Source organism: Macaca nemestrina, chromosome 9 (genome assembly GCF_043159975.1).
Source record: "Macaca nemestrina isolate mMacNem1 chromosome 9, mMacNem.hap1, whole genome shotgun sequence".
NCBI lineage: Eukaryota > Metazoa > Chordata > Mammalia > Primates > Cercopithecidae > Macaca > Macaca nemestrina.
In genome coordinates, this window is record NC_092133.1 from 18,819,845 (window position 1) to 19,276,376 (window position 456,532).

General features: G+C 41.7%; 2 protein-coding genes, 1 long non-coding RNA gene and 1 pseudogene across 24 annotated transcripts; 1 reads left to right on the forward strand and 3 right to left on the reverse strand.

Moving 5' to 3' along the window:
* Positions 1 to 403: 403 nt before the first annotated feature.
* Positions 404 to 47,658, reverse strand: FHIP2A (FHF complex subunit HOOK interacting protein 2A). Of its 2 annotated transcripts, XM_011716667.2 has the most exons (17): positions 47,306 to 47,658; positions 38,512 to 38,590; positions 32,515 to 32,684; positions 30,296 to 30,400; positions 29,706 to 29,828; positions 22,400 to 22,693; positions 21,677 to 21,873; positions 20,143 to 20,257; positions 19,562 to 19,638; positions 19,281 to 19,473; positions 18,919 to 19,088; positions 18,414 to 18,557; positions 16,804 to 16,894; positions 9,742 to 9,885; positions 4,252 to 4,392; positions 3,789 to 3,892; positions 404 to 3,688 (listed from the first exon to the last, which is right to left on the reverse strand). In XM_011716667.2, the coding sequence occupies exons 1-17, from the start codon at positions 47,348 to 47,350 to the stop codon at positions 3,583 to 3,585; spliced, it is 2,298 nt and encodes a 765-aa protein (XP_011714969.2). In that variant the 5' UTR covers positions 47,351 to 47,658; the 3' UTR covers positions 404 to 3,582. The 2 variants fall into 2 exon arrangements, with proteins under 2 accessions (XP_011714969.2, XP_011714980.2); XM_011716678.3 differs by lacking the exons at positions 38,512 to 38,590; positions 47,306 to 47,658 and adding an exon at positions 34,305 to 38,430.
* Positions 47,659 to 47,850: 192 nt separating this feature from the next.
* LOC105467111 (actin binding LIM protein 1) lies at positions 47,851 to 437,719 on the forward strand. 21 transcript variants are annotated; one of them, XM_011716586.3, is made up of 24 exons: positions 184,973 to 185,647; positions 269,615 to 269,749; positions 291,164 to 291,347; positions 296,038 to 296,147; positions 319,910 to 320,036; positions 322,595 to 322,688; positions 376,099 to 376,186; positions 379,809 to 379,867; positions 382,449 to 382,532; positions 394,204 to 394,281; positions 395,054 to 395,209; positions 399,896 to 399,931; positions 402,326 to 402,455; positions 414,979 to 415,083; positions 416,806 to 416,853; positions 420,474 to 420,620; positions 423,079 to 423,170; positions 424,337 to 424,442; positions 427,006 to 427,070; positions 427,705 to 427,765; positions 428,715 to 428,722; positions 429,589 to 429,663; positions 430,941 to 431,021; positions 432,486 to 437,719. In XM_011716586.3, the coding sequence occupies exons 1-24, from the start codon at positions 185,584 to 185,586 to the stop codon at positions 432,597 to 432,599; spliced, it is 2,247 nt and encodes a 748-aa protein (XP_011714888.1). In that variant the 5' UTR covers positions 184,973 to 185,583; the 3' UTR covers positions 432,600 to 437,719. The 21 variants fall into 21 exon arrangements, with proteins under 21 accessions (XP_024644111.2, XP_070925176.1, XP_024644106.2 ...); XM_011716634.3 differs by lacking the exon at positions 382,449 to 382,532 and having other exon boundaries at positions 185,090 to 185,647; positions 420,480 to 420,620; XM_011716544.3 differs by lacking the exons at positions 184,973 to 185,647; positions 382,449 to 382,532 and adding an exon at positions 213,889 to 214,413 and having other exon boundaries at positions 420,480 to 420,620.
* Positions 188,139 to 212,272, reverse strand: LOC139356182 (uncharacterized). The gene is made up of 4 exons (XR_011607624.1): positions 212,136 to 212,272; positions 211,445 to 211,582; positions 205,830 to 205,912; positions 188,139 to 188,225 (listed from the first exon to the last, which is right to left on the reverse strand). It is a non-coding gene; the product is annotated as an uncharacterized lncRNA (long non-coding RNA).
* Positions 215,787 to 215,884, reverse strand: LOC112424336 (small nucleolar RNA U13; annotated as a pseudogene).
* Positions 437,720 to 456,532: the final 18,813 nt, after the last annotated feature.

Here is a 456,532-nt window from a genome sequence, read left to right on the forward strand (position 1 = left end):
ATCACTTGAACCCAGGGGGCGGAGGTTGCAGTGGGCTGAGATCGTGCCATTGCATTCCAGCCTGGGGAACAGAGCGAGGCTCTCAAAAAAAAAAAAAAAAAAATTGTTTTTCTCAGACGTGCATAACATTCCTTCCTTTTGTGCAGTGATTATTAAGAAGGGAGGTGGAGGAAATATATGAGGTTTACTATGAGGTTTACCTGGGGGAATTTTTCAAGCTACACATCTCTCCTCCACAAATAGATATATTGCTTTTTGTTCTCTCCCTAGAATACTATAGAGACCCACTGATTGTGGTGTGCCATATCCCTTTGTGTGTTGGGGGTGCAAAAAGTTAAGACTTGCTTGAGATTTATCATTGGATAAAACGTTCCCAAGTAGAATTTTACAAAAACATAAGACATTTTGTTTAAATTACATTATTTATTTTTTAGATCATCCCTCTTAGTCCTGCATGCATTGTTAGCACAAAAAGTTGAACTTGATCACAACTTCCTTTGAAGAGAGAGTAGGTACACAATGACCATCTGAAGAGTTTCTCCACGGATGGACCAAGAATTCCAGACGTTGGTAACACTGTCAGTAACCTACACAACATTCGATACAAAAAATTTACCAAATATCCTGTTTAATGTAAACAAGGCAGGAGGCAAAACAGAGTATTACAGTAACACTATTTTACAGGGCCCAGAAATGTGATTATCTACCATGTTTTAACACACAAAGTGTCACAATGACATGCACATTTGATTTACTATGCAACCCAAAATATAATTACCATATAATGTGGTTTTAGCACTTCACTGTAACTTTTTCTGTCAATACTGATGGACTTCATAATTAAATGGTAATTGTATATTAATGCAATAATTTATGGAAACATTACCATGAATTTATGAAGTAATTCCATAATTTGTGCCCTGTAAAATTAAGTGTAACAATGTTTACACTAGCAACAGTGTAAGCGAGCTAAGAATTTTGGTCCTTATATATACACATATATACATATGTACACACACAATAATGTACAACTAAACCAAAAAGCTATGAATCCACTCACAGCTTCCATATTGCACAAACAGATACATTATGAGAAAGTTACATAGTTATAAGGTGAGTACTATATGGCAATAGGTTAAGACAAATCTGAGTTAAATCAAGTAAAGAATGTGGCTCATAACTAAAAACAAACCCAAAGACTATGCTGTTAGAAAGTTTTAAAAAATGTGCGTACTTATTGATAGAAATGTGAAGCAAGGCTGAAATTCACTTTGGAACTTGCTATGGCAATCAATTGTTATGACTGTGCTTTCCACTCAACATAGTGCATTTTAGTCACTGTTTTTGCGAGTACTGAGTAACAAATATTCAGCTGTCAACAGACAGTTTAAGAAAGACTAGTGATGCAGTACAACGTTTCAACTAACAAATTGAATTCACTGTGAGAGCTTGTACTGGCTCTAGCTCTGAACTAAATGTAAAAGAAAAAAAGAAGGGAAGAAAAACAGAAACTTAGATGAGAAACAAATGAAATCTTAAGCCTTAGCTGATTACAAATTAAAGTCATTACAATAACTTAGGAAAATTATATTTTCAGAAGCAGCATACACATACACACATACAAGAGTTAAAGCTTTTCTGAGCTTGGTTTCATGGAGTAATTATAAGGTCCCATAGTGAAATCAAGGATAAAACAGTATTTGGTTTCAGAGGTAATATCATTGCTACTACACCTATTGAGCACTATGAAAACATTAAGAAATATCTAATATCTCTTAATGCCTTAGTTTAAATACTTGTACGTCGAAGTAGACTGTTACTACATCTAGAAATGTAAATGTCGAAGTGTTCCCTTTATGAAGTGATTTAAAAAATACAGCAAACTGAATAATGCCTTCACATCATTCAAAATGATTTAAAGACAATCATGCACAAAATAACTATCTCCCACTTTTGTTTTTTCTTTGTTTAATAAATTTCTTAGAATAAGCTAATAAAGATTTGCATGAAATTGGAGGTTTAGCCTTTTTGTTGTTTTAACAGTGGTAAGCATTCTAGAGCTGATGCTATTCATAATCTTTTGATATTGTTCTTAATAAATAGCAAAAACAAACTATGAAATAAACCAGAAAAGCTAATACAACAAAATGAGCAGACAGGTGTAAAACAAGCCTCTACGCACACGCCACACAATGCATATATACAAACATGCTACATAAAATAACTTCCTAGGGGGGTAGTGAGAGTTCCCTTCAAGCTGGAGCCTTTGATAGCCTGTTCCCCCAAATATCAGTAAATGAAAAGATAAAGAGGAAAGTGCTGCTGCTTAACATGTCAGATAAAAACAAACAATAGATTAAAAACAGTATTTGAGTGATCAGTGTCACTTAAAGGAAAAATAGAAAGCGGACTAGCAAACACGATTTTGTCCATCGAGTACAAGCATGCTGTGCCCAGCGCAGCTTTGCTGAACTACAGGTTCCTACATGTATACCCATTCACATACATACCCAATTTCCCCAAATCCTTTAACATGTAAACAGGACGTTTAAAAGTCTGTTTTCTTTAATCTCTTTAGAATCATTTAAAACAAAAGACCAAACAAACTAGAAAAAAATGTAAACATCGAGGAGCCACTGGCATTTTGATTGCTGCCAAGGGTTATCAGTCAGTTCCTCACCTAGACACCACCATGCGTTTCAGTAAGAAAATCAAATTATAAAGCAATTTTATAAAGCAATTTTCTGAGAGGGAGAGAGGGGGGAAAAAGGTTCTCGACCCAGTACATCTTACTTAGTTTAAAAAAAAATACAGTTTTAGCAAACACTACCAATGGTGAGCATAAATTCAACATTGTTGTGAAAATGACACAGTTTAAATCAACTGGGACCCATACATGAAGAAAATCACTAACATGGCTATGTGCACAAGAGTAAAAGAACATTTCTTTAAAAATAGAGATATATTGATCAAGAATTTATCATATTAAATTGTTATTCTTAAAAAAGCTGAAGAAAGTTAATGGTGCTCTACACATTTTTATCTCCTATAATTAATTCATTCAATGGTTTCTGAATTGTATTTTTTCTCATTTACAGTTTTTTTCATATTTTGTTTGATAAGAATTCTGACCTTAAAAAGTTATAAAATTAGTGATTTTTTTGCTACTTATTAATCCAAAATAATATAAGCATTTGAGTCCCAGAGAATGTCAAAATGCCTTGCTACCTAAAAGGATATTAATATAACAGAAATATCATCAAAGTCATGACATCGGAAATATTGCAGCTTTTCAAACACAGTCATTAGAAATGCTTATTTCCTGAAGTTCCTTTGATTGTATCCTGGATTCGACAATGTGCAATTTTATAACAGAACCATTATGATAAAGCCAATGAAAACAACATTATACAACATTTTACCAAGAATGTCCACTCAATAGGTTCTTAATGGTTCTGTCCAGTTTACAGCAATACTTCGTTTAAAAAGGCTTTTTATCCTCTTGTGGCTGGGTGGAGCTGAGTCTTTTTTGATGAAATGTACACAGTAGTTCTGTTCCCCTAGTTACTTGAAAGATGTTATTTATGGTGTGGAGGAAGCGTGATATTTCACAAATGCAATTGCCGCCAGCTCCTTACAGAACTCTTCTAACACAATCACACCCTCTAGCAGTGTGATGTGGTCAATACTGGTAAGGGAAAAACAGACAATAAATCAATTCAATGTATCAGCAGATCATTAAGTTCACTGAACTTTTTGGATTAAAAAAACGTAAAACATGAACTTACAGAGGGCCTTCAGGTTCCAAACCAAGTAATCGCTTTCTGACTAACAGAAGCTTGGGAGTAAAGTCTTGAATACGCTGGATTCGAAGCATAAGGTCTCCAACAACCTGCATCACAGAGGCAAGGCACTTCAGTTCCCGAAATCAGCTACATAGACAACCTCAGGATTTTAGAAAAAATCTTCATTCCCATCATTTAATAAATAATGTAAATTTTCACTACTCATATAATCATCTTTAACCAAGGACTCATACCTAATTCTTTAAAATAAAAGTTACATATTAAAAATAATTTTATAATTATATATAATTATAATTATATATAATGTGTATATATATGTATAACAATTACTTTGAAGCAGTAGATACATTTTTCATTATGTGACACTAACTGCATACAATGATGTTAACATATTAATTGCACAGACTTATCAATCCTAGGGAATATAACAGAACTAGTAACTCACCCTGACAATTACAGAGAAGAGAGATCTACAGCCAGGAGCGAGGTTCACATAAGGATCCAAAAGGTACTCGTGGATGTGTGGATGAGGGAAGAGAGAAAGTCTAGATAACACTGAGGTTACTTGTAAGTTTACATCATATGGCTATGGAGAGGTAAAAAACAGAAAGACATTTAATAATAATGTATACCTATGCACTTAATTTACTATTTCAATTTGTCCTTTTAAGAAAGGAGAATCTGGTCAGGTGCAGTGGCTCACACCTGTAATTCCAGTATTTTGGGAAGCTGAGGTGGGTGGATCACCTGAGGTTGGGAGTTCGATACCAGCCTGACCAACGTGGAGAAACCCCGTCTCCATTAAAAATACAAAAGTAGCTGGGCGTGGTGGCACATGCCTGTAATCCCAGCTACTTGGGATGCTGAGGCAGAAGAATTGCTTGAACCCGGGAGGTGGAGGTTGCGGTGAGCCGAGATCACGCCATTGTACTCCAGCCTGGGCAACAAGAGCGAAATTCTGTCTCAAAAAAAAAAAAAAAAAAAAAAAGGGAGAATCCACCATCTTCCTTCTTGCTCTGCATGCTTTTCTGCAATGAAAATATCTACAACTAAACTAGCTCTCACATCTCAAATTACATACATCACAGTCCTAAAACTTCTTAAAAAAGATTTAAAAAGCATATAAACATATAAAGGCAAATAAGTGACATAGTCAGAATGTTTATTATATGCAGGTTGATTCAATTAATGAAATTGCTCAAGGGGTCATGAAAAAGCACCAGTGTATCATATATAATATTAATTACAGATGACCCATTGAGCCTAAGACCAAAAACCAAGAAGGGAAAATATTATACATTTTTAAATACAGTAATTTCAGAAGTGATATTCCTCACCTCAGATTATTCAACTACAGGCAATTTCCAAAAACACATAGACAGTAAAATAAAGTCAAATCACAGAACCTTGTCACCAGAATGAAAGTACTTGGGGATAGAACTGATGACGACCCTATGCCTCAAAGCGAATGAGAAGGTTCAAAACGGTGATTACAGAGAGGGATCATCTCATTTCTTGCATGAGTATTAACTTTCCCCAAACAACTGTGTATCTGTGTACATTCCTCACACTTGTTTTGTACGAAATATTGTGATTTGACTTGAATTCTAATTGTCTGTTTATTCTTCACGGAAAGGGGCTTTGCAGAGTTATGTCAACATCAAAGCAAAAGGCACACAAGACAAAGAGTTGCTACTACTTGCTCAGAACTTTCAACAGAAACTTCTCACCCCTTCCAGTTTGCTTCTTCTAAGCAGCCAAAGGAAACAAATTGGTTGCAACAAAACTAACCACAGTGAGGAGGCTGCAGAGAACCCAGGTGGCAAGAGTGAGACAGATGCTGCAGCACAGTGGAGGGAACAGGGAGTCAGGACCAAGTGCAGCATCAGCCAGCACAGCGGAATGTTTTACTCTCAGCCACTGAACAACCTGCAAAGCCTTGATCACAGTGAATAGCAATAAGGAAGTCAATCTCTGGCATTCAGTGGAGAATGCTCGCGCACGTGCCTGTTCTACTAGACTTCAGCATTTTACTATCTTTTGAAAATCACCACAGCTACAGACGCTACGATGTACGTGTTTTGTCACATAAACAAACACGCTCAAGTCCTATGCTGTAAGGCCCATTTTAGTCTTTCTAACTTACTACTAGATTCATGAACGTGGATTTTTTTAAAGAACAAAAACTGCTCCAAGTAATTTTTTTTTTTTTTCAAAACCTAGTGATAAGCAAGGTAATTGAAAGGAAATATGTATTCCCAGTACAGGATAGTTTAAGAGCAAATTCTCCTACTTGGTAATACTTGGGGGCTTTTGGGTATTTTTTATTAATGTACCATAATTGTACCTATTTTGGGGGTCCATGTGATATTTTGATATATTTCACAATGTGTAACATGTAATGACCAAATTAGGGTAACGGGGACATCCATCACCTCCAGCATTTATCTTTTCTTTGTGTTGGGAACACCATAGTTCTCTTCTAGCTCCTTTGAAATATACAATAAGTTTTTGTTAACTAATTTCCTAGAACTTATTCTTTCTAACTCATTAACCAACTTCTCTCCATTCCTCCTCCCTTGATAATATTTGCAACAGAATAGCCTTCTCTGAGACTCAACTCATAATAAACAATGAATTCACATTAAATTGTATTTTAGGTATGAAGGAATCATTTACAAAAAATAATTTAAAAGAATGCATTTAGTAGAAAAAATTTAAAATATGACTTAAGTCCAGAATTGTACATGACTCTTCACTGCAGGTAGCTAAGATTTTTAGGTCACTAAATTTTGCCATCTGCAGATGCTTAAATCAATCAATCAATACAATTTGGCTTTAAACAAATATATTACTATTTAGACTTTGTATTTTTTCTGTGTGGCATTACTTTGATTTGTAGTTTATTTTAACATAAATCTAGGTCATAAGTTGCTTAAGAAATGTAAGGCTGACACAGATTTCTTAATGTAGTAAAAATGAAAATAAATTTCAACAAGATAAATTTGTTTCACTGTACTCTGAAATGGTCTCTACTTCCTATTCGTAATAACTTTAAAACAAGCTGGCCTTTTTGGAGGTTGTTGGTAGTTAAGTGTTTATATCTATTATTTGAGGTCCCTTTATTTTATACTTTATACAGCATTTACCTGAAAGGAAAGCAAGCCAGATTTCTATGACATGCCAAATAGACTTGGCCCATGTTTTTGGACTGAACTCAAATTCTGAGATAATAAACTTTGAGTTAAAGTAATATCAACTTCACTTTAACAATCAGAAAATGTGACAAGTAGCTAAGTTACTTGATCAAATTCAAACTCATCACGCTCAGGGCAGGGACAAGATCTGGCCTCCTTACAATGTTCCCAGTGTTCTTTACATTCTGCTATGGACTTTAGTATTTTAATATATTTTTAAAATCACGACCATTACAAACAATAGTAAATGTTTGTAGTATGATTTTTTTTAAAATTAGCATTGTGATAACACAATAGTGTTATGAATACTGGATACCGTAACTTCTCAATTATGCATGAAGACTTTAGCCACTTTCCAAATTATTCATTAAATTTTTAATCTCAGTCAGGTTACTTAGACCCTATTAGGAATATATACTAAGAAAATGCCCTGCGAAGAGGAAAACAAAAGAAAAAGAAAAAAGAAGAAAGAAGGCGGCCAGGCGTGGTGGTTCATACCTGTAATCCCAGGACTTTGGGAGGCTGAGGAGGGTGGATCACCTGAGCTCAGGAGTTTGAGACCAGCCTGACCAATATGGTGAAACCACGTCTCTATTAAAAATACAAAAATTAGCCAGGCATGGTGGCGTGCGCCTGTGATCCCAGCTACTTGGGAGCTGAGACAGAAGAATCGCTTGAGCCCGGGAGGAAGAGGTGGCAATGAGCCAAGATCACACCACTGCGCTCCAGCCTGGGTGACAGAGCGAGACTCGGTCACAAAAAAAAAAAAAAAAAAAGGAAGAAGAAATAGAGAAAGAAAAAAAAGAAACTACAAGCAAGCATCACTCTCAGCAAAAATGTTTAGGAAAGAAAGAAAATGAAACTAGGCCAAAAATGCTTAACTTCCTCTTCCTAGGACTCGTGTTTTGTCTCTGAGATCAGACTATACCATGTTCTTACCAAAAAGGCTTTGAAAAATCAAGGGTTTTTCTGTTTTTTATTTCGTTTTAGAGACTGGGTCTCACTATGTTGCCTAGCCTAGTGTGCAGTGGCTATCCTTAGGCACAATCATAGCGCCCTACAGCCTTGAACTCCTGGGGTCAAGCAATCCTCCTGCCTCAGGCTCCTGAGCAGCTGGGACTAAGGTGCACCGGCCTCAAGAGTTTTAAAGATAAAAGGTTTCAGGCAGGGCTCCATAGCTTACTAGCTGTAAGTCACATAGCTGAAACCACGGATTCCTCATCTATAAAATAATACTAGAAATCTGTCTGGCCTATATGATACAGGGTTACAGGAAGAATGATTGAAACAGTCTATGAATCAGCTCTGTGCTATGAAGTGCTATCTGGTGAAATTGAAAAGTATTTTAAGCATTTCAGATATTCTGCTTTCAATGTATCCTTTTGTGTCAGCACTCTACAAACTAGAGAAAAAGTGCTCAAGTTTGAAGATTCAGGGTGGATCTTCCAATTCAGAAACTACTTTTTAAAATTTAGATTCTTTTTTAATATTTTCGATCAAAATTTCTAAACATTACTGTCTTGACACTCATTGTTATTAACTCTTGCTTGTTAGCTTAATCAAATTTAAACTACACCTAGCAAACTGGCTCAAAAACAAAAACAAAAAACAAAAAAAGAAAACAATAAACTGATGAATCCTGGCTACCCAGGAGGTTTACCCAGCCATGATGTGAGGCCATAATACCTATTAATAGCCAGATTTGTATACCTTGGTTGTCAGGTTTAAAACAACCAACCGAAGCAACACTAGAAATACAGCACATGCTATTGAGAGGTTAAAAAAAAAAAGGACCTGGTCTCTTATAGAGATTACTGTCAGAAACAATGCTGACTAAACTCTAACATAGTGAAATATTTCTTAGATTACAATTTCTTTATTTGACTTTCTGGTTGTTGAAGACAGCCTACTTAGTAAATTTCTTTTATAACTCCCTATGCTCACATAAACATTTAACTAAAATGCTAAAAAAGAACAAGTACTTTAATATACAATTGAAAATTAATTCCAAATTGGTCCACTCAGTTTCTACATTGAGGAAAGTACTATGCTAGTTGTGTTCTTTCAGGTTTATATTCTAATGGGTCAAGTATTTCAAAGCTCTCTCATCACTATGCTTATGAGCCAATGAGAGATGGAAGGAGGGATTCCATAATCCCAAATTTATTTCTCTTAACAGATGAGATGTACATAGCAACCTATCAGCTGATGGTGATTTTTATCCACCTTTAAAGGAGTACATTAACCTTTTTTATTTCACCTCTCTGTTATGAAAATGAGTATCGTTTATAAGCTTTGTCTAAAGAGTCAGGTTCATCTAACACTATTCTGTAATTTTATTGAGACCAGAGTGTTCAAGATTCAATCTGAACTGACATTTAGGGTCTTCTAAATTGAGAATCTGTATTTGTGCTAAATGTACTAACTAAAAGGCTAAGCAAGTCATAAAAGGAAAGCACTTCTAATCATCTCCAAAATGTGTTAAGGATATTAAGACAATGGCCTATCATGAGATAGATAATGCTGTAGCAGCTGTCAGGCCAAATAAATGTTTTTAACATACAGAATGCATCAGAAATCTGCCAGTTGTTGGCAATCAATCTTCATGAAAAAGTCACCCAGTGGAAAAAGTAAGAAAACAATAAAAGCACTTTACTGAAGATCTACCAAGACTTGAGATGATTTTGTGGTGAATGGCAACAAAATAACATGAAAATTAGTAATTTAAAATGTATTACCTGATCAAGAATTCTTCCCATTCTGTCAAACAGCACTTTCAAAAAATGACCTTCAAAGAAAGCTGCTTCTAAATTGCACTTTTCCAATGCTTTTGGAGACCCAGGCCACTCCCATCTTAAGCAGATAGCACAGTAGTCCCGGAACTACGGGGAAAAAAGCATGTGAATCATTAAAGAACAAAAACAAATTAAGATGAAATAGAAATGATTTCCTCAAATAGGCATATAAAAAAAACCATTTGAATGCAGAATGTCTGCTATGCTTGAGGTACCAAGGGAGAGGGGGAAGAGATGACACAGATCTTTCTGTGACTAGGGGCACAGGTAAGATTATATTAACTGCTGGTACCAATATAAGTTGATGAAAAAGAGACACATTTTAACGTTACTAAAATACCCAACAGCTCTTTCCTTTAAAGGAAGTTAACGCTTTAGTTACTTTCATCACCGATTTAGAGGACATTTAGAAAGAAAAGTCAGACCTAGCCAAGGTTTCAAATGTATTCTAAAATGGTATATACCACAGATGAACTGATGCACATTATCTGAGAAGACAAGCCTGCCATTCCTAGAATGGACGCACACTAGGCATGATGTTATGATAGGATCAAACAGTGCTACTCAGAAATGGTCCATGGACCAGTGCTGGTCCTCAAAGTGTTCATTACCGTCCACCATGAGATGAGGACAAAAAGCAAGAGCAAGCACTTAAAAGCATTCCTAACAATTTGACTATGAAGAGTTTTATGTCTGTTGAATCTAAGTATGAAATAATCAGGGTTTGTATTTTGGGTCTTTTTTTTCTTTTCATTTTCTATAATAGGAATTAATTTTTTTTTTTTTTTGATACAGAGTTTCGCTCTTGTTGCCCAGGCTGGAGTGCAATGGCACTATCTTGGCTCGCCGCAACCTCCGCCTCCCAGATTCAAGAGATTCTCCTACCTCGGCCTCCCAAGTAGTTGGGATTATAGGCAAAGTGCTGGGATTATAGGCATGAGCCACTGTGCCTGGCCAGGAATTCATTTTTATTGTATTTTACAAAAGTGTTGGTCTGTGACAGATTAGAAATTAAAAAAAAAAACCACAAAAACAAAAACCCAGTCTTTCACTACAGATAGTTATCAGTGAAGCAGTGTGAATATTTACAAACACAAGAATATTTCATATAATAAAAATGAATTTTAAAAGTCTCCCCAATATGTAATTTACTTGAATTGAAACAAAAGAAATTTAAAGCATTGTTTTCTTCCATATGCCTTCCCTCTTCAGATTCTCCTTATTTAATAAAGCAAAATTACTTTGACCTCTCTAGTTTAGAAATTACCTGAAATTAAAACAGAACATGGCAGCCGGGCGCGGTGGCTCACGCCTATAATCCCAGCACTTTGGGAGGCCGAGGCGGGTGAATCACGAGGTCAGGAGATCGAGACCATCCTGGCTAACACGGTGAAACCCCCTCTCTACTACAAAATACAAAATTAACCAGGTGTAGTGGCAAGTGCCTGTAGTCCCAGCTACTCGGGAGGCTGAGGCAGCAGAATGGCGTGAACCTGGGAGGTGGAGCTTGTAGTGAACCGAGATCGCGCCACTGCACTCCAGACTGGGAGACAGAGCGAAACTACGTCTCAAAACAACAACAACAACAACAACAACAACAACAACAACGACGACGACGGAACATGGCCAGGCGCGGTGGCATGCGCCACCACATCCAGCTATTTTTTATATTTTTAGTAGAGACGGGGTTTCACCATGTTGGCCAGGCTGGTCTCGAACTCCTGACCTCAAGTGATCTGCCCACCTCAGTTTCCCAAAGTGCTGGAATTACAGGCGTTAGCCACTGCGCCCGACCCAAATCTCAATTTTTAAGAAATAATTTTTACATTAATACTTCTTATATTCTGACTTGGAAAGTAATATTTTAATTTCTTCTATCCTTTTTGTTTTTCTAATATTTCTGAAACAATCATAACTGCATTTTAATCACAAAATGGAAAATGAGAGAAACTTTACAGAAAGAATAAAAGCAGTTTAAAAATCTAATCGGTAGTGCCGAAAAGATATGTTTTTATTGTCTTTGATTGTTATTTGAATGTTACTTGCTACTCCATTAATTTATTCATCATGCAGACAAATTCATGTATTTATGTGGACTTTAAAGTATTATGAATTAACTATGTGCATATGCAGATTAGTTATACATAATAGCATACTTCAATCCAAATAATTTAAATGAAAATTAAATGTATATTTTTCAGATTTGAGAAATTTCAAATTTTAGACTGTAAATTTTAAAATTCTTTTTCAAATTTTGAAATATTTTATTCTGGTTATTTATTCAACAAATACTAAATAGTTACTGATATTGTAAAATGTATAAAGTTCTAAGGTACATATTTTGTGGGATTTAATGGTAAATCAGGCATGAATCCTACCCTCAAGGGACTGATTATTACAACCCCAAGACAAGAAAGAAAACACAAAGGACCACACAAGATGAGAGATAATGCCATGAACATGAAGACGAGTAGTTACCTTTACTGTTGGGAAGGGAGAGGAGAAAGAGGGTAAAAAGAATAAATCACGAGCTGGCATTTAATCTGGATGTTGAAGACAGTGGAGAAATATAGATATCAGATGGTGGGTGAGAAATAAGAGGAGAACCTTGCAGACAAACAGAATAGCATCAATTAATGCACGTAAATGTTATATTTGGATAGCGAGTGAAAGTCATAGTAAGAAATATAGAAAAGCAGGCTGGAAAATGATCCAAAAGGATCCTGAATTGTAAGATTTGATGTCTAAGTATTTATACTTTATGAGTTAATAAAGAAGAAGGGGTTCTCAGATGCACACTTGAATGAGATTAATCTGTTAATGGTTTCTAAGCAGAAGGAACAAGCTGGGGAAACAAGTGATGAGGCTACTGTAATCCTGGCAGAGGTAATAAAGATGTAAACTAGGATTCTGAAAGCAAAAAGCAAAAATGGAGAAGGGGGCAGACAGGAGAGATATAGTAGGGGCAAAACTGATATAACTTGGCAATAGACTAGAGGCTAAAGAGAATAGAAGACCAATGAATCCCACCCAGGCAACTCTGAAATAAAACCTTGGATGACCAGGAGGATGGATGTGCCACTGACCAGAGCAGGAAACAAAGGAGCAGATGCAGTTTTAGAGGAATCAAGTTTAAGTTCTACTTTGGAAAGATAAAGTCTGAGGTCTTAGAAGAACATCTGAGTGGCTGAGGCTAGAGCTTTGGGGACACCTCAGATAGAGAATTCACGACAGGATGAATGCTAAACCAAAAGAATATCAAAGGAATGAAGATAGAAAACAGGGCCACTGATAGATAGTTTTGTTTTTTTGGCCATATCATAATATGGGGACAGAGTAAAAATGACACCTGAGACCTAAAAGCAGCAGCAGCAAAGAATGATGCTGCGGAAGCCTTAAAAAAGGAGAAAGTTTGAAATGGTGGGGGCTGGGATGGGGGGGTGGGAGGTGGTTTAAACAACTTCAGCAAAGTTATAGGATAGACGCTCAATACACGAAAACCAGCAGTATTTCTACATTAGGAAAGATCAGAAAATGAAGTTCACAGAATAATTTCACTTACAATAAAGAAATACTTAGGAATAGATTTAATGAAGGAAGTGTAAGACTGTACACTGAAAACTGTTTTTTTTTTTTTTTTTTTTTTTGCAGAAATGGACAAAGTAATCCTAAAATTAATATGGAATTACAAGGGACTCCAAATAGCCAAAATAATTTTGAGAAAGAAGTAAGTTAAAGGATTCATACTTCTCAATTTCAAAACTTACTACAAAGCTGCAGTAATCAAGACAGGGTGGTGCTGGGATAAGGACAGGTACATAGGTCAGTGGAATAGAATTGAGTCTTCAAATAAACTTTACACTTAGAGTCAATAAATGGAAAATAGCCTTTCACCTAGTGCTGCAGAGACAACTGGATGTCTACATGCAAAAAAAATGAATCTGAATCCCACTTCACACTATATACAATAATTAACTCAAAATAGATTAAAGACTTAAATGGATAAACTAAAACCATGAAACTCTTAGAAAGAGATTTACTGTAATCCCAGCACTTTGGGAGGCCGAGGCGGGTGGATCACGAGGTCAGGAGATCGAGACTATCCTGGCTAACATGGTGAAACCCCGTCTCTACTAAAAATACAAAAAACTAGCCGGGCGTGGTGGCGGGCGCCTGTAGTCTCAGCTACTTGGGAGGCTGAGGCGGGAGAATGGCATGAACTCGGGAGGCGAAGCTTGCAGTGAGCCGAGATCACGCCACTGCACTCCAGCCTGGGAGACACAGCGAGATTCCGTCTCAAAAAAAAAAAAAAAAAAAGAAAGAGATTTAGGTGAAAATCTATGTAATCTTGGTTAGGCAATGATTTCTTAGGTATGGCACAAAAAGCACAAAGAAAAAATAGTTAAGTTGCACTTCATCAAAATTAAAAACTTTTGGCCAGGTGCAGTGGCTCACACCTGTAATCCCATCACTTTGAGAGGCCAAGGTGGGCAGATCACTTGAGGCCAGGAGTTCGAGACCAGCCTAGACAACAGGGTGAAACTCCATCTCTACTAAAAATACAAAAATTAGTTTGGTGTGGTGGTGCAAGCCTGTAATCCCAGCTACTCAGGAGGCTGGGGCAGGAGGATCGCTTGAACCCAGGAGGTGGAGGTTGCAGTGAGCCGAGATCGTGCCACTGCATTCCCGCCTGGATGACAGAGTGAGACTCTGTCTCAAAACAACAACAACAAAAAACAAAAAAACAAAATTACATGTCGAACGACAGGACACTATCAAAAAAGTGAAAAGGCAACTGCCAAATGGGAGAAAATATCTGTAAATAATATATCTGATAAGGATCTACTATGCAGAATATGTAAGGGACTCTTACAACTCAACAATAAAAAGACAAATAGCCCAATTAAAATACAGGCAAAGGATTTTTTTACTTTTTATTTTTTGGGGACAGGGTCTTGCTCTGTTGCCCAGGCTGGAGTGCAGTGGCACCATCATAGCTCACTGTAGCCTTAAATTCCTGAGCTCAAGCTGTCCTCCTGCCTCCGCTTCCCAAGTAGCTGGGACTACAGGTGCATGCCACCACACATGGATAATTTTTTTAAAAAATTTTTGTAAAAATGGGATTGTCCAGGCTGGTCTCAAATTTCTGGCTTCACGTGATCCTTCCACCTTGGCCTCTCAAAGTGCTGGGATTACAGGTGTGAGTCACTACACTTGGCCAGGATTTAAATATTCTTCAAAGAAGAGTACAAGTGTCTGCTAAGCACATGAAAAGTTACTCAACTTCATTAGTCATAAGGCAATGTAAATCAAAACCACAAGGACACACCACTTCACACCTCCTAGGGTAGCTATAATTTAAAAAGAAAAAGTATTGGCAAGGAAATGGTGAAATTGGAACCCTCATGCACTGCTGGCGTGATGTAAAATGGTGCCACCACTGTGGAAAACATTTGGGCAGTTCTTCAAAAAAGTTAAATGTAGAATTACCATGTGACCTATCAATTTTACTACTAAGTATATACCCAAGAAAGTGGAAAACCTGTATTCAACAAAAAAGGAATAGTCACAGCATTAGTATTCATAATAATCAACAATTAGAAACAACCCAAATGTCCATTAACTGACAGATAAACAAAATATCCATACAATAAAATATTATTCAGCCATAAAAAGAAAGGAAGTACTGCTGCATGCTTCAATTTGAATGAAACTTGAAAACATTACATTATGCTGAGTAAAAAATGCCAGATGCAAAAGGCCACATATAGTATGATTCCATTTTTGTGAAATGTCCAGAATAGGCAAAGCCATAGAAACAGAAAGCAGATGAGTGGTTGCCAGGGCTGGGGGTTGGCGGGGAGGAGGGGTCAGTAAGAAGTGACTGCTTTATTTGTACAGGGTTTCTTTTTGGGGTGATAGAAATCTTCTGGCATTAGTGATGATGGTTGCATAACATTGTGAATATACTAAAAAACATTAAATTGTACACTTTAAAATAGTTAAAATGTTGAATTTTATCTCAATACAAGTTTTCTTTCCAGGAGGAATTTTTTAATACAATTTTTAAAATCTTACAATGTAAAATGCTATAAAGAGGAAAGAAGAATGAGAAAAGGCTCCTTAATTTAGCACCTAAGCGCAAACCTTCAAGCAAGTCGTTTCAGTGAGGTAGAAAGGTGAAACGCAAGGGCTGAAGGAGTCAGAGCTGGGCAGCAGAGGGACTATACTTGTGAATCACTGTCTGTATCAGAATGAAGGAGAAAAGGATCATGTCTTGTGGATGAGGATCAAGGGTGCGTGGTGGGTAGAATTACTAAGATATCATGTTTTGGATCAGCAGGAGAAATGGATCCAAGTGAGATATAATTTAAAGTGGGAAAAAATTAAAGAGCATAAAGAAATCTTGAGATGGAGACATACAATCGGTGAAGTGCAAACTAAGGTCACCTGCACAAAGCAAAAGTAGCGACAGCAGAGACCAGGTCTCATTTTTTTTTTTTTTTTTTTTTTTGAGATGGAGTCTTGCTCTGTTGCCCAGGCATGATCTCGGCTCATTGCAACCTCCACCTGCAGGGTTCAGGTGATTCTCCTGCCTTAGCCTCCTGAGTAGCTGGGAGTACAGGCACGTGCCACCATGCCTGGCTAATTTTTGTATTTTAGTAGAGATGGGGTTTCACTATGCTGGCCAGTCTGGTCTTGAACTCCTGATCTCAGGTGATCCACCCACCTCGACCTCCCAAAGTGCTGGGATCACAGGTGTAAGCCACCGTGCCTGGCCCAGAGACATTTTCGAGAGTGAAGAGGAAGCATGGAAATAATTCATTGATCTACAACTGGGACCATCTAGGACAAGCCAGATGCCAGGTCTCATTTTGAATAATAATGAAGTCATTTCCTTGGAGCAGTGGTGGTGGGCAGTGTGACAAGTGGTGTGTGTGTGTGTGTGTGTGTGTGTGTGTCTATTCTTAGATTTCATTTCCAACATTTAGTGACTTCACCTACCTGCCTATGAGCGTCTCGGAGGTAGGTGTCATATCCTGTGCCCTCGACATGGTAGGAGGATTTTGCGTCATCCGGTACCAGACAGAGAAAACTTAAATGAAAAAGGCCACAATTATGCAAAATGCCCAATTGCATGAAAAAAAAAGGGAAAAAAAGTAAAAGTGAGAAAGGCCATAATCAATAACAAATACTCTCACAATTCAATAATAACTATAAGTACTAAAGTATCTAGTGATATTGTAAGTTCAGTTAAGTATTAATACAAATAGAAACCTGAAAAATGAAATTATATGTTGTTAATTCCTTGTGTTGAATGACTTTTACAATTCATTGATTTTTCTCATTATTTTAAAGGTTTTAAAAATTATGAATTCCACTTAAAATAGAAGCCTAAGAAAGACATTTTTTTTTCCTCTTCAGATTGCTGTATGACGACAGATTGCCATAATATTTGTTAATCTCAGGGAACTGGTTTAAACTAACTGAACCTGAGATTTTTATGTACGCTAATTTTGCAACTTGAGTCACATGCAGTTTTTCTCTAAAATCACCTGCCAGAACTAGGTATATCAGTGACAACATTGCAAGGGAAGCAAAAAAGAGGAAAAAAACTGCCACAGAAAAGGGCACTCTAAAAAAAACACAAAACCACAAACTAACAAAAAGGAATAGCCCAACACTTAGCACACATGGTTAATAAGTACATCTTATCAAACCAGCAGTTCTCAATGTTGTTAACAATTGGGAATTACTTAAAATTAAACCGTTTATATTTTTAAAAAATGGGATGGCCCAGCATGGTGGTTCACACCTGTAATCCCAGCGCTTTGGGAGGTCAAGGCGGGTGGATCACTTGAGGTCAGGAGTTCGAGACCAGCCTGGCCAACATGGTGAAACCCCGTCTCTATAAAAAATAGAAAAATTAGCCAGGTGTGGTGGCATGCGACTGTAATCCCAGCTACTCAGGAGCCTGAGGCAGGAGAATCACTTGAACCCGGGAGGCAGAGGTTGCAGTGAGCAGGGATCATGCCACTGCACTCCAGCCTGGGCAACATAGTGAGACTCTGTCTCAAAAAAAAAAAAAAAAAAGGGTACTTTGAGGGTTCATTTAACCATGGTTAATATTAAGTAGAGCTCTTCGCTTAGTATCAAGCATTGCCCACAGGCTGGCACATAAGCAAGACCAAAAAAACTGACATAATCTTTATTTATTTATTTATTATGTTTTTCCTTTTTTTTTTCCATAAGAGATTTCTGTAACCATCTAAGAACAGAGTTCTTACATGTTATACAGTTTGGGAGGCCGAGGTGGGCAGATCACTTGAGGTCAGGGGTTTGAGACCAGCCCGACCAACATGGTGAGACCCTGTCTCTACTAAAAATACAAAAATTAGCTGGATGACGTGGTGGGAGCCTGTAATCCCAGCTAGTTGGGAAGCTGAGGCAGGAGAATCACTTAAACCCAGGAGGCGGAGGTTGCAGTGAACAGAGATCACACCACTGCACTCCAGCGTGGACAATAGAACAAGACTCCATCTCAAAAAATAGTAACAATAAAAAACAAAAAACAAGTAAGAGAGATGGAAGTCAAATTTTATATAGCAACTCACCTATTTACAATTTTATGAACTTCAGTTTTTCCATCATTTTTGGGGTGGTCTGGAGTAGCAGGAGGCGAAGAACTAAGCCACTCTTGGTTTGGCAAAGTGTTTTCTGGTGAAATGTCCGTAAATAATGGATCTTCTTCCAGATCTCTAAGTTAAATTTAATGACATATGAAAAACACTATTTTATTATGACATTTTCTAAACCAAAAGATTCTCTGCTATGTTCTAAGAAAATGTTACATAATTTTGCTAATATAAAGGATTAAGGAATAATGTATATTTTCTAGGCAAATTAACATTCTATACTATTTTGTTATTAGATCTAACGAATACGCGATATTATTTATAATGTAAAAGGATGGTAGTATCAGTGCATCTAATTTTACTTTTAAGAACTTTAAAACTGTAAGAGGTATTTCTTTTGAGGACAGGGGAGATAGATAAGAGGAGAGAGAAAGTTCTATCTCTACATGAAATGCTGAACTCACAGAGTTGGATGGAAACTTACACTGCTCCTGCTATCAGTCCATTTTCTACCACATCTTTATCTTCTGGGCACAAAGGTTTACATTCTGTATAATTTCTTTCTTCAAGATTTCTCAAGACCAAGTTGTAAAGAATGTGCTCATTGGGTTTTTGTAAGAGATGCTCAAACATTCGCAATGTCATTATGCTTATCTGAAACCAAAATTGATAAAAGCTAACTGAAAAATATCTTTAAATAAGTTATTCTTCTTGCCATCTTGTGAGTCACGCTTTCAATTTCTAAAGCCAATAAAAGAGGCTGTATTGAAAATATCTCAAGTATAATACATTAAAACCAGTATTCCAAAGAATCTAAGTCCAATTCTAAATCATTACATAGCTTACCTCATCAGATATGTGATCACAATGTTCAATTAACCTATGCCTTAATGGATGCCTGCTGATTTCTGCCACAGTTTCTGGTTCCCTCTGTTCTCCAAGGATAAAAAACACCATTTCTTGAAGTAAAACATCAGAGGTCACTTGCCGAACGATGCGATGAAGCAGAGCAGTGGATGTCAGAATACCCATCTCAGAACTGAGTACAACGAACAGGGAATTAATAACATGACACAGGGATGCTGGTTTTTGTTTTTTATTTTTCCAAAAGAAAACAGGCTACTCACGTTTGCATTAATTGAGGTTCCATAACACCAATGAAAAATCTTTCATGAACAGCTTTGGCAAGAGCAACAGCAGCAGTCTAGAATATAGTAGGAACATCATTTTTTTAATATAAAAGAAAGAATAATTTGTAACATCAATAAATCAGTTTGCTCTCCCCAACTGAATTAATGTGGAAAGACAAAACTTGCCTAATGACTCTCTTGTTGGTGGTATATAAATCTAGATTAGATGTTGGCTACTGGGTCATTTACACTTTTTTCTAAATTTCCAATAATAAGAGGAATAGGACAAAAAATTATTCCAATGTCCATATAGTATTAACATCTCACCAAAGAGCAGGACTGAAGGGAAGTCAGTGTTACTTTATAAAGCACTGTACCGTAGTATTTGAGAAAATATAAAAGGGCAGAACTGTAATACACACATACAAACACATACACACCTTTTTGTTTACTTATTTTACTAACCATGGTATTCTAAGACATTAAAATGTATTGGGGATATAAATTAGGGATTCCAATTTCACTTAGTAGATATTTATATTTTAAAACCATCAAAAAAACAACACAAAATTTCAAACCTTTTGGGCTTCTTTAATGAGCTGATCACAATAATCAAACCAGGAAAGAAATGAAATTAAGGCTCGTTTTCCTGGAAATGCTGAAGCATCTTCTTTATGACTATATGAGTCCAAGCTGTAAGACAAGGAAGAATTGCTAAGTCCAAAGTTATCCAAAAGCATGGACCCTATTCAGAATGTACGGAAAAATGAAAGCACATGAACACACTCAGATAGTATGGTACATTCACACAGGCAATGCTGGAGGACTGTCAGAGGAAGGTTCCATAAAAGAAACCAAAGAGAAAACCTTTTAAATAAGAGCTGTAAATAATTTTCACATATTAAGCAGGAGAAGAGAGATTAAAGCAGAATGGGGCTGCAGGGGGCTAGGTGTGGTGGCTCAAGCCTGTAATCCCAGCACTTTAGGAGGCTGACGTGGGTGGCTCACTTGAGGTCAGGAGCTCGAGACCAGCCTGGCCAATATGATGAAACTCTCTCTCTCTACTAAAAAAAAAGAAAAAAAGAAAAACAAACAAAAAAAAATTAGCCAGGCACGGTGGCTAATGCCTGTAATCCCAGCTACTTGGGAGGCTGAGGCACAAGAATTGCTTGAACCTGAGAGGTGGAGGTTGCAGTAAGCCGAGATCGCTTCACTGCACTCCAGCCTGGGTGATGTAGCAAGACTCTGTCTCAAAAAAAAGAGAAAAGAATGGAGCTGCAGGAGAAAAAATACTGGGATAGCTCCTCACACTCTTGCCCTAAATGTTACCAAGTAACATCAATGAAAAGATGGAGGTTCCCAGCTGCTGGGATGGAAGAAAAGCATGGTAAAGGGGGATCTACAAACAAAAATAGCGAGTGGACTACTTCTCTTCCTGCCCTAAAATGCTATACAGTCGTAATGTTAACAAGTGGGTCTGCCCTATAGATGTTGACAGAAAATAGAGTGGAAAAAACAAAGACAGGTTAAAAATACAGAGAAATACAATAAAAGGTGATTATGTCAAAATATTAGGCTGCTTATAGGTGGTGGGATTATGGGCAACTTGTTTATGCTGCTTTATACTTTTTAATAACTTACAAACATTCTGCAATAATCATATTTCCCTATGAGAATCAAGTTGGGGAGTCTAAAAGGTAGGAAGAAGAGGTGAAACAATGAGGTAGAAGAGATTCTGTACAAACAGGCCAGGAGACAGATTAGACTGCTTTAGAGGCTGTGGAAATTATTTTAAAAGGAGATTCTTTCTTTTAGGGCTTTTTTTGACAAAAATAATCAGTTAAAATTATTGTTTTTAATATAAGCCCTTAAAAATTGACCAGTATAATGGACAAAATAAAAATATCTTAACTATATAACAGCTGGATTGTTCCCACACTCATTACCACTGACTGATACATTTAATACAAGCTTTGAGAAAATATTCCCATTTAATGATCACTAGTAGTGTTCAATTTTTCAAAGATTTCTATCATTGCAAAATAGAAATGGATTTTAAAGTGTAGGTGTAAGAAGTCACCTTTATGGGAAAATACAAGTAACGGTGCTTACCCCCAGTTAATTGCTTCCACGGTTTCAATATCTAATGGATCCACTGACTGAGGTAGGGCCTTGTACAGGGAGGCAAGTCTGTCTGTCAGTAGTTCACACATGCAAGTGCTCTGTGTAAGGCACTTTGCAGCCGCAGGCTCTGGCAAACTTACTAACAGCATCAAGCCTTCGCATGCCTTCACAGCTATTCGGCCATCCTAAAGGAAAAAAAAAAAACCAAACCCCTTCAATTCTTGAATTGTATATACATCAGGTTGTTTGAAAAAATTCAACATAAAAGGATTTAATGTTTTACAGTAAAAGAAAAAAAATAGGCTTTTTTGTGTATTTTAAATGCACATTATTGGCCAAGGGGCACCTCACGCCTGTCATCCCAGCACTTTGGGAGGCTGAGGCGGGTGGATCAGCTGAGGTCAGGAGTTTGAGACCAGCCTGGCCAACATGGTGAAACCCCATCTCTACTAAAACTACAAAAATTAGCCGGCATGGTGGTGCGTACCTGTAATCCCAGATACTGGGGAGGCTGAGGCAGGAGAATCGCTTGAACCCAGAGGCAGAGGTTGCAGTGAGCGAAGATCGCACCACTGTACTCCAGCCTGGACAACAGAGCAAGACTCCGTCTCAAAAATAAAATAAAATAAAATAAAAATAAAAATAAATAAATAAATAAATGCACATTATTGAAATAATATTAGGAGGAAAAAAGTAAGGACCATAACTCACAGGACTTCTAGTAAGATTTAACAAAGAATTCACTAAATTGTAATCCTGGTTTGGACGAACAACTGAGGCCTCTGGCAGTGAGGTGACACTGAGGTTGTCCAAGCTTGTGGACAGGTGATCCATCTGATGAGGAGGCTCATCTTCCAATTCTGTTTGCTCCATTCCAGTAGCACCAGATAATTCCTCTGGATGCTGGGACTGTCCTGTATCTGTTGACAAGGAATCCTGACCTTTTAATGTATCTTCCGAAATTACACTTGGTACTCCTTTGGAAGCCAATGATTTCATCTTATTCTGAAAAGGAATATATGTTTTATAAAAGTCAATCAAGAACTTTTAAAGCCAAAAATAATATTTTAATGGATTTTTCTGTAACATTCCACATGCCTAACCAGAGTAGTAATAAATGTTATGTATGTCACTGAAAATATTCTGACTTTTAACAAACTGTGTTTTAGAATGATTTTACCATTGCACAGGAGTTTATCACACTCCTCATACTAACTACAAAATGTTTTACACCGACCATAAGCAACGAACAGTATTAGTGATAATTTGACTACTGCTTAGAACAACTAATATTAGTGAGGAAACATTTTCAGGAGGTTAATTGCAGTTAACTTTTTTCTCATCACTGGACTACTGTAACTACATAGCCTCCATGTTAATTCTTTTTTTTTTTTTTTTTTTTTTTTTGAGACGGAGTCTCGCTGTGTCTCCCAGGCTGGAGTGCAGTGGCGCGATCTCGGCTCACTGCAAGCTCCGCCCCCTGGGTTCACGCCATTCTCCCGACTCAGCCTCCCAAGTAGCTGGGACTACAGGCGCCCGCTACCACGCCCGGCTAATTTTTTTGTATTTTTAGTAGAGACGGGGTTTCACCGTGTTAGCCAGGATAGTCTCGATCTCCTGACCTCGTGATCCACCCGCCTCGGCCTCCCAAAGTGCTGGGATTACAGGCTTGAGCCACCGGCCTCCATGTTAATTCTTATAAGATCACGGGGTGGGGTGGGGGGGTTTGCAGGGAGGGAAGTACAAACTAACAAATAAAAATATTTTAAAGTTCAAAAGTTACCAGCATTAGACTGAAGGTTTCCGTAAAAGCCCCCAAATTCTCTCAAATATGTAAGAATCTTTTCTAAGTTTTTCCTTAAACCTCTACTCTACAAGAACACAAGAAGCTGGGCACAGTGACCCATGCCTGTAATACCGGCACTTTGGGAGGCTGAGGCAGGAGGATCACTTGAGCCCAGGAATTCGAGACTAGATGGGGCAACATAGTGAGACCGTGTCTCTACTAAAAAAAATACAATAAAATAAGCTGGGTGTGGTGGCTTGCGCCTATGGTCCCAGACCTTGGGAGGCTGAGTGAGGCAGGAAGATTGCTTGAGCCTGGGAGGTTGAAGCTGTGGTGAGCTGTGATCATGCCACTGCACTCCAGCCTGGGCACAGAGCAAGACCCTGTCTCAAAAAATTTTAAAAAAAGAGAAACCAAAAAACTACTCAGGGGACATTTTTACCAGTGTCTTTAAGATAGAAATAAGATTTGCTTGAAATGCTGGTGCTCCCTTCCCCAATCCACACACCCAAACACAAAGAGAATCTTAACTGAAGCAAATTAGCAAATGATTAGCTTCAAGGCAAAAGTATCTTGCTTTCCATTTGAAAAGAAGAGCAGAAATCAAATTACACACATAGGTTAAAATTCACCATAAACTAACTTCTTCACAGGGCCTATCATCATAGAAACATATTAAAGGCTGAATGAATTCAGGGTTCTACTTCCAAAGTTATATTATACTAATTATAAATCACTTTTATTGCATTACCAGTATAGTTTAGACCAATCTTCTTGAGAAATTGAGTTCACAGAACATATATTAAAAGAAAACAACTCTATGGGACTCAATGAATACTCTAAACAATTTGCCAATTTCCAACAAAATCAATGGCATATTGGCTGGGTGCGGTAGCTCACATCCCAGCATTTTGGGAGGCTAAGGCAGGTGGATCACTTGAGGTCAGGAATTCGAGACCAGCCTGGCCAACACGGTAAACCCTGTCTCTACTAAAAATACAAAAATTAGCTGGGCATGGTGGCGTGTGCCTGCAATCCCAGCTACCAGGGAGGCTGAGGCAGGAGAATCGCTTGAATCTGGGAGGCGGAGGTTGCAGTGAGCCGAGATCATGCCACTGCACTCCAGCCTGGGTGACAGAGCAAGACTCCACCTCAAAACAAAACAAAACAAAACAAAACAAAACAAAACAAAAAAAACCAATGGCATATCATACTTTTTAAGAAAGTAAAACATTTCATTCCATTTAAAATACTAGTAATATTGCTGGGAGAGGTGTCTCAAATAAGAACAGCAAGAGGACGGATGTTAGTTTAGCACTCCGTCCTTCAATCAATGTTTCTCAAAGTGAGACTCAAGACTGTTGGTATCCTGATCTTCTGTGGGGCTTGATAAAAATGCAGATTCCTGGGTCCCATCCAGACCTGATGAATGAGAATATCTGGAGGTAGAGCCAAGGAATGTGCATTTTAGAAAAATTCCCTAGGTGATGAGGAACTGTGGATTTAACACTTTGGTTCCTACTAAAACTGTTCCCCTTCTGTTTTAGGGATGTCATCAGTACCCACAACATAGCCACACACACGGCTTCTAAATCTCTTAAACTTCCCTCCCAAATCAAAGATGTTCAATACCTGCTAATTATCTCCATTAGGAAATCACGATGACTCAAAGCATCTGGAACCAAAATTATCATCTTCCCCTCAAAATCAGCTCCCTGGGGGCCCCTGTTTTTCCACTAGCAGCAGACTTATTGGTTCAGGAATTCCAGCATTCAAATCATCCTTTCCCAGCTTCTGCATCTGAGCAGTTACAAGGCCATATAGAGCCTACCTCTATTTTGAACACACCCATTTCATTCCAACCTATTGTTTCCAACTTGGTTATAGTCCTTGTTACTTCTTGCCTGGGTAACTCCATAAGGTTCCAAATTAGTTTCCCTGCTTTTATCTCTCCTTCCAAAGAATCTGCCGTATAAAAGGCTGCTGCCAATTTAACTTAAGGCACAGATACCAATCACATAATAACATCCCTGCTCAAAAATAGTTAATGGCTCCCCAGTATCTACAAGTAAGAATAAACTCTTCATCCTGTCACTCAAAGCCTTTGACAATACTTAGTCTATCTGTTCAGGTGCTTCTTGCCACACATCCTAATTATACTGTTTCCTGAACACACCACAAACTTTTATATCTTCATTCCTTATGTTCACCCACTCTAAACACCTGCCAAGGCTCATTTCTTTTCATTTATTTATTTTTTAATAGAGATGAGGTCTTGCTATGTTGCTCAGGCTGATCTGGAACTCCTGGGCTCAAGCCATCTGCTTGCCTCAGCCTCCCAAAGTGCTGGGATTACCGGTGTGAGACACCGCACCCAGCCTCATTTCAAAGATGGCCTCTTCCAGGAAGACTTTCCTGATGACCTAGAGCTGATGAATCTCTCCATTCTATAAGCACTTAGGGAATTTACTTTGTATCTTTCCTTTGATTCTCCCTTACTCTACTTTAGATTACAGTATCTGAACATTCACATCTACCGTCTTCAGCAGACTGTAAACCCCTTTAGGACAAAGACTGTTTCTTTTCTTTTTTTGAGACAGAGTCTCGCTCTGTCGCCCAGGCTGGAGTGCAGTGGCGTGATCTTGGCTTACTGCTACCTCTGCCTCCCGGGTTCAAGCAATTCTCCTGTCTCAGCCTCCCAACTAGCTGGGACTACAGGCACGTGCCACCAAGCCTGACTAATTTTTTGTATTTTAGTAGAGAAGGGGTTTCACCATATTAGCCAGGATGGTCTTGATTGATATCCTGACCTTGTGATCTGCCTGCCTCAGCCTACCAAAGTGCTGGGATTACAGGCATGAGCCACCGCGCCCGGCTGGCAAGGACTGCTTCTAACTCACATACCATATATATTTAACCCACAGTAGATGCAAATATTGGCTGATATTAATGAACAGAGAGAGATGACATTTCAGGGAATACATGCTTGAGAACTGCAAAACACTTCTGCTCTTATCTATACTTATAACTAATAAAACTGCATTTCTGGCTGGCCACGGTGGCTAATACCTATAATCCCAGCACTTTGGGAGGCTGAGGTGGGTGGATCACCTGAGGTCGGGAGTTTGAGACTAGCCTGGCCAAGAAGGTGAAACCCTATCTTTACTAAAAATACAAAAATTAGCCGGGTGTGGTGGCACGCACCTGTAAACCCAGCTACTTGGGAGGCTGAAGCATGAGAATCACTTGAACTGGGAGGCAGAGGCTGCAGTGAGCTGAGATTGCACCACTGCACTACGGCCTAGGTGACACAGACCGTCTTAAAAACAAAGCAAAAACAAAATCAAAACCCTGCATCTCCCTAAAGATTCATTCATTTAGTGTTAACTGAGCAGTTCCTATGCATTGTGCTAGATTCTAGAGAAGCTGTGGGGACCCAAGATTAATGAGACAGAATCCTTGTCCTCAAGGAGCATACTGACTAGCAGGAGAAAATAAAATGCACTTAAATAACCAGTGCTAGGGGACTGTGGTAACTGACATTAAACACATACGAATAGTCCTATTCGTTAAAAAAAATGCAGATACCTACCACCTCTGGCTTTGGAGAAATACGTTATAAAAACACTAAACAAAGCAGACGTGTCACTAAATCTGAGAGGTGTTCTCTGTAGTGAGGTTTAGAAATGTGAATGTTTTTCTGAAGACGGGTACATACAGTGTACCTCACCATAAACATACATAAGCCTACGTATTTCATCTGCTTCTGGTCTATGCTATGCACTTAGAAAACAAGTTTCAGAAATTTTTGAGAAAGAAATTCTCCAGGCTTGTTTGGGGAAAAAAACACTTGCATTCCAAGTACACTAAGGTTACCTAAGAAAACGTTAGCAAAAATGAACTTTGAGAAGAAAAATCTCAGTTAGCAAAACTGAGATATTCCTCATAGTATACAAAAAACTAAAAAAAACTCTAATACCATTATAAATCTTTAGAAATCCAAAATCATTACACTGTTCTAGCCATTTCGAAGCAAATTTGCAAAAGATGACACAAAATATAACGCATATGATGAAAAACACACGACGCGCGAGATTAGTGTTAAGGGCATGCATAGTCCTTAACACTACCTAGAAATTTAAATTCATGAAATTTTACAGCTTAGCTGCTTACCTAACTCCAGTTAAGAGTCCAGAATAGAATCCTAAATTACTTAGTAACGTAAAATAGAAAACAAACCCATATATTGGAGTGGCTAACATTTAAAAATAACAAAACAAGAAAGACCTGACAACATCCAGAGCTGATGACAACATGGAACAACAGAAGCTCACATACGCTGCTGATGGGATGCAAAATGACAAAGCCACTTGCAAAACAGTTTGGCAGTTTCGCATGAAAATAAATATACACTTACCATATGATCCAGTGATCCTACCCTAGGTATTTATCCAAGTGACATGAAAACCTAAATCCACGCAAAAATCTGCGTGTGATGTTCTTAGTGGTTTTATTCACAACTGTAAAAAACTAGAAACAACCCAAAAGTCCCTTACTGGTGTATGTGTAAACAACTGTGGTACATCCATACAATGGTATACTACTCAACAACATAAAGGAACAAAATCATGGATGAATCTCAAATGCAATAAGCTAACTTTAAAAAGCCAGAATCAAAAGGCTAATTACATGGCTATGACTTTTTGGGAAAGAGAAAACTACTGGGATGGAAAATAGACCAGTGACTGCTCGGGCGTAGGGGTGGAAGAGGGATGACTACAAAGGATCATGGGGTAGTGTGACAGAACTGCTGCACATCTTGATTGTGGTAGTGGTCACACAACCGTGTTCATCAAGTTCACAGAAAGTAGACCGAAAAAAAGTGAATTCTATTATATGTAACATATCTTAATCCAAAAAAAGGAAAAGAAAGAAAAATTTATTTACATATTTTTTATTTATTTGAGACAGAGTCTCACACTGTTGCCCAGGCTGGAGTGCAGTGTTGCAATCTGGGCTTATTGCAACCTCCACCTCCCAGGTTCAACCGATTTTCCTGCCTCAGCCTCTCAAATAACTGAGATTCCAGGCGTGCACTACCACGCCCGGCTAAGGTTTGTATTTTTAGTAGAGATGGTATTTCACCATGTTGGTCAGGCTGATCTCAAACTCCTGACCTCAACTGATCCACGTGCCCCAGCCTCCCAAAATGCTGGGATTACAGGTGTGAGCCGCCACACCTGGCCAGAAAAATATTTTTTAAAAAACTGAAAAGAAGGCCAGGTGTGGTGGCTCATGCCTATAATACGAGTACTTTGGGGGGCCGAGGAAGGAGGATCGCTTGAGCTCGGGAGTTCTGGACCAGCCTGGACAACACTGGGAGACCCTGTCTCTACAAAAAAATTTTTAAAAATTAGCCAGGTGTGGTAGTGCGCACCCGTAGTCCCAGCTACTTGGCAGGCTGAGGTGGGAGGATCACTTGAACCAGTGAGGTTAAGGCTGCAATGAGCCATGGTCACACCCCCACATCCAGCCTGGGTTACAAAACAAGACTCTGCCTCAAAAAAAAAAAAAAATTACAAACAAAAAGGTAAAAAGACAAAAACAACATAATCATTTTTTCTAAAATATTCCAAAATGACTTCACTGCTGAAAAAAAAAAGTGAATGAAAGCAAAAAGTACAAAAATATATTTTTTACTTTAAATCTAGAAGTGAAATCCAAAATATCACTTGATTTAAATAAACTATGATTTGGTGATTATGGCTATCAAAACAGTACGAAATACTACAGCAATCCCAACTGCTATGAGGTTGGAGAGAGAACTCGTGCTTTTTTCCATCTTGTCCAAATCTGCACATGCCATCCTTATCCCAGGACAGATTTCCCATGCTACATACTAGGGCAAGCTTGGCTGAAAATATGATAGCATATCAACTTCTGCGACTTGTCTATCTCTGATTCAACCTTCAAGCTGACCTCTCTTAAGCCATGACTTTGTATCTGTCCAGTCCCTGCACCACCTCGTATCTCTGGCTCAACTGCATTCTTTGAAATTCTTTTTTTCCCAGGAGAATAAAATAGTGATCTTAAAGGAAAAATAATTCTGGGAAGTAAAACAAGCTAATAATCTGCAAAATAGAGCTCCTTCTAATATTATTCACAGAATTCAATTTTCATAATGATCTTAATGTAACTATAGTTTGAAGGTTGATAAGAAGTGTATCATACCTCTAGGAAAAAGTTAACCAGGTAGGGGTCCTGTTTCAGCTTCGCACACACAATGCAAAGAAACTGAATCTCTTCATTTTCTGTTGGTGTTGCTAGGACTTCACCACAGAGTCTAATTAATTTCTGTGAAAACAATTGTTTTTAACTTTTTAAACTTAGGTTACTTTTTACAAATTTGTAAAATAATCATTCATTTACCTTAAGGATATTTAAAATTTTCGTATGATGCAAATACCCTGCATTAATCAGAACACTAATGATATTTATAATTATCTATATAAAAATAAACTTATTAGTGGTAAATTTCTCAAGTTCATTACTGTAAATAATTAACGAGTTATATAATAAATTCTCCTTTAGATGTCATGGAAGTAAAATCCAAGGGAAATTCATGTATAAAATTTTAAAAGAGAATTAGAAAGACTGTAAGTACACTTGATGTGATGCATAAAGAAAGCTCAAGTATTTGCTAATTTGCATGTTAATTTTGGAATAATTTCATTATTTTTACTCTCAGAAAAATAATATAAAATTATTTCAACATTAAAAGAAATCAAACCAAATAATTTTATGTAAGGGGAACAACATACCTGCACCGGCCTGTGCACATTAATGTGTGGAAGTAGTGGCTGCCGGATTCTTCCCAGAAGTTTCGTATAGAAAATCAAAACCTGCTGTTTCATTCCCGGAGGACACTGGGTAGAGGAAAAAAGGAAAGCCAACAGGAAAAGATCAGACAATGCAAACTGAAAAGCTGCAAAAATCAGAGAGGCAGTGTATATGAATGTATTCCACCTTGAAAAGATAATGCAACTGGCCAGTTAATAACTGTCAGAATAAAATTTTCAATCAAATATTAATGATGGGTATTCCAGAAATAATATTATATATCTGAGACCATAATATAGCATGTGAGACCATAGGCTCATGTAGTTACAAACAGCATGGTGATAATCTGTTGTTGAGATTAGAGTTTGGTGCAGTCAATGTCAACATGTTTATATTCTAACACGAAACTGTAATAGTTAACTCCCTGCCGGAACAAAGGCAAAATCTTGTTACTTAGACTGATGACAGACAGGTCATCAACAACTTTCCATCATATATATGTAGGAGTAAATAAAGCCTCCTAACACACATGTAAATAAAAGGAAACCTGTGGTGTAAACGGTTGTGATTTTATCCTAACATCATTTTAAATTAGAGCCGTTCCTCAGTATACACGGTTATATCCAAATCTGCACTTACTCAGTTCCGGTAGTCAGCCCCGTGGAACTCACATATGTGAAAATTCAGCCCTCTGCATAGGCAGGTTTTGCATCCTGGAAATACTGTATTTTCCATCCATGTTTGGTTGAAAAAAAATCTGCCTATATGTGGACCTACAAGTTCAAACCCATGTTGTTCAAGGGTCAATTGTAAGTATTCTTTGCCTATTATAATCATAATATAAATCAACCAAATTATCTACATTATAATAGGCAAAGAATGTTTAATAAATTAGTTTTTATAACATGCCAGTTGTTTTAAGTATTTGCTGAAAAATAGGTAAACCCAATGATCACTCACACTGCAGATTAAGAGAGTATGAATTAACAAGCTTATGTTCCTTAATTAAGCTGCTTATACTGCTTCACATTTCAAATACAGTTACAAAATGAGTATTTCCAAAGCATCATCATAGACATGCTATCTGGAAATAGTATAAACTATAATCTCATGCACAATATTTTTAAGCAAGCAAATACTTTACATTATTTAGATAAACCACTAAATTATATTTACAACCACCTGTATTAAAATAAATTTACTAAAGTACAATTACTAACTTTTGCTCAAAAATCAGTTAATCAATTTATTATTAACAATCCTTCTCTCCAAAGGACAGGAAAAAGGAGGAGAAGGAGAATGAGTTCCACAATATTAGGCAGCAGGTGTGTTGCCTAGAAAACATAAATTGAGTGAATTTAACTTAAAAGTAAATTAGAGTATTACAGACAAAAGGAAATTGTCTTGTATGCTACTATTCATAACTCTCTTTGTCATGAAAGTGTGTCTGTAGGTTTCTTTTGTTTTAACCTAATTTTTTTTCACATATATCATAGAAATTCACAGAACGATAGACTTTTAGGGCTGGGGAGGCCCCTCAACAATCACTTTTTGGATTTTAAAGAGGAGGAAGATTAACCAAAGAGACTTATGATGGTCACAGTGTGTGAATAATGAAGTCAGGACTGGAAGCCTGGCCTCCTAATCTGAACTCAAGGCTCTTCCATTCCCTCACTCGGCCACACGGCTGGAAAACTTGTCTCTATAACTAATTTGAAGGCTTTGCGATATAAAATATTATTGATATCATAATTTCAGCTTTGTAAAGATTTTTCAATATTCATCAGACCTAAAAAATATAAATTGGCTCCACTCAACAGTTTAGTTAGTGTCAAAATAATCAGTGACATTCTCTTCCAGGACTATGACAAATAATTCCTATTTTTTCAATCCTATTTTAACTGACTTCCTTCTCTCTTTTTTTATTCTGAGCTCATGTACTTGAGTTTATTTTCATAAATGTTTATATTGGAATTCTAAGCAGCCAAGTACTAGTTGTTGTCTAGAGTGTTTGGAATCTTTCTATCTCTATGGACATAAGTGTATAGGCTACATAATTTTCTTTTTTCCACAATCTTAACTTGAATCCTGCCATGTTCAATACGCACCTTTTAAATCAAGTATTTGGCAGTTTCTTTATTCATAAGACATTAAGGCATGTACTACACGCCCAAAAACATGGTGTGGATTAGGAACTTACATCAGCTTTCCCCAAGGTGTATAATGTTTCCAAGATTTTGTGATGGAGCAAATATTCCATACATGGCCCCGTCTCTCCAGATTCCCGTTCATTTTCTTCTTGAACCAGTATATCTAACATCTGTTCCAGATGCGATGGAATATTTGTATCGGTCACTGGGGCTTTATCATCTAAACAACAAAAAACACTCATCAAATATTTAAACATTTTTAAACTGCATATTTGCACCTAAAATACTCTCTGTCTTTCCCTTTTCCTATTCAAACTGAGAAAAATCTGAACTACACACTTAAGTGAGGTTTATAAACATAGTATGATTATCTCTGCTAGAATTAAGATGATGCATTTTGTCATATTCTTACCCCAAAACTGAATCAATATTCTGAAATATGGCCAGGCACGGTGGTTCACGCCTGTAATTCTAGCACTTTGGGAGGCCGAGGCAGGTGGATCACCTGAGGTCAGGAATCCAAGACCAGCCTGGCCAACACAGTGAAACCTTGTCTCTACTAAAAACACAAAAAATTTAGCCAGGCGTGGTGGCGGGCACCTGTGATTCCGGCTACTCAGGAGGCTGAGGCAGGAGAATCGCTTGAACCAGGGAGGCGGAGGTTGCAGTGAGCAGAGATCGTACCATTGCACTCCAGCCTGGGTGATAGAGTGAGACTCCATCTCAAAAAAAAAAAAAAAAAAATCTGAAATATATTCCGTAAGCTAACATTCATCTATCCATAGTAATTCAGAAATAAGAGTTATTTATGTGGGAAAATGGGAACATGACCAGGAAAAATACACGTCATATCAAAATGTTCTATGTGTACTTGTAATTAAAATATTTTTTTCACTTAGCCAGTTCAGAAGATCTGAACTTTAAGTTTCTTTAAATAGAAATAGGTTGGCCTTGAACATTAAGGCAAATAACCTGGGATATATGAAGAAGACGGATTCTGTTTTGTATTGCTACTACATTATTTTGTAGGATTGGGAAGTCTGTCAATGCCCCTAATTCATTTTCTTCTGTTAAAATGAGAAGGCAAAAGGAAAACCCACTATTAAAATTATTGACATCTCTCATTAACAGATGACTGTTTTCCAAAATCTGTTTTTCTTTTTTTTTTTTGAGACGGAGTCTCGCTCTGTCACCCAGGCTGGAGTGCAGTGGCCGGATCTCAGCTCACTGCAAGCTCCGCCTCCCGGGTTCACGCCATTCTCCTGCCTCAGCCTCCCGATTAGCTGGGACTACAGGCGCCCGCCACCTCGCCCGGCTAGTTTTTTGTATTTTTTAGTAGAGACGGGGTTTCACCGTGTTAACCAGGATGGTCTCGATCTCCTGACCTCGTGATCCGCCCGTCTCGGCCTCCCAAAGTGCTGGGATTACAGGCTTGAGCCACCGCGCCCGGCCCCAAAATCTGTTTTTCAAAGTTGCTTCTCTGGAGAATTTTTATTAAATATTACTGATTTCTTATAAAAAAATAAAAATTTAGTGCTATTTTTTAACATATCACAGTTAGACTCAAACATCACATGGTTTTATCAACCTATCCTTATTATACTAAGGTTAAACTACTCTTAAAAATGTGAAGTTTTATAGAACATTTAAATACAAAATACATTAGGAAATGCCAAATTCTTTACTTATGTCTCTATTTTCATTTACGTTGTACTTCTATAGTTTGAACACCACAATTCTGGTATGCTATGTACTGATATGTTGCTTTGTCTGTATACTAGCACAGAGAGAAAACCATAACTAAGCCTTATGGAGAAAACAATGGATAGAGAAGGGTCACCTTTGTTTTCAGGAGGACACATGTATCAAGTTTGATATGGTATGGGACAGTTGTTAGAAGAATGGGTCCTGGAGTTAGACAACTTGGATTCAAATCTTGGCTCTGTCACTTTCAGGTGGATGAACTGGTGCAACTTATGTAAGCATCAGTCACCAACACCTATAAAATGGAACTAATAAACACTAGTGAGTACTATTATATGATTTCAATGAAATAATAAAGCCCAGTCCTTAGCACAGAGTAAGAATTCAAGAAATGTTACGTCTCATTTCATATTCTAAAATGAGTAGCCTAGCGCTAGTAAAGGATGATTTATAAGTTTACTTATAATTTATTTTTCAAAAATGTGTTTTCCCCATAATTGTAGCCTTTATATACACAAACACTCCAGGAAAGAATGAATGTTCAAGCACAGTTTAATTACAATTACTTATGGCAAAAAAATGACCAAAAATACTTTTTAAATTGAGAACTAAATTAATTGTAAATTGAACTTGACAGGATTAAAATCTTAGCTCCCTATAAGACAAGATCTAGTTTCAGCCACCGATTCTCATCATTCCTGAACTATAAATGGCATTGTGCCTTTGCATATGCTTTTTTCCACCTGAAATGTTATTTGTTCCATATTTTATTGCAATGTACATACTTATTTCTGCTACTAGATTGCAAAAAATCTTTTAAAGCAAGAACTTATGCATTTTCTCAAAGCCATGGAAGCAGGAAAAAAATTATAAGGGCTAAGAGCAGTCCTTTGAAAAGGCAGCTCCTCTCAAGAAACATTTCTGTAGATCTGCTGGCTAAACATCTAAATGAAGTTAGAAATTACATATGTATATTTTTTTGTCTGATTTTTACTTACTGCACAAATATAAAGGATTTTTTTTCTTTCAACAAATCACGTATAATCCTGTCAGCTTGCCAAATGAACTATTCTCATATTCTCATGTTTCCTTTTAGTTAAATGACATGCATCCAATCTGCATATCCACCAGTGTTTACCTGTATACTCCTCAGGGGATCCTGTAGTGCTAGGTAGCAATGTCCCTATTTCGTTCTGTCACCAAATTTTGGTCCATGGGCCAAATCCAGCCCTGCCATCAGTTTTTGTACATAAAGGTGCATTGGAACAAAGGAAAGCTCCTTTTTTTTTTCTTTTGAGACAGTCTCACTCTGTCATCAAGCTGGAGTGCAGTGACGTGATCTCGGCTCACTGAAGCCTCCACCTCCTGGGTTCAAGCGATTCTCCTGCCTCAGCCTCCCGAGTAGCTGGGACTACAGGTGCATGCCACCACGCCTAGCTAATTTTTTTATTTTTAGTAGATATGGGGTTTCACCATGTTGGCCAGGATGGTCTCGATCTCCTGACCTCATGATCCACTTGCCTCGGCCTCCCAAAGTGCTGGGATTACAGGCGTGAGCCACCGTCCCTGGCCTGAAGGCTCATTCTTTAACAGCAGAGCTTAAGAACTGCAACAGAGACTGTATGGCCCACAAAGCCTATCTGGCCTTTTATGGAATAGTTTGGCAACCCTTGACCTAATCTATTCTCATTCCCCATATTCACTTTCCATCCTTCCTATTTACTGAGAACATCCTTCCTATTTTCATCCTTCCTAATTACTTCCTATTACTTGCATCTAAAACAGATGCAACCAGAAGATAACTTCCAAAGACTCTGTACACCATATCTACCTGTTTCCTGCATTTATACCCTTGTTCTGCTTTCTACCTTATTTTGATGGATGAACTGTACTCACGCCTATTTAAGGCCAAGCGTCTACTTTTACACAAGATCCCTTCCTCCCTTGCCTACTTAAGGATATTGCACAGAAATGATCTCATTTGGCTGGATGTGGTGGCTCATGCCTGTAATCCCAGTACTCTGGGAGGCCAAGGCAGGTGTATCACCTGAGGTCAGGAGTTTGAGACCAGTCTGGCCAACATGGCGAAACCCTGTCTCTATATAAAAATACAAAAATTAGCCAGGTGTGGTGGTGGGCACCTGTAATCCCAGCTCTTGGGAGGCTGAGTCACAAGAATCTCTTGAACCTGGGAAGTGGAGGTTGTTGTGAGGCAAGATGGAGCCAGAGTAAGTCTGTCTCAAAAAACAAAACAAAACAAAAAAACAAAAACAAACAAACAAAAAAACAAAAAAAAAAAGAAAAGAAAAAGAAATGCTCTCATCTTACTCTTGTATCTACCCTTTTCTCTACTAGATTGCTCCCATCAAATAAAACTGCAATATCTTATGTCTTTTTAAAGAATTTAAAACCCTTTCCTGCTGCCGTATCTCCTTCTCAGCCCCGTTTACACTAATATGCCCCATGAGAGCGGTCTACACACATTGTCTATACATCTTTTCCACCCATTTTCTCTTTTTTTTGAGCCAGTCTTCCTCTGTCACCCAGGCTAAAGTGCAGTGGTGCCATCTCCACTCACTGCAACCTCCACCTCCTGGGTTCAAGCAATTCTCCTGCCTCAGCCTCCCGAGTAGCTGGGATTACAGGTGTGCACCACCATGCCTGGCTAATTTTTGTATTTTTTTGTAGAGTCGGGGTTTTACCATCTTGGCCAGGCTGGTCTTGAACTCTTGGCCTCAAGCAATCCGCCCATCTCGGCCTCCCAAAGTGTTGTGATTACAGGCGTGAGCCATCACGCCCAGCCAGTTCCACCCATTTTCTCTTAAACCTACTCCAATCAGGCCTTCTCTCTCCTCCCTGCCATTAAAGTGGCTCTTATCAAGAAAACTAATGTGCTTCTTGTAGCTAAATCCAATGATCCATTCTTAGTCTTCATTAACCTGACATCAGCATCATTTGACACAATTAATCCTTCCTTCCTCTTCTAGGCTGCTGAGGACACCATTTGCTATTGGCTGTCTTCTTCCTTACCGGCAAAAGCAGCTTCCTTCACTACTGTCCTCATCTTCCCAACCTCTAAACACTGGGTCCAAGAGTTCAGTTTTGGACGCCTTCTCTCCTCCATCTATCTTTCCTCCCTAGATAATCTCATCCAGTCACAGGGCTTGAAGTCCTACTTACATGTTAATAACTCTCAATTTCATGTCTTAAGTCCAGATTCCTGTTGCCAGTTGTCTACCTGATGTATCCAAGCAGACGTATGATGGGTATCACACTCAACACGTACAAAATGTGCTCACAAACCTGCTCCTCCTGCAGTCTCCCTGTTCTCAGTAAGTGGCACTCTACTTTTCTAGCTTCTTAAGCCCAAAACTTTGGAGTTATCTTTGACTCTTATTCCCTTATCCCCAATATCCAATCCATCAACAAATCTTCCTTTAAAATGTATCCAGAATGCAATCTCCTTAGCACCTCCACCCTGGGCTAAGCCATTATTGTCTCTCGCTGAGACTGCTGTGACAGTACCCTGTTTTACCAGCTTCATCCCTGAATCCTGTCAATCTAAGTTTTTTCACAGAAGTCAAGGTAATCAAACAGATTACATTTCAGCTCTACTCAAAACCCTCCAAGAGTTCTCACAGTAAAAGTCAAACCCTTACAGTGGCTCACAAGGCCCTGGGGGAATATGCGACAAGCCTCCAAACCCCCACCTCTGTCTTCTTTCATCTCCTGCCACTTTCCTCCTTCAGTTTGCTCTATCCACACCGGCTTCCTTAAAGTTCCTGGGATATGCCAAGTATGCCATATGCTCTGGCCTGAGGGTTTGTGAATTAGGTGTCATTCCCGAGACACCCTTCCCCCAGATATCTAGCAGGCTCAGTTCCTTTCTCCTTTAGATTTCAGCTCACAAGTCATATTGGGCAATGAGGCTTTCTCTAACCTAAAATAGCCAACTGTCCACTCCCACCACCCAAACGTACCCCTATAACCCTTTAGCCTGCTTCATTTGCCCTTGACGCTTATCATCTGACACACTATATGTATTTGTCTATATACTGTCTGCCTCCTCCCAATCAATACACAAGCTCTGTGAGGACGGCAGTGTGGCCTGTTTGACTGTTCTATCCCTCAGTGCCTCAACGATACCTGACACATAGTAGTAGGTGCTCAACAGATACATTTTTAAATGAGTGACTGAATCTTAAAGACAAATTAAAGATAAGATTGTCTATAAACTTAGATATAAAATAAATTTGAAGACTTATTTAAAAATATTTTAATATTTTACAAATTTTCTGTTTAACTTTCACAAATTTTCAGTTAATATCAGCATTGTTCCTTACCTGAAGTCTCTATGTAGTAATGGGTAATTGCCTTCCAGTGATAAACAAAATCTTCTTGTAAAGGAAGAGAAGGTGCAAGCTACGCAAACAAAAGACCACAACAATTAAGAAAACGGCATTGAAACTTTCCCATAACTTACGACTCTATATTTATGTATTATGATGCAATGGTAGCATAAAAATAAGGGGTGAACTTTGTTTTTATATGTCAGATATCAAACAGAAACAAAATAAGTCGAATCCAAGAAAGTAAAAATGAGTTATCAAGAAAGAGGAAAAACATAATTACCAACATTATTATTAAACTACAGTATTGGGCTTTTTTTTTACCCTCCCCTGACACTTGTTTAAAAGTAGGTTTCAGGCTGGGGGCAGTGGCTCACACCTGTAATCCCAAAACTCTGGGAGGCCGAGGTAGGTGAATCACTTGAGGTCAGGAGTTCAAGACCAGCCTGGCAACATGGTGAAACCCTGTCTCTACTAAAAATACAACAATTAGCCAGGCGTGGTGCCATGCATCTGTAGTCCCAGCTACTGGGAAGGCTGAGACAGGAGAATCCCCTGAACCTGAGAGGTGGAGTGGAGGTTGCAATGAGCCAAGATTGCGCCACTGCATTCCAGCCTGGGTGACAGAACAAGACTCCACCTCAAAAAAAAAAGGAGGTTTCAAAGGTATGTTAAATGAAAAATTAAATGAAAATGCCCAATATTCTAATACTGACATATCAGTAAAACGAAATTACTAATAGCCAGGAATCTTTGTACCTAGGACTTTGAAATGCACAACAGTAAAAAGCTGCTACGTAATTAGTTACACGTCATCACTACTAAAACATGTACCAAAGTCAACTTCATAATCAGATTAAAACTGTACCCTACATTCAGTGACATACAGATGTAAATCTTTTCTTTTTTAAGCTTGGAATAGGCAGTGCATATTTTTAGCAAAATAACTACATGAACAAGATACTAACAATTTAAATTCCACAAAGTCAAAAATGCTCAACATTTTAGCTCTAAAACTTACTTCAGAAGTTTTATGACCAAAATTATACCCCCTCAGTCATCTTATAGCAAACCTACAAGTATTTCAAATGTGCGTTAAATGGATAGAAAAAGATTTGCACACACTTTCTACATTTCTTTTCCTTAAAGAGTGAAAGAGAGTGAAAGCTCCCCTAGTCCTAATGTTGTCAGAGGCCTTTGAACCAGAGCGACTCCATCTTGAACAGGAGCTGGGTAAAATGAGGCTAAAACCTGCTGGGCTGCATTCCCAGGAGGTCAGGCATTCTTAGTCACAGGATGAGATTGGAGGTCACAGGTCCAATATCACAAGATACAGGTCATAAAGACCCTGCTGATAAACAGCATTCGGTAAAGAAGCCGGCCAAAACTCACCAAAACCAAGATGGTCACAAAAGTGACCTCCAGTTATCCTTACTGCTCATTATACACTAATTGTAATGCATTAGCATGCTAAGAGCCACTCCCAATAGTGCCATGACAGCCTTCAAATGCCATGGCAATGTCTGAAAGATACCCTATATAGTCTAAAAAGGGCAGGAAGGCTCAAGGCTGAGAATGGCCCACCCTTTTCCCCAGAAAATTCATGAATCATCCATCCCTTGTTTAGCATAGGATCAATAAATAACTAGAAAAATAGCCAACTAGTAGCTCTTGGGGCTGCTCTGCCTACGGAGTTTTGTTTCTTTTGCTTCTTTACTTCTCCAGAGTCCATTTTCATAGCCTTCATCTAAACAGATGACCTAAAAGAGGTCATGTTATTCTTGCACTTCTACTGGTACTATTTGATTTCTTGGTGTCCTCAGCATCCACCTCAGAGCTGGCAACCTTGTCGAAACAATTTCCGAACTATTGTCCAAATTATAAATATTGGTCATAAACATCTTAAGTGTTTCCAATCAAGAAGATGAAATGTATTTATGGAATAAAATAGACCTGAAAATATTTCAACAATCATCAATATCTTCCACTGTAAATAGTACTGTGTTAACAGAATAAAATATTCACCTTATTTTCAAAAAATAAAAAATAAAAAAGACTGCAAGAATAGAGTTAAAATCTTTGGGAGTACTTTAACTTCAAGGAGAACATGGGGAGAAAAAAAACTTATGGGAGATGGAGGGAAAAAATGAGGAAGAAAATTAAGAATCAAAGTATCAACTTGGGAAAACAGTATCATCTTCCTGAAATTTTTAGATAAAAAAAAGTTTTAATCAGCCACTTTAGAATGTTCTCAAAATACATAAAACCTCTTCCTAATTTGTTTTGGACCTGACTTCTATAGACTACCTTTATATAGTTAAGTGCATTCACAAGTGGGACAAACCCAAACGAAATTTGTTGTTTCGGGAACTGTACCTAGTTTCTTAAGTGTCAATGTTACGATTTGTTAAATTTTTCCAAGGCAACCTCCTGGCTATATGAGGAGTTACAATATCCTTTTTCCAGATTATTTCAGGAGTGGGAATTAACTGTATTTCAAGAGAATTGAAACTGTATTCTCTGGTCACTAGGCAGAGATGTCTTACTGTGTTTGTGTCAGGACCTTTGTTGTAGGTTACAGTCAAATTCAAAGCAGGATGGCGTTACTTTGTGAATACCTCCCTCCAGGAGTTAGATTTAAATAAGAAACCTATTTAACTAGAGAGCTAAACAGTTCTAAATTGCTAATAACTTAGATTAGTAACAATCTTGTTCAAACATGAATAAATTTCCTTATTTATGTAAAACTTTCTAGTAAACTTGCCACTTTCATTACTAATTCTAACGTGCAAATCACCTGTTTTATTATTGCATAAAAACATTGATGCTGTGAGTTAAAAAAAAAATGTGTGAATCAGTACCAAGAGATTCCAATTTTTTTACAATACAGAAAATTAAATTTTTAAAAATTCATGCATTGACCATCGCAACCCCAAATTGACATGAAACCCTTAACCAGACTTTGCTTTCTCTGCAAAGCCCGGCCAGGCTCTTCCTGCTTAGGATGGAATCCCTATATATGCCTTGATACTCTTTACCAGATGGCTTGCTCTCTTTCATCCCGTATCCCACTTTTGTCATTGTTTAATTATCCATCTCTTCCACTAGATTGTCAGCTCTATGAGAGCTGGGACTGTATTATCTTTTTCATCACTCAATCTCTGGTTTCCAACTCAGGCATGACACAGAGTAAAGAATTTGATAATATATATTAAGTGAATACATAAATAACACAGAAGTCACTGCCTTTTAATGAGTAGTTATGTGCCAGGTGTAATACTGCAAATTTTGCACATACCGTATGGTCTTAAACTCTCACGATAAACCTATTTTGCTCAAACTCTGAAGACTCAAAATCAGTTAACTGACCAGTTAACCAAGGAAATACTGCCTTTAACTGGGAGCCTGGACTGTGTCCAAATACACCCATCACACAAAACTATCTAGATGGATAATTCAAATGAAAACTAGTGTTCTAATAGTCACCTCTGCTTTTACTGTGTCTCATGTATCATCAACATTCCACTCCCAGATTTTATTTTATTTTTGAGACGGAGTTTCGCTCTTATTGCCCTGGCTGGAGTGCAATGGCATGATCTCGGCTCACTGCAACCTCTGCCTCCTGGATTCAAGCGATTCTCCTGTCTCTGCCTCCTGAGTAGCTGGGATTACAGGTGCATGCTACCACGTCTGGCTAATTTTTGTATTTTTAGTAAAGTTGGGGTTTCATCATATTGGTCAGGCTGGTCTCGAACTCCTGACCTCAGGTGATCTGCCTCCCAAAGTGCTGGCATTACAGGCATGAGCCACCATGCCTGACCCCTCTCCCAGATTTTTTAAATGCTTCTTTCTGCCCCCAACTTTCCTAATGACCTTCCCCATCTTCTCTCCCACTCCAAAGTCTTGCTCACTTCCTCCCAGAGAGTCTTTTATAACAACTCCGATCCTAAATGCTTGCTCCCTTCTCCTACAGAGTTCACTGGCTAAACCAATCATCCAAATGACAATAATGGTTTGACTTTTACTGAGCACTTCCTATGTGTCAGGCACTGCACTAAGCACTTCATGAACATTATCTCATTTTAATCTTCACAACAATTCTATGATAGGTTTAATTATTTCCCTTTATAATGAAGCAATGGAAATGTATACATATCAACTAACTTGTCCAAGTACAGAAGGAAGGGATAGAGGCAGGAATGGAACCTGATTCTTTCTGGCTCTATGAGTTAGAACATATTCTTAGGGCATTCCTTATTCTATAATCTAACTTGTATATTTGTTTTGTTTTCCAAATGAGACTGTAAGCATTGTGACCAAGGACACAAGTACACCAAGTACACCTTGTTTCCCTCACTTTGAGCCATGCTTTCCTGGTGACTCAGAAGACATGTGCTGAATGAGTGAAGGACTGAAGCTAGAGATCACTTGTTGGAAAAGAATATGCCAAGAAAACATGAGATATATTTGATTTGTGGTTTGAATTTCCAGGGCACAGGAGATTTTTAAGGAATTGCTAGTCTCAACAATCATCATGAACTCTTAACTATAATTTGGAAAGAAAACATTGCACTTACATTCTGAAAGACGACTTCCATTAAAGGAATTAGCTAAAATGATAAAACTCTTCCCTGACACTGTCCTTTATCCTCTCTGGAATAAATCTGCCCACAAGGGTGGAACTGGTTGGAATTTAAGAGGAACATGCCCTTGGCACATTCCCTAGTGAGGACTAGGCTCTCAACAAATGCCAAATTGTATTAAATGGAAAGTGTTTTATCTATCTTTTGAAGAAGCTGTGTTAAAACAATCCAATCTAACCCTGGAACTAACTACAAGAAAGGCCTGAATTCAGACTTGTGACATGTGGCAACTGGCTAACAGGACAGATTAATTTCATAAGACTCTTACTGGCCAATCATTTCTATACTGAGAGAAGACTGTCACTTCTAAAAAGGGAGGCAGGAGTTACATTACAGTTCTTGTTTTTGATCAAGAAGGTGTGAACTTCTCTTCCATACTCAAAATGCAGTCTATCAGCTTAATAATACATTTTCAAATATTAATTTTGGAAAATATCTTGGTCATAGTTTTCACCTTGTAAGTAGTTACCAGGGAGTGAGGAGAAACCATTAATTAAACAATAAGAAAAACACTATGTTTAAGCCTCACTTAAATGAATATGATAAATGATAATGATAAATGAATATGAAAATGATAAATGAATCCAGTCAATGCTAAAAAAAAACTATTTGGGCCAGGTATGATAGCTCCATCCTTATAATCCTGGCACTTTAGGAGATGGAGGTGGGAGGCTCACTCAAGCCCAAAAATGTGAGACCAACCTGGGCACAGTGTCTACATTGTGAGACCCAGTGTCTACAAAAAATTTTTTTAAACATTGAGTGTGGTCGTGCTGGCCTGTAGTCCCAGCTACTCAGGAGACTGAGACAGGAGAATTGTGAGAGCCCTGGAGGTCGAGGCTGCAGTGAGCCATGATCATGCCACTGCACTCTAGCCTGGGTGACAGAGACCCTGTCTTGAAAAATAAGTAAATAGTTAATTAAAAATTAAAAACCCATTTGAAGGCTCACCAATTGAATAAGGAAACCTGGAAAGTAATCACACCAAAATGGTTGGAAAAGCGTTACTCCACAGACTGATCCAAAAAAATAATGAAAAAAGGTCACGTCAGCATCCAGGTATTTTCTGTTTCTGTATAATCCTGATAATTATGCTAATTGGAATAATGCATCAGGAAATGCTAATTGGTCATACAAATGAACAGGAACACACAGAAGAGCTAATGAAATGAACTGAGGAATGGTAAGATTGCTTCATAGAGGAAAATATCAAGCAAATTAATAAACAGAACTGAATAACTAGAAACTAATCTTGGGCTACAAAAAAAAATTATCCAAATACCACAAGGATGGCTTTTTCATCATTGCATATGAGTTCATTCCCAAGAGAGAATGTTAAAAGGGGGGAAAAAAAGGTTAGTATAGGACACCAAACATTTTCCATGAGATTTAACCTCCTATCAAGATAAGATGGGTGGTGCCACAAATGAAAACATTAGGTCTAAGGAAATGAAAACATTACATTTCTAAATGTAATGCATTAATTTCAAGACTAGGTGAATACAAGCCACTCTAACTTTTTCTCACTAACCTCAGCAAAGTAGGCTAAGGATATTACAGAGCAGGAGCCAGATAATTTGGCAGATGCTAATATATACAATTATAAAAAGATAATGAGGACAAGAAAACACAGGCCTTTGGATAAAAATGAGCCTTTACTAGGAGAGCAAGAAAGCCGTCTTTCTTTTTCTAAGTACTTATTTCTGTAAACACTAGCTTGATGGGTAAAGGATATAAATACAGTCGGTATCTGTGGGGGACTAGTTCCAGGACCTCTCTTCCCACCCCTAAAATCTGAGGATGCTCAAGTCCCTGTTTTAAAATGGCATAATATTTTCATATAACCTATGCATACCTGTATACTTTAAATCATCTCTAGATTGCTTCTAATACCTAATACAATGCCTACACATCACTTCATTCACATGGATTCAAGGCAGTACTTGAATGTGGCAAATTCAAGTTTTGCTTTTTGGAACTCTGCAGAATTTTTTTCCCCCTCGAATATTTTTTTACCTGAGTTTGGTTGAATCACATGTGCAGAGTCTACGGATAAGACAGCTGATTGTAATGTAGTACATTTTGATTCCCAAGTATCTCATTAAGTATTCCCAAGTATTTCATATATTCAGTGTTAAAATAAAATGATTTGGGCTGGGCGCGGTGGCACACGCCTGTAATCCCAGCACTTTGGGAGGCCAAGGCAGGCGATCACTTGAGGTCAGGAGTTCGACAGCAGCCTGGCTAACATGGTGAAACCCCATCTCTACTGAAAAAAAAAAAAAAAAAAAATTCCTCGGGTGTGGTGTGTGCCTGTAATCCCAGCTACTAGGAGAAATGCTTGAATCCGGGAGGTGGAGGTTGCAGTCACCTGAGATCACACCACTGCACTCCAACCTGGGTGACAGAATGAGATTCGGTCTCAAAAAAATTAATAAATAAAAAATAAATAAATAAAATAAATGATTATTGGTATTTTTAAAGAAAACAAAATATAAATGTTTTAATAAATTGCAGTTACATTCTTTTAACAAAAGTGCTTTAGAGTGTGCATAAGCAAGAAAAAACTAAAAGTTGTCTTGAAGTCTACAACTGTCATTTCCCTCCGTGTAATACTGCTCTACATTCATGAAACCCTGTTTTTCTTGTTTGATACATTTGCCCAAGAGCTTGTCCTAGAGCTAAATTTTTCTTTTCTTTTTTTTTTTTTTTTGAGATGGAGTCTCGCTGTGTCTCCCAGGCTGGAGTGCAGTGGCGCGATCTCAGCTCACTGCAAGCTCCGCCTCCCGGGTTCACGCCATTCTCCCGCCTCAGCCTCCCAAGTAGCTGAGACTACAGGCGCCCGCCACCACGCCCGGCTGGTTTTTTTTTTTTGTATTTTTAGTAGAGACGGGGTTTCACCATGTTAGCCAGGATAGTCTCGATCTCCTGACCTCGTGATCCACCCGCCTCGGCCTCCCAAAGTGCTGGGATTACAGGCTTGAGCCACCGCGCCCGGCCAAGCTAAATTTTTCAACACTTCCCATGTATCACTTAAATAACAATTGTACTAGAGTTTGTTTTTATTACTGAAGGCAAAAACTCCATTTTATTTTTGCCTGCCCATAAAAAATTGTTGTATCTGATATTTTTAAAAATGTACATTTTAAAGTGCCCTATCGCATAATATGATCACAGGAAGAGAAAGTCATGTTAAAAATTAGCAAAGTAATTGTTTCTGCACAGAATGCATTTCTCAATTTGGGCAGTTCTCCCAGAATAAAGTAAACAAGTAAAGCAACTAGCACTCTCACTAGAACAGTGACAAGACATTTTCTTTTTAGTTTCTTTTCACGTATTAGTCTATTAGGATACTTGAATACTGTCTCTCTATGCTGGTGTCTAAAACCCTCAAAGGAGAGTACAATTGCAGGATAAACGAAGAGTGTCCAGGAAGAGAACTAGAGAAGAAAGGAAACAGATGGTCTCTGTGCTCGGTGAGCTTGGAAGCTGTCTAAAGCAAACTCGATTGGACCCTCCAAACCCCTATTTCAGATCAATCCATAAGACTCAGCTGAGTTCGGCCTCCTGGCCCAAGAAAGCAAAAGTCAGCAACCTGGCTGGTCGGCGGCTCCCTCGCCAGGGTCGCCCCACAGCGAGACCATGCCTTTCTCACCCCTACCCCCCAAAACCAAAACAAAACAGAACCCAAGCCCAAGCGGTGCTTGCTCGTTTCTTTTGTCTTGCTCAACGCTGACCACTTTTTTCCGGAGAAGGTTAACGTTAAGGGAGCCCGGGGGAGCTCCCTGCGACCCCGCCAGGTGCTCCCCGAACCCCCGTCCCCATCAGAGGAATGAGGCGACCACCGAGCGGGGTCGGGCGGCCAGGTCCTCCCCGGCACCCCCGCCCCGGCTCCTGGAGGAGAGCAGGGACCGCCGACCTGGGGCAGCCAGGGACGGAGGGGACCCGCGCAGAGCCAGGCCCGAGGCCCCGGGCGCCCCCACGACCCGGCGGCCACCCAGGGCGCCTGCCTGGGGCCTCACCCCACCCGGGGCCAGGGCCGCCAAGGGCCGGACCGAGGCCGCCCAGCTTGTCCCCGAGGCCGCCGGGAAGCGTAGGCCGCCGCCATCCCCGGCCTGCCGTGCGCCCGCAGCCCGCGGCCTTACCGCCTCCACGGCGTGCTGCAGGATGGAGGTAAACTTGGAGAACATCCTGTCCCGGGACTGCAGCAGCCTCTCCCGGGACGACCTGGAGAGCTCCTCAATCCGCCGCCGCCGCCCCTGCTGCGGCTGCCGGGGCCGCTCCAGAGTGAAGGCCGGTGCGGGGCGGGGAGGACCAGCTGAGGACCGAGGCAGGGCCTGGCCCGGCCGCTTCAGGTGTGCGCTGGCGGCGCGGCGGCTCTGGAGGGCGCCGGGACGCGGAGGCGGCGAGGAGGGCGTACGGCTCGGACTCGGGGCCCCGGGAAGCTCCGGCGGTGGCTCCGGTTGGGACACGGTGGCAGCTCGGCTCAGGTTCCTTCCGCCCGCTCTGCCCGCCGCGGCCTGCAGGGGGCGCCGCCGCGGCCCGGGGAGACCCGGCCAGGCCTGCCCTGCGGCGGGGCCGCTAGACGCCGCGGGGGCGGGGCGCGGGGGGCGCGGTGAGGCCTCGGCCTCCCCCGGGGCAGGAGGCGGCCTGGGGGCAGCCACCGCCCTCTCCCGGCTTTCTCAGCGCGCATGGGACACCGGCTTTCTGACATTTTTACAGCTCAGCGGTTCTCAAGAGTTTTGTTTCTCCAGTGGAAGTAACAGGCTGACTTTGTAGGGACGCGCAGCCGTCCGTATATGCGTATAGTATTCAGAGGTTCTTTCTGTAAGGACCGATTTGGAAGACTCGTAAGGAAACAGTGTTCTTTAAGCAAACATTGGCAATGGATTTAAATGCTCAGAATTTGAACAAATCAACGACTGCAGGTGAAATTAACTTGCTAACTGTAAAATATATTATTCGACATGGAAACAGGAAATCCCACATGAGCACATGGTAAGACGGCTGGCTCTAAATAGCCCATTAAAATATTTATATATAATATATAGTAGAATTTATCTGTGACATGGTTGATAGGTGTAGTGATTCAGAACAGCATTTTCTATTCAGTTATCATATGATACCGGAAAACAGTAGCGAGGGAAAGAATCTGAAAGGAGTCTAATAAATGTCTAAGGTGGATAAATAGAACTACAAGGTAAGCACTTGGGTGGAGGTTGCTTAAAATTCTCCCCAACAGTGTATTAGTGAAGACTTGAAGAAGCAATTCAGGCTAGTAAAGTTTAGGTTGAGTTAATACAAACTATGAAAATATTTGTATCCTGAAGAAATTTGTTTTATGCTGGTATTGGCATTTTACCAAAAGGATCATTAAGTTGTTAAGATGAGGTGGGGAGTGAGTTTTGCATGACCAGTGATGAAAATATGTATCTGGCCCAGGCGCGGTGGCTCACGCCTGTAATCCCAGCAATTTGGGAGGCACAGGTGGGAGGATCACTTGAGCCCAGGAGTTCAAGACCAGCCTGGCTAACAACATGGTGAAACTCTGTCTCTATTAAAAATACAAAAAAAAAAAAAAAAAAAAAAAGCCGGGTGTGGTGGTGTAATGGGATTACATGCTTGTAATCCCAGCTACTTGGGAGTCTGAGGCAGGAGAATCTTTGAACCCTGGGGGCAGAAGTTGCAGTGATCTGAGATTGCGCCATTGCACTCCAGCCTGGACGAGAGTGAAACTCCGTCTCAAAACACACACACACACACACACACACATATATGTATACATGCATACACACATACGTTTATACACACACAAATATATGCACACATATATATGTGTGTATATATACACATATACACACATAGGTGTATATACATATATACACATACACACATATATATATCTGTAATTGATTCATGGAACAGAGAAAAGGTAGAAAAGGTGGCTGCCATATAGAGTGGTGGTAACTGGCCAGGCTCTGGGGCTGGGTAGCCTAAGTCCCAGCACTGCCACCCACGGTGGAAAGTTATTTAACTTCTTTGTGTTTTTATTTGCTTATATGTCAAAAAGGGAGAACAGTACCTACCTCCTGAGGTTGTTGTGTGAATTAATTAATATATGTAAAACACTTTAACAGTGCCCAGCCCTAGTAGGAGATGCACAGGCACTTATAATTGTTCTGAGTTGTAGTAGTGGTATTTAGCAAAATAATAGAGCCAGAAATCAAGAATTAAGGAGGAGATCTTAACTGGGCTTCTTTTCTCCCCTGTTTTTGTGGTTTATATCCCTGCGGTGCTCCACGGCAGATAAATACAACCTTAATTTTCTGTGCACTACCCCCAGAATGCTGGAGGCATCCTCTGCTGTTTTGTGCCCCTTACCAAATTCTGGCTAATTGTGTCTGCTTCAACTGAGAGCACGTAATGTTGCTTATTATTATTATATTCATACACAGTTTAAGATGGTTAGTCATATTATTAACCATAATTAGTTTCATGATCTAATTATCATGCATTTATATGGCATTTTGTAGTTCCAAAATGCCTTACAACCACTAATTGTATGAGGAGGTCTTACTTAGAGTTGTGTGTATTCAATGATGTCTATCTTTGTATACTTATAAACACAATAAAATATATGTTTTGCTCTAGATTAATATCAATATTTAGGATGCTGATTCATCTACCTGCTATCTAGGTTTCAAGACATACAAGTTGGACTAGAATTATAACTGAGCAGATATTCCTATTTCTGATTGTCATCCTAGAATGCCTGCTGTGACACTGACGTCAATTAGCCTAAAACATGGGCACAGTTAGACATGCCCCCAAAACCTGTGATTTGAGAAAACACAAGAAAACGTTCCCCTAGCCTCCCAAACACTTAGGTATGGGTACCTGAAATTTCTCGGAACTTAATGCCTTTATCCCTTTGGCTTAAGCCAAATAAGAAACTCAGTCCTTGTTAAAATGAAAATACTCTTGGGAGATATAACACATTAAACTCTGTCATTCATTAGACCTCAAAGGGAATGAATTGGTTAAATCCTTTTCTAAAATGAAGTTTAATTAGTGAAGACACAGAAAAATCTAGAAAATTGGAACCCAGTTGGGATGGAGTTGAGAAAAGAGATAAAAATAAATCTATCTTTTTAAAAAAACTTTTTAATAATAGTCATTCTGACTGGTATGAGATGGTATTTCATTGTGGTTTTTATTTGCATTTCTCTAATCAGTGATATTGAGCTTTTTTTCATATGCTTGTTGGCCACATATATGTTTTCTTCTAAAAAATGTCTGTTCATGTCCTTTGTGCACTTTTTAATGGGGTTGTTTGTGTTTTTTTTCTTATAAATTTGTTTAAATTCCTTATGGATACTGGGATATTAGGCCTTTGTTAAATGCATAGTTTGCAAATATTTTCTCTTATTCTGTAGGTTGTCTGTACACTGTACAACAAACCCCCATGACATGAGTTTCACCTATATAGCAAACCTGCACATGTATCCCTGAACCTAAAATAAAAGTTTTAAAAAGGAAGAGAAATAGACTTAGATGATACCTGCTTCCAAAGTTTGGCAGAGTTCTGGAATTTGTGAGTTGAACACATGAATTGTTAGCAACATTCCCTCCTCAAATCACACTAAAATGACAGTAAAGGGATTTTCCAAAGCATATGCCCAAAAGGATAAATTAGGAGAGGAGAGAACAGCAACAGCGTTTTCAGAATTAGAAAGTAGCCATAAAATGGGTTAACTCTGACGTGGCTGACCTAAGAAAGCTGAATCCTAAGCCAACAATGAAGAAAGCCAGGAATCAAAAGTCATCCCTTGTTATCCTCCACGGAGGCTTTGTTCCAGGACCTCCGAAGGGCACCAAAGCTTGAGGATGCTCAAGTCCCTATTGTAAAATGGTGTGGTATTTGCATGTAACCTAGGCATCAATCTCCAATATACTTTAAATCATCTTTAGGTTTCTATAATACCTAATACAACATAAATGCTATGTAAATAATTGTTATACTTTATTGTTTAGGGAATAATGACAAGAAAAACCTGTACATGTTCAGTACAGATACAATTTTTTCCCCAAATATTTTCAAAAGTGTTGAAAGAGGTTGCCTCTGTGGAACAGGAAATTGGGAGTTTGGGAGGAAGGACAGAAGCTTTCATAACACACCTTGTAATACCTCTTAACTAAACCCTGTGCTGGGGTAACACAAAGTTTGTTTGTCAAGGGGAGAAACTAGGAGCAGGAAACCATTTCTGATGCTTTTGTCTAAGTTTAGACGAGGTATTATAAGGGTTCATCCATGTAGGAATAGGAAGGAGATGGTAGACTTGATAGATGAGATGTGATCAACCAAATTTTCCAAGTGATAAAAGGAGTGATTTGGTAAAGTGAAAGATGTTGCTGGAGTTTCTAGCTTGGAAAGAGTTAGTTGAAGAAGCCATTAATTGAAATAGGGACCATGGAGATGTAGAAAGGTGATGAGATGGATTTTTTTTTAATATGTTAGAATTTGATTATCTATACAATTACATCTGTGTGAAGACAGAGTATGGGGTGATGAGTTTGAGTTAGGAAGTAAAGAGAGAGATCTGGGCTGATAATAAAGACTGGAGGATCATTTCTTTCTTTATTTATTTCTTTTTTTCTTTTTCTTTTTTTTTTTGAGATGGAGCCTCGCTCTGTTACCCAGGCTGGAGTGCAGTGGCGCGATCTCGGCTCACCGCAAGCTCCACCTCCCAGGTTCACTCCATTCTCCTGCCTTAACTGCCTCCCCCCCACTCCCCCACGAGTAGCTGGGACTACAGGCGCCCGCCACCACGCCTGGCTAATTATTTTGTATTTTTAGTAGAGGCAGGGTTTCACTGTATTAGCCTGGATAGTCTTGATCTGCTGACCTCGTGATCCACCCGCCTCTCTCGGCCCCCCAAAGTGCTGGGATTACAGGCGTGAGCCACCGCGCCCGGCTGGAGGATCATTTCTTAAACATGGTGATGGAGATATGAGAAAAAAATGAGGTAGTTTAGTGAGATGGTATAAAGGAAAAAGAATGGATGCAAACTTGAGGACTTCCTGCATTTAAAGAGTAGGAAATGGAAGAAGAGCTCATTTAGAAACAGCAGTCAGCGATAAGAAAACATACAGTAAAGAAGTTCAGGGAGAAGCGAGTTTCAAAAATTGAGAGGCTGGTTCAAGGTATGAAGATAAATTAGCTCAGTTCTGCGGTTGCCACAGAAATAAAAGGGAAGCTGATGGATCTCAGAACCTTTCATAAAAACCGTGAAGACCCTGGTGTTCAGTGTCGTATTTTCTTGGTGCATTCTAATTGCAGCTGCAGTGGGCAGTTCTGTGCATGTTCAGACCCACCTCATGGTGACAGTGTCTCACTTTAATCCCATGCGCCCTTTGTAGAATTTTTGTCACTGGAAATTCTCTGTGTAGACAAGCCTGCTCTTTCCAAAAGCACAATGGAGTTAGCACTGTAGGGGCAATACTTTTTTTTTTTTTTTTTGAGATAGAGTCTCACTGTCACCCAGGCTGGAGTGCAGTGGTATAATCTTGGCTCACTGCAACCTCTGCCTCCCGGGTTCAAGTGATTCTCCTGCCTCAGCCTCCTGAGTAGATGGGATTATAGGCGTGCACCACCACGCCTGACTAATTTTTGTATTTTTAGTAGAGACAGGGTTTCACCATATTGGCCAGATTGGTCTCGAACTCCTGACCTTGTGATCCACCCAACTCGTCCTCCCAAAGTGCTGGGATTACAGGCGTGAGCCACCGCGCCCAGCCTGTAGGGGCAATTCTTAGCCAATAGGGGATGGAATCTGATGGATAAACACTGCGGTGCCCTGTCTTCCTGGTAGACAATTGTGGGAATCAAATCTAGGAAGTGTTCTGAACACTCTTCAGGAAGTCCTGTGGGATCAAGTACACACTGACCACAGTGGTGACCACAGTGGTGACGCTTTTCCTCCTTTCCTCTCATTCTCCTTACTTCCTCACTCTGTGATCTGCAGTGAACTTCCTACGGTTAAGTCTTTGTCTTAGGCTCCACTTTTGAGAAAACCCACTATGTTTGGGAGTTGGAGTGGGAGAAACTTAGAGGGAAAGTCTAAGTGCCACAAATTGGATATAGGCTAAGGAAGATACACTTGCACTGCCCCCTGCCCCCACCACAGGCTAGGAAATTACAATAAAGGAAGTATCTCCTGGAAATGAGCAGTGCTGCATATCAGAAAAATCTCAAATAACAGTGGCTTAAGGAAGTTTCTTCTTCAAGTAAAAGAAGTTTGCCTTGTAAGTAGTCATGACTATAGCATGACGAATCCATGAGGTCATCACGGAGCCACAGTCTTAGCTTTCTGCACCACCATCCAGTACTGTCACACTCAGGATCCCTTCGTGGTCCCATATAGGTGCTGGAGCTGTAGTTACCAATTTTAGGGCAGTAGCAGGAGGAAGGAGAGAAAAGAGGAATTACCTTCTTCCTTTGAACAAATCCATTCTGAAAGTTCTACACTTCTGCTTACATTTCATTGGTCAGAACTTATGTAACCATACATCATGGTTAAAAAAGAAATCTGGGAAATGAAATGTTTAATTCTATGTAACCAGCAGAAAAATTAAAAATACATAGTATAACTTTCAAATTTAGTACAAAAATTTTTGCTCCATCCAATGCACTATAATAAAGAAGATAAAAGATACTGAAAAAAGAAGCCTGATGCTAGGCATGGTGGCTCACACCTGTAATCCCAGCACTTTGGGAGGATGAGGTGGGCGGACTACTTGAGGCCAGGAGTTCAAGACCAGCCTGAGCAACGTAGTGAGACCCCACTCTATTTTTAAAAAAAGAAGCCTGAAAAATAAAAAACACAAAATAGGTCTTTCTATTATAATAAATGTAAATGAGTTTAGCTCATCAATTAAAAGGCAGAGATACATACACTGGATTTTTAAAATGACACTGTATTTTCCAGAAGAGACACATTTAAAAGGGAAGAGAAAGATTGAAATCAATAAATCAAAAAAGATATACCAGAGAAATATAATCAAAGAAAAACTAGAATAACAATTACATCAGACAAAATAGAGTCGAAGTTGCAAAACATCACAAGGGATAAAGACAGATAAAGCATACTAGTAACATAATAATAGATCAAGAAGACATATGTTTATGGTCATAAACGTGTTTATTAATATAAATGCAAAATTTATAAAGCAATAACTGACAGAATTACAGAGAGAAATAGATGAATAAACTATTATATTTGGAGATTTTAATTCACCCCTCATATAATCAGACAGATCAAACTCAGAAAATAAGCAAAAATGTAGGCTATTTGAATAACATGAGTAATAAACTCAAAGTAGATGTTATGGAGAAATGTATACACATCAAAGAAATCACATTTTCAAGCATACATGGAATATTTACAAAGTTTGATTATGTATCAAGCCACAAAGGAAACCCAAGGAAATTCTAAAAACACATTCATTTTTTTAATGAAACTAATTGAGCGAAACATACACCCACACACAAAAATGGAGGTTATATCCTAGTGAGAAAAATCAATAACAAAACACAAAATTGCATGTAGTGATAAATGCTGTGAAGAGAATAGAATACGGGGATAGAAGATGATTTGGGGAAGTGTTATTTTAAATTAGGTGGCCAGGTAAGTCTTCTCTGAAGAGGTGCTGTCTGAATGAAGCTAGGACATTAGCTGTGTGAATAGGAAAGAGATGAGCGTTTCTGGCAGAGAGAAGAGTGAGTGCAAATGTCTTACGATGGGAAAGAGTTTGATACGTCTCAGGAAGGCCAGTGTGGCTGGAGTAGATAAGTGACAGGAGAAAAATGTAGTTGAATATACAGGTAGAGAGAAAACCATGTCAGATCATGTAGAGCAGTTTATTCTCAATGCTATCCAAAAGTCACCTTTTCTTAATGTAAAAATATTAATGGAAGTATAACAAAATATACAGATTCATATATGTACAGCTGAATGAATTTTCACAAAGTGAACCACCTGGGCACTCAGCACCTAGATTAAGAAAGGGAGGATAGGCCGGGCGCGGTGGCTCAAGCCTGTAATCCCAGCACTTTGGGAGGCCGAGACGGGCGGATCACGAGGTCAGGAGATCGAGACCATCCTGGCTAACACAGTGAAACCCCGTCTCTACTAAAAATACAAAAACTTAGCCGGGCGAGGTGGCGGGCGCCTATAGTCCCAGCTACTCGGGAGGCTGAGGCAGGAGAATGGCGTAAACCCGGGAGGCGGAGCTTGCAGTGAGCTGAGATCCGGCCACCGCATTCCAGCCTGGGCGGCAGAGCAAGACTCCGTCTCAAAAAAAAAAAAAAAAAAAAAAAAAAAAAAAAAAAAAAAAGAAAGGGAGGATACCACAACCTTAGAAGCCTCTTTGTGCCCTTTCCTGGTCAATTACCCTTGCCATGGGTTACCACTCTTCTGACTTCTTTATTTTTTATTTTTATTGTTGTATTTTTAGTAGATATGGGGTTTCACCATGTTGGCCAGCCTGATTTTGAACATCTGACCTCAAGTGATCTGCCCACCTCGGCCTCCCAAAGTGTTGGGATTATAGATGTGAGCCATCGTGCCCAGCCCTATTTTTTATTTTTAAATTTTATTATTTTTTCTCTTTTTGTGCCACATCTCACCTGGATATTCCGACTTCTAACACCATAGATTAATTTGCCTCATCTGTTTTATCTCATTATTATTATTATTATTAGAGACAGAGTCTCATTCTATGCCCAGGCTGAAGTGCAGTGGCACGATCTCGGCTCACTACAACCTCTGCCTCCCAGGTTCAAGCAATTCTCATGCCTCGGCCTCCCTAGTAGCTGGGTTTAAAGGCATGCACCACCACGCCCAGCTAATTTTCATATTTTTAGTAGAGACGGGGTTTTGCCATGTTGGCCAGGCTGGTCTCGAACTCCTGGCCTCAAGTAGTCCGCCTCGGCCTCCCAAAGTGCAGGGATTATAGGTGTGAGCCACCATGCCCAGCCTTGTTTTGAACTTTATGTAAATGGGATCATATAGTATGTATTTTGTCATTGTTGGAGGCAATGTTCTCAGTCAAGTTTGTTAACATTGTGGTTCTGATCTTCTGTATCCTTAATGATTATTTGTCTGCATGTTCTGTCAGCTTTCGAGATGTGTGATTGGCTCCCACTCTGGTGGAGCCACTATTGTGACTTTTTCTACTTTTAGTTATGCCAAGTTTTGCTTTATATGTTAATATTTTGAAGCTATGTTATGTGTATGTTCAGATTTTGACTTTTGGTCCCTTCTGGTGGATTGACCTCTTTATGCTTATGTATGTCCCTTTTATGACAATGCAATTCAGGCTTTTCTCCTAATGGTTTGGGTCCAAGGAACCACAACCTGCTGAGGTGCTTCCTGAGGGCAAAGGGATGTGGAATAAGTGGTAGAAGGTGGTATATATGGGCCGGGTGCAGTGGCTCATGCCTGTAATCCCAGCACTTTGGGAGGCTGAGGTAGGCAGGTCACCTGAGATCGGGAGTTCAAGACCAGCCTGACCAACATGGAGAAACCCTGTCTCTACTAAAAATACAAAATTAGCCAGGCATGGTGGTGCATGCCTGTAATCCTAGCTACTCGGGAGGCTGAGGCAGGAGAATCACTTGAACCTGGAAGACAGAGGTTGTGGTGAGCCGAGATTGTGCCATTGCACTCCAATCTGGGCGACAAGAGCGAAACTCCATCTCAAAAAAAAAAAAAAAAGAATAATAAAAAAAAAAAGAAGGTAGTATATACTAGCTCTGACCATATGACCGCATGACCAGTTGTAGAAATGAGCTAGTGCAGTTGTATTTCTTCCTTATTTTGATATGGATATATTTGTATGTATACTTTATAAAATTTTTTATTTTTTGTCGAGATGGTATCTCACTATGCTGCCCTGGCTGGTTTTGAACTCTTGGGCTCAAGTGATCCTCACACCTCCGCCTCCTAAAGTGCTGATATTACAGACACGAGCCACCATGCTTGGCCTGTTGGTATGTAGAAACTTGAGACAATCTAGAATGCCCCATTTCATTACCCTGAAATGCATCAAAGCTACACCATAGTTTTTACATGTGGTAGAGTAGTTGTCATTGTATTTTTTTTCAAAAAACTTGTTTTCTTCCCACTCTTATTTTCCATCTTCTCAGTATTTAAACTACAATATATCAAAGGGAGAGTATGAATTAGCTCAAAGAATGCCCAAAGAGCAAGAGACAGATTTTATAGCCTCTTTTGGAAAAGTAGTTGGTGTGTTGTTAATTGTGCACAAGATAGTTGTACTCCGTTAAGTAGAAGCCTAAATTTTGAATTGTCTTCATATGGAAATTGTGATTTAAAGTGATACATGCCAAGATGACAAAAGATGGACTGTAGAGGTTTTGTAGTGTGTTGATCTGGTTAGGCTGAACTGTGTTTCCCATAATTTCCTTTCCTATGTTTCCAGGTAAGGGTGTGCCACAAGCGACATACTTGTGTGAGATTTGGAGGACAGAGTGGAGGAGCAACTATATCAAGAGTATTGTTTTTTGTGCTTAGAGGCTGGGGAAGGGTCTCCAGGTGCTTTTGTGGCCCATGCATATTGTTATTTTATCTGCTGGCTTATCTCCTTGCTGTGGGGCAGGAACCAAGCTGCAGCTGTTCCATCTTTCCCTGGATCTTCCTTCAGCTTCACTGACTCCTCATCTGACTGTGTATCCTCAACCAGATGTGTGTTTATCTCTATGACAAAGAGCACTGGGTTCTTCTGCAGGATACCCACATCATGAAGGTTGGAGACAGAGAGAGCCTGACATGGGTACCAGTCAATGCTCCTGGGTTCCATCTTGTCCTTGCTGCTTTGCATCCCCTGACAGCCTTCTTCCCAACTGCCTGCCCTGCAGACTTCAAGCTGCAGTATTAGATATGAAGGCAACAGCCTTCTAGACTTTATCAGCTACCATTACTGCATACGGTCAAATCCCAGTAATACATCCACATGTGTGGTCCTAATGGTTCTGAATCTCTAACTGAATATTAGTCCTATCTAATATAGACCTATATAAAATGGTAAAATTGTATTTAGGGAAGTGTGATTTTTCCTTCCATTATTCCTTCCGTTTTTTCCACTCATACCCTGTAAAACCAGTGTCATAGGTTTTAGCAGTTACCTTTAAGTTTTCTAAGATATAACTTGAGAAGACCTAGAATGCTTCATTTTATTACCCTGAAATGCATCAAGGCACGACCATAGTTTTTACCTGTGGTAGAGTAGTTATCATTGTATTTTATTGTATTTTCTTTTCAAATGGATTTGAGTCATTCATTGCATTTTATCCTGAAACTATGTTGATGGTGATAAGAATTTTGGGTTCCAATTTTTGGTGGCTTAATGAGAACAGTTTTGAACTGCCGTTGGCTTAATGAGAACTCTTTTGAACTGACATTGTTTCAGGAAGTGACTTGACAGGCATGGACTGTGAAAGTGAAATCTATACTGTGAACTTTTGAATTGATGCTGTCACTGTTTAAGGAGCCATGGTACAGACAACAGAGGTAGTAGGTCTGCTAGCAGCACTGACTCTTAGCTGTGAAACTGATCTTCTTCAGAAAGATCCCTTTTGAAGTGAGGACTTCAATCTGTAGTTTGGAGCTATTAAGCAGTATGTGTCAGGTAACAATCTAGGTTCTGCATATGGCTTAATCAATAAATAAAGGGGTTTGATTTTTCCATCTTGTAATGGTCAAGAAGTCAAGCAGTTCCCAAGCAGCAGGGTGTTGGGAGGCTGGTAGGGTTGCTTGTCATACTTCCACAGATTTGACTGGGAAGGAAACAAGTCCAAGGGGGAATTAGAAACTTTATTACTTGGGTCACAGCAGGAAGTATGAGCTTTCCTCTGGTTCGCATGTGTCCGCCGAGGTTTGCATGTGTCCCCCCAGAATTCATGTGTTGAAAACTTAATCCCCAATGCAACAGTGTTGGGAGGTGGGGCCTAATAAGAGATGATTAGATCGTGAGGGCTCTGTCCTCATGAATGGATTACTGTCATTATTACAGAAGTGGGTTATTGTCAAAGTGGGATTATTATAAAAGGGAGTTCAGGCCAGGTGTGGTGGCTCATGCCTGTAATTCCAGCACTTTGGGAGGCTGAGGCGGGTGGATCACTGAGGCCAGTAGTTCGAGACCAGCCTGGCCAACATGGTGAAACCCCGTCTCTACTAAAAATGCAAAAATTAGCTTGGCATGGTGGCACGCACCTGTGGTTTCTCAGCTACTCATGAGGCTGAGACAGGAGAATTGGTTGAGCTCAGGAGGCAGAGGTTGCAGTGAGCCGAGATCGTGCTACTGCACTCCAGCCTGGGTGACAGAGCTAGACTCTGTCTCAAAAAAAAAAAAAAAAAAAAAAAAAAAAAAAAAAAAAAACGAGTTGGAATTCAGCCCTTTCTCTCCCACTGTCATGTTCTCTTGCCCTCCCACCTTCTGACGTGGGACGATGCAGCAAGGAGGCCCTCGCCAAATGCTATTATCTTGATACTGAACTTCCCAGCCTCCAGAACTATGAGAAATAAATTTCTTTTTAATAAATTACCCAGTCTGTGGTATTCTGTTGTAACAACACAAAACAGACTTAAACAGGCTTCATGCTTCCATCAGTTCCCTGTGCACTGAAGTCCCATAGGAGTCAGTGTGGATCAACCTCAGGTAGATGCTACATACACAAGTTTGTGTCACAACTGAGAAACGCTAAGCATAGGAATCCTCCAATCTTATAAGGGGGCAGCTAGCAAACCTGCCCATCCTCCTCTCTGGAGAGAGACATTATCTTTAAGTATTCTGGAATGTAAGCAAATCTTTCCTGAGGAGAGGGAAACTTTTCTATCCTGGAATGTCTCTGGGTGTCTCTATCTCTACGATCCTGGTCAGGAAACACATCGGCCCTCTGACCTGGAAGGAGACACTATGCTAGACACACATCCTTGTAAAGCTAGTCCAGGGTAAGTTGAAATGCCATGGAGAATTGCCTGCCAAAAGTAATAACTGGTAAAGAATGACTTGAGGGGAGAACTAGGTCTTCGCAACACTGGGTCACTAGCCTCACATTGTATCCCTCAAGAGGAGGTTTCTTAGGGTGGCTTGAATAAATTTTTGCGTAGTCTATAATTGCAGACACATATTGGAAGGCAAACTCCAACACCTGATTTATTACTCTTTATTTGTACTCTGTGATTCCCATATCCTTTGGAGTCTGGGCCATCACTAAGGCGTGGCTTGGAGTGGTCTTGGGAAGTTGCAATCTTGCTAACCTCCATGATCTGGCAACTGCTCTAGTGATGTTTTAAAATAGTTTTAAAATTTCAAAACAATTTAAAAATTATAATAGAGGTGCAAATACAGTTCAAAACACCTGCACCATTTGAGGGTAAGCTGCTGACATTATGTCTATCACTCCTATGTACTTTAGTGTGTATTTCCTGCAAACAAGAACATTCTTTGATGTAACCGCAATCCAACTATATTAGTTTCCTGGGGCTGTCATAACGAATTACCACAAACCTGATGGCTTAAAATAACAGAAATTTATTTTCTCATAGTCTGGAGGCCAGAAATCTGAAATGAAGGTGTCAGCAGGGCTGTGCCTCCCCTAAACCCCAAGGCTCCAGGGGAGGATCCTTCCTTGCTCCTTCCAGCTTTTGGTAGCTCCAGGCGCTCCTTGGCTTGTGGCCGCATCGCTCTAATTTCTGCCCCCCTCTTCACACGGCATTCTCATCTTGCGTCTTCTCTTCTCTGTGTGTCTCTTCTGAGGACACTTGTCATTGGATTTACAGCTCACCTAGATAATCCAGAATGATCTCATTTCAAGATTCTTAAGTTAACTACATCTGCAAAGATGCTTTTTTCAAATGAGGTCACAGGTTTCAGAGATTAAGATGAAGACATATCTTTTCGGGGGACACCATTCAACCCACTACAATAACCAGCATCTGTGTATTGAAATCAGTATCAGTGTTGAAATTGCTGTTACCTCATCTGCCGACCCCACTTCAGATTTCAGCAGTTGTTTCAATATCCTTTATAGTAAAAGGATCCAGTTCAGAATCCCATGGTGTATTTAGTTGTCATGCCTCTTTAGCGTCCTTCAGTCTGGAACAGTTTCTTGGTCTTTCCTTGCCTTTCATGACTTGACATTTTTGAAGATTATAGGCTGGTTATTTTGTCAAATGGCCTTTAATTTAGGTTCCCAGCGTTCTCTCATAATTAGATTCAGATGTGCATTCCTGGAAGGCCTGCCAGAGAGAGACATTTTCTTCCTGTGCATCCTATCAGGTGGCACCTATTTTCTTCCTTCCTTCCTTCCTTCCTTCCTGCTTTCCTTCCTTCCTTCCTTCCTTCCTTCCTTCCTTCCTTCCTTCCTTCCTTCCTTCCTTCCTATCTTTTTTTTTTTTTTTTTGAGATGGAATTTTGCTCTTGTCACACAGGCTGAAGTGCAATCGCACGATCTCATTTCACTGCAACCTCCGCCTCCCGCATTTGAGCGATTCTTCTGAATCAGCCTCCCGAATAACTGGGATTACAGGTATGTGTGACCACGCCTGGCTAATTTTCTTTTTTTTTTTGTATTTTTAGTAGAGATGAGGTTTCACCATGTTGGTCAGGCTGGTCTCGAACTCTTGACCTCAAGTGAACCACCTGCCTTGGCCTCCCAAAGTGCTGGGATTACAGTCGTGAGCCACCACGCCTGGCCACCTATTTTCAGTTTGATCTATTGGTTAAAGTGGAGACCACCAGACTTCTCCACTGATAAGTTACTCTTTTCCTATGTATGTAAGTATCCTGTTCTTTGTCACACTTTCAATTTAATTCTATCACTGTGGACTTACAGTTTCTTATTTTAATCAAAGAGTTATAAACCATTACTATTATTTTTTCTTCTTTGTCTTTTGTTTTGTTTTGTTTTTTTTAGGTGGAGTCTCTCTATGTCACCCAGGCTAGAGGGCAATGGCTCAATCTCAGCTCACTACAAACTCTGCCTCCTAGGTTCAAGCAATTCTCCTGCCTCAGTCTCCCGAGTAGCTGGAATTACAGGTGCGTGTCACCTCACCTGGCTAATTTTTTTGTATTTTTAGTAGAGATGGGGTTTCACCATATTGTCCAGGCTAGTCTCAAACTCCTGAACTCAAGTGATCTGCCTGCCTCAGCCTGTCAAGGTGCTGGGATTCCAGGCGTGAGCCACTGCACCCTTCCTCTTCTTTGTCTTCATGTTATTATTTGATTCTCAAATTTTAGACAGTGGGAGTCCCTGCAGGCTGGCTGGCTTTTTCTTTTTTTTCTTTTTTCTTTTTTACAGGTCACCATCCTTCTTTGAGCATTTTCTTGCTTTCTGGCAGAAGACATTCCAGTCTTATTTCGTACTCTTCATGAATCAGTATAGATCCATATTTGTGACCATCTCTTGGCCCAGAAAAAGCAAAACAACCAAATGTACTGTTTGATGTTTTGCCCACTGGGAGGATTTTATTTCTCACCTCTTTTTTAAGGACAGTCCTTGGAGTTGAAACATTGTAGGTTGGTGCCATTCTGGTTGGTGCCAGCATGTCATGAAGCAGTATCTGTAAATCAGGCCTTCATTTTTTTCCCCTTAGCTGATGAAGAAGAATCCTCTCATGAGACCATAGGCATGGACTGAAGGAGAGGCAGCAAGACCTCAGGAGTAAGTGTTGTAAGATATTGAGTCACTTGCTCATGCAACTTGTACATTGAACCTACTTGAGCCTAATTTCTTATATGCTGTTTCCACTGAATGAAGGATTGCTGTTATCCATACTCAACATTATGCTTTGGTGGGTTAGATACCAGTGTTCGTGATGGCAGCTCGGATTGCACAATTACTTAATGTCCCATGTTTAGGCCTAGTAGTAATACAGGAGCTTTTTCTCAAAATAGGAATCATGATAGTAGAAGAGGGCGTGACTTTGCTCCAGAGACCTGTGGACCCTCCTACTGGGGTTTACCAGAGACTCCACATAACATCCCTATATGCCACAGACACTGAGCATCACTGGATCTGTTGAGTCATCAAGCCCAATGGGCAAGACAGCCTGCATTACATCCTGGATCTACTTCATAACCTTCTTTTGCTCTACTCTCTACTCAGAACCAACAGCCTTACAGGCAACTGGGAAAATGGGTTGGAGTAGTGTACAATAATAGCACGTAATATCTCCAAAAATTCAAGAAGGCCCCCAAATCATCATGTCTTCTTTTTAGTAATACACAATACAAAGTATAGTAACTTATATTTCATTTTGGAGGAGGTATCCTGACGTGTTCCAAACCACTGAATCCCTAGAAATTCAGCGTAGGCCTTGGAGGCCTACTTATGGAGGTTTTCTTCAACCCTCTGCCTCTAACGTGCCTTAATAAGACATCTAAGGGGCTTGCTACTTTCTGCTTATTAAGTCAAATCAGAATAATGCCATCACTTTGCTTATTAGGTAAAATAAGCATAATGCAGCAGATCATTGTGACATTCTATAGAGTGTCAAGATGATTGAAATTTCTGCAGATGAGATTAAAGCTGACAGCAGGAGGCTGGGTGAGGTGGCTCACACCTGTAAATCCCAGTACTTTGGGAGGCCGAGGTGGGTGGATCACTTGAGCTCAGGAGTTCAAGACCAGCCTGGTCAACATAGTGAAACCCTGTCTCTACTAAAAATACAAAAATTAGCCAGCCATGGTGGCTCACACCTGTAGACCCAGCTACCTGGGAGGCTGAGGCAGGAGAATCGTTTGAACCTGGGAGGCAGAGGTTGTAGTGAGTTGAGATCGTGCAACTGTACTCTAGCCTGTCTCAAAAAAAAAAAAAAAAAAAAAAAAAAAGGGCCGACAGCAGGAAAGTTGGCATCGCCCTAAGATACAATCATAAGATGTCCCTAGAAACCAAATTTCTTCTAGTGGTCCTTGCAAATTGGTAATAGAGAATAAAAAGCACTTGCCAGAGCAATAGCTATATGCCAGGTGCTGCGACTGTGTTGATTTGCTTCAATAAAGAAAACATAGTAGAACAGCATCTGAGGTTGGAGTTACCACTTAAGAGTATGATTATTCACAGTCATTTTCTAAGACCTATTTACCTGCTGTACAGGCCGGACAGGTGAAATAAATGGGAATATAATAGTAATCACCAGATCTGTATTTTTCACATCTTTGATTTTTGCATGAATCTCTGCAGTTACCTCCAGGGATGCGGTTTTGCTTTTGGTTTATGATTTTGATAGGAAGAAAAAGTTTCAAGGGCTTCCACATCAGCCTTCCTACCATAACAGTCTTTACTTCACCAGTCAAAGAACCATTGCAGGGATTCTGCCTGTTGCCAAGCATGTCTATTCTAATTATACAGTCAGAGACGGGGGAAATCACCATAGGATGGGTATGTAGATGAACTTAGGCCAAAATACTATTTATTACATGAACATTATAAGCTACCACTTTGACTGGTGGAACACAGTATTATTATGGATCTTCAAGAAATTGTATCAGTTTAGGGCTAGTGTATAGAAGTTCTCAAAAAACTTGGGTATTCTTTCTCTAGTGTACGGTAACCTTAGAAAAATGTCCACAGGCCCCTTTGGGAATGACTTGGAGGAAGATGTATATTATATTCCTTTTACATTTTTGTACAGTCTTTCCTCAAGAGGACTAAACCTCCCCATCACTCAAGAGACCCTGGATTCAAGAGCTGCCTAACATCTAGAAACTTGGTAAGAGGTCAAGACTTTAATGTAATTTGATTCAGATTTCTAGCCACCAGACATAGAGTTCTTACTGTTGTATTGATCAAGTGATACTTCAGTAGGCTGACCATTTATTCCAAGATGTATCATGATCCATAGTCTGCTAGGTTAAGACATTTTGATTATATTCCAGTACTTTCTGCTGTCATTACAGTAATTTCCTCTACCATGTTTCTGTTAGTTAAGTGCTTCCACGTGGCCTGTATCTCTTCTGAATCCCATCATTTCCACTGTCTCATTGGCAGCCTCTCTTACTGTCATCTCACCATCACGGAGCTTCTCAAGGATGCTTGCTCTCACTTCATTAATGCATTTCTCATGGAATAATGAACAGAGTGCTTTCTTAGCCTTCCGGAAGGATATAATGGGGGATGGATGTGCATATTGCAAATGATAAATGAGCTTCACATTCTGTTCCTCTGATCTATGAGTACACTCCTCCGTGTCTATGCCAAGGACATTCTAACAGGTCAACTTTGTAGAACATTGAGCCCAAAGTTCAATCAGTCAGCCAAGCAAACTGTTAGAGCTGCTTCCAGCGGTGCTAGTTCACACACCTTAAACCCAGAATCTCTTGTAAATGCATTCATATGAGTACATTTGATATGATCTAATTTTATGTCTTTCCTTTTCAAGTACCACTTGTCAAATTCATTTCTAACATATTTCCTAGGTTTTTTCTACATACTTCCCAATCTCTCTACATATTAGAAAAGTCTGGAAATTCTTTCAGCATATGAGCTATGTCTTCCTGGGTTAAACTTAACACTCATCACCTTAGAGGATCCTGATATTTGACTCCAGTTATGAGTCTAGAGTCATTCAGGAGTGGTCAGGGAGGGTCTTGAGGATAGGAATCTCTTTGCAAGGCAACTTCCCTGAGCTGTACAGGATCTTTAAGCAAACCTTGTCTCCTCAGACACACAGGAGGGTAGACTATTCTATTTCTTCTTGCAAGAGAGGCTTGGAGAGACTTGGGAGTTACAACATTTCAACTTTGTTCAGTTACACTTAGAGGACCCCATTACAAGTCTCTGGTCTACTCCCTCTGAGTGTCATAAATATAAGATAGTATGTCTTATGACAAGTCTGTGAATTCAACTGAAGTTATCATTTTGCAACCCAGACAACCAAATTTTGGGCCTGATTTTCAGTAAGTTTGACTCTATAGCTATATAAAAAAAATAGTAGATTATCTTAGGGCCATCATGGATTCTCTGTAGTTCTTTGTGATTTGAGATGATTTTTTTTTTTTTTTTTTTTTGAGACAGAGTCTAATTCTGTTGCCCAGGCTGGAGTGCAGTGGCCTGATCTTGGTTCACTGCAGCCTCCACCTCCTGGTTCAAGCGATTCTCTTGCCTCAGCCTCTCAAATAGCTGGGATTACAGGCACCTGCCACCAGGCCTGGCTAATTTTTGTATTTTTAGTAGAGATAGGGTTTTGCCATGTTGTCCAGGCTGCTCTCAAACTCCTGACCTCAAGTGATCCACCTTCCTTGGCCTCCCAAAGTGCTGGGATTACAGGTGTGAGCCATCATGCCCATGTGGGATGAATCTTTAAAACCCTGGTTTTAAGCTGGGCGCAGTGATGTACACCTGTAATCCCAGCTACTCAGGAGGCTGAGGTTGAAGGATTGCCTGAGCCCAGGAGTTTGAAGCCAGCCTGGACAACGTTGCAAGACTCCATTAAAAAAGAAAACAAAAAATCAAACCAAAACAAAAAAAACACTAACTCTGATTTTTTTTTCTGTATTCTCTTTAGTGTAGTCAGAAGCAGCTAATCCACCCCACAGTTCTTACAGTCTTTATTACTACCATAGCCACTTGGTCTTTCAAGCCACTTGTTTCAGTAAAACGTAGACACTTCACACAAACAACTACAGGTGATAATTTTGTTCCTCATATGCCCTGCATATCCGCAAACCACTAGGTTCCAATTTCCAATTAACAAAGAGTTCAGTACTGCTTTCAAAGTTGAAGACATAACCAAACAATCCTAAATCCCATTTTTTGAGAGTTTATTTCCTGGGAGTACTCTGTCACCAGGTACCACATTGGTTAGGGTGTACTCAGGAAACAGAAACCACACTAGTCATTTCAGCAGAGAGAATGTAATATAAGAAATGTGTTATGGGCTAAGCGCGGTGGCTCATGCCTGTAATTCCAGCACTTTGGGAGGCCGAGGCAGGTGAATCACTTGAGGTCAGGAGTTCGAGACCAGCCTGGCCAACATGGCAAAATGTATTTTTATTTTACACACACACACACACACAAAGAAATTAGCTGGGTATGGTGGCTTGCACCTGTGGTCCCAGCAACTTAGGAGATTGAGGCAGAGGATCACCTGAGCCCAGGAGGCAGAGGTTGCAGTGCCACTGCACTCCAGCCTGGGTGACAGAGCGAGACTCCATCTCAAAAAAATTTTTAAAAAATAAAAAAAAAAAAGAGTTCCATGGGACTTTTGCTTAAAAAAAGTGACAGGTAGACATCAAGGTCCAGAGGTCATAAACTTCCAGGGGAACAAAGGGAAGAAGAGAAGTTTGTGTTTTTTAGAAACTGGAGGCTCGGAGGAGGGCCCCATAGAGCCGGGGCTTAGATCCCTGAGGAAGAGATCCTGCCCTGCTGGTACTGGGGCCTCAGAGGGGGCACCTTAAAGCTAATTTTGGAAGTGCCCAAAAAAGTGAGAGACTAAAGCCACCAATGCACAGAGGAAAGTGCTGTTGCTGAGGTAACACTGATAGGAACAGCACAGAGCAGAAGAGGCAGTCCCGGCTTCTGCCTCCTACTCTCCCTCTAGCACCCACTACAGGCAGAACCGAACAGAGAACTACCTGGCAAAAAAAGGAAGCGTTTGCAGGCTCCCAGACCCAGACCACAAAGCCGAATTTACAAGGGTGGGTTTAGAACTGATGGAATACAATTATGAATGTTTTAACACATAACTACAGAGACTCAATTACAATAAAGGATGTGGTGAAACAGATGTTTATATATGGAGTCAGCATGTCTGTAGGTGGGGCAGCTGTAAATACAGTCGGCCGTTAAACGACATGGGTTTGAGCTGTGTGGGCCCACTTCTATGTGGACTTTTTCTGCCTCTGCCACCCCTGAGAGAGCAAGACCAACCCCTTCTCTTCCTCAGCCTACTCAGTGTAAAGATGACAAAGACCTTTATGATGATCTACTTCTACTTAATACATAGTAAATACATTTTCTTTTTTTTTTATGATGATCTTGGTTTAAAAAGTTTTTTTAAAAATGGAGACAGGGTTTTGCTATGTTGTCCAGGCTGGTCTCAAACTCCTGTTATCAAGTGATCCTCCTGCCTCAGTTTCCCAAAGTGCTGGGATCACAAACATGAACCACTGAGCCTGGCATCATTTTCTGAATAGTATTTTCTTTTCTCTGGCTTACTTTATTATAAGAATGCAGTATGTAATGTATAAGTACCATATAAAATGTGTGTTAATCGACTGTTTGTATTATTGGTAAGGCTTCCAGTCAACAGTAGGCTATTAGTAGTTAAGTTTCAGGGGAGTCAAACGTTTTATGTGGATTTTCTTTTTCTTTTCTTTTTCGAGTCGGAGTCTCGCTCTTGTCACCCAGGCTGGAGTGCAGTGGCACAATCTCGGCTCACTGCAACCTCCACTTTCGGGGTTCAAGCAATTCTCCTGTCTCAGGCTTCCAAGTAGCTGGGATTACAGGCATGCACCATGCCTGGCTAATTTTTGTATTTTTAGTAGAGATGGGGCTTCACTCTGTTGGCCAGGCTAGTCTTGAACTACTAATCTCAAATGATCAGCCCACCTCGGCCTCCCAGAGTGCTGGGATTACAGGCATGAGCCACCATGCCCACCCTTATATGTGGATTTTCAACTGTCCCCAACCCCCATGTTATTCAGGTATGTTATACTGGTGATGCAAATAATAAGAGTGGTGTTGCCAAAAATAATGTTATTTTCCAAAGTAGTGAGCAACTTTTGGTAATATTCCAAAAAATAATGTACCATTTCCCATTAATTTACAGAGTGGTTCATTCCTGGAAATTATATTGCATAATAAATACTCACCTAATAGTAAATGGTTTCTTCACCTATATGGATATCCTGCCAGAGATGTAAAAGTTACATAGGACAAGAGGGAATTCTTACTTTTATAGGACTTTCCTGTATATTACAGGATGTCTAGTACTGTCTCCTGGGTCCTATAGTCCTCCACAAATTTCCAAAACACCTCCTAGAATATGGCAGTATCCTTTCCATTACGACTGACTGCCATAGGATCTTACCATCAGGTAAGGGCATAAGGATTTTGGATATTATTTTCAGTGAAACTAGAAGCCATTTGAGGGTTTCAAACAAACACACTCAATCTTTTTTTACATTAAAAATGTTATTCTGGGCTGGGCGCCGTGGCTCACACCTGTAATCTCAGCACTTTGGGAGGCCGAGATGGGTGGATTGCTTTGAGCTCAGGAGTTTGAGACTAGCCTGGGCAAAATGGCAAAACCCCATCTCTACAGAAATATAAAGATTAGCCTGGTATGGTGGCTGATGCCTGGATTCCCAGATACTCAGGAGGCTGAGCCTGGATAATCACTTGAGCCTGGGAAGCAGAGGTTGCAGTGAGCCAAGATCATGCAATTACACTTCAGCCTGGGCAACAGAGTGAGACCCTGTCTCAAAAAAAAAAAAAATTATTCCAGCTGATGCTATGTGGCAAATAGACTGTGGGAAAGGCAAGAATGAAAGCAGGGAGTCCAGACAGGGGGCTCCTATGATTTCAGTAAGAAGTGATGGTGGCTTGAGTAGTGGAGGAAGTGGTGATAAGCAGTTGGACTCTGGATATATTTCAAAGGTAGAGCAGGTGGGAGTTGCTGAGAAATTGGATATGAATGAGAAAAGAGCAAGGTAAAGGATGATGCCAGGTTTTTGGCCTGAACAACTGTGAATGGTGGTGCCATTTGTAAATATGGAAAATACTGGTAAGGAGTGGGTTTTTGGAGTGGGGGAGATCAGTAGTTCTGTTTTCAGTCTGTCAAATGCCTATTAGATATTCAGATGGAGATGCTGAAGAGGCAGTTGGATGTACCAGTGTAGGGCTCACAGGAGAGGTCAGTGTGGAAATGTAAATGAGAGAGTAGCCAGGACCTAAATGGAATTTTAACTACATGAACCTGGATTCAATCACCAAGGGAGTGAAAATGTGATCACCTTCCTTCATAGGAAGAGAAGAGGTTCAAGGAATGACCCAGTGGTACTCCAAGATTTGGAGGCTGGGAAGAGGCAGAGGTGCCAGCATAGGAGAGTAACATCGTCCTGCACTATATTTCTGACTGTAACACAATAATAATAGCTAGTGCCGAGCCTGTTTTAAGCACTTAATATATACCGTACTGGCTGAGCACAGTGGCTCATGCCTGTAATCCCAACACTTTGGGAGGCTGAGGTGGGCAGATCATGAGGTCAAAAGATTGAGACCATCCTTGCCAATATGGTGAAACCCACCCCGTCTCTACTAAAAATACAAAAATTAGCTGGGCATGGTGGCGCACACATATAGTCCCAGCTACTTGGGAGGCTGAAGCAACAGAATGGCGTTAACCTGGGAGGCGGAGGTTGCAGTGAGCCGAGATTGCGCCACTGCACTCCAGCCTGGGAGACACAGTGAGACTCTGTCTCAAAAAAAAAAAAAAAAAAATTAATTAAAAAAATATATACATATATACTGTACTACTATGTTTTGGTTTGTTTGTTTTTTATAGAGACAGGGTCTTACTTTGTCACCCAGGCTGGAGTGTAGTGGCATGAGCATAGCTCACAGCATCCTCGAACTCCAGGCTCAAATGATCCTCCCACCTCGGCCTCCCAAGTAGCTGGGACTACAGATACACACCACCATGCCCAGCTAATTTTTTTTTTTTTTAATTTTTGTAGACATGAGGGTCTCATCGTCTTGCTCAGGCTGGTCTTGAAGTCCTGGGCTCAAGCAATCCTCCTGCCTCAGCTTCCCAAAGTGCTGGGATTACAGGTGTGAGCCAGTGTGCCCTGCCTGTACCACCATCTTTTTTTTTTTTTTTTTTTTTTGGAGACAGAATCTTGCTTTGTCGCCCAGTCTGGAGTGAAGTGGTACAATCTTGGCTCACTGCAACCTCTGCCTCCTGGGTTCAAATGATTCTTCTTCCTCAGGCTCTTAGTAAGTAGCTGGGACTACAGGCGCGCTCCACCACACTCAGCTAAAATTTTTTTTTTTTTTTTGAGACGGAGTCTCGCTCTGTCGCCCAGGCTGGAGTGCAGTGGCCGGATCTCAGCTCACTGCAAGCTCCGTCTCCTGGGTTCACGCCATTCTCCTGCCTCAGCCTCCTGAGTAGCTGGGACTACAGGCGCCTGCCACCACGCCCGGCTAGTTTTTTGTATTTTTTAGTAGAGACAGGGTTTCACCATGTTAGCCAGGATGGTCTCGATCTCCTGACCTCGTGATCCGCCTGTCTTGGCCTCCCAAAGTGCTGGGATTACAGGCTTGAGCCACCGCGCCTGGCCACTCGGCTAATTTTTATATTTTTGTTAGAGATGGGGTTTTGCCATGTTGGCCAGGCTGGTCTTGAACTCCTGACCTCAGGTGATCCGCCTTCCTGAGCCTCCCAAAGTGCTGGGATTACAGGTGTGAGCCACCGCACCCAGCCAATAGCACATTATTATATTAAAAAAATGTGGGGGGGAAAAAAAAAACATGTGAGACAAATTAGTTGCACTTAACTTCATTGGATAAAAACATAGTAACATAGTCATTACACAGTTACCTGCTTTGTGGACATAGTTAATAGTAAAATAGCAAATAAGTAATTTCTTTTACTTCACAAATAATGACAGTATTTTTTATAGTGAGTTCAACTTTGTGAGAAATTTAACCTTGTGTATATAAGGAAAAAATGTGTTATGTTACTTAGATGAAGTAGACAAGAAAACTTCATAATACTAGGCCACAGAGCGGAATATTTAGGAATTGTAGGCCAGTCTAACTGTCCTGTCCCACTTTAGCCCCAGGAGGCCATAAATCAACATGTAATGAGATAATTTACATTTTTATATTAAGTCTTTGAAACTTGCTGAGTATTTATCAGTTGGGACTTGCTGTATTTCAAGTGCTCAATAGTCACATGCAGCTAGTGGCTACCACATTGAATAGCATAGTTTTTTTCAAAGGAGGATATCAATAGAGGAGTAAAATAAGGAAGGGATACTGCAGGAAAGACAGAAAGGTGGAGGTGAGATTGCACTGGGTTAAAAAATCAGAGTTTCTGAGAAGATACAAGGGAATGGAATTTCGAGCCCCATTGAATGAAAGAGAGACAGAGACACTAAGTGTGTGCAAGAGTGCTACCTAGGGAAACATTGACTGTGGAACTAGTGGGCAGCTTTGGAATTTGATGACTGTGTATCCAATCTATACTGTTATGTGATTTTTCTCCAGCAACCTTCGGTAATCTGTTTGTAGGTAATAGAAAGATAGTCATGTGACATCAATCAGAACTAAAGTTTTTTTCATTCAGGTGTGAGGAGGGGACTATGAGTTAAAGGAGTTGAAGAATCTGTTCAGAAAGTGGCTCAAGTGATGGACCTTAAAATCTAATATGAAGTGGAAATGAAGACAGGAGGGAGCTGATATGGAGAAAGTAGATATGACAATTTCTTGGAGGTTCCGACAAGGTCTGGCGACCCATCTGTTGGGAATAGTTGATGAGAGAATTGGAAGAATAGGAAGTTACAGTGAGAGAGTGAGATGATTGGATTTGTTATTTTAGAAGTTGGACAGTTTTGTTGATGACAGATTTAGGGTGTTGATGTGGGGGATGGGCATTGAAATGGAGTGGATGGGAAAGGCATTAGAGATGATGAGGTCAAGAAGCTGAAAGTTCATGGTTTGGGATGGGTCACCCACGAGGACATGGAAGTCCGAGGATGATGGCAGGACTTGGAGTGAGGAGGACGACTGTCCCATGGCCCAGAAGTCTACAAATAACAGCAACAAGGTGGGGTGGAGGTTGGTATAGCCAAATGGCTTAAAGCTAAAAGGAGTAGGAATTTTGACATGAGAGTGGAAAAGCAAGGTCTGGGAGTAGCACTGGGGAGAGAGGAGGTTATCAACCTTAAAGATCTTGTAGTTCAAAGACCTCTATGGATAAGGAAACTGGGGTCAGAGAGTGGTAGCCAGCCTCCAAGATATCCCCCAATGAGCCCCACTTTATGGTATTCACATCCTCGTGTAGTACCCTCCTGCAGTGTACCAGGGTCAGTTTATGTGAAGAGTAGAATACAGCAGAAGTATGTTATGTCTGTGATGAGGTTTAAAGGCTAGTGTTCACTCTTGTCTAGTTGCCCTCTTGCTCGAGTCATCACTCTGGGGGAAGCCAACTGACATCACAAACAACCCTGGAGAGACCCACGTGGCAAGGAACTGAAGCCTGTTGCCAGCAACCATATGAGTGAGCTTAGAAGCAGATCCCCCGGCCCCAGTCAAGCTTTCAGATGACAGCAGTTCCAGCTGACATCTTTATCATAACCTCTTGAGAATTCCTGAGCCCTCTGGAACCTGTTAGGCCACTCCTGAATTCCCAACCTACAGAAACTGTGTGATAATATGTTTGTTATTTTAAGCCTCTATGCTTGGGGTAATTTGTTAAGCAGCAATAGATAAATAATACTGAAAAATTTTGAAGCTTACCCAAAGTCACAAAACTAGTTAGTGGCCAACGTGAAGTGAGAACACAGGGCTCCTGCCTCTCAGGTCAAGGTTCTGTAAGATCACACGTATCTGAGGATATCTTGGCCTCCTTTTGTAGTGGATGCCCATAAACTCAGGAGGTGGTAATAACTACCTGAAAATATTGAATACATCATAGTTTTGCTTTTTTATAGGCAAAATAAAATGAAAACAAGGACATGCTTTCTCATGGAATATGGAATCATATTTAGTAAGATAAGTAATTTCGCATCCCTACCATATAGTAATATGTAAGTATTTCTAAAGGAGGCTTATATCTTTTTGCCACAACTTCTGGAAGAATTGAGAGAATTAATTCAGTTTGTGCGACAACTGGGTGGTAAAACCAGAAATGTAATTTCTTTTTTTTTTTTTTTGAGATAGAGTCTCGTTCTTGTCACCCAGGCTGGAGTGCAATGGCATGATCTCAGCTCACTGCAACATTTGCCTCCTGTGTTCAAGCGATTCTCCTGCCTCATCCTCCCAAGTACCTGATACTACAGGCTTGTGCCACCACGCCTGGCTAGTTTTTTTATATTTTTAGTAGAGACGGGGTTTTGCCATTTTGGCCAGGCTGGTCTCAAAACTCCTGGCCTCGGGTGATCCGCCCACTTCGGCCTCCCAAAGTGCTGGGATTACAGGTGTGGGCTACTGTGCCCAGCCCAGAAATGTAACTTCTACTTGGCTTCTTTTGACCACTTGACAAGAATGGCATCGTGGACCTGGTATTGGTTATCCCATTGAAGAACTTCAATATAAGTCTGACCTTCCTGTGCAGTGAATGTGTGACAGGGTCTAGTGTCTACATTCTGCCTGTTCCCTCTAAATGTAATATTCAGAGAAGGGCAGACTGCCAGAAAGGCACTTTGTGTCTTCTATTTGTGTGCCGTAGACTCTACCATTTGTATCCACATGACTATTAGGCCAGGGAATATTTGACCCTTTGATTGATAAGCTGATTCTCAGTTTTTTAAAAATGTGATTATATGATATTTTATTTTTTTTTCTTCCTTAAAAATATAACTAGAAAACTGAGAGGGTCGGTTTAAGTTTCACTAGAACATGAAGTTTTTAAGAAGTTAATCTCAAGTGTGTTCAAGGTTCTAATTTCATTAAATCTCATAAAAATTCAGATGTATGTCCAATTATTCCTCATTACAGTCAGGAAGTTAATTTGCTGTCATATATTCTCAGCATTAGGGAGATTCTTGAATGTTTTCCTGTATTTTTTTTTCTGACTATACTTGAAAAAAATAGATTTGCCAGCTATTCACCGGTTTTACTTATACTCCTGAGAGTCATAGAAAGACAATTTTCATTTCCTTGACATTTTAGCGCTTTCCTGGCTATGATCCAGCTAATTAACTGTGGGTCAAGATTGCTATAGATAAAGTACTATTTTATATTAAAAAGGTTAGTGATTAGTATGTAGTTTGAATTTTATTTACAAAATTTCAGCATTAAAAAGCATCAGCATCAAGAAACCCCACAAAACACAAAGATGTATCCTCAATTACTGATGGTACTCATTTTTCTAGTTGTGTCTCATTTTTAAGAAACCTCAGATGTTCATAATGAAACTTACATTTGTAAATTCCTGTGATTTTTCAAAGGAACCTATATATGGTTTTTAGTAAACATTCTTTCATTCATTTAGCACAACTTATTGAGTACTTATCATGTGCCAGGTACATTTTTTGTTTGTTGGGCATATGGGAATAAATAAGACATACGACGTCTATGTTTTCATGGCACCCGTGTTGTAATTGGGGATGAGAATCAATAAACAAACAAAAGAGATATATCAAATGATGATTAAATGTAGTGAAGAGAAAATAAAGCAGGATAAGAGGATTTCGAACACGAATAAGGAGAGGGATCAAGCTATGTATGTATCTGGGACAAAAACATTCCGGAGAGAAAGACAAGTGCAAAGGCAAGTTAACCATACCTAGTAGGTCCAGACACATCCAGAAGACTTGTGCAGCCACAGCAGAGCCTGCCAAGAGGAGATGGGATCCATGGAGAAGCAGCGGCCAGACCGCATGCTGCCTACAGGAGGTGGAAAGGAATTTGGTTTTAGCTCGATCACTTCTGGTAAAGGGACTACAGGACTGTAGTTGCAGAAGCAGGTCAACCAACTAGAAGATGTGCAAGAGATTTATTAAAAGGAACACCTGTGAGGGGAGATGGAGAGGGTGCCAGAATAGGGTTTGAGAGCTTTCAGACTGCAATGCAGGTCTGACCCTGGTACTAGACAGAGGGAAGGCAGAAGGATGGATGGGAGACTTGGAGACTGCGGTGCAGCTCTGTGAAAGTTTGGCAAGGCCAATGGGGAGTCCTTGAGCACAAACCACCCATCAGAGGAGTCTCCCATCTCCCGGTAATGGGCCTGCTCCTGTGTTCCTGCCACACTCGGTCATTAGCTGGGAGTAGCCCTTGGGACGCTCAGCCTCAGCAAGAACACAGTGATCAAGATTTCAGGTACAGGGGCTGGGGCCACTGTCAATTATGCTGTATTATCAGGAGTTCTGAGAGGCACATTCTCGTGGCTGTCACAGAGACTCTTGCCATAACCTAGGTTAAGAGCAAGCATACTGACTTGGATTAAGAATGTAGATGGATTTTGGATATATTAATATATTGACCCAGACATATTTTGAAGGCTCAAGCTGACCCCATTTTCTAATATATTTGATATGGGATGTGAAGGAAGGAAAAGAGACAATGATGCTCCCAAGGCTTTTTTGTTCTGAATATCAGGAGAATGGGGATTGCATTTATTGAGATGGGGGAGACCGTGGGAGTCTTGGAGGAGGGAAATCCAGAGTTCATTTGGCTGTGTTTAGTTTGAGATATTGGTTAGACCTTGTGTTAGGCCACTCTCGCACTGCTTTTATAAATACCTGAGGCTGGGTAATTAGTATAAACAAAAGAGGTTTAATTGGCTGATGGTTCTGCAGGCTGCACAGGAAGCATGATGCTGGCATCTGCTTGGTCATGGTGGAAGGCAAAGGGGGAGCAGGCACGTCACATGGCCAAGACAAGAGAGGGAGGGAGGCTGCCACACACTTTCAGATAACCAGATCTCATGAGAATTCACTCACTATCACAAGGACGGCACCAAGAGGATGGTGCTAAACCATTCATGAGAAATCTGCCCTCCTGATCCAATTACTTCCCACCAGGCCCCACCTCCAACACTGGGGATTACATTTCTTTTTTTCTTTTTATTTTTTTGGAGATGGAGTCTCACTCTGTCGCCCAGGCTGGAGTGCAGAGGCTTGATCTTGGTTTACCGCAACCTCCGCCTCCTGGGTTCAAGCGATTCTCATACCTCAGCCTCCTGAATAGCTGGGATTACAGGCATGTGCCACCACTCCTGGCTAATTTTTGTATTTTTAGTAGAGATGGGATTTCACCATGTTGGCTAGACTGGTCTCGAACTCCAGACCTCAGGTAATCTTCCCACCTCTGCCTCCCAAAGTGCTGGGATTACAGGCATGAGCCACAACACCCAGCTGGGGATTACATTTCAACATGAGATTTGGATGGGGACACAGATCCGAATTATATCAGATCGCTACATGGAGACATTGATAAAGCAGCTGAATATGAATCTGGGTTCAAGGGAAAGATCCAAGCTGGAAATATAAATTTGAAAATCATCAACATATGAACAGTACTAAAAGTCATGGGATTGGATTGGTTCACCCAAGGAGTGTCATGGATGGAGGGAAGAAGAGGATCAAAGCCTGAGAGGGAGAAGAGGAGAATCCCACAGAAAGAAGAAGGAGCAGCCAGCAGGAGGTAGGGGAACCACAAAGCAGTGGTGTCCAGGAAGCCAAGGGAAAAAGTTGTCTGGAAGGATATATTCTCTGTTCTTTATTCTACTTCTTTATTCTTGATATCTACTAAATGAAAGTTATCTGATGTATCAGTATCTTGTTAAGTGGGCCTACTAAATAATCAAGAAGGAAATAAAGCTTATACGAATATTGACTTTGTGACCAATTCAAAACCTGCCTCCACCATTCACTCTGTGTCCTTGGGCAAGATTCTTTTTTGTGTGTGACAGGGTCTGGCTCTCTCACCCAGGCTAGAATGCAGCGGTGTGATCTTGGCTCACTTCAACCTCTCCCTCCCATACTCAAGCCATCCTCTCACCTCAGCCTCCCAAATAGTTGGGACTACAGGCACATGCCACCACACCCAGCTAATTTTTGTCTTTTTTGTAGAGATGCGGTCCCACTTTGTTGTCCAGGTTGGTCTTTAACTCCTGAACTTAAGCAATCCATCTGCCTTGGCCTCCCAAAATGTTGGGATTACAGGTGTGAGCCACTGCACCCAGCCAAGATTCTTAACCTCTATTTGCTTCTGTTTCCTCATTTCTACATTGGGGATTATAGAATTGTTAAGAGGATTAAGTAAGTTAAGAGTTGTAAATGATTATTGAGACAGTCTCAGGCACATGGTAAGTGCTTAATACATGTTATATATTATTACATAAGGCATACTGCAATGAAAGGTCAATTTTACTATCTCTCAAGTTTTCTGATGGTAGCAGCTAGAGTGTAAGGGTTCCTTTTAGATTTCATTTCTCTGATTGGGGTCTTGATGTATTTATTCCTGTATTTCTCTTTTCATTGTTTTTCCTTTTTATATATTGAAATAAGAGTAATTTTAAAAATCTGCACAACTCCTTGTATTTAAAGTTTTAAACCAGCCATCAACAGAGGCCTTTAAAAGCAGACCATGAGCCTGGGCAACAAAGCAAGACCCTGTCTCTACAAACACATTTTTTTTTTTTTTAGGTAGCCCTGTGTAGTGGCACAGGCTGTAGTCTTAGCTACTCAGGAGGCTTAGGTGGCAGCATCGGTTTAGCTCAGGAGTTCGAGGCTGCAGTGAGCTATGAGTGTACCTCTACGCTCCAGCCTGGGCGACAAAGTGAGACCCCGTCTGTAGAATAAATAAATGAATAAATAAAATTAAAGCAGATCATGATTTGGCAGATATTTATTTTTTAAAAAAGGATAAATAATTTCATAGAACAGTGGTTTTTAAGCTTTCTGGAATTACTGATCCCTTTGAGAATCAGATAAAAATTCTTCCCAGGAAAATGCATTTACAAATACATAAACACAATGTTAATTACAATTTGAGGGTGTTTGTGTATCCCTGAAGCCAACCCTTGAGTCCTCCAAGGCAATCATGAAGTCAGATTTTGAATTGACTGCAAAGTCCACATTCTCATAAGCTTCATTTTCTTCTTATTTAGTAGGTCCATTTAGCAAGATTTCAACACATCATGAATTTTAAGTCATTCACATGCTTCTAGTGTAAACAAAAAGGAATTTCCCTTAGAGAAACCTCAATTCTGAACCAATTAAGTTGGGGAGAAAAATAAAATGATTCATGGGAAATGTGACCTGTGCATTCAGGGCCCTGCACTCAGAAGGGTCCACACCTAGGTTAATGCTGTTCTGTTACCATGTTGAAATTTTTAGTAATTTTTGAACAGGAGGCTTCATACTTTTGTGTCCCATAGGGCCTTGAAAATTATATAGCCAGATAAACACATAGACACACAATTTAAGTTCACTAGGGTTTTTCTTTCTTTGACATTGAAACAAGAACCCAAAGTAAACAGGAAATACAAGTTCCAATGTCTTCTGAAGATAATGCTTTTATATAAGTTGTGTGTTCTCGCTAGTTTTTTCTTCTTGAGGTAATGTATTAATTAATCACAATCTGCTCTTATAATTTTGACATTCGCTTTAAAAGTCCAAAGGGAAGATGTGATTAGGTACTAAAATTATCATAAACAATATTAAAAGATAACATATAGGAACCTCTATATTCCAGGTTAAATAAACTACCTAAGCAAAAGAAAGATTTTGATGTTAGTAGAAAATATTTGCAAACTATTCATCTAACAAAGGTCTAATATCCAGAATATACAAGAAACTTGAGGCTGGGCCCGGTGGCTCATGCCTGTAATCCCCACACTTTGGGAGACCAAGGCAGGTGGATCACCTGAGGTCAGGAGTTCTAGACCAGCCTGGCCAACCTGGTGAAACCCCATCTCTACTAAAAATACAAAAATTAGCTGGGCGTGGTGACATGCGCCTATAAACCCAGCTACTTGGGAGGCTGAGGCAGGAGAATTGCTTGAACCCAGGATGTGGAGGTTGCAATGAGCTGAGATTGTGCCACTGCACTCTAGCCTAGGGGATAGAGTGAGACTCTGTATCCAGAAAAAGAAACTTAAACAAATGTACAAGCAAAAAACAACCCTATTAAAAAGTGGGCATAGGACATGAACAGACATTTTTCAAAGGAAGATATACATGCAGCCAACGAGCATATGAAAAAAATGCTCAATATCACTAATCACTGGAGAAATGTAAATCAAAACTACAATGAGATACCATCTCACACCAGTCAGAATGGCTGTTGAAAAGTCAAAAAATAACATGAGGTTGTGGAGAAAAGGGAACATATACACATTTCTGGTGGGAATTAAATTAGTTCACAAGTTTACCTATAGGACAATCCTGTACATGTACCCCAAGTCTAAAGTAAAAATTATAAAATATTTTTTAAAAAAGATTTTGATGTCAATAGGAAGCTCACACTAAGGCAGTAAGAAGCAAGATGGGAGCAGAGACATAAATGGTCGTACATGCCTATTAAGATGCTTGGACCCTCTCCTGAGACCATAGAGACCATCAAAAGGTTTTAAGTAGCAGAGTATAATCAACATCATTATCTGCATTTTTTCTTTTTTTTTTTTTGAGGCAGAGTCTTGCTCCATCACCCAGGCTGGAGTGCAGTGGTATGATCTCGGCTCACTGCAACCTCCGCCTCCCAGGTTCAAACGATGCTTCTGCCTCAGCCTCCTGAGTAGCTGGGACTACAGGCACGTGCCACCAGTCCCGGCTAATTTTTGTATTTTTAGTAGAGACGGGGTTTCACCATATTGGCCAGGATGGTCTTGAACTCCTGACCTTGTGATCCACCCACCTCGGCCTCCCAAAGTGCTGGGATTACAGGCGTGAGCCACCGTGCCTGGCCATTATCTGCATTTTTAAGGGTTGCCAGATTTAGCAAATAAAACTACAGAATGCCCAGTTAAATTTGAATTTCAGGTAAACAATGAATAATTTTTTAGTACTGGCATATTCTATGCAATATTTGGTACATACTTACCTAAAAAGTATTGGTTGTTAACTGAAATTCAACTTTATGTGAGCCTCCTGTATTTTATCTGGTAACCCTACTAGGTTTTGTTTTGTTTTGTTTTGTTTTTGTTTGTTTGTTTTTTGAGACAGAGTCCCACTGTCGCCCAGGCTGGAGTACAGTGGGGCAGTCTCGGCTCACTGCAACCTCCACCTCCCAGGTTCCAACGATTCTCCTGTCTCAGCCTCTGTAGTAGCTGGGATAACAGGCACATACCACCACGCCCGGCTAATTTTTGTATTTTTAGTAGAGACAGTGTTTCACTATGTTGGTCAGGCTGGTCTCAAACTCCTGACCTCAGGTGATCCGCCCCCCTCAGCTTCCCAAAGTGCTGGGATTACAGGCGTGAGCCTCCTTGCCTAGTCACTACTAGGTTTCTTAATGTAATGCCTGATACATGGTCGGTGGTAAATACATTTCAGTGCCACTCTACTTTTCTTGCCACCTGTAGGTGGCAGTCTTATCAAATAATTTCAAGGGACCTACGACAAATGTGTTTAATATTGTGCTGCACAAGTTTAATACTGTTTAATCCATCTATTAATAAGGCTCTTAAAATTATATAAATGAAGTTTACACAAAATAAAAATAAATTTGAAGGTGCACAAAACTAAATATAATTCAGTCCTCATCTTTTATACAACTTACCATTGAATATTCAAATTTAGATGGCTAATTCTAGTGAAGTACGGTGCTTTTATACTTCTATGGATATTTTGAGATATTTTATAGCTTCTCATGGTATTGTAAATGGGGTCTTTCCCCCTCATATTTTCTAATAGACTACTTCTGCTGTGTAAATAGCTATTGATTTTTGTATGTTTATTTTTGTTTCAGACCATACTCTGTTAGTTCAAGTAGTATTACCAAAAATACTCTTGGATTTTCCAGTAGACTATTAAATGATCTGCAAATAATGTACTTTTCTCTCTTTTTCAAATAGCAGTAAATCTCTTTTAAAAAACTAAATGTAATTCTCCTAGATGCAGGTATTAACAATAAAAAGAAATAACTATATTGATACTCTTATAAAACTATTTCCGGCCAGGCGCGGTGGCTCATGCCTGTAATCCGAGCACTTTGGGAGGAGGCTAAGGAGGGTGGATGGCCTGAGATTAGGAGTTCAAGATCAGCCTGGCCAATATGGTGAAACCTCATCTCTACTAAAAATACAAAAATCAGCTGGGTGTGGTGGCATGCACCTGTAATCCAAGCTAATCGCAAAGCTGGGGCAGGAGAATGGCTTGAACCTGGGAGGTGGAGGTTGCAGTGAGCTGAGATCGTGCCACTGCACTCTAGCCTGGGCAACAGCACGAGACTCTGTCTCAAAACAAACACAAACAAAAAAATTATTTCCATTAATATGAGATTTTATATTCACTCAAAACTGTTATTATAATAATATAAAATTATAATCCAAAAATATAATTGTAACCTTATAGTTGTATTTATACATGAATAATATAGAATTATGTAAAAATAGGACCTCAATTATCTATTACATCTACACCCATGCCCCCCTACCCATTATACTAAGAATGCTGTTCTTATCACAGAGATTTGTTTTCTTACAAAGCCAAAGGAAAAAATATGCCCATGAGATCCAATAAAGTCTTTAAGTAACTTATTCCATTATTACACACTGCATTCTAGAGAAGAATAATTATAATTCCTTTTGAATTTCAATACAAGAGGCTTCAATCTTTTAAAAGAAAGTTACATCATTTTGTACCATTATTCATTATCTTTCGAGCTGTGACAGTGTACTCAGCACTACACAAAACATAGGACCCAGTGCCTTCCCTTATCTGATGTTGAGAAGCCACCTAGGAATTAGAATCTATGAACATGAGTTTTGAAGGTAGCACCTTTAGGTGTTTTAGTTCACAGATATTTTAATGTGTGTTGATTTACAAACTGTAAAATAGAATGGAAGTTTAAATATTAATCTGAAAAATAAATTTTGTATGAGGTGGCACTGTTTGGCAATATGCTATTTCCCTTGAAGTTGACTAAGTAATAGTTTCCTTATACTTTGCTGTATTCCAGTAGTTACTCTTCAAGTATAAGATCTATTAATCATTTTTATGACTATGAAAGTAAGTTAGTCTCAATGAAAAAATTAGAAAACACAGAAAAGTGTAAATAGAAAAATCATGTGCAATTCAATGTTTAGGTAGCTTATGAAAATTTTTTTCCTCTATTGTCCAGGAAAGTCATAATAAGGCATAAACTTTGGAATCAAACAAATCTGGGTTCAGATTCTTCCCTCTCCACTTATTCAGTGCACCTTGCAGTAAACCTCTTAATCTCACTGAGTTTATTTTCAATTTTGACTTATCTTCCCCATCCAGTTACCATCCGTTTCTTTTCTTTCTTTTTTCTTTTTTGAGGTGAGTCTCCCTCTGTTGCCCAGGCTGGAGTGCAGTGACCCGATCTCAGCTCACTGCAACCTCTGCCTCCCGAGTTCAAGCAATTCTCCTGCCTGAGCCTCCCGAATAACTGGGATTATAGGTGCCCGCCACCACACCCAGCTCATTTTTTTGTATTTTTAGTAGAGATGGGATTTCACCATGTTGGCCAGCCTGATTTTGAACTCCTGAACTCAAGTAATCCACCCACCTCGGCCTCCCAAAGTGCTAGGATTGCAGGTGTGAGCCACAGCACCTGGCCCATTTCTTTCTTTCTTTTTTTCTTTTTTGAGACAGAGTCTTGCTCTGTCGCCCAGGCTGGAGTGCAATGGCACGATCTCGGCTCACTGCAACCTGCGCCTCCTGGGTTCAAGCAATTCTTCTGCCTCAGCCTCTGGAGTAGCTGGGACTACAGGTGCACGCCACCATGCCCAGCTAATTTTTGTATAGAGATGGGGTTTCGCCATGTTGGCCCGGCTTGTCTCGAACTCCTGACCTTGTGATCCACCCACCTTGGCCTCCCAAAGTGCTGGGTTTACAGATGTGAGCCACTGAGTCTGGCCCATCCATTCCTTTAGAAAAGTGTGCATTGTCCTTTCTTACCCTCATTGCATTCCTCTACCTACTACAATCTGGCTTCCGTCCCCATTATCCAGAAACGACTCTCACGAAGGTCACTAACAGTCTCTGCATTGCCAAGTTCAGTGCACATTTTCCTTCTTTATCTTATGCTCCCTCTCAGCAGCTGTGTTGCCCTGGCACGCTGCAGGAGTGATACTGGACAGCTAATTGCAAACATTTCTTTCCAAGTTCAGTGAAGGAGTGTTGGTAGCTTGAAATTATTAGCCACAGTGACAGTATTTACACCACAAAAATCAGCAAATGCTACAAATCAGGGCCTTTTTTCCTGATAGCCACATACTAAACATTTACCTGCACACCAAGGGAGATAGGTGACTAGTTTTCCCTTCATAGGATGCTATTTTTGTTGTTGTTGTTTATTCAATACCACCCCCTCCTGGTTTTCTTTCTATCTTAGCTCCCCTATCCCACTGTTACATGTTAGCATTCTTCTTTTTCTTCTTCCTTTCGTGCACTAGCTCCATAAATGATCTCACTAATTTCCATGGATTTAAATACTACCACTATGTGGATCAATTTTGGATTTTTATCTGCAGCCCAGACCTCTCCTCTAAGATTCAAACTCAAACATGGAACCACTCATTTAGTTTGTGCTGGGTGTCTTACAGCAGACATCTCAAACTCACTGACAAAACTTAGTTCCATAAAACCTTTCCCTTTCTTTTTGTCTCTTCTTCTTCTTCTTCTTTTTTTTTTTTTTTTTTTTTTTTTTTTTGAGACGGAGTCTCGCTCTGTTGCCGAGGCTGGAGTGCAATCTTGGCTCACTGCAACCTCTGTCTCTCAGATTCAACGATTCTCCTGCCTCAGTCTTCCAAGTAGCTGGGATTACAGGCACCCACCACCACGCCCAGTAATTTTTGTGTTTTTAGTAGAGACGGGGTTTCACCATGTTGGCCAGGCTGGTCTCAAACATCTGACATCAAGTGATCCACCTGCATTGGCCTCCCAAAGTGCTGGGATTACAGGCGTGATCCACCGTGCCGGGCCAAACCTTTCCCTTTCTTATCTTCCTCATCCCAACATTCTCCATTTCAGCAAACGGAACCACAATATACTTGATCACTGAAGCCAGAAACCTAAGCATCATCCGTGGTTCTTCCCTGTTCCTCAGCCTCATGTCTAATCCATTGGCAAATCCTGCCAATTCTACCTCTAAAGTATCTTGTTCTTCTTATTTTTTTTTCTTCAGCTTTATTCCGATCACATTTTGGGCTACCATCATCTTTCAGCCCAAATACTGTAATAGCTCCAAACTGATCTCTGAACTTCAATTTTTCTTCCCCTTGAATCCGCTCTCCATGTAGCAGTAAAAAGTGATCATAAAATGTGGAGATCACACCATCTGTCTGCTTAAAGTCTTTAAATGATCTTTCATTACATTTACTTTAAAAAACAAATGTCAGGTTTTTGTACTGGTCTCTGCTTATCTCTCCAACTTTTGAAATGTGATTATTTAAGCTCACGTATGTTCTGTTCAAACCTTTGGCTTTCTTGTCTCTGAACGTGTCAGGCTTCCCCTCCACCTCACGTATAGCTTTTATATGTACACCCCCAGTCTTAAATGATCTTTTCCTTGCTCATTCTGTGGGTAGTTCCTTGTGTTCCTTTAATTATCCAATCAATTTAAATCTACCCTTTCTGTTGTTCTTTATTCCAGCCCCTTGTTTATTTCCTGATTGAATGAATAAATGAATCTGTAAGATTCTTAAGGATTTATCTAATAGGACTAAATAATGAAAAAACATTAAAAAGTCCTTAGCATGAGGCTTGGTACAGGGTATATGTTAAATCAGAATTTTGTTTTGTTACTATTTTTCAATTTAATTTAATTTATGGCATTCTGTAGTTCCTAAATGAAGACTTGGGTCTGGAAGGTGGCTGTGTTAAAGCTCAGGGTATTCTCACTTCCTAGTTTCACAGATGGGTAACCTGATTTAAGCAGAACATCCCTAATTTTTATGCTTTGGTTTATTAAGAATGTACTAGTAAAGGAAGGAGTGAATCTTGCTGGTAGGAATTGAAACATTTATGGTGAGCCAAATAGGATAAAAGACAAAAGCATTAATAAAACGACTAGACCACAGGTGCCTTTTGTTTTTTCTGATCAAACAGATCTAGAAAGATTATGTTTAGATTTTGGCAATTTAATTGGTCAGACTATGATGCTGATAAGGCTCTGGTTATATGCTTCTAAATTTAGTCACTTAATTTGATATTAGAGAGTTTGGCAACTTTAATCTTACATTAAAAATAAAGCTTTTCAATCATTAGAGCACCTAGGGCAAGTAGAAGGATGGTGCATTAATTTTATATATATACACACACGCATATATATGTATATACAAACATATATACACATACACATATACGCATATACTTTCATACACACACACACACACACACACATATATCCTTTTTCTTCTTTTTTTTTTTTGAGACAGGGTCTCACTCTGTCACCCAGGCTGGAGTGCAGTGGCATGATCTCATCTCACTACAACCTCCACCTCCTGTGCTCAAGCAATCCTCCTGCCTTGGCCTCTCAAGTAGCTGGGATCACAGACATGCACCACCACGCCCAGCTAATTTTTGTATTTTTGGTAGAGATGGGGTTTCACCATGTTGCCCAGGCTGGTCTTGAAGTCCTAAGCTTAAGCGACCTGCCCGTCTAGGCCTCCCAAAATGCTGGGATTACAGACATGAGCCACTGCACCCATCCCATTATATTTTTTTTAAGTGGGGGTGATTTAGGCAGTAGCATCGCTTTATAATACTAAGAAGAGTACACACAAACAATACACAACTTAAATAACATTAGTACTGGCATCCAATTTTAAAACCATTAAAGGCAAGAAATTTATTCGAATACTTGTTGGTTGTTTCTCAGGAGAAGTGGCTCTGTTGCCCCTAACAACCACCGGGCCACCAGAGTGACCTTTTTGTACATTTGAGGACGTCTGCACAAGGGGCCCTCCAGGCAATTGCTTTCTGCTTCCTCCCAAACCTGTAGTCCCACCCTCTCTAGTCTCTTGGTCTCCCTTAAGGACTTAGAACAAAATTTTCCTGAATTCCAAGATCTTTTACCTTTGAACCTGCCCTGTCCGCTGTGGTCTTTCAGGGGTAAGGGCTCAAACTCCTAGACCTTGTTTTACCATGTAGTCAAAAAACACAGAAAAGAACAACTTAAGAGAAGTAAGAAAGCTTTGACCTGTGAAAGAAAATTTATAGGAGGCTGTTGGTTTGTACCGAGCTCCTGCACTGGGCCCAACAGACCAAAGCAAAATGGAATCATTCCTGCTGAAGTTTCACACCACCAAACCAAAACTAAGTTGTTTCTCTGACCTTCCAAGGAATTTGGGAGTTGAGGGGAGAGAGAGAGAGAGCCAAATCCCCAAACAGGCTAGTTTTACCCGGCATGATAAGGAAGTCCCCTCTGCTTTAACCTTTAGGAAGAAAGAAACTTCAAAATGACCAATCCACTTTTGTTCTCTATGTCTGCTTCCCCAGCCCTTTCTGTTGATAAAGCCAGCCTTCTCTGTTCGGCTCGTTTACAGATTGAGTTGTTGCCTGATTCTAGAATCACTGATAAAAGCCTATTAAGATCTTTAACTAAATGGGTTGTAATTTTGTCTTTTGACAGGGCCACTCGGTTTTTTCCCACAGAAAGTTTCACTTTCCTCTTGCCTGCCACCACCTTTTTCAGGAATCCCACTGTATGCTCTCAAGGACCCTGTTTATTCTGCAGCTCAGATCAAAATGCCTTTTTCCTAAAGATGAGGTGGAGAAGAGAGAAGGCCTTTGCTTTCCTTGGCATGTTAGAGTGTGAGCAGTGCTTACAGAGAAAGTTGATTTCCTGGAAAACCTCCAGCCACAGCCCTTTTTATTATTTTATTATTATTTTGTTTACTCTGCCGTAAATTCAACCAAGTGTACACAACTCTTTTAATATGTGAATGATGAAACAGTAAAAGCCACAGCCTCACTGGAAGGCAGGATGTGAGTCACCATTCAAAAAAAAAAAATCAACACAGACTTCATCCCAACAACTTTATTTCTAAGGATCTTTCCTAGATATATATTTGCACGAATGTGAAGAGACATGTTCAAGGATATTCAGTGCAGCCTGGTTTGTAACAGTGAAATCAGAAACAACATAAATGACTCACAAAAGAAAAATGGTTACCTAAACTATATTACACCCATACTATGGAATATATCCATGCTCTGCAACATTCAAAGAATAAAATAGATCTATATTCATCGATACGAAAAGACCTTTAAGACAAATTGTTAAATGAAAGCAAATCTATAGAAAAATAAAGCATAATCCAGTTACATAAAAATACCTCAAGCCTGTAATCCCAGCACTTTGGGAGGCCGAGGCGGGTGGATCACGAGGTCAGGAGATCGAGACTATCCTGGCTAACATGGTGAAACCCCGTCTCTACTAAAAATACAAAAAACTAGCCGGGCGTGGTGGCGGGCGCCTGTAGTCTCAGCTACGTGGGAGGCTGAGGCGGGAGAATGGCGTGAACCCGGGAGGCGGAGCTTGCAGTGAGCCGAGATCACGCCACTGCACTCCAGCCTGGGAGACACAGCGAGACTCCGTCTCAAAAAAAAAACAAAAAACAAAAAACAAAAAACATATTTCTTTGTGTATATGTACACACACATAATGTATATATGTACATAAAGAAAAAGATCTTGAATGATACCCATCAAATAGTGAGCTTTTGCTTTGTTTCTGAATTTTTGACAATTTAAGTGTATTGATAATGCTACTTATGTAATTCAACATTTAAGAAAAAAAGGCAAGGAAAGCAAGAAGTCATGCTGCATAGCATAGTATCTAACTGCCTGGTCCCTGGAACCAGACAACCTGTATCCAGATTCTAGCTTGCCACTTACTTAACCTCTCTGTGCTTCAGTTTCCTCCTCTGTAAACTGGAGGGTAACAACAGTGCCTACTGCTGAAGGTGGTTATAGACATGAAATAAGAGGATATGTTCAAAGTGCTTGGGACCTAGTGAGGTCTATGTAAATGTTAGCTAGTATTACTGATTAAGGAGAGAATATATCACTGGTGATTCCACTTTAGTCAGAGAAGAATGATGATTTTTTTCATATTCTGGCACTAGTGAGACCTCAGGAAATGTGTTTTAAAAAAATCAATGTCAAACAGCCCCGAAGATGAGGCTTCTAATGGTCCTGCTATTACCTAGTCTTCCTGGAACAAAATGCACATTGGAGAGAGTACAGTTCGACCGACATTCATACCAAACACTCCACTCAGTGCTAGAGACCAGTGAGGCAACATTTCTGCTTTTAAGGGGCCCATTTTGTGTTATGGGGGGGTGTAGTGGAGGGAAGAGTCAAATCAGTAAACAAATCTTTTTAACACAGGGTAGTACACAAGATGGGATGACACAGAACTGTGAGTAAGCTAGAGTAGAAAAGAATGGGAGGGACAAGAACGCTCCTGGTAGATGTGAACACTCTGGAAAGATGAGAGGAATTAGCAATGAAAGTAAAAAAGGGACTGGGCATTTCAGGTAAGGGAAACAACATGATTTATTTAGGGGAACTACAAGGAGTTTGGTATTGTTAAAATGTATGTTTGTGTATATGTGTGTGTGTGTGTCTGGATGATGAATGGGAAGGGGACAAGGAAGAATGGTCAGAGGAAGTAAGGAACAACAAGTTTGGAAAGACAGTGACAATGATTGGTGACCTTAATTATGTAGCATCAGAGTAGTAGTAGAAACAAAGCAAGATGGTGGTAGAAAAATTACTAAAGACAATCTGCCTCTTTGGGCAGATTGAGAGATTTTTTGTTGTTGTTTTTTGAGACAGCGTTTCACTCTGTCACCCATGCTGGAGTGCAGTGGCCCAGTCCTGGCTCACTGGAGCCTTAATCTCCCGGGCTCAGGTGATTCTCCCATCTCAGTCTCTTGAGTAGCTGGGACCACAGGTGTGTGACACTATGCCCAGCTAATTTTGTATTTTTTGTAGAGATGGGGTTTTGCCATGTTGCCCAGGCTGGTCTCAAACTCCTGGGCTCAAGCCATCTGCCTACTTCAGCCTCCCAAAGTGCTAGGATTACAGGTGTGAGCCACCATGCCCAACCAGACTGCTTTTATGAAAGGAGTCTCATTTTGACAAGTCACCTTTTGAAGAAATATGACAGGCCGACTTCTGACTGGTACTTCCAGGTAGAATGTAGCAGGTCATGGCAGGCCAGTGCTCTTGCTGCACACCTAAGAAAAAGTAGGATAAGTTACCAAAATCATAGTACAAAAGATTTAGTGAGAGACCTTAGTGAGAGAGCTGTGGAAACAATGAACACTGTATGAACTAACATTGCAGAGAGAGGGGAGCACTTTCTAAGGGAGCTGACAGTCTCTGGCCATTTTCGTCCCTGGGGATATTTGTCAGTTCTGAGTGAAGACTAAGAATCAATCGTTGGCTAGGAGGAGGGACTTTGGTGCTTGTGTGGGGCTGGTTTGACAGATTATAAACTAGTATAGAACTGAACACACAGGAGCATATGCTGATGCAGGAGGCTGGGAGACTTGGCTAGAGAGGCAGAGTGAAATATCCCAATTTCATGGTACTTAAGAGACAAAGTCCCACTAGGAGGAGGCATCCTGCCATAAATACACGGCCAGTTACCCTCAAGGCATTTCTTAAATATTGAAGCTGACTGGGATCAGAGGGCAAAAGGCCCAACTTAAAACCTCTGAAGAGCCGAACTGACTCTAAAGAACCGGAGAGCCCGAGATCCAGCAGGCTCTTAACCAAAAGCCAGGAGGGCCACGCTTGAGGAACAGGGACAGAAAGAGATCCCTATTTGGGTTGAAGTGATCTGCCTATTTCATAGAGGATGACATTACCTGAAACCTCTGAATCCTTTTGTATACAATGTTTGGCATGCAATCAAAATAACAAAGCTTGTGAAGGGGCAGGAAAATATGGCCAATAACCAAGAGAAAAAGCAGACAATACGAGCAAAGCCACAGACGCTTGATATACTTGAGTTAACTGACAAGGACTCTAAGAATAACTATGATTAATAAGTTAAACAAAATGGAAAAAATATGGAAAAACATGAAAAGGTAGGGAAATTCAACAGAGGTAGAATCTACTAGAAAGAATAAAAAGCACATTCTAGAAATGAAAAGGACACTATCTGAAATTAAGAACACTTTGGGTGAGTTTTACAGGCAGAACACAGCAAGGAAAGAGTTAATCTATTTGAGGACAAGTCAGTAAAAATGATCCAAATTGAAATAGAAAAAATCATGGAAGAAAAAAACGGAGCAAAAGAGACATGTGGGGCATAGACAAGCAGTTTAACATATTTATTATTGAAGAGGTTGGGGATAGAGAATGGGCCAGAAGAAATATCTAAAAGATTTAAAAGACAAGTGAAACCTAAGTAGAATGAAAGAAAATTATACATAGGTATATCATAGTCAAACTGGGGAAAACCAAAAATTAAAAAACATTTTAGGCATGGTGTGGTGGCTCACACCTGTAATCCCAGCACTTTGGGAGGCCAAGGTGGCAGGATCATTTGAGGTCAGAAGTTCAAAATCAGTCTGGGTAACATAGTTGGACCCCGCCTCTACAGGAAAAAAAAAATTAGTTGGGCATCCAATAGCTGGCCTTCTTGTAGTTCAAGCTACTTGGGAGGCGGAGGCGGGAGCTCAGGAGAGTGAAGTTGCAGTGAGCTGTGATCACCCTACTGTATTCCAGGCTGGATGACAGAGGGAGAACCTGACTGTATTACAAAAATACATTCTATTTTTTTTTCTTTTTTGAGACTAAGTCTTGCTCTGTTGCCCAGGCTGGAGTGCAGTGGCATAGTCTAGGTTCACTGCAACCTCTGCCTTGCCAGTTCAAGCGATTCTCCTGCCTCAGCCTCCCAAGTAGCTGAGGCTACAGGTGCGTGCCACCACACCTGGCTAATTTTTGTATTTTTAGTAGAGATGAGGTTTCACCAAGTTGGGCAGGCTGGTCTCAAACCCCTGACCTTGTCATCTGCCCGCCTCAACCTCCCAAAGTGCTGGGATTACAGGCATGAGCCACCACGCCCGGCCCGAAAATACGTTTTTTAACAAAGGAAAAAATATACTTTACCTTCAAAGGTACAACAGTAAGACCAACTGCAGTCTTTTTAACAGAAATTATAAAAAAAAAAAAAAATGGAATGACACATCTTCAAACTGTTGGAAAAAAGAAAGAAAAAGGTGTCGCTAATGATTTTACCCACACCAAAAATGGATTTGTTGTCCACCATCTCATGCTCATGACTATTTGTGGGTCTTCTGCAACACTCTTCAGTATCCTGAGATATCTTCCTCATACCCTTCTATATTGTAGGATTTCAGGCTTCACAGTTCTGTAGAGTCGAGATCACCTATGCCATGTTATGTACACTGTAGCTTTATACTCCTTTAAAGTGACCTTTACTTTTATTCACTGGCTTTAGTCTGCAAGCAAATCAAAATGTTAATGTCATCCCATCAGAAGTTTGGCATTCCATTGACTATTAGCAACAGCTCTCTGCCTATATATTAGGAACATAATTTGTGTTAGATGCTTCTTTTCTGATTATTTTTGTAAAATAGTGTTGATGTCCTAGTGGTTAGAGAAATGTTTCATGCCTTACAAATGTTAGATTTGGAGTTCAGTCATAAATGATATATCCTATATGTCACTTAAGAATTTAAATGAAGCAGTTCAATAATATAAGTATCAGTGCCATCACAAGCTTGTAGGTTCCTTTCACTATGATTTAACATATCTAAGCAGCAGTGACTGAGAAGGTTTGTAAAACGTGTCTTCAATAATCCCATAGATTCATCTGCAGAACAGTGAGAACTTACTGTGGCTAATGTGCTCTTCCTGGTCTATTTATGGTATTCAGAATGATCATCTAGTCATTTTTTTAAAACATGCCTCACCTCTCTCTTGGAACTAAAGAGACACCATCCAGCAACCAATGAACAACCTTGATGATTAGGATAAACCAGTTGCCTCTCCCAATCCCTTAGATATTCCTTTGAACTTCCACATATCGAATTCTCAAATACCCTATGGATATGGTTTAGCTCTGGGTCCCCACCCAAATCTCATTGCAAATTGTAATCGCCACGTGTAGAGGGAGGGACCTGTAATCCCCACATTTTGAAGGAAAGAGGTGATTGGATCATGGGGGCAGTTTCCCTCATGCTGCTCTTGTGATAGTGAGTGAGTTCTCGTGAGATCTGATGGGTTTGTAAGCATCTGGCATTTCCCCTGCTTGCACTTTTCCCTCTCCTGCCACCATGTGAAGAGGGTCCTTGCTTCCTCTTTGCTTTCCTCCATGATTGTAAGTTTACTGAGGCCTCCCCAGCCATTTGAACTGTGAGTCAATTAAACCTCTTTCCTTTATAAATTACCCAGCCTCAGGTAGTATCTGTATATTAGTGTGAGAATGGACAGTACACCTGTGTTTCCTGGTTTGTTTCAGGACATTAGTTCCTGGCGTGGGCACCTTTGGACAGCTAGTACATTATTTTCCCCCTGGCTCCTGCTAGGGACTAGAATCCATTCTTATCTCTGCCTTGGTTCCCTTGTACTGATTTCCTTTATGGCAGAGCCTACATCTAAAATATTTAACATCTCTGCTCTGCTCTACCAAATGCTGCCACTAGTCCTCATGTCTAGGTTAGAGGCCCTTCCACGTTTCACATTCTGCCCTGGCTTTGGACTAGATTACTTATTACTCTGTTTAACTCTGTCTCTCATTGTTCAGCCCAACTTTTTTTCTCAGTTGCAGGAGCCCTACAAATGGGCAGCTTTTTCACCCTGTATATGTGCAACTTAGTGATGACTAAGGTCTCTAGAGCACTCTTCTGTAGATTCCTGTAGCTCTTTCTCCAGATAGTTTCCTCTAGGCACTTATCCCACAACTTCCATCCACCACAGCCTCTTGGGACCGTGATTGCTGTCTCCTAAACTCAGTGAGGCCACTGAGCTCTGTTTGGGTTTCTCCTCCCTCCACCTGTAGCCTGGGAGTTTCCTGTAGTCAGAAGCCAGGGCATTCACAGGACTCACTTTATTTGCTTCCCTTTTCTCAAGAAGCACTGTCCTGGGCTGCCTGCTGTCCAATACCTAAAAATAGTTGTTTCATGTATTTTTTTTTCAGTTTTGTTGTTTGATTTGGGAAGACAAGTCTAATTTTTACTTCATCATAGCCAAAAGCAGAATTCCAGTTTATAATCTCATTTAAATCTCTGTTCTAACTGTAGTTAAGTGTGTCTTTCTAATACTCTTTATTTATTCTTTCTTTTTCTTCTTAGTTTCACTAAAGATCATTCATTTTGTTAATTCTTTTCAAAGAACCACATTTTATCCTAGTTCTTCATTTCAAATGTATTGATATTTAGTTGGAATTATTTCTATGTAAACAAATTTTTTTTTCCTCATTCTTGCTTCTATCTCATACCTTTTAATGGTGGTCATTTTACTCTATATAAATATATTTATATATAAACGATACAGAAATTTTATTAGTGGTACTCTCAATATCTGTTTGTCTTAAAGTATCTATCTTGCCCTCATTTTTGAAAGATGTTTTTGCTGTTCATGCAATTTTTGTTTGTTTTGTTTGTTTGTTTTTGAGATGGAGTCTCTCTCTGTAGCCCAGGCTGGAGTGCAGTGGCGCAATCTCGGCTCACTGCATACTCCACCTTCTGAGTTCAAGCTATTCTCATGCCTCAGCCTCCCAAGTAGTGGGATTACAGGCATGCTCCACCACATCCAGCTAATTTTTAAATTTTTAGTAGAGACAGGGTTTCACCGTGTTGGCTGGGCTGGTTTTGAACTCCTGACCTCAAGTGATCCACCCACCTTGGCCTCCCAAAGTGCTGAGATTACAGACATAAGCCATCATGCCTGGCCTATTCATGAAATTTTAAATGAACAATTATAGGCTAATCAGAATAATATTGTCTCATAGCTTTTATCATTTCCCTTGAGTCTGTTGTCAATCTAGTTTGTTTCTAGGCTATGTCCTTTCGCTGTGACTGCTTTTTAGATCTTATCTTTGTTTTTAGTGTTGTTCAGTTTCAATACAGTGTGTCTAGGTCTAGATTTCTTTTTATTCATCCTACTTGGTATATATTGTATTTCCCTTATTGATACATATATTTTATAATATTCTTAGTTGTTTTTTCTTCAAATGTACTATTTTCTCCATTTTAAAATTCTTTCTTAGGACTCCTATTATTTACAAATTAGATCTTCTTATCCTATTGTCAATATATCTTAACCTCTATTTTGCATTATTCATCTCCCAATATTTTGTAGCTGTATTTCTAGTGGCTTTTTAATATCTACTTTCCAATTCACTAATTCTTTCTTTGGTTCTGTTTGTCTGTTTTATCCATTCATTGAGTTTTAAATGTCTATAGTTGATAGTTGTTATTTCTATTTGGTTCTTTTTGAAATTTACTTTGTCATTTTTGATAGTCTAGTGTTGGCTCAGTTTTGTGATGTGTATCTTTTGTTTTTTTTTTGTTACTTTATATATATTTTATCTCTTGTTTTATATGTATTATCTGGGAATTATAATACCCAAACTACTTAGTATCTATTTGTTGTTTCTGCATCTATTTGTTGTTTCTGCTGACTCTCACTCAGCATGGCTTATTTTACTGTGTATTTGGGCATCTTTTATTATGACCCCATTTTTGCTTGATCTTTATTTGTGGAATCCTTGGGGTCTACATTGACAAAGGTTTTTGTGTTTTTTTGAGACAGGGTCTCACTCTGTCACCCAGGCTGGAGTGCAGTGATGCAATCATAGCTCACTGCAGCCTCAATCTCCTGGGCTCAAGCGATCCTCCCACCTCAGACTCCCAAATAGCTGGGACTACAGGCACAAGCCACCACACCTGGCTAATTAAAAAAAAAATTTTTTTTTTTTTTCGGTAGAGTTAGGGTCTTGCCACGTTGTCCAGGCTGGTCTCAAACTCCTGGGCTCAAATGATTCTCCCACCTTGGCCTCCCGTGCTGGGATTACAGGCATGAGCCACTGTTGGATACTTTTACTAAAAAAGAATTCTTAAAAAAGAATTTTAGTTTGCTTCTCTCAGGAGCCAGGGATACGACTAATCTGGGGTCATTTTATCCCCCTTTAGTGGGCTGGCTTAATGAAGAGTCTCAGGCTTAGCTTCTCCACCTTGTATATGGCTTATCTAACTTGTTTGCCAGGACTTCCTCATTGCCTATTACGTTGTATGTATTATAAAGGCATTTGATTAAGAACCATTGAGTAGTTCAGTGTGCCTTTAAGCTTGAAGTTATGCAGAAAGCAGAATTATTCTCATGCTACTCATGAGAATAACTTAGGTTCAGAATGAGAAGTGATGATGAGTTGGCAGCTGAAAAGCTGTGGGAGTAAGACTCAATATTCAATTATTTAAAAAATCAATAAAGAAAAAATGTTAATAATGTACATTACCTTTCCTTCCATTAGAAATTCAAAGAGTATTTTTGATAAGAGTCAAATAGTAACCTCTTTTTTTCAAACACAGACTGGAATGTGTTTCATCCCTTTGGTCTATATACATTTTTCTTTCTGGTTTCAACCAATAGACTGTACTTTATTTCCTGACTTTAAAAAGTGGCATTTACTATATCTCCTAAAATTTCTTGCACTTTACAATTTGCTTTTACAATGATTTCTAGAGTATTCTCAGTTATTTCAGGTGAGACATTTGTTAGATTCAAGCCATGAACAAACTTGGTTGCTGTATGATTGGAAGAATTGGTTTCAGATTTCTGAGATTATAGAGATTCTGAGATGATGTGAGTGACCCCAAAAAGTCATTTCAGTGTATCACAACTCCAAAATGTAAGAAAATCACATATATTTTAAAATATATACTTAACCTGAAGAAGACTAAAGCGAAATACATAGGGAAACCTCTTTTTAGCTAAAGATGACCTTTGATAACAAAGTTACTGTTTTGCAACCTGCCAGTCAGGCATGCACTGAGTACTTGCTGTGTGCCCAAGAGTATTGTGAAAGGCGCCTTATGTGAGACTTAAAACTAGGAGTGAATTTTATAATCATCTGTGTAGTCTATTACAAGCATCTTAAGGACAAGAGTAAGATCTGTTCATTATTGGGCTTTTGCCACTGTATCTGTAATTCTGCTGTGAGTTTATAAGAACCAGAACTATTGTGGCAGTTAGAGAAAAAGACTAGATATTACTTAAAAGAATAAAAATAAGCTGGGCGCGGTGGCTCATGCCTATAACCCCAGCACTGTGGGAAGCCGAGGCGGGCAGTTTGCCTGAGGCCAGGGGTTTGAGACCAGCCTGGCCAACATGGTGAAACCCCGTCTCTACTAAAAATACAAAAATTAGCCAGGTGGGTGGCACGTGCCTGTGATCCCAGCTACTCGGGAGGCTGAGACATAAGAGTTGCTTGAGCACAGGAGGTGAAGGTTGCAGTGAGTCGAGATGGCGTCACTGCACTCCAACCTGGGTGATAGAGCAAGACTCTGTCTCAAGCTAACAAATAAATAAATATTAAAAAGAAGGCACACAATTCTGGGACCTCTCTATCTTACTAGTATGACATCTGATACAACATATGCTCTGTATACTTCCAGAACAAATTCAACAAGACTGCCCAAGTCCCTGATTTCAAGGAGATTTGGGGAGATAGAAAAGACTTAAAACGAAACCATTAAAGAGCAACACAAAGCAGTGTATTAAGTAAAAATAGGTGATTCTGAAAGTACATGCCACAGAAGTTGATTGAATGAGATCAATGTGGGTCAAGGTAGAAGGAGAACCTTTCATAAGATGTTATATGAGTTAATTTGGGTGGGGAGGAGGCCATTGGGGAAGAAAAATGAGAATGAGTAAAGGCAGAGAGGCAGGAAACATATTATCTTGTTGAGAAACAGAGGGAAAAGTAGTATGTCTACAGTAAAATGTTTGAGTAGGGAGTAGCTAGAGATGGCACTGGCGAGGTAGGAGAGCATAGATTATGAAATACCTTAAAATTTCAGTGAACTTCAAGCTTTATGCGGGCATAGATCATGTCTTGTTCACCATTGTAACCCTAGTATCTACCCCAGAGACTGGTGCATAGTATGTGTTCAATAAAATTTTGCTGGATGAATTAATTGCTTGGATGAAGACACTTTGAAATGTTGAGTCTGTATCTGGAGATCAGTGAGGACCCACTAGAGGTTTTGGAGTATAACCTCATAGTAGAACATGAACTATGTCATGTTATAAATAGAAAAATTATTCTCAAGGTAATAGGTAAAATAAACCTGGGGGGTGGGTGGTAGGGAGGCGGTGGAGGCTGGAGGTTGGAGGCTGGATGTAGGCAGGGCAACCAGGCTTTCCTGTGATCATGCTTTACCTAAGAAAGGTTAAGCATGGAATGAGGATAGTGGGAGGGGAGAGTTGTTTTGAGACTAAAGCAACTGAATTGTGATTCACTGGCAAGTTTTCTGCCTAAAAGACAGTGAAAGGGATGTTGTCAAGATGGATAAATAATGAGTTGATTTTTGTAGTTGGCATTTGAATCTGAGAATTTCTATTCCCATTACAAATCTTTTTTCTAGTATTTCCTTTCCCACATAATCATTTGGTTGGGTTTTTTTCAACAATGCTCAGTTATCCATCAATTATTTTTTCTGAAAGAATTACGGTCACCTATTTTTTAATATTTCTGAATTGTCAGAACTATTATACAATTCTCACCACATCAGGATGGATTTAGGCAGTGCCAACATAGAAAATAACTAGAACATCTTTCTTTTCCTTCCTTCCTTCCTTCCTTGAGATGGAGTCTTACTCTGTCACCTCAAGCGATTCTCGTACCTCAACCTCCCGAGTAGCTGGGATTACAAGCGCTGGTCACCAAGCTCTGCTAATTTGCTTCTTTTTTTTGAATAGAGACAGTGTTTCACCATGTTGGCCAGGCTGGTTTCGAACTCCTGACCTCAAGTGATCCGTCCGCCTCAGCCTCCCAAAGTGCTGGGATTACATGAGTGAGCCACCACGCCCGGCCACCGTACATTTGTTTTGAGAGTGCACAGAGGAAGAGAGGACAGGGCGTGAGAGTGGAATCCCACCTTTTTAGTTAGAATTTCTGGATCTGGTGGCTTTTTGTTATGTTGCTTATTAGCATGAAGCCCTAGTTGATAAACCTCCAGGGCACTAAGAGGTTTTTCTTGTATTTTCTCCTTTTTATCCTGACACACAGAAAAAGTGGATTTGTTCAGAGTGGTCACCAGCCCGGCCCAGCCCCGACTCTTACAGAGTTGATGCAGTAAATCAAGTGTATGCACAGACCTCCCTTGAGTGTCTGTTGGCTTAAGACCCGGTGCTGGGTGGGGGGACCCTGACGCCCGGCGCTGACTCGAGGGTCGCTGGAGGAAACGTCCCGCCCCATCCCACCCCGCCCACAGGCTTTCCGAGAGCCCGGCCGACTCGGAGGGGCTGGTGGGTCGGTCCCCGAGTGTGGACTGCGGGCTAAGCCCCCTTAGGCGACCGTGGTCTTCGCTGTCCTGTCAAGGGCATCACTTAGGGGAAGGAACGAACGGCCCTTTCTTGCTTTCTCTCTCTCTCTGGGACCAAAGCAGAGAGCTGGAGAGCCATTCGGAGCACCCACGTTATTTTTCCTCTTATTAAGAAGCCGGGCGGGGAGCCGGGAGGACGCAGACCCTCGTTCCTCGGGGACAGAGCCCCGCCCGGCGCCGCGGCAGGGCGGCTGCTGGACCCGGGTGGGCCCCGGCGGCTCGGGGCGGGGGAGGCGCGCCCCGCCCAGCGCGGCCGCGGGTGTCAGCGTTGCCGCGCCCGGCGGGTCTCCGCGGCCGCTGCGTCCCCGCCCGTCGGCCTTGCTGCGCGGAGCGGGCGGCCAGGTGTCCTGCGGGCGGCGTCCCCGCACCGCGAGCCGGAGGGCGCCGGGGCCGGGCGGGCGCTCCGGGGCTGCCTTCCTCCCCGCGTCCTGCGGGGCTGTCCAACGCCTTCCAGCTCCGGCTCCCGCTGCCTGCACCATGTCAGCCAGAGGTGAGTGGGGACCAGGTGGGCACCGTCCACGGACCCCGGCGGGCCGAACAGGTGCGGGAGGGCGGAGGGGGCTGCGACAGCCGCGCCGGCCCCAGCCCGGCCTGAAACTTTGGCAGCGGATCCCCGGGCTCGGGGCTGCCGGGGGCCGGGGGCAGGGGAAGGAAGCCCTCGCCCTTGACCTTGATCCCCGGATGTGAGCGAGCCCAAGGGCCAAGGTCGGCGCCCGGCTCACCTGTGCCCGCCGCGCGTCTGGGCTGGGAGGCGTGGGGGATGGGCTCGCGCTGGCTGCCCTGCTGGGATCTGTGGAAGGGCTGGCCAGGAGGGAGGAAGAGGTATTTTTTCCTCCTTTCTAGTTACCATTTTGCAGCTCGGCTATGGAAGAAATCCAGGGCTTGATGCAGCACGATTTAAAGCTGCAGTGCTTACACCTCATTAAAAAAAAAAAAAAGTAAATTCCCCACCTGTGCTCCCCTCTGCATGAATCTCCCCTTCCACTCCTCACCCATTTTCTTTCTGGAGTAAAACAATTACTGCAGGTGAAATGGGTGGAAGAAAAAAAAAATCAGAATTGCTTTTCAGGCAAGAATAAAGGGAATGTATTTCTTGCCATCTGGAGCCAGCGACGATGCTGGGGAGAGCGGGTTAGTCATAGCTCAGTGACTGCTAGTATGAGTGAAATATTAAAGAGATCAAGTCATTGTGCAGCTTGCGAGCAATTAAAATGAAGTGAATTGGTTGCTTTGCCATAAGCGTTTAAGGAAAATATTGATTATTTTTAGAAAGTGTATTTGCAAAGCAGTAAGTGCCACCCCTTTTGATACCCTGAAGACAACCTGTAAGAGGAGTTGCAGAGTTTTTGTTGTTGTTGTTGTTGTTTTAACTCCGAAGCGCTAACCCTGCTTTTTGGAAGGAGTTTAGGAATTTGATAACATGTGTTGGATAATTAAGCGCTGCTTTTCAGAGTTCATCCTGGAGCATATAATATAGACTAAAGTAATCTCTATCCAGAATGTTTTAATTCCTTTTCAAGCAATCTGATCTTTGTTGATGATTGCTCTGGCAATATGGTTGGTTGGATCTGTACCTAGAAATGGGGTGGAAAGGGCTTGGTGGAATGACAGAATTTATATTGTAGATACCAGGATACAGAGGTGACATAGGGCTCTGAGATACTACCTGCCTATTCATGCCTATATTCAGGTATATTAGAGAAAGAAAAAAGAGCATGGAACAGCTAACACCATAAGGGACTTGGTGTGTATATGGATGGAATCAGAACAATCTCTGAAGTATGCTCTAAGACTGAGGCTTTGGGTGCTGACCGCTGTCCAAAGTACCACAAGGAACATATGGAGAATATCTCTTACAAGTTGTAAATCTCTCTGAGGTCAGAGTCCATTTCTGATTCAGCTTTAAAGCACCCAAAACTCTTAGTGCAGAACCTTGCACACTGTAGGGACCAAGTAACTATGGGGAATCTTGGTATGCCCTAGGAAGCATCAAATTCGTTAGGCCGTCACACCAATTTCATTTAGTCTCTGGCCTCTCCTATTCCAGGGTCTCTGGGGTTTATTTGAGAATGCAAAATAAGATGACCCCAGAGATTCCAAGGGGCCCTAAGTCCTGGAATGGGGCTGAGTTCTCAAACATTTCTTCTTCAACCCAGTTTCAAGCAGGATGTTTTGGAGTCAGCTATAGACATTTCACTCAGTTGTCTTATTGTTGGTAATCTTGCATTTAACAGTTTAAAGTCTGACTAACCTAGTAGAGAGAAAAATACCTATAATAATAAATATCAGTTATTGTATATTTATTATGTGTCAGGTACTTTACATGTATTACATCATTTAATCCTCACAATGACTCAATCAAGTAGATATTGTTATTACCTCGCCATTTTACAGATGAAGGAATTGAGGTTTTGAGAGATTATAAAGTTTGCCTGAGCTAAACTTGGTAAATGGCAGATCCTGATTTCTACCCAAGTCTGTCGGATTCTGATCACATCCACTTTGTTTTACTACTTCTGTTATTAGTCCTTCAAATATTGTAATAGACATCGCAATCATTGATTTGCTAAGAAGAGAGAGAGAATGGCCTAGACATGACATTTAAAGGAAATAGCCTTGGTAAGTAACTTGGAATTTCCAATACATTTAGAAACATCTTGGTGGGCATTTGGTACTGACAAAGTGTGGAAAACAAGGCCACTGATACTAGATGTTGTTAATTTGATATTCCTAGTTTTTTTCTTCCTTTTTCAGTGTTGAGAACCAGAACTTCCTAGATATTACCAAAGACTGAGGATTTTAAGTATCTTTTTATGCAGCACTTTTATTTATGTGAATTTGAAAAAAATTCTAAAAGGTTAGTAGAGTGCTTAGTAGTTACCGAGTTGAGTTTGTCTAGAAAAGTGTGTATTTTTGTCATTAATTTTTATAAAAGATTTCAAAACTGTAGGCCTCACTATGGTGTTCCAATTCAGTAATCTGCTCTTGTCTGTACTCCTGGAGATAAGCTTATAGGACCAGAAACTTAATGTGTCTACTTAAGTACCTAATTTATCAATAGGAAGTTCTTTAGACCCTTGGAAAGATACATGCTCTTGATTTTTAAAATGATCTCTGCTTATTTCTAATATCTAGGCTTGTAGCTTGTGGTAGGATTAGAATTTTCTTTTTTTTTTTTTTAGTTGTAAACACTGGGCGCAGTGTCACACCTGTAATCCTATCACTTTGGGAGGCCGAGGTGGGTGGATCACGAGGTTAGGAGTTTGAGACCAGCCTGGCCAATATGGTGAAACCCCGTCTCTACTAAAAATACAAAAATTACCTGAGCACAGTGGCGCATGCCTATAGTCCCAGTTACTCAAGAGACTGAGGCAGGAGAATAGCTTGAACCCAGGTGGCAGAGGTGGTAGTGAGCTGAGATTGTGCCAGAGCAAGACTCCATCTCAAAAAAAAAAAAAAAAAAAAAAAAGAAAAGAAAAAAGTTGAAAACAGCCCCCCTTAAGGGGGTACAGAAGTCAGTCCCATTTGCTTGACTTACTTGTCCTTGTGTCTCAGGTGTGCTGTCTGCCTGCTTGTGAGTTTCCCCTGTTTAAGCCTTTGGTGGGATCATGTGTTTGGGGGCCTTGAGGGAGGTCAGCTACACTAGACTGCTGCCCATGGCCTGGGCAGGACATTTCCCAGCAAGGGCCAGAGGAGTTACTGTGTTTTCAGTCTGAATCGAATGTCAGAGCCAGCCAGCAGAGCTTCATCCTCTTGGGGACAACTCTGCTTAGCAGATTAGTTCCTGGATAACTTGCTTATATTTTTTTAATTAAATGTCCCTGGTTGGTTTTAAAAAAAGAAAATAAAACAATGAAATCAGTTGGCCGGGTGTGGTGGCTCACACCTGTAATCCCAGCACTTTGGGAGGCTGAGGCAGATGGACCACTTGAGGCCAGGAGTTCAACACCAGCCTAGCCAACGTGGTGAAACCTCATCACTCTTAAAAATACAAAAATTAGCTGGGCATGGTGGTGCACGCCTGTAATCCCAGCTGCTCGGGAGGCTGAGGCATGAGAATCGCTGAGATTGCGCCTTTGCACTCAGCGATTCTCAGCTTGGGTGACAGACTGAGACTCTATCACAAACAAACAAACAAACAAATCAATTGAATCTCATAAGAAAAGCAACTTTATTTTTAAAAATTTTAAGAGAAAAGTATTAAAATTCAGTTCACTATTCAAACTAACAATTAAAAGCATTCTTTAATTTTATGATAGAGCAAGCTAAGACATTCCCAACTTGCGGTATTTTAGGATACTCTAATCAAAGACTTGTAACTTGGTGTTGTATTTTTCCACTGGAGACCAAAATGGATCCATTATATTTCGATTTTTGAATTACCAGCTAGAGGACATTATAACACATAGAATAGAGTTTCCACACCTGGGGAGAATTGTCTAGGCAGCCTTTTAAAAATAAAGATTCCCAGGCCTCATTCCAGATCTAATGGTTCTTAAACACTAAAGGTAGAGTCCCAAAATATGTGAAAAGTGATTCTAAGGACCATTAGATTACAGTGGAGTCCCATTATGGCAGGATCACAAGATTCATCTGGAGTATTTATCAAAGGTACTGATACCAAGCCTCTGCTTCAGATCTACTAAATCAGAATATTCAGGTTAGGCCTGGTCATCTGCATTTTTAATAAGCCCCAGTTAATTCTTATGTACAGGCAGACTTGGGAGCCATTGAATTAGAGCTTATTTTCTCTAATGCAGGGTCTGGATCATCCTGCAAGCTTTCAAAAAAACTATTTTTAAGTTATAAAAGTAATATATTAAAATCCATTCTCAGGTTGGGCGCAGTGGCTCATGCCTCTAATCCCAGCACTTTGGGATACCAAGGCAGCTTGAAGTCAGGAGTTCAAGACCCCCCTGGCCAACATGGTGAAACCCCATCTGTACTAAAAAAAAAAAAAAAAAAAGTACAAACTTTAGGCAGGCATGGCTTCGCACACCTGTAGTCCCAGCTACTTGGAGGCTGAGGTAGGAGAATTTCTTGAACCTGGGATGCGGATGTTGCAGTGAGCCAAGAACATGCCACTGCACTCCAGCCTGGGCAACTGTCTCAAAAAAAAAAAATTCACTATCAATATATTAATACAACAAAACGATGTTAACTTACCTATCTATTAAAATATTAAATTATAAATTAATACAGTATATTTAAATTCAAACAGGCTGGAATTATATAAAGTTAAAAATGAAAATCTCCTATTTTCTTCCTTCCTATCAAATCCTTAGAATTAATGGCAAACAGTGCATCCCGTAAACCCTTCCAGACAGTTTCTCTCTGGTTAGCTTTTGGTCCGGTTCAATAAATAGTAAATACATATACCATGCAAGACACATGCAGAAAACAAGCACTTTACAAAGAAGCAATCACTCGATGAAACTGCTGGCTTTTCAGAAGCTTGAGTCATGAGGAAAAAGGCCCAGGTGTGTGTGGATAGATTCCATTGCCCTGGCAGGGAAAGAACTCATATATGCTGTCAAAATCTTAGACCAGTTTTGCTAACTTTGTTTTCAAAACTTCCACAAAACTGGAAGCAACCTGACTGTTCATCCACTGGGGGAATGAGTGACCAGATTGTGGTGCATACATGTGGACTATTACACAGTTATTAGAAAGAGTGAGTGAGGCCCATATGCATTGGTCTGGAGGGATGGCCATGATACATTGTTAAGTGAAAAGAGTGTGTTTTAGAATAAAATCTATGTCATATATGATCCCAGTTCTGTAAATTGAGAAAAACCCCTCTGTGTGCATGTGTGTGTGTTCCATGAGCAGAGAAAAAATCATAGAACAGTACACAACAAGCGCTTAACAGTGGCTACCTCAAAGGTAAGGACGAGGAGGGAAGGTGGTTGGCTTTTCTTTGGCTATATCTTTATGTTGTTTGGTACTAAGTAAGAACAGCTTTAATAGATTAAATAGTGATCTGGGGGCCATTTTTCTGGCCTGTATCAACTACAATTTCTCCTGTCTTTGAGTTACAGGACTCCCAAGAAGTTTATTAAATCGAGGAAAGGAGAAACTATCTTTGAAAGCCAAGTTTAGCCATTATTAGTTTTAGAGAAAAATCCAATAAAGGGAAAAATGTCCACTTAATCCCTACTCATTCATTTCACTTATTGGAGTCAGGGACGTAGATTTTTATTCATTTATCTGATGAACATTTATTGAATACTTGTTACATGCCAGCAATTAGTTAATAGGGCCTGGTATATACCTTAAGGAGCTCACAGTTTTATGGCGAAGACAACTACACACATATTTATAAAAGGATATCCTGAGTTCAGAGAGAGAGAGAGAGAGAGAGAGAGAGAGAGAGAGAGAGAGCGCATATGGGATAGAGAGAGAATTATGGTAATACCAAAGAGTGGCATCGAGTTAGCTGTGGGCGTGGCAACCATATCAGGTGAGGCTTCTTAAAGAAAGTAGAGTTGTTTTCTTGGAGAATGAGTTGGACTTAGCCAGGTGAAAAAGAATAGGATGGAGGGAAGGCCTTTCCAAGGAAAAGGGCATGAAAAGAAGTAGCATGGTGAGCACTGAACTTAGGAAGCCTGTTGCTGCCAGATGACATGTTTTTCAGGGAGAGGAGAACCAGCTCTCAGTGGAGTTGGGAGGTGGAGAGGGCACTTGGGGGAAAGGCTGAGGATGTAGGGATTTTCACTGACAAGGGCTTGCAGTTCCAGAGCACAGTGGAAGGTTGTCCGTGGTGAGAGATGGGCAGCAGGAGGGAAGAAACAGGGCAGAAAGGGATGAGAAGGGAGAGGAGGCTGTCCTTCCCGTGGCTGAGATTGCAGGAATGAGAGAGGTGGTTGCGCATGACAAGTTTGAAATGTCCTAACTTTGGCATGAGGAATTTTGGTTGCAGACTGAGCCGAGAGCCTGGGCAGTATCAAGCTGGGGCAGAGAGGCGATAGGGGCTGCCATCTGCTTCCTCGAGTAGCAGCAAAGCCCTCTGCTAAACATGGCTTATTCATGGGGTTAGGGCCAAGGTTAGAATGTAGGCAGAGGGACAATAGGAATCAACCACACTTATTATTATTATTTTTTTTGGGCCGATTTCTTGAGCTTTGACGCCTATAGCAGGGCTTAAAATGTATTTGCTAGTTGATAAATGGGAGACTTCTCCTTCATTTCATCTTTCTTCTCTCTTACTTCTGCCCACCACTCTGGACCTCTTGTCCCAAGCATCACTCTAGCTTTATCAGTTTCTTTCATGGTGATGTTGTAAAGATTAGTGCACTAAGAGTTCTTATTTGGTGTGATCTGGGGGCCATTTTTCTGGCCTGTATCAACTACAGTTTCTCCTGTCTTTGAGTTACAGGACTCCCAAGAAGTTTATTAAATCGAGGAAAGGAGAAACTATCTTTGAAAGCCAAGTTTAGCCATTATTAGTGTTAGTATTTAATATCAAAACAGCAAAACACTACATTTCCTGGAAGTTCTTTTTTGCATTTAAAATAAATGGTTCTGATTCAATAAACAGATTTTTTTTTTTTACATGAGAGAGATCATTTTGGACATCAATATCTCACATGTGGGAGTGTCATATGTTTCAGCAAAGATTTTCAGAAGGTTGAATTGTTCCCACATTGTATCTGTGAACTGCAATATGTTTTGGTTTTTTTTCTTCATTTTTGGGAACTTATGTAGACAAGCTTGAGTTAATCACACTTCTCAGGTAATGGTTTACTATAATTGTCAGTCCAGTCCATCAGGCCCTACTGTGGTCTAATATATTGATTATTTTATCTCCATTATTTCATTTCATTACCTATTCACCACAGGCAACTATTCTTATACATTTGATGTACGTATCCTTGAATTTGTAGTAAAACCAATTCTTAGACCAGTTCTTGAGCTATAAGCACTAAGTCAGTGTGTGTGTGTGTGTGTGTGTGTGTGTGTGTGTATGTGTGTGTGTGTCAAGGAGAAATTTTCTTCTTATTGAGAATGGAATAGAAGGCAGTGGGGCCGTAGTTTATGTCAGATATAAAAGAGATCCGACAATTAAGAAAAGATACGCTTTCTTGCTTCCCTTCTCCCCAAAAGAGAACTGGCAACCATATATCTGAAAATATCTTAACAGCAAGCAAGACAACAATATAATAGACAGTGCTGAACTCTTAATCTGTCACCCTTTCTCACCGAGATTCAATCAGCTAGTATTTATTGAACCTCTCTCTTGCAGCATCCAGATTAATTTAAAATCCTGTCTATTCCTGGGCTGAGGATGCTAATATACTAGTTAATGAAGTCGTTTAACAAATAGTTATTGAGCCCTCTGCAGTAAGGATTGTCATGGTTTTTGGGTGGAAAAATATTAAAGGACATTAGAATTTGTGGTTAATTGAGGTTGGGACAGACGGGCTGATAGACATTTATGGCTCACATATAAGTATATATTTACATAACTATATAAGTTGTAATTCCACATGGGATACTTCTATCTAGGACAAATGTTAAATCTGCTGGGATGTTGGGACAATCGGTGTATACTGGGGCTATCCTAGGCAAATTGAGACTGTGGACTTTCTAACTGGTAGTGTTTCTAGCCAGCATGCCTTATGGTGTCACTGTATTCCTTGGCCTTAAAAGATCGACTTTTGATCGATAGCTGAGTATCTGCCTGTAGTATTAGCTACTTTGTAGATTATCTACCTCAAAATGTAAACTTAAATCTTGGGCTGCCTATTTCCTCCTCTTCAATCCAGCACATTTTGAGGCTATTTTCCCAAATGGCAGGTTGGTATGCTGAGGTATCATTGCTATCAGAGACTAACAACATTTAGCATAAAGTCAAATCAAAATAAAATTTTAGAATATTTGCTTTTTATTTTTGAGGTAATTCACATGATGATTTTATTCTGTTGGGTTAAATTATCCAGAGACAACTATCATGGGAAGGAAATGCTTAGTGCCTTTGGGACCTTCATCGTCATGGGAATGGCTCCAGTTTTTCTGGTTAATATAGTTTCATATTAGCTTTAAGATGTTCAGTTCGGTTTACCTGTGGTTATCTTTGGACTCACAACCTACTTGATTTTATGCCACTGTGCTAGAGATTTATCTTTTCTAGCATATTGTATGATTTTAATGGGAAAATTATCTAATTTGCATTTACCACTATAAGGAAATTGCCCGTTAAAAAATCAGTTTTGGATGGTAAATCCTTATTTAGTAGATGAACCTATAAAAGCCTTTGTATGATTGAACCCTGCATTAAAATAAAAATGAAAGCAGGAGTTGTGGGTCAAGCATGCAAAAATGATTTGCTGAATGATTGGAGATCATGTTGTTTGAGTCCTTTGTTAGATAATTTTTATAGGCTTGCTTGTAGGAGGAAGAGCTGAACATGCATAATTATTATTATTCGTGTTTTAAATAAACACAATTAGTCCTTTCTTCCGTATGGTGTGTTCTTTCTCCAGCTCTTTAACATTATTACTTTTGAGAATAATATTACATGATATATGTATAAATGGAGAAACTGTGTTAGGGTCAATTTTTAAATAGTTTTTCCTGAAGAAAATATCACATAATATATTTTTACTTTAGACTGTGTCCAGGGTCTTTACTGATACTTTTCTTTCTCAACTTATTGGGAATTCATTTAAAAAACATCCACAACAGGGAAGCCACCAGAGAACTGAATGGTAACAATGAAGGGAAATGAGGACAATGAGGTAAACAGCTATTTCTGGCTTTCAGCTCCAAATAGGAATGAACAGAAGGAGAGGAGTCCCAGAGTCTGGGGGGAGGAGGGAGGGGACAGAGGCATAATTTTTAAAAGTCAAAAAAATGTAGAAAAGAGGTTTGGGGTTGGCAATCTCTAATGGATTCCAGGAAGAATTTTTTGTTCGTGTTGTTCTGTGTAAAACAAAGGAATCTTTATTTTGAATCACTTAAGCATTGGGTGAGTAAAGCATGGGCATCAGGGATGGGTGAGTTTTTTTCACCAGTTCCTTGTGACTACTTATTTTAGGAGAATCTATTCTGTGGCTAGATGCTTTATATAAACTGTAGAATTGTAGTTGGCAAGAATGTATTCATTTCTTCAGTTATTCCAAAAGTATGAGTTGAACACCTACTAAGTGGTCTAGGTGTTGGAGTGTGACGACCACTTACCATATAAACATATTATAGGTGGTGTAAAGTACTGTGAAAAAATAAAAAAAAGTAGAATGGAGACTATTAGAGAGGTGAGAGGGTGGGGAAGGTGCTATTGCTTATGGGGCGATAATGGAAGGCCTCTTTGATAAAGCAACATTTCAGCAGAGACCTGAAGGAAGTGAGGGGTCACGAAGATATCTGGTAAAGAGTTTTTTAGGCAGTGAGATGAGCAATTCCAAGGCCCTGAGAGCTGTCAGGTCCAGCAGGCAGGCTTGTGTGGCTGGATCAGAGAGGACGGGAGAGGAATGGAGATGAAGTCAGAGAGGTAGTTGTGAGAAGGAGGGTGTCCAGTTGGTCCTTGAGACTGCTGTGATGATTTGAGTTCTTCCCTGAGTTAGATTGAGTGAGTTAGGTGAAAGTTCTGAGCAGAGTTGTGACATGATTTGATGTAGTTTAAAAGGATCATTCAGTCAACATGTAGATGGTAAGGCAAGGGTGGAAGCAAGAAGACCAGTTAGGAGGCTCCTGTAATGGTCAAGATAAGAGAAGATGGTGGCTTGGACCAAATGTGAGGAGAGCAGGTGTTGAGAAGTTATTGGATTCTGGAAATGTTTCTAAAGAATTGCTTAGAAAACTTGCTGATGAGTTGGCAACATGAAGTAGAAGAAAGAGGGGAATCTTAGATCTCTCCAATTCTTTCAGCAACTGGGAGGATAGTATATCATTTCTTGCAATAAGGAAGAGTATAGAAGGGGCAGGTTTGGGGAGGAAATCCAGTATTTTGGACATTTGAAATGTCTCTTAGCCTTCTATAAAAATATTTATTATGCCTATTTTACAGATAGAGAAAATGAGACATAGAGAAATGAAGAAACTTTCCTGAGATCATCATCTAGCTAATAAGTGGTTGACCCAGGATTTAAATTCAGGTCTTGTTCATGCCAAAGGATGCTCTATTTACTGTTACAATGCTGCCTCTTTACATTCAGCTGAAATACATACCAGGAAAAGAATCTATCTATTTTTCATTTTTTATTTATTTATGGTTCCTCATTATGGGATAATTTTCTGCATTTTTAAACATGGCTTATGTTTAAGGAAGAAAAAATAAACCATAATCACATTGTTCCAAATTGTACCATTTATCAACATTATCATTGTTAGCACTGCAAAAACACTACTGAAATATGAAGAAGCATGCTCTATGATTATGGCACTGAGTGCTTGGGCCAAACAGAGAAGTGGTTGAAAAGTATTCTAAGCACAGGAAATGGTGCTTGGAATTTTTAGAATTTATAAAATGGCAATTAAACATATTAAACATTAAGAGTAAAACATCTGAAGCTAAATGTAACATGTAGACACAATATGAGGAAAAATTTTTAAACTCTACTGAGAAACATAAAAGATTTAAGTCATTGGAGAGACATACTAGGCTCTTGGATAATAAGGCACAATATTGTAAAAATGTTCATCTCCCCTAAATCTTGGCATAAAAGAAATAAAATTGCAGTTAAAATGGCAACAAGGTCTGTTTTAGGGACATGGCAAATTTAGACTATTACTCATTTTGCAAAATGAAATATATGAAATTCAAAAACAAAGGAAGTGTAATTAAGGGAGATCAGACCTACCAGATCTTAAAACACAATATGAAACTGTATTAATTAAAATAGTTTAGTGTTGGAAAAAATTAGACAGAGTGATGTCTAGTTATAGTATAGTGAACAAATGTGTATAGGATTTATTTATAGTAAAGGTAGCATTTAAAAATCGGTGTGAGAAGAAAGATCCCCAGTAATTGATGTTGGAGCAACTAGCTAACTATTTAGAAAAGATAAATCTAGATCCTTTTCTTATTTCTTTTAGAACACACACACACATACACACACACACACACACAATTCCTATGGATTAAGTAATTACGTATAAAATAAATGAAATAGAAATCCTAGAAAAAAATTGGTGAATTTATAACTGAGAGTGTCCCAACCCTCTAAACAGGATACAAAGCCTGAAAGTCATGAAATAAAAAGTAGATACATTTAACTACGCAAAAATAAGACTTCTATGTGGTTAAAAAAATACCATTTTCAGCATTCTGGCTTGTGATTCTCACAAGGCCCCAGCAGAGCTGGCTTGAACCTGGCCACCTGCCCCAGGACAGTTAAGTCAGCAAATAACAGGGCGGAGCCAGAGACAGGTGTGGGATACAACTAAGGTGCCTTTGGAAAGCTTGGCAGATAATTGGACTGATAGTGTCATGGCTTACCTGAGGACCTCACTGAAGTTTTACTCTCTGCACAAAACAGGCTAGACAAGTACGGAGGATGGTGTTCATTCATTCATTCCACAAATGCATAGAGCTTTTATTATTATTAGTTTTCATTCCACAAATGGGAGAGCTTTTAGCACCATATGCAAGGGGCACAGGAATGAGTAAGGTATAGTCCCTGCCTCAGAGAGGCCATATTGGACCTCCGCTTGGTATCTGGAATATTCAGAATTGGAAGGCCATAGTCGCTCCTGTTTTTTTCCAGCCTTCTAGAACATCAGTCCCCAACCTTTCCACACCAGGGACTGGTTTCATGGAAGACAGTTTTTCCATGCACTGGGGTTGGGGAGGAATGGTTTCAGGACGAAACTGTCCCACCTCAGAAGATCATCAGGCATTAGATATTCATAAGGAACCCAAGGTAGACCCCTCACACGCACAGTTCACGGTAGGCTTCGCGTTCCCATGAGAATCTGTTGCCGCTGATCTGACAGGACGTGGCGCTCAGGCGGTAATGCTCGCCTGCTGCTCACCTGCTGGTGTGCGGCCCAGTTCCTAACGGGCCATGGACTGGCACCAGTCCGTGGCCCGGGGGCTGGGGACCCCGTTCTAGAACATTCACACTCCTTAGGGTAGTCTGGCCTGAGGTTTTTGGACAGTTATAGGCTTAACACGTAGTTCTTAGTCATTTGCTGTCACCACTCAGGAATGACACTGTCCCTTAACCATAGGGAAAAAAGGGGATGCAGTGAGTGTGCTCTGCTCCTGGAAACTTGAGATGGACTGCCTGCTGGAAAGGAGGATAAAGAATCACTCCCACTGGTCTAGACCTGGCAGCTTAATTAACTCGTTTATCTCAACCTTTTCTCTTTTCATAGCGAAGCTGCCTACAGTGATAAACACTAAAAGAAGGGTATTTATGTGCTGGTGTTCAGAACATTTGATTTAAGTGAGCATTTTTATTAGTGTTTCTTGGAGATTAGCCTGCCCTGGTTCTCTGAATTCCTTTCATTACATCAGAGCCTTGCTTTGGAGGCAACCTTTCCCCCGATTCACTGCTGATAAACACACTTAGTACTTGGTCACTGGACTCTGTTCTTCCTCTGATAACTACTTTTCTTCCCACCCAAACTTTTTCACATTAGCATCCAACACACTGAACTGTAAGGAGACATCTGTTTAGGTGGCCCCAGCCACGTCTAGACTGCATTCTGTGAAGCCAGGGATCAAATATTACATGTGTATTTCCAGATCCTTGTCCTGAAGTGGAGTAGATATTTCATAAGCAATTGTTGAAAGAATTGGGAGGAGAAAGGTTGCCACCTAAGAAATTCACGGTTTGCTGGAGTAGACAGATTTATGCAAAGGGTGAAGGGGGTAGAATGGAAGGTGCAGTCTACAAATGTCTCAGTCCTTTCAGTTGAATTCTACTTAGACATGACCTAGAACTTCATTTCCTTGTAGGTTTGTGCTCTTAAAACTGACCAGAGGGCTGGGCGCAGTGGCTCAGCACTTTGGAAGGCCAAGGCAGGCAGATCACTTGAGGTCAGGAGTTTGAGACCAGCCTGGCCAACATGGTGAAACCCTGTCTCTACTAAAAGTACAAAAAAATTAGCCAGGCCTAGTGGCACATGCCTGTAGTTCCAGCTACTTGGGAGGCCGAGGCAGCAGAATCACTTGAACCTGGGAGGTTGAGGTTGCAGTGAGCCGAGATTGTGCCATTGCAATCCAGCCTTGCTGACAGAGCATGACTCCATCTCATCTCAAAAAAAACAAAAAACAAAAAAGCAGAAAAAAAAAACCCCAAAACAAACTGACCAGAGAAACAGTTGTGTTTTTTTCATCTTGGACAATGCAGGTTCTAACCTTGTTCATTGTGTTCGTTGGTGGGCTGGGTTCTTTATCCAAGTAGAAATTTATAATAAGCACAGTTAAAAAGTTTCTGGAGATTCCATGTACAGAAAAGTTATGTATATACAATGTAAGTAGAAAATGAATCCATTTATCTACCTATAAAACTACTATCTCCTAACCCACCTACTGAAAAGAAAAAAAAAACTGCTTTGCCTTTTCACATATATGTTGAGATCTTTCTATATTAGTATGTACAGACATCACTCATGTTTTATGACTGCATAACGTTCATTCACATGGCTGTAGCATGCCTGATTTAATAGTCCCTTATTGATAGATACTTTGCTCATTTGTTTTTATAGACAATGCTGCACTGAATGTCTTTGTGCATGTATCTTGAGGTTTTTAGAGCATAGCCATAAGTATTAGTCTATAATTTTTAATGAGCTTTACTGGTGGTTCAGAAATAATGGAAAGAGAGCACGGTGCACAGAATTCCTCAAACGCCCCTCTGTGGCTGTCTTGCCCTACGCTCTCTTCCTGTGTCGTCTCCTGTTTTGCTCCCAAGTAGTCTCTGCCTTGCTAGGAGCAGCTTATTTCTCCAGCACTATAAAATGTTATAGATGATTCCTTTATTTCTACCAAGGGAGAAACCACTTCTATACCAGAGAAAAAAGAATACTGACTCCCCCTTACTTCATTTAAAGCCAACCTCATTGCCTGTTACAGGATTTTTTCCAGAATGATGGACAGCAAGAGATCTATGGCTTTTAGGTCAAAACAATCACAAACTAGACTGATGCTGATATATTTCCCAAAGGCTGGATTATTATTCACAGCCACCTGTTATCCTCAGTTAAAAAATGCAACCTGTTGCACACATATGTTCATTGTAGCACTATTCACACTAGCAAAGACATGGAATCAACCCAAATGCCCATCAATGATAGACTAGATAAAGCAAATGTGGTAGACATACACTGTGGAATACTATGCAGCCATAAAAAGGAATGAGATCATGTCCTTTTCAGGGACATGGATGGAGCTGGAAGCCATTATCCTCAGCAAACTAACTCAGGGACAGAAAACCAAACACTGCATGTTCTCACTTATAAGTGGGAGCTGAACAATGAGAACACATGGACACAGAGAGGGGAACAACATACACTGGGGCCTTTTGGCAAGTTGGGTTGGGGGAGGAAGAGCTTTAGGAAAAATAGCTAATGCATGCTGGGCTTAACACCTAGGTGATGGGTTGATAGGTGCAGCAAACCACTGTGGAGCACGTTTACCTATGTAACAAACCTGCACATTCTGCATGTTTACCCTGGAACTTAAAATAAAAATAAAAATAAATGAAACCTGAGAATTCATTCTTTTTAAGATTGCATCCAAAGGTACCTACTTAAAAATAATCAAAATAGCACATACTCAACAGGGGCCAGTACATTCCAGTGGAAAGAGTTGGACAAGGAGTTAGGAGACTTGAGTTCTAGCTTGAGCTTTTCTCCCCAAGCTGTGTGGTCATGAACACACCATACAACAGAGTGCCCTCCGGGACCTCCTTTCCCCATCCCTAGTCCCCTCTATTCCTTAGGTGACCTCAGAAGACTCTTCCACTTACAAGACCTGAAACTAAAAATGAATTTCCAGATCAGATGACTCAATTTTACTTTGACTCAATTCCTGTAATGCTTCATCTTGGCTGGAATTCCAGTAGACAGGAGAGAGACTGGCAGCCTCTTATGTAATGTTACTTGAACAAAGGGGTTGGGGAAGATGCTGGCTCCATCCTAATTCACGGCTCGAAGGTTTTGGGCTAAATTTCTGTTGTGTGATTAAATGCACTCCTGATTTATTAGAAGAGTTGATGCAGTTTTCAAGTAGCTTGCGATGGATTTGATATTCTCAAGCCAACGAAATGTGCATGAGTTTGTTTGTTGTTTGCCTTTTTTTTTTTTAGACGGAGTCTCACTCTGTCGCCAGGCTGGTTTGCAGTGGTGTAATCTTGGCTCACTGCAACCTCCACCTCCCGGGTTCAAGTGACTCTCCTGTCTCAGCCTCGCGAGTAGCTGGGACTACAGGCGTGCACCACCACACCCAGCTAATTTTTGTATTTTTAGTAGAGACGGGGTTTCACTATGTTGGCCAGGATGGTCTCAATCTCTTGACCTCATGATCTGCCACCTCAGTCTCCCAAAGTGTTGTATGTCATTTTTAATTATGCTTGTGACATATTCTAGTTAAGACTAACAGAGGGCCAATTTTCTCTTGGAGAGTGTTGTCTGATGTTCATTAAGTCTGTTGAATGAATTTATTTAGAAGCACTGGCTGATGAGACTTAATATAAGACTATCGTGTGTAATTTATAAAATAATTTAAATTATATCTTTTATTTTTATTTATTTATTTATTTATTTATTTATTTTTCTTTCTTTTTGTCAGACTCCTAGCTTCCTGAAAAATTACATCTTTTGTATGGAGTAGAAAGGACTAGGGAAATGTCAGTATCTTCTTTTTTTCTTCCCATGCCTCCTAATGTTTCTGGTGCAAAGAACTCCCAAACGTTTTTTTGGCAAAGAGCAATGAGAAAATGGCAAAAATGAGAATTTTGGAAGTGAGGATTACCTTTTTGGGTATTCATTCCCATTCAAGCAGCACTTGTTTATAGTTTTTTGACTTTGCAGTAAAGCATCAGTGACTGAGTGTTTTTTCTTTCTTTTCCTTTTGATAAATTTGTTAGTTAAGGCAGATTCTTCATTAAGCACTTCAGTCTTCAGAATCCTGATAGGCAAATTATACAACATCCTACTCAATTAAGAAAAGGAATTATTAATAGAGAACTCAGGGGAAAATGCTCTTACACACTTATTGGCTGTTTTATAATAAACACAGTGATTTCTACTTTTGTATTATTCATTGCAGGAGAAATGTTCTTTATGAATATTTTGATGTGAGATGTTAAATGAAATCTATAAAAGAAGACTTTAATGCCTGTTAGGACAATTTCTTTTGAAAACATATTTTTACTGTCTTACTGTTTGACTAGGTTATAAAAAAGGGATGACATTGAGTGGACACATATTTCATTTGTAAATGCTGGGAGAAAGATTTTTTATAGGAAATCGTTGTCATATGTAATATACTTTTAAAATTCAGTAGATTGCTTTTGGAGGTTATGAACATTGACAAATAGAGCTATGGCAGAAAGGATATATTCTATCCACCTTCACCCCAGTTGAGAATATTATCAACAACTTTTTACTTTCCTAAGCTGTCCTTTTCAAATCTATTTCCTACTGTTTCTTTGGGTTTTGTGTTCTGCTTAAACTAGATTATTCTTATATGAATACTTATTATGGAGATTATGGAGAGTGTTTACATTTACTTCTCTAAAGAAGTGTTGGTAATGATTCAATCAAGTTAACTGTATCACCAGACTGTCAAAGACCATAGTGGAGATAATTTGATAGGCTTGATTTTATTTTGGGAGCAGTATTTGTGGATACTGTTACCACCTGGATAGTAGGAACAGTATTATTTTAGTCATCTTTGTAGGCCTACCACCTACTATATTCATTCCACAAATATTTATTAGCACCTGCTGTTTTAGGAGCAGTAGCTGTAGCAGTGCACAAAACAGATTTAAAAAAAAAATCCTTGCCAGAGGAAGTTTCTAGGCAGCTTGTATTTGGAGTTACTTTATTTTATTTATGTAACAATTATATTTATGAAATATAAGTAGGTAAAATACATAGCATATCAGATAGCGATGGGTGCTATGGAGAAAACAAAGCGGGGATCGGTGATGGAGGGTCTGGGATGGGCGTGATCAGGGAAGGCTTCATGGAGAAGGTGACATTTAAACAAAGAGAAGGAGCAGAGAAGGTGAGCTATGGGAGTATCTGGGGTGAGAGCGTTCTAGGCAGAGGGAAGAGCAATTGCAAAGGCCCTGAGTTGGGAATGTGCTTGGAGTGTTTAGGGCACAGCGAGGCCAGTAGAAGAGGAGGGCAGAGAGATGAGGGCATGGGGAAGCAGTCATGTGCTATCTTGAGGACTTTGGCTTTTGCTGGGTGACACGACAACCACTCAAGGGTGTTGAGCAGAGGAATCCACTTGGTTAAATGTTGACCTGAAGAGAGTATCTTCTTAAAGAAATCATAGGTACCCCGATCTGTGGCTTTGGGCTTGTTTATTTATATAGTATTTGGTGATCTCTTGAGTTTTGTGGGGTGTGTGTGTGTGTGTGTGTGTGTGTGTGTGTGTGTGTTTAGTTTGTGAATAACTACATGAATAAAACTTAGCTTTGTTAGAATTTGTAGCTAGTACACAAAGAGTATATCCTGTACCACAGATCACTAATATTGTTGGAACAAGAAAGAGGCAAATGTAGCCAGTGGCTAATGGGCAGTTATTGCCTAACATCAGGCTTACAGCACTCAATGTAGTCCAGAAGAATAAATACTAGAGGAAGGCAAACCCCTTCCTTTTCTGGCCTCAGAAAGGAAAAGCTGTGAAGTGAGATAACCACCCTGTGAAGTGTGTGACTAAGTTTAGAAAGCAAGGTGTCTGACGATAAATCATTATGTTTTCAGTATACTCATGAATTTTGGAATGGTATATCGATTAAATTATTAGGCAGTCTTAATTCTAGCACGTTATTTGAGCTAGAGAAAAATTCCCTGGGATAGAGATTACGTGCGGGTATGTCTGCTGTCAAAAATCTCAGCCGCTGGCTGGGCGAGATGGCTCACGGCTATAATCCCAGTACTTTGGGAGGCCAAGGCAGAAGGATCACTTGAAGCCAGGAGTTCAAGGCCAGCCTGGGCAACATAGCAACATAGTGAGACCCCCGTCTCTACAAATAATAATAATAAAAAATAAAATTAGCTGGATGTGGTGGTGAATGTCTGTAGTCCCAGCTACTAAGGAGGCTGAAGCAGGAGGGTTGCCAGAGCCCAGGAGTTTGAGGCCGCACTGAGCTAAGATCATGTCACTGTACTCCAGTCTGGGTGATAAAGAAAGACCTCATCACTAAAAAAGCAAAAAAATTCTCTTGCTGTCCTTGCATGGTATTTTGTGATGTGCTCTGGGATGTTTTAATTTTTTAAGCAGGCAAAATGGAGGGAAGAAATGAACTTATTGGACACGCACACACATCAAACAGAGCAGACAGGCACACACGACAGATACGCCTTCTGAAGACTCGGGGCTATATTAAAACAGGCACAGATAACATTTTCATTGTTGTCTTTGTGTCAGGCTCTGTGTATCTGACAGTAGAAGCATACTTGCAGAATTGAACTGCTCTCTTCCTTCTGGGTCACTTTTGTATAGACTGCATTTTATAAGCTGGCCAAACCAACCACAGATGGTATCTAATTTCATGTGTTTACCATTATGTATGCTTTTTAAGAACTGAAAAATATTAGAGATAAATCTAGTCAGCCTACTTCTCCAAACTTAGTTCATGAGTCCTATTAAAATGAGAATTATTCTTTTTCCTGAAGACGGCAGGGGAAAAAAAAAAAAAAGAGAATTGTTCAAACACAGGGGTTCTTATGGTGTGTGATTTTTTTCCCATCCATTTGGTGGTTCAGTGATTCAGATGTTATCATGCTATTGTTTTCAATGACTTTATTTTATTTTATTTTATTTTGAGATGGAGTCTCGCTCTGTCACCCAGGTTGGAGTGCAATGGCCCCATCGTGGCCCACTGCAGCCTCCGCCTCCCGAATTCAAGCAGTTCTCCTGCCTCAGCCTCTTGAGTAGCTGGGATTACAGGCACGTGTCACCAAGCCCAGATAATTCTTGTATTTTTAATAGAGACAGGGTTTCACCATATTGGCTAGGCTGGTCTGGAACTCCTGACCTCAAGTGATCCACCTGCCTGGGCCTCCCAAAGTGCTGGGATTACAGGTGTGAGCCATCATGCCTAGCCTTCAATGGCTTTTAAATAATTAATTTCATGTAATGCTCTTTGTAGATTTTGAGGACATATAAAGAAAGCAATTAGAATTGTAAACTGGATCATTTGTATACATCACAACTGTTACCAATATCACCTGTCCCTCCCCTTTCTAGTCCATTCTGTGTATAACTATCAAATCCATTTTCGACAGCTTGGCCTTGACCGTGTGACTCCCCTATATAGAAAAGCTCCTACAGCTCCCTATTGCCTCTGGAATTAGCTGCAGATTCTTCTACCCTGGCATTCAGGGCTTTTTTTTGTGATGTGTACAAGGAGGGAAGAGATGAACGCTTTGGGCACACATACACGTATAGCAGAGCGGAGGAACAGGCACACACCGCAGATATGACTTCTCTACAGCTTGGCCGTGACTGCCTGGCTCCCCCATGCAGAAAGCTTCCATGACCCCGTGGTCTGTGGAGCTGCCTCCAGATTCCTCAACCTCAGCATTTGGGGATCTTCATGGCCTGGATGGCCCACTTCACTTTTCTGTCTTTGGAACCTTTGCTTAAGTCAAGCTAGACTATTCATCTTTCCCAAACTGAGCTTTTGATTCTGTTTCCGCCTGGAATGCCCTTTTCTTACCAATTTGTGGAAAAAGTGGTGTCTGTTTTTTAAGGATCATTTTATATGCTATGAAGACTTTTTCTTCTGCACATCAAAGAAAACAATTAGCAGAGTGAAGAAACAATCTATGGTTTGGGAGAAAATATTTGCAAGTTATACAAAGGGCTTAATGTCCAAAATAAGGGTTTATTAATACCCTGAATAACAGTTTAATATCCATAATATATAAGGACCTCAAATAACTCTGTAAACAGAAAATAAATAATCCAATTAAGAAAAGGGTAAAGGATATGGATAGACATTGCTCAAAAGAAGACATACAAATGACTAACAGATGCAAAATGCCCAACATCACTACTTATTAGGGAGATGCAGATTAAAATCACAATGAAATATCACCTCACACCTGTTAGAATAGCTGTTATCAACAAGACAAAAGATGAGCATTGGTGAGGATGTGGAGAAAACCCTTTCTTGTATGCTGTTGCTGGGAATGTAAATTAGTACAACCATTATAGACACAGTATGGAGGTTCCTCAAGAAACTAAAAATAAAATTACCATATGAACCAAAAAGATTTAAAATCCCTATGTCAGAGAAATAGTTGCACCCCCATGATCATTGCTGCACTATTCACAAGAGCCAAGTTATATAATCAACCTAAGTGTTCATCAAGGGATGGATGAATAAAGACATGTGGTACAGCTACGCAATAGAATACTATTCACCCTTAAAAAAGGAAGAAATTCTGTCATATGCAACAGTATGGATGGAATTGGAGAACACGATGCTAAGTGAAATAAGGCAAACACTGAAAGGCAAATACCACACATTCCTACTTATATGTGGTATCTGAAATAATTGGACTCATAGAAGCAGAGAGTAGAATGGTGGTTACTAAGGCTGGGGTGGGGTAAGAGGAATGGGGAGATGATAGTCATCAAAGGGTACAAAGCCTCAGTTGGATTTTTTTTTAGATCAGTGGCAGAGCATGTGAATATAGCTAATAATTGAGTTCTATACATTTCAATATTGCCAAAACAGTAAATTTCTAATGTTCTTATCAAGATAAATATTGAGGTGATAGATATGTTAATAGCTTAATTTAATCTTTCCACACTGTATTCAAATTTGTAACACCACATGGTACCCAATAAACATATACAAATATGATTTGCCTACATCTAGAAGAACTTTCTTTTATTTTGAGAGACCTCCTCTGCTGTTTTGGAGTCTCTCATCTTCAGTAATAATCTTCCTTGCATTATAGAGATTGACGTCCTGTTTTCATTGTATTTCTGGTACTTAGGAATTTTTTTTTTTTTTTTTTTTTTTAGACGCAGTCTTGCTCTTGTCGCCCAGGATGGAGTGCAGTGGCACAATCTCAGCTCACTGCAACCTCCACCTCCTAGGTTCAAGTGGTTCTCCTGCCTCAGCCTCCCAAGTAGCTGGGATTACAGGCATAAGCCACTACCACAGGGTTTCACCATGTTGGCCAGGCTGGCCTTGAACTCCTGACCTCACGTGATCTGCCTGCCTTGGCCTCTCAAAGTCCTGGGATTAATGGCGTGAGCCACTGTGCCCGGCCAATTAGGAAATACTATATATATATGTGTGTATGTGTATATATATAGTATATGTGTGTATATATATATACACACACATATGTGTATATATATGTATATGTATATATGTGTGTGTGTATATATACGTATGTATATGTGTGTGTGTGTGTGTATATAAGAGACAGAGTCTTGCTCTGTCACCCAGGCTGGAGTGCCAGTGGCATGATCTTGGCTCACTGGAGCCTCCGCCTCCCAGGTTCCAGTGATTCTCCTGCCTCAGCCTCCTGGATAGCTGGGATTACAGGCACATGCCACCACGCCTGGCTAATTTTTGTATTTTTAGTAGAGACAGGGTTTCACCATGTTGGCCAGGCTGGTCTTGAACTCCTGACCTCAGGTGATCTGCCCACCTTGGCCTCCCAAAGTGCTGGGATTACAGGCATGAGCCACCACACCTGGCCAGGAAATATTTTTAAGTTAACCATTTGTGGAGTCCTCACTACATGTCAGGCAGGATAGCATTGTGGTTTAGAGAATAGACTCTTTTTCAGTGATGTAGAGGAAGGAAGTTTGTGACTTCGAGGAGGGTGGGGCAGTGAAGGAGGACAAGCAGACCAATTCATGGCACATTTTGGAGGGGGAATTGACAAGAATTGCTAGTGGAGTGGGTAGAAACTGAAGGAGAGAGAGAGCACGTGGGAGAGGGAAGGGGAGGTTGTGGTGCTGTTTCTCCCTATCTGGGGAGAAGGGGCAATAGAGAGAACAGATTTTGGAGTGGGAATAACATCAAGAGTTCTGTTTGCACATGCCAGTTTGAGTTGCCTCTGAGACATTCAAGCGGGTAGTCAGGCCAGCAACTGGACACCCGAGTCTTTATGTCAGGGCAGGGTCAAGTTAGGAGCTTTCAATTCGGAATTTGTCAGCTAGGAAGAGCATGTAGATGGGACACATTCTCTAAAAAATGATGCTACCCCAAAATGGCCCACAGCCTGGTGTTGCTTCTTGCCCTGCCTGCTCCCACCCAGTATGATAAAAACAGAAATTGAGAATAATATTAGAAACTTCATTATTTTTATTTATATATTTTCTTTGAGACAGGATCTTACTCTCTCATCCAGGCTGGAGTGCAGTGGCGTGAATATGACTCACTGCAACCTCAACCTTTTGGACTCAAGCAATCCTCCTGCCTCAGCCTCCTGTGTCGCTGGGACCCCAGGCGCATGCCACCATGCCCAGCTAACATTTAGACACTTTTATGGCAATTATAGCAAATGATCACTATAATTTTGTATGCCTTCATTGTCGATAACTTGTCTCTTTGTTGCATTTTTCCAGTGGTATCAGTCTGCGGTGGATTGGAAATGAAAGCAGTGCCTGGGTTCTTCTCCCCAGATGGTTGAGAAACACTGCTGTAAAGTTTAGAGGTTGATCAGGGGAGGAAGAGATAGAATAGAGCCTGAGAATAAATGGCCAGTGAGATAGCAGGAAAACCTTGATTTTCCTTGTACTTGAATCCAATCTAACTAAGTTTGAGGCTACCTCCAAAGCACAGGTGCTTCACTGCAATTTTATATTGCTTTCTTCCCTAGAGAGTGTTCCCAGAATGAGGCCTGCGATATAACACCAACAGAATTGTGTTCCCATCATGAAACTTCTGCTTCTACGCCCAGGCCACATCTCATGGTCTCCCAAGAGGCCAACTTAGGCCGCCATTACAGGCTGCATTCCTGGTGGTTCGTACAAAAACGAGACTCTTCTCCCCAACTTCTTGTCTCACTTTGTCTTGGGTTCCCAGGGAAGCCCTATGTTTGCTCTATGTTTTGTATGTTTTGGAAAGTCCCTCCAGAAGGCAACTTTTTTTTTTCTTTTATATCAGCCCATTCTTTTGTGAAGGTTAGACCTTGTTCATGTGGCAAGGCTGAGAACCAGAGCCATCCTCTTCCCTGCAAATCAACCCTTACAACAGAAGAGCTGTGATGGAGAACAGGAGGCAGCCACAGCTGACAGCCTCGCTCGGCCAGGCCGGATCTTTAACACAACTTTAAGGTTTTGTTTCTGAGATATACTATTGACTAACACAGTAACTTCCCCAGAAAAGTTTGGAAAGAGAAATTATTTGATTTTTAGAGGTTCAAGAACTCCTCAGAGAAGGAAAAAAAGAGAGAACACAAATAACTAAAATATTTATTATCTATCACTTGGACTGATTTAAAATTGAGTTTAGAAAACAAATTACTCCACAGAAAGATCCAAGATGGTTATATCTAATTTATGCAAGAAATCTGGCAGTGTGTCTGAATCTGGCAGTTTGAACTTCAAAAAGCACAAGTGGTTCTACTAGTGACCTTTAATGGTTCTGAGTTCCAAAATATATGACACCTTTAATAGCTAATTGAGTTACTTACTCTGAGAGCTCTTCTATTTACTGAGGGCACACTGTCCAGAACCGTAATAATATCTAACCTCATTGCCCCAGAATCAACACCAATAGAACATAAACCATTAATTCTAGAAGCTATTCTAAATCTTCACTTTTAGGCAAATTACCTTGAAGTTGTTTTTTCTAGTTGCAGTTCTGCTTTAACCATATTAGTGCTACTACTTGTACCCTCAAATATAACTATATTAATTTTAAAAGTATACTACTTAGTAGTAGTAATGGTAATAGTTACAAAAACAAACTAACATGTTTTGAGATACAATGTGCCAGGCAATGTTCTAAGACTTTTACACAGCTTAACTAATTTAATCCTCACATCAGTCCCTGAGGTAGATTTATTTTTACTTTTATTTTTTTGAGACAGAGTGTTGCTCTGTCACCCAGGCTGGAATGTGGTGCCACGATCTTGGCTCACTACAACCCCCCAGGTTCAATTGATTCTCGTGCCTCAGCCTCCTGAGTAGCTGGTACTATAGGCGTGTGCCACCACGGCCAACAATTTTTGTATTTTTAGTAAAGACAGGGTTTCTCCAGGTTTGCCAGGCTGGTCTCGAACTTCTGGATTCAAGTGATCTGCCTGCCTCAGCCTCCCAAAGTGCTGGGATTACAGGCATGAGCCACCATGCCCGGCTGAGGTAGATAATGTTATTACTCCATTCGACCGATGAGGAAACTGCGGCACACTAAAGTTAAGTCGAGTCACTGAATCAGGAAATTTGTTTTCTTATTCAACTTGCTGGTCTGGATATTCTGCCTGTGAAAGTAGGTGATATGAAGAGTGCAGATGAAAATGTTTTCATCTTTGTTTTGCTTATAAATGGTTGAAAGTGAACTCAAATAATGCAGTGATGGGGCACAAAGATTAATTGCATCTTCCCTCTTCTTTTGTAGATGGAATATCCAAAGTGTACTTTTGGCCATTTTTAGTCATTAGAGAGACTTTGGCATTTTGCAGTTAACTAACTGCTTTTATAATGTTTAAAGTGAAATTAACAAGTGGCAATTAAAAATATCCAGGGTCTTTCAAGGGATACTTAATGGAGCCTTTATTTTATAATGCAAAATCTCAAAATTGAGTACTTTTTTATTTATCGTAGAGCATTCATATTTCATTAAAAGGAAGTCAGCTTTGAGAGTCAAAGCTAGCTTTCTGGCAAGGTTAGCAAAATCTATGAGAATTAAGGTCTGCTTTACCCAAAAAATTCTTAAGTATCTAAGTCCATAAGTTATAGATTGTGTTTCATGTAATTGACAAAAAGGTAATTATTCTGTACTTATGTTTTGTTATGGCTTTCCATAAACAACTCTCCACATCTCTAGAAACTTCTACAGGATTCTTTTTATAACTGCATAACATTCCAATGAGTGAATATATCATAATTTAAAGGCATTGCCAACTTGTTTTCCACTAGCAATGTGTAATGGTGCCTTCACCACTTCTGGATTTTAACTTACAACAAACAATCTCTGTCAGTTATTTGTGGCGAACAAAAAGAATGTTATTATTTGAACTAGCAGGATTTTGATTAGTCATAAATCTGACCTTTATCCATATACTTATTTTATGAACTCCTTGATTATTTTGAGGAGGGGTAGAGGGATAGGGGAAGAATGTTCCTCCCTTTCTCTTCCTAAAGATATTAACCATTTTTTCTAACATATAGTGTACATATTTCTTCTCAGTTATTGGAAGGTCTTTTGATTTTAGATCTAGTGCTCTTTCATTACCTTCAAGGATTCATATTAAGAATAGGCTGGCCGGGCCCAGTGTCTCATGCCTGTAATCCCAGCACTTTGGGAGGCCGAGGTGGGCGGATCACGAGGTCAGGAGATTGAGACCATCCTGGCTAACACGGTGAAACCGGTCTCTACTAAAAATACGAAAAAATTAACCGGGCATGGTGGCGGGTGCCTGTAGTCCCAGCTACTGGGGAGGCTAAGGCAGGAGAATGGCGTGAACCCGGGAGGTGGAGCTTGCAGTGAGCCAGGATCAAGCCACTGCGCTCCAGCCTGGGCGACAGAGCGAAAGTCCATCTCAAAAAATAAAATAAAATAAAATAAAATAAATAAAATAAAATAGTCCTGTGAGGGTGTTATCAAGCAGAATCTTTAGGGTGACTTGTAAATACTATATATACCACTATGGTTAATGGTTTCCAAAGTACTTAAGACAGTATCTTCCCTGATTTTCAGTCTATGTATCACCCCAGAGAAGCAGAAACACAACTTTTTATTCTTTCTTTATTCTTTTTTTTTGAGACAGGGTCTCGCTGTGTCACCCAGGTTGGAGTGCAGTGGTGTGATCTCAGCTCACTGCAACCTCCACCTCTTAGGTTCAAGCGATTCTCGTGCCTCATCCTCCCGAGAGTGGTGCGCACCACTATACCCAGTTAATTCTGGTATTTTTAGTAGATATGGGGTTTCACCATGTTGGCCAGGCTAGTCTTGAACTCCCGACCTCAAGTGATCCTCCTGCCTCAGCCTCCCAGAGTTCTGGAATTACAGGCATGAGCTGCCATGCCCAGCCAACTTTTTATTATTTCTGAGGACTGCTTTCATATAGGCTCTGTCCAAGTTGCTATCCCAAGTTACTATGTCTAATATAGTATATATATGCTATTGAAGTTACTGTATCTAACAGTGTCCAAGTTACTATGTCAAGTTACTGTATCTAATCGGTATAGTACTAATTTTCCAGTAAATTTAAATTTTAGGCTGCAGCCACTTCCTTCCATACCCACAGTTTTCCATTTTGAGTCCCCTAGGAGGATGTTGAAGGAGTTACGATTTAATAATGCCCAGATTTCCTCCTGGGTACAGTAAGAAAGATTTCCGAGGGAAGTGGTGGAAGTCCCCTACACAGTCCCAAGCAAAATTAAAAAAAAAAAAAAATTCCCTAAAAGAATGTAGAGAAGGAGGAAACAAGTTCAGCTTCAAATCTCTTAACTGTCTATTTGTGTTAGTGTGCCTGCTTTGCTTGTATGTAGCATATGCTACAAGTAGGAAAAGCTTAAAATGTCTGTTCTTTAAAGTCATTCTTACAACTAACAAATATGGGTCTTCTTAAAATCTTGAGGCACATACTAGCATTTCCTAGTCTTAGTTAAGAATCAGGTCAATGCATATTAAACTATCATCTGCTATATTGTAAGAGACTCTCCATGTATAGCCTAGACACACTCTTAGATGCTTCTGGTGAACATTCTTTCTCTCTGTCTTATAATTGCATGCTCTGAGTTCAAATTAAGATTTAAAAATTGATGCCAGCAGGTTTGCTGTTATTGAAGAAATGGCTATCTTTATGCTTGCTGAAAATAGGGAATCCATCTAGTATACTCAAGGCCAGGACATTTATTGCTTCTTTTTACTTTATTTTTATTAATAGAAATATGTACTGGCAAGAAAAGAGCTTGGTTGAGCTTCCTTTAATCCTTTTGGGCTGTTTTCAGTTTATTTTCTGGCGTTGAAGCAAAGATGTGACATTGCCTGAATGCCAGTCAAGTTGGCATTTACCATCTGGATTGAAGTGGGAAATTGCTATATCCAATGGATTCATGTTTTTGATGGCAAAAAATGTGTTTAATGTGTTCATTTGTTATGCAATTATTTTGTTTTCCACATTCTGTGATTTAAAAAAAATCAAGAAATCATGATAAAACCAATGCATATATAATGGGAAAAATTTTTAAACAATTACTGAATGGTATTAAGTTAAAAAAAAAATCCAGCCCCAATGGCTCTACATAGCAGAATTAATACTTTCAAACAATGCTTTTGTTCTAGATGGTAACACCTAAAAATCTACATTGTTCTTTTTTCATTGATTAACTTCAGACTCCTCACCGTGAAAGATAAAGATCAACATACTTCCTCTGCTTCTACCTCTCCCAACCCTCTCCCGCCTTCTTGTTCTATCAACTCTGGACTCTATGGACTCGCGAGGATGTAAGATGAAGAATGTCCCTAATTATTCCCAGCTTCTTTCTCACTCCACCTCTGGAGGCCCATCAGTTCTGTCACTGCTTTTACATGTTGAAAATTTGACATTTACATTTTCATGTTATAATTAAGCCTGCCTTGCTTTGTCTATAAGCTAATTTGTAAACATTGGAAACTAGAGAAAGAAATGCAATTCTGTGTATTGAAACCTGCAGTTTTTAAAAGAGAATGTTCAAAGCATTAATATCCAATGGATTCTCTTTTCTTACGTTCCAGTTACTTAAATCACCACCTTTTCATTTGTTTCTATTCAGTTAATGACTTTCTTCTACTTCTCTGCCTATTTTAGAGATTTTAAGTGCCTTTCTTTTTGCGTGTGTGAGAAGAAACAATACTGTCTCCCCATATTACTAAGATATTTTAGCTTCTTAATTGTGCTATCATTTGAAGGGAATCATTTTCCTTATTTGTCTTAAATAGAGGATGTCCTTGTGCATCCTGACCACTCTAGAAAAACAAGAAGTCTATCTTTCCTTCCTCTAACCATCTAGCACTCCCTACTTTTTTTTTTATTGTGCCTCAGTTTCCATCTCTTATAGATGCAACAAGGAGTTTATGAATGAAGCTGCCATTTTTTTTTTGTTTTGCTTAGGTTTTGAGGCGCAGTAAAAGCTATCTATTAAAGCATAAGTGAGCTAGCAAAGACCCATTTCTACCCAAACTAAATCACCAAAAGCTGTAGCCTATCTCTTGAGCTCTGTTTTGGTAGTCTCTGCAGTTTTTCTTTTTAAAGCATAAGAGTAAATGGATTTTGTCATTATTTTCTCTCTTTTTTGAATGACTAGAGAATATAAAGTGTGTCTTGGATCTTGTGCACATTTGTACATTTTCCCATGGAGTCCTACTTGGCTTTGGACAAGTTACTTTGTTTCTTTAGATACCTGAGTTTCTCCCATATCTTCTCTGGAAAGCATCATTTTTTGATTATTGAGATATAATTCAAATATCCGCTGGGCACAGTGGCTCACGCCTGTAATTCCAGCACTTTGGGAGGCTGAGGTGGGTGGATCACTTGAAGCCAGGAGTTCGAGACCAGCCTGGCCAACACGGCAAAACCCCATCTCTACTAAAAATACAAAAAAATTAGCCAGGCACGGTGGCACGTGCCTGTAGTCCCCGCTACTTGGGAGGCTGAGGCATGAGAATCACTTGAACCTGGGAGGCGGACATTGCTGTGAGCCAAGATCACACCACTGCACTCTGGCCTGGGCGACAGAGTGAGACCCTGTCAAAATAAATAATAATAATAATAATTTATATATCATAAATTTCACCCTTTAAAGCATACAATTTAGTAAATTTTTTACTAAATTGTTAATAAACAGTTTACTAAATTGTTAGCAAATTTTTTAGTAAAAATTTTTAGTAAAAAATTTTTAATATTCACAAAGTAGTAGTAGAGCAAACATCCATATGTCCATCGTCCAGAATGAATAGCTATAGTATTGCCTTTTTTACTAGAGCAGTTCTGAGGCTGAAATGATGCTGGTGAAACATTAATTTACTGTGTGAAACTGCGAGAGAGAAATCATTCCTTTTTTGGCCACTATCTCCTAGGACCATAATCATTTAGATCTCTTTGAATGTTTTCGGTGTTAGGTAGCAACAGATTGAGAGATTTCTTTACTGGGTAGCTTCGAACATGCTCTGTTCTTAGTTCCTTTAGTACATCATCTTGAGTTGTGAGATAAAAATTCTTGAAAAAAAAATTGGTGATATTTGTACCTGTTGATCACACAACATTAGAATCTTGTTTCAGTTGGGGTAAGAATTTGGCAGGACATGAACAGGCCCATTTACAGGATCAGGATTTGGGGTCTGGAGGAGAGCAAGGTGCAGGTTGGGAGGGATTTGGAATTAGAGCTGCCATTGTGTTGAAACCAAGGAGTCAGGAAGCACTAAGGGTGATGTTGTCTCAAAGGTCAAGGTCGGAAAAGGCCTTGAGTTCAACAGGCTGGATGATTTGAAAAAGTGGTTCTCTAAAATTCTTTGTTTGCTTGTTCTTCCTTTTGTTTTGTTTTGCTTTTGAGACAGGGCCTTGCTGTCTTGCCCAGGCTGGAGTGCAGTGGTACCATCTTGGCTCGCTGCAATCTCTGCCTCGCGGTTTCAAGTGATTCTCGTGCCTCAGCCTCTGGAGTAGCTGGGGTTACAGGCGCGTGCTATTATATCCAGCTAATTTTTGTATTTTTAGTAGAGATGGGGTTTTCCCATGTTGGCTAGGCTGGTCTTGAACTCCTGGCCTCAAGTGATCCACCTGCCTCAGCCTTCCAAAGAGCTGAGATTATAGGCTTGAGCCGCCATGCTGGGCCAATTCTCCCAAATTCTGATCATAGCCTGTCTGTTTTCTGGCCCTCTTTTTTATTTCTTGTTGATGTTAACTGCCACAGCCCCACAGATGAATCTAGGGTGTGCAGGTGTGCCCTCTTCTTCCAGAGTTAGTAGGATGTTCAGCAACATATACTTGCAAACTATTTCAAATAGATGTAATTTAAAGCATTGCATTACATTGGATTTTAAAAAGCAGAAATATATGAAGTAATATTTCTATCTATATGTTGTTGGTCGCTAGATTTCAAGGCATTTTATATTTTCAGACTACCCTGTCATGTGTACTGCTAATCTCAATGTTGTCCCTGGATTCATGTTTAGATAGCTGTCACTGGACGTACCATTTATATTTTTCCCAGTATAAATATCTCCTTTATTATTTTTAAACAATGGTAAATGAATATGTATAATCATTGCTTTTATTGCTTTTTAAGTAGGGACTGAAATGGTAGCTTAGCATTGTTGTTTTTTAATATCCAACCTAGTCAGCCAATATTCTCATCTAATTCTTTGTCCCTGTTTGGATTGGCTTGATAATCAAACCCAGAATGGCAGTGAAAATTAAGTCACTATGGCCCATTTTATTACGTTCTTATTTATGAGGTCTTTGCTTAACACAAGCAATATCTGTGTTAAATTTCATATCCTAGGGCCAGGCTATTCTTTACAGGTGACAGATGGTATAATAGTGGACTTCAAAACCAATGCCTTCTGGTTCCTGGGGGGCACTTTAAGGTTATGGAAATGATTCTAGAAAAACATCACCACCTGTCTAAATCTCTTTTGCAGAAAGTTTAGCTGTCTTTTGGGGATACATTACCTAAAATTATTGCCTTACCAGCATATTTAGATGTCATATTGCTCCACAAATGGTGATGTGAGGAGATCTACTGGCCCTTCAAAGGATATTTGGTCAGATATTTTGAGAGTAATAGAGAAATTTGCAATCACATGTTCATATTCTTTCACCTAGTGTCTTTAATGACAGAGACACACATGCTATGTTAGAATATTTCTTTGACTATTGTATTCCTGTTCCAGCATAATAAATATAACTTTGACTTGACCACAACAACAGTTTGGCTGAAACATTTTTCATGATAAGACCAACACATTGGCTGGGTGTGGTGGTTCATGCCAAATCCCAGAACTTTGAGAGGCCGAGGGGGGCGGATCACGAGGTCAAAAGATCAAGACCATCCTGGCCAACACGGTGAAACCCCGTCTCTATTAACAATACAAAAATTAGCTGGGCGTGGTAGCATGTGCCTGTAGTCCCAGCTACTCGGGAGGCTAAGGCAGGAGAATCGCTTGAACCCAGGAGGTGGAGGTTGCAGTGAGCCGAGATTGCGCCACTGCATTCCAGCCTGGTGACAGAGACTCCATCTCAAAACAACAACATCAAAACCCGACACATTTATTAACCTAAACCAAAAAGCCATGGGATTGCCAGTTGGTTCCCAAGTCCCTGGAACATACAGTAATTAGAATTTTTTTTTATTGTTGTTTATCTGTGTTTAAAGAAATAAAGGACATTTCACTAGAGGCCTATCTGTACTCAATTGTGCTACAAAATGATAATCTTAGATACCTGAGGAAACCACTGCTGTTTAGACTGAGACTCTTTGTCATTAGTCCAGGCATCTGCCTGCCTTTCTGTCTTCATGTTATTCTGCTGCCTGAAACATATTACACTAAGTAATCAGGGGCTTGTGCTAGCCTCTTTGACTGGGGACTTCTTGAGGTCAGGGACTCAAGAATCTATCTTGTCTTTGTAAACCTTTGAGGTACCTAGAATTGCATTTTGTACACGGTAAAGGGAGAGAGAGAGAAAAAAAAAAAGAATTCCAAGGCTGTACTTGCTAACTTGCTGCATTTTATGTAGTCACATGAGCCCCTTTAAGTCCGGTCTGGAACCAGTGTAGATAGCATGTTCTCACTTAAAAGCTCTTCCAGCCAAGAGCTTTCCTACATTTACTTAATTATTAGCTGTTTAGTAAGCCTATTTTGAGTATATTTACTTATTATTTATTTACTAAGTTTTCACTAGATGAAGGGCATTCTGTTGGGCAGTATGAGATACATACCAAAGAAACCCGACCCTCAGGAAACTTACCGTTGGTTGTGAAGAAGATTTATCCCTTTTGAAAATGCAGTGATCCATGCAAAGTCATCGGATGAGGATTTGGTGCCAAGAGAAGTCATGTCACAGGCAGGAAAGCACACAACCTTATTATGTGCCCAGTGGTCTGGGAAGTCTTCCTCCCCCAAGGAGTTGAGCTGAGTCTCAATGGATTGAAAAGATTTGGAAAACAGAGGGTGAGGAGGGCCTTCCAGAGAAGGAGGATTGGGGGAACAATGTGTGAGAGTTAAGGGGGTGTTGTGTTGAAGAAGTGTTTGGGAGAAGCTGAAGGAAACCAATTGGGCTAGAATGGAGACTTTGGGAGAGTGTCATTGGAGTAAGATTGGAAACTTGGGTTAGGGCCACATTATGGAGGGCGTGAATGTGAGGTTATGGATTTAGCTGTGTAAACAGAAAACCAGATTTTGAGCAAGGGAGTGCCATCATCTAAGTGGTATTTTAGGGAGATTTGGTGGAGAACCACTTACAGGATGAATTAGATTAGGTGACAGGGAGCTGGGGCAGGGAACAAAGGCAGGAAGACCAGTAGAATTACTGAATCCAGCTATTAAAGTTGCGAGGTCCTGGCCAAGTGTGGTGGCTCATGCCTATAATCCCAGCACTTCAGGAGGCTGAGGTGGGCAGATCACCTGAGGTCAGGAGTTTGAGACCAGCCTGGCCAACATGGCGAAACCCCATCTCTACTAAAAAAACAAAAATCAGCTGGGGATGGTGGCACACACCTGTAATCCCAGCTATTTGGGAGACTGAGGCTGGAGAATTGCTTGAATCTGGGAGGCGGAGGTTGCAGTGAGCCAAGACTGTGCCACTGTACTCTATCCAGCCTGTGCGACAGAGTGAGACTTAATCTCAAAGAATAATAACAATAAAAAAATAAAGTTGCAAGGTTCTGAAATCTGGAGTTGTTGGTTAAAATATAAAATAAGAATGAAATACCAGAAACATTTTTATAGAACAAATCAGCAGTGGAGGTGTATGTTTCTGATACAGGTGGTATTTGCCAGACGTACCTGGTCTGCGACTTACTGGGAGCAAACACGTCCTTTATCTAATTATAAGAAGACTGAATTTGGATGTTGTTAATCGATTTCCCCAGGCACTACCTGTGTTCCTGGGTACTGAAGAAAATGGGGTGTGACATCTTGAAGGGTTTATCTCAGCAGGGTCCAGTTCAGAACATAAATAAATAACTTTAGCTCAGCATGCTAGAAGAAGGCTGACTTTTACATTGTTTAGCATGCCTGATTAAATTAATTTCAGAGACTTAACTTTAAATATTCAAAGGACATGTTTTTGCTCGGGGTACAGCATTACAGTAGCTGAATTACATATGCTCAAGCCACGTGAGCATTAGGTTATTTGGTTCTAAAGGGCAATTTTTTTGGTCCTACTTTGTATTGCTAGAAAATTCAAAGGATTCAGAATAGTTACTGTTTTCCCTGTGGTCTTTAATTAGGACTCTGTTCCCTCTGTTCTTCCACCCTAGACCTATCAATCACCTGTCACCTACTAGTACCTGATTCACACTGTACCTGGCATTCCACCCAATCTTTGTAACTTACCAATGGGATTGTGTCATTTCCTTGCTGAAAACCCTCTAAACAGTCTTGCTTACATAACAAAGGCCAAATTCTGTAACTTTACACTCATGGACCTCCACAATATAATCAAGCCACTTTTAGGATTCATAATATGGAATCAGTGATTCCAGCACATTCTTAATTATTATGTTTATACTAGATGGACATAAGAATGTAGATGAGAGAATCTGAACATTAAATGAGATTTATATCACCTGAAGCTCACCTGGAGCATGAGTCAATGCAAAAAGTTCACTTCTACATTTTGAGTTTTACCGTCTTTAGTTTTGTGTTTAAGGATTATTTGTCATAGATATTTCCATGTATTAAAGTAATTTATATAGTTGGCCTTTTCAGTGACTATGACTTCAAAATTAATTTATTAATCTTTTCCTTTTTTTCTAGAAATAATTTAAGGCAGTTTATAAAGATGTATAAAAGATACCATGGTAGCATAACTAAAAGTAAGTGAGATAGAAAAAAACATAGGTATAAATCTTTATGACCTTGGATTAGGCAGTAATTTCTTAGCACAAGCAACCAAGGAAAAAATACATGGAATAGACTTAATCAAAATCATAATCTTTTGTGCTTTAAGTGGCATTATCGAGAAAGCGAAATTGCAACCTACGGAAGGGGAGAAAATATTTGCAAATCATATATCTGATAAGGGTCTGTTTTTCAGAATATATAAAGAACTGTTATAACCCAACCAAAAAACCCACAGATAACCTAATTTTAAAATTTGCAAAGGACTTGAATAGACCTTACTACGAAGAGATATATAAATGACCAGCAAGCACATGAAAAGATGTTCAACATCATTAGCCATTAGAAAAATACAAATCAAACCCAAAAGATACCACTTCCCACTCAATAGGATGGTTGTAATAAAAAAAAGACAGAGAATACAAGTGTTGATGAGAATATAGAGAAATTGGAACACTAATACATTGCTGGTGAGAATGTAAAATAGTATGCCACTTTAGAGAACAATTTGGCAGTTCCTCAAAAAGTTAAATATAGAGTTACTATGTGACCTAGCAATTCCACTCCAAGCTATATAACCAAGAGGATTGAAAACACTATGCACCAGGCGTGGTAGCTCACGCCTGTAATCCCAGCACTTTGGGAGGCCGAGGCAGGTGGATCATTTGAGGTCAGAGGTTCGAGAACAGCCTGGCTAACACGGTGAAACACTGTTTCTACTAAAAATACAAAAATTAGCTGGGTGTGGTGGCGAGCACCTGTAATCTCAGCTACTTGGGAGGCTGAGCCAGGAGAATTGCCTGAACCCAGTAGGCGGAGGTTGCAGTGAGCCAAGATTGTGCCACTGCACTCCAGCCTGGGTGACCGAGCCTGACTCCAGCTCAAACACACACATCTGTCCTAAAACTCGTACACAAATGTGTACGGCCACGTTATTCATAATAGCCAAAATTGCAAACAACTCAAATATACATCAACTGGTGAATGGATGAACAAAATGTGGTATATCTGTATGATGGTATATTATTCAACAGTAAAAAGGAATTAAGTAGTGCTTATGCTTGCTATAATATGGATGGACCTTGAAAACACACTAAGTGAAAGAGACCAGCACTAAAGATCAGATATTGTGTGATTCTATTTATATGAAATATCCAGAATAGGTAAATGCCTAGGGACAGAAAGTAGACTAGTGGTTGCCATGGCCTGGAGGAGGGGGAATGAGGAGTGACTGCAAATGGACACATGGTTTCATTTTGGTGTGATGAAATATACAGAATTAGGTAGTAGTGATGGTTGCACAACTGTATGTATATACTAAAAACCACTGAATTGTACACTTTAAAAGGGTGAGTTGATATGTACGTTGTGTCTCAAACACAAAGTAGATGAGAAAGTTGAAACAATCATATAGACATAGAATTAATTTAGATATAAAACCAGTATTATTCTTTAAAGATCCATATGCTTGCTATTGGCTGGCTATGAACTTAGCTCTAATTTGTGTAATTTAGGGATCATTTACATAATCCATCAATAGTTTCATTAAGTTCAGTGGCTCCAGATTTCTCCTGGTGACTGATCATAGCTTACTCAGCCATTCTTCTCTACGTGGAATCAATCTCTCTCTTTCTTTCTTTCTTTCTTTCTTTCTTTCTTTCTTTCTTTCTTTCTTTCTTTCTTTCTTTCTTTCTTTCTTTCTTTCTTTCTTTCTTTCTTTCTTTCTCTTTCTTTCTTTCTTTCTCTCTCTCTCTCTCTCTTTCTTTCTCTCTCTCTCTCTCTCTTTCTCTCTTTCTTTCTTTCATTTTTTTGAGATGGAGTTTCACTCTGACACCTTGGCTGGAGTGCAGTGGCACAATCCTGGCTCACTGCAACCTCCACTTCCCTAGGTTCAAGCGATTCTCCTGCCTCAGCCTCCTGAGTAACTGGGATTACAGGTGTGTGTCACCACACCTGGTTAATTTTTGTATTTTCAGTAGAGATGGGGTTTCACCATGTTTCCCAGGCTGATCTGGAACTCCTGACCTCAAGGGATCCACCCGCCTTTGGCCTCTCAAAGTGCTGGGATCACAGGCGTGAACCACCACGCCCGGCTCCTAAGTGGAATTCTGTACTTCATTATAGGAAACAGCACTCCAGCTAATTATATTCCACATTTTCTTTTTATGGAATAAATTCTTTGTGTTCACATTATTTCAGAAAAGAAATATATCCGTTTGTATGAAAAGTAAAGCAGTTTTTGGATGAAGAATAGAAAGCCACTGAATTAGGTTGATTTATTTGAATGAAATGAAAGTCAACTGACATAATAATGCCCCTGTTCTCCAAACGTTTGTATTCTAGTGAAGTGGCTTAAAGAGTGAGAAAACTGGCCGGGCGCAGTGGCTCACGTCTGTAATCCCAGCACTTTGGGAGGCTGAGGCGGGTGGATCACAAGGTCAGGAGATCGAGACCATCCTGGCTAAAACGGTGAAACCCTGTCTCTACTAAAAATACAAAAAATTAGCCGGGCGTGGAGGCGGGCGCCTGTGGTCCCAGCTACTCGGGAGGCTGAGGCAGGAGAATGGCGTCGGCCCGGGAGGCGGAGCTTGCAGTGAGCCGAGATCGCGCCACTGCACTCCAGCCTGGGCGACAGATCGAGACTCCATCTCAAAAAAAAAAAGTTTTTTAATTGGCTTATTTTTTACCCAGTAATTGTACTGGCCAAGCTGAATAACGTGGCTTTTTATTAGCAGAACAGTAGACCACAGGCAAAACCATTAGAAGGGAGTTTTCCCTAGCAAACTTCAGTACCATCAGAATATTACCTTTTCCCTGTGTCTCAAAATATGGTTGTATGGTCTGATTTTCTCAGTCATGGGTTTCAGAAACACCCTGGATTTGTGTCCAGATTCCATTCTTTACCCACCCCACACAGTTTCCTATGTCCCGTGTCCTTAGGGCAGTCATGGTCATTCACAGTCAAATAACTTAAACACTCATTCAGTTGCTTCTGTTTCAATTTGGGAATTGGACTGTGCAGATTCCTTCCAGATTTGGCCCTTGGCGTATTTTTATGCTAGAGATAATTAGCTCTGGTCATGAGAGACCAGAAGCCCTTAATCTTTTTAAAATAGAGTCCTCATTTCCCTGGAGCCTCAGAGTTGGATGGTGTGGTCAGCGTGAGAACAGAGTGGTGCTGCCAGGCAGAGTGGAAGGCCAGCATGGTTTGGAGCTTGGAGTGTATCCATGCATGTAAGCCTCTGGATGTGGAGTGTCATGGGGGAGAGCATTGGCTCTGGAGTCATTCTGGGTCATATCTTAGCTCTGCTACTTGCTCACTGTGAGACCTTAGTCAAGTACTTTCCCTAGGCCTCACTTTCCTCATGAAAGCATGAGGGTGAAATGAGGTTTAAAGGAACTAAAGCATATAAGATGCTTACCACAGGCCTGTAACTTGGCTACTCAGAGTAAATGTTACTGTTGCAATACCTAGAAAGGTGCCTGCATATGCTCAGTATATTTGAATGAATGAATGAATGAATGCATGGACGGACTCCTTAACTGCATATTGGAAAACATTACTTCATAAGCACTTTAAAATAAGAAGTGTTTGGAACACACAGAAAAGAACAGAAAAAGCATGATATGCACCCTGCTATATAGAATGTTACAGTTTTGCCATACTTCAGATTGTTTTAAGAAATAAAATGTTACAAATACAGCTGAATTCTCCTACACACCCCTCCCAAATCCCTTTAATCTCCTCTTCCCAGAGATAATTGAATTTGGTGTTCTCATTATGCTTTTAGAGTTTTCTCACATATATATGTAGATGAACAATATACATCACAGTTTTGCACATTTTTATCCTTAATATAAAAGCATCCACAGCTTGCTTTTTTTTTTTGTTGTTGTTGTTGTTTTTGTTTTTTGTTTTTTTGGCTCTCCATTATGTCTTTCAGATTAATTCGTGTTGGTACATGTTGCTATAGCTCACTCTTTTTATTTTTTACTGCCTTATCGTATTTTATGACTATGTCATTATTTATCCATTCTTGGTGTTGATGGATATTTAGATACTGCCTCCCTTCAATGTCTTGCTATTACAATAATGATGCAATGAACATGCTTACATGTGTCTTCCTGATGCAGCGTGCGTAAACACAGAGGAACTATTGGGGTTTGGGATTTGTGCATCTTTGCTTTTACTAGATATTAAAATTTTCCTCTTCAGAGTGCCTGTGTGGGTTTATATTACCAGCAGTGTAAAAGCATTCCCGTTTCTCCACACATTTGCCAATGCTTGCAATTGTCAAGTTTGAGCAAGCAAAATCTTACTTTAGTTTTAATTTTCCTTTTCCTGATTACTAATGAGTCTGAATAACACATTTTCATATGTTTACAGTCGTTTGTTTTTCCTCAGTTGTGAACTATTAATATCTTTATCCATTTTCCAACAGATTACTCTGTCTTTTTAAAATTGACTTGTAGGTGTTTGTAAATTCTGGATATTCATTCTTTGTTGTATATTTTACACATCTCCCAGTTTGATTTTATGGTGGCTGTTTTTGAACAGAAATTGTGTTTATTTATTTTTGAGAAAGGGTCTTGTTATGTTGCCCAGGCTGGAGTGCAGTGTGGCATGATCTTGGCTCACTGTAGCCTTGACTTCCCGGGTAGCTAGGACTACAGACATGAGCCACCATGCCTGGCTAACTTTTGTATTTTTTGTAGAGATGGGATTTCTCCATGTTGCCCAGGCTGGTTTCAAACCCCTGGGTTCAAGTGATCTGCCACCTTGGCCTCCCAAAGTGCTGAATTACAGGCATGGGCCATCACATCCAGCCAGAAATTTTAAATTTTAATATAGCCAATTTTATTAAATATTTTCTTTATGATTTGAGTTTTGTGACCCCTGTTTAAGAAATTCTTTCTTGCTGTGAAGTCATTAAAGCTATTCTGTGTTCTTTTCTAGAGGTTTCAGTTTGACTTTTCTTATCATGATTTTTAATGCATTTGGAATTTATTTGTTTGTATGTTGTAAAGTGGTTCTCCAGCCTTTTTTCTATGACATGGGCAATCCATTGATAAGAGATCACTTTAACATTGGGAAAATTCTTAGTTCTTGGATGACTGAAAAATACTTTTTTGCATTTGTTTCACGTCTTTCTAAATATTATATTATACTCTTTTGATATTGTATCAAGACACAAACAGAAGGTTTTGAATTGTCACTTGAAATTTGATCTTGTTCCTAAGGTGAAACTATTCTTTCTTGGTGAAGGCTTTTTAAGCATGTGTTTGTTTTGGCAGGTGACACCATACATTTATCTTGGTATGCCAGCAGACTCACTTCAGAAAAGGTGGCAGGGAGATTAAATGAGCCTGTTGATTTGTTTATACTTTGGTGCATGTCAGTTTCCAAAGGAAGGTAAAGGTTTTGATGATGACATTTTGAGATTCTGTAGAATTCTTTGGCTTGCTTTATTGCTATTCTTTGTATGGGTTCACACTGAACATTGTTTCTGCAAGGTAGACCAACTTGAATTACTCTAACTCACTGATATAGTTTAAATGTATGTCCCTACCCAAATGTCATGTTGAAATGTAACCCCCAACGTTGGAGGTAGGGCCTGGTGGGAGGTGATTGGATCATGGGAGCAGATTTCTCATGAATGGTTTAGCACCATCCCCTGGATGCTGTTCTTTTTTCCTTTGTTTTTTTTTGAGACGGAGTCTCACTCTGTTGTCCAGGCTGGAGTGCAGTGGTGCTATCTCCACTCCCCACAACTTCTGTCTCCCAGTTCAAGGGATTCTCCTGCCTCAGACTCCTGAGTAGCTGGCATTACAGGCACCCACCACCACGCTCAGCTAATTTTTTTGTATTTTTAGTGGATACAGGGTTTCACTATGTTGGTCAGGCTGGTCTAGGACTCCTGACTTCAGGTAATCCACTGCGTGCTGTTCTTGTGATAGTGGTGAGTGAACTATTGTGATCTCTGGTTGTTTAAAATCTCCCCCCAGCCTCCCTTTCTCCTGCTTTCGCCATGTGATGTGCTTGCTCCTTCCCCATTTGCCTTATACCATGATTGGAAGCTTCCTGAAGTGTCCCCAGAAGCAGATGCCACTATGCTTCCTGTATAGCCTGTAGAACCGTGAGCCAATTAAATGTTTTTTCTTTATAAATTACCCAGTCTCAAATGTTTCTTTGTAGCAACGCAAGAATAGCCTAACACATTCACAAAACTTTTTGCTCTCTGGCAAAATTGAACATTTTGGTGAAAATTACTTTCTACTTACTCAGGTTCGTTTTGTAACAACAACAACACATTTCTAAACCTATTCCCTAAAACTTTTTACAAATCACACACTCATATTTTTTGAGGTATAAAAAGTAATTATTATTAGTTTCTTAAAAATATAGAAATGCTTTTAAAAATGAATTTGAACTCAAGTCACACAAGGCCAGGCATGGTGTCTCATGCCTGTAATCCCAGCACTTTGGAAGGCCAAAGTGGGAGGATCACTTGAGCCAGAGGTTCAAGACCAGCCCAGGCCAGATAGCGAGACTCCATCTCTACAAAAAAACAGAAAAAAGTTAGGTGTGCGTGGTGGTGCGCACCTGTAGTTGCAACTGCTCTGAGAAGCTGAGGTAGGAGAATCGCTTGAGTCTGCAAGGTTGAGGCTGCAGTGAGCTATGATTGCACCACTGAGCCCCAGCCTGGATGACAGAGCAAGTACACACACACACACACACACACTTTTTAAAATATATATTATATATAATATATAATTATATACTATATATTATTATAATATATAGTATATTATGTATTATTATAATATATATTATATATTATTTTATTGTTTTTATATTATTATATTTGTATTATATATTATATTATGTATTTATATATTTATATTATATAATAATATAGTATGTATATTATTAATTATATATAATTATAAATGGGATTTTGCCAGAAAAGAGGGGAAAAAGGGAAAGGACCTATCCAGGTACTGAGTCCTCCTGCCTCTCCAGCTAGCAGCACTCATGGCTCTGCATCTGCCCAGGCAAGGACAAAGCATTACCTGCTTAGAGTGACTATTTTGGGCACCAGTGGGATTCCTATAAGCAAATGCTTGGGGAAAAAGAAATGCCAGGAAAACAAATTTTCTTCCTCACCTTGTCCCTTAAAATGTGTGCATGTATGTGTGTTTATTATATGTGTGCATGTATGTGTATTTATATTATAATAATATTAAATGTGTGCATGTATGTGTATTTATATTATAATAATAATATAATAATTATATATTATATATTATAAATTATTATATATATTATATAATATATATTATAAATTATTATATATAACATAATATATATTATATACATGTTATGTTTATTCAATGGCAGAAGCTGCAATTACTTTTGCACTAACCTGATACCTACATAGCTCCCATCTGAATGGTTCTTGCAGAGACTTCCTCCTTTCCTAACTCCCAGTGCATCTCCTCAAAAATAGTTTCTTCGTACTCTAGTATTCTTTCAGAAGAAATACACTTCATTTCCCAAAAGTGATCGTACTCTACACACCATTTTGTGCTTTGTTTTTTAAATTCTATAATCTCCCTCAGGGTTTTCTCACATTGGCACCTACAGGTATGCTGGGTCCTTGTTAATAAATATGAATTTATTGTATAGATGGTCTACATTTTATAAAAACCAGCTCCACACTTCCTGCTAATGGATATTTCAATATTTCTAGGATTATGTCTTTGTCTCTGTTTCTTGTTTGGTTTTGGTGTTTACAAACTGTGCTGTAGGAAACATCCTTGTACATACATCTTTGTCGTGTTTTTGCTGGTATATCCACCAGGTAAGTTGCTAGTTGTGGAATTTGTTAGTTCACAAATTATGTGCTCTTTAAATTTGGAGGGATATTGATCAATTTTAAAATTGGAAGTTTTAAAAATACATTCTTAAATGCTAGTTTTGGAGTGAGGGCCTGATGCTTGTTGAGGAAGCTTTTTTTTCCCTTTTTAAAAATGGTATTAAATTATTTTGTGTGGCTGGGGATGGAGGGAGAAAAGAGAAAAGAGAAACATCATTTTACTTGTTTCTATTAATTCTTTTAATGTACTGCACGTGGCTCTGAGAGAATAAGCAGGCCTATTTACTGCCTGAAGCAAGGCAGACATTGGGCATCTGGTGGCTCTGCCTGGTGTGGTCAAGGAGCACCCTGCAACCAACTCACCTATTTCCCCTGAGTGGAGAAACTGCACAAGCTGTCCCCTGGCCTCATAGCCGCCTTTGAGTCTCTCGTTAGGGCTGGACAGTCCGGTGAGGGCCTGGCCCTTGAGAAATCTTTGTGAAAGGTACCTGCTGTCCTCTGAGAGGAAGGCAGGACTTCTCAGAGCTCTCCTAGCCTGCTCCTTTATTAGGGTGGGACCATCTTCACTTTGGAAAGCCTTGAAAGAATTAATTACAAAATAAATACCTTTCCGTGGAGCCTCTAGGGAATGAGGGGAAGGAGATGGGATAAGGGAGAAAGCAGTTTGGGCAAGACAGGGTGACTCCCAGGGCAGGCCTTGTGCAAGGGAATGTCCATTGCCAAAGACAACTTTGCCTGTTTCATGGCCTGAGGCAGAAACAGGAGAGACTGAGTTTACCTAATTTCAGGAATTCCTTATTTCCATAAAGGTGGTAATGACAGTGAGGATAGCTCTCATTTGAGAGCCTTCGTAGTCTTGCTTGTACTTTCATCTACATTATCTCTTGATCCTCGCAGTGGCCACATTTCACAGATGGAGAAACTGAGGCCCAAATAAATTAAGCAACTTACTCAAGGACCAACACCTAGTAAGTGGCAGAACTGAGGACCTCTGTGATTCTCTTGTTACAGGCTCTTTCTGTTGCACAATCATAATGAATGTGCAATGTAAATATCATCAGTCACTTTCCAGATATAAAGTGAGGAAGACTCTTTTTAATAAAGCAACCGAAATTTTGGAGTAGAGGCAATGACAATTGTTAAAAGAGTTTTCATAAATAGGTAAAATCGTGACTGTCCTGCAGATATCAAAATGAACACACGTCAAAGATTTTATTTTACTCCACCAATGAAGGAGCCATGCAGGTGTTATAACCAGTTCAGAAGAGAATTGAAAAACATACATTTCTAGATCACAATATTGAAATGAATATGTAAATGGAGGCAAACTGATTTTTCCACGGGGTAGGAGGGAAGATAATTGAGTCTCTACCAGGCAAGACAAAGATTGCATATTTATCAGTTCGTTACCTACAATATAAAGAGGTACAAAAGAGCTCACAGACAGTGAACAGGGCTAGAATCAGATAACCCTCAAGTGTGTGCTGTTTGCAGACAAGGGATACTTTTCCACTGAACCACAAATTATTTCCACTCAGTTAATGTAGGCATGTCAGGCAAGCTGCAAAAGCAGTGAAAGCTGCCTGCGTATTAGGTGGTGGAGAGGAGGAGGATGGGCAAGAGTCAGCCAATAATAGGTTGGTGACGTTTTGCAAGGTTTTGTCAAGTTCAAGGTACATTCTGCCCTTTCCCCTCAGCCGTTTGATGCTGGCCTGGCTCAGCGCCCCCAGTATAATCCCACCTAAGGTTGTCCTCCATGGCGGTACCCCATGCTTTTATTTATTCCCTTTTCAGCCATTAACATTTCCCTGCCCCTTTATAACATTTCCCTGCCCCTTTATAACATTTCCAAAGAGCCCAGACTTTGGCCAGGTTACAGATTCCTCTCTCAGATAACCTGAGGATATTTACAGGGGCATGTCCCTCTAACATGGTATGTCCCTCCTGGTACCCGTAGCTGTCCTCTGACCACTGCACATTGAGATTCTGGTCCTCTCCTAAGCTGGCTTCCCCTGGGTATTCCTGTGCTTTGGTTCTGTCAGTTTCTCTCCCTTACCAAAATCTAGTCATGCACTTAGAAAGGATTGAATAAGCAAATCCACACTCTGGTATGTATTCATTTATTCAACAGATATGTGTTGTGCTGCTCTGTGGCTGTGCACTGAGCTAGATGCTGGAGGTACAATAGCTCGGGAAGGAATTCCTGGTTTGCTGGTGAAACAGACTTGTAAATAATCATTACGGTACAATGTGCTCAGTCTGCAATCGAGCTATATACACATCTAGCCATGATTACAGAAGGAAAGCGTAGCTCAGCTTGAGCTGAGTTTTTTAAAAAAATTATCTAGCCTAACATGTCATTGAGCTGGTCTGGAAGCATAAATGGGATTTTGCCAGAAAAGAGGGGGAAAAGGGAAAAGAACTATCCAGGTACTGAGTCCTCCTGCCTCTCCAGCTAGCAGCACTCATGACTCTGCATCTGCCCAGGCAAGGACAAAGCATTACCTGCTTAGAGTGACTATTTTGGGCACCAGTGGGATTCCTATAAGCAAATGCTTAGGGAAAAAGAAACACCAGGAAAACAAATTTTCTTCCTCACCTTATCCCTTAAAATGTGTGCATGTATGTGTGTTTGTGTGTGTATATGTAAATATGAAATGGAAACTGGGTAAATGAAGACAATGGCTTGATGTAGAAGTTCGCATCTCTAGCATTTTATTTTAAAATATGACTAGACATGTGATATGGTTTGGATTTGTGTTCCCACCCAAATCTCATTTCGACTGGATCATGGGGGCAGATTTCTTCCTGGCTGTTCTCAAGATAGGGAGTGAGTTCTCAGGAGATCTGGTTGTTTAAAAGTGTGTAGCACCTCCCCCTTCTCTTCCTCCTGCTCTGACTATGTGAAAATGTGCCTGCTTCCCCTTTGCCTTCCACCATAATTGTAAGTTTCCTGAGGCCTCCCAGCCATGCTTCCTGTACAACCTATGGAAACCTATGGAACCATGAGCCAATTAAACCTATTTTCATTATAAATTATCATTATAAACTTTCCTTATAAACTATATCACATGTCTAGTCACATTTTAAAATAATATTCCAGAGATCTGAACTTCTAAATCAAGCCATTAACCTTAATTAGGAAGTAAAATTGTCTTCATTTACCCAGTTTCCATGTCATATTTACACATACACATGCAAACGCACATACATGCACACATTTTAAGGGACAAGGTGAGGAAGAAAGTTTGTTTTCCTGGTGTTTCTTTTTCCCCAAGCCTTTGCTTATAGAAATCCCACTGGTGCCCCAAAAAAGCCTCTCAGGTATTTCTTTACAGCAGTGCAAGAACAGACTAATCCAACACGGAACTTTGATTATAAGGCTTAAAAATTATCTGCTTGGCCGGGCGTGGTAGCTCATTCCTGTAATCTCAGCACTTTGGGAGGCCAAGGCATGTGGATTACCTGAGGTCAGGAGTTCAAGACCAGGAGTTCAAGGGCCAACATGGTGAAACCCCATCTCTACTAAAAATACGAAAGTTAGCCAGATGTGGTGGTGCATGCCTGTAATCCCAGCTACTCAGGAGACTGAGGCAGGAGAATCATTTGAACCTAGGAGGCAGAGGTTGCAGTGAGCTGAGATTGTGCCACTACACTCTAGCCTAGGCGACAGAGGGAGACTCTGTCTCAAAAAAACAAACAAACATTATCTGCTCAGGGCATTTAGCTATTCTCAGGACTGCTTGGCCATTCACCAAGGATGCCCTTCCAGACTGATATGTCTGGGAACAGCGGGGGGCAATCACCTGGGTACCTCCTTAGACATACATGCTCAGTGGGGCCCTGTGGCCAGGCTGAGTCCATAAGCCGTCACCCAGGAGCTGTGAAAGGACTTATTCCTGAGGCCAAGATTTCCTTGTGCTGCCTCCACTCCCAGAGGTGAAGCTCACCTGTCAGGGAGTTACTGCTAACTAAAGAAGCTGCCCCCAAAGGGATCACGCCAGTAACGTGCTTAGAAAAAAACACAGTTAATCCTTCAGTGCCACCAAACCAGATTCTGAAAAGCTGCTCTATCTATTAATAAACAGTGTGGCAGCCCTCCTTATCTCAACTGAGCACAAGTGCCAACTAGTTTCCAGGTCAGGCGTTTGTGTAGGAATCAGTGACATTGGATATTAGCCAAATTTACCAGGTGTGCTGACCCTGGCCCACGATCTTTGAGAGCAAAGTAGGGACTGGGGTCTCAGACCTTCTGGGTTTGGTTCTGAGCCACTGCTGGGAATAACTTCTTTATTGAGACACCATTAGTTATTCTTGCTTGTTTATTTGCACAGCTGGAGTGGTGAAGATTGAAAGTAAGTGGCAGGCAAATGTCTGACATTGAACATAAGGACCGTGTTTGGTGGTTCATGTTGTGCAGAAACCAGGTTTGGTTGTCTTCTGTTGTTTAAGATTGTTTTTATGCTTGCTGTTTTTTTATTTCAATGCATTTCCCCCTGTCTTGTTACTCCTATAGTTGATCCTGGCTAAAAAACGCCAACAAGGAGGTTTCAGGATTATGATTCAAAGGACACTAGAAGTCATTCCTTCCCAAAGATCTCTCTCTGCATTTTCTCATTGGCCAAAGTAGCCTGTGGATCTCCTAGGAGTCCTGTGAAAATATGTTTCTTCAACAGATGCTGGTGAGGCTGCCAAGAAATAGGAACACTTTTACACTGCTGGTGGGAATGTAAATTAGTTCAACCATTGTGGAAAACAGTGTGGTGATTCCTCAAAGACCTAGAACCAGAAATACCATTTGACCCAACAATGCCATTACCGGATACATACCCAAAGGAATATAAATCATTCTGTTATAAAGATACATGTACATGTATGTTCATAGCAACACTCCGCAATAGCAAAGACATGGAATCAATGCCCATCAATGATAGACTGGATAAAGAAAATGTGGTCCGTATATACCATGGACTCCTATGCAGCCATAAAAAGAAACCAGATCATGTCATTTGCAGGGACATGGATAGAGCTAGAAGCCATTATCCTCAGCAAACTGACTCAGGAACAGAAAACCAAATACCGCATGTTCTCACTTATAAGTGGGAGCTGAACAATGAGAGCACAGGGACACAGAGAGGGAAACAATACACACTGAGGCCTGTCATGGAAACAACACACACTGGGGCCTGTCATGGGGTGAGGGAAGGGAAAGCATGAGGAAAAATAGCTAATACATGCTGGGTTTAATGCCTAGGTGATGGCTTGATAAGTGCAGTAAACCACCGTGGCACACATTTACCTATGTAACAAACCTGCACATCCTGCACATGTACCCTGGAACTTAAAAAAAAAAAAATCTTTCTTAAGAAAGGTTAATTGGATTGTTTGTGCTCATAGATACTTCTTCATGGCTTAGTTTTATAAGATAAATTGTTGAGAATTATTCTGAAGGAATGGAGGAAAAGGCAGGCATATTTGATTAAAGAGAGGAGAGTCTGAAAATGTTTAATTAGCCCTGGGAAGACGGGATTGTTCGCAGAAGCCACCAGAATGCTAAAGCAGGGAGCCTGACTTCAGCCAGAACACCCAGCACAAAGCTGCTGGGATCATCCAGCAAAGCACAGACATCAGCCTTTCTGTTTCCTAAAGTCAGCCGCGTGACATCTAAACCCGGGCGCGGGGAGAGATGCCCTTATAACTGCAATATCTAGAACTGTATAGCGTATGCCTGACACCAGCCATCCAAAGGTCACTAATCTTTCCCAAATGTTCTGAAGAGGGTGAGGTCAGTGACCTTGATAGCATACTTTCACCTAGCACTCTGGAAATGTGGTGAAGTGTAAGGATAGGATTTGGCATCCAGCCCAAGCCTTTGTGTGGCTGTTTAAACAACTAAGTAACCCTGGACAAGGTCCTTCAGTTTGTAGGTGAATAGAGATCCTCCTTCTCAGGGCTGTTCAAGATTCAGCTGAGATCATCTGTGTAAACTGCCCAGGACAGGATCTTGGCCATAGCAGGCAGTCAAAAAATGCTTATTTCACATTTTACGGAGAAATCCTAGATATTTAATTTTCAGACTCTTATGAAACTATAGCCAATATAAATTTTGTCATTTAATACAGAGAAATCAATGGTGTTTTCTTTGTTTCGTTTCATTTTCAACCCATTGGCTTCACATTATCCTCCCTACTTTTCACTGTAACCCAGGCCATTCTTGCCAGGTTTACCCCATGATTGGTCATTATATAATAACATACATAGATGAACAAAAATCAAACTGCATAAAAGACCCTTCAATGAGGGCATCCTCTGACTATAGCCCCCACTTATACTCCTGGAGGTAGCCACTGTTAATAGTTTCTTTGGTTTCCTTCTAGTAACTTTTCTCACATGTATACACATATTTATCTTGTTCATTTCCTACATGATAGCAACCATACATACTCTTCTGCACCTTGCTTTTTGTTGTTGTTGTGGAATTTATATTAAATTAATATTGAGTGATACAAAGCCAGATTATTTGGAAGGTCTTGGGCAAAAATGAGAGCATTGTTAGTTCAATGCAAAAAATGAATTTGTTTAAGAATCTAGGACTTGAGCACCTTTAAAACTGCAAGGGATTTAATTATATTCCTTTGGCTTCTAGTCTGAGTCCCCCCGGAAGACCTTCTGGGTTAATTATGGATCCCAGGGACACTTGGCAGACACAGCTGCTGCAGTGCTGTTCTACAGAGGTAATTAATCACCCTGCCTGAATCAGGAGCGAGTGCTCTATTCTTTGTCCTCATTACCAATACTTTTTGAAGAAGGAAAATTTTTGAGCAAAATGGAATCACATATGATTCTTTTTAGAATATACAGCCGGTGATTAGGAAGGTGTTTATGTATTGGGCTTACTACTATACAGTAGAGAAAACGTGCGTGTGTGTTAGGGGGTGCTATGGAGAGAGCAGTAAATCACTTAACTCTTTGAGCCTGGCTGCTGATAATTTGGAAGTTTTATTTGAAGGGACACTACATACTTATTTCTCCACAGTCTAGTTGGTTACCTGCCATTTTTAATATTACAAAATCCTAGTTTAAAGAGACAGTGGCATTTCTTTCTTTCTTTCTTTTTTCTTTTCCTTTCTTTGCTTTTCTTTTCCTTTCTTTCTTTTCTTTCTTTCTCTTTCTTTCTCCTTCCTTCCTTCCTTCTTTCTTTCTTTTTTTCTTTCCTTTCTTTCTCTCTTTCTCTCTTTCCCCCTCCCCTCCCCTGCTATCCTCTCCTTTCCTTTGACAGGGTCTTGCTCTGTCACCCAGGCTGGAGTGCCATGATGCAACATGGCTAACAGCAGCGTCAACCTCCTAAGCTTAAGCGATCCTCCCACCTCAGACTCTTGAGTAGCTGGGACTATAGGTGTGCACCACCACGCCTGGCTATTTTTATTTTTTGTAGAGACAGGGTTTTGCCATGTTACTGAGGCTGATCTTGAACTCCTGGGCTCAACTGATCCACCCACTTCAGCCTCCCAAAGTGCTGGGATTACAGGCATGAGCCACCGTGCCCCGCCGATGATCTATTTCAATGAGTAATTTCACCTATTTACTTATTTGGAGGCAGTTTTGATCCCTCAGGGGACATTTGACAATGTCTGAAGATGCTTTTATCACAACTGGGAGAGGGGTACTACTGGCGTCTACTAGGTAGAGGCCAGGGATGTTGCTGAACACCCTACAATGCGCATGATAGCCCCCCAAAACAAGACATTATCTGGCCCCAAATGTCAAAAGTGCTGCTATTGAAGTATCCTAGCTGACAGATTCCAGTCTTATTGTTTTTGTATTTGGGTGCTAGACAGGAATGACCACCAAGTAATTTATTATAATGCTGAAATATTTCCTAAGTCCACAGACTTTCCTTCCAGCTGAGAGGCTCAGAATTTCTTCCTATGAGTAGAAGAAAAGACATCAGCACAGAGCAGTTCACTTGCTCCTAACAAATGATTTTGGCAAAATTACTTCACTGGTGAATCATTCACAGAGGGGGCCTGTCTTATTTGCTGTATATTCCCCAGCGCCAGGCAGTACAAGGGGCTCAGTAGACATTGGTTGAAAGAATGAATGAATGGGAGACCGTGATGCTTTGGCATCCGTGGGATGGACTTAGAGCAATGAGCTGAGCAGAAATTTGGCACACATGTACACTTGGCTTTATGGTAAATATACCTTCCATGTCAGCTCTGTGTTCATGTGGCAGCTCTCATTAATGGAGCTCACTGTTTCACCTGTATTTTCCTGCTCTTGTGCTTTTTTTTTTTTTTAACAGTTCCAGGCAGTGCAAGCAATTATAGTAAAATGTATACATAATTGGCATCTGCAGAAGCAGCTAGCATGAACTCAATGTTGAAGACCTGCATGAAACCTCTCAGGTAGCGTGTTGTTTGTTCTTGGAGTTTTAAAGGACTCACTTTTGCCTCGGATTCCCAGATCTTTAGTGGTATCATTTAGACCAGATGATTCTAACTTGAAAAGTGTACTGATCTTAACGGTTAGCATGTGTTAGTTAGCATGTGTGTTCAGATGAGGTACATCAAGTGGAAGAAAACTTACTACCCTTAAGAAAACATCCCTTGTAAGTTCAGGAGATAGTAGTCCCCACATAAGACAAATCAGAGGAAAAGTTTTACCTTGATACTCGTTTTCTTTTTTTCTCTTTGAGGCTGTGGGGAGGTGTGTGTGTGTGTGTGTGTGTGTGTGTGTGTATGTTTCTCTCTACCAATTTGAGAACACTAACTGTGAAAAACCCTTATACCTTGCATGCATCTACCTACCTTACTTAGCTAACGTAGCAGAAGAGTGGCAACCAGAGTCGCAGAAACACTGGCCACAAAAGATAGAATTTTCCTTACATGGAGGAACATGCCAGCTGATGACAAAAGCTTCTGTATTTTCTCCACTTCTTATTGGATAGTCCTCCCTGGCCTGGAGGACTCCAGATCATTGTCTGAGACATATAATGTCAACTCTTGGGATGGGTGGAAAGTGTGTTTCTCAGAGTGCCAGAGAGATTTCCGTCCCTATTCTCACAATATCATTTTGTGGAAACCCTTGATTGTTTGGGTTGGCAAATAGCAGGAGAAGGTAGGGACAGACAGAATTTCTGCAACCTGGATCCCTGCGATGGCCTAGTGGAATCTGATTGCACTGACCTGTGTCCCTAACTCTTAGGATGAATGTCAGGGGCAGTGTATAACATTGAGTTTTTTAGGTTTATTTCCATGTATACTTCTAGTAACATTTTACTTATGCAAAAGAAATAATTCTTGCAAATGGAAGTATAATCTTTGATTGAAAATGAAAAATTGGGTGTTCAGAAGAAACTTGTTTTAGATATATGTACTTCAATTTTTAACTTTCAATAGCCAAGTGCTCTGTGTATTAAATATATTACTGTATGTTTCTTATGGACAGGAAAATTCACGATGAGGGCTGAGGTCAGGAAGAGCGTGGTTGACCTCCTTGAACTGCCTGCTGGTTCCCTCTGCACCTTCTTTTCCTTGGCGACTTCACTTTGTGTGTGAGCAGTCAGGCAGTTTTACCCACTGTGCCAAGGGAGGGTAATCTGAGCAGCAACATTAGCCTGGATCGCTTATCAGGGAGGAGGCATTGTTAGGAAATACGTGTCTTTTAAGAAGTGTAATTTGTTTTTGTTTGGTTTTACTAAATGGGTTCTTACTAGGGAAAGAGCAGAAGATTCCCAAACTTCCAGGCTTGTTCTTTTCTAGCAACTGATTTTACTTGCAAAGAATTGAAGGAAGGGGCTCGGATACTGATCTTTAGTGTGTTTGTAAAAATTAATGGTGTTTGGCTAGCTAATTAGGAGGAAAGGGTAACATTCCCTAAGCAGAGCAACTAAGATGACTGGAATTTTCATTCTTGGCTCGTTCTTCTAATTCCCTTGGCCCTTTGCCTGTCTGGGAAATCTTTTTGCCTTTTTCCCCTGCATCAAAGAAGAAACTCTGTACTTACATGAAAGTTAGTGAGTTTATTAAGGATAATATTATATTAAATATGAGTAACTTTTCAACATATTGGAATTTTAGATGTACTTTCTGCTTTAATTTGGGGGTTTTTCTTTTCTTCCTTTTATTTTTCTTTCCTTCTCTCTTTCTTTGAGAGTGCTTAGAAGTTGACATTGGAATCACTCTTGCCTTCATGATTAGAGTCACTCTTGCCTTCATGGCATAATAGGGAGATGGAATGGGCAAGGGAGAGAAGAAGGGAGACAGAGAGGGATAATCAGAAATTGATTTTTTAAAAAAATAATCCCTCATCTAGATATAAGAATATATGTAGGGTCAATTTATGTACTTCTTATTGCAGTAACTGCATAATTGTCTTCTGAAGGCTTTCTCTTAGTTTTCTGAATCTGTAGATTGTATACCATAATCTGCTACTGACTTATGTGCAGCCTGCTTGAAACCAAACCGAGTCAACTCCTCTGAGCGTATGTATCATCCCAAGGTAAACAGATGGGCGTTTGCATTCCTCTGTGGAGTTTGCCTGCTCGGGTTACAGGCTGAAGAACAACACAGCATTGCTAGCCCATGGATATTGGACACATCCAGCTGTGATGTGGGAATCTGTTGGTAACCTCAGTCACAATGACATCACATGTCCAGAGTTCCCAAATCTTTCTCAAGTGCGGCTTTCAACTTAAGATGTCAGGATCACTGGCTTCTTTCAGTGCTGCTTGTTGACAGCCTCTTTTTAAACGGCTGTGTTTGGCTGGCGACCCAGAAGTGCCATGGTTGAAAAAGCTCTACACTCCCTGTCCATAGACCTGCGCTCTGCTCTCAATTTGATTAGCTGCCTGATCTGCAGCAAGTCACTTAACCTCCGTGAACTTTAGTTTTCTCATCTGTAAAATGAGATGTTCAGCCTGAGGTCCCCAATGGATGATTTCATGATCTAAATGAAGTTAATTAAAAAACCAGTTCCAGCTTTGCGATTAATAAACAGGAAGAGAAGGCATTCAATTCCAGGCTAAACAACCTAGAAGGCCCACTTCAGACAGTGTGCTTTTGGGAAGGATGTTTTACAAAGTAAAATATTTGTGAGAACTGATTATTTTCATGGCTGTTTCTCTCTAGGTATTTCTGGGAGATGATTTTCAAGTCCAAGTTGGTGTGTAGACCCTGTGAATTCAACACCTTCCCAGTACAGAATGCAGTTCACACAGACAGGGCTGGAGTCAGCTTCCCGTTTTTGTCTCACTTCGTTTCCCCTTCGTTGCCATTCAATCTGTTGTGTAAAGTTTTTGAGTAAGGAAGCACGATGTTCTCTGCAACTGTGATATTTAGCTCTTACTATTGTTTGCATTGCTATTGCAAGCACGCCTGGTGTTAGAGTGGTGTCTGTGACTCTATGTGAATTCCTCACTGTTTTTATTATTCTGTAACTGAAAGGCGTGAAGTGTTCTTTAAGGCTGCCTTCTGATGGGAACCAATCCTACTGAATGAAATTGGCTGATTCAAATGGGGAGCAGCCCATAACTCCCTGAAAGTTCTTTAGTGTTACTAAAAAAAGACCAACACAAATGAAAATGTTATGTTTTCTCTAAGTAAATACCAGTGGTAGGAAATGGGAGGTTAGATGCCTTTTTATTCCCCTCACTGGGTAAGAAAAACACTGAGGGATAGCTTCTGGACTATCCCTGTTTTTGATTTTCCCTTTCTCTTCATCTTGCACTTGGTTTTGATTTCTCTGGGTTGTTTAGTTTATTGTTGAATCTTACTATTGTGAACTTAAAAACTATGCTGTTTGCTGCCCCAGCTCCACTGTCTCTTAGGGACATAACTCCCCTTGAATGCCAGGATTTTATCAATAGCGGGATCTTGGCCATTCCATTTATCCTGGTTCCAGAGCAAAGTCCTCACTCCTGCTCCTGCTCTTCTGCTGTCCTTGGTAAGTAACCCACGTGCCCTAGGAAGAGGACAATACTGTAGCAATTGACTTCCTTCTTCCCAGGCATTTTCTCATACCAGGATAATGTCTCTTTAGCTGCTCCTCTCTTCCTTATTAAATCATGAACCACATATCAAGATATTCTGCCCAGCTATGGTATAGAAATAACTGGGCAAGAATATGTATATTCTTTCTTTAAGAGACAGGGCCTTGCTCTGTCTGTCAGGCTGGAGTGCAGTAGTGTGATCACAGCTACTGCAGCTTTGAACTCCTGGGCTCAAGGGATCCTCCCATCTTGGGACTACATGTGTGAGCCACTGTACCTGGCCATGAAGATGTGTGTTTCATTAATGGATGGAGCTAAAAGTGGGGGCAATCCATTGCCCTACGGTTTTATTTGTAATCAATAAGAAGTAATTATAGAAAATCATTGACGGTTTTGCTGAGCAGGTTCAACATTACTCGAAAAAACCCCAAATATTCCCATGTCATAGATCATTTTGTACCAGGGTTGTTCTACATACCACTGAAAGTTTTCACTAGTAGCCTCAGAGTGTCATCTAATTCTTCCATCCACTTAACAGGCATATCTCACAATATGGTGACAATGAAGTGGCAAGCCAAACCAAGAAAGCCAGCATGGCTTCAGGGAGCTGGGTAAATAGCAGGTGACCTTGGATAAATACAGCTAATCTAACTGAGGGTAGCCCATAATAGGCTGTTGTCTTTTTTGTTCCTAAATTTCTTCTTATGCATTTATTATGTTGACTTGAAAACCATCTTTTATCTCTATATTGTAATTTTTAGGTCTTATGAAGGAACTACTATGGCTTTTAATTATATCATTCATGTACTTTTGTTTTTGTTTTTTTTTTGAGACATAGTCTCACTCTGTCACCCAGGCTGGAATGCAGTGGCGCGATCTCAGCTCATTGCAGCCTCTGCCTCCCTGGTTCAAGTGATTCTCCTGCCTCAGCCTCACGAGTAGCTGGGATTACAGGCGCCCACCACCACGTCTGGCTAATTTTTGTACTTTCAGTAGCGATGAGGTTTCACCATGTTGGCCAGACTGGTCTTGAACTCCAGACCTCAAATGATCCAACCACCTCGGCCTCCCAAAGTGCTGGGATTACAGGCGTGAGCCATCGAGCCCAGCCATTAATGTACTTTATAATGAAAATGTTTTCCCTGTCACCCTGGAGAACGACAGGCAGGATATGCTGAATATTTCCCACATGCTCCTCCGTTTCCTCTCTCTACCCTTTGCCCTGCTGTGCTCTCAGAGACTAACCCCGATGGCTACAGCAATGGCTCCCTTGACTTCTGCTTCAAGTTGGGTCCAGTTTATGCGGGGGGCACTTAGCAGGATATCTGAGGGTGGGAGGAGAATGTGGTTGGGATGTTTATTCCCTGGACTCCTTCTCTACCAGGTCACCATTGGTTGTCTGTCTATGAAAGGCCACAGGTCCTGACAAGCCCCCCTCCCTCTCCACTCAACTACTCACTTCAGGTTCTAGCATCGACTCCACCCCTTGCCTCTTTAGGCCCAGGGGTAAGCAACAGCTCCCCACTGTTGCTGGCTTAGGGTAGTGCATGCCCCTTGTGGGTTTACCTGAACCCTGACCACACTTTTGTAAATATCCCCTTTGTTAAACCTTTTTCAAATTCTCCAGTTTGATTGTAACATCTGTCACCTGCCAAGACCTTGGCTGATATGCAGGTCTAGCGTGGGGGTTGGCATGCCTGGTGTTAGAGTGGTGTCTGTGACTGTGTGATTTGGGTCTATCATAAGCTTTATACTTGGCTTCTCAATGGTCTTAACACTGTCACCATGGAAACTGAACATCAAAAGACAAGGGAAGGTTGTGGAGGAAGAAGCTCTGAGACATACCTAATACCCTATAAAAGTCATTGTATAGCAACAGGAGGTCTCATGGTAAGTTGAAGTGGGATGACTGCAGACAAACAGCGAAAGAAATTGATGCAACCCCCCAGTGAAATTGAATTTCTAATGGGAGCCTGGAAAGCAGAAGCCATTCCTTTCCTTGCATGTAACAAGCAGAAACAAGATGACTTTTGCTGCTTTTGTTCTTGTGATTGATGCGGGAAAACATAGATCCTCAGACAGAAACAGAAGACATATAGGGACAACACAGTCTTCAAAAGAGTAAGAATATCCTGAACATTGTCTCAGTCATGGAGTGGCCTTCTTAGGCCCACACATAAACCGGCATGAGCTTATAGGTCATCTTCGAGTGGGACCCATTAGATGTCTTTAGAATTTTGGAATATGTGAGGGATAAGCAAATGCTCCAAAGCCTTGCCTTTTCTACGGATATAATGGGACACAAATACTTAGTGTGCAAATATGGTCCCTTGTGTTTCTTTCTGGAAAGCCAAAGTATGTGTTCTGTGAAGATTGCGTTATTTTGTTTTTATTTATTTTTTGAGAGACAGTGGGCTCTGTCGCCCAGGCTGGAGTGCAGTGGCATGATCATGGCTCACTGCAGCCTTGACTTCCTGGGCTCAAGCGATCCTCCCACCTCAGCTCCCAAGTAGCTGGGACTACAAGTGCAAGCCACCAAGCCCGTTTAATTTTTGTGTTTTTAGTAGAGATGGGTGATATGGTTTGGCTGCGTCCCCACCCAAATCTCATCTTAAATTGTAGCTCCCATAATTTGCACATATTGTGTGAGGGACCTGGTGGGAGATAATTTAATCATGGGGGCAGCTTTCCCCATACTGTTCTTGTGGTAGTGAATAAGTCTCATGAGGTCTGATGGTTTTATAAGGGGTTTCCCCTTTCGCTTGTCTCTCATTCTATCTTGCCTGCCACCATGTAAGACATCCCTTGCTCTTCTGCCATGATTGTGAGGCTTCCCCAGCCACGTGGAACTGTGAGTCAATTAAACCTCTTTCCTTTATAAATTACCCAGTCTTGGGTATGTCTTTATGAGCAGTGTGAGAACAGACTAATACAATGGGATTTCACCATTTTGCCGAGGTTGGTGAAGATTGCATTGTAATACAATTCTGATAGTTGCCAAAGCCCTACTGAGTCACTCTAACTCTGGATCTGTTGGGCAGTTGAGCTGTAAAAGAAGTGGATAGCAAGTCCAGTGGAAATCTTTGACCTGAGTAACCATTTACTTCAGAGAACAGGAGATTTTAGTTGCATGACAACTCTTGGCCAAGTAAACATGCGTGTGTACACGTGTGCACATGGTGGGGGTGGTGGTATATGTAGTTATTATCACAGATTAGGGGGAAGTCAAGGTTTTATGGACCCTGTGGCTTATGTAAGTTTGAGAACCCTGTTTAGAAAAAACATAAAAAATTATGAACACAAAGTTAGATATCAAAGTGAATATTTAGAAGGGGAAAAAACTCACAACAAATGACAAGATTTCAAAAGTGATAATTCCTAAATATCATAAAATACAGAAAAATAACAAGCAGCTGATTAATGAACATGTTCTGACATACCTGTATAATATTTTCGCTGCTACCTTTTTGACAGCATATTATTTGATTGCCTCTTCATATGACAGTAACTTTGTAGTATTTTCTATGTAGAGAAAAGAGCCTTTCGTCTTTCCTCTGGCATAGTTTATTGAAATTTATCTTTTATTTTTGGTAACTGGTTTACATAAAACAATCTCGTACACAAATGTACTCACTGCTACAGTTTTAGGTCAATAAATATAGGAATTTTGATCATCTCCATTTCACATAGTGGCCATTAAAAATGTATATGGTACATTTATAATTATAACTGTTTTAAGCATATTTATGACAGGAGAGAACTTCCGTTTTGACTCTATGTTGATGAAAACAGGATCCTCTGCTCCTAATATTACAGATCTGATGGCTAGAAGATTTTTCTATAAACCAGCTTTCTGCTTTATACAATTCAGACTTTGTTTGTCTTCCATTACGTAACAAACTCCAGTGCTGGGTGCTAAGGAACACATTCCTATCTAACTCCAGTGTTGGGTTCTAAGGAACACATTCCTATCATGGCATTGCTTCTGGTCTTACATTTCCATATCATGACTCTAGATGAGTCACATAGTAAATAGTAAAAGTTTCTGGAAATCATTTCCACAATTTGCAGTAATAGCTAGCGGTAACTTAACTACGCAGGGAAGTGACCATACACCCATACATATGGTCCATGAAACCTAAAACTAAATATAGCCCTAATCAACTTCCCCTTAGCCAAATTCTTAAAAAAGATATTTCTTGAAAAGTACCAATACCAGTGCCATTCCAATGCTGACCTGCAAGAGGGGAGGTCAAAATGGAAAGGCATGGTAGTCTTAAAAGATTGTGATTAACACAAGCATTCTTATACACCAGTAACAGACAGAGAGCCAAATCATGAATGAACTCCCATTCACAATTGCTTCAAAGAGAATAAAATACCTAGGGATCCAACTTACAAGGGATGTAATCGGCTCAGCGAAATAAAAGAGGACACAAACAAATGGAAGAACATACCATGCTCATGGATAGGAAGAATCAATATCGTGAAAATGGCCATACTGCCCAAGGTAATTTATAGATTCAATGCCATTCCCATCAAGCTACCAATGACTTTCTTCACAGAATTGGAAAAAACTGTTTTAAAGTTCATATGGAAACACAAAAGAGCCCGCATTGCCAAGACAATCCTAAGTCAAAAGAACAAAGCTGGAGGCATCACGCTACCTGACTTCAAACTATACTACAAGGCTACAGTAACCAAAACAGCATGGTACTGGTACCAAAACAGAGATATAGACCAATGGAACAGAACAGAGCACTCAGAAATAATACCACACATCTACAGCCGTCTGATCTTTGACAAACCTGAGAAAAACAAGAAATGAGGAAAGGATTCCCTATTTAATAAATGGTGCAGGGAAAATTGGCTAGCCATAAGTAGAAAGCTGAAACTGGATCCCTTCCTTAGTCCTTATTTGAAAATTAATTCAAGATGGATTCGAGACTTAAATGTTAGACCTAATACCATAAAAATCCTAGAAGAAAACCTAGGTAATATCATTCAGAACATAGGCATGGGCAAGGACTTCATGTCTAAAACACCAAAAGCAACGGCAACAAAAGCCAAAATTGACAAATGGGATCTAATTAAACTAAAGAGCTTCTGCACAGCAAAATAAACTACCATCAGAGTGAACAGGCAACCTACAGAATGGGAGAAAATTTTTGCAATCTACTCATCTGACAAAGGGCTAATATCCAGAACCTACAAAGAACTCAAACAAATTTATAAGAAAAAAACAAACAACCCCATCAAAAAGTGGGCAAAGGGTATGAATAGACATTTCTCTTTTTTTTTTTTTTTTTTTTTTTTGAGATGGAGTCTTGCTCTGTGCCCCAGGCTAGAGTGCAGTGGCGCAATCTCGGCTCACTGCAAACTCCACCTCCCCGGGTTCACGCAATTCTCCTGCTTCAGCCTCCCGAGTAGCTGGGACTACAGGCGCCCGCCACCTCGCCCAGCTAATTTTCTTGTATTTTTAGTAGAGACGGGGTTTCACCGTGTTAGCCAGGATGGTCTCGATCTCCTGACCTCGTGATCCGCCCATCTCGGCCTCCCAAAGTGCTGGGATTACAGGCTTGAGCCACCGCGCCCAGCCTGAATAGACATTTCTCTAAAGAAGACATGCATACAGCCAACAGACACATGAAAAAATGCTCGTCATCACTGGCCATCAAAGAAATGCAAATCAAAACCACAATGAGATACCATCTCACACCAGTTAGAATGGCAATCATTAAAAAGTCAGGAAACAACAGGTGCTGGAGAGGATGTGGAGAAACAGGAACACTTTTACACTGTTGGTGGGATTGTAAACTGGTTCAACCATTGTGGAAGACAGTATGGCGATTCCTCAAGGATCTAGAACTAGAAGTACCATATGACCCAGTCATCCCATTACTGGGTATATACCCAAAGGATTATAAATCCTGCTGCTATAAAGACACATGCACATGTATGTTTATTGCGGCACTATTCACAATAGCAAATACTTGGAATCAACCCAAATGTCCATCAGTGACAGACTGGATTAAGAAAATGTGGCACGTATACACCATGGAATACTATGCAGCCATAAAAAGGATGAGTTTGTGTCCTTTGTAGGGACATGGATGCAGCTGGAAACCATCATTCTCAGCAAACTATCACAAGAACAGAAAACCAAACACCGCATGTTCTCACTCATAGGTGGGAATTGAACAATGAGATCACTTGGACTCTGGAAGGGGAACATCACACACCAGGGCCTATTATGGGGAGGGGGGAGGGGGGAAGGATGGCATTGGGAGTTATACCTGATGTAAATGATGAGTTGATGGGTGCTGATGAGTTGATAGGTGCAGCACACCAACATGGCACAAGTATACATATGTAACAAACCTGCACATTGTGCACATGTACCCTAGAACTTAAAGTATAATAAAAAATAAAATAAAATAAAGAAAAAAAAAAGAGAAAAGATTGTGATTAAAATAGCACTTTTTGGTACAGATTTGACAAACCTATGGCCATGTGAATAAAGATGAGTACTTTGAAGGGGGTCCCTGAACCTTAAGCATGAGCAGTTTTGTGCAAAGTTTAGCAAGCATTAAAAAACTGACCCCAGATTTTATCACCTAGAATTGACTTTTAGGATACGTAGGTTTCATTGTTTCAGTTGGTTATTTTCTCTGCTCTTCTTTCCTCTTTCTTAACTTTGCTTTTATCCCCCAAATATAGAAGGAGAACAGCAGCTCCTTTTACAATTACTCAGTTCATTTGCTTTCCTTTTGTTGTCTTCTTTTTCTCCCCATTTTTTCCCTCTACCCCCCTTGCTCGTTTCTTTTGCCAGAAATACACAACTTACTTTCATGGGTGTCATGTCTACCTCCAGTTACCATTCCCATGTAGTTTTGGGGTCCCATGGAAGGAGGGTCCCTGTCCCTTCCTCCATGCTTCTTGCCAAGCAGGGAGGAGGGAACCGGGACTCTCCTTTTTCTGTGGCAGAAGGAGCCTGGAGAGGACTGGAGGAAGCTCTTTCAGGGAAACAGCAGCTGTTTTTTCTTGGGCCAAGAGATTCGTGACGGCCTTCAGAGGGTAGAGCTGCATTGCCATCATAATTACAGCCTGGGAATGGTGCCTGTTGAGGTTGTTTTGTTTCGGAATGTGCCAGAAGCTGGATCACTTTGTCTAAAGGTAGCTCAACATGCATTTCACGCTTGCCATCGTTCTCATGGTGGCTCCTTTTTTAAACACTCTTTTCCTTAGTGACTAATGTTGATTTTAACAAGGTTTTCCATCATCAAGACTGTTGAGTTGCATCTGTTTTGCCTGCAGCACCACATGTAAACAAATAAAAGACCTGCCACCAGGACAGACTTTGAAAAACAGCGGTTAGCATAAAGGTGTAGTACAAAATTGAAAACTGTTGGTAATTAGTTTTGTTGTTGTTGTTTGTTTGTTTGTTTTTGAGATGGAGTTTCGCTCTTGTCACCCAGGCTAGAGTGCAATGGTGCAATCCCTCCACTCACTGCAACCTCTGCCTCCCATGTTCAAATGATTCTCCTGCCTCAGCCTGCTGAGTAGCTGGGATGACAGGCACCCTCCACCATGCCCAGTTAATTTTTGTATTTTTAGTAGAGACAATGTTTCACCATGTTGGCCAGGCTGGTCTCGAACTCTTGGCCTCAAGTGATCCGCCCACCTCGGCCTCTCAAAGTGCTGGGATTATAAATGTGAGCCACTGCCCCGGCCGGTAATTAGTTTTTTATGACTAGTACTCAGGAAGCCAGGGACAGCAGGATTGATGGTTTAGCAAATTTGTCATTAAAACAAAACTGGGCCAGGTGTGGTGACTCTCACCTGTAATCCCAGCACTTTGGGAGTCAGATCACTTGAGGTCAGAAATTTGAGACCAGCCTGGCCAACATGGTGAAATCTTGTCTCTACTAAAAATTTAAAAATTAGCTGGATGCGGTGGCGTGTGCCTGTAGTCCCAGCTACTTGGGAGACTGAGGCTGGAGAATCACTTGAACCTGGGAGGCGGAGATTGCAGTGAGCCGGGATCACGCCACTGCACTCCATCTTGGGTGACAGTGCAAGACTCCATCAACAGCAACAACAACAAAAAACTGAATCCTTACTGGAGAACTTTGGGATATGACGCTCTAATTGCATTGTACATGTGGTAGTCATTCACCACATGTGGTCATTCAGCACATTTGAAATGATAGTATTTTTGATATATTAGGTTAAATAATAATCTTAAAATTAATTTTACCTATTTCCTTTTACCTTTTTAATGTGGTTACTAGAAAAATTTAAATTACATTTGTGTGTCACATTCTATTTCCATTCACGGTGCTGGTCTATAATACACCATTCTGTATGCCTGAAAGTATATTAATGATGCCCTCAAGGCTCCCTGGAAGTTTCAGGAGAGGTTGTTTTGGTTTTCTGTAAGACTGGGTGGGGCTTAATTTTTTTTTTTAAGTAGAAGAAAACTGAAACATAATGAATCACAGTAGCAGGCCGTTCTCATTATAAGAAATGAGAATTCGGATTATGAAACCCCTTGGGGGACGTAACAAAAATAACAAAACAAGTTCTCAGTTTTTAGGAAAATATTGCCCTGAAAGGTTATCTCTTGTAACCCTGCTTCCGCAGATTATAATTCAGCAGTTGCTGTGGACATCTTTAGCCTCAGGCTTCGTTACATTGGTGTGGAGAGAGAGAAATGTGTAGTTCTCTCTCCTCCTTCAGACACTTAAATCATACCTGGCATCTCCCTCTAGGGAAAAACTTTGGTGCTGGGATTTATACTTATTTATCATTTGTGCTTCCAACATGTGCACTGTGCATTAATTTGTTTCTCAGGGTCAATTTTGGTATCATCATTGCCAGCAGACAATTGTAAGAATAACTCATAGTTTAGGATTTCTTTACTGATAAGAGTATTCCACAAAACTTTGACAATCAGCTGATGACTGAGCTGGTACTACTGCTAATTCAATGTTGTTGATGTAAGTTGGATGATAAAATGAACCTCGTAAAGGAATGCTACAAAGTCTGTCCTAGAAAGAGGACTTGTGCCTAAATCAGTTGAACTCCCAAAGTCTTCCCAACTCCTGGCCTTTGCTGTACTGATTTGTATGTAGGTTTCCCTTCTCCCTCTCTACTTATATCTTACGGTTTTCTACACAGCAGATACTCAACAGATTCTTCTTGCATGGTTGTCAGATTCTGAGATTGTCATCAAGAAGGGTTGTAGTCTTTCTTGCACTTGAGATTGAGGTTTAAAGATCTGAGTTTGACTTGGTGATTTTTCAAAGGATCCAGTTCTTTAGGGTAAAAATGATGACTGTCTTGTATTAGAGGTTTCAGGATAAACCCGACCTGTTGTCTATTTGTCTTGGGAATTAACCTGGTGAAATGTATTCACAAGTAATTTGATCCATACTCCCACTTCACTACTCTGTCCTGGCACTGTAGTCTTCTGCACATAAAACAAGATACATCATCAAATTTCAAATTTTTTTTTGTTATGATTTTCTCTATTGAAGTTGTCTATGTGATGAAAATATCTTACATAACTTCCTTTGGAAGATATGGATACATTTTCTTAACCTTTTCTGCTTTGGCATTGCACTGAATTTTAGAGAGATTGCTTTAGTTTTTGTGCCTATCGTGGTGACCAACCAAGGGCTGAGTGATTTTTGTTGAATGAATGACTTCTTGTATTTTCTATCAGTCTCCTGTGTTTGCCCATCCCCAAACCATTTCCACTTCCCATTTCCGTCATCCTTACTCATTATGTCCAGCCTCTGCAAACAGTGGCTTTCAGAACATCCCCTCCAGATCCCACTGTTTGAGGTCTTCGCCTTGCCCTCCTCATTTGCATCCTGCCCACTGGTGACCTATCCCCTCATGAGCCATGGCAAGATCCCCGTGGGGGCCCATGTTTCACTTTAGGATATGGGATGATGCCCAGCAACTGTTGTTGGTTTTGTATCCTAACCTCAAGTCTTTATCAATAAACTGCCTTTTAGTAACTGCTTTAAAACATGGCTCACACTGGTTGGTTCTAGTCAAGCCAGAATTCTTCCTACTTGTTGTGTTTTAGCATTTAAAAATGTCCTGTGCTCTTCCCTAGAAGTCTTAAATATCCTAATATCTTAGATAGTTTAAGTACACTTTTACCTGGGGTTGGGGCATGAACAGATACTTCTCAGGCTGCTCTTGGAGCTGACTCCATCTGTGCCTAATCTAAGAACTAGACTTGAGGCTAATGAAAAAAAAAAAGAACTTGCACTTCCCTTTCTTAAACCTCACCGTGTCAAGGCACAGCCATGGGTTTGGAAATTTGGGGCATGACTACCCAATCCTTTGACAACATCTTAGGACTGGTATACATGAAGGGAATTCTAAAGTAGTGTTTTTCCTTAAGCTGATGAACTATTCATGAGTTTGTCTTTGAGAATCAGAATGCACTGAAGTTGGGCTTGATGCCTTATTAGAGTCAATGATCCACTAAATCTTTATCCTTGGAAACAATCTGTGAATTCTCTTTGTAGCAATACCCTACAACAGAGAGGACTTTCACACTCCCATGCATGCCAGAGAAAAGACCCTGGACCCCACAGCCTCCCAGGAAGGGAGAGACATTTGCTCTGCCCGTTTTCTCTTTCTCCCCGCCCCCACCCCCCTTAGAATGACCAAAGGCAGGCTTTGGCTGGGAATCACTTTATAGAAAGTGATATGAACCATAAATGAGCTATAACCAATTTAAGGAAAGCTTGAAACCGGGCATTGGGAAATCTCTGCCAATATGTAATGCTTGTACTAAATTCTGGCTTAGTAGCCGGCCAAAGCAGATTTATAGATAATCCCCACTTATGAAAATGTTCTACTGAGAAGCACTGTCAGTTACTTTTTAATAGTTTATGTGGTAACAATTTAGGCTCTTGTTATTCCAAGATACCTTACAGATGTAATGCGGGCGCAAGAGAGAGAAAAAGAGAGAGAGACAAAGTGTGTGTGTGTGTGTGTGTGTGTGTGTATCAGAGACAGAGATTGTTCGAGTCACTAACTAGAAAAACCTAACCACACAAATGCCAAATAAATTATGCTAGCGAGTGGCCGGCTGAATTTAGACATGGGTTCTCCATATTATTCAAAAGTCAGTCCATGTTGATCTAACCACACCAATGAAAAGAAAATAAAGAAAATAAAAAATGACTCCTGTTTCATGAGAGCATAAGTCCAGTATCTTTATTTCTGGCACTCCTGGGCATGTCAGTTTACACTTTGCATATTATTTCCACAAAGAGAATCCGCACATTTTTCCAGGGATAAAGATTTAGTGAGTACATTGACTCCTTTACATTGACTCCGAAAAGGAGTCAAGCTCATGTGTAGTGAGAAACATGAATGTTTCCTGTAAGAAACTGGTTCTCCAGTAGAGGGGGGTAGTGTTCTGTGCCCCCAGCCTGTATCTGTGACCCTTCTGGGCTCTGTTCAGATGAATGAACTGATAAACGACTTTAATTGAGTATCTTATTCTCACAGTACATAACGTAAACAAAGGCCAAATTCAGTGAGCATTTATAGAGCGTGTAACGTGTGGAGCACAGACCAGGTGCATTGGAGACATTGAAGATGATTGAACGTTGACCTCCGTAGGTGTTCTTGAAGGCAGTGCCCCTTGTAGTCTTTAAGAGAATGGGCTGGAGAGGTGGGCACCTTGTACTGGGATCCTGGTGCTGCCACTGTAGGTGAAGTGATCTGAGGGGAAGTTATTTCACCTTTTTCAGTCTCTGGTTTCTCATCCGTAAAATGGGTACAATTGTACCTACCACTTACTTCACCTCTACTAAACTAAAAACAGGGACCTGTTGGAAGGCACACACGCAGACAAATACTCCTGTAAGACGAACATGCCATAGTCAAGGTTAGATAAGCTGCTGTGGCAGCAGAGAGTAGAGTGATGCATTCGGACTAGTAATTAGAAGGGATTCAAGGAAAAAGTAACCTTTGAGCTGAGTGTTGAAGGTAATTAAAGTTCTTTTGATCAATGGATGGAGAGGATGTCTGTAAGTGTATGAAGGGCATTCCAAACTGAAGGAACATAGACAATTTCATTTTGTTTATTTATGTCTAAGGCTATAAAACTCATAGTATTTTACAAAGGCAATTCCATGTATCAAAACTATTAAGTTTCATTCAGCAAAAATTATATGTAGTGTAGAATTTCCTATTAAGAGGTTTCCAAATGTCTGAGTTAATTCATCTAGGTACTCCCAAAATTTATGTATTTAAAAGCAACAATGGTTTCTAATATACTTTCTATTTGAAAACATCAACAAATAAAATAATTATTTAAATATTTTTCTTTTTAAGAACAAATGACTTGAGAGCTTCTAAATGTCTAGCGAGGGAAAGTACATTATGATTGGTGGAGTTGATTTATTATTTATATGAATAATGCTAGCTATGATGTGTGGTATCATTAAAAATATTTTCGTTCTTACTTATATATTGTTCAGTGTATAGTCATGATAGACCAGTGATTAATGACAAGAAACAAAAAAACACTGATGTTAAAATAAGAGTGAATCATTTATCGTTGAAATTATTTTAATTCTGTAAATTCTTATTCTCAAGTTGATCTTCTCCAGATTTGTAAGTTTCACTCATTAAGATTCTGTAACTCATTAGAATGTCTGTTGTATTTCAAAAACCAAAGTTTTTTAAAGATCATGTATTAATGATTGTCTTTTTGATTATTAGCAATATAGGCATTCACTTACAATGTGGTATTTAGAGAGAAAATATTTGCAAATAGATAACTGAAATCTTATTTTTTAGCTTATTATTCATAAAGAATTAAAGTAATAAAAATCAGCCAGCTGAATTTTTTAAGCCCAAAGTATTAGAGTTCTAAACATCTGGTCATGTCGCTGTAATGCATAGTTAAAATTCAGTGTACATTTTTAACTTTACATATGTTTGAATATTTCCATAATAAAAAATAAAAAATAGTATATGTTTGAATATTTCCATAATAAAAAATAAAAAATAGTATAATGAACCTCACATACCCATCGCCCAGTCTCTGCCTGTCTGCCATTGTTGAGACTGCCTCAGTCTCAACACTCTACCATTCTTATTTTATCTAAATTTCTACACCCTTTCTTATTTTTAACAGTTGTTTTTAAGGTATAATTGACGTACATTGAAATATACAAATCTTGGCTCTAGAAGTTTTACAGATAGATACACCTATGTCACCCATAGACATCTATCACAAAATTTAACATTTTCATATCTCCAGAAATTCTCTTGTGTTTTTTGTCAGTGAATCCTCTCACTCCCAGACAACCACCATCCTAATTAGATTAGCCTGTTCTAGAACTTCACATAGATGGACTCATATACTATGCACTGTTTTGTGTAAGGCTTTTTTCGCTCAGCATAAGGTCTGTGTGATGCCTCCATTTTGTTCTGTATGGGAGTAGTTCATTCCTTTTTATTGCTTAGTAATATTCCATTATATAGGTATATCACAATTTGATTATCCATTCTATTGATGGACATTCATGTTGCTTATAGCTTTTTACTAATATGGATAAAGCTGCTGTGAACATTCTTGGAAAAGTCTTTTTTGAGGATTTATGTTTCCATTTCTCTTGGTAAAAGATCTAGATGTGGAATTGCTAGGTCGGAGGGTAGATGTATATTTATAATAAGAAAAATTGTCAAACCTTTTTCAAAAACTGTTGTAACCATTTTATATTATCACTAGAAATGTATTGGAATTCCAGTTGTTTCACATCCTCACCAATATTTGGTATTTTAATTTGCCATAGTGATTGATATCTTGTTGTGATTTTAGTTTGCATTTACCTCATGACTAATTATTTGAGAACTTTTTAATGTGGACAATGGTCTTTTGCATATCTAACCTTGTGAAGTATCTATTCAAGTCTCCCTACCCCTCCATTTTTAACCTGTATTATTTTTCTTGTTGAGTTGTAGTTTTCTTAAAAATGTATTCTAAATACAAGATCTATGTCTGCTTTACGTTTTACACATACTTTTCTGCCAGCCTGAGGTTTGCCTGTTTATTTTCTTAATAGTGTCTTTTGATGAATGGAGTGTTTAATTTTGGTGAAGCTTAATATATCAATTTTTATAGATTTTTGTGATTTTATTATCCTATCTAAGGAGTTTTAGCCTACTCCCAGGATATCAAAGGTATTCTATATTTTTATGACAATATTATAGATTTAGATGTTAAGTTTACATCTATGATTCATCTTAAAGTAATTTTTGTGTATGGTGTGAGGTAGGGGTTGAGGTTAATTTTTTTTCCACAGGGATATATAATTGTTACAGCCTTCCAATGAGGAATATTCCCTTCCTCATTGAATTGCATTGGGGCCTTTGCAAAAAACAATCAGTCATTTATAAGTGTAGATCTGTTTCTGGAATTCCTATTCTGTTTCATTGATTAATTCGTCTTTCCTTATGGCAGTACTATACCATCTTAATTATGCCATGTAGAGTAAGTTCTCCATCTTTGAGTGTGTGTGTGTGTGTGTGTGTGTGTGTTTTAATTGCTTTTGGCAATCATAGGCCCTTTACATTTTCATGTCTATTTTAAAACCAGTTTGTCAACTTTTATCTAAAACACCTGCTGAGAATATTATTAGGGTTACATTGAATTCATGAATTAATTTCAGAGAAATGAGGATCTTATATTTTGAACATTATAATCCATAGACATGATATATATCTTCACTAGGTTTTCTTTAATTTACCTCAGTGATTATTTGTAGTGTTCTATGTAGATCATTCTCTCTCAGGGAGGTTTTACAAAAGAAGTAATCTACAATGCTCGAATGCATCCTTCATATGTAGTGAATTAACTTATTGCTTATGCATCTGGAAATGTATTAGCTTGGTAGAATTCTTTGGTGGAATCAAGAGTAGAGTCACAGGTTGGATGTGGTGGCTTGTGCCTATAATCCCAGCAACTTGGGAGGCTGAGGTGGGAGGATCGCTTGAGCCCAGGAGTTCAAATACCAGCCTAGACAACATAGTGAGACCCCATCTGAAAAAAAAAAAAGGATAGAATCATTAAAATAACTTTTTTGCTTAATTCTCTCATGGATTGGGGCAACATCTTGCAATACTGTGGTATAATATCACAACCAGTATATTGACACAAATTCAGTCAAGATACATGACAGTTTCATCAACACAAGGATCCCTTGGACTGCCCTTTTATAGCAGACATAACTGTTTATAAAAGTTTACTTTTTACTTCTGGATGGTAATACTATAATTCTAAAGAATATGTTTGGATTTATATTTATTTCAACAATGTCTCTCAATTGGTTTTAATGTTTACTTCTAGAGTTTTATTAGTTTTAAATCTACCATTGATATAGAGCTATTTTATAACTCTAAATAATATACTGCAATTTTTTTATTTGACTCTAGATAATACCTTCTTACCCCCATTATGTAGAATGAGGACATTTTCACCCTTCCACCTCACTTCTCTTCTCCTACCCACACTTTCTGTCTTCTGACTGCTGTCAGCTCTATCTTACTTTTACATTGTCTAGGTTTATATATTTTAAATCTAACTTTTATGCTTTCTTGTTTATTATAAGTTGATTTTTAGAGCTGAAAACCAATATAAATTATCTGTAACATTAAAATTATGCAAATATTCTTCACTGCCAAAGCAGGTCTTGTGACTGGACCCATAGAGAAGGAATTATTCTGAGCACTAAATCTGTCTTGCCTGAAGTACATATTCAAGCATTATTAAAGCATCATCCAATGGCCCTTTTACAACAACCTCCTTTTATTTCCTCAAAATTTTATGACTCTTTAGTTTGCTTCATATTTAGATTATGGTTTTTCATACAGATTTTTAATTTACATAAAGCTTTTAATTCCAGTTCTTTTTTTTTTTTTTTTTGCTAAGCAAAATGAATTTATTAACAGCATTACTAAGATTGTCCAACCTCTGAATCATAACTTGTTGAATGAAACCTACTTTCTTGAAGATGTTTTCTTGGAGACTATATCTTCTAATTTGGTCTCACTGGCTTCTAGATCTGTTATATAGCTGTCACTGTGGGATTCCCCCTAATCCCATTTTATTACTAAATGAATTCCACATTTTCTTGGAATCTATAGTTTTCTGTTTGGGAATTAGTTTTTTCTCCTGTGTGAGTCAGTCTTCAAGTAATTTTTTTCAATAAGGGTGCATAAGAGGTAAGTGGAATCCTTCCCTGTCTGAAAAGTTCTTATTTTCTCCACATGCTGAATTGTTTTCTTCGGACATCACAGTGGCTGCCGAGCCTCATGGTAGCCTGAGTCCTTTTCCCTTTTTGGTAACCTGAACTGGTCTCTGATAGCTTGTAGGGTTTTCTCTGTATGTTCAGAGTTCTGAAAGTCCACCAGGATATGTCTAGCTATTTTGTCATTTTTCTTCATCCTGTCCAGCAGTTGGTTTGCTCCTTCATTTTGAAACTTGTGTCTTCCTTCAGGACTGGAGAATTTAGGTCTTTTTTTTAGTTTCTCTCCTTTGCTTTCTTTGTTCTGTCTTTTTGGAACTCCTAGTCAATAGATATTGGACCTCTTCTATATCTCTAATTCTTTTTATACATTTTCAATCTCCTTTATTTTGCTCTACTTTATGAGAGAGTTTCTTCACATTTTGTTTTCTGGCCTGTCTGTTGCATTTCTTTTTATTTTCATAATTATAATTTTTTTATTTCTGTAAGCTCTCTTTTCCTCTGATTGCTCTTTTAATTTTTTCCCAGTTTAACTTCATGGATACAGTTTGTTCTCAAATGCCTTAGAGGATATCAATTTGAATTTTTATTTAGATCTTTTCTTCTGTTGCTTAAATTATCTATTTTCTCTAGAATCATGTGCTTATGTATTTATCTTGGTCCAATTTTGTGCTTTTGTTTTCCTTAAATGTCTTAGTGATTCTTGTTTTTTCATATATGTTAATTAATAAATAGGGAGATTAATACAGATATTTCTATGTGGGGGATTAATGTTTCCTTCTGTCTTTTTGCTGGTGTAATTTTCCTCTATAGTTGTATTAGTTTGCAACCACAAGAGATCTCTAAAATGTAATCTTCAGTATATTCAATAATATATTTACTTAAAATCATTACTTTAAAGCACTTATTTATCATATACCAAATGAAATGGAAAAATGATCTTTTAAACCCTAAGGAAGGTGATATAATTTTATATTAATATGAGAAGGTTTTGAGAACCAAGTTTAAAACTTGATGATATGAGGAATAGCTGGATTACTAAAATTGAAAATTAGGGCTATCTAAGTTAATGGATTTATTGATGGGCATAGGTTTTCTTTTTCATAGCAAATATCACTCTTGCTTTGTTTCTATTGTGTCATGGTTTGGATACCTATAAACCCCAAATACCTAATTTGTTTTTAGAAGTCATTGGCACACACCCTGTGTGAAGTGAGCACCTCCTGACAGGTTCGTGCTGTGCCAGTTTTCCTCCCTCCTACTCGTTGGCATTTACGGTGCCACTGCCCCAGGCTGAGTGGGCTGGCCCGGAGGCTGGCTCTGGTCCCCGGCCCCTACTGCTGGGCAGATCAGCTGCTCGGGAAGCCGCATGCCAGCTCCTGAGGGCTGATCACCACTTGCCCCAGGGCAGGAGAAGCCTTGCAGGCTGCCAGATGGGAGTTCTTTAGTTTGTACTTTTTAGTAACTGGTTGTGTCTCTGACTCAGGCTGTTTTATAAGTACACTTAAATTCTCAGAAAACCAGAGTGGCCTTACTTAAGCTGTGATGAATAGGGTGTGGGGAGGAAGGTGGGACAGTGAGACTGAGAATTGTTTTTCTCTGATTCCATGGAGCAGAAATGAGAAGGGAAGGGGCGTGTTTTGTGTCTGACCTGGAATTTTGTTCTCTTCCTTCCTCCCCCAGAGTGACCTGAGTCATGAGGCTGAGAGATTCAGATTACTGTGAATTCTAGTTCTTACTGAACCCAGACTGGACCAGAAGGCCTCAGCATAGCCCTAGGACTTAGTGATCCATTCAGCATCTGTTATGAGTAGAATTATGTCTCCCCCAAATTCCTATGTTGCAGCCCTAACTCCCAGTATCTCAGGATGTGACTGTATTTGGAGACAGGATCTATAAAGAGGTAATGCAGTTAAAATAGCTTAATCCAGTATGAATGGTATATTAGTTCATTTTCACACTGCTGATAAAGACATACCTGAGACTGGGTAATTTATAAAGGAAAAGAGGTTTACTGGACTCACAGTTCCACGTGACTGGGGAGGCCTCACAATCATGGCAGAAGGGGAAAGGCACATCTTACATGGTGGCAGGCAAGAGAGAATGAGAGCCAAGCAGAAGGAGAAACCCCTTATAAAACCATCAGATCCCATGAGACTTATTCGCTACCATGAGAACAGTATGGGGGAAATTGCCCCCATGATTTGATTATTTCCCACTCTGTCCCTCCCACAACACTTGGGAATTATGGGAGCTACAATTCAAGATGAGATTTGGGTGGGGACACAGCCAAACCATATCAAATGTTGTCCTTATAAGAAGAGGAAATCTGGACACAGAGACAGAGAGACCAGACACATCTGTGCAATGAAGCTCATCCATGTGAGGACACAGCAAAAGAGCTATCATCTGCAAGCAAGAAGAGGGGGCTTAGAAGAACAAAACCGGCCAGCATTTTGGTCTTGGACTTCTAGAGCCTGTGGTATTTTGTTGTTGTCATCTTAGCAACTAGTATAGCGTTTTTAGCCAACAAATCCTGCTTTGTTCCCCGCTGCCCTCTCCAGGGATGGGGGAGGGAGACATTCCCTGGGCGGAGCCTGGGCAAGGAGCTCTCATCACTGAATCCTAAAACCTGTGTCTCTGATTTTCCATAGATACTGGGGCTATCAAGGAAAGATTTTTGACTCATCTTGCCAAGTTCCAAACTATTTCGATATCAAAGTTAGGTGAAGACCTAGTATAAGAAATCAGGGAGGCTGTAGTTAGGAGAATTTCACAGGCATGCAGGAGTAAGGTCATGTAGGATGCTAGCTGAGATGTGTTGATAAGCATCAGTTGCCACAGTGATGGTGTGATGGCAATAGAATCTGGAAACTTTGGTTTCCCAAAGAAACTGACATCCTAATAATCTCTTATGATCAGAGATCAAAATCTGAGGTGCCTTGGTTTGGTTGTACAAAACTTCATAAATGGAAATCCTTCTTTCTGTTGGATGTGTCTTATTTCCAACAGAAATAAAATGCCATTGCATTTATCTCCAATGCCATTGCATTATCATTGCCATTTCTAGCAGCAGGATTCTTTAATTTGAGAAAGTTTTGAATTGTAATGGACCCAGTTCTAACCTAAGTGACTTTGTATAATTCATTGACTCTCTGTGTCTCAGTTTTCCTTTCTAAAAAGGGGGATAATTATTGCATCTCCTCAGTACACAGATCATTATTTTGATGTTGTGGGAATGGGGTTTGAATTTGTAGAGAGAGAATGGATTTCAAAAAGGCCTTTCTTCGCCCATTTAATTTGGTCTTGAGAAAATGATGTAGCCTTTCTGAACCTCAGTTCTCTCCTCTATAAAATGGTGATAGTAATGATTATTCCAATGGGGGGTGTGAGTATTAAATGAGAACGTATGGAGAGCACCTTACATTGCTTCCTGCATGTTTTAAGGGCTCTATAAATGTTAGCGCTTGATGATGATGATATTTTAAAATCATTGAAATTACTAACAAGAGGTGAGTTAGTTGCTTTAGGTACTTAAGTATTATGCTGTCCCTTAAAGGGGCATCTGCTTAACAGATAGGTTAGTTGACCATTTAGCATAAGGCTAATGGAAAGGAGTGTAAGATTTAAGATAATGTACAGAGATGTAACTAGAGAATGAGGTCTTGTTCCTTTGACCTACAAATGCTAAACTCTCAGTACATACCATCAAACAGGCTTCCTTTAACTGTAACATGCACATAAATTCCCCGGAAATCTTGTTGAAATGCGGACTCTGATTCAGTATGTGGGGGTCTGGGTTGCGTGCTGACATTCTGCATTTCTAAGAAGTTCCCAGGTGAGGGCGCTACTGCAGCTCAAGTTCCGGATTTTGAGCAGTGAGGTGGCAGAGTGGATGGTAGAGCTAGCTGTGACCCCTATCTGTAACTTTCACTTTTTGTCAACCAGTTATTATTGTCTATCAATTTACATTAAGCTTCAGAAACATTTCATTTTGACTTTTCATGTCAAATTCCCCACTTCTTGCTACTTTCCTGCCCCTGGCCGCTCTATTTAGTACTTGTCCTTTTTTTTTTTTTTTTTTTTTCTTATTTAAAGAATAATAACAACAATGACTAATATTTGTCAGGAATCAGGAACTGTTTCCTTAAATTTTCACATCATCCCATGAGGTAGGTATCATAATTATCCCCATCTTATAGGTGAGAATACGGAGGCACATATAGATAAAATAACTTGCCCAATCACCCAACTAGTGAGTGGTAAACCAGAAATATTTTAAGAGTTTATTTAAAGGAGCCCTTTTGTAAATGAGAATCCCCAGGGATAGCTGGCATAGTGTACCCCCTTTATCCGTTTTTGTTACACCCCTTTAGGTTTTTGTCACATTTTAGAAAACGTAGAGCCCCCCTTCCAGGAGCCGGCAAATGTGGCATTCATCCGGAATGCAACTGCAGGCAACTGCAGAGTCTAGGAAGTCCGGGATGTTTTCTCAGAGTGGCACCAGGGCCAGAACCCACACAGCTCAGCTGTAGTTTGCTACCTTATGAGTGAAGGCTGTAAGAGTGAAGGTCACAGCCAGCAGACAGATCCTGTAGGATGTGTTCACATCCTTTTCACCTGCTTCTTTCATAATTTGAGTATAAATTCAATTTTTATCAACCAAATATTATTTTCTATTGATTTACTTCTGAAGTACTGACTTCTGAAAACTAGAGAATATTTTTGTCATCTTACATAGGCAGGGCTTTTGCTGCTATTCTGCCCATTGCCTCTGTGTCTAGTACTTTAAAAATGATTAAAATAGACTGGGCATGGTGGCTCATGCCTGTAATCCCAGCACTTTGGGAGGGTGAGGCGGGAGGATGGCTTGAGGCCAGGAGTTCGAGACCAGCCTGAGCAACAGCAAGAACCCCATCTCTACAAAATAAAAATAAAAAAAAAAAATCAGCCAGGCATGGTGGCATGTGCCTGTGTCCTAGCTGTTTGGGAGGCTGAGGTGGGAGGATCACTTGAGCCTGGGAGTTCCAGGTTACAGTGAGCTAGGATCATGCCACTGTACTCCAGCCCAAGTGACAGATCTAGACCCTGTCTCTGAAAAAAAAAAGAAAGAAAGAAAAGAAAAGAAATAAAAAGAAAGAAAGAAAAAATGCTTAAAATTATATCAGCAACAGCAACACCCCACCTGCAATCCTGAGCTTATATAGCTGTGGGCTGTGCGAGGAAGAGCTGCAGAGGATAGACCTGAACCCTGTGATGGATGACAGGGACGCGTCCTGTAGGGACTGTGTACTTAGCGATCTGGGGAGAGTGCATGCATGGGTACACGTTGCACAGAGCCTGTGGCTGGTCCACCCCGCCTTGGCTACTCATTCTCTCACTTGCTCTAGTCACTTACACTCACAGGCCTTCATTTTCTTCCTTTCTAAAATGAAAGGATTGGGTAGGATGGGGATTTTTCAACGTGTGTGTTTATTTTTAGCTATGGTATCCTTTATTTAGATGAGGGCTCACCTGGAATCCCAGAAAATAGAACGTAAGAGCTGAATTTTCTTTGGTGGAAGTTGGACCCAGAACCAACTCTCCGCCTTCCCCCCGCTGCATCCCTCACCAATCCCAATACAGCCTCCTCCTTCTGTCAACTAGAGAACAGCTGGCTCAGATGATGGGAAGCCTCCCTTTAGCTTCCACACTGTGCCTGTGCGCTCAAAGGAATAAAACATGGGGTTTCAGAAGGCCACTGTTTGGGAGGAGTATTTGCTAAAGGCAGTTTTGTTTTTAACTCCAGTGGCTGGTTATTATAAACCCTGAAATGATTCAGCAAGGTGTCCTTGGTGTTAACTTATTTATTTTGAAAGGGAAGCTGAGGCAGGAGAATTGCTTGAACCCGGCAGGCAGAGATTGCAGTGAGCCGAGATGGTGCCACTGCACTCCAGCCTGAGCAACAGAGCGAGACTCCACCTCAAAAAAAAAAAGATGCATTTAAACCTTTCAAAATAAATAAGTAGCTGGGACTACAGGCACCCGTCACCATGCCCGGCTAATTTTTGTATTTTTAGTAGAGACAAGATTTCACCATATTGGCCAGGCTGGTCTCAAACTCCTGACCTTGTGATCTGCCCGCCTTGGCCTTCCAAAGTGCTGGGATTACAGGTGTGAGCCACTGCACCCAACCCGTTTTTTTACTCTATTATTAAAAATATTTTATCCTTTTGAATTTAGACTTTTGTGACTGGAAGTTTCTTGTTTTGGGGAAATATGGAAGATCATTGCAAGGAACAGAGTAGAAAGGTTTTGTTCGTTTTTGACAAGCTCTATAACATAGTGATGAGTATTGAGCAGACTAGCCCATCTTCCTTTCCTGAAGCAATAATCTTCTTGGAAGAGACAAAAGTTGAAAGAGACAAAAGAAGAGACAAGATATGAAAAGTTTCAGAAATCTTTGGAATCTTTGAAGGTCTTTTTGAAAGTCTTCAAAAATCTTTGAAAGTCTTTGGAATAATTAGTTCACTTGAGACCATCAATAAAATGCTTACTTTCATTGGAGACTAGGTATGAATGTTTTACTGTCAGCAGAATTGTTAACTAGAGGGAGTAATACAGAATGTTAAATAAATTTGAAGTCTCCCAAATTAAACCGGAGAGCTGAATTGAAGTCAGTGATCTGGAGTAGCATTCTTATTCTCAGTAGAATATGGCATATTTTCTCTTCCCACTGACTTTGAATGAAGCTTCCACGGAGAAGGTGGTGGAACAGCTTAGTAGTAACACACACTGAATGAACAGTGCAGGAGAGAGAGAATGATGTAGTAATGTATCTTGGGCAGGTATGTGTCTTCTAGATGTTTGTTTTCTTACCCTCTAACAACAAAAATCTGTATTAAATGTAGCCTTCTGTATATAGCACAGTCAATAAATATCCTCTTTCATTCTCTGGGGGTGAAGCTATGTGTGGAGTGTTTTGCAATTGCTGTGGTCATATATCACTCATGTGCCAAATGAAAGTGGTAATGAATATGGAAGTTATAAAAAATCCACACTATAGTAAGTCATTATGATTTAACCTAATACTTCATCTGTTTACAATGAAAGAACGGTAGAATCTCTTCATTTTTATTTGTTTCCTTTTAGACCTTATCATTACAACTTTTTCAAAGACACCAAGAGTGGAATCCCCTGATTCCTACAACTTATTTGCATCAAATGAGTCACCAAAGAGAAATGTCTGTTGTTTTTGCAGCGAATACAGCATGCATTTTAATCCCCTGTAACGTAGCAGACTGGGAGGGAGTGAGAGGCAGAATGAAATGGGTAAAAAGGAGAAGAGAGAGACATAGAAAATCCATCACTGTAAACTTCTTAGCTGTGTGTGCAAATGTAGAAACTGTTTTATGGATACCACTGAGTGCATTCCGCTTCTAATTATTCGTTTATATGAAAAAAATCATGCAAATAACAGCATTGATATTAATTAATTGGCATCCACGTGCATTCTTTCAGTAGAGCTACAAGAAAAAGCTGTGAGAATGTTGAGGTGGAGCCATTGATCACGTCTTGTAATAGCACAGAGATCAAGACATACAGACCTGAGTTCAAATCTCTGCTCTTCTGCATACAAGATGTGACTCTGAAAAAATTACTCTCTTTAGGCTTAGTTTTCTCACCTTTTAAAGAGGGATTCGTAATTATCCTTATCTCCTAAGGTTGTTAGAAGGAACAATTGAAAGATGCATGTCAGAAATGTTTACTATAGTCAGAAAAACTATTTGAAAAATATTAGCCAGGGCCAGGCGAGGTGGCTCGCACCTGTAATGGCAGCACTTTGGGAGGCCAAGGCAGGAGGATCACTTGAGGTCAGGAGTTCGAGACCAGCCTGGCCAACATGGTGAAACCCTGTCTCTATTAAAAATACAAAAATTGGCTGAGTGTGGTGGTGCATGCCTGTAGTCTCAGCTCCTTGGGAGGCCGAGGTGGGAGAATCGCATGAACCTGGGAGGCGGAGGTTGCAGGGAGCTGAGACTGCACCACTGCACTCCAGCTTGGGCGACAGAGCAAGACTCCATCTAAAAAAAAAAAAAAAAGGCTTTTGCAGATGCTGCCGCCACCAGGGGCCCTGTACTATCAGCATGGTCAATCCCATGGTGTTCTTCGACATGGCCCTTGATGATGAGCCCTTGGGCTGCATCTCCTTTGAGCTATTTGCAGACAAGTTTCCAAAGACAGCAGAAAACTTTCATGCTCTGGGCACTGGAGAGAAAGGATTTGGTTGTAAGGGTTCCTGCTTTCACAGAATTATTCCAGGGTTTATGTGTCAGGGTGGTGACTTCATATGCCATAAAGGCACTGGTGGCAAGTCCATCTATGGGGAGAAATTTGATGATAAGAACTTTATCCTAAAGCATACGGGTCCTGGCATCTTGTCTATGGCAAATGCTGGACCTAACACAAACGGTTCCCAGTTTTTCATCTGCACTGCCAAGAGTGAGTGGTTGGATGGCAAGCATGTGGTCTTTGGCAAGATGAAAGAAGGCATGAATATTGTGGAGGCCACGGGGCGCTTTGGGTCCAGAAATGGCAAGACCAGCAAGAACATCACCATTGCTGACTGTGGATAACTTGAATAGTTTGACTTGTGTTTTATCGTAACCACCAGACCATTCATTTTGTAGCTCAGGAGAGCACCCTCCACCCCATTTGCTCGCAGTGTCCTAGAATCTGCTCTTGCTGCAGTTCCCTTTGGGTTCCATGTTTTCCTTGTTCCCTATGCCTAGCTGGATTGAATAGTTGAGTTAAGTTTATGATTATGAAATTAAAACTACATAACAACTATAAAAAATTAGCCCCATTTTGGGGTTCTGGTGGCAGATGCTAAGGGGCAGCATCAAGCAGTGACTGGGATAAGCATCAAGTCAGGAAGTGGATTCCCATGTACTCACTACTCTTCCCTGTCCAGCTGATCATTGAATGTAGAGAGTTCAGTTTTCTGTGTGCTAGAGATTTCATCTCAAATCTTTTTTGAAAGATGCTGATCATAAAGAGAAAAAAAAATCAAAAAGAAAAAGAATTTGGAAGGAAGGAGGCAAGGAAAGGAAAAGAAAAAGAGGTAACAGAAAAGGTACGGCCAGGCACAGTGGCTCACACTTATAATCCCAGCACTTTGGGAGGCCAAGATGGGTGGATCACTTGAGACCAGGAGTTCAATGCCAGCCTGGCCAACATGGTGAAACCCCGTCTGTACTGAAAATACAAAAATTAGCTGGGAGTGGTGGTGCACTCCTGTAATCCCAGCTACTCGGGAAGCTGAGGCATGAGAATTGCTTGAACCCTCAAGGCAGAGGTTGCAGTGAGCCAAGATCGAGCCACTGCACTCCAGCCTGGGCAACAGAGTGAGATTCTGTCAAAAACAAAAACAAAAACTGTGGGTGGACTCTGTCAAACTCATTTATTCTAAGGTAGATAGGATGGCTATTATTGGCCCATTTTACAGATTTGGAAGACAGGTGAGTTGCCTAGGGTCATTGGTGAGCTGATGATAGGACCAGGACAAGAAGCTGGGTCTTCTGCCTCTTCCTGGTCTGGTACATGCTGGATGGCAGCTCCTGCCTGAACTTGGTGAACTGCCCTGTACAGTAGCCATGAGGTAAGAGAAGCAGCCGGCTACGATGGCCTCCCTCCCTGCAGCCTCTGTAGAGACAGGGACTACCCATCGGCCATCTTTGTGAAAGAGATTAATTCAGGAAAATCTCTTGAAAGTAGAATGTGACTCAGAAAAATGATTCGTCTAACGTCAGTAACAAGAACCCCTCCCTACACACATACAGTCTTTGAGTATTCAGACGTTTTGCAAAAGGCATAAACAGCCTTTGAGTATACGCTAAATGTTTGGATCGCTGAACTTGTCTTTTGTATCACCCTACCATTACTTCAGGCATGAAAATGGCTTTGGCATCTTCTCTGATTACTGCTTCATCCTGAGCTGTTTTAGTATTCTTGAAAATAGTTTTAACATCCTGGGCACGGTCTCTGATTCTAGCTGCTTATGTCCAAACCCCAACTATACTCCTTGTTAGCGGAGTGACTTAGGGCAATTTCTTTAACTTCTCACCTTTTCTTTAACTGCTTCATCTTTAAAATGGAGGTGATGATGGTCCCTGCCCTAGAGGGTTATAAGAAATCGATGAGGGGAATCTTTGTTCAGTGCCTGCGGAGAGTGAGCCCTCAGTCAATGTGAGCTATGAACAATAATGAGGCCGTTTCTTTGCAGTTTATGAAGCATTGCAGTTTCTGAAGTTTATAGGACCAATGATTTGGGCTTATAGTTGAATATCATTGGAGTACAAGTTCAGGGAAAATGACAAATCATTACTTTTTTCCTGTGCCTTTCTAGATAAAGTCTAGAAGTTTCTTGATTACATGAGTTTTTTCATATAAAAAGAATAATGAGAAGTGGAATGCACTTAGTGACTATATGTAATAGGGGTTGATAACAGAAAAGCTCAGGAATTTTCATTTCCAGTCACAAAAATAATTTCACGGGATCCACCAATTTCCAGCAGAAATTGGAATAGTAGCACGGAGGACGTAGTTGTGTGCTATAAAGACCATTTCTAGGTTAAGCTTTCTGTTTAAATGTGTGGTGAACTGCACACTCCTTTTAGTAGGTGTGCAGAACCTAATAGTTCTGGAAACTGATCTCCAACAAAGTCGTATAGCTGAGCTGGGGTTGGGACCAATGATTGGGGCTTATAATTGAATGTAATTGGAGGACAAGCTCAGGGAAAATGCCAAATCATTACTTTTTTCCTGTGCCTTTCTAGATAAAGTCTAGAAGTTTCTTCTTCCTTATTGAATCTGACCTTTTAAGAAATTTAGTTTTTATCTTTCCCAGTGGAATCATTTTTCATGTGGAATTCAATTTGCTTCAAGTTTCTGTCTCTTCTGCTTAGTTTAAAAGATGAGGTCAAGGCCCTGTGAATGTTTTGTTACTGATACCTGCTATTTTTCACTCTCAGCCCTGTCATAAATTACACTGTGGTAAGGTTTGTCTCCTATTCTGTAATTGCAAAGCAGGCCTAGGCCAGGTCTTTTAACATAATCTGTTGTAAGGTATGCTGTTTGCCTAAGAACACAGCAGCATCTGTGTTACCAGGGTATGATAGCATCACTATCAGTCATACCTTAATTGCAAACAGAGCCAAGCATGCTGGCCTATTGTAGCCATTCAAAATGTCGCAAGACAGAAGAGAATTGTCCTCCTTATACATCCTATGCTGGGCCTTGGGCTAGTCCCTAAATTATTCTGGCTTTAAGACTTCTTATCTTTGAAACTGTGGTGGAAATTATCTCTAAAACCCTTTCTAGCCCTCTCCTTCCTCAGAGAAATGTTTTCCAAGCTCTGTTTCATGGGAAGTTCAGAGTTGTACTGGGTTGAGGGTTCTCTGGTTGAATAAATTCAGGAAATGCTTCTTATCTTATTTATCTCTTAGTTACAGGCACACCTGCATATTAATACCTAGTAAGTCCATGGTTAAGAAAACTGTTTAACAATATTTAATTAAGCATTTCTCAAATACAGGTGAAGATACAATTTTAAGCGTTTGTATTTGTTTTGCTAAGTGACAGTCACTTTCCTGTGAAGGCTTCTAGAAGTGTGGTTGGGAAAGATTTCTGCTCTGTGTTTCTAAGATGACTGAATCAGATAAGGTAAGGAATACACAACCATGTCTCTGATTTCAAAATGACATGGTAGAAGCTCCATTGCTATTTAATTAGAAAATGGTTGTGTGAGGCCGGGCACTGTGGCTCATGCCTGTAAATCGCAGCACTTTGGGAGGCAGAGGTGAGAGGATTATATGAGTCCAGGAGTTTGAAACCAGCCTGGGCAATATAGGGAGACCCTGTCTCTATTAAAAAAAAAAAAAATTAGCCGGGCGTGGTGGCACGTGCCTGTAGTCCCAGCTACTCGGGAGGCTGAAGCAGGAGAATCAGTTGAACCCAGGAGGTCAAAGCTGCAGTGAGCTGTGATTGTGCCAATGCAATCCAACCTAGGTGACAGAGTGAGAACCTATGAAAGCAAGCAAGCAAGCAAGCAAGAAAGAGAGAAGAAGGAAGGAAGAAAGGAAAAGAGGAAGGAATAGATAAAGAAAATTGTGCATTTTAAACAAGTTTCTAAGCAGTTGGCTTTACCTCTTTTGTTTTTGGTTTTTTTTTTTTGAGACAGGGTCTCACTCCATCATCCAGGATCAAGTGCAGTGGCGTGGTCACGGCTCACTGCAGCTCCAATCTTCTGGGCTCAAGCAATCCTCCTGCCTCAGCCTCCTGAGTATATAGGAGTCTATAGGACTATAGGTGTAGGCCACCATGCTTGCCTAATTTTTAAAAAATTTTTAGTAAAGACAAGGTCCTGCAATACTTCCCAGGCTGGTCTGAAATTCCAGAGCTCAAGCTATCCTCCCATCTCGGCCTCCCAAAGTGCTGGGATTACAGGCATGAGTCACCACACCTGGCCAGTTTCTTGACTATAATAAATCATCAACCAAATTATCTGTGGTTCAACTAACACAAGTCAAATTTGGAGGACTATGATTAGGAAAGAATCACTTTATTGCTTAACGTTCAAAAAAATCAAAGTTTCAATATTGGATTGCCTACTCCTCCACTTTGCCCCTGTCCTGCCTTGTAAAAGGCAAGGAACCAATGCAATGCAGGTTATTTTTAAACTAGAACCCTATTTCAGCCCCTGAAAATAGCTGTTGCTCTGCCCTTGGTTTCTTCTCTCATTTAATATCAAGTAGGAATAATACTTCGAGATTTAAAGGAGTAGGAAAAACTAGCCTCCATTACATTTTAAATGAAGGCTAACAAGAATAAAAAAAAATGCAAGGATAAAAGACTTCCATCCTTATGGTAAAAATCCCAAGACACTAACAAAAAACATGTTAGGCTAAAATATGGAATCACTATCATGAGAATGCAAGGCATTAGGCACAATCAGAAGATTTCAGTTGATACGACTGGCCTTTGGCAGCAGCTGACACATGACAGTTCTGCAAATGGCAAGCATTTTATCAACGAGCAATCCAGTCTTGATTCGTTGTCTGGCGCCTGGTGCTACAGCCAAGTCAGGAGGACGTTATCAGAGGCACCAAGTTCCAGGCAGTAGCCTGGACCAGGGAAAGGGCACATAGGGTGACACATGAGGATGGCTGTCTACTCCAGTCATTTCAAAACAAAACAAAAAAGCCACTTAGCTGGGGAAGACAGTAAGCCGGGACTCTTCAATTAATCAAACTTTGTATTTGGCCAGTGTGTTTCAAATAGTCTTCTTTTTCAGTGGATTGATTATAGGCCTTACATTAAATTAATATCTCACAATGGGTGCTCTTGGTTATATCTTTATTGGAGGAATTAAATGTTTTACCCTCACACTGGAAGCAATTATGCCAGTTTCCTCCTATTTCTTAGCCAATATGTGTATCTGATGCCAAGGATATTTGTCCTAAGGGTCTTTTTCCATTTAAACTGTCTTTGTGACTTTTCCGATATGCAAAATTCCTGGTGTTCCACAAATAACTGGGAGAAAAGTTGGATTGTGGGTGGTGGATAATCCAGCCCAACATCAGGGCATTACTGATGAAAGGAAAAATATGCCTCTTTCCTGAGTCTTTCCGGATGAGGTCATTGTTTTCAGACAGTGTGTATACCTAATAGAAAAAGGCTCAAAGTCCACAGCTTGTCTCATACCAGGAGTTTGTCAGGGAACTGTTTCCAAAACCATAATGAATAATCAGGCTGTTCGTAAAAGAAGCCTCTCCAAGTAATAGTATTTTTTAAAAATTCTAGTATTGAAGAAACTAATTAAAAGCCCATCTGGTTGAGATAGTAATTCATTAAGGAAAAAGAGGAGGCAGAAGGCTTGGGAAAAATCGATCCTTTTCTTTCTTTGTTTCATGCATTTCAATGATTGTGAAATAATAGCGACCAAAGTCTGGATTCTGGATTGTGCAGAGTTCAGGAAAATCCTAGGAACATTCTTGGCATGTTCTAATAGTGGCTTCCCAGAAACGAGTGTTTTCAGCGGGTGTGGCGTCAGTGAGCTGATGTGCTTTTGCAAGGGGTCTCTTTAGAAGTGGTAGGGGCAGGGTCGAGAGAAGAAGGGGATGTAGACTCTGTACACGAGGAAGGAGCTAGACTCACTCAGGAAACTCCCCATTCTTCCTGCGCTGGCTGTGGCACACCCACCGGTGGCACACCCCTCCCTCGGGTCCGGTTCAGCCTACAGACTCCTGGGAGGAGAGCCAGGGCCCCAGCCTCTCCTTTGAGGAGTGTTGCAGCCTTTCTGTGTGCCAGATGCCTAGTGAAGAAAAGCTGAAACCTTGGAGCTTTGTGCATGTTAATGACCTTGGAAATGACTGAGCTCATGGACCCTCATCACACCATCGGAGACTACAAAGGTTAGACCGTCCGTTTCGTAAACTCAGCATATATTCCGTCTGGGGTCAACCGTGTCTTTAAAGATGAGAAAAGATGCAGGGCTTTTCCATTTGATAAAATTGTTTTACACTTATTATCATAAATGTCAATCTATTTCTGTGATAGTGTATATCTGTATAAAATGCACATCTTATTTGTCAATGTATTTACAGATATTCTTAATGGAATAGGATGTTAAAATCGACTTGTCTGTTTTGTAGCAGGAGCCCAGCTCAACTCAACCAACAGTAGGTTGGTCCTTTGAGCACATAAAAAGGCATCTTCAGTGACTGTGAGCAAACACCTGTGATCCTATTTCTGGGCATTTTGTTTGAGTTTGGATGCCATCTCTAGGATGCTTTCCCTACAGTTGTGTTTGATGGGAGAGTTTGTTCCTTGGTAAGGCTGGCTTCAGGAGTTCCCTGGCTGGTCCTGCTCAGCATCCCCAGGGACTGACAGCCAACACGTCCAACAGAGCTGCAGAGGGTGGCCCCACACAGTCTCGCAGGCTGCTCCATTGAAACCTAGGGACTGTGGCGATCGGTTGCTGATTCCTTTGATACTGGACCCCTTAAGATAAGAGAGTGTAACTTATTTTGGTTCCTGGAGAGTAGACTCGTGGGTAACTCCAGATAAGGCAGATCAGCTGGGCCGCCTCCCTCCTTCACTTCCGATCTCGCCACTCTTCTCTGTTTCGCAGGACCTCCGGTGAGCTTAGGTTTGCCTTTGTACCCAGGACTGGTAGGACTGGGGAGCCGGGTCTGCTACACTTCACATGTACACACTTGTTAAGAGGTACAAAGGAATCCGAGGTTGGCACATGCTGTAACTGATGAATAATTCATGGTGGCTTTTTATGCCACACAGTTTTCTCCTGTAAATGAGCATGATTTTGAAAGACCATGCTGATTTAAAAGCCCAGTAATGTGGTTTCCTATTCCTCACTGACCTGCCTTAGATGTTTACTGGAAAGACGAAAGTTGACAAACATTAGAATAGTAAAATTTGAAGTTGACAATGGCCCCACGTGGGTGGTCAGCCAAGAACTCTGCTCCAACGCTTCCCTCCCCTGTTCTTTCTAAAGGATAACGTCACCTCAGGTTTACACAAGATTCTTTGACACTCTGGACTTTCCTCAAATATAGCATCTGAATTTTAATAAGGATACTATGCATATTAATTAAAATGCATTCATGTATTCCTGATATATTTAGAGAGGAAAACTATGATGCTATGTCTTTTCCAACTGAATGGGGTCCTAGTGATAAAATTAGAATATCTCAAGATGTCTAGATGTCTTTTATTTAAATGAATTTAAAGTCCTCTGTTTTTCTTGTACTGTACAAAGAGTGGATTTTAGTTTGGATTTCCAGAAAGATAGGGCAGGTTTTGGAAGAAATCTTACATGCAGAGAGACTGTAAGTAAACAGAGTAAGTGATACATCTAATTATATTTTTAGTGGTCAAACCAGAAAGAACAACTTTCTTTCTCTTCCTTGTTTTTTAACTACTCTCCTCCCTTCTACTCCGTGGCATATTTTTAAGGTATTTGGAGTCTTTCCACTTGCTACCAGCTGGAATCTACAGAAACCGTATCTCTAGAACACTCAACAGTTGACTTGAAGTTCAGTCATAATTAAATTGGAAGTTCGCAAATTATTCTGAGACTTAAAAACAGGCACACCTTATGTTTGGAACATAAGGGGTTTTGCTACTCTGCATTGTTTTAAATGTACTCTCTGTAGGGAACACGGGCAATACTTTTAATTAACTTTTTTTTTTTTTAAACAAAAGGATATTTTGAAAGGATATGTAATAAACAAGTCTGACCCTGCTTACATTTTATTTCTTATTCTCGGTAGTTGGTTCCCTGATGCTTTAAAACAACAGCAAAGCTTGCAGCTGTTCATCCATCTCTCTTTAGTAAGAGAAGATCATCCTGTCCTTTCTCTCCTGGCACACCTTGAAAGCATTAGCTAGCTAGATGGCTGTTGATTTAAGACTTTGATACAGTGACTTACAACCTCCTGCTGTAAAGGATATCCTTAGAGCTAGTGTTTGCATACGATTAATAGTAATTTAGGCCTTTGAGATATCCAGCTGTTAATTTTATGTTAAAATCTGACTGCTGACATGTATGTCTCCATCGTTAACATACTTTAAATGTTGGGGTGGTAGCCAGGATAGCAATTCAGAGTATTGGGATTTTACAAGACTTACCACTATTCATTTCCAAAAAGAGGGAAAATGCATCGTGCTGATTAGCATTGCTTTGAGGTTTCATATGAGAGAATGGAAATGCCAGACAGGTTTTCCTGCTTCCAAAGGCAGTCACAGCTGCCACTGCAAATGAGCCCTGCCACAGTTGCTGACCAGTGGGTCAGTCAGAGCATGACATGGCCAGGAACGTGCCCAAGGAGTGGGAACAGGCAGCATGCTGGGAGAATTGGGCCCTGGATTTCCATGAAACTGTCAGCAATAGAATGAGTCTTGAGAACTTCTGTCTGCGTCATAGGCTCCCTAGGCTTGTGACCACACCAGGGTACCTTGAAGATCTTCCTGAAACAGAAATTCCCCAAGTCTAGTATTACTTTTCTTTATAATATTTCACCTGGGAAACATATGTCCTGCTGACATGTGAATTGAAGTGGTGTAGAGAGTTAGAAGGGGATGTAGTATATTTACACAGTGCTCTTGGGAAAATGCCAGCATGTTAATGGGGTGGTATTATTTTGTGGGAAGCATATCCCTGGTGACTATTTTTAAATGATTTAGGCCAGGCACGATGGCTCACACCTATAATCCCAGAATTTCAGGAGCCTGAGGCAGGCACATCGGTTGAGGTCAGGAGTTCGAGACCAGCCTCGCCAACATGGTGAAACCTCATTTCTACTAAAAATACAAAATTAGCCAGGCATGGTGGCACACGCCTGTAATCCCAGCTACTCGGGAGACCGAGGCAGGAAAATCACTTGAACTCTGGAGGTGGAGGTTGCAGTGAGCCAAGATTGTGCCACTGTACTCCAGCCTGCGGGCAACAAGAGCAAAACTCTCTCTGTCAAGATAAAAATTAAAATTAAAAAATATATTAAATGGTTTAAATGGTTCGATAGCCCCATTTTCCATATATAAGGTAATGCTGGTTGTATGAATAGCTAAATATACCTGCAGATTCATGGATTAATCAGCTGCTTCACTGATTATGGCTCTTGGCCCCACCCACATCTTTATTTTTTTACATTTAGAGTGACTCTCACTGTAATAGTCTGTCTCTAATTGGTAGCTTCGTCAGGGAGGGTCTGCTGATGAGTCATGGAGCCACCCCTGTACTTGGCATTAGAGCTGTTAATTAACATTCTGCTGTAATTAATTTACAAGCACTTTTCTTTTTAAATTTTTTTAAAAATTTTTATTATTATACTTTAAGTTCTAGGGTACATGTGCACAACGTGCAGGTTTGTTACATATGTATGCAGGTGCCATGATGGTGTGCTGCACCCATTAACTCGTTATTTACATCTGGTATGTCTCCTAATGCTATCCCTCCCCACTCCCCCCACCCCACAACAGGCGCCGGTGTGTGATGTTCCCCTTCCTGTGTCCAAGTGTTCTCGTTGTTCAATTCTCATCTATGAGTGAGAACATGCAGTGCTTGGTTTTCTGTCCTTAAGATAATTTGCTGAGAATGATGGTTTCCAGCTTCATCCATGTCCCTACAGAGGACATGAACGCATCCTTTTTTATGGCTGCATAGCATTCCATGGTGTATATGTGCCAATTTTCTTAATCCAGTCTATCATTGATAGGCATTTGGGTTGGTTCCAAGTCTTTGCTATTGTGAATAGCCACAATAAACATACGTGTGCATATGTCTTTATAGCAGCATGATTTATAATCCTTTGGGTATATACCCAGTAATGGGATGGCTGGGTCAAATGGTATTTCTAGTTCTAGATCCTTGAGGAATCGCCACACTGTCTTCCACAATGGTTGAGCTAGTTTACAGTCCCACCAACAATGTAAAAGTGTTCCTATTTCTCCACATCCTCTCCAGCACTCCAGTCACTTCCTGACTTTTTAATGATCGCCATTCTAACTGGTGTGAGATGGTATCTCATTGTGGTTTTGATTTGCATTTCTCTGATGGCCAGTGATGATGAGCATTTTTTCATGTGTCTGTTGGCTGCATAAATGTCTTCTTTTGAGAAGTGTCTGTTCATATCCTTTGCCCACTTTTTGATGGGATTGTTTGATTTTTTCTTGTAAATTTGTTTAAGTTCTTTGTAGATTCTGGATATTAGCCCTTTGTCAGATGAGTAGATTGCAAAAATTTTCTCCCATTCTGTAGGTTGCCTGTTCACTCTGATAGTAGTTTCTTTTGCTGTACAGAAACTTTTTAGTTTAATTAGATCCCATTTGTCAATTTTGGCTTTTGTTGCCATTGCTTTGGTGTTTTAGACGTGAAGTCCTTGCCCATGCCTATATCCTGAATGATATTGCCTAGGTTTTCTTTTAGGATTTTTCTGGTTTTAGGTCTAACATTTAAATCTTTAATCCATCTTGAATTAATTTTTGTATAAGCTGTAAGGAAGGGATCCAGTTTCAGCTTTCTACGTATGGTTAGCCAGTTTTCCCAGCACCATTTATTAAATAGGGAATCCTTTCCCCATTTCTTGTTTTTGTCAGGTTTGTCAAAGATCAGATGGTTGGAGATGTGTGGTATTATTTCTGAGGGCTGTGTTCTGTTCCATTGGTCTACATCTCTGTTTTGGTACCAGTACTATGGTGTTTTGGTTACTGTAGCCTTGTAGTATAGTTTGAAGTCAGGTAGCGTGATGCCTCCAGCATTGTTCTTTTGGCTTAGGATTGTCTTGGCAATGCGGGCTCTTTTTTGGTTCCATATGAACTTTAAAGTAGTTTTTTCCAATTCTGTGAAGAAAGTCATTGGTAGCTTAATGGGGATGGCATTGAATCTATAAATTACCTTGGGCAGTATGGCCATTTTCACGATATTGATTCTTCCTATCCATGAGCATGGAATGTTCTTCCATTTATGTCCTCTTTTATTTCGCTGAGCAGTGGTTTGCAGTTCCCCTTGAAGAGGTCCTTCACATCCCTTGTAAGTTGGATTCCAAGGTATTTTATTCTCTTTGAAGCAATTGTGAATGGGAGTTCACTCATGATTTGGCCCTCTGTCTATTATTGGTGTATAGGAATGTACAATCACTTTTCAACAGGTGGCAGGCACCATGTTAGGTACCATTCAGAATAAATCTCTGTCATTTAGAATGATAATCCTGGAAGGTCTGCTGGCATATATGGGCAACTAACCAACATGAGACATTATGTAATGACCTGAGTAGAATGGAGAATGCAAGTGTTAGGATAAATGATGTGAGAGGATGTCATCATCTAAAGATGTTAGAACGCTGGCTAGGGAAGGCCCGGGGGATCCTTCGGGATATAGGTGACCTTGCTGGCTACAAGGGGCAGATCTGAGCATGGGTCACTTCTCACCGTGGCTGCAGTATGAAGGAAGGGTGCCTCTTGTCCTCAGAAACCATTTCTGCCACTTCCTCACTGCCAGAGCCACAGAGGATTTGGGATTTATTTTCCCCTTGTTAACATGATTGTTCTTTGGTAAATTTTGAAGTGATTTTAACAAATATAAATGCATAATTATGGACTTGTAGAAGGAAAGCATGCTCCTTTTGAGAATGATACACTGGTGAAGTGCTTGAGCTCTAGAAGCACAGAGATTTGGTCAGATGGCAGCTTGGATACCTACTAGCTTGGATAACCTTGGCCAAATTTCTCAACTTCTCTAAGCCTCAGTTTCCACATCTGTAAAATAGAGATAACAATACTGTCTGCTTTATACGACTGTGAGGATGAAGTGAGAATATCTATAAGACTCATGGCACAGTGCCTCCCACGTAATAATGAATGGGTTATATAATTGGCAATTAGAGTTCCATCTGGGAGATTCAGATTCTTGCAAATTATTTATATCGTTGAATAGTGCTATGAATCCGAGGCCTTGATTCCAGTTTGGTAATTTTATTTTAGTTTTATGTCTGAGTGTTTTGCTTATTTTTAATTATACAAATCATACAAGAATAGGCTTTCATTGTAAAAATTTCAAACACTACATGAGAGGCAAAAGCTCCCTTTGACCGCTGCCCAAACTTAGGGGATCACAACTATTCACTGTTTTATTTATCTATTTTCTTTTCATCAAAGTAATGCATATTCCTAGTTTTAAAAGGCAGATAGCGGCTTCTTGCATGAATGGGAGACAAAGAAATGAGAGAGCCAAGTAGTATAGAGTTTTTCAGGCCTGACTTCTTAGGATGACCAAAACTGGGACATTTCTGTTCCAGAATGTGGCTTTTCCCAATGAGACATTTTGCGTTTTTATATTTCACGGTTGAATCAACACGCAATTTATTAAAAGGTTTAAGTTTTTTTTTGTTTTTTTTTTTTTTGAGATGGAGTTTTGTTCTTGTTGCCCAGGCTGGAGTGCAACGGCACGATCTCGGCTCACTGCAACCTCCACCTCCAGGGTTCAAGCAATTCTCCTGCCTCAGCCTCCTGAGTAGCTGGGACCACAGTCACGTGCCACCACGCCTGGCTAACTTTGTATTTTTAGTAGAGGCAAGGTTTCTCCATGTTGGTCAGGCTGGTCTCGAACTCCTGACCTCAGGTGATCCACTCACCTAGGCTTCCCAAAGTGCTGGCATTACAGATGTGAGCCACCACTCCCGGCAAGGTTTAAGATATTTCTAATTTGGCCTGTTTGGTGGGCAGAAAATTAACAGTAAACAACAGGAGTCTGCCAAGCCCTCAGAAGAGCGGGCGGCACACTTTTTCTGTAAAGAGCCAGATAGTAAGATTTTAGGTTTCATGAGCCATGTGGTTAGTGTTATGCTGCTGCTTTCTTTCTCTCTTTCTCTGTCTCTCTGTCTCTTTTCTTTCTTTCTTTCTTTCTTTCTTTCTTTCTTTCTTTCTTTCTTTCTTTCTTTCTTTCTTTCTTTCTTTCTTTCTTTCTCTCTCTCTCTCTCTTTCTTTTTTTCTTTCCTTCTTTCTTCTTCATCATGCTGACACAAGAGAGAATGTAGAAATATGCGTGACCTCTTGATGGCTAAGTTCATAACTGGCACACTGTCACTTCTTTATTCTGTAAACCAGATGAGTCACATCAGCAATTCCAGTCTCAAAGTGAGAGGGCATTCAAAGTTACATGGCAAAGGGCAGGGATATAAGGAGGGGTGATAAATTCAGCCAATGATGTAATCCACCATAGCTTCTACGCAGTAGCAGTGGTATTGGCATGAATGGACATTTACTGAGACTCAGTGAATTGAAATTATTATGCTCAGTTAACCTGAAATACTTTATTCTTGGTTTAAAAAAGAAAATAAAAAGACAGTCTAACCCTTAGGGAACTTTCTAATAAACTGAAGGAAATGGTATACAGATGAAACCAATGAATAAAATGTTTATAGAGCAAAAAGCTAAGAAATACAAGATTTGAATGCTTTGCGTGATTAGCCTAAAGCATACTTTTTCTGTAAAGGGCACAATAGTAAATATTTGAGTCTTTGTGAGCCCAGTGGTCTCTGCCGCAACTACCCAAGTCTGAGATGGTAGCACAAAAGCAGCCATAGACAATACATAAATAAATGGACACAGCTGCTTTCAACAGAACTTTATTTACAAACACAGGCAGCAGGCATTAGTTTACAGACCACTGCCCTAGACTACTGAAAGAAATAAGAAAGAGTCAGCTATAGAAGACTTCTTGAAAAAGAATCCATGGTTTCAAAGGCGATAAAGATTAGTTTAGCTTAACAAGACATGCTTTAGAAATGAAGTCAGAAAACAATTATGTGGTTGTTCAATAAATTTGCCAACAGGTTAATGTAGTTAGTTCAGTCGGAATGAAAACAATAATGAAAACTCATCATTCTTTCAAAATATTACTTGGTACAAATTATTTCTGCTCTGAAAGCCTGTTTGAAAACCAGTTTGCTAAGAAGGTTCATGTTTTTGCTTAGCTGGAGAATGAGGAAAAAAAAGGATTAGAAATAAAATGAAAGAAATACCTAATTAAAATGATTTGATTTTATGCCACTTTAAAACATTTATTTGATTGATGTGACCTAAATGTGTGTAAAGGAACTAAAGGAATTAAAAAAGAATGGTTGGTTTTTAACCATCAGGAAACCATACGAATTCAAATGAGTATTTTTCTATTGTCAGTTGTATTCACCCAGATTTTACTCACCAATTTTCATGTGTTTCCTCTCCATATTTGGAGAGAGAATAAAACCTGGAATGCTGTTACAAAATGAACAGTTTTTCGCTAGAAATCTTTAATACCAGTTTACTCAGTTACAGTCAACTTGTAGTTGGGAACCTGAGGTTAGATGATTTCTTTTTTATTTTTATTTTTTTGAGACAGAGTCTGACTGTTGCCCAGGCTGGAGTGCAGTGGCGCAGTCTCAGCTCACTGCAACCTCCACCTCCCAAGTTCAAGTGCTTCTCCTGCTTCAGCCTCCCAAGTAGGTGGAATTAAAGGCGTGTGCCACACACCTGGCTCATTTTTTGTATCTTTTGGTAGAGACAGGGTTTTGCCATGTTGGCCAGGATGGTCTTAAATGCCTGGCCTCAAGTGATCCTCCCGCCTCGGCCTCCCAAAGGGCTGGGATTACAGGCGTGAGCCACTATACCCAGCCAGTTAGGCAGATTTCTGCTGATTAACCAGATACAGAAGAGTTTGGAGTGTAGCTTTAGGAAAGGTGGGAAGGCAGAATGCTCCTTGGATAAGAGGCTTAATTCTATTAAGATTTTTCTCAGGCTTTAATACTTTTCTCAGATGTTTCTGGGTTTTTTTGTCCTGATGGCAATGTCATAATACACACAGAAGAAGGAGCGTGAGGGGGATTGTTTTATTTTATTTCATTTCATTTCACTATTATTTACTGAGCTCCTACTATGTGCCAATCACCATGCTTGGACCTGGGGATACAGTCATGAGAAAGGTGGCAATGAGTCTTCCCTTTGTGGAGCTCATGGGCCAGCAGCAGTGTCAGACAAGTGGACCATAGCATGCCAAGGGTTCCAGGAGAGTCCCCCAGAGGGAGGGAACCAGGCTTTTCAGAAGTAAGAGGGATTTTTCTTGAGATTAATAAACTTGACCAGGCGCGGTGGCTCATGCCTGTAATCCCAGCACTTTGGGAGGCTAAGCGGGGGCGGATCACCTGAGGTCAGGGGTTCGGGACCAGCCTGGCCAACGTGGTGAAACCCCATCTGTACTAAAAATACAAAAATTAGCCAGGCATGCTGGTGCACGCCTGTACTCCCAGCTACTCAGGAGGCTGAGGCAGGAGAATCGCTTGAACCCAGGAGGTAGACATCGCAGTGAGTTGAGATCATGCCACTGCACTCCAGCCTGTGTGATACAGACTCCATCTCAGAGAAAAAAAACTTCATACTGATTTTACATACATATGATTAAAATAAAATTGCACATTGAAAGGACTTAGGAGTCTCCATTCCTAGTCATTAAGCCTGAGATTGGCAATAAAATTGAAAGGAATTCTTGAGAGGTTTTGAGGACACAGTGTTCTGAAATCCCCCGAGTTTCTTGGGAATACCATTTTCCCAGGAAACATAATCATATAAATCCACTCTCACGGTTACTGATTGTTCTCTTACATTTTCTTTCTTTCTTTTTTTTTTCCTTTGAGACAGAGTCTTTTTTGAGATGGAGTCTAGGTCTGTTGCCAGGCTGGAGTGCAGTGTCGCGATCTCGGTTCACTGCAATCTCCGCCTCCTGGGTTCAAGCCATTCTTCTGCCTCAGCCTCCCGAGTAGCTGGGATTATAGGCATGTGCCACCACACCCAGCTAATTTTTGTATTTTTAGTAGAGACGGTGTTTCGCCATGTTGGCCAGACTGGTCTCGTTCTATTGGCCTCATGATTCACCTGCCTCAGCCTCCCAAAGTGCTGTGATTACAGGTGTGAGCCATCACGCCCGGCCACATTTTCTTTTCATTTGTTGTTATACCAATTGTGTTTCCTTCTTTTCTTGAGAAGTCGTCTTGCCCTGCTGTCAGGTAATTTCCTTTCTTCTGGTTATGCATTGAATTGTGTCCTCACAAAAGATGCTGAAGTCCTAATCGCCAGTACCCGTGACTGTGACCTTACTTGGATCGCCTTAACAGACCATCAAGTTACGATGAGGTCATGAGGGTAGGCTCTAACCTAACATGAGGTGTCCTTAAAAAAAGGGAAATTTGGATGCAGAGATGGACACACATAGGTAGAAAATGGCATGAAGACACAAGGAGAACCATCTCCAAACCAAGAAAGGCCCGAGCCTACCAGAGAGTAACAGAGAGGAATGAAACAGATTCTCCCTCACAGCCCTCAGAAGGAACCGACTCTGCAGACTCTTTGACTTTGAATTTCTAGTCTCCAGAACTGTGAGACAGTTTCTATTGTTTAAGCCACCCAGTCTACGGTACTTTGTAATAGCAGCCCCAGAAAACTAGTACATCTTAGCTAATGTGTAAGGTCCTGGTAAGCATGACAGAAGTTGTATCTGTAAGTACACGCAAAGGCTAGTGGCTGGTGTATTAGTCTGTTCTCACACTGCTATAAGGACATATCTGAAACTGGGTAATTTATAAAGGAAAGAGGTTTAATGGACTAACATTTCCACATGGCTGGGGAGGCCTCACAATCATGGCAGAAGGCGAAGGAGGAGCAAAGTCACCTCTTACATGGCGGCAGGCAAGAGACCACGCTCAGAAGACCTGCCCTTTATAAACCATCAGATCTTTTGAGACTTATTCACTATCACGAGAATAGCATGGAAAAGACCCACCCTCATGATTCAGTTACCTCCCACCGGGTCCCTCCAGTGACATGTGGGGATTTGTGGGAGCTGCAATTCAAGATGAGATTTGGGTGGGGACAGAGCCAGACCACATCAGCTGGTAGATACTTGTCATCTTACTGCAATGTAGGCTTCAGCTTGGTAGTCATCAACATGGGGCACTCTACCCAATGATGACAGCTCTTCAATGATTGTGGATACTTGGCTACATAGGGTGAATGGGACATAGGGAACATAGGGAACATCTGGGACATAGGAATGGGCAAGATGTTCCATCTCGGGACATAGGGAGCATCTGGTTATAACCACGCAGATACAGAGGACTTTCTACCATTATATGAGGGCCATGGAAAAAGCCATGTGTTCAGATAGCAAGAGAGCCAAGAGAGGTTCTAAGAAGAAGGATTAGGTCAGGGAATTCTGGGCAGAAACCACCTGAGATCCAACCTCCCACAAACTTCCATCTTTAAAGATTTTCCATCTTTATGAAGAAGAATTTTTTTTCTAGTCTCTTCATGACTCTCAGAGCATTCTTATAAATTTCTGATTTTGAAGGTTTAACAGTGTCCCTTCTTCACTTCCACAGTAATGTTAAGAATATTTATTGACCAGGTGCGGTGGCTCATGCCTGTAATCCCAGCACTTTGGGAGGCTGAGGGGGGCAGATCACCTGAGGTCAGGAGTTTGAGACCAGCCTGGCCAAAACAGCGAAACCCCATCTCTACTAAAAATACCAAAATTAGCCAGTCGTGTTGGCGGGTGCCTGTAATCCCAGCTACTCAGGAGGCTGAGACAGGAGAATCGCTTGAACCCGGGAGGCAGAGGTTGCAGGTGAGCTGAGATTGTGCCACTGCACTCCAGCCTGGGTGACAAGAGGAAGACTCCATCTCAAAAAAAAAAAAAAAAAAAAAAAAGAATAGCAATTATTAAGATAGCTCAGATCTTTTGAGTCCTGACTCTGTGACAGGCACTGTGCTATGTCTTTACATATCGTATTATCTCACTTAAATCTCATTTAATTGCCTCAACAGTTCTAGGAAGGAGGTGAGGAAACTGTCACTTATAAAAGTATCTTGCCCAACTTCATGATAAATAGTGGAGCCAGAGCTTGAACCCAACTTGACTGCAGAACTTATGTTCTCACTACCTCCTGACTCCCTGAACACCAAGTGACCGAGAATATGAAACATTTTTACAGTTACGATGTGCATTTAAAATAGTAACTACTAAACTGATTCTTAGGAAATGAGACCAAAGGTGTGTACAAAAGATCTCTCTTCTTTTTAATTAATTAATTTTTTTTTTATGACAGAGTCTCGCTCTGTGGCACAGGCTGGAATGTAGTGGCATGATCTTGGCTCACTGCAACCTCCACCTCCCAGGTTCAAGCAATACTGGTGCCTCAGCCTCCTGAGTAGCTGGGACTACAGGCACGGGCCACCACGCCTGGCTGATTTTTGTGTTTTAGTATGGATGGGGTTTTGCCATGTTGGCCAGGCTGGTCTCGAACTTTTGACCTCAAGTGATCTGCCTGCCTCGGCCTCCCAAAGTTCTGGGATTACAGGCATGAGCCACCACACTGGGCCGAGATGGTCCCTCTTAAACTCTGTTTTGCTAACTAGATAATCTGGTTCCCCCCACTTTTTTTTCCTCTGATTACATTTACCTGAATTTTGCCCTTAATGTCTCTCTTCTCAATAGTGTTTTATTTTTTTAAGTCACTCTAGGGATTTCATCTTTAATGAAAACAGAAACGATTCAGATCAGACACCTATTGAAGCCCGTCATTGTGTCCAAATAATTGGTCATATAATTGATACGGTTCCTCCTCATGTGATGCTCCTTACAGACTTTTGAGAAGTCAGACAATTGCATAATTATAAATTGAGAAAATATAGAGGATAATAAGAGAATCTAATTTAGTTGGGGCATCCGGGAAGACCTCTCCAAGGAGGTGACACTGAAGCGGAGGCCTGGCTGATAAATAAGAGTGTGTGTGGTGGGGTTGGGAGCCACAGAGACTGTCTACAGAGAGAAGAGTGTGTCTGAGGTCTGTGCCATGTAGGATGAATGATGGCAGCTGTGACTGCATAGCGAATGAGGAAGAAGGCTTCAGAGATGAGAATGAAGACATGAACAACGGCCTGCCTGTGATTGCATACCATAGTAAGGGTTTTGGATTAGCATTGCTCATTGCTATATAAATTAATGTGGTAAAGATATTTGAACTATTATAAAAAAATGATTACAAGTAAACTTGAATGGCAGTGTGGTGTTGGGTGTTGGTGGAAAGAGTTTTTTTTTTTTTGATATGTAGTCTTGCTCTGTCACCCAGGCTGGAGTATAGTGGCACGATCTCGGCTTACTGCAGCCTCCACTTCCCGGGTTCAAGTGATCCTCCTGCCTCAGCCTCCCAAGTAGCTGGGATTACAGGCACGCACCACCACGACTGGCTAATTTTTGTATTTTTAGTAGAGATGGGGCATCTCCATGTTGATCAGTCAGGTCTTGAACTCCTGACTGCAGGTGATCCGCCCACCTCAGCCTCCCAAAGTGCTGGGATTGCAGACATGAGCCATCACGCCCAGCCGATTTTTTAAAATGTTAAAATGGAAGAGAGTAGAATCCATAAATAATCCCACTCATATATGGTCATCTTATTTACAACACAGATGCCACTACAATTCTGTGCAGAAAGAATGGATTTTTCAGTAAGTGGTGCTGGAGCATGAGCTATCTATGTGGGGGGAGAAAATGAACTTTGATCACTATCTTATACTATTTATTAAATTTAATTTCAGATGGAGCATAAAAGCTAAAACAAGCTTCTGGAATAAAGCATAGAATACCTTCAAAACCATGGCTTAAACAAAGATGTTTTAAACAGGACCAAAACCAAACACTAGCCATAAAAGAAAAAAAAATACTAATTGAATTACATTAACATTAGGAGCTGTTCATCAAAGGACATCATTAAGAACATGACTAGGCCAGCCATCATCTAGAAGATAGTTTACATTATGTTTTTCTGAAAACATACTCATATCCAATATATAAAAAGAACTGGCCAGGCTTGGGTGGCTCATGCCTGTAGTCCCAGCACTTTGGGAGGCTGAGGCAGGTGAATCACCTGAGGTCAGGAGTTCGAGACCACCATGGCCAACATGGTAAAACCCCATCTCTACTAAAAATACAAAAATTAGCTGGGCATGGTGGAACATGCCTGTAATCTCATCTACTTGGCAGGCTGAAGTGGGAGGATTGCTTGAACGTGGGCAGTGGAGGTTGCAGTGAGCAGAAATTGTACCACTGCACTCTAGCCTGGGCAACAGAGTGAGACTCCATCTCAAAAAAAAATAAAAAATATAAATAAATAAATAAATAACTCCTGGCTGGGTGTTGTGGCTCATACTTGTAATCCCAGATCCTTGGGAAGCCAAGATGGGAGGATTACTTGAGGCCAGGAGTTCAAGACCGGCCTGGGCAACATAGCCAGATCCTATCCTAAAAAATTAAAAATAAATAAATAAAACAAACTTAGCTGGGTGTGGTGGCACACACCTGTAGTCTCAGCTACTCAGAAGGCTGAGGTGGGAGGATTGTTTGAGCCCAGGAGGCAGAGGCTGGATTGAGATATGATCATGCCACTGCACTCCAGCCTGAGTGACAGAGAGAGAACCTGTCTCTAAAAAAAAAATCTAAAACAGGAACTCCTACAAATCAATAAGAACAAGGCAGATAAGCCATACTTCACAAAGGTGTATACTTCACAAAGCAGCATATCCAGAATGGTCAATAAGCATATGAAAAAAGTCTCACTTTCATTAGTCATCAGTGAAATGCAAATTAAAACCTCAATGAGACACCATTTCAATAAAACTTTATTTACAAAGTTGTATATATCTATCAGCATGGGTAAAATAAAAGATTTTCTAAGTATTGTCAAGGATATGGAACAACTGGAATTCTCCTACATTGCTGGTGGGAGTATAAATTGAACAACTCACTTTGGAAAAGTGTTTGGCAGCACCTTCAGAAGTGAAACATGCATCTTCTATACATCTATATACACCTGTATGATACATCCGTGTGTGTGCATAAACATAAACATATACACGCTACATCTATAGCATGAATGTCCACCAATGGACATGTACAGTGATATTCACAGCAGCTTTATCCAGAATAACCCCAAACTGGAAAAACCCACATGTCCCCAAACAGGAGAATGGACAAATGAATTGTGGTATATTCTTTCAACGGAATATTACCCAGAAATAAAAAAGAATAAACTGCAGATACACACAACTGCATGGATGAATCACATAGGCATTATGTTGAGCCAAAGGAGCTAAACATGGAAGAGAACATACTGTCACATGAATCATGCATGAAGTTCAAAACTAGCAAAACTAATCTTTCATGAGATTAAGTCAGAATAGTAGCTATCTGGAGGGATGGGGATGTAGTATTGACTGGAAAAGGGTGTAAGGAAACTTTCTGGGGTGTTAGGGATGTTCTAGATCTTGATCTGACCTGGGAAGTGGTTACATGGTTGTACACACATGTAAAAATTCACTGAGTCATATACTGGAGATTTTTGAACTTTGTAGGTAAGACGTATATTTCAATAAAAAATTTAACATTAAAATATTACAATAGGTTTGAATAAATGGGGGAAAGTTTCAGAAAAGCAAAGTTACAAATTGCATATGTAATGTGATCTGAACTCCATTAAAAATTCATGGAAGAAAAATGGAAAGAAAATCTGTGGAAAGGCTGGGCACATAGGTTTACGCCTATAATCCCAACACTTCGAGATTGACTTGAACTTCTGATTGCTTTGGCCCGGGAGTTCAAGACCAGCCTGGGTTATATGGTGAAACAACATCTCTACAAAAAGATACAAAAATTAGCTGGGCATGGTGGCACATGCCTGTAGTCTCAGCTGCTCAGGAGGCTGAGGTGGGAGGACTGCTTGAGCCAGGAGGCGGAGGTTGCAGTGTGCCAAGATTGTGTTGGTGCACTCCTGGGTGTGGGAGCAAGACCCTGTCTGACACAGACAAAAAACAAAAAAAGAAAATTGGCTGAATAATTAATAGTGGTTTCTGGATGGAGGGATTGTATTTCCATTTCTCAATAGATTTCAGTGTTTTCTGTTTTCTCTGATGTATCTTATTTCCATATCAGAAAAATTGAAATGGGAGAAACAATCACTGAGTGGATTTTGGCATAATTTCAGGGAATTGTAAATCAAGTTTGACATTTTAGGGGTGAAATAGCAATGCAGAGATGGGCAAATTTAGAAGGCATCACAGAGGGGTAAACCTGAAGGGGAACTGGAACAGCATTTTGGGAAGGATATGAATGAAAGCAGGAATGGGGGATGGTCAAGGAACCTTGTGTGATGTTTCCGTTGGCCCGCATTCTTCAGCCTATGCTGGTCTGACTTTGTTTCCATCTAGTTCATGAGTTCTGCAGTCCCTTCTGTGGGCCTTCAAGGATGTACTAGCTTTTTCTTACACTCTGTCGTGGTGATTTAAAACCATTTATGATTTTTATCCTTAACAAGCTCTTCTCCTAGCCTTCTACATTTTTAGGCATTACCATTTGCTCTATTCTCTATTTTGAGGCTGCCTTTTCTTCCCTGCTGCACCATATGCCAATGTGAGTTTAAAAATTAATTGTGCCAAGCCATTCTCTCCTCCCCAAAAATAAATAAATAACCCCAGATCCCCCTTCCCTTCCGCCACAACACACACACGGAGCTCCAAATGATCCATCTGTCCTATTGAAGATAACCCACTTCATCCCGAGGCAGGCTATTTTTGTTTGCTTTGTCTTGAAAATTCCTACATTGTAAGCGTTAAAGAGTACATTGGTTTCCATCAGAAAATGAAAAGGAAAGCACTTTGTTCTCCTGTTTCATACCTATTGCAGGGCTGTGCACAAAGAAATGCTCAATAAATGCTGATTGAATTGCCTTGATGCAGATCATAGTCTGTGCCACATTTCAGATTTTTCTGTGCACATTTTTACTGATGATTGCACATTTATAATCATAAAATGGATTATGAAAGGGGTAATATTCCCTGGAATCCAATATTTTCTTGATCTTTTTTTTTGCAAATCTATATCCTTTTAGGTGAGTTTAATTACCGAATTTTCAAATTCTCTGTGGTATCCAAGGATGGCTGGAAGCCTTCTGTGAGTACTGTTTGTTTTGTTTTCAAACTGCTTCTGTCCCTTTCCTTGATAGGGTAAGTAATAGCATTATGCTGTGTTACTGGAAATTTTAATCAATAAAATGTACATGCCTTTAATTAGGATGCTAGGAAGTACTGCTGAGTTTGATCATTTAGTTAATGCAATGAGCTAAGAGGCTCAAGCATTTATGTGCACAGGGTCAATTTGAGTAAATCCGAGCCTAGATGGGCAATTTTCATATTTTTTCCAAGATAACCTAAATGAAAGATTCATTTTAAGGTCCAAAGTTAATACATGTTTGAGAGAGCAGTTCTCCTGAAACACATAGAAATGAGGGAGACTAGCTTTGCTTTTGAGAAGTTCACAGTTCAGTGATTCCTTCTCTCTTTCATGTACGCCTGTGGCTCAGCTCTCACCTCTGGGTGGATGGGTACTACGAAAGCTATCCCTCCTGCTCTGACTTTCCGTGAGACCTAGAGCAGCATTCTCAGCTGCCTGCTGGACACCACTTCATGGATGTTCTGATGACCTCTTAAGCTTCTTATTAGATCTGAAATTAGCTCATTTTTACCTCTTTCCACCAAAACACATTATCTTTCCTGTGTTTCTTATCTAAATGGCTCTACTTTTTTGCAGTCAGTCTCTAACCTTTGGGATTCTTTTTGATGCCTCCCCTTTCATTGAAGGTTGATTTCAAGCTGGCCATGGCAGTCTGTACCTGTAGTCCTAGTTACCTAGGAGGCTTAGGTGGGAGGATTCTATGAGCTCTAGAGTTTGAGTCCAGCCTGGGCAACATAGCAAGACCCCATCTCTTAAAAACTATATAAATAAATGAAAGAAAGAAAGGTTGATTTTCCCCTTCTCAAGTATCCATGTCCTTTTTCTTCTGGCCATTTGTCTATTAGGGCTGTCTCCTATAAACAGTGCCCATCCTCAGTTTGGCTGGGAATATGTGAACCCATGTAAGAAGGGAATGGCCCGGTGGGGTACTATCTATTCGTGAGATGATCTTAGATCTTGTTTTCCTTATCTACTAATATCCCTGTCTCACTCCACTTGTCCCTTGGTCATCAAACTTATCCATCTCTCTTCCCACCTCCACCTAGGCTGGGTGTTCTTTCCTTTCTTCCTCTTCCCAAATGCTGATGCATAATTGACTACTTCCTCATTTACAATTTTTTATTAAGTATTTGTAGAAACAGCTCTTCCAATGGATTCCCTCTCCCAAGCACTGCCCCCTTTCAATTTGGTGCAACCTGAAGTCTGCCCATCCGCTAGTACTGCCCACCTCGAAGGAACCCCAACCATACCCCCTCCCAGTCAATGACATGGTGTCAACGTTGGCATGCTTTGGGACTCCAAAGGTAGACATTGCATTTGTTCTCATTTCCAAAAGCTCATAGAATGGATGTTTACTGCAAGGTAATAGCACCCAGATGATGATTTCTAACACACTGGAGAGAAGTGATTATTTGCATTGGGATACATGCTAGAGGTAAACTCAATGGGGAAATATGGATGAATCTCAAAAACATGCTGAGTGAAAGAAGCTGGGGTGAAAGGGTATATATTGGATGGTTCTATTTGTGTGAAGTTCTGGAATGTGCACAAAGTGATAGAAATGGGAACAGTGGCTGTGGTGTGAGGGCAGGGATTGACTGGGAAGGAGCACAGAGGAACTTTCTGCAGTGCTGGAAGTGTTCTGTATCTTGACAGATGTGTGGTTTACATAGGTGAATGCATTTGTTAAAACTCATCAAATTGTATACTTAAGATCTATGCTTTTTGCTGTATGTAAATTATACCTTAATTTAATAATAGAAACACAAAAAATTAATTTAAAGGGAAAAATTGCAGAGTAAAATGTGTAATAGTATCCTACTAGTGGTTAAAGAGAAAAGACTGTATGTGTAGGAATAAACAAAATAATATGATAGGGAGAGGAGCAGACACGCTTTGTATTGGTTATCAGGAAGCATTTGCTTTGGAAGTGCTACTATTTAATATCAGACACTATTTTTGGGAATACATGGTCACTTTTACAGTGGTTCACAGCAGATTAAAATCTGATTTTAGAAATAGGAAGGTATAGATTTTCTCTGTGGAAACTTCCAATGCTTCTAAAAACCTTGCACCCTGCTGCCTTCCCTCAGTACCCGAAATAAATCACAACTGTTTGGTTTAAGTTTGGTAAGTAGGAGGGTTTAAATCACAGCTTTTATAATAACTAATATGTGGATCCCAGACTGATAGCCTACAGGCCATGGTAGGCCTGTGAACATGTTTTGTTCTGTTTTGTTGGAGAGTGGAAACATGGACAGTGGTGCTTTTTTCTTTTTATGAGTTGCAAATCTTTGAAACTTGGGAAATTTCCTGTAAAAATGTGAACGTCTGGCAATACCTGGCTGGCTTGCATTCTTTTTTTTTTTTTTTTTTGAGACGGAGTCTCGCTCTGTCGCCCAGGCTGGAGTGCAGTGGCGCGATCTCGGCTCACTGCAAGCTCCGCCTCCCGGGTTCACGCCATTCTCCTGCCTCAGCCTCCCGAGTAGCTGGGACTACAGGCGCCCACAACCGCGCCCGGCTACTGGCTTGCATTCTAAAACAACAATAATTGCTTGGATCTGAGTACTGGCTCCTCCATTTATAAAATTAAGATATAATTTATTTTTTATATATCCCACCATTCACAGTTATCTCAGGACCAATCTACTGCCTCCATTAAAAAAAAATTCTACTCTCAGTCCTATTTTGATTTGCAACCTCTGGATCAACATTTATGGAGCCCTTTCTGTGTACCAGGAACTATCAAGGATATCAGGAACTATTTCGTATATACATGAGGGAGATATTCTTATATCTGTTTTACAGATGAAGTAACCAAGCTTCAATTAGAACCCACCTGAGGTTGCTCAGTAGCAAGTAGCCAAACCAAGATTTGAACTAGGTATTCTTACTCCCAGAGCCTACAAATTACTGACCATGTTGTTGTTTGTTTTTTACTTTTAACTTTAGTTTCATCTATTGTTGAGCAAAAATTTAGTACTTACCTCTGGTTGAGTTCTGATTAGTTTCTTTGTGATTTATTTGGTAGAATAATCCCTGGTCTCCAAACACTATTGATTTTGCATTACTAGCAGTAAAAAAGAAAAAAAAATGTGTAATATGTATGTATATTATTTATTGGTAAATAATAAACTTGGGCTGTATTACCATTATGTACACTTTTAAACATATAGGTATTTAAAAGTCTTAAAGAATAAGAATATATATATATATTCCAGAATTTTCTCTCCACACTGCAGAAAATTATGTTGTAGGTATTGCACACCCTATCTTGGCAGCCAATAGATGAAGTGATGCCTGGACAATGATTCTGCCCGAAAGCATTTTCATATCAGAGACTGCCAATTTTGTACCCAATAAATTGTGCCTTCTAGATAAAGGATTCAGGAGAAAGGTCACCTGATTTGCCCACACCATGGGAAGACAGCAGAAAGTTCTCCATTGTTAGAAAGGTATTGTCCCTCTGTAGCCACATTTAAACAACTGTATTCTAAAACCTTCTATAACTGTGAACTCCAAAATAGCCAAAGGCATCTTTTATTCCTATTACGGCCTGGGATTCCCTTTGGGGAGCTTAGGTTCTTTTCAAACATCTAATTTTGACTGTGGATTTAATGCAGAGAAAAGCAGTACCCTCCCAGGTCTCAGTTTCTCAGTCTGAGATGTGGGGCCTCCATCTCACAGGACTTCTGCTATGATTAACAAATTTGTGGTTTTAAATACTTGGACAAAGCAAGCGCTGAGAGAGGCTGTTAATACTGAATCAGTGTGAAATGTATTTGTGGATCCGTGCCAACGGTTTTCCCAGAATTCTGGTGCTCTAAAGAAAGAATGACAATTGAGTATGCTTTTAGAGGCTTGCTTTGCGCCTGCTCAAAGGTCACGCCGTGTTCTCTCTCTAAATAGAGTTGTTTATATGTGGAAGGATAGGTTTTTCTTTCTAAGAGCTTCTCCATGTCCTTTGACCTCCTTCCCATCAACTTGTATGATCTGAGTGAAGCTTTATTCTGGAGCATCCTCTGTTTGGAATGTTCTTTTCTGCCCTCCGCTAACCTCCTTAATTCCCTTGGTCAGTCTGTCTTCAAGGCCCAGATGGAACACCAGATTCTTCACAATCCTACCAGCACCAGGGTGACTTAATCTTTCCCTCTCATGCTCTTTCAAAAAAATCAGAGCGCAGCATCTAGCGAATGCGAGGGAGCACATTTGACATACCCCTTGTGGACTGAAAGCCTTGTGTGTGTGCGTATCATAATTGGGAATGCAACAGAAATACATAAAGTTGTTCATGTAAAATGTGAAACATATGCCACATCTCTGTTCTGGAACATTTTATTAAGAAAGAAACATTAGGCCATGGCTCATGCCTGTAATCCCAACATTTTGGGAGGCTGAGGTGGGCGGATCACCTGAGGCCAGGAGTTCAAGACCAGCCTGGCCAACATGGCTAAACCCCATCTCTACTAAAAATACAAAAATTAGCCAGGCACGGTGGCACACACCTGTAATCCCAGCCACTTGGGAGGCTGAGGCAGAAGAATTGCTTAAACCCAGGAGGCAGAGGTTGCAGTGAGCCAAGATCACACCACTGCACTCCAGACTGGGTGACGGAGCGAGACTCCATCTCAAAAATAAAGTAAAATAAAAATTTTTTAAAAAGAGAGAAACATTAAAAAATTTAGGCCGGGCGCGGTGGCTCAAGCCCGTAATCCCAGCACTTTGGGAGGCTGAGACGGGCGGATCACGAGGTCAGGAGATCGAGACCATCCTGGCTAACACAGTGAAACCCTGTCTCTACTAAAAAAAAAAAATACAAAAAAACTAGCCGGGCAAGGTGGCAGGCGCCTGTAGTCCCAGCTACTCGGGAGGCTGAGGCAGGAGAATGGCGTAAACCCGGGAGGCAGAGCTTGCAGTGAGCCAAGATCCAGCCACTGCACTCCAGCATGGGCGACAGAGCGAGACTCCGTCTCACAAAAAAAAAAAAAAAAAAAAAAAAATTTTAAAAAGAAAATGAAGAGATCATTAACCATATCCCCAAACTCTAAGTCAAACCCCCAGACTTTTACTGCTATAACGATACACTGGCATGGTATTTACCATGTTGCACTGTAGTTAGGCACACCCATGCCTGGTTTCCTGCTAATGTGTGTGCTCTTTGTGGGCTGCTACATTATTCATCATTAAGGCTGCTGTCACCTGGCCCTATTGTAGGCACTTAATGAATGTTTTAGTTAGCTCACAGTCTCAAAGGATAGAGAAGAGCCTGACACTGATTTTAACCCAGTCTCCTGTTCTATTCCTTATCTAGCTTACATATTTCTTGTGACCATAAACTATAGGAGGTTCTGTGAAGCTAAAGCTGAAGTCCACAGGTGAAAGATCTCAAAAAAGGAAGCCAGTGAGCGAGAAGCCCTGATAATAGCATAGTCAGAAAATAGATTATCTGGGGTACTGGAGATTTCCTAGTAAATTGACAGTGAACATGAGGTTTGCCAGAGTGAGTCAGAGCTTTTCAGTGTTGAGAGAGACGAATTATAAATACTTCAAACGGTGCCATTAGAAACGCTTCCCTCTGCATTTTTCCTCCTGGGAGAGCCACGGTGGGGAAGCTGGAGCAGGCAGGCACCGTGCACCTGCTCCAGGGTCAGCACCTCTGTCAGGGGAGGTGCAGAGAAATGCTGACGCTGGGGTTTCTGGTTCTACACTCAGCTATTTATCCCACCAGCAAGGACAGCCTGTCTCCTAATTACCAACTACTGGGACAGCTTCCTATGTCCACGGCTGGCCAGGGTCTCTCGGGCATGTGCCTGCCACTTAGTGCCTTCCAGTTCAGTGGCACTTAGATATGCTCTAACCAGGAGGATGATAATTGTATCTTGCAGCTGTATATGTAGTATAGCAGTTCTTAGACACTATAGTATAGAATGTGTACATTTTCCTCTTCTAGCAGAGCATTAATAATGGCCAGAGTGTGTTTTGTCTTTCATATCTGCCTTTTCAAGTATTGGCTACTCACATTTCACAGTGACTTATAGAGAATTACCAAAGGTTATTTATAAGGCATTGGGTACCAAGTATATACAGAGCCTCATGTAAAGGAAACAGGGTGACAAAGGCAAGACTCGTGCACTCCAGCAGCTTAGCAGCTGGCAGGGGAAATAAGACAGTCTATAGGTAACCTTATTGCAAGGCAGGATTATAAATACCATGGGAGAGCTGCTGTCTGGGGACAAGATAGGAAGAAATTGATTCTAATCAGAGTGATTCTGGAAGCCTGTATGGAGGAGGTAATGTTTGAGCTGCATTTTTAAGCACAGGTAGATTTTCAGAAAGTTCCAATGAGAAGGAGGTTGAGGAATTTCAGGAAAAGCAAAAGAAGCATGGGCAGGATGAAGAGATGGGTTGAGGGCATAGAGAAGGTTTGGCCGCTGACAAAGACTGCGGCCTGGTGGATTGTGATGTGTGGGCAGCACCTTAGTGCTCTGATTCTGTGGAGGAGATTCATGGGAGTGTCTTGTCTAACATATGGAGTTGGAGTTCAGGGGGTACCTGTGACCCCACTCTGAGTTGACCTTCATCTGTGGCTGCTTTCTTGAAGGCATTCCAAGCCTGCCTCTCATTGCACTTTGGGAACGTTGCCTATGCAGAGTATTGTCAGAGAGTAATTTGAGACACTTGATGCCTGTTAAACTAATTATGCTTCAGTCCTCAGAGTGCCGTGGTGCTCTCAATCCTGAATGCTCAGCAGATTTTATGTAGTATCTGAATTATTAATAGAGAAGATATGGAAGAGGGTGTTTGGCTGCTTGTTCCATTTTGAGCAAGTCTTGGGCAAGTGGCATTACGGGAAGAGAAGCAGCTGCATGCAGAGGGATGGAGGAAGCAGGCCTTCCAGAGGAGACCTGCCCAGACCGGAGCCTGTGCCAGTATGCTCAGAAAATCACAGCCTGCTTTGGAGGGATGGGTAAGACCCCTTAAACATTGGGCTTTGCAGAGAAGATGCCCAGGGCTGACCATGCAGAAGGACTGAACTTTAGGACTTGCAGGGAGCAGGGAGCAGGGATAGCCGCTGCTGAGCAGGAGAACCTCAAATGGGCCAAGTCGTCGCTACCTGGAAGTCCAATTGCACCCCTTTTTCACAGCCTTCCCACTTAATCTGTTCTGTTTAGCAGCAAAGATCATCCTGACTTGTGAGCAACTGCAGGTGTTTTTAGAAGGCATGCCAAAGTCTTTTTGTTTGTTCATTTTGATTAAAAAGCAACAACAAAAATGAAAAGTAACCCCGTTGGCACTGATGAGGCCACAGGCTAACTGCAGACCATTTCCTTAGCAAACTAAATTCCGTAAATATTCGCATTGTAAGGTGGCAAAATTTGCTGACAAAATTTTATTCTTTAGTGAGAAGCAAGTAGATCCTAGCAGATGATTTAAGCAGGGAGGGGACACTTGTCTGCGAAAAAGACTTAAATCACTATATAGAATAAAGTCCATGTTCGTTTGTGGAGAACCACTGTGACCGATGAAGAAAGACCAGTAATTGAGGCATCTGTTCCCCGAGCACTGTGTAGCCCCAAAACGCCTGGCTTTGGGCTGGGGCTCATCACATCGGGTGTTTATTGAGCTCCTACAGCATGCAAAGGTTGGGTGTCCTCAGTGCCCCTTGGTGAATTTTCCCATTGATGGTTCATTTTCATATTTTATCATAGAAGAGCTTGCTGCTTCTAGAAAGATTAGGAATTTCCTATCTGATAAGATACACAGGCCAGCAAAATCTTGGGCAGAAGTTCAACATTTGTAATTATCATTAGCTTTGTAATGTGGTGCATTGTGATATCATATCATAGAACCATAGAAACGGTCACAGAACCCACTGCACTCCTTTGTGATTGCTGTGACTGTAGTTTCATGTGGGCTGTGGCAGAAGGAAGCGATGAAAGACCTGAATCCACTGGTGCTTCTTTAGAGTCTTCCCCAACTGTACTTTCCTGGGTGAAAAGGTTGCTGTCAGGCAGATACCACTGCAAGTCTATTTTTAAGGCTGGAGGCTTGGCCTCTGCTAGGTATTTAACTGGAGCCATGTGGAGGAGGGTAAGTGAAAAGCTCTGAGCACTTGGGGAGTGGAACTTAGTTCACAGGTGTCTGCAGTCACTGCTGCCAGCATCTGAACTCTCATCCCTCTCCACTGCCTGAGAATGGAATCAGCCCCCTCACATTTATATGTAGTTCGATTGTCTTTAAAAGCAAGCAGCCATTTGTTATTCTCTTTAGCCATCTTTATGATCCATATGTAGTTTACTTTGCATCCTGACCTAAAATTAACAAAATGTATCAAAATTTTTACGTATAATTCCGTTACTGAATAAGAATTTATTTTCTTTTCCCTTTTGCAGTCTCTTAGAAGACAGTTACATCTTGAACTAAATATATGGATCTGTAAACTTGTAAAAAAAAAAAAATTTAGGAGTGTCCTGTGTATGCTCTGCAGATACGATGGCTAAGCATTGAGGTAGAGTTAATGCAGTGGAAATAGTTTTTATGGGCAATGCTTGACGAGTTTAGGGACCAAGAAAGCAGAACAGCTTTGTTATGGAATAGTTACCTTTTTTCCAGGTCAGGAAGATGCTGGGTTTGAAGGATATAATCTCCTTTCTGTCCAAAGTCTATGTTCGTGCGTTGTTACTGTGTTCCAGAGCCTGCCTTCAAAGTGGCTGCATCACGTGTCTCTGTATAAACGCATCTGTATTTCACAAAAAGACCATGTAAATACATATAAGCAAGTAGCTGCTCAGGTTCTCGGTTTCAAAGAGCAGAGCTCTAGGAAACCCAGCAAGAAAGAATTAACAGTGAAAGGCAGGGGTTTCCACACTACAATGTTTATTAGAAAACACTCTAGAAGAACCTGGTAGGGCTGAGGTGGCCCTCAGGGATCTCCATCTTAAACAAATTGGCCCAGAAATCACATTTTGGGAAATATGTTTTTTTGTTTTTTTGTTTTTTTGACGGATGAATGCCACTCTTTTTTCCAGTTGTGTATCTTTTCTTTCTTTCTTTTTTAATTTCAATAGTTTTGGAGGGAACAGGTGATGTTTGGTTACATGGGTAAGTTCTTTAGTGGTGATTTCTGAGATTTTGGTGCACCCATCACCCGAGCAGTGTATACTGCACCTAATGTGTGGTCTTTTATCCCTTACCCTCATTTTGAGAAACATTGATAGAACATCTTACATTGTATATCCGAAGGTTCTTCAAAATAGGCAAGCAGGGAAAAGAACACGTACAGATTGTTTTACCTGCTTTGTAAACTGTTTTTAGAGGAAGACTTTGGAGGTTGGTGTCAGGCTTAATTCCCAGAATTTTGGAGCAGAAATTTTGAGGTGTAACTTCGGTAGTGGTAGAAGTCCCATGTTCCCACTTTCCCCAAGTCCACGCAGTCTGAGTGCCCCTAGACAGTGTCTGTTTCTTCCATTCCCACCGTGCTTCCCATTGGCATAGAATAATTCCAGCCAATTGGAATTCTCAGGTTTTTGAATTGTGTTGCCAATAGATGAGGAACTAGTAACAAAAGAAGCAAGAATTTCCTTTCTCTGCATCATCTGCCTGGGGCCTTTGTGGAAGGACCTATTGGATAGGAAGAGTCATAGCGTGGAATTCAGAAGACCTGGCTCCACCCTAGGCTTTCTGCATTGTCCTGAGAAAGTCTCATCTTCTCTGAGACTTACCTTCCTCATCTTAAAGGCTGGTGTAGATCAGTGCTTCCTGAGTGCTGGCACTAGTCTGGGAGAACGTTTAGAAATGTAAATGACGAGTTAATGGGTGCAGCACACCAACATGGCACATGTATACCTATGTAACAAACCTGCACATTGTGCAATGTACCCTAGAACTTAAAGTATTAAAAAAATATAAGTTCTTGACCCCTACATGCAAGAATCCCATATATTATTTTGTATTTTTTCAAAAGTTCTACAAATTTTTTTTTCTTTTTTTTTTTTTTTTTTGAGACAGAGTCTTACCCAGTCACCTACGAGTACAGTGGCATAATCGTAGCTCACTGTAACCTCAAACTCCTGGGCTCAACCAATCATGCTGCCTCAGCCTCCCGAGTAGCTGGGACTATAGATGCATGACACCACACTTGGTTAATCTTTTAATTTTTTTTTTTTTCTTCTGTAGAGACAGAGTCTTGCTATGTTGCCAGGGCTGGTCTCGAAGTGGCCTCACGCCTCACGCAATCCTCCCACTTCAGCCTCCCAAAGTGCTAGGTTTACAGGCGTGAGCAACCATACCGGCAGATGGTTCTTATGCGCAGCAGTATTTGGGAACTACTGGACTAGATTACCTTTGATGGCCTTGTCAGCTCTATAGTTCTATTCTAGGGTTTTAATAAAAAGAAATTTATATTAGAACATAATAGCCCAATGACAGGAGAAGGAGTGTGAGTTTATTCATTTTGGCTTGTGACTTTTGTATGGTTGTAGACGGTCACATATGGTCACATATTGTACTGCATCTTACTGTGTGGATGTTAAAGAGTAAATGATAATTACTGGGGGTTGTCCTTTTTATAGCAATACATTAATTCCGTGAAGATCCTTCTAGCTTGTAATTTTGTGAAAAGCTGAAGCTACCTACATGTTAATTCTGTCTCCATCATATGATTCTGCCATCAAAGAAAACCCATGAAACAACTTTAAGACAGTAAACACTGGCTTAATGGAATGAGGCAGAAGGATTTTCCTGGTACTGAGGGGAGGGGTTCCCTTCTAGAAAATGGAAAGGAAATGATTGTTTGCTACGGCTGAGAGCTGGATTTGTCACAAGTTAAAGCTGAGGATCTTTAATCGAGCCTCCCCCACCTCCACCTGTGAGATCTGAAATACTGGAGAACTTGGAATTATTACCCTGGGATTTTTCTGATAGTCATTTTTAGATTATACAAAATATGTGTATATATCCCTAGCCCTATTCTCAGTACTCTTACCAGATGATACTGAATATTCTAGGAGTATTTGCAGGAGAATTCTTGTAGATATTACAGCTATATTCTTTCTCTTGTTCTGGATATTAGTCTGATGTTCAAATACGCATTCATGTCTGAGACTGAGTTCCTTTTAGTGGCTGTTTTTATACCTAATCATCTGACTGAGAATATGGCACCCTAAGCTCTTAAGGGTAATCACTTAAATACATCTGCCTTAATCTTCTTTGCTGGGCAGTGAGAAAAGGAGACAGTAAGGAGCCAGGGGAACAGAGAGAGTTGTGGGCCAGCACCGCTCCTTGGGCCCCCGCTGCCCATTTCTCATTTCTTGGAAATCCATGCCAAGATGCCTGCCTTCCTTGGTCTAAAGTGTCTGGGGAAATTGTGCAGCTCTGAGAAAAGCAAAGTCACCTCATCTGAGAGAACCAGTGCCAGGGGCTCGAACAGAAAGAGACTGATTGTTGAGGACCTGAGGGTCTCTGGGACCTCCTTCCCCGCTCACAGGCGTGCCACTGTCACCCATTTGCTGTATCTCTGTCCCGAGGACTACTGCCCACATGGGCGTGTATGTAACAGCGTTGATCCTTTTGGTAAGTAAAATAACCCTCTCTGGACGTGGTTTTGTGTTTTGTGATTGGCGTAATTAAGAGAGTGCTATCCAGATCATTCTTCCGTAATGTGTTCTTCAAAGGAAACACTATCCTTAATATATAATTAATGGGGGTGAGGGTGGGAGAAATGGAGAATGTAACATAAGTACAGCTATGGAGCTAAATTCCGAGGATATTTTTGTTCAGGATTTTATGATCTTCAGTAACAAATGTATCTCTTTCCAAACTTGGTAGGAATAACTGTCAGTAATAGGAAGTATGATGGAAAAGAAAGATCTCTATCTGTAGATGCTGTTATTTCATATGACAAAGGATGAACGGAAAGAAAATATTCAAGGCGGGAGATGGAGGCTAGCACAAGATGACCTAAGTAAAATTGAGGTCCAAATTGTGTCACTGTGTAGGGAGGGCTCGTCTTGTGAAATGTTCTAAAAAATATAAAATAAAATAAAAAGAAAGCATTGTAATATTGAGAGAACTTGTTGAGGCTTCTTTTCAGTGAAGCTCATTAAAACGTGTCACTCATCCCTCTGCCTGGGAAAGAGGTGGAGAAGACCCACTCTCAGGATAGAATTATTGCACTTGGGAGTTTTCAGACTTTGAAGTTATCATGGTGCCTTTATTAATGAAGATGATACCTACCCAACTGCTCACGCCTTGTCAAAGTCAGCACTAGAAGTAGTACAGGAAGCAGAAGGTGATTAACCATGGTCCCTATGAATGTATGAAGTTAAGTCAAATGAGCCAGGAAGCATAACATCTTCCTCATCATTCTTGGACAGCCAGAGTTGAACTGGATTCAGTTTAGCCAAAGTAAGGGAGTTAAGATGTTCTGTTTTGTTGCAATCAGCTTTCAATAGCTTTATTGAGCTATAATTCATAGGCTGTAAAATTCATCCATTTAAAGTATACAGTTCAGTGGGTTTTAGTATGTTACTGATGTGTTACATACATATTATCACTGCCTCAAAAAGAAACCCCGTACCCTTTAGCTATTGCCTCCCCACCCCAACCTCTTCACCCCCATCTCTCAGCCTTAAGAAATCAAAATCTACTTCTGCCTCTTAGATTTCCCTATTCTGGATATTTCATGTGAATGGAATTTATAACACGTGGTCTTTCGTTTATGGCTGCTTTCACTTAGCATGTTTTCAGGGTTCACCCATGTTGTAGCACATGTCAGTACTTTATTCCTTGTTATGGCCAAATACTATTTCACTGTATGGATATTCCACAATTTGTTTCTCCTTACACTAGCTGATGGACATTTGGGATGTTTCCAACTTTTGACTCTTATGAATCATGCCCCTATGCATATTCATATACGAGGTTTTTTTTTTTCTCTTTTTTCATGTCAGATGGGTAATGTGCCAATGTCATAACAAGGTTCAAGGGTGGCACACCCCACACACATGCATGAACACATCAAAAGAATCATTATATACAGGTTTTTATGTGGACATATGATATGTTCAGGGCTCTTGGGTATACACCTAGGAGTGGAATTTCTGGGTCATGTAGTAAGTCTATGTCTAACCTTCTGCAGGACTTCTAGATTATTTTACAAAGCGGTTACTCCATTTTACATCCCCACCAGCAGCATATGAAGGTCCCAGTTTCTCCACATCCTTGCTAATACTTGCTATTATCTGCCTTTTTTTTTTGAGACGGAGTTTTGCTTTGTTGCCCAGGCTGGAGTGCAATGGCCCGATCTCGGCTCACTGCCACCTCTGCCTCCCCACTTCAAATGATTCTCCTGCCTCAGCCTCCCAGGTAGTTTGGATTACAGGCACATGCCACCACACCTGGCTAATTTTGTAATTTTAGCAGAGGTGGGGTTTCACCATGTTGGCCAGGCTGGTCTGGAACTCCTGACCTCAGGTGACCTGCCTACCTCCACCTCCCAAAGTGCTGGGATTATAGGCGTGAGCCACCACGCCTGGCCTTATCTGACTTTTTTGTTCTAGCCATCCTAGTGGGTGTGAAGCGGTGTCTCACTGGGACTCTACAGAGCTTCGGCTGGGACAGAGAAGGCTGACAAGCAGGTCAGTGCTCAGGCAGGACAGGATACTGACAGCTGCTGATGGTGACAGCTCCTTGTCTCTTACTCTTAACAAGCTTCTCGTCATGATTCCAGGCACATCCCTTTTTAGGGTAGCAGGGAGTGGGGATGGAGAAGCCACGTCTTCTTCCCAGTCCCCTTACAAGCTCTGCTCAGACTTTGTTCAGAACCAACTGACTATGCCTATTGCAGCAAAGGACACCTCCCTCAAAAATCAGATCCACATACTAGTGGATACCTAGAATCCCTTTATTGAGGAAAAAACGTTTTATTCCACAAATAGGAATAAAAATGAAACATATAGATTTCTGCCAGAGCTAACACTTTATTCTGAATGACTTCGGTGCTTCTGTGGAATGTTTCTACTCAAAGAGACTCAGATCAGATATTTTTGGAGTGAGCCGCTGTTGCTCTTGAAAGAGAGATAAGATCTGTTGGGAGGAGAAGGCAGGAAGGCAAGGGGAAGCCAGGTAAGCTGTAGTTTAATGAAAGCGTGCTGGATAATGACTTATCAGCAAATTCCCTCACGAGGGAACAAGAGAATTAACAATATCAGAGAGTTCTGGATACAGGAAAGGTAATCATCATTGGGATATCCATATCTTAGTGGAGGCAGATAAGGAAATCTGGGAGATTAGTTAAGTCTTGTGACTTGGAGGTTGGACATTCCAGAATTTGACTCCCAGCTCTTCTACTCACTAAATGTGTTACTTTGGGAAGTTAGGAATTCCAAGTGCGTTTCTCTGTCCCTAAGGTAGGCAGGGAATGCATACCTTATATGATCACTTTGAGCAGGCCTATCCCTAGAGTAGATGGGGCCCTGGGCAAATATTTTTTGTAGGGCTCCTGTCTATATAAACAACTTGAGTCACCCAAAGGCAGTGTGTCAACAGCTCAGTCTGTTTCAATCATGGGAAAGAAATGCCACACCAGCCTGAGGAAGTGATTGCTTGCTCGGCTTGTCTCCTAGAATAGAGCCAGCTCCAGGGCCCCAAGAAACCCCATTGGCATGACTCCTGGGGTTCCTTGGGGCATCTGGCCAACCCTTTGCCCAGTATGGGAGAGATGCAGAGGATCACTAGAGAGATCTGTGAAGAGAAGGCTCAGATTCCCCATCCGGACAGCACTGCTGGCCCCAGCGATCCCAGGTACCAGAGCACACTTAGACATTTTTGAGGAAGGAATGGAGTTAGGGCAGGGGCCCTATTTGCCTGTGTCTGAGGGCAGTATTGATTATGAGGACTCAATGAGAACCTGGCTGGTCATGGTGGTGTGGGCCTATAGTACCAGCTACTTGAGAGGCTGAGGCAGGAGGATCACTTGGGCCTAGGAGTTCAAGACCAGCCTGGGCAACATTGCAAGACCCTATCTCAATTTTAAAAATCGTAAATACAGATAAAAATAAATTTAAAGAATGAGAACGTGCATATCAAAGTGTTTGGTGTAGTGGTGCACAGAAGCATACGGTAAATGCTAATTTCAGTAATAATAATAGAGTTGCAATATAGTCAGCATTAGTCATTTTTGACAATCTCTATGGAGGTTGAATTAAAAAAATAAAATAAGAAAAATTGTTTATTATTGATAAAAATAATTTCTATTGTTTGCCTTCCATGCTGTGAAACAATAGAGGCCCACAACTATAGATGCTGCACAGGACGTGGGGTTCCCAGGAAGCCACTGTGTGCTCAGAGCATCCTGTTTAGGACAGGTGCTTGGAGGAAGTGCGCCCTCCTGCAGCCATGCGTGTTCCTGTGCTACGAAGCCCCAGAGTGTTCAGGAGCAGCTCCTGGCAGGGTGCTCAGGAATATTTGGCAAAGGCCCCCTGCAGCTGTCAGAAAGATCTCAAGATGCTGCAGCTTCCTGTTGTTGTCTGGTGCTCAATCCCTGCTTTGAGTTGTGCTGGACTCCATGATTTTCCAAGTGTCCCCATGCGTATCTGTCCTTTGTTATGCTCAAAACAACCCTTGGATGTTGCAAGGGAAGAAATTGTTTTCCCCACTTAACAACAGCAATGAATTAGCAAGAAGATGGGAAAAGTGGGCAAAACAAATATATCAGTGAACATACACAATAGCTTCCGCAAAAATATATCAGTGAACATATATCAGGGAAATAGATCAGTAAACATACAAAACAGCCTCTGCAGCTTCTGACTGTAGATGTAGTACTATTCTAGAAGAACAGCTGTCATTCACTGGGGGCCTACTATATCTCAAACATTGTAATAAGTGTCTTTTTTTGTTTGGTTTTGTTTTTGAGACAGGGTCTGCCTCTGTCTCTCAGGCTGGAGTGCAGTGGTGCGAACAGGGCTCACTGCAGCCTTCACCTCTTGAGCTCAAGTGATCCTCTTGCCTCAGCCTCCCATGTAGCTGGAACTACAGGCACGTGCTACCATGCCTAGCTAATTCTTTGATTTTTTTGTAGAGACAGGGTCTCACTTTGTTGCCCAGGCTGGTTTCAAACTCCTGACCTCCAACAGTCCTCCTGCTTTGGCTTCCCAAAGTGTTGAGATTACAGGCGCAAGCCACCACACCTCGCGTGGGCCATGTGTTTTATGATTTTTCCATGTTTGATATTCTCAATAACTCAACAAAGCAGGAATTACTTTTATTTCATTTTACAGAGAAGGAAACTGGGGTGCATGCAGTTAAGAGACCTGCCAAAGGTCACATAAGTACTAGATTTGGGTCTGCCTGACACCCAGGTTCATGGTCTCCACCACGATGTCACTCTGCCTCAGCCTGAGGAGCATAAGAGTGGTCATTCATGAGGTGTGCTGAACACTGGCACACCTAAAGTTTGTAAATAATATTGTTCATTAAGTACTTCAGCAGCTCAAATTTGAAGACTCCCATAAAGTAAATTGCTGTTGCCAGGAAAATTAGCAAAGGTTTCCTTCCTCTAGCTCATAAATACAAGCTGTCTGCATGGAATGTTCCCTTACTCTACTGTAGGAAATTAGAGTGAAGTTTTTGAACCTGTGTTTCTTTCTGTCCCTTGGAGCTTTTGAGTCTCGTACAAATGAAATAACATATTTAGGGCAATTACCTTCTTGACAAACAAACAAGAGACTGGCACTATTATCAAAAGCCCCAAGGATATCTGGAGAGGATTCAGTGATTATATTGTCAGCTGAGTCCAAATTCCAAAGCAGAATGTTCTGGACTGGAGAGCTGGGACCAAAGTAGACTTGGCAGTCCCCTCCCTGAAAAAGCAGTTCATATCCCAGAAGAGAGAAAGGTGGTTCACGTCGGATTCAGGCACCTGCTGGGACCTTTCTGTTAGGTGCAGCATACGAGGGGTTGTCTTCACTCGAAGTGGTCTTCCAAGACCCAGATACTCAGATTATCAGGTAAGTGAGAGAACCTCTTGGGTACATTATTGTTTCTTAAAGCAATACCAACCTGTTTTCAAACTAAGCAGAACATGTAACACTACAATATTTTTCTTTTAGTGTGCCCTTCTTACCCCATTCAGTAATCCACAACCCCAGACCTGTATGTCAGAGGGCTAGGGGAAGCGTCTTGGATATAGCAGGCCAAAGGCCGCAAATGGCTTTGTTTTCAAAAAGACAGCATATTCTTCAAGATGCTGTGGAACTTTTCTATAGCATCTTCCCGGTGACATTGAGAGGCTGTGTTGGGGAAAAGGTGTTAATTCCCTGCAAACCCTGGAACTCAGATGTGAAGGCCCTGTCTTAAATTTGAGAGAAGTGTTTGAGCTAGCCATGGAAAATATATCCTGGGAAAGTTGGTAAGAACCAGCATGTGGTTCCTGCCCTCAGACCCGCTCTCCCGACTGATGGCTTTGACTAGGCTGCTTTGAGAGGCAAAGTAGTAACAGGCGTCTGCTGCTGGCAAGGAGATATACTGCGTTGTGGCCTCCTGTTCCTCCAGGATGCTGGATCCCCACGGCCACATCCAGTTTGTTAATGGAATATGGTTCCCCGCAAACAGCAGTCTTACTTTAACTTTTATTCTCCTGAGGATGGAGATGATAGGTGGTGGCCAGTTCCTTCTACATCTTGCAAGGGCATGAATGGAGAGGGATTTGAGGTTTCAGCTATTTGGGAAAGCATTAAATAGTTTGCATTTTTAAAAATTTATTTATAGTTACAAATAACCCCTGTTCACTTCCCTAGGCTTCTCATCCCATTAGTTTAATCGTATTTCCCAGAATCATATGTTTCAAGCTCTTGACGGTTAAACCTTTCTATCACGTCCCACTCTTAACCCCCAAACACCCGCATCAGTCTTCTTTGTTACAGATATTTGAAGGACCCTTTCACGTTGGGCCTCTCTTTGTATGTGCAATTCTGCTGCCTGGCACGGCCTCCCCGGTTCCTCTGAGGCCCAGCAGGATGAAGGTGAAGCTCTTCCTCCTCTGGGGAGGCCTGATCTTACCTTTTGCCTCGTCCTCCTCTGTGTTTTCATAGCATCCTCTGCATATCTTTGTTCAAGTTGCCTGTTTATAAGCTTCTCCCTTTTCATACACTGAGGTCCTCTCTGAGGGCAAAGGGAGAGCTGTGCTCTTATTTTTATTCCATTATAGTACCTGGCGTGTAAAAAAAAACAGCTGCGAGTGATGAGTAAATGAATGAGTGAATGTTCGCCGAAATCAAATCACTATGTTGGAAGAATACAGTTCAGCATTAAATTGTCCCCCTGCCTTCAAGTAGCTGAGGCCAGGAGAAGCTGCAAAGCAAAGTGGCTGCAAATTCAGGGCTGTGGGGTCAGACCTTGCTGCCAAGTTTAAAGTCCAGCTCTGCTCTTTGCAGTTCTGTGACCCAGGTAAGTTACTTAATATATCCAAGCCTTAGTTTTCTTGTATATAAAATGTGGATAATGCTACCGCCATTGCAGCAGTATTATGAGCCCTAAGAGAAACTACATATTTAAACAATTCTGGCATTTAGTTGGAGCTCAATAAATTCTTCCCCCTCTTCTCACCCAAATGTGTGAGAAGTTGAATAATTGTCTAGATAATGAATACAATTAGTTTTCAAAGGAAAGAAATATCACTAAAGGGAAAGAGAAAGTAGGATTTTGCAATTTGAGCTGGAAAATAGATATGATTTACCCAAAATACGAGTAAAAGGAAAATAGCCCAATGACCTGAGAGTGGAAAGAAAAAGGTAGAAGTAAGACATTTTTCACTTAGTTCCACTCGCTGAATCTACTTAGTCCAGCTTTTTTTGTTTTTTGTTTTTGATGGTTGCTTTTTGTTTTGTTTCTTTTATTTTTAGTCCTAGGAATATGGGCAAGTAACTATTTTCACATGAAATGTTCCCATATAAATTACTTCCTTGAGTAACTAAATATGCTGCAATGCCCCATTCGTTTTAATTAAATGTACTTAAAAACTAATCTTATTTAAAGTCAGAGGGTAAAGCAGTCTATTTAAGTTTATTGTTTGGCATTGTTTTAATCCAGGCTTTAAACAAATTTGAATCTTACTAAGAGTGGCTTACTTTCAAAGAAATCCCTGATTTCCCATCCTTTGATCCTAATGATTCTGGGGCATGACCCAGTGCTAATGATTATGGATGGACTCCTGTTAACTTGGCAAATTAGTCATGGACCCGTGACGGCCACAGGTACAAGACAATGCTGCTAACAGAAAGGGAATATGGATCGTGTGGCGGCTGGGCACAGCGGCTCATGCCTGTAATCCCAGCACTTTGGGAGGCCAAGATGGGTGAATCATGAGGTCAGGAGTTCGAGACCAGCCTGGCCAGCATAGTGAAACTCCATCTCTACTAAAAATGCAAAAATTAGCCGGGCATGGTGGTGGGCGCCTGTAGTCCCAGCTACTCAGGAGGCTGAGGCTGGAGAATTGCTTGAACCTGGGAGGCAGAGGTTGCAGTGAGCCGAGATAGCACTACTGCACTCCAGTCTGGATAACAGAGTGAGACTGTGAAAGGGATATGGATTATGTGTTACTCACTGGGGTGGACAGGTGGCCAGCACAGGCTTGATTTGTCTCTGGGCTACCAGACGAAGGCTGCTAGTAGGAAGGTAATATAAGGTGAATAGGTAGTCAGCAGATGGGTGATTCTGTCCCTGAGATGGAAGATGAAGGCTGCCAACAGGAAGGCAGCATAGTCTGTGTGCTGTTTGTTAGGGTGTGTAGAGATAGTCATCAGGAAGATTCCTTTCTCAACCTCAGAAAGCAGCACACCCAGAATGCACTAGAGGAACCCTTTGCAGAATCAGCACTTAAGTATGTCAGGATTTTAGATAGACTATGATATGATATGCACGAGGATTCTAGATACTTCTCAAAGGTAGAAATCTTTGATATCAACACCTTATTTATTTAATATTTATTTGACAGAGTCTTGCTCTCTCACCCAGGCTGGAGCACACTGGCGTGATCTTGGCTCACTGCAGCCTCTGCCCCCCGGGTTCCAGCGACTCTCTGTGCCTCAGCCTCCTAGGTAGCTAAGATTACAGGCGCACACCACCACGCCTGGCTAATATTTTTGTATTTCTAGTAGAGATGGGGTTTCACCATGTTGGCCAAAGCTGGTCTTGAACTCCTGACCTCAAATGACCTGCCCGCCTCAGCCTCCCAAAGCACTGGGATTATAGGCGTGAGCCAATGCGCCCGGCCAACACCTTATTTTTATAGGAAGTAAGAGACTGAGGTCCAGAGAAGTAAATGATTTTCCTAAGGTCTATGGTATAATGAGAGGGTAGTGTTAGATTAAGACCCTAGCCCTCTTCTCTCCCTGTTTAATATTACATGAGAAGACCAAAGGATGATGATGATGATTATTATTATTATTATTTTTAGTTTAGTTGGAGACTCAGCTCAGGTGGGACTGTCCTGTGGAGTCTCTCCAGACGTGTCCTTTTTAGGGCTCTGCTGTGTCCCACACAAAAGCCCATCCAAGCACCTCTATGCTTGGCTATTTATAAATCTGTTTGTTTGCATGTCTCTCTCTACCGGGTAGTAAGTGCCTTGGTGGCAGGACGGTGGTTTTCATGGTTTCTTCAGACTATAACACAGTGCTTGGTAAATAAAGGTACTTCATACATTTTAAAATTGAGATGTAATATAGTACGCCATAAAATTCCTCACTGTAACATGTACAGTCCTGTGGATTTTAGTAGAACCACAACGTTGTGCAACCATCCCACTCTCTAATTCCAGAGCATTTTTATCAGCCCAGAAAGAAACCCTATGCCCATTAGAAAACATCCCTGATTACTCACATTCCTCAGCTGCTGGCAGCTACTTAGCTCCTTTAGGTGTTTGTGGATTTGCCTATTCCAGACATTTCTTCTGATTTGAATCATGTAACCTGTGGTTTTTGTGTCTGGCTTCATTTACTTAGTATAATGTTTTCAAGGCTCATCAAGGAGGTGGCATTGATAAATGCCGTATTCCTTCTTATGGCGGAATAGTATCCCATTGTAGGGATATATCACATTTTCTTTATCTTTTCATCAACTGATGGTCATTTGTGTTTTTCCTGCTTTCTGGCTATTATGAATAATGCTGCTATGAACACTTGTGTATGAGTTTTTGTGTGAACATGTTTTCAGTCCCCTTGGTTGTATACCTAGGAGTGGAAATCCTGGATCATATGGTGATTCTCTGTTTAACTTTTTGAGAAACTGTCAAACTGTTTTCTCAGTGGCTGTACTATTTTGCGTTCCCACCACTTAATACAATTTCAAATTAAATTAAAGCTATTCCCTCAAAGTGAAATCACCAGTTTTCCTGTATGTACAAAAATCCTATATGTACATTCATGTCTATTTACATCCTATATCTTAATCTTCAAAACTGCTTATATCTTTACAATTTAAAGGTCTGCAAATATTACATAAAGAAAGGTAGGGCCTTTACTTTGAGAAATCATTTAGCTGGCTTTTAAATTCACTTCCTGTAAGTGCCTTACTGTGGTCCCCCAAGTTTTGTTTGTTTACTGTTTAGAAGTCTTTCCTCATCCAAGTTCTGTGGCCATAGATAGCAACCAAAATTAATCAGAGGACATCGGACACATTGTGACTCACAGTGCCCAGAAAAATCTAGCTCACAAAAGTTTGCCTGCAGCCCAAGTGGAGAGGGAGAATTCTCATGACATAGAGTAGGATCTCCTGGGATAAAGATGAGCTGGGGAAGAAAAGTCAAATAACTAGGGCCACGGCCAGCACTCAGCCAGCTCCCTTTCTGTCCATCGCGACCCGGATCATTTTGTAAGGTCATTTTTGACATCACTAGAATATTCTGGGGTGTTTAATATTTGCTGTCTTTGTGGGACAATTCCCAGTTCTGTTTCACATCAGTCTTTTCCCAGAAGTGCTCTCATGTGATTCTAGTGTGTGGCTGGATATGTTCTGTTATCCTTTCCTTGGGCACTTGTCCCTAAAGGGCACAGACTCTATCTTCGCTTGGTAGCCAGTGGCACTATAGGGGTAGTGGCTACTTAATAACAGCGTAGGCCGGGCGTGGTGGCTCACGCCTGTAATGTCAGCACTTTGGGAGGCCAAGGTGGGCAGATCACCTGAGGTCGGGAGTTTGAGACCAGTCTGGCCAACATGGTGAAACACTGTCTCCGCTAAAAATACAAAAATGAGCTGGGCATGGTGGTACACACCTCTAATCCCAACTACTTGGGAGGCTGAGGCATGAGAATTGCTTGAACCCAAGAGGCAGAGGTTGCAGTGAGCCAAGATCGTGCCACTGCACTCCAACCTGGGTGAGAGAGTGAGACCCTGTCTCAAAAATAAATAAATATAAATTAATTAATTAATTTAAAAAACTGTCTAATCATTGAGGTCACTAATTGGTCCAGTATTATCCATGATGGGAATACTAAGTGAAGTTAATGGTTTAGTAATACTTCAGCTGAACTTGATTTAACATAGATCGTGGTTCACTTGGTGTATTTTAAGAGTTTAAAGAAGATGCGAACAAGATCCAACACATTTCTTGGTTAACTTCTGTATCTACATACGAAGAGTGATCCAGTTCATTTTCTATATGTGGCAGCAGCTGGTAGAAAGCTGTTGAGCCCAGCCAACCATCTGTAACTCTTCCTGTAGTTGCGAAGACAGCATTAGACTTGAAGCTTTCCTTATCTCTCTTGCTGAGCAGCAAGCATTCCTTCCTTTGAACCTTCATACTTTTTGGTCAGTATCTCTGATTCCAATCCTTCTGCCTTGTTTTAGAGTTATTTAGGTCCTTGTGCTATTTGCTCTACTTAGATGTAAGGTTGCTGAGGGCTTAGTTTAGGTATCTTTGATCTCTATACCACTTTTGGCCCCTTGAAGGTGATGCCTTTGCACATTGCAGATGCTCAGTAAATATTGTTAGCCTCATTAATGGGTCAGCATTCATTTGTTTCTCTTCATTTCTTCCTTTGATTTTTGCCCACCTAGTTCTCAATGGTGGATGCTATGGCTGAATGCTCATCTTGTGGCTTAGTTGCTTTTTTTTCTGCGTGCAAATTTAATAACCAGTGAAGCGTACTGGGAAATGCTCAGGGCTCTTAGTATATGTTGTTCAGGAAGGGGAAATATTGTGTAATCCATATCCAAAACCAAGAAGAATTTAAGTTCTAAATATTTTCCTTCCCGTCCACCCTCTAATCTCCTCCAAATCCCAACAAATTCAATACATATGCAGAGTGTTTTCCATCTTGCTAGGGATAGTGAGAGAAAGGAAGGGAAGAGACCTACCTTCTGCATCTCTTTTGAACACACAGCCAACTTGGCATATGGCATATGGTACTAGCACAATCTTTGGTTGAATTGTAGCAATATACAGCTGTTTAAAATTGTAAAGAGAGCCCATGTAATATATGTGTAAATATTGTAAAATGACTCATTTTTATAGAGCTTGGTAAATGTCATAGGTCACATCCTTCTGCCTAAAACATAAACACAGGCCTAAAAGACATTTTGGGGGCATATTTATTTATGAGGCAGTTGGTAGTTCTGACCTCTGCTACCAGAGTTAATCTAAGTTGTCTTCTTTACATATTTTAAAGGAAGAAGTGCTTTGGCATAGTATGTGTGCATACAAGTTCCGTTGTGTTTGTATGATAAGATGATCCAGTTAATAATTGATTTTCTTGAGAAAAAAATATATTCTGTCTGATGAACATGCTTGGTCTTTTCAGAATATTGTTCTATTTAGAATCTGTCTCTGGTTGTCTTTAGATCAAAGTGATCAGTGACTTAAGACAACATTTTTTTTAGCATAAAAATATGGATCTTAGATTCTCTTTTGTTTACAACTCCCCGCCCAAAAAGAGACTCTGTGAGGAAAATTTAAAGGTAAGTAATTTATTTGGCAGGTGATTCTAGGAATCACTGTTAGAGGAGTGAGGCTAATAAAAGGTGCAATATCAAGCCAGTTACCAGTATGGGCAGCAATTCCCAATCCATCGGGACCTCTAAGAGGTAGTGTGGGATATGCTGCAGAGATATCCCAGCCAAGGGATGAGGAAGCTGGGGTGTTTACCACCTCCCCATCACCATTGTTTGACAGCTGCTTTCAGGTACATTAACTCACGCATTTTGATGCTTCTAGTAATCACATCTGACTTGCAGAGGCGAGTGCCAAGGAGGGATGTGTAGGGCACTGACAGATTCCATTGCAAATGGTCCAACTGAGGTATTATTTTGGTAAAAATTCCCTCTCCATTCTAATGAAGGATCTTTTGTTTCTGAAGAACAGCAATCCACTTATACTTTTCAATAACCCAATCAAAATATGTAGAGAGAGTGGGGATAGGAACCCAGGAAATGCTGGACAGCCAGGCCTCAGGAAGTACAGAATTCCAGGCTGCTCCAGGACCAGCAGTTTAGTTTGGGGGAATGTCCTATTCCTTTCCTGCCCATCTGGCTTCCTCTGACACTCTGTCCCTTGAGACTTTGGTCTATACATGGTTCTGTGATGCCTGCACCTGGCCTGGCCTAACTTTATCTTTTAATGTGGATATCCACCACTGACTGGGACTTTTATATGTATCTCTAACTTCAGATTTTTAGGAGTGAAAACCTAATTGGCCCAGTCATCTTTTTCAAAGCCAGATAAAAAGCTGTTGGCCAGCTGATGTATGGGCCTCTCTCTGATCCAGTGTCCACTAACAATCTAGTCATCCACAGGCAAGGGGAGGAGTCATATGGCTCAGTGCCCACTCACAAGATGGGTAGAGCAGGGACAGATGAGCAACGAATGCAACAAAGTCCCCCAAGAAAGATCATTACACCTAGGCAGTGATTCCATATGGAATGGAAATCTTGTTCTGAGAATTCCATGGCATTTTCATGAATACACAGCTTAAATAACTGGAAATATGAAATAAAACCCCATTTGGTTATCCTTAGAACCAATTTTTTTTTTTTTTTTTTTTTTTTTTTTGAGACAGAGTCTTGCTCTGTCACTCAGGCTGTAGTGCAGTGGCACGATCTCGGCTTACAGCAAGCTCCGCCTCCCGGGTTCACCACATTCTTCTGCCTCAGCCTCCCAAGTAGCTGGGAATACAGGTGCCCGCCACCATGCCCAGCTAATTTTTTTGTATTTTTGGTAGAGACGGGGTTTCACTGTGTTAGTTAGGATGGTCTTGATCTCCTGACCTCATGATCTGCCCGCCTCGGCCTCCTAAAGTGCTGGGATTACAGGCGTGAGCCACTGTGCCTGGCCAGAACCAAGGTATTTAAAAAAAATTATTTGTTCATCAGTCTGTCTGAAAGAAACGTGCTGTAGAAATCTTAAATGTTAATGAATTAGAAACAATTTTGGTTCTTGCACTAAGAATCTGGATATAGGCTAGAGTCAGTGGCTCATGCCTGTAATCCCAGCACTTTGGGAGGCTGAGGCAAGAGGATTGCTTGAGCCCAGAAGTTTAAACCTAGCCTGGGCAATGTAGTGAGACCCCATCTCTACAAAAAAAATTAAAAATTAGCTGGATGTAATGATGCATGTCTGTGGTCCCAGCTACTCAGGAGGCTGGAGTGTGAGGATCACTTGAGCCCAGGAGTTTCAGGTTGCAATGAGCCATGATCTTGCCATTGGACTCCAGCCTGTGTGACAGAGTGAGACACTGTCTCAGAAAAAAAAAGAATCTGGATATAATCAGTAAAAAGTTAAAGATACGTCATCTCCCTTTTCTTAAAAGATCCTGAAGATAAGTTTGCCTCATGATATGCTTTGCCTTACCAAGTCCAAGAAACAGGAACTGGGATATAAGCACAGTGATGAGATTTTACATAGTCTCTGAGCAAAGATGAAGTGATTGGGTGATGTGATCTGAGGTTGCTTCTGTGAGATGCTTAGATGAAGAATCTTGTACAGTCTGGCACCAGTCATTACCTCCCTAGTGTGTACACGAGGACAGTAGCACTGTCATAGTTGTCTCCTACTCACCTCCAATTTTTGTTAGTTGTAATGTTGTTTTCACATTTTCCTTTCCTCAAAACATTTCCATATTCCTTTCTAACCATAATCAGGTAATTGTGGTGTCAGTTTCCTAATTGAATTCACTGCTCACTGCTAGCACTTTTACTAGCGCTTGCATTGCTGAGCTTATTTTAACTCATCTCTTAATTGGCTGGATGTTGTTTTCCATCAGTTTTCCCAAGAAGGGTTCACGGTGTCGTGCTTCCCAGACACCTTTCTGTTTGTGGTGGTTTGCCCATTGCCCTTATCTCTGAATGACGTTTTGGCAGGTGTAAGTTTCTTGGTTCTTTTGTCAGGTTCTTGGATATTTTGGCAGGTGTAAGGTTCTTTCTTTCCCTCAAGACATCCAGGTATTGCTTCATCATCTTCTAAGTATCAGTGTTGCTGTTGAGAAGTCTGAGGCTAGCCTGAGTTCTTCTCTTTTTGTGAGCAATAGGGTTTTTCTGCCTGGACATATGGAGAATGATATCTTGGAGTCCTAAGGCTTAGCCTAGGACTTGGAGTCAGCATTCTGTATCAAATTTTCTCAAAATATGTTATATCTATACTCTTTAAATCTGTGAATTCAGCTGTCTCTTCATTTCAGGGGTATTCTTGTGTATTTAATCTTTGAATACATCTGCTTCTTAGGTTCTCTACTTCTAAGACATACATTTAAAAAAATCTTTCTTCATCTTGCACTTCTATTGTTTTCTCTCATTGTTTGAGGCTCTTTTTTCTGCATTCATTGAAATCATTTCAAAATTTTCTCTGTACTAGGAATTAGATATTTTATCAGCATTTTTTTGTTCTTTGATATTTCCATTCTTACTATTGATATTCTTTGTCCTTGGTTTTTATGTCTTAATTTCTCTAACCTTTTTCATCTAATCTTGTTGTGTCATCATCTCATCCTTGAGCTCTTTTTTATTTCATGCACTAATTCAGCATTCTGCATCTGTGCTCACTCTCCTTAACTCTAGTTTCCACAGAGCAGCCGAGGATCCCGTGGAGTTGACGATCAGATCATGCTGCTTTCTCTGTTCAAATCCCACAGTGGCACTGGGTGTAGTGGGCTCGTATCTGTAATCCCACCACTTTTGGAAGCCAAGACTGGAGGATCACTTGAGGCCAGGAGTTCGAGACCAGCCTGTGCAATAGCAAGACCCTGTCACTACAAAAAAAAAAAAATTAAAAATCAGCCGGGTATGGTGATGCACACCTGTAGTCCCAGCTACTTGGGAGGCTGAGGTGGGAAGGCCACTTGAGCCTTGGAGGTTGAGGCTGCAGTGAACTATGATCATACCACCGCACTCTGGCCTGGGTGACCGAGTGAGACCATGTCTCAAAACAAAACAAAACAGAACAGCTTAGGGGAAAAGCCAAGGCCCTTTACAATGACCTGCAGGCCCTAACTCCTCCACATCACTAACTTCATGCCTCTTGCTGTCTGCCTCCTGATCTCACCAGCCTCCCCACTGCCTTGAACATACCAGGTGGGCTCCCGTCTCAGGACGTTTGCACTTATTGCTCACTCTGTGCGGAGTGGTTTTTCCTCAGAATCTACATGGCTTATTCTCTTCCCTTCTTCAGGTACTTACTCACATAGCACTTCCTCAACGAGACCTTCCTCTACTACTCTACTTAAAACCACAGCTTCTCCCCGCAACATTCTCTGTCCCTGGCCTTGCCTTTTCTCCATAGTACTTATCGCTTTCTAATATATAATCATACATATTTATATGTATGTACATATTACTCATGTATTTTATTATGTCAACTTCAACCTTCCCAACTAGGATATAGCTCCTTCATGGCAAGGATTTTTGTCTGGTTTCTTCACTGTGATATCCCAACACCTAGAACAGTTCCTGACACTTAGTAAACACTTGATAAATATGTGTTGCATGAATGAATAGGCTGAAGGTAACAATCGTGTCTTCCTGGGAAGAGTTCCTAACATCAAAGTCCACCCTTTTTTTTTTTTTTTTAATGTTTGCCTTCACAGTGACTTTCTCATTTGGCAGCAGAGGTCATATAACAAAATATCGGGGGAGGGAGAGGATCTAAATTCTTTAAGGTGTTACAGGTTAAATCCCCCAGCTTCGATATTATTAGAAGGCTCCTTATACCTTCAAATGGTTTTGAAAACTTGAATTTTACAGTTTTCAAGCTTATCTTATTTTATTGTGAATTGATGAGGCAGTGAGAAATGAAATAACAATAGTTGTTACCCTTAACTGCATTCCTTCTTAGTACTAGGTACTTTCTTTTGGGATAGAACACCTGTTATTCTCACCCAGCACAGGACACATAATTTTCAGGGCCCAGTGTGAAAGAAAAACGTGGGACCCCTTGTTTAAAGTGCAGGAGAAAGTGCCATTAGTGGTACTAAAATATAGCTTTTTTGTTTATTCCCCAGATTCTCTCAACTCCGTAGTTTTTATTTTCTATTTAATGTTGTCCTAAATAAAGTAAAATTAAAATTTTAAATTGTTATTGTGAATTTTACCTTTTATTGTGCAATGCCAATTTTAAGTGCAAATATAACAACATTTAACTCAACGGAATCACTGAAATTACACAATTTGTATTGCACAGGTCATAGATGCTATGTACTTTATTCTTTTTAGAACAGTAGAAATGCACAATGCACAAATCTGACTCAACTTGTTTGTTTGTTGTTTGCTTTGAGATGGTTTCTTGCTCTGTCTTTCAGGCTGGAGTGCAGTGGCGTGATCTTGGCTCACTGCAACCTCCGCCTCCTGGGTTCAAGCGATTCTCCTGCCCCAGCTTTCCAAGTAGCTGGGACTACAGATGCCCGCCAGCATGCCTGGCTAATTTTTGTATTATTGGTAGAGACGAGGTTTCACCATGTTGGCCAGTCTGGTCTCGAACTCCTGGCCTCAGATGATCCTCCCACCTCAGCCTCCCAAAGTGCTGGGATTATAGGTGTGAGCCACCATGCCCGGCCCTCAACTGTTTTTATTTCGCTTCTTGATACGTGCACATTTTACCAATGTTCTCTACCTTTGACTTATTGATGAATAAGGAAAGGCTAAAAGGAAGACAGCACTGGTTGCCCTGTCTTTCCCTTTCCTTCTGTGTCATGATTTTTGGTGTGAGTGGTTGGCTAATACAGGGAACTAATGTGGATAGGAAGGAATATATTAAGGTTCCTTGGTTGTTTGTGTTTCCTAGAACATCATTGCCTTCTCTGTGCATTCAAAGCAGGCATCCTGGTTTGAATGGAATGTGACTCAGTTGTGGATATAACACACCTTGTCCTCACTTTGAGTCTCCCTGAATTCCTACACATTGTGACTACACTGGAATCCTGTGCTCAGGGGGCGTTGCAAACACTGTGTGCATGGGCAGCAGGAACAGCAAACACACAAACTGCACGCATCTCATCTGTTCACATGTGTGCTCCGCTGTCCCATCAGACTTCACTTACACAAGTTCAAAGACTAAATTATTACAAATGTCAGTATAGCAGCAGCAAAGCATTAAACCAAATAGAGACACCTTCTGAGCACAGGACCCTATGCAATGCTGCAGGTCACATGCCGTGAAGCTGCCCCTGTCCTCACCACAGCCTCACAAGTGGAACGTCTCATACCATTCACAGCGGAGACTGCTGATACCCAGAGAGAGAAAACAATGTGCCCAGGGTCACTCAGCGTGTGGTGGAGCTAGAATTGAAACCCAGCCTGTGTTTAATCAGGCTGCCTGTGTGGCCAGTGTGGCATGATAGAATAACCACGGGGTAGGCGGCAGGATCTGAGGGGTTTTGACCCATTTCTAAGTAATTGTGTAACCATGGACGAGTCTGCTTTAGGACTTCTACTTTTATCTTAATTAATGCCTGTTTATGAATACAAGTTACAGATTGCCACAAACCACGGTATGGGCTGCATGGTCTCTTCTCCGTACTAAGAACTAGAGAAACTTGCTGAGACGTGTTAGATGACGAAGCTGCCATTCCTGTGGTAGCAAATGCAGTAATGGTTGTGTGTGCTGCAGGTTTTACTTGGCTAGTTCCTCCGATGATGACTGACAAATCCAGGAGTATGAGAGACAGGTTATTTTCTGGGACTGTTCCAGGGCATAGTTAGGAGAATTTATTATAAGGCCAGATGAGGTAGGGGAACAAATGTAGGCTTTGTAAACCTTGCAAAAAGATTTTTAATTTTAACTTGCTGTCTACATAAACCACAGAAATGTCATTCCTTGAGAATGATTAGACAGGGTGGATGATTACACTGCACTTTTGAAGTCTTGCTGTGTGGGTCTGGGTACATCATCTTCCCCTGTGCAGCCAACAGTGGGTGCCACAGGCCACGGTTATGGTGCTATTCACCTGACAGGTCCTTCCATATGAAGTCCAAGAACCGATAAAGCATAAGGTATCTGGAAAAAGGATTGCTTTACACAGGCAAGGCAAAAGGCAGCATCACTTCTATCATGCCAGGCCTTTTAGAAATGCCTGTTGATGTACATTGAGTGCACCTGGCCTTCAGAAATGCGTGTGAGTGTGTGTGTGTGTGTGTGTGTGTGTATAGGCAGAGCATGGGATGAGAGGCTCTTTAACAACCTCTGCAGAAGGGAAGGCCCAGTAACACAGAGAGGACCCATGGCTTCAGCCTCTTACCAAACTCTTTTCTCACATATAAAGTATAATAATATGTACTTCATCCCGTTGTTATGAGGACAAGATGAGGTGATCATGTAGCGATTAGAATGGTGGCTGACACATACTGGGCTCTAATGGTGACCAAAGTAGCTGTGAGGGTAGGTTATAAAGGGGACTTTGTAAAATGACTGCCTGAGGAACTTCCTCTTTGGCCTACTTTCTCTCCAAAGTAATTATTGGCTTGCATCTTGGCAAATACTTTGAAGCAATCACTAAATTGATTTTTATCTAAGAGACTGAATGTACTCTTATATTTGAGTTAGATTTTAAAGTCAGTCTATTTGATTACGAAAAGGAATATTTATTTATTCATCAAATATTGCATTCCTACTTTGTGCCTTTGTGTATTACTATGTGAATACAGTACAGATACAATAACATGTGACCCCTTCCCTCAGGGAGCCCACAATCTTTTGCAAAAATAGATATGTCCATCCTTCATTACAACATAGTCAACTTCAAAGCACTTGGTGGTGGTAAGTACCAGAAAGAGGGGACTGTTGTCAGGGAAGGCATTGCAATTCTACCTGATGGAAAGCAACCATTTTTATATCCTAATAACTGGATTTCTATCTAGAAAATATTACAGTAAAAGAGAAAGCTAGATGGTAGTAAACTGTTTTTAAAAAAGGCCTTTTCCCAAATAATTCAGAGAACTATTTTTGTAGTTGTGTACTCATGAGTCTGAAGTTAGGGTAGAATCTCTGAAACTCTTTACTATCCCAAGATCCTTAGAATTCTAGTAATAGCTTTTGCTGCTCTTGTAGGAAAATGATTTATTTTTTGTTCACTCTGTCATTTATAGCCTTACTGATTTGTTTATAGGGAGCTTTAAATATACTATAGTATTTTTTGCGATTTTTCTTGAAGTGCAACCTATTGCTTGGGTCCAAACTCAGAAATGGCTTTTGAAAAAGACCGTGGGGAAGTTTGGATACAACCATAAAATAATTCTACTTTAAGAACTCAAGGAAAAGAACTTTGCTGGGCATTGATTCTATGAGATTCATATGGAAAAAAATCCTAAGAATTGTCCGTTGAGGACATGAGAGTGAGTAGGATCAAGAGGGATCAGACATTTAGGAATTTGTCCTAGACTGTAGGAAACTTTGGAATCACCACTTCTAATAAATTGTCATTAAGATTGCAGTTAATGTCCAGCTGATTGTTATTTTGGCTAACAGAGAGTATAAGGATTGTTTATCAGATGCGACGGCATGGTATATAGCTGTTTGTAAATCTCAGTCTATCCTAGTGCTTTGCAAGCCAACTTGTTAGCAAGGGGTCCTTAGTCACTGGGGAAGCTGGCTGCTGCTCAGACCTCCTTCCCAGAGAATCTGAGTTATCAGTCAGACCTGTGGTGGGGGCCAGGTGTCTGCATTTGAAGCACCCCTTGCATTTCTATCCCTGGTGATCTGCAAAGCACCACACTCTTTTTTTTTTTTTTTTAAAGAGACAAAGTCTTACTCTGTCACCCCGGCTGGAGTGCAGTGGTGCGATCTCAGCTCACTGCAACCTCTGCCTCCTGGGTTCAAGCGATTCTCCTGCCTCAGCCTCCCAAGCATTTGAGATTACAGGTGCACGCCACCACATCTGGCTAGTTTTTGTATTTTTAGAAGAGATGGGGTTTCACTGTGTTGGCCAGGCTGGTCTCAAACTCCCGACCTCAAGTGACCCACCCGCCTCGACCTCCCAAAGTGCTGGGGTTACAGGTATGCACCACCATGCTGAGCCGTGCAAACCATACTCTTATCAGCCTAGTGTGGATGAAACCCTCCTTGCCTTTAGAGAGCTTACAACCTAGTTGTGGACTTGAAGCCATTACAATAGAAGGGATAAGCCAATCCCGAACGGCTTGTATTTCTTAAAATACTGTGTGTGAGACATGTATGGCTATCTTTTTATTCTGTTGACCTGGGAAATGTTTAAATAAATGAATAGACCCTTCCTATGCATCTATTCCATGTCAAGTTGTGTACTAAACACCAGAAATGCACACACCAACACAATCCAAATCGAGGGAGGAGGCAGTATGGTTGGAAACAGATCATGCTGTACCTTGAAATGCAGCCAGAGCCTTTGCACTCCATTTAGAAAGAAATAGGTAGCTTAGGTTTGAGACTTTAATCACAACATTTCTAAGGTCCATTCTTTAGAGTGGCATGGGGGGCCCTCTGTCACCTGTCACCCAGCCTCATCTTGATCCTCTCCCTTCTCCCCACCAATAGTGAACTACTGGATGCCTTCTTGCCCTATTACCTCCACTTGGAATGACTTTCCCTCTTTCTGCACTTGACCAGTCATTACCGACCTTCTTACTCTTCCTGGAAGCCCCTCCTGACTCTAGGTTGGACTCAGCACTGCCCTGCACCCCGTCCCTACTCCCGTCTTAATACCTTCTTCATTTCATTGAGAATATTTGTGTGCATGCATCTCCTCCGCTAGATGGTGAGCACCTCCAGGGCAGTGGTTTCTCTCTTCTTGCTTTTGTAGTCTCAGTCTACTAGCTAGCACACAGCAGGTGTCCCATAAATCTCTGAAATGAGATTGATTGATGCCAACACTAAGTAGAAAGCAAATAGAAACTCATTCTCCAGGTTTCTTTCAGTTGAATTCTGCTAGAAAGGATTTTGAGCATGCTTTTTGCTAAAGAGTCCAGCGGGGGCCAGGCGCAGTGGCTCACGCCTGTAATCCCAGCACTTTGAGAGGCCAAGGCAGGCGGATCACCTGAGGTCAGGAGTTCGAAATCAGCCTGGCCAACATGGTGAAACGCTGTCTCTACTAAAAATACAAAAATTAGTCAGGTGTGGTGGTGCACCTGTAATCCCAGCTACTTGGGAGGCTGAGGCAGGAGAATCGCTTGAAACTCGGGAGGTGGAGGTTGCAGTGAGCTGAGATTGTGCCACTGCACTCCAGCCTGGGTGACGGAGTGAGACTCCGTCTCAAAACAACAACAAAAAAAATGAGTCCAGTGGTGTTGGGGGGTAACACCTGGATACCTGGTGTTCCAGCCCCACGGAGGGATCCTGAAATTCCTGCACTACAGGTGCACATACAGTAGGTGACCCGTGGCTCTGCAGAGGAGAATAAGCAATGAGGAAATGGACTCTGCCAGGTTGCTGGTTTCTAGTTGTAACATTTCCCTCCTAACTGGCATCGCTATTGAAACGATGTGTGCTGGAATTTTTGCCAAGAGGGGCTGTATGCTAACAAGCTTTTCTCTCCAACAAAATGGTTTCTGTCCTTTGGTCCCTTGTGGACAACCCTTGCTTTATGTTGTGGGTGAATGAGAAGGAGGCAATGGGTCAGTTTGATGGGGAAAAAAACAATAAAACTGTGGGTTGGTGTCCGTATTATGAAGACTTATCTGAGTGGAATGAGATCGAGATAAGTTCTTTGGAAATCATCTCAAGATATAAGAATAAAAAGTTCTTTCTTTTGAACTCTATATTTCATTTTTATTCTTGATTTACTTTGCTGCACTTCTTGCAGCTTTAGCTGTAAAGCAGAAAATGTCTATGCTTCTGTTCTTAAAGCTCTTTAGCAATTCTGCCCTGAGGCAAGGAGGCAAAACAATTTGGTTTTACTCTCCCACATTCCAAAAATAACTTTAGTAATACACTCTTTGGTTATCTTAAAAGTGCAGAGTGGATACTTTTATCCCAAAGTAGCAGTGTCTGATTGGCGGGGGGACTTTTGCCATATGACTATTACTTAGCAACTAAATGCTGGTGACTCATTTCACTTTGACTGTGGTACAGGAAAATTCTTTCCATGGAAAACACAGGCGGGGGGAAAATCTCTCTGAACCACTATGTAGTATTTTCCTTTAGAAAAGGCTTCTCTGAAAATGAATAGGCACCAGCTGTTACTCTGCCAGCTTAGTCTCCAAAGCTGCCAGAGAGCCTTTCCAAACTCTTGTTTCTGTGCGATTTATCCACCAACGTATACAGGTAGGTTAAGAACTGTAATAAGAGACCAATTTGGTTAGTAAACTTAAATCTCAGAGTTTTAAACTGACATCCCAAATAAAAGAAAAATTGAGCTAATGGCATTTACAATATCTGGAACACTTACATATGATTGGGTTTGCTCTAGAAACCAATGGTGTTTTACTGTCACATTATAGTAGCGAGGAAGGGGTGAGGAAGAGTAGGGGCTGGTGGAAGGAAAGAGAAAGAAAGCTGCTTCTTTGCTTTGGGCTGAATAACATGAGCGCTTTGGAGAGAAGTGCTTAAGTGAGATGCCGATGTAGTTAAACAGCAAAAATATGATAAAATAGATTCACCTGCTAGGCTCACAAAACAGCCTAATTCCAGCTCTCTGCAGTTAATTTTGCTTGTCAGCATCTCCTTAAAGGCTCTGAGGGTGATTAGGAGTGGGAAAGTAGACTAGTGCAGTTTCAGCCTTGAAAACTGGGGAACGTGAAGGGCTTGTTTCCTGGATGCTCTTGAACTCTGCCATCTCTCTGGACTGGAGGTCTAGTCGCTCTCATGCTTGGCTCATATTTATGAATGGAGGTTAGAGAAGCCGCTTAAACGCTCTTCAGTGCTTACACTCCAGCTGGCTGCTGACTTAGGGAAAACATGACCTTATGGGGCTGCCATGGGTGCGGGGAGTGGTGTGGGCGAAGTATGTCGTCATAGAAAAGACAACCCAGGGGCTGGAGGGGACTTAGCTCTTCCTTACAGCCTGAGACACCTAAGCTATTAATAGTAAAGCCCTGAGTCACAGATGTAGGAATGTCACAGCTGCCTGAGATGTGCTACCATTACACATCAGAAAACCAGCAGTGAAGACCTACCCGAGATGAATGTGAAGAAATGGGCATTTTTCCCCCTTCTCCCCAGACCCACCAAATGTACTTCATTTCAGCCATACACACCCTCTGAGTCAAAGAGGAGGCAGGTTGACTGACTTCATTCCTTTCGGTTCCCCTGGCTCTCTTAGACTCAACATGTTACAATATTTGCAGTAAATACCATCTAATACTGGCTGTGCATTCTGGTTCTGAAAGATGTGTTGGCCATCTGCTGCTCTCCCTGCCGTGTGATGTCTGGCTTTTTGTCTCTTGCTCATCCCATTTCTCCCACATGGTAGATGTACATGGCATGCGGTCGGGACCCCATGAGCTGGATTTGGGAGACAGGGGCTGGAGTCGCGTGGGCATTGGCTTTGTGAGCCAGAAGTCCCCAGCTGACAGGACAGCAGGACAGGTCACAGGACAGCCCGTGACCCTGTGGGTCAGAAATCAAAAGCCTCCTCCGAGCTGCTGCTGGGGGGTCAGCTTTAGGCTGATCCGGGTGGTGGACCGTACTAGATGAGGCTATTTGTCCCTTAATCGTGACTAGTTCCTCCCTGGCATATGCACATCCAAGGGGCTTGTCTAAAAACTCCGAGGAAACAGAGGGAGAAGGGGAAGTCAAAATCCCCCCTCAATGGATAGATCAGACTTTAACTTTGATCCTGAATTGGATCCTGGATAAGGAATAGAATCCTGAAAGATCCTCTTCCCGGGCTGTCTCTCACTGTCTCTACCTTCCCCCAACCCCATTCAGGTAGATTCTAGCGGGGAGCAGCCGTGCAAACCAAATGTCATTATTCATTTTTCGTAAGAAAGTGAACTTGAAATTGCCATTAGCATCATTATTCTGTTTTTGTTTTACATTAAGGCCAATTTTATTTATCCAGTTTGCCTGAAAGAAGCCGTAGTAAACATTGAAAGCGACTGTAACAGGGAGCCCATAAGCTAACCATTGACTAGTCGTACTAATTGGAATCGTCTCTAGCTGGTGCTCGGTCCTCCTCCTCCTGGCAATCATTTATCAGACTGTGGGAGGGGGCCAGCGTTCGGGAGCCTTTCATAGCCCGTCCTCGGCGCGAGGAATACAAGGTGGTGTCAGTGACCAGAGATTAGGACAGTGGAATTTTGCATTTGTTACAGCAGCAGCTGTAGCGAGTGGTTTCAGCCGCAGGGCAGAGTCCCCGAGCAGGGCGCGGCTGCAGCTCGGCGGGCGGGCGGCGGAGAGCGCGGGGGCGATCGCGGGGCGGGCGTGGGAGCGGGGCCCGCCGAGGCGGGGCGGGACTCGAGACCGCAGCCCCGGACCTCACAAGCTGATGCCGGGGCTTCTCCTGGCCGCCCCAGCGCCCGCGAATCTGTCTGCCGAGGCGCGCTTCCACTCCCAGAGTTTATTCCTCGTTCCTTCTTCGGTCCCGCTCGTCGGAGGACCCGGTTGCCATGGTGAAGGAAAAAGGTAATTTTAAATATCGATCACTGTGCATGGTTGCAGAAGTTGGAATGGCACCGCAGGGCTCGGCCACCTAACGGGGAATGATCAATCGAAAGCCGGCCGGGCGGACATGTTCTCGGTGTGAGCAGCTCTGTATTGTGAAGTCTGGGTTTCCATCGAACCGAGACTTCGTTCAGAATCTTGAATTTCGCCACCGCAAAGGAAGCACATCCTATTTCTGGAGCACAGCTGAGCTCTGGGATGTGTGTCTCTTTTGATTGCTATTGCATTTTGAATTTTTTGTTGTGTTTGAGACTTGCCGTCTTGCCCCCCATCCCAACCATCATTCCCTTCCTCTCTTACCACCGCGCTCCACCAATCAATAAGTTAATTAACATATGTCATGAAAGGGCTCTTCCTGCCTGGGCTAGGCTGTGTGGTGCTGGGACATGCCCAGGCCTCGCTAGATCCGGCTGAAAGGAGAAGCTGGTCTGTTTTAAAGCCTTCAGGTGCTCTGCGTGTATAACCTGTCATTTCAGTATTATTCCTAATCACTCCTCCAAACACCTTCTTAAAGGATGCTGCACATGGCAAAGGAAACTACATCACATCACAAGGAGAGTATTAAAAGGGAGAGGACAGGTGTGGCCTGAACAGGTGTACGTTATTTATGCACTAGGCGTGGTCCTGAAATGGAAGGTACATCTTTCAGAATTGAATGATAGTTGAAATGATTTGTTTCTCCGGGAAATGTGAAAGAACACCGCAATGCTTGTTTTGAGTGATTCAAGTAATATATAAATACACCTTGTCTTAAGAAAGTAAAATGTTGCAGGAGAATAGGGAGGGGAAGTGAAAGCCCCTCACTTCTGCCTTGTCAGCTTCAATTCCCCTCTCCTCTCTAGAGATAAAATTGTTAACGGTTACTGTGTATCTTGCTAGACCTTTCTAGACCGGAATTGGAGAGACACAGACACATTTGAATATAAAAATTGAATCTTTCTATGATCGTTTTTCTGTAACTTATTTTTTTCTCTTTCATTATGTCTTAGGGACCTTCACCAAATGATTTTATAATGTAAATAACCACTCTTTAATTTTGCTGTCTAATACTCTTAGATTTATTGTCACATTTTCTTACCGTGGGGACGTTCTTTCCTCCCTAAACACAGACAGCTACTCTTTCAGGGCGGTCTTGAACCATTTCAATGACTTATCTGTGTTTCCTTTATCTTAAAGCTACTACAGGGAATTGACTTAAGATGAAAATGCTGAACTCAAGTTGATCCTTGTTGCTTGAAACTCCGTTTGCTTCTATTATACTAATGGATGGATTGACATACAGGATCCTCAGAGCTTAACAGTGTAAAGGCTGCACCACAGGACAAAAGAGAAATGTGATTGTGCTCTATTCACTCTGCTCCTGTAGATTTTTAGTAATCACATGCTGTAGCTGGTCTTTCAGTGGGTATATGGTAATTGAGTGAAATGATTCGGTGTGAATAAAGGTGCTTCTAATACTATTTCCACTCTTTTGGGAGTGCTTCCAGGAACCCTCAGTACCAAACACAGATGTTGACATTTACTGCAGGTCAGATCTCTTCATTTGTAGCTCCCACCCAACTATGACATGGCCCTCATCTCTGTTGCTAATGGATTTAAGTTTGTTTCCCTGATATGAGTAATTTATGAGTGATGGGAAAGGGAATTACAAAGCCATTTCTTCATTCCATTCCTGTGGGACTCTTGGAAGACCTAGGCTTGCTATATATGGCATATATTATAAATCAGTAGTCCTCAAATAGCAGCTCTTTTTCTAAGTCATTGTAGACTTTCCAAAGCTTAGATTGCCTGGGTTCACATTGCTCTACAAGTCAGTGGCCACCTTGTAACTGGAACACTTTGGACAGGCCACCGAGAGGTCACATACTAATATTATCTTAACCCTTAGCCACTGATTAAAGGCTGTTCTGTTTTTATTTTGAGGTCTGTGTCAGTCCACACCACTACTTTCTGATTGCACTGACCTCAGCCCTCAACAGAGAAAGGCAGGTTTGTTTCGTTTTGTTTCATTTTTTGTTTGTTTGTTTGCTTTTGGTAGTTACACAAGGGCTTCCATAGAAAAAAGGGAACTTGATCATAGCCCTTAAAGTGAGAAAGGCACTGGGGATTGTTTAGTCCATGCATTCATCCTAGAGATGAGAAAACTGGGGACCAGAAAGGGTAAGTAAGTTGCTCAAGGTCACACAGCAGATCGTAGACAAAGTGCTCATTCTCTGTGTCTTATCACCCAGTGGAGGAGAGACCATAGTTGCCAGTGTGTTGACAGCTGCTGTCTCTGTCACAAGATGGTGAGCCTTTCAGGAGTGGCACTGTGTCTCCATCTTTAACTTTCCAGTGCGTAGCTTAGTGTCTACCGCACTGTAGATCAGCAAACAACTAAAACAGGTTGGCCCGTTGTCAGAGCTGGAACAGGAAACTATGTCTTCTTGATTCGGAAACTTTTCCAATCCTCTCCATTTCTTCTTGTTCACAGAAAAGCCTAGCTCCTTCCTTCCTTGTGGAGCTGTCAGGAATCAACTTGAGGAGACTCAGGTCCTGGCAGTGTCCATCCCGAGGAACATGGCTGGCCCAAGGGGGAGTGGCATAGACTCTGTTGTGCTTGCCACTTAGAGCTCACACTGGCTTGCCTCATAGTTTTCTCTCTAGGATAAGATACCTGGTTTGGGGCTGACATGGGCTGGAGAGAAAGCACACTGGCTGATTGCCTCCACTAGTGTGGAGTGGCATTTGCTGACATCCTTTGACCTCATTATCTTTTGTTCTCCTGACCAGGTACCCATTCACTTCCAGCTGCAGACACTTACTGATTCCAGAATCTTGATGAAATGGTTATTTCTCTTATGTCTTCAAGGGTACCTTACCCTTGCTGTATCCTGTAACAGAGAAGCACAGGAGATTTCTGCGGGTTTATCTGTCAATAACTGCCTTCCTAAATAGATGCTCGTCCATCTGTACTCCAGAGGCTCACTATACTCATTTTAAAAGCTGTAATTGTCTAGCTAATGTGTGTTCCAGTGCAAGTTTTAAGAATACAAAAGGGATTTATTATTTATCTTTGTTACAGAAAATAAAAATAAGCAACTGTTAGCGATTAAGCTCTATAAACACTTAGTTTAAATAATAAAGAATGCTTATGGTTTGGAAACCATGTGAAAAGTCTAAGAATTTAGCCACAAGACAAACTTCAAGGTAAATAGAATTTTACATTTAGGCACATCATTTTTTGTTTGTTTTGTTTTGTTTCCTGGAAGTTTTCTGACATTGTTGGATGGCCCAACTCACTTTTGGGATAGAGCAGGACCCAGTGAAACTCATTCCAGCGTCTAAGTGGAAGGATGTTCACCTTCCACCCGACATTCATGTGTGTAGGGACACACACATACACATACCCACAAGGCAAGTACTTTCTCTAGAGCAAGATTTTTCAACCTCAGCATCACTGATATTTTGAGAGATAATTCTTTGTGATTCTGTCTTGTGCATTGTATGATGTTTAGCAGCAATCCTGACCTCTACATACCAGCAGCACTGACTTCCTACTCATGACAATCAAATATGTCTCCAGACATTAGCAAATGCCCTTTGGGCAACAGAATTGCTCCAGTTTAGAACTACAGCTGTAGAGAGCAGTGGGGTGCTAAGACACCTTGGTCACAGTTCTCTTTAAGGTTTAGTTTAATGGATTCCCTTGAGCACAGAGGGTGACAGATGTGAACAATTTGTCCTTTTTTTTTTGAAACAGAGTTTCACTCTTGTTGCCCAGGCTGGAGTGCAATGGCCCTGTCTCAGCTTACTGCAACCTCTGCCTCCCAGGTTCAAGTGATTCTCCTGCTTCAGCCTCCTGAGTAGCTGGGATTACAGGTGTGCACCACCATGCCTGGCTGATTTTGTACTTTTAGTAGAGATGGGGTTTCACCATGTTGGCCAGGCTGGTCTCGAACTGCTGACCTCAGGTGATCTGCCCGTCTCGGCCTCACCAAAGTGCTGGGATTACAGGCATGAGCCACCGTGCCCGGACTAAGATGTGAACAATTTGTATGGGAAGTCAATCAGACCACCACAACTCCTCCTTGATACCATTTAGCTTTTGGCAGAAACAGATGCTTCAAATACTAAAGCTGCAGAAGGACTAATAAAGGCCTTCCTCCTTATTTATGGGCCTATTTTCCAGCTCATTTCAGTTGCTGAAAATGGAATAATCCTCTTCATTAAAGTAGATATGTCTACAGAGATGTTCTAGCTTAGTTCTTTCTTTTCCTTTAGGATTCTGTAAGCCCCATTCTGGTCAGGAAACTTCCCTATTCTGTTATCATCTCCTGCTTGCCTTTTCTGTGTTAGGCAAAGTGCTGGGTACTCAGGAAGCTCTCAAGGGTTCCGAAGATACAACAGCTGCCCTCTGCTTCTTTACCACCTATCGAGGAAGTAAATAAGCTCACGAATAACTCCTATTACATAGATATTTAAAGAGGCATTGGTCCAGTGCTCTGGCAGGTCAAAGGTGGGAGATTTAGCTTCCAAGTATGCTGATCAGGAGAGCTCCCTGAAGCAGGCAGCTCTTAAACTGAGGATTTAAAGGTTGGGGATATGTGGACATATAATACATTGAAATGAAAAGAGAATGGTAGATTCGAGAGAAGCTACCACATTAGAACTGATGGGGCCTGACAGCAGGTTGGGTGGTTGTAATGAGAAGAATTCAGAACAAATGATCTTAAAGTTTTGAGCCCAAGTAGCTCAGGTATCAGTTTGCTAGTGGCACTGTAACAAAGTACCACAGACTGAGCGGCTTAAACCACAGAAATGTATTGTCTCATAGTTCTGGAAGCTACAAGCCTGAGGTCAAGGTGTTGGCTGAGTTGATTCCTTCTGAGGACTGTCAGGAGAATCTGTCCTATGCTTCTCCCCTGGCTTCTGGACATTTGCTGGTAATCTTTGGTGTTCCTTGGCTTGTAAAAGCAACTGCCTTCCTGTTCACAGGGCATTCTCCCTACGTGCCTATCTGACTCCATGTTTCCCCTTTATAAAAGGACACCAGTCCCGATGGATTAAGGCCCACCCTAATGATCTCATTTTGACTTGATCACCACTGTAAAGACCCTATCTCCAAATAGGACCACATTCTGATATACTGGGGGTTTGGACTTCAGTAGATGAGTTTGCAGGGTGATACAATCTAACCCATTACACGCAGGCATCAGTGTGAGATGTGGCTAGGCTTGGGAAGGAGGACTGAAGAGGAGCAGAGTGGAATCAGATGTGGGGTGGGAGAGCGTTGTTAGTGGTGAAGAGGAAGGGAGGAGGTCGGTGGGAGGAAGGAGATGAGCTCAGTTTTATAGACCTTAAGCCAGTGATGGGGATAAAGGACTGAGGGGTGATTAGAAGTGAGTAGTCCAGTTCGTACCTCTTGGGCAGACTCTGAGATTTCTTGGCCGATTTGTACAAGCTTGTTACAATCTACCTTAAGGAAGATGACATTAGAAACAGGCCTTGCTTTCCCTTTGGAATAACAGGAGGCATTCAGATGTTAGGCATCAACAGGGAAGTCAACACCACACCTTTCTGCCTCAAGCTGCTGGGTCCAGCACCCTTTATGGTTTGGAAGTAGCCCCTTCCTGCCACATCTAAAAGCCACTGCAGCCTTGTTCTTGGCAGCTCCTCAGAACAGTGGTATACTGTGTCTCAGATGTGACCTACACCCTGGCACCAAAGTAATCCTTTTAGGACACTGAATCATCATATTTCCCAGCTCAAAAACCCAAACAAATGACAAGGTAAGGTTCCAAGCTTCCTGCTTGTCATGCAGGGTTCTCTTCAAGTCCTTAAAATACCTCCTCCCTGCTTCCATCTAAAAAAATGTTCTTCTAAACCAGTCTTATTTTATTTTCATTTTAATGTTATTATTAAATCTGTCAGTGATTGAACACATATTAAATGGTGGAGCTTCGTATATACTGTCTTGAATCTTCGAACCCATGAAGGTAAGTAGTATCTTCCCCCTAATAGGTGAGGGAAAGGAGACTCACAGGAGGTCAGAGATCACTTAGTTATCATGTAGAAAAGCTAAGCTTTCTATCCATTTTTCTGCCTACAGTGCTAATGTCCACCCTGAGCCCTTTTACCTTTTGAATGACCACAGGGGTGGTATTTTTCCACTCTAACCTCAGTCATACTGTCTACCCACCTTGTGAGACATACTGTACCCCCGTTTTATGTATTTATCGAAGATCTAACTCAAGTTTGGCTTCCTTATAGAACTCCTCGAAGGCCCATCCCTTCTGTGAATTCTTCTAGAATTACTTTGTGCACCTAAGTAAACACCAGATAAACAACAGTCATCACCTATGCAACTTAGGACAGTGCTCTTTCTCTTAAGTATTTGACTTCATATACAGTCTTGTAAAACAGCCTTAGGAGCTGTGAAGTGTTGCTGCCTCTAATGCTATCTGCCCTCCCAAAACACACAGTCACACAGACACTCAGATGCATGCACGCTGCCTGGTGTAATCAACACCCACTTCTGTTCCATCCTCAGAAAGGCTAAGAAAGGTAGGTCTTTCGTGGTGGTATACTCCTGTAATCCCAGCTACTTGGGAGGCTGAGGCAGAAGAATCGCTTGAACCCAAGAGGTGGAGGTTGGAGTAAGCCGAGATCATGCCATTGCACTCCAGCCTGGGAGACAGAGTAAGACTTTGTCTCAAAAAAAAGAAAAAAAAATAGTGAAGGAGTGGGGCAGTGGCTCACACCTGTAATCCCAGCTACTCAGGAGGCCAAGGCATGAGAACTGCTTGAACCTGGGAGGTGGAGATGGGAAGTAGAGTTTGCAGTGAACCGAGATCACGCCGCTGCACTCCAGTCAGAATACATTGGATGGTTGAGTTTCTTGTGAGTTTATTAAATATACTGTTAATAATTTAAAAAAAAAAAAAAAAAGAAAGGTAGGTCTTTCACTGTGGGTAATAATTCCTCATGTGTGCAATGACTATTGAGTCACTATCCAGACATCCTCTTTCACATATGCTGGCCACTCGTAGCCTCAGCTTGAATTTTAATGCCTCACCCCTACCTGCCCTTGGATTGTCTTAACTTCAAAAGCTCTAGTCTTTTAAAGGAGATACCACCAACAAGGACATTTCCTAAGTAGGGTCTAAAGGGAAGTGATAGATTAAAGGAGACCTACAAGGCTACAAATTTCAGAATAAATTGTTCTTGATCAGTGACTTATTCACACTACTCAACTGTGAATTTCCCGTCTTTGTGGGGAGGGGTGCTTCAGTTTTTGTCATCATATTCTGCTTCAGAGAAAGCAATCCAAGTGTGAATTGCTCGTACTATTTTATAAATGAAAGTGCTACTCTTACCAAGAAGTGTGGTTCTGCTTAGTTTATCTTCATTCCAGAGGTACTGTCTGAATAATGGGATTTCCAAAGCTAAGGGAAAGGATTTCACATGTTTAAAAAAAAAAAAAAAGCGTAGCAAATCCCCTGCCCTCTGACACCTACTTATTGATGTCTAAAAAATGTTTATCCAGAGAGAAAAAGATGTCACTTCTACAATATAAATAAATATGAGAGAAGGAACACATTGACTTGAATGCATTCAAAGCTCTTTAGGGCAATTTTTGATGACAGGAATGGAGTCAAGAATATGTAGACAGTGGGCATCTGAAATGGAAGTTGGGCCTCATCTATTGTTAGCTACTCCCAGACTTTGGAGATGGTGTTGCTTCTTACCTTTCCCATGCCAGGCCAAATGACCAGGAAGGATGAACAACTTGTATTGCATCAGAGAGAGTTCCTTTTAAAGAACAACACATTGACTTTTCCAAATTCCTGCAGAAGATGTGCTGCAGGAGACTCACCCCACCAAGAAGCGTATCTTGGCATTTGATTCATTTTGAGGAGGTGGCCCTCTTTGCCATCGTATTCACAGCCCTGGGGGTCAAGAAAGAGGATCCTGGTATTGTTGGCTTCTCCTATGCCAAAGTCAAAGTGCTGAGTGTTTTCCTGAGCCAGCATTAAAGAGCCAGAGAACTTTTCAGAAGGTTCAGTGATCAGTGAGTGGTGCAGGATTTCTTCCCATTGTGGTTGAGTTTGATCCAGGCACACCACAGTAAAAACTAACCCAGCTTCCTATTTCATTGTGTGTTTGTCTGATGGTGACTCATACTGAGAGGTATGTTTATCCCAAACTGGCAGGAGCTGTGTATTCAAGGGCAAATTTTGTTAACAGTGGGAAGAGTGAATATTTGTTATGCATGACCTCTTTTCTCTGAAACATTGTATTTGTGCTCAGACTGACATGATTAATGCTATTATGGTCCAGTGTCCCCTGGGGGTGGACCAGGGGTGAGTTTGTGTGTCCCTGTTGCAATCAAACAGGCTGGCTTGTTTGAATACTTGCATTTAACTATGAAGATCCTGGCTTTTTTAATACTTCTAAGGAAATTACTGTCTAGGACAGGGCTTCTCAAATTTCAGCTGGGATCAGAATCATGTGGAAGGCTTGTGAAAACACAGATTTCTGGGCCCTGCCATCAGAGTTTCTGATTCAGTGGGTCTAGGAGAAGGCCTGAGATTTGGCATTTCTAACACTTCCCAGATAATGTTGATGTTCTTGATTCAGGGACCACACTTTGACACTGTGCAGGTAATCTGTGGTTTCTGTGGGTAAAATGACCAGCCCTACCAGTGGGTAACTCAAAATTTTTATATGAATTTTTATGAAGAAGCTACTTCGCTTCTTCATTCCCTTTTGCAAATTTCATCTTGCTCACCGTGCACAGATGGCAAAAAGAAGGTAAAGAACCTCACTGTCACTCTGGCGCTCCTGCAGGATGAAACAAAGCCATGTTTCATAATGAAGCAGACCTATGAGATCCCAGTGGCCAAGAAACTGCTGTCAGTGTATGATACTGGGAGCAAAGGTTGTCAGGAAGTTTAAGGTATTTTTTCATGGGGGTGAGTTGGGGCTCAGCATGACTTGGAGAAGGCAACATTAATTCAGAATGAAGGCACAGGTGTGCATATTCTGCAGGTGTCGTTCCTGTCTCCAAGACTTAGGTGAGCATGTTTACCTGGAATCATAGAGCTGTTTGGAATTTTTGGGTAAAAGTTCATTAGCAACACAAAAATTAGCCAGGCATGGTGATGCATGCCTGTAGTCTCAGCTACTCAGGAAGCTGAGGTGGGCGGATGGCTTGAGCCCAGGAGGCAGAGGTTGCAGTGAGCTGAAATCACCATGCACTCCAGCCTGAGCAGTAGAGCCAGACCTTGTCTCAGAAAACAAACAAAAAAAAAAGTAAAAGAGTTCATCAGCTATCTTGGCTCACAAAGGCTACCACTCCCTCTTTAATCTTTGAGGAATTAAAATATGTTATTTAGGCTCAGAGTGTTTCATTTACTACCACTGTACAGTATTTACTGTTCATTTGGTGGAAGTAGATCATCATAAAGTCCTTTATCCTCCTTGTCTTTATGCTGAGCAGGTGAGGAGAAGGAAGAAGAGGAGGGTTTGGTCCTGCTGTCTCAGGGGTGGCAGAGGTAGAAGAAAATCTGTGTGCAAGGGGATCTGTGCAGTTCAAACCCTTGTTGTTCAAGAGTCAACTGCATTCTATGTTCTAGTAGTCTTTATTTTTTCTTCTGTTTATTTCTGTTGTTCTCTATTTAAGAAAAGTGGATCAGATACAGTGGCTTATACCTATAATCCCAGCACTTTGGAAGGCTGAAGCAGGCAGATCGCTTGAGCCTGGGAGTGTGAGACTCTGTCTCTACCAAAAAAAAAAAAAAAAAAAAAATCCCCCCCCCCCCCCGCCAAAAAATTAGCCAGGCATGGTGGTGTGTGCCTGTATTCCCAGCTACTTAAGAGGCTGCAGTGGTGGGAGGATCATCTGAGCCTGAAAGTCGAGGCTGCGATGAGCAAAGAGCATACCATTGCACTCCAGCCCGGGCAATAGAGTGAGACCCTGTCTCAAAAAAAAAAAAAAAAAAAAAAAAAAAAAAAAGAAAAGTGGATCGTAGGAAAAGATGTCAAGGTTATTCCTCACTGGAGTGTCTGATGGGGAATGGGAGAGAAGGCTGAGTACTCCCTTCCTGGAAAAATGATAGGGGCTCTGGGTGCCCGGGTCCATGGAGGCTCTCGTAGTGACACATGAGCTAGGTGGGTATCCACCGGACCGCTGCCATGTGCCACTTGAGGGACCCCTTCTGAATGGCCATCAAGGAGCAGTTTTAGGAGTGATGGTGATTGGAGTCTGCAGGACGAGAGCCCAGTTGTGCTGAGCACTAAAGAAGGAGTGGATGCCCCTCTGTCCCTGCTTACCTGGAAAATGCTACCACTTCTGACATGTATAGAAGTCCTAGCCTAAAACTCAGAAATAGCAATGAGCTGTGGCAAAGGGCTTCTAGTAGTGGCCTGATCACATTACAATTTTCTTGAGGTCTCTTATCTGTGAGGCACTTCGAGAATAACCCGACACACTGAAAAGATCCTACCGTTAGTGGATGAATGGGTTAGCAGGTGTAGAGAGGGATGCCGATGGAGAATGCAAAATGGAGGGGACACCAGGTGATAGAAGGGGGATGAACAATCTTCTGTGGAGGTTCTAAGGAAGGAAGGGCTGCAGTTCCAAGGGAATCAGAAAAGGCTTTATGGAAAGGGGGCATTTAAGATTGGTATTTGAGGAGTTCTGTAGGTTTCTTAATGTTGGGGATGGTGTTTGATTCAACTTGTATTCATTACACAGCATCTGCTCCATAGTAAGCACTCACTGAATGTGGAATAAACTAATAAGTGAATGAATGAGGTGTATGGGTTAGGGAGATGGTTATTCTTATTTGGGAAATGTTTTTTTAGAATCTAATATGAGATAAGCCGTCTAGATATAGCAACAAATAAAATGCAGTTCTTGACCAGAAAGCACTCACTTTCTAGCAAGAAATGGACACACATAGATAAGTCATTATGATACAATGTGAAATGTACCCAAAGGGGAACTATGAAAGTCATATGGGACTGCAGGACAGAAAGTGATTAATGCTGTTGGGTGGTCACGGAAGACTGGGCTTTGAAGGATGAACAGGAATAGTGGATAAAAAGAGGATGGAGAGAAAGGGACTCACATGGGTAAAACAGAAGGAATAAAGTATGGCTCCTGTCTGAGGAGATGCAAGCAGCTCAGTTTAGCCTTTTGGCCACGTGATACAGCAGTGGACATAAGGAGAGGTAAGTGGGGAGCTTCGTGGGTCACATGGAACTAAGGATGATTAGAACTGGGGTGAGACATATGGATGCCCCGAAAATCAGGCAGGTGACCTGAGTGGAGCCTGGGGCCAACTAGAGAGCATGGACCTCCGTAAAGGGAAGAGTTACTTTGTCCTTCATCCTAGGTCCCACAGAGGGATGCAGGTCAAGTTGCCAGGCCTTCCAGTTTTCAAGAGCAGCTGGAAATAGGGATTTTAATGTAAAATCTCCAGATGTTTAAATGTTGACAAACGATTTCACTTTATCTTTTAAAAATATTGTGTGTGGCCAGGAGCAGTGGGTCATGCCTGTAATTCCAACACTTTGGGAGGCTGAGGTGGGCGGATCACTTGAGGTCAGGAGTTCAAGACTAACCTGGGCAACATGGTGAAACCCCGTCTCTACTAAAACTACCAAAAAATTAGCCGGGCCTGGTGGTGCGTAACTGTAATTCCAGCTACTCGGGAGGCTGAGGCAGAAGAATCGCTTGAACCCAGGAGGTGGAGGTTGCAGTGAGCCGAGATCATGTCACTGCACTCCAGCCTGGGCGATAGAGTGAGACTCCTTCTGAAGAAAAAAGTATTTGTGCGGGCCAAACAAAACATGTCTGTGGGTAGGACTCAGTCAAAGGGCCTCTCAGTGATGGTTTGGAGTTTAATGACATGTCCACCATGCCTACCCCAGGAAGAAACACACTTTTACACAGCAAGACCCAGGATTCATACACACATGCATATAAATGGCTGAAATAAAACTCACATGAAGCAATACTTACCTTTACTCTCTGCTATTTTCTTTTCTTCTTTTTAAGTATGCTGGTGATGATCCATTAAACTTATTTTATGTTCCAGTGGTTCAAGACCCAAAGTCTGAAAAGCACTGGCTTAGACCCTCTATACTAACTACTTAAACTTTTATTGATGAAATAGAATAAGGTACTTCTGTGGGCAACCATGTTTCCATTCTGAGTACTCCTGTTACTGTGCTACTAGGTATGTTTGGGTTATGTTGAGTTTCTTCACTTGCAACCGGACAGGTTTTGACAAAAGAATGTCTGAATCTTTCATTTGCCACTTTATCCTTAACAGAAGTTGGCAGGAATTTGGTGTCATCTGTCTTGGGTGCTTGATACAATTAAGAACTAACCCAACTGCTAAATTCAGAGTAAAATACTGTTTGAATTCCAGCTGGAAGTCCAAAGAAAACCCTCGCAGAGCCCATGTCAGCTTTCAAGCCTGGTATTTCTGGAGTTGCTTTTTCAGTTGGGATTACTTTTCCCTACAAGTCTGCCTCTCCTCTTTGTGTTCACCATGCTCGCCTTGTGTCCTTGCTTTTGCCTCGCAGCCAGGGAGGGAGGAGCGAGATCAGGGCTGGGACCGTCTGTCACGTGTCATACCATCCCTCAGTGACCAGCTCTTCATCTACATTGTTGAGCATTACTTGCTGGATGGCATTCATTTTTGAAGTATAAGAGCTTTTCCAGAAAAAATATCATCTCAGCCAGGCACAGTGGCTCATACCTGTAATCCTAGCACTTTGGGAGGCCAAGGCAGGTGGATTGCTTGAGGTCAGGAGTTTGAGACCAGTCTGGGCAACATGGTGAAACCCCATCTCTACTAAAAATTAAAAAATTAGCCAGGCATGGTGATGCATGCCTGTAATCCCAGCTAGTTGGAAGGCTGAGGCAGGAGAATTGCTTGAACCCAGGAGGTGGAGGTTGCAGTGAGCTGAGATCGTGCTAGGCTGGACTCCAGCCTAGACGACAGAGCAAAACACTGTCTCAAAAAAAAAAAAAAAAAAAAAAGTGTGTGTGTGTATATATATATATATATATGATTTAAGGGCTTAGGAGAGAGTTCACCCCTCCCTCAGGAATGTCCAAAAGGTGAGTTGTCAGCAGGCCTTCCATGCAGCAGGAAAGGTTTAACCATTGCTTGGGTGCAGGGCATGTCTGTCATCACCCCTATCTTGATTTGGAAGCACCCTTGCAATATACAACAGGATTTAAAAAGCACTTGGACTTTTGCAACAAGAGCCCAGGAGTGGCTTCTTGCCATTGGAGAGAGTTGATATGATGGAGACACCCCCAGGGAAAGGCCATGCCTGCCATGAAAACCACACGACCACAGTGAGACAACACTAATACGGTAGTTTTGCATAATAAGTAGACAAAGAAGCCAACTACTAAACATGAATCAGGCAAGCAAGGCCAGCCAGAGAGTCGGCAGTCAGCATAGTACTTCCAGGTTGGGGGCCAGTGTGGTGCAAGATGACCAGGAGCAGCATTGGAGACGAGATTGGAAGGCACCTGTTAACAGGGCCTCTGCCTTGCCTCTCCAGGGCACTGTTCTCATCTGAGTCGGGGGCAGCACCCTCTGAAGTTGTGCAGCCGCAGCCTGCACCGCTTTACCCAGGGGTAGTGTGCTTCCAGGGAGCTGGTGCTGCAGTTGGTAGCAGGCAAATCCCGTCTCTACCACTTCCTGGAGGACATAGAGCCAAGCTCCTAACCTGTCTGAGAGTCAGGGTTCTTTTCAGTTAAAACAATACTGAGAACCTCCAATTTTGTCTTCACTTCGGGAGGTTTGATGAGTTATCTGGTGAGTTTGAGCATTGGAAAGAATTATTAGTAGATCACAACAAAAATAGGTAGTAAACATGATGGATTATTCATCAGGAGCTAGGCAAGTGGGAGAAAGGGAAATGATTAAATCTAAGAGAACAAAAACCATTGTGCAAGAAAGGGAATCTATTCATAGAAAGCACTACAGAATCTAGTAGAACAATAATTACATTCTCAAAGTGTAAACACTGACCATGGGTTTAACCAAAATTTGTCATATGGGCATATTGGTAAGAGCCGAATCCTCATCTGCAGAAACAGGATGTAAGTAGCTAATGGCTGAGTTGATATAAGCATAGTGTTAAGAAAAAACACTGAAAGTTGAGCACATTTGCCTAGAGGGTTTGGGAGGAGTGGGGCAGGCAATTACCATCATGCATTATAAGCATGTTTGTTTTTTTGGGTTTTTTAAACTTTTTTTTTTTTCTTATATAGACAGGGTCTTGCTACGTCACCCAACCTGGTCTCAAACTCTTGAGCTCAAGCGATCCTACTGCCTTGTACTCCCAAAATGCTGGGATTACACGTGTGAGCCACTGCCCACACTTAACCTAAAGTTTGATAAAAAATAAATAAATATGGGGTAAAAAACCCATACTTCCCACTCCGTATCTTTATTGTTAGGGTTAATTTAAATGAAGTAGTGTGCAAAAACTTCAAATATGGCCTGTGCCATGTGCTCAATAAATGTTAATGAAGGTCAGTTGGTCTGTGGAGTTTATTTAAGCATCAGGGTAGGAGCACAACCCAGATCCGAAGGAATGGCCCGAGATGCCTTGCAGATAACGCAGGACTAAGAAGTAGGTGGTGAGAGGCTGGGCACAGTGACTCACGCCTGTAATCCCGGCACTTTGGGAGGTTGAGGCAGGTGGATCACCTGAGGTCAAGAGTTCGAGACCAGTCTGGCCAATGTGGCGAAGCCCTGTCTCTACTAAAAATACAAAATAAATAAATAAATAAATAAATTAGCGAGACGTGTTGGCATGCACCTGTAATCCCAGCTACTCGGGAGCCTGAGGCAGGAGAATGGCTTGAACACGGGAGGTAGAGGTTACAGTGAGCCAAGATCGCGCCATTGCACTCCAGCCTGGGCAACAAGAGTGAAACTCCATCTCAAAGAAAAAAAAAAAAAAGAAAAGGAGGTAGTGAGAATTAAATTTGTAACCAGAAGGAGAGACAGTGTTCAACTGCCTTCGGCTAGGATTTTCAGAGGCTGAACACCCTTTCCTATAGTATATATCCTTCTTTTTCTCACTTGCCCCTTGTGGTACAGTTGTCCTTCAGTTGCCTTGGTGGCTTTGTAAAATTATTCCTTAAAGCTTCAGGATTTTATAGGTTTGCCTAAAAAGTAAGTCGTGTTTATAAATGGGAGCTTTGCAACCAGTCTTCATGGGTTCGAATCCAGATCGCCTGTTTACTAATTGTGAATGGGAGCTTGGCAATCAGTCTTCATGGGTTTGAATCCAGCTCGCCTGTTTACTAATTATGCCACCTTGGGCAAGTCACTTAACCTCCTGTTGCCTGAGTTTCCTCATCAGAAAATAAGGACAATGATAGTACCAATTAATAGGGCTATCTTGAAAATTGAATCAATTAATCCACATAGAGCATTTAAAACAATACCTGGTCACCTATCACCTCCCGGCACATAGCTCAGTAATTGCTATTCCTTCTGTTACTACTGTCATTCCTTTTGACTAAGTAAAATCAGGGCAATGTGTCCAATGAGCTGAAGTTTAGTAACAGATTAGTTTGGGGACCCCGGAAAGTAAGTAGAGCTGAGATAGGTGAGTCGAGGAACCCAGGAGGGTCCACCCCTTTCCACTCACTGGACAATGTCTTCCAGCTTGCCTCAAGTAGAGCAATGCTTTGTCACCTTTGTCATGCCACAGTACTCCAGGACCACATCAGTGGCTTCCCGTGACCAGTAAGCTCTACTGTGCAGTGATAGAAATTCACCAAGGAACTTGACCTGTTGGGTTTTCGGTGCCAAGATCCCTTGGGCAAGTAAGCTAATGACACCGGTCTTTTTGTTGTGGAATGAAATGAGGTGGCTAATGATGCTTCGATGCAGGAATATGTTGGCATCATAGGAACAGTTGCAAAGTGTTTGAGGCTGGAAGCCATGTGTGCTCAGGAAGCCCACTGGAGGAAGCTGCCCACCTGCTCTGCAGCAGTCCCTGCTGGCTGTTCTACTCATCATGTCCTGTTCTGGGGACATGCCACTTAGCTTTTCCAAGGCTCTGGGGCCACCCAAACTCCTCCCCGCAGGTCAGGTCAGCTGGAAATTGTGCTTTGTTGTGTGGCTCTCATTCAGAGAACTTAGCCAGGGTTGGTTTGAGACTGGTCCATCAACTCCTTCCTTCAGGTGTTTTTTTTTTTTCTTCCTGAGTCAGAGACTTAAATGAGTCTTTTATCTTTTGTCATCGGTTGAGTGGTATTGACATCATTCAAATTACCTAACTGATAGTAGATACTGTTGGTGAACCCAAGGTATTTTTCCGACTTTCAGTTTCACACAAAGACTGTTGCTCTGGAAAAGAGACAGAAAGCCAGGCTGATATTCAAAACATGAACATATTGAACATGCATTTATAGAGTGCTGACTTTGTGCCCACAACTGTGCCAGACCCTGGGAATACAATGGCAGTTACCTTGTAATGGAGAAGACGGAAAAGAAAAAAGAAATAGAATGCTTAGACTATGGTAAATATAAAGAGAGGACACCGAGGTGGGGGTCGCAGGGAGACTGGCTTTAATGAGATAGTTCAGGGAGGAGTCTCAGAAGAGGTGACGTAGAAGCTTGAGGGTGCGACCAGGAGGAGGAGAGGGAGCTGGGCTTGCAAACAGCTGGGGAAGAGACTTCTGGGCAGGGAAAAGTATGCCTGGAGATCTTGAAGCAGCAAGAGCCAGAACTTGGGAGGATGTGGAGAGAGGATGTGAGAAGAGGCTGGAAGAGGTGGTGGGGCCAGAGGGCATCTTCCACAGGGGAGTGAGAGAAGGATTAGTGGAGTGATCTGTTTATATTATGCACTTAAAAGATCATTCTGGTTGTTGCACGGCAAAGGGATTGAACAAATGAGTTGACAGTCCACACTATTTCGTGTTTTTCTTTCTTCTTTCTTTTTTTGAGATGGAGTTTCACTCTTGTTGCCCAGACTGGAGTGCAATGGCACGATCTCAGCTCACTGCAGTCTGTGCCTTCTAGGTTCAAGCGTTTCTCCTGCCTCAGCTCCCAAGTAGCTGGGATTACAGGCGAACGCCACCATGCCCGGCTAATTTTGTATTTTTAGTAGAGACGGAGTTTGTCCATGTTGGTCAGGCTGGTCTCGAACTCCTGACCTCAGGTGATCCACCCACCTCGGCCTCCCAAAGTGCTGGGATTACAGACGTGAGCCACCATGCTTGGCCCACACTTGTGTTTTTCATAGCTGTGCCCTGAACCCCTCCTAGTGCCTTATTTTAGTAAGGGATCAATTACTTATAGGCATATCCTAATGTTTCTAATTTTCCGGCACATCTCTGGTGCTGACACTGGTGTTGACATTCCTCCAGGCAAGTTGTGTTTGTGAAAACTCCCATGGGAGTGGGGCACTGGTCTGATGGCATCTCATTCAGATTTTTTATATGTCTTGTTATAGGCTCTTTCCTAAAAAGGTAGCAGAGATGAAATGATATTGAGGACATTTGTTGGAGTGGGGACGTGTTGGTGAAAAACATGTCTAATACTTTAGTGGGGAGAATTGCATTCATTAATAAGGTGTGAGTGGTGCAATCTTGGCTCACTGCAACCTCCGCCTCCCGGGTTCAAGTGATTCTCCTGTCTTATCCTCCCCAGTAGCTGGGATTACTGGTGTGTGCCACCACACCCGGCTAATTTTTGTATTTTTAGTAGAGACTGGGTTTCGCCATGTTGGCCAGACTGGCCTGGAACTCCTGACCTCAGGTGATCCACCTGCTTTGGCCTCCCAAAGTGCTGGGAGTACAGGCATGAGCCACCACATCTGGCCTATTTTCCAAGGGTTGGAAGGTTACATTTAGGAGTTTCATGGAGGGATTTAAAAATTTTTTCTTCCTCTCCCTTCTCCTCCCAGTCCCATGTTGGACTTTAACATATTTTTTCTTTGCAAGTAATAGTCTTCGCGAAGTGCTTTGTTAAACTTTGGTAGATGATCTTTTATTCTCTACTCAAGGGAATACCTAGCAAGGTGACAGGTGTAGATTATATGTGTTTGCATTTTCTTGCAGAGGTTACACCCAGCAAAAGTAGGTCATACAGAGAGCTTGAATGAGCCTGAAGTTCAGGTCTGGGAGGAGTCAGGAACCTAGGTGTCTAGAGAGTAGTTCTAGAATGTGTAGTATCATGTCTGACATTGCACGTTGGATGCTGTGAACACAAGTCTCATGCTTTCATCTCCCAGTGGGTGTGCAGACACTGGAGAGACCCAGGTGAGGGCGGGTTTGTATCTTTATTCACAATGCAAGAACAAGAGTGCCTTTCCAGAAAGGGTTCACTTTCTTGTTTCTGAAATTTATAAGCACTTGAATGAAAAGCTTCACTCTGCAATTTGGAAGCAGTATAACCTTGGGCACAATGATGTGCAGGTAAATGTTTAACAACCAGCTCTCCAGAGGGCAGGAAGAGGAAAGCCCTGATTTATAAAGTTTGCCAATTTCCATGGTGTAAATGCTTCCACTGCAGCCAATTTCAAGCTGCCAAGGTGAAGTCAACCATACAGTTGGGAAGGGCTGGGCATAGTCTCTACTGCAAGGGTGAATGCCTTAAAATTTTATTTTCTTCTCCCCAGAAACCCCCTTAAGATTTTCGAAGTCCAATTTCTATATCTGTAGAATCAGTGTAATTGGGGTTGATGGGATCACAGGAGTTATTATCTTTGAATACCTTTTATAAATTGTAAAGTGCCACACATATATTAGCTTTTTTCATTAGTCTGTTTGAAATGCTGTTTTTAACTACTTAATGATTCTGAGTATGTCCTGGAGTAGAAGCAGCCAGAAAGAAAAGGCAAGGACAGCTGGGAGACTTCCTGTGCTGGAGACAAATGGATTTGTGCCACAGAGACACCTCAATCAATATCTTAGTTCTTTGGTTTTTGCTTTTCAAATTCCTTGGAGGTGTCTGGATTTGGAATTAGAGGGTAGAAGGTAATGGTGGTACCATGCTTAAACTAAACCCTGTCTTAAGACCCTAGGGTAATAGACTCTGACCCTCTCTCTTGTATTTCTGTAAATGGCTCAGATGGGACCACAATCCCTCCCACTCTCAGAATCAGGATGGATGTGGCTCTCTCGTGGTCCATAAAGATGTGATGTTCTGCTGGCGGAGTTCAGACTGAAGCCAATGCCCGTTTGTTAGGCTGGATTCATTTCTAAGTAGAATTGCTGGTGCAGGGATATTTGAGATCCCTGGATGACCCTAAAAGGTTCAATCAAATTTCCGAAGGGATTTTTGTAATGCTTCAGAAATTCTTGCTCATACAGGTCAGTGACAGTCTTTCCTGACATTCAGCTGACATGGGCATCTGTGTGCCAGGCTGAGGCTGTGGGGCTCTGCCTTAGTCCATTTTGTGTTGCTGGAACAGAATATCACAGATTGGGTAATTTATAAAGAAACAGAATTTATTTCTTATGGTTCCTCAGGCTGGGAAGTCCAAGGTCAAGACATTTGTATCTGGCAAGGGCTTTCTTGTTGGCGTTATCCCATGATGGAGGCAGAAGGGCAAACTAGAGTGTGAGAGCCAGGATAGGGACTGAACTTTATCCTTTTATCAGCAACCTGCTCCTGTGATAACTCCCTCACTCCTGCTGTGACGGCACTAATCCATTCATGAGGGCAGAGCCTTTGTGACTGAAGCACCTCTTGAAGGTTCTCCTCTTAATGTTTACAATGGCAAGGAAATTTCAACATGATTTTGGAGGGGTCATTGAAACCATAGCAGGATCCTAGGAGGATATGGCCTCACACTGTCTCTGCTACCACACTGGAAGGTTGGGCATGTATTCTTGGCCCCTTTTACAGTCTCAGGGAAGTTGAGGCATGTGTCAGGAAAGGCAGGACTGGGAATCCAGTCCCCTACTCCGAGGTCCCTTCTAATTGCAATTAGAGAGAAGAGGTGGGGGTTGTAGACAAATGGTTGAACATGGTCAGAGAAAGGCTAGGAGAGGTCAGAGAAGGGTGTAATTTCAGTGAGTCATCTCAATCAAAAGGTGTGTCAAAGGAGTCATGCTTTTAGGAGGAGGAGGAAAAGGCACCAAGCCAATTTTAAAATCCCTTTCTGAAATTAATCGTCACATGGAGAAGGCAGGTGTAGCACATCAGGGCAAGTGTGCCAAGTGATTTATAAGGAGGAAATTTCCTGGCTGAATTATGATAATCCTAGTACCTCCTTGCCTTGGGGGAATCAGATTAACTGGATTTGAGCAGAGGCTGTTTCTATAATCAGGAGTCCAGCTGACGGTTGCTGACAGCATCTTTTATGTTTGAAGGAATAGCAAGGACCTATCACGTAGCCACAGAAAAGGCAAATGAAGTATCAGAATTATCAGATTTTTTTTTTTTTCTAGGCAGAGTATCGCTCTGTTGTCCAGGCTGGTGTGCAGTGGTATGATCTCAGCTCACTGCAACCTCTGCCTCCTGGGTTCAAGCAATTCTGCTGCCTCAGCCTCTCTAGTAGCTGGGACTACAGGTGCCCGCCATCATGCCTGGCTAATTATTGTGTTTTTAGTAGAGATGGGGTTTCACCTTGTTGGCCAGGCTCTTCTCGAGCTCCCAACCTCAGGTGATCCGTCTGCTTTGGCCTCCCAAAGTGTTGGCATGAGCCACCACGCCTGGCCAAGTATCAGGGTATCTTTTCTTTCTTTCTTTCTTTTTTTTTTTTTTTTTGAGATGGAGTCTTGCTCTGTCCCCAGGCTGGAGTGCGGTGGCACGATCTCAGCTTACTGCAGCCTCTGCCTCCCAGGTTCAAGTGGTTCTCCTGCCCCAGCCTCCTGAGTAGCTGGGATTACAGGTGCATGCCACCACATCCAGCTAATTTTTTGTAGTTTTAGTAGAAACAGGGTTTCACCACGTTGGCCAGGCTGGTTTCTAACTCCTGACCTCGTGATCTGCCTACCTGGGCCTCCCAAAGTGCTGAGATTACAGACTTGAGCCACACGCCCAGCCAGTATCAGGGTATCAACTGGTGAAAGCCACAAGTGGCAGGGAAGCCCACCACCATACTGCCCATCCCCGGGACTGTTTGTGCCAACTAATAATTCTGTTTACCGAACTCACATGGTATAAGAAAATGAGGTCGTGGAAGCCAATTTAAGAGAAGGATCATTTTGGACAACTAATGACAGGGTAACTGTGTGTGTAGCTTCAAGTAACTACCACTTGCCACAGCAGGAAATGGGCCTTTAGGTAAACTGCAAATTAAGCACTCTGTGCACTTATTTAAACTGTTGAGTTTCTTGTTTTCTGGGCTCAATACTAGTGCTGGTCTAGCACAAAGAAAGGGAGTAGGAGGTGGGAGAGGGCACATCTCTGTGATATGTGTTTACAGTTTAGTGGGAACCAATGGGGTAGAAGCAGAGAAAATATTCTAGGTAATGAAGCAGTCTCTCTCAAATGTAGACTGCCATGAGAATAGGACTCCTGTCTTTAAGCAGAAATCAACCTTACCACACAGAGGAGCATTTTAGGATTGCAAATCCAGACCAGTCTCAACCAGAGAGAGATTTCCAATCCAGGCCTCAGCTCAGGCTGGAGGTGGCCGAGAGGGTCCTCCCAACGTCAGGTCGTGTTTCCTTGCTATCTCACCCTGACTCTGTACATGTTCTTCTGCCATAAATGGCTGCAGCCTGGAAGAATTTCTGTTTGTACTTCAAGCCTTGTTTCTCATCTGCGTATTGACTAGCAGGTGTTGCTTTTGGAATGATGACGCAGCTGGGCATTCACCAATTCTGAGCCATGTACCCAGGGCCTAGTGAGGACATTAGACCAGCTTGATTTCCTTCTATGCTAGATAATTTTTTCCTGTGGAAATCCCCTATACAGTGCTTCCAAATGTGGCCAGAGTAAAACTGTTCCTTCTTAGCTACATTTTCTTGGACAAAGTTTTTAACTCTTCTTAGCCTTGGTTTCCTCCTCTGCAAAACAGGAATTGTGCAACAGTCTCCCATACGGCAATCGTGACGCAGTTATTTTGATTGTGAGTAGCAATTAATTGTTACAGTGCCTGGAACATCGTTAAATATTCAGTACATTTTACTTGTTATAATAATGTAATAGTGTTCTGGAATGATTTATTGCAAACGTCAGAAGTTCAGGACCCTGGACCTTCACATAGGAGACACCCCTATAGTGTTGTTAGGCGGTAACCCTATTTTCCCTAATCCAAACATTGAACTGAGAAGTACAGAGATGACAACTCAGGCTATTTGATATTTGAAATCAGAACTATTTCAGACATTTGGAGGAACTGACCATTGAGCTTGCAGTTTTGTAGGGCCAGGATTGTGAAGTAAAAGCAAAAGAAACACAAACCAAGAGAAGCATTGGTGATGGTACAGATATTCAGTGCTGGAGGACATGGAGGAGAAGGAAATATTTTATCAATCTAAGCCAGCATGAAAGCTTCAGAGAAGCACCAGGGTTGCTGGGTGCACCATATGGGTCATTGACCCACTGGGCTACACCATATGGGTCAAGTTTGATTTGAACACATGAGAAGAGAAACCACAGGAAGGGAGGTTATAATGGGAGTGAAGATGCTAGACCAAGAAGTGGTCAGAAGGCCTCGCTCAAGGGAGATTTATAAATTAATACAAATAAATAGTAGAGTATTTTAGTGCTTGGTCTCCAGAGTCGGACTGTCTGTGATCAAATCACTTAGCACAGGGATAAGTACTCAATAGAGGTGGTTCCTTCTTACACACCTAAAAAGCGGACATGAGCCATGTTATTGAAGATCTCTGAAGTTAGGTGGAGAACTTTAAGCTTGAGGAGTTGGGACTGAGAGAGCTATTTGGAACTTCTGTTGTTGTTCTTTTTCTTTTTTTAAAATTATTATTTTAATTTTTTCTGAGGCTGAGTCTCACCCAGGCTGGAGTGCAGTGGCGTGATCTTGGTTCACTGCAACCTCCGCCTCCTGGGTTCAAGCGAATCTCCTGTCTCAGCCTCCCAAGTCCTGGGATTACAGGCACCTGCCACCACACCCAGCTAATTTTTGTATTTTTAGTAGAGACAGAGTTTTGCCATGTTGGCCACGCTGGTTTGGAACTCCTGACCTCAGTTGATCTGCCCACCCCAGCCTCCCAAAGTGCTGAGATTACAGGTGTGAGCCACCGTGCCCTGCCTTTGTTTTTCTTTTTAAAATAAGCTTTATTTTATTTAATTTATTTATTTTTTTGGAGACAGACTTTTGCTCTTGTGTCCCAGGGTGGAGTGCAATGGCACAATCTCGGCTCACTGCAACCTCTGCCTCCTGGGTTCAAACAATTCTCCTGCTTCAGCCTCCCGAGTAGCTGGGACTACAGGTGCACGCCACCATACCCAGCTAATTTTTGTATTTTTAGTAGAGATGGGGTTTTACCATGTTGGCCAGGCTGGTCTTGAACTCCTGACCTTAAATGATCCGCCCACCTTGGCCTCCCAAAGTGCTGGGATTACAGGCGTGAGCCACTGTGCCCAGCTTATAAGCTTTATTTTCTTAAAACCATTTTAGATGAATAAAAAAAAATTGAGAAGATAATACAGGTATTTCCTATATACTCAACACTTGGTTTCCCCTGTTAGTAACATTTTGTGTTGGTATAATACATTTGTTATAGTTACTGGACCATATTGGCACACTGTTGTAAACTAAAGTCCACACTATTCAGATTTCCGTAGTTTTTACCTAATGTTCTTTCTCTGTTCTGGGATCCCATCCAGGATCCCACATTACGTTTAGTCATCACATCTCCGTAGGCTCCTCTTGGCTGTGATCATTTCTCAGACATTCTTTGTTTTTTATGATCTTTACAATTTTGAAGAGTAGTTGTCAGGTGTTTTTGTTTTGTAGAATGTCCCTCCATTTGGGATTTTTCTCATGATTTCATAAGGATTATGGATTTTGTTTTGTTTTGTTTTGTTTTGTTTCATCACATCATATCAAAGGTACATTCTGTCAACGTGACTTATCACTGTTGATGTTTACCTTGCTCACGTGGCTGGGATATTGTCTGTCAGATTTCTCTGTTGTAAAGTTAGTCGTTTTTTTCTTCCTATCCACACTGTACTCTATAGGAGGAGATCACTATGTACAGCCCACACTTAAGGAGTGGGGAGTTAGGCTGCACCTCCCTGGGTAGAATACGCTTTGCTGGTTGCATTTGGAGAAAAAAGCCAGGGGCCAGGTGCGGTGGCTCACACCTGTAATCCCAACACTTTGGGAGGCAGAGCCTGGTAGATCCCGAGGTCAAGAGGTCGAGACCATCCTGGCCAACATGGTGAAACCCTGTCTCTACTAAAATACAAAAATTAGCTGAGCGTGGTGGTGCGTGCCTGTAGTCCCAGCTACTTGGGAGGCTGAGGCAGGGGAATCGCTTAAACCTGGGAGGTAGAGATTGCAGGGAGCCGAGATCGTGCCACTGCACTCCAGCCTGGTGACAGAGCAAAACTCAGTCTCAGAAAAAACAAACAAACAAAAAAACCAGGGCGTGGGAAATTTTCAGCAATCCAAGAAAAAGGAGTTGAGGGCCTGGGTTCATGGGACAGGAAAAGGGATGAGGCAAAGGGGATGTGAGGGTGGACAAAATTTGGTGGGAAATGAAAGAGAGGGTAGACTCAGGTTGAAGCACTGGTGATTAGGGGATTATTCTGGTATAAAGAGGTCTGGGTTAGAAGTCACTGCACTAGGTTGCCACCAACTCTTTATTTCTTGGCTGCGCCACCTTGGGTGAGTCACTTCGTTCCTCTGAGCCTCAGTTTGTCTGTTTCTAAGAAGGGGTTGATGGTACCTGTTCTTCCTACCTGAGAACTCCTGTGAGAGTGAAATGAGATAGAGCAGAGGAAAGGGTTTTGGAAGCCATCAAGCACCGTGTTGTTCCAAAGGCTTAGGGGTTAGGGAGTGATGGTGCAATGAGGAAGGAAGGGGGCTTGAGAGGGAGAATATGTATGTTACCTGCGATATACTGAGTATTTCAGATGACCCAGAGCAAGCTGTAACTAAGAGTACTCTGGGCCGGGCACGATGGCTTATGCCTGTAATCCCAGCACTTTGGGAGGCCGAGGCGGGCGGATCACAAGGTCAAGAGATCGAGACTATCCTGGCCAACATGGGGAAACTCCGTCTCTACTAAAAATACAAAAATTAGCTGGGCGTGGTGGTATGCGCCTATAGTCCCAGCTACTAGGGAGACTGAGGCAGAAGAACTGCTTGAATCCAGGAGGCAGAGGTTGCAGTGAGCTGACATCACACCACTGCACTCCAGCCTGGCGACAGAGCAAGACTCTGTCACAAAAAAAAAAAAAAAAAAAAAAAAAAAAAAAAAAAAGTACTCTGTCACAGGTTTGTGATATTTACCTGTTAGGAGATTTTTATTTCAAATGTGCTTTCCCAGATGTTCTGTTTCTGGCAGTCTAGTTCCACAGCCTGTTCCCCAGAGAGAGGTAGCTTGGGCAAGATGAGGCTAGTTCTGGATTTGAAAGAGGGACTCTGCTTAGCTTTGTGGACTTCCTCTTATGATCTGTCATGGCCTCTGCTTGACTGCACTGAAGGTTACTGGAATTTCTGCAATGGTCTCATTCTCCCAGTCTCATTGCCTGAGATCGTTAATAGACATTCCAAAAGTAACACATCGAAAATGGCATTTTTGCTTTCTGTCCTGCACTGGAGTTCAGAGACGTGGCTGATCTGCTTTGCTTGACTCTGAAAGACAGTGTGAAACTCCCCAGTAAGCGGTGCAATCGGCTGCTTTAGCTGAGTAGTGAGAATTCCTCCAAACTGGGTATTCTGCAGTGGAGGAATCCCATTACTTTTTCAGGCAAGTGGACTCTTGGCTCTTTGTAGGTATTTCCTCATTGTTCAGAGAGTATGCAGCCATGCTTTCGGTTTTTCGTTGTACAATCCTTATTTAGGCAACAAAAATGATGAGCCATGGAAGGTTTGAACTGTGTCTGCTCAAGTTCCAGGGTAAATCATTGACTACTTGGTAGAGTGGAAAGGGCTGGGAGCCTGAGTGCCAAGTGTGCCTCTGCCAGTAACTCCTGATGACTTTGGGCAAGGAATGTAAACTCTTTGCTCCTGAGTTTCCCTATCAATAAAATAAGTAGGGACCACTTGAGCCTTGAAAGATGGAACAGTCAAGTAAAAATTTGCAGCAGAGCCAGTTGGCAGATAAGGGGAAGTGCAGAACCAATGTCATGTCTGTATTGGAAATGACGCAGCATATTTCAAAATTGTAACATTAGGTCAACAAACATACATTTGGTAATAACCAGACTGTCAAAGACAGTTATATAAAGTTAACCTCTTTATTCATTTTTGAAAAGGAGAGAGATTCCTTTCTTGACACTGACTTGAGTTGGGATGAAATAAGAACCGAATCTCTCTTGGTCTTTGGATTCTGTCCTTCTCTAGTAAGAAAAGCCGAATTCTTTACAAATGGGTTGTTCTGATGTGTCTGCCTAGGCTGTTGTATGAAGGAAAGGCAACTAAACACAGTCTAGTCTCTGGGTGAAAGCAAAGCAAGTCATCTCTGGGCATGGAGGACTTTGTGGTGTAATGTATATTTCCAAAGGGAAACTCTTGCAAAATGCAGATGCTGATCCCAGTTCTGACCTTGGTAGCTGGTGCCAGCATTGGCAGTGGCTCCTTTATTTGGACATAGAGAAAAGCCAAGAAATGAAATGATATTTTCCTTCCCTCATCATTACTCAGCATGACTTCCTTGCTTAGCAATAAGAAATTCAAGTGTTAAGAAAAACTACAGTGCATTTTCTTATCCAAAAATGCATTCTCCTGTATAGTCAAGAGATTCACTATGTTCTCATATTGTTGCTGAAGAGGATGGTCTTTTGAATTACTTTTGAAATTCTAGCTCTTCTCTGCAGCTGGCATATTCATATTGTCTGAATTCTAAAGGGAAATATAGCTCTTAAATTGGAGTATGCGTAAGAATCACCTGAGTAGTTTACTAAAAAGGTAGATGCCTGACTCCCACTCCTAGTCACTGGGGCTGAAGAACCTGCCTTTTTAATACATGGTACAGAAGGTTCTGATCAGGGGGATCCATACAGTTGCCTTGTGTGTTACCACCTGGGTGCCATGCTCAGTTATCAAAAACCTTATTACTACGTGTGTGCCCTTTACACGCCAAGCCCTAGCTGCTGCTTTTAGAACGGCACTTGAACTTGCCATATAAATTAAAGGTATAATAATAATACTTATAAATAATAATTATTTTTGACTTACAACAATTTTCTGATTTTTACAAACTTCATGGAAGGAGCATGAACTTGGCAGTCAGAAAGGTCTGGGTGTGGATCTTTCAGCTTCCTCTGCTTCTTGGGCAGGTTGTTCAACTTCTCTGCGGCTCTGTTTCCTTATCTGTCAACTGTCAAATGGGAACAGTATTACTCACTTCACTGAGAGAGAGAGGTGGTGAGGATGAAATAAAGTGGCTTATGTAAACACCCTGCACTATGTGTGGCATTTAGTAGATGCCAATAAATACCACTTGTCTTCTTTCTTATAGGAAGCAGGAATTAACTTAAAAAACACAAGGACTTAAAGCAGATATTTTTAGGAAAACTTTTTTTTTTTTTTTTTTTTTTTTTTTTTTTTTTTTTGAGACAAAGACTCGCTCTTGTCCTCCAGGCTGGAGTGCAATGGTGTGATCTCGGCTCACTGCAACCTCCGCCTCCCGTGTTCAAGCGATTCTCCTGCCTCAGCTTCCTGAGTAGCTGGGATTACAGGCACCTGCCACCACGCCCGACTAATTTTTGTATTTTTAGTAGAGACCGGGTTTCACCATGTTAGCCAGGCTGGTCTTGAACTCCTGACCTCAGGTGATCCACCCACCTGGGCCTCCCAAAGCGCTGGGATTACAGGCATGAGCCACTGTGCCCAGCCAAGAAAACTTTTTTTTTTTTTTTTTTAATGTGCAAGGGATAGGTTTTTTGGCCTTGATATGCATCACTTTAAAAGTCAGTCATTGTTTAGAGATCTTGAGAGCATGTCCCTCCTTAATTCCTTTAGATAATAACTGAGTTATGTTGTAAATACAGGTTTTCAAGAGAGATCCCAGGGGGTAGATATGGAATTGCAGGTGAATTGCAACCGTGGTATCTTTGTGGCCATTCCCAGGGTCCATTGCAGAGAGCACAGATCAGGTGTTCCACCTGAAACTACACCTGCTCCTAGTCAGAATCTCACAAGAAGAACCTTGTTTCTCAGAAGTTAGCCAATAATGGATTATTTGGACTATCTTGTTCAAACTCTTGCCAGGCGAAATGAGAACACTGCTGAGGTCTGAGAGAAACAGTGAACTGTTATATTGTGGTATACAGCGAGCTCCTTGTTGTAAGGTGTTTCCTAAACTGAGTTTCAGCAGTATCTGCCCACATCTGCCCCCTGCTCAACCTGGTTTTACCTTTGGAGAGAAAAATCATCTTTGTGTTGGTTGATTAATTTTAGGTTCAATGTTCTTGTCCCATGTCATTCCTTGCTCATGTCATTCCTTGCTCATGTCATTCTTGCTCATGTCATTCCCTAAGGAGTATGTTTTTATATATCACCGTGATATTCCTGCTTCTGAGGCTCCACATCAAAAAGGGAATTTGGTAGCAAACACTGCCTATCTGCATTCTCTAGCTGGAGAAACTGCAAGTTAAATGAAAACTCTTGGTGAGCTCAAAGCCACAAGTGTCCCCTCACTGCCTTATCTCCAGGCCTTTGTAAAGGGGAGGCTGTACATCCCAGTCCTAGCGCTGGGCAGTCACAGTAACTTCTAGTCTCTGAAGGCCACACTCTGGAAACTATGAGTATTCTTTTAGTATTCTCTTAGTATCCTTGTAAGCCCCATCATGTGATGTTAGGGTCTGAAAAGACCCTATAAATCCCCTGGGCCAATCCTCTTTGTTTTATGGGAAAGGAAACTGAGGTTCAGAGAGATCCATGTTGTTCCTAGTTTATTTTTTTAAAATTTACCGCCTGCAGTGTGTGTATCAGACACTATGCACATAATGGGAGGCTTATCATAGGCCCACAACAGATTGGATGAGTTGCCATTTATGATCAGGAATGACCCTCTGGTAAAGCAGGCTAGAAACTGTCCAGCACACACTAATTAATGAGTAAAGAAACATTTACTGAGCACCTTTGGTGCCTGAACATTCTGCTATGTCCCAAGAAGCTGGGAGAAGGAGGGAGAAATACAACTGGTGAGACAAAAAGGATAAACTTTAAGAAATGGTCCCCATCTTCGAGGACTTACAGTCCACGGTGAACTCCTGCTGAAGATGCCTTCTAAATCAATATAAAGACATATTACAAATCCACATTACAAAATATTGAACTAAGCAAGATTGTGTATTCAATAGTTCAATGGTGTCATCCCAGAGAAGTTTGGGAGGAAGGGAGAAGACAGCAGGCTCCACTGAGGAACATGCCTGGTGTTTTCTCCCCTGGACTGTTAAAGCCACGACTGTCTTATGGGTCTTTGTGTCTCCAGGATTGTGGCTTGGAGGGGCTGCTCCGTTCACCCTGTCGAATCAATCTCTGTGACTCATTTGACACCAAAATTACAGAGATACCATGATGACCCCTTTTGCAGGAATGGTCTCTACTCACCTGGATCTTTTGTTGATTTTCTTTCAGTGGCGCACCCTCAGGACCCTCACCACCCATCAGAGAAGCCTGTCATTCACTGCCATAAATGTGGGGAGCCTTGCAAGGGTGAAGTGCTTCGGGTCCAGACCAAACATTTCCACATCAAGTGTTTCACCTGCAAAGGTATGGTGCCTGCAGCTTCGTGGCTCAGTGGCATGCCATGGTCAGGGCTCACCTTGGGTCCAGCCCATCCCCTTAACTCCACATCGGGTCACTGGATGATAAGTGAATGCCCTGAGAAGCCCTGACATCATTTACTGCCAGTTTGGGATTCAGTTAGACTCTAGGGCGAGAACGAGTCCTGCTAAAACCAGTGGTTCATGGGCCTTTGGGTGCTCACTGAGGTCCCTTCTCCTGGAAGAAGGGACTAACACTGAGAAAGAGCAATAAAAATACACTTCTGTGGTTTTTGCCTTCTTTTTCTTTTTCTCTGAAATGAGGAACTCCTACTACAAAGTAGCTTGTCCCAATATCCATTAGTTATAGGAGGCCTGGAAAACTTGCAAGATTGGGTGCCAAGTCACTGGCTCCTCTGTGTGTGTGTGTGTGTGTGTGTGTGTGTGTGTGTGTGTGTGTGTATTGAGAATTGAGAATTAAGCAAGAACACTCAGGAGACCTCCAAGCAGAAAAAGACCTCCCATCCAAGAAGCTACCAGTTTGGTGTTGATTTCCATTAACAAGCCTACCTTTTGGGGTTTACAAAGATTGGCATCTTTGTATGAAATACACCAACCTGTTATTTCAGAACCAGGGCGTGGCCAACTGGGGAAGAAAAGGAAGAAGAATGGTTTTGTGTGTTTGTTTGATAAATAGGTTACTTGGGCTGAGGGCATGTCCGGGTAGCTCAAGATGTGGTTCAAGGATGTCAGAGAAGGAAGGCAGACGAGACTCGGAGAGCACTCTGTAAATTTACTCTGTGCCCTGCCTGGGGTAAGCACCCTCATTCCTATGCCCTGCCTGTGGTAAGCACCTTCATTTCTGGAAACTGTGTTTTGTTTTGAGTGTCTTACGTCACAAAGACTCAGCATTGTCATCCTAAGCCATCCATCCACGGCCAGGGGGGCTCTGAGGTAGATTCTAGTCTTCCTAGTGACCACAAAATACATGAATAAAGGAGGAGCGAGCGCTTTCCTGGAGTCCACAGCCGTTCCTTACACTGAAGGTAAAGTTTTCAGAAGAAAGAATGCTAGCATGTGTAGCTAGGGCAAGAAGGTGGAAAGAGGGGAGGGTATGAGCTTAACTGCCTCAAATGAGCTCAGTGCTCAATGCATGACATGCGTTACAAATACTGTGTCCACATCTCAGAGAGGGATTATTTAATCCTCCTGAAAACCCCTGTGAGTAAGTATGATAAACCCCAGTTTTCACCCAACCCAAGTTGGCCATGAGGAAATATCAAGGTCACACCCAGGGTGCTGTGCTGTCACGTTGTGTGGCTTGAGTCCTGCCTTGCCATTAAGCAGCTGATTGTGGACAAGTTACTTGTCTCTCTGTGGCTCAGTGTCCTTATCTGTAAAATAAAGAGACTAGACCATGTGAAACTTACATCATCCCAGGTCTGAAGTTTGCAGATTCCATATACCAGATAAGTGTATATTAATATAGACCCCCAATTAGAGCTTCTTAGGGGGTATGTCAGAGAAAAAATGTTTTCTGGTTATATCCAGTTTAGCTAACTTGGAGTCAGCATTGTATTTTTATTTTTTCTCATAAATTTATTGAGACATGGCTCAAAGGATAGATTTGGTATGAAATAAATACAATCCATAAATGACGGCAGCCACATATATATTTTATTTTATTTATTCTATTTTATTATTTATCTATTTATTTGAGATGGAGTCTTGCTCTGTTGCCAGGCTAGAGTGCAGTGGTGCGATCTCAGCTCACTGCAACCTCTGCCTCCTGGGTTCAAGCAATTCTCCTGGCTTAGCCTCCCAAGTAGCTGGGATTACAGGCACCCGCCACTATGCCCAGCTAATTGTTGTGTTTTTGTTTTGTTTTGTTTTGTTTTTTAGTAGAGACGGGGTTTCATCATGTTGGCCAGGCTGGTCTTGGACTCCTAATCTCAAGGGATTCTCCTGCCTCAGCATCCCAAAGTGCTGGGATTACAGGTGTGAGCCACCACGCCCAGCTCTCTCTATATTTTATATTTCTACTTGAAAGTATGGAGTAGTAGACTCAGATCTTGGCACTCACTGTTCAACACATCGAGGTGTTAGAATAGACATTCATTTATCCCCTGTGGGGTGAAAGCTCCCTTGCTTTTTTCCTCCTTTAGTTTAATTCTAAGGACCAAATGTAAATTCCTCATCTTGGAAAGTTGTATCTTGTTTCATGCTATAAATGTGTTCTTGAAAAGTCGAGTTTTTGTTTAAATTAAATTCCATTTTAAGAATACTTGCTATTTGTAGGAATTATTTTTCAATTTAACAAAATGTTACTAAAATAAATGAGTCAGTCATCTATCCTTATACATTTATATTTTCTCACACTTAATCTGGCAATGGCTACTATCTTGTGTCCCAACGTTCTGGAATCATCCTTTTCTTTAATATCTGGAGAAAGTGGTTTAGGTTCCCCGTGCCTTATACTGTAGGGAGTCCGTGACTTTTCCCAAGATTCTAGAGCAGCACTGTCATCACTGTTGTAAATGTGAGGAGTCTTGAAAGGGTGAAGTGCTTCAGGCAGAAATATCATGTAAGCTGGCACACGTTTCCCTGTGTGACAAACCTGCACTTCCTGCACATGCACCCCAAAACTTAAAAAATAAATAAATTTTTAAAAATGCAAGCCACTTGTATAATTCTAAATATTCTAATAGCCATATTGAAAATGTTGAAAGGGAAAGGTGTAGTTAATTTTCATTAATATGTTTTATTTAACCCTATCTAAAATATTATCATTTCAATAAGTAATATAAAAAGTATTGAGATACTTGACATTCTTTTTTTTTAATACTACCTTAACACGTCTCAATTTAGACTAGACACATTTCTTTTTGTTTTTGTTTTTTTGCTTTGCTTTGTTTTATTTGTTTGGTACAGAGTCATACTCTGTTGGCAGGCTGGAGTGCAATGGCATGATCTCGGCTCACTGCAGCCTCCGCCTCCCGTGTTCAAGGGATTCTTCTGCCTCAGCCTCCTGAGTAGCTGGGACTACAGGTGTGCGCCTCCACACCCAGCTAATTTTTGTATTTTTTTTTTTTTTTAGTAGAGACAAGTTTTCACTATGTTGGCCAGGATGGTCTCTATCTCTTGACCTTGTGATCTGCCTGCCTCAGCCTCCCAAAGCCCTGGGATTACAGGCGTCAGCCACTGCACCTGGCTGCACATTCTTTTTTTTTTTGAGATGGAGTTTCACTCTTGTCACCCGGGCTGGAGTGCAATGGAGTGATCTTGGCTCACTGCAACCTACACCTTCTGGGTTCAAGTGATTCTCCTACCTCAGCGTCCCGAGTAGCTGGGGTTACAGGGTTGTGACACCACACCCAGCTAATTTTTTTCTGTATTATTTGTAGACACAGGGTTGTACCATGTTGACCAGGCTGGTCTTGAACTCCTGACCTCAGGTGATCCGCCCACCTTGGCCTCCCAAAGTGCTGGGATTACAGGCATGAGCCACCGTGCCTGGCCTGGACTAGACACATTTCAAACGGTCAGTAGCCACATGCGGTTAGTGGCTACTGTACTGGACAGCACAGTTCTAAAGATTCCTCGAGGTATGCATTCCTGTGGTTCCCTCACTCCAAATTCTTGCCAGTTTCAAAGTCTTGGTCTCCTCCTGTGAGTGCTGTGCCTTTTTTATTGCTTTATCCCACACATTTTTCCTCTCTGTCCTCTTCCATAGTACCACTACCCCAAGGCAGCTCTTTTCAGCAGCAGACTTAATTAAGGTCTGGGCTAATGGTGGGAGGTCACAGCACAGAATAGGCACCAACTGCCCTCGTATTCTCAGGCCATCTCTGACATGAGACATTTCTCATTAGCAAGAGCCTTTTCTTTTCTTTTCTTTTTGTTTTTCTTTTCTTTCTTCCTTTCCTTTTCTTCCTTTCTCATTCCATTCTATTCCTTTCCTTTTCCTTCCTTCCCTTCCCTTCCATTCCTTTCCTTCTTTTCTTTCATTCTTTCATTTCCTTCTTTCATTTCTTTCCTTCATTCTAGAGCAGTTTTAGGTTTATGGGAAAATTGATCAGAAAGTACAAGCCAGGGTCATTTTTCAGACTTATTCCAAACCTTGTCTGCACCATCTCGACAGGGCTTGCTCTCTCTCCAAAGACCCTTCTCTCTCCAAAGACCCTTCTGTCTCCATCCTAATCGGATCAGGACACTGAATTTCCTTGGCGTCTTTACTTCTTATAAATCCCAGCAGAAATAGCCGTCTTTTCCCTGAGGAATGCTGTCTTCCTCCTAGCCCCAGTGACCCAATTGCAGCCAAGTCCTAAAACAACAGTTTCGTTTTCTTCTGTTTCACCTGGAGTTGCGATGTTCAGGTACTGAGCTGATGTCCCAGGACAGAGGATTTTGGGTGGGGAGCATGTGCCAAAACAAGCCCGAGCTTTTGGTCAAGACCTGGCGGAATGCACAGGAGGCACATTCCAGTTCTGACTGTGACCTTGAGTCCAGCCAAGCTTTCTCCCTGGAATTCCCTTCCCTCCCTCCCACCTGCCTCGCCTTCACACATCTACCTTGCAGACAAAGCCTTCTATTTCTTGAGCCTTCTATTTCTTGATTTCAGAGGCTGATTTCCCCTAGAAAGAAAGGCCAACGATGTAAAATGCCTTTGGGAATGAAAAGCAAGGATGAACTGTTTTTGCTAAAAATAGTTTTGAAAAAAGGGCGAAAGGGGACACTGAACATTTTACACAAGAGCTAAACAAATTTGAGGGTGGGAAAGGGTTGCGATGGAGGAGTTAGAGTTGATAGCACAAACTTAGGTCAGTTTCAGACCCAGTGACTTCACAGGTTTAGCTGTGACAAGGTAGGGATTGGTGAGCAGAAATTGTGTTGGTGAACTCATCTCACTTTCTAAAATGCCTGACATTGTGGGATCTGATGGTTCATGAGTTACTCATCCATTTACTACATGTTTTATTTTGTGGTTGTTTTGAGATGGGGGGGGTCTCACTGTGTTGCCCAGGCTGGTCTCAAACTCCTGAGCTCAAGTGATCCTGAGTAGCTGGGATTACAGGCACGTGCCACCACACCAAGCCCATTTACTAAATGTTAATTGAACACATACTCCATGCAGGACATTGTGCTAAGTGCTAATAATAGAGACAACGTACCAGGTTGTCAAAGAACTCCTGGGGTATTAAAAGAGACATATAAGTAAGCAACATTTATGAGACCAAGCAAGAAGTCCTGTGATGGGAGATGCACAGCACGCAGGCCGTGAGGGCCACAGGGGAGATAGAAAGGAGCTGGGGAGAGCCACAGGTGGAAATAGTGTAAGGTAGTAGCAGGTGTGATAGAAAATAGAGGATTTAAGAGACAAAGTTAGGGTCAACAGAATTTGATGACTGACTGAATGGGAGGAGTGAAGAGGGATCCATGTATCCAGCTGAGCTGCCTGGGTAGATAGATGGAGTTGCCACCAACTAATGAAATATAGAAGCACCTTGCAGGGCAGTGCTGGAGAAAGATGAGTTCAGTTTGGGGTATATTGAGGTTGAGTAACATGGTACCTCCAGAGTCCAGTAGGGCTCTGAGATAGTGGTCTATGTTGGGAAGAAGAATTTGGAAGCCTTTGGCATATGGATAATGACTGAAGCTGTATAATTGTGTGTGAAATTTCCCTGGGAAAGAGCAAAAGGCAGGAACTGAATACTAAATGCCAGCATCTGAAGGAAGGAGAACCTAATTACCATTTGTCACCTCAGAAAATGTACTGGGCTGGTAATGAGATGAAGAAAGTGGTTTAATTGATGGATGGATTCTGTAATTAAATGAAAAGGAGATCCCAAAAGCTTACGGTATTTCTTGTAATAACCCAGTGGGAGTAGAACGTGGCTGCAGGGTTCTGAGTGGAGCTATTCTATCTTCAGTGTTCAATCGCTTTGTTTTGCATCCTTGTGCATTACAGCCTTCATCCCACTAACTTAAAGGAGTTGTTTTAATGTGATCTGTTCATTCCGTCATGTCGTTCCAGTGATAGGTTTTTAATGTTTTACTTTGTCTGTATCATGGTTGTATTTTACACTGTATTAGAGAATAAGAAACCTGAAAACAAAAGAGAAGCATTCATCTCTATTTGGATTTGAATGTGTTGGTATTTGTGCAGATTCTTCTCTGGGGGAATTGCTTCTAACAAAGGACAAATTAGCACTGTCTGGCATTTCTAAGTGTCCCTTTAAATATGAATTATAGTTCGTTTTAAGTATACGTATATATTTTGTTCATTATTTTGATCTATAATTAATTATAATTATTGTTGTTTATCATGAGCATTTTTCAGGGTAAGGACCAAGATCTATTTTTTTTTTTTTTGCCAGAAAATTCTAGACCATTTAGAAAAGACCAAGGACCAAGGAGACTGCCCAGATAATCAAGAAGATTGTTCAGCCAAATTGTCTGTTTTCAGTGATCCTTTCCTGGGCTGTCCCATATATAAAATTTCAACAACTCATGTGATACATGTATTCACATGTGATACATGTCTCACATGTATCACATGTCCCTGCCTTATCTTTTTTATTTTACATCATTTAATACATTGTATTAATTTATCTTCACCCCCTACTAGAGAGTAAGCTCTTTGAGGGCAAAGATTTTTGTCTGTTTTGTTCACTGTAAACCCAGTGCCTACAACAATGCCTGACATGGCAGGTACTCATAAGGTGAATGAATGAATGAATGAACAATAGCCATATGTTTATTTGGAACTTGGTTATTCATAAATTTTTGTTTTGTTTTGTTTTGTTTTGAGACAGAGTCTCACTCAGAAGTTCAGGGCTATAATGGACTATGATCGCACCTGTGGTTAACCACTGCACCCCAGCCTGGGCAACATACCAAGCCCCCCTCTCTCTCTCTTTTTTTTTTTTGAGACAGAGTCTAAAAAAATTGCCCAGGCTGGAGTGCAGTGGTGCAATCTTGGCTCACTGCAATCCATTGCCCAGGCTGGAGTGCAGTGGTGCAATCTTGGCTCACTGCAATCTCTGCCTCCCAGGTTCAAGTAATTCTCACGCCTCAGCCTCCGAAAGTAGCTGGGATTACAGGTGCGCACGGCCATGCCTAGCTAATTTTTGTATTTTTAATAGAGATGGGGTTTCACCCGGTCTCAAACTCCTGACCTCAGGTAATCTACCTGCCTCAGTCTCCCAAAGTGCTGGGATTACAGGCACGAGCCACTGTGCCCAGCAAAGACCCTGTCTCTTAAACACACACACACAGACACACACACACACACACACACAGACACACACACACACACACACACACACATTGTACAGCTATATAAAAATTTTTCTTTTTTAGTATCTTTGTTCTATAAGCTTTTCTCTATCTTTAAAATTTGTGTTTTTAAAACTTTTAAAACTTTTTTTGTTAAACTAAGACATAAATGTACACATTATCCTAGGCCAAGACGTCACTAGGTAATAGGAATTTTTCAGCTCCGTTACCATCTTATTAGACCACCATTGTATATGTAATCTGTTGTTGAGTGAAATATCATCATGCAGTGCATAAGTTAAATATACCGAGTTTGAGAACCACTGCTTTGTTGGACATAGGGCAGGAAGTTTCTAGCTTGAATTGGTTGTGGGGTGATGGAGGGGCAAAAAAATATAGGTCCACGAAAAGGACAAAAGAAAGAGTATTTCAGGCCAGACGCGGTGACCCATGCCTGTAATCCCGATACTTTGGAAGGCCGAGGCGGGCGGATCACTTGAGGTCCAGAGTTCAAGACCAGCCTGGCCAACATGATGAAATCCCATCTCTACTAAAAATACAAAGAAATCAGCCAGGTATGGTGGTGCATGCCTGTAGGCCCAGCTACTCGGGAGGTTGAGGCACGAGAATTGCTTGAACTCTGGAGGTGGAGGTTGCAGTGAGCTGAGATCATACCATTGCACTTCAGCCTGGGAGACAGAGCAAGACTCTGTCTCAAAAAAAAAAAAAAAAAAAAAAAAAAAGAGTATTTCAGCTACCTGTTCAGTACCATCTAGATAAAGGTTCTCTGATCATGGCCTTTGTGGCCTAGGAAATACCCTGGAATTGGGCTTTTTTTCAAAACAGTCTCATTAAATGTAGAATGTAGGTAGGAGACGCTCAACTAAAGAATAGACAGAAGAACTCGTGCTCTACCCTTACCTGACTGGCAATGGGGATATGGGAAATGTCCTGGTATCCAGGTGTGCCCTGTGATTCTGAGGAGCAAAGGAGCAAGTGTGAGAAACTCCCTATCATACAATTTTTCTGCACCCAGAAGTTCAAAGCTGAAAATTGAAATCAAATTATCATCAACGATGAAAACCCTGCTTAAGCTAGGGGCATAGCATAAATTCTGAGTGCTCAGGCACTCACAAATAAGTTATACATAATCAAGTTATATACAGATCTCTGCCTTCATAGGGATATTAATCAGACATTCAAATGGTCATATAAATATAATGGGTTGAAAGGTATGTATGACACGGTACGTACACCTGAAGAACCTGTGAGCTGGAGAGCAAGGTGCTTACTAGTGGAAGCATAGTTGGTAGCAGGAAAGGTGCAGGTGAGCGGTTCAGACATCAGGTGCCAGTGAATCAGAGACCACTTAGAGCTCAGTCTCACTGGTCTGGGGATGTTGCCAAGGAGGAAACAAGATTTGAACATAAACCTCCAGAAAACTGAAAAACCTTCCCGGGACTAAAGAGGGGAGCATGGTAGGCTAGTCAGGTGTGGGGGCTACCTTGTTCAGGGCAGTGGGTGGTGAAGACACAGGTGTGGCTAGAGTTGACAGTTACCTTAATTTCAGCAAGCAGAATTTCTACTGGAAATAAATGGAACCGCGATTCTCCTATTGTCATTGAAAAGATGGCGCTTTAAACATTAATTAGAATAACTTTATTCCCTTTCAAAAATGGAAGTAGTTTTATGTGTTATTTATAGCCATATTCTTTTAAAGAGAATTCTGAACACTGGGCATCTGAGGAAAATTTAAAAAAAAAATTCAGATCACCTAAGCTCTTCTTTCAGGGTAGCATTGGCAGAAATCTTTATATAGAATAGAATAGAATGATGTTTTCATAGAGGCTGTTACCACTTAGCAGTGTGCGTCTTAACTATGTGTTAGAGGGTATGGCAAATGATACCTTTTGATAGGTTCTTTAATCCCTTGCTCCTCTATCTGTAATTTTCAATTCATCAAGACAGCCCGTGAACATCAGAAGTATTTTTAAAATGCTAATCTAAAGTTATTAGAAAATTCAGATTACAACAAGTTGAAATACATTTTTCAAGAATTAGCCTTTTTAAAGATTGTGTTCTATGAAAGGCTTGGGAAAAACATCCCATCTCCAATAGTACTTTCCATTTTTGCCATTTTAGGCTAAGATGTTTACCAGGTCAGGATCATTCCATGTAGGACATGTGAACTTATGAAATGCATGGATATTTGTGGAGTGAAATGGATGAAGATTGAGGGTAGGCAGTTGAAGTTACAGATTAAGGGTTTTCTGTGTTTCATTTTTTTTTTCAGGTAAAATTGTATTATCTAATTCCTAAGTTACAAGAACTAACTATATATCATTTCTGAAATAGAGTTTTGGAAAGTAGTTAAAATGATGAGTTTGGTCTTCCTTTCATTGCAGTGTAATCCCTGGGATTTCACCTAGATATTTAGGTCAGGAAAATAGCATGATCACATTGTCCATACCCGCAAGGATGAGTGGCAAAAATGGAAAGTACTGTTGGAGATGGGCTGTCCTGGATAGGTGTGCCATTTATTCTATCATAAATATTTCCAAACCAAAGAGATAGAATAGCTCTCTTCAGGAGCGTACTCTCATTTGCAATTGCCTTCAAGGTTAGAGTTTATGTAACCTACATCTCTTAGTACATGTAAAACAAATGCTTTCCCATTTTATCCTCAGAGGGAAAAGAGTTGATCACTGATTTCCTTAAAAGAACCCACAATACACTTAAAGTCCATCATTACCCTGACTTTTTCTTTGGTCTAATCCTATCTACTTTTTTTGAGTGCTCCTTCCGAGCCCTTTTATTATTCCTGTTGCTACCCTGTGATCCCATTCTAGTTTCTTCTCATTCCCCTTAAACCGTGGTGCACTTAACTAGTCACAGTCTTGTTCTCTGTAATCAGGGCCTTCTTAGTATAGCTAAACACAAAGTAGTGCGTAACCCAACCCTATACACAGTACATGTGAATGGAAATTGTTTCTTATGTTGTTGAATTGTGGTCAATTTCAGTTGCTGAAAGAGTTAAGAAGAGCCTTAAGAGACTAGAGCAGTTGGAAGATGAGTGAAGTTTCTACCTTGGCACCACTATTTTGATGTCAATTAAGTAGTTTCAGGGGCAAAGATGGAATTACTGTCTCAAAGTCATGCAGAAACGCCCTTTACCTGATGCTATGCCAGAGGAACTTGGCTCTGGACATAGGGTCCAGACACCAGCCTGATTTAAAGTAGTATGAAATAGAGGGGAAAGAAAAATAATTGTCCATCTCTGTAAGTATTGTGGAAGACATAAAATAAGCATAAGAAGTGGTCTTTGCCTTCAGTAAGCTTGCAGATGAGATGAGGAGACAATCATAGTGACAGTGGATGGAGTATCACAAGAGAACATATTAAAAGCCAGATGTCAATCATTGTTCTGTGTCTCAAGGATGCAGAGCCCTGGGGGACTGGAGGAGGCTGTCAGCTTTGCCATGAGGGTGAATCTGAGAGGGACTGGGAGCCTGGGTGAAGTTGGCATCACCGTGGTGGTGAAAAGAATGTTAGTGGGGTGCTGAGGAGATGGACTGGAGTAAAGTGCTGGTGTTGGGGAAGAGTCAGGTGAATGTTTGGAAGATGTCGGGGGCTTCTATGAAAGATCAAAGCATTTGGCAGAGTGGAGCAGGAAAACCTGTTAATGGAAGCATCATCTTTATCATATTAATTTGGAAGAGGTAAGCAGGGGAGATTGGGCAGTGGAGAAACTAGAGGAAAAGAGCCTATTAGGAGGGATAACAGACCCCATGCTAATGGCTTCCTGTGGTTGCTGGTAAAAAATGGCAATGTATTTGTGCCTTTGTTTTTTATAAGGTCAGTTTATAGACACACATATAGCTATGGCTGGGGATGTCTCTTGTGCCTGGAATTTATAAAAGGCAAAGATACATGACCTTGTATGTATCTGGTCATCTATGTATGTATGATCATGTGTCTGGAGGCTAAAAAAGGGAAAGGAATAATAGAGAATGTAGACTTTAATAAAACTTACATTTGAGTCCAAAATTCAAATGTGTGGCCTAGTTTGAGATGTAATTCCCTGGGGTTGGCAAGGTCGTTTCTATTAAGCATAGCCAGCCATTCATTTCTTCTTGTGCCTATTTTCAGCCCTAATGCCGGATATTAAAGTAATCTGTGCTATGGTAGAAGACTTTAATACTTATTTTTCTGTTATGGGCCAAATCTTAGAAAGCAAAAAGCAAAGTGAGTGAGAATATTTATTTCTGAATGATATCATTGTTTCTTGAGCTGTTTATAATTAATATTGTTTGCACACGATGTTCTACAAGTTAAACAACAAGCTTACTGTGTAGTCAAAGATTTTATTAATAAATAGAGGTTTCAGATGATTTATTTCCAATCAAGGCTCTTTACTTAGTATTGTAAATTCAAACTCTGCATTAAATACAAACTCTCAAATGCCTTGCTGTGGGGCCCGTTTTATCATCTGGTTGAGCTTGTAACTATCATCTTTCCCAGAAATGGTAACTGATTTTGATGTGCATTTAGAAGTTAATGTGAAAAACTCCTAAAATATGTTTTTTGAGGCTTAGTATTTGCTTTCAGAACAATGCATTAGCAAAAGATATTTCTGGTGGGAAGCTGCCCCCTCACATTATTGTTGATGAGTCTCTGCTCGCTATTTTGAGCTCTGGGCTACAGTGGATGGTACTTTTGAGCTGCCGTGTGTGGTACTTTCAGCTACACAGTTCTGGGTTTCAGAGCAAAAATGGATTAACTCAGATCCCACACTGTAATGGAATTTTTGGGTGGTTTGAGAAGACATTGTGTCATAGTCTACTTTTGTATTCTCTAGGAAGATAGGGTTTGATGAATAGACTAACACCTTGGATGAAACAAAACTTTCAAAAAATTTAGTTGGAGGACAGAGGCAGAGGATGGGAAGCATTTGGTATTCGCAGTGTTAATTGAGGTGAAGTGCTTCAGAGTTCTGTACCCTGCGTCTGCTCCAGCCCAGCTCTAGCACTTGACAGCCTAGGAAGGTGCAGGAATGGTATAGTCCCAGGCAGAGTGGAACAGGACTTTCTTTTCTTTTCTTTTTCTTAATTTTGACACATATTTTAGATTCAGTGGGTACATGTGCAGGTTTGCTACATGGGTGTATTGTGTGATGCTGAGGGTTAGGTTCCTATTGAAACCATCACCCAGGTAATGAGCATAGTACCCAATAGGTAGTTTTTCTACCTTTCCCTGCCTGCTCCCCTACCCTTGTATTCCCCAGTGTCCATTGTTCCCATCTTTATGTCCATAGGTACCCACAGTTTAGCTCCCAATTATAAGTGAGAACATGCAGTATTTGGTTTTCTGTTTCTGCATTAGTTCAGTTAGGATAGTGGACTCCAGGTAAATCCATGTTGCTACAGAGGACATGATTTCATTCTCTTATAGCTGCACAGTATTCATGGTGTATATGTACCACATTTTCCTTATTCAGTCTGCCATCGACACGCACTTAGATAGATTCCATGTCTTTGCTATTGTAAATAGGGCTGTAATGAACAGATGAGTACATGTGTCTTTTGGTGGAACAATTTATTTTTCTTAGGCTATATCCCCAGTGATGGTATTGCTGGGTTGAATGGCAGTTCCATTTTTAGTTCTTTGAAAAATCTCCAAACTGCTTTCCACAATGACTTAACAAATTTACATTCCCACCACTATGTGTGTGTGTGTGTGTGTGTGTGTGTGTGTGTGTGTGTGTGTTCCCTTTTCTCCACAACCTTGGAGCATCTGTTTTTTTGTTTGTTTGTTGTTGTTTCTTTTTGACTTTTTAGTAATAGCTGTTTGGACTGATGTGATATGGCATCTTCTTGTGGTTTTGATTTGCATTTCTCTGATGATTAGTGACAGTGAGCATTTTTTTCATATGGCTGTTGGCCTCTTGCATATCTTCTTTTAAGAAGACATGTTTTTTGGCCACTTTTTAATGGAGTTATTTGGTTTTTTTGCTGGTAGAATTAAGTTCCTTATAGATTCTGTATAATAGACTTTTGTTGGATGCACCGTTTGCAAATATTTTCTCCCATTCTGTAGGTTGTCTGTTTACTCTGTTGATAGTTTCTTTTGCTGTGCAGAAGCTCTTTAGTTTAATTAGATCCCACTTGTCAATTTTTGTTTTTGTTGTAATTGCTTTTAAGGAGTTAGTCATAAATTCTTTGCCAAGACCGATGTCCAGAAGGGTATTTCTTAGGTTTTCTTCTAGAATTTTTGTAGTTTTAGGTCTTACCCTTAAGCCTTTAATCTATCTTGAGTTAATTTTTGTATCTGGTGATAGGTAGGGGCCTAGTTTCATTATTCTGCATATGGATAGCCAGTTGTCCCAGCACCATTGATTGAATAGAGAGTCCTTTCCTCCATTGCTTGTTTTTGTCTACTTTGTTGACGATTAGCTGGTAGTAGGTATGTAACTTTATTTCTGGGTTCTCTATTCTGTTCCAGTGGTCTATGTTCTGTTTTTGTACCAGTGCCGTCCTCTTTTGGTTACTGTAGGCTTGTAGTATAGTTTGAAGTCAGATAATGTGATGCCTCTAGCTTTGTTCCTTCTGCTTAGGATTGCTTTGGTTATTCAGGCTCTTTTTTGGTTCCATACGAATTTTAGAATAGATTTTTGTAATTCTATAAAAAATGATGTTGGTAGTTTCATAAGAAGAGCATTGAATCTGTAGATTGCTTTGGGCAGTATGGCCATTTTAACAAGTTTGATTCTTCCAATCCATGAGCATGGAATGTATATTTTGTTTGTTGTGTTATCTGTGATATTTTTCAGCAGTGTTTTGTTCTCCTTGTATACATCTTGAACCTGTTTGGTTAGATGGATTCCTAGGTGTTTTTGTGTGTGTGGTTATTGTAAATGGGATTGCATTCTTGACTTGGTTCTCAGCTTGAACTTTCTTGGTGTGTAGAAATCTATTGATTTTTGTATATTTATTTTGTATCCTGAAACTTTATTGAAATCATTTATCAGTTCTAGGAGTCTTTTGGTGGAGTCTTTAGGGTTTTCCAGGTATAGAATCATATCATCAGCAAAGAGAGACCGTTTGATGACTTTTTTTCCTATTTGGATGCCTTTTATTTCTTTCTCTTGCCTAATTGTTCTGGCTAGGACTTCCAGCTCTATGGAGTGGTGAGAGTTGACATCCTTGTCTTGTTCCAGTTCTTAATGGAAATGCTTCCAGCTTTTGCCTGTTCAGTATGATATTGGCTGTGAGTTTGTCTTAGACAACTCTTATTATTTTGAAGTATGTGGAACAGGATATTGGCCTAAGGGTAAAGTAATACATCTAGAGCACATGGCCCTCATCACTGGAAATGAGGGGGGTGTAAGACAGGTCCCAGAACTTTCATGGGGCAAATTCAGAAGGGCTCCTTGCTGGACGAGTTTTCCTAGGAAAGAGAAGAAAGGACCCACCCAAGGCTACTGGCACCCCAATTAAAATGCTCATGTTGCTCAAAACTGAATTGAAAACATTGATCATGTTTGCTTAGCATCCCTCTGTCTCTTACTGGTGCAAATTGATTAAAACCTGTATGAGAGCAGTAGCACAAGAAAGAGATACTCAGTCTACTGATATGGATGAAGAAAATGTCTTTCACATTTTGCCTCCAAACCTACCACTGGGTAGAGTTTTAGGTATGACCCATTCTCTTAAATGTTTGGCAATATGAACTAGTGGACAGGCAGATGGAGTGTTGCTGCAATGAATTTGTTGAAGCATAAAATGTTACTACTGTTTTTAGAAGGTTGAAGAAATAGTTGCTACTGCAGCCCTGTTCATGCCATTAAAATACTGTTCTGTTTTCACCCTTATTGGACACCCCCATACTTTGTTCCCCTGCTGTTCCATGGTATTTTTACCACATGGGCAGCTCTCGTTACTTTTTAAAAACGATTTCAGCTTTTAAAATATGCCTGTTACTAATTTTGCAACTTTTATATAAAATTTCTTGGATGTACATGTTCTTCTTCAGTAGTTGATTGTATTCAGTGGTTTCTAGAGAATGAATTCCGGAGCATAGCATCCACAAGGCACAGGACTTTTTGTAGCCAGGCTTTGGTGTTGGCAAAACAGGGCAGGATTCAGTTGGGACCTTGAGTGGGGAATGTTTTTTTTTTTTTTTTTTTTTTTTTTTTGAGACGGAGTCTCGCTCTGTCACCCAGGCTGGAGTGCAGTGGCCAGATCTCAGCTCACTGCAAGCTCCGCCTCCCGGGTTCCCGCCATTCTCCTGCCTCAGCCTCCCGAGTAGCTGGGACCACAGGCGCCGCCACCTCGCCCGGCTAATTTTTTGTGTTTTTAGTAGAGACGGGGTTTCGCCGTGTTAGCCAGGATGGTCTCGATCTCCTGACCTAGTGATCTGCCCGTCTCGGCCTCCCAAAGTGCTGGGATTACAGGCTTGAGCCACCGCGCCCGGCCGGGGAATGTTTTAAATAATTGATCAGAAGAAAGCAATTAATCTCTTTCACTAGAAGCCCTATTTTTTAATAAAAGGAATCTATGCTTTTCCCTGGGTGTATGTTAACTGTCAGCTAAAGACTAATGGAGCACCCAAAGTAAAAATCTAAATATACCCTACTGAAGTTTGACCTTACTAATTGAGTTGTTTATGATCATTTAGATGTGAACGTTTTGCTTTGTACCATCAGTGAAGAGTATTTGCTAAGTTGTTAATACCAAACAAACCAAAGCTTTTGTAAAAAAAAAAAAAAAAAAAAAAAAAAAAAAAAAAAAAAAAAATTAATGTTCACCTTTAGATATTTTTGGTTAAAAAGAGTAATGCCTTTGTCAAAGTATAATTTTCAAATAGTATAGGACTCATACAAATCTGGGATGAGCATGTATCAAAGATTCATTCAACTTATTAATGACAGAACCAGCAGGATGTTAAAGTTGGTTCCAAGGAGAAATAAAGTTGGGTTGGCTGGGTGCAGTGATTCATGCCTATCATCCCAGCACTTTGCGAGGCCAAGGCAGGAAGATCACTTGAGGCTGAGAGTTCAAGACCAGCCTGTGTAACATAGCAAGCAACCAGCCTGCCTATACAAAAAATTAAAAATTAGCTAGGCATGGTGGCACACGCCTGTAGTCCTAGGCTACTTGGGAGGCTGAGGCAGGAGGTTTTCTTGCACCCAGGAGTTGAAGGCTGCAGTGAGCTATGATCATGCCACTATACTCCGGGCTGGACAACAGAGTAAGACCTTGTCATGTATATATATATAAAATTGAAGGAGTGGGTTATAAAGACATTCAGAAAGGAATGTCAGAATAAGATGGCTGCGCTAGAGGTAAAACTGATTCATGGTTCAACATGATGATAAAACCAGACAGAAGTCATCTGGATCTCTACAGGACAAGAATAAAAAGTTAACATTAACTTCTAAAGTCTGGGCCTTTCAACAATAGGAAAGGGCTTGTCCAACACAGATCTAGTCCCCCCCCGGATAATGAAATAATCCTTGCATGAGCTGTTAAATAATGCCCCAGTACGACATTTAAAGAACATGCCTTCTTCCCTTTACCTTGTTTACAAGTTTTGGATAATTTTTCTTAACATTACTGTTACTAAAGATGAACTTCTATTTATATGAGGAACCTAGAGGAGTTAAATTCATAGAGATAGAACGTAGAATGGGGTTGCCCAGGGCTGGAGGAAGAGGGAACAGGGATTTTAATGGGTACAGAGTTTCAGTTTTGCAAGATGAAAAGAGTTCTGTGGATGGATAGCAGTGATGTTTGCACAACAATGTGAATTTACCTAATGCCACTGACCTATACATTTAAAAATGAGTAAGATGGTAATTTTTTTGCTATATGCATTTCGTCACAATTAAAAATAAAATTACAAAATGGACTGACACATGGGTATATGAAGAAAAAATTAATAATTCTTTACCCTCCTGAGAGAACCAATTTAATGGTTCTGTTTATGTTAACTCACTTTTCCTAGTTCATAAAAACATAACTAGACTTATCTAAAAATGGGATTTCTAAAATTGTTTACTCTGTGACATTTGTTCTTTTCTCTTAACAATATATCACAGACAGATCAATGACTGCAACCTAGAGGGCTGTCAATATCCACAATCCAGAGGGCTAAACTCATTCTTTTTAATAGCAGCTCCATAGACTGGACATAGCATAATTTATTCAACTGTTTTTCTACTAATGAAAGTTTAGATTGTTTCCTGTTGTTTTTCTTTTCCTGCCAATACAAATGTTGTTAAAAAAAATTGTTTTACTACAGCAGAGCCGTAGGCCAGGTTTTGAGTAGTGACAGCAAGAAGGCAGAGGAGGGAATGGATCAAAGAAACACCTCATTGGGTCAAGAGCAGTGTCTCACACCTGTAATAACGGCACTTTGGGAGGCCAAGGTGGGCGAATCACCTGTGATCAGAAATTCGAGACCAGCCTGGCCAACATGATGAAACCCCGTCTCTACTAAAAGTACAAAAATTAGCCAGGCATGGTGGCAGGGACCTGTAATCCCAGCTACTCGGGAGGCTGGGACAGGAGAATCGCTTGAACCCAGGAGGCAGAGGTTGCAGTTAGCCAAGATTGTGCCACTGCACTCCAGCCTGGGCAATAAAGAGTGAAACTCCATCTCAAAAAAACAAAAAACAAACAAACAAAAGGCCAGGCGCAGTGGCTCACGCCTGTAATCCCAGCACTTTGGGAGGCTGAGGCGGGCGGATCACAAGGTCAGGAGATCGAGACCATCCTGGCTAAACATGGTGAAACCCTGTCTCTACTAAAAATACAAAAAATTAGCCGGGTGAGAATGGCGTGAACCCGGGAGGTGGACCTTGCAGTAAGCCGAGATAGTGCCACTGCGCTCCAGCCTGAGTGACATAGTTAAAAAAAAAAAAACAAGAAAGAAAAGAAAAGAAAGAAAGAAAAACACCTCCTTGGGGGAAATGGGGAAATGGGTTGGATTTGGATTTGGGTCCAGTTGAAGATGTTGGTGTTGGCTGGGCATGGTGGCTCATGCCTGTAATCCCAGCACTTTGGGAGGCCAAGGTGGGCAGATTGCCTGAGGTTAGGAATTCGACACCAGTCTGACCAACATGGTGAAACCCCATCTCTATTAAAAATACAAAATTAGCCAGGCATGGTGGTACATGCCTGTAATCCCAGCTACTCGGGAGACTGAGGCAGGAGAATCTTGCTTAAACCGGGGAGGTAGAGGTTGTAGTGAGTCGAGTTTCTGCCATTGCACTCCAGCCTGGGCAAGAAGAGCGAAACTCCATCTCAAAACAAACAAACAAAAACAGAGAATGTTGATGTTGGAGGTTGGATGCAGCTACCATTTTGATGAGAAAGGGAATAGAGAAAGAATAGCAGAAGGTTTTATGGGAGATGGCAGAGAAACTGTGAGGAAAGGGTGTGTTTGGAAAATGCCAGGTTTAAGATAGGCATGGGTTCTGCCTGTGCCCAGCACACAGGCAGATTTAGTAGATTGAAACAAATCAGGCTCTAAAACTTGGGGAAGACATCACCAAGAGAGATCATTGATTTGAGCATCCCTCGCATAAAGTCATAGTTGAGGCTGTGAGAGTGGATGAGATCTGTTCCCAGGGAGGCCTTACATCTTAGTGGGAGGAGATGGCACCCATGGGAGTGACCTGCATTTAGGGGCCTGGCTGCTGAGCCTGAGAAGGAGTAGACAGAGGAGAAACAGGAAAGTAAAGCCTGGGGCGGCAAGAGAGGGAAGAGTCTGAAATGATATGACAGCTGGTCCATTCTCAGGAAATGTAATAATGTTAAGTATCTTTTAGGTACTGGCATCATAGGCTCCCCTTCTCACTGCTTGTTGTATATGCCTTTAAGAACACCTGCCTCTGGGAGTCGCATCAAACACTGGTTTCCTTGTATAAACCACCAGAAATAATGGTATGGTTTGGTAAGCCACCTTGAGCACTACTTTGAATTCAAGGAAAAAGGCAAATCAAATCATAATAGGCACAGTTTGAATGTAGCTTGGCATCTCTCAATAGTTGTAAGAATTCATTTTTTAAGGCTATGTTATGTTCACAGAAACTAGGACTTTATTAATAAAGGATACTATATGTCAATTTCACAAAACCATGTAATCTGGAAAAGGTTACAGAGAGGTGCCCTAAGAAAGCAATAAATACAAAGAATTTCTAAAACGTTTAGAATTAGCTTTGAAACGATCTCAATCTATTTTTGTGTATTGCCACCAGATTACCCTATTGACACTAGATCTTTGTATAAAGACTCTGCATTTTTAAGCCGTAATTGACTGGAGGAGAGAATTTAGGGAATTACCAGTAGTCCGAATACATTGTTTTGTTGCTTCTCAGGGCTTTGAGAAATCCAAAGTTTGGAAAAATAACTGAGTCGTTAGAACTTGATGTCACTGAGGAGTGAAATCCGTGGGAACCTGCCAAATTTCAGGGAGGATTCAATTTATTTCAAACGTTGTGTTTCCTGTTTTATATTAGATACAATTAGTTTCCTGAAGAATCAAAAGAAGACTCTCACCCCTCAAATACCTTGCCATCTTGTAGAAAAATCAGATCTGCACATAGACAGATATTGAAGAAAACACTCTAAGGTTCTGTGACCCTCTACCCCTAGACTCCCTATTGTTGCTGAAGGAATTTGCAATCTGCAATGAGGCCAGTCCACACATGGGTTCCCCTGACCCACAGGACTCATCTGGGGAGGAAGAAGCAGGTGGGAGAATAGTGGAGGCAGAGGAGAGGTTGGCAGGTGAGAGGAGGCAGGTGGTGAATGAGCTGTTTTCCAGATACTATGATCACAGGAGTATTTATAGGGTGGTCAGTTTCAGGCGTGATGGACTTAGGCCATAATCTTGGGTTACTTAATTGTAAATTGCAGAGAAGAAGGTCATAGCTGTGGAGTGTTGATCTAAACAAAGACCAATGAATCCACAATGGAAAACTTGTTTGTGGGTTCCATGTCACCTTGAATGTCTTCCGTGGCTTATAGTCAGTGAAGAGTCCTGACTGAAGGTGGGGGGGGTGTCGTGACTTTCATCAGAACCTTACTGTTGCTCAGCCCTAGTTCATCTAGATGCATTAAGGAGTCATGGGAACTAAGCAGATGAACCCTGGGAGCATTCGAGCAGGTCCTTAGGAAAGCAATTTACTGATTTAACTCACCTTGTCCCCAACCCAACTGAATACCAAATAATCAAGAGGAATCCTGGATTCTTTGCCTAAGGAATTATAAATTGGAATCAGCTGACCTTGGGGAAAGCGAGGTTAAGGTCAGAGATTTCCAGCTTGGGCTGTTGCTTCTCAGCCATTTGTCAGAGAGAGAGATTTATTGTCAGGGACTGCTTTAGGCTTTATTTGCAGACAAGTTGTTGTGACCTGCTCTGGTCTTGTCTGAACACGTAGACCAGGCCCAAGCTCCCACTGCCTGTTTGCACCATCTCCCTAATCCACAGCTGCACAGTCGGAAAGAGATGCCAAAATCCAGACACAATAAAGCATCCAAATGACAGGTCTTTCCTCTTTTGCCTGTTCATTTTTTACCTCCCTATAATATATGAATAATTGGCTTATTCTGTTTACTGCACAAAGAGAAAATGAAAGGTCTGAATTTTTCATAGCAGTGGGAAAGTAGTTCCAGAGTGTGAAAAAATATAGCTACTGGAAATTTCAGCTACTGCCTTTGGTATAATGGAAATTTATTACTCAACTCCGTAACAATCTTGGCCCAAACCATGCAGTTGTGTGGGCAGGCAGTGGGCACCCTTCCTAAATAGCACACTGCCAGGGACACCTTTGCTCATATTTGAGACAGCCCGAACCAAGGGTATCTTTCTATCAAAGACTGTTTGATTATCTCAGAATTTTAGACATGTCACAAAAGCCATTGAGACCTAGCCAGTGGATTTTACTTGTATGAGATATTGCATAGCTCCCAAGGGGAGGGTCAAAGCCCAATAATAAATAGCTCTTTGTACCAGTCCCCTCCCTAGCCCCAAACCATTGAGATCATAGGGTAAGCAACCAGTTAGTACTCAGGCGAAGGCAGTGCTGCCCGGCAGTGTGGCAGATGATGACCAGATGTGAACTTGTCATCTACAGTGTGTGGCTGTGACCTGGCACAAGGAGGCTTCTTCATAAAGAACGGAGAGTATCTCTGCACCCTGGACTACCAGCGGATGTACGGGACACGCTGCCATGGCTGTGGGGAGTTCGTGGAGGGCGAAGTGGTGACCGCTCTGGGCAAGACCTACCATCCCAATTGCTTTGCTTGTACCATCTGCAAGTAAGTGAGCCTATCTTTCCAAAGCCTCCAGCTTCCTTCAGCAGAGAATGCTGGTTTGGGCTGTTAAAGCTTGGATTATATACCTTTTGTCTTCAGTAGCACATAGTCTTGTCCTTAGATTTCTTTCTTACTGTACTATCAGTCCTAGTAAAAAAGTAGATTAGTTGGAAACCATATGTGTGATGTCCTCTACAAAGTAATATGACTGATTTTTAGTAGATTGAAACTAATTCTGAAAGCAGCTCCGGGTCTCAAAACATTTTGGAGCAATAAAAACATCAAGGGGAAATGGCATAACTGCTTAGAAGGATAAAGCTTATTTGGAAGTATAAATTCCTAGGCATGTGTGTATGTTTAAAATGGTCTCTTTCATTATAATAGGGGGTGGCAAACTGTGTCCCATGGGCTGAATTAGGCCCGATACCTGTTTTTGTGGATAAAGTTCTACTGGAATGCAGCCACTCCCACTTGTTGTGTGTGGCCTATAGCTGCTTCCGCACTGCAACAGCAGAGTTGAGTTGTTGCGACAGAGACCATATGGTCCACAAAGTCTTAAAAAATGTACGATCTCATCTTTGGTGAAAATATTTGCCAACCCCTGCTCTCTACATGTGTGTCATCTACCAAGGTTGTATCTTAACTGTGCAAACCAGCTTGATTTAAAATGATCAGTCAGGCTGGGCGTGGTGGCTCACCCTAATAATCCCAGCACTTTGGGAGGCCGAGGCAGGTGGATCACCTGAGGTCAGGAGTTTGAGACCAGCCTGGTCAACATGGTGAAACCCTGTCTCTACTAAAACTACAAACAAAATTAGCCAGGCGAGGTGGCTGGTGCCTGTAATCTCAGCTGCTTGTGAGGCTGAGGCAGGAGAATTGCTTGAACCCAGGAGGCGGAGGTTGCAGTGAGCCGAGATGGTGCCACTGCACTTCAGTTTGGGTGACAGAGCAAGACTCCATCTCAAAAAAATAGAAATGTAATAATAAAATGATCAGATATAACAGAAGAAAACTATGTGAAGTGTGAATAGGAAAACGTGGGGCTTTTTGTGGTTTTTGTGTTTTGAGGTCTGCATGTTATAAAACTTAAGATAGGTTTGATTCCTATAACTAGGAGACTCACCACCAAGGGTCAGCTGCTTTATTGATCAATTCTAATTTGGCAGTTTTGCAATCCAGTGCCTTTTCAAGTGGTGATCTATTTGCTATGCCTTCTAAAAACCCCAGTTCAGAGGAGACATGTTGCCGGTTTTTCAGCATTTTATGTTTCTAAGCCAGAGAAATGTAAGCTCTAGAATGGAAGATTCAATATTGTATAATTAATTAACAAGATAATACTGATAAATAAATCATAATAAGACACAAACATTCATAATAAAATTATTTAAATAACTATAGCTATGTGTTAGCTCATTTCTCCGTTTCATTTTTAAAAAATCATAATTTAAAAATTCTGGATGAATGAACTGAATATTTTTCTGTATTTAATCAAAAGCAAAGTTCTGCCCTGATTTTTACCTTTTCAGGCTGTGGCGCACAGCCTGGTTAAGAGTCCCAGGCTGGCATGGAGCTCCAAGTCCTAGTCTTACTTCCCAGGGTGAATTGAGACCTGTGTGATTTAGCTTTTTCAAGACAGTTGCCTCCGCCTTAGAATGAGAAGCTGTGAACTAGATGCGAGCGATTTTTCAAGCCTCGCTCATCACTGGAATCTCCTGGATGGGTGGGAGTGGACTAGAGGTGGGAGTCTCTCTAAAAAGATCAATGTTTAGCTTATTTTTCCACCAAAACCTGCATGCTAATTTAGTAGTTTCTGGAGGGTTCTCATGTATGATGTCACTCAGCCAGGTTGGAAGTCCCTGTTTCCAGTAAACTCTAAGAGCCCTTCTGATGCTGACCCTGAGAGGTCGTTGCTTTGAAGTTGATATAATGATAGACAAAGATTTATTGACTATCTTCCTGTCCCTGGACATTTGAGCCAGCAAAGGAGCACTTACTACTACTGCCTCTACTGCTGCTGAATGACAATGATTCTGCCTGAATTGGGGGCCTCCTTTTTAGCTGAGAAGTTATATTCATACAGAAGTTAATTTCACCCTCTTAGCAATTCTTTGAAGGGAATCAGGAGTTAATATTTCTATTTATGAGTCACTTTGAGGCTCACCGTTTAAGGGACATTCCCAAGTTAATGTTAGAACTCAGGTTTTCTAACTCTAAATCCAAGTCTCTTTCTATTATAAACATTCATGCAAATAAAAGAAGGAAGTTGTCCAGTATGGGTACAGGATATAGGGAGGGAGGAAATTCCTGAAAAGGGCCATTACAAAGCAACAAAACCCACACTTCAGAAGGCCCAGCCCAAGTTGAGAATCGAACTCTGGCTTGTCCCTTAGAGGATCCACGTGGAACTCGGGTCTAAAAAAATAAGCTTGGATGGGAAGGAAGGCTTGGGCTTGGGTGGGGTAAGCGAGGTGCCTCTGGGTATGCAACAGGTAAAGGGCACTTATTCTCAGGGTCAGTCACGGAGCACGAGGGCCTATTTAAACATTGTGTCCAGGTCCACTCCTGGCCTGGTTGGAGGCCACAGAACCTGTGCGTGTTGTGTTGAGTGGATCCTTAACTTCCTGACTCCCTCCTTACAGAACAGATTTAAGACTTGTTCAGGTTTAGCTAATGAGTGTGAAGCAGTAGGGCTACTGGCATCCAGCAGACAGTGATTTTTGATTCTTAAAAATAAAGCAAGTTCTAAGTTGGTGGATGCCATCTGCACCTGCCTATGGCTTGATCCCCCTAGTTGGTCAATCCAGGCACGTCACTTCACCTCTCCAAGCCTACACTGTACTGCAGAAAGTGACACAGCACCACAAGTGGAGAGGACACCACCTCTCCTCGGGACTTCTAAAATGTAAGAGTGTAAGAATCTAAAACTCTCCATGATGACTGGAGCCAGTCACATTTGTGGGGTTAAGTCCAAATTTACCTATATGTTGTTTATTACAGTTAATTGCCAATTGTTAGGCTACTGAGGGGCAACTTAAAGGGAATGTAACAGCCGTGGAAATAAAAACGAATGTCAAAAAGCTGGTACTTGCTCTTAAGTATTTGCTTCTGACTCAGATTTGCGGTGATGTTCAGCTTGTGAGTTTCACATTTCCTAATTGACAGCATCACACATTTGAAAAATCACGTTGATGAAGATTATTGCCACATGGGCCAAGGGCAAGTGCGTGGGCATGGAAACTGTCGTTGATGTCTTCATGTCATTGATGTCTTTAAAACTGATGTCATTGATGTCTTTAAAAAAGTCATTGATGACTTTTTTAAAAGGCTGGTGACCTGGGAGAAGAAACTGATCATCTACATGCAGAAGGCAATATTTTTGCAAAATATGCTGCTATTGATGAATACCTACTATGAAGAGAAATTGTCTTTCTGAAAAGAAGCTAATATGAATTCTTAAACAGATATTTACAGCCTGGGCCGGGTGCAGTGGCTCAAGCCTGTAATCCCAGCACTTTGGGAGGCCGAGACGGGTGGATCACGGGGTCAGGAGATCGAGACCATCCTGGCTAACACAGTGAAACCCCGTCTCTACTAAAAAATACAAAAAAAAAAAAACAAACTAGCTGGGTGAGGTGGCGGGCGCCTGTAGTCCCAGCTACTCGGGAGGCTGAGGCAGGAGAATGGCGTGAATCCGGGAGGCAGAGCTTGCAGTGAGCTGAGATCCGGCCACTGCACTCCAGCCTGGGCGACAGAGGGAGACTCCGTCTCAAAAAAAAAAAAAAAAAAAAAAAAAATTTACAGCCTGTCCCGTTTCTCCCAGTTTATTTATTATTTTTATTTTATTTTTTTTTTTTTTTGAGGCGGAGTCTCGCTCTGTCGCCCAGGCTGGAGTGCAGTGGCGCGATCTCGGCTCACTGCAAGCTCCGCCTCCCGGGTTCCCGCCATTCTCCTGCCTCAGCCTCCCGAGTAGCTGGGACTACAGGCGCCGCCACCACGCCCGGCTAATTTTTTTGTATTTTTAGTGGAGACGGGGTTTCATTGTGTTAGCCAGGATGGTCTCGATCTCCTGACCTCGTGATCCGCCCGTCTCGGCCTCCCAAAGTGCTGGGATTACAGGCTTGAGCCACCGCGCCCGGCCTTTTCTCCCAGTTTAAAAGGGACTGGGTCTCCAGCACCCTGAAACATTCAGTTCACCCATGTAGATGTCCAGCACAAAGTCTAATTCTGCATAATCATCACAGAGGTCTAGGCACGGTCCCAGGGAACTGAAAGACCTACTGCTTACTGCTTGACCGGTAGCCAGGTCTTCTGGGGTGGGGCCTTAAGCTTCACTGGGAATTCATGGTATTTAAAGTATTTTTTCATGAAGGACTTTCCATTTGGAAACTTACTGTTCTGTGTGCCCTGCTAGATGACTTGCTGGAACATCCCTTCACTAATGGAGGTAAATCATTCCATTTTACTACCTGGTTGCCCTTAGAACTAGTACATTCCCCTTTCTTCTCAAAATGAGGCACATTTATTTGTTTGGACTATCTCCAGCTGGCTGGGTTGGTTATGACTGCATTTCAGACATGTTGGCTGCTGCTTCTCCAAGAAATAAATGGGCACGGGAGGGCAACAAGCAGAAGGAGTAAGGAAAAGGAATGAAATTGCTGCAATAACCTTGAGGGCGATGTCTTTCTGCCTCCAGACGCCCGTTTCCACCCGGAGACCGAGTCACATTCAATGGGAGAGACTGCCTTTGTCAACTCTGTGCACAGCCGATGTCATCCAGTCCGAAAGAAACCACCTTCTCCAGCAGTAAGTGCCCCGGTGACCCACTGACATGAATACCTGTGCAGTCCAGAGGTAGCTCAGGCAGGTGCCTTCCTTTTTGAGAAACCTGTTAGCTGGAAATGAGAATCATCTATCTACTTGAATAGATATTTCTCCAAAGATGAGATTAAAATGACCAACAAGTACATGAAAAGGTACTCAATATTATCAGTCATCAGAGAAATGCAAATCAAAACAATCAGAAGATACCAACTATACCTGTTAAGATAACTATTATAAAAAAGACAGGATATGACGAGCGTCAGCCAAGGTGTGGAGAAAAGGGAGCCCTTGAACACTGTTGGTAGGAAGGTAGATTATTAATGTAGACATTATGGAAAGCAGCATGGAGGTTTCTAAAGAAATTAAGAATAGGCCAGGTGTGGTGGCTCATGCCTGTAATCCCAGCACTTTGGGAGGCTGAGGTGGGAGGATTGCTTGAGCTTCATTTAAAAACAGCCTGGGCAACATGATGAAATCCCGTCTCTACAACAAATGCAAAAAGTAGCTGGGTATGATAGTACATGTCTGTAGTCTCAGCTACTTGGGAGCTTGGGAGGCTGAGATGGGAGGATGGCTTGAGCCTGGGAGGTGAAGGTTGAGATTTCAGTGAGCTGAGATTGCACCACTGCACTCCAGCCTGTGTGACAAAGCTAGACCATCTCCAAAAAAAAAAAAAAAAAAAACCCGAAAAATAGACTGCCATGTGACCCAGAAATTCCTTTGCATACACAAAAATATTTAATATGTGAAAAAGATTAAAGTAGGAATAAAATTAAAGCAGAATAAAAGAGCTACATTTATATTGGGCAGAGAAGGCATCTCTCAAATATGACACCTAAGGAGAGATTTGAAGAAAGTGTGGGAACAAGCTGCACATATATCCGCGGACTTGTCATTATTTACAAGGTCTTGTCTGACCTGTCAGAATCCATAGAGAACCTACTTACCCCAAAATAAAAATGTGGCCAATTGCACCATTTCTTCTGGAAAATAACATCGAGTAGGTCAGTTAATACACATTTTAAGTTGATGCATTATGAACTGTGGGCACCAAGCAAGGAAACTCTACTCCCATCTCTTTCCTGGGACATTAGGAAGTGAACTAGAAGTTTGCCGTGGTTTCTGTGGCTTTTGCCAATCCTTGGAAGATTTGGAATAAACCTCTTTAAGCTCTTAAGTGAGTCTGAATACGTAAGAATGATATAAACCACTTCTGCACCAGAGAAATTCAGTGCAATTTATAATAGTGATTCCAACTCTTCCTATTAAAGTAGAAATCTTATACTTATTAAAAATAAGAATGTTCCGACTAAAGCATTTGCATAAAAATTGGATTTTGACCATTGGGAGGAAAGAAGAAAATACACATATTAGCGCATGTTATTCAGCACACATGACCGGATCCTTGGCATGTGAATTTATGTGACCTGCCAACAAATAACAGCAGCTTGAATAGGATGACAGCTACAAAGCAAGGCACCATCCTAGACCCCTTGTAGGGTTTCAAGTCCTTCACCATTCTTGCTACCCTGCCCCAAATGCAAGAGATACAGTTAGCCTCAGGTCACTGGGACGGTAACCTCGAGTGGGAATCATCACCCCATTATTTGGGAGGGCTTGCTTTGAAAGTACATTACCAAAAACTTTGAAGGAATCTTGTCTAGTTAATGAAAAGAGCCCCTGTAATCCCAGCACTTTGAGAAGCTGAGACGGACAGATCACGAGGTCAGGAGTTCGAGACTAGCCTGTCCAACATGGTGAAACCCTATCTCTGCTAAAAATACAAAAATTAGCTGAGTGTGGTGGTGGGCACCTGTAATCCCAGCTACTTGGGAGGCTGAGGCAGGAGAATCCCTTGAAACTGGAAGGCGGAGGTTGCAGTGAGCTGAGATCACGCCACTACACTCCAGCCTGGGCAACAAGAGCAAAACTCAATCTCAAAAAAGAAAAAGAAAAAGAGGCTTTTATAATTTTTATGAGTTCCAGAATACGGTGATAGCTGGAACAGAGAATCATGTCCTCAAGGCCTATCATGGGATTGACTGTGTCCTCATTGTGAAGTCCTTTAGTCCAACTATGTTTTTTGATAGGTGGGGAAATTGAGGCCCATGGGTGTATTTAAGATCACATAAGCTATCTAGTAAGATAGGGTCAGATGCACATCTTTTGGCTCCTGGTTTTTTGCTTGCTCTCTCTTTCTGTTTTAAATCTAATGCTCTTCATTTTTTGGTTTAAGAAATAGAAGCATGATATCTTTTAAGGCTTCCAACCCTCTCTGGCTGTGTAATTTGGGAACATGTTTCCTAGTCACTGTTCTACCAAAATGTTAATTCTAATTTTTATTAAATTACTTTATATTTTCTGTTTTTAGATGACATACATGTTATATACACGTAAATGAAAATTATAAACATAAAAATATAATCTAACTCAAAGCCATTGCATGTTTAATATTAGATTTAACCATCATTGCTTATGTGCAAATTGTTGGGCCAAGTCGTATTTTCTCCTTTGCTTCCAATGGATGAAATCCCATTTCTATGCAACTGCTTTGGTCAGGACATCTTTATTTTTAACAAGTATTTGTCTATTTAAATAAATACTCTAAAGGCATTTATGGGGTATGTGGGTGTCTATAAAAAAGAAAGCTCTTTTACATGGATACACACTTGCAAATTACCCAGACTAGACAGGTACACAAATATTAGAGCAATGGGAATTTCTGGCAAGTTTCAGAAATTCATGGGAGCATAATTAGAAAATACTTGTTTGCTATTTGTGACTCTTCAATAATTGCCCTATACTTTAAAACTAGCCTGTGTGGCTTTAGTTCCTTTTTTATGACTTTTTAAATTTTTGTAATGTTTTTAAAAAATTCCAGGGTACATGTGCGGGCTGTGCAGGTTTGTTACATGGGTAAGCGTGTGCTGTGGTGGTTTGCTGCACCTATCAACCCATCACCTAGGTATGAAGCCCAGCATGCCGTGGCTCTTCTCCCTTTTTAAACTTAGTAAAGCTTCCTAAGTGGAAGTAGAAAGTAGCCTTTTTAAAGTGTGAATCTCCCTTGCTAATGTTCACAGAGTCGGCGAAATCTACCAGACAGCCAAGGCCGAGGTCCTCTTTTTCCTTTGAAATATTCTGTTCAGAAATGAGCGTGCTCTTCTGAACCACAGTTTTATTTCACATTCTGTGACTGGTTTCCCATAATCTCTAAATAGGAGAGGAAGACAGCAGATAGGTAGAGAAATACAAGCAAAGTGGATGGAGTGGATGTTTATATGAAAGAGTCTCTGACCTTATTGAGGAAAGATGCAGCCTTTTTCTTCCAGCTGCTCAGCAGCTGCCACATCTGTATTGTTCTGCTTTAGGAAGAGCTCCCACTGGAGTGCTCTGTTCAGTGCTTCCTCCACCTTGCAGTAACTCTTCTAATCTTGATATCTATTTTATTTTCCTCATCAAGCACTCACATAGTCCTTATGATACATCAGGTACTGTGTAACTGGTTTACATTATTAACTCATTTAATCCACATAACAATCCTATAGCTTGGCACTAATACTATCCCCTTTTCAGACAAGAAGAAACAAAGGGCCATAGAGGTTAAATAATTTGCCCAAGGTCCCACAGACAGTATCAGAGCTGGGATCTAAACCCAGGCGATCTGGCTCCTGATGCCGTGTTCCTGTCCCTGATATTTCTTTGATGGTGTAAGTATCACTCTCTGATTTTCAAAGATGTGACTGCTGAGCCTTGGAGCAGTGGCGTATTCATCTGCAGATTATCCAGGTGCCCTGACTCCAAGAGCTGTGCACTTTCTACATGTCACAGCAGCTTCCCTTCAATCTTATATGAAGTTTTGGTGAATGGAAACCACCAGAAAGTTTTTGTTTTTGTTTTTGAGACAGGGTCTCACTTCGTCGCCCAGGCTGGAGTGCAGTGGTATGATCCTGGCTCATTGCAACCTCTGCCTCCCAGGTTCAAGCGATTCTCCTGCCTCAGCCTGCTGAGTAGCTGGGATTATAGACATGTACTGCCACACCTGGCTAAGTTTTGTATTTTTAGTAGAGATGGGGTTTCACCATGTTGGCCAGGCTGGTCTCTAACTCCTGACCTCAAGTGATTTGCCCACCTCAGCCTCCCAAAGTGCTGAGATTACAGGTGTGAGCCACCATGCCCGGCCAGAACCGTTAGGAAGTTATTCATAGAAGCAAACAACTTCAATGAAAGATTATTGCCTTGAATTATTTAAAACTGTTGCTGCATCCAGACTACTGCAATTTCAATCCAACAAGCAATAAACATTACATGAAAGCAAGATAGTAGTGAAAGTTAGCACACAGGGTTTTGATGAACATTAACTAGATTATTTTATTAGCTGATTCATACTTTTTAAAAAATATATTATGTCCAGAAGACATGCTTTACCAGAAGGTTAAGTATAATCTTCGACAGCTTCATTCCACTCCCTTCTTTATGTATTTACCAATAATGGAAAGAGGGGCTGGATTCCCATGGGTTAAGGAGTGATGTCAGAGAAAGTCTGTGTGTGGCAACTGAGAGTGTAGGGAATCGGGTTTGGGTTGTCATTTCCTGCAGAGCTCTTATGTATTTCAGACATCTGAGCAGGAGTGGGCTGCTGTCTACAGTCACACTTTCCATGTCAAAGGGTGTCTGACTAGTGTCTGATAGCATGTGGGTTTGCGGGGATTGACAAGATGAACACCCACACAAACACATGCAAACTCATCTTTCTCTTTTCCCTCCTCTGTGTGCAGCATCATTATTCCAACTGCAATTGGAACTCCTACAGGTATCAGGACAAATGCTCTAGTTGGACTGAATTGAAATCATTTCAGCAGGGTGCAGTGGCTCACGCCTATAATCCCAGCACTTTGGGAGACCGAGGCGCGCAGTTCACAAGGTCAGGAGATCGAGACCATCCTGGCTAACATAGAGAAACCCCATCTCTACTAAAAATACAAAAATTAGCCGGGCGTGGTGTCGGGCGTCTGTAGTCCCAGCTACTCGGGAGGCTGAGGTAGGAGGATGGCGTGAACCCGGGAGGCGGAGCTTGCAGTGAGCCAAGATAGCGCCGCTGCACTCCAGCTTGGGTGACAGATCGAGACTGTCTCAAAAAAAAAAAAGAAAAAGAAATTTCAGATAAAGCATCACGTGCATGATGTTTCCAAAGGGGAAGCAGACATTTCCAATTATTTTACTTTTCTATTTAGTCCAGTAGCCTTTAATATATGCGAGATAACTTTCTTTTATCTTTATGTTCTCTCTAAAAAAATATCATTGTCAGGTTGAGTGATAACTGTCCGCCAAGGGAGCATAGGGAAGATCTGCCCTGGTTTCTGAGTGCCTAGGGTCAGGTCCTGGCTCTTCCACTTACCAGCAACCTCTTTACTTCCCCATCCTCCACTTCCTCATCTGTGAAATGGGATGGTCATAGATCCCTACATTGTAGGATTACATGAGTAAATGCAGTGCTGTGTACTTATGAAACAGCAATTTACTGTTCAGGCATTGATTTCTGAATTTTCTTGGAGAGCAGTTCCCACATTTTGTGACTCTGCCTTTGTCACTCTGCTGGTCATGACAGCTGCCTTTCTCTGCTCATTTGATATTTTCTACCAGTATAAAAACTGACAGGCAGGAATGCATCCACACATGTAGCACATGGATTGTTGGAGTTTGACTCATAATGATGAGTTTTTATGACAGCATCTCCAAAAACAGATCTGCCTCCCCTTCTTTAGACACATTCTCCTTGTAGGATACAATGGCAGAGGAGGCCTGGCAGGGAACTGCTGAAGAGTAGGGGTTCTGGACAAGTTCTTGGCTGGTTCTAATTCCAGCTTTAGCACTTAAAGGATATGTGGCCTTGAGAAATCAATCTTTCTATGTCTCTGTTTCTTTGCCTATACAATGGGAAACAATAGTAGTTCCTTTCTCATAGTGTTGTTGTGACGATTAATAAAAATGGAGTGCTTAGAAGATTGATGACACTTAGGAAGTACATACGTGTTGGCCATTATTCTTTAAGGAAGTTGTGAGCCTAGAACTTGAGGCTAGAGATACTCAGGACCAGAAAAGAAAGAAAGAAAGAAGGGAAGGGGAGGGGAGGGGAGGGCAGGGGAGAGGAGGGGCACAGCATAATGGTTGACAATTGGGCTCTGCATTTCAGAGTGCCTGGGTCTGAACCCTGATCCTACCTCTTCCTAGTTGTGTAGGGTTGGGCAAGTCATTTGATATCTTAGAAACTCTGTGCCCTCGTCTATAAATGGAAAATCTCTGCTTCAAAGAGTTGTTATGATGGCCACATGAGATACTTCATGGAAGGGCAGTCTAAATGGGGAGAGGGGACCTGTAAAACCCATGTAGGAGGCTGGGTGCGGTGGCTCACGCCTATAATCCCAGCACTTTGGGAGGCTGAGGTGGGTGGATCATGAGGTCAGGTGTTAGAAAGACTAAAGCCTGGCCATTATGGTGAAACCTCATCTCTACTAAAAAAAAAAAAAAAAAAAAAATAGAAACATTAATCGGGCGTGCTTGTGCACGCCGGTAGTCCCAGCTACTCAGGAAGCTAAGGGAAGAGAACCACCTGAACCCGGGAGGCGGAGGTTGCAGTGAGCCGAGACCATGCCACTACACTCCAGCCTGGGTGACAGAGCAAGACTCAGTCTCAAAAAACAAACAAACAAACAAACAAAAAACTCATGCATGAGGAAACCCACCCAGAACAAAGACTGTTACTGTGTGTCTTGAGAAGTGAAATTGGAAGATAGAGCAATGAGGCCAGGTCCAGGGAGGCCTGGAGGAGTTTGGCCACATGGAGTTCCTGAGGATCATTTTAACCTAGAGGATGACCAGATGAAAACAATGTTCTAGAAAGACTAAGGTGGTGATGGAGAGAGTGATATGTAAAATCACTGATTTTGGATCAGGGATCAAGGTTGGGGGGACCATTGATTGTAGTTACTGGTAATGGCTGTGGGAAAAGATGAGGAAGGTAAATGAAAGTCTCATGTTTGTAAAGATCTAGGATGCTATTCCTCATTCAACAAACATCTCATTGAGCATCTGCTATGTTCCAGGCATTGTTCTAGGCACCAGCTAAATTTTTTTTTTTTTTTTTTTTTTTTTTTTGAGACGGAGCCTCTCTCTGTTGCCCAGGCTGGAGTGCAGTGGTGCAATCTTGGCTCACTGCAACTTCCGCCTGCCAGGTTCAGGTGATTCTCCCACATCAGCCTCCCAAGTAGCCAGGACTGCAGGCATGTGTCACCACGACTGGCTAATTTTTCTTTTTCTTTTTTTTTTTTTGTATTTTTTGTAGAGACAGTGTTTCACTATGTTGGCCAGGCTAGTCTCAAACTCCTGACCTCAAATGATGGACCCACCTCAGCCTCCCAAAGTGCTGGGATTACAGGCATTAGCCAAATTCTCTATTACATACTTAACATATTATATTACTGTTATACATTTGTCACAACTAAGAAAACTGCCATTGGCACATCACGAATTGCATTTTAATTGTTTACATGCGTGCCCACCTCCACTACCAAGAAAATGAAAACTGTCTGTCTTTCTTATACAAGGCCTAGCACTTACAGTCCTAGATAAAAGTTCCGGAAATTGAATCAAAGCTTTCTCTCTCTCTAGACAAGGCTAATTACAGTCTTCTCGTTTTAAGTATTCATTGAAAAACAGCACACATATTACAGAAACATACAAAAGAGATAAAGATCACCTGAAATCCCATCACCAAGAGGTGACCTCTGTTAACATTTTGGTGAACATTCTTCTGAATGTCGCTCTAAGTGCTACAGACATGTATACAGTTTTACATAACTTCTTTCCATAGTATTTTGTTTGCATGTCTTCTTTTCCAAAATCATGTATTCTTCTGAGTGTCACAAAAAAGGCTGAAACCCTTAAATTTACTTGGGTCGCTTGGCAATGGGGTGAGCTCAGGTGTGTCCTGGCAAAGCTGTACTTTGATTTCCATTATAGCAATATTAGCATATAGCCCTGTTACCTCCTGGTATATTTCTCTCTCTGAACAGACCATCAGCTACTGAATGGTAAGGACTGGTTTTTTTGTGTGTTTGGGGTTTTTTTTTTTTTTTTTGGCTTTTATGAATAGCACTGTGCACCTAGCAAGCATATACATGTTCATTTAGTGAGTGAATTGATACCATCCCAGGAGAGCCTTTGAGGGAGTAAATCTCAGCTCCCAGGTCTGAATGGTGAGGTCCGATTGCTGTTTGAATGAAGATGCAGTTTGCGTGCATGAGAAGTAAGGTATACTGGCATGTTTAAACTCTCTGTCATTTTCTCTTCTCACTCACGAGTGTTTTCCCTTACTTAACAGCAGGGGAAGCAGTTATTGCTTCCGATAAATTTGTTGATAACAGAATCAAAACATGTTTTTAAGAAAAGGTAGAGGTGTCAGGGAATGAATCTCCTCAGCTTTGAGTATAACACTGGAGAGCAGCTATACTTCTCTGAACATAGAGGGAGCCAGCCCCTGACCTGGAAGAGGGGTGACCTGTGTGATAGTTTCAATGTTGTTCTACTGGATATTGAGAGAGGTGTTGAGAGGCTTTGGAATCTTACATAGTAGCCAAAGGTTCATTGCAGAGACAAGGTATAGTGCAAAGAGGAACAATAATATTCAGATTTTTCCTACTAAAATCTGTAGCAATTATGACCCAGACATCAAGATCCCAGAGTGATCCATCTTTTCCCTCATCCTGAGCCTGGATTATCTAAGTTTCAAGAAAGGAAGAAAAGTTCCTGCTTTATAGGGAATGAGTACAACTCAGGGATTAATTTAAAAGTGCTTTCAGTGGGTGGAAAGTTAGCGGCATTTTGTTATTTGCTGTTTTTGTTTCAGCAGTTATGGGTCCTACATGATAAAGCCCACATCTAAAAACTTATCAAAAGAACCGGAATTTCAGTAGTTGGAACAGCAGTCATTTCCCAATTTAATTTTCATTTTTAAGTAGCAGTAAAAATCTAGCTGTTTAAAAGCACTGCTTTGCATATCTATAACTGTATATTTACACAGATTGTTTCTGGAAGGATATTTGAGCAATTGCTATTAGTAGTTGCCTCTAGGAAGGGAAAGAAAGGACTGGGTGGAAAGAGACAGGGAGAGAAGGAAAATGATTTTTGGTGTATTTTTCACCCTATGATTTTACCTATTTAAAAGCAAAGTCTATTAAAAATAAAACAATGTTCATTTTTCAGAATAAAATAAAAGACTCGTTCCAAAGTCTTGCTAGCGCCTGCCCTTGCCGTGACCTTCAGCTGTGTGTGTATTAAGTGACAGCTCACGTGATGAAAGTACTGAAAGTGACATTCTGCCCCTTCTTTTCTTCTCCCTATCTTTGGAATAGAGTAAATGAGCTGAGGTTTGCTAATGAGTACGGATCTGAGAAGCTGACGTAGAACTCAAGTACGATTTCCTCTTTGGCCAGAGCCCAGGTATGCTAGGTGAACACAGCCAGTTAAAGATTTATCATAAACCTCTTCACCAGGTTCAAGTTTACACCTGTATTAGGGAAATCAGCTCAAGAGCAAATTTTCTGGAAACAATTTTATTTTTATTGAGGGGAAATTCACATGGCATAAAACTGACCATTTTAAAGTGAACGTTTCAGTGGTCTTTAGTGCATTCACTACAAATGTGCTTTTGTACAACCATCCCCTCTATCTAGTTCCAAAACATTTTCATCACCCCAAAAGAAAACTCCTGTACCCATTAGGCAGTTACTCCCCTCCCCGCCACTTTTTCCCAGTCCCTAGAAACTACCAATCTGCTTTCTGTCTCTATGGATTTGCCTATTCTGGATATTTTATATGAATGGAGTTATATACTATTAGCATTTTGTGTCTGGCTTCTTTATTTAGTATCATGATTTTTAAGGTTGATCCAGTTTGTACCATTTGTCAGTGCAGTTGTGTTGCTCAACAACAGGGATTCGTGCTGACAAATGCATCATTAGGTGATGTTGTCGTTGTGTGAACCTCATAGGGGGTACTACACAAACCTAGATGGTATAGCTTACTACTAACACCGAGGCTATATGGCATAGCCTGTTGCTCCTAGGCTACAAACCTGTATAGCATGTGACTATACTGAATTCTGTAGGCAGTTGTAACACGGTAAGTGTTTGAGTGTCTAAACATATCTAAACGTAGAAAAGGTCATGTATTGTGCTTCATGTTATGGAGGCTACAGTGTCACTAGGCAACAGAAATTTTTCAGCTCTGTTGCAATCTTATGGGACCACCGTCATGTATGCAGTCTGTCATTGACCCAAACATCATTCTGTGGCGCATGACTGTACTTCATTTCTTTTGTGGCTGAATAATGTTACATTGTATGGCTATATCACATTCTGTTTAGCCATTCATCTGTTAATGGGCATTTAGGTCATTCCCATCTTGGGCTATTATGAATAGTTCTGCAAAGAACATTCATGTATGAATATTTGAGTACTTGTTTTTAATCCTTTTGCATCTTGGTACATTTTAAGGGGTGTTTGATAAGAATGATCCCAAATCTTGGAAGCAGTGGTGGCCAGTTTTCTTAACCCCTCCCAGAAATTACTGGGCCGGTACCCAGTAGTATTTATGTCATGGCAGGCTATGGCATGGGCACCATTGAATGGCCTTAGGTGACAGCTGGTAGCAGAGTTCATCTGGTGCCTTTCCTCCTCTCTTGTTTGCTTTCTCTCCCACTCTTAGATTCTTCCCTTTTTCTACTGCTTTTCTTCTGCTATTGCTGGCCGTAATTTGAACAGAGGACCATATGGCCGTTGCTTAGCCTGCTGGTAGAAATTTACCTCAGATTTGCCAAACTCTCCAGAAAAAAGAGTATGAACAGTGCTGAGAACACAGGCTTCAAGCTTCAGCCATGTTAGTTCTGTCTTCCTGCAAAAAGATACAAAGTCCTTTGTGGCTCAGGGATCACATAATGTTTGCAAGGCATGTCTGGATTATATTTTGTAAGCAGAAGGGAGAACTGCTCCAAGCTCACAGAGAAGGACTGGTAGAGCCATGTGCTAGGTGCGTGGTCACTTGCCCTGCCCTGAGGGAGACCCCAAGGTGAGCACACCCTGTCCACTACAGCCATGGCTAGAACTTTTCCCCCATGAAAGTTGGAGGTCAGTATATTTTTCTTTTTTCTTTCTTCTTCTTCTTCTTCTTTTTTTTTTTTTTTTTTTTTGAGATGAGTTTTTGCTACGTTGTCCAAGCTGGTCTCAAACTCCTGGGCTCAAGCAATCTGCCACCTCAGCCTCCTGAGTAGCTGGGATTATAGGCATGTGCCACCATGGCCGACTGGAAATCAGAATCTTCAAGGTTGCCATGTGACCATCGCCTTTTCTGAGAGCATCCCATGATTGGGTGATGCTTGGCTTTGTTTTGATAGCTTCCCATTTTCCTCTTGCTATGCAAATGGCATTTTCAGGTGAAAGAGAACTCTACTTTTGATTTCAAGTCAGTCCCTATGATGTTTACATCATCAGAAATGATGTGAGCAACCACATGGGACCAATGGAGGAGGGATTGGAAAGCAATGATGCTCTGGGCCTGTCCTCCATCAGCTAGACTTTTGAAATTGTTACCTGGTCATTTTGAAGTTAAGAATATACTTATTAGGGTGATGGTTTATTCTATACATGTAGCACCTCCTTTTAGTTATAGTTGTGAAAACATACATATATACAGACACACACACACACACACACACACACACACACACACGAGTTCTCCCTGACAGGACCTGAAACCTTAAAAATTGGAGCAGGTGACAAAACAGTCTTAATGTTTTATGCTAGTATTTTTATTTCCCATAAAAGAATCTCTGTTACATTCCCAGGAAATACAGGTTTATTGCTATTTCTATTTATTGTTCAGAGAAATGGAAGAGAGGCAGTTTAAGAGATTATTACCCAAGGCAGTAGACCCTGTCTTTAAGCAGATATTAAATTTCTCAGCTCCTAGCTAGTTTTCAACAGCCTTTCAAAATACACGTTCTGCTTGACAAATGTATACTCTCAAGTAGCTGGAGTACTTGCTGTCTAGAAGGCACCCGCATCCTTCACCCTGTTCCAAGCAGGCCTTGAGAAATTCAGCCCTCATGGGCTCATCAGATCAGCCATTGAGTCCAGCCCTGATTGCAGTGGCAGGTGTGGGGGCCATTCAGAGCCATCCTCCAAACATCATTAGTGGAAGTTCTTGGACTCTCAATTCTAATACTTCTGGGAATGGGGTCTGAGTTGGTATTAAGTCTACAACAGACCATCTTCTATTTCTTTTGTGCTCACCATCATATGTAGCAGCATTTGCCATGGGATTCCTGCATAATAAATTGTTAATCAGTTAATCCAGAGGAAAGGAAAACAACCTGACTCCTTTTAGTTTCCTGTTTACATCCTGGTCATGGATATGGGGGGTGGGGGAACACTCCAGTACTAGCTAAAGGAGAAGGGTTCTTGACCTTGATAATTGGTTACCAAAACACCAGGAGTTTGGTCTAGGTCCTGCTGCTCACTGCACAGAAAGTCAGTGACTGAGACAATTATTGCCAAGGAAGAAGGCTTTAATCGGGTGCTTCAGCCAAGGAGATGGGAGATCAATCTCAAATGTATCTCCCTGACTTTCCAATATTAGAGATTTATATAGTACAGAAGAAATGTAACAATGTGTAATGAAACAGGAACTAAGGAGGGGGTAAGGAAGCAATCACGATGAATGAGGGGTCTGGCATCTCATTGTCTGGATAGGTGATTTAGTGAGTTTCAGTTGTTTGATTTTCTTTTTTGAGAGTGATAAGGGTCCTTTTCTGAGAAAGGAACTCAGATAAAACAATTATTTTTGGGCCTTGTTACATTTTAAGGGGTTTGCTAAGAACTATCCTATCAAGCTTTAAGACCAGAAGGGCCAATGTCCATGTTTATCCAAAAAAAAAAAATCCTCTCTATGGAGCTATTGGGTCAGTTTCAAGTCCCTAACATTCCTAACAGAACTCCGTGGGACTGGTTTAGAAATAAGGATTAGAAATTCAAAATGTGCAATGGCCTCTATTTATGAAAACTATGACCAAAGTAACTAAAACTCTAAGTGTATATGATATATACTTAAAACAGAGGAAAGATAGGATTTATTGCCAAATACCAGGTTGTAGAGGACTTGAAAATGGCTGCTGCCCTGCCCGCCTTCTGCTTTCCTGATGAAGGCTGACCCTCTGTTGCTGTTATGGGCCACTCTGTTGCTAAAACTTGTTTGTTGTGCAGTAATTGTTTTCCAAAGACAACAAGAACCTTCACTTAAAATAGCAGTTCAGAGGCTTGCTCTGGCTTTCAGTGTGTCCAGCATGGCCATTAAGACAGCAAAGTCAGCAACTGACCTACAGGGACATGGGTGAGTATGCAAGGTCTAGTTCAAGGTTACATACTCAGGCTCCACATAAGCCTTTCAAAATCATCGAGGCATTTTTCATAAATCCGAGATGTAAAATATGTATAGCATCGAGACCCTCTTTTCCCCAGAGTGGGAAGACATTGCACCCACATGAATGTTTTGATTTCCCCACCCAGTATGTGTCTTCTGACCTTGTATTGCTTTTCTGGCTAATGGCAGCATAGAATTTCAGAAGCTGAAAAGTAGTTTTTAAAAATAATCCTTGAAAAGTGCTTAGCCTAACAAATTGCGGTTTCACATTCTGTTTTGTACTCTATTCTTTCTTATGTTGACCTCATACCCATGGTGTTTGCCATGACATGCTAAAAAAGAAAATTGTGGACTCATTTGAGTGACTTGCTTTAAATAAAAAGCATGGACTGTGGCCAGTCAATATTTGTCAACTCCTAGGTGTCTGATTTGGGACCTGGCAACACTGAACAGCCTGGATGAAGATGAAGGTCAACATTCAACAATATCCACTTGCTAGACCAACATTCTTATCACTACTAATGATGGGGCCTTTTTGGTCAAGGAGAGGTTTTCAAGTGCCTAAATCATTTCTGCCTTAAAGATGTTGAAACTGTTGACCAAGTCTTATAAAAAAAATAATAACATAAGGAAAGTCTGGGTTTTTTAATCCATGTGTTGCAAACTCATGGTCCTAGGAAGGCCAGGCTAGTAGCACAGTTGCATGTGGTCAGTTCAAGCATGAGAACAGGTGGCAACTGACACACTTATGGAGGGATGGAAACCCCTGTGGACTGGAACTATCTGTGCTGCATAAAGTGAGCAGTCACCTCGTGTCTCTATAAACAGTGATTCCTGTGGTGGAATCCACATGTCAGGGGCTGAGCTAATATGTTGAAGGCTTGTGTTGAAGGTAGCTTGTTAGCAGAATCTGATCCACATTCAGGTCACCCTTCTCTTGTGCCCCTTCTTTCTCTTTTGGACAGAATGAGTATTCTCCCACATTCTACCTCCACCATTTTATTACACAAGATTGGGAAATCCATGTTCTCTAGGAACAATTGAATGACAAGATAAGATGACATAAATTCAGGACCTCAACTTACCCAAGCCCTGGCACTTAAATTTGTTATTTTTTTTCTTGGAGCTCCTTAGCTTGAGTCCTGGCCAGGGATAAAGTACTCTAGTTAACAGTCTATTAAAAGGATATTTTATAAAGTCTCCAAAGTCTTATTCCATTTTCTATTAATAACAACCTAAATCTGAAATGATTTTGTTTCTATTTATTTTTCATCCACGTGTATAGCCATGAACTTATTTTGTACTTTAGTTTATGACAAATACAGTTTCTCTTTTTTTCTTTTTTCTTTTCTTTTTTTTAATGAATCTATTGAAAAAAAAAAGGATTCAAAGGAAAGCTTGAATTTTCTTGAACATATCTGAGCAACAGTTTCAATACTGAAGATCGATTTTTTAAATGTTTTATTTAAAAAATGTTATAGTAAAGAAAGAACATGCTCTGAACTATCTTAAAATCCCTCTGGATATTTTATAAGTCTCAGTTATCTCAGTGTCTCAGCAAGCATTGATTAGATGCATAAAATTTCTCCCTGGTTTTTTAATGTAATGATTTACATTCAGTTCACAATAGTTCTCTATATAGTCTTTACCTTTGAAGGAACGCCTCATGCTCTTGTTCTGTAGTGTCTGTTTTTGCCTCTTTACAATGAAGGAGGCAGGAACCAGAGAAACAAACCCATGATTGGAGGTTTAAAGTCAGAGCAGTCCTGTAAGCATCAAAGCTTGGGTTCAAGTGCATTTGAGAAAAGAAGATTTGTCCTCTGTGGTTAATTGGGCAGGCAAAGCCTGGGCCCACTCCAGGCCTTAGTTTCCTGTGTGTAAAATGAAGCATTTGCATCAGATGGTCTATAAAGTCCCTCTGGCTCTCAGATATTCTGTGGTCTGTAAAATGCAGATAATCTCTATTCTCCCAGGTTAGTGGGAGACCTAGGGCAAACTGAGATAACACACATGCAAACTTCAGAACACAAGATGTTAATTTTCTTATGATGATTATGAAACTAAGAGAATCTAAAACGCCTTCCCCAGAAGCTGACAGTGGACCATTTAAAATGTTTTAAAGGGAAGAGAAAATGTAAGTTATGTTAGATTATTGCAGGTATCAGGACAGTAGAGACACCGAGTGTTTACATGTATGTGCCTGAAATTCAGCTCAGTAATTACACATATTAGGCAGCCTGGAAAAGCAGGTATTGCTCACCTACTCATCTTACAGATGAAAAAAATGAAGCCCAGTAGTTGCCTAGTTTGCCCAGCGTCCCTCTGTTCAGTGTCAGAGCTGGAATTTGACTCCAGTGCTCTTCGGCTCCAAAATCCTTAACTGCTGTGAGTTGCCCAATAGGTGTGTAGAATACGCCAAGACACATGGGGGACAAAACAGTGAAGACTCTTATTTTTCCCTATTGCTACTTTTATTATCCTCCATCAGAGCTCCCTTTTCCACCTGAATGCTATCTTTTAGAGACAGGGTCTCACTCTTGTCAGTCACCTGGCTGGAGTACAATGGTGTGATTATAGCTTACTGCAGCCTTGAGCTCCTGGGCTCAAGTAATCCTCCCACCTCAGCCTCCAAAGTAGCTAGGACTTGCAGTCCTAGCACTGCCACGCCTGGCTATTTTATTTTCTGTAGAGACGGGATCTCACTATGTTGCCTAGGCTGGTCTTGAACTCCTGGCCTCAAGCGATGATCCTCCTGTCTTGGCTTCTCAAAGTGTTAAGATTTAAGGTGTGAGCCACTGTGCCCAGTCTGATGATATCTTAGATTACATAGCTTTCTTGTCACTTTCAGCTCTTCAAAGTCCAGTCCTATTAAAAATTCTATTCCCACATCCATTTCAGAGCTTCACCCTTTCCTACGTCAGGCCCAACCCAAATTGGAGACCTGCAATGAGGCTGGTCTTTCTTATCTCCTTTCTGTCCTTTGGGGTTCCTTTGGGGTCTCGGACAGGGGGTGGGGGATTAGAAGTCAACGGGACAAGGTGTTATATAACTGGCGTTATCATGCTTCTTGCTGCTAACACTGGCTGGAGATTTTTAGTGGGGATGGGGGCTACATTTGGAGTTCTTTGACCAAAGTGCAGTTTCTGGTTAACCTCTTGCAACCCACCCTTCTCCATTTTCCAGAATCAGGCCCTGCTTCCTCATGGTCTCCGCATAGCTTGTTACTAATGAAGTCCCTCCTACTCAGCAGGCACCTTTCTCAGGTGGGCTCATCAAGATGCTTGGGTGTGGGTACCATCCATGGACATTCATGCACCTCCAGTGAGCTGAACAGTGGAAGTTCACACCACATCACTTCTGTCTTCTCCTTCACCTGCCATCAAGGGTGGCTCCAGCCAGCTTCCTGCCTTCCTGATTCAGTAGGCTCCAGACTTTTGTCCATGAATGCTTCCAAGCTCCAGGATACATCAAAAGCTCCTCTTGGCTGGCACAGCAGCGGTAGGGCCTGAGTTTACCCACTCAGTAAGTATCTAGGCAGAAAGTGGGGAGGCTGTTGCTCCTTCTAGCAGGATCCTCTAATCCTTGCAGCAGAGCAGAGGGGAACACCACTCTCCTGCTGTGTGAAGAGCTCCCTGCTGACCCTCAGCTCTCCATTTTCCAATGTCTGATTTTAGAGTTGGGTAGGCCATAGGGTTGATAGTCATCAGGTAGAGTCTACCATCTTTTGATAAGTCCTGCAAGGATATTCCTAGCACCCTTCTTTGGAAGATGGGGACACTTCTCCCCCAATGTTCTCAGCTTGGAGGTTGTAGCCAAACATTCCAAGACACTTGGAAAAGTCCCATTCTGTATTCTGGAAACTTTGATCCTGGCTAGGTAGTTGTTCTGAATGGCAATTACTACATTTATAAATGACTGCACTTTCAAAGCACGCAGGCCTGGGAAGGTAGCGGTGGCTGGGAATTTAGCTAGCCCATGGTTCTCTTTTTTTTTTTTTTTTTGAGACGGAGTCTCGCTCTGTCGCCCAGGCTGGAGTGCAGTGGCGCGATCTCGGCTCACTGCAAGCTCCGCCTCCCGGGTTCACGCCATTCTCCTGCCTCAGCCTCCCGAGTAGCTGGGACTACAGGCGCCCACAACCGCGCCCGGCTAATTTTTTGTATTTTTAGTAGAGACGGGGTTTCACCGTGGTCTCGATCTCCTGACCTTGTGATCCGCCCGCCTCGGCCTCCCAAAGTGCTGGGATTACAGGCGTGAGCCACCGCGCCCGGCTTTTTTTTTTTTTTTTTTTTTTTTGAGATGGAGTCTCGCTCTGTCGCCCAGGCTGGAGTACAGTGGCCGGATCTCAGCTCACTGCAAGCTCCGCCTCCCAGGTTTACGCCATTCTCCTGCCTCAGCCTCCCGAGTAGCTGGGACTACAGGCGCCCGCCACCTCGCCCGGCTAGTTTTTTTTTTTTTTTTTTTTTTTTGTATTTTTTTAGTAGAGACGGGGTTTCACCGTGTTAGCCAGGATGGTCTCGATTTCCTGACCTCGTGATCTGCCCGTCTCGGCCTCCCAAAGTGCTGGGATTACAGGCTTGAGCCACCGCGCCCGGCCGGTTCTCTTTTTTTATAGCTAGCCCCATGCCCTCAGCCTTCTTTTCCAGAGAGGCATCTTCACAGAGTAAGACATCTTTGGGGCCCTTATTCATCTCAAATGGGAAATTCCAGGAAGGCAGAAATAGTTCTCAAGGAGAACATAGGTGCCCAGGCTGAGAGAAGCTTAAGTGCTGCCCAGGAGATGACTTCTCTCTTAACTTTCTATCCCCTAACAATGGTCTTTATTTTCAAGTTGTGTGTTTGCTTCTTTCACAGCTCTGGGATGTCTGGGCACTGAGGTGCTTGTAAAGAGCCCAAGACCTAACTCTGCTCCCAACCAAGGAAAAAGGGAGTCTATTGAGTGGCTCCCATGTACCAAGCATTGTATTATGCAAAACACTTTACAGTGCATGATCTCTTTTCTTTTTTCCTGAAAGCAACATGTCCCCTTCTTCCACTTAACTTTTGCAGCCCAGGTGTCCATAGCCCTATGCTAAAATACATAAATAAACAAACAAATAAATATATTAAGAGTGACAGGCAAGATCCCTATTGTCAAGGATATTAATTGCCTTTGAACAAAATGATACCAATTTGGAAGCGGCTATGTAGATGGATGTTAATTTAACCTGGATGTGAGTAGCCAAATACCTGCTTTTTTCTGGCTTTTGGTGCCAAGGGTGAAGGGCTCAGGGTCAAATCTTTAAGGTCAGGCTTTCTCTCTCTCTCTCTCTCTCTCTCTTTTTTTTTTTTTTTTCCCACATTAGGTCATTATTTTTCCTGAGTAGGACACTGGAGAGTTGCTCATGGGTTTTATTTCCTCGATGCCACTGCATATTCACCTATTTCTGACGTTGGCAATAATTCCAGTGCCAATCACCAGCTTTCTATATTTATCGGCAGCTGCTTCAGTGATGTGGAAACAATTTTCTCAACAGCTGAAAAACATGAAGATAGAGAGTAGGACATTTTGTTCTTTATGAAAGAGCTTAGTTGGAGTGAGCGTGGAAGGAGTGAGCAATCTAGCACGAACCTTTTGTCTCTGCATCTTTTCCACTCTCTCCAGCACAATGTCAGGCTGGAGTGAAGACCATGGCTTTGTCCAGACAGGAGTGGGTAGGCTCTATGAAATACACCAGAATACTTCGGGTCAGGATTCTGACGTGGGCTGGTATTCTCTTATCTAGGTGATGCTCTTTGTTGATTTGCTTCATTTGTATCTTAAGGTTTGGCAGGAAGGAGGCTTAACCCTAGCCTTTACTTCCAGCCCAACCTTACCAGCTGGCTGGCTTTAAGCATTCAGTGAATATTTTTCTATGAAACATGTAGTGTGGCTGTCCCCCATGAGGCACCATGCAGGGCACAGAAGATCTGAGTGGCATAGACGCCACCTGTGAAGTCAGAGGGCTTCCGGTCTGTAAGGCACTTTAACTAGAATTATTATGAAGACTAAATGGTACCATGTTTACAAAGCCCTCACATGGTACCTGATTCTAGAAAGCCCTCAGTGCAGAATGATCATAGTGGCGAGGCAGGAAAACTGAGTCTAGAGACTGGGAGCCTAAGGTGAACCCGCGGCTGACTTCTTAGAATTAAACCAAAAGGAAAACTTCAGTCTCTGATTGGTCATGGGCCAGTCCTTCACTTCAGCCTCTGATTAGTTGCAGGTCAAGCTTCCACTTCAGCCTCTGATTGGCTGTGGGCCAATCCTTCATTTGTATAGGGTGTAACTCTTCTTCAGCCTCTGATTGGCTGCAGGCCAAGCCCTCAAGACTTTCTATCCCCTAACAATGGTTTTTTTTTTTTTTTTTTTTTTTTTTTGAGACGGAGTCTCGCTCTGTCGCCCAGGCTGGAGTGCAGTGGCCGGATCTCAGCTCACTGCAAGCTCCGCCTCCCGGGTTCGGGCCATTCTCCTGTCTCAGCCTCCTGAGTAGCTGGGACTACAGGCGCCCGCCACCTCGCCCGGCTAGTTTTTTGTATTTTTTAGTAGAGACGGGGTTTCACCGTGTTAGCCAGGATGGTCTCGATCTCCTGACCTAGTGATCCGCCCGTCTCGGCCTCCCAAAGTGCTGGGATTACAGGCTTGAGCCACCGCGCCCGGCCAACAATGGTTTTTATTTTCAAGTTGTGTGTTTGCTTCTTTCACAGCTCTGGGATATCTGGTCACTGAGGTGCTTGTAAAGAGCCCAAGACCTAACTCTGCCCCCAACCAAGGAAAATGGGAGTCTATTGAGAGGCTCATATGTACCAAGCATTGTATCATGCAAAACACTTTACAGTGCATGATCTCTTTTCTTCCTTATAGCAGCCTAGGCAATGGCTGTTGTCAGCATTTTACAGATGAAGAAATGAGGGTTTGGAGAGAGTAACTTGCTCAAGTCTTCCTGACACCAAAGCCCATGCCGCCCTACCTTCCCCACACCATCCACCTCCCTGGACCTCACTGGTGGTGCAGCAGGGAGACTGCAAACAATTCTGTCAACCTCCTTGTGCCCGTCCAATGTCATTTGTAAAAATGAAAAGCCATCTCTGAAAGTTGATTTTCGCCTTCAAAAATTCTATTGAACAGCAGCTTCCTTATTATTTAAATCTTTGCTGCCACCTAGTGGGAATTGTGTAATTAGAAGAATAAAGAAAAATTTCAGTTAGACTTGAATTAAAAAACTGTCCATTTCATCCTGTAAAAGGCAAAACTATGTAGACGGTGAAATGATCAGTGGTTTTCAGGAGTTAGGAGGAGGGAGGGATGAAAAGGCGGGGTACAGAGAGTTTTTAGGGTAGTGACACTACTGTGTATGATACTGTAATAGCGGGTACATGTCATTATATCTTTGTCCAAACTCAGAATGTCCAACATCAAGACTGAACCCTAATGTAAACTGTGGACTCTGGGCTATCATGATGTGTCAATGTCGGTTCATTAATTGTAACAACGGTTCCACTCTGGTGGGGGATGTTGCTAACTGGGGAGGCTGTCGCGGGTAGGGACTGGGGTTGTATCGGAAATCTCTGTACCTTCTGCTCAATTTTGCTGTGAACCTACACCTGCTCTAAAAATAGTCTTTTTTAAAAAAACTATCAATTTTCTTATATCCATACTGTGCTCCTAAACTTTAAAAATTATATTTTTAAACAACTATCATGGCCTTCCATTTTTATCTTTATAGTAAACTACCAGATGTGAAATTCCTTTTATAAAAATTTTGGTCAGGTGTTGGAATTATTATAAACCCCAGCTTTTAAAAAATGCTTAATCTTTTGTGACCATCTAACATACACTCATTTGTGCATGACCTTCTAATATGTACTCATATGTGTATTAGATAATGAGCTATACATTAAGAAATTCTAATTTGCAGTATTCAGAACTTATATTTTTAAATGTTATAAATAGTCAAATTTTTTACATTATCATGGTTTAAAAATTCAAACAACACAGAGGATGTGAAGTTAAACAGTAAAGTCCTCCTCCAGAGAGGGAAGTTTCTTCAGAATTTTTAATGTTTTCCCCCAGAAATGTTCTATTCTGGGACTAGGACACACACACCATTTTCTTTACTACTTTTTTATGAATGGGCTTATGCTATGCTTACTGTTCTATGGCCTGCTTTTTTTACTTGATCTATTTTGAACATCTTTCCATGCCAGAGCACAAATCTGCCTCGTTCTTTTGAGCAGCATATAGTATTCCATTATCGACTATACTATAATTTATTTAACTGGCCCTTCGCTGATGTCCATATCACCTATTCCCAGTTTTTGTCGTTAGGGAAATGCTGTAGGGAATATATGCATGCACATACATGCTTTTGCAAATATATTTGTAGAATAAAATCTTAGACCTAAAATAATTACTGGATCTCACGGTTACGTGAACACCCACTGATCAAGATCACCAAAAATACATGTCATCAAAAAAAAAAAAAAAAAAAAAAAGAGCGGGTCAGGTTTATTTAACTAGCTGCAGCAATAGGGAAGCCAGAGGAATCGTGAGCCCACTCTGGGTGCAGTTTGGAGGAGTTTTCACAGCATTTGGGCTTGTGCTGGGTTATTTTATTTTATTTTATTTTATTTCTTTATTTATTGAAATGGAGCTTCTTTCTTGTTGCCCAGCCTGGAGTGCAATGGCATGATCTCAGCTCACTGCAACCTCTGCCTCCCAGGTTCAAGCAATTCTGCCTCAGCCTCCTGAGTAGCTGGGATTACAGGCGTCCGCCACCACGCCCGGCTAATTTTTTGTATTTAGTAGAGACGAGGTTTCACCATGTTACATCAGGCTGATCTTGAACTCCTGACCTCAGGTGATCCATCCACCTCGGCCTCCCAAAGCTCTGGGACTGTAGGCTTGTGACACCGCACCCAGCCCATGTGCTAGGTAATTTTAAAGAAGATTCAAAGGAGCAGAAGCAGTTCTAGGTTAAGCGTTGTCAAGAAGCAGGGCCAGGTCAGTGATTGGGTCTCTTAGGTTTTTCTGGATGGTCAAATAATTAAAGTTGGGCTAGAAGCATCATTAGGAAAGCAGTGGCAGTCATGGATGTGGTCAGAAGAGGGGGCTGTTTCATCACTTTGGGTTACCAAGTGGCCTCGTCTCTGTCTTGGTCCAAACCCGGCCACTAAGTGGCCTTGCCAGGACATGGCTTTATTCTGTGTGTGTTCCGTATGATCAGTTGGGAGCACCGTGGCCAACCTGACACGTGCTTGCTTTCATTCTCTCAGGTACATTGATTTGGAAAATGTCTGTAGATGTTGAAGTTGCTTTCCAGAAAGGTTGCACCACTTTATAGTCTTCTGGGTTCTTTTAAATACCCAACTTCCCTAACAGAATGAAGCAGTCAATAATCAGATTAATTATGGCAATTTTAATAATAGCAAATGTTTCTGGTCACTTCCAATGTGCCATCTACTGCTAAATCTATTAAATGCCCTGAATCCTCATCAGAGGCCTGAGACCAGGTGCTGACAACATTCCCACTTCCCTAAGAACAAACCCAGGCTTCAAAAGGATATAACTTGCCTTGATCACAGAGCTAGCCAACAAGGAGTTAGCTGGGGTTCAGGACTTGGATGTCTTATTCCAGGCCCACACTCTTTACTATGAAGAAATAATTTCTCTTTTATTATCCTTCCAGGAGCCTGCCAAGGAGAATTGAAAGCTAAGGAATTAAGAGCCATTTAACTGATGATCACAAATCTTTGAAAGGCTAGTTTGGGTTGATAAGGAAGTAGGGTCCCATTTACAAAAATGAGATTTACAGGCAGCCTTCCAGGAGTAATCACGTATATAGTGTTAGGCGAGGCATCAGCATAAAGTGCTGAGTTGTTCACAGTGCCTCAATTAATAAATGCCTATGAGTACTTTCTTAAAATCACAGCCAAGACACTATAATTAAATATTCTCTGTGTGATCTGTAGCTCAGACGGTGCATAAAAAAACCCCAAGTAAGCAGATGGGTGAAGGACACCCATCCTCTTAGATCCACGGACGTTCGTGAAGCTTCCATGCTGTGTCCTTCCGAGGACACAGCCTGCGAGACTTCACCGAGAAAGATTTTGTGCAGGGAAAGAAACTGACCTGAGATGGTGCTTGAGTAAATATTGATTGAGTGCATGATGGGCACACAGTGGGGTTGAAATTGGGCTGCCTGCTTGGATTTAGCAAAGGAAATGTGTAGTAACCACTGGCGGCTGCTCTTTTTCAGATTGTGCCGGCTGTGGAAGAGATATCAAGAATGGGCAGGCACTGCTGGCGCTGGATAAGCAGTGGCACTTGGGGTGCTTTAAATGCAAGTCCTGCGGGAAGGTCCTCACCGGGGAGTACATCAGCAAGTAAGGCTGGGTGCGGGCACGCGTTCCTTTCAGTGGGCACCAGGCGTTGTGGTTCTTCTGCAGGTCCTGGTCTCAGGGGCCCCATGCTGTCAAAGGTGCTGAAATTGTTCACATCCTGCCGTCAGAATGAACTTGTTGCTATAAAACTTTTGAAAAGAATTGTATTCTTCTGCTTTGGCTACTATAAACCTAATGAAATGTTAATCATTGCCGGATTTAACAATGACAGTGTTATACTGTATGTCATCACCAATTAAGCATTTAATAATTTCCCTGTTGCTATTCATTCTCCTATGAGGAACTAGTAAGCCTTTGTCCTCCTTCCAGGGCTGGAGTACATTTATAGACGCCCCCCAAAAACACGCAAAGCCTAAGTTGTCAGCCCTTTAGGACTGTGCACAAAACAGCCTGCCAGGAAATGGGCTCATGTTCAATAACAGTGGATAATAGCTACAGTTAAGGAGGTGAGGGTTTTTTAAAAAAGCAAATGTAGCCTGGCAATGAGGGGAAATTTTCCACTGTATACCTTTTTATGCCTCAAAAAAAACTTTTCTGCTGGGCGCAGTGGCTCACACTTGTAATCTCAATACTTGAGAGGCCAAGGTGGGAGGATCACTTGAGCTCAGGAGTTCGAGACCAGGCTGAGCAACATAGCGCGACCTCATCTTTACTAGTATAAATAAATAAATAAATAAATAAATAAATAAATAAATAAGCAAGCCAGGCATGGTGGCACATGCCTGTAGTCCCAGCTACTTGGGAGTCTGAGGTGGGAAGATCGCTTGAGCCCAGGAGATCAAGGCTACAGTGAACTATTATCGCACCACTGCACCCCAGCCAGGGCAGCTGAGTAAGACCCTGTCTCAAAAAATAAACAAATACATTCCTTCATTCATTCATTCATTTCCCCAACCACATGAAATCACCTATTCAAAAATATTAATGAATGTAGTTTAAAAATATAATGAAACAAACAAAAGGTTGCTTTGGCCCCACCCACTAGAAATCTGATTCTACAGACCCAGGGTAAAGCTGAAACACCTGCATTGAAAGGGCAAGAAGGCCAGGTGCGGTGGCTCATGCCTGTAATCCCAGCCCTTTGGGAGTCCGAGGTGGGTGGATCACCTGAGGTTGAGAGTTCAAGACCAGCCTGGCCAATATGGTGAAACCCGTCTCTACTAAAAATACAAAAAAGGAGCCAGGTGTGGTATTGGGCACCTACAACCCCAGCTACTTGGGAGGCTGAGACAGGAGAATTGCTTGAACCCGGGAAGCAGAGGTTACAGTGAGCTGAGATCACGCCACTGCACTCCAGCCTGGCGACAGAGCCAGACTCTGTCTAAAAAAAAAAAAAGAAAAAAGAAATGGCAAGAAGCTCTTCAGGTGACCATGATGGACAAAGTAAGAAGACAGGTGCCTGGCTTCTAATGGAACATTGCAAACTGCGCAGTGGTGGGTAACTTGACAGTCTAGAGTGGCACTCTATAGCTTTACCATGCAATCACACACAGGATATAATACTTTTCCTGTGCTCCAAGGTAAATGGAGGAGGTTGCCTGAGCTGGAGGAGGCAGCCATGGGCCCCGGAGGCCTCCTGAGAGCTGAGAAGGTGGTGTCTGGAGGCTGTTCAGAGGCTGTAGTCTGGCATGTGGGCCCCTTGTGGTGGGGGCATGAACGCTGAACCCACATCTGATGGGCTCAGTGTTCTTTTTCTCTTTTTCTTTTTCTTTTTGTTTTGGAGATTGGGTCTCATGCTGTCACCCAGGCTGGATTGCAATGGCGCGATCTTGGCTCACTGCAACCTCCGCCTCCTGGGTTCAAGTAATTCTCCTGCCTCAGTCTCCTGAGTAGCTGGGACTTACAGCTGTACGCCACCACACCTGGCTAATTTTTGTATTTTCTTTAGTAGAAACAGGGCTTCCCGTGTTGGCCAGACTGGTCTCAAACTCCTGACCTCAGCTGATCCACCCACCTTGGCCTCCCAAAGTGCTGGGACTACAGGTGTAAGCCACTGTGCCTGACCTCAGTGTCATATTATTAAATATACGTATTATATACATTATTTTTTAGCTTTGCCTTTATTGTGGTTTTAATGAAATTGTCTCTAGTGTTTTGCCTTCAGGTGTGATATTGCCTATTGATTTGCCAGTATCTTCTTCAGGTTCATTAATACCATTCGTTCTCTGGTTTATTAATTATTGTTATGTGGGCTCAATGGGCTCAGTGCTCCTCCACGCCCAGGGGGCCTGTGGAGAGAGAATGCTGCCAGGCTTTCTGCTCGTTAGCTCTGAGATAGTACAAAATCAGCAAGGGTGATCATATGACAACATGGCCGTTTCGCCTGTGTGGCACCGAGAGCCAGAGCACTCTCTGGATCATTTCGCTTGTGGTTTTGATCATGTCTGGCCAGGTCTGACTGGATTACCAGGCATGTGAACGCTGGGTGGGAGAAAATACGTCCTGCCCTTCTGTGGAAAGACCTTGGAGAAATGTGGTTTTGGTGTCTTCTCCGGCCCCTGGCCACCTCCTCAGGAGCTGAACACGCTTTTGTCTTGCAGGGATGGTGCCCCGTACTGTGAAAAGGACTACCAGGGACTCTTTGGGGTGAAATGTGAGGCATGTCACCAGTTTATCACAGGGAAAGTCCTGGAGGTAAGTGGCAGACCGGCTCCCTCACAGCGACCGCCATCTTCCTCAGCGGCCCTCAGAAACACACAAGACGGGGACCCTTTCCCGCCTCCTCCATTTTTTTTTTACCTGTGGAGAAAGAAAATAGTCGCAGGTGACTGTCTTTGGGAATTACGGTGCTGCACTCTCCTCAAAGGCTCACGTGGAAATTAGAATGATGGAGAATTTGCAAAGGAAAAAAAAAAAGGAATGATAAAGGTTCTGGTGGGAGTTATGTAGGAGAGGCTATATTAGACCATTTTCATTTTTAGAAGTTAGACAAGAGTAAATGAAGAGGATGCGAAATCGTGTGTATACATCCGTGTGTGCGTGTGTGCATCTGTGTATGCGTGCATTTCTGGGCGTGTGCAGATTCAGGGAGCAGAGGCTCAGAATGGAAGCTAAGAAAGGAAGGGTGGGGGAAAGGTAGAGGCATTGGCTTCCCCAGCCTTCAAAAACCACATCCTGTGTGACCCAGAGCACCCTGTAGCCAGGGCTGAGCTGAAGCCTGTCAAGTTCAGGTGCCACCGCCTCCAGCTGGGGAGCTTTCTTCCTGCTTTCTCAGCAGCTGCCACACAGGCTTCTGCCTCTGGGCTGAGCCAGTTCCTCTGGGGTGAGACACAGAATTCTGGGGCCAGAGTTCAGAAGGAGTCGCTACCCTACTTCTCCCAGGCCTGTGGGGTGTCAGCCAGGTCCAAGGAGAAAGTAAGACTGCCTCACCCGTGGCCCACCTGCCAGGGTGGAGAGTATGACCCAAGCAGAGGTGGATCAGGAAGCCTCACAACTAGGGGGATGACTACAGGTCCTGCCGCTTGTCACCGTGCTTAGTCAGGCACCAGGCTGCTGAATCCGCAGAGCCATGTTCCACCTTCCCAGCAGGGCACGTTTCAGAGACACAGACACAGATCCAAGGCACCCCCACCAGGGTGTTTCTGGGCTGCACTGTCTCTTCTGTGGGTTTCACAGCAAAGGTTCAGCGTGGCCCCCTAAATCCCACTGTAAGCCCTTTCCACAAAGCACAGAGGGGCCAGCATTGGCTGTGTGCTGGGACCTGGGCAGCTGATTGCACTTGGGAGAGAAAGGTGTGATTGTGGTCAAATGCAGTTGCCTCTTAGCTCAAGGAAGAGGGTTCTGGGAAGAGGGAGCAGCACTTGCAGGGGCGCAGAGGTGAGGAAAAGCACAGCATACATAAGAAACGTCAGCTGGGCAGGAGCACGGATGTGACAGATGATGCTGGAGAAGTGGGCAGGGTCCCAAGAGTCACATTCTGGAGTTTGGGTGTTACCCTAAAAGCAGTGGGAAGCCATTGAACTGCTTGTAGCTGGAGTGTCATGTGATTAGACCAGGTTGTTGTGTAAAGAACATATGAGAGTTCTCAAATCTATGTACACACATGTTCACAGCAGCACTATTCACATCAGCCGAAAGGTAGAAACAACCCAAAGTCCATCAGCAGGTGAATGGATAACAACACGTGGTGTATCCGTCTAGTGGAATATCATCCAGCCTTGCAGCAGTGCTGCCTACCACAGGATGAGCCTTTAGAACACACTAAGTCAAAGAAACCAGCCACAAAAGGCCACATATTATATGATGTGGTTTACATAAAATATCTAGAATAGGTAAATCCATACAGATAGAAAGCAGATTGGTAGTTGCCAAGGGCTGGGGGAAGGGGAAATAGGAAATTACTGCTTTACGGATACAGGATTTCCTTTTGGGGTGATAAAAATATTTTGGAATTAGATAGAGGAGGTGGTTGCATAGCATTGTGAATGAATGTACTAAGTGCCACTGAATTGTTCACTTTAAAATGGTTAATTTTATGGTACGTGCATTTCAGCTCAGATGTTTTTTTTAAATGACTGGGAAGGGAGTTGAGGTGGAGACAGAACAGCTAGGAGGCTACTACAGAACTCTGGGCACAAAACGATGGTGGCGCTGGCTGGAGTGGAGCCTGAGAAATGGGCCCCCACCCTCTGCACACACAGGAAGGGTGGAAAGAGTTCTTTCATAGCCTTTCCAATGAAGCTTTAATTATTGACCCAAGGACACTTCAAAACTAGTGTCTTGACCAGGGAGAAAGAAGCATATTCCCAGGAAGGCTGTTGGAGAAGATGGATGGGACCCACCTGAACGGGAGCTTGGAGTCCGAGCAGTCCCATCACAGTGCTCAGAGCACGATGCAGTGGTTGGTGCCTCCCCTCCTGGCCCTGAGTCCATCCCTCATCCCTCCCCAGAGAGCTCTTCTCAGAAGTGCCCTGACTGGGGCCTGACACCATTTCCCATGGGGTTCCTGAGTTTGATCTCTTGTGGAGGACTGAAATAAACCTGTTGAGTTGGGAGCAACTTGGAAATTTCCTTCTCCTCCTCTTCCTTCTTTCTTCTTCTTCTTTCTTCTTTTTCTTCTTTCTTCTTCTTCCTCCTCTTTCCTCCTTCCTCCTCCTCCTTCTTCTTCTCCTCCTCCTCTCTCCTCTTCCCTCCTCCTGCCTTCTCACTTCTCCCTCCTCCTTCCTCCTTTCTTCCTTCTAACTTCTTTCTTCTTTCTTCCTTCTTCCTTCTTTGTTGTCGTCATCTTCTTTTCTTTTTTTATTTTTTTAAGAGACAGGGTTTTGCTCTGTTGCCCAGGCTGGAGTGCAGTGGTACAATCATACCTCACTGCAACTTTGAACTTCTAGGCTCAAGCTATCCTCCTGCCACAGCTCCCTGAGTAGCTGGGACTACAGGTGCACGCCATCACACCCACCTAATTTTGTTATTTTTTGTAAAGAATGGGAGTCTCATTCTATTGTCCAGGGTGCTCTCTAACTCCTGGTCTCAGGCAGTCCTCTCGCCTCAGCCTCCCAAAGTGCTGAGATTACAGGCATGAGCATCCAAGCCTGGCCCTCATAAAAAAATAATAATAAAATAAATAGAACATCAGAATGATTTCCTAGATGTCCAGCTGTGCAAAGAGAGGCGAGAAAACACTGAACGCGGTCCCCACATTTGTGACAGCCATGTTTGCAGTCTTCTTAGTCCACATGTGGAGCTGTGTTCCCCCAAAACATGTTGGGGAGGGAAAAGGGCTCTGTGTGTGTGTGTCTGAGTGTGTGTGTGTGTGTGTCTGAGTGTGTGTGTGTGTGTGTGTGTGTGTTGATACCCTTCAGATTTAGCTCAACAGCTGTGGGGAAGAATTTCTAAAATAAAGCTAGATCCAAGAACATGCTGTCTGGAAGAAACATCTGCTTACTCTGTTTTCTCCTTCAACACCCGAGTCATCTGGCTTTCACTGTGGCTGCAGAGGCCTCTTCTCAAATTGGCTTCAGGTTTCTGTGAAGGCCGTTTTGTGAGGCTTAAGACTTGGAGACTTTCCATTTGGGGCTTTCAGAGTTGAGACGTCTGGGAGTAGTTTGCACCATGTTCAGCCTCAGATTCAGAATCCATCCAGCAGATGTAGTCCTCAGATGGGCGTGTGAGCTAGAAAAATGTCCTGCAGGGTTATCACGCTGACGTATGACAGCTTGTGAGTCAGTTTGGCTTGGTTACCAACACAAAGCAGGGCGGTCTCCACACACTCCTCCCTCGGCCTCTCACGCTTGGGTCTTGGTGGTGGTGAAATTTTATGATGGTGGATTTTTGTAAATACTGTGAACCTTGGGTTTTTGTGGTTTTTTATATTTATTTTATCCACAGATAAATTTATTTTATCCCTTTACAAATGTATTAGTTTTCTGTGTCAGCTGCAGCAGCGGTGGCTTAAAACAACAAGCTTACACAGCTCTTGAGGTTCTTGAGGTTAGTTCTTAAGCTGAGTTCTCTTGGTTCTTGAGGTTAGACGTCTGAAAGCAAGGTGCGGCAGGGCCATGCTGTCTCTGAAGGCTCCGGGGAAGGGCCTTTCCTCGCCTCTCCCAGTTTCTGATGGCTCTGCATGTTCCTTAGCTTGTGGCAGCCTCCCAGTCTCTGGCTTTGTCTTCACACGGCCGCCTATTCTGTGTTGTCTCCTTTTCTCTGTTACAGTTCCCTCTGCCTCTTTCCTGTAAAGGCACTTGTCATTGGATTCAGGGCCCACCCAGATAATCCAAGATGACCTCCCCATCTCAAGATCCTTCACTTAGTTACATCTACAAAGACCCTTCTCCCAAATATGCATTCACAGGTTCCATGGATTTGATAGGGAGTCTCTTTTGGTGACGATCAGGTCACCATTCAACCCGCTCGAGTAAGCCTGGGAAATCACACAAATATCATCCCAGCGAGGCCTGCAGACCCTGTGTGGTTTTAATTTAACACTCACTGAGTTCTAAGAGGACGCAAAGGCCTCTCTAGTGTGGTGTCACCAGAGATGCCATCAGACACCTGAGGGACCTTTGAGAAAGAGAAAGGTCACTGGACAATGAGAGAGAAGAGATGCTCCAGGTCTGGCTGTGTCACTCATTCCTGAGTGACTTGGGGCAGGTTGTTCAGCCTCTTGGGGCTGTCTTCATTTCCCAGGTAAAGGGACTGGCATGTAACCTCCAGCAGCCCTCGAGTTCTCTCTGTCTCTGTCATTCCTTAATTCTTGTAAGCCCGGAAAATCACATCAGCTTGAAGGGGTGGGGAGGTGAGCCTGAGCACCAGCGGGTCAGTGAAAAGGCTCTGGGTGGCAGCCAATCTGAATCTGTACTCACCAGCTGGGGGTCCTTGGGCAAGAATTGCCACTTCTTTGAGCCTCAGTTTTCTTTTCTTTAAGTGCAAGAATTGAAAATGTGCATGTAATTCCAAGACTTGGGCTGCTAGACCTCCTGGAGTCACTTCAGCTCTAAAGATCTGAGTTCTAGAATTCTCATGTCTTGGCTGTAAGGGATCAGACAGAGCCAATGGTTATTTTTTTCTGGAAACCAGCACGTAGCACTCAGCATAGAGCCTACACTCAAATTGTAGCTTGATTTCTCATCACTTGCTTTCAGTTTTGTTTTTGACAGCAAGATTCTCTTTTTAGGGAGATCTTGCTATAAATGGTACATCTTCAAATGCTTCTGCTGATTAACTTATAAATTTAGGAGAGGACTGAAGATATTTACAACCTGCCTCCTAATTAAGAAGTATAGGGGCAAATTAGCGTGAGATACTTGAGTTTGCTCTCGCCATCTTTTCTCTGAACTTCTCTGAAGCAGCCTTCCTCCCCTTCCTTCTCCCCTCCTCCTCCCCCTTCCCCTGCCCGCACCTCCTTTCTGCCTAACAGCCTAATGGTAACAGGAAGCTGCAAGAGACTTCAGACTTAGGTCACTAATGTCATGGGGGAGTGGGGCATCTCTTTGGAATGCATTTCTTCCCATCTTTGGTAGATAGCCCTAGGAGAGCTCTCACTCCAGCAGACATCCTTTCCAGGGTACAGGTGGTTACCTGCTAACCTCATAAAGACAAGAAACAGCAACAAAATGTTGTTATTATCAACAGCAACAGCTAGTTTCAAAATGAAGGCAGCTCATGGTGGGTGCAATCAAGTAAGGACTCCAAAATTCATAAGGGGGTTAGTCTCATATCTCCAACCCTAAATTTAAGTAAGACAGCAACTGAGTTTCTTGATCTCTCTTTACAAAGGTATAACCATCTCTAGGCACATAGCTAAAAGTAGATTGTTTTTGATGGTGCTTTCTTAAGATACGGAATCTTCTCTGGAACACCACACTCTTACGTAATACTTCCCATACCTCGTTGTTGTTGTTGTGGTGGTGGTGGTTTGAGACAGAGTCTTGCTCTGTTGCCCAGGCTGGAGTGCAGTGGTGTAATCTCAGCTCACTGCAACCCCCACCTCCTGGGTTCGAGCGATTCTCCTGTCTCAGCCTCCTAAATAGCTGGTATTACAGGCACACGCCACCATGCCCAGTTAATTTTTGTGTCTTTAGTAGAGATGGGGTTTTGCCACGTTGGCCAGGCTGCTCTTGAACTCCTGACCTCAGGTGATCTGCCTGCCTTGGCCTCCCAAAGTGCTGGAATTACAGGCGTGAGCCACCGTGCCCCGCCCCATACCTCTTTGGATTAGATAGAGGTTGTATTTATTCTTGACAAGTGTTTGGAAAAAAAAGCAAATGTCAAACTGAAAACAGAAGTCTGGAAGGTAAAGGAAAAGGGTGTATCCCACATATTCTTCCCCTAGTCTTGGGCTGTTTTACCAACAGACTAACAAAGGGTGGGCTTGACTTTCTCTTGGCCTCTCAATCTGTCTTGTGCAATTCCTATGCCCCCAGGGGCTGCCTGTGTGCACGGAGCACTGCACTGGTTCACTCAGGACAAAGGCGCTCAGCCCTTGTCCCACACTGCAGAGTGGTACTTCCCTGAGCAGGCACCTGCCAGGCTGCACGGGAGTATTCTTTTGTTCTCTTCCCTGAAAGGCAAGTTGTCTTACTTGCATTCTGACCACAGAGGGAGAGGGCGGGGCTCTGAGGCCCACAATTTCCCTTTCCTCACATCACTGCACCCAGAAATCAATGAGCCTGGGCTCATCTGGTCTTTCCGGGCGGGCTGGTGGCACCTGTCCTTGTGTCGCATGGTATTTACTGTGTCGCCTGTGCTCTCTGGGAAAGTGCAGTGGTGTCTGTGACAGCCTGTACACCCACCATATAAGAAAGAGAGCCTCAGATGGAGCGGAGGGAAGTCCTCTAGGTCCTGGAATGCCTGTCGAGTCAGCCCAATGAGGCAGCCCTGCCCTGTCCTTATCTGTTAACTTGGAACTGGTGGACGGCAGGACAGGATTTAGACTCGCTTTTAGACCCCTCCTGCTGAACTCCTGGAGTGAAGGAAATGGAATCACAGTGGGCTTCGGCCAAATCCTTTTCCTTGACTCTCAGCGGAATTAAAAACTGGTGGCTCTGTTTTGTTTTGCTCTTGGACTGATTTAAAAAACTGCTTTTTCACAAAGCTGAGGGACAAATGTTTATGATGTTTCTGAGGTGAATTCACATTATAAATTGGAGGCCCTTGTCCCCTTCCTTCTTTTTGGCATAGGTATTTTAAGTATGTTATGTCACAGTAATCATAAGCAGTGAGTAGGTCTTGTTCTGGGCTAAGCTGTTCTCTAGTGAGCAAAACATAGGTTATCCTAGGATGCTTGCATGACATCTAATCTTTCTGTCACCATCAGAGATGTAATTTGCAAAAGAGAGGTTGAAATGCCGATTCCCCTTTTCTTGTTCTGTGTCTATCATACACATGCAAGGAACAAATAATAACCTGTGTCCATGCTGAAGGCTAATTGCATTCTTCTCATTCTCACTGTGCTCAGAGGAATTTCTGCTTTCATCCAGTTAATTAATTGTAGACCCGAATATTTTTGAGGATCATGGAAGGGGAAAAAAAAAATCAAGTTATCTGAGTACATTGGTTGAGATGGTCTACGTCCCAGTGGACAGTGAGCCACCACTGTATCCTGACTTTGTATAATATTTTTAACATCTGCAAGTGATCTCATAAACAGTTAATTCTCATGACAGGCCTGCAAGCTGGTCAGGGCAGTTAGTTACCAGTCACCTTCATTTATAGATGAGGCTACTGAGTGCCCGAGACTCTGGAGCTAATTGGTGTGACAGAACCATGATTAGAAAATAGATCTCTTAGGTTGGTGAATGGATACAAACATGCAGTTAGAAGAAAGAAGTTCAATGTTCAGTAGCAGACTAGGGTGACTGCAGTTAACCAGCAATATACTGTATATTTCAAAGTAGCTGGGAGACATAGAGATGATAAATACTGAGGGTGATAATACTCCAGATACCCTGACTTGAGCATTATATATTATACACATGTAAAAAAAGTACTCATATGAACCCCATAAATATGTAAGATATTATGTATCAATAAAATAAAAAAATAAGGAAAATAGGTCTCTTTCAATTTAGAATATAGGGACGTACACATATACAAAGAGACAGAGAGAGAGGGGGAGAGCAAGAGAGAGCATGAACTTTATTATCTACCTGAAAATAATCATTACAGAAAACAGTTTGCCTCCTGACATAACTTGCTGAAGGACCAAAACTTACCATTCCTGGTGGATGGCAAAGGCCTGCCTCAGGTGGCCCTTTTATGCCTGTTCTCAGGACAGTAAACATGTACTGCTTGGTTGGTTTACTTTTTACCAGTGTGAAATGTCACTGAAAATCAGTGACTTTGCTCATAGAGTCTGCTGTGTTTCTGTGCCTCATAGTCTGACCCCCTTGAATCATCGGTAGCCTCTACCAGGCCATCTGGCTCTGCCCTTGGAGAATGTTGTGGATGGACGATGCTGTCTCGAGTTCGAGAGCATATTTTCTTCATGGAGCTCTGGTCTCGGACTCTGTAGATCAATGGACAGTCAGGAAGGCCCTGTGAAACAGGGTCAATATTGAGACACTGGTCACCTTCTCTATTGTCAGACCATCACTTGACAATAAACTGGAGAAATGACTTCATTTTAAATATGAATTAAGCAAAAGGTGGTATATCCAGAAAACGGAATATTATTCAGCCATAGAAAGGAATGAAGTTCTGATACATACTACAACATGGAGGAACCTTGAAAACATTATGCTAAGTGAAAGAAGACAGTCAGGGTCAGGCATGGTGGCTCACGCCTGTAATCCCAGCACTTTGGGAGGCCAAGGTGGGCAGATCACCTGAGGTTGGAAGTTTGAGACCAGTCTGGCCAGCTTGGTGAAACCCCATCTCTACTAAAAATACAAAAATTAGCTGGATGTGGTGGCAGGTCCCTGTAATCACAGCTACTTGGGAAACTGAGGCAGGAGAATCACTTGACCCCGGGAGGCGGAGGTTGCAGTGAGCCGAGATCATGCCATTGCACTCTAGCCTGGGTGACAGAGTGAGACCCTGTCTCAAAAAAAAAAAAAAAAAAAAAAAAAAAAAAAAGAAAAAAGAAAAGAAAAGAAAAGACAGTCACAAAAGACCATATATTGTCCAATTCCATTTGTATGAAATGTGTGGAACAGGCAAATCCACAGAGACAGGCAGTAAGTTAGAGAATGCCAGGGGCTGGGGGAAGGGGGAAATAAAGAGTGACTGCTAATGGATATGGGGTTTCTTTTTGGAGTAATGAAATATTCTAGTGGTGACGGCTACACAACTCAGCGAGTATAGTCATCCCTCAGTATATGCAGGGGATTGGTTCCAGGACCACCATCCCCCTGGTAAATCTGCACATACTTACGTCCCAAAGTCAGTCCTGAGGAACTCACTTGTACAAAAAGTCAACCCTCAGTGTAAAGAGGTTTTGCATCCCTTGAATGCTGTATTTTCAATCCACGTGTTGTTAAAAGAAAGGGAACCATGTGGTTCAAACCCATGCTGTTCAAGGATCAACTGCATACTAAAAATTACTGAACTATATACTTTAAAGGGGTGAATTGTATGGTATGTGATTTATATCTCAATTTCACATACACACATCTACCTGTCTAGCTATCTATGCAAGAATGGGCATTCAAGTCAATAAATGTCTTAATGCAAGATTCTATGCTAGGCTTGGCCAGGTACGGTGGCTCATGCCTGTAATCTCAGCACTTTGGGAGGCTGAGATGGGAGATCACCTGAGGTCAGGAGTTCGAGACAAGCCTGGCCAACATGGCGAAACCCCATCTCTACTAAAAATACAAAAATTAACTGGGCGTGGTGGCGCAAGCCTGTAATCCCAGCTACTTAGGAGCCTGAGGCAGGAGGATCGCTTGAACCCAGGAGGCAGAGGCTGCGGTGAGCCGAGATCATGCCACTGCACTCCAGCCTGGGCAACAGAGCAAGACAACACCTCAGGAAAAAAAAAAAAAATTCTATGCTGGGCTCTTTCCCTCTGTGGGAGACTAAATTTTTGTTCTCTTGTGTGGCAAGAGGTTGCCACTGCACAGAACGTGGCCTTGATTGTAGAGTGTAGCTTAGTGAATGTAAAATCTCTCCAGTGCTGGAAAAGTAGACTCCAATTGAAATCCAATGTATGGTTTGTGGTGAGTTCGTTTTGCAACATTTTATTGGAGAAGAAAAACCTGGTGCTAGTATTTTGTCCCCTTCATGGCTAACAGGTTGGGAATTGACCCAGTAGGGCAGAGCACATTGAATGAATGAATGACTTGAGGAAAATCTATCTGATTCACCCGAAGCTGGCCACTTTCTCTTACTTTCACAACAGGAGGAAATGTGTTGCGACAGGGCACCAGCAGACTGCATTCCCATGCAGTAAAGATTTAATATTTATAGAAAAATCACCCCATTTCCTGTCAGCACAAATGGAAGGGCTTTCTTATTTGGAAATAACAGTTTGAAAAGAATTTCTATTTATCTTGAGTTAAAAGGATGTTTTGGGGTTTTTTTTTCAGCGTTACTTAACTTCAGAGAGTTTAGCTTATGGCTGAAATGTGTGAGCAGGGGAATAACTGCCCCGGCAGGTCAAGTGAGACTCTTCCAGGAAGTCAACCAGGATTACTGAGCATGTGCTAGGAGCCCTACATGCGGCAGGGCGGTGGCAGTGGCAGGGGTGGGTCACAAAAGAAAACATAAGATTTAGGGCTTGTTCTCAGAGTGATAAGGCATGCATCTTTATTTTTATTTTATTTATTTATTTTTTTTTATTTTTTGAGACGGAATCTCGCTCTGCCACCCAGGCTGGAGTACAGTGGCCAGATCTCGGCTCACTGCAAGCTCCGCCTCCCGGGTTCACGCCATTCTCCTGCCTCAGCCTCCTGAGTAGCTGGGACTACAGGCGCCCGCCACCTTGCCCGGCTAGTTTTTTGTATTTTTTAGTAGAGACGGGGTTTCACTGTGTCAGCCAGGATGGTCTCGATCTCCTGACCTCGTGATCCACCCGTCTCGGCCTCCCAAAGTGCTGGGATTACAGGCTTGAGCCACTGCGCCCGGCAGGCATGCATCTTTGAAAGGCATGCAGTATCCACGCTGAAAACCTCCTGGAGTGTCCCAGGAACCCCCTCCCCCACCCGTCCTCAGGGATCAGAAGTGCCCAGGGCCGCTGCAGCCTTTTCAGAGACCGAGGGCGAATTGCAGTTTAGAAATGGCTGGGATTCAACAGCAGAGAGACACAGCCGGCCTGGACAAGTTACCACCAAGTGCAGTAAGGGATGGAGTTCCCGGACTGGCCACTATTCTGGGCACCAAAATGATGTCCCCAGAGTAGTCCTTTCTCCTCTCCAGAACCCAGCACATCAGGGCATCAGAAGGACTCCTGTGTCTGCTTTCTCAGGGACTCAGAGCAGCACCCTTCCCCTTCCTGCTCTTCCCTCCCAGCTCCCATCCCGGGCTCTGCTTACCTCTTCTTTTACCACTATAGACATAAAAGGGGTGATCGTACCCCTTCTTCTAAATGATTGATTCCAGGGTGCCCCACCTACCCTACAGAGGTGATCTTCAATAATTCCAAGCTAATTTTCATGACCTTCTCTTGGGGGAGCAGAAAAAGAGTTTAATCTTTGGCGGTGTCTCTCAGTGCACAAAGGTAATCCAGGGCCAGATGTGGTAGCTCACACTTGTAATCCCAGCACTTTGGGAGGCCAAGGCAGGAGGATCACTTGAGACCAACAGTTCAGGACTAGCCTAGGCAACACAGTAAGACCTCACTTCTACTAAAAATTTAAAAAATTAGCTGGATATGGTGGTGCGGGTCTATAGTCCCAGCTATTCAGGGGGCTGCAGCAGGGGGACTGCTAGAGCCCAGGTGTTGGAAGCTGCAGTGCTGCAGTGAGCTATGATCACATTCCACGGCACTCCAGCCTGGGCGACAGAGCAAGACTCTATCTCAAAACAACAACAAAAACACAATAATTTTGGACCCACAGTATTAAACAGCCAAGTAATGGGCACACACAGTAAATGTCCCAAGTTCAAGAGAGATTTTTGGTGATTACTAGAAAGAAGTCGACTTTGGTTCTTAAGGAATGGGTAGTCAAGGTGAGAAATTTATCTTTGTTTGCTATTGTTACTGAAGGCTTTGTTCACTTTTTTCCAGCCTTGTTTGTTTCTTTGACTTTAAGCATGTGATTTGATTGTACCGTCTGATTTAATTGCAAGATTATAATAATATGTCCTTTTCTATTTCAAACCAGTAGTCAGCTTATAAGTTTTATTTTATTTTTTTGAGACAGAGTCTCACTCCATCGCCCAGGCTAGAGTGCAGTGGCACTATCTTGGCTCACTGCAACTTCCGCCTCCCAGGTTCAAGCAATTCTCCTGCTTCAGCCTCCCAAGTAGCTGGGATTACAGGCACGTACTACCATGCCTGGCTAATTTTTGTATTTTTTACCAGAGATGGGGTTTCACCATGTTGGTCAGGCTGGTCTTGAACTCCTGAGCTCAAATGATCCACCCACCTCAGCCTCCCAAAGTGCTGGGATAACAGGCATGAGCCACCACACCGGCCAGTTTAAACATTTCTAAATAATATTTTCTACTATAGACTAATTTTAGCTTAATCATGAGGGAAACAGAATTTTTTGGGCTCACTCAGACCCATTCTCCATTTGAAAGACTGATCCTGCTAATCCACTTGTATCTGCCGACCTAGCTGATGGTGGTAGACAGACAGACAAGTGGGTCTCTACACCCTAGCCAGCCTGACTCCTGGAATCTGGGTTGTGCCGCTGCTGGACATTGCAACTACCTCCAGCAATCTTCTCTAGCTTTTGGGTTCTTAATAAGTCACACCGAAGATGGCATCTCAAGCTACCTTGGCTCTATTTTGTCCTTGTGATTCCACCTGGTTGGCCTCTCCATGAGTGTTTAACTTGGAGGGGTCTATGTTGAAAAATGGCACCATCCAAAGGTCAGCAGGATCATTTCTGTTCTGGGCACAGTATTACCAGGCTAAGGAGATGAAACTTTCCGCAGGGCCTAGGCCACGGCACGTGCTCCAGGGAAAATGGGAGCATTTTGTTCCTTTGGATGCAGTGATGCTGCGCTGAGGAGTCTGCCACCATGGACAGGCTGCCGCCTCGTCTGTTTCACACCTGAATGTGATTGCTTCCTGGACCTCGTGGCTTCCCGCCTTGGGGAGGATATGGTGCCAGCTCCAGCAGATGGACTTGCTTGTAGTTTGCCAACTAGTCAGGTGGAGGGAGTTAGGGCTGGTGCCCATCCAGCCCAGCGGAAATGAACTGGTACAGAAATTCCTCCCGAAAAGGGAAACTTCAGAGTGGCCTTGCAAATGCAAACTTCATAAACTATTTTAATGGGTCCATAGCAAAACACAAAGTTGCAGGCATCTTGGAAACAGGGATAGGATTTGGAATTTTGGAGCCTGATGTGGCCTGGATAGGTAAGGTGGAAGGGAGAGAAGAGTTGTTAGCAGAAAGAATTGATACAGTAAATCTGAAGATGACCCATACTCTTTGACCCCATCCCAGAAGATATAGAGATGCTTAAATAAATAAAATCCAGAAAGAGAAACCGATCATCCAAATACAGGAGAGTAGAAAGAGGATGAAGAGGCCGGGCATGGTAGCTCACGCCTGTAATCCTGGCACTTTGGGAGGCTGAGGCGGGCAATCGTGAGGTCAAGAGATCAAGACCATCCTGGCCACCACGGTGAAACCCATCTCTACTAAAAACACAAAAATTAGCTGGGCATGGTGGCGTGTGCCTGTAGTCCCAGCTACTTGGGAGGCTGAGGCAGGAGAATCCTATGAACCTGGGAGGCAGAGGTTGCAGTGAGCCAGTATTGCACCACTGCACTCCAGCCTTGCAACAGAACGAGACTCTGTCTCAAAAAAAAAAAAAAAAAAGGATGAAGACTCGTGGGTAGTGAGCCTAATTCTAATGCTCAAATTACTTCTGGCCACGTGACTAGAAGCCTGGGTAAGTGTCCCTTTTTACCTTTGTAAAGGGGGACACCTTCACTCCTCTGACAGACATTGCATGCTAATGTCTCAAACATGAGGTGAGGTGCAGGAGTTACAGAGGTAAAAGGTGCCATCCTTAACCCCGAATGGTCTTACCATCTAAGGCTGAGGTTCTAAAACCAGTATGCCTAAGAATCACCTGTATATCTTGTTTAACGTATGGATTCCCAGCACAACACGGTGCCTATCATTAATAATACTGTATTGTGCACTTAAAAATTTAAGACAGCACATCTCATGTTGTGTTCTTACCACAATAAAAATGAAGTTATTTATGCTTTTAAAAAATAATGAAGTATGGATTCTCAGGCCTCACCCCAGACATTCTGATTCAGGAGGCCTGGGAATCTGCATGTGAACATGCACCCCTGCCCTGGGTGATTCTGGCACAAGGAAGACCACAGATGCCACTTTGAGGATCTGGCCCTATAAGGGTGTGGTGAGGACACATTGATGGAAGTTTCTGACTCCTCAGAAGAAAAATGCACTAGAAATTTAATAAGACCCCTGTAATTATTATAATGTATAAGCCAATATTTTCCTCTTCATTTTAGAAGCACAACTTTGTTGCTAAAACCTTACATTTTCTCAGCAATGTTTGGGACTTCTTCCAAACCAGCTTAGAGAGATTCCACATGTCTATATAAAAGGGTGTTTTTATTTCCTGATCTTTGTGGGCAAATAATCTCCATGAAAATTTTCCTAAATCATCCTAGTCTTGTTAAAAATGACAAGTGTGGCAGGGCAGGGTGGCTCACACCTATAATTGCAGCACTTTGGGAGGCTCAGGAGGGAGGATCACTTGAGGTGAGGAATTCGAGACCAGCCTGGGCAATGTGGTGAAACCCCGTCTCTACTAAAAATACAAAAATTAGACGGCTGTGGTGGTGCGTGCCTGTAGTCCCAGCTACTCAGGAAGCTGAGGCAGGAGAATTGCTTCACACTGGGAGGCGGAGGTTGCAGTGAGCTGAGATCGTGCCACTGCACTCCAGCCTGGCAACAGAGCCAGACTGTCTCAAAAAATAAAAATAAAAAAATAAAAGAAAAATAGCCAGGCATGGTGGCTCACACCTGTAATCCTAGCTACTCAGGAGGCTGAGGTGGGACAATCACTTGAACACAGGACTTGGAGGTTGCAGTGAGCCCTGATTGCACAATGATCTTGCCACTGCACTCTAGCATGGGTGACAGAGTTCCTGTCTCAAAAAAAAAAAAAAAAAAAAAAAAGACAAGAGTTGTTACAGAAACCTTTCCAACATCCTAAGAAAGAGTACATTAAAAGGGCTGTGCCATCACTGGAGAAACTTCCAGTTCCTCCTTTCTGTTCACATACATAGAGAGCCTGCAGCTTCCCCTCAGTCACTGGCTCACCTGAGATTTCTGCAGGGATGGTTTCATTGAAAACGAGACAGTGTGTGTAAAATGCCTGCAACACAGTAGGTAGCCAGTAATTTTCTGCTGCAATTAAAAACACACAATACAAAATGTACCAAAAATATGAATCAAGAAGGCTTGATAACAGAGGCTTTTTTCAACCATATTTGTCTCAAACAGTACTGCAGAGTAATATGGAAATTCTGAAGTAACAAAGGGGAATAAAAAGTTGAACTCAGTTTTGTTATACTTTTGCATAAGGGTTCCTTACATGTACCTCAAAAGCAGTGACTTGCGAGAGGAGGCTGCAGGCTGTGTGATGGCTGTGCTCAGCTAGGCACCTTTCCATCACCTCAAATCCAAGAAAGAAACTCTAAAAGCCTAGGAATCTGGTTTCAGTACAAGCTTCTGCCTCAGGGACAATCACTGTCGGTTTCACATGCAGACAATAGCGAGTGAATGCAAAGAAGTGGTACTTTCCCACCTGCATTTAAAAAAAGAAAGAAAGTAAATCTACTCCCCTCCTTTTTTGGGAACATGGACTGGCCCGTTGTGGTTGCTGGTGTGCTGAACTAGTAAGTAAAGCGAGGAGAGGAGGCGTGAGAGAGTGTGCCTGCCCTCCGCACACGGCGCTGGTTTCCGGAGTGCGTCTCTAGAGGGATGCACGTTGCGGTAGCGGAGCTTCAGAGAGAAGCCTGGTATGTAACCCAGGCGGGCGGGAGCCTCAGTCTGTCCGGCTGAGGTCTGGCATCTACAAAGCCTCTTGGCGGTGTTGTGAACTTGAAGCCTGGAGGAGTTCTCTGCTCAGCACAGCCAAGGAACAGAATTAGAAGAAAAGGAACCCTGGCCTAAGGTAAAGCGGGAATTGCACAAGGTGACCTATGTCCTTCGCTTTGCGAGGCAGATGTGAGATTTCTGGCTTCCTTCGTGAGGTCGGAGGCCGCTCGGATCCTCCAAATGTGGTGGTTGGATGCTGGCGACAGAAGTCACTTTCATTGCCCTGAAATACATTTATGTAAACTTTTTGTTTTCCTGATGATACAAAAGAAACGACAGGAGCTTTTGTTCATCGATACAGAACTAGACTGAAGAGCAGGAAAGGCTGGATATTTATTTCACTGAGAAGTGTAGTGCGTTGACCTTTTAAACAAGGCTTATGTTTTTTTAGGCTGCTACCCGCAAGATTGAAAGGAGACTGTGGTTTTCAGACTTTGGGGTTGTTTTGTTTTGTCTGTGGTTTGTAGAGGTCTGTGAAATTTACATTTGAGTCCTGTTTGGGGGATTTGGTGGTGGAAGTGGCACGTGGGAATAAGTAGATTTAGCTGTTACTGTACATTTATGAGATTTTTTTTTTCTTTAAGAAATTCCCAATGAATGAAAATAAGGAAGCAAAACGTTTGGGTGTTTTATTAAAGCTCTAGGTTGAAAGAGCTTGATAATTGCCTCTCTTTCCATTTTTGATATTCAGTAAAAGAAATCTAGAGATTCTGGCCTTTATAGTGAAAATAGTTTTCCTAAAAAACCTAATTATTAATCAAATCATGCTGTAAAGAGTTCTTTGGGAAAAGTGTTTTAAAATGTGCTATACTAGCATGAAAGAAGAAATGGGACAAGAAAGTTATCTCAGCTGTGAAAGAAATAGATTTATGATGTTGGAAAAGAAAAAAAAAAAACAAAAAACGTGAGTTTGGCCGTAACCCAGCAGGAGTGTGGTGGCTGTAGCAGCTTCATTTGTCACGTAACTGAGATTGGTGACTTAAAAGAATATTGAGCCTGTTTTTTCCCTGAGACAGCCTCATGAGGAATGTTGAGAGGATGTGAAGTTATTTAGATTACCAAAACAGGTTCTGACAAGTAAGTGAAAATAACTCATTAAAATATAATTGTCGCCATTCTATAAATGGATCAAAAGGCTTGTTGAGTCACTGTGTGCTTATAGAATAGGTGAATTTGCCACGGCTCATTGGTATAAATTACTTTTGAGAAGGCTTTTTAAGACTAAGCGTGAGGCCTTGCCAAGCATCCCTTATAACACTTAGAATGAATGTTTTGACCAGTGTTTTCAAGGGGGTTGTCTAAGCATTTTCATGTGTCAGTGAGTCTAATACTCGCATCAGTGGCTTATCCTGTAGGCCTAGGGAATATTATATCATGACAACAGAAGTCTGCAGGTTTTTCTCTTTAACTAAACAGTAGCTCATCTAAAAGGACAGAAAGTGAACCACTCAGTTCTTGCAACCTGACTTTCTGGAGGGGTGGTCATGATTTTGGCTCCCGTACACCAGGGTTCTCAACCTCAGCATTATTGACGTTTTGGGTGGGATTATAGTTTGTTGCAGGGGGCTGTCTATGGGATGTCTAGTAGCATCCTTGATCTCTACACACCAGGTGACTCACTGCCCAGCTGTGAGAACCAGAAATGTCTTCAGATACTGTTAAATGTTCCCTGTGGGCAAAACTGCCCCTGGTTGGGAACCAGTGCTCGAGGGAAACCACCTTGGGGCCTACTGCTGCCAATGACAGGGAAGGGGCTCTGAGAGGAGGCTGGAGTCCTAGGGAGGTCTGGCGGGGTCCAAGGAACAGTGACAGGACAAGTGTTTTTGCCTGACCATTTGGTTTTTATTTTGTTTGGGTTTTGTTTGAAATCACATCTTGGGAATGGGGGATCAGATTCAAGGACTGCTGTGGATATACATTCTTCTGCCCCCTTTTCCTTCTGTGCCCTTGTGGGGCTTATTTTATACAGTGCTACGATTGGTATAGAAGTCAAACTTCTCTCAGTTGAATTCTAAAGTGCATTCTGGGGATAGCCTATTTTTTTCTTTTTTTAAAAAGAAGCTAAGTGATCCATTTTATAAAGCAAATAGTTACCCATACTTTTCCCTTCTGTAAATATAGGTTTTTTTGTTGTTGCTGTTGTTGTTTGTTTGTAATGTGGGCTTTTAGTAAATCTGGCCACGCCTGTTTGTTTTTTTTTCTTCTGGAATCTGCAACTGAATGCTTTCATTTCTTTTTTCTTTTCCCCCTCTGTACCGGTGGGTCTCAAACTGTTTTGATTTTTTTAGGAATTGGGCCTTGTCTTGTGAGTGCAATTGAAGAATCACAGCTTTTTTTCCAATTTACAGATAACGATGAAGTCAATGGCTGGGATTTTTTTCTGTTTAAAATTTTTCTTACACCTTTAGCATTAATGCTACTGCTTGTTTGCTCTCAAAGGTTTACAGATTACAAAATGCATGAAGCTGTGTATGCCACTTTTTCTTGGTGTTTCTCCAAGAATATAGTACATTGCACTGAGCACCATGACTTCCAGGAGCTACCACCACCACCCAAACCAGATGAGATGTACCACTCCATAGAAGAGACTCTCAAGCCCAGCTGGGGTAGAGGCAGCGCTTAGCATTGGCTGAACAGATAGGGAAACACCTTGACTTATTGGAGTCTATTCTTGGTGACAGATCTGGACTGGCCCATAATATTATCAGAGAGCTGTGGTTTCTGGTTTTGATTGCAAAGCAAATCGTGCATTTATCTCCACCTGGAGGTACCAATGTGACACATACCATGTGCTCTCTAATTAACATTCCTTCGTTATTAAAATTCCCCCTCTCCCCCCATTCAGTAGACCAAAGATCCATGAGTACAGCAAATGTGAGCATTTTAGGTCTGTTTGCCCCCAGGAGGTAGCACAGTGCCTGCTCATACTGTTTGCTCAGTTGTTGATGAACAGGCAAATGAATGTCAATGATTTCTATGGAAAGACCACCCAGGAGCTTGGGCAGCAAGCTCACATGTCTGCAACCTGTATCCATATAGCCCATTCTCTGTATTTTTTTTTTTTAAGAGGACAAATCCGGTCCCCATCCAAGCAGGTTTTAATGTCTAAGGGGCTACCAGAAAACTCTTTGAAGGATGTAGGAAAAGTGGGTCTGTGGGTTGTAGAATTTGGGCCTTCATAAGGCCCAGAAATTAAATTTCTACTCTTATTGTAAACCCCATGGGTTAATGCCACTTCATGGTTTCGATAAGATAAAAAGCACAGTAACTGTAGGGTCTGACCCAAAGGCAATGTATTTACCACCTCTTTAAGAAAATTCTCCAGTTGAAAGAAAGAGCTTATGATCAGAAGTGATCTATGTGTCCTGTGGTGAATCAGGTGGTGCTGCCCAGAGAACCTACCTGGTTCTCTGAACCAGGTTATCAGGGCAAGGGGGGTGCAGGTGGGGCAGATGTCTTGAAATTGGACGTTTCCGGACTGTGCAGAATGTAAAGATGCTGTCGTGAGAGACATATAAGCCGAAGATCCTCTCAATCTCTTGCTTTGGTTCACACACCAACCCCAGCTCCATGGTTTTTTTTGTTTTGTTTTGTTTTGTTTTGTTTTCTAAGACGGAGTCTTGCTCTGTCACCCAGGCTGGAGTGCAGTGGTACAATCTTGGCTCACTGCAACCTCCACTTCCCGGGTTCAAGCAAATCTCCTGCCTCACCCGAGTAGCTGGGATTACAGGTGTGTGCCACCATGCCCAGCTAATTTTTTTTTTTATTTTAGTAGAGATGGGGTTTCACCATGTTGGCCAGGCTGATCTCAAACTCCTGACCTCAAGTGATCCACCTGCCTCGGCCTCCCAAAGTGCTGGGATTACAGGCGTGAGCCACCGCACCTGGCCTAGCTCCATGTTACTAAGCAGAACCCTGGGAATGAGCAAGTGTGAGCCTTTCTTTTGCCTTCAGCTGCAGAGGCTTAAGGTGCGGCCTTTGTGGGGAGGGAACCTTCATCAAAGAGGAAACAAACCCTGCTGCTTTATTATTCGCCAAGCCTGCAGTGTTTTTAGCAAATACGTGTTTGTTCCCTCCTCAGCATTGCTGGTTCACACTGAGGCCATTTGTTGCTCATAAACATTAGATGAAGCAAAAATACTTGTTTACACTTAAGACTGCTTTTATCTTCCCTTACTGCTGAATAGTAATTTTTACTAGATTGTCTTAGTTCTGTGCAGCTGGTTCCTTGCATCTGTGCTCATATCCGTATACCTTGTCCAAATAAACATACTTGAAAAGATAGAGAATTGTGTTTTGTGAAGTTTAGAACATCCTCTAACAGAGTTTAAGCTGAGCTTTCTGCTTTGTTTTGGCAACTTGTTTAGGATGCCAAACGTATCTGGTCTGGCGACAGATGAAAGAAGATGTTGGCCCTTATATAACCAAGTTTAGGGAATAAGTTGGGGGTGGGGTGGATTCCCAGGTTTCCTTTGTGTTTTGTAAAGAGTTTTAAAGCATAAGGAAAAAATGTGTTTGGGTTTTTGTTTGGCCTTTAAACCTTGGAATTTTGGAAAAGCTATTGAAATACCTTCTCCTGGCTTATGCAGCCCTCTGAGATTAAGTTCCTGATTACCTACATCTTCCCTCCTCTTTCATTCCAGCCCGCTAACCTTCTTTATGCCCCTCAAGCACAGACGCTGTCCATCTCTGGGCTTTCATTGCTCCCTGAGCCTGGAACGTTCTTCCTCCAGATCTTGGCTTCCTTCTCATTATTCAACCTGCCTGTTTTGCCTTGGAGAGGTATCCTCTGATCACCTAGCTTAAATTGCTTTCACCTGCCCAACCCCTAGGCCATCTTCTCTCCCCTGGTTCTGTTTTAGGTTCTTCATGGCACTGTCCCCCCACTATCTGGAATTCTTATATGCTTGTATCCATATCTATTATCTGTCACTCATTGCAAGAATGTATGCTTATGACAGGGACTATTATATCCCGGAAACTAAAACATCATCTGATAGAAGCTTGGTGCCCAATAAGAGAATGAGTGGATGGATAGAAGGATGGATGAATGGGAGGGAAAAGGAGAGGGAGAGAAGAAGAGAAGGAGAGGGGAAGGGAGTGGGGTTGACTACCAAGTAAATTTCTACTCTCTTTTAAGTCTAAGAACTTCTCCCCTGTGATTCCTCTTTGACTCACCAAGACAGTAGCCTTGGAGAATTTTCTCCCCACACCCACCTCACTTTGTACATTACACTAACCGTCTTATCCAGTTACAGTCCCCTGTTTGCTAAGCTCTGCATACTAAGCTCTTTAGGACGGGAATGTGTAATAAAGGTGGTTATGGTTGTAATTATTGTTTGTTCTTACCGCCTTAGCACTTTATAAGCATACTTCATCGAAGTCCTTTCATCAACTCTGTGACTTGAGTATCACTCTCATCTTTGTTTTGCGAGTAAGTAAACTGAGGCCCAGAGCAGTTGCTGAAAGGCATACAGATGATTACTGCAGGGCCATGAATTGAATACAGATTTCTTCTTGGTAGCACAGATTATACAGCCTTTCTTTCCTCCTCATCAGGTGCCCAGTGCCTGACTCACAGGTTCATCTCAGGCTTTTGCCAAATGAATGAAACCTAAGACCTCACCTCCTCCCTTCTCATCCCTATTGTTTGAGCTTCTACATATTATTTATACTATTTGTAATATTAAAATATAAACATAAACATGAGCCTATTGGTTCATAATCCAGTGACATCTCTGAGAATAACTAGCTGCTGTATCTTAAGTCACTTATTTTTATTTTTTTAGAAACAGGGTCTCGCTCTGTTGTCCAGGCTGCAGCACAGTGGCACAGTCATAACTTACTGCAGCCTCAAACTCCTTGGCTGCAGAGATTCCCTGCCTCAGTCTCCTGAGTTTCTGGGACTACAGGTGCATGCCATCATGCCCAGCTAATTTTTTTTATTATTATTTTTTAGAGACAGGGCCTCACTGTGTTCCCCAGGCTGGTCTCTAACTCCTGGCCTCAAGTGGTCCTCCTGCCTTGGCCTCCTGAAGTGCTGGGATTACAGGCATGAGGCACCACACCCAGCCTATGTCATTTTTCTTTCTTTCTTTCTTTCTTTTTTTTTTTTTTTTTTTTTAACTGTTAGGACTTCATTGATTGCTTAAACTCTCTCATTCTTCTTATGCAAACAAATCTATTAGTCAAAAGTTAAACAGCTGCTGAGTCACATGGGTATATTTTAACCCAGGGTTACAATTGGCAGCCCTAGGAATGAGTTCTCCTTTCTTTAGCGCCCACGATGGCACTGATTTCCCCTAGAACATGAAACTTACACTGCAGAAACCACCGTGACAACTATAGGTAGAAATTTCAAGCAGAAAAGACTAGGAAAATGCCTAAAAATTTAAACCTGACAGTGTTGTTCTACATTTTTTATATAACTCAGTGCTGCTCATCACCTGCCTTGACACCAGTGTTTGTGAGTTTGATTGGCCCCAGGATGTTCCATTGCAGAGCAGAAAGCCAAGATCAGAAGCCCTCGTTGACATATAAATGTAATGCCCTAAACTGGCTTGGAGCTCTGACTCCGTGGAACCAATTCTAAAATGATTAAGACTTCTGTCTATAGACAGTTGAGGTGGAGATTGTTTACTATGGCCCTGCCCAGAAGCTTCAGCAGCTGAGGGTGTACCCTCTGCAGTGGGACTCTTCAGGCATGAGCCTGAGGCCTGTGGTGGCCTCTTGGGATGGAGTCCCTCGTTGTCTTACAGCTTGAGCTTTCCAGCACAGGACAACTCCTGATGACAGCTCCAACAGGGCAGAGGCTGCAGCCTTGCCGGACTGGTCTGTCAAAGCTTTCCTTGGCACATAATCCAGTTTCACCCAGGTTTGGGGGTAACCCAGATGGTTCCTTTTTTCCTGGGTTGGAGGTGAGCTAAGCAGGGAGGTAGTACCCACAGGTTATTTGTGGATGTCAAAAACTCAAAAGGCCCTCAGCATTGAGGGTAGGACCAGTGAGAAGTGCTCAGCCATGGCATGTATGAGGGATCTGTGGGCGAACCCCGATGTGTCATTTGGCTCCTCTATCCATCACAAAGAGCGTGGACCCCTGAACCCTTTAACCATCCCTGAGCAAGGTCGGAGGGATTTTTGCCCTTTTAATACAACTTCTTAAATGACCGGATGGCCTTGGATGTACTCACTAATAAACATGTCTTGTGGTTTGCAATTTAACTGTCTGTATGATGAGAATATTGGAAAGGAGTTTCTGACTGATTCATTGTTCGCACTTGCCACTCCCAGCTGAGGGATAATTGGGGCCTTGCCTAATCTGCACTCGCTCACACCCAACATGTGCTGGGCGGGGGAAAAAAGGCTGCAACCTGGCCAGCTGGTTCCCGGACCTGGCCTTGTACCAACCAGGAAGATTTCTTCTCTACCTCCTTTTCTGTGTTCAAGGTGATACCTGCTTAGGACTCCCAGAAATATCATTAGCAGGAAAGTTCCACAGATTTAATCTAGTCTAACCCTCTGAGAGTTGAGGACACTGAGACCCAGAAAACCTGAGTGATTTTCCTAGGAACACACAGCCCATTGGTTAGCAAGGCAAAAGTAGACCTCAGAGCGGCTCAGTGCTTCCCTATCCCCTGTGCACCTCCCCCAGGCTGCCCCTTGAACTACTTCTCTGCTTGTTGTACAAATCAAAGCTATCTTTCAAAGTCTTTTGGAACATTAAAGCCATTACAGGGAGGCCAGGTGTGTGGGGATTGAGTAGATATTCAAAAGATTTTTGCTCAAACCTTTATTTCACTTTGTTTTTAAACAACTTAACCTTTCCCATGCCTATGGAGCTTTTCTTCTGTCATCCTAAAAACTGCCAAGTTCCCACCTCCTTCTAGGAAGATTGTTGATGATAATCCAGGCATCCCCTGCCACTGTCTGAGCAGACAACTTCTGAACGTTTTCTTTTTTAAAGTAATGTGAGCTCATTGTAAACGAGTAAATGAATAACTGAATAAGTACACTTTTTTGTACTTCTCTGAACCACATGTAATGGGCCAGGTAGTACATATTTTCAGCCTTGTGGACTGTGCTTTCTCTGTCTCAGCTATGTATGGGCTAAAGCAGACCTGGAGACTATGTAAATGAACAGACATTGTTCTGTTCCAAAAAAGCTTTATTTACAAAAAACAGGTAGTGGGGTCAGGTTTCGCCTATGGGCTGCCAATCTTGGTGTCAGGTAAAAAGTAAACATTCTCCATTTAACTCCTTAAGCTTTATTAGCACAGGAGCCTGTCTGTTCATTTACATGGTCTCTAGGTCTGCTTTAGCCCACACCAGCCTTGAGTAGCTGAGACAGAGACAGCATAGTCCACAAAGCTGAAACTATGTACTCTCTGGCCCATTGCATGTGGTTCAGAGAAGTACAAATAAGTGTATGTATTCAGTTATTTATTTACAATAAGGTCACATTACTTTATAAAAACCCATTCCCAGAAGTAGCTATTGTTGAGAGTTGGGTCTATAGTGTCACTGGCATGCAGATATTTGCAAATATGCGGTTGGATCGTGTAAATGTTTTCATACAGGATGTAGAGTTCTGTATCTTGCTTTGCTGCTGTTTCTTGCGCATAGATATCTGTGGGAGGGCATGTATTCTTTTATACAAAGAGGACCATTTTATGCATGTTGTTCTACAGTTTCCTTCACTTGGACTCAGGGTTGATGCTTATAGGATGATGACATTCTTTTTAATGGCCATATAGTGGTAAAATCCTTTACCATACTCTATGAAAACATACCAGATACCAAAAAAAAAAAAAAAAAAAAAAGTATATGTGTAAATAACTTCCAGCAGACACAGATGATGTCTTGTTAGCCTCACATGGTCCCGTGTATCTGGTGGGCACATCCAGGGGAATCCGTGTCAGCCCGTCCAGTGTTACCGTGTTTCTAAAGGGGGTTTTGTTTCAGCCTAACTTGCTGCCAGCGCAGCACCACAAACAGGCGATGAGTTGATAAAAGATTTGCATGACCATGAAGGTTTCAGACAAACTTTAAGTTCAACATCGCAGTTGATTATGAGGCAATTTCTGTGAAATCCTAAAAATTCCAAGTGTTTTGTCATGCTGTGAAGACAGTTTACAGCAAAAAAGTACAGACTCACATTGTACTGTGGCCCCCCGCCCTTTAAAGTATGTGCTGTCACTGATGCTTTGAATTCGTTCCTAAGGATATCATAAATTGCCACAAACTTGGTGGCTTAACCATGACAGAAATGTATTCTGTCACATTTCTGGAGACCTGAAGTTTGAAATCAAGGTGTCGTCGTCGGTGAATGGGGTGGGGGGGTTCTTCTGGGGGCTCTGCTGGAGGGTCCGCTTCATCCGGTCCCCCAGCTTCCAGTGCTGCAGCATCCTTGGTACTCCGTGGCTTGGAGCTGCATCACTCCAGTCTCTGCCTTCATCTTCATGTAGGTCCAGCTTGCCCTCTGGGTCAGTTTCCTTGTCATGTCTGGTCTCATCCTGTCCTGTAGTTTGTAAGGACTTGTCATTGGATTCAGGGCCCACCTGAATCCAGGATGGCCTTCTCTCAAGACCCTTACCTTAATTACATCTGCAAAGCTGGTTGGACATATCTTTGGGGGACCACAGTTCAACTCAGCACATGCCCTCCCATCTAAAAATCAGAGTGCTTGTTCTTCCCTCTCAGGTTTTTCCTCCTGGAGGTGAAAGGGGCCAAAGCCTTGTTCTTGTCATAATAAACAGCCCTGCTCTTTGAGGATAAAAAGCAACAACAAAGAACGGAGTCCCAGGGAATGGCATCTACTGTTAGTTAATTGCAGGTCCCGGAAAAGCACCGGCCAGAACTGCAAGGCTTCTAGGAAATTTCCTACTGAATTCAGCAAAATAAGAGGTTAATGAGAAGAGTGCTTGCATATCTGATAGTTTAACTGAAAGGAAACAGAGGAAGAAAAATGTGCTTTTGTAAAATCCTGGGAGTTTTCACTGAATGGCAGCCTTTCCCTGGGATTAACCAGCGTGAACTGTTGTTTCAAAGAATTTCCAAGTTTGACTGAATCCTGTGTGAAGCTTGCAAAACCAACACCATCTATTTGTTTCATTTCTCAGGAGAAAGTTATATTAATGCAAAAATAAAGAATTGTGGCTGGGTTTGTGATCTGTTTTCAATCGTTTCTTTAAGGAAGCAGCTGTTTTTTATGTTGCACAGAGTACTTGGATGCAAAACATTTTTTGTTGTTTTGGCTTTTTTTGGAGACAGAGAGCCTTGCCCTGTTGCCCAGGCTGGAGTGCAGTGATGCGATCTCGGGTCACTGCAACCTCTGCTCCCCCAGTTCAAGCTATTCTCCTGCCTCAGCCTCCCTAGTAGCTGTGATTAAGCCACACACCAGCATGCTTGGCTAATTTTTGTATTTTTAGTAGAGACAGGGTTTCGCCATGTTGGCCAGGCTTGTCTTAAACTCCTGGCCTCAAGTGATCCGCCTGCCTTGACCTCCCAAAGTGCTGGGATTACAGGTGTGAGCCACTGCACCTGGCCACAAAATGTTTTTTATGTTTAAAATTGAAGAATGATACCTACTCCCTTAGACAATGGCTTTGGTCACAAGGGACAGAAACTCACCTCAAACCAGCTGTATTTTGGAGCCAGCATAACAAAGCACCACTACTTGGATGTTTTAAAAAAGACAACTTTTATTTCCAATAGCTCTGGAGGCTGGTGAAATCGAGGTGTGGGCAGAGCCACGTCCTCTCTGAGCCTGTAGAGGAAGATTTTCCCTGGCCTCTTCCAGCTTCTGGTAGCCCCAGGTGTTCCCGTGCTTATGGCACCATAACACCAACCTCTGCCTCTGTTTTTGCTTAGAGTTCTCCTGGTCTGTCTCCCTCCCTCTTCTGTTCTTATAAGGACATCAGTCATAGTGGATTAATAGCCCAACCTGTTCCAGTATGAGCTCATCCCAACTAATTAACAACTGCAATAACCCTTTTTCCAAATAAAGTCACACGCTGAGGTATTGGGGGTTAGGGCTTGAACATATATTTTTGGGGGATACAAGTCAACCAATAACATCAGTTGAAGCAGAAAAGAGGCTCACATAGCCACGCTGCTGGAGGGGACAGGGCCTTAGATGTCATTAGCATCCTGTCAGCTCTGTCTGCTTATCTGTGTGTGTCATTCATACTCACGAACTCACTCTGCATGAAAAGCATAGATCTGCAGCTCAGGGATTCTCAACCATGGTAGAAAGGGCTCTTGTACCCCCAGCTCACATCCCAAAGTTCCAGGAAAAGATTCCATCGAAACATCACCTGCTCAGCTCTGGACCATTCACCGTGGCCAGGGACAGGGTCACCGGAGGGAATGGCAGCTTCCACATCTGGATTTGGGGAAAGATTCCACCCCCGCACACCAAAAGCAGGGTAGCCTTGACGTGGCCGCTGCGGGAATTGTGAGCTCAGAGTAGCTGGTACAGTTTATGTGAATCTCAGAACTAACCTAATTCGAATGCAGCATTGCAGTCACGTGTCACTTAAATGACCCTTGTCTTGACTCACCTTTAATGCGATTTTATGCACGCGCTCCTTCTCACCCATCCCCTGCTGCACTGACCGGGACTAAACCGCTTTCAGGTTCTGGGAAATCTCCTTAGAAGTTGTGTTAGATTTTTCATTTCTCTGAAAGGTCAGTGCATTTGCATTCGGGCGGAAGCTCATGGTGACTATACTAGTAATTGAATCTTTAGTTTCCAAGGACACCATGGTGGGTAGGTCTCAGTGACAGGCGTTTTTCCTCTCTTTTTTAGCTTTCAATTTGAAGCTTTTAAACTTCCAAAAAGAATCACAGTCATGTAGAAATAGTCTTAACTTCTGGTAAATGGCCTGTGGGAAGCCTGCTTCCTGTACTTTGAGTACCTTTTCATAGGTTTTCATGCAGTCTGCAAGAAAAGATAGTTTTATTTCAACTATAAAAATTAATTCAGGTTGGGAGTGGTGGCCACGCCTGTAATCCCAACACTTTGGGAGATCAAAGCAAGAGGATCACTTGAGCCCAGGAACTTGAGAGCAGCCTGGGCAACATAGGGAGAGACCCCGTCTCTACAACAATTTTTTAAAAAAATTAGTTGGGTGTGGTGGCACATGCATCTGTAGACCCAACTACTTGGGAGGCTGAGGTTGGAGGATCACTTGAGCCCAGGTGGTCAAGGCTGCAGTGAGCTGTGATCGCGCCACTGCATTCCAGCCTGGGCGTCAGAGTGAGACCCTGTTTCACAAAAACAATTAATTCAAAGGAATGACTGCAGAAATTACAAAAACAGCTGATAATTCAGAATGCTTATTTCACTTTATTTTTATTTTTTTTGAGACGGAGTCTTGCTCTGTCACCCAGCTGGAGTGCAGTGGTGCGATCTTGGCTCACTGCAATCTCTCGTTCCCCTTTCCCCCTCCCATTCAAGTGATCCGCCCACCTCGGCCTTCCAAAGTGCTAGGATTACAGACGTGAGCCACTGCACCCGGGCTCATTTCACTTAATTATGTTTGCTTCTAGCTAGTATTGGAAAGCAGCTTTTTTATTCTGTGAGTCTTAGGTGAGCAGCAGTAGAGAAACTTACCTGGGATAACTAATCTGTAGATCCCAAAAATGATGCTTGTGGAGCCTTTAGGACAGACGCAGTTATTCCTTGAGTATAGTCATTGAGTGATGGTGTCATGTGAAAACTTTGCAGGCTTGGATGATATTTTTAGGAGTATCTGTGTCTTGGAAATTTGCAGTATGACCCAAACTTGGCACATCTTAATAGCCAATAAGAATTTGCTGGGGCACTAAGTCCTTGCTATCTCTCTGGCAAAAAATATTATTTCTTGGTAGTGTTGGCATCAACACCTTTCATGGAAAAATCGATTGCTTGTATCTACTAGATATGGGTTAGACAGGAAACACTAAGAATTCATTTGGTGGTTCTTTCATTCCTGGCTAATGAGGGATGCCCTTTACTCCTGCCAGTTGCCAAGGTGAATTCACCTTGACTCTGAGCATACCAGCATGCAGACCAAGTTGGGCTTTGATTGCTGGTCATTTACAATAGCTTAGAAAGGGGTGAGCTGAAGCATATCGACTACATGAAATTGCCACTGTGTGGTATTAACCTGCTCAGGATAAATTGAGTGTGAAATTGTTACTGCCGGATGTTGCTTGCCAGTGGGGTTTCTTTTTTTATTTTCTTTTATGTGATAAATGTTTTTGCTTGATTTAAGAGGTGGTAGAATACTGGCTGTTACTGAAATGAAGCTAATTTCTTCCTGTTCTGAGCCATTACAGCGTATCTTGCGGACATTTGAAACACATTTTTCTCCTAAGATAGCTGCATTTCTGAATGAAGAACTGATATGCTTCTCCCTGTATTACTGTAATTTTTTTCTCTCTAAACTCATCACATTTATCAGTTATATGTACAAGGAGTAAGAAATGAATTTTCAGCAGATTGTCGTACCTGGAAAATTACACAGAAAAGTAACTTTAGGTGAGAAAGTATCTGGTAAGTTTCTCAAAGGTTTAGGTTTTCTGGGTCTGGTTTGGTTTGGTTTGCTGGGGAAAGGGAGGATGGATGGAGGAGGATGGATGGAGGAGAGTACAGGTGGCTGTCTTCTTGACTGTAGTATGAGTGATAGGAAAAAACTCTCAAGTTTTGGTATATAAGTAATAAAAGCAAAAATCTGCTTTTTTTTTTTTTTTTTTTTTTTTTTGAGATGGAGTCTTGCTCTGTCACCCAGGCTGGAATGCAATGGTGTGATCTCGGCTCACTGCAACCTCCACCTCCCGGGTTCAAGCGATTCTCCTGCCTCAGCCTCCTGAGTAGTTGGAATTATGGGCACACGCCACCATGCCCAGCTAATTTTTGTATTTGTAGTAGAGACAGGGTTTCATCATGTTGCCCAGGCTGCTCTCTAACTCCAGACCTCAAGTGATCTGCCCTTGTTGGCTTCCTAAAGTGCTGGGATTGCAGGCATGAGCCACTGCACCTGGCCTGGATTCTGCTATCCTTCTAATCTAGTTTACAGGTTCCATCTTCCATGAAGTCCTGCCTGACCCCTCAGATTATAGTTATTTGTTGTCCCTTCCTCTGGATCCAGAAGCAGGGTCTTTCGCTCAAGGAATGTTTATTGTCCACTTACTATTTGCACACTTCGAGAATGCAAAGATGAATAAGGTTCCTACATAAAGGCTTTTGGCTTCTCTGCATACTGGTTCTCAGAGGACTTAGCATGTCACTAGTGAATAAGAGGTATTCAGCGCATGCACATTGCATTGGATTGTAACACATTTTCTTTCCCCAGTTCGCTAATTTCAGCCCTTTTTATGCACAGGAAAAAACATCGTTTTGTTCGGGTTCCTGCCTTTAATAGACTCATTACTTTTGGAATAAGTAGCTTCCCCCCAGGAAAGTTCACCTGAGTCATCTTGTGCTCAGCACGACTGGCCTGCAGCAAGGAAGTGGTACCAAGCAGCTTTACTGTCCTAATTGGACAGAAGGAAATTGACTTGTCTTGGATGGGGATTATCCAGGTCTTTCTGCTCCAGGAAGACACTGAGAGAGCATCTGTCCACCTGAGATTGTTTGTTGATGAGAAAGTGACACCACTGTGTTCAAGTCTGAGGGAACCACAGAGTGAGACCTTCTGGGTCCACAGGAAAGGGAGGTCTTTAAACTTAATGATGCTCCGAACAGCTGGAAGGGGAAACTGGAGAATAGAGACAGTTGGCTTTTCTGCTGAGAGTTGAGAGTAGTCTCTACAGATGACCCATTTTATGCAAACTGAAAGAATTAGAACGAGTCTTTGCCAAAATATACACTGGGAACAAAATGATAGGAAATGGGACTCTTCTAGAAAGACACGAGAAGGGGCCGGGTGCGATGGCTCACGCCTGTAATCCCAGCACTTTGGGAGGCCGAGGCGGGCGGATCACTTGAGGTCAGGAGTTTGAGACCAGCCTGGCCAACATAGTGAAACTCTGTCTCTACTAAAAATACAAAAATTAGCCGGGCATGGTGGTGCACGCCCTGTAGTCCTAGCTACTCAGGAGGCTGAGGCATGAGAATCACTCGAACCCAGGAGGTGGAGGTTGCAGTGAGCCGACATTGGACCACTGCACCCTAGCCTGGGTGACAGAGCAAGACTCCGTCTCAAAAAAATTTTTTTATAAAAGAGGTGAGAAGGGTATAAAAAAAATTAAAATGAAAAACATTGCTTAGAATAGAATAAAGTCACATTGTGGATTCAGCAATATATCTTGCTCTTAAAAATTTGTTCTGCCATTGTTCTGTGACATTAGAATTTTCCTCAGCAATAACCTTACATTTTTTTGTATGTTAGCTTGATATATAATTTATTCTATAAACAAGAATTTAACATTTCATTTTTGTACTATGTTAACTGATTATATAATTATACTTATAATATACGATTATAAAAAGACAACCCCTATCATAATGGAACTTAAACTTTAGTGGGAGACTTCAGAGATATTGATAAGTTCAAGGCACTACCTGAGCAGAAGAAATAAATGCTGTAGGAACACAGAGGATGGAGGGAGCACACTCAACTAAGACTGAAAAGACCCTGTGGCAGGGCACAGTGGCTCAGGCCTGTAATCCCAGCACTTTGGGAGACTGAGGCAGGTGATCTCTTGAGCCCAGGAATTTGAGACCAGCCTGGGCAACATGGCAAAACCCCATCTCTAATAAAAATACAAAAAGTTGACTGGGCATGGTGGTGCATGCCTATAGTCCCAGCTACTCAAGAGACTAAGATGGAAGGATCACCTGAGCCCAGGAAGTCTAGGCTACAGTGAACTGAGATTGCATCACTGCACTCCACCCTGGGTGATGGGAGTGAGACTTTGTCTCAAAAAAAAAAAAAAATCCCCAGAGAAGGTAGCAGTTGAAGCTTGGAGCATTGGTATTTTATTATATGAAATAGACTATTTATACAAAAAAAAAAATACCTAATATGTAATATGTGTTCAACACCCATTAGACTCTGGAAATACAAAAAATGAATGAGACAATGTCCTTGTTCCCAAGAAATTAAAGTCTAGTGGGAAAAATCTGTTAAGTAGCCAGCAGTTATAATTCATTGCATTATATAAATGGCATGTGCTTTATGTGAATATATGAAAATGTATATTCAAGTCAAGAAATACATGCAAATCAAAGAAAACACCTAAGTCCAGGGAAGCTGGAGAAGGCTCATTTCAGTCTAAAAGTTTTAACCTGGGCTACACCTTGCAATCAGTTTCTCTAGAGGGGCCCCAGGCAACTATAATTTTTTAAAACTTTCTGTTGATTCTAATGCACAGAGAGGTTTGAGCGTAGCTTCTGTCAGGAAATTTAAGATGTGGGAAGGCACAGGGAGTGATATGGTTTGACTGTGTCCCCACCCAAATCTCATCTTGAATTTTAGCTCGCATAATTCCCACATGTCATGGGAGGGACCTGGTGGGAGGTAATTGAATCATGGGGGCGGGTCTTTCCCATGCTGTTCTTGTGAGTAAGTCTCACAAGATCTGATGGTTTTATAAATGGGAGTTACCCTGCACAAATTCTCTTGGTGGCTGCCATGTAAGACATCCCTTTGCTCTTCCTTCATCTTCTGCCATGATTGTGAGGCCTCCCCATGTCAGCCATGTGGGACTGTGAGTCCATTAAACCTCTTTCGTCTATAAATTACCTAGTCTCGGGTAGGTCTTTATTAGCAGTGTGAGAACGGACTAATACAGGCAGGTTAACATATCTGAGGCTGAGGCAGAGCCCACATGGCCAAGGCATGGATGAGGGTATGGATACCAGGTAGGCAATTAAACTGGACAGGTAGATTGAGACCAGACTGCAGAGGGTATTGAATGCCAGGGTTAGGAAGCTTAACTTTTTTCGGTAGGCAGTGGGAAGACATTCATGTCTTTTTATCCAGAGTATTGTGATCTACATTGTATTTAATAAAAATTAGCCTGGTGTTCAGAATGCACATCTTTGAGAGGGAGGGAGGAGGAAGAGGGTTGTGGCTTGTGGTCCAAGTGAGGCCCCAAAGCAGAGGAACCTCAAAGGATTGGGAAGAACAGCACGGGAGGAAGGATAATAAGAGCCTGGAGACCGACCGGTGGGACAAGGGGAACAAAGAGCTCCTCGGTTGCCTCAACAAATAGCGCCTGAGCCCTGACTGCTTGAAGACACAAATGGACGCAAAGACCAGGGTCCAGCACCTTGGAGGCTGCTGGCGCCTCACCCTGGCTCATCCTGGGACTCGTTTCTCACGTCGCGTTCTCCATGCTGCTTCCTCGCCAGCACTTGACTGTATCAAGCAGTTTGCCCTCCTTATGCGACCCTGGTTGTCGTAGCCTAGGTGGCTCTAGGGTGTGAGGTTTACAGTTGTCTTTTCCTCCTGCTCTCCTGAGCTGCTCTCCGCATTCTCCATACGAATTTATTCTCATTCTAAATTTCCCGATCATTAAAGACAACTGTGTGCCTCTCTCTGGTCGGCTGTAACATGGGGATAGTAATGGTACTCGGTGTTCCTATCTCATGATCTGCTGTGAGTATCCAGAGAGGAGAGATGCCTGAGAGTACTTTATAAACTGAAAAGCGTAGCACAGATACCGACTGTTGCTATCTTCATCTGTTTGTAGATCTTTCAATTAAATAAAACAGTTTAGGGCTCAGGGACAGAGTGTAATCTGTAATCACTGTGTGGTGACCATCCTGTCAATGCAGCGTTTTCCTACATAAGGCTTATTTAATTCACAGTAACTGCCAATGAAGATGTCCTAAACCATTCCCCTTTTACTCTTTCTTATTTTTAAAAAATTTGCTGTGGGAACATAAAGTCAAGGTCGCACTTTGTTGCCCAGGCTGGAATGCGGTGGCGAGACCATGGCGCATTGCAGCCTTGAACTCCGGGCTCAAGCCATCCTCCTGAGTAGCCGGGACTGCAAGTGCGCCACCACACATGGCTAATTTTTTGAAATATTTTTTTGGTAGAGACAGGACTTTGCAGTGTTGCCCAGGCTGGTGTCCACCTCCTGGCCTCATGCAGTCATCCTGCCTTGACCTCCCAAGTTGTTGGGATTACAGGCATGAGCCATTGCATCTGGCCAATATTTTTTATCTTTTTTCAGGAATATAGAATTTTGGAGCTAGAATGTATCTTAAAGGTCCTTTAGTGTAACCATCTCCTCCTGCAAAGAAGGTGCCTGAGAAATGGAGACACTAACCCAGCCCAAGGTTTCACAAGTTAGGACCCAGGTTTCCTGACTTCAGCCTAGGGCTCTTTGACCTGGAAAGTTCTTCCTTTATCCCTGGGGCCATCTCCTAAACAGGGTGAATTTGTGATACGTTTGTCCCACTCAGGTAGAAAAAAATTTTGTAATGTCATGAAACGCAACAAAGCCTGGTGTTTCAATTAAATGTCCTTAAGGCTTAGTAAAGGGTCTCTGAGTCCAGACTGCTGAGCAGCGGGGACGGAAGCCTGGCCCAAGAACTACCCCAGCATTTCTTTGCAGAGCAGCTACTTTGGCTGGGAAGCTGGGCTTTTCTTTCTTTCTGTTGTCAGAGGAACCAGCTAACTTAGACTGAGGTCAGCAGGCTTTGCCTTGGAGTACCTGGATGCCTTTACTCCAGAACTCACGGGGGTCTGCTGCCTTGAGGTACAACACAGACTTTTCATCAGCCCAGGTTGCATAGCCTAACACTTTGAGGGTCACTCCAAGAGCCATGTGACTGCACACAATGGAACCCAGCGTTCACAAATCACCTGTCGATGTAAGTGGGTTGGGCTGTCTCCCTTGGGTCTCAGTGTCCAGCCATGGCAGGGTCCCTAGATCTCCTCTAACAGGCCCACCTGTCACCTGACTGTGACTAGCACCTGGGACAGCAGGTGTGGCTGGCAGGGCGCTCCATTTGCACAGCACTCCCTGCTTATCCTGGCTCAGGTCTCTGAGGCCTGCCCTTCCAGAAGAATCCAGATGACTTGGGGCAGGGCAGACACCCACCCAGCATGTAGAGGTCTGGAATGCGAATTGTGTGTCTCTTTCTTTGTGGGATACAGAAATTCTTTGGTTGTCATCCAAAGGTGTGAGCCTTGCCTTAAAAGTACTCTCATTTAGGGCATTGCCAAGCCTGGGGGTCCTGAATTCTTTCATACATCTTCCCTCCTTCAGATTTATTTTTCACTCGGTTTTTTGCTTCCTTCTCATGATTGGAACTGCTACTCAATGATTGTTAGATATACCACTCCCCGTGAAATCACAGAATTTGTGCTAGGTAAATTCCAGGCTGGAAGGCATAGTTGTTTATTAAAGGGGATGAAGTCCAGCCACAACAGGAGAGGAAATCAGACAAGGATGTTTTTAAGAGCAAGCTGTGTTTTTCTGACTGCTTCAATATTCATTCCCACCCTGAAGGCTCCTCTAACCCTGGGGAAGAAAAAATATTTTTAGTCTGATAGTGTACTATAGAGCTGAACCATCTGTAAAACAGTCTTGCTAACTGAGAGGAATGGTTTTTTGGAAATAACTTGTAAAGGATCACCCAAGACTCCAAAGCTAAGGCATCAACTATCCACAGAGCACCATGTCCCACCCAGCTCCCATGAAGTCCTTTAAGATTTATTTTAGAACCATTGCAGCCAAACCAGAAATTGACAAGTGGGACTTAATTAAATTAAGAGCTTCTGCATAGCAAAAGAAACTATTGACAGAGTAAACAGACAGGCTACACAATGGGAGAAAATATTCAGAAACTGTATATCTAGCAAAGGTCTAATATCCAGAATCTATAAGAAACTTAAACAATTAAAAAATAAGTAACCCTACTTAAAAAATGGGCAGATACTTCTCGAAAGAAGCCAATTTGCAAGCAACAAATATATGAAAAAATGCTCATCATCACTAATCATTGGAGAAAGGCAAATGAAAACCACGATGAGGTACCATCTCACACTAGTCAGAATGGCTATTTTTAAAAAGCCAGAAAACAGATGTTGGTGAATCTGGGAAGAAAAGGGAATGCTTATATACTGCTGGTGGGAGTATAAATTAGCTCAGCCGCTATAGAAAACAGTGTGTAAATTCCTTAAAGAACTTAAAACAGAACTACCATTTGACCCAGCAATCCCACTACTGGGTATATACCCAAAGAAAAAGAAATCATTCTGTCAAAAAGAGACATGCACTTATGTTCATTGCAGCACTATTCACAATAGCAAAGACATGCAGTCAACCTAGGTGCCCATTCACGGTAGACTGGATAAAGAAAATGTGGTATCTATACACCATAGAATACTACGCAGCCAAAAAAGGAACAAAATCATGTCCTTTGCAACAACATGGATGTAGCTGGAGGCTGTTATCCTAAGTGAACTAATACAGGAACAGAAAAATACCTCATGTTCTCACTTATCAGCAGGAGCTAAACATTGAATACACATGGACACAAAGGTGAGAACAGTAGACATTAGGGACTACTGGACGGGGGATGGTGAGGGGGGAAGTGGGTTGAAAAACTACCCATCAGTTACTATGCTCACTGCCTGGGCAATGGGATTATTCATACACCAGACCTCAGCAACATGCAATGTACCCATGTAACAAACCTGCACATGTACCCCTTGGACCTAAAAGAAAAGTCAAGAGAAAACAAGACCCTTTTAAGAATAGATATATTAAGGAAGGAAATAAGAGCAGAGTGGGATGGGAAAATATTTATAATCCATGGGGGAAGGAGAGCTATCACAGAGCTGGAATGTACTTTAGAGATAGCAATGTGGTGACGAAAAGCAGTTGACAAACTAGAATCCCACTGAACTGGGATCAGCCATTTGCTGCATACTATAAAACAAGTTTAAACATTTTTAACTTAAAAAGCCTGGCTTCTGAATGTTTATTGCAACTTACAAAGTCATGACTGATATTAAATAAAGGGGACTTGTTATGTTATCTGATACTGCCCTATTCCTTCCCACCAAATGCACTTAATTATACTATTTGGCCACTGGGAGATGTGTATTGAGAACTGATTCCCTTGGAGCAGCTGGCATGGGAGCAATTCTTTGGATTGCTGTTATTGTGCATTCCTGACTCCAACATGCTATTGTGTTGGAAAGGAGGCCAGGAATGAGGTCATGAGTAAGAAGAAACCTTAAGTTTTTGCCCTTTCTCAAGAGACAAAAATTATCCAATTGGAGTTAGATTTCAAGAGTGTTGAACTTGAAGGCAAATATTTATCTTCTGGTGTCAAGAAAGGAAAGGATGTGAAACCTTTGACCTTGAGTGTTAGGGCAGTGTCTGAGTTTGGAAAGCAGTTGTCTGAAGCCAGAAGCATGATGAAGTTCTCATTGTTCCTTCTCTGGAACTATGCTAATATTTTTTTACCACATGCTGAGCAACACCAGCCGACTTAATAGCCTGCTCAATGTCACAGTAACATTCCATTGGATTTGGGTGTCTCCCTCTGGGGTCCAACTTCCTGAAGAGACCCCTTTAGAATACTAGGTAGGTATTTGGAAAGAAAATGGCTTAGAGTCATCTAGTGTTTTGCAACCTACTTCATCCTCTCTCCGTGTCATATAACTCAAAGTGAATTTATAAAGAATTAACATTTCTCTTATCTACATAGCAACCTTGCAAGCTAGGCAGAACCACTACTTTTATACCCTTTTAACACTATGGAATATGTAGCTTTTCATGGACTGAGGATTTTTCAGAAAGTTCATAGCACTGGGTGATATAAACAGCTGAGTCCAGGTATATCCAGTCATCCTGAAAGTTCAGTACACAGTCCAGCCTAACAGACTGATCAGACCTCCCCCTTTTTATCATTCTTGACGCTGTACATGCAGAAACTGGGGTAGCCTTATAACGTATCAAAAATCAAACAAACCATTGTTTCTGGTCCCAGGGACCAGAATCCTTCTCCTGGCCACATTTTCAAATTATCATCACTTTAAGTGGCTTGCTATTTTTCAAGGGATGGCCTTAGGAAGATCCATTGGATCTTACTAGGTGGTTAGCTTCTGTATTCCCTCATGATAATTTATGGAAAAAAAAAAAGGATACTTACTTTAAACTGTCCAAATGACCAAAGTAGTTTCTAGTCCTTCTGAGCCTTAATATGTAGCAGGATGTTGGGGGAGTGGGGAATGGACTTAGGAGAAAACCTTAGATTTGAACTCTAGCTCTGTAACTTTGGAGACTTCTTAGCCCACAGACAGGCAATAAGAGTAACAGGGGCCCACCAAATGTTGGATGGATTAAATGTGAACATACTTTCTAAACATTCAACTACAGAACAAGTACAAAGGGTATTATTAACAAAAGTAATTGATAAGAGAAGAAATATTTAAGCTCAATCAGGAGAGGAAAAAGTTGATTGTTTAGTAACCACCGCCAAAGTCCTCAAACTTCCCAACCCAATTTTTATGTGTTTTCGGTGAGCCTTGGTCCTGACTAGAAGAAGCCAATTTTGAGGCTTCATGGCAGACAGACACAAAGTTATCCAACTATTGCAATGTCAACTCTTGCTTGCTGATTTCAGGTCAATTTAGAAATTAAATATGAAGGTTATTTGCATGCCATCCACGTCTCTTCATCAGTTCAAAGGATACCAGCAACAGAAGGGCGAAGATGAAAGGAGGATTGGAAATTGCTCAGTGGCTCTCTGGAGGTCCTAGAATAATGGATACCTGATGAGATTAAACTGCACAGCTTTTGCTTAGAGACCATTTTATAAAGATCATTCACTTCACAGAGGTTAGAAAAACACTTTGAGAATCCATTTGGCAAAGCACTGTTAATATGATTCTTCTTACTTAATTCCTTTAAATTCCTCTTGGATTAAAATTGTAATACAAGGCAAAAACCACTTTGGACAATGGTTTGGCAGTAGCTACTGAAGCTAAACATAAACATATCCTATGACCTTGCCATATACTTTATATTCCTATGCATATATATATATACAACTGAAATATGTATATAATTTGCCAAAAGACGTGGGCAGGAATTTTCACAGCAACACTATTCAATACAGCCAAAACCAATTTTTTTTTGGTTTTGAGACAACATCTCTTTCTGTTCCAGTCTGGAGTGCAGTGACATGATTATGGCTCACTGCAGCCCTGACCTCCCAGGCTCAAGCAATCCTGTCACCTCAGCCTACCAAGTAACTGAGACTATAGGCATGTACCACTATGCCTGGCTAATTTTAGTATTTTTTGTAGAGATGGGGTTTTGCCATGTTGCCCAGGCTAGTCTTGAACTTCTGGGCTCAAGCGATCCACCTGCCTCGGCCTCCCAAACTGTTGCCAAGACATGAGGCACTGTGCCCAGAAAAGCAGCCAACATTTTTAAACTACCCAAATGTCCATCAAGAGTAGAATGGATAAATAAAATCTAGTATATTTCCACAAAGGAATTGAGATTTAGTGAAATATGACTACACATACTAATATGGATAATTCTCACAAAGTGTCAAATGAAAGAAGTCAGACATATTTGCTTCTATTGATGGAAGCTGAAAACAGGCAAAGCTAGCATGTGGGTTTAGAAGTCAACATAGCGATTGGACGACGTAGTCATCATTGGAAGAGGACACAAGGGGGTTTCTTAGTGCGGATAATGTTCTGTTCTTTTCTAATTTGGGTACTAGTTACAGAGTATGTTGCATTTATGGAAACTTATGAAGCTGTGCACTTAGAATTTATGCATTTTTCTCAATGCTATACTCCAATAAATAATTTTATTAAAAATATGGCCAGGTGGGTGGATCACTTGAGGCCAGGAGCTCGAGACCAGCCTGGCCTACATGGCGAAACCCCGTCTCTACTAAAATTATAAAAATTAGGCGTGGTGGCACATGCCTGTAATCCCAGCGGCTCAGGTGGCTGAGGCACTAGAATCACTGGAACCTGGGAGGAGGAGGGTGCAGTGAGCCAAGATCGCACCACTGTCCTCCAACCTGGGCAACAGAGTGAATCTCTGTCTCAAAAAATAAATAAAATAAAATAAAATAATTAAAAAGGCGTATCTCTTTCCCCCTGCAAATAAGGCAGGGAGGTGTATTGAAGACTTTCTACCTACCTTGTAAGAGAGAGTTGATATAATATGTAAAATTTATGGCTTTTTTTTTTTTTTTTTTTTTTTTTTTGCTGGTGAAGAAAAGAAAAAAAAAAAACCAAAAACCTCTATAGAACAGGATGTAGCAAGTGCAAAGGAAATGCCTGGTCAGGGAACATCAGATTCAGCTAACTCCCAAGGAAATTCAACACCACATCCTCAGGTCCCTGGTTACCTTCCAGACTGTTGCATTCCTTAATAACTTACCAGAAGAGACTAATGAGAGGATGATGTTTTATGCTATCATATCAGTTCCTGCTTTCAACAAAGTATGTATGGTACCTGGGATACATGACATTGCTGTTGTTGAATTTGAAAATGATGGACAGGCCAAAACTGTCAGGGATGCTTTGCAAGAATTCAGGATCACAGCATCCCATACCATGGGGGTCACCTATGTCAATAAATAATACTGAGGGATGAATAGGTGGAGCACAGAGGATTTTTATGGCAGTGAAACTATTCTATAGGAAACTATAATGATGGATACATGTCACTATAAATTTGTCCAAACCCATAGAATGTGCAATACCAAGAGTGAATGCCAGTATAAACTATAGACTTGGGTGCTAATGATATGTCAATGTAGCATTTGTAGCAAGTGTACCACTCTGTTGGGGAACGTTCTTAGTCGGGGAGACTGCATGTATGGGAGAAAGGATATATGAGAACTCTTTGCAGGTTCCACTCAATTTTTCAGTGAACCTAAAACTGCTTTAATAAAGCCTGCTAAATTTTAAAAAATACATTTGGAATAGTTGTCTTTAAAGGACTTGGTGTTATTTATAGTGGTACTTTGTTTCGTTTTTTGTAACAATGATTAGGCCATTTTAATAGTTGGGAATGGGAAGGGCAAAATTTTTGTTAAGGGCTTAAAACATGATCTAGTCTTTCTTTAACCTTGCCGAACTGTGAAATATGAAGGCTCGATTTTATATAATAAACTTTTATTTGTAACCTTTAAAAAAGTTGAAAGAGGGTATATAAAGTCATGGGAGATCTGCTTTGCCAGTGCAGACCATGGCTAGAGCCTTCCCGTATTAACTGAGCTCCTGAGGCCTGGGAGAACAACAGTGGCTCTGGGCAGTCTCTAGAGTTGGAGTGACCTGGATTCAAATCATAGCTCCATCCCTTGCTAACTGAGTAGCCTTGGGTGATTTCCTGATCTCTGTAAGTTTTGATTTCCTCATTTGTGAACGGGCATAATACCTACCTCACACTGTGGCTGGGAGAGTCAGGTGGGGTAAAGTTTGTGAGGTGCCTAACATGGTGTCTGGAAACAAGCAAATACTGAAACTATAGCTGAGGCACAGAAGAAGTTGATCTTTGACTCGTCTTTTGGCCACAGTAATTATAATAGGGAGTGGCTGCAATCTATTTAGAGGTTTCTGTTGGCATGTTATTCACTGGGTACTTCTAGAATACCTTCTTGTGGGAAGCATGAGAGGTGTAGAGTTATGAAGATACCGGTGTGGCCCAATTCTTTAAGGGAATTTATAACCTAGTGGGAAAGAGAGAAAGAAAGCTCACCTGCTTTGATTGGCACCAGTTACTTTGCTACCAACTTGCCTTTGTTTATTTAATTTTCATAACAATCCTAAATAGTAGGCTCCCTTCCCTTCTCTTTTTTTTTCTTTTCTTTTGACACAAGGTCTTCCTCTGTCACCCGGGCTGGAGTGCAGTGGTTCCATCATGTCTCACTGCAGCCTCAACCTCTGGGCTCAAGTGATCCTCCCGCCTCAGCCTCCCCAGCTGCTGAGACTATAGGCACATACCACCATGCCCAGCTAATATTCATATTGTTTGTAGAGATGGGGTTTCTCCATGTTGCCCAGGCTGGTCTTGAACTCCTGGGCTCAAGTGATCTGCTAGGGTTGCAGGCGTGAACCATTACACTTTGCCCTTAGTAGATTTTCTTATACCAGTTTTTACAGATGAAGAAATGAGCCCAGAAAAGTGCCCAAAGTCCAATTTTCAGTCTAGAATTTAGGCTCTGGGTTCTCTTGCTCCCAAAGCCCATGTCTTTCTACTCTATGATGAACAGTAGGGCAGACAATTCAGCCATGATAACGGAAGGCAAAGTTAAACACATGTAGGAGTGCAAGGGAGAAGAGGTTAAATTTCAAATACAGTGATTTATTTGATTGATTTCAGATTTGTGTTTTGCCTTTAGTTATTTGCTCTTCCTTAAAATTCGGCAAAATATCCAAGATACATGTTAATAAAATATTCTCTCCTCAATCAATGTAGCCCTCTTTTTACGTCATACAAGAATTATTTCTGTAGGTGCCTAAGATTTCTGGGAAAAGAGAAACACTGTGGTGAGATAGTATTGTTACAAGGGAGTCAGATTTGTGTGCAAAGATCTGGGATGTTTCCTAGTTCTGATACATAGCTGCGTGACTTTGATCTTGGTACAGAAAGTTATTTGGCGTCTGAGCCTCAGTTTGATCACCATAAAACTAGAAGAATGATGTTGCCTATTTCAAAGAGTCAGAGAAGAATCAAGTTTAAATACTTTGTGGAAGAGCATATAGCAAAAGGACCACCCTGAGAGATTCACAGCAGCTATTAATACACTAAGGTTAATGCAGTAGTCCAGATTCTCTTTTCAACTTCTCATAGGGTCCTGGCCAGGTTACTTAATCTCTCTGCAATTGAGTTTATCCTCTTGTACAAAGAGGGAATAGTAATTCCTCTGAAGACAGAAAAATCATGATTAGATTAGTAAACACTTTTTTTTAAAGAATCCCTTTGAAAATGTTCAGGTCTTCATTCAACTGCTAATAATGTCATATTGCATATGTATGTCTAGCTGTCTACACATGCAGGTATATTTTGTTCTGGAAAAAGAACACTTGTTTTTAAAGAGCTTCCCAAAGAAATTTGGACCTCCAAAAGGAAATAAATGCATATGTATCCTAATTTGTCATTGTGGACAGTGAATAGTTTATCCTGCCCTCCTGATCAGCTCTTCATTGCCCTCTCCCCACACCGTTTTGTTCTGTTTTTTAATTGTGTCTCTTTATTGAGGAATAGTTAACATACTGTAAAATTTATTCATTGTATGTGTACACTTTGATCTTTTATATTGCATTTATACAATTGTGCAACCATCACCACAGTGCAGACTTAGAACTTTTCCATCACCCCAAACTGACTGCTCATTTGCAGTTAATGTTACTCCCATCTACCCCATCCCCGTTTTGAGCAGCCACTCATCTACTTTATATCTCTTCAGTTTTGCCTTTTCGAGAAATTTCATATAAATGGGATCATACAATAGGTAATCTTTGTGTCTAGCTTCTATCACTTAATAGGTTCATCTGTGTTGTTGCCTGTATCAGTAATTTGTTCCTTTTTATTGCTTAGTAGTACTTTGTTATTTGAATGTTTCACATCTCATTATCTATTCACCACTTAAGGGTCATTTGGATTGTTTGGGGCTATTGTGAATAACACTGCTATGGAACTTTCACATAGAAGTCTTTGTGTGGGCATATGTTATCATTTCTTTTAGTTCAATATCTGGGAGTAGAAGTACTGGGTTGCAGGGTACTGTATGTTTATATTCACGTTTTTGAAAAACTGCCAAAGAGGTTTCTGCAGTAGCCGTTCCATTTTACATTCCCACCAGCAATGTATGAGTGTTGCACTTTCTCCACATCCTCATCAACACTTGGTCTAGTCAGTCATTTTAATTATAGCCATCATAGTGGGTGTATAGTGGTATTTCATTGTGGTTTTCATTTTATTTCCCTAATATGACTTGTGAAATTCAAAATATTTTCATGTGCTTATTAGGCATTCATATATCTTCTTTGGTGAAGTGTCTATTTGAATCGTTTGCCCACTTTTTAATTGGGTTGTTTGGCCTGTTATTATTGAGTTGTAAGAGTTCTCTAAATAATAAATACATACAAATCGTTTTTCAGATATATGATTTGCAGAAATTTTCTCCCAGTCCATGGCAGGTCTTTCCATTTTCTTATAATGTCTTTTGAAAAGAAGGGGATTTTAATTTTGATGACATCTAATTTATCAATTTTTTTCTTTTATGGATTGTGTTTTTGGTGTAGTAGTTAAGAAACCTTTGACTAAACCAAGATCACAAATATTTTCTCCTATGTTTTTGTCTAGAAGTTTTGTATTTAGTTCTACAATCTATGAGTTAATTTTTTCTATGGTGTGAGGTAAGGGTTTAATTGGATATAGATAGCCAATTGTCTCAACATCATTTGTTGGAAAGACAGTCCTTTCCCCATCAAATTGCCTTGGTACTTTATTGGAAATTAATTGACTATAAATGTGTAGGTTTAGTTTTGAACTCTCTTCTATTCTATTGATGTATATGTCTATCCCAATGCCAATGCCATGCTGTCTTGACAACTTATGGCTTTCTTGTAAGTTTTGAATTGAGGTAGCTTAAGTCCTTCAACTTTATCCTGTTTTTCTTTTGCAAAAAAATGTCTTACTCTTCTAGGTCCTTTGCCTTGTCGTGTAAGTTTTAGGACCAGGTTGTGAATTTCTACAAACAATTCTGCTGAGGTTTTGGTAGGGATTGCACAAAATCTATAGATTAATTTAAAAAGTGGTTAAGTCCTTTACAGATGCATGCATTTACAGATAACATTTACCTAGTACTATTAAATAGCGAAAACTTCTTTAAGGTTTTTGCAATTAATTCCTTGGAAGGAGATGAGAAAGCAGTATCTGTGAAAAGCCAATATGCACCTACCCTGGGATATTGCACCTGTATTTTTATTCTTAATTTTATTCTTCTCATTAAAAGAAGGAAGTTGCTGCTCTGTCTTTTATATTTCAAGCAAGTGGTCAAAGGGACCCAGAACATTAGAGTATAATGGTTTATTTCTCCCTAAACTAGTTTATGCACCCTTACTCAGAAGGATAAGCTGCTGACCCTTCCTCTGACATAGCACATGTGTTTAGAGCAGCATCTGTGAGCTCAGAAGCCTCGCAGTTAGTAAGGCTGTAGGGTTACAGGATGTTCTCATTTGTGCAAGGTGGCTTTGCACAGACTTGTATAGAGCCCTCTAGGCTTTGTGAAGCTGCCTGGGCAGACTGATTTATTCACCTTTGCCTGGAATACATATTTACGGCCAAGGCACGCCCTCATTATCCTGCCTGTTCATGATGCTGCATCAGGAGAAAAGCCTCCTGGAACAGGTGAGTGTTTAACTTAGAGATCAAGCCAGTCCAGTTGCATTGGGAACCTCTCCCAGTTGAGGGTGAAAAAAACAGTAGACGCAAAAAAGCTGAGTCAGCCTCTGCACTGCCTTTCTGCAGGGGCACGACAGGGAACTTGCGTGATTCTGCCTCTCCCTTCCACCCATGCACCTACCACGTAAGCAGCACATCTCTGTTACTCCCTTTGGCTTCCTCATCTCTTCATCCACCCTCAGGTTTGTGGTTTTGGTACCACCCAGACCAGTGTTTTCCCATCTCACGGTGATCTGCATAGACTCATTTCAGTGCTTATAAAATAAAGACACTCATATCTGGGCCCCACCTTAAGGCCATCGAACCCATTTTTAAAAGGTTCCTTGGGTGCTGCTTTTGCACAATAAAGTTAGAAAACTCCTGATCTAAAGCAACCCACCAGCCTCCAGGTGTTTGTATATCCTTAGTCTGAATTACCATCCACCAGAGCTGTGTTTGGGAGAGTCTTAGGGACTGGAAAACAATTTGCTTATTCCTTTGGGGGTTCTAAGCACCATCTCTGAATCAAGTTAGATCTTTTAAGATAAAACAAGAAACAAAACTACATACATAGTCCTTGATAGTTTAACTTCCTCTATAGAAGTGACTTCATTTACTGATCTTTCGGTGCTACGTCTTTGATATTTCTCAAGGGTCTATATGAAAAACAACTACTTAAATACTTCCTATCATCAGTGAAATTCCTGTGGAAGATGTTTTTCTGTCCCGTAACTGAGGGTCCCTGTATGAGAATCCCTTTGGTGCTTTTAGGAGGCACTTTAACAGGGTAAACGTGTGGACCTTGAGTCGAGCTACCTGGGTTCTAACCCTAGCTCTGTCTTCTGGAAGCACGGTGGTTTGGGTAAAACAATTTTATTTCCTTACTTGTAGAACAAGACTGTAAAATAGCAGCTACCTACCTCATAGGGTTGTTGTGAGTCACTTAAAGTCTTGATACAAAGCCTTACACAGAGCAAGACCTTATGGAACTTCAGCCTGCAATGACTGTTACTAACTTAGAATCAGGAAACCTCGCCTCTGTAGTGACAAGTGTGTGCGGCCATTTTTTCAAACAGTGAGACTTTGGCAGCCCATCAGTTCCTCTTTTGCCCTCATCTGCTAAGAAGCTCACATCACAACAAACGTGTTTGCCTGAGCTTGGGTCTTTTGATTTTTAAGGTTCTTGATCAATTGTTTTAAAATCATGGCCTTCTCTGATAAGCATCAGAGAGTCCTTTTTGAAAGTAGGCAGAACATAAGTTATAAATGGATTAAGGTTGACCTTCAGGGCCATCTTCCCATCTCCTGGACTCATGTCACAAGTAGAGCACTCCTAAAGAAAGGGAGGCGGTAAAGGAAAGAAACTAAAAGGGACAGTCAGCAGTCCAAGAGCTAAGCAGGTTATCAGATGAGCAGATTTTCTGTCCAAGGATGGATTCTAGAATTACAATTCTCTTTTTCTATTCCCAGGAGCATATTACATGGGCTCAGGGCTTAGGGCATCAGAATTTCTCCTGGGTAACAGACACAGAGGAATCATTGGTTAAACTCCATTTTCTGCCATCAAGAATGTTCTTTCTCTACCAAAATTGCTTTTCTGTTAACACTACTATGTGAGCTTGTAGAGGGTATGGGATTTCATACAGAAATGTAGAATTTTACAGCTGAATAGGACTTGAAATTATCTAGCCCAGCCCTTTGCATTTTTCAGGTGTGTGTCCTGAGGCGTGGAGATATGAAGTAGTGACATATTTGAGGCCCTATGGATAGTAAATCGAGGTATGATTCTCGGACTTCTTGATTCCAAAGCTTGTAGCCCTTTCCCTCTACCTTATGTTCACGAAGAATTCAGAACTCCTTTCTGCCCTTCCAGACAAAGGGTTTCATCAAAAATATTGTGACTTACACTAAATTTTGCATTAGAGTAGGTGTTATTTCTCCAGAATCCTGGCTTGTATGCTAAGGTTCATACTTCAGTTTAGAGATTAACTAAATGCAATAATAACTGATTTAACCAGGACTATTAAAGGCAAACAATTTTTTGCACTTCGAATGTGTAGGCAGGTACTTTGTAAAACTCACCTAAATAAGCAAATTGTTGATTCTTCATAGAGTTTCATGCTAGCCACAATGTAGTCTTTTTACAAGAGCATTTTGAATATGTGAAAATGCAGAAATGGCGACATGATTTTTTTGAAGGAGCAGGGTACAAAGATAGATGGGGAACAGCAGTGATGGAGCTCTGGCGAGCTCTCTAGCAGCACCTCTGGCCACTCAGGCTCAGGCAGGATGGCTGCCAGTTGTGCGTCTGGGACCAGGTATCTGGTAAACCAGCCTTCATGCAGTCACCTGCCACTACAAAGCTCCTGCTGGCCTTTAAAAGTTTATAGTCAACAACATCCTCTCTGCAATAAATTGCATACTTATTATCTGTTTCTTATATGTGCACTATCTAGTCTTTCATTTTGCTCATGATCTGAAATACTTTTCCTTCTCCTAAAAATAACTCCAATTTAAATGATTTTGATTCAGCAACATCTGATTTTTGGTAAATTTGCATATGCGCTGCCGTCTGTGTTCAGCTCTGTTACTTTTCCTGGTCTTGTGCACATGGCTTCTCTTTGAACCGTCATGGGTGCCTATGTAAGGAGAAATGAAACAGAAGGGTGGCTCACACATGCAAAGGAGGGGCCCCTTTGTCTTGAGCACCTGACCCTGGAGCCCCTCAAGCCTGCACTGCTACAAAAACAGAAAGACTCCTGAATGCCTTTTGACTCTGGCTCACCGAATGTGTTGACATGTTCGGCATCTTGGGATGAAGGAAGTGCGTAGGGCAAGACATCCCTGGCATTACAATGGGCTAGGGTTAGGTTTTTTAGTAGCGTTTTCTTTTTATATAATTATTTTATTTTATTATTTTTTTAAGTTCCGGGGTACATGTGCAGGATGTGCAGGTTCGTTACATAGGTAAACATGTGCCATGGTAGTTTGCTGCACCTAGCAACCGACCACCTAGGTATTAAGCCCAACATGCCTTAGCTCTTTTCCTTAATGCTCTTCCCCGCCCACCCTCCCCGAACAGGTTCCAGTAAGTGTTGTTCCCCTCCCTGTGTCTGTGCGTTCTCATTGTTCAGCTCCCACCTGTGAGAACATGTGGTGTTTGGTTTTCTGTTCCTGTGTTAGTTTGCTGAAGATAATGGCTTCCAGCTTCATCCATGTCCCTGCAAAGGACATGATCTCATTCCTTTTTATGGCTGTAAAGTATTCCATGGTGTATATGTAGTAGTGTTTTTTACTAATGATTTATAGAGCAAAGTCCTGCCACATAGGGCCTTAATGTAACTTCCATTTATCTTGTGAATTGATAGAACTCTTATAAGTTGATGTAACTTCCATTCATCTTGTGAGTTAATAGAACTCCTATGCCTGCCCAGAGCATCCAGAGAGCCTTTTACTGGCATCCAAACCACACTAATGTGCCTTCTTTTTGTGAATGACCTTGGGACGGTCTCTGAGCAGAGAGTTATTACATTGTTATTCCTATCGTTATTATTATTATTTTGTGCAATGTGTCACACTATCTTCAAAATGTCTTTTGGTCATCACACCAGTATCACTGTGAAGTAGTCACAGCAGTGACATAATGTATGGTTATTAGTGGTGGTACTGGGTAAGAACACTCACTCCAGAGCCAGACTGCCTGGGTTTGCATCCTGGTCCCACCAGTTCTAACTGTGACTGTAAAGATGTTATAAAATCTCTCCAGGCCTCAGTTTCCTCATCTATAAAATAAGGAGAATAATACTTCCTGCCTTCTTAGGTTATTGTGACACAAATTGACTAAATATTTATGGAGTATGTAAAAGAGTAATTGACACAGAATAATCACAATAACATCATCACCAGCACTACTATCAATGTCAGCAGCAGCAGCAGCATCACCATCATCACCACCACATCATCATCACTACCACATCACCATTACCATCATCATCACCATCATTGTCTTCATCATTGTCATCACTGTCACCATCATTACCATCATCTTCACCATTATCACCACCACTACTATCATTATCACATCACCATCACTACCGTCATCATCATCACCACCCCACCACCACTCACCATCATCACCCCACCACCACTCACCATCATCATCATCATCACCATCACCACCACCATCATCACCATCATCACCATCATCATCATCTCTACTTTACAACAGAGGTTCCAAGAGCTTGTGATCTTCCCAAGATCCCATTTCCAGTACAAGCTGGGGAAAACACTGAAGTTCAGGTGTCATGGCTCCAAAAGAAATGGACTTTCTTTCCTCTTGGTCTTTATTTTATTACACAGCAACAAAAAAATATATTCTTGTTATAAAGGGTTGAGATGATATAGCTGCAAAGGAGAATGTGAGGGTCCCTTCCTTTACTTCTTCCCGGCTCTCACCTCTTGCTCCAAAGGTAACCACAGCAAACTAGTTGGGGTACATTCTCCCTGTCTTCTCTCCAAGAAGGGCACACATATAAGATCAATATACATACACATGTGTGTACTCATTGATGTAAATAATCATAAGAGTGTCTGCCTTACAGGATTGATGAGGGGGTTGAAGAAAATTATGCTTTTAAAGCACTTAACATGGTGCCAGGCAATATACTGGGTTCCTAATAGTGCTCTCATCAACTGCGTGGGGTAAGTTCTATTATTTCTACCCATTTTATTGATGTGGAAGCTGAAGATTGGAGAGACTGTCACATGCACAGGATCACACAATACTGAAACTGGATTTGAATCCAATTAGCTTATGTGGTTATTTTATAGGTATTATTTTTCCACTTGATTTTCTTCTCTTAGTAATATTAGCTTGAACTGTTTCCATGTGTGTACATGTGAGTTTACATCAGTCTTGTAACGGCCACATGTGAATCAGTATTCTAAGTACTTCTTTATTGGGGTTGTTGTTGTTTGGTTTGGTTTGTTTTTGAGATGGGATCTTGCTCTGTTGCCCAGGCTGGAGGGCAAGTGGCATGATCTCGGCTCATCACAGCCTCAGCCTCCTGGGCTCAAGCAGTCCTCCCACCTCAGCCTCCAAGTAGCTGTGACTACAGGTGTAAGCCACCATGCCAGGCTAATTTTGTTTATTTTTTTGTAGAGACAAGGTCTCACTTGTTTTGCTCAGGATGATTTTGAACTCCTGGGCTCAAGTGAGCCTCCTGCCTAGCCCTCCCAAAGTGCTGAGGTTAGAGGCATGAGCCACCATGCTCAGCCTGGAATTGATTTTTGTATAGGTTGTGACTTAGGAATCTAGATTTTATCTTGCTCTAAGTGGAGAACCAGTTGTCCTCTCTATTTATTGAGTAATCCATTATTTCAGCTCATTTGAACTATTACCTTTATCATAAACTGAATTCCCTTGTATGTACAGCTATGCAACTGATCCCTCTCTTCTGTACTGTTGATTATTTTCTACACCCACACCCATAGTAAAGTACTTTAATTATTTTAGACTTAGAAAAAAATTTTATGACAGGAAGGGAAAATCCTTCCTTATTGCTGTTCTTTCACAAAAAAATGTATTTTTGTGTGTGTGTATTTATTCTGTCACGTAAACTTATAGAAGCAGCCTGTCAAGGTCTGTAGAGAAAATTCCTGTGGGTGTTTAGACTGGGTGTTGCATTAATAGGTTCATTTTTGATAAATCAGCATCTTTACAATATTTAGTTTCTCCATCTAGAAATATCATATATTTCTATTTAGGTCTATTATGTTCATCAGTTAAGTTCCATAATTTGCTTTATGTAGATCTTACATTGGAGGGTTTATTAGTTGTTATTACAAATGGGATCCCATTTTCCCTTTATATTTAGTTAATTTTTATTGCTAGTGAATAGGAAATAATAGTTTTTATATGTTAATTTTTTATTTAGCCATATGACTCGATTTTTGTATTCGTGATCTTTATACTTCTTTTTCTTGACATCACATTGGCCAGGAGGAAAACAATGTAGAATGATATTGGTAAAAGTGTACACCTTTGTCTTGTTTGTCTTTTTCCTGTCTTTAATGAAAATGCCATGAAGGTTTCACCACTAAATATGATAAATACACTTGATCAGCTTGAAGACATTTCTTTCTATTTATAGTTTACTGAGAGGTATGCTTTTCACTGCGGATGACACCATGCTCTTGTCAACGGGCCTTTATTTTTTCACTTAACATTTTCCTTAAGAGTCCAGAGATTGCCCGGACTAACTTGGACCTCCCAGCACTGGCATCCTAGCTGAGCGAACCTGGTTTAGAACTGAGCACTTAGGACTGAGTAATGTCTTCTTTCTTCCTCCTTTCTGCTCACATTTGACCTCAGATGTCCTACAGGCAGGAGCTACTTCGTGTTGATATTTCCTGCCTTCTCTCACCACTCTCCCCCAGCCCTACCCTTCCTCCTGCAGAAAAGTAAAAAATTTTACAAATAAATAAAAAGTAGCATGTGGCCGGGCGCGGTGGCTCACACCTGTAATCCTAGCACTTTGACAGGCCGAGGCGGGTGGATCACAAGGTCAGGAGATCAAGACCATCCTGGCTAACACGGTGAAACCCCATCTCTACTAAAAATACAAAAAATTAGCCGGGCGTGGTGCCGGGTGCCTGTAGTCCCAGCTACTCAGGAGGCTGAGGCAGGAGAATCGCGTGAACCTGGGAGGCGGAGCTTGCAGTGAGCCGAGATCGCACCACTGCACTCCAGCCTGAGCAACAGAGTGAGACTCCAACTCAAAAAAAAAAAAAAAATAAATAATAAATAAATAAATAAATAAATAAATAAATAAATAAAGTAGCATGTGGACAAGGACAAGAGCACCACTTCTGGAATTTTCTTGCAGGCACCACTGAAAATATTTTTATTCCTAACTTCTAATTTAAATAACTTCAATTTTTTTTTCCACCTGATTATCTTAAATGGCTCACCACCACCTCACATGCTGGTTGCTAAGCGGATCTTGTAGTTTTTACAGGAAGGTATGAGAAAGGAATTACCACCTGACATCTGATTTCCTGTTGCAGTTTCGTGCAGGTTCTGATGCAGGATGCAGCCATTTTTAACTCTTTCTCGACCACTGCCTTGTACATGGTTAATGCAGAAGAAATGTTTTGATGGTGAATTGATGGAAACGATTTAATCAGAGTCCATCTGAGAGCTCTTAGGTGGCGATGATTTTTTGCTAGGCTGTGAATGAAAGGATTTGTTCTTGCCAGGCATGTATGTGGAGTGTGACTCTAATGTGATTTGGCACCTGTCTAGAAAATTGTCCCTGTATCCAGTGACACTTTGCTTTGGGGAAGTCAACACCTGCTGTGATGGCATCTGTCATATTTAGGAATGTGAAATGCCCATGAATAATGCACAGCCACCTTAGTAAAATGCCTTCTCCAGAAAACTCTTCATGTAAAAGCCACTGGCAAAAGATTATTGCAAGCTGCATAGAAGAGACTTTGGGCCCCCTTTGAGATAAAAGCAGTGGATGATGTATTTTACTATAGCTTTCCTCACCTTGATGTCATTGGGGTAGATTTTATTATCTTCAGATTGTTTAGCCAAGAAAGCAAGAACCTGCTAAATATAAGGGTCATTTATTTTTGGTTGGTTTGTTAGAAACAGCATTAGCTCCCAACAAAGTGGGGTTTTGGGGAGATGGAGTGACTCATCTCAGGCATATGGTGTGTTACTGGCAGCCATCCAGGTCAAGAGGGACACATAGAAGCCAGAAACGCTGAGAGGCAAGGCAGCCCCACCAGGCAGCCACGGGTAGCTGGCCTTTGAGCCCCTCCCAGTTTCAGTGAAGTTGGCTTTAGCTTCCGGGGCTGTTGGTGTAGGAAGTTTGGTCAATTAGACAATTATTTTTCCTTTTTCAGCATCTTTTCTTTTCTTCTAAATCCTCAAGTCCAGAAAAGATTCTGGAATCCACAACAAGGAGTAGACTCAACGTTCCCTACCTTTTCTCTTGCAGGCAGGTGACAAACATTACCACCCCAGCTGTGCACGATGCAGCAGATGCAACCAGATGTTCACAGAAGGAGAGGAAATGTATCTTCAAGGTGAGGCGGACTCAAGAACACTAGAAGCTTTCCCTGCTGGGGGAAAGGAAATCTTGCTATGTTTGTTTCATTGTTTTTAGAGAAGGAGGCATGTTATTAGCTGTGAGGCTACCCCAATCCAAGAAGATTATGGCCAAAAGTTACCTCATCAGTTGGTATTAATCAGCCAAGCAACTGACATGCTGGCAGTGAGCCCCTGAGGCTGTTCACGAATGAACTTGTGATGCTGCCTTAATCAAGTGAATAGGACTCGACATTTGATGCCTCGGATGTGAGGGAAGAGTGAAAATCAGCAATACCTCCTCTCCAACTCTTCCCAGGAATATGCTTAGGAAACAAAAGATTACAAGAAAATTTCTAGAAATTTCTAGAAATGTTACTCATTTGATGGCTACTTTTTTTCTTCTTTTACTCTCCTGTGAGAAGGGCTTTTTGAGGCCTCCCAGGCTGCTGTTCTCTGGGTTTTCAAGAAGAAAATCTCATATTTGATGAATTATGTCACAGACTTGTTTCACCCCATTAAGATGATTAGCTCTTATATTGAGAGAGAGAGAGACAGAGAGAGAATGGGAGATAACAAGAGAGAACCCATTCTCTGAAAGAGAAATTTCTGGTGTCAAAGAGGTACTTTTTACCAGGGAGCCATTGGAATCCCAGCTGAATTTTGGGAAGCTGAATTGGGAAGACTGCTTGAACCGAGGAGCTCAAGACCATCCTGGGGAACATAGGGAATCCTCAACTGTGTGTGTGTGTATATATATGTATGTATGTATATATATGACCAAATATATACATATATATATAAAATAGACCATATATATGTGATCATAGTTTTCATGAAACTGATTTTATATATATATACACACACACACACACACACACACACATACATGATCAGTTTTTATGTTCTCTGAAATTCTGGAACTTCTCAGAGAGGCTTTAAGAGAGGATTCTCTTCTAGTCAAACAGCACCATCTGTGCAAGCATTTTACTATTTTTAGCTGGAAAAGAGTTATTAATCAAACAAAGGTTTATCAGTAAAATTAGCAAAACCCATAAGAGCTGTTGCTCATTCCGTTGTGGTAATTACAATTACTGAGTCTCAACTACCTGTGCATGTCATGTCTTGATTTCTCTTTGCAGATAGCACGATGTGTACTTGTAATGAGTGGTTGGCTTTTCTCTCTCAGTTTTGTTTTTAGGCAGCTTAGAAAAATCTACAGAAAGGATTCTTGAGTATTAAAGCAAAGCCTGGCTACTCTCCCCTTAAAAAAGGCTAGCTACATGAGAAATTGACAACCCAAACTTCTTTTTGGCTTTAGAGTGATCACTCTGAAAACTGTGATTAAAAACATCACAGAATTTTGAAAGGCCTTATGAAGGCAAGTGACAAGCACCTGCATCTGTGGCCTCATGCGGGATTTATATGACACATTTTCCACAGACAACAGGCCTTACATCTGCAGTGGCAATAGGCAGGTGTCACTCTGCGTTTCTCAGCACAAAGCAGATTTATTCTTTATTTGGTCTGTGGGCTTAGATTTTAGCCTATCAATTCTAGCACTCAAAAACAAGGACACAGGAGTGCCAGTCAACACTGTCTCTGCTGGAAACAGAGACTCAGAGGCTCTGGGTGCAGCTCTGCAATTCAGAGTGGTTCTGGAGACTGGAGAGAGAAGGTTTCAAGCTGTGCACGAATACAGTACATTCGGGCTACGAATAAATGGCTATCTGTTAAGGCTGCATTTGGAATTCCAGGGATTGCTCTAAACCTTCTGGAGTTGTGCTTCAGAAGCCTTTGCGTGCCCTCTCGGCACATCTTTGAAGAAAGAGCAGTTTCATCTTCTTCAGCATCTGATGTTCTGTCCGAGTCACATTCCTTGTGTGCCTGACCTCTGGAGAACAATAGTGCCATTGTGCGCAGACCCGGTGTCCTGGCCAGTGACTCCTGCTCAGCAGAACCTTCACAGCAAATGCTTCTCCTGAGCCTGCACCTGACCCCTGGGCCCTCCACATTCAGAGGATTTCCTGTGCTTTGTAGTCAGCCTTTGAGCCAGAGTTAGTGCTGAAGAGACCTATACGTCTGTCTGCTTTTTGTTTGTTTTTTTTGTTTGTTTATTTTGGCTCTGGGTTAAGAAGATGGAAAAAATGATTGTTAGATAAGGATTAAAGTATTATTCTGATACAAAATGTATTTTTTCTTGCCATTAATTTAATATTAGTTTAGCTCAGTGGTGTGAAATAACTCATGAGTTATTTTAATTTGGTGACTTTTCAAGCATGCACAGGTTATTGCTTAAAAGAGATAAAGATTTTGGCCAGGTGCGGTGGCTCACGCCTGTAATCTCAACACTCTGGGAGGCCGAGGTGGGTGGAACACTTGAGGTCAGGAGTTCCAAAGAGCCTGGCCAACATGGTGAAAACCCGTCTTTACTAAAAGTATAAAAATCAGCTGGGCATGGTGGTGTGTGCCTGTAATCCCAGCTACTTGGGAGGCTGAGGCAGGGGAATCGCTTGAACCTGGGAGGCGGAGGTTGCAATGAGCTGAGATTGTGCCACTTACACTCCAGCCTGGGAGACAGAGTGAGACTCTATCTCAAAAGAAAAAAAAAATAAGGTAAAGATTTAAATCATGAAATTTGGAAACTCTGATATTCATACTGTGAATTTTATTTAATTTTTGCTTTCGACTTAGCAACTTTATTTTCTTAAGTCTTCTTAAGTGCTCATTTAAGTTCTGTCCATCCCCACACTTGAATGTGTCCTTACGTGAACATATCAACCTTACCCATAATCATATAGATGACATATTTTGTATGTATCTAGTCATACAAAATCATGTGAGGAGGCATTGGATTCTTACAAAATAAGAGCTTCTATTGGAGATTAGTGTTTTGTTTAATTCTGTGATGCTGGTACCATACATTAAATTGCTTCATAATACAAGAAAGTGAGACTTTTGACTCAGGAACAGAAAATAACACCTAAATAGTTACTTTACTACTTTAAAAGTGGAGACTTTTTAGAAAATTACTTAAAAGGTTCAAGACCAAAGGAAATTTTTGGATTTATAATTTAACTTTCACCCTTTCTGCTAGTTGGTTTAAGTTCTCATTTCTGTGTAGGTGACTATGTATAATTGAATCAATGAAAAATTCAGTAAGTTTTGCTTCTGGATATAGACTATCTGGTTGACTTTATTCCCCTCAACTAAACTGCTTGGTTGTTTTGATGTTAGATAAACAATGCCTACTATTTTTTAAATTAAATGCAACTTGTAGTAAGCACTCAGGCATTCCTTTTAAAGGACGATATAAGGTTTAACAATAACAAGACACGATTAAGAACTAAATATCTCTTGCATCAAAAGACTCATGCCCAGTTAGTGGTCTCTGTGGTCTAGAATTATGATCTTTATCAAACAAGCTTGGGCTAGATCAGGAAAACTTGCTTAGACTTTGGACATGTCTGATTTTTGTGTTATGACTTACTTGGACATAAACCAATAACACCTTCCTATGATGGGGAAAGAGGGATAGGAGCCATTCTCAGAAGTGCTGTCTAAGAGGACTTTGTATCTTTCCATTTTCCTGGCTCTTAGCAGTGCATTCTGTCTTCTCAGGTTCCACCGTTTGGCATCCCGACTGTAAGCAATCTACGAAGACCGAGGAAAAGCTGCGGGTAAGAACACAATTCAAACATGACGCCAGCTGCATTTGTAGACCATACACTCATGGTCACTAATTCTTGGGGTTAGGGTTTAGGTGAAATTACTTTTTACTGACTTTTTCCCTTATAGCAAACTAAGTTCAAAGGCCATTTGGCTAGGGAAAGGGGTCCCCTCTTACCTTAAATGTACTGTGGTTTTTGTTCCAAATGCTTGTGTTAGACAAAGTAAGCCTTGGCCTCACTAGGCAGCTTCTTAGAAAAGCATTCAAGGGAAAAGTCAAATCATGCAGATGGGAAAACAATGACTCATCAGGTTCCTGGTGCAGCATCTGCTGACCTCACCAGACTGTTTTGGTGCTTAGTCTATAATGCACTACTCTGACCCCAGGTCTACATTAGTACATTTTACTGGTCTCTCATTTTACTGAATCCAAATTCACCAGAATAGACTCTAAAAGCTGATGGCTTGTCAGATAAAACCTATGGGGAAAATAATAGCGAACCAAGATAGGTAAATTAATCAATTCTCAGAACACCTCCAGATGACAGTATTTTATGTTTCGGAAGCAAAGTGCTGTTCACAGTTGTAAAACCATGATCATAATCTCTATCCTGTTCAGATACCCCGTTTTTCATGTGGGCTAGGAAGTATTTTTCAGTGCAATAATCAGACTGAATGAATCCCAGTGCCTCGGGTTAACCTAACTTAGTGGTACCCATAGAAAAACTGGAGTTTGACTGCACCCTGTTTACTGTCTCAGGGAAAAGAATGGCCTGGATTTATTTTGGAGGCCAGCCTCTAGTGCGTAGTATAATCTCTTCTCGATCTGCCATTAGCAGGCATCAGAAGCTATGTATGTAATCCCCAGTGGCAGCACGGCCAGTTTATTGATGGGGTCTAGTCACTGATGTGTGACTTGTGAAGGGGTGACTTGGCTTTGGAGCAGTGATTATCAGTGAGACCCACTCGCTCTGCCTTTTTTCAGATCCCTTTGCCTGCTGCCTTGGGAATTACAGCTCTTACTTTCCTAGTGTGTTTGCTTTATTCTCTGAATGAACCACACGTATGCACAGGAGCTATTTTTCCTCTGTTTTTTGTTTTTTCTTTTCCTCCTCAATTCACATCCATCAATCAGATGGAAACATTTTACCATTTGGATATTTTAGAAACTTGTCCCTTCGCTGTGACCCTGAACAAATGCAGTGCTTTTAGAATGCAAAATTATTGTGAACATACTTAAGTTGAGAGGGGAGGGGGGGAAACACTTTTTCTCTGAATAACTGAATAAAGGTAAGAACAGCTGAAGAGGAATTTGCCCACCAAACTTAGGGTGGTTTCGCTCTCTGTTTTTGACACACAGACTCCTGAAGTCCATCAGCCGGATAGTCACACACGGGCATAGTCACCCGGTTGTGGGCTCTATACTCTGGGATTTTTGAGAAACTATGGATGCTTTGGAAATGAGTTACCTTTAATAAAATACGAGAACATAAATGATCATCCTTATTGTGACTTTTATCATAAGAATGTAAAGTTCACAGCATAGCTTGAGGATGCTGCCCAGAAACCACCCAAGTAGCTATAGTAGTTTGTACTCTCTCTCTAGTGTTGCTTTTGGGTTTTTTAGTAATCATTTTAACTTCATCTCTGATGAAGTCTTTTGGGAGATGAAGAGAGGAATGCTAATGAGGCCAGACTGAGTGGAATGTGGGTCTTTTCTGTATCAGGATTGCTTGAGCTTGCAGATCATGTGACTAAAATGATTTTTAAAAAACAACAATACTCTGATTACATCTTGATGGAAAACTATCTGGATAAGCTTATGAAAACAACTAGTGAAATACTTCCACCCATTCTGGCCAAGAGGAGCTCTTGTTTTCTTCCTTTAGTAAACCTTCCAGAGAATTCTAAAGCTCTTCTCCTAAACCCAGCGTTCACTACTTGGGAGGTCAGGAGAGGGCTCTGGGTCACTGTCTTTGGAAAGCCGGGAAGTGAGGAAGAGGCCCCCATGTGCCCAGAGCCAGGGTTCACACTGATGTTGGGGGGGTTAAAGGGAATAGGTTTTGAACAGAGAAATGCATCTTGTGCTCTCTTAAGGGTGTGTCTACACATCACAAATCTTGAGCCAAGATTTCCAGGCCTTTCACTTTTCACATTAGTGCAGTTTCCACAGCAAAATGAAAATGTTTTAAGAATCTTTCAGCAACCCCACTGAGTAATCCACATTTTTGATATTTAAGAACTCATGGGGCATTTGTAACAACAGATTCTCAAGAATGCCTCTCAATTGGCTTCACTGGCTTCTTACCCTTTATATATTATAAGAATGTCTAAGCCAAAATAGATGGAGAGGAATTGAAAGGGGTTGGAGCTTAGATAAATATACTGTAACTTGAAGACCATTTAACATGCTTTTAAACATGGGCCCAAAAATTGACCCAAAAATTCCACATGTACATCAATGAAAGGATCCCACTTTATGTTTACTATCAAGTTAGTTTTCCCTAAGGTGTTGTTCTTTTTTTTTAATAATACTTCTGATTTGAGGCTATTTCTATGTTCATTCTTCCCTTTTCTCATGTTTCATGGCAGCTGCCAAACATTCGGCGTTCTTCATCCGATTTCTTTTATCCCAAAAGTCTGATTCGACGCACAGGACGGTCTCCGTCTCTGCAGGTTGGCGCTGTGTCTAGGCTGGGGCTCAAAGCCACTGTCCTGGGCCCAGGCTTCTGTTGCTTTTCCCCCGGGCTGCTTTTCTCGCATAACTTCTTCGGCTCCTGCAGAAAGCAGATGCTTTTCTTACACCACGAGCGCCTCTCACACTGACTCTGGCCGTTGTCTTCTTGGATGGATGTTTTCATTCAGAGCAGCAGCTAAAGCTTTGTGTCTGTAAAGCAAGCACATCAGAAGCTGCCTTTTGGTCCTGTGTTGCCACGTTTGTTCACTGCACAAGTATCTGCTGAGCACCCAGGTGTAGAACTGGGTTGAATGTAGCAGATCCAGGCTCATAGGTGAGGAAAGACAGATAAATAATTATAAGGGTGGTACAGAAACCCATCCCAGGCTACGGATCGCAAAGGCCACGCTCCTTGGAATATCCGATGAGGAAAAGGCCTCCAGGGTCGCTTCCTGGGAGAAGTGGTCTTGGAGTTGATTTTTAGAGGCTGGCTGAGATTTGACCATGAGGGGATGAGGAGAAAGTGGCAGACCCCATGAGGAGATGTGAAGTGTGCAGCCGAGAAAGGCAGTGCTTGGGTAGGGAGTGGTTTCACTCAAGAAAGGAAGAGTGAGGCCGAGTGCAGTGGCTCACGCCTGTAATCCCAGCACTTTGGGAGGCGGAGGCAGGTGGATCACTTGAGATCAAGAGTTCAAGACCACCCTGGCCAACATGGTGAAACCCCGTCTCCACTAAAAATAGAAAAATTAGCTGGGCATTGTTGTGGACGCCTGTAATCGCAGCTACTCAGGAGACTGAGACAGGAGAGTTGTTTGAACCCTGGAGACAGAGATTGCAGTGAGCCAAGGTTGTGCCACTGCACTCCAGCCTGGGCAACAGAGCAAGACTCTGTCTCAAGAAAAAAAAAAAAAACAAAAAAACAAAGGAACAGTGAAGTGGGAAAGGAAGAAACTGAGAAACAGGCACCTACTCTATGGAGGCTGGGGGATTTATGTACAATCTCATTTGCTCTCCTTAAGAATTCCTGCAAGGTAGCTCATCTTATTCCCATTTCACAGATGGGGAGACTGAGACCCATCGTAGTTAGGTAACTTCTCCAGAGTTACTCTACTGGTAAGTGGAAGAGCTAGGATTGGAAAACATGTTTCCGTGAGCCCATCACTCATATTCGTTCTGCTATACTGCAAGGGGACAGTGAGACAAAAACCTGAAAGAAGCAGAAGAAGGGGAACATTAAATACTGGCTGAGGCTGTTGTCAGGGGGCCACTGATGGTGTGTAAGGAAGAGAGCAGTGCCACCCACCCGGGGCATCCTGCAGGAGAAGGGAAAGGACTCAGCCAGCCCAGCAGAGCAACAGCCAGGCTGGAGATTATGCTGCATGCACAGACCTGACCTTTAGGGGTTTCTGAGAATCAGTGGAAACCTTAGCCTGTTAAACTAGAAGGGACTTTCTACAATCTCATCTTGGCTCAGATGAAACCTGTTCTCTAGCTCTGCTAACAATTCAGGGTTGCACTGCAGCACTTTGGCTGGGCTGTGTGTCTGTACGTTCTGTGCCTGTCAGAATTGCACTAAGGATAAGAAGAGTTTGAGTTTCTATTTTTGTTAAGCCTTCACCTTCTTTCTTTGCACGATGGAAAAGACAAGTGTAGAAGCTTAGAGTAGAAGAGAATCTTTTAGAGGTCAACCCCCTGAGTTTCCTCGTTGATAGAATGAAGTCAGATGGGCTGGTCATGGTGGCTTATGCCTGTAATCCCAGCACGTTGAGAGGCCAATGTGGGCAGATCGCTAGAACGCAGGAGTTTGAGACCAGCCTGGGCAACATGGCAAAACCCCATATGTACCCCTCCAAAAATACAAAAATTAGCCAGGCGTGGTGGTGCATGCCCGTATTCTTAGCCACTCGGAAGGCTTAGATGGGAAGATCACCTGAGCCTGGGGAGGTTGAGGCTGCAGTGAACCAAGATCATGCCACTGTGCTCCAGCCTGCGCGACAGAGTGAGACCCTGTCTCAAAAAAAAAAAAAAAAAAAGGCGGACAGATACAGGAGCATGTCTGAGACTGCACAGGCTGTCATAAACAGCAAGCCAACTACATACTTTGGTTCTTGACCCCAGGCCTTGGTGCCTTGCATTGTCCCATGATACTGGGTTCCTATGATATGATGTATTTTTCATACAATCTTCACTCTGTGTTAAAGTTTCAGCTCCAGTGGCAGAGTTTCCACACACAGTGAAGTCAAAGTCGCATGAATCCAGAGGAACAGCCAAAGACTGTCCCCACTGCAAATGAGTGTTGCTCAGAATTAGTGCTTCCACTTGGCAAAAAGCCACTTGTTCAATAGCTTTTTTTTTTTTAATTTTTTCCGGTAGTATACTGTTAAATAGTATTACATTTTGTTAGCTTGTGGCTACAACCAAGTAATACATTTTCATGACTTGAAGAAAAATGCCATCATCAAGTGTGAAATTTTTTAGTTTGCCCCAGACCTTTAAGCTTGAGAGATTTGGAGCATCTTGAGAGAGAGAGAGGGAGCGAGAGAGATCTGTTTACAATAACTTCTCTCCTCCTGTCTTGTTGTTCAAACGGGACATCTGATTCCTATTATCCAGCTGTAACTATCAATGAAGTCAACTTTAGCTCCATCACAGAAAGTTGTAAACAGCTTGGGACCTGGCAGAGAAAATGGGCTGTGTGGCAAGATCTCCCTTCACCCGTTGGAGATTGAAGAATGGCTCATCAGTACCTTTAAAATGCCGGAAAACTCCAAAGCAGTGCGGTCCTCAAGTCACAGATATTTTATCTTTTAAGTACTTTGGCTACACAGCGGCTCATTTCCCACCACTTAAAACTGAGTACCCTTAGTTATTAGATCAACTGTCTTCCTTGCAGGGACATTCAGCACTCTGTGCTTCAGAAATAAGCCCTGGTTTTGTTGTAGAGGAAAGTAAAATCTATAGCAGGAAAGTCATTTTGTTATCTAGATTGAGAATGAGCTCCATCTTTTCCTTTTGCCTGAATGACAGGTAAAAGAAAATGGTGAAAATAGAATTACCTGAGAAAAACAAATTCTGGTTCCACTCACTTGGAAGTTTTCTATGAATAGCAAATTTTGTCTACAGGTAAACTCAGTACTGAGCATGTATAATTCGTTATAGACAAAGCACATGGTATTCCCAGGACCAAGTCTGTAATAATCTGGGGGGTGTCACTTGCTTTCATTCTAAAAGGGAGTTTTTCTCAGCTATGCCTTTGGAGGTTAAAGCATGAATTGACTGACCTACAAAATGGGCATGACTTTTTTCTTTGAAACTAATATTTACCTATTATAACATATACACTTGTCAATCTATAATATACCAAATAAATACCATGTGTATATTTTTAAAGGAGCTAATTTGAGGCTTTATGTCTGTCTAGAACAAGCAAGTAATGTTAGTGGTGTTTGATTTTTGTTTTGTTCATGTCACTACAATACATACTGTTTTACTCCCAGCTTTCACTTCGTTCAAGTATTTCATCCTTTCGAGGGTGTCTTTACAATTCATCAGACAGCTGAATGTAGAGGTGTAAAGATTTGTACTGGAAAGATCGCATGTAGTAAAGACTGATGGCATTTGTGAAACTGTCTCCAGAGAAGTGGTGTGTGCCCACAGCACCCTCCTGCCTCCTCTCCAAACACAAAATTATTTTTTTCCAAAGGAGTTGATTTCACTCTTTCTTTGCTTAGCAGCGGGCATTCAGTATGTGCAGGTTTTTAAAGTATTCCTTCTTCTACAGCTGTTATCACCACCTTGTCTAATGAACTTCAACAAAAACCCAAGGCAGGTACTGTCAACATCAACAGGATTTAGTATAAGGTGTCAATCACCTTATATCAGTAGTTGTCCCATCAGTGTTCATAAGATCATTCTGATCTGGTTGCCAGATGCCTGTAGTTTCTCTCTCCTTAGAGCATGGCTTTGGATAAATGCAAATTAGATGAATATAGTTGTTGCATCCCTGCTCCTGCTGAATGGGGGGAGGGCAGGGACTACAAAGTACTTCCCAGCACTGTCCTTCTAGGAGACCCATGTGCATGGTGGACCATAATGGAAAGTAAATGGAAAATGTCATTTTTCTACTTACTCAACTGGCAGCTCTGGTAAGTGTTTTTAATGGTTAGTATTTGAAGAATAATAAGAGCTGGAGTGGAAACAGAAGAGGATGTCTTCAATTAATTTTCATTCTGTGACTGTGCCTTCTGAATGGTAGGACAGATGGACAAAATCAAGGCATAGGGGAAAAATAGCTGAAAGGTATTTAGAGGGCTTGTCAAAGAAATTTCATGAAGAAAACAAAAAGATGTGCTTTTTAAAGCATTTGGCTACTTATTTGTAATTAAATACCATTTTTTGTCTCTCCTGTTGAATACCAGACACTTCTGGTGAGGCGTCTCTTTGTTAATTTGTGTGTGTGTGTGTGTGTGTGTGGAAAGTAAAAATAGTTGTTGAAATCAAAAGTAAAGACATGAAAGTGTGCTGGGAGATGACTATAGAGTAAATGGACCCCTTCATCATGAGAGACTGAGAACAGCCATATCAACAAGAAGGTTCTTACCGAAGGCTCCTTTCTTCCTTTTACCAAAATAAAGTTTCAACTACTTGCCTAATCTCACTGGCAAAATCCTCTGAGTGATCACAACCATATATAATTCTTTATCTATCTACCTTGCCTGCTTTCTTCATCCCACCCCACCCCACCTCCACGCCAAAGATGGTATCAGAAGATGCCAAAGATAGCATCAAAAGAAAGAACTGAATTTTTCCAACTGCACTTTCAAGTTGGTTTTTCTGCAAGGAAAAGGTGCTTAAATGCAAGTAAATAAATTGTACCTGCTTTTAGAATGTTAGCCATAAGTCCTTGCTGTTTCCTTTATTCTATAGCAGTGGGCTTACCTTTGGTGATAAATATTTGAAATTGTACACATTTATAACATAGACCAGAGAGTAATTTTGTTCACTGTAACTCTCATAGAGAATTCCAGAAACAAGGCTGCTGACCCATTGGGTTATTGAGTTCAGTTCATAATTATTGGGTCACTGTTGTTACCATGGACATCTGAATGGGTAGAAATGGTAATTTAGATTAAACGACTACATGGAAGGATCATCAGTTACATGTCAGGATCACCTGTAAAATTCTGTGATGACCAAAGAGGTGATGATAGGGTTGGGTTAATAGTAAAGAAGAAATTGTCAGTGGGATATGAAAGTGGGACAGCATGTCAGTAAGTTAAGTGCTTTCAAGGTTGAGATGGTTTCTGTCTAAGTGGATGTATATTATTGTGTTGGAGAACAGCTCTGAGCCTTTTGCTGAGCATAACAGCAAATTATGGATTCGTTAGGAAAAGAAAAATAACAGCTGGAAGAATAAAAAGGGTTCTTTTAATAAGCAAGATGTTAATTTGAAATTCAACATGTTTAGAATTCTAGATGTTTCAAATTGAAATGTAAAATTCTAAGTAGGATTAAAACTCCAAAAAATAATCATTCGATTTTTAAAAAGTAATTTTATGATCTTCATAAAGGAGAGCCCGCTAACCCCCTGCAGTTGAGCAAATATACTTTGAGAGACATTAGGGACCGTGGCAAAAAGCAGGCAATCCATGCGTGTCACGGAAGCCTTGAGCACAGTTCAGTAGGCAGCAAACCAGGAACTGTCCTGGCAGATAAGACAGACTGTGCAAGGTCATCGTCATTGGCATGGGAAGGGCATTAATTACTAAAGTTAAGACACAGTCACTGTCTCCAAGAGCATTTGGAATCACTTCACAGAGTCCTCAAGGAGGGGAAGGCGATCTCTCAGCTCCTGGCGGGACTGCTGCCCCATATACTGTGATGAATTGCTTCACATATCTGTGTTCTGATGGGAAGGAGTCCAAGTGCGGTAGCTGTAGAGAATGCTGGGGAAGCCTAGTTCTATGTAGCTCACATATGAAAGGAATATTCATGAAGAGCAAAACAGAAGCATTATTTGAAAATAACTGCCTAAGAAACCTAGTCTAATCCCAAGTGTCCAGAAAATGTTGACTACTTGCCATGTGCCCAGTAAGGTGCTTGAAGCTTTATATGCATTCTCTCATTTAACCCTATGACATAGTTATGCTGGCACACCTTTCACCATTCTATACATGAAGAAGTCGAAGCTCAAGGAAGTTAAAAGAAAAAAAGAAAGGAAAAGAAAAAAGAAAAGCTCATGTAACATCAAACAACTAGTAGAGTCCAGGTTTGAACTGTTATTTGGCACCAAAGTCAGCCTTTTAAGTGCACTGTATTACACTGTATTACATAAAACACATAGATGTGTTCTATCCCATTATTTCAATATAGACAGGTAAACAGAATTGGGCCATTGTAAGAAAATAAACAAGCAAGAATGCAACTTAACCCGTAAACAAGATGTCCGTGGAAGTAAATTTTACCGTAAACTTAGGAGGTCAGAATGAAGCAAAAACAAACAATGGTAAATTCAGTGAAAGAAAAAGCAGTTTCCGAATCTCCAAGTGTATTGGTCCATTTTCACACTGCTGTAAAGAACTGCCCAAGACTGGGTAATTTTTACAGAAAAGAGATTTAATTGACTCACGGTTCTGCATGGCTGGGAAGGCCTCAGGAAACTTACAATCATGGCAGAAGGCAAAGGGGAAGCAAAGACCTTCTTCACATGGCGGCAGGAAAGAGACAGCATGTGAGTGCAGGAAAAACTACCATTTATAAAACCACCAGGTCTCGTGAGAATTCCCTCACTATCATGAGAACAGCATGGGGGAAACCGCCCCCATAATCCAATCACCTCTCTCCCTTGACACATGGAGATTACAAATCAAGATGAGATTTGGGTGGGGGCACAGAGCCAAACCATATCACCAAGATACATCAGGGCATTTCTCAACACTAAAGTTTGAAGATGCGAGTAACAGAGGGATGCTCTAAGACAAGCATCCCTAAGACAAGCCAGAACATCAGAAAATTTGATGACCAGTTCACCTGACTTGGAAAACTGCCTGACTATTAAAACCTAAAATATTTTTTTCTGAATCAGAGAACTTGGGGGCAAGTATATGTAAATTGGAGGTAATTTTGATCTGAAAACTTAAAAACCAAATGGGACTTGAAAAAATTCAAATTGTTGATTAACTTTTAAAATCTTTAGCTCAACAATATTAATAGTGTAAACACAAACAGGTAAATGCTTCCAAGAAAGCCTGCATAACTCACAGGATCCTCTAATCCGGCCAAGAAGGAAGGGAGAGGCCAGGCGTTCTGGCTCACGCCTGTAATCCCAGCACTTTGGGAGGCCGAGGCAGGCGAATCATGAGGTCAGGAGTTTGAGACCATCCTGGCCAATGTGGTGAAACCCCATCTCTACTAAAAATACAAAAATTAGCTGGGTGTGGTGGCGCACGCTTGTAGTCCTAGCTACTTGGAAAGCTGAGGCACTAGAATCGCTTGAACCCGGGAGGCAGAGGTTGCAGTGAGCCAAGATCATGCCACTGCACTCCAGGCTGAGCGACAGAGTGAGACTCTGTCTCAAAGAAGGGAGAGAGAAACTGAACTGAAATAGGCTAGTTCCTGCCTTTTCTGCCCGTGAAACTCTTCATCCCCGGAAGGTGGCGTTAAAGACCCTTCCCTACATGTGCGTGCGTTGTTCTTCAGCTCTGTTTCTACCAGTACATGCAGTACAAGAGCAAATAAAACCATTTAGAGCCATCCCAGGTGCATCATTACAGCAAAGGCTGAAAGTATCCTTGCCCCACACTTGGCAAAAATAAGGATGAGTAACATACGAGTGACCTCAAAGCCCCAGTGTACACTTTGGCTGTTCACACAATGTCCTGGATGCTTGTTAATGAAAACAGGCTTTTGTCATAGCAACCCCAGTAACTGAAGAAATCTGAGGCCCCTGCCACATACCCTCTCCCTACCCCAACCCAGTGAGCTATTGCAGTGTTCTTACAGAGCTGGTGCAATAAAAATATTTTCAGTTAGCAGACATTCTTTTCTGCTACTTGATCTCAATATGTCTCTATTAGTTTTATCCCATTTGTCCCATAGTTGTGTTGATGGGAAATAAATGATCACACTCACCCTACAATACAGGCAAAATTTTAGTGCAGGGCTTAAATGGTTGGGCTGTGGACCTAGAGTGTCTGAGTTCAAATCCTGACTCTTCATCCGTTTCCTACCTATGTGGCTTGGAGTACTGATACTTTTTCCTTATCTGTAAAATAGGAATAGTAATGGAGGCCGGGCGCGGTGGCTCAAGCCTGTAATCCCAGCACTTTGGGAGGCCGAGACGGGCGGATCACAAGGTCAGGAGATCGAGACCATCCTGGCTAACACGGCGAAACCCCATCTCTACTAAAAACACAAAAAATTAGCCGGGCGAGGTGGCGGCGCCTGTGGTCCCAGCTACTCGGGAGGCTGAGGCAGGAGAATGGCGGGAACCCGGGAGGCGGAGCTTGCAGTGAGCTGAGATCTGGCCACTGCACTCCAGCCTGGGCGACAGAGCGAGACTCCGTCTCAAAAAAAAAAAAAAAAAAAAAAAAAAGGAATAGTAATGGAAGGTACCTCCTAGGGTTACTGAGAAGATTACATGAGATTAAGCCTGGGAAGCGCTGGGCACAGGCCTGCCACATAGTAAGTGGGCAGTAGACATTCGCTGCCATTGATATTCTTGGGTTGCTACTTAAGAGGCTTCATTTTGACATTAAGTTTGGCAAATGGGAGGTCCTGGCCACTTGAAGCTGAAGGACTACCTGTGGTTAATAATTATCCCACAGAGATGGATATAGATTCAGCATTTTCAGGGAGTAGCATCTCCTTGTAAAGGAGGAATACATTTTGATTGCGCCACTTCTGTATTTTGATTAGGAAATGGATCTAGAAATTGCAATTTATTATTATTTTTTGTAATGAGGTGGAGTTTCGCTCTTGTTGCCCAGGCTGGAGTGCAGTGGCACCATCTCGGCTCACTGCAACCTCTGCCTTCCAAGTTCAAGCGATTCTCCTACCTCAGCCTCCCAAATAGCTGGGATTACAGGCGTCCGCCACCACACCCGGTTAATTTTTTTGTATTTTTAGTAGAGATGGGGTTTCACCATGTTGGCCAGGCTGGTCTCGAATTCCTGACCTCAGGTGATCCACCTGCCTCGGCCTCCCAAAGTGCTGAGATTACAGGCGTGAGCCACCACACCCAGGCTGCACATTTCTTGAATAGTGTTATGTGAGTCTTTCCTCTTTCAACATACTCAGAGGTAGAATTTTCTCATATTGAGATATACCTGCAATTGCTATAGCTCTAGCAGGAAAGCGCTTGTGCACGCTAGGTCCTGGGGAGGTGGCCCAGAAGTGATGGACTTGGTGCACCTCCACCTGGGTGTGGTACGATTTCTCCCACCCACTTCCACCCTGGCATCTCAAAGATACCAGGGGCATTGGCTGAAAAAGACGGATCACAGTCTTCCAGCGATGAGTCTAATCACTGCCAGACCTGAATCAGCCAGATATGTTTGCCTTCATTGTTTCAACTGTGAACAATATAGTGAGGCAACACCCTTGTCTGAAGGAGTTTCTTTGGCTCAGTGATGCCCACATTCAAGGTATTAAACATCAATAGATACACTACTGAGAAGGCAAAGTTTTATTCCTGTTGTAGAACTGTAAGTTATCCTCTTTAGGAAATAGCTGCAACAGAGGTGAGGAAGTGTTCCAAAGTGAGGCCTTGAGTTTTCTCTGCAGAGCTTTCCAGAACATGTTAAACAGAAGCAGGAGGCAGCTGATCCTAGTTCATAAGTTTCCTTCCTGCTCACATAACCACCTCTCACTCTCCACGTTCTTCAAGTATATACTATGAAGTCCAGTTTCTTTCGTCCTTCCCAAAGGCCAACCCACTAGCCTTACCTCAGTGACTCTCTGTATAGTTAGACTCAAATCGTGTAATTAACATAAGTCAAGTGTCTGCAAACTAAGTATCTGTTTACAAATAATAAATTCTAGCTCATTCCCTCAACTAGGATTTGTACCTTCTATGTACCTGTGGAAAGCATTGGGTATAGACAGTGGTTAAAAAATAAACTCTATGAGGTCTGAGAGCATGACTAAAGTTAATGAGGGAGACAGACATGATACAAGGAAACCAATAAATATATAATTATACATTTTACTCATGCAGGAAAAAAGAATGACACTATGAGAGAAAACAAAGGGAACCAACTCTGGATTGAATCAGGGAGGGCCTCTCTGAGGAGGTGATATTTAAGCCAAGCCTGAAGGAAGAGAATCATCCAATTAAAATTTGGAGCTAGGGCATTTCAGGCAGAGGGAGCAGCAAGCGAGGATAAAAACTCCGAGGAAGCTTTGTGCGCTGTGTTGTGTGAGTGATGACAGGTGAGAGAGGAGGTAGGAGGGGAAGGCAGGGTTAGAATCCTGAGGCTCTGCTTGTTGTGATTTTATTCTGAATGGATGCTTGTATTAGGTCTGTTCTCACGCCACTAGTAAAGACATACCCAAGACTGGGTAATTTATAAAGGAAAGAGGCTTAATGGACTCGCAGTTCCACATGGCTGGGGAGGCCTCACAATCATGGCAGAAGGCAAATGAGAAGCAAAGTCCTGTCTTATGTGGTGGCAGGCAAGAGAGCTTGCGCAGGGAAACTCCCATTTATAAAACCATCAGTCTCATGAGACTTATTCACTATCACGAGAACAGTATGAGGGAAACCACCCCCATGATTCAGTGATCTCCACCTGGTCCCACCCTTGACACATGGGGATCATTACAATTCTAGGTGAGATTTGGGTGGGGACACAGCCAAACTATATCAAAGCTGGAGACAAAAGCAGAGTAGTGACCATCCAAACGATGTTCTTGAAAGGTCTCTCGGCTGGGCACGGTGGCTCACGCCTGTAATCCCAGCACTTTGGGAGGCTGAGGCAGGTGGATCATGAGGTTAGGAGATTGAGACCATCCTGCCTAACATGGTGAAAACCCGTCTCTACTAAAAATACAAAAAAATTAGCCGGGCATGGTGGCAGGTGCCTGTAGTCCCAGCTACTGGGGAGGCTGAGACAGGAGAATGGCGTGAACCTGGGAGTCGGAGCTTGCAGTGAGCTGAGATTGCGCCACTGCACTCCAGCCTGGGCGACAGAGAGAAACTCTATCTTAAAAAAAAAAAAAAAAAAAAAAAAAAAAAAAAAAAAAAAAGGTCTCTCTATCCATTGCCTGCCAGGTAGATTTGAAGAAGGGAGGGGAGAAGGCAGAAGATGCACAGGGAGGCCATTGCAATAATCTGGATGAATGGAGGTGGTGACTGGGGCTGGGACTATTGCAGTAGAGAAGGAGAGAAATGGGAAGCTTTGAGGTATGCTCGAAGGTAAACCAGAAGTTCTCATAGGGAACAAGGAGCAGGAAGGGCCAGAGAAAGGCCTCCCCATGCCTTTTCAAAACTGGATCATACAACTAGTTTGCATTTACCTTTCCTTCTAGGTTGTATGTTATCTTATTCAAAAAGGTGGTAAATGTTTCTTTTTTTCACTAGCTGAGTTTTTAGTAAAGCTTAAGGGCCCAGGACAGTCTAGATTCTGAAGCCAGGGTCCGAAATCTTACAAGTCACTGTTTATTTTACAGCCTACCAGGACATCCTCGGAAAGTATTTATTCTAGACCAGGCTCCAGTATTCCTGGCTCACCAGGTCATACTATCTATGTAAGTATCTACTTCTGGAAGTGACATTTCTGGGACAGGTAAATTAGTGGGTTGTAATAGCAGAATGGGTAATCCAAAACAAAAACTAATTCAAAGTGATTTCTATTTTTGTTATGAGACCTGATTTTCATTTTTATAGAACAGTCTCCTCAATCATGTTTACCTTTAGGTAATTACAGTTATATGTGACCATCAACAGAGTGATCAGACGACCTGTAAAACGTAGTAATATGTTACAGGACTTAAAAAGTTCTTGCACCTAAGATTCCATCTCAAAAAAAAAAAAAAATTCTTGCACCTAAATTGCATATAGATATTTGGTGATTAAATATATATTTTATAATGCTGATACTGAGTGTTCTTAAATTCTACCACAAAGATATTTAAATATTTAGTTTATTAATTATGCAGTTCTTGTTTTTAACCATCTGAAAGGATTATTGGACCATCTGTTTGAGCTTTTTCCTTCACTGTCATAAATTCAGGAAATTATCCTTAAGGTTTGCATGTTTATCTATTTCATGAATTCTACACAGATTTTTTCCTAAGTGTTCAGTGACTTTTTTTAAAAAAAAGATTAATACATAGTGTAAAATGATTAATACATGGTGTAAAGGACAACTTCTAAAGAGTGTAACTGTGCTAGTCAAGATGTTTTGGTTTTTGTTTATTTTAAGGCCTTCACTTTTTAAACAACAGGAAATGTGCCAACAACAGTTTCCCAAAGCAATGAGACTGCAAAGTAATTGTTCTTTCTGGTTAACTTTGCCAGGCAAAAGTAGACAATGAGATCCTGGATTACAAGGATTTAGCAGCCATTCCCAAGGTCAAGGCAATTTATGACATTGAACGTCCAGATCTTATTACCTATGAGCCTTTCTACACTTCGGGCTATGATGACAAACAGGAGAGACAGAGCCTTGGAGAGGTAATACATTCCTAGTGGTTGTGAGTTGTACAACAATTTACCTTCTCTTTTGTCACATTTGTAATAACTACCATTTGGAGTTTAGGTAAATCAGGTGGTCTTTTGTCTGCCTAGTATTTGCAGATTTCTAGACCAGGTGCTTGGAGGTATTCAGAAGCCCATCATGAGAGGTGGGAGAACAGACCAATGGCACATCAAACAACAATGAAGAAGGCTAAGCATTAGCATGCTGGGATGGAAACTGTCCGGAGGTGGGGAGGGAGTGGGGAGAAAGAGGGCAGGGCTTCTGTGAGCTGGGCAGAGCAAATAAGGGAGTGAGAGTCTCCTGGGGGGTGTCTAGTGATAACTTTAAGTATATTCATGGGATCATGAAGAGAGAGAACACACCCCCTAAATTTTGGTAGCTACAGTTTTCAGCAACTTAAGGAAGTTAGAATATGCAAGAAAAAATAAAGTAGAGAGCATGGGGCAACAGTTTAGCACAGGCGTGTGAGCCAGGATTCTGGAATCAAATTACCTGGTCTCAACCCAGGGGTCACCACATGCTGATTGTCTGACTTTGACCATGTGACAGCCATTCTGCTCCTAGTTTCCTGGGCCAAGTACAGTGCTTGTACCTCTAATCCCAACATTTTGGGAGGCTGAGGGCAGGAGGATTGCTTCAGGCCAGGAGTTGAAGACCACCCTGGACAACATGGTGAGACCTCGTCTCTATATTAAAAAGATAAGAAAAATGGTCCTAGTTTCCTCACGTGTAAAACAGATAGGGTAATGATAGAATCTAACTCATACGGTATTGGTGAGGATTAAGCAAGCTAATCTACATAAAGCAATTATCAGAGGCCAGACTTGGGAGAAATACTGAGCATGTGGCAATCTCTACCATTGTTGCTACCTGTCCTCTTGGGGCTCGTTAATACTCGGCCCACAGACCCATCCGCTGTGGGACCAGAGCCTCTCAGCCCCTTGGGATCCTCCCCTCCCCAGTCCCATCCCAGGGTTGAAGGTTCTCTGTGGCGCCTACCCAAGTCCATTTCCCCTGGCCAATCAGCTCACTGTCATTTTTTGTGTTTTATTTTTTAAATTAGAATCATCTGTAGACTGATTTGAGTCCACACAGATGTTAACAAATAGCTGACAAATTAGCTATTCAACAAAGGTTAAAACAATATAAACAATCTAGCATCTCACAGTGCTTTGAGGTCTTAGAGAAGAAAAGGCATGAAAATGTGATTCTGTTTAATTTGTTCTCAATTCCAGATGTATAATATTATTTGATAATTATATTTATGTTTATTTGTCATTTTATATATATTGATGCTTTTATTTATTTACTTTCTCATCTGGGTTTTATTCCAGAGAATAGCTCTGCGTGGAAAGGGTCCCTGTGACAGGAAGTGATATCTATTTTCATGTAGTGCCACCTAGTGGTCACTTAGCTGTAGCTGCACTTGCGGCGGCTCTCAAGTGCAGGTGCCTTGGCCCGGGTTGTCAGTTGGCATTGAACCCCCCAGAGTTTCGTAGGGGATAAGAGGCAAGGGGAAGTTCCTGAACAAAGTGCATAGAGATTGGTCTTGGACCCTGTGGATGAGAATTTACTAATGTTTAACTCATACAAGCAAGGGGATGTGAGTTTTTTTTAATGGCGTTAAGGATTTGGGGCTCGTAGTGTGCGTGCACAGGTGTGTCGGTGTGCGGTGTATGTGTCTGTGTGTGTTTCCCAGCAGCTCCGTTCAGGGCAACAAAACATTAAGCACTCAAGAGTTTGGGCTTTGAGGTGAAAATCTCTGCATTTAAAACCAGACTCGGCCAGACATGGTGGCTCTGTCTGTAATCCCAGCACTTTAGGAGGCCAAGGTGGGTGGATTGCTTGAGACCAAGAGTTTGAGACAAACCTGGGCAACATACCAAAATTCCATCTCTGCAAAAAAAGAAAATACAAAAATTAGCCAGGCGTGATGGTACACACCGGTAGTCCCAGCAACTTGGGAGGCTGAGATGGGAAGATCACTTGAACCCAGGAGGTTGAGGCTGCAGTGAGTCATGATCATGCCATTGTACTCCAGCCTGGGTGACAGAGCAACACCCTGTCTCAAAAAATAAAATAAAATAACAGACTGGTACTGACTAACCATATAACTTTGGGGAAATTATATACTTCAATCTCCTTATCTGCAAACTCAAGATAGAGAACAAGAATACCTACGTTAGAAGTTTTCTGTAAAGAGTAAGTGAGCTATTTACATTAGAACAGTACTGGGCACATAATAAGTGCTTAAGAAAAATGCCGGCTACTCTCATAATCAGCCACTATAGTTACTGTCATAACCTGGAATGATGTCCCACGGTTTTCTTTATGCATAGAGGGTGCCCCTGGGATCAGAAATCAGACATATTAGTGAACTCTTTCCCAATACTTGCATCTTGCAACTGAGAGAGCTTTACAAGCTGTTCTATTATTTATTCCATTAGTTTTTTATCACACTTCTTTTATAGACCTCATATATATATTGCATTTTTTGAGATGGAGTTTTGCTCTGTCACCCGGCTGGAGTATAGTGGTGCGATCTTGGCTCACTGCAACCTCCGCCTCCCAGGTTCAAGCAGTTCTCCTGCCTTAGCCTCCCAAGTAGCTGGGACTACAGGCAGGTACCACCAAGCCAGGCTAATTTTTCTATTTTTGGTAGAGGCGGGGTTTCGTCATGTTGGCTGGGCTGGTCGTGAACTCCTGACCTCAAGTGATCCACCCGCCTCAGCCTCACAAGGTGCTGGGATTACAGGTGTGAGCCACCGCACCTGGCCTTTATACATATTGCCATTTAAGAAACACTGCAAGAGTCAGCTTAGTTCTGTGCAGCCGTTGGTGCCTCCAGGGCCCTGCTATCAGTGCAGGTGCAGACCTGGGCCCTGACCTTGAGACGAGCCTTCACCTAGCTGAGACCCCCTAGAGACAGGCTATAGCTGCAGAGGAGACCGTGGAGCTTGTGAAGCCTTGGAATACAGAAAGTCTGCCCACTTACTATAGAATGTGGGGCAAAGGGCAAATTCTAAAACGGAGAAGTCCACCCCTGGCTGTGTTCTCCATAGCTCTGTTTGCATTTCATTTCTTTGTGAAAGCTTTTTGCATTTTAATTGTAAACATTTTATTCATTTAGAAAATACTTGTTGAGCAACTACTATGTCCCAGGAGCTGCTGTCATCACTGGGAAGATGTAGTTGTAAACAAACAGTCCTTGCCCTCATGGAGCTTGTGGCATCGCGTGGGAGACAGTAAAGAAACAGATTTTACAGAGTGGTAGGGCTCTGAGGAAAAATGAAGCACAGTAAAGAGAAAGCATACCAGGGGCTGGGTTGCTCCTCTCGATAGAATGGTCACGGAGATACTGTGTGACAGTGGGTTTGAGCAGAGACATCAGCGCTGATGGGGAATGAGCCCTGCAGGTGTCTGGGTGAAAAGCACTGGCAACAGAAGAGACAGCAAGTGCAAGGGCCTTGAGGTGACAGAAGGCTTGGCTTGTTGATGGCCCCAAGGAAGCCTGTGAGCCTAGGAGGATGGAAGCTAGAGGTGAATGGTAGTGAGATTGGCGAGGCAGCCAAGGCAGGATGCCCCACGCCTAGTCACCAAAGTCCTATTTTAGTTCTCAAACTATTTTATGGTGATTGCTGTGGTTGCAATTTAGTCAACCACCATGTGAACAAGATCCTATGTTTCAGTAGATGCTGTAACTCATCAGAGTAAAATGAGCATGGTTTGAATATATAAGGGAAATGATTCTAACTTGTCTAGCTTAATCACCTAAGTATGTATCACAATCATATCTATTCATGGTTTTTTTGTTTTTTTTTTTTTTTTTTTTTTGAGAGGAAGTCTGTCTCAGGCTGGAGTGCAGTGGCCGGATCTAAGCTCACTGCAAGCTCCACCTCCCGGGTTCACGCCATTCTCCTGCCTCAGCCTCCAGAGTAGCTGGGACTACAGGCACCTGCCACCACACCCGGCTAATTTTTTGTACTTTTTAGTAGAGACGAGGTTTCTCCATGTTAGCCAGGATGGTCTCGATCTCCTGACCTCGTGATCCACCCACGTCAGCCTCCCAAAGTGCTGGGATTACAGGCGTGAGCCACTGTACCTGGCCTATTGATGGTTCTTAGGCAGAGATGTGCACCAGAATCTCCCCGGAACTTTGTCAGAGTCTACCTGTCTGAGCCCCAGGGCAGATGCATTTGTACCTGATCAGAAGACAGGGAGATGGGGAGGGATGCTGGCAAGTATATGTTGCCTAATATTTCCAGCGGACTCTGATAAGCAACTCTAAAACTGGCAAAGAGGCCAGGTGTGGTGGCTCACACCTGTAATCCTAAAACTTTGGGAAGCTGAGGTGGGCGGATCACGAGGTCAGGAGATCGAGACCATCCTGACTAACGCAGTGAAACCCCATCTCTACTAAAAATACAAAAAATTAGCTGAGCGTGGTGACACATGCCTGTAGTCCCAGCTACTTGGGAGACTGAGGCAGGAGAATCAATTGAACGCAGGAGGCAGAGGTTGCAGTAAGCCGAGATTGTGCCACTGCACTCCCGCCTGGATGACAGAAAGAGACTCTGTCTCAAAAAAACAAAGAAACAAGCAAAAAAACCAGCAAAGAGTTAACAAACATTGTGACTTTAAATTCTCTTTTATTTTTCTAGTCTCCAAGGACTTTGTCTCCTACTCCATCAGCAGAAGTAAGTACCATTTCTTTTTACCATTTTAATGGGTAGAATTTGAGAATTGCTTGACCCTTCCCTAGACTTGGATTTTTGAAAAAGGACATAACGTACAAAAGAACAGAAAAACTGCATGTGGGACTGTGGTGGTTTTGGGGATTACTTCTGTGGAAGAGGGAACTCTAAGAAACAGCAGTATATTCCTCTTAAATTGGAGACCAGGGAGTAAAAATGGCCTCACATTAATCTGTGTCTGTGCCTCTAAGTGGAAGGAAAGTGTCTGCAGGGACATAAGTCACTTGTCCCAATGTATCTATCTATCTATATATAGATATATCTATAATTAATTTTTCTGAACCCTAATAAACTGAAATGGCCAACAGCAGTCATGGCGTATTCTTTAAGCAGAGCCATCTTGATAGGAGGTTACTCTGTTTAGTCTGAAGTCAATCATCTGATCCTAAAACCAAGCAACTTTCTGGATATTATGAAACTGGACTGCTTTTAGGGAATCTCTGTAATTCAAAGTAGTAAAAATACTATAATGTTTTCATGGTTTATGACTGAGTGCTATGAATTATTAATTTCTACCTATATTCTAATAATTTGCATTGAATTTATGAAGAATTAATTTCTGTTGACCAGCTGTGTAAGGTTGAAGCACATAATTTGGGGACTTTTTGTTTTGTTGTTTTACTTAATTTATTGTTTAAGACAACTAGTATCAAGCCAAAGTTTCCCCTTACCATTTGCTCTCAAATTTCACAAAGTTATGGTTACTGAGGCTTTCATTTAGTCATTATTAATGCATTCTTTCAAACTTTTTACTTTTATTGTGCTAGTGGAAATTTCATAGGACAACAGATTCCTAAAATGTAAAATATTCTTTGTACTCTTTCAACTCTTTAGACAGTTTTATATTGTGTTTGTGTGCATGTGGTTTCTTTGTACTTATTACCTAATATATCCTTTTCTAGGTTTGGAGACAGGTGACATTTTAGTGGTGCTATGCTATTCCATTGAATTCACATGTCATAATTTCCTGGTTTTTTTTTTTTTTTTTTTTTGAGACAGAGTCTCACTCTGTCACCCAGGCTGGGGCGCAGTGGCGCGATCTTGGCTCACTGCAACCTCTGCCTCCTGGGTTCCAGCAATTCTCCTGTCTCAGCCTCCCAAGTAGCTGGGATTACAGGTGCACACCACCACGCTTGGCTAATTTATGTATTTTTAGTAGAGGCAGAGACAGGGTTTCTCCATGTTAGGCAGACTGGTCGCAAACTCCCGACCTCAGGTGATCCACCTAGCTTGGCCTCCCAAAGTGCTGAGATTACAAGCATTAGCCACTATGCCTGGCCCGTATGTCATAATTTCTTAATTGTGCCCCAATTTGTTGAACATGTAACGCAAATTTTTGCCTTTACGAATAGTGGTACTATAAAAGTATTTGAATAAATTATTCCTCCTTTAAAAGGGCATTTTAAATTATTTTCTTGGAATATGTTTCCCAAGATGAGAAGTAAAATACCGACTTTATGGCAATCATCAACTTGTTATTCAGGAGAATTTACTTAAAATGTCACCAGATCAATGTTCTAGACGGTATAGGTAGGTTGGTGGTCAGAACAAAGGATGAGATTAGTGTCAGGAGGCTGGTTTTGAAGCAGGCTGTGCCCATACCAGTCACACGCCTACACACAGGGCTCTTACCTGCTTGAAACCATGTTTCTACATTAGTGGGGGGAGGGGGAGGGAGGTGATAGTATGTGATCTACCTTTTCTTCTTGTTATGCAGATCTGGTAGGTATGTGAACATACTTATGAAACTGAAAAGTACAATGTCAGCATGGTCATTGGAATTATTATCTTTTGTCCCATAGCCCTATCTCTATTAAGGTTTATATGTTTTCATCTTTAAAAAAATTTTTTTTTAAGAAACAGAGTCTCACTCTATCATCCAGTCTGGAGTACACTGGCACAATCATAGTTTACTGCAGCCTGAACTCCTGAGTAGCTGGGACTGCAGGCATGTGCCACCATACCTGGCTAATTTTTTATAATTTTTTGTAAAGACAAGGTCTCGTTATGTTGCCCAGGCTGTTCTCGAACTCCTGGCTTCAAGCCATCCTCCCACCTTGGCCTCCCAAAGTGCTAGGATCACAGGTGTGAGCCACCACACTTGGCTCTTAAAATTTTGTAATAAGCCCAAGTACTGCAGATTTTGAGCACAATGTATTAGCCACAGAATGCTCATTTGCATATAAAATACCTGTAAATTTTGCACATAAAAATAAGTGCATATATTAATCAAATATATATAAACAAGTAGACATGATGGTTCCTTGGCAATGTTTGTGAAACATGGTTCCTACTGAGGAATGGTGACGGCCTGAATGTGTTGAACTTTGTTTCCAGGGATACCAGGATGTTCGAGATCGGATGATCCATCGGTCCACGAGCCAGGGCTCCATCAGCTCTCCTGTGTACAGCCGCCACAGCTACACTCCCACCACGTCGCGCTCTCCCCAGCACTTCCACAGACCTGGTAAGGGTGACTGTTCCTGGGATTCACTCTATATAACAAACTGTATTTCTGTGATTTTTTCCCCCTACTATTGATAGCACATTGAAAAACCGATGACTAAACATTTCCATCCCTCTCCTTAGCAAAATGAAAACTGATATCCAACTATATTTTATGCTGTACCTTTTCTTGAAACATCAGTCATCCTATGGCTGTGTACATTTTGATTTATTAATTATATTTTGACAGTGAGCTACTAGAAGCAAGGGTTTTTTTAAAAAAATAGGATTAATGAAAATATCTTCACTTTGAGACTTAAAATGGAGATCTCTCAAAGAAAATATTTTGATGTGCTTTCTAGGCATACCAACATCACCTAAAATTCAGTATTAGCCGTTTTTAACAGATGTATTATGCTTCCCTTATCTAGGCACGTGGTGTTAGTAAGTATGCTTGGTTAAGTACCTTCTAGAAAGAGGACTCAGGGCTGTTCTTGATCACTTTTAAGATCCTTTCCAACCCTAAGATTTTCAATCAGACTTAGAAAATATAAAATCATTTCCAACCCTAAGATTTTCAATCAGACTTAGAAAATATAAAATCATTTCCAACCCTAAGATTTTCAATCAGACTTAGAAAATATAAAATCATTTCCAACCCTAAGATTTTCAATCAGACTTAGAAAATATAAAATCATTTCCAACCCTAAGATTTTCCATCATACTTGGAAAACATAAAATTATTAGGCATCACTACAGTAGAGAATGCCACAAAGTAGCAGATTTTAGTGGACCTTCATCTGCAGAGAATTTAGTGTCTGTGGCTGCTAGTGGGTGTCTCCTGTGTGTAGTAGGAGAAGAATGGAGACCCCAGTAAAGATCCAAGATTCCCTGAGAAATAGATTCACAAGGAAGATTCTGGCCTCTAATAAAACTTAATGGTGATAGTGTGCATCTGTGAAGACTTCCTGTTAAGCTTCTTGCTTCTGGATGGGTAGATGAGAACAAACCCATATGCTACCTTTTTTTTAAATAAATTGTACAAGAAATAAAACCAAAGGAATTAACAGAATGATAAAAGGCTGCAATCTTCTCTCTAAGACCCTAGATTTAATACTTGCAGATAATTCAAACTATTTGATCCTTTGATAATGTATAATTTTCTCTACACTGGTAAATATTTATGCTGTTTATTGAATTACATTAAATGAAAGTTCTCAGGAAATTTTTTTCCCTTATTTCATGGGCTACCATATTCATTTTATTCATGCCCAGGACATGGGTCTTGATTTAAGCCCTTGTCTATTTGGGTAATAAGAAATCCTTTATGCTGGGCCAGGCGTGATGGCTTATGCCTGTTATCCCAGCACTTTAGGAGGTTGAGACAGGTGGATCACCTGATGTCAAGAGTTCAAGAACCAGCCTGACCAATATGGTGAAACCCCGTCTCTACTAAAAATACAAAAATTAGCCGGGTGTGGTGGCGTGCACCTGTAGTCCCAGCTACTTGGGAGCCTGAGACAGGAGAATTGCTTGAACCTGGGAGGCGAAGGTTGCAGTGAGCTGAGGTCGCGCCACTGCACTCCAACCTGGGTGATAGAGCAAGACTGTGTCTCAAAAAAAAAAAAAAAATCCTTTATGCTGCCACCCTGCTCATGTGCATGTGCTGAGGTCACTGAGACCCCAGCCATGGAGTTACCAGAGTGGCGTGGGGTTATAGGGGCATTGTTGTTCCAGAGATCCCTGAATAGTGAGGGGAGTGGTCAGTCAACACTTCTTCCCCCAAAAGCTCATGTCCTTATTGAGAAAGTTTCCATCTGTTCCAATCATGGTTCTGATGCCAATAGACTTTAAAACCTTCTCCTTCTCCTTCTTTCCTTTCACAGTATATTACATGTATGCCTGATGCCACTCGTTAGGCTTTGTAGTTATTATTTTGAGGTCTGCCCTTCTAAAGTGAAGCTGGAGGAATTCTGATAGCATACTTGTGATCCATACAGAACACCCCAGAGAGTCCACTCCACAAGTTCTAGATGCCAGATGATGATTTAAAACCCCCTCAGTCTGGGTTGAAGTTGAATGGTCCATTCTTCCTGAGATAACTGAGTTTCCAGCCTCCAGTACTCCTGCTGAAGTTCTCGGGATCATATAGACCTCTTTGCCACACAGGGAACACAAACAGGTTTTCCTTCTATGTAGGCAAAATAAAATTCAACTTACAGTGGGATAAGTTTGCTTAAGAAAAAAAAAAAAAAAAAACCTGACCCTTACATACAAATCCAATGATTGTCATTTTTTTAATAAGCATTTCAGAGGGTTCTGTTTTGTCAGGTGCTTTTTAAAAACAGCTGTTGTTGAATCTAAATGATGTGTCTGCTACTGGCAGAACAGAGACCATCCAGGTGACCATTTCTTCTCACCAAAGCCATTTATTCTCAGAGAGTGACTCTGTACCCGCCTGAACCTCTTTGCACTCTCCCCCACTTTGCCTCAGCCTTAGCAGGTGCCTTCTTATAACCCTTTCTCCTTCCTCCCTTTTCAGCCTCCTGATTAACGTTCTTTATTTTGTTTTCCCTTGGAACGATGGCACTTTCCCTGCTCCTGTGTTAATTTCTGTTCTTCTTTTCTGTTTCCACCGTGCCCTGCCCCTGACTCCTTGCTGCACAGAGCTTTTGTCTCCTGGTGTGCAGAGGTTGTCGTACCTGCGCACCAGCAGCCTCAGCCCCACCCACAGCGACTCCCGCCCCAACCCCCCTTTCCGACACCACTTCATTCCCCATATCAAAGGTAAGGAGGCAGGTTTCTCCAGGCAGCACCCTGCATAGTGGAGATTTATTAGCACCCTGGGAAGGCTAATAAGGTGTATCTCCAAGAGTTAGTGCCGAGCTTTTGAGCTCTCAGCATGCCTGCGTGTGTCATGACTATACCCAATAGTTGTCTTAGAATGGGCATAGCGTCTCTCGTTGGGAGAAATATGTCACTTCTAAGGGCTCTAGATGAAGAAGCAGGAAGTATGTTTAAGACCATAAAATTTATTATCCACTGCTTTGAAAAAAGAAAAAATATGTATATATATTATTATTTTGTTTTTGGATGTATTGAAACAAAATATAATATATATAATTGGAATATTTTCCTGGGTTCAATACGTAACAGGTCACAGCAAAACACAACAGTGTTTAGTAACAGATATACAAAAGTTGTCTTACAGGTGATAAACTATAACCATATTAACATGTTTGGGCAGCATTAAAAGATCTATGGCAACCTCAGTGTTTCTCCTTGAGCTGACTCAGAGCAGTCGTCTTTTGATTTGTCCTAACTCCCACATGATGGAGAAGAGAGGCTTTGCCTTCTGTTTTCTGTTCCTGCCTCACATGTCTGCCCCATCCCTTCGTTTTCATCATTGTCGGCAATGCTTCTGCAGCCATCCTCAGTTGGGACTCTCCACACTGGGGGAGCCGAGAGCCCTGACGAGGCTATGAAGGGGTCATAATTTCAAATTAAGTAGGAGTTCCTGGAATGGTGCGAACTTGATTTGAACCAAATTAACCAACAGTAATAGCTGAAGGATGGAGGAGGAGGCAAGCACAGATGTTATCACGGGTCTTAAAACAGTCCTAAAGGACTCTTAACCATGTGCTGCTCTGCGTGTCATATCCCTGATGCTTCCGTTGAGGAGCTTGTTCTGGTTTACTGAATTTTCGTTGTCAGTCTACCCAAGCTTTTTCTTTGTGCTCACTTGGTTGTTGAGTGGCTGAATCCTAAAAGGTACATGTACTGTACTTATCATTATGCAGTGATGCTAATTTCAGCATTCTCTGTGTTTTGAAAATAACATTGCTCATTGAAGCAATCGTGCTTATCAAAGACACACGTGCCTGGAGTTAAGGCACACGTGCCATTTGCCATTAGCAAATTTTTTGATAGGTACAACACTCTCTAAAACTCTTGACAGATTATTTTACTTAATTTTTTTTAATTTTTTTTTTATTTTTTTTGACACAGAGTCTTGCTGTGTCACCCAGGCTGGAGTACAATGGTGCAAACTTGGCTCACTGCAACCTCCGCCTCCCAGGCTCAAGCGATTCTTATGCCGCAGCCTCCTGAGTAGCTGGGATTACAGGTGTGCACCACCACACCCAGCTAATTTTTGTATTTTTGGTAGAGATGGAGTTTGGCTATGTTGGCCAGGCTGGTCTCAAACTCCTGGCCTCAAGTGATCCACCTGCCTTGACCTCCTAACGTGTGGGATTACAGGTGTGAGTTATCATGCTCAGCCAACAGATTATTTTAAATAATGAGTGCTAGTTAGTATTTTTGGGGAAAATTTTTATTTATAAAATGTCAAGATGATACTTTAGAGAATGTTTATAAAATCATAAAGAAATTATGCTGTTTTTTTTTTTTTTTAAAAAAAACCCTTCAGTTGTATATTTTAAAGAGACTTTACTATAGCAGCCATTAGTCAAATTAAGATTTTGGTTATTTCTGCTGAGGTGGGCAAATTGCTTGAGCCCAGGAGTTCAAGACCAGCTTGCGCAACATGGCAAAACCCTGTCTCTACCAAAAACATGAAAACAAAATTAGCTGGGCTTGGTAGTGCATGCCTGTAGTCCCAGCTATGCAGAGGTTGAAGCAGGATTGCTTGAGCCCAGGAGGTGGAGGATGCAGTGAGCCGAGATCGAGCCACTGCACTCCTGCCTGGGTGACACAGCAAAACCCTGTCTCAAAAAAAAAAAAAAAAAAAAAGAAAGAAAGAAAAAAAGATTTTGGTTATCTCTGATATTTAAGAAAAAATACATTATTGATTCATTAAAATGTAAACTTCCTCACTTGGCTATTATATGTTTCAACTTTTAGAGAGAGACTTTTTGTAGAAAGAAAAGTGTCACAGGCCCTATAAAGTTACACAGTTTGTACAAATAACACAGCACAAAGTGTCAATAGCTGGTCAGTGACTAATACTACCTCATGTCCATGAGTAGCCATGTGGACAGTTGAAAAGCCCATGGACACTGGAATCTTGGGTTCAGATATCTCCGTTACTTGCTAGCTGTGTGACCTTGGGCTGCTTATTTATCTATCCTGTTGAGTGTCACTTGCCTCCTCTATAAATCAGGAACAATGAGACTCCTACATCACCAGGTGAAGTATCTTGGTGTGGAGCGCACCCACCTTGGTCAGTGTGGTGCTCTTAAATTGCTTTTTTTTTGTTTTTTTGGAGACAGAGTCTCACTCTGTTGCCCAGGTTTGCATGCAGTGGCACGATCTCAGCTCACTGCAGCCTCCGCCTCCCGGCTTCAAGCAATTCTCCTGCCTCAGTCTCCCGAGTAGCTGGGATTACAGGCATGCGCCACCATGCCCGGCTAATTTTTGTATTTTTAGTTTCACTATGTTGGCCAGGCTGGCCTCAAACACCTGACCTCAAGTGATCTGGCCATCTCAGCCTCCCAAAGTGCTGGGATTACAGAATTGAGCCACCGTGCCTGATTTTAAATGGTTTTTGATGCCATCATTCTGTTCACTTTTCACAGCATTCTTGGGAAATGGACTCAGTGAGGAGACCAAATATGGAGGCCCTGGCTAAGTAACTGTCCAGGGGCTCACCTCTAGGACGTGGCAGTGCCTGGACTAGACCCAGGCCCCCTCCTCCCCAGGAACGCTCCTTCATATGAGGGCCATGCGTTTCAGTATAAATATGTGTGAAGATAATTTTTAAAGCACACTTTTATTTTTCATCCCTTTTAGCCAGAAAATTGCATTCTTATTGAGTCTTAGACCAAGAATTATCCTCAGTCATTTAGATCATAAAATTAAGAAATATTTACTTTTCCGTAGAAATATTAAATGATTATAAAAATTATGGCACCCCTATGTTCCTAAATGGTGCTTTATTAAAAATGTAAGGCCGGGCGCGGTGGCTCAAGCCTGTAATCCCAGCACTTTGGGAGGCCGAGACGGGCGGATCACGAGGTCAGGAGATCGAGACCATCCTGGCTAACACGGTAAAACCCCGTCTCTACTAAAAAATACAAAAACCTAGCCCGGCGACGTGGCGGGTGCCTGTAGTCCCAGCTACTCGGGAGGCTGAGGCAGGAGAATGGCGTAAACCCGGGAGGCGGAGCTTGCAGTGAGCGGAGATCGTGCCATTGCACTCCAGCCTGGGCGGCAGAGAGAGACTCTGTCTCCAAAAAAAAAAAAAAAAAAAAAAAAAAAGTAAATATACATTCTTTTCTGTTTTCAGTCTGCATTTGAAGTTTTTGACACCGTCAGATATTCTGGATTTAAATGATAAAAAGCGTTAGGCCAAAAGGAATTAGTGACCCTGAACTTAAAAACATCTAATAATCTCTCTCCCCTTGTCTTTTTACTAGACATGTGCCTATAGTTTGTTCATATGAAATAGTCTTTATGCTTCAGATGCAAAGTATAATGTACATAACAGTATATACTTAGTTTTTCAATCATAGATACATGGTGGAGATTTTGTACATTAAAGATATTGCTTTAAAAGCCTAGTGTATTTGGCTAAATGCCGATTCTCCAAGGAATTACATCTTAGTTATTTTGAAACACATGTGTCCTTTTACATGGAAGACCTCTCCGGCACTTAGAAATTTCAGAATAGGGGAAACCTAGAGCCATTGAGTAACATATCCAAGATACCTTTGAGATAAGTCAATGTCATCCAGGGTTTTTTGTGGCCCTTCATTGACTTTTATCTTGGAGCTTGTCTTGGAGCTTGAGGGAGTTTTTCTTGTTTGTTTGTTTTGTTTTGTTTTTAATGGATGTGAGCTGGGAGCTTGACCTAAGGTCGGATGTCCATCTCGGAGGCAGGGGGCGCCATTTGCCACTCTGGCAGCCAGAAGCCCAGCCTTCCATTGCCCAAGTCCACTTCCTGGTCCTTGTTTCTGCAGTGTGTGACCCAGGCCTGGGCTCACTGAGCTGAGGATGCCTGCATGATTGTAAAGCTGAGATGCACGGCACAGACTGTTTCTCTGCTTCACTGGCTTCCCCATTCATTTTCCATAACATCCATTGTTGGTTGGGTGTATCTTTATTTCTGTCCTCCAAACTTCCTTGTAGCCTCATTCTATCTTAGTATATCTTTGGGCCATTTGGACAACCTTATGCCTAGAGATTTGGAAAAACCATTTTCACTTTGTTTCGGGCTCTGTTTGTGAAGTGTCTGCTAAGTTTCTCTTCCTTCCCCTTTGAAATACTGCTAGACATGACATTCTGTGTCCATGAAGTATAAATTGGATTTCTGAGCAGGAGGGGTATATATATTAAATCTCTTTGAAAGGGATCTTTCCTCTTTTGCTATAAATACGAGTTGCCATGATGTAAATATATATTTGACACTTGCTGAAGGAAACTGTAACTCTTATTGACGCTTTAGACAAGAACCGGCAATCTTAAAACTGTCACAAAATTCTGGATGCTGCCAACTTATCTTAAGGCTCCCTCAAGATGTTCATTTATATTTGGGGATGTAAGCACTCTGAGTCCAGAAAGCTAGGCAGTGCTCCAACAGGTCCCCACAGCAGAATCGCACACCCCCATCTCTATTCACTTGTCTTAGAATTAGTCACTCGGGCTCTCATGGTGCCAAAAAGAAGAATGAAAGTGGAGACAGGCATTTAAATTTGTTAAGTACAGTGAGAGTCCTGTAAGTGAATGCACCCCCAAGGTCTAAAAAATTGGCTTACTAGGGTAATAGGAAAGGAGGTAAAACTGAAGGCCAAGAAATAGAAATAGAAACATAAATAGAAATATAGTAGCTTGTCACTACAATAGATACAGAACACTAGCAACTTAGGGTGGCCCAATCTGAGGACTTAAAGGAACAAAATAGCCATGAGTGTGAGAGAGATATATATATACTATTGTATTATACACAGATACACACACACACACACACACACATACACACACACAGTAGTTTTGTTTTTTGTTTTGAGACAGAATCTCACTTTGTTGCCCCGGTTGGAATGCAGTGCTGCGATTTCAGCTCACTGCAATCTCTACCTCCCAGGTTCAAACAATTCTCCTGCCATAGCCTCCTGAGTAGCTGGGATTACAGGTGCCTGCCATCAACACCCGGCTAATTTCTGTATTTTTAGAAGAGACAGGGTTTCACCATGTGGGCCAGGCCGGTCTCAAACTCCTGACCTCAAGTAATTCACCCGCCTCAGCCTCCCAAAGTGCAGGGATTTCAGGTATAAGCCATCATGCCCGACCTATTATTTTTAAAGAGTATCTTATTCTGGGTTGATAGATGATGACAATGATGGTGATAATAATGATATCTTCCAAATATGAGATTTCATCTGGTATGTCACAGATTGCTTTGTCTAAGTAAGGAACTATGCACAGATGACCTCTTAGGGCCCCCATCAGTTATTTCCTGCCGGGGTTGGGTTCAAAGTTTTATCATTTAAATAGGGAGTTGGCCAGGTGCAGTGGCTCATGCCTGTAATCCCAGTATTTTGGGAGGCCAAGGCAGACAGATCACTTGAGGTCAGGAGTTTGAGACCAGCCTGGCCAACATGATGAAACCCTGTCTCTACTAAAAATACAAAAATTAGTTGGGTGTGGTGGCACATGCCTATAATCCCAGCTACTTGGGAGGCTGAGGCAGGAGAATTGCTTGAACCTGGGAAGCAGAGGTTGCAATGAGCCGAGATCGCACCACTGCACTACAGCCTGGGCAACAGAGCAAGACTCTGTCTCAAAAAAATAAAAATAAAAATAAGGTGTTTAATTTAGAAAAGGGAAAGAGGCCTCTTCTTGAGAATTTTCCTTTTTGTTTAGAAATGCCCAAAATTTGTCATGCCTTTGGTATTTCAAGGGCTAAGAATTTGGTACCTAGAAACATTATCTATTCCAAAAACTTATTCCCCAGTGAGCGGTTGTGGTATGTGGAAAGCACATTCTGCAGAATTGCTGAGATGGGTGTGTCACTGGGTCTCCCTCTACCTGATTTTTAAAAATGCTTTGTGGGAAGTTTTAAATGATTATAGTTAAATCTACTTATAAAATTTGAACATACTAGTGTTTTTTTTTTTTTTTTCAAACAACTAGAGAGGTGAATGTTTGCTGAAGCCATCCAGCCTAATATAGAACCACACCCAACTGGTGACAGCATTCAGCCAGAAGCCACTCCTTGGGAATTCAGACAGCTACTCCATAACCTCTGAGAGGCTTTGATCATATTCAAGAAGTGAGGGGCTTCTAGAGGCACTGGCCACCAGAGGGTCTTGTTAATAGAAAGATTTTAATCCCTGGACAAATGTCTAATTCTAATAACCTTAAAGTTTGTGTCCTGCATATGCAGATATTTTTGTGTGTGCGTGACACGGGCTAATAATGATAAAAACTGATTTAATGGGGCTTCATTTGATTGTGTATTATAACCAAAACCTATGAGAACTTTCCTGGAAACATCTGATTTTCTACAAGGACAGTGGAGGTCGATGTGAAAGAACAAAAGCACGCAGCAGTGTGGTTCAGAAGCAGTAGCAAAAGTTGAGACCCGGTGTACCTTCTATCGAGAAAAGACCATAAGAATGATTCTGTTTTTCAGTTATGGATTACCCTTGTTAATAATTTCTAATGTTCATAGGATTAAATCATTTTTCTTCAGTGAAACAATTAAATTGGAGCTGTCAAGGATTGGCTGTAATGGGGAAGTTATAAAAGGGGTGATCCCGGTGCTGTATACAGTAGGTCTTTACTTATCATCATCAGTAGGTTCTTGGAGACTGTGATTTAAGAGAATTGATATATTAAAATAAGAGTCTAGTTTTTCCCCTCATCAATGTTGTGATGAAACTAGGTTGAAATAAACAACGTTCTTCAAGGACCTGCTGTATGTTATTTTGCTTAAAATTGCAGTTTCCAATAACCTATTGATGTTAAGTGAGGACTTCACTACACTAGCATCTAGCTTCCTTTAATTTAGAGATTAGAGAAAATTGATGGTGAATCTTGCCATGGTGCTTGCTAAATCAGGCCAATAAATAGCTGTGGAGGTAATTAATTGGCCTCCTTCAATCATTCATTCACAGACATTTATTAAGCACTTACTCCTGGCCAGGCGATACACTGAGCACTGATGATGATAAATGAGACCGAGTTTTAATTCAGCAACAGGTTTAAAACACTATTTCCTTCTAAATGCAAATCAAAATCTTCCTTCCCCTGTTTTCCTCTGTGCTTTTTATACTCATTTTTTCCTGATGTGAACTAGTTATTTCTCTTTAGAAGAGGGTTAAATGAGATAACATTTTTATAAATTAGCTTAATAGGTCAATTGTAAGGGATGATATTTCACAATTTTGGGGAACTAATATATGACTTAAATAATAAAGTCAACATTATAACATATTTGGGGCTGGATGCTAAACCGACTCTTGAGAAGAAAAAACAGAAGTTTCAGAACACCAATAACCAAAAGCCAGGAATGTAAATTCGACTCAGTAACAGACACAGATCCCATATTTGGAATATCTTACTGCCCATTTAGTGTAGATCTATACTCTGGTTACTTAAAAATGTATATGCTGAGACATTAAAATTCTCTTTTTTTTTTTTTTTTTTTTTTTTGAGACAGAGTCTCGCTCTGTCGCACAGGCTGGAGTGCAGTGGCTGGATCTCAGCTCACTGCAAGCTCCACCTCCCGGATTTACGCCATTCTCCTGCCTCAGCCTCCCGAGTAGCTGGGACTACAGGAGCCCGCCACCATGCCCGGCTAGTTTTTGCATTTTTTAGTAGAGACGGGGTTTCACTATGTAAGCCAGGATGGTCTCGATCTCCTGACCTCGTGATCCGCCCGTCTTGGCCTCCCAAAGTGCTGGGATTACAGGCGTGAGCCACCGCGCCCAGCCAACATTAAAATTCTCTTAAATGTATTTTAGAACTCTAAAAATTGACACCTTTCACACTTGACTGGATAGATTTAGAAAAATTTGCCCTGAAGCAACTGGCCAGAGCTCTATTTTCTGATGATCTATGATTTATTTAAAATTATTAGTGTTAATAGATAAATAAATTGAACTTTATCAAAATTTTTAAACTTTTGTGTTTCAAAGAATTCCACCAAAAAAGTGAAACGACAGCCTATAGACTGGGAGAAAAATCTTTGCAAATTCATATTATTTCTGATAAGAGACCCGTATCCAGAATATATAAAAAGCTCTTACAACTCAATAGTAAAAAGCAATTACCACTACTAATTTATTGAGCTTTAATAGTCCTACATCTTCTGGTGTCTTCCTGAGACAAATGTTTGCCCAGACATAGGGTAGGAGGACAATTTAGGCCAGTTGAAAATCTCTTTCTAATTTTGCACAAGCTGAATCAGTTCATCCCGGCCATTCTCCTGGTCAGAAGGGAGTGATGGTGGATATGGTGGCACTTAAGGCTTTTGCAGCTACCTCTTTGCTCTTTTCTGGCCTGGTCCCTGTTCTCTCCTCCAAGTGCACCATGCTGTCCAGACAAGGTGGCCAGTCCTGTTGCTCCCCCAGACCACATCATTCTCATGACATTCTAGCCCTTTCTCATGACATTGCAGCCCTCTGGAATATGGACTTCCCACCCTCCCATTCACCTGCCCGCTCACCTGGTGAGCTTACTCTTTGATGCCCAGCTCAAACCTAGCTTGAAGAATTGGTGGCACCTTCATCTGAGTGTCATAGCATTTTTCTTATACCTCAGAGTAAACAATTACATGTCATTATATGGTATTTAAGTCTGTCTCCTTAGATAGCCCCTAAGTCCCTTGAGGACAGGGAGTGTATCTCATTCATCTATTTGTCCTCAGTAGTACTCAGTGCCCAGCCATAGTAGGTGTTCAATAAATGTTTCAGTGATTGAATCATTGGCCTGGGTGGAGCCTCATCTTTGAAGTGAAAGGTGGGGAGAGGTATAAATGGTTGCGAAATACCTGGCTATACGGGTCTGACTCTATCTTGTATATTTCAAAGTGAGGAAAACAGAAACATGCTGCAATTGAAGGCACTTTGTATTCCTAAGGGGAAGGACTTGGTGACCACACAGGTTCCCAGACTTAACCTTCAGATCGGAGAAACCTCTGCTAATTGCCAGCTGCTGCCATCATGCTTGAGAGTGATTTGTATTTGGGTTTGCCTAGCCCGCTCCTTTACACGCTTGGGATTTAACCATCTGACAACTGATCCTGAATCCTGAGCAAGCAGCTTTCCATCCCTTCCAATGTCCGCTCCCTCTAATCGATTTGCTGCGAGCCCACAGCTTTCAATGCATGCCATTGGAATGACGCACCTGACCGCTAGCTGCTTCTAACCCAGCTCCACCTGAGTTCAAATCTCTGTGATGGAAAACTAAACCTGATATCACCTTTGCAAGTCAAGTTGATAAATTGAGTGTGTTTCTTTTGTTTCTCCTTTTTGATGAACCTCCTTCCGGTCTGTTGTTTTGAATTTTTATTACGCTTGCTTTGTTTTCTTTGTTTCTCTCTCCCTTCTCTCATTTTGTTTTTTCCATTCTTCTCATTGGAGGCAATGAGCCGTCCAGCGGCCGGAACTCCCCTCTCCCTTACCGGCCAGACAGCCGCCCTCTAACTCCAACTTACGCTCAGGCCCCTAAACATTTCCATGTTCCAGGTAGGAGCTGACACAGTCTGTGTCTTGGTGTCCTGTCACAGTGTAGAATGTAGCCTTGTAACCTCGTCTCGTCTCATCTCTCATGCTCTTTTAATTGGGATGCACAGTTAACAAACCCTAAATTGCAGGATCTGACCTAGGGGGCCTTTCAAAAGTTTTATGTGTTAAATGCCAGGATTACCTTGAAGGTTTATGTTTTCTCAAATAATTTTTGAAGAGTGTGGGTGATGGGTAAAAGCAGTTGAGTTGTGTTGTTTTGCTTTTTAGTAAAATTTTCATTGCACCATTTGATCATTGCCTTCTGAGGTGCCTTTCTGTGGTTTGCTGTCATTGACTAATTATAGCAATGGCAATCTAGTTATCTTCCCGTCCAAAAGATTGAACCACAGTATCACCTGAGAGAATACTTTTCTATTTCCTGTTTTTCTCTAACGTGGAGACTTTCTCCAAGGACTTTTCAGAAAGATGTAGAATTGGGTGAATTGGTTGGTCTTTCTGCAGCGCATCATAGACTAGCCACCTCCACAGCCCATGAAGATATCTTGCAATTTAGGCTTGGTGCTGCAAGCTTTGCTCTAGTAGTCACAAGCATTTGCTGTCATAATACAAATAGTAATTTGACATCAGAAACTGAAATAATCAGAGCCCATTAATATCATATCTTAATGTTTAGAATCAGCTCACTTTGTAAGGACAGGATTAGCTGTCAGAGGTAATAATATTATATTTCTACCAGCAGTTTATTGTTTTTTGCTTTGTTTAGCTACTGAAAGTAGTTTAATAAATTACCCACTATATTAACGTAAGTGTACATATTTAGAATCTATAATCATTTTTTTTCTTTCGCTTCTCAACTTAATAAAACAGAGGAAAGTTCACTGAGCTTTATATCACTTAGTTGGGACTGTCCTTTCTAAAAACGTTTAATTGAATCTTGAAAATTAATGTCCTATATTTGGGATTTTTCACATAAAAATGCCCCACCAAGATACAGTGCCCACGGTTCTGGGGAAACAGAAACCTTTTGAAATTTCCTGAGTATTTATAGTTAAAGCAAAATGGTTCCATAATCCAATGGGGTCTTGTAAAATATATAAATAGTGTTTCGCATCTCTTTTCTTTTTCATTCATTCATTCTTTTTTAAAAAAAATTGGCCTGTATAAATTAGGATTTGTTGAACATCCCGTCAGTACACAAGGCTAGCCTTGAACATAAAAAGTTTCTATGTCTTTTTTTTTTTAAAAAAAAAAAAAACCTTTTGATTTTTCTACATTGCTTTCCACTGTTCCACTCATTAGTTGAAAAGTAAATTGAGCCACTGGTATCTACTGGGGGCTCAATTTCTAGACAGTAGCAATTTGGGGATTTCCCCCAAACTGGTTATGTCTTTCTCACCATAAGAGTACCTCCACTGCTTGCATTTCTTCCTGTTTTAATCCCACTTTCAATGAAGTGTGTATTTGAAATAAATGGCTCATGAGTTAATCACATCTTTATATATCCTAAGATGTATTACAAAGGCTTCCATAACACTTGCATATAGTAAGCCACTCATTTCTATAATTTTTCTTCCAATAAACTCAATCTTTGTAATACAGAAATTAACCTTCTGGATTATTTTTGTTCAAGATCTTCAGTTTGATTTGCCGTTTGGTTGATCTGTTTTTCCCATCGCTGAACTGGTTCCCATAATCACACACCTTTGCTTTTCATTTCCACAGATCAAGGGATCAACATTTACCGAAAACCACCCATCTACAAACAGCATGGTAAAACCCGCTTTCCTCTGCGTAGCTTTTAAATAGCAAAGTCAGCCGAACTTCTCCTTGCTGTCCTCTGAAAGGCTTTTCCTGCTGCTGCTTTTGAGAGTAAAACTGGTGCATCCAGCATATTATGCCTTTCTGGTCTACTAAGATGTAAATATTGTGAAATTGATTTTCCTGGATGGAGAGCACTTAGCTTGATTAGAAAGCTTCTAACTTGTTTCTGAGCCCATCAAACCATGTGTCATTCCATTCCTAGAGAGGGGGAAGTACTGGTCACACAGCAACTCACAAACATCCTAGCAAGACTTTTTTATATTTTGCCATCAAATATAGTCACCCTTTAAAATAATTTTGATGAGACTAATTTAAACTAGTGAAAAATCAGCCACCTAGAAAAACTAATTTGACTGAGCCTACATCAACTTGGCTGTCCAGGTCTCCGGTTTCTTATTGGGTATGAAGATGTCTGCACAGTGGAGTGGACAGGATACAAGCTAACACAGAGGTCGAGGCCCTGGTCCCACTTTCTCCCTGAATGGCTCTGTGACGTCATTTCTCTGTGCTTCAGTTTTCTCTTCTGTAAAAACCAGTTAGTTAGATCAGTTTGTCTCTGAACTTCCTGCAAACTAAGAATCACTAATGTGTATGTATAATTCAGTTTTCCTTTTTTTAACTCAGGAACTCACATGACTTTATGTAAATCACATTTTCCTCCACCGTTATTAAGTCTCTATAGATATATTGACCATAAATCTTTGTGAAAAGATATCCAAAGCTGGTCTTCAGGTGATTTCAGAAAATTCTACACAAATTGTGCCTGGAAATTTGAAGGCTGCCTTTAGAATCCAGCTGACGTACATGAGTCCTTAAGAGTTAGGATAACATGAGGCCAGGTGCAGTGGCTCACACCTGTAATCCCAGCACTGTGGGAAGCCGAGGCGAGTGGATCATTTGAGGTCAGGAGTTCGAGACCAGCCTAACCAACATGGTGAAACCCTGTCTTCTGTATTAAAAATACAAAAAAAATTAGCTGGGCATGGTGGCACACACCTGTAATCTCAGTCACTTGGGAGGCTGAGGCAGGAGAATCACTTGAATTCAGGAGGCAGCGATTGCAGTGAGCTGAGATCACACTACTGCACTCTCCAGCCTGGGTGACAGAACGAGAGTCTGTCGCCCCCCTCCAAAAAAAAAAAAAAACAAAACAAAAAGAAAGAAAGAAAAGAAGGAAGAATTAGGATGACGTGAAAATCAAATAACATTGAAAATGCACAAGGAAAAAACTTTTAGGCCAGAATCAGGAAGACAAAGAGAAATGTATATATCATAATGGTTCTAGAGCTTTGATTTTTTTTCTCATCTTTTTTTTTTTTTTTGAGGTTTTAAACCATACGCTTGCTTTTTAAGTTTGTTAACATTGTTTTTGTTTTTGTTTTTTATGGTTTAATGTCTTTCCACACACTCATTAACATGTGAATGTTTAACTACTGACTTCACCAATTCTAATGCGTAAGTACTGTTTGAAGTCATCCTTTTGTTATTAATGTAAGAATAAAATTATCAGAGTTTGATGTGTCAACTTAGAGACTTTGAAAAATCCTATCTTTAGGTCCTCCTCTCTGAACAAAAATAATCAAATAATTAAAATTTAAGGAGATTGGATAATGTTAGATTATTTGTTTGGAAGGAATTAGTTGACTTCTTTTCATAATATTTACTTTGACTGAAATCTTTCAGTCTGTTGTAATTAATTAAAAATAGCCCAGCCAGAGCAGTGCTTTCCAAGGGATGTTTTTGCAAAACAGCCATTCCATGCCAAAGAAATAGTTGTTATGCCCAAAACTGGTGTCTGTGCCCTGATGCATTTGAGAAGGGCTAGATTTAATTAAAGTCACATTTGTTCTTCATAATGCAGAACTTCTGAGAACTTCTTATATGCTAACATGTTTTGTCCATCTTTAAAAAGGGGATTTTGTATGTAGTGTTTTCCAAGTTAAAATGTTTTTCTCATGAGGTTAGAGATTCAGAGAAACACTGTTTAATGCCTGGCCAAGACTTTACCTCCTAAACTGGGCACAGTGGCCTGCACCCATAGTCTCAGCTACTTGGGAGGCTGAAGTGAGAGACCCACTTGGGTGCAGGAGTTAGAATCCAGCCTGCACAACATAGCAAGACCCTGTCTCCGAGGAAGGGGGAAAAGACTACCCTTTTGCACTGGGTGACCTTGGTTGAGTTATTTAAGCAAATTGAGACCCAGAAGGTTACTCAAAAAATGGAGGACTTAGAGCTGAAGATTCAAAAGGTTATTTCCAGATTTTAAATATGTAAGCCCAGAAGAAAACAGTTATTGAAGGCATTATAAATACATTTTGAAATATTTAGTGTCATCCCTGGCCAATTTGCAAAATTAGCCAGAATCAGGGACTGTCCATTTAACCTGGTTTGTTTTGCTCCATCTCTGTAGGTTAGATTTGGGGCTCTAAGCTGTGACTCCTCCTCTAAGCATAGCCATTAAGAACTTTGTGAACTAATATTGCTGTTAGTTTGGCTTTTGTTGTTTTAAAGTTGGATACCTCACTTGTGTGCACAGACCTTTGAACAAAACAATGAGTGGGAATGGCAAACATAAGTTTCAATGCCAAATTCCTGCAAGCTGAAAGTGGATTTTCCAATTTCCATTTCTCCTAGGACTCAAGGACACATGTATTTAGTATATAAGGATTAGAATGAAGTGGACCAGACCAGATGTGGTGGCCCACGCCTGTAATCCCAGCACTTTGGGAGGCCGTGGCGGGCAGATCACCTGAGGTCAGGAGTTCGAGACCAGTCTGGCCAGGAGAAACCCTGTCTCTACTAAAAATGCAAAAATTAGCTGGGCATGGTGGTGCATGTCTTTAATCCCAGCTACTTGGGAGGCTGAGGCAGGAGAATCCCTTGAACCCGGGAGACGGAGGTTGCAGTGAGCCAAGATTGCGTCACTGCACTCCAGCCTGGGCAACAGAGTGAGACTCTGTCTCAAATAATAATAATAAAAAATAATAAAAGAATGAACTGGACCAATATATTTTGGCTTCTTGCCCAAAGATGCAAAGCCAGCCAACCCTCTAATGATTAACAACTGCAGTCAAGTGAGAGCATCATGCTTTCAACTTAGCTCTTTAATTTTAGATTACTAATTACTCTAGGAGAGTGTTGTCCACTGGAACTTTCTCTGAGGATGGAAATGTTCTATATCTGCACTGGCCAGGACAGTAGGCACTAATCACATGTGACTACTGAGCAATTGAAATATGGCTAGTGAAACTGAGGAGCAGAATTTTAATTGTATTAATTTTTTGTTGTTGTTTAAATAGCCTCATCTAGCTTGTGCTGGGCAGCACTCTAGAATAGGATTTTTCAGATGTAGAACATGTGTAGGATGAAGCTTTGCTTCGGACGTAAAGTAAGGAAAATGAGTTGACTTGTCAATAGGTACCTCTGAGTGACTGGGCCATGGATAATGGTAATAAACAGAACTTTCTGGAACTGAAACTTTTGCCAGAGAACAAGAAAACTATATAAGTGGGGCTGTACCACCATTGTCTTACAGACCAATAGCTAAGCACCCCCTGATTCCCATCTAGATGCAGCTGCCTTGGCAGCCCAGAGCAAGTCCTCAGAAGAGATCATCAAGTTTTCCAAGTTCCCAGCAGCCCAGGCACCAGACCCCAGCGAGACACCAAAGATTGAGACAGACCACTGGCCTGGTCCCCCCTCATTTGCTGCCGTAGGTATGCAACTGTCACGGCTAAGTCAAAGGGACAAACTGCTAAGAGAGCTCAAGATGAGATGCTTAAAAACATGCAAGAAAATGTATCCTATCGTGAAGATTTTTAAGAAAAGTATGACCAAGAGATAGCATAGTGAAAAGAGCTAACGTGGTATTAACTTGTTGTACAAAACGCTTAAAAGTTACAAAAACACATCCACCAGAGTCTTGTTCTAACTAAACCCACTGGGATCCAGAACTGGTCTAAAACCAATGGTTTGCATGGACTCTCAGAGTTAATACTGCAAAATCAATAACTCTGTTGAACATAGTTGAGCCAAAGCCTTATAGCAAGAACATTGTTCTATATAATTAGAGTCTAGTGGGTGAATTTACCAAATGTTTGTAGAAGCATGACTTCTTTCAGTTAAATTTGTTTTAGACTATTTCTGGGTTGTAGTTATAATTCTTAACAACCAATCTTAACACTGAAGCACTTACATTTTTCTTGTGAGATCATGTTCTCCATCATGAAAAAGGGCTATTGCAGAGTAGTGGGTGTTCTGAAATATTACTTCTGTGAAGTTATGTGATTTTACATCTACCATTTTCATGAATTCTGTGCTAAAATGTCATATTTCAGCTGTTTCATTCTTTGCTTCATGCTTTGCAATTATGTCTGTGTCTTTACTATATTGTCAGTAGTGAACCCACTCGGCCTAAAAAGAAGTATTAGCAAACCCAGAAACTAATACTGAAAATTTAGCGAGTCAGCTTTACAAGGATATGATCTTATCACACTTCTGTTGACAACCTAAAAGGCCTTCAATTTTCCAAAATGTCCTAATCTTCATTGTGCTATTTTTTATCAAGATATTTTTGGAATATCTTTCACAAGCAATACAAGTGGATTTTAAATCAATTGATATTTATAGAAAGAGTTTAAGGAAAATCTACCTCCTAAGTTCATTATTCACAAGTGTTCTGTACATTATGTTAATGAAATTTATCTAGTCCTTGCAAACTTGTGCCTATTGATTTTCATTAGTGTAAACGAAAGAGAGAAACTTCACATTGACATTTATAATTGTAAGGACTAAGAACCAGTCATCAGCTTTCCTATGCCAGTCCATGCCCTTCAGGAAGTTCTTGAGGCCTTGAGGTTGCTAGTTTAGTAAATTGCTTACTAGGACATTAAAGCAGCTACATTTTGGAAAGAGGAAGAATTAAGTTTTTGTTGTTGAATTTATTATCGCTAAGTAGTTTAAAGCTCTTTTGGATTCCAAAAGGAGGAAAATTTCAGGTCCATTAATCAAAATGCTGAAAACTAGGACTATTAGTTAAAGTTTATTTTGATTAGATTAGCAAACTTTCCTGTTTCCTCCCACAGCCAGATTAATCCAAGCAATTTAGGAAAAACAATAATTATCTTAACCTCCCAACCATTCAGACAGATTCCTCCTTTCCTTTCCCTGTCTCCCCTTTTCCAGAAAGCTAAAACATTGCAGACGATTTACTATATTGTTCCAAAGTAAAATTATGCCTGTATTAATGCTTTTTATTTACCTATTAGTATAAAATTCTTTTGTGACCATTTTTCAAAGGATGAGAAAAAACATTAGAGACCCATTTCTTGAAAGAAATAATAAAAGTATGCTTTTTATTGAATTTACTAAGAGTAGAAGACAGAGTAATAGTATTATGAAGTTCTAAATGTTCAGAAAAAGAGAAAACTACAAGATTTGAACACATGTCACAAAACAATGACTATCTTACCTATCTGTTGGTATGTAGATAAATTTGCATTTCTTTCTATTTGAAAATTGAGGCTGGGCGTTGTGGCTCACACCTTTAATCACAGCAGGAGGATTAGTTGAGCCCTGGAGTTTGAGATCAGCCTGGGCAATATAGTGAGACCATGTCTCTACAAAAATATTTAAAAATCAGTAGGGTGTGGTGGCATACACCTGTGGTTGCAGCTACCCAGATGGGTGAGGTGGGAGGATTGCTTGAGCCTGGAGGTGGAGGCTGCAGTGAGCCATGCTTGCATCACTATACTCCAGCCTGGGCAACAGAGTGAAACCTTGTCTCAATAAAGAAAGGAAAAAGCAAATTGACTTCAAAGACATCAAAATAACAACTGGAGATGCCCTTCCCATTTGCTAAAGTGATCTCTGACCAGTAGACTTAGACTAAGTTGCAATGGCAAACCCAGTTCTAATTGAGCAGGGAAGCCTAAATTCAGGCCTTCCTTGCATTACACATTGACCTGGCTTGTCACACAGGGCCATTTTCTTGAGAAACCAGTCAGTAGTGCTGAATTGGTGGCAGGCATTTTTTTTTCTTCTGTTGTTTACTTAAAAGCGTTAAAGTCTACTGCCGACCTTGCCAGCTTAACAAATTGAACACAGATGGACTAGCCCGTTAAGATTCCCTTGTCTTGGGACTGATGTGAGAAGTTGTCTTTGCTATGGAATTAGGACCTGACATGAGACGCAGATCTAGTGGCAGAGAGGAAGATGACGAGGAACTTCTGAGACGCCGACAGCTTCAAGAAGAGCAATTAATGAAGGTTTGTCCTTAAACTACCTTGCTGCTGTCTTCAATTCTAGTTACATAAGATCTGTATTTTTTGAATGACTACTACGTATAAACCCCCTAGATAAGCAAGAGGTGGTCCCATTCTTCAAGGGGCTTGAAGTCTGGCAGGCAAAGCAAGACAGGTATCTGTTAATAGTAAATGGAATATGGCAGAATACGTGCTGGGCTCTAGATGCTAGAGGTCAGAGGGGCGTGGAAGGTTTGGGTTTTTGTGGGAAGGAAAGTGAGACCACATGGGGGCGTGTGTACAGCGCATGTGTTGAAAGGCTGCTGGAGGGCCAGGTAGAGCAAGCTGGTATCCACCCAGGTAGTGCCACACCTTCCTTCCCTCGTGCAGTTCTGCTGAAGGAGTGATTGTGGGATTGAACATTTCTCCAAGTCTTTTCCCAGGATATGGGCCAGGAGAAAAGGAATGAAAGGAACTGCCACCATGAAGGGGTCCTCTTCATACCCTCCTTCCTGTGGCAACGGCCTGCAGCAGCCCAGGAGGACAGTCAGTTATAAACTCTCCCACCAATCAAGAGGCTGCTGAATCCTTTGAAATGATGTTTTCTAAGCATATAGGAAATGTACGTGATATTAGTCAAAGGATACAAAGTTGCATTTATAGTATGATCTCAGTTTTATATGTGTGTATACAAAAATACTAGATAGATATAAATCCAAAGATAGTGTTATTTCTGAGTGACATACTATGGGTTACTCTTTTCTTCTAGATTTTCCAAAATCTGTAAAATTGGCATGTATTACCTTTATTTCTTGTTTTTAAACAAATCAAGGCAATTTCTTTTCCAAGCATACCATCCCCAGTCTTCCCTTCCCACATCAAAAATCCACACGCACTCACACATGCCTTTTGAGGTCTCCTGGCTCTTTAGGGAAAGCAGAGGAAGGAAAACATTCTTCTAACATAGAGCCTGACTTAGGGAAATGGAGCTTTGAAACTGAAAGGGCTAAGAAGGTTTAGGGTCCCAAACTTGACATACCTCTTCAGGAACTACCAGGCTCTGGGGCCACATGCATTGAGGCCCTCCAGCATGAGGAACTTCTTGTGGGATCTGCTACAAAGAAACTGTAGCTCCATGAAAGTAATTGGAGTCTTTGCTTTCTTTTTTTTTTTCTTTTTTCTGTGAATAGCTTAACTCAGGCCTGGGACAGTTGATATTGAAAGAAGAGATGGAGAAAGAGAGCCGGGAAAGGTCATCTCTGTTAGCCAGTCGCTATGATTCGCCCATCAACTCAGGTGAGCAGCAAAGCCCCCAACCTTCCCTGATTTGAGAGCCAGCCACCTGCCTGTCAGGAACCTGCCTCTGACTGTTCACTTGTGGCGGAACCTACAGAGTATTCCCCGGGAAAGGAAGTGTGGGAAACCCACTCCATGTCAACTGAGCTCATAAGCATGTCATGGGTCTTCCATAAATGTGTGAGTTTCCTTTCTTCTGGAAATAGGTGAGCCCTTGGAGGTTCTCCACATCCATGAAGGTCAATCCCCATATGCTAGATTTGTCTTCTAGAACACTCATCTCCAAGGGAAGCAGCAAGAGGAAATCCTCTAAAAAACATGATGCTTTTTTTTTCTTTTTTTTTTTTTTGAAGATAACATGAATAAGACATTTTCTAAGCATTATGATTTTACATTAATATATTCAATAGAGGCCGAGTGCGGTGGCTCACACCTGTAATCCCAGCACTTTGGGAGGCCAAGGCGGGCGGATCACGTGAGGTCAGGAGTTCGAGACCAGCCTGGCCAACTGGCGAAACCCTGTCTATACTGAAAATACAGACATTAGCCAGGTGTGGTGGTGGGCTCCTGTAATCCCAGCTACTCAGGAGGCTAAAGCAGGAGAATTGCTTGAACCTGGGAGGCAGAGGTTGCAGTGAGCTGAGATCACACCATTGCTATCCAGCCTGGGCAACAAGAGTGAAACTCCATCTCAAAAAAAAAAAAAAAAAAATCTTCAATACAAGAACTGAGGATGAACAGTGTTTTTAATACTTTTGAAGAAGATGACTTATATACTGGGCTGAAATAGTCTATCAGTGTATTTTCCCCTGTATCTATTTATCATAAGCCGATTCTCTCTTAACCCACAAGATTTCTTCTCTCATATTCTGAGCTACAGCATAATTTTCTCCTCTAAGACTTCCTTTAAAAATGCATTTAGTAGGGAGACCGAGGTGGGCAGATCACTACATGAGGAGATTGAGAACATCCTGGCTAACACGGTGAAACCCCATCTCTACTAAAACATACAAAAAAATCAGCCAGGTGTGGTGGCGGGCACCTGTAGTCCCAGCTACTCGGGAGGCTGAGTCAGGAGAATGGCGTGAACCCGGAAGGTGGAGCTTGCAGTGAGCTGAGATCGCGCCACTGCTCTCCAACCTGGGTGAGAGTGAGACTTCGTCTCCAAAAAAAAAAAAAAAAAAAAAATTGCATTTAATGTTCACTCCATGCAAGCACTTTTGCTAAACATTTTATTTAATGTTCACAACATGCCAATGAAGTAGATGTGGTTATTATTAGCAACTGCAGCATTTTCATCTCTAGTTTAGAAATCAGGAGACGGGTATAGAAATTGAGTTAACATACCCAATGTCATACTGCCAATGACTAGCAAGACTAGGATTTAGAAGTCCACGTATTATAACCCCGGAGCCCACACCCTTACCTGGAATTCCCGCTACCCTTCATCGATGCCTCACTGGCATTGATCTTGGATTCGGTGGTTTACAGATCTTTAGAGCTCCTTCTAATAATGAGATTCTGCTCTATAAGAATGTATAACATTATATCTACATAGATGAAGAAATGAAGACTTCAGAGGCCGGGCGCGGTGGCTCACGCCTGTAATCCCAGCACTTTGGGAGGCCGAGGTGGGCGGATCATGAGGTCAGGAGATCGAGACCATCCTGGTTAACACGGTGAAACCCCATCTCTACTAAAAATACAAAAAAAAAAAAAAAAAAAAAAATTAGCCGGGCATGGTGGCAGGCGTCTGTAGTCCCAGCTGCTGGGGAGGCTGAGGCAGGAGAATGGTGTGAACCCGGGTGGTGGAGCTTGCAGTGAGCCGAGATCGTGCCACTGCACTCCAGCCTGGGTGACAGAGCGAGACTCCGTCTAAAAAAAAAGGAAATGTAGACTTCAGAAAGATTAAACGCCATGTCCAGAGATACAGAGGTATTAATTTGCAGAACCAGAATTCAAGCCCAGGGCTGCTCCCTCTCAAGCCCAGCAGCCTATGAGGCTTCCATGCTGTCGACAGATACCCTGTATAAGGCCTCCCAGGAGTCCAACTGTAGATGGCTGGCAGATCTTGATAACATACAGCGTTGGCTTCCAGTTCAGTTACTGCCACCTTATCAGCTGGGGCATGGGCTAATGTATTCAGATATCCCTGATTTACATCATTGCTCAGCTGTTTAGAAGCTTAATAACTTTTGGCAGGATATTTTTCTTAGCCCCTGTTTCTCCTTCTGTAATATAGAACTAATAATAATAGTGTTATTAGGGTTGTATTGAAGGTTCAAAGAAATAAAGCGCGCTGAACACTTAGCTGCATGCCAGAGCTGTAGGAAGCACAGCCAGCTTCAGCCCCCACTCAACTGCGCGGACTTCTTTCCCTTCCCTCCTCAGTCATATCACTGTCCACCCACTCCTTGCAAATATGGTAGCATTTTTTTGAACATTTGAGCCATGAATGTTTTTGGTATTTCTATCCTGTGAGGTAGAAGATACTGCCAATTTCATTAAAGGATTGGACCTTCTGATTTCCTAACAATCGGTTTTTTACTTTTTTTTTACTCAGCTTCATATATTCCATCATCTAAAACTGCATCTCTCCCTGGCTATGGAAGAAATGGGCTTCACCGGGTAAGATTTCTCCCCGATTCATTGTTTCTGCCTTTACTCCCACCTCGGCCCTGGTTGAAGTATCGACACATTGCCTGAATACGTCTGACTCTTGATGTCAGTGTTGGAACATAATGAAAATTTTAACCTCCCTGGTCGTCTGGTAAATTAATTTGAGCTATAGGCAAAATAAAATGTTTCTATTGAGAGAAGGAGAAATTAACTTTAGATAAAAGAATGATTTATGTATGCTTATGGGAAAACTAGGTTGCAAAACTGGTAAATATTTTTTACAATGAAAGAAAAAGTAATTACTTGAGCCATTATCTCTGCTGTAAAAAGATATAAGAATGTGTGTGATAACCAACCTAACTGTAGAACAAATACAATTATGTAACTATGTAGGGAAATGCATTTTTATTTATCAACAAGAGATCCCTGCTTACCAAGAGCCTTCTGAGCGGTGCATTAGTACACGACTGTAAAAGACCGAGAGGGCATAGCAGTAGAAGAATCACAGGGAAAAAAATAATGAAGGTCCCCGCATTTGGCTTGGGAAGAATTCCTAGGATTTTGTAAACCCTTTCTTCCTTTTCACCTGACTCCAAAACGATCGCTATGGAGATTTCCTAATAATTGTGTTTCCTCATTTCAGCCTGTTTCTACCGACTTCGCTCAGTATAACAGCTATGGGGATGTCAGCGGCGGAGTGCGAGGTGAGTGAGGCTCCCATGGCCAGGCTGAGCATGGCCACGTCTTCCCTCGAGGCTGAGGTTCTTCAGAGTCAAATATACTGGCTGTGTTCATGCTGTACTGCAGTCTTAGAGTAGGATCACTTCTGTCTTCTGTGAGCTAATAGGGCAATTATTTACATAATTTCAAAGAATGTCTAATGAAATCAAACTATAAGAAGAAAGTTTGTGAGAATTTATTCATTGCTCATACTATGTGCTGAGCACTCTATCATATACCTAGAGGCCAGGCACGGTGGCTCATACCTGCAATCCCAACACTTTGGGAGGCTGAGGCAGAAGGATTACTTGAAGCCAGGAGTTCTAGACTAGCTTGGGCAACAAAGTGAGGCCCGTCTCTACTAACAACAACAACAACAACAACAACAAATGATAATAATTAGCTGGTGGCACATGCCTGTAGTCGTCCCAGCTACTTGGGAGGCTGAGGCAGGAGGATTGCTTAAGCCCAGGAGTTCAAGGCTGCAGTGAGCTATGTTCATGCCACTGCACTCCAGCCTGGGTAACAGAGCAAGACTGTCTCTTAAAAAAAAAAAAAAAAAAGTAACTGGAGCTACAACAGTGAGTGAGACATGGCCCCTGCCCTGAAAATGCATATGGCAGAAGGAAAGAAGTTCTGTGTGATGAACATTGTGATCAGAGATGTAGAGAAAAGGAAGCAGTAAGTACCTTTAGGTTGTCAGCAAAAGCTTCCAGGGGAAAAGGATGTTTTAACTGTTAACTAACACTGGAGCAGGCATTTCATGGCTTCAGGGAGGCTGAAGGGATAACATGTGCAGAGTCTGGGAGCAGAAAAAGAACATGGTTTATAGGGAGAATATGTTGGGAATTTCAATATAATACAGTCTATGAATAGTGCCTTGTTTTCCCATGGTCTTTCCCTTATGATATTTTCTTTTCCTTTCCTTTTCAGATTACCAGGTATGGAACAGTTTGTCTTTCTTGAATTGGCCACACCAGCAGAACAACCATATTCCAACCCAGACTGCTGGTTCCAAGGCAACAGTTTCTGTTGAGAAGATGCTTGTTGCGGTTGATCTGTCTAGTCATTACTCTATAGTCGTGAAGAGCAGGCATGCCTGGTGCCTGGGTCCAGCTGTCCCTGCAGGCCTTGGGGACACCGCATGAACCAGGCCAGGTGTAGGGGGTCTTTCTTGCTTTGGCCTTGGAGAGTCCTCTCTGGGGTGGAAGTGGACCCTTGGAAGAGTCTGCTCTTATACAGTTTTTCTTCTTTTAATTATAATCTCTCAGTACTTTAGGCTACCCTTTTCCTGCGTGTTCTCAAATGAAAAGACACTTACGTCTTAGCCAATAGGAGAGAGCAGTTTGCCCTCATGACATTCCTTTCTCACTAGAACCTAAATCTTGTAAAACAAAACAAAACAAAACAAAACAAAAAAACAAACAAAAAAAAAACCAAGAAATGTGATGGGAGAATAAGAAAAGAGGAAAAATGTAGAGAAAATCAAGATTAAAGATAAGAAAATAACAATAATAGACTTGGGCTTCTTTTAAAGGTACTATATACTTTCCTTCATGGAGCCTAATTCAGGAAATTGTCCACAGCCATTAAGTCAAGATCTCACCCCAACTCGATTGCAAAAGAACTGTATTCCTGTTCTTATACAGTAAGGATCTCATTTTGAAAAATACATGGTCATTTAGATGACACAAATAAAATAGTGGTTAGGATCGCAGACCCAAGAGGGAGTTGGGAGCCCAAGAGAGCCCCCTTCAGTTCCCTAGACTATTTCATGCGTCACTTGGAACTGGCATTTCTGTTGCAGACACTCCCAGATGGCCACATGCCTGCGATGAGAATGGACCGAGGAGTGTCTATGCCCAACATGTTGGAACCAAAGGCAAGTGCAGCTGTTCTTTTTCCTCTCATATGGGAATGACGTAACCCTAAACAGATTTGATGTTCTATCTTTTCATCATTCTCAAAGCGTTATAGGCTGGTGTGTTCAGGTGAGCCATGTTATGAATATGCACCTTGCCATTCTGCTGTTTTGCCCACATCAGTTCAGCAGGTTAAACCCTTACTGGGCGTGATACTGTGTGTTTACAGTGAGGCGCCAGTGCCTCTCTCCCTATGGCCAAGGTATTTTCTTGGCCTCTGCCATGTGCATTACGGAGCATATCCAGTGCTGAGTGGAGTGGCTGCAGACTACTCCATGTAGGGTGACCAACATGTCCAAGTTTGCCAGAACTGTCGCTGTTTCACCATTGAAAGCCCTGCATTTCAAGAACCTCAGTCCTGGGCACACTGGGATGCCTGGCCACCCTAGCTCCAGAGTACCCTGTACCTTCAGAGTTGTCCAAGGGCTCATGCTCCCTGGTGACCATAACCAGAGCTTATCTCAATATGGCAGTTGCCAGAGGACTGCTTCGGGGCCTGCCTGGCCCCATGGATTCATGACTAGTCATGGAACAAGATTGTTAACCCCAGCACAAAGGCATCCTGCCCTATAATAGCATCGTGTAAAAGGTAACACGTTGACTGGGCACAGTGTCTCATGCCTGTAATCCCAGCACTTTGGAAGGCCAAGGCAGGTAGATTGCTTGAGTTCAGGAATTCAAGACCAGCCTGAGCAATGTGGCAAAATCCCATCTCTACTAAAACTAAAAAAAATTGCTGGGCATGATGACATGTGCCTATAGTCCCAGCTACTCGGGAGGCTAAGGTAGGAGGATCACCTGGGCCTGATAGGTCGAGGCTGCAGTGAGCTGTGATCACACTGCTGCATCCAGCCTGGGCAACAGAGCAAGACCCTGTTTCAAAATAAAATAAAATAAAAATAAAAATAAAAACACATGTGCCTGTAATTTCCATTATCTTCTAACGTTTACCTGCATCCCAATACATAATAAGTTAGTGTTCTGCCACTCAACAAAGCCCCCTAAGGCTCAGTGCTACCTGAGACGCTGGTGGAGAGTTGAGAATGTCTAAGATTCTGTCCCTGTCCCCTGGAAACTGGAGCTTCCACTGGCCTTGCAAAAGGAAGACCCATCACTCGGATTCTGTCATGACAGTCTCTTGGAAGCTCTGTCTTGGGAGTACTAGATTTAAGGTGGATTCTGCTTGTTAATAAAATGGACTGTGGTGTTCTAGAAGAGGTGTTTTCTTTCTTCTCAGATATTTCCATATGAAATGCTCATGGTGACCAACAGAGGGCGAAACAAAATCCTAAGAGAGGTGGACAGAACCAGGCTGGAGGTAAAGCAAAACAGAAAAGTCCAGTCCCAACTGCAGATCCCTATGCACTTCTCCCAACTGTCCCCTAAGCAGTGTTTGATTTCTTCGGTGAAAACAAAAAGATCAAAAAGATCACCCTCATGTCATAGGTAGAACTAAGAAATAACTTTGGAGAAAAAAAAAATCCAGGTTTTCACTTAGATCATCATAAAAATGCCTAGTAATATCCAGAAGAATGACCAAGAGGTGGGCACAGTGGCTCATGCCCTGAGCCCCAACACTTTGGGAGGCTGAGGTGGGCAGATCACTTGAGGTCAGGAGTTCGAGACCAGCCTGGCCAACATGGTGAAACCCTGTCTCTACTAAAAATACAAAAATTAGTGGGGCATGGTGGCAGGCGCCTGTAATCCCAGCTACTTGGGAGACTGAGGCAGGAGAATTGCTTGAATCCAGGAGGTGGAGGTTGCAGTGAGCTGAGATCACACCATTGTACTCCAGCTTGGGCAACAGAGCCCGACTCCATCTCAAAAAAAAAAAAAAAGAAAGAAAAAGAGAAAAAGAGCAAAATAATGACCCAGGAGACACAGAATGATTTCAGTCATTTTCTTTGAAACTTGATGTTGCCATAATTATAGCTGGTGATTCAAAATGGGAGTCTCTATTTCTCTTGAGATAGTCTCAGATCCTTATCTTCCCCTGAGCTGGGGTTGAGTTCATGGTAGGCTGTGGCAGCGGCAAAGGCTCTCAGCAGAGAGATTTATACTGATTTATACTGGACAAGTTTCCTTCTTGGCTGTTTCCACATTCCCTGTTGAAGGGTTATCTGGGTACACATAGCCAAGATCTCCTTAGACATGGAAGACTAATCTTTGTATTAGTTTTCCATCCCAATGATTTTAATGAAGAAAAACCCTGGCTGCCAGTCTCAGAAAGAATGATTACTGTTTCCTGACAAAAGGCAGTACCTTGGTATAGAGATACAGAGAATAAAGGCTCCAGGATCTTGGGGGAACTTTTCTCAGGGAGAATGACAGATGGAAGTCTTCTCAGTAGAACAGACATCCACCTTACCTCCTATTCCTCAGCCAGGAGGAAGCCCCGGGGCTCCCCAGGGACCATGCTGGAGGTCATTTTCTTTGGCTTTCTATTGTGTTAGTCCATTTTCCCTGCATCTTCTCAACGTTCTAAGGACCTGGAGTGGAGTTGTCTCCAATGTAATAAATCACCTCTCTGTGTCCCATCACCGATCAGTGTTATTATTATAATCCCCATTAACACTCTGCCAGCTGTTTTATCTGACGGGAAGGGCTCCTCACCTGGCCCAACCAGGTAAGGAATACTGATGTCACAAGCATTAAAGATCAGCTCCTCTCCCGTTCTCCTGCCTTGTTCTTCAGAATGACTCTATATAAACTGTAGAGCAATGCTCAAGGCCATTTGTGTGGCCATCAGGACTGACAGCTGCTCTTTTTTTCCTCTTCCCAGCGCCACTTAGCCCCTGAAGTATTTCGGGAAATCTTTGGAATGTCCATACAGGAGTTTGACAAGTTACCTCTTTGGAGACGCAACGACATGAAGAAAAAAGCAAAACTCTTCTAAGTCCCACTCATGAATGGCAATTAGAGAAAGGACTGACAGTGGCGGTGCCCCATAGGATGTCATACTGAGGCCCAAACTTGATTGGAAGATTTGCAAACTACCATCGCTCAGCAACGCCAAAAAGAGAAAGTCTGGTTAGAACACCCATGAGTCAAATGTTGGGCCAGCCAACAGTAACACTTGCCAAGAAGCATGACGTAGAAATTTCTATGTTCTGAAACACAGAGTAGTGTCCACGTGTGACCTTTTCACATACCTTATGTATACAACAGGAGCTGCATTGTTTTCTTTCTTTCTTTTTTTTCCCCCCTTTACCTGTTGTCCAACAACAGTGCTGACTGTCCTGATAAGAGCCAGCAAGTGTCCTTAGGATGCCGCATGGGAGAAATCGGTTGTCATAATTTCAAAGTATAAATATATTTATTATGTTGTGCTGTGGCTAAGAAGGAAGAGTGAGGGGTCTGTCCATGGGGCGGCAGTGACTTCACACTCGCCTTTCTTGACTGGCTTCATGTTACTCACCTGTGCCCTGGCAGGAATTGAACTCTGTCTGGGAACAGGGCAGCTCTGTTTGAATGGGGTGAATAACAGCAAAATTAATTCTTAACAAGCTCCTTGTTCTCTGCCGTTCACGGGGACCTGGTTGGCAAATGACTTAGCTATTAGTATATTTAAAAACTGTTCAAAAGCAAAAGAGAAGGAACAGGAATGAAAGGGAACCTTCCCTTAACTCTTTCTGCTTCCCATAGCAGGTCTGGTTCCTGCTCCTCACCTAGGACAGGAGCTGTCTGGAGCTCCACCTTTGCAAAGAAAGGAAAAACACAAATTGCCTCCAGACTGGCCCAGTGGCATGCCATTAGGTGATTTTGCCTCGGGGCCATATCGCTCATGGCCAAAACACAAAACAAAACAAAAGCCAGTCCCATGTCCTACTGACTCTAGTTCTTCTGGTCGTTATCCTCTGCTGCCTCTCTGGCATCCTACGAATCAGATCAAGCCCATGCTGTTGTTGGTTTGTAAGGTTTCTTTCAATAATAATAGGCTAAGGAAAGACATGTTTTTCTCTTTTAAATCTCTACAACTCTGAAGTAGACTCCTTCAAACAGATTTAATTTGGCCTTTTCAGCTTTCTTCTTGCCCGGTTCTGTGGACTTCGTGGGTGTGTGCACGTGTGTTGGTTTCACTCACCCAGAGCAATTTTGGGAGCGTGCTTGTGCTTTTTAATTTCCGCTTGAATGTCCCACTGTGTTGCAGTTTCTAAAGACATTTTCACTGAATGTGTATGACGCAAAGATAAAGAGTGAGGCTAAACTGCGCCCCCAACATCACTTCCTTCGTGGAAAGGTGTTGGCGCTGATGTAGCTCATGGCAGGATCAGACTGAGAACCACAAAGGAAGGATGAGGCGGGGTGTGGAGGTCAGAGCATCTCACCAGAGTCCCTCGGAGTCTGCAACACTAGATTCGAATTTGAGCCTAGGGTATCCCCAACACGTGCATGCACGCGAAACCACATCATGATTCCCGACGTGAGTTAGATGAGGGAGAGTTTGTGTAACTCCACACCCAGGAGGGTAAGCCACTTTATTATCGTGCTTTGGGGCTGTGCTTAAGAATTTAAACTCTGTTTTAAAGCCAAAGAAGAAAGTATTTGAATTTACCTTCATATGCCACTAAGAACAAAAGTTCTGAAGTGCTTCCTGCTGGCACCAAGTATTAGGATTACAAGCTGTGTCTCTGACACGAGTGGTCAAAAAGCAAGTAGAATAGTTTGTGAGTCTGTGTTGCAGCCTCTGACACGGGGCTCACTGCTGTCATTTGGGGGCTGGAATGAACAATCACTGTTTCATAGCATCCTCCTGTGCTCTTACCTAAGGAATCTAAATTGTCCTAGCCTTTCATTGCTATGCACTGAATGAGGACTATTCTCGTGTGTGTGTGTGTGTGTGTTGGACCTACTAACATATTTAGCAAATGGCTCTGACAGGGTGGCCACAAGCAGATGAGACCAGCTCTGTCTTGGTTGGAAGCCACGTTGCAGTTTGCAGTTTAGCCTTTGGTGTCTCAGTGGCCTATTGCTTATTCCATGCTTTTTCTGTCCCATCCTCGCTCTGTGCCCTCCTGCTCTGGCAGCCTTGGCACAATGCCTGGGTGTCCTCGTCCTTGCTTTACTCTGGAAAGTGTGGGGATGGAGAGGATGGTGCATTTCCAATGTTTCCTTACCTGTCAATAACAATGGTGGCCACATGGGTCCCAGCACTTGGCTGGTGGAGAGATTTTTTTCATTATGGAGCTAATAAAGGGTCTGCATGTTTTACATTGATTAATGAATTATCACCCAGACATGTGCAGATCTAATGTCAATATAAGAAAAATCAAGGCATTGGGAGGTACATGGGCGTAATCAAGTAGTTTTGCTAAAATTCCTCTTCCTTGGTCTACATAAAGAATACATGGGTCTGTCATAGAATGGGGACATTAGACTGAAAACTGGGACAACCCCCTTCCTTATTTTATAGAGACTAGGAGTTAAGGGGCCTGCCTAATATTGCAGTGATAAAGAACTGAACCCTAAATCAGCTCCCACTAATGAAACCCTACTTCCCTTGTATCTTTTAAACTCAGTTCTGCATCCAACTTGAGAAGAAAAAACGTTTCTTTCCATATCAAGTCCAATATGAGTTCATTTAAACTGCACCTTGCAGAAATGCATTGCCAGAAAGCACCAGTAGCCTCCTGTCTGCAAGCAGAATAATGCTGTGCTCTGGGGAGGGGTCATTGGAAACCATAATGCAGAGTGGGCCCCCTACTCCATTTCCCAGCAGAAGGCTCCAGCTGGAGGGATGGGTCATGGGGCAACCTGGTTCTTGCTAACTGCCAGATCGAATGTGTGGGCTAGAATGCCTGTCCATTTGGTTAAACCAGGCTCAGCATGTTTGCCCTCAAAATGTCCATCCAGGTCACAGCACACAAGATGGGTATTGGTCTGCTTTCACCCCACCCTGTACTACACATGAAAATTTCAATTATTAACACACTCAAACTAATGGAGCTTGTTCACCCTAGGAAGGGGATTATATATATGGCAGGCTTCCCTGGTGCCTATGTAAAGGGCTACATTTTGGAACATATGACTTCCTTGGGACTCTTAAGTGCATACTGATGGCATGAAGTAAAAGGGGCCTCTATGATGATAGGAAAATCAGTTCTTTTAAAATTTCTTCAAGAAAGTCCAGGCTATCACATAGTCTTTCTGTGTGACTTATTAGGAGATAGGAAGAGCATTGGGAAACTTGCACAGCTAGCTATGCATCTACATTTTGGTTTGGGGTTAGTTATGAAATGTTCTTAATATGACGTCTCCAATAACTTCACATAAACTGCCTGTTCTCTGAAACCTCAAAGAGATAAACTAGAGTTAATGAGTTTTTTTTTTTTTTTAATGGGGGTAGTTTTCTATCTATCATGGACTCTAGTATCTACTCCACTACCCAATTCTGTCATCTCCAAGCTGAGTTTCCTCTTCTGAGGCAGAGGCTGGAGCAGTTCTTTTTCAGTTCTCATCCTCTCCATCCCAGTCCAGTATATCAATCAACTCTAACTCGGAGATGTCTAGCTGGTAATGTTTCTAAAACTTTCACTGGATTTCTTTAGGCATTGAAGCAAACATTTTTTTCTAAGAATTGCTTCTCAGATGATGATATCAAATGTATATGCTTTTGCAAGTTTGAAAAATTCAAATTAACCCCTTTTGACTAGGTAGGTCTTTCTAAAAACCATTTAAAGCTAACTGGGTCTTAGCATCCTCCTGTGTATGGAAGGGACAGGTGGCCACTCCAGGTTGGGTGCTCACAGAACCCTTTTCTTGACTGTCATGGAAGATGGTAGAAGGAAAATGGACTGTCTCATCAATACTCCCGTGTCCTCTGAAGCAATCTCAGTTTTTATGAACCACCTCTTCTGTGTTTCTGGTAGCTATTTAATCTGTATTTAATCTGTACTTCTTATGCCAGCCTCGATTTTATTTGATTTTTAAAATTAGTCTCTTCTAACCAATGAAGTGTTTGTCAGTATGCCCCAAAGCTTGCTCTTTTGTGCCCCCTTTTGAATAACTTTCTATCCAGAAAAAGAGATTATCTGGGACTTGAGATCTGCAGTGATACCAACTTATAGCAATGATGTACTTTAAGGGAACTACCCACTATGTTGTGATAGGAGAAAGAGAAACCTTCACTTTGGTATTTTTTTAAATCGCTGTTTATTTTTCCGTTTGCTGCCCAGGAAGCAGTGGGAGGTGGTGACAGATACGCTTTGCATATGGATTGTTATGTTTTTTATTTGGGCAAGTTTAATCATGGAAAACTCAAAAAGAAAGGGGGAAATGGTCAGTTTAAGCCAAAAGAAACTTTCTAAACAATGTATATGTACATGGCAAAATTAAACAAATCCAACAATTTCTGAAGCTTAGTGTAATTGAGTGGTGGTTGTTACTCAATAAAATTATCCCAAAAGTGTTTCTCCTAAGAGTGAAGTTCCCATGAGTCACTTCCTGAACCCATTGACCAAAGGTGGACAGAGACAATCCTGTAGACCTTGACATTCAGAAAGATGTGAGCTGCTTACTGATCATATATGTATATGTTTCTTTACAGCAGAGGAAACCATTGTCCACAAAACTGATGTTCTTTTGGGGTTTTATGTACAGACTTGTCCAATGATGTGTGTGGTTACTGTGAGTTGCTGATGACTTTGCATTGAAGCTCTCTGAGTTCTTTCATTTTACGTTGAGTTTATGGAATTATTTCAATTGTTGGAAGGCGTATGGTTCTTCCTGCCCTCCCTCCCCTTTTGGAAATAGGAAAGCAAATGTTTAGAAGAATTCCTTTTGAGAAGCTGTGTCGTGTTCCCCGTGAAACTGAGCAGGTGTGTGTCGGTGCGCTAAGTGCCACGTGCTTGTGTGCAGAGGAGGAGGTGGCCCTGCCGGCTCCGCGCTGCTGTGCCTGTGATCCCGACCTGCTCCCCGCTCCTGTTGCCAGCAGCACTCACTGCACTCCTTTGTCATATACTCTGCATCACTGTCATACTCACAACTTCATGAATAAAGTTGTGTGCTTTATTCGTAGACGCCTCCATCCCTGTGCTTCATTTCTTGTTCCCTGGCTCCCTTTGAAGGTCTGTCTCGCTTTAAAAAGCACCAATGCAACTTCCAGTAACCAAAACAAAATCAGAATGAACACAAGGCTGTGGGAATGCATTTTTATCATGCAGGTGGAAAAACGCAACAAATAACAACAAGATATTCCAGGACTGTATGTCCAATAACCCAGACCATATTGACCAAGCTGTCCAAAGGAAAGAAATGTTTTGTAGAGCCATTACACTGTGCTGTGTCGCGGGTGTTTGATTTGGTTTGTGACACAGCAGGGATAGTCCCATCATTTTGACAAAGCTGGGGATTTGAGGAGGTTTGAAGTTTCTGAGCCACTATGAGTGTGGGCCACTTTTTAGTAAGGAGCTAGAATGCAGTAGGAGAAAAACATCCTTCCAATTTTGGGCATCCCTGCATGATCAAACTTTACATGAAGAAATTGTAGATGTTAACTTCCTCGTTATCGTCACTGCCAAGATTTTAGGCTTGCCAGAAAATACAAGGATCTTTGTCCAAGATGGCCCACTCCAACCATAGCCTTCCTTCTGCTCTGTGTCTGCTGAGCCTGCCCAGGACGCAATCACACTGGCATTCACATGACCCTCCCCTGGAAGCGGGATACAGGTTGTTTTCAAGACAGTTGGCATGTTTAGTTCACCACCATGGAAAACAGGCCGGGAGACCTCAGCTCAAGGTCTGTGTTCTACTCACCTCTGCCTCCACCCATGGGAAAGCATCCCTGCTGTGGTCCATAATTACCATAGCTAGGGGTCATCTCCAGTCCTTATGAACTCTCTGTGGGATTTGGCTCTGGTGGCCACCTCTCCAGTGGAAGGTGACTCCTGCCTCACTTCAGTTGCTAGACTTGAGTCAGTGAATCTCACACCGCCTTTGCTGGGAGTGGATCTCGCCTCACCCACTGCTCAGCTGCCTCTCCCCCGGTACCCTGCCTTCAGAGCTTGCCAAACCACTGCAAGTTCCCAGGACATACCATGCTCGCTCCCTCCCAGGCAGCTTTATCAAAGGCATTTCTTCTTTACAATGCCCAACTCTTCAAGGAGGTGGCGGAGCAGAGAGGACCTGGCCCCAGGGAAAGGAAGTAATGAGCAATGTTGACTCTTTAAAAACAGCTACCCATCAGCTCTGGAGTTACCCATGTGAATTTCCCATGGGCTCCATTTGTTCCAAATTAAAGACAAGCCCAAGTTCACACCCTTTCTATGAGCCTGTCTTAATGGGCCAGCCCAACCTGCATGTGATTCTTTGCATGCCTCTAGTCTAACCTCAAGGTCGGTACTTAGCAAATGTTGTACTGCTAGCTGCATGGGTTTCTGCTCTTCAGTTGAACTGTAGTGAGATCTCTGTGCTGAGCGCCAGGCACCCTAGCTTGGCATAACTATGTTGCTCATGAGAGCCTTTCAAAGTAGACAATTTTAGCTCCACTATACAGATAGGAAACCAAAGCTCAGAGTCTAATCAAACATGCTCAATCACTCAGCCAGTGAGCAGCAGAGCTAGAATTCTCCAGGTCTGCCCTCTTCAGATCCCATGCTGTTATCCTCCACATGCCATTCCCTGTGACTTTGTTAGGGCAAGGACTGTGTCCCACATTCTAAAGCTCCCAGGGCGCGGTGCAGAGTGGGTTCTTAGTGTGAGACCGGCCAGTGCCCTTCAGTCTGGCCATGAGCCCCAACACCGCCACCAGTGCGCATTTATGAACAGTTTGGGGGTTACTCACCAGCTGTGTTTCTTGGAGCCCATTTAGCCTCTCTTCAGCCTCAATTTGTTCATCTGCAGAATGGACAAGATAATAATATCCATCAGAAGACTGTTGCCAAAGTATAGCACATGAGCACTTAGGTGGCTGAATAAGGACTAGTATTATTTTAAATAGTCATTCGAGAATGATTTAGTTTTCACTCTGGGCTCTTTACCCCTCCCTCTAGTCATTTCGTTTGTTTTCACAGGACCTTCCTCATGGATTCTCCTTCTAGTCTTTATATAAATACTCCAGGATTAAAATAAGCCCACAACCTCTTTTATATACTTCAATAACAGCACTCTGTCCATCCAAGCATAGTCTAAGAGATTCCTTGAAGATGTGCTAATTAGTAGTAATAATAACCAGAAGTATTACTCAGCAGCAAGTGCAGGGTATAGCATCAGGCTGCCTAGGTTCAAGTTCCAGCTCCACCAATAGCTATCTGTATAACTGACAAATTGTTTAACTTCTCTAAGCCCCAACTTCCATGTCTATAAAAGAGGAATAATAATGATACCTACCACAAAAGTTATTATGAGAATCCTACAGAACGAGAGCCTGCACTTAAAATGGCTTTTATTCAGGCCGGGCACGGTGACTCATGTCTGTAATCCCAGCACTTTGGGAGGCTGAGGTGGGCGGATCATGAGGTCAGGAGATTGAGACCATCCTGGCTAACATGGTAAAACCCCGTCTCTACTAAAAATACAAAAAATTATCTGGGCGTGGTGGCGGGCGCCTGTAGTCCCAGCTACTTGGGAGGCTGAGGCAGGAGAATGGTGTGAACCCGGGAGGCGGAGCTTGCAGCAAGCTGAGATTGTGCCACTGTACTCCAGCCTGGGTGACAGAGCAAGACTCCATCTCAAAAAAAAAAAAAAAAGGCTTTTATTCATGAAGTAGCTGCCATGTAATAAGTACTGTTTGCCCAGCCCCGAACTAAACATATTCTGTGGTTTCTTTCATATAGTTCCTTAGGTTGCTTCCATTTTAGTTAAGGAAACAGACCCAGAGAGACTGTCTCTGAGTAGTGGGGCTGGGATTCAAATGCCCATTTCTCCAGTCCTAAACTCTGCCTATGGGCAAGTGTCATGCAGAGAGGGGCACAGGTGCCTCCAAAGCACTGTGGCCACCCAGCATGGCACTCCTCAAACTGGAAGCAAAGGTGCCAGGCTGGGACTCAGCTGCTCCAGAGGGTTTTCCTGGGTGAGGAGGATTGTCCTAGCCTACTCCAGGGATGCTTAGAAACACTCCCTGCAGAAGAGCTGAGACTCATTCTCATGAAAGATGGTGTTTGTTCCAGAAAGATCTTTTCCATGGTATGACTCACTTCAAAGCAACCAAAGGCTGTCAAAGTTGAGCTGCTGGTCCTGAGAGTATTGAGGGACGTTTCCTCAGTGGGAGAAAGCCACCAATCCTCCCTAGCCCCTCTTACCCATTGCTGGAAGAAGGCTACTCTTCCCCGCAGGTCATTGCTGGGGTGTGTCTGTCAACCCCGCCCTGCTGGAGGTGGCCCACTGTGGGCCGGAAAGCACTGGGAAGGGCGGGGACTTGGAGCTGCCAGCGTTTGAGAAAGCCAGGGTGGTTGGGAGAATAGCGCCCAAAACCTCAGGGAATCTCCACCCCAGCCCTAAGAACTCACTTCCGTACCTTCTTCCCCACAGGAGACCAGGACTCTGAACAAACACTTCCCTTCTACTCCAGCAGAGCTCAGGGATAGGCTGTAGCGAGTCAGGTCTGCGGAAGAGGGGGTAATAGAACCACATTTATTTTACTTTCCAATCTCCACTGCATAAAACTGCTCTCCAGGGCCTGCTATTGTGCTGAGCACAATCGCAGCTCCTGGAGGGGTTTTTCTGTATTTATTTGTGCTGTCCCCTGCTGCCGACTCTTAATTCAGCCCTTCCCATCAGATAAAAAGAAAAAAGTTGGCTTAGGAAACCTCCCCTTCAGAGCAGAGGCTGTTCCTTCTTTGCCCCTAGCATATGTTAGCCGTAGGCCCACCCAGAGTATCCCGAAGGGGCTGAAGGCAGGGCAGAGCCTCAGTGTCTTCTAGCCCCAGATCTAGCCGGGTTGAGACCCCCCAGTTGTCTGAGTCCAGATGCTAAGAAGAGAATGGTCTGATGGCAGCAGCAGCGAACATTCTTTGCAGGCCTCCAAGTGCCAGGTGCTGGGCTAAATACTCTAGGTAGATTATTTAGTTTAATCTGAGAAGGGCAAACTCAAGGCTGGGAGAGGCCCACTGACAAGTGGGTAGGATTCTAGCACTCTCCCTTCAAGTCCAAATGCCACCTTCCTCCTAAGGCAGTTACAGCTCTCTGGGGTCTCCATGAGGCCTTCTAAGGATGTCAAAAGGATTGTCTACAAAGACAAATACCAGGCTTTCTCAGCAAGGTGGAGCCTGGCCATGAATAACATTTTGTTCTAAGCCAGACGGATGCTGGCACAGAAAGAATAGGTTCTTTCGTTCCTGCTATTGTCTTAAAGCATATGCTTCTTAATGAAAAGTTAGAAAATGTTGATGCCAGTTACATTCCCATCAGATAAGAGCAAGGGTCAGCTGGTTCCTCCTGTTGAAAAAAAGAATTATTACACCCCTCCTTTACATAAAAACAAGGTGCTTCAGACCACTCAGAGTAAATCACTAGGATTTATTAACCATTTTGTCAATCAAATGGCTTCCCCTTGCACACACGTGACCTATGATCCTCACAAGCCACCTGGGTGAATATTGCTCCCTTCGATACACAGATGAGAGCCTGCCTGGCTTGTCCAAGCCCAAAGGGAGACTTGGGGAAGGAGCTAAGATCTGGACCCAAGTCTAACTCCAAAGCTCAGGCTTCAGTCCACAAAGAGGCTTTGATTGGGTAGATCTGGGTTAGCAGCTGGGAAGTTAAATCTTACAACAAAATATAAAAGCCTCCAGATAATTCTGATGATCAACCAAGTTTGGGAACCCTTCCCCACATCCCAGGATCTCAGGTCAGTGGCAGAGCTGGTCTGTGATGAACCAGGCATCCCTCGCCAGGATTTGTTATTCACCATCACCCTAATTCACAAGACCACAGTCAGACAAGACCCGAGAAACCTGCCCTCGCTGAGAACTCCGTAGGAAATCACCTACATCTTCCTTCAGCTCGGCAAGGCTCCAGCCCTTGGAACGCCCCCGGGAGATTCCATCTCAGTCTGCTCAAGTGTCACCGTATTTTCAAGGAGATTATCTCTTGTAAAATACAAAAGTATGAGATGAGAGAGTCAGTTAGGTGCACAGTTGCTTAAAGGAAAAGCAATCCACCAGTATCATATTCTCCCTTTCTCCCCTCACAACCTTGAGAAACCTCTGAACATTGAAAAAGTGGCCTAGATATCTTATTATTGTACCAACTTATTTCCTTTTCAATGTATTCTCGTTCTCTTCGTTCTATTGTTTATTAGGAGAGTGAGTATAATAAATGCTGGTCTTAAGTTTTCTATGGAGACAGTTACTTCAGGGAAACTTAGTAACTGTCCTCAGGGCCTGGCTGGAAGGAGATTAAGAGCAAGCAAGCCAGAAGTTGTGATTACAAACTCTTCTTTTACAGAAAGGTGGCTGTTTTTGGTTTTGAGCCTTTACATATCAGTGCATGTGCAGTGGGTCGAAGTAGTGTCTTCCAAAAGATATCTACCTGGAACCTCAAAATGTGACTTTATTTGGAATAAGGGTCTTTGCAGATGTAACTTTACCAAAAGACACATGTACTCAAATGTGCATCGCTGTGCTATTCACAATAGCAAAGACAGGGAATCAACCCACGTGCTCAGCAATGGTAGATTGGATCATGAAAATATGGTCCATCTACACCATGGAATACTATGCAGCCATAAAAAAGAATGAAGTCATGTGGTTTGCAGCAACATGGATGGAGCTAGAGGCCAGAATCCTGAGCAAGTTAACACAGGAACAGAAAACCAAATACAGCATCCTCTCACTTCTAAGTGCAAAGTAAACACTGAGCACACATGGACATAAGTATGTGGACTATTAGAAGGTTGGGGAGGTGGGTTAAAAAACTACCTATCAGGTACACACTCACCACCTGAGTGACGGGATCCGTACTCCAAACCTTAGTACCACACAATATTCCCATGTAACAAATCTGCACATGTGCCCCATATCTAAAATAAAAGTTGGGAAAAAAAAGAATCAATATGAAATCCTAACTAGGAGATTAGGTAGGAGGAATAAGTTCAAGAGATCTCTTGTACAACATGGGGATTATATTAATAATAATATATTATATACTTGAAAATCACTGAGAGCAGATTTTAAGTTCTCTCACCACAAAAAGTGGCATGTGAGGTAAAGCATATATCAATTAGCTTGATTTAGCCATTCCACAATGTACAGGTTTCAAAACATCACGTCGTATCCCGTAAATATATGCAAGTATTATTTGTCAATTCAAAATTAATTTTTTCGAACACCACCTAAATTAGGCTGTTCCTTTGAGGTATGAAGTTTGATTATTAATCACTAGAGACTATATTTTCTTTAAAATTAAAATAGAAACCCTGACATCTCATTTCTATGTTCTGTAACTGGTTATTTTTAAACAATACAAAATACTAAGTTGATAAAGTTTATTCTAATGAATCTGTTCTGGCTCCCAGAAGATGCCTCAGTTCAAATCGCTAAACTTTATGCTCACCATTTCTCAATTTTTGTAACTAAAACAACAACACAGTATTTAAATGGATCCTTTCCATTCTGGGACAAAATGTTCTGTCAAAGACCAGGCACAATGGCTCACGCCTATAATCCCAGCACTTTGGGAGGCTGAGGAGGGAGGATCGTTTGAGGTCAGGAGTTCAAGACTAGCCCCACCAACATAGTGAAACCCCATCTCTACTAAAAGTACAAAAAATAGCCAGGTGTGGTGGTGCATACCTGTAATCTCAGCTACTCAGGAGGCTAAGGCAGGAGACTCGCTTGAACCCTGGAGGCGGAGGTTGCAGTAAGCCAAGATCGCGCCACTGCACTCCAGTTTGGGAAACAGAGTGAGATTCTGTCTCAAAAAAAAAAAAAAAAAAAAAAGGGTTCTGTCAAAGCTTTGAAGTTCTTTCAGCTCTTTCCAGCTGGGTATATTGGCACCCATCTGCAGTCCTGGCTACTCAGGAGGCTGAGGCGGCAGGGTGGCTTGAACCCAGGAGTTCTGGGCTGCAGTCCACTATGCTGATTGGATGTCCATACTAAGCTCAGCATCAATTTGGTGAACTCCAGAAAGGAGGGACCACCAAGCTGCCTAAGGAGGGATAAACCAGCCCAGGTCAGAAATGGACCGAGTCAAAACTCCCATGCGATCAGTAGTGGGATCGTGCATGTGACTAGCCACTGCACTCCAGCCTGGGCAACAGAGCAAAACCCCGTTTCTTACTAGAAAAAAAAATAGTTAAAGGCCTTTCCAGTGGTAAGAAGCAGATTTGTCCTTCTTTGGCCATTGTTTTTTCTTTGCCCAAACACATCAGCGGAGGCACGAAGGAGCATCTCCTAGCACACCTAGCCGAAGTGAGAGAGCTCTCTGTCCTTCTTTAAAGACAGCCAAATGCTTCTAGATCTGTAGTTTTGCTGTCCAAGGATGCCTGTCTTTCTCTGTTGTTGACGCAGGAGTACCTCCTGTAAAATGTTCTGAAAACAGGTCAGGAAGTCAGCTTCCAGATGGAATGGGCTTTTCCTTCAGTCTCTGAATCTGCAACCTTGAATGGAGAAAGCCCCTTTCCCTTGTCTCCAAGCAGCCAGGAAATGGATGTTCCATGAAAATTCATTCATATTGGGAAGAAAAATGTGCAACTAGGGAAAAATTGCCCCTGAAAAAAATGACCCTTGTCTTTTCATATCTGGCCCTACTCTGAGGATAGAAAGTTGTCTTCTCCTTTTTAGGGCTCACACGTTACTCCTGTCTCCATTGCTACTTTCTACCCGAATGTGGTTCCAGATTTTAAAAATACACTATCAGAGCACTTTGGTTAATCATATAACTCAGCAACACTGTTATAAGAAGGCAACATAGAGGCCAGACGTGGTGGCTCACACCTGTAACCCCGGCACTTTGGGAGGCCAAGGCAGATGGATCACCTGAGGTCAGGAGTTTAAGACCAGCCTGGCCAACACGGTGAAACCCTGGCTCTACTAAAAATACAAAAATCGCATGGTGGCACGCACCTGTAATCCCAGCTACTTGGGAGGCTGAGGCAGGAGAATGGCTTGAGGGCAGGAGTTGGAGGTTGCAGTGAACCGAGATCAAGCTATTGCACTCCAGCCTGGGGCACTGAGCGAGACTCTATCTCAAAAAAAAGAAGAAGGAGAAGGAGAAGGAAGACAATGTAGAATAAAATAACTTTCTGGAGGTCCGGGCTAGCAGGGGGCGTTCAAGTGACTGCACATGGGAAGAGTGCCTCATACAGTCAGTGCCTTTGAATGACCACAAATGATGTTTCCTAGTTACGCTAATTTGTCTTAATTCTCAATGGGATACAGAGCCCTAAAGCCTTTCTAAGATCTCATTGTTTAATTTCAGTAACATCTGTACTGTATCTAAAGTGAGAGGTGTGGTGCTGGGTGTTGTGGAAAACATGAACATGAACACAGGCTGGGACTGTGGGGGCAACTGAGGTGTGTAGGCTCCAAATGTAAAGCGATGCTTACTCCAGGGCTTATGCGAATGCTGACCCTGATAAAACAATCTCTGTCCTTGAAGAGCTTGAAGCCTGGAAGGGCAACACAGGCACGTAACTAATAGACTAGATTTGAGGCTTAAAGCAGGTGAAAAAGTTCACAAAATAAAAGTGAAATAAGATGGCCCAAAGACCCAATTATAAAACTGAAAACTATAGAATTTCTTGAAGAAAATACAGCAGAAAATTTCCATGACCTTGGTTTAGGCAAAGCGTTCTTAGAAATGATACCAAAAGCATGATCCAGAGAAGGAAATAAATTGATAAATTGGTCATCAAAATTAAGAACTTCTGCTCTTTAAAAGATGTTATAAAGAGAATGAAACAAGTCTGAGATTGGAAAAAGCAATTTGCAAATCACGTATCTGATCGAGGACTTGAATCCAGAGAGAGTAGATAAAGAACTCTCAATACAAAGTATTGCAAGGATGCAGAACAAGTGGAACTCGCACGCTGATGGTGGGAGTAAAAAATGATACAATATTTTGGAAGACAGTTTGACAGTTTCTTTTAAAGATATACACCCCTAACATAAGACCCAATGACTCCACTCCTCTGTATTTATTCAAGTAAAACCAAAACCTTAGTTCACACAAAAACCTGTACATGAATGTTTATACTGACTTTATTCATAATCACCAAAAACTGGAAACTGCAAATATTCTTCAACTGGGGAATAAATAAACGATAGTTCATCTATACAATGGAATATTACTCAACAACAAAAAGGGATAAACTTTTGCAATAACATGGGTGAATCGCAAATGCATTATGGTAAGTGAAAGAAAAGTGAGAGGTTTTTGGGGGATAGAATTGAGGGGAGGGATTGACCACAAAGGGTCACAGGGAAATTTTGAGGGTGATGAACTGTTCTGTATCTTAATTGTGATAGTGATTACATGACTGTATGCACTTGTCAAAAGACACAGAACAATACACTAAAAAAAGGTGCATTTTACTGCACATAACTTATAACAATTTAAAAATTGTGAAAAAAAGAAAAGCAGCTCAAGACAACAAACTCTTACTGACAATGCTAGTGTATCAGGAGCTGTGAGATGTTGTAAAGCGAGTGTGACATATATCCAAATCTTGAAAAGTTTACATGCCTTGCAACAAACTAGGCACTATGCTAACTTGAGCTAAAACTGTGAGCAAACAGATATTAATCAAATAACCCCACAAACATAAACACAGGGGTAAAGCATATAAAGAATGAATGACCTGATTGATTCTATCAGCAAAGCTTCTCCGGGAAATACTTCTATTTGAGTTGTGACTGGACTCAACATGGGCTGCAGCAGGGTGGACAGTGAGGAAATGAGGAAGGTGCAGAGGATGACTCGTAAGTTTCTGGCTTGTGCAACAGGCTAGGTGGTGGAGCCTGCAGTGCGCATTGGAGGAGGAGCAGATTTGGGGTGGAGTGAGAGATTGTGAGTCCAACAAAAAAAGAACAAGTGTGAAACCACAGAGAGCAATGCCTGATTAAGCACAAAACTATGCAGTGAACCCAACAGAAATGAAAACGTGTATCTACACAAAAACTTGTACATGAATGCTCATAGCAGCATTATCCATAATAGTCCCAAAGTGGAAACAACCAGATGCCCACCAACTGATGAAAGGGTAAATGAAACGTGGTATGCAATGCCATGGAATGTTATTTGGTGATGTTAAAAAATGAGGTACTGATACTGGCTACAATGTGGATGGACCTTGAAAATATTCTACTAAGTGAAAGAAGCCACTCACAAAAGACCATGAAATGAAATGGCCTTTTGGAATACTGTGTGATTCCACTTATTATGACATTTCAAAAATAGGGATATTTACAGAGTCAGAAAATAAATTAGTGGTTGCTTAAGGTTGAGGGAGGATGGGGAGAATAAAGTGGCTATTAATGGGCATGAGGTTTCTTTATAGGGTAATGAAGATATACCAAAACTAATTGTGGTGATAGTTGCAAAACTTTGTTCTATTAAACACCATTAAATTGTAGATTTTAAATGGATGAACTGTGTGGTATGTCAATTATATCTCAATAATGCTGCTTTAAAAAAGAAGATAAATAATCTTCATAAAGATGTTCTCTTTTTTTTTTTTTTTTTTGAGATGGAGTCTCACTCTGTTGCCCAGGCTGGAGTGCAGGGGCGGGATCTCAACTCACTGCAAGCTTCGCCTCCCAGGTTCACGTCATTCTCCTGCCTCAGCCTCCCGAGTAGCTGGGACTACAGGTGCCCACCACCACGCCTGGCTAATTTTTGAATTTTTAGTAGAGACAGTGTTTCACCGTGTTAGCCAGGATGGTCTCGATCTCCTGACCTCATGATCTGCCCGCCTCGGCCTCCCAAAGTGCTGGGATTACAGGCATGAGCCACCGCACCCGGCCATAAAGACGTTCTTATATGTTCTATTTAGAATATTGCAACCCCTCAGTGGGAGAATGGTTGTAAAAATTATGACCCATCAGTAAGATAAACTCAGCACAGTTAAAAACACATCCGATGACAAAGAAGAGTAATTAATTTGGAAAGATGTAAAGTTTTGTTTTTATTATAAAAAACAAACACAAAAAACTACACAGTAAAGAAATATGCAATCACTTCGGAGAAGACAGATATCCTGGGAGTCTGGAAAGGTGAAACTCAAAAGCAAGGGCCATGCATTTCCAGAGCTCTTGCAGGAGAGCCTCAGAAGTGGATATGTTGGCTTCTTCTCTGGTGGGAAGTGGGCAAGAAGCCTGGGCAGGTGAGAAGTGGGCAAGAAGCTTGTGCGGTGGCTCACACCTGTATTTATGGCCAAGAGTGAGGGCTTGAATTTGGTTCTCCCCACAGGAAGAAAGGCATTGCTAGATAAACAACTTGCAGCCAGGCACAGTGGTTCATGCCTATAATCTTAGCACTTTGGGAGGCCAAGGTGGGCAGATTTCTTGAGCCCAGGAGTTCAAGACTAGCCTGAGCAACATGGCAAAACCCCATCTCTACAAAAAATACAAAAATTAGTTGGGCATGATGGCACATGTCTGTGGTCCCAACTACTTGGGAGGGTGAGGTGGGAGGATCGCCTGGTCCCAGAGAAGTTGAGACTGCAGTAAGCCGTGGTTGTACCACTGCACTCCAGTCTGAGTGACAGAGCGAGACACCCTCTAAAAATAAATAAATAATTTCAAAACAAAGTTTTTAAGGAAAAACAACTTTTTAAGCTCTTAGCTCTTTCCTCCAGCTTAGTACCTCCTCCCCACCTACCCACAACTTGGGCACTTCCTAAATGTGCTCACTACCATTTTCGAGCACTTCACTCTGTCCCAAATACTATGCTAACTTCTTTGTGTGCTTCATCCTACAGAATGCTTACTTGTTTATGAAATAGATATTATTGTAATCCCATATGTTTGTTTCATTTGATGAAGAACCCTGGCCAATGTCACAGGGATCATAAATGATGAACCTATGTTTCCAACCCAGGCACTCTGACTCTACAACCTGAAGGACACATTTAAATCAGTTTATGATCCACACTCACGTAAACCTTCCTCACAGATTCCCACAACTGTCCCACTTTTACACCCCACCCCAAGGAGGCCCACCTATTGGCTGCCTAGATTCTAATGCACTCAGCACTTGGGTACTTCCAGTTGTCATTTGAATTAAGCAACAATAGTTGTGTGAGGTAAGATAGGAATATTCCAAGAGTCCTGTCTTTGTCTTATGCTTCCATAACAGAATCACGAGGACTGGGTAACTTATAATGAACAAATATTTAATTGGCTCATAGTTCTGGTGGCTGGGAAGTCCAAGAGCCTGGCACCGGCATCTGGTGAGGGCCTTCATGCTGCTCATCCCATTGTGGAAGGTGAAAGGGTGAGAGAGAACAAGACAGAAAGGGGAACGAACTCTTGCTCTGTATCAAGAAACTACTCCCTCACTAATACCATTAGTCCACGCATGAGGACAGAACCCTCATGACCTAATCGGCTCTTAATGGTCCCATCTTAATTCTCTGTTGCATTGGGGATTGAGTTTTCAGCACACGGACTTTGAGGGACACATTCAAACCACAGCAAGCTCTCAGGTCAGTCAGGACAGATCAAAGAACAAACCCACAAGCCAAGCACACTTGCAACTTCATTCTCTGAACAGTTCAAGTTGCCACATCTTTAGGTACTAACAGGTTAGGCTTCTTCTAAGGAAACTGCTCCTTAAATGCATTTTTTAAAAAAATTCTGTCTCTTGACATCTAGGGGCTGCTGGTTCTTGTCTCTGAATCGTATACTCTGAATGATTCTAAGATCTTCCATAAACATTACTTGAATTATACTAAAAATTCTAATCTAGTGATAGAATGGGATCCCTAGACACTGTACAATTATACTGGCCTGGTTTCAAATATTCTGCCCTGCTAGGGGTTCCTCTATAAAAGATTCCCATTTATATTCTCTCAGTCATTACTGCCAGAAGAAATTATAGCTACCTTAGGCTGTTTCCCAAAGGAAGTTAGGAAGTGGTATTACAATGATCCTCCTCTCTCCTTCTCCTCCCCTGCTCTTTCTTTCTCTCTGTCTCTTTCCCCCTCCCTCCTCCTATATATTTTGATCATAAAAGAAAAACAAGTATAGCCGTGTGATGCAGCAGGAGCACTGAAGTGGTCTTACAGTAACACAGTGTTCAAAATACTCAGGACCCACTGCGACTCCTGGTTGCAGGATGAACTCTCCTTGAAGATTTGCTTCCATCATTTACCAGCATAACATTTTTTAGACACTTTATTGTGGACCCCATCAGATGTCAAAATAATATGCAGCCATTGGCAGAGAAAGAAAAACATCATTTCCCCAGTTTGGCAAACTGTGGAAAAGAGCAGCTCTTTCAACACTTCGCTCCTTAAACTGTGGCTTAAACCACTGGCATTGGTATCACCTGGAGATTGTCAGAAGCGTCAAATCTCCATTCCCACCCTAGATCTACTGAATCAGGTCTAAAGTTTGAAAGGCTCCCCTGGTGATTGCTATACAAGTTAAAGTTTGAGAAATCACTGGCTGAGATTAGGCTGCTTTTCCTGTGAGGATAGACTTTCTGGCCAAGTGTGGTGGCTTACACCTGTAATCCCAGCACTTTGGGAGGCTGAGGTGGGAGGGATAGCTTGAGCTCAGGAGTTCAAGACCAGCGTGGGCAACAGAGTGAGATCTCCTCTTTACAAGAAATGAACATTACAGACTGCAGGTGCATGGTGGCATGTACCTGTAGTCCCAGCTACTCAATAGGCTGAGGCGAGAGGATCGCTTGAGCTCAAGAGGTTGAGGCTGCAGTGAGCTGTGATGGCGCCACTCCACTCCAGCCTGGGTAGCAAAGTGAGACCCTGCTCAAAAAAAAAAAAAAAAAAAAAAAAAAAAAAAAGGGAAAAAGGATAGAGTTTCCTGTCTCCCTCTGGGGCTGTAAGTCCCTTAAGGGCTTCATGCAACTTATTATCCAACAAAGTGCCTGGCACGTTGCTCAGAGAGGTGGAGGGTGGTAGCTGAGTAGGTGGTGGATGGGAGCTGGGTGGTTGAAATGAGAGATCCAATTCCAATACTTAGCACTGAGCAGGACTCTTTTGCCTGTAGGGTGATGGCCATTGGAACAATTGGTAGCTCTGTTTTATCTGCCACGGGAGTCCTGGTTCCTATGACGTTATCACAATGGTGGGAAGAGTTCTTCATTTTCAGCCATCTTAATCATTATCGCATCTAATATCAGTTGTGAACTTACGTATAGACACTGAGCTAAACTCTTCCTGTGGGTTGTCTCATGGAATCCTCACAGCAACCTCTGAGGTGAGTAGAATTTTCGTTCCCATTTGACCGATGGAGAAACTGAGGTAAAGAAAGTGGACGTAACTTGTCCAAGGTCACCCAGCTAGAAAGAGATGGAGGGGAGATTCTAACCTGGACTCGAGTCCATATTCCTGTGTTTCTCAACCTCTTTTTCATTATTTCCTTGTTGCCTCCCCCAGGAGTCTTTTTAGACATTTTGTCCTAATCGCTCCCCCATGAAATTTTAATGCTGCAGATAAACTATATCTGTTTATATTCTCTCTCTATCTCTCTCTCTGTGTGTACGTTTATATACTGTAGGTGAAATTTTTTTCATTCTCCCCCAAGATCCAATTTCCCCCCCTGAGGGCACAATCACTCCTGCTGAGAATGCCTTGCTCCTTGGTTCCCTCATTCCATGAATAACTTGTGGCCATTTGCTATGTGCCAGACTGTACTCACAGTCAGGAGCTTGGTGTTTGCGGCCCTACAAAGGCTGCCTTTGAGCAGGAGAGCAGGACCAGGGCCCTTGGCCAGGTGCAGCAACATTTCCTATCATGGAGGCCACAGTTACCCCGGGTTCACAATCAGTATAGCGGCTGGGAGTCAGGACCACGGAGTCCAGCCCTAGCTCCGCCATGACCTGCTCATTTGGCTCTTGCAAGCCATGCCATCTCTCACCACCCAAGGTTGGAAACAGTCCAACCTTGAAGATGAGGGGTATGAATTCAATTGGCCCTTTTAAGGGAAACAAGCTGTGTGTCTAAGGGTAGGCAGATTGGTGAGCTGCAGGTAGCACACAGGACCTATTGGAGAGGCATCTCGTGGCAGGAATACAAAGATGCATGTCTATGCCCTCTGGACTGCCTTCTGTTTCACTCCCATCTCCCACGGGGTTGCTTGGCCACAGCCTCATCACTACCCACCTCTTTTTCTTGGATACTAATAAAATCTTGTTTCTGCAAGATTGTTTCTTCCCCTGTTCCCACCAATTACCCAGATCCATGGCTTTAGAAAAAAAGATAACTGAAAATGTTATTTTATCCATCCATCCAACCATGGGAAAAGGGGTCCAGAAAGAGTTCACCCAGGATCTGAGGAGCTGAAAGAGGTTGCAGCCAGGCATGTAAACCGGGAGAGAGTGGTGTTCTGAAACCCAGGAGTGAGACAGGTGGAAGAAGCTCAGTCATGCTGAATGAAGAAGGATTCAGAAGCTGAGCTCTTCTGGTCTGATGAGGTGCCCAGGCAGCCTCAAGAGGCCCTGGGGAGCTGAGCTTGCTGGCAGCGAGGTGCTGGAGGAAGCACCCACTGCAGAGAAGTGGGTGACTCAGTGTGAGTGGCAGTAGGCATGTAGCAGGTCTGCCAACCAACAAATCTATAAACCCAACCACCCGAGGTTTACCAGCCCTGACTGGCTACCAAGTGGCCTCTGTTGAGTTCCTGTTCACATGCAGTTGTAGTCTATTTGGAGAGAGAAGACCTACAAAAATGGTCTTTATTTTCTGTTACCGAGCAAGAAATGAATCTTGACTAAAAGTATCATAAGATTGCAAGAATCCTTTCAACTTTTCAATCCTTTCAAGAAGTTCTTGGCGCCTTGATGGAAGAGGAAGTCTTGGCTGGGTCTGGGAGGGCATTCCAGAAGGGAAAGGCATTGCTCTGCTGATAAGGAAGTGCTTCCAGGCATGAAGCAATGATTCCTCTCTGAGCTCCCCTGGTCTGGGGACTCTGAGGAACCCGTGTTCTGGTCCAGCTGCATTTCTGGTCCAGCTGCATTTCTGCTTGAGCCTCATCTGAGAAATGATGATCTTGGCAATCACAGGAAGAGTCAGCAAAAAAAAAAGAAGAAAAAAATCATCAAGGAAGTGAATCCAAGATCAAGACCTTGGCAATCGTCCAGGAACCAGAACAACTCAGGCAAATTTCAGCAAAGCTGTGAGACTTACTCAGGATGATGTGGGGTTAGGACTGCCCGGTGAGAAAGGTCAGTGGAGCCCTGAAGAGAAGCAGATGGACAAGGAGTACTTGCTTCGATACTGTGTCTGGGCTCTGGGGCTGGCATCTCCCTGGGTTCCTGCATCTTTAATGTGAGGTCACAGGGTTGGGTTCAGTATTGACTCTTAAGTTTCCAAACAGCTCTTAAATAGTCTATACCCATGGATTAGAAGTCACAGTAGGAAATGGGAGGCAAACGGCCTGCAGGTGAGCCAGGGAGTGTGAGATAAAGACAAGAGGGAAATGGTGGGAGCCAAAGACCGATTGAGGATGCATCTGTTCACTGAGTGACAGAACCTCTGATTTTGATGGGAAGATAACTGCAGAATTGGTCCTTTTGCTTCTTCCAGACCCGACAACTGGAGAAGAAACCCTGTTGAGAGTTTGAGAATCCTACCTGTTAGCTAAGAGTAGGTTAGCTAAGAGTTGGGTGTGTGATTTCAGGAGGAAAGTAAGAAAGGTGATGAGGGAGGGTCAATTCTTGATCTCTTTTGGAGAGTAGGGGATGACATATCAGAATCTGGAGGGTGGGGGAGTAGTTTGCAAAAGCATCCAGTGTGCTTTCTGGAGTGGGAGAGGAAAGGGTGAGGCTGAGCTAGCACCCACAGAACCTCGAGAGGAGGATGCAACTTGCGCACATTGAGTAGAAACCCATCAGGCCTGCTCATCGAACATCCTAGGGTCCAAAGAGGGCCCAGGACACTCAGGCCACAGAAAGGAGGCCCGGGCTCTGGACCATGAGCCCCTGAACCACAGTGTGACATGGGCAAGCACACTGGTTCTCAGAGTCACCAACCTCTGTATGAAAGCAGGGTCAAAATAGAGATGGCCTACATCTGCCACTTCCAAAACTGACTTTCTTGGGCTCTTTGATCTTCAATTATGTGGGTCTTTAGAAAGTCACCTTTTGTTTACTCTACTTTACAGGAATATAATAAGGAAATTTATAAAAATAAATGGCCCCTTTAGATAAACTAAATAATTATAGGAATATTGACCAGAATAGACTAGAGGTGTCTTTCTAAGCTGAACATTTCCTAGAGGTGCAGCTAAAAGTAATGATACCCACCCCAGTTTGTAAGCCTGTAACCCCTAACTTACGTAGGCCATGTCTGCGGAGACGTGGAGGTGAAGCCACCATGAGTCTGAGAGTGGAACTGATGTGTCTTTCTTTTCCCTATTAAGTCACTGGCTATAGACTGGCAGAGAGCCCAACTCAGAGGGACACCCAGGAGTTCCCCCTCCTATAGCTTCCACACCCTCCTCCTCTCCTCCTATTCCTCTTCCTCTCAGCATTTGCTTGCTTTAAGCCAAACATTTATTGTTTCTAAAATTGCTAGAGTATTGCAAACATTGGTTGAGAGGCTCAATCACCCTCGGTGAACACTTCCAGCTTTGAGATTCTGAGCCTCAGTTTCCTCACATGTAAAACAGTAAGAGTGAACCCCAGACAGTGGTCCTCATTGCATAATATAAAAAATTCTCATGTACCAACCACTCAGATCTAAGAAATGTTAACTTTATGCCACATTGACTTCAGAGTCTTGAAAAACAAATGAAGCCCACTAGGACGAGTATAATTTTTTTTTAATGGAAAATAACAAGTGTTGGTGAGGACATGGAGAAATTGAAACTCTTGTACATTACACGTAGGAATATAAAATGGTGTAGCCAACGTGGAAAACAGTTTGTTGGTTCTTCAAAAAGTTAAGCATAGAATTACCATGTGACTCAGCAACTCCACTCCTAGGTATATCCCCAGAAGAACTGAAAGCAAGGACTCAAATAGGTATCTGTACACCAATGTTCATAACAGTATTATTCATAATAGCGAAAAGGTAGAAGCAACTCAAGTGTCCATTGGCAAATAAGGGATAAATAAAATGTGGTATATACATACAATGGAATATTATCATCTCTAAAAGAATGAAATTCTGATGTGTGCCACAACATGGATGAACCTTGAAGACATGCTAAGTGAAACAAGATAGACACAAAAGGACAAATACTGTATAAGTCCACTTATATAAGGTGCCTAGAATATCAAATTCATAGAGATAGAAAGTAGAAGAGTGGTTTCCAGGAGCTAGGGAGAGGGAGAATGGGGAGTTACTGTTTAATGGGGTAGAGTTTCAGTTTGGGGTGATGAAAAACTTCTGGAGATGAATAGTGGTGACAGCTGCACAACAATTTACATGTATTTAATGTCCTGAACTGTATGCTAAACATTATTAAGACAGCAAATTGTACATTATGTGTATTTCACCACAATAAGGAAAAAAAAATTAATTCATCCCTTCAAGGCTTTGTTCAAAGGCCATCTCCTCCACGAAACCTTCCTCCTGCTTTATCCCACCCCATGCCCAACCAGACCTGATGTGCTGTTTAGTCATGATCTGTTTCACCAATTTGAACTAGCAAAGACATTTTGTAGTTTTTATTTTCCTTTTCACAGAAACCCCAAGAGAGATAAAAAATGGGACAATCATTCATTTATTCATTCAACAGACATGACCAAGCACCTACTATGTGC

Bases quoted from the DNA above. Each gene is read 5' to 3' on its own strand.
- FHIP2A (XM_011716667.2), bottom strand. From the start codon at position 47,350: ATGTTCTCCAAGTTTACCTCCATCCTGCAGCACGCCGTGGAGGCG. The intron at 19,474-19,561 runs GTGAGTAGCCTG...CGTTGTACTCAG, and splicing joins GAACCTCAATTAATGCAAAC to TTCTGAGATGGGTATTCTGA. The intron at 16,895-18,413 runs GTGAGTTGCTAT...TTTTCATTTAAG, and splicing joins GTTCATAAAATTGTAAATAG to TTTTCTCTGTCTGGTACCGG.
- LOC105467111 (XM_071069070.1), top strand. From the start codon at position 214,170: ATGCCTGCCTTCCTTGGTCTAAAGTGTCTGGGGAAATTGTGCAGCTCT. The intron at 269,750-291,163 runs GTATGGTGCCTG...TGTCATCTACAG, and splicing joins CAAGTGTTTCACCTGCAAAG to TGTGTGGCTGTGACCTGGCA. The intron at 416,854-420,473 runs GTAAAACCCGCT...ATTCCCATCTAG, and splicing joins ACCCATCTACAAACAGCATG to ATGCAGCTGCCTTGGCAGCC.